The sequence below is a fragment of the Python bivittatus genome, unplaced genomic scaffold (genome assembly GCF_059951505.1).
Source record: "Python bivittatus isolate LINGU-HERP-01145 unplaced genomic scaffold, Pbiv_v1 ctg000700_np1212, whole genome shotgun sequence".
NCBI lineage: Eukaryota > Metazoa > Chordata > Lepidosauria > Squamata > Pythonidae > Python > Python bivittatus.
This window is the reverse complement of record NW_028277098.1, coordinates 95,808,773-96,385,488: the sequence shown is the minus strand read 5'-3', so window position 1 is coordinate 96,385,488 and position 576,716 is coordinate 95,808,773. Positions and strand designations below refer to the sequence as shown.

Sequence of the window (576,716 nt, the reverse complement as noted above, 5' to 3'; positions counted from 1 at the left end):
GTCCTTGGCCAGCCCAACCTATTCATCAGCTGGCTGGGAATGATAGAATTTGTGGGTCTACCTCAATTGGAGGGCACTTGTGTTAGGGCAAGGTTGTGCTGAGCATTGGACAAGGGGATGGGTTCAGAAATTATGCGCTACCCTCTAAAACATTAAATGAATTTGTGCAAAGTTCTCTGCCCCCTTCATGAATAACTTAATTTTGTTTGGGCTAGCCCAATGTTTTTCAAACTTGGCAATTTTAAGATGTGTGGACTTCAACTCCCAGAATTCCCCAGGCTGGGGAATTCTGGGAATTGAAATCCACATATCTTAAAGTTGCAAGTTTGGGAAATACTGGGCTAGACTGAATAAGAAATACATAGGCCACTAACTAAAATATGTGCATTTATTCCTACTTTCTTGACTTATGCTTATTTTTATGAGCACTACTAGGAAAATGTTGCTTTTTTTAACCACTAAACAAAAAAATGTTTCCCTATTCAAAGGCTAGAAATTGAAAATAAGAAATAAGAACTATGAGTTTCATGGAAACTCCACAGGGTAGGCTATACTCTCATATACCCAGAGAGAAATCACCAGGCAAAAGGAAGCTATCCACCAATCCGAGCGCTGCTGGGTTAAGGCAAATGGTTTTGACAGGTGGCTAGACCAACAGGTTTAGCCACTTCTCAAACTTTACCCCCTGATTTCAGAGTGGAAGCTCACTGTGGAAATAAGGCTGAGTTTTTTAGTGTTCCCCTCCTAGACAATTGTCAAAACTATCCATCCAAGCACTAACAAAACTCCTTCAGGTTTTGCTCCTCATTTTCCCTCCTGAAGCAAATTCAGCTTTTTTAAAAAGTTACCATCTTCCCAAATTACTTGTAATTCCCAGAGATGTCTCAATCCATACTTTGAAACTCCCTTGATTATGGTTATTTGTCAGAGATTCAAATCCTCGCCCAGGCAGACAATTCACTGGAGTGACCTACCTCACAGGGAAGTTCTAAAACTATGGAGAAGTATGATTTTTGTCCCTTAAATTTCTTGGATGAGAAGTGAGATATATTTTTATCAAACTAACATTTTAATACTCTTCAGTAGAATATACCAATGCCAGAACAGACAACATTTTTGAAATTGGAAGGCCCCTTATTCTTTAAAAATGTATCATGCCCCAGGAGGCAAGGGGTCATGTGATTATGTCACCAGAAAGGGTGAAGTCAACATTTTTGACCCATTTGTACCGGCAAATATTTTTTTAGCAGACATTTTGGTGGAATTAAATACAAACATGGTTTATTAAGTTTCTCAATGATCAGAATTGTGCAAGGCAAGCCATGGTATTCCCTGTGACACTATGGAAGTGAAAGTTGGATTTTGAAGAAGTAGGATAGGAAGAATATTGATGCTTTTGAAATTTGGTGTCAGAGAAGGCTCCTGAGAATACTGTGGACAGCCAAGAAAACAAACCAATGGATCATTGAACAAATCAACCCAGAGGTCTCACTTGAGGCACAAATGACCAGCTCAAATTGTCCTACTTCAGACACATTATGCAAAGACCCAGCTCTCTGGAGAAGGCTTTAATGCTGGGAAAGGTGGATGGAAAGAGAAGAAGAGGATGACCAGCACCAAGGGAGATGGACTCAGTTACAGCGGCAATGGGTACACAGTTGGAACACCTGAAAGACCAGGTTAGGGATTGATCGTCGTGGTGAAAATCTATCTATGTGGTCGCTAAGAGTTGACAATGGCTTGATGGCACATAATCAATCATCCATCAATCAGAAGTTTAGCACCCTTATTTCAGACATTAATGAAAATTATGTAAAAATTACAGCACCCCAAATGAGCAATTTACACCCAATTCAGTGGTCTGTAAAAATGGGATAGGGGCATTTTTGCACTCTAGATGGGGCTGCCCTTGAAAACCACCCAGAAGTTACAACTAGTCCAGAATGCAGCAGTGTTGGGCACCCCTAGGTTTGCCCATGTTACACCCTGTTGCGGGAGTTGCACTGGGTTTCAGTTCCCTTCTGGGTGCAAGTCAATCACCTTTAAAGCCCTACGTGGCACAGAACCAGGCTATCTGTGGGACCGCCTCTCCCTGAGGGTATCTGCCCAACTCACTAGATTGAGTATGGTAGGCACGCTCCAAGTCCCTTCCCTTAAACATTCCCTTGTGGGTCCTTGGAAGTTTGCCTTCTCCATTGCACCCCCTGCCTTATGGAACACCCTCTCCCCCTCCCAAGATCCGACAGGTCCCCACCCTTTTAACCTCCAGGACAGCACATAAGACCTGGCTCTTTCCCCACACATTGGGATTGGATGTGATTTCCTCCAACTGGAGGAAAATGTTGGCAGGTGCATCAGAAAAGTGTGGTTGTGGCACCTGATTTTCCGGTTTGGGGTTTTACTGGTTTTACTGTTTCTTTTGTTTTTATTGTTGTATGTATTGTTTCATTCTGGGATTGTAAGCTGTCCAGACTTAAGCTGGGGGGCTATACAAATTGTTTTAAATAAATAAAATAAAATAAATGTTCAGCCTTATAGGCTGTAGGTGGCCAAGCCCAGTTCTAGCAGCTTTGATCCTTGATGTGACCTTTCAGAAATTTCACTGATCAGTATGGTTCTGAGTTCAAGTCTTCTGACATCTTGGTGCCAATCACTTTCAGAGCTTCAGGGCAGCTGGCCCGGGAAGCCAGCCAGCTGAGGTTAAAGTTGAGTTTACACAGGGTTTAGAGATCACAAAGGAAGGAGACCCAAGACTGCCTTAAGGAATTTTGATTGAAATTTTATAATGTAAAGAAAATTGTCTGCAGATAAATTGGGAGATTGTTTACTAAACAGCTGGAGAGACTAAACGTGAACTAAATCCTGGGTTAATCCAACCTCCCTTCAAAAAGAAAAAAAAGATAATAAGAACACTGCAAAAGCTCAGCGGATTTCTTGCATAAAGTGAAAAACATAGATGCTTTGGGAAAGAAGCGAGCACATAAAACTAATCAGAACCTAGTAAAAAAGATAGCTTAAGGGACAGAAAGCAATTTTTATTTTTATTTTAAGCCTGCAAGTCTCTAAGCACGAGTCTCTGCAAATCTATTTTAAAACAGAGGCTAACAGAGAAAGATAGTTTTAAGTTAACCTCAAATTAAGTAAGAGGTGAGGGGGGAGACCTCTGATTAAAATATTTTATATCTGTTTTTATAAGGCGTATGAACAGGCTTATGGGTTTATGCCTTTTGGCATGACACAGGGGGAATTTGAAGGCTAAAGAGATAGCGATGCAAAATATCAAGATAGGACTTCCCTAGAGGGGTGGGCTGGAAGAACCATGCAAATATGCATTACCCATCCTAGAATTCACTAATATGCTTAAAATAATAGCAAAGGCAATCAGATCTCCCTGGAAAGTGAAGAGGCAGGCCGTGAGAATCCACCCTCCTGCTGCTTACGATCCCCGTCCAACAACTGGCGTTGACAGATGTTGGCTGTATTCCCACCACACATTTCACCCAGTCAGTGAAAGATCTAGTGTTTGCAAGGGTAGTTTTCATCTTGATTGAGTGTCTTCTTGGCTTAGAATATTGTGCAGGGGTATCCATGGGGAAGAATCAAAAACGTCAAGCTGATGGTCACAACCACACAGTTGAAGGCCTGCCCCATTGAATGTAAAAAGATAGGTTAAAGGGGGCAGGGCTTCAAACACATGGTTGTAAATGGCATCTTAATAGTTTTGAACCCCTGGCCTCCATGGATGCCCCTGTGATTATCCACCAGAGGTATTCTTTCATAGGGGTGCTAAGCAGGGCTGGAAAGATGACTGTACAATGACAATTGTACAATGAAATAAAGGAAAATCACTCCAAACTCTTTGGCCTCCTCATAAGTAGGCTAAATGAAACAACTGGTACTCTACATCCTTTGATGAAAAAGCAAACGCAATTTATTTCCCATCTGGTCTAATGAGAATGGTAGAAAAAATGCAGAAGACATTTGTAACACTGCTGGTTTCAGGGCAGAAATCTTAACAATTCCATGTCAGAGATCTACATTGCTGAGTATGGCCCATGGTGGTGGTGGGGGGGGGGGTCCTGCTCCTTTGGGTCTATGTAGCTACTCAGAGGGTGCATGCAGAAGATGCCCAGGTCTGTTTCTCTTGCCCATCTTCATGGAGTGTGCCAAGGTGCCTGATGTGCTTTTATCTGGGCCAGCTTGTGCTCTGGTTGAGATGTAATCAGACAGAAATTGAATCCATACAGATCTGAGGGCTTAGCGATCAGGGAGCTCTCAAGCATATGACTGAGCTCTATCTGCCCCAGAGAGGTCATTTTCCCCTAAAGGTCATTTCCGCAGTTTGGGGGTGATTATAGACTCTGTGTGCCCCTGAGTGGGCCCTACTGTGTGGTAGAAAGGAGCGCATATTATCATCCATGGATGATTCACCAGGATGATTCACCACCACCCTTTTCGAAGAGGACAAATCTGGCCACCATACCCTGGTTGCATGGAGTACCTCCTGATAAACTATTACAACAGGCTGTCCTGGGGTTGTCCTTGAAGGTTGCAGAGGATCCATAATGGAGTATCCAGACTTGTGTCAGGAACGTTCAGCAGGAGCACACAACACCTCTCTGGGCCGAATTGCATTGATATCAGTGGCCTTCTGTGCCAGATTCAGGGTGCCCATTATTACCTATAAATCCTTAACATGCCAGACCTTTCCTTGAAGGAACAATTTTATCCATATGTTGGTACCCAGGAACAATGCTCTTCCAATAAGGATGTTTTACAGGTGCTACCTGGAATCTACAGGACAAGAGTCTTATTTTATTACTTATTTATTTATTGAAAAATGTAAACCACCCGATAGCTGGAGCTTACAATAAAACATGCTAAGAAATACAAGTCAAAGCACATGCAATGAAATTAAATAAAACACAAAAGAAAGACATCACACAAATTAAGCAGGAACAAGGCTGCCATCAAAATCTAAAACAATACAAATTAAAATACAATTAAAAATATAATTGACTTTTTCAGTGGGATTCCCCCCAGTCAGGCTCCTGTTTATTAGGCTGTAAGAGAAAAATGTAAGACATACTTTTATTCCTTAACTTTCCCTCCAGAGTAGTCATGCCTCTGACTGTCACATTTTAACAGCTGACATCATTTACTTCCTCTGTATTTTTAAATTGCCTTTTGCATTATAGTTTCAGTGAGACAACCTTATGCTGTTTGGTCTTTAATTTTAAATTTATTAATATTTAATAACGATACAACATGGATATAGAAAAGTAAAATACACATAACCTTATTGAATTTGATAATCTAGGAATCTGGATGGTGGACAATAATTATGCTTTGTTGCACAGAATAACAGTAATACATTTTAAATCAGGTGAATTAAAAGCCATCTTCTATGTTATGGTGATACTGTTGTCTTCTGTGTTTGTGTCTGCGTGTCTGTGGGTCAATTTTTCCAGTAGAGTGATTTTCCAGCATATTTGTCACTATATGGAAATATTCAGATCCTTTCCTGTCATTACAAATATTCAATAGTCATTACAAATAGGATCTGAAATATTCAGATCCTTTCCTGCCAGCAAGCAGAGCTTGCTCTGCTGATCTGGCTGCAGCCAATAAGAGAACTATCTACTCTCTGTATCAACTAGATTGCCCAAACACTTAGTTAAGATCAACTTAGAAACTATTATAATGGCCTGAATTGTGATTTGTTTTATTTTAATGAACATTCCAGTCCAAGTTGCTGGCTTTTGATTTTAGATCATATTATAATGCGCTGGTTTGTCTGGTTTTTCATATCATTATTTAATGGTCTTTTCTTATCATTATTTAATGGTCCTATTGTTAACTGTTACAGGCTGGCCTATTGTCAACCCTGCAAGGTAAGACAGGTCTGAAAACAGAGGCCACTAGACAAATATGAACAGTATGTTATTTCAAAATAACCATGTTAAGACATGGAATGCAATTAAAAAAGACACGTTAAGATGGAAGAAACTACAATTGTCCCTGCTGGGGAGAATTTCTGTGATAAAAATGAATGTCTTGCCTAGAATGATGTTTTTGTTTTAGACAATACCTGTTTTGACAACTGATGCACCATTTAAACAATGGCGGAAGGATATGTCTAAATTTGTGTGGCAGGGGAAAAAACCATGAGTTAAATATAAGGTGTTACAAGATGCAAAGGAAAGAGGAGGACTGGGTCTACCTGATTTGAAATTGTATTTTGCAGCTTGCTTGGTTTGAGATATTTTAAGATACAAATAATCTTAAAGAGAATTTTATAAAATAATGCACCATTGGTATATGTCATCAGAGAAATTGTCTAGAATGTATAATTTATGTTGGAAATGTGAACAACAAGAAGGGACATTTTATCATGTTTGGTGGATGAGTAAAAAAGCTAGAAAATTTTGGATTCAAATATACACACTGATTCAGAAGATTTTAAAGATTAATATATAATTGAGACCAGCGGTTTTTCTCTTGGGATTGATGGACAAACGGTTGGAAAAAAGTCATGGAACTTTGTTTTTGTACATGATAACAAAAACAGCAAGACTATGATTCCATCAAAGATGGATTCTAACAAAGATGAAAAGATTTGGCAGTACCCACAATGGAGGAATGGTTGGTGAAGATGACGGAACTTGCTGAGATGGATAAATTGACTTCTTTGATCAGAGAAAAGACAATATCCACATTTATTGCTGACTGGAAGCCCCTTATGGACTTTTTGTGTAAAACAGAAAAAAATGAACTTATTCATGGTTTTGATGATTACACAGGATAGACTTCAGAAAGAGGAGTTATGTTGTAATCATAGAGTAAGAGGTAAAGTTATAATTGTACTTATAACTGCTGTAAAGAACATCAGAAGCTACTTCTCTCTTTCTGTTTCTTTTTCTATTTTTCCTTTACCTTTTTTCCTTTCTTGCACTTTTAGCTTGCTCCTTGATTTCTTTCTTTTTCTTTTCTTTTTCTTACTGTATATTAGTTTGTATTAGTTTGTATCTTCCTTTTTAAAAAACTTTAATTACACACACACATACACACACATATATTTTATATGTATGAAAACAGACTCCACAAGGACTACCAAAACACTGTTTTATTGTTGCAAGGTACAATAATAGAAACTTGAAAGTCTAAAAGAGTTTCTCTCCCCCCCCCCCCCACTTATACCACAGAGAATCAAGGTGGGGCTGTCTTGAGTTTCTTTCTCACTCCTTCCTCACTTTCAGGGCTAAACTGGAGTTTCTATAAACACTCCTGCATTCCTTCTTCAAGGTTATCTTCAGCTTCCTCTTCACCAGTAGGCTGAGAGTCTGAAGTACATACCGTATTTTTCCAACTATAAGACGATACTTTTTTCTAAAATTCTTGCACTAAAAATTGAAGGGCGTCTTATTCAAGGAAGTAAGCCGAGGAGAGAACCGCGTGGTTGCAAAACTGCCCATACCTTGTCTCTGCAAACAGGCTTCCTCCAATCATGAGCCTCCAATCATGAGTGAAACTGCCCATACTGTCTCTGCAAACAGACTTCCTCCAGTCACGACCCTTATGTAACTGACGTCAGCTGATGCTGAACAAACCAATTGGAGGAAGTCTGTTTGCAGAGACAGTATGGGCAGTTTCACTCATGATTGGAGGCTCATGATTGGAGGAAGCCTGTTTGCAGAGACAAGCTATCGGCAGTTTCACTCGTGATTGGATGTAATCAGTTATGCAAAAGAGCCTGGAAATAGAGCTGCAGAGAGACGGTTTGGACCTCCTCCCACCGAGTGTATCAGGTAAATGTTAACTAATTACTAAATAAAAATGTGTTCTGCACTATCTTTAAAATATTGATTTCTTAATTTTGGGTTGGAAAAGTGGGGGTCGTCTTGTACATGGGGGCGTCTTATTGATGGAAAAATACGGTAAATGGACGAAATAAATAAATGACTTGTCTCTCTTGCACACAGCTATCTCTATCTACCTACCTACTGTACCTACCTACCTTGGGCAGTCTTCAATAAGCAGCCATGGCTGCTTCTGCTATATCTTTCAACCCAGAAGTTGTGGCTCTTTCAAAAAGTGTAACTTTTCCAAAGGCCTGAGACTAGCCTTTGTGGCTTTTGAACAATTGGTCCTCAAAAACATACCTGCATCCTTCTGGTCATGAGGAGGCACTTGTTTTGACACAGGGACACCCTGAGAGCAAGAAGTGGGTGCCCTCACAAAATGGCTGCCTGGAGGGCATGGCCTGCACAAAACAGGCATTTTCCAGAAGGCAAATTAGCCCCCAGGATGCTGTCATCCCTGTAGGACCTTTGTGGGGTCCAAAAACATTCTGACAATACAACGCTAAAGTTTGTTGCTTTGCTTTGAATAAGGATAGGATTAATTTTTCTAAGTAAAAAAAACCCCTAAAGGAATCTTTTAAAAAGCCAGATAGGGAATCCCTGGGGCACCATGGGAGGGACTGGGGGCTAATAAGGCCCACAAGTAATGCCATGTTGCCTCTCCCTGCTTTAGATTCAACTACATGTCTTCCAGGAAGCATAACAAAGGAGGCATTTAGACATTATCCAAGCTTTGGGCTTTCCCAGACGAAAACCGCCTGCATTATTTCAAAAGGAGAATGACTCAAATCACCAACTCAAAAGTTTCTATAAAGGGAAAGCTAAGTTTGTTCATGACTGCTACTATGGCAGTTCCTCTGGACAACTCCATCTTGATATGCACCCATGGAAAAATAAATATGAATCCCTGATTTCTCTCTTTTCCCAGCTGAAACCCTTTTTATCATTACTGAGCAAGGAAACATTTAACTATTTGGAACATTTTGAGACAATAGATCAAAGAGGCCAGACTATCTCTGGGTAAATGGGCTGTTATTTTCAATTTGCTTCCTCTTTAATCCAATCCCTTTGACAAACTGCATTTTCCTGTGCAACTATTTTTTGTGAGCTGGCTCTACACCCTGAAGCAAAGGATCAAAGGACACGTTGCCATCCTTTCTAAAGAATCGTGCAACGTGTTAGAGCTCAGTCTGAGAGTGAATGTAAGAAGAACTGGGGTGGATCAGACCAAAGACACACTTAGTGTGGAGACTCGTGGAAGGGCAAGGAAGAGAAGTGATGTCAATTGTGTCATGACATCATCCCACAAATGATGCCAATTATATCCTTTGAGTGATGGCATGATGCATACGATGTCATCATGGCTTGTACAGCATACCAATGGCACCTAAACCAACATTTTATTCCCATAAATGCCAAGACATAGCTCCCAGCACCATGAATGCTGAAGCTGTTACCTCCTCTGATCCTGGAATTAATATATAACATGGCCATTGTTAAACTAGTCATTACAGGAAGGGTGTCTTGTCTCCTTTTAAACCTATTTATGTTTGAGACCATCACCTCACTCACTCACACACACACACACACACACACACACACAGACCCATCTGACTTTTCCCTTTCCAAGCAACATTATGCAAAGGGCACCAAAAGAATAAGAAATGGATGGCATGATAGAAGAGAAAGACATACGTAGAAACTTAACTAAATGAGTGTGAATGGTCAAGAATGGTAGACTTTTGGCAAGAAATCTATAACATGAAGAGACATAAATAAATCTTTACCCCAGCACTGTTCACAATATTTCTCCACGCCTTTCTATACTTATAACGTGCTCTTGCCTCTGCCATGTCCATCTGCCAGTTCTACATTGCCTTCTGTCATTTAAATGTTTTGCCTCTCTCTCTTTTTCAGGATCTTGCCAACTCATTCCAGCCTCATACATCTTGGTGACATGGGTACTAGATTCCCATGCATTTTGTGGGAGTAAATTCCAGAGTTGAACCACATGGGGCATGAAATGCTTCCATTTGCCTGTCCTGAATCTCCCATCAATCTGCACTATTGGATGACTCTGGCTTCTAATGATAAGGGGGTGGGGAAACGCTTGTTATTTGCTTCAACAATGTCAGGCATAAGAGGGACAGTTTGGTGTAGTGGTGAAGGCACCAGGCTAGAAACCAGGAGACCATGAGTTCTAGTCCCACCTGAGACACAAGGCCAGCTGGTTGACCTTGGGACAGTCATTCTCTCTCAACCCAAGGAAGAAGAAGGCCAGTTCCAAAATCTTGCCAAGAAAACTGTAGGGACTTATCCAGGTAGTTGCCAGGAGTCAACACTGACTGGAAGGCACAAATATGTATGTATGTATGTATGTATGTATGTCAGGTATATCCATACATATCTGTAGCATGTCTTACCTTACTTGCCAATGTCCTATTCTAAAAGCCATGGCACAATCCTTCCTATGGAGGAATTTCCCTTCTGATTTGAAGCATTGTGCCCTCTCTCTCATTAAATCAATTAATCAGGGATTTATGCTTGAGTATTTTGATTGATCTGTTCAACTTATTCTTCAGCTTTCCAATCCAGTCTGCCGATACTATCTACTACCCCTAAGCAAGTAAAGACTTGGCAGATACTTTTGCACAATATGCCAAGCATAATTCGTTTTTACCTAGTTCTTGTGGTCAAGCAGGTCTTGGCTAGACATTACACCTACTCCTCAAGGTTTTGACAAAATCCCACATACACAGAGATGTATACATTTTCCATTTCTATCCTTCCCTCTAGGACAGTGTTTCTCAACCTTGGCAACTTTAAGATGAGTGGACTTCAACTCCCAGAATTCTGAGAGTTGAAGTCCACCCATCTTAAAGTTGCCAAGGTTGAGAAATGCTGTCCTAGGATGTAATTCTTTGCATACCTACAGTTGAATGCCACTGAATTCAATGGTAGTAAACCAAGGGAATTCAATGGGATTTCTTTTGGAAGATATAACTAAGATTGTATTATTAGGGTAATATTTGCAATGCCTTTGATGTTCTCTGTAGGTTTGTGCATGTGTATGTGTGTGTATTCTGCTTATGAGCTTCTGCTTATTCTCCAACATCCAATGGACAACTGTTTATTCATTTTGAAATAGCTGAAATTCATATCAAACATTCCACATGTTAGGAAAATGTTTATGATGTTTTTAATCACAGTTTATTTAACGGTGAATGTTTGGGGGAAACTGGTATAAAATGATGAGACCACACAGAATTGTGCACTGTATATTACAGATTTACAGAATTATGTGTTCACAGATGCAACACTGACTTAAGCTTACAACAGCTAATATCCTTTTATGATTACAGGAAAGAAGGGAAATTTTTGCAGCAACAGTTAACATAGATACTTGCTTTTTAAAAGACAGTTCAGAACGCCCTAGGACTACAATTTCTGATCAACCCCTTTAATTTCTCCCATATCAACAAACGATCGCTATTCATGTTGTATGAACCTATCCATCTGTTAAGATCTTCAGGAGCCTTCTCTTGGCTGAGATAGTGAGTTTCAAAAGCTTAGATAGTGTCTACCAAAGATTAGATCTTTCCTGTAGCTAGCTCTCCGTTGATCTATATCTCCAATGCCTTTCTGATATCAAAGAAAGAAAGTCTGTCTTTTGATCATTCTACATAAGTGATGAAAATTATGTCTTCTTGGCCAATGTATATGAGGAGCTGGATAGTGTAGTTACTTTTGTTCAGCCTGGTTCCTTTCTGATGCACTGAACTCCATTTCCCATAATCCTAGGACCTGCATTAACTTTTTGTGGTTAATTAGAACGGTTCATTCTAAACCCTCTTTAGCTGCTGTTTGATTTGGCATCAGAGTCCATAATTGCTTCCATATGATTTTTTCACACATTTCACAAGAAAACATCAAGGTCACATTGGGTAGAAAAGCAAAGTAGAACATTCTAAATTGGACAAGTACATGGCAAAATAAAAGGACTGTCATAGAGTAAAGAGGTAGTTTGGTGGAGTGTTGAAGGCACCCAACTGGAAACCAGGAGACCATGAGATCTAGTCCCACATTAGGCATGAAGCCAGCTGGGTGACCTTGAGCCAGTCACTCTCTCTCAGCCCTAGGAAGAAGGAGGCAAGGGCAAGCCACTTCGAAAAAACCTTGCCAAGAAAACTGTAATGACTGGTCCAGGCAGTTGCCAGGAGTCAAAACTGACTCAAAGGCACACATGCCAAAAAAAAATCATAGAGTAAGAAGAACTTTCAGGGAGAAATATAAAGTCATACATCTAGCTAAGAAAAATGAAACAAACACACACAGGATGAGGAAACAGGCTCAAGAGCAGCACATGTGAAGAGGACTTGGGTGTACTAGTGGATCATAAGCTCAACATGTCCCAACAGTGTAATGTAGCTGCAAAGAAGGCCAACGACATCTTGAAGAGCATCAAGAGGAGCATAGAGTCCAGATCACAGGGACTAATTATCCCGCTCTACTCTACCTTGGTCAGGCCTCATTTGGAGTGTTGCATTCAGTTCTGCACACCCCAGTTTACAAAGGACATTGATAAAATGAAGCAAGTCCAGAGAAGGGCTACCAAGATAGTGAAAGGGCTGGAAACCAAGTCCTACAAGGAATGGTTAAAAGACCTAGGTATGATTAGCTTGCAGAAGAGATGGTTGAAGAAGGGGTATGATAGCTGTCTTCAAATATCTGAAGGGCTCTCATATTGTAGAGAGTTCAGACTTATTCTCATTTGCTCCAGAGGGTAAGACTAGAATGAATGGGATGAAATGTCAAGGATGTAGACCCAGATTAGACATTAGGAAAAACTTCTTAACAGTAAAAGCTGCCAGTCTGTTTCTTCCATTTCAATGGAGGTTTTCAAAGAGAGAATAGTCATCTGTCAGGGATGGTATAGTGAATCCTGCAATGTGTAGGTAGTTGGACTTGATGACCTCTTAATTCCTTTCAGCTCTATGATTTTATGCTAACTTCTCCATCAAAATAAGCAACATTTTAGGATTTAGAATAAAAAGCTGAAAATTAAGAGCTTGTGACAATGCCACCAGATTCCCTTCCCTATCCTACCTCTCTGAAAAGATTTATTTCAATATATCAAGACTTTTTAAAGTGCTGGAGAAGCCCAGAGAATGAATTTTCATTTGAGGCTACCCCCCCTACCCCCCCCACCCCCCGCCAGCTTTTTCCTCACTTCATCTTATGTCACTGTATGTGACCTTTTTCTCCAGTGTTTTCTTGCCTGTGAAGTTGATGGCCCAGTAAATGGGAGAGGGTGGGGAACTGCAAAATACTTTGATCTAATGCCTTAAATGGAAGAACAAAGATTATTGCTCAATCTGGTCATTTCAAACCCTGAATGCTTTGGATGGGAATCCCCCAATATGTGGGGCCTTGGACAAGAGTAGCCACAAGAAGGTCAAAAAAGTCAGATAGCTACTTCAACCACATGATTGAAGCCCTGCCCTCTTTTACATGCATCACACCGAAAGGGGGAGAGGCTTTGATTGCACCGTTGCAGCCACCAACTTGATTTTTTTGACCACCCTCTGTGGATGCCCCAGCCCTGGGCAATTCTCCCCTTTGCTTTCCCTAAACGAGTTCCTAAAATAGGTTGAATATCCTTGAACTCCAAATGACCAGAATATTTGATGAGAAAATTATTAACAGAACCCCTCTGCAACCATCAGCTTTTCTTTCTCCCTGTGTATGGCAAACATCAGTGGGAGGAATACTGGAAGAACATGAAGATCCATTATTAAAATAGGAATAAACTATAGTATTGCCATTTGATAGACACAGTAAGCAGGAAGGTAATTCACTCAAGTGAATGGATACACCTTGAAGAAGCACATTCAAACAGCCCCCAACCTATTGGTGTTTCGAAGGGGCCTGAAGAAACGGCTTTTCTCCCAGGCCTTTGGTGAGCGTGATTGAAGCCTTCTTTCCTTTTCTTCTTTTTCTTTGTTCCCATCTGGGTTAGTCATCCTTGCCATTTTTACTCTTTTTGGTTTTGTGCTGTTTTCTTGTTTTAATGTTTTTGAACAGTTCGTAAACCACCCAGAGTTGGGTGGCATATAAATTTAATTCTTCTTCTTCTTCTTCTTCTTCTTCTTCTTCTTCTTCTTCTTCTTCTTCTTCTTCTTCTTCTTCTTCTTCTTCTTCTTCTTCTTCTCCTCCTCCTCCTCCTCCTCCTCCTCCTCCTCCTCCTCCTCCTCCTCCTCCTTCCCCTTCAACGTGAAGTCACAGCTGCTAGTTCTTTAACTGGTGTTGGCCTTCATTCACATCCAGTTCCTCCCAAGGACCCAGGATGTTCTAATGTATCAGCATAGTATAGTGTGGATGCAAGGACGGTGGCGTGTTGTAATTGACAGATGGAAATGTTCTCAGTGAGCAGATTTTCTAAGTGCTGTCCATTTTTTTTTATTATTGTTGGTCGCACAGTCAATCAGATGTTTAGACTGGAGTTGGCATGTTTATCCCCCTATCAAATCCTTCCCAAGGACGTGGGATGGACAGATGTTGTTGTTTGATGGTGTTAAAGGTATCATCGCAGGATGGAAGCTGTTCCAAGTCAAGCTGCCTTTTGCAACTGACTGATGGTGATTTTGTCAATGCCGATGGTCTTCAAGGGACGCTCCAGAAGTTTTGGAACTCAGAACAGCCCCACCTTGGCCTCAAGGTTCTGTCACTCCACCCTACAACAACACAGTAGCATTCCTGGAATCCTCCAGTGTCGTTTTCTCGACCTGGCCTACCTCAAAGGGCCAGTAATCATACACATACCCTATCTTTTTTCTGCCATGGTCCCCACAATATTTATCTACTTATTTATTACATTTATAGCCTAGCCCAGTCCAATGCAGCTCTGGGTGGCTTGCAAAAGACAACAATAAAAAAATACAGAAAAAACAGAGAATATGCTGTCAAAAAAGTCTGGGGTAAAAAACCCACAATCATTTAAAAAAAAAAAGACTATCACCCAAGGGATCCACCACTTATTCTAACCCAGGGCCTGGGGATAGAGCCAGGTTTTAAGGGGGCATTTAAATAGAGCCAGGATGGGGGACGTATGAATCTTGGAGAGAAGGGTGTTCCAGAGGGCAGGTGCCGTGACATAGAAGGGCATGTTCTCTGATCATTCTCAAGGGCTCACCCTGTCTTATGAGAAGACAGCTTAAGCCAGTGTTGTCCAAATTTGGCCACTTTAAGATGAGTGGACATGCTGGCTGGGGAATTCTGGGAGTTGAAGTCCACTCATCTTAAAGTGGCCAGGTTTGGACAACACTGGCTTAAGCTGTCCATAGCTTATCCATGGTTATCCAGGGAGAAGCCAAAAGTCAAAAGGGCAACCATCATCAAAGCTTTGCTTCTTTTCAACATGTACTGTGCAATACAGCCACAAAAAGGAATGGGACTTCAAATGCATAGTCACAGCCATCATCTTGACTGTTTTGACCCACTCCCCAACAGCCCTGGCTGTTGATTATGTGCCATCAAATCGGTATTGACATCCAGCAACCTCACAGATAGATTTTTTCCATGACAATCTGTCGCTAAGCTGGTCCTTCGGGTCTGCCAACGGTGCCCCCATCACCACCGTAACTGAGTCCGTCCAACTTGCTGCTGAATGTCCTCTTCTTCTCTTTCCATCCCTGGCTATAGGCTAAATTATTCTTTCCCACCCCTTCTTCTGTCCAAGAGCAGTCTAATGGATGATGAAGGGAGCTAAGTCTTGTCTCCTTTACTTGGAGAAGCCAAGGGACTACAGGGACTTGAAACAGAGAATTGAGGCAGGATCTTCAAACTTCACCCTACTGTAGCTTTCTGCTGACTCAAAGATGGGGAAAGAAGGCGGGGGGCGGGAAGGCCCAGCATGCTTGAAAAAGAATGCCTCCAAGTCACCTTTCTAGTTCCTGGGGGTGGGGAAAAGAATTGCTTCCCTTTTATCAATAAAAAAGTTCAGTTATGATTGATTATGTCTGAACTCAAGTCAATGCACATTTTACTGGAAAAAAAAATTGCTATGAAGCTTTAGCACTCAGTTCACTATGGGTAAGTAGCTGTCTCAAGCCCCATAAAATATAGCTTGCAATTTTTGGAAAGATTTCTTAAGATCCCCAAAGGCTCGACTTCATAAAGTAAAGGGAACACAAAGTGATTTATAATCAGAAACCCCCAGCATATTATCACTTAATAAAGAGCAAGGAGCTGCCACATTGAGTACATTCACTTCTCAGGTAACAGGCAGCATTATTAATGTACTCCTTCCATGGGGAAAAAGCCATTTATCTTCCTCAGACTCGCCCTCTCCCACGGCAACTCAGGGATACTAATATTGATCTACCTTATAAGATTGTTGTTAGAATTCAGTGAATGGGAAGCATTCTGAAGTTCCTAAATCAGTGTTGTCCAAACTTGGCCACTTTAAGATGAGTGGACTTCAACTCCCAGAATTCCCCAGCCAGCATGGCTGGCTGGGGAATTCTGGGAGTTGAAGTCCACTCATCTTTTTTTTTTTAAGTTTTTTATTTTTTACAACAAACACAAACATACATAAACAAACAAGAACATAAAAAACATAAAAACCATCTTCCATCTTCCATCTTAAACCGTGTGTCAGCCAGTTACCAATCATTTGTGCCATCCTTTCATAGTCTTCACTCACCATTTATATAGATTCTCATATTATCTATCCAACATATACTTATATATTTATCAGTTATCAATTATTAATCATTTGTGACTAGTCTATCTATAACACCAGCTTTCATTATAAGATTTGTATCATTTTTATCTATTGATTATATATATATATATATATATATATATATAGTAATTTATATCAATCGAGTTTCTATTATATAATTTCCTAATCTATTACATTACTATATCTTTTCGTCCAACCATTGATAAAACAAATCCTATATCATATAAAATTGTTTGTCTTCTTGCTCTCTAATTTCAAATGTCAATTTACTCATCTCAGCACATTCCGTAATTTTCTTAATAACTTCCTCCTGCATAGGTACTTTTTCATTCTTCCAATTCTTAGCGAATACAATTCTAGCCGCTGTCAAAACATTTACAAGCAGATATTTCAATTCTTTACTGTATGTTTCCGGTATAATTCCCAGTAAAAATGTCTCTGGTTTAAAGTCTATATGTTGTTTTGTCATTTTTTCCAACTATGTGTGGATTTTAATCCAATATCTTTTGGCTTCTGAACATGTCCACCACATATGGTAATATGAGCCGGGTATCTGATGACACTTCCAATATTTATCGGACTTGTTCTTATACATTCTCGTGATCCTCGCTGGGGGTAAATGCCACCTGTAAAACATCTTACACAAGTTTTCTTTATATGCAGTTGACATTGTCATTTTATAGTTTTGAGACCATAGTTTTTGCCACTTCTCTAAATCAATTCCATGTCCAAAATTTTTCCCCCATGCAATCATTGTTTCTTTGACCTGTTCTTCCTCCATTTTAAATTCTACTAAATGTCCATAAAGTTTTTTAATCACCTTTTCATCAGTACCCATCAAAATTTTATCTAGAACAGTCAGCTCATCATAGATACCTTCTGCTTTAAAATCTTTATCAAATCTAGATTGTATTTGCAAATATGAAAACCAATTCATTTTTATACCTTGTTCTTAAGTCCACTCATCTTAAAGTGGCCAAGTTTGGACAACACTGTCCTAAATTGTGTTTTTATTACCATGTGGCTTTGTTGAGATTTTGGTCCACCTTGTTAACCTTCCAAATTGCTTATCAATCCCCCCCCCACACCAAAAATAAACCAAGACATGGCCGCATCTTCCATTCTGATAAATCCTGCATTATTCAAAGAATGCTTTTACTTTAAAAAAAAACAAAAACTCCTCCTTCTGAGTCTCAAAACATTTGGAACAGCTTGAAAATAACAAACGTGCCACGGCCATGATTTTGTAGGCCACATCATCCAAGGCTGCTGACCTCATTTTGGCACGACCCACTAGAATAAAAATTACAATGAAAAAAAAATAATAACAAGCCATCTTCTTTTTTTTCAAGACCTCCAGAATCAGCCACTTCAAGCAGCTTTCCCAGAGTACTTACCTTGCATGTGTGAATAAGCCATTCAGATCTACATGTCAGAGTACGCCAAGCACAAGAAACAGAATTGGTTGGAAGGGACCTTGGAGGACTTTAGGGGAGCCTGTTCACACATTTAGCCCCCTGCTATACAATCAGGAAGGTAATTGGATTGATCAGCATTGCTCTTCCTTCCTTGTGTTCCTATCTCAGTTTTATGCCAGGAGATCAAGGGGGATTCCCTCCCACAATAGCCCTGCGATGTAGGCTCAGCCCAGCATCAGGAATAGCATTCATTACTACACTATACTGAATTCTGGTTTTTGCTTTAGTGAATTTCATTTAACCAAGCTGACTTTAGTTTATTCAATCAACCCTGGTTATACTAAAGATGTGTGAACTCAGCCTGTGACTGGGTCAAAGTCACCTAGTGAACTTTATGATGGAACAGGAACTTGAACCCAGATCTCACTTAAAGCGAAATCTGGAAGCCTCTTGAAACTGATCAATCTACATTTAAAGATAATCTGCGAAATCTGGAAGCCTCTTTACATTCCTTAAAGTATATCTAAAAATAATCTGTGAAATCTGGAAGCCTCTTGAAACTTCTTCAACTACATTTAAAAATAATCCACTTACTTCTTTTTCAGAAACACCCAGCCCTTTTAGTGGTAGAAGACCTTGTAGGATCTCCTTCTTCTGCCATCACTTGTGTTTTCTGTATTATTGTGAATAGGCCATATTCTTTCTCGCCCTTCATAAATCTCCTATACTTTATGTCTGGAAGCAAACAAACAAACAACATCCCAGCCAAGAGGGCTTAGGAGGAAATGCACCATCAGTGAAGTGCTTTATGGAGTGAATGTGATTAGTGCAAGATGGCCACTGACTGTTTTATGCGTGCAGCGCTGCCTGTGAGACGTGTGTCTCTTTATTAGATGGGGTGGGGATGGGGTGGGGGGGGAACCTCCTTTAATCTGATGTGGCTTGCTTCTATATTAGATTGATCAACCCTTTCCTTGGTTATTATTTGGGAAATCTCCCTAAGGACCTGATCTGGGTGATGCTTCTCACTCTGACGTGCATTCCTTCTCCATGTTTACTATCTATAGATTCTTCACTATCGCCTTCCACCTTCCCCTTTGAATTGCATTCCACTGCAGAAGCAAAGGGGTGCTGGATCCTGGATCAAGTCACCCAGACTGACAGCAATTTACAGTCTCCATTAACAGATATCTAAATTCCAGTGGATCAAGGTTAGAAGCAACTAGTCCATTTTATTCAGGAGCTAATCAGTCTGGGATAAAAACACCATCTCTTTTTCCTGTGCAAGGACTTAGTTAGGAAGTGGATAAAACAAGATACTGCCCTCCAAAAGAGCCAGTTTGGTGTAGCAGTGAAGGCACCAGGCTAGAAACTGGGAGACCATGAGTTCTAGTCCTACCTTAGACACAAAGCCAGCTGGGTGACCTTGGGCCAGTCCATCTCTCTCAGCCCTAGGAAGGAGGCAAGGGCAAACCACTTCCCCAAAACCTTGCCTAGAAAACTGCAGGGACTAGTCCAGTCAGTTCCAGGAGTGAACAATGACTCGAAGGCGCACACACACACACACAACTTCCATGCAAGGAAATCAGTGATGCCAATTAAGGAGGGCCGACGAGATAACCAGCCTGCCCGCTGCATTCCTGGGCATTTCAAGAGCAATCCTGTTGTATTCCTCTAACGCACTTAACCAGGAAAATGACAAGTCTAGCGGCTGCATTTGTACTGCATGCAAAGCTTGGTTTATGTTTAGGGTTGTTCGTTTGGGATTGGGTGGGATTGTATCAGCAACTCAAAGTAGACCAGACTAGGAAACCAATGCCAAGTAGATCAGTCCTACTTTTATTGTAAAGCTACAGTAGCAGAATCTTGCAAGTCTGAATGTGCTTCCCCCTGCCTCCCTTTATCTTCATGTGAACTAGGGAGGGGCTTGCCTGAGACATTTTCTCACATTACATTCTTGCTCCAGACTCAGATTTCTTTTATCTGACTGTAGCCTTGATAACAGTTCTTCCTCCTGTCCTTCAAGGCTTTGCCTCTTGTGTAAACTAATCCTGTTTGGATAGTTCATGATTCAATGTATTGTGCAAATGTAGAAATTGGATGAACCTACTCTCTTTTCGCAAAAGAAGAAATTGTGTGAAGATGGATATTATATTTCTGGCCAATAGGCACTGCATAATTATTGCTAATGGCCGAATGTAAATAATGAAGAATATTTTAAAGCCCACAATCCCCTTATTTTGGTAAGTTGGGAGAAGTGCAAATGTGAGCAAAATAGTGGATTGTATGTTCCAGTAGCGTTCAGAATGCATCAAGTACCTCTTGCCCTCCTAAAATTGTTTGTCATAGCATTAAATGCCAACCAGATTATGCTGTGTGATCATCACCACTCCAAAGTACATAGACTGGGTTCACTATTTGAGCCCACACTTGAGAATCAGAGGGCTAAATGGGGAAGGGGGTAGGGAAAAACACCAGGAGGTAAAGTTAATGGAGTTGAGAAATTGAGAGAAGATCTCACCAAAAGGCTGAGCCCTTACCTTATCAATTTCATCATTCATTCTTTTTTTGTGACACACACATATATGTATGTATGTATCACAAAAAAGAAAGAAAACTGCAGGGATTTGTCCAGGCACTCTCCAAGAATTGGACACGATTGAACATGTGTGTATATATATATATATGTGTGTGTGTGTGTGTGTGTGTGTTAAATCATGTCCAATTCTTGGAGATTCCTTGGACAAGTTCCTGCAGTTTTCTTGGCAAGGTTTTTCAGAAGTGATTTGACATTGCCCTCTTCCTAAGGCTGAGAGAAAGTGACTGGCCCAAAGTCAACTTGAATTAATTAATTAATTATGTAATGGCCTAAGAACTCATTGTTCCCTTTCAAGCCTATCCGGGAATCAAGTCTTGAAGATGCAGTGTTGTTATTATTAAGAGAAAAGGAAGAAGCCACGTATGCCACAGACTAGCACTCAGTAAGGTAGCAAAGATGACCTTGGAAAAGATATTCAGATGCTGTGATGTGTCTATACCTACAAAGATCAGAATCACGCACATGGACTTGGAACAAGAAGGATAGAAATAGCATTGACACTTTTGAACATTGGTGTTGGGGAAGACTCTTGAGCCACAAATGACCAGACCCAAACTACCATAGTATGAATACTATGCAAAGACTCAGCTCCACTGAGAAACCCATAATGCTGGGAAAGGTGGAAGGAAAGGAAAGAAGAAGACCAGCGGCAAGGTGGAGGGACTCAATTAGAGCAATAATGGGATACGCCATTGGGGAACCTGAAGGGGCAGGTTGAAGATGGATCATTCTGAAGAGGTCTGTCAATATGGTTGCTAAGAGTCAACACTGACTTGACAGCACACAATCAATCAATCGATCTGATTTATTTATATTGATACACCTGGCTCAGAATCCATTTCATGGGTGAAAAATAGTTTAGATATTTCCAATCCAAGGAATTAAATGAAAAGATGTTCATACAGTCATAGAACCGGAAAGAACTATTTAGGTCAGTGTTTCTCAACCTTGGCAACTTTAAGATGTGTGGACTTCAACTCCCAGAATTCCCCAGCCACCCATACTGGCTGGGGAATTCTGGGAGTTGAAGTCCACACATCTTAAAGTTGCAAAGGTTGAGAAACACTTAGGCCATCAGGTCTAACCTCCTACTCAGGGCAGAAATCCAGCCTCTGCTTGAAGCCATCCAGTGAAGGGGAGGCCCCAGTCACTCAGGGTCATCAGTTCTACAGTGAAACTGTTCGATCATTTTTGTCCTAACATTCCAGCAAAATCTGCCTTTCTATAGTTTGATATCATTATTCATTCACTGCCCTGCACTCTGAGATGACATTCTTGTGAAACCAGGGTTCTTCCTACACAACTCATCTCCTCATCCATGTTGCCTGGCATCAACATTTGCAGCGTGCATTTTTTGCTAGGCATCAACTGCCAGAAAGGGGTGGCCCATCAAGAACCAGCCCTAACATTTCCAGGATCTTTCCTTTCAGGAATTGTTGAAAAGTAACTCCCTCTCCTGACTCCAGAAAAGAGCAGTTAGGAGGTGAAAAGGTTCTGATGGGTAGGCGTGAAAAGAATCTTATCATCCTCTTCAATTTATTTCTAAAGACGTGTGAAAATGCTTCTTGTTTGGAAAAGGAAAAGGACCAAACCTTAATGAAATTGGTGATGTTGCTGAACATCCAGCTGTGACTAACCCACCTGTCTGGAGACATTTGACTGAACAGCTTTATCTGATCAGCCTGATCAATTCACCTGGTCTTGTGCTAATCCAATCAAGAGTGGGCTTCCCAGTAGATGAGTCACTCAAATTCAGGTCCAGTACATTTGAAATTTTTTTTCCCTCCAGTTCATCTACAATGTTATCAACCTTCAGGATGTTCTCCAGCCTTTGTTTCCTTTGTTATGGGTTCAATAACTGCATTCTCCCAGGAACAATTGGGTGTTCACCCATCTACTTTGTTTGGGCATCCTTGTTTCCTTAGCTAAACAGAAATGAATGTCCTAGACCTGCAAATTCTGTCCTCCCCTCCCTTCCCCATCTTTCCAGGGAGATTCAATGCACAATAAACCAGGGAAAGAGAAGCCCTACACTCTGGCTTTCCTGCAAGCCTTGATTGCCCCAGCAAGCTAAAATTCCTGTTCTGAGAGAAATTTCCCTCTTCTTTCCAAGCCTTAGTGTTTCCTGCTTCAGAACTTTCTCACCTGTCAACAAGTTGCTAAGATAGATTTGAAAGGCCATTTCTCATGGGCGACAGTGCAAAGACATGTTATAGCACGAAGTCCCAGCCCACAGAGGACAAGGGAAGAAATCCCAGAGCTGGATCATCCATTTAGACATCTTTTTATTTTTGGTACCAATAGAAGAGAATATGTGTAGCTCAGAGTTGAACTGTGGATTCCCTGGAGTTCTCTGAAGATTCTTTGGTGGCTGAGATTCAGAATACCTCTCCTTCCAGATACTCTCAACATTAATCCCATAGGACAGGGTTCCTCAACCTTAGCAACTTTAAGATGGGTGGACTTCAACTCCCAGAATACGCCATTGGGGAACCTGAAGGGGCAGGTTGAAGATGGATCATTCTGAAGAGGTCTGTCAATATGGTTGCTAAGAGTCAACACTGACTTGACAGCACACAATCAATCAATCGATCTGATTTATTTATATTGATACACCTGGCTCAGAATCCATTTCATGGGTGAAAAATAGTTTAGATATTTCCAATCCAAGGAATTAAATGAAAAGATGTTCATACAGTCATAGAACCGGAAAGAACTATTTAGGTCAGTGTTTCTCAACCTTGGCAACTTTAAGATGTGTGGACTTCAACTCCCAGAATTCCCCAGCCACCCATACTGGCTGGGCAATTCTGGGAGTTGTAGTCCACCCATCTTAAAGTTGCTGAGGTTGAGGAACCCTGCCATAGGACCTTTAGGAACAACATTCTTCTGAAACTTTTTCTATCTCCAAGGGAGAGTTTTAGTCTCCAGGTTGGAGCCCCCCCCCGACCCCCCCCCCCCATGAAGCAAGTGCTTGCTTGCTTTTTTATCCTCTCCCTGACTTGTCCTTTTACTTTTGTTGTTTTTGTATCTCAAGTAGAATTATGAATTTTCCGGTGCGGAAATAATTAGAATTGCTAGTCATTTGTTGTTCCCAAATGAAATGGCTTAAATACTTTGCTTCTGGCTACTTTATGGGTGTCTTTGAAAAATCTTGCTGTTAGAAAAACTTGCATGTGTGGCAAATAGGTTCAGATCACCAATGCACCTTTTGGGCCACATCTGGTGACGCTGTCATCATTTGGACATTGGATCTCCCTAGAGAAGAAAGGGAGGGATACGGTAATTACATGAGTTGACTGCATTTTTATCCTCCAGTGCAAACAGCAGCTTTCCTTCTCCACCTTCCTCTGGGACATTCTGGTCTTTGAAAAATGCAAACCTTACAAAACTCAGCATCATCTCACTGTGATTCAGGGAGTAATTTAGTTACAGCACAATTAAAACTGACAAGGTCAGTACGTGTTCTTTGGAAAGCTTATAAAGCCCTCTTTTCTCTTCCTCCCCCTTAGAGCAAACAAATGGGCCTTCCTCTGGATAGAGAATCCAAAGTAAGAAGAAAGTGATTCCAAGGCCAAAATTGCTGTATGTTCTGCTTTAACCTTGTGCATGGCTGACCTCGAGCCCTGGACCACTAGCACACCCCAATCTCATTCTTAATGACTGAAATATCTTGTAGCTTTGCAATTTTGAGAATTTGTAACATGGATGCCTAACCTTTTAATGAAAAAAAAACCCCACTTTTCTGTTTGTGTGGCCTCATATTATCATAGAATATGAGGGTTAGGATGGACCCAGGAAATCATCTACCCCAACTCCTTGTTCAATGCAGAAATCAACTATTAAAGCATTCTTGAATGATGGACACCCAGGTTCTGCTTAATACTTCCAGCGAAGAAAATCTGTCAGCTCTTGTTGCAGACTCTTCCTTTGTTGAATAGAAAACTTGTCTATCTTGAAGACCCACATTTGGTCTTTAAGCAGCACACCAGTGTCTGTATTCCCCCAAATAGGTGGGCTTAGGTCAAAAACTAAATGTATGTTGATATCATTGTCAGGACATTCATCACAATGCAATCGAATTAACCTCATTCTTCCCCATGTATGACATTTTCTCTTTCTTTCACATTATAATTTATACGTTGATGGCAACTTTTGGAGGGGCTGTGACTGCCACTGGGATTGATGCCTGAAGGGAGAAAACATGACTTTAACACTGGTATCGCTAAGGACAACTTAGCCAGAGCAAGATCCTACCACGCTTAGGTACAAGTGCAGAAAATTCCAGTTTTGCCTGAGTTTTGCACTAGATAAATAAAGATGATTGTAATTCAGTGGATTTGCAACTGATTGAATAACTGCAGCCAAAGGCCTCATAAATGATTCTGCATCAGCCTGAAGGAAAGTACTGAGTGAAGTCCCTCAGGACTCTATTCTCAGCCCAGCAATACTCAGCTTCCTTATAATAACCTAGAACTGTGTTTCTTAACCTTGGCAACATTAAGATGTGTGGACTTCAACTTCCAGAATTCCCCAGCCAGCATGCTGGCTGGGGAATTCTGGGAGTTGAAGTCCAGACATCTTAAAGTTGAGAAATACTGACCTAGAAGATAGAATGGAAAGGACATTAATCAGTTTTGCAGAAGATACCAAGTTGAGGAATTGGCTAACACTTTACAGGGCTAACCCATGATTCACAAAGGCCTCAACAGATTTGAACATTAGGGCTACAGATCCTGAAAGATCCTGCATTTAGGTAGGAAACAGAAACATGTAGGGTCCAGATTGAAGAGATCTAGTTTGGCAGTAGTGTGTGTGAGAAGGATCTAGGAGTACTAGTAGATCATCAGCTTAATAGAAGCAAGCAACGTGATGCAACAGGTAAAAGACCAATGCAATCTTGAGCTGCATTGATGGAAGCACCGCATGTTGAGCTTCCAAATGCGAAAATCAATGCTAGAAGTGTTCACAAGAACCTATGCAGTAGCTGTGTGCAAAAGCAGATCAACTAAATGACCTATAAAGTCCCTTCCAACTCATCCTTCTGTAATGACTTTTCTGTGAATTCTTTAGAGCTTTCTGACATCTTGTACATTCTCCTTTGCTTTCAACTGTGAAAATTTAAAAAGCGAAAGGCTAAAACACTAACAGATTGCAATAGAAGAGAATATCTGCAGCTCAGTGTTGAACTGTGGAGTTTTTGGTGATCTCTGAGCTTGGTTGTTTGCTAGCAGATGTTTGATGACTCAACTAGGTAACTGCTAGTGCACTGATGATGTTACCTAGTTGGGTTATGAATCATCTGCTAGCAAACAACCAAGTTCAGAGAGCACCAAGGACCCCATGCCAGCAGATTCCACTTCCAGTCATTCCAGAATGACTGCAGAACATTACAGCACTCATAGAGAGATAGCTGTTTGCTTTCTTACTTCTCTTTGTTGAGTTGTGTTGTGTTTGTCCCTATATCTGGACAGCGGGCATCATCAGGAGATCCCACAAAGGATAAATACCGTGTCAGAACCACTTTGTAAATAAAGGTCACTGGAATACGATTGTTTGGATAATTTACTCAATGCTGTCCCCTGGAATCACTTTCTTGATTTCTTGACCACTGGTAGAATTTATTTATCACGCATGCCTTTCAAGCTGTATTTTCTGTTTGGGAATTCAAGGGATGGTCTCTATGGAACCAAAACACAACTCTTGAGAATCCAATAAATTCCAAGGAACTGTCAGTTGTGAAAAGTTGGATTGGGACAAGTGGATGGAGAAATTGAGATGAGCTGGCAGGCAGCTCTCTGGGACAACACCCACCCAATGCCTTTTGAACTACACACCACAATTAAAAAGGTATCTGCTTAGCTAGGAGTTCTAGTAGTTATGTCGTAAGGGTGCTTTGTATCGGCTTACATGTCATATTGTAGGAGGGAAAGCCCTTATACATCATAAAATATGTATATAGATTCATACAGGCCTATAAAACAAATCAACTAGAAAGACCAAGAGAGCAGTTAAGGAATCATATCTGCACAAACGTTCCATATACAATTTTATAGCAAGAATTAAAAGCAAAATACAGAGGTGTCTGCAACAAAGGGGACAAGTTATAGCAAGCCCCACCCTATAGTGACATCACTGCACAAGCCCCTCCTTCAGGTGGGGTGGGACTACAATTGTGACATCACTGTGCATGTTCAGATACAACAAAGCATATCTTGTCCTTTGCTTGCCAACAAAAAAAAATAAAACAACAGTCTGGCCAGCATAGCTGGTTTGTTTTCTGCCAGTAATCACAAATTATCAACCAAGATCAAAATAGACTGTAGCCTGTTGATGGCCTGTTTTTTTTTTTTTTTTTTTGCAATTATAATAATACCGTTTTTGTCACCCTTTGCTTGGATTTTCATTGGCTCTAGTGCGGACACCCTTGGTGTGAAAGGTTGTCCACAGGACTCTTGGATGTCTGTTACAAAGCTTGCTATCCAGATATTGATTCAAGCTGTTTAATGATTCTTTATCTTCAGATTGGACTAGGCAGCCCTTCAAACTGTGGAGATTGTCAAACAGAGGACCATCTTCTGTAAAATAAAATATACGATCACTCTAACGCATCATGTCCAAACCCACTAAGGCAGTGTTCCTCAACCTTGGCCACTTGAAGATGTGTGGACTTCAACTCCCAGAATTCCCCAGCCAGCCATGCTGGCTGGGGAATTCTGGGAGTTGAAGTTCACACATCTTCAAGTGGCCAAGGTTGAGGAACACCGCACTAAGGGACATAGGGAATGAAGAATGGGAACAATGTGTAATAGAGATTTATAGCCTACCAGTATGCACACACTTCTCGTGCATTAATTGGGCATATCAGTGAATGTGCCCTGCTCGTAAAGAATATGAATTCAGCTGTGATGCAGGGATCAGTGCAAATCAAGTATGTGTTGGTATAACAAGTTTGCCCTTATTAGTCTATTCCTCCTCCTCCTCCTTTTTCATCCAGTTTCACTCACAATACATGCAGAATAGAACTTTCTGTAATACACGTAGCTTTAAATGGAAACTTTCCCAATATATTTAATTTTCCTGGATGAGCAATTTTACTTAACTTTCCTGATATGTGTTCTTTAAATGTACATTTTCCAATATACACTTTTTTTAAAAAAGGACAGCTATTCTGAGATAATGATGAGAGCTTATTCTATAGCCATGGTTAGAGTGTGAAGTTTAAAAACTATCTTGAAAGGAGGCAGTACTTTTTTTAAAAAAATTCAAATATCCTTAATATATTTTGTACAAACGTTTTCCAAGTATACACACATTTTAATGATTTTGGGGCGGGGGGGGGAATTGAAGCTTTTCTTATATAGAATTTTGACAGGAGAATGATGAATATTCCTTAGTCCTTACACAGAGCTTCCTGGCCGCAGCTACCATTTGCTTCTCTAACAGGAGCCAGGAGTCAAAAAAGACACCCAAATCGCACACCAATTCTGTTTGGAGTAGTGCAACCCCATTCAAAACAAGAGATGGAAAGTCTCTGGATCTAGGGGGTCCTAAAACCCAAAGCCATTCAGTCTGGCTAGGGTTTTTATTTATTTATTTATTTAGAGTTTGTTTATTTGTCTTGCCAGGTTTTACACAATCAAATGCACAACAATTTTAAAAAAAAGCAAAACGAAAGGAAAACATAAAAACAGGAAACAAAAGCAATAAAAAACTTAAGAGGAAAATAAAAAAACAAAACAAAGGGAGAATTACAAACTAGAGATATCACATATCCATTAAATTTATTTATTTATTTATTTGATATAAATTCTAAACATATACAAAACAAAAACAAGATGGGATCCTGTCACTTGACACAAAAATATATACAAAAATGCATGCCAAGCCATACTCAATTTTTTCTAAATCTAAATTAAAGAAAATAAATATTTTATTGTTACAAAAATCATAAAATCTATGTCAAAGTGAAATATATTGCATCATTTTTAAGTAGCAGATAAGATTGCCTTTTCAAGAACAGATAAATACACTTCTCTTGAATCCAATCCTTAATATCATGAATAATATTACTTTTCCAAATTTCACAACATAATTCACTTAACATCCCAGGCCTGATATAATCATAACACCTCAAAGTTTCCACAGTTTGGGAACATAACATGAACATAAACATCTTTGACATTAAAAGATTTCCCCTTGAATCTATTTATATCCATTAAATATTATTCCCCAAAAATGTCAATAATTCACAAGATCAAATCATCTGAGACAATGACCCCCTACATTTTTTACATCACCAAGAAAGAAAATCTGACATTCATCCTTTCAAATAAATTCTTCAGAGTACCCAGTAGATTTGAAATAAAATCTTTTGATGAATATATTTTAATCTTAAATCCAATTAAACAACTTTGAAATTTTTAAAGATCTGCAGCCATTGATGTTTCACTGTTGGGTGTTCCAATTCTTTAGTCCCTGAGCTGTAAATGTCATTAATATCAACTTTTAAAATATACTTTGGTTTGTGATACAGCTGTGTCAACTCTAGCAAAATAAAAACACTCAGATTTCTTAGCAGCAGCCAGAGTAGCCGGTCCATATTAAGCTATCAAAACATGATGAGTTAATCATACTGTCACTGTTGTGAATTAGGGAGGCAAAAGTCCATATGAAGTTAGAAAAATCCTTAAAATAATCTTTGCAAATTAATTGATTTAAAGACCCCCACAGCCTCCAGACACCAAGACAGAACCTCGCAGTATTATAGGTCAGCGCTGGGCAGAAAAGTAAATCTGTGGGTCATCAGCATGCTGAAGATACCTCGCCCTTTGCTGACAAGTGACCACTCCCAGCGGCTTTCTGTAGATGTTAAACATGAGAAGCAAGAGTATTGGGCCCTGAGGCAGCCCGCAAAGCATTTTTACTGCCATCAGTACTGACCAAAACAGGCCCCAGAGGAAGGGGTATAGCCAGCACAGCACTATGTCCCCCCATTCCCAACCCCTGAAGCCAATCCAGAAGGATACATGATTGATGGTACTGAAAGCTGCTGAGGGATGAAGGAGAACAAGGATGAACGCACCACCCCCAGGCTGCTCCTGCCAGAGGTCATCTACAAGGGCAATCAATGCTGTTTTTGCCCCATATGCAGGTCTGAAACCCAACTGGAAAAGGTCCAGATAACCTGCTTTCTCCATTTTCACCCCTGTATCTTCAGTTCTGTTGTCTTCTGTTGGACAGCTGTAAGGGGCTCAAGGTCCTGCTCCCCATACTGGTAAGGAGGCAGAGAACTGGGTGGTAAGAAGGATATGACAGAGGTGCACCCCTTTTTAGGAGAGGGTAATGGGAGCCATTGCCCTGCCCCCTCCATCCTGAGAAGACCCCATCTGAAGTATAGTCCAGTACCTGAAGTTGCCCAATGAAGCAACTATTTTTCCTTGAGGAGAACAAACAAGCAAGATACAACTAAAATTTCCTTCTAGCGAGTCTGAAATCTCATGACCTCATGGGCATGCATATATATAGCTCCAGTAGAAAAGATAAAAAGGGGAGCAGGGGCAATAGTGGGAGGAAGACTAGAAGAAAGAGCAGGAAGAAGATCAGGAATAGGAGCAGCAGGAGCAGGAAGTGCTGGAGAACCAGGAAGAAGAATAGGAACAGGAGGAGCAGGAAGAGCAGGAGGAGCAGGAAGAAGAGGAGGAGCAGGAGGAGCAGGAAAAAGTGCAGGAGCAGAAAGAACAGGGGGTGGGGGTGATATGGAATGTTTTTTCAACTTCACACTCCAGCCCTGGTGTTCTCCTACCCAAGTACTGACCAAGTCTGACCCTGCTTAATGTTTCCATCAGTCAAAGTTGGCTAATCAATTAAAACACAGTGCCAAGTGTTTTTGAGGTATTTCAGTTGTCCACATATGCTCCCAATTATTAGGTTCCTGGACTTCATTGAACAAAAAACAGTAGAGAAAACTGGCATAGGATGTACCAAGAAGAATGAGGTGGAGATGCTGAAAGGAACATTTGGTTCTGCTACCCCAGGGCTTCTCATTAGCCTTAAAAGGCCTTGCAGAGACAGGAAATAATAACTTTCTAAAGCACTGTTTCTCAACCTCAACAACTTTAAGATGTGTGGACTTCAACTCCCAGAATTCCCCAGCCAGCATGCTGGCTGGGGAATTCTGGGAGTTGAGGTCCATACATCTTAAAGTTGTTGAGGTTGAGAAACACTGTTCTAAAGTATGCATTTAACCCTCTATGGCTATGCTTCTCTCTCATACTCACCATGCATGTTGGCTTAGATGTAAGAGATCTTGGTTTGAATTCATCCAGAGAGATGTTATGTTGGTCAAGCAAGTCTATTCCAAAGAGATAAGAAATGCATACTTTAAAACAGCATTTCTCAACCTTGTCAACTTAAAGATGCGTTAACACTCTTCCAGAAGCTGTTTAAGACAGAGCTTTTCCTGAGTGCATTTAACATGCTGGCTGGGGAATTCTGGGAGTTGAAGTCCACGCATCTTAAAGTTGCTGAGGTTGAGAAACACTGAGTTAGAATAACATCTGTCCTGGGTAAGCATCATTTGGTTCCTGTTCCCATATTGACTGAGGAATAAATAGGACCTGCTACAGGGGAAAAATCCAGATTTTAACTTCTTGATTTTGTAGTAAAAATTCATCTCAGTCAATTGATTTCCATAGCTGTAAAAGAGGAACACTCATAACCCCCAAAGTGATAAAGATTTTATTGCAGTTTAGAGTTTATATTTTATTACAGGTCTCGCATTTTGCTCTCTTGTGCCTCTTCATATCTAGCCTGGAGGAGATCTTTTTTAAGTGCAGTTGTGAAAACGAACTTAGTGCAAATATTTTTATTATTTGCCACTTGGCATCAACATTTCTGTGCAGTCTCCCAGGACTAAGCATACACTTTAAATTATTCTCCATAATCCTACACTACTTGAGAGATTTTCCAGGTTGCTCCATCCGTCTAATCATTGCTCTCTTGAGCTATAAGATTCAGCATACCAGGTTTCCATCAAGAACCAACCAGTTCCAACCATGCTTAGCTTTTGCAAGATCAACCAAAGTCATAAAACATCTATACTTTCATGATGTTGGGGATTATGGAGGTGGTGGTGGTGATGATGTGATGAAGATGAGGAGGAGGAGGGGGAGGATGAAGATGACAATGTTTCATTCTGAGCACTATCATCCCAAAATTACTTCCAACTCAAATATTTATATCCAGAGGAAGAGGGCTGGAGGGGGGGAGGGAGGGAGGGAGGAAGGAAGGATTTCTGACACTCCCTGCCAGCTTCCCACAAGCAAAGTCAACGGGGAAGCTGACCGGAAGTTGCTCACACTCCCACTACTTTTCTGCTCTTGGTCATACTGTCTCTCTGTTTAGGTAACGAATTATCTCTGAAACGCTGACCAAATGGGTCACAGGTTGTCTAGCTGCCTTTTAAAAACACCCACTTTCGGGCTTTATAGCAAGGGCTGGAACCCTGCAACTACAAGCCCTGTTTTTCACGGCTCTTGCAGCACTGCCCAGATACCTCCCCAGCTGCAGTCATGCAGTTGCTGGAAATCAGCAGATCACTTTCCCACCACCCGAATTGGGAAACGTGCATTAGCTATAGCATATCCCCCAAGTATCTAACCGTGGAAAAAAGAATGAAAGAAATCTTGTCATGTTGTTGTTGTTGTTTAGGCGTTAAGTTGTGTCCGACTCTTTGTGACCCCATGAGCCACATCGAGCCAGGCCTTTCTGTCCTTCACTGCCTCCCGGAGTTTGCTCAGTTTCATGCTCATTGCTTCAAGTGATGCTGTCTGACCATCAATCTTGGCATACCTGTTGCTAAATAAGGCATTTAGGGCCCAGGCTTCATTTTCAAATGGATTTTGAACTGGAGACAACCATTAAGGTGTAGCAACAGCCCTTTAAGGTAGGTGGGGCTGAAAGCGAGTGACTGGTCCAAAGTCACCCCAGGAGCTGAGGGTGGATTTTACACTCAACCTTCCCAGTCTGAAGGCCAACACAGGCACTGCTACAGCAATCTGGAGTTCAGGTAAATTGGAAAGTCTGCATATTCATTTGTGATATTTTGATCCTAATAAAGTGGAAGGGGGGGGGAACATGTATAGCTCCTCTTTTCATTTTTAGGGTCCTGACAGCTTGGGTTTCCCGCGGATTTTGAGTCTAGAAATACATGCCATCTCCAGCGCTAAAACAAGCAGTTCACGATTTAATAAGGGAAGACAATGCCACTCAATCAAGCCAGCTCTGGTTTGCTGTAACAGTTTAACATGCTGGCCTTCAGATGGGGAGGATTCAGCATGAAGCCCATCCTGAGCCATGGAAACTTCCTGGGTGACTTTGCGCCAATCATTCCCTCTCAGCCCAATCTACCTTACAGGTTTGTCATTATTGGCAGAGGGAGTGCTATGTGTGGTGCCATAATGGTTGTCTGCGTCCCCATCAATCCCCTTCAGCTCCACCCACTAAAGCATCATCTTCCCTTTGATACATGATGTCACATAGGTATGGGCGGAGCTTGCAGCACAAGGATGCCATGCTGCTTTCATCAATGTGGCAAAAACAGCAAGTTCCTGTAGATGTGCATGTGCACGCGCACCCCCACACCCCCACATCCTTTGCAGGCCTTAAGTCTCTCCCAAAATGTTAACTTTAACTACAGCTGCTGAAAGCTCGTGAAGTAGGAAGCAGAGGATTCATCTATTCCATAATTATAGGAGCATCTACAGCGTATGGCTGCCATTTTGACTTTTTTAACTATCTTCTGCAGACCCCCCTGTGTAAGTAGATCCTCTCGTGGACGATCACCTTGCATTGGTAGATCCTGCCCCGGGTAGAAGTTCAGCACCTGTAATTTAAATTCTGCCCACCGAAAGGTGGATGGAGAGAACTCGAGAGAACTCAACGCCTCCATGGCTTTCTAGAGCACAAAGGGTGGAAACGTCAGCTCGGAAAGAATGAATTCCACCACATTCAGAAACCTATTAATAAGTAATCCATTTATCTGATACGGGCCACAAATGCTGTTTGCAAGTATTCAGCCACAGAGCAATTCAATAACACCACTCTGCCATTATCTGCTAATCATATAACACAAACATTTATGAAATGGACATTTCTGAAGGCTCTTTAAGGTGCATTTAAAATGTGTTGGTCTTTGAAGCTTTATCTTTGCAAGCTCACAGAGGCTGATAAGGGCCCTGGTTGAGCTGTCTCCTGCTAGCCTGTTCAAATCCCGTCTGTGCCAAAGATAATTTCATCTTCTGGGGTTGGAAGGGTAGCTAAAATGGCAGAAGAGAAGAGAAAGCGAACAAAAATTCTTTTGGAAAAGGTGGGTAACATGATTCCATGAACTCCCACCTTCCTTGACTTGGAAGGGTTCAGGTGCATGGACTGACTGATTTATGTCCAGTCTTTCATTCAGGAGCTCACAGTGCTCTACCTTCTCATACTTGCTGTTGTTGACAACAACAATTCTGCGATGTAGGTTGGGCTGAGAGAGAGAGATTGGCCTAAAGTTGCCAGGGAGTTTCTGTGGCTGAAGGTGGCTAGAAGCTGGGTCTCCTTGCTCCTAGTCCAACACCTTCACCACTGCACCACAGTGGCTCTTGGGCTGAGAGGGAGGGACTGGCCCAAAGTTCTCCATGAGCTGAAGAACAACTTGAACCTGGGTCTCACCACCCCTAGTCCAGCACCTTCATCACCATTCCACACTACTGGAGATACAGCTGTCATTGTTTCTAGTCAATATGATGTGGCTGGCTATTGTATAGTGATGGACTTCTAGTCCCACACTTCTAGTTAGCACCTGGCCAAAGAAATGGTCTGCACTTGAAGATCTACAATCCATTTATTAGTCTTGGGCTGCCAATTTGTTCAATTCAATTCAATTCCCTTTCCAGGTGAAGATTTTGTAACATGGACTAAAGCTTGAGGAGCTGAGCAATTTTTCCTTTTTTTCATTCTTGCTCGCAACATCAGTCATTTTCTTCCTTCATATCCATTTTAAAGATGAGCCACTGAGACGGAGGACAGAGGTCTCCAAAGTTGTCCAGGGAGGTCATTGCAGATCAAAACTCCCCTCCAAGATTGGAATCTCAACCAGGGAATGAAAGCCCATCAGTGACCTTAACCTCCGTAATGTCAAATAGACCTAAAATATATCATGCCTCATCCCTGGAACTGAAGAGAAGCATGTCTCATAGGGATTAAACACATGTGAACATAAATTTGTCACCTGCTTCAGACCACAAGCAACATTTGGAGAAATTTTCACCAGTGAACATAGTGCTGAGATTTCTGATTATTGGGAGCTGATAAAAATGTAAAGCCTTATTTATTTATTTATTTATTTATTTATTTGTCAAATTTATATGGCTACCGATCTCACAAAAAGCGACTCTGGGCGGCGTACAGCAAAAAATATAAAAACAATGAACATGTCAAAAGCAGTCAAATTAAAAAGCAAACAAACAAATAAAAGCATAAAACACACAAGAGATTCAATCAGCAAGGGAGCCACCTTAAGATTTCACCGGTCCCCTGAGATCCCCAGGCCAGATGACATAGCCAGGTCTTGAGGGACTTCCAGAAAATAAGTAGGGAGATGACCTCATTTCCGGTGGGTGGCGGGGGAGAATGTTCCATTAGGTGGGTATGAGGTAGTGGTGGTGGGGAATTGAATATCGTCTTTTTTAGATGCCCAATGACTTCTGGAAAACCAGCCAGGCAAATGGAAATTTCACCTAAAGAAAACAGTTGGCTCTACAGGTTGGGACCATCCAGTGACATCAATCAGCAGAAAGCAGGAGATATATCTTCATGTAGCACATAAACGTTAACGCAGCTCCAGCCCCAATCAATTGAAGGATGACGGTCAGTTGATGAGAATGAATAGTACCAGTGACGTTCTGCTTTATTAAGACCTCACTTGGAATAGGGTACCCAGTTCTGGATATTGAGGTTGAAGAAAGAGATCAACAAATTGGAATGTGTCTAGACACGATCTTCCTTAAAGGAAATGGAATGCCTTGATTATTTAGAAATTGCACATTTACAAGCTGAGTAACTTTGAATATTATTGGCTGTGGGACAAAAACAGAAGAAGCTGCTGTCACATGGAAAGTTGGACAGAACAGTGGGACTCTTCTGGTGCTACCCAACTGCATTTTTACAACAATTATTTTAAAGTCTCTTTCCAGTGTCCCTCCCCCAAAAAGGGGCAGTAATTAGGATATAACACATTCATATTTCTCCTACCCAAAAATGAATTAGAAGACATTCGCAGAAATCTTCTCCCCCACCCCCATTTCAGATGCCTTTAATATCTTAGGAAAAAAAACATGCTGCAACTTTTTGTGCTATGGCAGGCAAATTTATTTTAATGAAGCCTGGGCTGGCACTAAGAGTAGACCCAAAGAAATGGATAATCAGTCTGCTGAGTGTGTTCCTTCATTTCTGTCCCCCAAATCCTTGGAAGCTGTTTGTCTGGACATATGCTTTTCCTGATAAGCCCTCCATGCTCCAGAATGAATGGAGTTTTGTTCACACGGTAGGCTTTCTTGGTTATTATTACTTAATGGAAAGGAAAGGACATAAATGAGGACAAGGGATAGGTAGATATGCAACTAATAAAATAATAATGCATAGGAAATAAATTGTAGGACTCTCTGACAAACTGCCCATTAGATCCAACTCAGCAGTCCAACATTGGTGCTCGCCAAGTAGGCAGTGGTTAAAATATTCACCTTGAATTTCTGTTTACATATTCATTGATTTCCAGAATTACAGGCATGGGCAACATTTGCTGAGAGATAAGAAAGACTAACTATGAACAGAAGCGGGGAGGCTGCCCCAAGGTTATCCTCTTGAATTTTGCTACTTGCGAAGGAAAAAAGAAAACACACTTTGGGAACAAAGGAAACCTTTTCAAGAAAAGATTAGGCTCCATCTTTACAATTTCCATGAGGAAATTCAGGACGGAAAAGATCATCAGATGAGGGGGATGTGCAAAGCAGTAGAAAGGGGGTGCTCCGCAAAGCCTCTTGGTCACACAGTTCACCTCTGCTTGATGATTTAAAGCAGCCGCCTCCGCTGGAAAGAACGTCTGCCTGTTTTGAAGGCTGCCTCGTGTGCCCTTTCATAGCCCCTTTGCTGATCCTTTCAGTGGAAGTGTTGCCTATTAGGACGATGCGGTATAACGCTATGGGGGCAGGATGTAATGCTACAGCCTCAGGGAGTGAATTCTGCTAAGATCCTTATAGCGGATGGAAAAGCTCTAGAATTCTCTGCCAAAATGCTTGTTTGAGAGTTTTCCTGTCTTAAATCTGACCGCAGCCCAAAAACATGCCAGCAACCTTTCTGCTGCATCGTCATGACCTTCCCTTCCTCTGATCTCAAGCCCGTGCCTGAGGTGGCTTTCATTCAGCCTTCGCTGTAGCAGTGTTATACTACGGTTTCTCCTCTTATCTCAGTGCAGGTTTTCCTATGGATACAACCTGATGCGCTTCAACCATTCTGTCCGTATTGCTGTCAGTGATCTCCTGGGAGGTGGGATTAGTCCAGCCCTGTTAGATTGGTGCAGGCAAGCCCCCTGCCCTGTATTCCCTGCCTTCCAAGGCCATCCGTGGCAGGAGACCCTGATTCTTTCAAAATAGGTTTCCCCACTATACCTACCTCGGCTTAGAGCTCCGGATCAGCCTAAATAGCAGCTGACCCGCAGTGGTGGGTGGGGGTTGCAAGGTGAAATGGGCAAGACAGACAGGCTGACAGACAGACAGACAGCTCTCTCTCTCTCTCTCTGCTTAATGGCACAGCTCTCCCTGCCCCTCGTTGCTCGGGCTGCTTTTGAACACAGGTTTAGCACCCTTCTAGAAGAGCACTAAACGCCCATCCCAAAGAAGCTCAACTATCCGTTAATATCAGAATTGCACTCTTCTCCCATTGAAATAGCTGTGTAAAACACTCACAATGCCTGCCAGTCTGCCTATCTGTTAAAACTCACTTGTCCCCCAGTCCCAGTTCTATTTCCTATGAAAAAGAGTGATTAATGCATATTTTTCCCCACCAGCTGGTGGCATGGTAAAAAGTTGGGTTTCAAGTTGGGTTTCCCATTTTCACTTAGCCTTGGCAAAAGCATTACCAGGCAACCTTCTGATAAAGTTGCCATTTCCCCTTTATTCTCACAGCATTCAAGACACTTCAGGTATGTAAAACCTGTTAGGCTTCATCACCCATTACCTTGGAGAGAAGGCAAGGACTGGCAGTGGCTGGGAAGAGAATCTGTACAAGTAGGGTGGGGATCAGCAGCAGAGGAAAAAAATCAGGCTGGTTCAAGGATGGGTGAAGAGCAGTGAATTGCAGCAAGATCAGGGAATTAGAGCTGGACCAAAAATAATTACAGGAAGCCAAAAATGTTAATGCCAAATGTTGCAGGACAAATACACAACATGTCTGTTCCTCAGTGGAATAAAGGGAGAGTGGATGGATGGATGGATGGATGGATGGATGGATGGATGGATGGATGGATGGATGGATGGACAGATGGACAGACAGGCAGGCAGGCAGACAAATAGACAATGAACTTAGTCATCTTTAGTGAAATGCTCACCATTTACACCCATGGGTCAACAAAGGACACACACTGCTTCTCTCCATGCATGCTTAGTCACTCTGGTTCTTGCCAAGAAGATGCATAAACAACTTTCTGGGAAGCTGTGCAAGACTGTTTGTTCGGCATTTCTAGAATGTTGCATTTGAACCAGCGATGGCCTCACTAATCAAAGAGCCGTATTTTAACTAGCCTCGGAACAGGCTGCCCGACTGGTGGTTCTGCAAACAAAGAGTTTAATTCTTCCTCCTATCCAAGGTGCCTTCCCAGAATTGTCCCCTTCCACCGCCACTTCAGTCATTCATTACAAACATCCATCTGTAGGTGGCTCCATTCGACCAGTTTGTCTTGCAGAAAGTAATATTCAGTGGGGATGAAAAGATGTAAAAAAGCTCTCGCTGCACATTTTTTCAGTCTATCAGTCTGCATTTTACCACAGTGTGCATGATACTACATCAAAAACCAGAAGTATTCCCCTTCCCTCCATGCGGCAAGAGAGATACCCACTCCATGTTTTAATTTCTTTAATGTGCCACGTGAATTTTCTGGTATGGAGCAGGTCATTTCTCAGCTTGTTGAGTTTCAAACCGAGAAAGAAAAATTAAACAAAGCAAATTCATTCTAAAGATTGGAGGCAAAGCTTCTTAATAATGGCATGAATGAGAAACACTCAGTATTGTATGTAGAGAAACAGAGAAACCACTCTGGTAATATGTGTCTGCTTTACGCATATATGAGTAAAATGGTTTATTTATGGAGGGGGAGGAGGGGGAGGAGGAGATAAAATCATAAATGTTTCAATAAGCATGATATTGGGAAGTTCTTTCTATCAACTATCATCAGTGTTTCTATCATGTTTCAGCCGGTCCTGTGCATCATTTTAGGAAAATGATGCTATGGATTCCCACGCTGTCTTTGCAAGTGGAAATGGCCAGAAGCCCAGCGAGGCTCCTTCACTCTGGCTGCCCCCATTCTTTGGACTACCTGGGGTTGCCCCAACCTCTGGCCCTTTAAAAAGTCCTTTAAGGCCCTTTTATTTTGCGGGGTAGATGAGAACTCTATGGGAGCCTTTTGAACTCTGGTTGCCCTGGCTTGGGGATAGTGATCTAACTGTCTTCTTCTTTACTGTACTGTAAACCTCCTTCAGTCCTATGAAGTAGGCTGTACATTGCTTCTTATATAAAGAAATAAATACAGTAAATCATGCTGCAGCGGTGGGAGAGAAACAAGGGGACCCACTGGGACAGGACAAAAAAGGTCAAGATGGCAGCTGCAACCATCTGATTGAACCCCCTCCCCTTTTTTATGGGTGTCGTGGGTTTTGATCACGTGGCTGTGGCCCCCATCTTAACTGTTTTGACCTTCTTCCACCAACCACCATCTTGAAATGGCCATGATGTCAGATGGTCACAGGAAAGACCGGGAATCCTCTGCACAGCTGGAAGACCAGCGGTGTTCCTTCCCCTTCCCCTTCTCAAGGGGGCGTTGTAAAGTACCTTGTTCCACAAATTATTTTTTTTCTCTTTCTCCCTCCTCTTCTTTTCCTTTCAGGTCATGTATTTCAGAGGGAAAGGCTGAATCAATGACTGGTTTGCTGTTGAGCTCTGGCATTTGTTGGGGGCGCCTTTTTCAAACAAAAAGGAAATTAAAAAAGGGTGCAGATAAATTGAGAAAAATAAGCCCACCTTATTATTGGAGTAGCTACCTTGCAAGAACGTTCTTCAGGAGGGGTTATACTATCACCTCTTTCAAGCCAACTGACATAACCCCATTCTTGAAGGAAGAATTCACCATCCCTCAGTTCAAGGGACCTGGGCAGATCAAATAAACCATGATGATGCAGGTCCCTGGGTTTGCTCCTGACTAGGTTAAGCATATTGTGTGACCGCAACCAGAATGTTGTGTCTTCCTGCTGACCCAGCACAAATGTATGATTCCCAGAAGAACAAGGTTTTGTGCTAATCTAAGATAAAGGTCTGATTTAGCTCTTTGTCATTCATTCCTGGGCTGTTTCTACAAATCAAGACAGTTTTGCATCGGAATTTCAAACTCTAGTGATTGCCAGATTCGGCAAGATATTACTCTGTCTTTTTCTTTAGCTACCACTGCTGAGCTATCAAAATGGCAAGAGGTGGGAATAAGTTGCTGATGCTACTAGTATTTCTGTAATGCAGAATGTTGCAATTTTTTTTTCTTAGGACCAGTGCAATTCTATTTGTTTTTTGACCTTGCTCCTTCAAATACAGCCCCAACATACAGCTTCATAACGTTTATGCCCCTGTGTACTGAACACCACAACTGATGAATTGCACAGTATTTAAGAAAAGAACTTAATTATCTTGACTTCCACGAACCATCTTTTCTCACCGTTTGCAGGAATGGCAAAGTAACCCAATTAATGGCATGGACTATAATTACCCACAAAAAGAAATATTAACATTAAGGGCAGGTGGACCCCCCAAAGACACAGCACACTCAATGCAGGTCCACACAGACCACTTGGAAGGACTCTGGGAGCACCTTTTCTGACTTACACATTTTATTAAAAAGCGTCAGCTTTCGTAAGCTGCGGCTCACTTCATCCGATGCGTAGAGCGACTCACAAAAGCTGATGCCTTTTAATAAAATGTGTGAGTCAGAAAAGGTGCTCCCAGAGTCCTTTCTAATTTTTGGCTACCACGGACTAACACGGCTCTCCTCCTACAGGGCCTTCCTAGACCACTCGCAAACTTGGTTGGTTCAGAAGGCAGCAGGCCGCTGGTTGACTGGTGTTGATCTCTGCGAGCATATTCCAGCTATTTTGCAGACCCTGCATTGGTTGCTGATAAGTTCTGGGGTGCTAGTTTTGACCTACATAGCCCTAGATGGCTTGGATGCCTACCACTACCAAGAAGATGCCCTGAGTCACTTGTGATACCCCACTTCCCTGAGATGAGGAAACCTGGGCTCAGAAACTACTGATTTTTCCTTACCCCACCCACATTATGGAGCAGCATCCCTCTAGAATAGCGTTTCTCAACCTTGGCAATTTTAAGATGTCGGGACTTCAACTCCCAGAATTCCCCAGCCAGCCAGGCTGGCTGGGGAATTCTGGGAGTTGAAGTCCCAACATCTTAAAGTTGCCAAGGTTGAGAAACGCTGCTCTAGAAATTTGGCTGGTCTCCTGGGGGCCTTCTGGGGGTCTGCAGGGTGTGGCCCAAAAAGTCAAGATGTGCTACCACAATGCAACTGAAGCTTCATCTCTCTCTTATTTTATTTTATTTTATTTTAATTTATTTTATTTTATTTTATTTTTTACATGTGAAAGAAGTCAAGAAAGCATCTAGGAGAATGCAAACAGAATTCCACCTTTTTTAAACATTTTAATTGCACATGAGAAAGGTCTTCCTTTCATGTCCGTTGGAAAAGGAGAATGTTCGCAGGAAAATACGAATCGTAATTTCTTTCCATTTTCTCCTGTTCACCAGATCTTTCTTCAGCGCACGATTCTGCACCCAAAAGAGCCCAGGTCCGTTCCCAAGAACCTCACTCTGGGTGGAAAGAAGTGCCAGTCTGAACTCTTGAACTAGATTGCAGAGAATCCCAAAATTAGATCAGGCGGGCTGATTTTGGTATCAGCAGCCAGTTTCCTGTGTTGTGACTTGGTAAATACAGGTTTAGTACATGTATTTGCTGACATAGCAGGTCTTTCTGCCCTGGCAGTTGACACAAAGGGTGGAACAGAGTTGCATTCAATTTCAGCTTCCCAACTGGTACATTTGGAGCAAAACAAACTGTTGCTCTGCCTTTCACATCCTGAAACTTTCTCACCCCCAACCAATGGGGTAGGGAGGGTCCATAGACAGACAATGCTCCCCTTTTTCTTTTCTTACACTCCCCCAGCTACAAGATTTTGAATGCTTTCTTTAGCATAATGCTACAATTCTGCCTGAGTTGTGCAGAATCGATCAGCAAGTATGTGCTGTTCCACCTGGCTTTGAAGCAGAAGGGCGCCCTCTAGTGGACAGTCATGCACAATCACCAGCAAAGTTAGGGGCGCCACAGTTGGGCATACAGGCCAGCAATATGCCTGTGAAATAGAGAGTTAGTGTATTTGTACATATTTGTGTATTTCATGGCCCCTGCCAATTGTATGAAGGTGGGCATGGAAGACCATGGACCTTACACTAATGAACAAAACTTTTCCTGCATTTTTAAAATTTAGTCCTAATGCAATGTTAATGATTTTCAAATGTCTTGCAAAGAAGAATGAAATGTTGATCAAGTTCTCCTTGTGTGGAAACTATTCTTACCGCGGATGAAAGAGCCAAAGGGTTTGTCTGAATGTCCTGTCTTTCATTGCACCATCAGCTCCCTGGAGTTCTTAAGTTTTTTGGATTCATTACATACCCTGGGAAGACATCAAAATATCTTGAAAGAATTCACCTTTCAATGGATCATTTTCAGATTAGGCTATATAGGCAGGCAGGGAAGCACCAGAAGGATGGGAAGATCCCTCACAAAAAAGCAGCCCCAGCAATTATTCTGCCCATCATCTCTAACAGTAAAGCCGCTTTAAAAACACGAGAGAAATTTGAAAGAAATTCTCAAGATAATGAAAGAAAAGCATCTTTCGTAGATGAAAAGAACTTCAAACCAGGGCAGATTTCAGCCCAGGGTTGATAAAAACTCCCCAAGACAAGAAACAACAATTGAGAAAAAAGCCTCATTTGGGGAAAACAATTAATGAAAATCAGGAATAGCCTTTGTTGTAGAAACCGCTAAGAGATATACATCTCTCTAACTCAGTGTTTCTCCACCTTGGCAACTTGAAGAGGAGTGGATTCCAACTCCCAGAATTCCCCAGCCAGCATGGCTGGCTGGGGGATTCTGGGAGTTGTAGTCCACGCCTCTTAAAGTTGCTAAGCTGGAAAAACACTGCTCAAACTGCATCTCCTTTTCTAGGAACTTTTTGTAGGCAAGACTGCAAACCTTTCCCAAGAGAAGTAGCAACCGGGTAAGCACATGAGTGTTTACCAACCTGCTATTTAAATCAGGAAGCAACCTGAAAGATGTCTGTTCCATCCTGTATAACTGGCTGATGCGAGGACAACGCAACACGCAGAGCCAAGAGATTTATATCAGCCCATTGCAAAAGCAACAACTGGGAATTCCACTGCTATAATTCATCAAGGATGCATAGAAATGCAGCCTATGGCTAGCGTTTGAATAGGCCCAATTCCCAGCACTGACATCAAAAAGGCTTCAGACATTAATCCCATGGATTTTTATCTTGTGTGCGAGAAGAGCAGAGTTGGAACTGGTTTTAACGGGATTCCAGCTCAGGATGTAAAGTAACTGCTCGGACTCAGAATCGTTGAGGGTTGAACATTTCTCGCAAGTGAGAAGCCAAGTGATGTAAAATGGAATACAGAAGGAAAAAGGATCTTAGTCCTTGTGGCATATTGGAAAGTCGTACAGTATTCCTGGTGAAATTTTAAAAGCCGAGAAACATGGTTGAGTCTTAGCTCCTGTCTTAAAGTGGTCCTGTAGAGGCTTTTCAGGGTTCAAAAAGATGGTTTCTTGGGATCCCTAAATGTTTTTCTCCCCACTTTCTTGCAATTTACTCTAAAGAAAGTCAGGCCTCTACACAGTGAATCAGTGTTTCTCAACCTTGGGATCTTTAAGATGGGTGGACTTGAACTCCCAGAATTCCCCAGCCAGCATGGCTGGCTGGGGGATTCTGGGAGTTGAAGTCCACCCATCTTAAAGTTCCCAAGGTTGAGAAACACTGAGTGAATGCTTGTTTTCCCATCTGGGAAATCTACTAAGAAAATATATACCTTTACTTCTCTCAATGAGAGGCAACAATGATACTGATATAGAGACAGGAATACAGAGGTGTAAGACTAACTCAGAACAACACTTTACTATAGTACTGAATGGGATTCTCCCCTTTATCCTGCCAAGAGGATTTCTCTCACTCACTCCCATCTTAGAGTTACCTTGAAATGTTTGCTACAGGTTGGACAGGCTTACATTTTAAAGGCACCCTGCACATTCAACAAGCCAACTTTTCCCCTTTCCTGTGCAGAAGGCCCCCAAAGCAACAGCTGGGTCTACGAAATTCTCTCTCTTTTTAAATTAATTTTTATTGGAAAAAAATGCAGAATAAAAAGCATTTAAAGGAAAAAGAAAAGAAAGGAATAGAATAAAGAAAGGAGAGAGAAAGGAAAGGGAGAGGGAGAAAAGAGAAAAACAAAATATAAAGAAATGGCTTCCAATCTTCTTTACAGTATTTATAAATATATTCAAATTTTATCCTCTCTGTCTAAGGTTACATCAGCTCCCTTCTTTCTGTAATCTACCCTTTTTAACCATCCAGCCCATAAATCACAGGAACATTTTTTTCTGTTTTCAGCAAAAAGTCCAAGGGTCTACAAAACTCTCTTGTAGCAGAGTTCTCCTTCCCCAGTTCAGTTGGGTTGATTTGATCCTGCTGGTTTGACTCTGCTTCTGGGTTGGATCTCCTCCATGTGGGCCTGTTTGATCCAAGCTGCTTCTCGGTTCTTCAGGACTTGATCACTTCCCAGTCAATCCACTGGGCATTTCTCTCCTTGGTGAGCCCTCCGGCCACTCTTTTCTTCTTCCTTTGTACTCCCAAGCTGTTCCTTCTCCCCAGTCAGCTGGAGAGAAGAGACGCTTCTGTTCTTCTCCTGTTTATTTTGCTCAAGAGCTGCTTTTCTTACTTTCCCTCAAGGAGAGAAGGACTTCCCAGTTTGGTTCTTTGTTTGTTCAGACCAGGGATGTTCATGGAGGGAGGTCAAAAATGTCAAGATGGTGGCCACAACCATGAGATGGAAGCCCCACCCCTTTTGTACATGGACCCCCTCCAAAGACCCCCTTGCTTCAGGCTATCTCTACCATGGATTCCTCTGGGGGTGGCTACGGGCAAGTGATGAGATGTGTATCATAATGTCACAAGGCAAGTTCCATCCTTTCCATCCTTAGGTACAACACTGCGGAAAGCGTTTTGTTGCAATGTCACAATGCACATCTCATCATTTTGGTGTCATTGGGGCTCTCTTCCCCTTTCTTTTTTCCTAGCCACATCATCCTTTTTCAGGCTGGGTCCCTGCTTCATACCTCTCTTCCCTGCAAGAGGCATCTGCAGGGGGATCCAAAAAGTCAAGATGGTGGCTGCGACCATGAGATTAACGCCTTGCCCCTTTTTCACATGCGTCACATGTGTGAAGCATGTTAAAAAGGAGCAGGGTGTCAATTGCACAGTTGCAGCCATCCCTGTCGATCCTTCTCTCTTTCACACCCATATCTCACCTACTTTTATACCCTCCTTATTCTTCTGAGTTTCAATTCTTTTTTACTTCTCAGGCAACCCCTTCTTCTCAGGAGGTCCCTAACTCCAGGTCCACTTTGTCTACCAGCATTTTACCTTTTCCTCTGATCTTCATCTATATATTTCCAGATGTTCCTATTGCCCCCATTTTTTTTAAGCAACAGCAACAGGTTTTTAATGCCTAGTTACAGACCCACACCTTCAACAACAGCAACAGCTTCCAGCTACCTCTAGTTACAAATCTTTCCAACCAGATTTTAACTTTTCCATTACCTACTCTTGGCAAACTCTGACCAGCTTCCATCAAACTTCATCTCCATTAATTCCTCTCCAAAACACTAGCAGTGAGTTGCGCCAATGCACCAGTATTTCCAGTTCTCTGAATATCTCCTTAAGACCGAGATCTTCTGGATGATCAGCACCTGCCAAATCATATGTTCAAAACAATCAATATGAAATTAGCATAACCCGCAGCACCCAAGGTAAGAGGTAAATGGCTAAGGCAACATCATAGGATCTCTGACTTGTGTATTTGTGTGTTGTGATGGAACTTGTGTCACAACAGCAGGACAGTGCTTAGTCCTTTTGATTAAAGCCATGATCCTGCAGATGTCTACAAACATAACTCATACCAACTACTGGATATAGCTTTTCAAGATTAGAATTTTAAGTTCTTTTTAAGGTCAGATTGTGTAATGGTATGTGGGAATGACCTTGGGAGACAGGAGGGAGAGATGCAGACTGGACAACTGCCATGTAAAAGATGTCTGGGCCCACAGAAGGAGGGAAGGTGTGAGAAGTATTTCAGAAGGGACCTCCCTAGTTTTCCAGAGAGTAAAGGGAAAAGAAGGGAGACATACTTTCACTCTTGCCAGATTCTGTTAATGTAACCTTACAATAAAGTTAGAGTAAGTCCTCATAGTTGTGCTTCTTGTCTGGATTGCTTACTTGGAGAGCATAAATCTCATTTTTATATATGTATTTGTTTTATAGCCTGCCTTTCAGTCTGGATGAGCAGAACAGCAGCAACATTTAAAAAGCAAAATACAAGAAGTGGAAAGCAGAGTGTGAATATTCAAGTTGATTAACCAAAAGCCAGACAGAGGAAATTCATCTTTAAACACAACTCCCGAGAAAGGGTATTCCATAGCTAGCGTGTAGTATAGGAGAAGGCTTTCTCCCACAGGCAGAAGGATTTATTTCATTATTTAATTGATTTATAGGCCACCCAACTCTATCCTTTCTCTGGGCAACAGACAACATGAGACAATTATCATATAATTGTCATGCAAAGCAAGCATCCAGAAAAAGAACACCCAACCTCAGCTAGTGGCCATATAAATGGATAAATCAATAAATCAAGCATTTCACAAGGGTTCCACCAATCACTGTAGCCCACAGGCCCCAAACTCTTCAGTTCATTGACCCCTTCGTGAAGTTTCAGAAAGTTCATCGATCCACAAACATTTATTATATGAAAATAATTTAATAAATACTACTTTAACTAATAGTACTATGAATAATAATAATAATAATAATAATAATAATAATAATAACTAGACGACCCTGTGACCCATTGGTCATCCTTTGAGAGGAAGGTAGTGCAGTCTGATGTGACCAGAATGAACATTACATTTTAGGCTGACCATATTTCTTTTACCCAAATGCTGAATGGCCCCATGATCATCTAAGAACAGTATATATCATAAATAGAAAAATAATTGTAGTGGCAAATGAACTTCAATAATATGTCAATATTTACTTACCTAAACAGATAAAGAGAATGACCATGGGTGGGCAAAAAAGCAGTGGGAACGGGAGCAACTTCCAACTTCCTGCCAGCTTCCCCATTGACTTTGCCTGTGGGAAGCTGGCAGGGAGCATCAGAAATCACAATCACATGACCTCAGGGATGCTGCAACAGCCACAACCTTGCAAATAAGACTGATGTGAACGTCCTGAAAGTTTCAATTCCGCAGGAGTCATGGGTCCCAGATTTTTTACACATTCTTTAAGTTAGCGGATTTTAGGTATCTTGATTCAAAAATTGTTGCATATAATGCACTATTTGGGCTAACCTGAGGGTACAGACAAAAAGATAAACACAATGAGAGTTTTAGTAGTATATAGATCACCATCATCATCTTAGGGGTCGATATTTGGCCAAATTGGAGAATCGTCCTCCAAAGGTCTAGGGAAGAACCAGGTTTTAAGGACTCATTTAAATAGGATCAGGGTGGGGTGGCAGTGTTGTGATGCGACAGAAGATCCTACTTTCTGGATCCCATCTGGTGGAATCACCTAATCAATGGGACCAAAGCGTGCCAACTGCCCAATGGGATAGGATGGGTAGAACTTACGGAAGACAGACGGTTTCTTGATTAACCAGTTCCTATTCCATGAGGATGAGATGGGTGAACCTTTGACAACAGCAGCATTTACAGAAGGATCTCTCCAGCAAATCTTAATGGCCAGACATGAGAGGAGAGTTTGTCTATTTCAGTGTTTCTCAACCCCAGTGACTTTAAGATGGGAGGACTTCAACTCCCAGAATTCTAGAAACGCTGGTCTATTTGCTTGTTTACTTATTTATTTAGGAAATGCATCTAGCTGCCTATCTTAAGCACATTAACTCTGGCCATCCCACAATGCAAATGATAAAAAGAACAAAAATAATAAATTCAAAAAGCAAGGAACCTTACATGTTATCCTCAATCACAGATCCACCTATATCGGGCTCTACTAACAACCCAGCCCTAATGCCTGTGGGAAAAGCCAGGTTTTTGCAGCCTTCCAGAAGATCAATAGGGCCAGGGCCGTTCAGATCCCAGGTGGTGGAGAGGCTGTTCCCCAAAGCAGGTGCTACACAGAGAAGACACCCAGCTGGCTTCAGGCCTCAGGCAGGATTAGAACTCACAATCTCACAGTTTCTAGTCTAGAGCTTTTAATCACTATACCAAATCAGCTCTGACAAGGAAAAAAAATTAATGCCAACACTTTATACTGTGCCCACTAAGCAATTGACAACCATGTTAAGGGTTCCATATCTGGGTTGGGATGACCACTTCACGGCTGCAAACTTTTTTCCTGCTATCCAGCTTGATTTCTGGAGCCCGGATCTAGTAGTCCTAAACCATCTCCATGGATCCTCTAGGCTAGGGTTTCTCAACCGTGGCAACTTTAAGATGGGTGGACTTCAACACACGGGCATGCTGGCTGGGGAACTCTGGGCATTGAAGTCCACTCATCTTAAAGTTGCCACGGTTGAGAAACACTGCTCTGGGCCTATACCTTGCATCAGTTAAACCAGCATCACCGAGGAAGCCAATTGCAAAATGCCACTTTGCATGTTTGCTTGGACTGCTAGAGAGAAAAATTATTGTAGAACAGTAGGATGGCTCTTCAGCAGCTGGAGCAAAGAAAAATATCAGACTCCTATCCCACTTAACCAGACTTCTGCTTCCGTATGAAGTTTCCCTAAAAGTTTCTATCAAGTCTGAACTGTAACTGTAATTGGGAACATGCACCCACTATTCTAAGATCCTTTGCCATGTTTTGAACCTGACCCTGGAGTTCATTTGATGCTTGCTCTTTTAACAGGGGTGTGTGCAGGGTATGGTCAAAAAAGTCAAGATGGGTGGCTGCACATAAAAAAGGAGACAGAGCTTCAATTGCACCATTGCAGCCCCCATCTTGCCCAGTCCCTGCAGATACCTCTGTACCCTCAAAACCATCTCTCGTATCCCAAATCTCCTTTGGCAACATGTCACACATCTCCTCTAGGATCATGTTCAGGACTCTAAAACTCAGTGCATTTTTTATACTTTGGTACCAGGTGAAAAGAATTGGTTTTGCATCCGATGACGAAAGAAGGCAAGGACAGGCAAGTCTACAAATGCCAGCCAAACATTATGGGAGTTAACATGTAATCCACTTTGATCACTGATTCTGCAAGTCAAGCAGGTATCTGAGAAGCATGCGCTCCATATGTTAAATAATCCGGGCAACGTGATATGTGTATGTGTGTGAGAGAGCCGTGGCAACACTTGATGATATTTGGTCTCACCCCCACCAGGTCCACACATCTGCTCTTTTCCCCATCTGTCGCTTCTGTATCTATTTCTCCCCTTTCTCCTCGTAGACCTCAACAGAAATATGCAAGAACCATTACCCAGGCAAAGAGAGCTGAAACATTCTTTACATCTTGGGAAGCAAGGTAACATTTGGAAGTCGTTCAGGCAAACACCTCCCTGATTCACTGGGTTATAAGAGGGAGGGGGGTACAGCACAATCAGACTTGCAAGGTTCTATGATCATAGCCTGCCTACATCAAGCAGAGTTCTAGTCTTCCTGCAGAGTTGATTTTCTGGTCTGGTCTACCTAGTAGAGCTGACACTCCTTTTCAGAATGCTCTCAGCCAGTCAGGAATCAAGTAGAGTAGGTATGGGCCACCAGAGCCAATGCAGACACTCAGATTTGGCTTTATTGCTAACACTACCTAAAACAAACAAAGCCAACCGTGAGTGAAGGCCAAACAGCCAAGAATGCTTCCATTCTTTTTTTAAGCAATTCATGAACAGGATTAGTCTGAGCCGAAAGAATGGAAGCAATTGCCCTGGGGACTTGATCCAAACTATGTCTCACTATTTGAAACCATCAGAGAAATCAATACTTTCCATTTAAGGTAGTGAAACTAGTTTGTGTTTTCCTATAGTCTCCTGTTTACCAGGCCATTTCGTTCAAGAGACAAAAGACAATAGAGAACAATCAGACCCCCTGCCCTCCTTAACATCTTAAAAAAAGGCCCTGAAGGTGAAAGATAAACAAAAGTTATGTCATAGAAAGTCATCTCATTAATGGCCACTATGTAAGTTACAGAAAAAGTTTGTACTGCTTCAGAACTTAGCAAAATGTAGTATTCAAACTGAGAGGAAGGAAGGAAGGAAGGAAGGAAGGAAGGAAGGAAGGAAGGAAGGAAGGAAGGAAGGAAGGAAGGAAGGAAGGAAGGAAGGAAGGAAGGAAGGAAGACATTTCAGTGAGCCTTCTTACATTTCTAAAAGAAGACCTTTTTTGCCTGAGAATTTTTCCTGTCCAAATTTGTGGTTGGGGCTCCAAATCACGAAAGAAAAACTGACAATTGGTAAGCTAAGCATTAAACAGCCTTCCTGAAATGCTAATTTAGAATGATTCCCTAAACATCAAAATTGTGAGGGGTTAATTCAACTGGGTAGGTGTATCTCCCTCTTGATGCTTTATCGATAAAAACTGAAATTACATAAAAGGAAACCAGACTGATGATGATCAATGGTTTACAGTGAGTGGGGAGGTGGGGGGAGAGGAAGTGGCAATTGTTTTGTTAATATGAGTATCTTTGATCAACAACACTGAGCTATAATTATGGGAATACAATCCAATCTCTATGTGGACTTTGAGGAAGCCTTGTCTGACCACTTCTTTGTATTATAGTAAGACTGGTTTGGCAGCTTCAGCTTCAGTGAACCTCCTTTCAGCTGCTGGGTTAAAGAAATGCAAACTGGAATAACAGGTTGGACCGAAATGCAAAAAAAAAAATAAAAAAATGGCTTATTGTCTGCGCAGATTTACCCACACTGCCCTTTCTTACTATCTCTGCTGCATTTCCTAGCATGACTTGAAAGAGTGACAAAGCTGCAGAAATCAGGAGGGAGAAGAAAAAGAAAATAAGAACGACTGAGAAAAAGAGAGAGGTGGGGGGAAAGAAAGAGAGAGGATCGTGAACAGGATGCAGCAGTTTGATGTGAGTATTGCTACAGCTTTAGGGATGAATTTTACCTGATAGCTTCCGGTACTGTATTGTCTTTAGCGTATGGCTTGGAGAGAAGGGGTTTTGTGACTTTAGTGTGAAAATATACCCTGGAAAAATGTTTGATGTGTGTGCCGGGGAAGCGTTCCCTGGCAATTAGAACTTTCTTTCATAGTCAGGAGCTTTTTGGAGATATCTGTATGCTGTACCTGTGAACAGTTTTACAGAGGCAATCTAGTATCTTTGAACCATGCCCATTTTCACTAGTACACATTGGTTGTGATCACGAATGGCCATTAGAAGCTGGATAGTACATAGGGTGATCTGCTCAGCCACCTATCTAGGGTTGTCTTCCGAATGTATTTGTAGGGTCAGCATCTCTCCTGAATGTTCCATTACTCATCTCAAATGAAATCATCGTTTTAAAGCTTCCCACCAACTCACTCCAATGTGCCCTGGAGAATACCTTGACTTTCTACTCTGCTGGAAAACAGATTAGGGGAAATGCAAACATTTGGCCTTAAGTAAGAAGCCGATCCTCAAAACAATACAGGTTGGGGCCAAAATTAATATAGCACCCTGCACTCTGGGGCTGTATGCAGGCAGGATGCTCAACCAGAGCTCTTAGACCTAGCAATTGCATTTATGCAACACAGTAAGATCACTGTTAACCTTGATTAGGCATCTTGTGGCTTCAACCCCTGCCCATTTTATTAGTTTGTATTTCAATAAAGTGTGCAGTGAGTGAGCTAATTCAGTAGTCAGATTGTGTTGTGTGAATGTAATCGTCTATACTTGGGTGAACGAATGAATCCAGCCTGCTTCCCATTAGATTGGAGGTGTCTGATTGAATCTTCAACCAGCTTCTTCACTAGGGTGGTGTGGGAACTCCAATCTAAGTACATTTGGCAGACGCCAGATTAAGAGAAACTGAGATGCAGGAGTGTTGCCATGCATGTGCCAAAGAAGTCAAGATGGTGGCTATGATGGCACCATTAAAACTCTGCCCATCTTTATGTACATCATATGTGTGATGCCCATACAAAACCAGGCAGAGCTTTGATCGCACCCTCCCAGCCACCTCCCTGACGTTTTTTAACCACACTCTGTGGGTACCCCTCCTTGGATGACTGCTGCAAAACGCTGACGTGCCAAGAGTCCATCTGAGAATACCAGGATCGGGTATTCGGAGAGACTCTAAACAAGGATATTCCTTCCATTGATTATAACCCTGATAGCTAAATGGTGTAATAACCAAAGCATGTCTGTTCGTTATTTTTTCCACTCCATGGAAGACAAATGTGCAAGAATTAATATGAACGATCTACTTTAGCCCAACTCAGTGCAAGGTTGTTGTGGTGACTTTTGCTCTTTTATTTGTTACTTGACTATCCATAGATAGTCATCCCAACATGCAAATCAGCCCAGCTGGAGGCACCTAACCAACCTTTGCTGATCTCAGAAAACTAAGCAGGGTTCTGTATGATTAGTACATGGACGGGAGACTACCAGGAAATGCCAGGCCTACTGGCTGGCCCAGTGTTTCTCAACCTTGGCAGCTTCAAGCTGTGTGGACTTCAACTCCCAGAATTCAAAATTTCCAGAAATTGAGGGAGTCCTTTGGCATTGCTCCAAGGGCTCTGATCATGATTGGTATAACAGTGGATTTCTTTTTCAAGCATTCAACTCCGATCTGCAAGTCCCAGTATTTTGTAATTTGTTTGGATTGCTTTATTGTTGTTGTTATTTGATGAGGGCACTTGGAAGTAGTTAGGTCAGCTTACAGGAAGGAAAGTAACTGGAAGGGAAGGGAAGGAAAAGCAAAGAACGTTTTGAAATCGCGACAAAAATATCTACTGAATTCATACTGAAAAAGAGAACATGGTGATATTTAGGCTGTCCAAGCAGCTTTCAGAAAAGTAGCAGAATGCCATTCTGGGTAAGCTGTCCAGACTGGCAGTTGGCATTTCATCAGCCTGCAGATCTCCATAAGTTGACGGAAGGAATCTGTCTGTAGCTGAGTGGTCCATGTCACCCATCCTACCTCAGCCTGCTAGCTGGGAACTCAGGGAACCTCAGTCCCAACATATTCTCAAGAGCATCTGGTTGGGTGAGATTGATTTACACTCAGTAAATCTCATTATTGCTTTCTGCACCGATTGGCGGAAGCTGTTCCAGCATTCAGAGCAAGAGCTTGTTTTCCAACCTTTTCTCTGAGATCCATTTTAGTGGGTGAAGAACACTGATCTACTTGAGTACAGGGCATGTCTTCTGTCGCTGACCAAGAAGACCCTTTCCTAGCAAGGACCCTGAAGTTTCTGGTGAATTCACAGATAGAGGCCATGGCAATTGTTTCCTCCCATCATTTGCCCCCAGGGTTGTTCAGATGTATACTTCCTCTGATCATGGAGGTTCATTAGCTATTATGCTCATAATGGCCAGAGGAATTCTTTTTCATTTCAAGATAATGGTATGCATAAGCCGCGCTCTTGGAGCCAACAGAAAGCTCCATTCATCTTTGCAATTATAATGGATTCCTGAATTAGAGCTCCAGTGCCAATCCCTTAGGGTTTACTGGACCTTACTTTCAGATTCAGATGCAACCGGTTATTCCACCTTGGTGTGTTAACACAGGATGAGTGCTTGAGAGAGGGAAAGGTATTGTTTTTTGCTGAAACGTTTTTACTTTGGATTTGAGACCGGCCATGCAACTTTGCTCCAATCTGCATTCTCGGATATCGTGAAGGCCAGATATTGCCCTGGTGCTAGAGGTAGTGCAGAGCAATAGCAGTATTGGGGTGGGGACCCAGGATCACCGAGTCTCTGCTCTACTCGCTTGGTGAGTTGATGCTGAAAGATGCCTTTATCTCCTGCCTTGGTGAAATATGTGTCTGTTTGCAGCAGGTCAGAGATGGGCAAGTGGCAGGCTGTATTCAGCTCATCTAATGTATGGGTCCTATTTATAAGAACTGGGAGTGCCCACAGGACACTATTCTTTCCAAAACTGGTGGCCCATCAGATTTCTGGAAGGAAATCTCCTGGGAATTGGATCGTGGATCTTTCTCTGGCTGTTCTTGAGGGCAATGACTTCTTCTCTGGCTCAGATCTTACCAGCCACAGCACCTCCTTGTCAGGGTGCTGGGAATGGATGCCCAAAGCATGATAACAATTCTGCAGAAATGAATGTGAATGACGAGGCTCCTGAAATAGCCAAGTGATTTGCATTAAGAAGGTCTCACCTGTAAAGCTGTTAGGCTCGTGGTATCTGCCAAAAATGGAAAGTAATTCATTCTATGTACAATTTACTAACAGAGTTCTGTTTAACAAGATTTATTAAGATGAAAGGGATGGGGTTACAAGAATTCCAGCAACTGAACCATTTCCCTTTTAGAACCAGTATATCCCAAATACATTTCATGAACTAGCAAACTGATCACAAAAGGGCTTGCAAGCGGGTACGGACCCAATCATCTCCTAAAACTCAGTCTGGGAACTGACTGTTGCAACAACCCGAATGGCTTGAGATCGGGAGACCTGAAGATTGATTTCTGCTCTACTCATTACTCTGTGCACTCCTTTCAGCATCAAAAACATTGTTCTATGTATTGACACTGGCTGTGGCTTGGTGCAATTAAGGCAGGAGCAGAACCTTCTCAGCTGTGGCTCCAGTCTGTAGAAGACCCTTTCCAGAGAAATGCTTCAGACCCAGATATTACACAGGTTAAGCTCCAGAGATGGGCACCTTTTTCATCCAGCAAGGGGTGGAAAGTGTTGCAGTGAGGTCACTGGAGACCCATTCTTCCCCCTTCTTCTTCAGATGGGGAATACTCTAAGTTTTTGTTTTTAATTATTTTAAGTGTCTTAATATACACTAGTTTTCAATAATGTACAGACTGAGAAATGGTTGCACAACCATTATTTGGAGTTTGGTAGTGATAGGGGAATCCAAAATGGGAATTGAAGGCTTCATGGGCTGATTATTAGTTTTATATTTATTTTATTTATTGTCAATGATGGGACCCAGGAGGAGAGCCTTTTGTACTGTGGCATCTGCCCTCTGAGGTCAGATTGACCCAGACCCTATTGACCTTCTGGAAAGGCCTGAAAACATGGTTTTGCCATCTGGCCTGAAGATCCTGTGGAGCCTTCAAAGTGACTGTATTGCTGGGGAAATTGAGTGCGCTGTCTGAAGGATTATGGGTTTTTTTAATGGTTTTTATTGTTTTTAATGTTTTTTTTTGTTATGCTTTTGGTTATTTTGTTGTATTTTTTTGCATTTTTAACTTTGTACACTGCCCAGAGTCCCATATGTGAGATGGGATAGACAAATAAATAAATAAATAAAATAAAATTAAATAAATAAATAAATAAATAAATACAATTTTAAGACAATAAGAATAAAATCAAGCAAAACATTGGTTTTTTTTTTTTTTAAATGATAAGATATTAAAAGAGATCTCTAAGTCACAGTACTGTACTAATTTCTGAGTTACTAAAATAATTCAGCAAATTGCCAGTTCCTAAAAACAAGAACAGTAAAAGACTTAAATGCCAATTCAGTAGTGGCTGTAATTTTAAGACAATGGGTTAATCTGTCTCTTAGATCTGTTTTCTTCCTCTCCTGTCCTCTGTGTTGATTTAGGATTTTTATAGCTCTTGTAGAGGTATTTGTTTACACTGTTTGGGGTTTTTCTTTTCCCTGGCCGTCGTTTTGGTTGGTTTGTTTGGCTGTTCATCTTGATCCTGATTATTTGATTGTTGTGTCTGTTGATTTTTGTGACATGTCGTGACGTATAAGCCAGATGGCAGCATCTAGCTAATCTTGGCCAAACCATGGTCAGATCTGAGTAGCAGTTGAAGGGGAGACCAGTAGGAAGTCCCAGGCCTGTAGGCCAAAAGCTGGTTCCCACTTAGTTATCAAGTGTCACACTGCACCTGAAGGAGCATTTACCTTTTTCCCTGAAAAGTAGGATATGGTTTCTTAAATAAATAAGACGTCATTGACAGGCTTTTGGCTTGCGGGTAAAATTTGTGTTAAACAAAAGTGCCGTGGCTTCTAAAACCAACCATTGCTTCTAAAACCAATGTATTCCTTCGGCGTTCAGATGAAATCAGAATTTTTCTTATTAGGGCTTATGGATAGTCAATTAGAAAGACTCATGGATGGTTGGTTTTATATACAGTAACTGGAGCAAGGTTATTGTATACACAAAGATGGAAGAATACAGAAATACCCACAATGGAGGAGTGGACTGTGGAGATGGTAGAGCTGGCAGAAATGGCTAAGTTGGCTTGTTTGATCAGGGAGGGAACAATAACTACCTTTATAAAAGACCAGAAACCCTTTATGGACTTTTTGCTGAGAATGGATAAAAGTGAACTGATGATTTCTGGATTTACCAATTAAAAAGGGCTGTATATGGGGAGAAGGGAACTACGTTATGTAATTTTGAAGGGGGAAAAGGTACTAAATATGTCTATAATTGCTGCAAAGAAGATCAGAAGTTGATTCTTCAAGTTTTTTTTTCCTTTTTCTTTTTTTTCTTGCTTTCTATTGTTTTCAACACTTTTTTCTTTCTTTCTTTCTTTCTTTCTTTCTTTCTTTCTTTCTTTCTTTCTTTCTTTCTTTCTTTCTTTCTCACAGTATTTTTACCTGTTTATCTTTTCACTTTGTAAAAAAAATTCTTGAATAAAAATTATAGAAAAAAAATAAAACCAGTGGATTGCTGCAGTGGAAGTAGGCTAAATGTACAGAGATGGACTCTTTGCAGGAACTGGAAACCTTTTTTGGACTTTTTGCAGGAAATAAAAAAGTATGAAATTACGTTGTATGGATTTGATGATTAGAATAATATGGGTTAATAGAAATAATGGGAGTTATGTTGTTAATTTAGAGCAAGAGTTTAATGTATATTGTTTCTTGTATCTGTCGCAAGGAGGGTCAGAAGTCAATCCTTTTTTTTCTTTTTTCTTCTTTTTTCTGCACTCTTGATCTTTACCATTCTCTTTTTTTCTAATTTCATCCTCCTTGTCCTCGTCCTCCTCGTCCTCCTCCTCCTTCCTCATATTAGTTCTTGTTAGTTTTTACTGTTCTTTTTTTAAAAAGTTTAATAAAGTTATTATTAAAAAAAGAGATGGGGTTTTATTTATTTATTTATTTGGAACAGTATGTCTTTGAAACAAAGTGACGTACGCTGAGACTATTGATCCAGCATAACAGTCAGTGTTGGATCAGGGCCAATCAATGCCATGAGCCAAAACATGGCACTTGACCTTATAAAATGCCTCTAAGTTAATCAAGGGATTCTGAGTAGTGATTGTGAAGAAGGCAGATGATGTTTAAAGAGGATGCAGAGGAGTTCAAACCAGTGCATTCGACTTGAGGAGTGTGGATCCCACATTGTTGCAATAAGATGTGTGCAGAAGCTGCAAGTGGCAAACTGGTTATTTAAGCCTTTTAAAACCAGTTTTCATACAATGAAACAAGAGGAACGAATGGACGGAATGAGCGTGTGAGTCCTTTGTGGTAGTCCAGACAAGAAACACAACAGACACCAGCTCTATTTTTATTGTAAGGTTACATTAACAGAATCTTGCGAGTCTGAAAGTATTTCTCCTCCTCCTCCTCTCCTTTTACTCTCTGGAAAACTAGAGAGGGTCCCTTCTGAGACACTTCCCAGACCTCCTCTCCTTCTGTGGGCTGAGATATCTTCTACATGCCCATTGTCCAGTCTGCAGCTCTCCCTCCTGTGTCCCAAGGTCATTCCCACATACCCTTACAGAGAGACTGTCTGGGCCCCGTATTCTGCATCTGCCCCAGTGAGATTCCCTGCATAAGCCCAAGTATCTCACCCAGGCCTCTCGGTAGGTACAAATGCGTGTGGGGCCATGATTCATGTGCTGCAGAACCAGAAACACTGGTGTTCATAGCACCCTTATTTGCATTGTTGGAGAACTGGATTGTTTGGGGCGAGTGCTGTTCTGCTCTTTCTTTCCTGGTTAAAGAAAAGTCCAGCCTGTTTCACCGCCCTTGTTCCACCTGTATCCAACCCTGGGAACCTTGAGAATGAATTTAGAGAATCTCATTTTGTCTCGGGAAATGGAGTTGTTTTCACTTCGTTCCTTCTCTTTGTGGATTCTTAAGCAGACCATTTCTGCAGCGTGGCATGTTCATCTGGGATGACATTGCTTTCTTCACATGCATACATGCACCTGCATGTATCTACGGGGTGGCAAAGAGGACAACTGCTAAAACATGCATGATGACATCATCACACCATAGCTGTGATTTATGGACTGTCAGCCCTTCTAGGTAGATCAGGCCAAGAATCCAATGTCATGTAGGTCAGTCCTACTTTTATTGTAAAGCAATAGTAACAGAATCTTGCAAGTCTGAATGTGCTTCCTCCTCCCTCTCTTTATCTTCGTGTGAACTAGGGAGGGGCTTGTCTGAGATGTTTACTCAGGTTACATTCCTGCCCAGGACTCAGTCCTCTTCAATCTGACCATTGTCTTGTAGCAGCTCTTCCTCCTATCCCTCAAGGCCATTCCCTTCTGCTACATGTACTCATGTCAGACATCAGGAAGCAAGTATGTAATGGTGGCATTTGCATGATGACACCACCACACACGTGTCATCATTCTGGCAACTTTTCAATCTGTTGCAGGCACCACAACAGACCAAAGTTAAGAAGGCAGCCACACAGCACATAAAGAGGGGCAGGGCTTTGATCCCGTGATCACAGCTGCCATCTTAACATTTTTGACCCCACCCCCCACCCCCATGAGGTTATCTGGGGGCTGCAACACACACATGCAATTTATGCTTTTGCTCAACCAGACGTATTACATTTTTTCCCCTTTGGGAACAAACCTCTTTGTTTCTACTGATAAAAAGTTAGTTTAGTGGCATGGAGAATCAAGCCAAAATTCCACCCCCCGCTTCCATAGTAGTATATCTAGTGCGAGGGGGAATTCTTTCCTTTTCAAAGGAGTTGGCCAGATCCTGACTGCCCTCCCAGTTAAAATAGGTGTCAGAGATACCCATTTCAAGATGGCCCATCAGGACGAGTTTCCAGTAGGAGCTTGTCATTCAATAACCTGAGCAAATGATACACCTTATGTAGACATTTTAATCCAGAAAATTAAAACTACCTTTTCTAATGGGCAAATAAAACTTCCTCAGCATAATAAGAGAGGAAACATCCCCATATAAACCTTCAAATCTGTGCATTAAACTTCTGAAACATATATAATCATACAGTTGAAGGGGAGATCTTCTAGCCCAGGGTTTCTCAATCATGGCAACTTTAAGATGTTTTCCCCAGCCAACATAGGGAATTCTGGGAGTTGAAGTCCACACATCTTAAAGTTGCCAAGGTTGTAAACACTGTTCTAGTCCAACTCTCTGCCCAGGGTAGGAATCCTCAAACTATTCCAGGAAAATGCCTGTCTAACTTACATTTGAAAACCTCCAGTAATGGAGCACCCATGACTCTGAAAGGCAGGTTATTCCACTGTGTAATAGCTCTCCCAGTCAGGAAATTCCTTATTTTGAGTTTGGATCTCTCACTGTACAGTTTCCACCCGCTGGCTGTTTATCCTACCTTCAGGTACTACAGAGTACTAATGCACACCTTCTGAGAACCCTTCAAGTATTGGAAGATTGTTTTCATATCTCCTCTAAGCCTTCTTTTCGTTGGGTGAAACTTATTCTTTTAACTGATCTTCGCAAGATTTAGCCTCCAAACTCCTCACCATCTTTGTTGCTCTTCTTTGCACTCTTCCCAGTTCCTCAGCATTCTTTTCGTATTTTGACAACCAAAACTAAACATAGTATTCCAGGTGAGATCTGATCAGTGTAGCATAGATTAGAACTATCATCCCCTCTATCTTGACATTATATCTCTTGATGCAGTCAAGATTGCATTGGCTCTTTCAGCAAATGGCTCATGCTTAATCTGTGGTTTACCAGGACACCCAGGTCCTTCTCACAAGTATGCACCTGATTTTCCTGTCTAATTGCAGAACCTTACATTTCTCACCATTGAACAGTATTTTATTGGATAGGGCCCAGTGTACAAGTCTATCATGATTCTTTTGAACCTTGAGACTGTCTTCTGAGATGCTAGCCGTTCCCCCTACACACACACTTTGTGTTGTCCACAGATTTGGTGATCATCCCTTCTGTTCCCTTGTCTAAGTTGTTAAAAAAAACTCCCAAAGTACCCCACTGTACAACTCCCTTCATGTGGATATAGATCCATTAAGAACCACACACTGGATATGGTTGTTCAACCAACTGCAGATCCATTTTAGGAATATATACAGCAATACTGCATGTGATATAAATTACCCATGACAAAGCACTTGTTTTTAAAATGGTTGAGTTTATCCAAATACTCCAGCTAAATGATGCCCAACGAATCAAGTCCACTGCTGTTTCTCTATTGGGTACCTCCATACAGTTCTCAGCATATCTCCATGTTGATTTCCCAAATGGATTATAGTTTTATCTTAGGCATAACTGGAAGTCCATTGCCAAAATAGTTAGGAGGAAAAACCCTTTCTCAGATGTGGACATCCTTTTTCACCCTGGGGTCTTCAGCTCACCTTCTAGACTAGCAGAAAGCCTTCAGATAAAATTGTGACACTGCTGGAGATAGTGAGGCTGAAACCTTTGTCCCAATATTTCACATTTTCTGGATTTATGGAAAGCTGGCGGCTATATTCCTGGCCAAGCTAACTCAGCATTCAAGTACATCCTGCTTCTGATGCTGGAGATGCTGCAGTCAAAAGAAATATTAGTTATTTATAGGCATAACTTCCATGAAGTTGTTGAATTCCCTTTTTAAAACTTAGTTGATGGTCATCTCAACTGTCCAACACCATATTAAGAATTAGTGTAATTACTGTAAGTGGTTATAGTATAAGACCAGGACTGGAGACATTCAGGTCCAAGTCCGTCTTTAGCCCTGGACATTCAACAGCAAACTCTAGACCAGTCTTTCTCAAGAGAGAGTGTGGCTGAAAAAAAATAAGCATTGTTTTTTGAACTTCCCATACCACACACTGTTAGTGCTCACAGTAGTGGAAATTTTCATGAGCCACAACTCAGCTGTTGTAAACATTGTAAAACCTGGATTGTGTAGGTTAGAAGTGAAGAGTGTTCTGAAGTTGAAAGTGGGGGGAGTATTTTCTTTGGTTTTTTGCAATTTTTATGCAGGGGTTCCCTGAGACCTCAAAATTATTTCAAGAGTTCCTCCAGGGTTAAAAGGTGGAGAAAAGCTGCTCAGGGTGGTAGTCACGAGAATGAAAACAATCACGCTTGCCCAACCCAGTTACATTGTCAGTTTTATTCACACAAATTCATTTACCATTTTAGGGGAACGTGGTGCCATAAGTTTTAGAACCCCTTTCCAATGTCAGTGATTGCCAAATTGGCTAAAGCAAGAGGGAGGTCTTTTCTGCAAGACACCGCTTTTATGGGATGCCCAGTTGCCCACCAATCCTTAATCTCTCCAGGGCCAAGTTTTTAAAAAGCCAAAGACCAACCATTCATTTACCCAGCGATCCTTTTAAATAAATATTATTATCCCATTACTCTGAACTTCTACCAGCAGCACCTGGCAATCTTTAGCTGACCTTGGCTGATCTTGAAAGATGAGAAGGGTCGAACCTGGTTAATAAATCAGGGCATTCTAGGGCTACAAGCTAGTTTGGGAAGTTGAAGAAAGCAGCAGCAGGACTTTTCTGTATTACAGGTAGTCCTCAATTTACAGTGGCAATTGGGACTGGAATTTCTGTTGCTGAGCGATATGGTTGTAAAGCGTGATTGCATCGCTTAGCGACAGCAATCCCTGGAGTCCCAGTTGCCGTCATTAAGCGAATCCCACAGTCATTAGGCAAGGCAACTTCCTGATGGCTTCCCACAACCAAAGTCAGTGGGGAAGCTGGCAGGAAGTGGCAAGTCCCGGGCCAGCAGGCAGGTAAATGGCTGCTGCCAGGTGAGGGAGGGAGCAAAGGGTGTGGGGGGTGTGGGGGAGTGCCTGAGAGTGTGTGACGGTGCGCAAGAGACACCGCAAGGGTGTGTGAGAAGCGCCGCATGGGTTGGGGAGGGTGCATGAGGGTGCGAGGGGTGTGCAAGAGGTGCAGGTCGCAGAAGGTGTGTGAGGGTGCGCGAGAGGGCGAGAGAGGTATGGTGAGGGTCGGGAGGGTACACAGGGATGTGCAAGTGGCTGATGATGCGCAAGTACAGAGGGGCTGGGAGAAGATGCATGAGTGAGGGAGACTTACCCCAGTGACTTGTAACCTTCCTAATCTCTTTTATTCAAAATACTCAGAGTGAGACAAGATACATGGGAACTTTCATCTACTCTGAGAGCATTCTTGACAGCATCCTGGTGTAGGGATTCAACCAGGCTCACGTGGCAGGCGGAATGGAAATGGGAAGGCCAAGAATGCCATCACTTGCAGTCACAAGCGGGTTTATGATTCAGGAACTGGTGCCACGTATCTGATTAGAAACGGTACATCCGCCACATTCCTGGGTTAGCTTTCAGCTCGGGATTGTCCTGGTCTGACCCTAATGGCACATGTGAAGTTTGACAAGCCAGGTGGAGCAAGAGAGTAACATGAACAGAGAACTCAGATTTAGGAAACTACTTTGCAATCGCTTGGAAATTCAGATTAAGGACCCAGGCCTTGCAGAGTGGAGACACTTTATAAAGAATCCAAGGGAGGCCCATGTCTTGCTCTGGCTGCCGGTGGGCTTTGCAGGAGAGATAGCCGGTGGGGTGGGGGGGGACTCAGTGTAAGCTGCTGATATAGGTTACTACAACTGTGCTATAATTAGAGCTGAAATAGTTTCCTTGCACTGTTCAACAGAGGTTGGCGGGGGGCCCTTTTGTGAACTTCCAAAGATGCACAGATTATGGTCGCGATGCCCTGAAGGCTTGACGTTTTGGCAATATTTTCTTTAAAATGCTGCTTTTCTTTCTTTTTTAAAAAAATATTTACTATTGAAAGTTTTAAGAATAATACAAAGATAATAACACCCAATTCAGAAGAGAAAGAGAAAATGAAAAGAGAAAGAATAGAAAGGGCAAAGAGAGAGAGAAAAGAGAGAAAGAGATTAAAGAAAAGAGAAACAGTTAAAGAAGTGACTTCCGATCTTCATCATAACAAGTACAGGCAAACGTAATATTTCTTCCCCCTTATAAGGTCACATGCATGTATCTCTCCTTCCCCTAAGGTTGTATGTGTACTGTATATCTCTTCTCCCCATAGCCCATCCCTTATCCATTCACAAATCCATAAATCATTAACGTTTCAGTCCAGTTGTCAGCAAAAAGTCCATAAAGGGGTTCCAGAACTTTATCAGATCATATCTTCTTTTCACCCTGGTCAAACAAATTGACTTTAAAATCCTCGCTTTTGCTTCAAATGTTGGTTTTCCACTCCATAATCTGTACATTAAGGAGCTATTGAGTCATTCAGTAATTTCAGAAAGGAAGGACAAAACGACCTACACAGGGAAGGTGGAAGAGTGTCCTACAATCCGGATGGCCGGCCCAGCCCCTCTGACCTAATTGATGGTCTTCCTTGCTTCTTCTCATCCCTTTTTCTTTACTAAACTTGCCTGAACAAGTTTAGTTTGCTCTTGATAGGATTTGAAAGAGGGGCTGTGCAAAGTGTGTTAGCCCATGCAAAGCGTCTCTCCTCGAAGCATTAATGCAGCTGCATCCTTAGGTTTTGCCCAGCTCTTCTGAAGATCGTTCTTGGCTTCTTAAGCACATGTATGCAAGGACAGCCCTTCTGCTTTGCTGGCATTCCCAACTGAAGCGTCAGTTGTGCATGTACACGCAACCACAAAAAACCAGGGACTACATTCAAAGCAGCACCACACGTTTCCCAGAGGACATATTTACTCTCACATTTTGAGGAGAGGAAGTCCTCCAGACGTGCTGATGTGCTTTGAAAATGTTCTGTGCCTAATCCAAAGCTCTGGGGAACTCAGACATTTGCACACCCTTTTGTGGAATGGTGGTTTGTCCTAATGAAATTATTGCCAATTTTTCATTTTTGGATTTTTTTTCCCCACATAAAGGGTGGTCATGGGGGGAGGGGTCAAAAAGTCAAGATGGCCTCCATAACCATGAGATTGAAGCCCTGCCCCTTTTTAAATGTGGGTTGATGCATGTAAAGAGGGGGTGGAGCTTTGATGTAGTTGTGGCCGCCATCTTGATTTTTTTTTTACTTTCTCCCTGTAGATACCCCTGTCCCTCATGAAACAACATAACTTTTTATAAACAAAATATTCTCAGTATGTTGATGATGACAGTATGAGTTTGTGTTTGTGTTAAACAGAGAGTTTCTATATCAGTGTTTCTCAACCTCGGCCACTTGAAGATGTGTGGACTTCAACTCCCAGAATTCCCCAGCCATGCTGGCTGGGGAATTCTGGGAGTTGAAGTCCACACATCTTCAAGTGGCCGAGGTTGAGAAACACTGTTCTATATGGACAGAAAATAGATTGGAAACTAATGACACATCGGTAGTGAATGGTGTGTAGCAGATGAGTGAGACACTATGACTCTGAACTGTTTAACTATAGGAACAAGGTAACAGCAATCCATGTCCATTCATACCTTTGCATCTGGGAGAGTGACCTTCCCAAAACATCTGGAGGGCACCATATCAGGGAAAGCTAGTTTTACATTTATTATTTGATTTATATCCTGCCTTTAATTTCTACAACTCCAGGTGGTCTACACAATGCTCCTATCTAGTGTTTTCCCCACAATCCAACCCTGTGAGGTGGCTTGGTCCATAATAAGAATAATTAATATAATACAATATAATAATGATCATTAGCATAATAAAACATGCAAACTCACACACACACATGTACATACAAATGGGAATAAAGGAATACGAGCTATTTACTGAGAACCACGCCTATGTGATACAGCTTCTGCTTTAAACTAGTAGAACTTGCTTAACAAAATTGAATATTTGCCTTTGTTTTGTAACGCTAATAGTCCCTACCAATTGTCTTATCCTGTTGCCTGCAAGAAAGGTTGGTGGTGTTTTTTAAAGGATTCAGACAAGATACTCTCCCCCATTAGGAAAAAAACATTTGGGTCATGATGATGAGTTAGCAAGACAAAAGAATCTGGCTTTATTTTCCTGAAGGAACATCCCTTACCAACTTGGCACCATTCTTATAAATACTGTAATACAGTGGTACCTCGGGTTACGAGGTCGCCTCGACTTACGAACCGGATCCGCGGCCATTTTCCCTGCTGCCACGCGGTCGCGGCTTCCTGTGGGCGAGGTCGCGGTAGCAAGGAGACGTTCGGTGAGGCTTGTGGTGTGTTTTGCGGTGTTTTGCGAAGGTTTTTGGTGTGCGTGTTAGCATGGCTCCAAAGAAAATGCAGAGCAGGCTTGGCGGGAGTAAGGCTCTGAAGAGAAAATTGCCTCGGGTTGCGACCAACTCGGGATACGCCCAGAGTCACGGAACGGATTGAGTTCGTATCCCGAGGTACCACTGTACCTCCAACAAAAGCCACCTCCTTTAAGGACCTCATGATGTGCTTCATGCATAAATAAATCCTCTTTATCTGCATGATTGTTATATAAAATAGAGGACTACTGTGGCTGTCATAACTCAGAGGAGAGGTTGCAAGTAGAGGCTGATTCCAGTTAAAGCAGAGACACAGACACACTCATACTGGTAATGGAGGGGGGGCCGTTGCTACCAACGTTCACCAACAGGATCTGGAAGGAGCTCCAAGGACTGCAGAAAAGAGGTCAAGTCCATCATGACACTCTGGGGCTGTTGGCTGACACCACTGGGGTGTTATGTAGTATAAGGTATGTGTGCAGATTAGATGGTTGTGCTCATACAACATACTGAATCAGCTCAGATATAGCCTGGTAGGTGCATTTGCACAATACGTTAAGCCTGGTTAGTGATTGGATTTTTGAAGCACTGCGTGCCCCACAAAGCTCAATCTTTCAGTTAATTTATGATTCAGTCTATTGCGTAAACAAAGGAAATTGGTTAATTCAGGAGCTGAGTTAAGCACGTTGTATGAATGAGTGCCTGAAATGTCTGCCTGAAATCTGTGCCTTCCAGATAGGCGATATACAATACAACACAAATACAAATACTTTAATGACCAAGTATAAAATATACCCAAGGAATTTGTCTTCGGTGACGAACAGCAAGATCAACGGTGCGTTTGGATAGCAACAAAAAATTAATAAACAGTAACAATAACACTACACAGTAAAATAACTTTTTCAAAGGGAGAAGCCACTGTCCAGCACATATCGAGTCATGTAGTATTTAACAGAGCAATGGCACAAGGGAAAAAACTATTCCGATATCTAGATGTTTTAATACATGGAGCTCTATAGCGCCGTCCCGAAGGAAGAAGTTGGAACAGGTTATATCCAGGATGAGAAGAGTCTGCAGATATCCTCTCTGCCCTCCTTTTAACCCTCACAGTATACAGTTCTTCTACAGAAGGCAGACGGGCTAAATTATCCTTTCTGCAGACTTAACTATCCGTTGGAGTCTGACTCTGTCCTGTTTGGTTGCAGAATCAAACCAGACAGTTATAGAGGAGCAGATAACAGACTCAATGATTCCCCTGTAAAACTGTACCAAGAGCTCCTGGGATAATTAACTAACATATATATAGTTGTGTGTGTATGTGTGTGCGCATGCATGCAGGAACATTTCTCAGCTAACAAGAGCTCTCTCTCTTCTGTAGCCATCAGGCTTGGTTGCCAAGAAAATTGCATCAGAATGTTCCATGCAATCCCCAAAGTTAGGCCCAATTCTAGCATATCTGCATATTTTATTCAGTGACTTCTCTCCGTAACATTGCACACCATCTCCTTCTGAAGTCAGGAAAATCTGTCATGGCGTATTACTAACCAAGGGAGCTTCCCCAACTTAATAAACCAGCAGATTTGTTTTTAACTGTCTTTACCAGTGGAGTTACAAAGGCTGCATTCCAACCACAGGTATTAATGCAATTTGAGCTTCCTGGAAAGATTTTACCTTCATGAAAGCCTTCCCCATTGGACTCTGCCACAGGTCCTGAACAGAGCTGGCAAAGCTTCAAACTAATAAAACTTTTGGAAACTCCTTGGGGAAATGAAACAATATTCAGGGGTCATGATAAATTAAGACTGGTAGCTGAAGGACATCTGTGCAAGTGCAGTAATTAACCATGACAAATAGGTAATTTAGAACATAATCTATCTTCCTCCTTCAGCCCCATACAATTTATTTTGGGCTTTGAAAGAGCTATAAGGGTGTTCACCTATGGTGAATAACAATAATTCTCCAGGGGACCAGGCAATGCACTTTATAGATATATTAAATATTTAGCTGTGTAAGTCAGATATATTATGTTTTATTTCCTATTAATAAAATTTAATTAACTTATTTTCCTTCAAACATAAAGATTGGTCATGAAAGATTCTATAAATTAAGCAAAAACATACTCATAGTGAACCATTATTCACATTATATCCAGAAACTGCTTCTAGACTATATTATCAAATAATATCTAATTAGAGTTATTAAACAACTTGGGAACAGAAAACAGTCCAGTGTAACACTAATTTCCAAGACAAGGGCTAGATTATTTTGTCTAAAAATCAAAATTTTGGGGTGCTTGTTTGAATGCTTTGACTAAGCCCAGAACAGATTAAAATGCATGAATGATGAATCCCATGTATACTAAGGTGAGGTCACCATCCAAGCATCAATTTCTTTTCTCCCATCCTAGTGGTGAAAATGCATTGGGGGAAAAAACTACTAAATACCCATGTTTTTGACCTTTTATGACAACTCAGATCTACAGTTTAGATTGCTGCTTCAATCTGCATAATGGTAGGAGTGACATTTTCATCTGCATGAGGTATTTCTATGTTCTTGGCTCCATCCTGGTTCCAGCATCTTTGAGAGCCAAAACTGACAACTGAGTATGCAATCTCACGTTTAAGTACACAGGAAAAGTCCAGGAAGCAAATTTTAAGATCTCCTTTTATCTGAGAGACATAAAGATGTATGAGAGATTGCAATGCATCTCAATTAATTCTGAGCTTTCAAAGAAGCATCACATCATACATCTATTGACTAGGAAATGACAACATCGGAACTATCCATTGACCAGAGAGGTGTCTGTTTTGTGGAGTCCCTGGAGTTCTCTGGACTTGGCTGTTTTCTTGCAAACGTTTCGTTACCCGGCTAGTTAACCTCTTCAGTGCTAGAATGGGATGGGGTTTGCTCTCTGTTTATATACAGTGGCATGCCCTGCCAGTGTTGGTGGGGGTGGTGGGGTGGGTTTTGTTTTGTTTTATTTTTTCCCTCTGGTAGTTCCTTGATTAGGATATTGTTTATCGCTGATTGTATGTCTGGTGGTAATCTTGGTGTTAATCTCTGCTTATCTGGGTGATGATTGCTGGTGAGGAGATGTTCTGGCCTTTTGTTTTCCTTTCTATTGTCTCTTTTGAATAGTGTGTAGATGTTGTTTATCTCTATGTGCCTGTTGATGGCTGCCTGGTCTGAATACCAAGCTTCCAGGAATTCCCTTGCATTTTTGGATTTAGTTTGGTCTAAGATGCTGACAGTTTCCCAGTTGAAACTATGGTTAAGCCTGTCCACGTATTGTGAGATTCAGGAGTTTTCATTGTGCCTTCTGACTGCTAGTTGGTGTTCAAGGATGTGCTCTGTTAGCCTTCTGCCTGTCTGTCCTACGTAGTGGTTGTTACAGTCCTTATACTGTATGTTGTAGATGACTCCTGTTTTTTCTTCTTGGGCTACTGGGTCTTTTGGTTTGTTTAAAATGTTTTGGAGGGCTTTAGTTGGTTTATATGCTACGGAGATGCCATGTGGTTGTAATAGTCTGTTGGTAGTTTCTGAGATGTTTCTGATGTATGGCAGTGTTATTCTTTTCATAGCTTGTGTTGGTTGTGTTCCAGTAGGTTGAGTGGTCGGGCACTTTTTGATAAAGTTGTGTGGATATCCATTTTGTTGGAAGATGTTATATAGGTGGTCTGTTCCCTTTTTCTGCTGTTCTGGGTTGCTGCAGTGCATTTGTGCTCGTTTGAATAAAGTTCTTACCCAGCTCCTCTTGTGGGAGGCTGGGTTGTTACTTTGGTAATGGAGTACTTGATGAAGTTGGGTTGTCTTCTGATAGACTTGGGTTTCTTAGTGTTTGTTTTGCATCATCTGTAATTCTTCCCTCTTAGACTACAAGCTGAACACTGGCAGAAAACTGATCTGAAACCATCTGATCTGATTTCTTTCTCCCCACCTTGGGCCCATCCATGTGACGATACAGGGAACATGTCTACAGAAAATTTTGCCGAAATCTTGAACAAACTCAAGGAAACACACGAGAAAGAAGTTCAAGGTAAGAAGAAATGCTCCATGTGTGTGTGTATGCTTGTGTAAAATAGGGCTACTGTGTTTGCTGATTAACTGGATGGATAGATTGATGCACAGATGTTTAAAATGTAATAATCAGGTGGAAAAGTTGATGAAGAGTAGAAGGTTTGCTGATTTTGTAGAGTTAGCCCTTTGTGAATGCGGCTTCACTCAGCTACCATTTGAATTGCCAATTGCAAATAGTTTTCCCCAGTTAAGATTGACATGCCAACTTCTAATATTGCTAGGTTATGCAGGTTTGATTTAATATTTACATACATAATAATACTTTCCATTTATATCTACTCTATCATCTATCTCTAATATCTACTGACTCTATCTTATCCATTCATCCCTCCACACACACATACATGCACATACATACCTATATACACACACATACATTTCTACATATTTTGGAGGCAGACATTCAAAGACAGCACAGTCAGCCACATCCTTCTATCGACTACAGGATGAGAGCAACCTTTTCAAGGTAACCTTCAAAGCAAACCTTTTCATGCACCATCATGTGCTTCATGTAATCGTCCGGATGCATCCCCCACTGATAGTTAAAAATAACTCTAATCTCTCAAAATCATAATATCTCATAAGACTTTTGGTAAGCACAACCCTGAAATTTCACACAAGAAGTTTGAAAGCTCACAAAGGGATCCTGAAATCTCACAGGATGTGACCATCTTTCAGCTACCTATATTTTTAATTGGGGATCACAGATACCACCTATGCTGTCAAAGTCGATGCATTGCTGGCCTTTGGACAGCAACATGGTTGGGGAAGCCATATTTTGGGAAAGAGGACAGCAACTTAAGTGGTTTCCATGCCCCATTTCAAAGGGGATTGCGATTTGGCCAAACAAATTCCTCTCTATATGCCATTTATTCAGTTTATCATTCTTAACCTGGTTACTGAATTATCCCATTTTCAATAGATTGAATCATAATCTAACCAAAAGGTTGGGATTCATGCAATTTGTTAAGCCACAAGAAACCTAGGCATGATTTCCACTAATCAAATTCAGTGTGTTCTGTGATAGCAGTCATTAGATCTTTAACTGACCTGATGAAATCGCAATGTTCTATATCCAGCAACAAAGATCACTGATTGTTTCTGAACATCCCTTAATCTTCCAGGCCTGCAAACCAAACTGAATGAACTAACCAATGAGAAATGTCGGTGAGTTAAACAAACGGCATTCTGTTGGGCATGTGTTCTTGGGCTTCAGTTCTGTAGGACAATGCAGAATCAATTAAAATATAAGATAAACTTGGGGGCAGTAAAATATAAGATTCATTCCTATCATTTTAAGAGTTTGGGGCTGCCGCTGGAATCAGAATCCTTGTCAAGTATGTATAGAGTGGAACATCCGGACACGCTGATTTTGGAATCATGGTTTATTGAATAAGCCACAATTGGCTGGTTGATTCATGCTAAGCCATAAACCACTGTTCACAAAGCACAGTGGCTATGCCAAACCAGAATGAAACCATATTTTGTTTAGGATGATGGGTGAACAGTTTCCATTTCCTAAGTACTTTATCTTGCCTTAATATCCTATCAGCCCCCATTGCTTTAGTTCTTCATGCAAACTTATTTTAGTTTGAGAGACAAAGGCCAAGGATGCATCTGGAGACTTGGGAATAATAGTCTTTCTGTCTTCCTCCTTGTCCTTCTCCCTGAAATTAGAGACAACCAAAGAATTGAAGAGCTCTTCACCAAAAACCACCAACTACGTGAGCAGCAAAAAGCTCTTAAAGAAAACGTGAAAGTCTTGGAAAACAGGTAAACAGCTTCATCTGGTCGCGAGGGACATCTGCAGAGGAAGGGGAGATCAGAAGAATCAAGATGGTGGCCACAACCACACAACGGAAGGCCCACCACCTTTCTTTCATAAAAATTGGGCAAGGCTACAATTGCACAATCCCAGCCACCATCTTGATCTTTTTTTTAACCTCCCCACTTCCTGCAGGCACCCCTCTTTGCCCGAGCTATACTCAGGAAGCATTTCTGGCTTCTCCCCACCTCTTTAATTACCTTTATAGACCTTCTTCAAGAGCTTTGCTACCTACGGTGCTGACTGTTCAGGGTGGGAGATATTGTCCAAAGTATATGGAGGGTGCCAGCTAGTTAAACTGAGCAGATCTGATTAGCACCTTCCCATTTCATGTTTGGATCAGAACTTGATCATCCATTGGCTTCTGTGGGCCCCAGTGTTCTGTGCAGTCCTCTGCTGAAATGTATAGGGTGGGTCCAAATGGGGTGGCGTGCTCCAGGTCCCTTCCCTCAAATGTGGCCACCTAACAAGACCTAGGCAGCGCACCTTCTTGATAGTGGCCCCTGTCCTTTGGAACACCTTTCCCCTTGAGATCCGGCTGGCCCCTATTCTGCTAACCTTCCAAAAAACCTTGAAAACCTGGCTTTTTCCCAAAGCGATGGGGTAGTATATTGGCTGGAGCCCAGGAAAATTGTCTGTGGGATGTGAGGGGTGTCTTGTCTTTGGGTGCCAGGAGTTTTTATGTGGGTTTTATGCTTTTTATTGTTTTATTATTGTTTGCAATCCACCCAAGGCTGTGATGCATAAGATGGACAGCTATATAAATCTTTTAAATACATACATACATACATACATACATACATACATACATACATAAACTGAAACTCATTTGAAAACCTATGCTATGTTCAAGTATAAATTTCAGAGTGATTTGTGTAGGGTTTTCTTTTCTTTTTTTAGTATAGCTCCATAAAGAAACAGGGCAAAGTAGACTTTTTAGCAGAGACTGGTAATAGGAACATAATCTAGGGAGATATGAAGTTTAATCCATCCTTGATTAGTGTGATTCAGCTGGACATAGCTTATTATAAACAGTGCTATGAAAAACATAAAAATAGGATTATTTTGAAGCAATTCAGTCTGGGAGTAGGACCACATCTTGGGACAAGATTCTGAGGGCCAGACTACCCCTAAATTATGCTTTGGGTTAGAGCTAGAACTGGACATAATTGCCTTTCAAAATTTCCCACCAAAAATGTGGGCAGAGAAAGTGGGAGGTTCATTTCTCTGAATTTCTCCAAAAGAAGGAGAAATTCTTCAACAATGTCTCAAGATCAAGAGTTTCTACAGAAACTATGACCGTTGACTTGCTGCTGCAGAAGCCACCTAGAAGGTCTCAACTGATGCTTTTCCTTGGAACGGAAAAGAAATCAGGAAAGCTGCAGACTTCTGGATAGATGATTGCGCATTGGACAATTAGACGTTCACACACACACACGCACCTTGGCCACCTCATCACAAAATAGTGCCAAGACACCCTATTCCTCTTTTCTTTGCAAAGGTTGGGAAAGGAAATAATCTTCCATTAAACTGAGTAAGTCAGCAGAATTTCTCCACCTGTCACAGCTAGCACCTCTGTGGGGTCACCTCTATATTTGAATGTTCTTTTAGATGCTCTGCTGAAGATATGTCAGCTGCAAACTGGCCATCAAAAATGAGCCAGCCAAAAAAGTGTAGGAGCATCAAGACACAAATTAGACCAAGACCTGATACGTTATTTTATTTATTTATTTAAAAGGTTTATAACTACAGCTGTTTTAGATGTCAGTTCCCCAATTCTTGCCTATTAATTAGGCTGAGATATTCTGGTAGCCCCACTCCACAAATTCACTAAGAAACTCTTATTTAAAGTGGGGGGCATTTTGCTAACTATTTTCTGTATGGAGGCAGACATCATGGGACAATATGAGCTCTTAGTAGATTCCATGACACAAAGACAACCCCTTCCTGATTTCCCTCTTGAAAGGACAGGTGCACATATCACTAAAAGTTACCATATCCATCAATCTTAATGTAGGTAGTCCTCACTTTGCAACCACTTATTCAGCGACCATTCAAAGTTACAAAGGTGCTGAAAAAGGAGTTTTACAACTGGTCCTTGAAGTTGTGGTCATCACAGTGTCTCCATAGTCACATGATCGCGATTCAGACACTTGGCAACTATTGTGTATTTACAATGGCCACAGCGTCCCACAGTCACCTGATCACCATTTGCAAACTTCACAGCCAGCTTCTGACAAGCAAAGTCAATGGGAATGCTGGCAGGAAGTCACAAGTCATGGTCACATGATGTTGTCCTTAATGATTCGCTTAATCACTGCAGCCGGAACTGACATAGTAAGTGGGTGTGGTCACATGACGTTTCACTTAATGACTGTGTCACTTAACAACAGAGTTGCCAGCCCCAGTTGTGGTTGGTAATTGAGGACTACCTGTACTGTTGCCACATTTCAGTAGGGACATGGTGTAGTGTATGTTTATTTCCTAATAGATTAAAGAAACTAAATTAAATGGCCTGCATGCAGATACATTGACATAATTGACTTTGCTGCACAGCTGTTGATTGCCAGGAGCTGCTAGTTGCAAATGAGATCCTCCCAAGCCATTTGGGCCTGGTCTTCATGTGCTTGGAATCTGAACTCGTTTTTGCTGTGCAAAATATGATGATGGATCCCTTGCTTTGACTCCTCTGTCCATGGGAGATGACTCACAAGAGTTAAGATGGCGGCCTTCATCATGCAATTGAACCCCTTCCCCTTTTTGACACGTAAAAAAAGGGGAGGGGTTTGATTGCCTGGTTGTGACCACCATTTTTATTTTTTTTACCTCTCTTGCAGATGCCATAATATCTAGCTCCTATAACACATTATATTTAGACGTAATGTTGCCCAACCAGCTATGTGGCCATCCTGAACATGGTCACTGAAAGGTGTAGCAGCTACTTCACAAAATGTGATAACTTTGCAATTTTCGTTTTGTTTTCTTTGCTTTTTGTTTGTTTTTGATGGTTTAGTCTGTTGCATGAATCCAGCCCAGTTGGTTAGTTTAGGCTTCAATGAATTGTGTAACCCCAGAAAATAGGTTAATTCAGTAACCAGGTTTGGCATGTTGTATGAACCCAGTCATTCATATCACTTACCACGTTATATCTATAAATTTATCTATGAACATAATATTATAATCAATACAACTGAACATAGTAATTATAATTAATACAATATTATATGCACATATTACAAATCTCCACTGGGAATTGGAGATATGGGGTAGTTATTGAGAACTGTGCCCATATGATACGACTTCTACTTTAGTAGAACTTGATTTTCAGGCATTCCATCCTGATGAGAAAATGTACATCAGGATTTAAAAAGGGGAGTGGGGAATCTTCAAGAAAATGTCATAGTGAGGAGTCCTACCCATCAATGTCTTCATTCTGTTCCCTCTCCCTCCTTGCGAATACTTCTGTTTGCGTGAAAGTATGGGTGTCATCCATTTGGGCTAAATAAATGATGACTCTGAAAAATCTGAGCAAAAAGGTGGGTGTAATGGGCAGAAGGAATAACCTTGAGGAACAGGAGGAAGAGCCACTACCAAGACAATAGTCAGATAAAAGAAATTGGAGTCCGAAGCAGAAATGTAATTTGAGAAAGCATCTCAGAAAAGACCCTCCCTAGTTCTCACAAAGATAAAGGGAGGGAGGGAGGGAGGAAGCACATTCAGATTTGCAAGATTCTGTTACTGTAACCTTATGATCAAAGTAGTATTGGCATTCATGACCAGTTCCCTAGTCTGGACTACCTCAAAGGGCTGACAGTGGGATTGGTTCAGCATGGATGCTCCCAATCAGTTTTGCTGCTCTAAAAATGTCACACCACTATTTTTATTACTTTGAAGGTTACGAGCTGGGCTTTGCGACAGATGCCAAGTGACCCAAGAACTTGCGAAGAAGAAGCAACATGAATTTAGGAAGGCCCATTTTCAAAGTCTTCAACACATCTTCATCCTAAGTAAGTTCAACAGTAAAGAGACACCTGGAATATATTGAGTAGAAATGGGGAAGATTTTCTAGCTGAAAAATTTGGAAGTTGCAAATGTCACACGATATTATAATGCCTGTTAACAAGCAGTTGATGCTTGCTTTAGTGATTTCAGTGCATTTTAATACATTTCTTGTTTCCCACTCCTAGCATGTTACATTAGTGGAAGGAAACATCTGTGAGAAGGATAAAGAAGAAACCCTGATTAGCATACTCAAAACTGGACAAACCAGCATTTCAAAAAGATGAAATGCTTTACCACATAGGAAAAATTTATGTAGAAGTCTACATTGCTTGTTTATTTTATAGTCCATCTTTCCTCCAAGAGATCAAGATCAAGATATTCCACCTCTGATTTTATCATTACAACAACCCTGTAAGGGAGGTTCATGAGAACATGACATGATCATGATCAATCTGGTGCATTAACATGTTGTGGCTCAACATGCAGAACATATGAAGTTTGTTTAGTATCAAACCTGGTTAATCCTTTGTAGCTTAACGTGTTATGTAAATCTAGCCCATTTCTTTAGTTTATGATGCAACATATTGTGCAAACCCAGGAAATGGATAAACTCGGTCACAAGGTTAAACGTGTTGGGCAAAACACAATCATTGGCTAGTTCAGAGACCTCCGTTAGGGTTCAGCATAAGGAAGAGATTTGAGCCCAGCTCTTTCAGGTTCTAGTATGTCAACCTTGCAAGGTAGTCCAGACAACAAGCACCAACCATGAATACTAACACTAACTTTATTGTAAGGTTACATTAACAGAATCTTGTAAGTCTGAAAGGATATCTCTCCCCCTTCACCTTTACAGTCCAAGAAACTAGGGAGGGTCTCTTCTGAGATGTTTGCCACATCCTCATTGCTTCTGTGGGCTCAGCTGCCTCTTATCTGACCATGGCCTAGTCTGCAGCTCTTCCTCCTGTCTCCCAAGGTCATTCCCACATACCATTACATAGTCTAATGCTCTAACCACTTGACCACACTGACTGAGATACATTTGCAAGTGAAAGAGATTTTATATTCTCCTTTCCTGCCTCAGTAAGCCAATGGATATGGTCTCTGTTCCCAGGAAACCTCAAACATCACTCTGGAGCATGTATGCCATTCTCTGTCTTCCTAGCCATTCATCCAGATTCAGAAATGGTCCTCCATGTATACCTCCACTGAAAAAGGTCCAAGAGTCCTGATTCAGGACTGGATTAAATGTCCACCTTACTTCCTTCTCCCTGCTGAACTTTTGTGAGATGCAACAGAGGTGCACTCACCAGGTCACATCTACCCAGCCCCATCCTCTATGCAATGCACATGTTGGATCTGAGCACCAGTATGCAAACATAGAAGGAGATGCCCTATACAGAAATCAGCGCCCTTAAAATCTGTATTTTTTTACCAGTTCTTCTGCTGCTTTTCTGCCAATGCACTCAAGGCAGCTTCAGGGCCAGCCCAATGATGTGGCAATAACTCCTTGCAACATGGATACGATCAGGACATATATAAAAATCAAATGTAAATGTGTTTGCGGAAGGAAAACAAGCAGAAACCTGGAGGATGTTGTAAAGTTGAAGAATAAAGCATGAAGTAAATCCAAAGGATACTGTTGCAAATCAAAATTTATAACCTGAATTTCTTCTGATACTTTTGCTGAATCAAGAGCATGCCAGATTTTGCTCTGGTCTGAGTAGGGTTACCGGACATCTGGCAAAAGGAGGGCATGTCCTCCTTTTTGTCCTCATGTCCTCTGGCTGGCAGGCATAGACTTTAAAATCAAATATTGTTTGGCTTTTTCAGTACAGCATGTATCTCTTCCTCAGCAGCTTTTCTCCATGGTGCTGCACTTCCCTAATAAGTGCTAACTGCAGGTTAACCAGCTCCACTCTGTGACTAAAATTACTCTAGTTCAGTGTTTCTCAACCGTGGCAACTTTAAGCTGTATGGACTTCAACTCCCAGAATTCCCCAGCCAGCCTGGTTGGCTGGGGAATTCTGGGAGTTGGAGTCCATACAGTTTAAAGTTGCCAAGGTTGAGAACCACTGCTCTAGTTGATTCTGGCTTGCTCTGATGCCTGAAACTACCAAGACAATAATCAGTTACATGCTGAAGGCTTTTGTGTCCTAACTTCTAACTCCTGGCTCTAACACATTTCAGCAATTTAAAAACCACTCTTTCTAATGTTGGAAAATGTAATTTCATATACTGTATATATAGGTACATTTTCTTTGGGAGTTTTTCACTGTAATTTTTGTCATGGATGCCAAGAACGTTCAACAGTTAGTGTGTCTTCCTTTCCAATTGTCCCTGTCCTCCTTTGCCTGTTCAGATATCTGGTAACCTTAGCTCTGTGACATGCACATTCTCTTCTTTCAGTCTATAAGCCTGACGTCATTCCAGCCATAAGTCCCAGAACTTCTGGAGGGCTGGGGAAAGCTGATTTAATCCACCATTTTCCTTCTTCCTTCCGTTATAGCTAATGAAATGAATAAGCTGAGAGAGGAAAACAAGAGCCTGAAAGAAGAGCTGAAGAGGTTGTGTGGCCCAAAGTAAGCTCTCCTAATTTTATCTCTTGGTCTTTGGGATGCTTCTAAGTCAACTCAACATGACTGACTTCTTCATATCAAAGGTGGGCCACCCCTGAATGCCTTTTTCCTGGAGGAGGTGGTTATGTGAGATGATTCTAAGGCTGCTTTGCCAATTAGGTTTCAGCTCTGATCGCTGAGAGTTCAAAGTGAGATGGATTTGAAGAATCTCAAGAGCTTCTGACAGGCTTCATGTTCTGTTTCTGGAGAAGAAAATGTCCTGGTTCTACTGGGAAAGAGGCTGAACTGGCAAAACCTGTGGTTAGACCATACCTTTTAGCCTGCAAATGAGAACTTGCATAAAGGCTCCTCTTTCTAACCCCCAAACAGAGAAAACAAAGTTCTGCCACAAAGACATCTAGCAGATCAGAAAGATTTCTACATCTTGATAACTAGTTCTCTGCTGAGAAATTGTCTTTAATGCAGGTGTTTGAGTGAGCATTTAGCACTAGTGTCTAGCTCAGTGTTTCTCAAGCTTAGCAACTTTAAGCTATGTGGACTTCAACTCCCAGAATTCCTCAGCCAGCCTGCTGGCTGGGGAATTCTGGGAGTTGAAGTCCACACAGCTTAAAGTTGCCAAGGTTGAGAAATACTGGTCTAGCTTTTCCTTAATTACCTTGAAAATGCGTTAAGTATATACTGTAGTGCTGTAAATCTGTCATAGTGTCTTTGATGCCTAGAGCTGGGGCCATCATTGTCCAATTTGTTACTGAACATGTCTCCCTTCCTGTCTCTCTCCCTCCCCCCCCATTTTGCCTCCCTCTATCAACCTATCTAAACCCAGTGCTGAACCAGGAGATTTTGGGAGGCAGTGGGTCAACTCTTACTACTTTAGGGAGGGTTAAAGGCTGCAGAGTGTGGCACAGTGATGCTAAATGGTCAGAGACATGCCACACCACAGGGAAGAGCAGGATGTTTAGATGTTTCCCCCCTGTTTTTTGTGGGGAATTTGTGGGGAAACACTTTCTCTTATTTTCTTTTTTAAGTAAAGTAAACCTTTCATTGCAATTTCCATGTAGGGCTTTCACTGCAATTTCCATGTGGTGTCTGCTTCAGTTGGTGGGAAAGTGCTAATTTTCCATGGTTGGGGTTAGGAGCGGCTCTGTGAGATCTCACACAAGGGCTAACTCAAGGTGCACAATCTTTGGAGCAGAGGTATTGAGAACAGGAGATGTGTGAGTACACACAACAGGAAGCGTGTCTGTACATAAAATGGTCAACATGGTAGACCATGGCCAGCCACAAAATGCCTGTTGATAGAATATGTCCTCCCTCCCTGGGATGTTCTCTGTCTTCACAGTCCTACTTTTGTGAGACCCCAAGATGTTGTTTCAAATAAATACGATGCTATCTGCAGCATGCCAGCTGCCTGCTCCGTTCCTTTGACTTAAATAATTTTTAAAATCAAGTTAGGTAGGAGAAGGAACTTGGTATCACCAAGGGAGGTGTCTGTGACATGTGGGTGCCACCGCGTTGCTTATCTCTGTCCTAGACTCTTCCTCACTTTGGTCACTGTCCTTGAAAGTTTTTCAGGTTTTTCCCTGTAAAAAGCTTTGGGTTTTTATAGCAATGGGTAAAATTTGTTTTGGCTCTGGAAAACCACAGTGGTTGGCAATGGAGCACTGATACATAAACTATCCAAGAAGGTTTCATGGGTCTTCTCCAGCGCTGACCTCAGTGTTCATTTATTTAATGCTGTTGACATTCCAAGGCACTGGTGATAGTTTGTGGCTGGGAAATCCAGGGGCATGAGGACCATGAAGCACTGACTTTTGCTTTATAGCAACTAAGCAGTACTGTAGAATATTTATCTCCTTTAGTTTAGCTTGGGTTATGCTCTCTTCCCTTCTGAATTTCTATGCCTCAGTTAGCCTTTCTCAAGGGACCCCCCCTTTTCCTCTTTCCCTGCCAAAAAACAGGGAGAAAAATTGGGGGGTTTAATCTAGGACAGTGTTTCTCAACCTTAGCAAATTTACGATGTGTGGACTTCAACTCCCAGAATTCCCCAGACAGCATGCTGGCTGGGGAATTCTGGGAGTTGCAGTCCACACATCATAAAGTTGCCAAGGTTGAGAAACACTGATCTAGGAAAAAGGTGAGAAAAGAGGACCTATGAGGGTCATCAGGATTTTTCTTCTTCCTCCCTCATCAAACATAGCCCCAACTCATCTAAGGATGCAGAACAGGAGAGCAGGATCAGATCACACTTTGACAATCTTAAGGAAAATACTCTTTTATTGAAATGCTTATATAGAATTTTTACAAATTAATGTACGCATGTACTGTATGCTTTTCTTTCTTTTTCTGTTTTATAACTTTGTGCACTGTTTCTTTTTTTCTTTTTTTTTACTCTATTCAATAACAGCAAGACATTGTTTAAAGTTATAAGTGGATAGTAATAATAGTAACTATACTGGACCATCTGTAACAAAGATCTCCTGGTGGCATTCACACAACATATTTAATTGGGTTACTGAATGAACCCATTGTCTGGATCCATATAATACTTTGAACTATCAACGAACCATACAAGCTGGATTTCTGCATCAGACTAAGCCTGCACAAGTACAAACTAACCAAGCTTAGCCCCCAACTTAGCAAGTTGCACAAAGGCACTTGACTTGATGAAGGATCTTGTGTGAACACAACCCAGGGAACCTCAGTCACTGAAGAACAACACTGGGAGAGGTCAGACCAGCCTGTGTGGTTGATTGATGTGAGGTATGAACCCAGCATGAACCCAGACAATGCATTAGAGTTAACTGAGCATTTCCAAAGAGCACTGAAGTGCATTTGATGGGGAACCTTTGCGGTAGAAAGTAACTTTAACTGTCAGCAGATGGCACTATTGCTATATTTAAATCTAGCATGATGACTGCTTCTGAAATGCAAAGCAGGAGTGAAGGAAACCTTCCTGATTTCCAAGTTTGTTCTGTCTTGAACCTGATCCCACTCCTCTCTGCTCTAGGTGAGGCCAGTGGGAAAACAGCTGACCTTTCAAAGGCCTTTCAAGGATAAAACCAAAGTAAGATCCTACTTTATGGGGCGTTACAGTTGCAGTTGACCCCTTTGAAATGAATGAAGAACTGCACAGATTGGGTCATTCAGGCAGTGACCTTGCGTAGATGAACACAGTTTGTGCCAAAGACGTTCCCGCTAGACCAGGGATGACCCTCTGTTGTGCAACCGCTCATCAGAGCCTGGGAGAAAATTCCTCAGATTAAAAATACAACAAACCTTGATTTAACTAATGGAGGGAAAGTGTGCTGGTTACACCCAAATGTCTGTGAAACGGCATTTGGGATATTATGCATGCGTAACATCATTTACATCTCATGACATTTACCGTTGCATAAAACAATGAAAGAATGTTGCCCGTTGCATCTGATGTCCGCTAAACACGGTCCTATAAATCAAGAGTTGACTGCATGGCCAAACTCTCATGCAACTTCATGAGTTGATGCACTATGTTGACCATGTTAAATGTTTGGATTTGATTTTATTTATTTTATTCTGAAATTTTAGGGAACTGCAGGCTCCTTTTCTGACCACAAAGGGTGCCTATGTCTGCATCAGATTCTCCTGTTTTTAAAAAGGCTCCCAGATCATGCTCTTCAACATTTAACAGACAAAAATAGAGATATCCTTGCGCTGCCTTGATTCTCACCCCACAGAGCGCTGCCTATGCCCTATGAGGCTCCTTCAAAAACACATTCACTGCTCAGTCCCTTTTCTCAACAGCAGATTGCACCAGTACCTCACTGCCCTGGCATTTCCAAGGTTTGATCACTCAGCTCTGGCATTATCTGATCCAGCCCAAGATTTAAACAGCCTAGAGTTGATCCTTTGTATATTTCAAAACAACCAGTTCTTCCTGCTTAAGGCGAGACCGAGCCATGAATTGTTGACTTTATTGTTCTTGTCTTCATCCGACTACAACAGCCTTGACTGATCACTTGATAGATTCCCTGGGGATGTGGCTGGTTCATAGCAAAGCTGACTGGGGAATTCTGGGAGTTGAAGTTCACACATCTTAAAGTTGCCAAGGTTGAGAAACACTGCCTTAGAGTTCCCTTTAGTTCTGGCTAGGATTCTGGGAGCTGATATACAGTACAAGTGGGTTGTGTTCAGACAAGACATCTAATTTAATTAACCAGTTTTCTGGATTCAAATAGCATCCTGGAGCAGAAACCAACCAAGTGGGTCTGGTTTGCATATCGGTCTAGACCACCTACACAAGATTAAAACTATCAGCTTAGCATGTTGTGCAATGTACAGTAGCCTCTAGGCTTGAACTGACTTGGGGAAGCATGTTGTGTGAATGTATCCACAGTCTGCCTTTGATCAATTATGTGCCATCAAGTTGGTGTCACCTCTTAGTGACCACGTAGACAGATCTTCTCCAGGATGAAGAACCTGCTTTACAAATTAGCCAACCCTCCCATGAAACAGGAACTTGAGAACCAAGCGCAACTTGATGTGTTTTATTTTTCCTCCCCCTCTGCACAATTATTTCCAGCAGGCCTCAAGGGCTTAATGTTTTTCTTTCCTACCCACAATCCTCATGACACCACTTTGGAGCTATAGATCTGGGCTGCAAAGCTCCAGACAACCAGGAGATGGAAAAAAAATTAGAGTTGTCTGTATCGGCTACTTGTAGTCCTCCATATTCTTGCAGCCCAGACAGAGTAGACTGAACACACTTCTACTGAGTAAGTTGTAAGGGCAATCCATGGAAGCGTCTTTTGTGAGACTAACAACAAGCATGAGGGATGGATTTTCAGATGCACTTTCATTCTCCTCTGAGAAGGACATGGTAGCATGTCTCATAAAAGGCCTCCAGGAGGTTCATTTGAGTTGTGAGCAATAGGTCGCTCATGTGAGCTATAAAACCCATGTGTTGTTGTAATTTATAAACATTTTTATTGAGATTTAAAAACATTACAATGTAACCATGTTCTTGAAAAACATTACATTGCATATTAAAAATGGTTAATACCAAACACGAGCCATAACAACCATAGAACTATAGAACTGATACGGGGGGGCGGGTTCCCCTAGACTACTTTATAGTAAATTACAGGTAGTCCTTGCTTAATGATGGTGATTGGGACTGGCAGCTCCATTGCTAAGCAACATGGTCGTAAAGCCCAATGTCACATGACCATGCCAACTTATGACAGCAGTTGTGACAGTCCCAGTTGTCATCATAGGGCAAATCCCGTGCAGTCACAGTGTCCCGCAATCATGGGATCACCATTTGTATCCTCCTGTCGGCTTCCCCATTGACTTTGCTTGTCAGAAGCCAGCAGTGAAGGTGGCAAATGGTGATTACGTGACTGGGAGACACTGCAGCGTCGTAATTGCGAGCCTGTTGCCAAGCAACTGAATCGCGATCACATGACTGCAGGGTCACAGCAACGGCCGCAACTACAAGGGCCCTTTGTAAGTCCCCCTCATTCAGCGCCATCATAACTTCGAACGGTCGCTGAACAAGTGGTTCAACAAGGACTACCTCTATATGCTTAAAAAGAAAAACCTGAACTAAAGTGATGTTTTTAAAAAATGAGAAAAAATATCATGAAAAAAATAAGCCTTTCCAGTCCAGGGTATTGTACTGAGACTATGTAGGTCACACTTAGGGTTGATTCTTGGTGAGACAGGAATAGGGGGAATGTGAGCCTTCTGGCACAGCTTGATCTCCCAACAGCTTTCAATACCATTAACCATGGTATCCCCCTAGCTGCATCTGAGAGTTGAGATGGGGAACCAATATCTTGCAGTGGTTTCCTTCCTTCTTAGGGGACAGTTCTGTTCAGTGGTTGGGGGAAGACGTCATGCCCTGCTACAGGATTCAGCACCTTTTCTACTCCTTTTCCACATTGACATGAAACCTCTGGGGTTATTCATCCATCAATTTGGGCTTAGGTAACATCAGTATGCTGATACCGAGCTTTCTTTCTCCAAACAGGTGATACTGCTGAGATTCTGTCCAGGGCCTGGAGGCTGTTAGAATCTGGATGGGGAAGAACAAGCTTAGATTCAATTCCAGCAAGACAGAGTAGCTTTGGAGGAGGAAGCCATCCAACTCCTGAAATATTCCATCTTTAGTTTTGGAGGGGGGCACCGTCTGATGTGGCAGTTAGGGCCTTTCTTGGAACTCGGGGTCCTTCTCTCAATCCCTTATGCCTTGCTCATTTCTTATTTGGACTCTGCTGTGTGCTCTACAAGGGGCTGGCCTTGACCTTTGGAAGGTACAGCTGGTCCTAAAGACTGAGTACTGCTGGGTGTTTCACGATCTGTGCATGGAACTCCTTTGCTTCAAGAACTGCCCTGGTTATCAGTTGGCTTCTGGGTGCGATTCAAGGTTTTTTTGTTGCCAACTTTAAAATCCTTCATGGTTCAGGATCTAGATATCTTCAGAGCCACTTCCTTCTGACTGTTTTTGCCCATCCGACATGAACCTGTAGAAAGGGCTCTGTTCAGGCCTCTCCACTCAGAGACTGCCACCATCAGAAATTGCCACTGGGTAGCCCTGACCTTGCTAAATCTTAGAAAAACCATCAAAACCTGGTTTTCTCAGCAGATCCTGGGAGGAGAAATGTTGTAAACTGTTCCCTCTTGTAACTTGGGCTTTAACTGAAGTGGAGTTATTTTGTTCATTATTTATTTATTTAAATTTACCTGGTATTTAAATTTATTGGCTGCCCAGCTCCAATGGACTTTTATTTATCTCTGGCACTAAACTGTGTTTTGTACTATATCTACTCAATATAGTATTGAAAATAGGGTTTGTAAGCTATTCAGCATTAATTGATGTAACGTAGAAACCCAGTCCAACCATCCATACATCCATCCATACAGTACTGCACAAAAGTTTTAGGCAGGTGTGAAAAAATGCTATAAAGTAAGAATGCTTTCAAAAATATATATTGTAATTGTTTATGTTTACCAATTTACAAAATGTAAAGTGAGCAAACAGAAGAGAAATCCAAATCAAATCAATATTTGGGGTGATTACCCTTTGGCTTCCAAACAGTATCAATTCTTATATTTGCACACTTTGTACACTTGCACAAAGTCAGGGATCTTGTAGGATTAGAGTCAGGTGTCCTCTTACATTGCCCGTTTCTTTGTGCTTCTTCAAAAGAGCTTGAACAGCACATCTTGAAACCCCAGTTTGCTTTGAAATTTTTGTCTGGGAGAGACCTTGCTGATGCAGTCTAACTCCCTTGTGTCTTGTTGCTGTGCTCAGTCTTGCCATGGGGTATGACCCATGACATGAAACTATCTTCCACAACCTCACCTTTGTAGCAGAGTTTGGCTGTTCCTCACCCAGTTTTAAGCCTCCTACACAGCTGTTTCTGTTTCAGCTAATGACTGTGTTTCAACCTATATATGAAACTGATGATCATTAGCACCTGCTTGGTATAATTGGTTAATCATACACCTGACTCTAATCCTACAAGATCCCTGACTTTGTGCAAGTGTACAAAGTGTGCAAGTGTAAGAACTGATGCTGTTTGGAAGCCAAAGGGTAATCACGCCAAATATTGATTTGATTTGGATTTCTCTTCTGTTCGCTCACTTTGTGTTTTGTAAATTGATAAACATAAACAGTTACAATATATATTTTTGAAAGCATTCTTACTTTACGGCATTTTTTCACACCTGCCTAAAACTTTTGCACAGTACATACTGAAAGGGAAAGAACATTAATAAAAATACCAGACTCTTGATCTCTGACATCATGCGTCCTGCTCACCCTAAACATCTCCATAAAAGCTTTGCTGCCCTTTATTTCACTGCCAGCGAAAGAAATAAATATGGCATAAATAAGCAAAGATAAAAGCAAAGTACTGGTATTTGATTTGGAATATTTTATTGCATGTGGTTCTCAAGTGGCTGCGGCTTCTGATTTTTTTCCAGAGCTGTATGAAAAGCATGCAAGCCCTCCGGACAGATGCCTTTAAACCCTCTCTCATTTCATCATGGTTTTCATTTGTTTTCTTTCTGCTGCAACAGGGACAGACCGAAGGCTTTCAAAGGGGAGTCCAGAGAAGGGAACTCCGCCCCGGACTTGTCTTCGTCTTTACTCTCCACCCGAAGCAGGAAACTGAGTGCTGGAAAAAACATGAGCCAAGAAACAGAAGAGGAGTATCACGAGCCACTGGAAGGAGGCATGTTCTCCTGAAACTGGGCCCAATTTGCTCTTCAGTCAGTTCTAGATCAGGAGCCTAGTAGAACCTCCAGCAGCAGAGGGACACTGCCTAGGAGGTCTAGTTCCCTGCTTTGCACATCAAAGACCCCAGATTTAATTCCCTTTTCAGGAAGGGCTGGGAAAGATCCTGCCTAAAATCATGCGCTGTTGCTCTCAATCAACATCAGTGATACTGAGCCAAATGGTTCCATTATACCTAGCACCTTCCAGATGGATTGGGACTAAAGTCACTGGTCTGAGATGGGCGGCTATATAAAATGAATGAATGAATGAATGAATGAATGAATGAATGAATGAATGAATGAATGAATGAATGAATGAATGAATCTCCCAGAATTTCCAGCAAGTTGGTGGTCATGTTGGCTAGATGTTTTAGGAACTGGATTCCCAATCCATTCAGAGAGATCCAGGTTGGGGAGGTTGGTTTGTAGCCTAAGAAGAGAAATGTCTCCACTTGCAGTACATATCATCTGAAATAAGCATCTGTGGTCTTTTCTTGTTACAGATCAATCTCCTGAACACAGACATTCTCCAGAAAGCAGGGTCTCCCCTAACATCATTCTCCAGGGAGAACGTGTTCTGGATATGGTAAAGAATTCCCTGGCTAACCTAGCCTTTTTTTGTCTTTCCTTATCACATTTAATTCTCAACCTTGGTCTGAAAGCTCTCTGGAACCTGAGAATAGGAAATATTAGCTGGCAACAGCCTAGATGGAGAGCGAGAAGAAATCATGTCACACTTTTCCTCTATAAAATGTTGAATCTCTGCCCAAATTATTCTTATGTTTAATAAGCAATTATGTTTAATTTCCCTATTTTATACAAGCTGGAGAATTTTGTTTTCCATGTCCCGGGATTTCAATTGCAGCCTTAGAAGTGTTATATATATAAACTATACTTGTGATTGGCTAGACTGGAGGGCGTCATGGGATCTTTCCATCTTAATGGCTCTGTTCCTATAACTTGCTTAATTGGGTCACTTGGGGGATAGCATATTGCAGGGACAGCAAAAATGGGTTAATTAACTGACCTAGTCAATTAATCCCAAGAAGACTATATTTAACCCAAACCGCACCCAGTCATGCAGTGTTAAACTAACCCCAACAGGCGACGTGCCATGGGGATCCCCAGACACAACCAATTGGCCCATTTTGCGTTCTCAGCCTCCAAGAAGAAATTCTGCAGAGAAAGTATGCCTGAAAAACTAAACCTTGCCATTCCACGACTCACACCATGGCCTGAACACAGCATTCTAATTGGCTGCAGGGTCCATGCCATGCCCAGTGGGGAAGGGGGAAATTATATCATGAAGCCTTGCCCATACTGTCCTGGCCCAAGGGCTCATGGCATATTAGATGTCGAAGCAGGTAGATTGGGACCATGCATTTCCCCCAGAATGATTTTTGACCAGCTCGTGCAATCATGTGCTGCCAGAAGCAATCAGTAAGGAGTTTTGACTGGGTTAGTGGCTGATTAGATGGAACATATTGAAAGACAGACGGTGTTTCAGAGCCCTCAATATTTTGTTAGATGGGTTTTCTGTCACGGAGGGTGTCTATTCAAAATCATGAATGTGCAGACAGTCCTGAAAACGTACCCAGTGTGTTGCTGGGGAATTCTGGGAGTTGAAGTCCACACATCTTAAAGTTGCCAAGGTTGAGAAACACTGCATGGGAGGGTCAAGGGGCTCAGAGTGATATAAGCTGAGTCACAGCCTTGCAATGCAAACCCTGCCTCTTTTCTACGTGCATTGCAATGTCCTACACATCCCCCAAAGTGTTGGAGCTAATGGGGCAATGCTGCTTCCATGCTGAGATCTGCTGAGATGATTCCCCCCCAAAAAACTGATATAGGGGACAAGTACCGGTTTAAGTAGCTTAATTCTCACAACACATTAACCTGGCTGAAAATTTTCTGGGGTCACATAACTTGCTGAACTTTATCCTATTTTCTTCTACATTTTCCCAGATTTTGCGGTTTCTCTAATGTTGATATTTTCATTTGATAACATGACGTGAAAATATATATGTAAAGCTGGTTTTGAGTAGTATAAAGAGACTGAGTTTTGATGGAATCGTTTTCTTTTCTTTTTAAATTTTTCTTTCATTTTGGGTGTATATATGTGAGGATCTATGTATCTAACCAAACTTAGCATGTTATGCTGATGCAAATACGTGTGGTTTCAAAATGGGAGTAAGTCCCCAATTACCTTTCTCAATGGATACAAAAATGGATACATTGCATTCTTAGAACTCTCACTTGGGTGCAAGTACAGTACTATATGGCAAAATCATGATTGAACATATGGGTAGAAGAAGTGTCTGTTAAATCCAAATGTCCATTAAATATGAAGGTTTCCCCGCTTTTCTTCTTTCCTTTCCCAGAGGCCAGCTACTGGCACTTCCAAGACAACCCTCCAAGGGGTGTCATTCTTAGCACCCACCCTAAGGACTCTTGGAGGATCCTTTTTTCTCCAATGGCTCTGTAAGCAAGGAAGCATTGGTCACCTTTCCTTCTTCCTCCCCAGGTGCCAGCCACACACATGATCTTCCCAGCCACTTCTCCACCTCCCTCCTTCAACTCATATCCCACCACTATCCCAGCGTGCACCCACCTGTCTGCCCAGTCTTCCCAGCACCTTCCCAGCACCTTCCTAGCCTCCTTCTTTCAACTAACCATGAACTCAAACATGAAGTGTGTGCATCTACCACCAGCTTGCTTACTCTCCCTAGGGCCTTCTCTCCCTCCCTTTGAATTCCAACTCAAAGTGTGCCCAGAAGCATATCCATGTTTTAGAGGAAGCTTAACTTCCTCCAATAACAGACAAGTTCATTCTTTCAGGACACTTCCCAACTGGAAAATTTGTCCATAGTATCCAAACACTAAACAGAGGTACGTTAAACCTATGGTTTACCATATATAACAAACGGTATATTGACACTGTACACTTAATCAGTTACTGAGTCAAGCATATTGAACCAGAAATTAGTCCAGTAGGCTGAGTGTGCACAACATAATCAAACATAAAAAAAGATACTAAATCAAGGTCAATATTAACCAAGCTTAGCATTCTATGAAAATGCATCCATGAGGTCTTTAACTGACTTGGTTAAGTATGCTGTAGCAAGTGGGATGCAGTCTTTTCACCAAATGGGAATGTTTTCTAGAAATTTTGAAGGAAACTTCATCACTTTCCTCAGCCGGCTGTTCATCTCGATCCGTACTACGTAGGCATGGAAGAATGTATAGTAAAACCCTGGGTTTTGTACCAAATGGGAAAAAGAGGTGTCCATTAAATCCAGAATTATGTATTGTATTTATATATTACACAATTTACATAATTTTATATGATTGATATAAATTATGTACTTACATAAAAATTACATGATTTTTAAGCAGAAATTAATTTTATGTACATTTCTATTCCAAATTCAGATTTTGTTCCTTGCCTCTAAAGTCCATTGAAGTCCCCGAATTTGAGCTTTTACTGTCCTCAGCTATTCTTCTTTCCCTTCTCTGGTTTTAGAGCTCGCAGAAGAGAATCAACCAATTGCAAGGAACAATTGAGCTGATGAGAGCGGGCTCCCGAACCTCTTCTCAAGAAGGAGATTACCCAGAAAGTGGTTCCCCACCCCTTGCAAGGAAAACACCACCATCCCCTCACTGCGACCAAAGTCCCAGCTTTGAAGCGTAAGTTACTATTCTTACAAGTTACTATCCTTACAAGTTACTATCCTTACGATGCCTACATTATATTCTTGATCTTTCTTCTGAGTAAGCGGGGCATTATCCCTAGAATAAAAATCCTGTGCCTTGTCAATGGTCCACCATCAACCAGTGAGATCCAAAATCAAGAAAGGGTATAATGTGGTTCTCCCCAGACTTAGCCCAGGACTTCCAAGGCCACTGCATTTCTTGCCTGTTGCAAAAAATGAACTCTCTCAGAGTCAAGCAGAATTGGCAGCTCATTTAAGGAAATAGCAGCGAGTAGCTGCAGAATTTTCTCCTTTCTCCCCCTCTCTCACACACCAAGTTCTTAGACCCTTTGCTTATGGCAATCTTTCCCAACCTGATGTTCTCCAGATGAGTTCTTCTGGGATGGTCAATGTTCCCAGCCAGCAGTCTTTGGCCAAATGGTTTGGGAATTATGATTAATGTAGGCCACACATCTGAAGAGAACCATAAAATAGATTCTTCAGATATGCATATCTTGAGATATGATATTCTTCAGCCCTGGCTAAGAGAACTCAAGACCAGCTAATTGTAGAGGCTGAATTGCTTGCCAGCACATGATTTGATACCCTGGTGCTGCAGGGCAGAACAGATACTGAGTTTTAGAAAAGACAGGTGTGTAAGAGTCATAGGGACTTGATCCACATAAGTTAGATTAGGATAAACTAAACAGGGTTGGCCATGTAGGTGTTTATGTATGCATATGTAATTTATATTAGGGCTGGCATGCTTTAAAAAAAGAAGTGCTTTGAACCTGTGCAAGGCCAGCCCCTCTCTGCTATTCTTTAAAAGCAGTGTTTCTCAACCGTGGCAACTTTAAGATGCGTGGACTTCAACTCCCAGAATTCCCCAGCCAGCCATGCTGGCTGAGGAATTCTGGGACTTGAAGTCCACGCATCTTAAAGTTGCCACGGTTGAGCAACACCGCCTTAAAGCAACTGTGTCAGCTTCAGGCAAGCCGGCGAAATGCTGCTCTATTGCTATAAGAAGTGGACTCTTTAAATTTAAACTGACTCTTAAAGTAGTAGTATCTTTTTTTCTGGCTCGCAGAGATCCCTGAAAAAAGTCAGGCAGCTCTTAATGAATAGGGAGAGAGCTGCTGTGTTTGCACTCCAGAAGACGTTAATCGCTTCCATCACTGTTAGCACTGCCAATGAAAAGTATTAGGTCCCCCATACGCTCGCAACTGTGAAACCTTAGCTACTTTTCGAAGGTGATGGTGCTGATTCTTTTAGTTTTTTAAGGCCCAACAAATCAGATTGCTGTGCCTATCCCTCGTCTTATGAGAACCTGAGGTTCAGCAAAAAGGAACAGCTCTATCTCCTCAACCAAAGCTTTGCTCTGCATCATCTCGGCCTCCGGAGTAATTCCACCAGCAGGGAGGGCGAGTTCCCTCACCACCTATTACTGGCCAAGGAAGTAAGCAGTCGAATGAAGTCCCAGGAGGAGTGGGAAGACCAGGCTACCATCTTGGAACTCCCTGGTGCTGTGCTGTACATGAAGGACCGGCATCTGGAAAACAGGCTCCAGTTTCTTAATAGCCCGGAGAAACTCCGCTGCTTGTTGCTACAGCCACAGCAGGAAGGGAAAGGTAGAACAGAGGACAGTTCCGATCACACTTGGTGTCAGACCCCTTCCGTATTACCAAGCGTTGGCAAAGACTGCAAAAAGGAAAGGCTGTGTCCAGAAGATTTGATGGATGATGCATTACAGAAGCAGTTCCAGGTCAATAAAGAAAACCTGGATCAAGGAGAGAAAGCCACATCTGTGCAGGATTATCCCACAGAAACACCCCTGGACTTATCAGATTATGGAAGGGGAAGAGAGAGTGGCACCAACTGGCACCAATCCTCGGTGAAACATGAAAGGCAAAGTCCAGGTAGAGATGAGAATGAAGACTCTGTTGTTCAGAAAACCTGTTTGTCCAGCTGGCTCTGCACAGCCCAGAAACACCATCATGGGAGCAAACAATTGGAACAATTCACTGCCAGAGCCAAGGAAAACACAGCAGTTTCTCTGGTAAGAAATACATCTACTTCCAAAATGTCTTTTCTTCAGCTAATTCTGTCACATCACCTTTCTCTGTATATTCAGCTATTTCACACACACTTTGAGGTTACTCTAAGTTTATTTATTTATCTATCATATTTATATAGCCGCCCATCTCACACAAGGTGATTTTGGGTGGCGTACAACAATTAAAAAATAAATACCTAAAAAACAATTACACATAAAAAACTGTAAAAACACACAAAACAGGAGGGGATAAAATGAATAAGGGAGCCTTTGTAAAATCTCCCTGGTCCCCTGGGAGCCCCAGGCCTGATCACACAGTGAGGTCTTGAGGGACTTACAGAATGTTAAGAGGGATGGAGCTAATCTCACTTCTGGGGGGAGGAGATTCCACAAGGTGGGCACCACAGCAGAGAAGACTTGCCTCCTGGGACCTGCCAAGTGTAATTCTCTAGCAGACGGGATCCCAGCATGCCTTCTCTGCCTGATCTGATGGGACGGGTAGATGTAATTGGGGAGAGGCAGTCCCTCAGGTAACCCGGCCCCATGCCATGAAGGGCTTTAAAGGTCAAAACCAGCACCTTGAATTGGACCCAGAAGCAAACTGGCAACCAGTGCAGCTCGTGGAGCAGAGGTGTAATGTGTACCACCCTAGGGGCACACATAATTGCTTGCACTGCTGCATTTTGCACCAGCTGAAGCTTCTGGATACTCTTCAAGGGCAGCCGCATGTAGAGTGCATTACAGAAATCCAAACAGGAGGTGACCAGGGCATGAGTGACAGTGATTAGGTCCCTCTGATCTAGGAATGGGAGCAACTGGCGCACAACGCGAAGCTGTGCAAAGGCTCTCCTAGCCACGACTGCCACCTGCTCTTTGAGCAGGAGTCGTGAGTCCAGGAGGACCCCCAGATTGCGCACAGGGTCTGTCTGGAGCAATGCAACCCCATTCAGTACCAAAGATGGCATAACTCTAGAACCAGAAGGCCCCAGAACCCACAGCCACTCAGTCTTGCCAGGGTTCAGTTGAAGCCTGTTGTTTCCCATCCAGACCTTCACATAACAAGGGCTGAGGGCTGAATCTCTCCTCCCCATCTACCACCGACTGGAATTGGCCCTGGAGGAAGGAGGTGAACCAGCACAACACAGTGCCACCCACCCCCAATCCTCTGAGCCAATCCAGAAGGATACCATGGTTGATGGTATCAAAAGCCACTAAGAGGTTAAGTAGGGCAAGAATGGACGCACAACCCCCATCCCACCCTCACCAGAGATCATCCAAAAGTGCGACTAATGCTGTTTCTGTCCCATACCCAGGCCTGAATCCCAGCTGAAAGGGATCCAGATGATCCGCTTCATCCAAGGTCTTCTGAAGCTGTTGCACAATCACCTTCCCCAAAAAGGGGAGGTTAGATACTGGATGAAAATTGTCCAGTATAGTGGGGTCTAGCAATGGCCTCTTGAGGAGGGGGCAAACCAAAGCCTCCTTAAGAGGTGAGAGGACAACCCCCTCACTCAAACATGCATTAACCATCACTAGAACCCACTTGCACGACACCCCCCAGGCTGCTTTCACAAGCCAGGAGGGGCATGGATCTAAAAAGCAGGTGGCTAAGCCCAAGGACACTGTCCACTTCCTCAGGTCCAACAGGTTGAAACCATTCCCAGATAACAGGGCAAGACTCCTCTCTAAGCACCTCCACTGGACCTGCAGCAAAGCCAGCGTCCAACTGAGATGCTATAAGTTATGCTTACAATTATAATTGCCTGCTAATAGCATTGTGAGAGAGGTCAACCTTTAGTTAGGCCATTATGCTACACCAAATTCTTGATGGTCCCTGAGAACTGACTTCAGTTAATACTGAATTAACCCACTTTTGAGATTCATACAATGTGTTGAATCATAAACTAACTAAAGATCTGAGTTTACCTAGCCCGTTAAGTCACAACAAAGGAAACAAGGTACAGTGAAACCTCAATTTAATAAACCATTCTGGGGAAGGGTTATCCATTAAAAGTAAATGTTGATTAAATCTGAAGGTTTTCCCCTTCATATTTTCTTTCCCTTCCTGGATGTTGACATTCCTCTAACCCAGTGTTTCTCAACCTTGGCAGCTTTAAGATGTATGGACTTTAACTCCCAGAATTCCCAAGAATTGAGTTAGTCGAAAGTAGTGTTACTCAACCTTGACCACTTTAAGGTGTGGTCTTCAACTCCCAGAATTCCCCAGCCAACCATGCTAACTGGAGAATTCTGGGACTTGGAGTCCCACACATCTAAAAGCTGCCAAGGTTGAGAAACACTGCTTGAAGGGATGTCATTGCTAATGCTACCCTTAAGGATAATTGAAGAACCCTTACTGTCAGCAAAGAGGTAGTAGTTGGTAATGTTTCTCCAGGTGGAATTATCTGGAGGTTGAGTCATGGCAACTGGACTTCTTTTCTTTTGGTTTGATACGTTTCGCTGTCCAAACAGCTTCTTCCGTCTAGAAAGTTGGTTAGCTTGGAGAAGCAACCTAACCAACTTTCTAGACTGAAGAAGCTGCTTGGACAAGCAGCGAAACGTATCAGACCAAAAGAAAAGAAGTCCATTTGCCATGACTCAACCTCCAGGTAGTAGTTGGAGTAGGAACCAGGGTGGGGAGGAAGGAATTGCCACTGCTGCTGCCTCCCCAGTGTATTTTCACTGCCCCACCAATCCATTTGCTTGCTCAATCATCATCTCTCTCTCCCTCCTCCTCAATCACTGCCCCATCATACCACCCACCTACCTGATCATCCCAACATCTTCACAACTTCCCTCCCTCAACTCACCTGGAACTCAAGCATGAAGTATGCCCAGATGTGAACCTATTATTTAAGGCAGTGTTGTCCAAACCTGGCCACTTTAAGATGAGTGGACATCAACTCCCAGAATTCCCCAGCCAGCATGGCTGGCTGGGGAATTCTGGGAGTTGATGTCCACTCATCTTAAAGTGGCCAAGTTTGGACAACACTGATTTAAGGGAAACACTGACCAATGTCTAGACTGCTTCCCTGTCAGCTCTTTGAGGTAAGCCAGGTCAGAAAATGGACTCCACAAGAAATCCCAGAGCTCTACTTTATTGATATAGGGTATTAAAATAGAATCTTGAAAGCCTGACCACATTCCTCCTTCCCTCCCTCTTACACCAAAGAGAGGGAGGGCAGTATACCAAGGCAGGGCAATTTTGCATTTCTTTCTTATACTATTTTGTTTTCCCCAGCCTAAGATATATTTTGGTCCTCACATATTTTCTCCAAGGTCATCTCTGCAGTTCTGTACATTCCCCATATAACACAGAAGCCTAATATTATGGGATGCAACCCAGATGAACATTTTGTCCATTGTATCTGAAGTCTGCTAAACCAAGGTCTGTTAAATTGAGGGTATACTGTACCAACTAACCAAAGTTAGCATGTGGTACAAATGCAGGTGGTAAATCTTTCCCTCACCTGAACGTAGTCACTGTGAGCATTACAGGACTTTGTAAGGCTAAGTGGCAACCTGCAATTTTTCTGTTTCCCAAACTCCGTGACCTCTGCAGGTATCTTTGCCACAAGAACTTGCCATGTCCAAGCCATCTTCACATGACTCCACTGCTGACACAGAAGTAAAGATGCCTTTTGGAGCGGAGAATCAAGACACTAAGCAGCCAGGTAAAACAGAACCTGAATATTTTTTTCACTTTCTGGGAGAGCGGCACACATATAGAAGATATAGGATGCTTTAGGATAGTGACTTTGAGAGAAGATTGAATTAAACCAGGAGTGGGCAATTATGCCTTTGAACCTTAGGCAATTCCCCTCCAGCCACCTTTTTGCAGCCCCTAGAGTACCCCAATTTGGGCTTAATGAATCAGTGTTCAACTTTATTTAGGTTATAAAGAACCCCAAACTGTACTGTTGATGTTGCAACCAACCAAATTTGGGGGGGGGGGATTTTGACCAAAATATAGCTGGAAATGTCTGTATTAAGCCTCACAGAGGCAAAATACCCATTTACAACTTCAAACCACACCCAACAACTCCAAAAGTATCTTCTCAAAACAATTCTTACTCTGTTCACCTAGTCTTGACATGTCACAATACTTGACTCCTACAACCTAAGAGATTCATAGTAAGGGTCCAGAATAGGAAGCTGAGAACCTGAGTGCTCAAGGAAAAGGCATTGATTTTTCCTAAGCCTTGTTTTTTCCCTAGTTAAGCTGCAGCCTTCCCTTGAGTGCTTCTATTTGTCCCATGGGAGAGGGCATTTTTAATTGAGAAATTCAAACAGGAAGAAGCAGTAACAAAGAAACAAGCATGGGCTTGATACAGCTGCAAGTCACCCCCTCCAGTTATATTAAAATTCCATACCTGAGCTTGCAAGCAATAATCCATTAAATCAGAGCTTGCAAGCAATAATCCATTAAATTGTTGACTAATCAATAGTCAATCATAGTCAATAGTCAATCGTGTTAAAAGATTCTTCTGAACAAAAGTCTGAGGGCACCTTAACTAGAAGACAACTAGAATCTCGAGCATGAAAAACATATTGCACAATAAACTTTCCAACCTGGTTCACATGCTGTGCTAAACCATAATATGATTGGTTTGAGCTTGGCCTGGGTGAACCCAGTCAACTGTGTTTTGTTCAATAAGCAATAGTTAAGTAAATCATGACTTAAAATAATGTGTGAATTCCATCACAATGTTTCAGGGACCATAGCTTTGTATTTGCTGTAACAGGCTATGAAAACTTTCCCCTACTTGGTACTCTCCAGATGCATTGAATAACAACTATCCAAATTCCAACCAGCATGATCAACAACTGGTTCTAGGACAGTAATCCCAATGTGTCTGTAGGTTCTAGAAGGTTAGGATATGTAACCAATTCTTGAGCAAGAAAGAGACATTTCTCATGATGACCAAACCTCGAGACACTTCTTTTTCTGACCCTTAATCATAAGCAGCTTCCCAGTAAGCGTCTCAGTTGCTCAATCAGTAATTTCATTTCTCTTACAATGGAAGGCTTACATCCAGGATTATGTGTACCATAAATCTTGTTGAATAAATGACACCTCGAGTTTAAGTAAACTTGGAGTATATTAGACAGTTGGCCTTTTGTGCTCAGCTGAAATCTATGGCACTTTGAACCTTTCATCCAGGAGGATTAGAAACCTCTGGCATTCATCCAACTTTATACTATCCTGAATGAGCCCCACCCTATCAAATCCCGAGTCTAGTGTCAGCATTTTGATTTGAAATAGCTCTCCAGAGACTACAGCAATGCCTTCCTGAGTGCCAAGAATGGAACATGGGACCTTCTACAAATAAAGCAGAAGCCAAATACACAACTGAACAATGGACTCACAGATACTTGTGCAATTTGAAGTATCCCTGATCACTGGTGATTAGAAAGGCACATGCTTATCTGATTCTGAGCCTTTAAGGGGAAAACAACCCTTTTCTGTCTTGCATGCTTTTCTCTAGTCAAAAAAGAGAGGAAAATTTGTGTTTCTACATCTTGTGATAGAAGTTGATATCCTATATGCCTTTGTTTCTTTTAGATAATGGCGATACTGACTCACTAAAGGATGACTCTGATGAGCCTGACGTATCTGAGAGTGAGGTCTGTTTCCATGTTTTGAAGGGGCTGAAGTAACCCTACCATTCAAAGATGGGATATGAAATCATCAAACAAAATTGGGAACCTGTGCCTCTGGATCTTGCTGAACTATAATTCCCAACAACCTTTCCTATTGGCATTGTTGATGTGGGTTGCTGAGAAGAGTATTGTAGTTCAGGAACTTCTATAGATCTTCAGCTTCCTCACTACTAGTCTGAGAATTCTGGAATTGCTTCCAAACTTAATACTCTATCCAATAACTAGGCTTTGATTTTAAGCCATAGTAAAAACCACTTGTGTTATGGGTAGATCTAAAAGCATACCGACGTATGGTCATGGGAATATAACCAGACCTGATTTGACCAGTTTTGAGTGTGAAGAACTGAGCGGTATTTTTGGTGTAAGTGGAAAATAGGACAGATCCCTTAAATTACATGGATTTTTCTTCATGCATCTTAAACTTGTCTGGATCAATTTCTCTGATTTGTATAGATGGTTGGTACTCGTGAAGACAAAGGTCTCCAAGGAGCTTCTGTAAAAGAAGAACACTGCTGTGCAACTGAGAACATGGAGCATTTGCAAAAGAAACGGAAAAGGGGACATGACTCATCGGCAAAAGGTTCAAAATTCCGCATTTCAAGCTATTTCAGATTTTGCACCCTAAAAATTTCATGCATTGGCCTGGTTGCACATAACATAATCCATAACGTGGTTTGTTTGGGGCAGAATGTGATGTGAGACCAGCTATACGGCTTAGTATTATTTATTTATTTACTTATCTATCACATGTTTATACCACCAAAGCCAAAGACTCTGCAGATTATATGCAAATCAGACCATTATGGCTTCTTTAACAAACCAGGGTTAAAAATCCTGTCATAGTCTATGGGAACCAAGCCTTTCATTTGAAATCTATTAAATAACATCGCACTTGCTTAGTTCATCTGGATTTTTGTACCCTCTGATAAATCAATAGAAAATAACATGAGACTGGTTTTTTAAATATATACCTATTTGTTTAAGAGATCTATGGCATACCTAAGACTACTTGACTTTATTTATTTATTTATTTATTTATTTATTTATTTGGCATTGTATCAAAATTAGAATGGTTCCGAAAGGTCTAAGGTATCCAGTGGATCTATCAATCTGAAAACTTAGATCTCCTCCAAACATTGTAGCAAGCTGATGTGTTTTATAGAAGTGGAAAAAGAAAGGTGGTTAATCCTTCCCCTTCAAGACTTTATTTTCCTTGTGCCTTTTCTTGTCTAGAAGTCACTCAGATCCTCCTCAGGATAACAACATTTAACCACTGTAGGAGGAGAACTGTGTTAGTCTACGGTAGCCCCAAATCAGGAGGACCCTAATAGCCCCTTTTCAGACTAACAAATCTCATTAAAAGGCATCTGCTTTCGTGAACTGTGGCTCACTTCATCTGAAGCTTGGTTTAGCCACCCAGGAACTGTAACCCACAAAAGCTGGTGCCTTTTACTAAAATCTGTTATCTGACCAGACTCCTAACATTTAAGCAAATGTTGATCCTTAACTGTATGCATGTAAACATGGCCATTCTTGGATTTCTTATGCAATATTTCAAAGGCTGGTTCACTGTCCTGCAGTCCAGTTCACCAAGATTTTAAAGCCAACAATTTTTTTAGAAAGCTGGACAGTGACAAGTCTCTCTCTCTCTCTCTCTCTCTCCCCGTACCTACCTATACACCTATTACATTTGTATTCTGCCAGATTTGAAAAATGATTCCCACTGGTTTATGGCACGAAAACATAAAAACAAAACATCTAATTATAAAAGTCTTAAACAGCCGTAAAGTGTATGATGACCGTTCATTCCCCAAAGCCCTCCAAAATCATTCTGTCTGTAACCGTTTCTGGAACTGAGGGTGCCAATCTATTCTCGAGGGGGAGACTATTCCATGAGCTAGGGGCTGCCATAGAGAAACATTGTGAGCTGTGGCCCACGACCTCCCCTACATGGGGAACCATTAAAAGTTGCTGGTGGACGATCCACACTGGACCAGTTGGGTGGGGGATCTCCCACTTTGTGGACCAGGGGTCTTGTAAATACCTTGGGACTAAACCAGAGAGGGCTTTCTAGGTCAAGACTAGCACTTTGAATTGTACCTGGAAATGCACTGGTAAACAATGCAGCCACTGTAAGATAGGTGCAATATGACGATAGTGGTTTTGATTTGCTAATATAAAGGCTGTTGCATTTCACACCAATTGCAGTTTCCAAGTGGACTTCAGGGGCAGTCCGTTTAAAGTACATTGAAATCATCTTTGTGAGGATAAGAGCATGAGTTATTGTGACAAGGCCCCCCCGCTCCCCACAAGGGCAATTGGTACACCAGCCCAGAGCTCAGCAAAAGGCTCTCTAGACACAGCCCCCACCTGCCTATCAATTAGTAGCCTTGAGTCTAGGAGGACCCTCATTTATGGACACACTTTTTTAGGGGAAACTACCCCTTCAAGAGTTAGCCCTGGAGGTAAGATACTGGAAAGATAAGTTGCTGTCCCACACAAACAGTGACTCTGTCTTGTTTGGGTTCATTTCCAACCTGTTTCATCTCATCCAGATCTGAACAGCCTCCGGGCATTGATTCAAGCCTTCCACGACATCCCTGATTCAGACTGGGATGGAAATGTATAGCTGAGCATCGTTAGCATACTGATACTTTCAAAAATTGGCCTGAATGTTTCCTATAGGGTTGAAGACACTCATTTTAAGCCACTTCATCTGCCCATTAAATTGGCCAACTTCCCTGCCAAGGGGCAATATTTTGGTCCTGCGCATTCTAGTAACATTATGATTGCAATATCCATTCTCCTCCCCTCCCGCACTTGGTAGCTTTCAAGATCCCTGAAAACCTTGGTCTCCCCAGCCACAATCAATTTCCCACCTCCCTTTTTAGCCCTTAATAGGTTTAGAATTAAGGCACTTCCCTCTGACTTTTACTTTGTGGGTTTAGATCCCCCCCAACGTGCTTCCTCCCATTTTAAAACTCCCCCTCTTTGCCAACTGGCTGGCAAATTCAGGTTTCTATGCTTTTATGCTGAGCTCCTGTGGGGCTCTTTTCTAACCCTGTCCCCTGAACTCTGACAAATTACTGATGGTATTGGTTCAAGAAAGAAACTCTGAATGATTGGTGGCCCGTTGTTCCATCCATCCTGAATTCCGTGCTGCGTAAATATTTAACCAAAGTTATACAATTGAGCTGCGATAAGACACGGAGCAGGGACTCCAATGTTTCAGCGTGATGGGCTTTCTCTAAATGGTGAGCCAACCCCCAAGGTAGAGAGGGGGGAGAAACTTCAACTTGAATAAGTGTCGTACGTACACAGTCCGGCTTGTTTGCTTACCCTTTCCTAAGGAGCACTGATTGACAAAGTACACCCAGATTCCCTGAAAGAATTATTGACTTGCACAAAAGCATTTTCACACAAATGGTGTTTATTTTTCAAACCGGGACCTATAGAAGTGGTAAGCTGCTAACAATGGAATATGTTGTACTGGTATTTCCTACAGGTGTGACTAAGCAGGACATTGATAAGGTTGGGCACCAAAGCCCTCTGGCCTCGTAACAATTTAAACACTTCCCATCCCAAAGCCCTCCCTTCGCTTTGTTTGTACAGTCGAAAAATGGAAGAGAGTAGAGTTGACCAACTAATAGAGAGATACTGTGGTCGTCAGGGTTTGAAAAAGGGGCTTGTCTGACAAGCTGCCACCGTACCTTTCCAACAAGCTCTGATAAATCTGGATGGGAAATATCAATAGCTCTTTTTTTCTTGTTTTGCCCTTAAAAAGCTTGGGCTGTGAAGATGTTAAATGGGCAGCACAGAGGAAGAAATTGGAACAAGCCCCCTCCCCTGGACCACACTGCTGAACTTTGGCTATTATTGGGGTCTTTCTTGCATTTTTAAAAAACAAAGTAAGATTCAAAATAGAGACTCTATTAAGGCTTTGATAGGCTTATTCTGCCTATTGGGGGAAGTAGAGTTTAGGGTTAACCCTAATCCTATCCACCTCCTTAGAAAAGATGAACAATTTTGGTCCAGGCCCTCTAGTGATCTTATCCAAATCACCATCCTACTTCCTTCAGCCCTTAAAGGACTTTCTTTTTTAACTGGAATAGAGAGAGAAATGAAGTGCCAGAGAAAGAGACAGAAAAAGGAGGGTGCCAGAAAGAGGAAAAAGGAAACAGTAGAAAGATGGGTAGCCCCACCCACTTTACTCTGGCCACACCCACTGTTTGTTCAAGCCCACCCATTATGTAGTCCCACCAGATCATCCTTGAGGCACCATGGTTATCAACTCTAAAAAGGTTGTGGAGCCCATTCTTTATTCTTTTTCAAATTCCAGATGAGTAAAGCACATTACATTTGACTGTGTTTTATCCATTATGCAGTTTTCGTGATGCCACAGAGAGAAAATTACTATCCCAGAATGCACTCTCTCTAATGCTCCATTCCTTCTATTTCCTCTTCACAGCCTACAAGAAGTCAATTCAAGGAGGACAGAATGGTAAAGCCATCCAAGTCCCACCTGGCCCACAAGATACGAAGGAAATGGCAAACCACAGTCCTGCTTTCAGACATGAGGACCATGAGGAGACATAGCTTGAAAACACTTCTTTATTTGGACCTATTTTGTAGCCTAAGCTGCAATCAAATACAGTGGAACCTCGGGTTACGAACGCTTCTGTTAACGAACTTTTCGGGTTACGACCAGCTCCGGCCGCAAAATTTTGCTTCCGTTTGCGAACTCCGCCTCGGGGTATGAACAGGATACGCGGCCATTTTCCGCCCCTGACACGTGGTCCGTGGCCGTTTTTCCGCCCCTGACACATGGTCTGGGGCCATTTTTCCGCCCCTGACATGTGGTCCGTGGCCATTTTCCACCCCTGACACGTGGTCGTAGGGAGGGGGACTCTCCCTCCAAGCAATAGCCGCCTCCCTGTCCCCCACGCCAGAATGGATTAACAGTAATTACATTGAACCTTATGGGGAAATTTGCTTCAGGTTGCGACCAATTCGGGCTGCGACCAGAGTCACGGAACGAATTAAGTTCGTAACCCGAGGTACCACTGTATTTCTGGTTTTCATCAGGAACCCTGCAATAGCTACAAAGGAATTCTAGGTATTCTAGTTGCTAAGGTTAAATAGCCTTCCATGTTTCACAAACCTATATCTGCAACTGTCAGGCATCACAACTGAAATTGTGAAGAGTAGGACATCTCAGGTAGCCCAAGCATGTAGGAGAATTTTAAGAATATCTCCTCTGACTATAGTGATAATAAGATTATGTGATGGTATATGGGAATGGCCTTGGGAGACAGGAAGAAGACCTGCAGCCTAGGCAGTGGGTCTTCCTCCTGTCTCCCAAGGTCATCCCACATACCATCACAGATTAGAAGAACTCATTGGCTTGGCCCACTCTATTGTTCTGTTTCTTATTCCACTGAAGATGTTCACAATTTAATAGCAGTTGCAATGGAACCTTTCCATCCTTTCCATCTTCAGCTTACAAGCTGATAGAAAGTTCTTAGATGAGCGAATCTTTGATGCCTTCATCATGATCTTCGTACTGCATAAAGAGATAACTATACTGCACATACTTTCAAGCAGAAGTTCCCAGATTCAAATCCCAGCAACTGCAATAAAAAGGATTGAGTTAGTAGATGTCTGAATTGACCCTCTGTCTAAAATCCTGACCAAGAGTGGTCCAAACGGTATTTCAGCGGCCGGTGCTAGGATGAAAAGATGCCTTGCAAACTTGCCTCACAACCATATTCTTGGCTTTATGGGCAATTCAGAACATTCCTGTGAGTTCAGTAGTTGGATAGCAGTTACCTGAAAATACCTAATGCTCCAGATGTTATGTAGCCAGCAGACAACCTTGACAAATTTAGCCAGCAGAATTCCTTGACAAATTCTATTCCCAGTATAGGAGGTAGACCACCAGATATAGTAAATTACAGAAGGCCTAACAGGCATCTAAGCCAGGCTTCATAGACTGACCTCATTGGCTGATAGCTTTCTTTTCAAAATTATGGGATGGGATGGATCTATGCCTATGGTATGTTTTCCAGAGGGTTGGCTTCAAATTGATGTGATCCTTGCATGTTGCAAGATTTCCTCACCAAAGATCTCCTGGATTCCACAGAACTGATGAGGATGCCAGTAGGACTGTGGTGAGGAAAAGTGTTTCCTACTATACTCAACTGAAAATACCCAAATTTCTACCTCCTCCATGTGGTTGAAGAGAATGAACTTTCCTTGATCATGAAAGCTGGAGCAAGCTACTGGAACTTGGTTTGGATCAACCTTCTCTAAGATGAAGTTTTCCAGATATGTTGATTTACAATTTCCATTACTGTGCTCATAGAGCCATTGACCAATATAGCTGGGCAACGTACCAGGTTTGGGAAGAGTTACTGGGAAAACATTGCAAAGTAGCAATCAGTGGTTCCTGGATGTAACCCTGGTGGCCTAACACTCCCTTCACAATGTGCAAGGCAATAAAGACATTGTACATTAATAAAAAAAGAAAAGAAATGTGTTTGATATGCTTAGCACTCTGCTGCCCAAACTACCTACAACATTACCAAGTACTTGGATATGTTGTTCATCAATGCTGTGTTAATTACATTTCTGCATAATCTGAATTGTTACACCATTATTATTTTTCAAAATAATCTGCTAGAATTCTATGTCCAAGAAGAAAGGGTAAGAGTACCTGTCATAGGCATTTCATGTAGGAATTAACATCGCTCCTGGGTCAGTTTGAACATGCAATAAAAACGTTTATCAGGGATTCAATCTGAATAATATGTTCTCTGTGTAAGAAATTTGTAACAGGCAAAGCAGCCCTGAAAGGAAAAGAAGGAGTAAAGGAACATTTGATGTCACATCAAGTAAGTACTATCTGAGTTTCCTACAACAGCCTACAAGACTTTAGAAGATTGTATGTCATTTTTGTTCTTGTGCGTACTTGGTACCACCATATTCTCATTCAGGTTCAAAAGAGCTAGATTTCCTTCGCAGTCTATGCTAAACTTCCAGAGAAGCTCAGCAGCACAGCAGAATCAGCCAGAGATAGGAAAACAGCAGGCAGAGAAGCCAGCCCCAGATTTTACCAATAAGCAAATGTAGGCCTGCCGTAGCATCTTTAATTTTTTAAAAATTATACCTAGGGAGCAGAAATTCAGGGATACAAACGGTTACAGATGTTTTTATTATTATTTTAATTCAATACGTTAATTATTCCCAGGAGAATGGTCTTAGCACCTGAGCATTGGAAGCAAGCTCCCTCTTACACCAGTCATTTTGAGGGGTGGGGGGTGGGTTTGTACACAGGCTTTAGAAGTAAATTTGAAGTGTAAACCCCCATATGGTCTGATTTCCTCCTCCCTCCCACTCAACACATGGTTTTGAATTGCATATGTGTATTAGAATATTGTCAAACAGTAACTGTGTTTATGCCCGGAATAATGCACACAGCTGTGCCATAGAAGCATTAAATCTGAGTCCAATAACCTCCTTGCAGCACTTTAAGAAAGTTTCTCCTTTCGTGTCCTCCCTTCTTCCAGCACAGGCAATTGGGTCACATCTGACTTTTGCTTCCTTTCTGCATGCTGATCTCTGGAAGAACTCAGAGCCCATGTTGCACTGGTGCCGGAAGCACATGCTGATTCCCACTTTGCTTCTGGCATAATGCAAAAAGCTGGCAATCAGCTTTAAAACCCATTCTAGTTTGGGGCCAAGAGCCGGTTTGGTGTAGTGGTTAAGGCCCCAGGCTATAAACCGGGAGAGTGTGAGTTCTAGTCCTGCCTTAGGCAAATTCAGCTTGGTGACCTTGGGCCAGTCCCTCTCTCTCAGCCCTAGGAAGGAGGCAAGGGCAAACCACTTCTGAAATCTTGCCAAGACAACTGCTAAAAAAAGCTATTTTTTTACCCTGTCGTAACTTTGAATAGTCGCTAAACAAGGCAGTCATTAAGCGAGGACTACCTGTATATGCATAAGCCAGCATTTCTCAAGCTTGGCAGCTTGAAGATGTGTGGATTTCTGGGAGTTGAAATCCACACATCTTCAAGCTGCCAAGCTTGAGAAACACTGGCATACGCTTTGCATTGAAATATCTTTAGGTGCGACAGATTGTGGCTGCTCCCCCATAGGGTTTTATCTGTACTTTTTATAGGCAACAATTTGGCAAATAAATAACTGTGCTTTTCCTCAAAAATAGTCTGGTAACCTTGCATCAAGCAAAGGCATCTTCCGACACTCAGCAGGCTTTGATTCTTTCTTTTGAAATTCCAATTGCTTCAGGGTTATAACAGTGTTTTTCTTCATGCTTTGTATCTTTATTGTCAAATATTTTTTCAAATTCCCAGGGGCAATATTCTCCCCCGTTATCAAGCCTTAATTTCCTTATTTTTTTCAGCTGTACTTGTTTTCTACATAAGCACAGACCGCTTGAATTCCTTAAACACTTCACTCTTACTAGTTGATAGGTCCAAGTATACTTTGAGTGACAGTTCATGAATGTTACATAATTTCCCCCACCCTTAGTTTGATTGGCGTGGGACCACAAACATCTGGAAAAAAAAAAGTTCCAACAGCTGACTGGCTTGTTTGAATTCAAGCCTGGGAAAGTTTCCTTTTGCTTTTAAGCAACAAACCTATTTTGATTCCCTTTATGTCTTGCAAGGACAAAATTCAACCCAGTTGCTATGTCTCCATCCTTTATGGTCTAAATGGCAGGCTCATCTCTGTGACCAAATCTTTTATGCCATTTTGCAGGTTGATGATTATGTATCTGTCCTGCTACTCTGTATGGTTTAGGTTCCATAAATTCCTGCCAATGAGCGTCATTCTGTTTTTCCATTAATGGTACTTGGTGTTTTTATGTGACAGTGCAAAATCCATGTTTAAGTTTTACAACTTGTTGCATAAGTTAGCAGAGACCTATGTAATTCGCATCCAATTCAGCTACAAAATACGATTCTTGTAATATAATATTTCTGCTTTCATTATGATTGACCAGGCATTTCAGTTTTCCTTTTCCACATACATCTGTCAACATTTCATTTGCTAAATTAACTTTTCCTTGGTAAGATGTATCGAGGCTTTATTACACTGTAGATATCTTAACTGGAAGCAAAAAGGTTTTCCTTCACAATCATGTCCAGTTTCAAGTAAGCATTTCTTTACTAAAATAGATATTGTTTCTTTGTCTGAGCTTCATTGTTTTTGCAATCCCTCCAACAACTTCTTTTCTTTTAGATGATTTGATCTCATTATCTTTCTCTGTTGTATGTGATTTAATTGTGTAAAGTCTGCATTCCTTATGTAATAAAATGTGTCCTATTTTTTTTCTCTGTGTAATAAAATGCGTCCTATTTTATTGCAGATGTAATGTCAGATTACATTTCTCCCCTTTATCTTGTGAAGAGAATTTCCTTCAGTTGCCTCATTCAAATCATGCTAGCGTGCCTCTGGTTTGGCAATTATATTCTCAAAGCAAATATCATCATGAAGTTTAATTACTTATATTTATAGTGTTCTGGTAACAAACATAACCACAATTCCTTGATTGAATCATCAGAAAGATTCACACTGCTTTCTTTTCATATCTTCCATTAAACTTTCATTCCCTGATCCTTTCAGATTTGCAAGGTTCTGAACATTAAAATATTATTGCTCATTCCTGAGCGTGCTTACGTGTATCACACCTCGTCCTGGTCTCCTTTCCTGAAGCACAATTTTGAATCAAGTCACATTTCAGATTTATTTCAGATTTCAGTCATTATATCCTTTTTCATCCAAACTATCCTGGCCTGGACTTCTTCCGGACATGGTATTTCCAGGATTTGTGGGAGATCTAGCTTTTCAAATAGTGCCTGCATCTTCATGTCGCAGATGCTGTACTCTTTCCATTCTTCAAGCTTAAGATTTTCCAGTCCCAATGCCATTGCCGTGTTGAAAACTTCATGCTTACTTTGAAGGCATGAAAAAAAAATGTTCCTCAGGATGTTTTAAGTCCTAGTGAGCATCCACCATGCGTGGGTTCTGAGTCCTGGTTCAGCTGTATGCCTGGCCAAGCACCTCAAAATAGATTAAACACCCCAATGTTTAATGATTGGGGCCCTTTGGGGTGCTCAGAATTTAGTTCTAGCTCCCTGATGGGACCATAATGCTTTTGCTGAAAAATTACTGTGAATACTTTCCAGTTCAGTTTGTACCCAGAACACTCCCACTCAGTCCCGATATTCAATTCAGAGCAAGCATATGCGCCACTCAGTTCAGCTAGTAAAAATATAGCTTGGGGTTTATTTATTAAATACCAGGAAAACATCAAGATATTAACTGGCAGAAATGAACTAAAAGGCAGGTAAAAAGGAAAGAGAGAGGAAGAACAGACAAGAATTTATGTTGTCCATTCTAGAGCCACTGGAAATAATATTGTATAGAACGGACACAATGGAATAAGCTTTTGGTTGTCCAACTTTAACCCTTTAAGGCAGTGCTTCTCCATCTCAGCAACTTTAAGATGTGTGGACCAAATCCCAGAATTCCCACAGCCAGCATGGATAACCTCCATCCAGAATGTCACTATGTCCCAAGGCCTGAAGAAATCTAAGCCAGAATCTGTTCAGGAAGGGAGAAGAAAATGATGGGCTATCAGATGGGTCCTTAGGATCAAGTCCCTCTGCAAAGACATGAGTGGGCTTGCTTTTGGTTTAGCATGTATCACTGTCTTTGGAGCAGTCTTTCCAATTCTGCTGCCCTTCAGGGCTGTTGGACCACTCTCCCCATCATCCCTAGCCTGTATGGGCATTGTAGTCCAACACTGTAATCCAACAGCAGGAATGATATTTTACAAAAGAGAGGCAAGTGGTTGAGCTCCCAAGGATTCTTCATCAGGCAAAATGGGAGACGCCCCCAAAACAGGTCAAGGGGACAGAGGGTGAAAAATATGTCAGGCCTCTTTCCACAGCTTTCCAAATGCCTGGGGTCTTTTCGTAAGGGGCTCTGGCTATCATTCAGTTGTTGGTGGTACCTGTTAACCTGTGTCTCATCAGGGAGCACAGTTAGCCAACCTTGGCTGATCTCTAGAAAGCTAAGCTGAATCAAATCTGGTTCATAGTTGGATGGGAGACTAGCAGAGTTTCCTAGGACTACATCCTGGAAGCAGACCATGATAAACCACTTCTGAACTGTTGCCGAGAAAACAGCATGACATATCCAGATAGTTACAATAGGAGTGTTTTACTCTTGCCCATAATTCTTACTCCTGGATTCTGTTTCCATCTGGTATGCAAGCCACCATGACCTCGGCTTGAGTTTGCCTTAAGGGCATCTCTAGTGCAAAATCCATGGTGATTAACACCACAGGCCAAACCTATCACCTATCGCTCTGCTGGTCATTGGCTGCCACCTACTGGCCATGGAGAAGACCTGCCTTTGTGATATCTCTGGGCAGCTGTCCAGGGAAGCTGGTTAGCCATGCTTGGACAGCTTAGGGCAGTGTTTCTCAGCCTTGGCAGCTTGAAGATGTGTGGACTTCAACTCCCAGAATTCCCCAGCCAGCCATGCTGGCTGGGGAATTCTGGGAGTTGAAGTCCACACAGCTTAAAGTTGCCAAGGTTGAGAAACCCAGGCTTAGGGAGACTGCTCAGTGTAAGATTCATGGGTGACCTCCAGAGGATCTGATTTCCTCAAACCTCAGTTATGTGTTGTGGTTGATCCTTGGCAGCTACCCACTGGGAACAAAAACAATCTCTGTTTTGATTTCAGATTAAGGAAATAGGGTTTCCTGTTAGGCACCAGAGAGGTCTAAAACTAAATTCCAGGGGCTCAATCACTGTATTCACATCACACAATTGATTTGGTTACAGAATTAACCCACTTCCTAGCTTCCCATACTATGTTGCACAATAAGCACCACATGCTAAGAGCCCTTCCTCACACGCATCTACTGTAATCACAGTACAAACATGGCCTGGCACAGGGGTATCGCAGGGGAGTCAAAAAAATCAAGATGGCAGCCGCAACTGTACCATCAAAGCCTCACCCCTTTTTAACAAATCAAATTTTTATTCTTGGGATCCAAGACCAGTCTATGTACAAAGATAAGACTAAACTAAAACATAATAGGGAAGACCAAGACCGAGTGTGGTAGAAGCATCAGCATGGAAGGTGAACAATGGAAAACTATACAGAACCACTAAAAAGCAACTAAGAACTTAAAATCCTAAGCCATCGAATAGCTGAAATCAGCATAAATCTAGGAGAGGAGGTAATGAATAAACACTAAGAACGATCTAACTTGGAAACAGAAATTAACAGATGTTAAAAAATCACAGTTAACAAGTGGGAGGATCAGAATAACTGTTTCAAATTACATTACTGAAAAGGTTTATAAACCTGAGCATAGACCTACCTATCAAACACTAGTGGGGTGGTCATGGATGCATGCGGGACATGCGTACGTAACACCATTCCAGGCCTTGGTTAAAGATGTGGGGCTATGAAGCCTGGGACTTAGTAGGCTGAAATTGACACATGATTAGCTATGGCTGAGTTCTCCCTGGGTCCACTGTGTTCTACATACCACTGGGCAGAATTTTGCATTACTGTGCAACTCAGCAATTGGCAACCGGGGGCCACATGGTTCCCTGGGGGCCCTAGGATATTTCGAGGGGGCCAAGGTAAAAAACATGTAATAGGGGACCATGGCACATGCCGAAGGGGCCACTGAAAAGTAAAGTGTTGTTTGTTTGTTTGTTTGTTTATTTAATTTATATTTCGAATTTAGTCACCACCCATCTCACTCAGAGAGTCACTCCGGGCGGTTTACAATAAAAATAAGGATTAAAAACCAATTAAAATACAGTAAAAACAGTATTCACAAATAAATAATATATTCCAAGGAATTGACAGTTTATAGTAGGTTATCAGCCTACGGGAGCTAATACTGCAAATACTGTCTTGTTGACAACAGAAAACGCACCATTTACTGTCCAATGTCTGAAGCCAGTAATGGGACCTGGACAGGGAGGCCCCAGGGGAAAAACAAGGTTGGAAGGAGACCATGGGTGAAAAGAGTTGAGAAACGTTGTTGTCCATAATGGCAGGGTTCTGATCTGAAAGTAGCCAAGAAGCATAAAATGGCTTGTGTAGCCAGAATACTTGCATAGGAGCAGAGTAATAAGATCATCACAAACATCTCTGTAAAATGGGCAGTGGAGAAGGACAGGTGTTACAGTTTCAACTTGCCCAATGGCACATGGACACTGTCTCTCCACCATAGGAAGTTTCTTATATCTGCCTTGAAGAACAGCCAAGGGGGGAGCATGGCACCAAGCCAGGGTAAAATTCTTTCTTACATGTGATGCATATAAAACATGGACGTGGCTTTGATCCTGAGGGTATGGCCACCATCTTGGCTCCTACCTTCACAGATACCCTTACCCAGTCAACTTCTTTTCTGCTGTTGCCTTCATCTGATCCCCAGGGCATAGGAGAAGCAGTCTTAAGTGGTCCTTAGCCGTACCAGCATTAAAATAGTCTTTTCTGTTAGGATATTCCCATGGGAAGAAATGCAACTCGCTTATCTCCAAACATTGTTTAGACTACAAAAACAGGCCATCTGCATTTATTTGTGTTAGTTTGCACGTATACTGCTAGTTATTGCCACCTATTGGCATCTGTATGCTAGTTACCCAATGGGGAGGTGCATAGGGTCAATACAATTGTGGGTGATTGTATGCCTCACTTCTTAGTAGGATTTTAGCCATCATGTAATCAGTTTTATGGGTTATGTAGTAGTAACTAATAACCAAGTAGTGTACCTCTTCTCTGAGAGTTTTTGGCTAGAGACTTTGTTAAACTTGTGTATTGAATAAGTCTTGGATGCCACATATATGAGAAGAAGTTATTTTTTTCTATGTTTTGCATGAAACTTGTATTTTATGTAGTTTTTATTTTTCTCAATAAACAACCAGATATTTTCTATAACTTCTGGCTGGATTTCTTTGGAGAACAAGATGGGGACATTGCATTCTTTGAATCTCTCTAACGCTGGTGTGTATTTTTGGTTAGAATTGTGGTTATAGCTGCACTCTGCATAACATTTTCCCCCATTCCAACATTGTCCAAGGGCAACCCCAGGGGGTGTCAAGTCTGTCTGACTTCATCATCTCAAAGAGATGTCAGATGACTGCAGTGACATGGAAGAGGGGAATCAGAAGGATCGGCAATGGGCATGGCCAATTTCACAAGGGTGTAGTTTTCAGCCAACTCAAGGGTGGCTGAACAACTTAGCTCACTGGTGGAGAACGATTATTTCCTGGTTCTGCTAAAACCAACATGGTCCACATGAGTCCTCTAAGCACCCATGATTTCTTCTGGTGTGCCTTTCTAGGAAAACAGACATCTATTACTGTATATAGGTCTATCTGTAATTGTATGCAGACGTTTAAGCAGACCTTGTTTCAGGGGATCCCTGAAATAAACAGAAGCCAACACAACCTTTATGCGGTGAAAAGTTAAGCACGGCCTCTTTGTGTGCATATATACTACAGATAGTCCCCAGTTTACAAACAAGTCCCATTCCCAAGGTCTGTCCTCAAGTCAAATTTGTATGTAAGCCAGAACAGTATTATTGTATGATACTGTGTAAGTAGTATTGTGTAATGAACTCGAACCATTGTGTATTTAACTTGAACCATTGAGTATTTAACTTGAATCACTGTATATTAAACTTGAATTTTCCTACAATAGGCTCTGTTCTTATCGATGGATTGTCTGTAACCTGGGCATTCTTAACAGAAGGACTACCTGTATTTATCAGCAGATGCTTGCAGGTTCAGAAGAAGAAAACCCTGAAGAAGGCCGGTGCCAATGGGCACTCTTTCAGTCAGTATCCTCTAACACCTCCTTTGGCAAGAAGAATGTCCATATGTTTCCTCTAAACAGCTAAGAGTCGTTCTATTCTTGCATGTGGTCAGTTGAAGGGCCTGGCTGAAGGACAGCTGTTGGATCTGTGCCAAGGACATGTGTTTTTTTTTTTTAGGGAAGGCAAATGATTCAGCACAAGACCCAAAGCACGTAGGCAAAAGGGGGGAAATGCTGGAATACCTGTACAGTGACACGTATATATCCTGGATATGGAATATAAAAAGAGGGAAGAAAAGCAGAGAAAAGGGAGTTTTGTTCTAACAGATCTGCAGGACGTACCGCTGGAGAGGACATCTCCCAGGAAACATAGAGTGAAGTGGACCTCCAAGTCCAGAGATTCTAACCCTGAGATGAGGAGGAGGACCAGGAAGAAAATCCTGGAGTGGCTTGTGAACACATGGAGAGACCAGAAGAACGGACTGTGCCGTGCTTAAGGAGTTTCAGATCCTGGACAGTGGAACTGTGTGAGTTAAAGGCTTTATCTGGCATCGAGACAGGCAGGAGAACTCACAGGCACTCCATTATCGACCACTGAGATAAGGAGGGGAAAATACAGCACATGCAGAAGTGAGGGAAAGAGAGCTGAGAGGTGGAGAATTCAGGAATATATAAATATATATCTATACTGTATTTATGTCTAGTTCGGTACTTACTAAGCTTTGTAAATTATATTTTCACTTGTATATATTCGCTCCCGCTATATATTTGTGTATGTATTTTAGGAATATTGTGTATTTATTTAGGAATAAACTCCCTCATTTGTTTCAGCCAGTGTTTTTCAAATTTGGCAAGGTTCAGATGGGTGGACTCCAACTCCCAGAATTCCCCAGCCAGCATGGAGTCCACCCATCTGAACCTTGCCAAGTTTGAAAAACATTGATTTATATGATCTGAAAAGCAGCTTGAGTATGTTGCAAGGGAGAATATTCTTAATTCTCCTTCGGTCTGAGTTATTGTTCTATTTGGCTATGCTCTTTCTTCCTTGCTTTTTCAAGTCATGGGCCACCCTGGCTTTTAAGGGATCTTTATTTATTCATTCAATTTATATAGCCGCCCATCTCCCATACGTGACTCTAGGCAGATATATCAGCAACCACAAATTAAAGAGTGGGTAGGGCTAGGACAAGGGAGGTAGATGGGGCTAGAATAAACCAAAACTTGTAAATGTTAATGTACTTACCATTAAAGCCAATTAATTAACAGTGTTAATGAGATTGCTTCCTGAGGATTTACATTAAGGATTTCCCTACTCTTTTGTAATGAAAATTATAGTTTGGCAACATTGGTTCCACTCAACTTACTAGAGGCACAACATCACTGTCCTGCTTGTTGGCAATGCTCTCTCCCTCTCTTTTTTTTTAATCTCACCTTTATTATTTTTTATAAATAATTCAAGGCGGCAAATACACCTAATACTCCTTCCTCCTCCTATTTTCCCCACAACAACAACCCTGTGAGATGGGTTGGGGTGAGAGAGAGGGACTGGCCCAAAGTCACCCAGCCAGCTTTCACGCCTAAGGTGGGACTAGAACTTCCCGTCTTCTGGTTTCTAGCCTGGTGCCTTTACCACTAGACCAAACTGGCTCTTCTTAGCATTCCTGAGAGGTTAGAAGCAAATGACCCTCTATTTCTAAAGCTGGGTTTCTATACAGTAGCTTTATGTTTTATATTCCCCCCCCCTTCCCCCCTTCCTCTGCTCTACTCCCGAAAGCCGTAACAATTGAACCATGTCCTTTTTCCAATACGCGTCATAGGAGAATGTTCTTCCTAAAAGTTAAGCTGGTGGCTGCAATCATGAGATTGAAAATTCGCATGCCTCAACGCACATAAAAAACACATGGAGCTTCAGTCGTACTGTTGCAGACACCATCTTTTTTCACAACACCCTGCACCCATCCTTGTTCCATGGCATCTTTATTTATACTATCATTCGTAACCTCATTTGTATGGGGCCTGTTCCCTAGACTCTAGGCAGCTTACAGTATAAGGAGAATTATAATAATCAAGGAGATAAAAGGAGAATTGCAAATAATCAATTACAAAACATACATTCAAATCCCTCACTGCAGTCCACCTAATTCAGACTTTCCACACCAAAACCTTTACAGAAGAGCGCTGCTTTGACATCTGTCCTGGATGCTAACAAGGTGGGGGCGCACCCTATTCTCAGGGGACAAGCTTTTCTAGATGAAGGGGCTGCTTTCAAGAAGACCAACTTCCAATCTCTCAAGAGGTGGGCACCCACAACACTCATCACACCCCATCAGCTAGCACAAACTGGGAGAGCGGAGAGTTTTATAGGTAATGACCAGTATCTTGAATTGGGCCAAGAACCCTTCCAGTAACCAATGCAGCTCCCACAGCATAGGGTTTAGTCTACTGAACTGGATAACACCAGTTGGCAAGGAGGCAACCATATTCTCTACCAGTTGTACCTTCCAGGTCCTCTTTAAGGACAACTCTATGGAGAGTGAATTGCATGATCTAGCCTGGAGATGACAAAGGTGTGAGACTTCTGTGTCTTCTGGCCCAGGAAAGGTCACAGCTAACCAGCCCCAGCTGGCCAAAGGCTCTTCTAGTTGTGACCTCCACCTGCTACTGTGGCAGGGGCCATCAGTCCAGAGAACCCTCAGGAAGCACAGCCCCATCGAGAGCTACAGACGGGACATCTATGGCATCTGAATCTATCCCATCTCATCCAATTTCAAAGGCACTGGGTAAGAACTTCACCACAACTTCTGCTCAGCCCAGGATGAAGACATATAGGGGATTGGAAGTAGTTTTTTTTATCAAACCCAAGTCTCTCGATGTTTCATTTTTAAGAAAGAGAAGAATCTCTATCCACCACAGAAAATATAACTTTAAAGCCTTCTAACATGTCTTTATTCCCCTCTTCATTCTAGGTCTGTAGTTTTCTTCACAGGAAACTTGGCTCACACTCCAAATAACAACATATTTATTTGTGATCAAAGATGAGACACAAGTCTGTTAAAAAATGTTATATTCTATTAAGACTTTATCCCACCCAATGACTTGCTATTGTGTTTTCAGAGCACCTACACAAAAGTTAACTTCCCTGGGATTTATCAGACACATCTTTTCTCCATCTTTTCCAGCATCCTATCTTTCAGCATCACTGTGACCAAAGCTATCCATATTGTAGTACCATTTCTCTACATAGTGGCATGACTGTACAATGAAAATCCAGTTTAATGGACCGATGAAAGGAAGGAGGCATCCGTGACTCCCAATTGCCAGTTGCATTGGGGTGTATATCGTTGTGGCAATTTAAGTTATTTGCATATGACTTATATTATGCAAATGATGCACATTACATCATTTGCATCATTGTATGTTATTTATGTGATGATGTAAGCGCTGCCAAAATCAGGGGAGTGATGTAAGCTTGTTCTGTTGCATACAAAGGCCATCTGGTAAATCAAGGTTTTACTGCAGACTCCAAGCTCCATGTTTTGATGAATCACTGGTAGCTGAAAACCTATTGAAGCATAGGTGAAGTTTTGATATTGGGACCAGCAGTGGAACAAATGTCTTGGCAAGAGTCATCCTTGAGTCTGGGCCATTTTGGGTCAGAGCTGCCGTGATTGCGTTCACACAACGTGCTGGATTAGGCTAAAATGGATTTGAATGGTTTGTGATTTAGCAAGGGGTAGAAACCTAGTCCTCTCTTTGCACATTGTGTGACCAGGCCATCACTTTTAAAGGAGTGCTTTTCAAACTTGGCAACCTTAAGACGTGTGGACTTCAACTCCCAGAATTCCCCAGCCAGCATGGCTGGCTGGGGAATTCTGGGAGTTGAAGTCCACACGTCTTAAGGTTGCCAAGTTTGAAAAGCACTCCTTTAAATCATAATGCAATTCATTTTGGGGGGCACAACATGTCATGTTTTATTTATTTATTACCCAAATTTAGAAACTGCCAGGGTCCCAAATGACTCTTGGCAGTTTATAAGATAAAATACGCAGTAAAAAATAGACAATAAAAATAGACAAATAAAAGGTCTACAAACCAGTTTTAAAAAATAGAATAAAATTAAATAAGGAAGCTATTATGATTTTTTCCCCATGGATTTTAGCATTATAATGGTTCTGTACTTTAGTTTGGTAATTTTATTCCTGCAATCTGTTATTCTAAATGATCATTTAATTGCCTTATTCAAATTGCATAACTATATTAATTTCCATGCCCCAAATTCTTAAAGTTACAATGTTTACTTGCAGTCATATGATTTTATAGCTTGTTTTATTCTAGTCAATGTCTGTGTTATATAGGCTGCATCGATATTCAGCGAGTTAAATGTGACTCTCTTTTTTTTCAAACATTGGTTTTGCTAGTCAAGGACCGAAATAAAATGACTGGCTGACTGGATAAGGAAGCTAAATTGTAATCCAAATCAGATGGAATCATGGTAGCACCAGGCTGACTTTGTGTGGACTTTAAGCAGAGTTTGGTCTCATTCATACATGGATGGGAGACCACCAGGAGTCCAGGTTAGACTAGGAGTCTGTCTGTCTATCTCCTGGAAAAAGGCAGGGGCAAACATCACTGTATTCTTACCAAGAAGTCTATGGTATCCCTAAAGTCACCAAGAGCTCAATTTAAAGAAAACTTTACTTTTTAAACCTGAGCTTAAGGTTTAGTATTGTAAGGTTCACGGCTACCCAGAAAACTTGAAATCAATCAACAGCACAAAATAAGAGACTTCAAGCAGGGACTTCTGTAAGCAGCGTTTTATTTGGCCAAGCAAAAGTCTGGGTGCTCACACCATGCACTAGGAGAGAGCAGGGTGGCACACCCTTGGAGACAAAACCACAGTCTTTTATAGTATTTTTAAAAAGGCAGATCTTAGTACCATTATAATAAAGATGAGTTTTACAACCAGTCAAAGAAACTTTAGCAGAATACATTATTCCCCGCCCTTGTTTGCTTACATTAACTCTATTCCCTGCCCTTGTTTGCTTACATTAATTTAAAGGAGTTCCCCCTAACTCTTATACCTTGTCAGTCCCTGCAGACCCTTGTTCTGGGTCCTCCCTCCTTATCAGGCTCTCTTTGGGAGGAGTTTTCCCTATTTTCTGAGCTAGCTCATCTGTGGTTAGTTGCTTCCTCTTGCAATTTCGCTAAGTGCTGTTAGTATTGAAGCTTGGCTATAAAGAACTCTGCGCATGTTCTAAAGCTATGAAGTTAACATTGCCAATTTAGTTATTGATCCCTTCAGTATATTGTGTAAACGCAGCTTCTGAGTATGAAATAAGAAGAGGGTCTCTTTGCAACAGCAAGTGCTACACAGGAGTAGGTTTTTTTTCCAGTGATGCTATGCTAATTTAACATCCCTGGTGAGATAGGAAGTGAAATTCCTACCCAGTCTATCTCTGGCTAGTTATTAAAACTCCACCAATGATAAGCAGCTGTGAATTGCAGATAGCAGGAACAGAAACCTCCCTTTTTCAGTAGCGCCCTGAATGCTCCATGATTAGAATGACCAGCCAGGAAAATAAAGAGAAAAAAATATATTAGGTTTGCAATCTAAGACTGTGTCCAATCACACTCAGAGAAAAAGGAAGGACATTTCTTCACAGTTTGCAAATGCTCTTCGATGCAGCTGCACTTTTCTTCTGGAGATGCTAATATGGTTTTGCTGCAGCCTGGTTCAAATACCAGCTCGCTTCTGAATTTGCAGCAGTGAAGCAGGATCCCGAGGAAGCACCAGAATCTGTCTTAAATTGCACCAAGGCCGCAGCATCTGAACTTCCAAATTCTGCACGGCCACATGCAGCAAATGTCAACTATTTGATTAACTTATGGTCTGATGTAGGAGTGTTGTGTCAACTTAGAAAATGGGAGATTCAGTCCCCAGTTAAGTGCATTGTGTGAATGTCACTCAACATTTCTCATTATTTTTTCTCTCAAATCAGCACAAGACAAGCGATGGACAAATCTGTTTACTACAACTGCCCTTCACACTTTTTTGAGGGGGGTGGGCAGAGATCCTGCAATGGCTTTAATAGTAGCCCTGCAGGAAGAAATCAAACCGGTGGGGTTTGAAGGTGAAAAAAATAAGGATTTTTGTCTGCTGTGGGCACAGGGCAAAAATGATGGCCTGCTATGTAGTAAATAATTGGCATTCGAGATTTTAATTCACTTTAGTAATTAGTCATTTTCACTATGCTTTTTTTAAAAAAAACCTCTCTAATGTGGGAAACAGGATTCAGTTGGGAAACCTGCTTTAAAAGCCTACACTTTTGAAAAGTTTTGAAAACGTAGTAAAGAGTATACATTCACAGAGGGCTTTCTTTGTTATTCATTCATCCATTCACTTAATCGTTTAAACAATTTATATAGCCGCCTATTTCACCAAGGTGACCCAGAGTGGCACACAAAGGTTAAAACCATAAACCATTCCATAAATCATAAAATCAATATTCAATTTTCTTTTCAAATCAGAAGCTTTAAAAGCCAGAAGTTCCCTACAGAGGAGGTAGACTGGAGGATTTCTTTGTTGGAAATGAACTTCTGTGGTATCTGGAGAAAGATGAAAGAGTTCAGCAGGAGAAACAAAGGCACCACAGTTTTTATTTCATTTATTTATCTATTTAAAGCCCACCCCAGTCCCAAAGGATTCTTGGGCAGTGTACAACATCAGATAAAAGAAAACAACAACAATATGACTACAACCACGGCATGACAAGGTAACAACAATGGTGCGTTGGAACATCTGCAAGAAATACCATTTGCCTGCAAGCAAGAACTGGTGGGACCACGAAACAGACAAAGTAATAGAAAATGAAGCAACTAAGGTGCTCTGGGGCTTTAGAATTCAAACAGACAAGCACCTGCCACACAACACCCCAGACTTAACAATTGTTGATAAGAAAGACAAAAAAGTCTGGATTGTGGACATTGCAATCCCTGGAGACAGCAGAAGAGAAGAGAAAGAACTGGAGAAAATCACAAGATACAAAGACCTACAAACAGAAGTAGAACAACCATGGTCAAAGAAAGCAAAGATAGTACCAAGAGTAATAGGCGCCTTGGGTGCAATCTCAAAACATCTGGAGCACCCCTTGAAGACCATCAGCACTGACAGAACCACCATCAGCCCATTGCAAAAGGCAGTTTGACCTGGAACAGCTTCTATCCTGCGATGATACCTTGAACACCATCAAACAGCAACGTGTGCCTATTCCAGGTCCTTGGGAAGGACTTGATAGGTGGACAAAAATGCCAAATCCAGTCTAAACATCTGGCTGACCATGCGACCAACCATAATATTGATATTATTGATACTATCAATATCAAAGTATTGATAGCTTTGCACAGATTAAAAAAAAAAGATTTCCTTGGGTGACTATATGGATGTTCAGTTTCTCACTCTAGCCTATAGTCCTGGTGGTCTCCCATCCAAGTACTAAGTATTATTTAGGGCAGTGTTGTCCAAACTTGGCCACTTTAAGATGAGTGGACTTCAACTCCCAGAATTCCCCAGCCAGCATGAAGTCCACTCATCTTAAAGTGGCCAAGTTTGGACAACACTGATTTAGGGTTAGGGTTAGAAATTAACCAAGGTAAAATCAGTTCTACAACTGTTGTGGGAATAAATATCAATAAAACTATATAAAAAAAACTCCATAGCATAGAGCTGAATAGTATATCATTAATTTGGCAATAACACCAAAGTCGTTTGCTATTTTATTTCCTCCTTCTAGGAGGTTGTTCTATCTTCCTTCTCTACTTTACAGCTCTGGGATTTCTTAACAGTCTCCCATCCAAGGACTTGACAGACCCAACCCTACTTAGCTTTGAGATCAATCCAGGTCAGATCTGCATTGCCACATAGCTGGGGAAGTTCATAAGACTACCCTTGCTAAATCATAAAATCAATCGGGTTGCTCTATCAGAGCTGCAGCAATCTGGATGAGTGTTTTGGTCTACAAAAGTTGTGCTGTGTGTATTCTTTGCAGGGGAATAGTTTGAGGGAGCACTGCATCTCTCTGGTCTCCTCTGAAGACTTCCCAACATGCTTAGGCAGGTCACCAAATGTTCTTCATTCACTCAACTCTGAATTCAAAACTAATCCAATGACCTGGACGCCCATCGCATGCTAAACAAAGCCAGCCAAGGTTAACCCTATCCAAGCTTAACAAATTGTGCGGCTCACCGTGTTTTTGCACCGTCAGGAGGACAACCTAGATGACCCTTCAATGCCACCTTCAGTTCCACTGATATTTATGAGATGTGCTTCCACATAAAAAAGTACAGGCTGGGGCTGTACGGGGTACAAATCTGCACCCCTGCTGCAGCCCTCAAGGTGTTGACTGAGGGTGTGGACTCCTCCTGCAACTTTTGGGGGCTCCGTCCCCAATATGAGTCGGACTGCATCATACATTCAGGTTTAGGGTTACTGAGGTAGGCTCCAAAAACCCAAACGACCACGAGATGGTTGCAATCGGAGTTTTCTGTATCTCTTTTATATGTATGTATGTATGTATGTATGTATGTATGTATGTATGTATAATGTTCCATATCTCAAGCAAATGTCCTAATTTGTGCAGCCCTAAAAATAATATTCTGTCTTCAGTCAGGTATTCTCTTTGAAGGCAAGGGCAAAAGACTTCCGGAAATCTTGCCAAGAAAACAGCAGGGACTAGTCCCTGCGGTCTCCAGAAGTCAAGACACGCACACAAACTCACTCACACAACTCTCTAAACCAGTGTTTCTCAAACTCTGCAACTTTAACAGGTGTGGACTTCAACTCCCAGAATGCCCCAGCCAGCCATGGTTGGCTGGGGAATTCTGGGAGTTGAAGTCCACACCTGTTAAAGTTGCCAGTTTGAGAAACACTGGTTTATATGGTCTGCAAAGAAGCCTGGTTATGTTGCAAGGGAGAATATTCTTAATTCTCCTGTCGCCCATTTATTGTTCTATTTGGCTATATCTTCCTTCCTATTTATTTATTTATTTACTCGACTTATATAGCCGCCCATCTCCCACACGTGACTCTAGGCCGCTATGCCGGCCGCCACCAAGTTTGAGAAAACGCGGCTTCCTTTGCTTGCCTGGCCTTCGCACCCGGCGGCCTTTAGGACCCCGTGAAGATGCGTAAACAGAAAGGAAGAAGGAAAGAAAAGGCCCCGGGTGGCGGGGTGGGGAGAGGAGGCGGGGAGCGGACGGAGCGGCGGTGACAATGGGACCGGCGGCGCACCAATGAGAGGCGGCGCAGGGCGCCCACATTTACATAGCGCCGCGCCGCGCCCAATGGCCGGCCAGGCGCGCCTCCGCCGCCCCTAGCCGGGCGAGCGGCGGAGGGGGAAGCGTGCGTCCGCCCCACCCGCCCGAGCTGGGGGCGGGCGGCCGGCGGGCCGACGGCTGCCCCGCCGCTGCGAGTGGCAGCAGTGGCGGCTGCGGGCGAGGCGGCCGCGGCTGCGGAGAATGGCTGCGGCTGCGTGCGGCTCCCCCGCCGGCCGGCCGCCCCGAGAGGAGCCCCCGGAGGCAGCGCCGGGGCTGCCGGCGGCCGGGGCGCGCAAGCGGGGCGGCGACGCGCGGCGCAGGCAGGCCGCGCTCTTCTTCCTCAACAACATCTCCCTGGACGGGCGGCCGCCGTGCCTGGCGCCCGGCAAGCCTCCGCCGCCGCAGGGGCAGCCCGCGCGGCCCGCCTCGCCGGCCCCGGGGGAGCCGCCGCCGCCCCCGCCGCGGCCGGAGGAGGAGAGCGGGGCGGCGGCGGCGGCGGCGGCGGCGGCGGGCCACGCGGACCCCGCGCCGCGCCTGGTGCTGGCCGCGCACGGGCCCCCGCCGGGGTTCCTGCTGCCCCCCGCGGCTGAGCTGGACCCTTCCCGCGGGCTGGGCGCGGCCGCTGCCCTGCTGCCCCAGCTGCTGCTGGGCAGCCCGCTCTGCCCGGTGCCCGCCGCCGCCGCCGCCGTCACCCCGGCCGCCCTGGCAGGGGTGTTGGTGGGCGCCCCCAAGACGGGCATCGCTCCTCCGGGGCTGCTGAGCCCCACCCAGGGCGCCCCTGCCGGAGGAGGAGGAGCAGGAGGAGGAGGAGGGTTGCCTCTGGAAGTGCAAAGGCAAAGGTGAGGGTCTCCCGCGTCCCGGGTCTCCTTCGAATATGGGGGAAGAGCCGATCCCGCCTGCTCTTGATCGTGTGCCAGCGAATTCCTCTTCCACTTCCTTGTCAAGCCGCCCTGCCGGGGGGGACTCACCCCTCCTTGCTCTTTCTTCAGGATTGGGGACCCCCCCCACCTTGCTTTCCAGCCAGCCACTAGGAATGGGCACTGGGGCACGTGAGAGTCCTTGCCGCACACCCGCCTTCTGCAGCTTCCCCCCTGCCAAGTGCACCGGACTACAGCCTCCCCCCCCCCCTCTTTAGGATGGGCTGACTGCGGTGCCCACCCTCCCAGCGGAAGCCGGTTGGGGCAAGGTGCCGTAGTCCGAGGCAGGCGGATGAGCTGGAGATCACGTCGGCGTGCGGCGCTCGAGGGACCGCTGGCTTTAGGCTGAGCAAACTTTCGGGCTGCAGCACGAAGGGGTGCCCCCTCTGAGGGGAGCGTGCCAAGAAAGGTTGCCTCTGTCTTCCACCCAAGGGAACCCGCGTAGCTTTGTCCTGGAAGGATGATCCAGGAGAGGAGTCTCCCCGAGGTGTTTTGCTGTGGGAGGTCTTCTCCCGGCTCCCTAAATGAGCAGGAAAGTTGGGGAACACCTATTAAGATGTTTCCACCTGATACACTTGACCAGAAGTGCAAAAAGCGTAGCCCAGAGATTGTAGCCAGCTCACCAGTGCCCTTTTGTGAGCCCCCCAGAGCCACCACTGGGTGATCAGGCCCTACATTTTAAAGGGGGCGTGTATCTTTTGGGTTTGCATTTTAGGAGATGGTTGGGAGAGAAGCAACGGGATGGTGCGCCGCTTTGCTTCTTGATTTCTTAGGAATCATACATTGGTTGCCTCTGCCTCTTTGCACCCCCCATTCCCTTCTTCTTTGAGGGTTTTGCTTTGCAATCCAGAGTAACTAAGTTTTGCCAAATTAACCCGTTCCTTTTTTTCCTCTTGGTTTTCACTCAAATCTCGCAGAGACATTTGGCTTCGAGGAAGTCTCAACACGGTTGGGTTCTGCTGAGATGTTCGTTGTGTCCCTTCAAGCCTTTAGAGAAGCTAACCTAGGGTGCATTTTCACCATTCCAGTGTGGCCAAAGGCTGAAGGGGGTTGTGTTTGTGTGCAAAATGAGCTGGGCTGGGTGGGGATCTCGAGCTCTGTTTGCATAGGGATCAGTGAGGCAACTGAAACTCAGCTAGCAGAGTTTCATTTTTGCTGTGGAATATGTGAATAGTGTCCTTAGGTTCAGGCTCAAAAAATGAGGATGCTTGCTTTGAAAAGTTGGAGAAGAATCCATCTCCACTCGAAGCACAAATTCCTTCTACCCCACCATCACAGATTTGTGTATGTGTGTACATGTGTGTGATCTTTAGGCTGGGCAAAGTTGATTAAGCTGACAGATCAGCTTTGACTGATCCCCAAGTCCTTAGCAGGGTGAGATCTACTTGGATCATGAAGAAAGCCTGTAAAGTAAATTGGAACTCAATCTGTAAAGGAGATTGTAAACCAATCTGTAGCATAGATGGAGAAATTGAAAAAAATCTCCTGAAAGAAGTCAAAAGCAAGCCATTTCTGTATTGTTGCCAAGAAAACTCTCTGGACATGTTCATGAAGTCACCATTTCAAGCTTGACTCAAAGGAGACTTTACAAGTTGTTCCATGGTTTCTACTAGGAATCTGTGAATGAGCCTCAAATTGGTAGAGTTGCTTTGAAGAAGGTAAACACAAAAGATTCAATGTGCATATAGAGTCTGGGGCAGGAGTTTATTCAGAAATGTGCTATTTTTGGTATTTGTTGTAAGCTTCAAAGCTGTAAAGCTAGTTGGCTCGTCTTGAGCAAGCCAAAGAATCCTGTGGCTGCATTCACACAACCTGGTTTCTTGAATTAGCCCATTTCCTAGGTTTGCATAATACATGGGGCCCTAAACAAGTCAAATGTAATGAACTAAGCTACAAAATACCTACCTAAGCTGATTATGTCACAGTTTTATTACTGACCCAGGACAGGTGTGAACACAGCCATGGTGGCTTGAAATATGAGGTGGTTTTTTTTTTTTATTATTATTATTCCTCTGTTTGCTACTTGTACATACCATTCCCTTCCAAGTTATAGAAGGTATATCATGTCTAGTGTATTTTTCCATACATAGTTTATTTATTTATTATATTTATATCCCACCTTTAATGCCCCAATACAGCCAGATATTACCTAAAGGTAAGTACCCTCTTTTATAAAATCTTGGGCTGTGCAGTATTTCTGAGATAATTTAGAAAAGCTGCTTCAAATGCATGAGAATATGACTATGGCATCTTACTGCAGCTCCTTAAAACAGCTGCGTCTTTTCCTGATGCCACATGCTCCAAAGCAGCTTTTTGGAATCATACCCCCTACTGCTCTGATAAAATCCATCATTTAATATGGTAAGCCACAAAGCCACAAAATAGAACATGCTTCTGAGTTCTTCAGATTATCTTTTTTTTTTTACTAGATAATATGAAAAGAGAAAATGAAGTCAAAAAATTCCTCTATGTCTTGTGACCAAGTGACCTGCAGCTTCATTTAGTCTCAAAGAGGAAAAGCCAAACTGAATTTCTCACTAAATAGATTATATATTATATATATTCAGAAAGAATGCTGACCCTCTCTCATTTAGTTTCTGAAAATATAAAGTCCTGAGGATGTTGCAAATTACCTGTTGACATTTGCTGTTTCTTTGACTGATATATGAATGTATATTTAATTTTGAAGCAAATAATCCTTGTGGTTGACCCATTGTTTATTTGGTAAGAAACCTTCCGGTATTTGAGAGTTAAGCTTGTCACACTTATGGCAAAGCTCACACAACATGCTTAACCAGATCAAATAAAGACCTAAAACAGGGTTCCCCACCTGGCCAACTTCTAAATGTGTGGACTTCAACTCCCAGAATTCCTCAGTCAGTGTGGTCTTTGCTGAGAATTCTGGGAGTTGAAGCCTGCACATCTGGAAGTTGGCCAGGTTGGGAAACCTTGAGACAATCTATATGCATTTGTAGTGTATGCTAAGCTTAGTTATTGTTAACCTTGGTTAGGGTGGTTTTTTTGTTTTGTTTTTTTTGAGGAGGCTGGGTTTTTTTTGTAATTTAGCATGTTATATGGACACAACCCCATTTGGTTAGTTTATGATTCCGTGTATTGTGTGGATAAATTGAGTTAATTTTAGTGATTAGGCAGAGCATCTTTGCATCCTTGTCAAGGATTGGCCTCTATAAACCTGCTGAGCATTTTGGATTATTTTGAAAATGAATGTTTTAAATCAATGTGGTTCTTTCTTGGCCCGTTGTTTTTTTTAAAAACATAGTAATAAAGAAGTATTTTAAATATTTGGGCAGTTGACCACAGGCTTTTTTGGTTGCTGTTTGATGTTCTCTGTGTGAGTGTTTACTCTTGTCAAATGCTAAGTCATGAATATTAAAAAAACAAAAAAAATGGGCTTAAGCATTGCATAAGCATTGCACACACTAATTATTGAAGCAATGCATACACTAACTTCACTTGCCCAGGCAAAAACCGTTTACCTTAGATGTTTGTTTTTGTTGCTCGGTTTGGTTTGTCTTAATCCTGGTAATAAATGTTTTATGCTTTATGTATACTGTAGGAGGAGTGTCCAGAGAAAGGAAACCTTTTTTTTCCCCCCCAGGGAAGAAAAAGAATAGTTCTTTTTAGGAAATCTGATTGTCATGTTCAGGTTGAGCCTGTAGCATTGAGGTGCTGATGTTTGTCAAAAATATAATGATTTTTGTTCGGCTTGTAAAACTACCGTTGTTACTGTACTGTGTAACTGTCTGTGGCTTTCCACCCCTTTGCTCTCCAATGCATCTTCCTTTCATACAGATCTGCAATAATTAAGAAAATTCTAGCACTGTTGGAAGAAAATTTGCTTTATAAGTTGAGGTCTATTCCATCTCTAGTTTTTGGAGTACAAAATTGGGTGGGTGGGAGCAAAGCTTGAGACCCTCCCACCGTTTGTATGCAATGTCAGGTCTCATTCCCTTCTCTCTTCCATTCCCCACCCAACCTTGTCCATTGGGTAGGCGGTAGGAACAAGACTTATGCACAAGGGAATCATATGCATGAAAAACTTTAGTATAACAGTTGTACATATATTCTGGTCAGAACCTGGCTTGCTCCTTTTTGCTTATACATGAGTGAAAAAAGAAGGGTCCTGAATACATGAAATAAATAAATAAAATAAACTGGAAGTACTGTATTTGGTGTTAGCAGTATGGACAACTTGTGTGGTTCTGAATTGCTAGAGCAGGCTTCCTTAATTTAGTATCCTCCAGATATTTAAGGTCTACAATCGTGAATATTTTAGTACAAATACACAGGGAAGGCTCCTGTGCATTAGAAGAACCACAGATGGATTCAGATGTTAAATTCAGCTTCTTATGCACATCTCTGAAAACGTGCAAGCAGGTGGCTGGGTAAGGTTTTCAGAGGTAGTGGATTAGGGTTTGCTTGCTGACTCTTCCCTGTGACAAGCAGAATAACTTGTGCAAATGGATAATAGAGATTGGGGTTTATTGGTTATCGATTCCATTGTCCTCCTTCTCAGAAATCTGCTGTGAGTTGTCCAACCTCTACCTAAAGCCTTCGTCATGCTGCTTTGCCATTCAGCTTCTCTTAATGAGCGATACTTTATTGCCTCCCACTTTTAAAGCCATTAGTAGCAGATAACTTTCAAAGGTGTGTCTCGTTTTTGTTCTCACTGGAATTGTGGCTTGAAATTCATTTTTTGGCTTCTTTCCTTGTATGTACATCTGGCTGTAAAATCTAGCATTTTCCAGAAGGTTTTGCATGAGGGCCAGTTTGGTGTGGTGGTTAAGGGCACTAGGCTGGAAACCAGGGGACTGTGAGTTCTAGTCCCACTTCAGCATGAAGCCAGCTGGACCAGTCACACTCTCTCATCCACAGGAAGGAGGAAGTGGCAAACCATTCCAAAAATGTTGGCAAGAAAACTGCAGGGGCTTGGAGTCAAGACTGACTCAAAGGTATGCATATATACACACGTAAGATATAGACCTTTCTTTGCTTAGCGCAAAATGGTAAAGTTGTCACTGTGTATAGTGACACCTCTTATTCTGTAGATCAGTGTTTCTCAACCTTAGCAACTTTAAGGCGGGAGGGACTTCAACTCCCAGAATTCCCCAGCCAGCACAGCTGGCTGGGGAATTCTGGGAGTTGAAGTCCACCCATCTTCAAGCTGCCATGGTGGAGAAACACTGCTATGGATACTAATGCAAAGCACCAGAGAGCCCTCAACACCACCTTCCAGCATTGGCCTTACCAAGATTATTGCTCCCATTTTTCAATTTTCAATTTTGTTTCTTTCAATGTTCACTGACTATGAATGAATCCAAGATCTCTTCAACCAACTCTCAGTTCACGATAGCAAGGCAGACTCTTTTGGTGATCTTTTTTGGTAGATCCAAAGCAATCCCATCTTAACTGATAGCAGCTAGAACAAATCCAAGTGGGGTTTGCATCAAAGTACAATCAACCATCTTCTCCCTGTGTCAAGCTTCATTTAAAAGGAGTTGCCACAATACAGTTGTGATGCAATGTGGAATGTCCTCTGCCTGACCTCTTTCACATGCAGGCTTGTCTTGTTGTTGAGACTTTTTCTTCTCTGTCAGATACAATTTACTGTTACCTATTGAAGTTAGAAATTTATAGGACAGGCTTTTGCAACCAGGTGCCTCTTACAGATGCACTAGACTTCCACTTCCATAATTAAGAGCCCTTTAGGGACAAGATTGTTAATGTGCTTTTCCTTGCTTGTTATCTGCTAGGGCTTTTCTTTCCCAGGGGATCTGAGGCAAAAATAATACATTTTGGAAAGATTTTTCTCATTTTGCATGGTGTTGGCCTCCTGCAAAATGTGCCAAACAGCCTTTCTGTTTTGGTTCTCTTCAAATGCATTGGATTTTCTTCCATAGTATCTAGAAGTTCCAGTCAACAAATCCAAAACTAACCAAGCTGAAAAGGCAGCTAAAATACCCAGAAGGAACCAAGTTGAGAAGATGACCCAAATGCATGGAAGGAACCAGGTTTAGAAGGTGGCTAGAATAAATGGAAGGAACCTTGTTGAAAGGACTGCTAGAAGATAATGCACATCTTCTATCTGTGTTATGTCATATGTGTTTATTGGAAGGTGTTTAAACAACAAGGTGCATTCCTTAAAGCAGAGGTTATCATCTTTGGATTGTATATGCAGAGCCATATAATGCATGTGAATGAAGTTGGGATCTCCTGGTGTGTGTGTGTGTGATATTTTATTAAGCCTTATTTTAAGGCTTACACAATTTTATTTTAATATATTTCCTACCTCAAAATGGTGGGAGCTGTGCCACTGATTTTTTGGAAATTGTGCCATCATAATGTGGGGGTGTACTCTGAGGTTGCTTGCTCTCGATTTATATGGAAAAATTGACCACTTAAAGCTGCCTTTTACCTGGTTGAACTATTTCTCCTTAAGTTCAAGGATGTTGGCTGCAGTTGGCAGGGAAAAAAAACTTTTTCTTTGTTCCTTTCTAGGTGGTGATACTGTATATTGAACTGGCACTTCTTGGTGTATAGCATATGTCTTCTCACCTTCAGTTTTTGCCATTTCCTGACCAACCTTCTATACTTAACTCCAGTTGGCCCCAATTTATTGCCTTCCAGATAGATCACAGTTCCCAGCTGATGTAGGTCACGGGCCATGTTGGATGAAAATTGTGGGAAGGTACTCCCTGTGATGTGAAGGATTAGAAAAAATAAACTGGAAAGTCACATGCGCACACAAATGCACCTCCCTCTTGGAAAAGGGGTGTTCCCCAGATCTTCACAGTTGTAATAGTCCAACAAATTTGGATAACTTCACAGTGCAGAGAGTTGAGAGATATTGGAAAAATGGACCTTCTTCCTTCTGCCTTATTCTTTTAAGGATGAAGGCCTTCACTTCAGGGAATGCTTTTCTAAACAATGGAGATTTAAGAGTTGAGTGACTCTTTGCCCACCCTCCTTAGGCTAACTATTCAGTAACCTTGTCTAGCCCTGAAAGCTAAGCTGAGTCAGGCCTGTTTAAGACTTACACGTGAGATCACCAGGACATTCCAGGGCTGTAGGGAAGACTGGGAATTTTTTTAAAAATCCCAAAAGGAGGCAGTGGAAAATCACTTCCATATTGTTGCCAGGAAGACTGCATGGACTTGTCTATGAAGTCAGCCAAAGTCAAGTTGACTGTACCTTTTACCTTAAGCTAAATTGGGCCAACAATCAATTCTCCCCACCATACCTCATAGAGTTAAAGAAAAACTGGCTAACCTGTCAGTCCAAAGAGCAGGAAGAGACAAGCCCAGGAGAATGGAAAGCTGGAGAGCCAAACAGGAGCAGGGTTTCTTAAAGAGGAAAAGGGTAGCTCTGTTTTGCTTTTGTCTTTATTCCCATCACAGCAATTCCCTGGGGCTGGCTAGAAGCCATGTAAGAAAAGAAGCCCCCTCCCATAGAAATCCTAGTTGGAGATCATGGATTTATATAGCAACCTAAGGTTAGAGATTTTATTTTAAGGATGGTGATCTCTCCGTGGGACATGATTCTCTGTGTGCATGCATGTATGTGTTGTGAGTATGTTGTGAGAGATCCTGGGCCAAGGGAGCAGCTGGCTGAAATCAACCTCATCAGAAATAAATATTCATTTCTTCTCCTTTGTTCTTCTTTCTCCTTGTGCCTTTCAGCTCCCTTTCTTCCTTGACCTTGTTATACCTAATAAAGACATGAATCCTTAGTGAATCAGGGAGGCTCATTCTCAAGAAAGGACACACTTAGAGCATGTATGCTTCCCTCCAGGTCAAGCTACTGAAGGAAAGAGGATTGCCATTGGCCTTCTCCTGAGTAAACTAGTAAGAGACAGGACTTCCTCTAGAGTAAATTGGGCTTGGGGCAGCATTGTTGGGTCTGCTCTTTCCAGCAATGATGGGGAGAGTGCAGTAGGGTTGTAGCAGAGGGTTTAGAGCAGTGTTTCTCAACCTTGGCAACTTTAAGACACATGGACTTCAACTCCCAGAATAAGCTGGCTGGGGAATTCTGGGAGTTGAAGTCCACATGTCTTAAAGTTGCCAAAGTTGAGAAACATTGGCTTAAAGAGACACTCCCAGGAACCAGCAGGGCCCAATCCACCAATCCTGTGCAAGCTTCCCATTACAAATGATGAGTATTCATTCTTTTTCTTCCACTAGCTGTCTTTTATCCTTTCTATGTCTTCTACTCCCTCTGCATTTGAATTTATCCCTATTTCAGATAAGAGGTTCAACAATATGGAAGTCTCTTCTTAATATTACATCCTCTGCTCATTCTTCCTTCCCTTTTGCCTTCTTCCATTTATTCCTGTTCTGTATTACCAGCTGATGAACTGTTCTTTAACCACTGGAGTCTTTCCAGATTCTTATACACACGTTCTTCTTCATCCTTTGTTAACGGAACCCTCCTTAGATCCCTCTTTGTGCCCAAGTGATTAGCCTGGTACTTCCTCCAATCCTGAATGGTGTTTTGGTAGCCAAGTCCCATTGCATCAGTTCTGCCCATTTGGGACCAAATAGCAGTATTTTATATCCTTGAGCATCAGGTATTACTGTCTAAGTCAGGGTTTTTCAATCTTGGCAACTTTAAGATGTGTGGGCTCCAACTCCCAGAGTTCCCATGCTGGCTGGGGAATTCTAGGAGTTGAAGTCCACACATCTTAAAGTCACCAAGGTTGAAAAACACTGGTCTAGGTTATGGTCCCTGGGCATCACTGGTGGTACACTTGATTAGGTCAAATCCTTTGTGTCATCTTGGTGGAGTTTGGGTTTTTGTTTTTTGTTTTTTTGTTTTTTGATTTGTTTTGCAATATTACATGGCAGATTACTGTCCTCAGAATTTCTCCTTATAACAGGTTCCTTCAGGGATCAATTCTGGATGCTATTTTATTTACTCTTTGCATTGTCTTCTTGAGTGTCCTGATTTACAGTCAAGGTTTTCAGTATAATTGCTATGCTGGTACAGTAATGTTCAGGGCTGTCACTGGGGGACTTTTGGGGCCTTTTATGAAAATGCATAGTGACTTGTGGTAGAATGTTCTGCTAGCTTTTCCTCTTGGATATATTCCCATCACCTTAAACTGCATATGGAGAAGACCCAGATCATCTGTTTCAGCCAGCTCATTCTTCCCATCCTCTACTGGGTCATCTCCCTGTTCATCTCCAGGACTCTCAAATTACCTGTTGTCACCATTCTCAGCCTCTGCTCGCAGTCTTTATCGATGAACAGCTGACGTGCTTCCCAGGTTTGCTTCCATGGTTGGCTACCCTCTGTGCAGCTTGAGGAAGAGACTGCTATTCTAATAGCGATACTGACAAGTTGTAACAAGTAGGATATATGGGTATCCCTGGCCATTTCCATCTTGTCTGTGCCAACTGCAGCCCACATCTACAGTCCCAGTCCTCGGGGGTAGAAAGTTACTCAGCTCTGTGATAAAGGGAAAATTACAGAGATGTAAGGTAAGCATTCAAATAATCTTTTCTTCCTCTCTGATCCTGAGAAATGAGCAGAAAGATAAGTGATTATGGTATTTTCTCACCACACTAGCACTATTGTGGTTGTCTGAAACTGAGAAAATTAGTCACTATGTAGTTAAGTGAGAACCATTAACCATTACCTACAGTGGTCTACTCTTGGTTAAGCAGCACTGGCATCACACTGGCTTAGTGTGGATTTCTTTGGAAGGCTATATTTAATCTGGACTTCCTTGGAAAGCTATATTTAAACGGTCATTAGTCCTCCAGAAAAAAGTTGTAGGATGCACCAGTGGCCACAAATCTCTGTTCATTTCACTTTGCGTGTTATTGTAGGCCATTTGTTCTGGCTGTTGTTGTGTGCAACAAATAAATAACTAAGCAGAAACGCCAAGTATTTCTTATTCTCTGGGATCAGCAATTGAGTGCTGAGGTCCAGGGACTTGAATAGAAGATTTGTGCAGGTTAATTAGTATCTCATTAATAAGATGCTGATGGTAGGATACTGGAAGTGAGTGTCTTCAAGCAAAGAGAGGTTACACTGAAACTGGGAATAAACTTTCCCCGTAGGGACAAAATGAAGCCAGCTAAATGTAGACTCTAAACCAGTGTTGTCCAAACTTGGCCACTTTAAGATGAGTGGACTTCAACTCCCAGAATTCCCCAGCCAGCATGGCTGGCTGGGGAATTCTTGGAGTTGAAGTCCACTCATCTTAAAGTGGCCAAGTTTGGACAACACTGCTCTAAACCCTTTAGGATAGGCAATGTGCAATAGCAATCTTCTCCACCCTGGTGGCCTCCAGATGTTTGGACTCCAACTTCCATGGATTATAGATGCTGGGTGTGTGTGTGTGAAAATTAGAAGCCCAACCTGTTTGAGGGGTGCTGGGTGGAAAAGGCTATTCAACAGCTTTTTGTAACTAATAGTCTGTAGAATTGTAAGAGGGATTGATCTTTTTAAAATGCATTATCTGTTATGTGGCTTCAAGTCAGTATTGACTCCTGGTAACAAGCTGGACTAGTCCCTGCAGTTTTCTTGGCAATGAAGATGCAGGATGAGAAATAACTTAGATGAGAGTAGCATTTGTACGTGAGCCCCTTTGGGAGAGAAGAGCACCAGCAAATATCTTTGCTCAACATGAAATGAGAAGAAGCACATTAAAGTCTCATCTCTGCATAACTAAGAATTAATCACTTGTAGGGCTCATATGATATTTACTCAAGTTGTTTATTAAGTAAGAGGTGAAAGTAGATTTCTTTGGTATATGGAACTTAACACTTTTGCCTTTTGAGAACACATATTCAGAACCTAAATGGCACGCTGACATTTTAATAGAAGTACCTAATTATAAAAAGGTGCAGTAAAGCCATAATTTGGAGTTATGCTTTCCAAACTGTTGGAAAATCAGTTCTCCAAAGAGCAACATATTAAAAGAGTTTGTTATCTTTGCTCTGAGAAATTGAATCAAGCAATCATAACAGCAAACCGAAAAAGGAGATTATATTTCTGTTTCTTATAGGACACTTTTATCTGCCTATAAAATTATTATCTCCTGCATTTTAGCTGGAGGAAGACAGAAGGATAGCAAGTGGGCAGATTGTAACTCGGATAGACATCTATTCTAAATGCTAAAACGGAGATATTTATTTCACACATATTTAACAAGTCTGGATTGCTGTATTGTGAGGGAACTCTGTAAATGGAGAATAACCTTTGACTGCTTTGCATATAAGCATTTCATACAGACCTAAACTATTTTATGTACATGTTTAAAAATGCAAAAGTATGACTTAAGCACATACACTGTACAGGGTTTTGTGTCAAGGGGTGTGAGGTTGCCATCAGATTTTCTACCAAGTCATCCCGGGATCCTGTAATTGGAATAGATTATATTTGTATTGCAGCAGAGAAGGGATTTTCCACGTTCTGCAGTTGCTTAACCTCTGGCTTTGGCACCTTTAAGTTTCCCTAATTTGGAAAATACTGAACATGCCTATATTCTTGAATGTTATATCTTTGGGATTTCATTTTAATATTTGATAGGGGAAAGCTGTGACCAGTTCTGCTTGGGGCCTAATGGAATTAGACATCAAGTATATTCCAACTTGGAATCTTGGCACAGAATATAATAGGACATATGGATCCAACCATCAGCAATTTAAATAGAAAATCAATAGAAAAAACCCTGCAGTTTTTGGAACACAGGGAATCCTACTCAGTGAATTGGGGCTCCTGTGTTTCTTCTAAATAATAGTCCCCGGATTAAGAACACCCGGTTTGCGGATGACCCATAGTTAAGAACGGAGCTTACTGTAGCAAAATTCGAGTTAAATACACCATGATTCGAGTTAAATACACAATAGTTCGAGTTCATTACACAATACTACTTATATGGTATTATATGATAATACTGTTCTGGCATACATACAAATTTGACTTAAGGACAGACCTTGGGAACAGAACTCGTTCTTAAACTGGGGACTAACTGTAAAACATTGTCAGCTCTGGTTACCATGTTTTGTACCTTAATGCAACCTATCCTGTCTGTTTTAAGATTATGTGGTATTTCTGAATAATACAACATTAGCCATGGGAAGCACATTTTGCATCTTCACGCCAGAAGTGGGTGGGGGGTTTATAGACACGCCAGGAATCTGTCTCCTGACCAGCATGTAAAATATCAGCCTTGCTTATCTGGAGTACTTCATGTGATTCCTTAACTGCAACTCTTTCTGTTGGGAAGAGGTCTTCGAAAAAATGGGGAGCCCTGCATTTTTCACCAGATTGTCAAGTTTTTGTTTGCAGTAGTGAGGGATGGAAGCTCGAAAGGAAGCAATGGTTTAAAGCAGTGCTCCTCAACCTCAGCAACTTGAAGATGTGTGGACTTCAACTCCTAGAATTCCCCATCCAGCGTGGGAATTCTGAGCTGAAGTCCACACATCTTCAAGTTGCTGAGGTTGAGAAAAACTGGTTTAAAGGGTACCAACCCTAACTTTAAAGAAGTCTAGATCCCAAATTGTGCAATGACAAGGAGCTTTTTTCCCCACATCCTTGCCAGATTTGGTAAACAATCTTTTCTGTATTGGTTCCTTGGTTATGGAATGCCCTTCCCCAGCAGGTTTAGTTGCCAGTTCCTCAATTGCTGGTATGCAGACTTTTCTTTTTCCTTTGAGTGGTGGTGTGACATGCCTTGGAGCTGTTCTGAACAAGTAGGTGAGAACAGGAGAAAGAATTGGGTGCGGCAGGACTTAAACCATATTTCATTTTGTTTCATTTAATTACACTTAAATTAAACAAAATGAAATATGGTTTAAGTTAATTAATGTTAAACATACTTCAGCATAGTTCATTTGATTACTCCCTCTATATTTATATAGGGCTGTACACATTTTGAATATGATTTGGAAGAAGTGATTTGGATCTTAGGCAAGGACAGCACCTTTCTGATTGGCATTAAACACCCCAACCTTTTTCAGGCAATTCTGGGGGGGGGGGGGAACAGCTGTTTTGATGGGTAAAAAACAAAGCACACACAGCTGCTTTGATGAGACAGTTCATAAGGTGACTCTTAAAGCAACTAGATGCATCTCTCCCCTGGCTCACACACAAAAATCTGCAAAAAAAGATTACTCTTTTTGTGAACGTTGGTGCTCTGTTTTGCAAGTCCAAAGCACTTTCTCCAAATCATTTAGTGCAGAGCCCTCATATTTAATAATTTCTCTCTTCTGTCAAGTTAAGCATTATAAGCACCCCAATTTTTCAGGGGCCGTAGACTGCTCTGGGGCTCAGTTTAGGCGCACCTTCCTTTATTGTTCAGGAGATGTTTCTGTAGTTTTGTTAATAGCAAGTCTAATGCTTACTATTCTTAACTATTTTAGATCAGTTTGGGGTGCTCTAGATGTGTTGAGAATTCAGGGCTAGCTTCCAGCCTCCTCTGACTTAATTAAAGGATACCTGTTGGGCAAAGCTGTTTTAGAAAGAGAGATGGATTACTTTGGGTGATAGATTAAGAATACGGTATATTCAAAACTCCGTTGAGACAAGTCTCAGGTCTACTGCCTTTCCCCCCCTATTTTTTTAAGTTGCTGTTCTAGGCTGCAATAGAATCCTAGTTATCCCACGGAATTACATGGCCAGAATATTCTGGGCATAAAAAGGTGATGTCGGAGAAAGTAGCATAAAAATAAGATTTGCATCCTGCATGTGAAAGACCCCCAGGGTGTTCAAATTCAGCACTGCAGTTAGCTTAGTCATGCTGGTCTTTGAATTGTTTGCGTAGTATCTAATGAGGCTGCACGGTGTGGGTGGTTTGAATGCTGCCAATGTGTTCAGGGAGGGGGTAGATTTAAATAAAGGAGGAATGAAATCTGAGAGTCCTTGTTCTGGGCCGGAGAACATGATGATCAGAGGCTGTGTGTGTCTCCTCCAGCACAATTTCATCATTAAATTCTTTTTAAAAACCTGATTTCAAGTACAGGGCCACTGAAAATAAAACACGCAGGCATCTTTTTTCTGTGAATTCCTATGAGCTGCTCCCGTGCCTCAGTTTAGAAGGGGCTTCTGGTTCTTCTCTTGTTTTCCCTCTCCCCCTCCCCAATTCTTTGAGAAGAGCTTGATTCTTCTTTGTTCTTTCAAAAAGCAAGTCTAAGAAAAGGAAAAGTGTGAAGAAGTGTTGAAAGGCGTGCTCTGCCGTGTAACCAGTTTTTAATGAATTTCTGCACCAAGAATGGGCAGGATTTACAAAGCCAGTCCAGATAGCTGAAGGCTACAAAAATGGTTAGAAAACATTGAAAATGTGAGAAAGGCACAGGCATTTGCCTGAGTTTGTATGGTTTGATCTTTGTGCCTCTAGCGTCCAAACACACTTGAGGAGGAAGAGGGGATACCAAGCTATGTTAACAAAACATCACAAGTAGATCTGGTCTTCTGTTGTGAAATGTCCACATGTTGAGATGAAGGGAGCCTGTTTCAAAGACATAACTCCTGTCTTGCTGATACATTCAACCCTGCTCTCTGCCTCCTGTGGTCGGGTACCATTTCCCTTTGATGGGAATTGCAATGTGGTATCCTCAGGCATGTTGAATTTCCACCCCCATAATCCACAGTCCATCAGGGAGCTCCCCTAAACTTTCCTCAGATGCATTTCAGAGGGCTGGGTCGCGTTCTTTCTTGGCAGGACTTTGAATCCTTGCACGAAGGCTTTGGCTCTACAATGGTATGGCTGAGAGCACCGGGGAAATCTGCCAACGATTTCTTACAAGGCAGATCCTAGGCAAAAATAACTTCTGTTTAATTAGGTGCTGACACCGTTAAAGTGACTCAGCTATCAAGGAAGTTTGGAGAAGGGAGAACTGCAGAGCGTTTTCAGCTGTGCGTGTTTACCGGCTCACAAGCATAGATTTTAAAAAGTCTTTAGAGATGGGGGTTGCTAATGGTGTGACCAGGGCAGAACAGAGTAGAACATTACTTCCCTCAATTTGGATAGTCTTTGCCTTTGTAGCGGCTGCTGGATATGTTGTATAGGTTGTGGCTCAACTTGTTTGAGTGCGCCAGGCTGTTCTTTTACGTGTTGCACAAATCAGGCCTCCATAAAGTGCTTTGTTCGAGCACACATGCTCTATGGACACATCCATTGTGGTTTGCTACCTTGTGCAAAGAGACCAACTCTGTACCAGTCAGTAGGTGTGTTTTTGCTGAAGCAAATGGGTGGACCACAGGTTGTGTGTTGAAGCCATTCTCTTTGTCTACTGCTTTTTAGCCTAACATCTTTCCCAGCCTGGTGCCCCCAGGGTATTGGAAGTACAACTCGGAGAATTTCCAACCATACTCCTTGAGAATTCTGGGAGTTGCAATCTCAGGACATCTGAAAGGCAACAGTTTGGGGAAGAAGGGCAGACTTATTACCACAGAAGCCTGATTGTTCAGAATACTCAAAACCAAATGTGGGTTGTTGACACCTGGTTTTGCTCCTATCAGATAAAGAAGAAAAAATTAAGTGATTGTCTCCAAAATAGGCTGCAGAAGGATGATGGTGTAGGAATGGTGTCCTTGAGAAAGAACAGCTTGTTCCAGCTTTTGAAGTTAAACTCTCCTCTAGCTTTCTGTGCTTGTGTTGTCCCTGTGACCTCCAGCAGTCTATCCAGAAGGTTCCCATGACCCTGGTAATGTCAGCCTGTACCATTTTTAGTCCTCTGGGTAAAAATGTTGAAAATACAGGATGGCTGAGCTGTCAAGAGCCCAGCCCTGGCTATTTTTTTCCAAGTCTCCTTGACTAACCATCTGATCAAGCCATTGGCAAAGGGGTAGAGTTCTCTTTAAACCAGAGGCTGATAGATGTGTTGCTCTGTTGATTTTCTTTTTCGTCTTTCCATGTTACCTAGTGTAAAAAGGAGCACAATCACATAACCTCAGTATTGGGGGTGTGCAAGGAAATAGAGCAGAGAAATGGTGCCCTGGATGAGATTTATCAAGGACCTTTCGTTCCTGTAGTGCAGTGTGTTTCAAACTGGGCAACTTTAAGATGTGTGGACTTCAACTTCCAGAATTCTGGAAGTTGAAGATGAAGTCCACACATCTTAAAGTTGTCCAATTTGAAAAACACTGCTGTAGCGCATTCAAAGGCTGGGTGATCCGTGGGCAGCCCCTTCCATGCAGCTTTCAGACCAGTTCTGTAAAGATGGCACTGTGCTGCAACATTAGAGTTGCAGGAATGTCCCATTTTTTAAAATGATAAAATATACAAATATTTTAAATGGTAAAATATAGACATACGGTAAAATATGCACATATTTTAAATATACTAATATTTTAAAGATTTTAAACTTTTACCCAATGTGATAAGAGAACCAGGTCTCTGATAGGCTTGAGGTTTCTATTTTTCAAAAGCTCAAACGCCATCATTTATTTTTAAAAAGAAAGACCAACTTTCCATCACTGCTTGGCCCTCTTACAGACATCTCTGCAATTAATTCTGTACCTAAATCATTTGCCCCTGCTGTACTGTGAATGAGCCAAACGTTTGTCCTGCTTGAGATGGGGCAGCAAATGCCATCTCAGCCCTCACAGCCTATAGTGCCCAAGACTTGCCAAGTTATTCTGACATATTAGTCAGGAAATTCACAAAAAGGCTGTCCGTGGGAGTGAGAATGCAGCTGTTGAAAGTTGAGCATCCTTTTGGGACAACTTAAATTGTTGCCCGAGACAAATGTCTAATGGTGGGATCTCCCTCTGCTCAAAAACTTCATTTGGCAATATATCTATCATTTTTAGATGGAAAATAGGCCGTGAAGGGGGTAGCAGGAAGAGGGAAGATGGAAAAAGCAGGATGCAAATATGGCACCGAGGGGAAAAAAATACCCTCACTTTTTCTGCAATGTAACTTACCAAACAAATCAAATTCTCAAGGGACTTAATTGCTCCTCCTTAAATATAAATGGAAAATCCTATAATATTGCACTTGAAAGAGAGGAAAAAAGATAAGAGCAGAATCCTTGGTGCTCTCTGAGCTTGGTCGTTTGCAGACGTTTCATTACCCAGCATCATCAGTGCTGGTGAGTGGCGTTTTCTCCCTCTTTATGTACAGTAGCTTGCTCTGCCAGTTTTGGTGGGGGTATGGTTTTCTCCTTGGTGGTTCCTGATTAACAGTTCTCTTCTGTTGAAAAGATGAAGAAAAAGTAAGTTGGGGTGGGATTCAGAATTAGTCATACTTAAGAGGAAACCCATTGAAATCAATGGACAACAATAATGTAAATTGCATTTTCTTTGCCAAGTCTGTCTGAAATATTGTGTGATTCAATCTAGATTCAGCCAATGCATTACAGCATATGGCAAATATCATCTCTTCTTTAAGACCAGAGTTGTGTTCTGAGCTTTAGATTTTAACAAAATGTCAAACTGTTGAGGTTTCCCCAACGTGGTGCCCTCTCTAAAGATGTAATAGGATTACAGCCAGCCTGTTGGGTTGGGATTCCTGCACGTTGATGAAATTAGGCCTGTTTCCTTTTTTTCTTAATCAGATTTTTATTTATAATCTTTGTTCTTTTTAAACAAAACAATCTTTAATCTTTAAGAAAAAAAGAAAATTAAAAAAAATTAAAAGTACAAACTTTTCCCTTTTTTTTCCTCCTTAGTTTGTATTTTTAATTTGTACTTTTAATATTTTTAAATTTTTCTTTTTCTAAGATTAAAGGCCTGTTTCTAAAACGTTGTGCCAGCAAACCTTTCCTTTTTATTTTTATTTATTACACTTATACCCCACCACAATAAAGAACGGATGACAAGTTAGCATTGAATCTCATATTTTCTCTGTGAACTTTAACTCTTTAACTATACACCTCTTAGGACTTTTGCCATAACTCTTTTTGCTGTGCTTAATAAAGTTGAGACTATCAAACAGCATTCATCTTTTATCCTTCCTCTTAATAATCCCAGCAATATCACCAAGGGTTTGTGCTTAGATCTTTTAAAAATGTCTGAAGCTCTTTTCTGGTTATAAGAGCCGGTGGCCCGTCAGCTCCTGCAGATATTCATCTGCTCCTAAAGACTTATTCTTCATGAAGGCTGACATTTATACTGAATGTACAATATGCCATTAAATTTGATGAGTGAAGTCTTCTTTTACTGATACGGTTTTCCATGCCTTGACATATAATCCCAGTTGCTTTTTAATGTTTCACTTGCCAGAACTGTTGAACCATAACCATGATTTATTGACACCATTCCCTGGGATTTAATTAATGTATACCTCTTCCAGCCAGTTCTTTTTTCTTCCTACCCCTGCCTTCCAATGCGTATTCTTACAAAGACTGGATGGGTCATGTCATTGTTTTAACAATATATCAGATTTTGTGTGTGTGTGTGCCAATTAGCAAACCTGGTTCTTGGACCTAGTATTTCTTAGGTTTATAGCACATAGAATCATAGTATTGTAGAGTTGCAAAGGACCACAGCCATCTAATTCAACCCTTTGCATTGTGCAGAACAGTGTTTCTCAACCTCAGTAACATTAAGCGGTGTGGACTTCAACTCCCAGAATTCCCCAGCCAGCATGCTGGTTGGGGAATTCTGGGAGTTGAAGTCCACACCGCTTAATGTTGCTGTGGTTGAGAAACACTGGTGTAGAATAATCAACCATCCCCTAGAAGTAGCCATCCAGCCTTGAAAACGTCTAGAGATGGAGAACCCACAACCTCTGTATTTAGACTGTTGCACTGTTGGAGGTTTCCCTTATATTAAAATGAAATCTAGATAGCTATAACCTATACCTGTTATTATTTCTTTTTAGAGATGGGTACTTTTGGAGGACATCTTACTAAATATAACATAGTCTTTACAAGCCAGTCGGTCATTAATTACTCTTGTGGGAGGGGGTTCCAGTCACCATTGTCTGTGATATTGGTGGTTTTAGCCTCTTCCTATCCTTGGAGAGTTTCTTACATATGAGTTGAGCCATCGAGGATCTCTGCATATCTATAGTGGAGCCCTCAGGCCTTGCAAAGGATGTGGGGGCATTCTTGCAAGAACATTGTCTATTCACACAAGGCCTCCCTCCTGCTGTTTGACAAACCTCACCTCTACCTGAAGCCAGTGTGATTTGGTGGCAGCCAAACTGGGAGAGCACTGGGAGCCTTTTTTCCTGTCTTGAAGACCGTGTTGAACTTGGAGTGATTCCCGGTCTCTGAGGTTGAGAGAGCCTCGGCACCAGTATACCAAGCTCTTTTTGAGAAGTTTGGATTGTGTTTCAGGAATGAAGTTAAATGAGTCCCCATCCTGCTTTGCAACTTCCAGTGGCAGAATGGAGGAAATGGATGGGGTGGATCTGGACTTCTGCCTGGAGGGATCACACTCAGTGCTATTTAACAATTATGATTACAACAGAAGATACAATAGCTTTGAGGATTCTTTTGATGTTACTGATTTTGCTAAGGAATTTGGAGTTCCGGTTGAACCCCACTGTTGTAAATCAGTAGTCTTCCAGTTGTGGAGCATATAGCAGGGTCATATTCTAGTTTAAATTGGATGACGGCAGCAATGCAGTTGATAGGCAGTGTACCCACACTCTGCCTAACTAGATCAAGTAAGCAGATGAATTAGCACTGTCTGTTGAGCTTGATTAGTGTTAATGTTGATTAGGTATTTTGTAGCTTAGCATATCTTGCAAATTCTGTTTGTTTGATTAGCTTATTCATTCATTCATTCAATTAATAAGGCTGCCTATCTCAGGCAAGTGACTTTGGGCAGCTAACTACAGTAGTTTATGGTTCAGCATCTTGTGCAAACATTGAGTTAATTCGGTAACCAGGTTAAGCAGTTTTCTGAATGTAGCCATCGAATTGTAGAGTCAGGAGGGGGCATTAAGTCCAATCCCTTGCACTGGGCAGGAATCCAAATTAAAATATTCCTGACTGACAGCTGTCTAGCCTCAGTTTGAACCCATCCTATGAAGGGGAGACTACCACTGCCCCGGGTGATTAGTTCCCTTGACAAACTGCTTTTAGTCTTAGTACATTTTCCAAACGCTCATTGGAATTGCCTTCCTTCATTTTGGATGTCCTGCACCCTGAATTAACAGGCCTTGTTGTTCTTCTGTGTGACCTCCCTCAAGAGGCATAATGGTATGTGGGAATGACCTTGGGAGATGGGGCAAAGAGATGCAGCCAAGGGAACAGTCAGATAAAAGGCAGCTGAGCCCACAGCAGGAATGTGGGTGGGGCAAGAGGCTCAGAAGAGACCCTCCCTAGTTTTTGGGCTGTAAAGGGGATGGGGGGGCGGGAGGACAAATACTTTCAGATTTGGCTGGTGTGGGTCTTCCGGTCTGTGTAGCCATGTTCTGGAAGTTTTGTTTCCTAAGGTTTCGCCAGCACCTGTGACCGGCATCTTCAGAGTGCAGGAGCACAGACAGGAGCAGTTCTCTCTGTGCCCAGGGTGATGGGATCCTTTTGTGGGTATTTATAGAGATCTGAGGGGGGGGGGAAGGGGGATGGGGGGCTTGGGTTACTGAGTGGCTGCTTGTTTTGGTGTGTATCTTCCTGGGGATTAGGCAGGGTTTTTTCTTCTATTGAATTGTTAACGAGGGGCTGCTGGGGGTGATTAGCAAGTTCATTGTGTGAACTGTTCACATGTCCTGGTGGTTGAGCTGAGTTCGTTGACCTTTTGCAGGCTGTATTTGCAGAGTGTATTCCTGCACTCTGAAGATGCCAGTCACAGGTGCTGGCGAAACGTTAGGAAACAAAACTTCCAGAACACGGCCACACAGCCCGGAAGACCCACACCAGCCATCGTATGCCGGCCATGAAAGCCTTCGACAATACTTTCAGATTTGCAAGATTCTGTTAATGTAGCCTTATAATACAGCAGAATTAGCTCATCTGGTTGTGTTTCTGTCTGGTCTACCTGGTAAGGCTGACAAGAGTTAAAAGTATGCTACCACATCTTCCCTCTGTCTTCTCTTTTCAGAGCTATCTAGTTCCTTCAGTCTTTCTTTCCTGGGTTAAATTTCTATTCCCCTGATCATATTTATGATCCTTCTCTGGATCTGTTCCACTTGGTCTGAAACCATCTTGAAGTATTGTACTTGGAACTGAACATAATTGTAATGACCTGACCCCTCCAGCTCTCAATTCCAGTAACTCTCCCGGCAAGCATTCGTGATTCAAGAGAAAGTTCATTTATTGAGAATAAGTGTACAGATCCAAAGCATTGCTAAGACTGAGCCCGCGCACGCCAAAAGTTGCTTTTACCTTTTCCCCTTCTTTCCCCCTTGCCCCCGATGTCTAGTCTTTTCACATTCTCCTGCTGGTACGACTTTGAGGATTCCAGTGCCTGTGATAAGAACCCATCTGCCTCTAACGGTCCATTCCTGCTTCCATCTTCACATAACTTTCCATGCCCCCCCCCCCAATGTCCTTTAATGGCAGAACCGAAGCAAGTGAAAAAGCAAATGAAGAAACCGCTAGCATGATTAATATTTTGCAGGAATGTTTTGCGAGGATTCTGACAATAGTACTTAATCAGAGGTCTGCCCAATTTAGGATGGAATGAAGTGATTGCTTCCTGTGATTTGGAAATGACGTTTCTGCAGATTTAGCCTAAAACCGCACTTGGATTTTTTTTTCAGCATTTGTTGAGCCATTCAGACCCAGCCTGTGATCAATTACACTTCCAGGGTCTTTTTCATAAGCACTCTTGCCATACAGGTACTATACCTGTATATGAAGTATGGAGTTTCAGTGCTGCATTGTGTTGGTAAATAATGCACGAAGGCTTCGCTTGCATTCTGTTTTCAGAGGCCAAAGCAGTTAAGCACACAGTGTGCAAGGAAGTCTTACAGTTTTTGCTGTACCCTACACAGTGACGTGATCTGGAGACCAATAAAGCTTTCCCAGGACTCTGCTTACTTGACCATGGATTTCTGAAAGTAATCTCATGACAATAATTTAATTGTTTTCTTATTTATTACACAGGCTTCTATGGCACTCCAGTCTGTTGATTCTGAGCAGCTTACCAACCATGATTTTATAATTAAGATTAAAACCATACAGACCTAACAAAAATAACAGGAATTTCACCCGCTCACCTCCATACCACTGGTTCTTCAGGTGAACAATGAATCTCCATAGGTCCTCTTGAAGTACCAGATCTTCACAGCCCTCCAAATACTTATAGGAGTGGGACCTTCCTTATTTCTGGGGTAAACTATTCCAAAGGAGAGGGGCCATCACCAAGGAAGCTCTTCTCCAGGATCCTTGATGTTGACATTCCTTGAAATGGGGACCAGGGACAGCATGCCCCATCTCCTAAATATCCCTGAGTGGGCAGTTTCTTCAAGGAGTAGAGGCTCCTTCATGTGCCTAGGTCCAAAGCTATGAAGGGCTTTAAAAGTGATCATCTGGCATTTGCCCAGTTAGACTCTGCTGATCTCAGATAGCTAACCAGGGCTAGACCTGGCTAGTACTTGGATGGGAGACTCCCACAAAATCCCAAAGAAGAAGACAAACCACTTTCACGCTGTTACCAAAAAGCTCCCCGGATACATCCATGAAGTTACAGCCCATCTTGAAGGAGATTTCACTTTTTAGTGGTATTGGAATTAATTTGCCATGGGCCTTATTCAAGATACTTGCTGGTAATGCTGGGGAAGAAGATAGGGGTCTTCACATTTCTTGTTGCTCCTCTGGGACTCCCATCTGAATATTTGGTTCTTGGAGAGTTTTTAGCACTTATTGGATCTTTACCTTTTTCAGTTCAACCTTCTCTCTGGTGCCAGTTACTTTTTGCTGGAGGAAAAATTTCCCCATATTTTTTTCAGGCATAGTTGTCGAGGTCCCAGATAGACCTTGGGAATCCCTTGTTAGTAATATTACAGCATCTGATAGCCTTGACTGAGGGAACGTTTCAGGACATAGCCGTTGGGTGGGATTTATTCATCTACCTCTGAAGTGTTGATCTGGATACGTTCCTGTATAAACTTGGACATTTGAGACGTTTGACAGCATTGCTCTAGAATAAATATCAGTTTCTACTAAATAAATAGTGCAAGGTTTAGGATTTAACAAAAAATACTGTCAAGTAGTACTGAAACTGGAGCTGGCCAATTCATTTTAGCCTCATATTTTTAAAATTATTGTTGATTATGATATTTACAATTAAAGGCTAACAGTGGACTTCACGATTATTGTTGCTGTTGGTTGCCTAGTCAGCCAGATGTTTAGACTGGATTTGGCATTTTAATCCACCTATCGAGTCCTTCCCAAGGACTTGGGATAGACAGATGTTGGATGGTGTTAAAGGTATCATTGCAGGATGTAAGCTGTGTTGTTCTTGTTGTTCTTGTTGTTATTAAAATTCATATGCTGCCCGACTCTCAACGACTCTGGGTGGCTCACAGCAATGGCACTGGAACAGGGGGAACTGTGTGTGTGCGTGTGTGTTTTTGTTATTAAGGGTTAGGGATGAATTTGTACAAAATGGCTGTTAAACCTCTGGGATTATAGAACAACTTTATATTTTATTTATTTATGTTAAACATGTATCAGGCTGCCCAACTCTACCATGACTGTTTACAGTGTTGGGAAAAATGACAAAACTACATCAGAAAAAAAATTGCAAATTTTTCTGCCAAAGTTTGCTGGGGTGAGATCTGGAGCTATAAAATTGGGGCAAGTGCCATGGGCCTTAGGTTGCCCTAAGCAAAGTCATGACTAGGTCCCCTGTGACCATCAGTTGATTGTTGAAAAAGGAAATCTTATTTTAGTCACTTTAGTGAGCAGCAGTCTCTGTGCCCCGGGGTCAGAATGAGCTAGGAAATGTTCCCTGCGGAACCTGCTTGCTTCAAGAGGATTGAGTTGCAGCTGTGTGGAATTGGAACTGGATCCAAGTGGAGACAGATTTGATGGCTTCTAGCAAAGGAACCAAATCTGGCTTCTTTCACATTTGGGTTGGCTTCAACCAAGGCTACACAATTTTTATTTATTTATTAATTAGACTAAGGACTGCACTTATTGAGTGTTATGCCAGGGTCTGCACTCCATAAAATAAACAGATTTAGGACAGAGAAGAGGGTTGATTGATTATGTGCCATTAAATCATTTTCCACTCCTAGCAACCACATAGATAGATTTTCTCCTTGATGATCTGTCCCTAACCTGATTTTTCAGATCTTCCAGTGGTGCACTCATTGCTACTGTAACTGAGTCCATCCACCTTGCTGTTGGTCATCCTCTTCTCTTTCCTTCCACCTTTCCCAGGATTAGAACTTCTCCAAAGAGCTGGGTCTTTGTATAATTTGTCTGAAGTAGGATAATTTGAGCCTGGCCATTTGTGCCTCAAGTGAGAATTCTGGGTTGATTTGTTTGATGATCCATCAATCTGTTTTCTTGGCTGTCCATGGTATTCTAGGAGTCTTCTCCAACACCAAAACTCAAATCAGTACTCTTCCTATCCTGCTTCTTCAAAGTAATATGTTTTTCCTGTTGAAATCAATCATGGTGATAACTTTTGGAGGGTCTTTGGAAGACACAATCAAGGATTTTGGGGATTGTGTGCTATCTGGGACCTAAGGACATAAATCCATGGTTTTGATTATGTTTTTAGTATTAAAATGGCTTCTGAATCCTCCATGCTTTTCCATGTATAGAAAATGCATCTTGATTAGAGGCTAGATCAAACTTTCATCCAGATAACTGGTTTTGTTTGCTGGTGTTGTTTGTGAATTGTAGAAGGCCTGGGTGTCTGAGTTTGGGGTACAGCCTTCTGTCCTCCAACTCCTCCAAATCTATAGCTGAACCCTGGTTGTTTTTGGTATTGCCATTCTCGGGGACATTGTTGATAGTAGCTATCATAGGGTAATCATTGCTTTTTATTGAATGCTATACAGAATACAAGTAATAACAGTTGAAAATAAAACTTTTTAATGACATTCCAAATTGTTCAGTAAAGAACTGTATACTTAAAGGAACCCTAAATAAAAAAAAGAAATAAAGAGAAAACAACACTTTAAAATGAAATAATAATAGCATATAACAAAATTATAGCACCATAGCAGTTCTCTACTTTTCTATTATAGTGAAAATAATACTGTACCATCTTTGTTATATAAATCGTCAGCTGTAATTAGAACCAAGCATCAATTTTTCATGAGAACTAGGGTTAAGTTTTAATTTCTTATTCAATAATACCCAAATGTATCTAACACGTTACCTTGTTATCAAATAGCATAATACATAATGGCGTATCATTTCTGCATATCCAGGTAAAAGATCTTTGATCATCTTTAAAAGACTGTGATATAATCAGCATAAGGTATCCCCAAAGAATCTCTTATTGTAGGAATTATATCACTACCCTTCAAGTGTTTCAAAAGAGAAGCCAATAGTTTACCAGGTGTTTCTTCTTCCCAATATCATCTGTATATAACAGCAACTTTTATTCCCTTTCTGCTCCCCACGTGCCTTGAGTATCACCCAGTTGTCTTATTAAAATGTAATGGTATGTGGGAATGACCTTGAGAGGTGAGGAGAAGAGATGCTGCCTAGGGAATGATCAGATAAAAGGGAGAGGAGCCCACCGCTAAACAACGGGCAGAGAAAGAAACTTAGAAAGGATCTGCCCTAATTGATCAGGTGGTAAATAGGGAAGGCGGGAGATTTGTACTTTCAGACTCGCAAGATTCTGTTCATGTAGCCTTACAATAAAGTAGAATTAGCTCATCTGGTCATGTTTCCTGTCTGGTCTACCTGGGAGGCTGACATAAACACACCAAACTAAATATTTAAAAATGTAGGCAAATTAAATATTAAAGAATACAGGGTCATCCTTGACATGTCTCGCATCTTGAGTGCAAAGGAGATAATCCCATTAGAAATTACCTGAGGAAAAGGAATAGAATAATAGTTTTATCCAAGAAATATTACTGGAAAACCATTTTTCTTCATAATTTGCTCTGACAATTAAATCCCCTGAATGGGCATCTACCACTTGTGGAAGACTTATTGCCTTTAAAGAAACCTCCATTTGCTCAGTAAGTGTAGAAATAAGACAATGTAATCTAATGAATTGTAATTAACTTATCCAACCCCATTGGCTCAGTGCGTCATATTCTGGGAGTAATTCCATTAGCCAACAACAACAAAAAAGGTGTGTGATTATAATTATTATTAATCAGAACCTGAGATAATTACCGTTGATGTGCTCTGATATATTCTTAAATCAATTTTAAAGCAAACTCTCCGGTTAGAGATTTAAAAAAAAAAAATCAGTATATTTTCAGAGAAGATCAGTGCCATTCCTTCTGGGCCAGGAGTGATAAAAATTTTGTTTGCCCACAGTAGTGATAATGCAAGAAAATATATGCAGTCTTATTTACATTTCAGAACGATTGTACTTCACTTGCTTTCTAATACCCATTTACGATGAACTGATAGGAAATCTTTTCTCTGCGACTTGTGGCTGGATTTCCTAGCAACAAATATTCTTTTTTAACCTCAATAGTCTATAAATAATGTTCTTCCTTCTCTTTTGGCAAGTACTAATAACCACTGAAGCTTGACTTTTGAACATTGTGGCTTCCACACCCTCATCATGAAAAGCTAGGGGGGAAAAAAGCTGTGGCTGGTGATTATTAAAAATACAAATTTGATAGTTGCATAAAATCCCAGGAGAGAAAAGCTGAGAAATTTCCTAAAGAGTTTAACGCTGCTTATAAATGGAAATGGAGTAATAAACTTTGTTCTCAATAGACTGTTCTCAATTAGTGGTTTTCATGCTGTGTATCCTATTATGCTATTTGATGAGAAATGTAGTAACAGTGGGAGAGTTTCTCAAAAAATGACTAGTTTTTATAAGGTATGTTGTTGAGTATGTTGGATTCACTCTCTGTTCCCAAGAGGAAAATTCATGATCTCCCTCCCCAGAATATGCCCCACAATACAGTACTTTACAAGGCCCAGGGTTGCTACATTTGATGTTTAGAGTTCATTGGAAGAGAAGCAAGGGTCTCCGCAGGGTGGTCAAAAAAAGTCCAGCTGGTGGCCATAATGGTGTGAGAACTCTTCCCTGAAAGCCCAAAGTTCTAGATCGCTGGTGGGAAAATGACCATATAGGGATGCGGCTAGATTGACAGTTTGCGGTTCTTGGAGGCCATGAACTAATACAATTCGCTCTTCGTGCTGTTGTGCATTTTTGCAGAAGGCGTTTTATCTCCCAGCGCTGCTCTCTAGAGTTTTTAGAAGACATAGTGGAATGTGCCAGTGTGCGCAGGTACTTGTCCAAAAGCAGCATTAACCTTTCATTGCATGCTTTGCAAGTCCTTTTTCCCACCACCCTCATTCAAGCCAAAAACCTAAGCATGCATGCTCATTCCGACTATGACATCTGCAGTCCTTGTATTATCCTTTAGGGGTTTTATTAATCACGGGTATTTGCATATTTGTTTTTTTTTCTTAAACTGTAGAACAAAGCATATATCTGGATCTCCACGACATAAAGGCTTGAAGAAAGTACATTTCATCAAGAATATGAGGCAATACGACACACGGAATAGCAGGTGACCTTTACTTTAACCGAAGGATTCTGTTAACTATGCCAATTCATGCACATTTTGGTTCACAGATTATTGGGGGAACGAAATGGCTGAAAGAGTGGGATGACCTTCTGGGTCTCTTAGGTGCACCCAACTGGCTTTCTCTGCCCAGTGGCAGAGCTGGACCCAATTGTCTTGTCAAAAGCCTCATCATTTTCCTTCAGAAAACTGTTGAAATTAGGCTGAAGGCCACAGATTGAACAGTCTTCTTGGAACAGCAGTGGCTATTCAGGCTTAACCAAAGACCAGTCTCCCTCCCCACCCCATATTTACCCTGAATTGTAAGTGGAGGTCCTCTTAAGAATCAAAGAAGCTTTTTAAAATGAAGAGGTAGGTAGAAGGCGACTGTTGATTAGGCCTGGAGCTGCTTTGAAGACTGTTCAGAAGATTCAGATAATCCAGCTGGGACCACCCAAGGAGTTACGGGTATAGCGAGGCTTGCCTGTGTAATGCTACACAGCCAGCTCTCAGATGCAATTCAAGGTGCTGACTATCACGTTTAAAGCTCTACAAGACCTGGATTTCTCTGAGATCACCTCCTCTGAGTTGAATCCACCCATTTGGTGAGATCTGGCAGAGAGGGCTTGTGGAGGCCCACCCTCGGCAGAGATTACACCCTCAAGCCCTCTCAGTGATAGCTCCCCACCTCTGGAATATAAAAACCAGACCACTCTCTCTATTTCATTGCCAACCAGCCGTGAAAACCTGGCTCTTAGAAAGGTGTTTGGGGACATCTGTAGATTCTGCAATCCTGAGTGGGAACACAACAGAACCTCATTATGTCATTGATTTATTGTATTTTAATTTTTACGTTGTTACTTGCAAGCTGCCAAAATGGTGTGGGAGGAGTTTGGCATAGTCCAGAGAGAAATAGAGTCAATAGTATATGCATACAGAGGATCGACTAATTTTATAAATGAGCTATTGTATTTTACGTGCAATCAGTTTTACTCAATAGCTATTAATTTGTTGTTTTCAGTTTTGCTTCTGGCCGTTGCCTTTTAGTACACACATCCATCTGCACACACTTCCACGTACACACACATACATATATACACACGTACAGGTACGGGTATACTCACAAGAAATGTGACACATGTACCCAATTTCTCAGGAGGAGAAATCTCCAGGACCGGATTAAGCTTAAATTATGAACCTTGAAAAGGTGGGGAAACAGTGGCCATTGCCCCATTTTTCCTCCCTGACAACTTTTTCTGGGGAGGGAGAGTTGTCTTACATTCCAGATTCTCTTCCGTTGGAATGAATGAGGTATCTACTTCAGCTTCCTAGTAGCTTTTGTAGAATGGAAAATTGGGGGATGGAATTTAGAGACTCCACCCTGCAAACTAAATGTTCTACCAATATTCCAGAAGCCTTCCTCACTGAAGACCATGCAGCAGAGATAGTTATGGATGATGACTTCCATGTTGGGGGCTGGGGGAACTGATTTATCTAAACTAGTGTTTCTCAACCTTAGCAACTCTGAGATGTGTGGACTTCAAGTCCTAGAATTCCCCAGCCAGCGTGCTGGCTGGGGAATTCTGGGACTTGAAGTCCACACGTCTCAGAGTTGCTAAGGTTGAGAAACACTGATCTAAACCGTGCATCAGGAAAAGTATGAAATAGCTATATTTCTTAAACAAAAAGCTGGGTTTCTAATTGCTCACAGAAAGCTATTTAATAAAAACCTGAGTTGAAAGGGCTACCAAGCAGGCTAATTATCAATAAAAATGCTACTATAATTCACAATATTCTTTCCCTCTCAATTTGCAGGATAGTACTAATTTGCGCTAAACGAACTCTTTGTGTGGCTTTTTCTATCCTGCCCTATGGAGAGAACTTAAGGATCAGGTGAGAAATTCCCATTTTTGTTACAAGTACCTTTAACTCTGCTGGGCTATGAAGTTGTCACCTTTCTAAGCTTACTCTGAAGTAATTCCCCTTTTTTACTCGGTTGGATCAGATCACACTGTTCATCCTTGCAATAATATGGTTTTGCTTCAGACTCTATAATTTTGATGATTGTTTTAAAATGGGGCTGATTCTTTGTCCTTTATTTTCAGAATAATTAGGCACAGAATTGTATACTTTCCTAGTGAAGAGTTATAGCATTTAAGTGAAAGATTTGACTTGAATTTAAAGAGTTAGCCAAGTACCGTTAATAGTTAACATATTAAAGTGTGAAGGGAGAGTTTTTTCATGCAGAGGAGAAGAAGGCCATTTTTGCTGGTACAGGAGATAAGGTGCAATTTAAGTTGTTAAAGTTAAAAGCTCCAATATATATATGTGGCACTTCTGCTCTTCTAGATGAGTATAGTGGAACTATGCTAGTAAGTTTGACTCGTTTGTTCTTATGGTCAACATTTTGCATTTTAGTTTACATAAAGCTGTGTGTACGAGCTTAGTTTTGAAACACTTGTTCCAGTCTAACAGGACAGATCGATGTAAAGATGTCCTTTTCCATGTATAAGATGATGGCTATTTGGGGGACCATCCATCCAGCATGAATGCACATTAGCTCATCCAAGTGCTGTCGATGATGTGTACAACAGCATTGCATGCTGTACAATATATTCCTGGCAAGTGGCTGAAGCTTGTGGCCAACACATTTTGGAATTTGAGAAGAAATGAATCACACACAATTAAAGCTTAATTAAAGCAGGGTTGAGAAGCAAACATTCATTTAACGACCCTTCCTCCTGAAATCCTTTGACATGTTTCAGATTCCTGCTAGATGTATATCACATTTAATTAGCCTTGTAATAAAAATAAAGCAATTTGTGTCATCACTTGAGTTCCTGTGATTAGTACAGCGAAGAAGGAAATGGGTATTTTCATGACAGAAGTCCACAGGCAGATGTTGCTGCTATAAATAACTTGTGGGAAACTTCTTTCTAGCTTGATGGGAAATAGTAAAGTCATTCAGAAGTGCTTCATTTTAATGAAAACAACATGAATTATTTGGGGATGGGGATGGGGATGGGGACATGGATATGAAAATCCCAAATAGCTTAGCTACTGATTAACAATCTAGGGGAAAGGCAGGAGAATAATATAATTTCAAGTTTGTCTTGGGCTCATATGTAGCTGAGTATATGTGCTTTAAGATATAAGGTGAGTAGTTTTAGTACCTTGTTAAATTCTGGGTTCCCCGTCTTGGGTTAATTTTTCAGGCTTGAAATCATGATATATTACAGCCTTTCAACCACTCCCATGCTTGGCAGGGAATTCTGAGAATTATAATCCCATCACATCTGAAGGACAGCAAGCTAGGGAAAGCTGGCATAATGCTTTATTTCTCAGTGTTGTGTGAATGTAATATTCAGCTGGACATAAATCTAAATGAGTTAACAAGTGCTAGGAAACTTCCTACTTTTGTCTAGTTTTAAAGGGGGATGAGGGCAAAAGTAAAGTTCACGGATGTTGTTCCTAGCAAACGGGTTCCCATGGCTGGAACAGATCTTTGTGTATTTTGTAGCATTTGGAGCTTACGTCTTTTCCTACATTACATCCTCCACCCCCAATACTGTATTGCATTTTCAGTTCTTTCTAATTGTGGGAATAACTTAACAGAGTCGAGCCTCGTCTGCGGGTACAAATAAATTAAACTCTTTTAAAAATAGGATGAACTCCAATTAAATACTCTTGAACTGTTTTTCTTTCTCTAATCTTTTAAAAACAAACATTTTCAGACATGGGAATTGCCCTTTTGATTTTTAAATGTGTGCGGATTTTTTTTTCTTTTTTTTTTACTGCTGACTGAGCTAGTTTTGGCTGGGAGGGGAAGAAGGCAAGTTTGAATTTCTATTTTGCCCATTCTACCTTTGACAGCGAGCTGAGAATTGAGGGACAGAAGCAGAGACATCCGTCTGGGGGAATTTCATCCACTTCTGAGATGGTGCTAGGGTTGGAAGGAGTGGAGCTTGGAGCTGATGGAAAGGTAAGGACCACAAAATGGAGCAACCGTTTGTGTTGAAATGTGAACATTTGCAGAGCTGGGGGTCAGCTTCAATATCAGTGGGGAAGAAATCTTTTTCAGAGGTACTGAAGCCATTCGTAATTCATTTGCTCTCAACTCCTTCCCTTGGAAGCATCTCCTTATTCAGTTTGCATGTCATGCTTGCTTGAGCTTATGTTAAATGTTGAAGGCGCTTGCTTGCTCCTTGCACAAGCCACATGGCTAGCAAACCCCCTGCAGGTGGCTTGCTTGAAGTAGTACACGTCTTCCGAATGTGGAATTAGCCAGAGAATATAGCCCAAGTAAAGTTGGGAAATGAAATTCCCTCCTGCAGAATTTTTCCCAATGAATTCCTGTTTCAAGAAAAATCACTACTTGGGAACAAAGGGTAGACTGCGTGATTGCAGAAATCATGGGGAGACTTGCTCACGGTCACGGAACTGTCTTTCAGGTGGTGTCCTATGCAAAGTTCTTGTATCCAACCAATGCTCTTGTTGGCCACAAAAATGATGCCCTCGGTGCGATCTCCGTGTGTCGAGCGACTGCGGCCCGGACTGCTGGTGGATCAAGGTACAAAGTTTCAACAGCCAAAACAATACCTTCCACAGCAGATCTTGGTAAGTCCTGAACTATATTCCGCCCTTCTGGCTTTCTGTATTTTTTTTTTTTTACTTTCGATAAAAAAAAAGCAAACACTGCAGTCGCCTTGCAATAATGAGGATGAATGGAATATTGCCAGCAGTAGGTTTAATGGGATAACCAGATTAAAAGATAACCATGTACATTTCATTTTCTAAAGCAGCAATTGGGGATCCTAAGTTTTTCAAAATTCAGTGCCCCTCTATGTAGTTGTTAGTACCCTGAGAATTAATAATGAAAATTCCATTAATAGAACATGTTTGTATATAATACTTGGCGTAATAGCAGAAAGACAGAGCTCTGCCCTGTGCCATATTCAGCGTAATCTTGGAATGATTTTTTTTTTTTAAACCAGGAGCTGTATTGAATAGAGTGCTAGGGTACACACTCCAAAACTTGGGTAGGGCCAGGACAAATGCTCACATTTGTTTCATGTCATTTAAATGTCAGCTTTATCTTTTGTTTATTTCAAATGAAATAGGATTACTCCCAGTGCATTTAGCCTCAGCACTTGACTTGCCTGGGCTCAGAAGCAAAGCAAAGTTGGGCTTGGCTAATACCGGTGTGAGATCACTAGGAAATCTGTAAGCTGGGCCATTGAAAGCATTCTGGAAGAGGGCAACGTGAAGTTATTTCCATGTTGTTGCCAAGAAAACTCCCTGGACTATGTCCAGGAAGTCACTGAGAGCTGAGCTTGACTTGAAGAGGAATTTACATGTATTTTACATTAAAATTATACTTTTACTGTAAGTTTTGGAGGAGCTATGCAGTTGCTCCCAAGGCTTCAGGAACTCACTGGCTCTGTAGCCTCAGAATATGCATCTCTGATTTTATCCTGCCAAGTAAAATAGCCCCGACCCCCAACTTAGGGGATGTTCTGCCAGTCTAGGCAAATTTTCTTGCCCTTCGGCTTATTTGCTTTGCCTGGATGCTTCCAAACAATGTTTAAGAAAGCACAACTGTAACTTTACTCCCAGTTATTTCTTCCTAACCTGTTGCCTTCCACATTTGATAATAGATACGGAAATCAGTTACTACTTAATTAGTCATTTCTTCTGTAGCCTTGCAGTTTAGAAATTTTGAACATTTGCCAAGCACAAAGAGCACAGAAGCAGAGAAAGACAGGAAAATTGGAAATACGTTCATCTAAGCTTGCTTACATCCTGCAATTCACCTCAGTTAAAAACCATCTGTGGCAGTGTTTCTCAACCTTGGCAGTTTGAAGATGTGTGGACTTCAACTCCCAGGATTCCCCAGCCAGCATGGCTGGCTGGGGAATTCTGGGAGTTGAAGTCCACACATCTTCAAGCTGCCAAGGTTGAGAAACAGTGATCTATAGTGTATAGTATAGTATATCTATAGTATATAAGCCAGTAAATACAAAACAAAGCAAAGCCAAACAACAGGCAATATTTTAGAAGATTATAATGGTCATGTTTCCACAATGGGTACCACAGTTGTCCCTTTCTTATTCCCAACAACTGCTCAGTGTTGGAGGTTTACATATGGTAATCCATAGTTAATTTCCACCATGGTTTGTGGACCAGCCATAGTGACCTGGTTTACTCCTAATGTTAAGACCCAAATCATGGTTTACAAAGCACAGTGATGGTGTCCACACGCACACAAAGCCAAAATAAGCCACGTACTGATTGAGTCCATTGTGTCAGCTTGTGTAGAAGAAAATTGATAATAAAACTTAGAAATGAGAATAATATTGTTGCTACGTGCTGTGAAAAGTAGCCCCTAGACATAAACCTGGTGCATTTAGCTAAATTGTGGGAGAGAGGTTAGGAGACCAGATACCCTCGCCCATCTTAAGCTCTTTTGTGCCCCCATCTCAGACCCCAAATAAGTTCAATTTCATTGATTGATTGATTGTTCAAATTTATATGGCTGCACATCTCACAAAAAGTGACTCTGGGCGGCATACAGCAGTCCAATAAAACAGTAAATATATAAAGCATCGTTACATAATACCCTTATATAGTCATTTTTAAAAACATTAAAAACTATAAAAACAGAACTGAAAAAGGAAAGGAAAATAATAGGCGAAGGGATGGAAATGATAGAGCCACCTCACTAGTTCACCTGTCCCCTGGGGCCCCCAGGCCTGCTGACATAACCAGGTCTCAAGGGACCTATGAAAACTCAGGAGTGATGAGGCCAATCTCATGTCTGGGGGGAGAAGGTTCCAAAATGCGGGTGCCACAGCAGAAAAGGTAGCTCTGTAGGCGATGGAACCCGTAACATACCCTCTCTGCTAGATCTAGTGGGACAGGCAGATGAAATCGGGGAGAGTCTGTCCCTCAAGTAACTCTGATATATTTCTATCCCATACCTTAAGTCCAGAGAATTGACTTGTGAGGCTTGCAAAAAGTAGCCTCTATCTGGATACCAACTTCCATGGTTCAGCAATATATTTGTATTTTTAAAAAGGCATATTGAGTTTACAAAACTTTATTTTAAAACCCACCAGTTCAATCAAATGTACCCCTGGCTGGGTATCCTGTTACCTGTACAATGGTTGGATTCAGTAATTGTGCCCAGAAGTCTCACAACCAGCTAAATATAGAAGATATTTTTTTAAAAAAATCTCATAACCATGGTTATGCAAAAGATATAAATAAGGCATTTCCTGAAAGTCAAGGCACTGCCTTAAAAAGCCAAAAACTTTAATATATTCTTATAAAAATCTGGGCAAAGTACCAACAGCATTAAAATAGCAACTCTGAATTGTTTACTGCTACGTTTTAGTGAATGCTTTATCCAACCAACTTTGGCTTTGGGAAACCAAGCTGTGATCACTCAGTGCCATCTTTTAGATTTGAAAACAAGCCAGTTCTCCTTTTAGATGTTGAGATAATTAGGTAAAAAAGAAACAGGACGTAGAACAAAATACAGCAGGATAGATTGCTTCTGTTCAGGATGCCAGCCCGCTATAGCCTCTGTCTCCAATTTTCCACTTTCTCCCTTTCCAAGATTTAATCAGCAAATGCCCATTTACTGCACCCGCTTTTCATTGAGCTATTTGGAGACATCCCCAACCCCTGAGGGTATTTTTCCTCTTTTGGATAGTTCTGTTTCTGTGGCTGGTTGATTCCTCTCTTTTGTGCATTGACTGCACAGTTTTGGCTGTGGAACTTCTCTGAGCAATGCTCAACGAAGCCAGCCTAGGACTATTGCATCAAACGGCTCCCAGGATTTTCAACCAGGATGGCCAGCACATCTGAAGGTGCACCAGGTTGGGAATGTTTCTGCATGCCAAGGTGCAAGAAGCTGTCTGTGTCCTTGACAGACCTGCTAGTTTGAACCTTTCATTACGAAGCTAATAACTATTTCTCTGGAAAATTTTAGGGTCACTCATAATGCTGCTATACCCGTGCATCAGAGCTTCTAAATAAAGGTTAATTATTTTTCATGGTACAGAGGCAGCAAAGAGCAAGTTGACTTTTGGAGTTCTAGCTAAAAGCCAGAGTTTGGTCCTCCTAGCTCAGTGATCCATAAAGCAGCTTCCACGGGAGCACCCCTGGATGCTAGAAGTGCTTGTAAAAGAAATCCCATTTTGCCCGCCTGATCCTGCTTTGCTGCTGAGCCATGCTGCTAATACATGGCTGGTCCTCTTTGTCAAGATGATCTGATGAATCACTTCAACCACTGCTGTGGGACCCTAAGGAAAAGGCTTTGTGGTGTCGTGACTCAGCCCACCTCTGCAAAGAGCAGCAGGAGAGAAGTTCAGAGGTGGGCACCTGCTACATGAGGCACTGCAGGGCATCCCTAGTTGAGGGAGGCACCACCGCTGAGCTGTCAGATATGCACAGCTTTATATGAGCCACAGCCATCCGTTGAGGGACAACAGCAGGAATCCGTGATCTGCAGTGGGTCACTGGAGGGAGAAGGAAGAGGTCAATGAAGAGATGATTTTGCACATTTGGAATGGATTCAGTGCTGTATGTGATTCTCTTCCTGGACATTTACATGACCTTTGTGGCTAAAAAAAAATTAAAGCCAAATGAGCGTAGTCCTATATATCTTACAGAAAAAATTATCTTCAGGAACTCTTTTTTTTTTTTTAATGTGGCTTATTACTAGAAATATATAAATATGCCTTTACCTAATCAAATTATTGGTCTAAATAGCTCAGTGTTCTGTTTTGTTTTTTCTATTAGCTTTGTAGCTTCCAGTGTTTTTGAAGACTTTGGGCTTCTGCACTGCAATCTTAATCTGTTTGTCTCCCGTGTGTAAATTGGCTGAAAATAAAGCCAGCTTATAGTATTATTTTCCAGATTTAACTCCTTGCTCTGCTTTAGCTGCAGTAATGGCCTTGATGTTCTATCCAGACCGTTTGACCATGGCCCCGATTGATTCTCCCTGGCTTCTTTACTCCAGGAAACCAGGGAGGGAGGGAGGGAGGGAGGGAGGGAGGGAGGGAGGGAGGAAGGAAGGAAGGAAGGAAGGAAGGAAGGAAGGAAGGAAGGAAGGAAGGAAGGAAGGGAGGGAGGGAGGGAGGGAGGGAGGGAGGGAGGAAGGAAGGAAGGAAGGAAGGAAGGAAGGAAGGAAGGAAGGAAGGAAGGAAGGAAGGAAGGAAGGAAGGAAGGAAGGAAATTTTTCATGCTACTAGGGCTGCAAGGGGAAAGTAGCAAATCTCTTGTCAGTTTTACCTGGTTAAAAAAAAAAAATGCAACAGGTCCATGTTTCACCGTTCCATCCATAAACCTTTAAAAAAAGACTTCGGGAGGTGGTAACCAGTGACCAGAGGAGAGGTGGCATTCCTGCCATGAGGCACAGTAAGCTGTTGGAGCAGAGGGGTTTGCCTACAAAGAAATGAAGCAGGCAGGCAAAGCAAACAGCGTTTTCTGAGCTGGCCCAAGTCAAAAATCACACTCCTTTTGACACGTAGTAGAAAAAGACAAAGATGGTCTTCCTGCTGGTTGTAGGCAGAGCGTGACGTTGCGTCTTCCTGCCCTCCAGAAATGGCGAGCGACCTGTAGATCAACCCTTTCTCAGCCTTATCTGGATCTGGCAGCGCAGATCCTTCAGAAAGATTCAGGGGCTGTTTTTTTTGAATGGCGTTGGTGAGCTTTCAGTCTTCAACTCCTTCTTTACTTCCAGGAAACGAGGTGGGAGAGTTAGCAGAGTACAACCCCAATTTGCTTGACGACCCGCAGTGGCCGTGTGGGAAACACAAGCGCGTCCTCATTTTTGCATCATACATGGTAAGGTGTTTTCCTGCAGATCCTTAACAAGCACGGTACTTCAGCACTAGCATTTGTAATGTGTTTTCCCTATGTGTTTAATTTAAATATACATGCCATGAGGGTTGTGTCCTTTTCTACCTGACTAGTTCTAAATTACTGTGGGAGAGCAGTGATTATTATGCCGTTTTCTAAACATTATTTTAGACATGCAGTGTAATTCCTGGTCCTTTTCATCTCTCCTTAGCAAATAGGCATTAGTACTCCAGTTTTATCCTTCTAGGATCCAAGATTGTATTGACGTTGAAACTAAATAGAATTGTGATCAGATTTCCCCCACATTCTTTTTTCCAATGTTATTTTCCTGACTTGGGTTCCCCCAACTCCAACATTTCTGTAAAATAAAGGAGAAGGAGAAAGAGGCTTGCTCAAATAGTCTTTTTTCTGCACCACCTTCTATAGCAAACAGCAATTTATGGCCATGTTTAACCAAAGATGCTTCGTTTTTTTTCATTCTGAAACGGCATGCAATGTACTTTAACCTTCAGAATTAATTATCGCCGGATGGTTGCTGATTTAGATGGCTTTAAAAGCAAATAGACTAGTTTATGGAGGATGACTACGTTCCATGTAGTCGTAGCAAGTTGTTTTTTTTTTAATTGATGTTCTGTTTCCTGCTGGTTGTTCTTCATCTCCTCCACGAACCAGCCTCCAGTTCTAATATGATTTTAGATCACAGGGGTGGGGGGGTAGCTGTTGAATGAGTTTCCCCCACGAGCCACCTAGCACGTGTATTCTTTCCAGCGAATGGATTCTGTGGCACATGTTCTGAATAAAGCAGAGCCATTTGGTTTTTTAGCCTGAAAAGGTTGATCTGGATAAAGTGGCTTCATGAATTATGGAAGGGCCACCCAGCCAGCATTTACATAGCCCAGTGTTTCTCAACCTCGGCAACTTTAAGACGGGTGGACTTCAACTCCCAGAATTCCCCAGCCAGCTATGCTGGCTGGGGGAATTCTGGGAATTGAAGTCTACCCGTCTTAAAGTTGCCGAGGTTGAGAAACACTGCTCTAGGGCAATGCAAATATTATCACAAGCCTGCATTAAGTCCTTTTTCCCTTTGAAGCACAGAGAAGTGCAAATCATTTCAGTTGCCAGGGTCAAGTACCAGGTGATGAGTAGTAATGCTTTTCTAACGATCTCTAGCAGTGTCTGGCTTTTGTTAGAGAGCAGACGCAAATCCGAATGAGCTGCGGTTCCACTGCTGCCTTTCAGTTAGCCAAGCAAACTGGCCCTTCCTACTCTTGCGCACCTCCAACTGACTTCGTCCATTACCCATCTTGTATCTAGGCCCTGTGCATTTGCTGCTCGGGCTGTACTACCCAACCCCAACCGTCACAAACTCACAGTTCTGCATTGTGTTTGGAGCGTCGGGTATTGCAGGATTAAACGATGATTAAAGGGCTTTGAAAAAGCGATTGCCCTTGTTACCCTATTGACCTAGTTAGGGAAGGGCTTGACTCTGATCCCGGTACAAGGACGAACCCTAACCCTAACCCTTAAACTGGGGACTCCCTGTACAACAAAATAATCCAAACCATAACAAAAATAATCAAAAACTACTAAACACCATTAAAAAATATAATCTCTGGGAGAGCACACTCAATTTCCCTAGCAGTACAGCCACTTTGAAGGCTCCATACCCATGTTTCCAGATCCCCAAGCCAGATGGCAAAGCCATGTTTTCAAGGCCTCCCAGAAGGCCACAAGGTTGGGCCCAGTCTGACCTCAGGGGGAATGATGCTCCAAAGAGCGGGTGCCACAGCAGAAAAGGCTCTCCTCCTGGGTCCCACCAGATGACATTCCGTCATGCATGGGACCTGCAACATGCCCTTCCTACCATACCTGATGGGGCAGGTAGGTGTGACTGGGTGCAGGCAGGCATTCAGCATGACCAGCTGGATCTGGAAGATTGTCAATGCCTCTTCAGATGAGGGGGAATTGCCAGCAACCTTGAAAGCAGCTGTGGCACACCTCCTTCTGAAGAGGCCAGCTCTGGATCCACTGGTTTTAGACAGCTGTTGCCTGGTGTTCAGCCTTCCCTTCCTGAGGAAGGTTGTGGAGACAGTCGTGGTGGAACAGCTACATCACACTCTAGATCAGTGTTTCTCAACCTTGACAACTTTAAGATGGGTGGACTTAGGTTGAGAAACACTGCCCTAGATGAAGTGTATTATCTGGACATGTTTCAGTCAGGGTTCAGACCTGGGTATGGTATTGAGATGTCATTGATTACAGTTGCTATAATTTATTATCTTTGTTGGGACCTGGATGAGGGTACCGTGCCTCTCCTGGTCCTCTTAGACCTCTAGCAGCATTTGGTACCATTGTCCCTGGTGTCCAGGACCACCTGCTTGGTTGGGGATTGGAGGCACTGTTCTGCAGTGATTCTCCTCCTTCCTCAGCAGGCAATTTTAGTCAGTGGTGGAAGAGAAGAGATCGTTTTCAGTGCCCCCTATCTAATGGGATGCCACAGGGGTAGGTCCTGTCTCCTCTACTTTTCAACATCTATATGAAGTCACTGGGAAAGGTCATCCAACAGTTTGGGGTGCAGTATCATTGGTATGTTAATGATACCCAATTATACATTGCCACCCAAGTTGTAGGGGAGATGCTATTGACTTATTATCCTGGTGCCTGGGAGCTGTAAGGGTCTGGATGGGAGAGAACAGGTTGAATTTGAACCCAAGTAAGATGGAGGTACATTGTAGTTCTCTATTGACACGAGTGTTACCTTTGGATAGGCAAGCACTACCTCTGGAAAAGCAGGGCAAACTCTGGCTGGTGCATCAATTGTAATCTTACCTAGTGCAAGGAGATCTGGCTACAGTAACTCAGTCCCTCCTTACTACCCAACTGGGCTATTGCAATGTACTTTACATGGGGCCGCCTTTAAGATTACTCGGCAAGTACAGTTAGTCCAGATTTCAGCAGACCATATGCTAACTAGCACCCAACGCTGGGAGCATGTTGTGCCTGTGCTGTAGGCCTTGCACTAGTAACCATCTGCCAGTTGGCTTCTGAATACAGTTTAAAGTGCTGGTGTCTACCTATGAAGCCTTTTATTGCTTGGCACCTGGGTTCCTGCAGAACCACTTATTCTAACCTCAGTCAGCCCAACCTGTTAGGTCATCCAGAGAGAAACTGTCCTTAGTATCCCACTTTTAGGAAACGAAGGGAGATGAAGCCAGGAGATGCTGCTTTTCAGTGGTAGAGCTAGTCCTCTGGGACAGTCTTCCAGTAGAGATCAGACTGGCCCGCTCTTTCAGGAGGATATTAAGACAAAACTTAATGTTCCAGAAGGCGTTCTTACTAGTTAGGAAGTGCTAGCAATCGTAACTTTAGCTTTACCTCGTAGTTACTTCTTAACGAGCCTGAGTGGCTCACAGCAGTCAAAGAAATTACAATAAAAGCAATAAAACATAAAAGATACAGATAAAAGATGGCAAGTGTATATATAAAACTTTGTGTATTTGGACTTTATGGCTTATTTTATTTTATTTTAAATTGTTTCCTGTATTTTAAGAATGGCCATAGACGTTTTAATGTTTCTATATCAGGTAAACTGCTGAAAGTTGCTTGTATTGCAGCCGGATGGATGGATGGATGACAGACAGACAGACAGACTTCTCACTATGTTCTGTCATTGAGATACATAACTATGCAAAATGTTTAGTTTTTTCTTAACTATGGCTATTCTAGTGGCAAACCGTTAGTAATTAACTGAAATCTGAATATATCCAAGTAAGAGACTTGGATCAGAGTGCCTATTTTATAACGTTGTAATCAACGTTGTATTTCATCAACGTTGTAAAAAAATGATATGCCTGTTTTTGTGATCTATAATTGTGAAGTCAGGTATAATGTTTGACGGTTTTAGTCCTACATTGTGTTTAGCAAATTATCTTGAACAAGGAGATTTTTAGGGGAAAACGTGCATGAGTTTCAGCCAAGGATTTGGTGGTTCTTCTGTTAAACTGGCAGTCAAAACAGCTTCAGTTTCAGACTTATTGGGTTAAGGGATGTAATCCAAAATAGTTCTGCTGGCGTTAGATTGAATGCAAGAAACGCTTTCTGTACATGTCTGGTTTCTGAGTGGTCGTGTTCAAGCAATGCCAACCGAATGTCTGCCAAACCAGGGTTCCTCAACCTCAGCCACTTTAAGATGGGTGGATTTCAACTCCCAGAATTCCCCAGCCAGCCATGGGAATTGAAGTCCACCCATCTTAAAGTGGCTGAGGTTGAGGAACCCTGCACCAAACCACCCAGCATGGGAAGGAAAAGGGCTTACGGACCAATAGATGATTAAATTAACATGATCAAACTGAACTTCTGAGGAAGACGCTAACTTGCCCTTTGATATAGAATACTCTTATCAAGATATTTTTGGTATCTCACTCACATTCTCTTTCTCCGTACAGATTTGTAAATGAATCCTGTTTTTATTTCAGACCACCGTGATCGAATACGTAAAGCCCTCAGATCTTAAAAAGGATATGAATGAAACATTTAAAGAAAAATTTCCTCATATCAAGCTCACCCTAAGCAAAATCAGAAGGTAAAAAACTGCTGGGGAGATGTGAAAATCACTTTGTTTCTCAGTCACGCCTTTGGCACAAGCTTCTTTCTATCTAAAGTTGTAACAAGGTGGTTTTATCTGTAAATATTTACAGCCCAATCTTACGTAAGTATTAATAAATGAGGAAGTACATGTAATATTGCAAACTTGACTTTTATGAATTCTGAGATTTAAATTTACAAGTTTTTTACTCAGTGCTCCATCCCATAATATGTTCTATGACTACCAACATAGTTAAGACTATAGCAACGTAAGATGTTGGGAGGTGAGGAATTATGGCTTCCTTCTTTTTTTCCATGCTAATTACCTTAAGTTAGGAATGGGGGTTTTGTACAGACTTTCATTCTGAAATGGATCTATAGCTGCTATGTGATGTGATATAGCTTAAGTACAGATTTAATTCCCACAATGAAATATGAACCATAACAATTTGGTTTACTTTCAGTTTTAAATGAAGATGATACTGGGAAAAGTTTTGCTCTTAGCTGGTTTCATACCCATTTTTCTGCATCTTCTGTTTTACATCCAGATCAGCTATTAGCAGTTCTCTCTAGTATGTTTTGAATGCTTTTGTTCTTAACTATGCTTCAGTCCTTTCAACTTTTTTACTAGAGATGTGAAACGTATTTAAATTTGAAACCTTTCAAACTTAAACCAGACTATTCCAACCTGACAGAGAGTGTCTGGCACTGTTTCAACTTTACTAAAGTGTCTTGAGCTTGAAACAAAAGTGGGCCCACTTCAAGCTTGGAACCGTTATAGTAAAGATGAAACACTCGCTTTGAGGTTAGAACAGCCATTTTCAAACAACCATTCTAAACTCAAAACAACATTTTGAGCCTGAAACATGTTCAGTTCTTAATATTTTGCATACCTCTGTTTTTTACCACTTGATCCATCTCTCTCTAGGGTGTCGGTCTAGTTTAGTTCATCTTGAGGTCCTTCCCCTGCATATCTAACAGACTGGAAGCACTTTGAAGAAATTCTATGTAAACCTGGATCAGACTTGATGTCATGAAATAGAAGCATGCTAAAAAACATCTGCTTCATTTTAGTTCTTTCATTCCCTTCTGATAATAATAAAAATATTTTATTCCACAGGCTTATAATGTTCCACATTTCCTTGTCATACAGCATTGGTAGTTGATGGTATTTCTGATTCTGCAACAAGACACATTGCACAATTCAGTTCTAATCTACAGGAAAGAAGTCAGAGAATTGCTCCTTTCCCCAATTTTCTTCTGGTTGAACAGCCCTCTGTGGGGATTGCCCCTTAGCCATGTTCATCTTAATACCATGACTGATCCTATATTCTCTCTCCTCACATATATGGGGTGCTGCGCTGCTTCCTGAAGCCGCAAAGATCAGAGAACACACCTTTCTCTGCCTCTTTATCAAAAGGACCATCCTAAAACATACATATTTCAGCTAGTTCTGACGTTTCTCTCATCCATCTAGCAATCTTAGAGAAAATCGAAGCTTGATTCTTGTTTCGCTTCCTTCTCCCTTGCAGTTTAAAGAGAGAAATGCGGACCCTGAGTATGGAGTGCAACCTGGAGCCGATTACTGTGTCCATGGCTTACGTCTACTTTGAGAAGCTTGTCCTTCAAGGCAAGCTCAACAAACAGAACCGAAAACTGTGTGCTGGTGCTTGCGTGCTGCTCGCCGCCAAGATTAGCAGTGATCTCAGGAAACACGAAGTCAAACACCTTATTGATGTAAGTACCACCGGAATATCTTCCAGGATATCCAGATCTCTGACGACGCTGAAATTCTCAAATGATTTTTTTTTTCCTACACTTGCTGCATAAATCTTTGCTGACTTGCAAATAATACTGAATGGAAATATATACATTTTGACGAAGACTGGAGGCCCAACGTTAGTTTTAAGTAATTTTGGTAAGAATACCCTGCACCTGGTTGTGATTGTAAAGGCATGAGAGGTTTAGAGAGATCCAGGGCTGAGTTGTTGGCAGCACTTTAAAGCTGCCATTTGGAGGTCAGGATTGTGATGAAAAGAATGCTGTCTCTGCAACACAAGCCCCAACTTGTTTACTTAACGGTCCATCAACCAAATGATCGTGTTAGTTGGGAATTGGAAATGATACCAAATTCAATTGTACTAGGTCTGGGTCTTCTTGGTTATCGCCAGAATAATTTGAATTTTCTTTAAGCAGATCCATTTGTTCATATGCATCTGTTTTTAACTTTCCTCTCCTATTCTCTTAGCTATCTTGCTGCTAATAGCATCAAGCAATTTCTTTTTCTCCTCTTTCTCTGGGATATGTTGCTCTGGAGTTATTTTTTTAGGCACCCTAGTTCTATTCATGCTTTCTGGTAATAAGCCCTGCTCCTTTCGAAGAGACTTACTCTCAAATAAATGAGCAGGGACTGAAGCCAGCTCTTTGCTGTCCTTCAATTCATTACCACACTCCATATGCTTTAAATGAATCATCGCTGACTGGCCAATTCATAGGCAGTTTGGTTCTTTGCCAGAAGATAGCACCAAGGTCTGTTATTCTCCTGAAGCAACATAATTAATCCTAGCTTTCCTTTGCACCAAACATATCAGCAAAGCAATGGATCACGATTGTGAAAGTGTAAGTTTTGCAGAAGAGCAAAACACAGTTCCACTGTGGAATATCCTGCTATCATAGTATGTAACAATTTGGTGTATCTCTCACTGGGCTGCTAAATCTGTGTCTGGTCTTCAGGCTGTAGCATTTCAGAATATAGGTCAGAAATGGCACCTGCAGGCCACGTGGAGATGGGGCCATTGAAATTTGGTAGCAAAATGGTAATCCCCACCCCTGGATAAGAAGGAGACAGACTGCCCCAATTTCCAACTTCACACACGCACACACTGTCAGCACTCAGAAACGGCTAGAAATCAGGCCAGGTTTCTGCTTTGCCACTAAATGTTCATGGTATGTCAGGTTGGTTCTGCTGGATTAGTGGATTTTTAAGGGTGGGAGAGGGAACAGTTTGTCTCCAGGTGTCTTCCTTCTCCCTTTCCTATCCTTAAAACATTTACAAGGGGTCAGTCCCACCCCTTCTAGTGATGTCCATCATTCCCGTGATAGCACTTCTGGCCGCAGCTAGTCAGTTGCAGTCTCCTGTCCTTGAGAAGTTATTCAGCCTGTTGTAAGCGGTGTGCATTTACGCACTTCAGTGTTTCTCCATACAGGAAATAAATACCTGCTCCGAGAGAATGAGTGTATCAGAAACACTACATTCATACACCACTTTGGCATTTTAATAGTTGTTTGGTGGAAGCAATTTATTGTATCCTTAATGGATGAGGCACTCAGACCTGAGAACTCAGTTCAGTACGAGATACTACAGCTTTGCCAGCTCAGTGAGAAGTATATTTTTGTCGGTATAGATTCGTTCAGCAGCTTTTGAACTGGGAAACAACCATGAATAATAATTTTTTTGTGTAGAGTTAAGCAGGGCTAGCACCTTTTATGAAGGTCAGCAGGTGGCAGCACCTAGCCAACTTTGGATGACCTCAGAAAAGCTGAACAGGATCAGATCTGGCTAGTGCTGTACTTGGACGGGAGGCCACAAGCAAATCCCAGGGCTGTAGCTAGACTGGGAAGTTAAAAAAACATCTCAGAAAATAGATTTGCCAAGAAAATAACATGGGTTTCCTTGTGTCATAACCAGGAGCACAACTCACGGGAAGTCCGTTTTATTTACCTCAAAGTTAGCACGGAGAATATGTCATCGCTAAAATACCTTTGGTGTTGTATGCCAGACAATTAAAATATGCAAACCGTTGTAAACAATGATATAAAACACAGTGCCATATTTATTTATTTTCTGCCTTTACAGAAGTTGGAAGAAAGATTCCGATTCAACAGACGAGATCTCATTGGATTTGAATTTACTGTTCTTGTGGCTTTGGAGTTAGCTCTTTACCTTCCTGATAACCAAGTGTTACCTCACTTCCGTCGCCTCACACAACAGTCCTAGTCAAAGCTGCACTGTAACACAAGCACCAATCCTTGGGTGGATTTGGGGACTGGCAACTGGCTTTTCCTGGGCCACAGGATTGAACAGTGTTAAGAATATTCCTGACATGGAGTCGATGGTGGGATTTTCGTAGAACTACCAAAGTGGAAAGGATAATACAGAGTCCATGTGTGAGAAGTGGCAGAAGTGGGAGATTTTTGTTTGAGAAACTAAAGCACAAATGATTTCCATCCAGTTGCCACTAAAGTTGCTGATTATCCTTCATTTAACTTTTTTCTTTGTTTGTTTTTGGAAAACAATTTGTTCTTTCTGCCAAGCATTGCTACTTTGTCATTTCCTTATTCTCTTTTTTTTTCCCCTCTTCCTTGAACTTAAAAGAGCATCACTTCCATTCCTTAATTAGCGAATTAGCGCTGGTGAAAATTCTCCTACATTTCGAGCCGTGAAAACTTGGGGAGGGGGAGAAGAAGGACGTGCCTAAGGCTGGGCTGGTACCAGTCTCTCTTTTTCTCTTTCTCTTTTCTAAAGTTAAGTTACTTAGTGGCAAATGCTGAACTTAAGCAGCAATTTATCCTTTTGCCTTTATTTATCTTGTGCTGTAAGGAAAAAATTCCATTGTATCTGCACTCTCATTTCTGGGAAGGTTGTCTGTGTAGATTATTCAGTTTTGTTTTGTTTTGTTTTGAACTGAGACATATGACTGAAATGTTGCACTTGTTGAACAAGGAGCTATAGCAAAACAGTCTTCATTTTAACTTGTCCCCCAGAGGTTGAGTGAAGCCATTGATTTATGGCAGTAATTTTGACTTGCAGCTTCCAGAACTAACGTCTTTTTGTTATCGCATTCTGTAGCCTGAAAGTAATAACTGTTTTATTTATAACAATATGTTCATATATTGTCTTTCCTGTGTGCTCCTGACATGTAAATGTCTCAGGCGGTACAGCTGTTGTTATCTAAATTAAGCCAATGAAACTCAGCATGTCTGACTTCTGTAAAACTTTTTTTTAAAGGTTCTTCCAAGCTTTTTGTCACTGTGATGTTCCTCACAAACCTGATTTTCAATGCACATTCAAACCGCCAACCTTATAAAGGCCAATGTCTAGCAGTGTGGCGGGTAGACACAGGTTTTTATACACTTGGCCAATACTTTGATTTAAGCATTCAGATGCTAAAATATGAACTGTATGAACTCTTGAGACTATGAGAGGAGTCAATGGCTGTCAGGTTTTTTTTCCTAAGCAATATTGTGATATAAATCAAAGTGTATGTGTGTGTGATATTTGCCAGTGAACAAAATTACTACTTGGGTATTGTGATTAATGTCCACACTCTTACTTTTTTAGTGTAACTTTGGCCAGTTTTAGTGAGATAGAGAGAGAAATATCTTGCAAAATCAGATGCAGAAGTGTGGAATGTACCACTGCAGGTGTGAAATCACATTTTGAGCACAGGCACACTGCTACCATCATGACAATGTACAGTAAACAAAGCACACCGGGGAGAAATTTAGAGAACAAATTCTCTCTGATAAGCTATTTTATTACAGCAATTGCTGTTTAACAAAGGCATTTAAACATATAGCCACACTCATGGTTGAATCTTAAGTGGTACAGTCAACTTTTCTGGGCTGTGGAAACTGAGCCTCTTACTAAAACAGAGCTTTTATGCCTTCTAGTACCTAGATTGCCATAAATTTTAACTTGGAAATACATATACTTTGGGCTGAAAAGTTGCAAAGGGGGTTAGAAACATCTGAAATGAAGGGAGAGAAAAATAGTAGAACCCAAGAAGGCATTATTTAGCATGAAGAGTCTTGATTTATTCCTGACTTTCTTGCACTTACGCATGAATGAAAACTAGTTGGAAAAATATTTTTATCCAAAGCCAGCTTGTTGTTGAAATTTGAGCCAACCCAGTTGAGAATGCCTTTCTAATCATGGCTTGAAAATTAATGCACCTCATCTTATTTATAATACCAGTCAGGTCCTAATTGTAGCATTTTTTGATATAATATATAATAGCTTAACTATTGCTGAAAATATAAGATGTGGTATGTTGCATTTCTTTATGGATTTTCACAGTGTAGGATGCCATTCAGTTTTTTCCAGGAAACTTCAGAAATAATGGTGTGGGGTGTTAAAGCACCTGAACTGAAAGTGACAGATTTTTTTCCACTATTCTTCCAATCTTGTTAAACAATACTAACCTAAACACAACTGACTTGAATTGCTACACTGTGCTCTGAAATAGTTGCCAAGTTAGTTTTCCAACTAAGGCAGGTATTACCTTTTCCAAGCAGATATAATGGTCAAAAGGCCGCTTGAAAAGGCTGTCATAATTAAACTCTGAAATTTAATTTTGTCTTTGGGAAAATGTACTGTTTCGTTAAAACATTTACTAGTATGCAGGCACTGGGACAGGTAAGTTCTACTGCAGCTGGTTGAACTTGCTGTGTTCCGGAGGCCCTTAGTATAGCTTCTAGGAGTTGGGAGTCCAGCATATTGGAGGGTACGAAGTCGGGAAAGGTTGCTTTCCTTGTAACACTTAAAACATGTTCACTCAAAACATCTTAGGTGTTAAATGCGTAAAGGCAATGGTACAAGTTATCTTCTTCAGATGATGAAGTGGATTTATAATGATTCATGGTACAATTTTTTTTTTAAGAAAAATCTATTTTAGAACAAAGAACCCAGCTGTAAACCAGGGATTCTGATTTTTTCCTCTTCCCCTCTCCCTATTATCTCTATATGTACTTGCAAATTTGGAGTGGTCTCTATATTGACAAAAGGCTTGTTCTGGTCTTTTATGGAATATATTTTGGATTGGAGATACTGAACATCTTGCCTAGTAGTCAAGACAAGGTTGCTTCAGGATTCAAAAGAATGAGGAATTGAGTATCACTATCATTTTTAACTTTGTATTTTGACTTTGTATGTTGAGTTACATAGAAAAGTTCAACTATTGAATACTGTAGTGAATATGGACAGTGTGACATGTTTGTAATTTCATACCTTAATTTTTGGTTTTGGTTGTCATTCACCTAAGGCTCACTGTATTCCTTGTTCATGCAATATCTGCCACTGCGTGGTAACTATTATTATTACAACCAAACCTAGATCCAGTAAGATACTAATCTTTTGACAGTTGAAGTTTAAATTATAGATTCTTATGTAAATAATGGTGCTTGTAAATCTTCAGCCCAAGAAAACACTCCGAATTGGAGTTTGTATATTTTTATGTTAGTATATTTGTGTTGTTCTAAATTTAAGTTTCTGCTTTGTATATCGTCTGATTTTGTTCTTCCAAATGAAATGAATGAATTTGTTAATAATTGAATGTTTGTGTAACTGAATGTTTTGATACCTATTTTATAACTTAGCACATCTGAATATATTTCAGGTTTGTGTCATAAATAATCCTTTAAAACATCGTGATGTGTCTTTTTCTTCTTTTCCTCCTAATCCCCCTCCACAAAAGACTGCCTGTTGTTTTATGAACAACTGAGTAAATTTTAGAACAAACACTTACTAGACCTGTGCAGATTCTAAAGCTAGAAATTTATATAGCTTAGTCAGAATATTAAATAGATTGTATTTAATATACACTGAATAGATTGAATATTAAATAGATTGTATATTACTCATATTTTACCAATAAATACAGTTATGCATCAAACATGAGGGAAAAAGTAAGACACAGGTAAGATATTACTAGAGATTCACATGATTTTGTCTCTATCTTTAAAGTATGTTTATGTATGTAAGGAGGGGGTTATAGTTTTACTTGAGATCTTTTATAGCTTTAGAATTTTCATCCTTATATTCTATAACCTTATACCAGAATATTGTGTTCTGTACCATTAAGCTGATAATGAATTCTTTGCTAGGATCTTCTGGAGTAAATAATGGGGTCTTACAACTGGGCTATTATTCTTAATTTTTATCTGTTTTATATCAAGTTTAGTGTTGACTATTAAGACAGAGGTCACCCAAGGTTGCTGTTATTAGTATTGATTATGTGAGAGAAATCTTAAACTTGTCTACGTACATTTCACAGTAGTTCTTTGAAGCACCATATTAATATGCTGGAAGAAAACATACTTTATATGTAAGAATAATGAATTAGTTGTATATTCCTCTCCCTGTAATCTGAACTGTCAGCAAGTTGATCCTTCTCATTAGTTGCCTGAATGGTAAAAAAAAAATCCATGAATAGCTGCTTACAACTGTTCTATATACAGGTCACCTCTTTCAATGACTGTCCAGGTTTTAGCATCCGTTGATCCGTGATATATTGAGATAATGCAAATCAGTCTTGGACACTTATCAAAATAAGGTGGTAGAATTGATGAGCTTCAGCGTAATCTTGAATGGATTGATTAAGGCCTTTCTTGGCATTATATTTATATCTAAATCTTATATTTAGCTCTTGTATGATGACCTTTCTGTCAGTGGGTGCTTTCGCAGCAAAACTGGAACTTGCTTGCATGTAGAAGATAGGGCTTCACATATCATTTCAGTGCATCTTATCAGAAATGTCCATAGATTATGACCCAAAGCTAAAGAGTAACCGGAACTGTACTTACATTGTTTTGGAATCTGCATATGTTCAGGATCTGTTTCCAGAATTGAGAGCTTTGCCATGAAGAATAAAACAAAAAGTGGGAAACCTGTGGCCCTACAGATGCTACTGATCTATAGTTCTCACAAGCCACAGCCGGAATGGTGCATGTCATGGGATATTGGATGCTGTCATTTGACAAAATAGGAGAGCCACAAGCTAGCCACTGTTGGACTTAAGGTTGTTATCGTGCAACTAGAATACAGGTAGTCCCGGGTTAAAAACACCCAGTTTACAGACAACCCATAGTTAAGAATGGAACCTATTGTAGCAAACTTCAAGTTAAATACATAATGATTTGAGTTAAATACACAACGATTCTTTAAAAATCAGACAATGTGATTTTCTGGATTTTTCCCCCCATTTTGTCTCTCATAGTTGAGGTATACCTTACAAAAACGCTAAGACAGAGTGGGGAGATGTGTGTGTAGAAGGAAAGGTGATAAGCAAACAGCATACAGACAGGGAAGTGGAGGCAACATGGTTACCTAAGGGACCGCCTCTCCCCCATGACTTCAACCCGTCCCACCTGTTCACACAGAGAGGGCATGCTTCGGACCCCCTCAGTAAAAGAACTCCGTCTAGCAGGGTCCAGAAGGCAGGCCTTCTCTGCGGTGGCCCCTCTTTGGAACATTCTGCCCCCAGAGGTGCGATTGGCCCCCACTCCTGGCCTTCTGAAGGACCTTGAAGACCTGGTTCTGCCACTTGGCCTGGGGTGGGGAGGGAGTACCTCAAGCAGGGGGATGGCTAGCCCCATAGTGGCCAGCTCTCTGCAGCCTGATTTTCCATCTTCTTGGATCTTCCTTTTTTTTTTAGTATTGTTTTAAATTTTGGATGTTTTATGTGTTTTAGATATATTTATAGTTTTAACATCTTTGTAAGCCGCCCAAAGTCCCCTATTGTGGGGGAGATGGGCGGTGGAGAAATCCAATAAATAAAAATAAAATAAATAAAAATAAATGAAGATTGGCAGCTCTTACAAGCAGGCAAGAAGACTATCATTCAACTGCCAGGACCACAAGTTATAGTGAGCAGCATATACTGGTGGGAATCCTGCCTGGAGCTGTGCTGGGAGCTCAGTAGCAACTAGAACCACCACACTGAAGCAGCACCTCGCCCCAACTATAGTAAGAACGTTTGGAAGGAGGCAAAGGTGGTATGCCACTTTACAGACTTTTGCTTGAACTAAGTATTAAAAGACTGAATATTAAAGACATATTTACACAGCAACATCACCTTGCAAGTCCTAGAAGGGTAGATAGCAATAGTCTGCTGTTGGGGGAGGTGTGCGCTGTAATAAAGCATTGTGTACAGATTTGCTACACTGTGGTGTGTCCAGTCCTTGGAAAGCAACCCCCACAGAGTTACAGGATAACTGCAGAAAAATCAAATGCTATGTTTATCTTCCCTGGAAAACGTACAGCAATATTCACATCTTCATCCTGAGGTTAAGCTGAAGCTGGATTACAATGAACACAATTACCAGTTTCCACCAAAAATAATGTGGAACATTCTGCACTTTTTCTCCCAGAGAGGCCATCAGATGTTACTTGCCAAGAGATATGCTGGATTTCTTCAGAAAGGACCATATTCTATCTAAAAGATGCATTTACTATCCATGACATCAAGGCCTTTAACTTTCACAGTACAAGGGCTTGAAATGTTTTTCAGCAGCTTTGTCCTGCGTAGTTTGCAGTGATTTTCGAGTTGCCTGAGGAGATGGTACATGGTGAATTCCTGCAGTTTTGACTAGCTGTGCCTACCTAACCTAATTTGGCTTGTCTAGTCCCGAGAGGAATGCATGCCAAGGGGGCAAGCAGCAACATCTGCAGCAAACCACAATGATGCCAAAATGACACATGGTAGCCTTTGTGTGATGCCATCAGGCATATTTTGTCATTTGCCCGCCCTTGCAGGTGCCCAGAGGGGGTTGGGAATGAGTTCAAACGGCTGTCATTTGCATGTAGGTCAAAAGCAGAGTGGAGCAGAGATGGAAAATGGTTTCTGGGTGTTGCTTGCTATGCCTCACTCCCCATCACCAGGTCCTGAGTTGGCAGGCTGAGTTCCCTTTCCATTTTGGGGGCCTGCAGTCCATGCCAGGCCCATCTGACACAAGGTAGCTCCACCACCACTCAACGTTCGCAGACAGGTAGCCTGGCAGTTCCTGCCCAGGGTCCCTGGCACACTGGTGCCTTTCAAAGGAGCAAAGCCAATTGTCCTGCCAGGAAACTGGATTTGGCACCAAGGTGGGGCTGCCCAAAGAGAGATCCTGTTGCAACACTGTTCAATGCCCAACAGCACTTTCCCTGCTCAGCTGGTAGAGGCCACGAGGCGCAGGATAGCTTTCCGTTTTCCAGGCTGCCCTCCAACTGCAGGGATGCAACTCCCATCATGCCTAGTTATGGGTTGGGGGTTATGGAAGCTAAAGTCCAAGTCCAGCCCCAACCTATGGCCAATCTTGATCAGTGTTTCTCAACCTTGGCAACTTTAAGGTGGGTGGACTTCAACTCCCAGAATTCCCCTGCCAGAGTTGAAGTCCACCCATCCTAAAGTTGCCAAGGTTGAGAAACACTGATCTAGATGCTCTCCGTCGTAGGGCGGTGTATTTTCTTTATACGGTCATATATGCCACAGTGCAGGCTCCTTTGCGCGCTTCCTTCTCCCGCTCGGGGCTCCGGGACGCCCCTCAGCTCGGCTATCGCTCCCAGAAGCGCGCGCCCGCCATTCCCGCCCGGCAACAGAGAAAGACATGGGCGTGGCTAACGGTCCCCACCAGCGCCCTCCCTTCCGCTTTCTGGGGCACCGCCCCCCCGCTTCCGCTCTCGCGCTCCGGTGGCGTCATCTCCTACGCGCCGCTCCTTGGCCTTCCCCCTCCTTCGGCCGCGAGCTTTCGCGTCGCTTCGGAGTGATGCCCTCTTCCTTTTCCGGCCGGGCTCGCGGCGTGTGAGGAGGTGAGGTGTGAGGCCTGGTCCGGTTCGCGGCGGCGCTTCTTTCTCGCCGCTTTTCCCGGGCCGGTCGGGCCACAGCGGGCAGGGGGTGCTCCCTTTGTTCCCACGGGGCGGTGCCGGTGTTCCTAGGTTTGCTGCGGGACGGGGAAGGGAGAATATGCCCGCGACCCTCCTCTTCCCAAAGCTGCCCGTGCAGAAAGGCAACGCCCGTTAGGAGCTTAGAGCCCAGAGTGGGAAAGGCCCCTTGAGGTCATCGAGCCCAACCCCCTGCCGGTGCGGGGATTCCAAACTAAAGTATCCCAGACAGTTTCATTTGTTACATTTCTGTCCCGCCTTTCCCACCCTGATGGCTGCCTGGCCGTCCCTTCCACGCTTTCGGTGAAGGGGAGCCCACCCTCTCCCTCGGTTTCTCTCCAGGAACCCAGCAAAGCTTTGCATGCCTGGCTCCTCAGGGATTTTTCCCCCGTCACATTGTACCTTCCTGTAACTTGGATCCATCGTTCCGTGGCCTGCATTCGGACCACAGAGACCAGATCCTGCCCTTCCCTGTCAGATCCATCCAGGTATCTGATCGATGATGTTAGGCACGCCCCTCCATCTTTCCAGCTCATGGCAAAATCAGATTCGTTTCAAAAGGGACATTCGGTGACTATGCTCAGGGGATCCCCTGGACCACCATCTAGCCAACCATGATCAACAAGCCCATCCCTTCTGCTTCACCTCGTGTTCAGGGAGACGTGAGAGCCTAGGAAATGGGGTTGAACAGTGGGTCTTGCTTATCCATGTTTGTCCCGGAAACACAGCGTTTGAGACAACCTCGATTTAAGAAAGATAGATAGGAAGGGACCAGTGTTTATGGATTTTTATAGGCAGTTTATGAGTTTTATCTCCTAGAAGCAGGTTTAGCAGAGTAAATAAATGCAAATGTTCTACAGTCTGTTGTTTTCCAGATAGATTCAATTATAATTCCCATCGTCTTCAGTGTGGCTAGTAGTTGTACTGGCCAAGGAAAACGAGGGAATACCTGAGTGTATTCCTGCTTATATCTGTGAAAAGCGAAGGGACTTTCTTTAGTAAGGATGGGAGAGAGCCTGTATCCTGCCATTCATGTATCTCCGGGGTTATTAAATACAGACAGGTTTCTCTCAATGGGACAATGATGGCCAGTTGGATACAGTCTTGTCCCCAAAAGATGTATAAGCTAGTATTAGTTATTCTAATCTCTATTCTATGAAGTCAGGTACAAGTGGGCAGCTATAGATATTGAAATAATAAGTTGATTGTCAAGTTTCTTTCTCCCTTATTCCAATGGTCTTAAGCAGAGAATACTTCTTTATGGACTGTCTACTGTACAGTATAATCTTCATATGGGTTTATCTTTGCAACTGTTTTGTGGGATACATTAATTTGAACATCTGAGCACAAACATCCAGAAAGCTGTAGCTTGGTAGGAAGTTGAGCTCATGTGCTCTTTGCCTTATACTGCGCTAGTTCACAACCACACTAAGGCACTGAAGTTAGTTTTGCAGTGAATAGATAGATTTGTAGGATACTATCCTATATCAAGTAGAATATGCATCACGCTATCTTGAATATATCCACACGGTTCATCATACAGTAGATTTCACATTGCTTTTTGGTGAAGCTAAAGATTTTCAAATTTTATACAGGCACAGTTACATGAAATTAAGTTTGTGGCTTAAAGGATTTTGCATTGTATTCAAATGCACACAATTCTCTCTCTGCACTTCTGGAATTTGCTGCTGAGATCATTATGAGAAGATTCCATTGGGAATTATGTCTGAACATTTGTCTGTTAATTTCATTCTCTTAATGTCTTAAACAGTAATGTTTGAAAATAGATCTTTCTGCTTAGCTAAAGTTTTAAGAGTGCACATAGCAACAGTGGGAAAACAGGAATATTTTCATGAGGAGGAGGACAACTCGAAGAGGCTGCTAGGAGATTGAAGAGTGTCTGTCCATCTCAATAATTTCAGGTTTTAACAGATACTGGTTGTTTAATTTATCTTTTTAGGAATTTCCTGTTGCACCTCATTTGAGGCAAATAACAGAAGCACAATGCAGAACGATGCTGGGGAATTTGTAGATCTCTACGTACCTCGTAAATGGTGAGTGTATCTGATCAACAGAAATTGTGTATCTTGGATGGTTTGGGGAATGGTATGGCTGTTTTAGTCAGTCAGTCAGTCAGTCATTCAAGCTTACACGCCATTCCAATCCAGCAGGACTCTGAGTGTCTTATGTTCCCTTCTTATAGTAAAAAGATTAAAATAGTAAAATTATATAACAAAACTAACAATCACAAAAACAGTTGCAAAGAAAAAGACTACAGCCCCATGGAACAATAAACATCCAAGCATGTGCCAGGTTGTGGGCTCCCAGTTTATATGAGATGGCCGCTCGGGGCTTTCTTAAAAAGTCAAGGTTTTATGGCTCTCTAAATCTCAACAGGGTTAATACAATGCCATTGTTAAAATAATCTGGTAAATCCAGTTTATGGTTTAGCCAGGAAAGTTTCGGCTTCAGTCTCTTATGTGTAAGATACAGCTGGCAGAATGTCCATGGAATCTTAAGGATTGGAAGCGGCAGTTCAGGCCCTGCTTTCTGGTTTCCGTCTCAACATATCCAGTGAAGGGGAGTCATCACTTAATTGTTTCAGACTGCTGTAACTGTTGGGAAGCTTGCCTATAGGCTTGGCTTGCCATGCTCCAAGTACATGGGGAAGTGACTTTTTCTAGCTTGAGCCAACCACAGGTGGTTTTGTGTTTTTTTTCCTTCCCTCCCTCTGTGGTTCTTGCCAGAAGAAGTCATTGCAGCACGTTCAGATGGCCTAACAAACCAAGCTTGGGACAGTTTGGCTACTGTACTCCACATATGGAAAAAGCCAGCAGTATCAGATCTAATATTTCCAGCTGAGCTATCAGGCTGCCCTGTTTCAGCATTGCGAGAAGGAGCCTTAAATAAATCTTGGCCTGGCAGGTGCCTTCTCTCTCACCTCTCTTCCACTGTAGCCACAAAGAGGAGATGTGCCACAGTGCTAAGAGTAATTAGTTAAGATGAGAGAAAATCATTTTTTTAATAATAATTTTTCTTGATGTTTAAAAATACAAAGATAAAAAAACTAATACAAATGAAGAAAAATATGAAAAAGAAAAAAAAATAAAAAGTGCAGAGAGAAGGAAAAAAGAGGGGCAGGAAAGGGAAAAAAGGTATACAGTGGAACCTCGGGTTACAAACACTTCTGTTAACGAACTTTTCGGGTTACGACCAGCTCCGGCCGCAAAATTTTGCTTCGGTTTGCAAACTCCGCCTCGGGGTACGAACAGGATACGCGGCCATTTTCCCTGCTGACACACGGTCGCGGCTTCCTGTGGGCGAGATTGCAGTAGCAAGGAGACATTCGGTGAGGCTGGTGGTGTGTTTCGTGGTGTTTTGGAAGGTTTTTGGTGTGCTTGTTAGCATGGCTCCAAAGAAACTGCAATTTGCTTCGGGTTGCGACCAATTTGGGTCACGACCAGAGTCACGGAACCAATTAAGTTCGTAACCCAAGGTACCACTGTATAAAGAAAAAAAGACATATAAAGAATGACTTCCCCCTTCATCAAGACAAGTGCAATTTCAGTAACTTATCACCTTTTCTAGCATTTCAACCAAAAATCTCTTCATCCCATAACTCATATTTTATCTACTATAATAAAGCCTCATAATTCAATCACAATGAGCAATGCCCATTAAGAGTTACCAGAAATAACTGCAAACTGAAAATACATTGGAGTGTAGGTTTAGCTTTATACCCAAATGAGTCCTTTATGACAGATGGAAAATTGTTTTCCTTTCAGGAAAGATCTTTCACAGAGTGGAATAGCTTTCCGATTTATAATGTGAACTCAAAATTATAATTCAATCTTAATGTGTCTTAATTGAGCATTATGTTTTATAATGGGGCATTACTTTTATATATATATATTGATTTCTTGTTTTATACTAGTAGATAATTCTATATGTATGATTTACAATTGTAAAAAAGATAATAAGGAAGGATCTGGCAGCACCTTTTCTGACTGATAAATTCCATTAAAAGGTACAGTGGTACCTCTAGTTACGAACGCCCCTCCTTACGAATTTTTCGAGATACGACCAGCTCCGGCCCCAAAATTTTACCTCGACATGCGAACTCCGCCTTGAGATACGAATCAGATCCGCGGCCATTTGCCCTGCTGCCATGCGGTCGCGGCTTCCTGTGAGCGAGATCGCGGTAGCAAGGAGACGTTCGGTGAGGCTTGTGGTGTGTTTTGTGGCGTTTGGAAGGTTTTTGTGGTGTTTGGAAGGTTTTTGAGGTTTAAAAATAAAATGCATATGTTTCAGAACTGTTTAGCCGTATTTACATTGAACCTTATGGGGGAAATTTACCTCGTGGTGCGACCAAATTCGGAGGGCGGATTAGCCGTATTTACATTGAACCTTATGGGGAAATTTGCCTCTTGGTGCGACCAAATTCGGAGGGCGGAACGGATTAACCATATTTACACTGAACCTTATGGGAAACTTTACCTCGACTTGAGATCAACTCGAGTTGCAACCAGAGTCACGAAACGGATTAAGTTCATAACTAGAGGTACCACTGTATAAGACGTAAGCTGCAGCTTGTGAAAACTTATGCGTTTAATAACATTTATTAGTCAGAAAAGAGGCTTCTGATTTTTTGCTACAATAGACTAACACAGCTGTCCTACAGTGTCTTAATAATAAGAGGGATTCTGGGTTTTTCATTGTGGATGGGACTTCTGCCAAAAGACAGGAAAGTGGTAAGTTGCTGAGACCTGCCAAGAAATGGAGTTGATGCTACATGATGACAGACAGTTATCTATGAAAGGGACACAGCGTTTTTCCCAGCCCAGTGCCTGGTTTTAAGCTTTTCTGTATATATTTCTTTCCCTTCAGCTCTGCTAGCAATCGGATAATTGGTGCTAAAGACCATGCTTCCATCCAAATAAATGTTGCAGAGGTGAGTAAAATATCAGTAAATTCCAGATCAAAGTTGAAAGTCATAAATATTTCAGATAAAATAAACAGCTAGTTGCAACTGCATAGTAATAAATATTTTTACTTCTCTTGGAGTGATAGATCATAGTGTATGGGCATGAGGCATTAAACTATATTTCCTGATGCAGGCAAACAAACAAACCCAGAGCTTTATTATTATGTAACAACAACTGTTAAATCAAAAGTTTTCAGAACATAACAGGAGCCTAGCAATGAAAAGAGGGAGAGAATGAATACAATTAGAACAAAATATAATTGAGGCTGAAACCATTTTGTTGCATGCTTCTTTTAAAGTTTAAAAATTGTTTCAAGCTTTGCCCTTTTGTCCTTTCATTTGGATGTGCTGTGGAATAGCAGTAATGAAAAACTATTCTTCTATAAATGGGACTTTTGCCCAAGTTTTCAGTAATCCAGTGAATCTAGCCCCAAATGCATCTTTTCCTCTAAACCCATTTGTTTGGGATGGGAGTGGGGTTTGATCAGTTGTCTGACTAGTTTTGTAGAACATAACATGAATAAATATCTTCTATGTTCTGTCTCAGTCTTTCAGATTCCAGATATGATTGTATAACAGTTAATTTGAACCATCTTAATTCCCACTGCAGGTTGACAAAGTCACAGGCAGAGTTAATGGCCAGTTCAAAGCATATGCAATTTGCGGAGCAATTCGTCGGATGGTAAATCTAATAGTTTTTCAATGACTCAGAGTTTGGCTATGTATATCCATTTCTGTATGGTTTATAAATACAGGATGGATAGTTTTGCTCATTGTATTTATACATTTATGTCCGTTCCTATGCATTTTCTAGTAGCCGCTCAATTAAAGCGAAGAGCTTAGGCCCTGGGATGGTTATGTTCTGAATAAGGAAATTATTAGAGCAGTGAGTATATCACGCTAGAACATAAATTGTCAGCATTTCTTTGCTATTACAGAAAGAATGCATGCAGAAGGTTTTGAGTTCCATGCACTAATGTCGTGCATAATATTGGGGTATAAAATGTTCCATCATGGAATGTTCTAACCTCAAAGGGTCCACCTTTCCAATTGTTCCGGAACTGGGCCGACTTTAGAATGGGCCTGTTTCAAGGTCAGACCACCTCAGGACTATCCATTTCAGTATCAATATTTTTCAGTGGAATACTTTACCTATCTTCACTGTAAAAATACTAAGCCTGTATTCTGGCTTTAGATTATTATAATTACAGTGCTTAATATTGTAGGTTTTAAATCTTGGCCATTTTTTAATGCAAGATAAACTTAAAATCTTAACAAATAAATATATAATAATACTTCACTCTTATGGTGGTAGAAACAATTGCCCTTTTGGTTGCCAACAAATTTCCTTTGAAGGAGTAACGATTTCCCAAGTTCACCTAAGCATTTGCAGATTGAAATTCAGTGCACGAATTCAATTTCTTCATCTTATTTAACTACAAAACTCACTCACTGTTTTTCAGGGGGAGTCTGATGACTCAATTCTGCGACTGGCAAAAAATGATGGAATCGTTTCCAAGTAAGTCCTGCATTTAAGACTGGAAGCTGTGGCAATGCATCTTCCTTTTCTCTTTTGCTAGGTTGTAACATGGCTGTGCGTCCTAAGTATATGAACTTCTTGTATTGCCCTGCCTTACACTTTAGGAAACTTGTTTGGGCCAGTAGGCATTTTGACAGCACGTGGTGGATGCCATTAGAGGGCATGTGCGTTCACAAAATATATGCCTTGGTGGAAATGCTTACTTAGAAAACACACCCATTTATCAGAAGGCAATCTTTTCCCTGTGATTCTGCCTTCCCTACAAAAGTCTCTCCTCCCCCATGTTTTTCTGTGCTCCTGGGCATATTTTCAGATGAAGCAAAGAGCTGCAGCCAACCATTACTTTATTTAAGAAAGTCGAATGGGGCAGGTTCCAGGGGAGATTTTCTGCAGGCCCATGGCCTTAATTTGTTGGAAAGTTAACCATTCTGCGTTTTGTCTGTCTTTGCAGGAATTTCTAACTGAAGAAGCGCCATAACATGGGATTTCCTAGAAAATAAACCATTGGAAAACATTTGTTGTGCAGTGTATCATTTCAAGTCATAATAGGCAGAATGCTTTACATGTGGCTATTTTTGAAGTTTAAGGCATTATTGATACGCATCGTTTAAGACAATTGGAGAGTACAATCCTATGCATAATTAACTTTAATACAGGCTCTGTTGAATTCAGTGGCTTTAATTCTAGAGAATTATTTGTTAGATTGTTTCCTAAATTAAGTTTAAGAAAAAGAAAGGAACAAGGGTAATTTGGTGATGTATTTATATTAAGATGTGGAGTGATTGAAAAATTCATAATCCTCAGGGGTAGGTGGATTAAACCTATTCAACTAAAAGGTCCACGGTTGTTTTGAGCCATTGAAATTTTGTAAACATACAGAAGTTAAGATTTCTGAATTAAGATCCAGCCAGCAACAATACGTAGTTTCTTCACTTCTATTTTGTTGCAATGTGACAACTGGCAGCCCATAAAATCCTGGGTGATCTGGTGAATCTTCTATGGATCTTTCTGTGATGTTGACTCTAGGATTCTAATGCTTGATAGATATAGATACACACACACCACATAGGAAATGTTTAGTAATTTAGGCAGCTTTTCCTACATCGCCTCTGCTGTAGGAAATACTTCCTCTTCTTGAATAGGAAAAAATGCAGGATGTTTATGCTGTCTAATAAACAGTATTTAATGCAGGGCTTATTGAGAACAGCCATTTCTAGAGGTCCGCTAATAGATTGTTAATTAGACAGCAGATAAAAACAGTTTATCTCTGCTTGGTGGAGCCCAGAGGCACTGCACAGAGTTCAGTGAGAAGAACACGTAGGAAGCGCACTCTGCCCTTTGTCTTTCCCTCCTTCGGTTCTAGCTAATATCCACCATGCTCCACTTTAGACCCTACATGTGTAACTCTCTTTATATTAGGTTTGGAAAAGTCATATTATTAAACTTCCAGTTACTATATTAAGGTATGCTATGGGAAATCATACAAGATACTTTTTTTTTTCCATTTTATTTACATCTTTATGGCTGAGCTATAAGAGTTTGGTAAACACCCAATTCAAGATTTACAACAGAATAGCTTCATAGGCATGGTAGGGTTAGGAACTTAAGTAAGGCTAGATATGTATATATATTATATATATATATATACATTTGATATATATATAAAATTCGGAGACTTACATTTGGTGGGTCCCAGGAGGCGGGCCTTCTCTGCTGCGGCTCCCTTCTTGTGGAACGTTCTCCCCCCTGAAATGAGGCTCACCCCTTCCCTGCAGTCATTTAGGAAGCCCTTCAAGACCTGGTTGTGTCATTAGGCCTGGGGGGTCTTTGGGAGCCGGAGACGTTCTTAGATGGCTCCACCGTAACTGATATTCTGCACTCTCCATGAGGCTTGTATATGTTACACATTTTTGATCATGTCTTTTATTTTAATAATTTTATAATGATTTTTTTTAATCTATCTGCTGTTTTATTTAACTGTTGTACGCCACCCAGAGTCGGTTTGTGTGAGATGGGCGGCCGTAGAAATACGACAAGTTCCTGCAAAAAGAAAAAGTGTAAGTGAAGACAGACGTCACTGTTTCTCAGATGAGCAACTCCTTTGAGAAGCGAGAATTGCGGTTTCCCCTTTTTGATATTTATCTTTAATTTTTCTTTTATTTTGGTGAGAATTATACATATGTAGGGTTGGTGTATTTTTTTACCGGTTTGCCAAGGAGCAGGATTTAGATTCGAAAGCTGGCGGAGCTCTTTTTACTCCCTCCCACGCTGGAGCAATGATAGATGCAGCAGAACAAGGGGACCTCCCGTGGGGATCTGCTTGGCTTGCAGACTCCCCCTCTGAATGGGGGAGGGAGATGGACATCATCCAGTGACCCCTTAACTGCCTTCTCCAGCTTACACCCTGAAACCGCAATCTGAAACCATACCATTCTTGTAAAACCAGTTTAAACGAGAAGGACGTTAAAATGATGTTGACTGTTGGAAATGGTTCCTTGAATGTTCATTCATGTACACACTGGAGTGATCGTACTCCCCACCCCAGCAGTAGTATTTCTGCATCCAACCGACTGTGTAAAACCCCATTTTCTTATCCACTGGAAATAGTTTTTTGCCATCCTGGGCTGTTTTAGGGAGCTGTATTTTAAGAATCAGCGTGCAGTATAATGCTGGGTACTGTTCTCAGACAAAAATAGTTCACATCTCAAAAGCACCATGAAAGGAAATGAACTAGAGTGGGTTTGTGCAAGTAGTGCCCTCTGTTGCCCTTACATGGTTATTTTGCACTAACATGAAATTCTCATCTATTCATTTCAGAGACTGGGCAGGCAGTTGCACTAATTTGGGGAATTTTGACTAAAGCTTCATGTCGTCCAGCCGTTCATTGCAAGCTGGGATTTGTTCCTCAATAGCTTTGTTGTTTATTGGAAATTTTTATTTCATTTATTTCAGTTTATGTAGCCACCCGTCTCAAATACATGACTCTGGGCAACTCACAGCGATTAAAACTATATAAAACCAGAAAAGCAATACAAGAATCATATATAAAAAACATGCAACAATGATTACTTCTCACTGTTGGGGAAAGGTGGTCTTAAGGGGAAGACTGAATACAGTAGTAATTTGGTAGTAATAATACATTTGGGGTATAAATTACTTTTAATTTGCTCACAATCGTATTGCCGCTGTAATCATGGTTAGGAGCGTGTCCAGAATGCAGAAATGGCAAGTTAGAATTGCAACAGCTTTTCCTAATTTACTCCTCTGCAGATATATCGGAATACCACATTAACAGTGTCCAGTCGGACAACTGGATTTTCCTTGTTCCACGACCCTGGGAATCCTACCTGGAAAGCATCTAGTTAAGGAAGGCTGAGTCACAATCTAGTTTATCAAGGCCATTGAAACAAGGACAAGATCAGAAAGGGAGAATTAATAGTTTAGATGGGGAGAGGTAGGGTCAGACGGCCAGGGAAAATGATATATTTATTCTTATTTATTTTTATATTTATTTCCTGCCTTACCTTTAGGAACTCAAAGCGGTGAACAGAGCCCACGCTCCTAATTTTTTGTGGCGTCCCTGGGGTTCTCTGAGCTTGGTTCTTTTCTTGCAGACGTTTCATTACTTATTCAGTGCACTGAAGATGTTACCTAGCCGGGCAATGAAACGTTTGCAAGAAAAGAACCAAGCTCAGAGAACCCCAAGGACTTCACAGTTCAGCCCTGAGCCACACATATTCGCCTCTATTGGTCCTATTTTTTCTCCACAGCCCTGTAAAGTAGGTTAGCTGAAAGCATGATTGGCCCTAAGTAAGCCACTGAACTCCAGTAGCTGAGACCAAATTTAAACCTGGGTCTTCCTGGTTCTAGACTAGTACCTGATCTGCTGTAACCGGCTAATGGGTCTTGCCAAATAATATATGATACACAGCTCCTTCTGGAAGGGACTGTTTCAGGTTACACATTGGATGAACCACAGTTTTAACGCTCCTCAATGTCTGACCTTAAAACATGAATGAAAAGGAGAAGACTTCAACCCTCTACAAATATCATTTCTCCTGCAGTGAAATGGAGCTTAGCGTCCATTTCATGGCCTGCGGTCTTTCCAGAAAAAGCAGCACACTGAACTGTTTTGAAGATAACAGATATCAGAGCTTTGGATCATTAAAAAAATCAACTCAGTTCCTCATAATGAATGAATAAACCTCTCCCAAAGCATCCAGGTGGGGCATGTTGTCCACAAAAGTGAGCCTTCTGCCCAAGTTTGCTGCAGAAGGTAGGAAGAAGCTACACCAGCCTTTCCAGGTTGTTGCTGTCCAGGTATGTTGGACCAACAGCTGCAATTTTTGTGACAAAGTGGCAATACAGTCACGCCTAACTAGTGATCCTATCTAGTTATTCTATTCCCTTTGCAAGGTTGATTCTCATATATGCTGAATCAGTGCGTTGTCAGCTGGCAATGTGCCATTTTCATAATATAAATTGCAGAAACGGCTGCAAAATATAATTTGTGGTGGAAACAATAAGTCTCTAACCATTCCCTGCTTCCTTTATTACCCACAAGATTAAGCTTGAAGCAAAACAAAGGAGGGACATTCAATACCACTTCCAAAGCGGAAGGCTGCTATTGTTCAACGCCCGGGAAAAGTTCCCCTTGACAAAACCCCATCTTGGAACTAGGTCTCCCTGCTGCTGTATTAAGCCTAGGAAATTAGTGTGAGATTACAATAGAAGGTCTAATTTTTCTATTTTGAATTGGCACCCCATGCACAAAGCTTAACAGCTCAGAATGCTATGCATGTCAAGGGAGTTTCAGGGTAGGCATATATTCTGAAAAACAATATAATTCCTTCCACAACTCTCAGGGGACTGGTTTGTGCATTTAGAATTGTAGCTGTCCCACCCTTCCTTCCCAAGGAGATCAGAGAGACATGCACTCAAAATGCACAGCAGTTAAAAAAAATGGTCATGACATTTATAACAGCCAAAATATCTAGCTCTCTGGAGAAAACTCTAATGCTGGGAAAGGTGGAAGGAAAAAGAAGAAGAGGATAACCAACAGCAAGGTGGATGGACTCAGTTACAGTGGCGATGAATGCACTGTTGGGAGACCTGAAGGACCAGGTTGGGGACAGATCATCATGGAGAAAATCTATCTATGTGGTTGCTAGGAGTTGACAACAACTTGATGGAACATAATTAATCAAAATCCCTAGAAAAACTCAAAGTCATGATTAAGGTCAGGGAGAAATAACCACCCTGATTAAGGTCAGGGAGAAATAATGCACCCTTAATGCATGCAGTGAAGTTGTCATTCTACATATAGAGGAAGGAAAGTCCAGGAGAGAAAAGGATGTCCTCTGAATTATCTTATGAATAGGCACCACTGACATTATGCTTTCAACAGAGAGGATCATGGGGGTTGAAGTTCAACACATCTGGAGCAACAATGGGCCTTGGTATGTGAAGATAGATGCTAGAGTCCACATTGGGAGATCTCCAGTTTAGAGAACGCTGATGTGTATAAATTACTGATGAATTCCTGAAGAAAGCCTGTTGGTAGGATGCATACCACAGCTGAAAAGACTATGACCTTGGTCTGGACAAAGGTCCTGTAATTACAGCCCACAAACTGCCAGTTTTACATGCTTGTTACATGCCATTGAGTCAAGTCTGACTCCTCAACTGTATCAGTGAATGCTCCCCATATTGACCTGTCTTTAGTAACTTGTAGCACTTCTGAAGACTTTCCAATCACCTCTTTGATCCCCTCCATCCACCCGATCCGTGGTCTTCCCCTTCATCTACTTTCTTTAACCTTGCCAGGTATGAGTATCTGTGTGTATTGCATGCCCAAAGTATCTGAATTTCTCTTGCTGATCATACAGTGAGAGAACATTACAGCCCATAGGTTACACCTTCTTTCTCTCACTCTTTCTTACACCCCAGTTTTCAAAACCATATGTTGTTTTGCTAACCTGTAAATGAAACCTGGAAGCTATAATATAACTGATGTAGCTGAACTAGAGTTTTCTCCTCCTTCTTCCCATCTTATATTTCAGTTAAGCAGCTCATGGAATTGTATATGGTTCCCCGTAGCTAAGTGAGAGTAGGTATAACTGACCCAAGGTGAATTTCACTACTGAGTGGTGATTTGAGCCCACTACACTGGATAAAAACTGAAGTTATATTCCTACCATCAACAGTAATTTGAAAGACCTGCTCTGAATTCTGTATCAGCAGTCAGTTCTACATGGTTTTCAAAGGCAGCCCCCTGTAAAGGACGTTGTAAATTATACTATAATACTGTGAAAATGACCAGTACAATAAACAAGGGCAAGGCAGTCCCAAAATGCATTCATTGAGCCTTGCATTATTTTTTCCAACCACTGTGTGGTTCCAGAGAGCTGTGTTTGTTTCACCTGGAAAATGACTAAAGTTTGTGTAGACCAGTGTTTCTCAACCTTAGCAACTTTAAGATGAGGAGACTTCAACTCCCAGAATTCCCCAGCCAGCATGGCTGGCTGGGGAATTCTGGGAGTTGAAGTCCACTCATCTTAAAATTGCTAAGGTTGAGAAACACTGGTGTAGACACACCTGTGTTTAGTTTTCCTAAGAACCTACACAGCCTACTCAGAATTCCAGAGGGTTTGAGTATTAGCTGAGTTTTTGCTGTGTACTCTAATGGAAACCTCTTGAATTCTTTTATCACTCATTGGAATGAAAATTAATGATTACACATACATATACACACTTCACTTATCTGAATAGTTTCACCTGCTCTTCAGAGATTTTTATATGACACGGAAAGGCATAAAATATAGGTGAATGTGGGGGTGCATTTTTCATGAAACTCAGCAAACCTTGCCAAGTCAGAATAATTATACAAAAGAGTTATGGGATGAGCTCTGTTCTTCTCAATGCTGGTTCCACGGTTATTAAATTCCCTGTTGATTTATAGATCCCTATTTTAGTACAAGTCTTCCTAAATTTATCTCTTCACTAGAACATTTAGAAGCAGTTTAAGACCTGTCTCTTTCCTGGACCCGGAGGGCAGGATGAATTGAGTTAGAGTTGATTTCAAGTCTAATCACCAGTTTATCGTTTTGTATTGGTTGGTGTACAGTTTTTCCTTTTTTGTAATTTTTGTACCCCACCCAGAGTCCCGTGGACTGAGTTGGACAGCCGTATAGATGCTTAAATGAAGTAAATAAATAACCGCTTCCTGAAGAAAGCGGATAATGTGATTTGTAGCTGTGTTTTAATGTATGCTTGTCTTACAGGACGAGTCATATCTTGTAATGTCCCATGTGTTGGATTGCCTGATAAGCAGCTGTATATACTTTTAAGGAAAACATTTAGATTTTAGAAGAAACGTTTCGGAGAAACTCTTCAGATGCATTGGAACTTAGCTTCCGTTGCTCTCCAGAAGTTGGACATCTGGCTTGGAATTATGAGAGCTAAAATACAGGCCACGTTGAGGGTATCAGGTTGGGAAAGACCCCTTTAGAAGTCTGTGCAGATAGTCCCAACTGAAGTACAATACTGGGGTTGACTTAATGTTGTCAGTATTAAAGAGTGAGTGATATCTGTGCCGTTACGCGTAAGGCTAAGAGTGCCCGTGGAGAGAAAGGAGCCCCTTAACTATTGATCATGCAGGCTGGGAACCAGAAAAGAGCAAGCACATTTTAAAACCAACTCTTCTCCTAGTTTTACATTTGAAATGCAGAAAAAGGGAAATGCAAACACCAGGCGAAGTTTTCTGGCTGCTCCCTTCCTCCCCAGTTCAGCGGCCTTGAAAATGTAAATGGAAATGATAAGAGCTAAACCCTTCAAGATTCCCATCTTCCCTGGGCTTGGAAAAATACCATATCAAAAGCTTTCCCTCCAGTTAAGCTCTCCAGAAGCCTGTGTGGGAATTTTTTTTTTCTCTTAGAGCAGGCGGTAACTGATGGGAGATAAAATGTTTATCAGGGGATCCCCATAAATCTGCACACGTTTTAAACAAAATGTCAGCCAGCCTCTGCATTCCCCATGCTCTGGATCTCATTTAAGCAAGATCTGCAGCTGTATCCGTGGGCAACGTAGCATTTCCTGGATCATGTTGTAAAGTCAGTTGGTTGATGAGTTTCACATACAGCCATTTTTGAGAGCACTTTCAACAGAGGAAGTGTGCATCCTCATGACACAGTTTCTTTGCTAGATAAGACCAAGGCATGGTCAACAAATGTATCCTTTCCCACCATAGTCAGACCACTTCTAAATAAAGAAATTTGCAAATTTGGCTGAACATTTTTCAAAACCATCTCCTAAATGAATAGCCTCAGCTACATTTTTTGGCTTTCAAATGCTCTCAGTGAGTTATGTTGCATGAGGTCCTTCCCGCTGTCCTTTTGAAACCGTCTCAGTTGACTTCAGGTGAAACAAATGGAAGGAAATAATTTCAAGGTTCACGTTATGGGAGGAAAGGAACTAGCCTTTCTTGAGTCCTGTTGACTTCATGAACAGGCTTCTGTAGAGAGGCAGTGAAATGTAGTGGATAGGGTGTTCAGCTAGGCATGGAGAAGCCCAGTTTCTACTCCAACCTCATCCACAGGAGTTTACCGGGTGACTTTGGCCCAACCACTCTCAATCCAACCTATCTCATGTTTTTATGGCGGAAAACAAGAGGAGGGAGTACTGTGTATGAAAGGTGGGATATAAATCTAATAAATAAATCAATGTTTTTCTGACAGTAAGACTGAAGATAGGTATGAGCTGATGAATAAATAGTGATGATCTTAGTTTTAAAGCCAACTATTAAAAATTATTAAAAGGGACTAAAGTTAAATATAAACAAGACCAAACTAATGAGAAGAGGTAGAACAACCAGCCTTAGAACTGGCAGTGAAGATATAGAAGTAGTGGAGAGCTTCTGCCTTTTAGGATCAACCATTAACAGTAAAGGAAAAGGCAATCAAGCCACAGACTAGCCCTTGGTAGAGCAGCCATGAAGGCCTTGGAAAAGGTATTCAGATGCTGTGATGTGTCTATACCTACAAAGATCAGAATTGGGCAAGCCATGGCATTCCCTGTGACACTCCATGGAAGCGAAAGTTGGACTTTGAAGAAGCAGGATAGGAAGAGTATTAACACTTCTGAACTTTGGTGTTGGAGAAGACTCCTGAGAATACCACAGACAGCCAAGAAAACCAATGGATTGTTGAACAAATCAACCCAGAGCTCTCACTCGAGGCACAAATGACTAGGCTCAAATTATCCTATCCTATAATAGCTCTGGCTATTAATTTAGGAGTTGATTTTGAAAAATGTTTAGCTAAATTTGGAAAGGCCTAACTCTCTGGAGAAGCCTCTAATGCTGGGAAAGGTAGAAGGAAAGAGAAGAGGATGACCAGCAGCAAGGTGGATGGATTCAGTTACAAAGGCAATGGGTGCACAGTTGGAACACCTGAAAGACCAGGTTAGGGACCAGATCACCATGGAGAAAATCTATCTATTTGGTCTATCTATGTGGTTGCTAAGAATCAACAGCAACTTGATGGCATGTAATAATTCAATCAATTAGTTTCTGAGTATCCAAATGAATAAGTCCTGTTCGGGCAATATGTTAATATGTGCAGTTTGACACTCATGGAGCAGTAAGTGGGCCTCCTTGCCAAGCTGTGCTGGAGATGTCACTGAAGAACCAGCCTCTGCAGGTACACCATGATTGCCTCTAGCAGAATATTTCACATATATGTGAATGTTTCCACATGAGCTGGAATCAAGATGGTTACGTGAAAGAAGGGTATAGTCTGTCAGAGAATGACAGTAGAAACAATTCTTGAGGGAAGGTGGATGTCTTCAAGCAGGGGCTGGATATTTGTCATGGCTGCTTTCCTTATGAAAATGTCCCAGGATTTAGGTTGCAAGCTTAGTACTGAAACCCTGCCTCTTCCCATAGACACTGAGATCATCTCATGAGGATCTGATTCAGATGCTCTCCTTGACTGGGGTGAGATAGGTATCTGCAAGGGCGAAGATTGTAGCACAGTAGTCCCATGTGGAACACTGTGACCTGAGGTCAAAGATGCTGCAGTCCATCTGTACAGAAGGCAGATGTAAGCAATTTTGCACTGTTTACCCCTGGACATTTAGTTTTCTTCTTTTCTTTTTAAGTGGTATTTTAAAGTATTTGTGGATGAGGGTGTGTGTATTTGTGGATTTGTGCCTTCACGCAAAGCACAATACTTACAATTACTAGCAATCGGGTGTGGTCAAGATGCTGGCCGCAATGATGCAAAGTTTCACCTGTTTTTATGCACAGAGCATACATGGTGCATATAAAAAGCAAGCAGGGTTCAATGGTGCCATCATGGTTGCCATCTTGACTTTTTTGACCTGCAGATACTCTTGTAAACCCAACATTGGATGGAAAAATTAGGTGTGCATACACGCAATAGCTACTGTGATATATCTTTCAGCTCATTGGAATGGGATTGGAGATCTCTCTGCTACAGTTCCAAGTCTGTATAGTGGAAAAATCAGATTTATCACCCACGTATGAATGTTTACAGTGTTTGGAAGGAATTTCCATTATGTTCAGAGGTCTATCCTCTTATGTGTCAGTGTTCTAACATTATGTTAAATTTGCTGTAGGGGAGCACTGCAGTTACCGTATTCACATAAGGATTGCTATTCTGTATAATGTCTCAATAGAGACTTGGGCTGTTTTCTAATATTGATTTATCTTGCATAAATATGCAAGCAGAGAATCTTAGAAGTGGACTCCTAGAGTAGACAGCACCACAGCAAAATCTGCATCCTGTTCATGGCCAGTTTCCCCTATGCAACTTCTTAAAGATGCGAAGAGAAGAGGAGAGGAGAGGGGGGGGGAGGGGAGGGGAGGAGGAGAGGAGAGGAGAGGAGAGGAGAGGAGAGGAGAGGAGAGGAGAAGAGAAGAGAAGAGAAGAGAAGAGAAGAGAAGAGAAGAGAAGAGAAGAGAAGAGAAGAGAAGAGAAGAGAAGAGAAGAGGAAGCTACTAATAAATCAGCAACGACTGATAATAAAATGACATTGACATAGCAAATGCCGCCCAGAGTTGCTTTGTGTGAGATGGGCGGCTACATAAACGTGGCTAATAAATAAATAAATAAAGACCTCTGGTGCTAAAACAGGCACTCATTTTTTAAGTCGGCCTTCCATAAATAAAGGGGTTGTTGGAAAATTACTGTGGATATTTTCCAATTTAGATTGCACCCAGCAACCCGCCAGTCCATGCTGATATCCAGGTCAGAGCGAGCAAAAAGATCGCTTGCTGTTTATTTATTCAACATTAGCAAACATCAAAAGAGTTAAGTGGCAAAAACAGGGGGAAAAATTGCAGGCAAAAACAGGGAAAGAGAAAGGCATGAGCCACAGGCAATAGTTTCATGTTACTCTTCTCTCAAAAGGGAGAGAGCTTTCCAGAGCCATAATGTGGGAGGCTAGCATGGACAGTCCCAAAGGGAGTGCCCTTTGATTGTTCCAGCTTTAACCCTTCTATGTAAATAGCGACGGCAGAATTGAGATGGAAAGTAGGACACCAGGTGATCCCTCCTCTATTCTGTATCGTAAGGGGAAAAAATTGGTGGGCGGGGATGATGCATCCAACAGGGGCCACCGCTGTCTCTCACAATCACTCCGACATTTTTTAAGTAAGTATTTCTTACTTACAAGTAAGAAATATGATTGTAAAGCCTGGCAGGCAGGGACGGAGCTGTTACTTTTCACAATAGCTTTCTTTTTCATTACTAAACCTGAGAACTGAAGCCACTACAAGCTCATAACAGGAGATAGGGCCACTGAGATCAGTCCTGATTAGTGCTTGGATGGGAGACCACCAAGAATTGCCACTGCTCTTGGCTACCCAGGAATGGAAATAAATACATAAATAAATAAATAAATAAATAAGAAAAAAGCAGTTTGATCAGGTGTTGAACTTGATCAAAAGAAGTGTCTTTTCACAAACCTGAGAATCCTATGATTCTACCCTATCACCTTTTGGCCAAAATACAACTTTTCCCCTCCACTAGACTCCCCTCTGTACAATTCTTAATTTTCTTTACGTTTTGCAAGGGAAAGAATATCTAAATACAGCTTCTGACCGTATTACCCAGGACACGAATCTGCAATAGCTATCCTGAATCGTTAGAACACCTACAGACCAAACGTGTGCATTTGAAGGAAACCCCTCTAAGCAGCAACATCCAGGACGCCGTTGCCTTGAGGAACAAGAAAACAGAAGAAGGGGGGGAACAAAACAGATTTTTGCATTCTGGCCAGCCGCCAAGAAGCCTGCAGCTCACTTTGAATGAACCTGAGTTAAAGTTTTCAAGCAAGATGCTGCTCTCTTGGCCTCTTGATGAAGAGTTATTCTTAGGAATTGTACCAAGGGCCCGCGAATGCTACAACAAGCGGGCATGACAAATGAATTGAAACGGCAAGGGCTGCAGCTTGCAATCCGGAGAGGAATCTCAGATGGCAATCTAGAGATTTATTTAAAAAAACAAAAACCTGGCTCCGCAGAGGATAAAGCAGACAAACCTTTTCCTCGCTAACTGGGTCTGTGTGACACAATGCACCCAAACAGCCTGGGTTTGCACGCAACGCTAAAGCAAGCAAGCGGGGAAAGGGGGCGGGGCTTCAACTGCAAAGTGGTGGCCGCCATCTTGACTTTTTTGACCCCTCCCTGGGGACCCCTCTACAAGCCAAGCTGGTCAATGGATTCGTGGTCACGGCTTTCCCTCACAGTCAACCCCGATGGTTGAGGGAGACGTCTCCTGCCCTGAAGAACCCACAAGGTTCAATGTGTCGTATGAGTACAATTCTGGTTTATGGAATTAAGTCAGCAGGAAAGCCTATGGCTGGTATGATACACATGCCAACAAACTGTCCTTCCAGCCTGAGATATTTCTAACTACAGCCTGCCTGGAAGAAAAGCTCACGCAGTCCGCTTTTTCATTATTAAGCTTTTTTATGTCGCCATCAGCAACTGTTCGATTAAGAATGAATTGAGCTGCTGTGCTCATAAACGGGAGAGGTTACAGTAGTTACTCACATCAGTATTTCTCAAGCTGGGCAACTTTAAGACGTGTGGACTTCAACTCCCAGAATTCCCCAGCCAGCCATGCTGGGGAATTCTGGGAGTTGAAGTCCACACGTCTTAAAGTTGCCCAGCTTGAGAAACACTGACTTGCATCAAAGTCACATGTATACCCATTTTATTCCCTTTCAGATGGGCTATAAATTTGCCCTGAACCGGTCCACACTCATCAAAACAGCCCAACAGCTGCCAGGAATATTGGTTTAACAGTATCTCAGCCATCTCTGTTGTTCCCTTGGATGATTGAGATAAGATGTTCAGGGACAGAGTGAAATGAAGTATGGTGTAGTTGTCTGGATTCCATCTCATGTCTTTGCTGCAAAATTCCCACGACAGCATCCAACAGACTCAGTACATTTTCCCGGAGTGCCTTGCAGATTTCTGCACTACTGCGAAATGAAAATTAAATGCCTGGATATTTCACGCCTATGATAGCCTTCCAGATGAACCAGGTTAAGAAGCTCAAGAGTTGCTTTGCCTTCAAATAATCCTGGTTGGGTAGATCTTGTAAAAGTCTTGTGGTGGTACAGGAGGAGAGAAATCAGAGGGAAATAAGTCTCCCCCCTCGCCAGTTCCACTAATGGAAGGCCACTCTAACTCCAACAAACGTTTGGGAAAAAGTCTCTTACAATGACCTGATTTTTAAAACCATGGTTTGCTGAACAAAGTATGGTCATCTTGTCTGCGCATAATGCTAAGTCATCAAGGGTGGACACAGCATAGAATAAGCCACATTAACATTAGGAACAAACCAGTCCAGCATTTGAGGAGATGTGTCTAAATCAGTGTTTCTCAACCTTGGGAACTTCAAGCTGGTGGACTTCAACTCCCAGAATCCCCCAGCCAGCATGGCTGGCTGGGGAATTCTGGGAGTTGCTGTCCACACATATGCAAGTTGCTAAGGTTGGAAAACACTGGTCTAAATGCATGGCATCAGAGAAACGCATGACAACATCTCACAACATTTCACAGTTTGTCTTGTAGGATCTAATGAAGTGGAAGGGTGCATCGAGGGGCATCCTTGATCTTTTCCAAAAAAAATAATCAGGACCAGGACAACAACATGGATGAGGCCTGGCCAAAAAAGATGTCAATTTGTCTTAATTTAATCTACGTTTTAATGGAATTACATTAAATGTAATTAATTGAAAACAATGGATATGGTTGCCCTCCAGCTGTATACAGACAACATACTTAACAAGGTCAGTGACAGACCCAGCAGATTCATTCATCCAACATGGCGTTGAAGCTTGGTTAATCTTAGTCTTCGCTAATTAAATCAATTCTCCAATCTACGGCTCCACCCCCATGTTCGATTCAGTTCCCACAATCTGTCTGAACTATATTGGCTGGAAATTTGGAGAACTGAACTCTAGCACGTTTGTTCAGCACTAGATCCAGGAAGTCTGAGTTAAATGGATCAAATCTGCTTTGTTTGTTTTCTTTCTCCTTTTATTGTAATGTTGTAAATCAAGGTACATTGCATTATTTCAATACAAATTTCAACGCAGTCGTGTTTGTCTCTGATTAAAAGTTATGAACGTTCTATTATTTCAAAAGCTGGAAGTATTGACAATAAAAAGAGGAAAGGATTAGTCTCAGTGGCCATTTGGGATGTCAGTGTTGCAAATATAAGATTATTGAACTTTCCAGCCGAAGTTGACTATAAGATAAAAAAGAAAGAACTGGGGCAGTTCACACAAATTAGCTTCCCGCGTTTTTCTAACTTGCATCACCAGAGGGCACAACATTTTACCAAGTCAGACCAATTATCGAAACCTGCCTGCAGATCAGGACTTTAGGTGGTGTGCAAGGCGTGCAGATGGCAGAGATCAAGCTGGAGACCTTCTGCCCTGTCACCCACTATATGCCCTTGACTTGGATACTGTGTTTTCTATCTAGAGCAGTGCCTCTAGGATACAAGACCACCCACCTTCCTTGCAGTCCTTTAAAAAATAATTTTAAATCACAAGATTTGTGATGCCAAGATCCCACCCTTGACTTATCCCTACTTCTGCCTTTGTCTGGCAGATGTCTGTTCAGATATATATGAGTGTGGTGCTTAATTTATGTTGGGGTGGTTTGATATTGCTTTATTAAATATATCGTTGTGCCTTATTGATTGCTTATGTGAACTTTGTCAATGGTTAATATTGTTTTCGCCCTAACAAGTTGGCTGTTTTTTTTATATATATATAAATTTTATTACATTTCCAAAAAGTTAAAATACAAGAAGGTCAAAAAAGAAAAAAGAAAAGAAAAGAAAAATCAAGAAAGAAAAGGCATAGAAAAAGAAAAGTAGTTTCCAACTTTCCTTGGTACAGGTATGAATGTCAAATATATTCACCTGTTACTCTAGCATCTAAAAATTTACATAATAGAAGATAAATTTTAGTCTAACATTAAAAAAAATGATACTTATGATTTGTACAAGATACTTCTATAGGTATAACATCAACCATCAAATCCTGAAATCAAAATTACACTTTTTTGAGTGTCAAGCAAAGTCCAAGAGTGGTTTCCAGTTAGAAACAAAGCTAGACTATTCCCTCTCTTTAAGCAAAGTAGTCAGTTTCTCCATCTCCGCCAGTCCCATTAATTTCAATATCCATTCTTTAGCTGTAGATATTTGTAAATCCTTCCATTTTTGCGCATATAAAAGTCTCGCCACAGTTATCACACAGAGAGAGAACTTTCCATGTTGTCTTTCCATTTGGACAAGTTGGCTGTCTGAGTTGACATCATTTTGACAGCTTCCTGCTTAATCCCTACCCATCCTTAAAAATCCACAGACCCTAATCTTCAAACATGCCTCCAAGGCAGCTAATCAGATCAGTGGTTAAATGGATCAAAGTGTGTTTGCTCAGGAAAGAGCCCGAAGCATTTCCTTCTCAAGGCTGGAAGATCTCTCCTTCCCCGACCCTTCCCCCAAGACACATCCAGAGATCTAGTTGATTGGTGAGTTCTGAACATTTCTAATCTCCAGGGGAGGTTCATCCTATTATTTTATTTACACTTTGAAGTCTGGTGGGATTTGGTGGCACTAATGAAACCTTTGGCTGATCCTTTAGGGTATCATCGAAGCTGTGCTGATGTCACAAAGAACTTCCTAATTGAGACAACAAAAAAGTTGAGAAAAGGAAGCTCTCAAAATTAGGAGTGTGCACTACGAAGCCAGTAAATTCTATTTTTCACAGAGTTCCTGACATTGCCCCCCAATTTTATAATGCTGGTTTAATGCAGCAGAAAGAAAGCTTCACCAAAAAAGTTTTCTTTCGGCCATTAACCTACATGGCTGCTTTCTTCCTTTCTGCACGTAATGCTTTCTTCCTCCCAATTTTAATTAAAGAGCAAAAGGCACCTTGCTTTTGATTAAACAGGCCCAGGAGCAATGAATTCCAGCAATACTTACTCCCACGTAGGAACTTCCAGTCTCCTTTTTGCTTGACTTTTCACCTTCCCGTCCTAGAAACCAAGGAAGTGGTTGGTACAGCAGCCCAGGTCTGAAATTTACAACTTTGCCCCTTCTGGATGCACTCACAGCATTATCTAAGAGGGTTTGTACGTTGCCCAGAGGGGAAAACCTGGGGGGGGGGAAATCATGGCAGAGCAGGAGCCCCCGGGGAGTGATTTCACAGCAGAAGTATGTGCCTGAGGCTCTCTCTTTGCTCCAAAGCAAAGAATTTGCCATTCCTCAAAAGATAGGTCATTTATCAGATCATTCCCACTTCCTAATGTTAGGTCTTACATTTAGAGTGAGGGCGGCAGCGAAGAGAGGAAGCCTATTAATTTAGCAATAAATAAATAAATAAATAAATAAATAAATATTACATTGGTGCCCTGTTCTTCAGCTCTGATTGCAGCCCCCAGCTCAACTTAAACAAGAGTGACGTCTCCCTCTAGAAATGCCCTGTGGTCTCCTATCACAGAAAGGAGAGTGAATTCTGCTAGCAAATTGCGCCAGTGGGAGTTTCTCCCTCTTACATTTAGCATCCATAGAGGAATTGTCGAATAAGAGCCTTTTCTCTAATTCAGTGGGCACCAACATAGCTGTATAATGCTCAGATTTGAAAGCTGTGAGATGTGGGAAGCTCTTGTACAAAGGAGGTCATGGATCCCATCTAGAAGCCATCAGGAATGAATAAGGGGATGGGGATCATTAGATGGAACGTGGCCCTTTCACTCCCACCATGCACACCTCTCTATTTATCTTAAACCAGTCCATGCACACTCACCCTAATCAAAGGATTCAGCAATTAATAAAAACTGCTTGAAAAAATGAAATGCATAGGTAAAGCTCTTAGGGAACATCTGAGAAAAAGAGAAGTTGCATATACAATAGTGCAGTGTAATGGTGAAGGTGCTGGACGAGGGTTACCAGATGTCCAGCAAAAGGAGGACAAGTCCTCCTTTTTGTCCTTATGTCCTCCGTCCAGCAGGCATAGCCTTAGAATCAAATATGGTCTGGCCTTTTGAGTACCTTGTGTTTTTTTTAAATTATTTTTTACTGTTTCGACAACAGTAGTCATTCAAACCTTCGTGTATTATGACCATGTAAATTGACTGCTTCTTTCTTTCCGTCCTTCAGCGACAGACAACAGCCTAAATTTATGTCATTTAATTTATTTCCTGATTCCAGCCATCGGCTTCAACCCAGCTCCTTCAAATCTATGATCACGGGAGTCTGGAGATCACATGACTCGCCATATGTTTCTATGGAGAAATTTGAAAAGTGCATCAGATCTATTTTATCACTACCATACGTTCTTGAAAATAAAGATTTGTTGGAAAAATACTGCGATTGAAAAACTTGTATTTCCGATGCTGGAAAAAGTAATTTCATACACCTGTAGGTCTGTGTACTTTTTTTTTTTTTTGCAGTTTTTGTGTAACTTTTATCAAGAAAGTCAAAACACATGTCCTCTTTTCCCCCACATCTGTCCGCCTTTCCAGTTGTTCATGTCCTCCTAACCCTGATCGGCTATCTGTTAATTCTATGCAGGGAGATCCAGGTTCTAATCCACCTTCAGCCATGGAAGATTTTTGGAGGACTTTGGGTCAGTCCCTCCCCCTCAGCCCAACCTACCTCACAGGGCTGTTGCTATAGGGAAAAATGGAAGGGAGGAGCATTATACATGCCACCTGGAGCTTCTGTACAAAAAGGATGAGAGATAGATATCAGATCAATCAATCAAGTAAACAGTACATTCTCCCTGCTCTTATCCCTTGCCTCCTTCGGTCTTCTTCGATCCCTTGTCCCATCCCTATTGACTTCTGGACCTGGATCCAAAATGCAGATGAACTGGAAAAAAGATAATGCCTTTTGTTTCCTCAATGTTTTCTTATATTATTAATGTAACAGATTTGGGGGGAAGGGGGTGATCCTTGGGGGGTTCAATAGTTTTAATCCAGTTTGACAGAAACCCAGCTTTTAAGTTCCCATTACCAGTCTTCACGCTAGTCTGAGACCAGAGTAAAGATTTAATTTAATTTTATTATTAACTATTCCCCGCATTAACTATCCTCCCCTACCTAGTAGCTCTGATATAGATGGCCAGGCATGAAACCTCACACAATCCCTCGCCAGCTATGCCATGACCCCCTTCCCTGTTCAAGAGGTCAAAGGTCAGGACTGGCAACCCACATGCAATTTCGTGATAAAGAAGTTATGTGGATTCGGTAGAAAAGCTTTGGTTAGTGAAGATAAGCAAAGTGATCCCACGAAAAATTCACAGGACCCTCAGTTCTAATCCCTCGCTCTGAAGCCTGGTTATAAATATGATGGATGGAATGTAAACTCTATAAAGATTAACACAATCCAAAGAGAGTGGAAAAATATGGGTCCTCTTTCCAAACTGGGTGGCTTTTCTGCATTCCTGAAGAACATTCTCTTGGTCCTCCTGGCCTTAATATCTCTGGCTGGTTTGCAATCCCAGTTTGGAAGCCTGGTTGGAGTCATCTTCTAAATGAAACCATTCATTCTGGTCTCCCTTCTAGCACTATATATTTCTGAGTTATTTAGGGAAAAGCCTGCAGTGAAGGGATTCACACAAAACTCATTTGAGCTGTATGGTATCTGCATTTGGGCATACAGTAAATTTATTTGCTTAGTTATTTATTACAATCACTTCAGTGTTTTTCCAACTTGGCAACTTCAAGATGGGTGGACTTCAGCTCCCAGAATTCCCCAGCCAGCATGGGCAATGACTGCAAGTTAAGCAAAGTTGATTTTCCTTCTTATCATTTTACAGTGAGCACAACCATCATTTACCACCTAAAGTAATAACAACCTTGGAGCTATGCAGCTGAGATGCTGGACCTTTTTATATCTGAGCATAGCTCTAGCTGAAGGAATGCTTCCAGTTAAAGTAGATTCGGAGCCACTTCTCTGACAGCACATTATTACAAGATGGTTTGGCTACCAAATAGTTCTGTGAAGAATCCATTTGACATAACTGGATGTAACATCTTTAGGGAGCTTTCTGCAGTGATGTATCTACATCCTTGGAGAGTAGCTCAACCCTCCAAATGTAGGATCTGCAAATTCTATTACTGTGAGGAAGTGGGACCAAGATTGCACTGTAGGTGTGAGGAATTTCTAGTTCAACCTCTCTGGAGGGATGAGGGCACCAATTTGGAAAAAGCCGATATGGCTCATTTCCTCCTCCTCCTCCTCCTCCTCCTCCTCCTCCTCCTCTTCTTCTTCATCATCATCATCATCATCATCATCATCATCATCATCATCAAGCTATGCAGGGGTGTCTACAAGGTATGGTCAAAAAAGTCAAGAAGGCAGCTATGATATTGCAATCAAAGCTCTACCTGTTTCTATCTGTGCCACATGAGTGATAGACATAAAAAATGGGTGGAACTTAGGTTACACCATCACGGCCATGATCTTGATCATACCCTGTTGACAGCCCTGAAGCTATGCTTCAATTATGGTCTACCCATCATTTCAATTGAGATTGGATCGAGTAAAAGTCTTCTTTTGATTTTTTTTTTGGGGGGAGGGGTCTTCCCACTGGCTAGCAGATAAAAGATTATTTAAAAAAAGAGAAAGTTTCATTATGCTAAATAAGGGAGAAGAATATATATGCTTGTAGATTCATCCTCCTTCCACCCACTGTTTGAATAGGTTCAATGTTCTTCCTGCAAGTTGGTTGGGCTGTTCATTTAATTAAGAATGTATAGACTCCAACATACAGGAGTAACAGCAACAGACAATGCGTGTTTAAAGTAAGATATTACAATGAATCCAAGAAATTATTCTAAAATTCCTGGCATTTCTACTCTGTTCTGCTGAACTGTCAAGGTGTCTAAGCAAATTTAACATGAAAACAGAATCTAAAAAGTCAGACTTAAAATGAGCAATAACAAAAATATTAAAACCATTCATGAATTGTTCTGTACAGATTTACTAAAGGCTGAGAGAGTGGGGGATCAACATAACTTCCAAGGGAGTGGATTCCATATTGTGGGAATAATGCAGAAGAGGGCTTTTTTCCACATGCCAGAGTTCCGAGACCAGGGGTATCTTCAAGAAATTTCTCCTACCATTGTTAAAACTGGACAGGTTCCTAAAAGCTAGAGAACACGGCTTCTTATGACATCCAGTTGGAAAGTGTTTGAGGTCCAGCCAGGCACCAAATGAATAGCTGACCAATCAAATACACACATCTACCATTAAGATGCTCAGAAGATCCCTTTCCTCAAGACTCCAATCCTTTAGAGAACCCACCTGCCCAATCTGAGGGCAAAAAGAATGCTTGTTGAAGATCCCCATCTATTGGGAGCTGCAGTGGAAGTGGGTTCAAAAGCAGGCTCTCTGGAACAGCTTGCCCCCTCCTGTTCTCATGACCTTCTGTAAGCATGTAAATACTTATCTGTTCTGGAAGCTCTTTAGATGGAGTTCTCAGATCCAGGAATGGCATTACTACTATTCTGATTAGGTAGGTAGGTAGGATTAATGTTGAGGCAGGGTGAGTATCGTGTTAAACAATAAATCAGTTAATAACACTATTGTGGGTTGGGAAGTCAAATCTTAAGGCCACCAAAGATTACAAGTCAGCTTGATTGCTTCTTCCATGTCTTGCAAATGTAACACTTGCTGTAATCTTATCAGCAGACCACCCAAGGCCTCCTGTTCCCATCTGAGCTCTCCCACTGAGAATGTAAACTATACATCCTAGTTCCTATAGAAAAGGGCTGATTTATAAGGCAATTTAGGTATGGGGAATGTTTCAAAATCTCCTAAAGCCATTCTTTTCTCCCGGAGGAACAAAATGTTAGTATTATGGAAAAACACAGCCTGGTCTTTGTTAGTGGTATCTTTATAACTAACCAAGTATTCACACTTTAAATTAGCAATAATCATATTTTCAGATACAACACAAAGGACGCATGGAAAATGAGTAACCAAGACTGATGTATTCAAAGCTTGAACTTTTCAAGACAATGTTAACTCACAGTAGATTCTATGGAAGCTGGAAACCGGAAAATAACATGGAGGGGTTACAATCAGATAGAAATTAAAACTGAATATTCAAAATTGTAACTATATATAAAACAGAAAACAGCACCCCCTATGTGATTTTACTGAAGAATTGTCATTATTCTATAGGGAAAGCTGTTTAAATCAGATATTATAATATTAGGTTACTAATTACTCCAGTTACTCTTATTAGCGAGTTAACAGCTAAACATATTGCTTCTATTTTAAGGCTATGTGGATAGCTTTAGAAAGGAAGAATAAAATTAAACGATGACTTATTAAACTATGGATTCTCATAACATGAGGTACAGTGACAACATTTGCTTAGAAAAATGTACCGAGATGAAAGAATATTATTATTTTTGTTCACCCCTTCTAATGATTGTGAGAAAGTCTGTGCGGTAACATAGGCAGATCATTCCAGGTGGTCACTAATTTTGAAACCTTCCTAAAGTTCTGCAGATTCAGGTAGATATGATGAGTGAATGTCTGTGTTTAAGCGCAGAATGAATCTTGTCACAAGGGGAAGAGAAGGTCTCCAAGGGCTTCTTACCATACAAGTATCAGAGTTCTTTAGCTTGTAGGGACCTTCCAGGTCTTCTGAACCAAAGGCTTTAGAAGCCACAAGCAGAAGCAGGTTAAATTATTTCATGTGTATTTCCTGCTTTCACTGAAGCTCAAAGTAGGAATTAGCCCACTGGTCCATAACTCCCACTCAGGTCTCCTTCAGTGCTAGCATGTCAACCCTTCACCTTATCAGAGAGGAAATAAATGCCCACTATAGAGATGTCAAGTCATAGCACAGTACTCAGACCTTTCAAAATAAGCTGTTAACTTCAGTATCCTATGACAAAACAAAACAGGACAACTTCAAAAAACAGTAAATGAGAGGGCAGGATGTTCATCTGCTGTAGCAAAAACAATATAAAGTCTTCTTGAGCCTAAAAGAATATAGAAATTTGCTCATACTGATGTCAAATTGGTGTCTATTTAATCTTTTGCATAATGATCCTGTTTTCTCATCACTTGGAATCATGGGGGGGGGGGTGGAGGGGAAAATTATAACTCTGGACTGGCTTGGAATTCTTGATCACTCTTTCACAACCTGATATTTCCCCAATGTGTTGGGTTTCAACTTCCATAATCCCCAACTGAGGAAAGAGGTTCTTGAAAGTAGGGCACTGAATGTGCAAATACTTCCTGATCTGATTCAAACTATTTGTTGCATTAAGACCTTGAGTCAAATCTGCAAAAGCTTCCAGTTCAGTTTGGAAGAAGAGACTGCATGTACCGACATAATGAAATGGTTGGATGAATTTGATTCAAGTATTCATATGGTCTCCAAGCTGAAGGTTCTGCCTTCCTTCTGAACTGCAATGGCAAGAAAGGAATACGTTTTTGCCTTCTGCTTGAGACCATCCTGGAGGTATCTCTTTGGCCCCTGTGAGAAACAAAATGCTGGACAAAGATGCCCTTGTCCTAATCTATCAGGGCTATTCTTATGTTCTTATGAAATTAAAAAATATATCTTTATTAACATATAGTAATGGCAATCACTAATGACCCTATCAGTAGGCCGTCTCAGCTGTTAGCTTGAGCTACAAAACCATGAACAAGTCAATTCAGAGGGCCCAGAAGCAACATGGCAGCGTACAGGATATTTACACGCACATTTGCAACATGTGAAACAGAGGCTGGGAAGCATCTGTTGTGGTGTAGTGCTTAAGACAGTGGAATGTAGTAGATGCAATGCAAGTTTAAATCCACCCTCCACTGCAGGAGGTGGCTTTGAGCCAGTCTTTCTCTTTTAGCCCAAAAACTAAGTTGTTGCAGTGGTTAAACTGTTGGACTAAGAGCAGGGGAACCCAGGTTCTAGTCCAGTTCAGTCACAGAAGCTCATGTTATGACTTTAGGCCTCTGGGTGATGACTAGTTCCTCTTCTCAGCCCAACATCTCACAGGGGTGTGGTTCTTTTAGGGAAAAATTGGAGGAAGATGTGCTATGTTTGCCACTTTGCACTCCCAGAGTAAAGATGGGATGTCAGTCTAATGAGTAAATTAAAAAGGACCAGTGTTATCTGAAGTATCAGAAATACAGTATGGCTGACAATGATTTTACTGAAGGACGTTTATGTAAAGTCTTTAATGTAAAGCTTTGTGAAAGTCTTCCCCATGCAGATATTTTCCAGATATATTGAGATTACAAGATGTAGAATGCATAGCCAGCATTGCAGCTAACAGAACTGGTGGACATTCTGATGTCCAGAACGAGAACAGGTAGAGGGCACTTTTGGAAACAGGTGATAGGGTTGCCTGGTTATCATTCATGAGAGTCTGCTCCTTGTTGGAGATACAGGATCTTACCATGTTTTGATTGCTACAGAGCAAGTCTGGTAGGACTGGTCTCAAAGATCATTGTAGCTGGTGACAATAGCTGTTGTTCTTCTCCTTAGAATGTAGGATACTATGGAGATTCTTGGCCCAGTTCAAATCATCAATGATGTTTGCAGCTCAAGCCTGTCATCTTAGAGATGATCTCTTCCTATCCAGGCCCCTACCTTGGTTATTGTCAGGTTTGTTTGTTTGTTGTTTATTTATATTTCAAATTTCTCACCGCCCATCTCACTGCAGAGCGACTCTGGGTGGTTGCGGTAAAAAGAATAAATGTTCATTAAAATGGAATAATTATACATTAAAATACTTAAGAAGTATGGACTTCAACTCCTGAATTCCCCAGCCAGCAAGGTTTGCAAATCTTGCTGTGCATAGTCTCTTAACATGAAATAAAAGGAAAAGACAATGATGCAATAAAATCATAGAAGTCAAACGATCTGGCTGGAGAAGTTTTTTCATGCTTGTGCAGTTATGCCTATTTATCACTTTGATTTTTGCTGTGGAAGAAAGAAAGATCATAAAACATAATAAAATGAAATGAGCCACATGGCGCAAGGACGCTACATTTTGGAACAACATTTGCAGAGCAGCAACCGATCTTTCCTTAACGGCCTTTTCAGAAGAACAATAAAACTGTCTTATTTGGAAGGCTCAGCCACTAAAGGTCTGGGTGGCTTATCCTGTTTATTTGGTGGTGGCTCAGTTTTTATGAGCCACTTGTTTTTGATGTTTTATGTTAGGTTGCCATTTTAAACTGTTCTGTTTTGTTTGGGAACATCATTTGCCCATGGAGAAAAGATGAACATCTTTGAAGGAGCACACTGCCAGACTACCCACAATGCTCTTGAAAAATGTGGTTTTTCAAGGCCTGGTGACCCTCCAACTTCTTCAGGAGGCCTTGGCTTGGCTTGGCAGGTAATTTGAGTGGGTGGGCAGTACAGTCCCAAATTCCAGATAGGGGGTGGGTGGGATGGATATGCTATTCCAACTGAGTCCAACAGCCCTCCGACCCAGAAGAGCAAAAGGGAGAAACTTTATCAACCTCAACAGCAGGGATGGGCTTTTTCTGGTCCAAGGGCCACACTTTGCTTTTGAGTGACATGGTGGAAGCTGTACTCTGAAAGTTCTGGGTGGGACCAAGATAGAAACCACATGCCTTTTTTAAAATTTACATTTAAAATGAATTAAAATGGAATGCATAGGACATCTTAGGGCAAGAAGGGATATAACCAACCTTGGGGGTGGCTGGCACCTTGAAGATGTTCCCTGAGTAAATAGCTCCCAAGGAACTGATGTTAACTAGAATAACTTCTAGTTAACATCAGTTCCTTGGGAGCTATTTACTTTTGTATAGGAATCTTGCTGTATTTTAATTAATATTTATTCTATTTTAATTAATATTTATTCTTTTTTACTGTAAACCACCCAGAGTCGCTCTGCAGTGAGATGGGCGGTGACAAATTTGAAGTAGAAATCAATCAATCAATCAATATCATTACTTTTGGGGCAGCTATTTATTTACTTGTCACTTTACAAACCACAAATTATGTGCAACTTTTAGAAATCTCTGTGGGTCTCTGTGGGCATCCAGACGGGGATTTTGGGTCTTTTGCTTTTCTGCCAATTGCTACATGGCTGCAATTCATTTTTAAGGGGTTAGAATAGTGTTTCTCAACCTCAGGAACTTTAAGAAGTGTGGACTTTAACTCCCAGAATTCCCTAGCCAGCATGCTGGCTGGGGAATTCTGGGAGTTGAAGTCCACACTTCTTAAAGTTGCTAGGGTTGAGAAACATTGGGTTAGGAACTAGTAAGTTTAACATATATTAAATTCAAATTTCATTTTAGAGCAGTTTAATTTTTTTTTAAATGAGGAATTATAATGGGGGGGAGGAACATTCATTTATATCCAGCATTTAAATCCTACCTACCACATACTGATGCTGGTCCTCTTGTTAAGACGTCCTCTTGACCTTGTTAGGATATCCTCTTAACGTCCTACCACATACTGACACTTGTCCTCTTGTTAGAAATTTAAAACTATTGCAAATAGAGGCACCCATATCTCTGCTCTAGGAGCAGTTGGAAGTGATGAGGGCCTACGTGTTCTCCAGAAACATGACAGGCATTTCTCAGAATGTAAACTGTAATTTAATGTGACAGCAAAGGGGCTTTCAAAATATCTTTCCCCTGAGTTGACTTTTGGGTAAGGAGAGTGAGACAAAGCAAAGGATCTTTCATGAAAGGTAGAGGTTTTCAAATGTTGCAAGTCTGCAGCTCCCTAAAATGTTAAATGAATCTGTGCCCCTTCCATGATAAAACTAATGATTTCATTGGGGTTGGGTAGGGCTGGGCAAGGAAGAAACATACAATGCACTTTTAATAATTAAGTTTTAATCTACATATCAAATCAATCAATCAAACCTTGCCACTCCTTAATTAAGAAATCTGACTGTCAGGCCTAGCCCAAGGAACTCCAAGAGACAATGCAAAATCAGTTCAGCTATGTTTATTAGCTACAACCTCTAGCAAGAATCTTCCCAGACTGAAACCCCAGGTCCCAAGTCAGCCAGCCACAACAGTGTGAATTCCTCAGGGAGGTGCCAGTCTCATCCTCTTGTAGTTCCCACACTCCTGCGGTGAGCTAAGAAAATGCTTATCTCCCTGAGCCTGGCCTTCATAATTCCATTCACACTGACACAACGTTGGTCCAGAATGCAGTTAGGGAAAAGAATTCTTCATCTTTGTGTTACAGCTCCTCTTCTGTGCTTATGTGTCCTGCTCTCCATTATGGGAACTGCCACTAAACAGGGGAAACTATAAACCAGTTTGTCCGTCTTTTCCAACCTAGGATTCTTCATACGTGTGGAAGCAATTCCCATAATTCCCATGCCTTTGGCCCTGCTGGCTGGGGACTGTGGGAATAGAAATCCAAGGCACCTGGAGGGATCTTCCATTATGTCATCATCCATCTCCGGGCAGTAACTATAATTTATGAGAGGACAACTGGATGAATTCAATCCCAAGATAAAAAATGTTCACCAGCAGTCACCCTAGCATCAAATCAAGTTCCATTCTTAGACTGGTAGTTCTGTTTACATGTAGCTACGCAGCCCCTACATTTATGGCTTCTTATCATGGGTACCCTTTTAATAAAAACAGAGACATGTGGGATTACATATCTACCCAACAGTTCGCAAACATGGAAATGTTTTTCCTATATCTGTTTCTGTAAAAAAAGAAAAGAAAAGGGTGAGAGTGTGGAAACTGTTGCAGGAGATAATTGCAATTATCGCTGTGCTTTAAAAACCAAGATGTAAACGTGGATATATATATATATGTTAGTTAACTCCATATCAAATGCCCATACATTTGGACAAATTTGCGCAAGCTGAATCTGACAGCAATGTGACGTAGCTCCTAAAACCACAAATGTAGCACTTTTAGGCTGTATCCAAAGCACTATAATTTCCAAAGCACGGGAAGTCACCATTCCATTATATTCTGCCTTGACTGCATCCCACTTCAAGACGGTCTTCAATTCTTGGCACCACGTTTTAAAGAAGATTCAGAGAAAATAGAACAGGTGCAGAGGAGGACAACAAGGATGATCAAGGATTGGAAATTTAACTCTATATTTATACCCTACTTTCATTGCCACTTGAGACAGGTTCATGGTAGACCTACTCCCATCTTAAGCTAAGTGATACTTTTAATTGAGATTTCCTGGATGCTAAATTCCCAGGATAATCTCTTGCTTTGTTCTTCCTTCTGACTCTTTTTTCTCTAGCCAGCTTTATTGCATATTAGCCACTTTTTGAACTGCTTAAAAATCCTGCTTGGCTTTTTAGACGAGAGCCTAAAGCGTCATGCTTTTGTGACGGCCATCAGCTTTCTCCACCTGTTACTGTAGCTGGTGTGGTTAACAAAGCAAAGAAAATCTTGCCAGATGCATTTTTGCACTCATTGATGTTGGCATTCAGCTGCTGTTCTGGCTGTTCTCTCCCACTTCTTTATTAACGTGAGTGGGAAATTTGGAATGGCAAATATTTGCCTGAATCCCTGAGAAATCTGAAGATAAAAGCCCTAGCAAATTTGCAAAGTCTGCAGGATCTGTTTCCATTTGGAAAGCCATCAGCTTAAAACGTTTCTCAGTGGGTTGATTTGGTGGGACATTCAGTTACATTTCTACAGAGCTCAGCTGAAGGAACAGGATTTCATAAAGGTGAATTGCACAATAATGCATTCTTGTATTTCCCAAATGTATTCGTTTTTTTCTCTAGACTAAGCAGAAGCAAGAAAAAAGCATTTTTGCTTACATAATGCAAGTGTTGTTAACATTCCACACTGCATTTTTACGGCAAATAATCCAGAGCATTAACAATACTGTGGAAAGAGAAATCACTTTTTAAAAAAATTTTGCAGATGGAAAACTAAGAATAGCAACATGTATAAAGTCACCTGGTGAATCGATAATAAGAGTTTTGCTTTTCCTCAATCAAAACTTTGTTCTGCCACATTTATTTTCTTTTTGTTAGTTGTATAGCATGGCCAATTGCAACAGTTCAAGCCATGTATTGCACCAGATGGTGGGGATATTTTGCACCGTACCTAACAAATTCTTTTGTTTCCCATTGCTTGTGCACTCAGCAAGAAAATAAAGCAGTGATCATAATGCCTATAGATGGTATAGAATGCAAACTTCAAAATAAAAGGGATTGCTGTGTTTCCACTTCATACTGGCACAATGTTTAGGGAATGAGATGGGCGGTGACGAATTTGAAATATAAATAAATAAATAAAAGTACGGTGGAATTTCAATAGAAGAGAATATATGTAGCTTGGGGGGTTGCACTGTGGAGTCCTTGGTGCTCTCTGAGCTCGGTTGTTTGCTTGTAGACATTTCATTACCTGACTAGGTAACATCATCAGTGCTACTCTATATAAAGAGGGAGCAAACGCCACACTCACTAGCACTCCATTGTGAATTTGCTTCATCTTCGCCCCAACTCCTGGCATACAATCATTTAACTGAATAATTAGTAAGTCTACCTTAGTCATTATTGCTGCCACCACCATCTTCCACAGGGGCATCTCACCTGGCATGTTCCTCCTAACCCTGGCTGTGTGAGAAATGTAGGGCCCCAAAACATGTGTTGCCAGAAGATAGAGAGAAAGAGAGAGAGGATGAAATAAATTGTATATTGGTATCTCCTGGCCCTATGGCAATAAGGCACATGGCTAGGTAAATCAGCCCTTCTTCCTTCTCCCCTTAGTGAGATACAGCAATCTCACTAGAGATAAATAAAATCAAACAAAAGAAAAAGGAAACAAATATTTAACATTCCTTTTTAGCTTTCAATAGTCATATGCAAAAATAAGCAGAGACAATGGAAATAAAAGTACAGAGCTGTTCAAGTCACAAATCACAACTTTAAAAAATTTATATGTATATTATATTTAGAAAAATATAAAGGAGAATATAAGGCTCTGATTAGACCAGATGATGATGCTACTCTGCTTATAATTTAGAGGCAACTTTAAAACTCTAAATTCCAAAGCTCAATTATTGAGCTTTTACACAGACACAATATTAAGCTAAGCGCACGAAGTGAAAAAACAAACAAACTTCTAGCTAAACATTTTACCTATTCTTTCAGTTTCCTAAAATAGATTTCCCTTTCCCTCAATTATTCTTGAACTTCCCTTCCAATTCCCTGGGAATTAGAATCAGTATATTCTGGGGAGATGACATGAACCCCGATTTTCTTCTCTGCCTTGGTCCCCAGCTTCTGCATTTGTTTTTTAAAAATATATATTTCCTATCTAGCACAAAAGGAGTTTGGGATAATCTCCCTGCCTATATGACCTCAAGCCATGCCTCAGACAGCTGGAATGCAGATTGAAACTCAAATGCAGCTAGCTGTTAGATCAGTGGTTCTCAACCTCAGCAAGTTTCAGAGGTGTGGACTTCAACTCCCAGAATTCTCCCAGCTGGCTGGGGGAATTCTGGGAGTTGAAGTCCACACCTCTGAAACTTGCTGAGGTTGAGAAATACTGTGTTAGAGAATCCGGGATGAGAGTTCGCCTACCCATTATCCATCTCAGTACAATCCCCACACCTCCCGTTGCAATTAATTTCCAAACATTAATTTCCAAGTATAGTTGATACACGTACTTAAATTTTTCTAAGCAGATCTCTTGCCCTCAAATGTGTGAGAATACAGTTTGCAATCATATACTGTACATCCTGGTATTTGGGGAAAACTGTATTCAAACTTTTCCCATTCATCTTCAAAGGTCCTGGGCAATTCTCGTTCTGAACAATTTTTAAAAAGTTGGCTGGAACGGTAACATAGGAAGGATCAACATCACGGAGTTGATGCATGATATCATCATGTTGATGTTTTCCGTGCATTTTTGTGGGAATTAGTGTAGAATTTGTTTCCCTGCTCCTTCCTCTTCCATTCAGTTATGGGTAACTATTTACCAAAAACTTTACTGTTGATTTCCCTGGGTGGTCTGGGGAGCAACATATCTGTATGATTACCTCACCTCCCACCACAATTAATTTCAGTGTGATCATTATCTTAGCACCTACTAACACAGCAACCACATTCTCATACAAATAACCCTGTTTTGGTTTAAGGAGTCCGTCTATGAAAGAATGTTGACTGGCGGGGCACAGAAGGAGAACCTTCTCTGCTGTTGCTCCTGCCCTATGGAATACCCTCCCCCCTCCGAGGTGAGGCAGGCCCCTACTTTCTTAACCTTCCCGAAAGGGTGAAGACCTGGCTCTGCCAACTCGCGTGGGGCAAGAAGAGGAGCAATCAACCCTGGGGGTGGCTAGCACCTTGAAGATGCTTCTGTGGGTTAATAACTTTATCTACCATCAGTACCTTGGACGATATTATTTATGTATGAATATGGTTTTTATTGTATTTTAATTAATATTTATTCTTGTTTTTACTGTAAACCACCCAGAGTTGCTTCTCAGTGAGATTGGGCAGTGGCCAGATTTGAAAGATAAATAAATAAATAGCAACAATATTCTCATACGCACTAACCCTATTCTGGTTTAGCTTATCGTGTCATCCAAATCTAAACGATGGATATGATTTTGGTTATGGTTAAGGAAGAGGTGGCTTAATCGTGATCTGTAACTACCTTAACTTTGTCATGCAAACCCAGATAAATGGCTAATTTATGTTTAAGCACCCATTACTTTTCCAGAAAAACAATGTGACTGCTTTGGAATATTCCTTTGAAAACATGCCGAAGATAGGAATAAGATTGAACTAGATTCTTTGCCTTGCTGAAAGATGGCTATACAGGTAGTCCTCGACTTACGACCACAATTGGGACCAGAACTTCCATTGCTAAGCAGTGAGGTTGTTATGTGAGTTGTGCCGGGTTTTATGACATTTTTTGCTGTGATCGTTGAGCAAATCACACAATTGTTAAGCAAATCCAACTTCCCCTATTGACTTTGCTTGTCATAAGCCCCCTGGGAAGGTCGCAAATGGTGATCACATGACCCTGGGATGCTGCAACCATCATAAATATGTGCCGGTTACTAAATGCCCGAATTTTGATAATGTGACTGCAGGGACACTGCGATGGTCGTAAGTACACGGACTGGTCATAAGTCACTTTTTTCAGCACCGTTGTAACTTCGAACAGTTGTTAAATGAATGGTTGTATGTCGAGAACTACCTGTATTTCTACATGCTGTTCTTAATAAAAAGGGATGTTTATCAACAAGTTTGAACATGGACATCTGCATAGCTCCTATAACCCACAAGCAAAGAGGAAATATGCTAGAACTAAGATAATTGAGCGTATGCAATTAGTATTATTGAATTTTGTTCTGCAAATTTCTGCTAAGCATAGGAACCATGGGGGATTGGACTGAACAGACCTATCTACTATATGGGAATTTTGCATCTGGAATATTAGATGTCATCTCAGCTTTGCAGCAGCTGAGAAAAAAGCAAATTCTATCCAGGGATCAATAGAAAATGGGTTGAAAAATAAAAATATAAACATTATAATGCTGTTATACAAATCTATGGTACATCTGCATCTGGAATAATGTATAAACTTCTGGTCACTCCTTTGAGAAAAGGTATAATAGAGCTGAAAAAAGTACAGAAGAGGGCAACAAAAATGATCATGCGGTTCAAGCATCTTCCTTATGAGAAAAGGGAAGAATGTTTTGAATTCTGCTGCTTGGAAAAGGATGACCGAGGTGGGGACATGAATAAGATGCATAACATTTTGCATGGCATGGAGGAAGTGGACAGGGAGAAATTTATCTCTCTTTCTGTCTGTCAAAACCCTAGGACAGGGAATCATCCAATGAAGTTGATGGGAAGGAAGTTTATAATAGATAAAATAACTAATCAGGTTTTACCCAGATTTTATATCCGCACCTCTTATCTTACATCTCTTTTTCCTGTGTGGGCATCACTGAAAGTTGGTTGTTTCTCTGGTAAGTTATTATCATAATGGACTTGTCTGGTCTCAAGCTCTTTGCATCTTCTAATCCCCATAGATTCATAGAGTTGGAAGGAACCTTAGTGGTCATCTAGTCCAACTACTGCTCAGTGTAGGATTTACTAAAGCATTTTGGGATGACCATCTAGCTTTTCTTTGATGACCTCCAGTGAAGAACTTACCACTTCATATGGCAGTTTGTTCCACTGGTTGAGAGCTTATACAATCAAGAATTTCCTCCTAACATCTAATCTAATCCTTACCCTCATAGCACTTCTTCATACAACACATAATTAACCTGTTGAATTCATTACTACAAGATATGACGTTGGCCATTATCCTGGACAGTTTTAAAAGGGAATAAATTCATGGAGAACAAGTCTATGGAGGACCATTAGTCTTGAAGACTCAACGTTATCTCCAGGTCAAGAGCAGCATGCTTCCAAATTCCAGTTGCAGGGGAGCAACGCTAGAAGAGAGGCAGGATTTCACCTCTGCAGAAGCACCTGGCTCAGGTGAGAAGAAAAATGCTATATATATATATATAAAATACAATATCTATGGTGCCCTTTGGAATCATAAAAGGCAATACTCAATTCCAGGTTGGTATGTGGGCATTTCCATGTTGTGTTCTTGGCAACAATACTTGCCACTGAAACCTTCTGGGTTGCATTTTCAATTTCCCATTCTAACTTACAGTCCTACCTGGACTGTAAAGGAATATATATATATATATAAAATACAATATCTATGGTGCCCTTTGGAATCATAAAAGGCAATACTCAATTCCAGGTTGGTATGTGGGCATTTCCATGTTGTGTTCTTGGCAACAATACTTGCCACTGAAACCTTCTGGGTTGCATTTTCAATTTCCCATTCTAACTTACAGTCCTACCTGGGATTGTCTGATGGATTCACAACCAAATACTAACCAGATCTGACTGTGCTTATTTTGGGGGAATCTGGCAAAGTTGTCTGTGTGTAGTCACCTGCTGTGTGTTTGGAATTATGGACATTAATATTACTAAAAATATTATCGTTAAAACTAGAAGTTCCTTTAATTTCAGAGAATTCTGAGGAATACTGAACACAGAAAACAGATGCACCATGAATCACATAGTTATTGAAAAGTCATCATTTTTGTAATATCTGGGAGAATTAAATGGCTCATTACATTCCCTCTTATTCACCTCTGCTAGATCTTCAAATGAAGTTCAGATCAGAGAGGAATAATGAAGAATTATTTCTTTTCTGTTTCTTAAACCATTAATAATACATCTACTCATTTCCTTGAGCTAGAAATAACCTGGTCACAAAAAGTTCATTTTCAGGCAAAGGGATTGCCTTGCTAAGGGAGACCATGTTTATACTAGGGTTGATCTAACTGTGTAGTAAGGTGTAGCAAGTGCTGTGTGAAGCCATCCAGGTGGTGCTGTCAAGTAAATATGCACATGGTTAAAAGGTGTGCCTTCGACAAAAGTGATAACTAGAAAGAAAAATGAGTGTGACTCCAAGTGTTTTGATATGCTGGCAAAGAGTAAGGCCCAATAAACAAAGCCACTTCAGCCCTACGACCTTCTCTCAAGGTCCACCTTCCGATTTCTGTTTTGCATACACACAAAACACAGTTTCCACTTTCAACATCTCCAGCTAAAAGACTCTCAAGTATTAGGGGTGGGGGGTGGGGAACCAACTCTGTCTGAGACCTTGGAGAATTGTAAGAGAGATAATACCAGGACGGATGGATCAATGAGTTGGGTCCTTCGTAGGGCCCATATGCCTATGGCACAGCAGTACCTGTTGATGCTAAAAATGTTAATACAATTTTAGGCCACATTAATATTAGTATGATGTCCAGATCATCTGAGATAACTGTTCGAATTCACTCTTCATTGATCAGGCTAAATCTGAGTTGTTCCAGTTCTGGGCACTGCATTTTGAGAAATATGTTAACATTCCAGAGAACCCAGGAATGTTGAAGGGCGGGTATGGAAAAATGAAAATTCTATTATGAAGAAGATGGAACACCTTTGTTCTCTCTTGCTGAGAGTATGTAAGAGCCAGCATCCTGAAAATGCAGAGGAGCACGAACATCCCAATAAATTTCCTTGCAGGGGGATCTATTTAAGAATGGGACAGAATTCCCAGGAGGTGATTCTCCTTTAATGGGAGGGATTACACCAACACTTGTTTTCTTCTTCTTTTTGTATTTTTTTCTTTTTTTTTTCTGTATACTAAAAGAATAAAATCTATCTTTTTTTAATTAAAAGGAGGGGGCCAGTGATGCCATCAGGTCTAATCTCCTGCTCAGTGCAAGAATCCAGATTAAAGCATCCCCAAGGGGGGGCGGTCCAGCCTCTGCTTGAACACATCTAGGGAAGGTGCATTCGTTGTCTCTGGGCCATTGGTTCCACTGTTGCTCCAAGGATAGATCCAGTCAGTAAATTGAGCCCCCAATGAATGTTATATTTTTGTTTATTTTAGTAAGTCAACATGAGTACACAATTAGGCAAGGAAATGAATGGCCTAATAACGGGAAAACTGCATCCTAGCTTTGATCAACAGAACTAACTGTGAAAGTTCTCTGTTCTTTATCAAGTGGACTAAGCAGGATAGAAACAGTATTGAACTTTGGTGTTGGAGAAAAGTCCTCAGAAGACCGTAGACAGCCAAAAACTAAACAAATGGATCATCGAACAAATCAGCTAGAAATTCTCACTTGAGGCACAAATGACCAGGCTCAAATTATCCTACTTCGGACATATTATACGAAGACTCAGCTCTCTGGAGAAGGCTCTAATGCTGGGAAAGGTAGAAGGAAAGAGAAGGAGGATGACCAGCAGCGAGGTGGATGGACTCAAGTTACAGTGGTGATGGGGGCACTGTTGGGAGTCTTGAAAGATCAGGTTAGGGACAGATCATCATGGAGAAAGTCTATCTATGTGGTCACTAAGTGTTGACACTGACCTGATAACACATAATCAACAATCAATGTTGGTGTTAAATCAATTAAAGCAGCCAGTTTAACTGAGCACAAAGAAGATATTTTTTTTCTGCAAACAGCTTTCTCCAAAAGCTTTTAATTTGTTATTTTTTAAAGTGCATCCTCGCTCTCCCGGGATGACCACTCCATCTATGAGGATTAAACCTAAAATATTCCAAGATGCCAAGTGATTTTTTTTCCCATAGAATGCAAGAGCATGTTTCTAAAGGCCAAAAGATTACAATTTTGGATGCAAAAGCCCTGGTGCTTTCCCCCCCCTTTCAGCTTTTACTGGAATTATTCAAATTCCTTTAAAACAAATGAATCTCATGCCCTTGGGCCATTTAAAAAAATATTGGTTGAGTTAGTCTAGAGGGATTTCTATGTTTTGCTTTTGCAATCAATGCTATTCTTGTTTTCTCCTCCATTCCAAAGTTGGAGCAAAAAAAATTCCATCCGTTCTTCAGCCTCTTCAATGTTGTTGTGATACTGTCCTCATGAGATCTGATGATGAGAGCAAATGTTTGGGATACTAATGGCCCCAGATTCAATTCCTGGCATTTTCAGTGAAAAGGATGAAGTATAGCAGGCTGAAGGGAAGCTCCCATCCTGATAAAACCTAGGAAATTGCTGCCCATGGAATATTCTGGGATGGGCAAGATGGCCTCCAGTACCAATGATACATCTTCATAGGCGCTCTACCCAATCTAGTATTCATTTTTAAGATTCTTTCAGCTTAAAAGTGATAAAGTGGCATTGATTGATTGATGGATGGATGGATGATGTGCCATCAAGTCATTTTTGATTCTTAGTGGCCACATAGATAGATTTTATCCATGATGATCTACCTCTAACCTGGTCTTTCAGGTCTTCCAACGGTGCCCCCATCGCCACTGAGTAAAGTGGCATATTACAAATTAAACTTCCAATCATCTGTATTTACAAGGATGCCTCTGGGTCTCCTAAGCATTATTAAGTAATAAAAATGGTGGGTGGGGGCAGTCCAGTGCATGGTTGGGCTGAGTGCTCAGACAAAGACAAAAGTAGACTGTGATGGTAGCTGTAGGGGTAGAAATGGCTGGAGAGGTGACCATATCCATTTGCCTCAGGATGAGTGGTGCTCTGGAGACTAGCTGTACCCATCAAAGTAACCATTTTGTAAACAGCCAAGCCCCCACCCCATGGCTGCCATTTTGTGAGAGTGCTTACAGCATGCTCTGAAATCCCAAATAAGGCTTCCTGTCACTGATGTAAGCAGCATTGGGGGAGAGAGACAAATAATCTGATCGTGTAATGATATGTGGGAATGACCTTGGGAGACAGGAGATAGAGCCGCAGATGGGACAACTGGCATGTAAAAGATGCCATGGCCCACAGAAGGAGAGAGGTCGTAGGAAGTGTTTCAGAAGGGACCTCTCCCTAGGGAGAATAAAGGGAAGGGAGGGGAGAAATACTTTCATTCTTACAAGATTCTGTTCATGTAACCTTACAATAAAGATAGAGCTAGTATTCCTGGTTGTGCTTCTTGTCTGGACTACCTCGCAGGGCTAACAGATTCACAATAAGAAAGATTCTTACATTTCTGATGGAATGGGCCAAAATTAACTTCTATGTCCATGCAAGTAAATTGTGGTGCCATCCACGCCCCCCCCTTGAATTTCTACAGTTTCTGCAGTGAAAATACAAGCCATAGATGTGACAAGTGATCCTTTAAACAGGCTTACTTAACCTAGCGTCCTTCAGGAATGCTGTGATCCACCTCCATAATCCCCATTGAAATGATCAACAAATCGGTTCATCATTCTGGTGGGGAGTTAAGGGAGCGGCTTAAGCCAATCCACTATACCAGACTTCACATTTTCATTTTCGTTATGAAAACTTACTTGGATTCATTACAACCCTGGGGTTTGGGGAAGATCCTTCATTACACGTTACCAGATTTCCATCAGAGTGATTTTAAAGTGATTTTACAGATTGTGTACTGTACTCGCATTCTATATTCTCACGAGTTATTAACTAATCCATTTTCTGTCTTTAATTTCACGTCCAGACTTAGTTGCTTATCATAAGCGACAAGCTATTTAATAGGCTCTATGGGAATTCAGTCTTTGTCACGCATTAACTGGCAGGATGCAAACAAAGGGACTACATGGATGGATACTGTCACAGGTGGCCTAATGCATTTTGCTATGTGAGACAAAGAACAAAACGGTGTTTTACTCCATTCCATGTGCAGATCTGTTTGGATTGGCAATGATTAAATTGGCACCTTTCCTACGGACTCCAATGTGCCTTAGGCCAGCAGGCTAAATTAACAGATGCACCAATGCATACCCCCTCGATGCTGCTCTGCATAGCCTGAAGCCATAGCCTCACATTGTCTAATAGTAGAGCCAGCCCTGCGTAGTTACGAGTGAGATCTGACTCATTCTCCCTGTAATGCTTGACATAACCCCTCACCGCCCCCACCTCCGCAGTCACAGTTTGAATGGGATCTCCAATGTGCCGTTCCATGTGCTTACACCCTGCTATGACAAAACTCCCCCAGACAGAAACATAGATTCTGGCTTCTTGCAAGATCGCTGCTAGGTCTGCAGCCTGTGCTAAGCTGTGGTTTCTTCATCCATGTTTAATTGATCAACCACCATCCTAGGGCAGCTACCATTGCTGGATTCAAACTCCAAGCTAAGTCCAAACCAAGCCGGATCTACCACTTTATAAGGTGCTCTGGGGCTGCACATCCTTGCTAATTTGTACATTTATAACTTCTTGTCCAAGCCTCTCAAGAGATAGAATGGTTGCCAGATTTAAGGGTTAAAGGAGCCAAGAACTGAAGCTCTATTCCTGTCCTAAGCAGCAGAGATTGTTTTTTTTAATTATTAAGTAGCCTTGGAGGTTGCAATCAAGAGGGAAAGGTAATGAGGACCTAATTACAATTTCCTTGCCTGCATTCAGATTTGCATCCTCTTCTAAACTGCTCTCTCATCGGCCAGAGAGGAAGGATTTCCTTTCTATTTTCTCCCACCAGAAGAAAAGCAGCGGAGGGTGTGTGTGAGCTTTTTCAACTGGAGAACGGGGGGGGGGGGGGGGCGAGAGGGGGAAAGGATAAAGCCTTTTCCCCACCCTCCCTTCTCTCTCTGCTGGTTCTTTTCCATTTTTTTTTTTAATGCAAAGGGGGAAAAAAAGTATTCTTCGTTGTGTGTAACTCGGCCATACGGGAAGACTCCGATGAGCTTTGTAAATTCCTAGGGAAAAATAAACCATTAAACAGGAATAATCCGCCAGGATTGCATTTGCCTGGAATACCCACTGCCTCTTTACGGTGCCCTCTGGATTCTTTACTGCTATTCTGAATTGTGGTGGGGGCCACTTCAAAAGCGAGGCCCACAGCTCTCCCCTGGTTCAATTCCATTTTGAATATGGGTCCAGACAAAGCCGGAAACAGTCCTTCCCAAAGCAGCATGGATGGGAGAAATGCAGGAAGAGAGGACTATGTCTGCTTGGTATGTTCTTCAAGCTTCTCAATGGGACATCAGACTTACACGGAATGGCAGCGAGTTATCCACGAGTTAATGAATGATGTCGACCTTGTACCTTTTGCAGGGCACACCCAAACACAAAACCCCCATTCAGCTTCTTCCAGCCAAGGTGAGAAAGAAAAGAGAGCTATTAAAAACAGTCAAGACTCAACTTTACAATATGTCCTATTTTGTATTCCTGTAGCTTCTGTTTGTTTGCCGGACAATTCTGATATATTTTTCGCCTTATTTTCATTGACATAAGGTTTAGAGCAGTGTTTCTCAACCTTGGCAACTTTAACATAGGTGGACTTCAACTCCCAGAATTCCCCAGCCAGTTGTGCTAATTTTATCTATCATAAAATTGCCAAGGTTGAGAAACACTGGTCTAGAGTTTTGCTAGAAAGAAAGATAGATATTACTCTTTTTGTTAATATACTACTGAATTGCAGGCCAGGAACAACACTGACTTGTTCAGTGGGGCCACAATATAAAGACAAATCTGAGTACAGTATTTATTTATTTATTAATCAAATTTATATGGCCGCCATCTCACAAAAAGTGACTCTGGGTGGCATACAACAAGCCAATAAAACAATGAATACATAAAACAAACATTGCCTAAAAACATTATATAATAATTATTAAAACTATAAAAGCAGAACTAAAACAGAAACAATAATAGATGGAGGAATATTAATAATACTGGAGCCACCTCACTAATTTACCCGTCCCTTGGGGTCTCCAGGCCTGCTAGCATAACCAAGTCTTGAGGGATCTTCAAAAGCTAAGAAGTGATTTTTGACAAAGGAAGATAGCTCCATTTGACTTAAATAAGAAAGTCAAGAAATTCCAGTACAACTGTCAGCATCTCTCTCTCTCCCTCTGAACCGATCAATTTACTTTTTTTTTTTTCCCCAGAATATGCATTTCCTGGTAGTCTTGAAAGGGTATCTTCCATGCTCAGATGTCATTACCTCTTGCATTTAAAAAACAACCAACCAAATACCTCCATTTAAAAATGTTGTAATGTCCAGAATTTCAACGTTCAATACAGTATACGCTAACAACATTGAATATCTCAGAAGCACGTCCCTGTACATGCACGAAATGACCTGCTAATTATCGAGACCGCATTCAGACATGCTCTCCCCACATTTCCATACAAGCCAGAAACCCACAAGCAGAAAATCAGACCAAAACAGAAAGGTGGCATTGCCTAAGGAAATGCAGATCAGGCCCAACATCCTGTCTTCAGGTGGCTGTTTTAGGGCAGAAATTAGATTTTAGCAGAACCAAGGACACTGAGTCAGGTGAAAAAGATTTCTGGCCTTGTGAGAAACTGGCACTGGAAATGGTGCTTGCTTTTAAAATTCCCAAGCTTAGACAGCTATTCACAGCAAGAGTTTAAATGTGGTGTTGAAAACCCTCCAGGAAGTCATTCCTAATTGAATGAGCTTGGTTGCTGTGCTCCAACGCTTCTTTGCAAAGGGGGGCTGAGGCACCTTGGGTTACATGAAAATTTCTCTTGAAAGTCATGACATCATGTAAATGCCATCTCGAGCCGCCTGTGCCAAGACTGGAGCAGCTGGGGGGTGAAACAGCTTTAACTCGCCTTAGCTTGTCAGTTGGACGTTTCCCGCAACCGTCCAATTCACCCAAGAAACTTGTGCTGACATCCCAGTGGTTCCTACACTCTGCAACAATAAAAGAATTGGTCTTTTGTTTCTTAGGACTAGTTATTCAACGGCCCTAGGCAGCGTCTCACTCCGTGGCAAAATAAAACCACAGAAGTACAACAGAAGATTCATTCAGCCCAAGATAAACACTGAAGCCGGCAGTTCAAAATCCAGCATATAAGAGTCACAACAAAAATAAGGCCGGAAAGGTTGTGCAAACAGAAAGGTGGTGGGCCACGGTGGAAGAGACCATGCTTCTCTTCAGTTGCCCCCCTCCCCTGCTTTACTTTGAATGGTATGGGGGACCTGGTCAGAATGTCTCTTAAGAAAGAAACAGATACAAACAGTCCATGTATTTGGGCGTTTATAGGTTAAATCCAGGATGTTGAACCAGAATGATCATTCAGATACCTCCTTCATTTTCTGCAGGCATTTAAAAACATCACTGTTCACACATCATCAATCCACTGGAATAGAATAAATCTCATAATTCTTTGACTCCTGTGACAAGGAATATCTAGCCCATTGTTCAGTTTCAGGTCTCCATTTTCTGGGCCTCTTCATTTGGTCTGTGAGAGCTTCAGCTGGGGTTTCTCCTCTTTGGAGTTCTTGATGCTCTCTGAGCTTGGTTGTTTGTTTGCAGACATTTTGTTACCCAACGGTAACGGAACGTCTGCAAGCAACCAACCAAGCTCAGAGAGCATCAAGAACTCCACAGTTCAACCCTGAGCCACAGATATTCTCTTCTACTGTTCTCCTCTTTGCCAAATCCTCCATGTCTTCACAGAGAATGACCACTTTCTCACGTAGAACCGTGTGCTCGTTTTTACATTTAAGCTACATCCACAGAAGTATCATTTCTAGTGGAAAATAATCTCTCCAAGTTACTTCTCCTTGGATCAGACCTCGCTTCAAATACTTCTGTCAAGTTCTCAGCAACTTCAATCTTTAAGAAGGGGGCAAACTGGAAAAAGTTCAGAAAAGGGCAACAATGATGTCCAGAGGCCTAGAAGCTACGTCTTAGAAGGCAAAGCTGGTGTGATGTAGTGGTGAAGATGCTGGACTAGGAGTGAGAAGATCCAGGTTCTAGGCCACTTCAGTCATGGAAGCCACATCCAGGTGACTATGGGCCAGTCACTCTCTTTCAACCCTGGACTGAGAAGTTGAAAAACATTGATCTACTAACACACATTGAACCAGCATGGTAGATTGCAGCCCATAACTTTCAATGAAGAAGTCTTCATCCTGCAGTGGACTGACCTGAGCTGATAGTAATAATAATGAATGGTACTGAAGAAATGGTCAATGTTTAGCCTTGAGAAAAGATGCCTAGGAGGAGACATGATAACATCTTCAAACATGATAGCTCTCCAAATACTGAAAAGAATGTCATACAGACTTGTTCATCATTGCAGAGTATAGGATGTGAAGCAATAGTTTCAAGTTACAGGAAGGAAATAGATCTCCCTTCCGTATAATTAAGAACAATTCAACGGGAGAAACAATGACCCAGAGGAATTGAGAGGGCATTGGCTTCAGTGGCCTTAATAAACCCTTCAAATCTCCATTTCAGGAGATAACAAGCAGAGTGGTGTTTGCAGTTCATGCCTCTTTACATAATACGCACTGGGGTGGCTCCATGCCGTTTAGGCTCGGAGTGGCCCACTGCTGGGCTGGATATGGTTCGGCATCAGCCAGAAGGATTCTCCATCCTTCTCATGTGTGTTGACTTATGGGAAGAGCTGATCAAGATGCAAGTAGAACAGGTCTGTGATGTGCCTCCAGTGGGCCCATTTTTGGTGCAACTGACTGGATGCACTTTTGGGGAAGTGTGTCTCAGAACCTTTTCTGGTTCTTCTCCTACATGCATCAGCCGGGGAAGGCCTCATGTACATGGAGCTCTCAGAGGTGCTGTGGGTGGTCCTGTGACCATACTGGGTAGCCTCCATGGGAGAAGAGGTGGACAGAGATAGTCATCACATTTTGGCCTTCCTGCAATACTGTCCTCGATTACAGCATTTGACTGTTCCACATTAAAAATTAGAGGCACTGAGAACAGAGAGGACAATATTTGACCCTGGGTTCAATTGTATTATGTGCTTCCTTTTAAAAGGTGAAGCCTCCCTCAAATCAAGCTTGTCTCCTTGAGTTCTTGAGAACAAATGGAAGTGGTTTGTTACTGCTTTCCACTGGAATAGATTTTGTTTTTTCAACTTCCCAGTCTAGCCTACTGTTTAGATTTCCTAGTGGTCTCCCATCCAGGTGCTACTCAGGTCCCACCCTGCTCGGTGAGATCAGCTCAGGTTGGCTGGTGCTACCCCCTAGCTGAGTTTACTCTCTTTTTCAAGATTAAAAAAAAATATTTAGAATGAAGTAAAGAGGGATTTAGGGTTCCTCTGGAGTGTGGTCAAAACATGCTTGAAAATCACACGGCCCGAGGAAGGTTCGCTCCCTCTGAACCCAAATCGCGGGTCCTAATTTAGAGCCAAGTCAGAGCCGCGGCATTTACGCCTCATATTACAAGATCGCGTTTAATATCACGGCCAGATTTTGCGCGCTTTGCTCGCAAAGGAGCCCGCGTCCCGTGAAGCACTCCCAGGCGAGCGTGCCTGGACTCGCCACACCGGGTGGGGGAGAAGCCTTGGATCTTCTCAGCCATTTGCAAAGGGGGGGAGGCTTGGGGGGCGAGTGCACAAACGGGCGCCTTTTTCTCGTTCCCCCAGCGGCTGGTGCACGCGATGCGCGCGTGCGGATCTTTCCTCTTTGTTTCCCCCGTTGCGCCCTTCCTGCCCGGAGGTGGGCGAACGGGTTAACCCGGGACAAGAGCCGCGAGAACGGCCAACACAATGGGCAGCCTCCGGCGGGACTAATCCCCGCGTGGCCCCTCCCTCCCCCGCGCCACCTCCCTCTCGGGGCTGCCGCAGCTGCAAAAGAGAAACCGCGACGCGCTCTCGGCCAAGTGGCCGCACGCAGGAGCGGCGCGGCGGCGGCGGCAAGTTGGGGAGGCTCCAGGCGCAGGTTGCTGCCGCCTCCCTCGGCTCCACTCTGCGGAGCGTCCAGGCACGGCTGCCACCGCGGCTCTCCGCCTCCGCCCGGAGCCGCCTCCTCGGACCTCGCCGCTCCGGCCGGGAGCGCCCGGGGTCAGCCCGAGCGGCCTCTCCCGCGGCGGACCCTCGCCCGACCCCTCCAGGCGCGCCGGCGCGCGCTCTCCCGTGCGGCCAAAGCCCGGCCCCGGGAACATGGCGAGCCGGGCAGCACCCGCCGCTCGGGTCCGGTGCCCGGCGGCGGCGGCGGCGCCCGTCGCGCTGCTGCTGGCGGCCCTGCTGGGCGCTGCGGCGGGGCAGCCGGTCTCCTTCCAGGCCGATGTGAACGGCTACAGCCTGCACCCGCCTTACTTCAACCTGGCCGAGGGCACCAAGATCTCGGCCACCGCGACCTGCGGCGAGGAAGACGCCGGCGCGAAGAGCCCCCCCCGCTCGGTGGAAGACTTGTATTGCAAACTCGTGGGAGGGCCGGTCGCGGGAGGGGAGCCCAACCAGACCATCCAGGTACGCGGCGTTCCTTCCGGGAGGGGAAATCGCGGCAACGCGTTAATCAGTTTCTGTTCAGCGAGTTCTTTCGCGCGGCGCGGCTCCAGAGCAGAGCGCGCGCCGTCTTTCCGCGATCTCCTTTCTGGAAATGACCGGCGGGATGGTCGCGCGAGCATTGCGGAGCTACTGTAAAGGGTTCAGGGAAGACGGAGGGAAGGGGACGTCTTAAAAGCGACTCATCCAAACTTCGGAGCAGATCTTGCTCCCCTTTGCAAGAATGGGTTAGAGCCATGCCTTGAATCCCCTCACTTTCCCAGCCCCCCCTTCCCCCCTTGCTCAGGCAATTAGGACTCTGTGTGGCTTTGTCTTCCTTCCTTCCTTCCTTCCTTCCTTCCTTCCTTCCTTCCTTCCTTCCTTCCTTCCTTCCTTCCTTCCTTCCTTCCTTCCTTCCTTCCATCCATCCATCCATCCATCCATCCATTGCTAGATTATGTTTATCTTCCAGCTTTCCTTGCTTCTGGACTGATTCTCCGCTAACAGGACAGACACACAAACCCTCTTTCCAACATGCACTTTGTATCTGCACGCTCAATGCCTGTTTGTTCGGTGTTTTATAAAAGGGATTTTTCACATTTACCACCTTCCTATTTGAAGAAAGGGTCCCCAGTGCTCCCCCCCCCCATATTTATTGGAGAAAGACCAACAAATCACTTGCTAAGTTGAATTTCTGGTCTGGGGAACTAGGTGAGAGAGAAAAATCTTAATCAGAAATCTGGAGAAATGGGAAGAAGGATTAGATCCCTTGAAAGCTGGGAGGGCAGTAAAGGGAATTGGTTTCTTGAGAGCTACGGCTGCATAAATGGCTGTGGGTACGTTATTAGTCAGTGTTCAGACTTAAGAGCACAACGGCGTGCTGTTCATCACAAAATATGTTTGGACTTGTTGAGCGGGAAGAATAGAAAAACCCTTGCTAAAGTCCTCTGTTGAAATCGAAAACATGTCAGATTTTGCTAGGGTGATGAATTTGGGATAGATGAAGTTTTTTTAAAGAAGCATTGGGTTGGCAAAAACAAATTGATCTATTTCATTCATTCTGTTTGATAACAGTAATTATATATATATATTGCTTTCCCTGTGTGTTCAGAGGGCTCTCATATCCATATGGTAAGGTGGTTTGGTCTCATTGTGAGTCCTGAAGCACCCTGGTTTTATTTAAGGTTGGCTGAGGTCGAAATGATGGATATTCTAACTTGTTTTTGAGTTGAGCATTGCATAGCTTATCCAGATATTCTGTGAAGACCTCAGAATGTGCTAGATTAAAGCGGCAATAACATTTAAAGAAAAGAGAGGTCAACATGTATATAAAGGAAATGGTGTTCATCAACTTTCTAAGGTCTTGAGATAGGATTAAATGAGATATACACAGAAGTAATACCACGTGCTACATTTATGATGTGTATTGCTAGAAAAGTGTGTAGAGGTCAACCTAATACAAATATGAAATATGTTTACATTTTATATTACGTGTTATAAATACTTATTTAATATTTCCACCTTGGATCTTTTCAAACCTGATGTGCAAATCTATACTAGTTCAGAGAGAGACAATAAATCATTTTTTAATAAAAGAATTGAAGATGGTGGTATCGTAGTAGTATTCCTTGTGACAGGTCTACACTCATTTTATTTGTTCTGATCAAATAGATTTGATCACTTTCTAAAGCTCTGCAAGAAGACAGAACCCCTGATTGGAGAAAAAAGTACACCAAGTGTGCGCCCCATGTGCTGTAACAATGCTGATCTCATGGTGCTTTGGGAAAAAAAGAGTATCTGTTTGTCAGACTTAAGGGAAGTGGGTTGAATTTTGAGAATCTAGATGCAATGAAGTCCTCAAATTGTTTGAAGGAATGTGGGTGGGAGTGGAGGGTGTGTTAAGGATAAACAATTATTACAGGCTTATGTCAAAAGTAAATGTCTGCTTAGAAGGGGGCCTTACTGAGGAGCCACATGCACCCCGGGCCAAGAATTTCCCAGGAATGTGGATGGCAGAAGTGTGCCACTGTTCAAGGAGCTTGTGCTTGTCAAAATGCACACAATCATGGACATCTGGGATGGAGAGATCCCAGTTGCAGGAGGGAGTTTGTTAAAGGAAGGAGGAGAAGAGTGTGAGCAACTGAGCTTTGATTTCCCAGGGTTGTTGTAAATCTTGTGAGGGCAACTAGAGTAGTTGGGAAACAAATGGAATCTGAAACCACCCCCAGTGAGAGAAGACAAACCAAAGCAGCAGGACCTCTGTGTTTGTTGCTTGATTAGGAAGCAGCTAAGATGCCAGTTCACCTGGAGTTTATCCTCCATGGGTGGGTGAGAAGGACTGGGCTGTACTCACAGAGAAAGCAACAGTTCACATTGAGAAGTGGAGAAGTAACCACAACAAAACACAGGGTGGACTTTGTTTCTGTGTAACAGATGCTTATACCAAACCTGTTTGATTGTTGTTTAGAGTTGGAAGCTAAGCATGTTCAAGCCAGGTTGGTTAGTTAGTTAGTTCATTCATTCATTCATTCATTCATTCATTCATTCATTCATTCATTCATTCATTCATTCGATATCTATGCTGCCAACTTAGAGGAGACTTCTAGGTGGAATACCAAAAGTGAGCGTTAGATTGGTAAGCTAAAAAAAAATTTCTGGAAGAACAAAGTGGCAAATCACTTGTGTTGCTGCCAAGAAAAAAATCATAGTTGTGTCCATGAAGTCAGCAGGAGTAGAACTCAACTTGAAGGAAACTAAGTCTTGTAACAAACGGCCAAAACTTTAGCAACTTGGAATCTTCCATAAATGATCAACCCACCTATGGGTTTGCAGGTCCATATAAAACGTATCTTCCTGGTTGAACAAGTAATTTAGATTACAGTACATTGTAATTTAGAAAGAGGGTGGATAACTTGCATCCTGTAGTATTTTTCATGTGTGGTCTTAATTTCTTCATTCCCAGGAGCCTGTGATTGGTTATGTGCCATCAGGTTGATGTTGATTCTTAGCGACTACATAGATTTCCTCCCTAACCTGGTCTTTCAGGTCTTCTCATGTATAGTCGCTTGTAGTCAATCAAATTTTGGTGATGAACTCAGTTCTGCTGATTTCCAAGAAGGTTAAAATTAAGCTGGTAGGCTATGAGAAAAATGTGTTTGAAGAGGACCTGAATTACTTTCTGCTTTGGACTCACCTGGTTCCTTATTCCCTGACCACAAATAGCGACAGAAAATTCTACAAGAGCCCCTTGCAGCCCATGATCCCAAAGGGTTATGCATGAGTAGGCTAGAGACATACAGATATGGGATACCTGATTTGGTAATAATATTTGTGAAAAAGATCTTGAATAGTAGTTGATGAAAATCAGTATGAGTCAGCAGCATGATGTAGTTGCAAAAAAGGCAACAGCGATTTTAGGCTCCACTACTAGAAATGTAGTTTCAGAATTACAGGAATTGTAGGAGGAGAGCTATGCTAGACTATGGTGGCAAAAGATCAGGAGTCTGGTATCACCTTTTCCGACTAACATATTTTATTAAAAGGCATCAGCTTTGTGACTTTGAACTGGAGCTCACAGAAACTTAAGCCTTTTAATAAAATTTGGAAGTCAGAAAAGCTGCTACTAGACTTCTAAAAATTACAGGAAGTGATCGTCCCACTTTATTCTGAGTCCTTCAGACTTCTTCTTGAGGATTGTGCTTGGTCCCAAGCATCCCTCTTAAAAAAGGATTCAAATGAGCTGCAAGAAGTTCAGAGAAGAGCACCAAAGATGATCAGGGAACTAGAAACTCAGTCCTGTGAAGAGACACTGAATAAGCTGGGCATGTTTAGCCTTGAAAAAAGATGACTTTGAGAGGGGGGAATATGATAACATTCCTCAAATACCTGAAAGAATATCACAGAAGAAGATCAATACCTCTTTCTCTGTTGTTCCAGAGTATAGGGCCCAGAATAATAGATTTCAGTTACAATGGAATGTTAGAAAAAACTTCCAAATGTTAAGAATGGTTTAATAGGGGAAGCTATTAACCAGAGAAGAGTGAGCAACTATTCACTAAATCTGTTCATGCAGAAGTTAGCTAGGCAGCTATCTGTCAGAGGCACTTTAATGTTGATTCCTGCACTGGGCAGAAGGTTGGACTTTATGGTATAAATTGCCACTTCCAACTCTGTGATTCTACTCATACCAAATACTTGTTTTATATCACTTGTCTTTATGTTAACTTTCATGCCCCAATTCACCCTTTCTCTGCAGTGACTTGTAGAGAAAGGGAAGGCATTTATGTAGCTGTGTGAATTAGAAACACCCTTTGCTTGACTCTTGGGGGTCTTAATTTTTTCTTATATTCCTTAGGGTAGTTGTGCCTTCCTTCTGCTTCACCAGTCCTGGCAGGCACCAGCTATCTCCATGGGACTTCAGGGCCTTTCTGTGCTAGCTAGCCTATTCTTACTCTCCAATCCTACCAACAGCTCCGTATGAGAAAAGCAGTTTTGATTTCTATGTTAACAAAATGTGCTTGCCTTCTACAAGGGTTAGGGTCAGCTGCCTCTGAGCCAAGCCATACATTGTTTTTATGCAGCTCTTGGATTGGCAGAGCACTTCATGTGGACTCGGTTCAGCAGCTGAGCTTATCTTCTTGACCCACCTCTGGTGCCTCCATCTGAGCTCCGTGGTGGGTTTTCCCCCTTATTTGCGAGGAATCCTGCTACCTGGCCCTTGCAGAGGTTCAGCTACAGCGTCATCTTGCCATGATGATGCTATGATTATTGTTCCTTTATATTGTGAGCAGAAGGATGGTGTCATGATGGCACCCTTTAGAAACAGTGGTGATTTTTCACAAAGTGCCAAACAATTGAACCCAACAGGTGTTGTTGGGTGTGATTCTTCACACCCTTCCTTGGTTTTATAGCTCATGGGGTTGCCAGTATTTCAAGGTTAGGTGTACTGAGGACAATCGTGGGCTAGTTGGCCAGAATTTCTGAGAGTTTGAAGAACAAAAACAATAGCAATGTGAAAGGTTTCCTCCATGTTTGGTTCTTTGCTATGAACACTGACGTTGCGGTAAATGTATTAACCTTTTAAGTTGTAACAAAGTCTTGGCTTCACTTTAGATCTGCCACAGCGGTTTCAGAGATTTCCTTTCTACTGATCTTCAGTCTGGAGCCTCAGCTCCTTCTGTTGTCTTTTCCATTTAGTTGCCAGCTCTCCTGCACTTTGAACCCTTCTTGCAAGCGAGAAGGTTCAAGAGCTTGTGCCTGGGATTAGTTACTAAAGCCTTTTTATTGCAAGCAGTTGGGAAATAGGGATGGGATGGGGGCAGGGGGGTGTTTTCTCAGTGCCTTCCCCGTTCTTGTTGAATGGAGATTTCTAGCAGTGTGGTGACAGACCTGAATATGGCCATGTTGCTGTTTAAGATGCACACTGCCTACTGCCTGTGTTCTTCCACCTGTGCTGTACATTGGAGAAGATGTCAACAAACACAAGGAAATGCTTGGCGGTGCCCTTCATCTGCCAGTTTTACAAACATTGCACACATTTGAAACCGGGAGAGGAGAAACCCTAATCTCTGGATGCCAAGGTGCCTGAAAAGTTGGTGCTGACCCTTTATTCAGATGACCTTCTTGGCGACTGAGGTCCCCAGACTGGACACAGAGTGAGCTGTGTGAATTGGCACGCGTCCCAAGCAATAGATTTGAACAATCTTAGTTTCCAAGTTTCAGCCAGACTCGGAGGCTGAATTTCAAAAGAGCTTCTGTCCTGCTTGTTTTGAATGTGCTGGGTTTTTCAGTAAGTCCAGCTGCCAGTGCAGTGTATGAGTTCAGCGTTCCTGAAAACGGCCTTTTATTTTGAGTTCTGAATAGGAACATCATCCTTGGAAATGTTACTTCAGATTTTGCTACTGAAACTCAGAAGAGGCTGTATTTTTCCCACTCAGAGGCTTTAGTGAAAGGGCAGCTAATGGGTTTCTTTTATTCCAGTCCAAGTTGAACATACTCCATGGGAGTGTTTCGGCATCATGATAAGCTAGAATTTATGAGAATTCTGGCTTATTGTGGACAAAATAAATGGGCTGCTGAATTGTTTGGCTCTTCATGCCAAGGGGAACACTTGAATTGTAAACATTCCTTTTGTGGTTTCTTTATTGCGGTTGGGGAACTTGAATCCTGACTTCTCTCAAACCAGAACCATTCAGAACAAATCATGGTTTCTGAGTCGTTTAGTCAAGGGGAACAGTCTGGGACACCTACTTTGTACTTTCCGAAAACCAAGCCATGGAAGGAGCTTGTGGGGTTGGCCAGCTCCCCCTGCAGAAAGCAGAAGTCAAGCAAGAAAGCTCTATCCAATAATGGAAGTGTTCCTTTCTTGTTTTAGCACTTCTCTTGAGCATTCAAGGGATCTGGGTGACAGCAGAGGAAACATTTGCTCTGTGTAAAGATTGCAGGCTGGTTTGTACAGCATGTTAAGCTGTACTGCAGTTACGTTTATGGTCCAAACCCTGGCCATAGCTGAGATTGTAGTTAAGCCTGAAAGTGTTAACTACAGTGGGAAACTATGGCTTGTTTGTAGTTACCTTTCCTTAGCTGTAGCTGTACAAATGTTTGAAATTGGTTGCATCAGGGTTAATGAACAAGCAAATGGTTGACTCCCTTTCTGTCCTTTGGACATCGAGGTGGATGGCAGGTGGATGGCAGGAGTAACTTCTAAAGGGCTTCTTTTTGTTGCTCTAGTTCTGTGCAAGCATATGTTTGTGAGTTCTTTGGTGAAAGAAAGGGCTGGCTGCGGAAAAGATTAGTGATCTGGCCACCATGCAGTTCCAGAGACCTACCAGCCACCAGAAAGTTGCTGAGATACAGGCTGGGAAAGGGGATGTGCTAAGCACTGCATGGATTTGCTGTGTTATGGTCTACATGGAATTAGTTTAGCATTTGAAGCTGCCATAAGTGTTTGATGATCATTAGTTATTGTTCGGATTCTTTAATTTATAACTAGCTATATGGAACCTCTTGAGTGGAGTGATGATGATCATCCAAAAATACAGCTTAATTTCAATGAAATTATCTTTCTTGGACCCTACCATCAATTTTCAAATAAAAAAAGCTGTCTTTCAAGAATCCCAAATTAAATTTGTTTGTAATCCTTCTTCCTATTCTTCTCTCATCTAGCCTTTATTTGATCCAAGTGTTTGGTCAGTCTGGTATAATCGTTACGTAGCTGATTCTTTCCCATAAAAGCTGACATGTTTTAAAAAGGAAGGAACATGAGATCTGACCACGGAAAGGTCATAGTTTTTCATTAATTCCATTTACAGGTTTCTGTAGTTCTTAGTGACTACATCAGCGATGGAGGTATGGAGTAAATTAAGGGCACCATATTTAAAATCAGTAGTCTGGAACAACAATAATAAACTCCAGAGTCTATGTTTCAGAAATTGAGCTTGTCTGACCCTTTCATCTGCTTGATATCATATATCATCCATTAACAAAACTAAACTAGAAGCCGGAAGAGCTTAGCAGATGGGTTCTGAAAGAGCTTCTCTCTAAGTGTTAGCCCTTGTTTCTACCTAAGGCTGTTAGAATGGCCGGCTGTGAATTTCCTATTGAACATAATTCCCACTTTGTCAAAAGAAATATGAAGGTTAGCTTAAAAAGCATTGTTATTATTTTTAACTCCTCTTTAAACACATGAACACTTAGCATTTTTCCTTATTTTCATAAATTTACTATGATTAAAGTGCTGAGTGGAGATCAAACAGTGTGTTTGAATTCAGATCCATCTGGCTGCAAATGCTGAAGTCCAAACTGAAAGTTGCTTCTCATAAAGAAGTTGTGTTACATTGTGTACTTAGGATGTATCACATTGGATGTGTTCACACAACCTGGTTAACTGGATTAACCCATTTATCTGGGCTACGTAAGACATTGAATCCTAAATTAACCAAATGCCTGGGGTTGAACGGCCAACTAAGTCAAAATCAAAACAAAACAAAACAGAAAACAAAATTTTTTCCTTCCCGATTATACCCAGCTTAGTATGTTGTCTGAATAGAGCATTGGGCATTTAACTATTTATTCTTTTATTTCTATTTTACATTATTTCTGTAGTGTCCCAATCATAAGACTCTGGGTAGCTTACAGGTATAAAATAACCATAAAACCCCAACATTATTAAAAGAATGAAAATAAAAGATAAGCCCAGCTGGTATAACATGTTAATGTTATCTCCAATAAGTTAAGATTTAAAAGTCCATGGAAAAAGCACTGTTTTCATTTCTTTACTGAATGATAACAGAGAGAGGGCCACCCTTATATTGGAGGCAGGACAAGCTGTTCCATAGGGCTGGGGAGATATAAAGAAGGGATGTTTGGATCTCTGCCCCCTTAGCTTCAATGAGGTGGGGATGTGCAACTTACCTTCATGAGTCAAATGTGTAGAACAGGCAGATGCTTTCTAGAGAAGACAGTCCTGAAGCTTCCCGGGATCCAAGCTATGAATTTCGTTGTACTCAGAAGCCTATAAGTCACCAGTGCAGTGATGGAAGGAGAGCTGATGCTCTTCTAAATCAGCTTTTGCTTGTCAGCACACAAGACCACTGTACTCTGTACCAGTTGAGGTTTTTGAATAGTCTTCTGTTTAACTTAGTTAACTTGTTGGACAGAGTCATTTTCTTTGTTCCTGTTCTGTTTACCACCATCTATGTCTCGGTTCCCATAGAAATGACTGAGACTAGTTTTAACAGGCCCTGAGAAGATGGATCTACTAGCAGGGGCTCTTGAAGCTCTACTTCTGTCTGCAAGTTCTGGAGAAATGGAGAAAACATCCGAGACAAAGAAATCTAATGGATTTCAGGAGGTGTATCTAGCATCACAACTAAAAGGAGTTAGTATACCCTGATTTATTTTAAACTCTAGATGGATCCTGGAGCTTTCTGTGGAAGATATTATAGGATAGTACTGACAATGGAAGCTGTTCCTCACTTCCTGATCCCATGAGGACTTTTACAGTAGCAGAAGGCATCGCAGTTGGCAGCTGGGATAATGTCTTACTGTTGTGGCATTGTGCTTGATTGTCCTTAAAAGCCATATGAGGAATAGAGAAAGCTGACAATGGAAGTTCCCAAACACTTTGTGTGTTAGAAATGTAATTGTGATAGCATACAACACAAGAGTAGGAAATGACCGTTGGAAAGGTGTTTTTCATTCAGATTTTCCAGTAGAAACCCTTTATGAGATGGGAATTAGTCCCTTTTTATACTCTGCTCTCTCACTGCTGCTATTTTTAGCAGTCTGATGAAGCTCTTGTGATAGGTATTTCACTGCAAGGCACTCATTCACTCTTTGGGAATGTCTTTGTCCTAGTTCGTGATCCACTTTATGAAATCCAGCTGTAGGGATGGGAGGATTTGGGTGTGCTTAGAAGTCAGGACAAGTGCCTCAGTAAGTCTAGGCTGATCTCAAAAAAATTTAGAGGGGTTGGACCTGGTTAATATTTCTGCTAGAAAGGTGAAAAAAAATGTGGGAGAAGGCAATGGCAAACCACTTTAAAAGCTAAGTTGGGTCAGATCTGGTTAGAATTTGGATGAAAGATTAGCAGGGAAATGAGAAAATGGGAAAAGAACTTGAAAAAAGGTAGTGCCAAGCCGTTTTCATTTTGTCATCAAGAAAACAACATGGATGTATTGTTCTGCTCAAAAGCAGTCAACCTTGACTCAGGGATAAGTGTTTTTTTCACAGTTGGAGGAAAATGCTCAAACTTTGCCCATCAGTTCTAGGATCTCTCTAGATTTCTCACAGTTTTATGTTACACTGTGCAAAGGCTTCTGTAATCTCTCTGATTTAATGGAATGGATTGGATTCCTTATTCCTTGCATTCCTTGTTCATTTTCTTGGATTGTGTTGCAAGGCTAGGAATTAAATTTTGTAATAATTTCTGTAATGTTGTTGCCTTTGTTTATGTTTCTAGTTGTCTTCAGATTTGCAGCAAGGCACTCTAGATCTTTTTATCTCTTGTTTAAGAAAAATATCGTTGTATTTTGTCTGTTCCTAGCTTGAAGTAGTACTTAGAGGGTGAACTAGGATCAGGAGACCCAATTTCAGGACAACGCTGATCTCTGAAAGACCATTTGAGGCCAGTCCTTATTACTCAGCCAATCCCATTTCACAGGGCAGTTGTGGGTTAGAGTTTGAGAAGGGTGCACTAGATGTGCTGCCTTATGTTCCTTGAAGAACATTGGGATGCCAGTAAAATGAATAACAGCATATTGTGCTGTTTGCAATTTGCTTCGATTTCATGTGTTGATGAATGTGTCTTTTCACATTTGTTTCCAAGATAATTTAGCTTTCTCTTATTCATGTGTAATGGTGTGTTGGAATGACCTTGGGAGACAGGAGGAAGAGCTGCAGACTAGACAGTGGTCAGACAAGCAGCAGCTGAGTCTGCAAAAGCAATGGGAGTGTGGCAAACATCTCAAAAGGGACCCTCCCTATTTTTTTGGGCTGTAAAGTGAGGGGGGAGAGATGTACTTTTAGATTTGCAAGTTTCTGTTAATGTAACCTTACCGTAAAGATAGGGCTAGTACTTCTGTGGGTGCTTCTTGTCTAGGCTGCCTCGCAAGGCAGACATTAATCTTGCAAGTCTGAAAGTACCTCTCTCCCCCGCTTGCCTTTACAGGTAGTCCTCGACTTATAACCATTTGTTTAACAATGAAGTTGTGATGGCACTGAAAAAGTGACTTATGACCAGTCCTCACACTTATGACTGTTGCAGTGTCCCCACAGTCACATGATCAAAATTCGGCCACTTGGCAACTAGCATGTATTTATGATGGTTACAGTGTCCCAGGGTCACATGATTGCCATTTATGACCTTTTGAGCTGGCTTCTGACAAGCAAAAGTGGGGGAAGCCAGATTTGCTTAATGACTGTGTGATTTGCTTAACGACCATGGCAAAAAAGGCCATAAAATTGGGTGTGACTCACTTAACAACTGCATTGATTAGCAACAGAAGTTCCAGTCCCAATTGTGGTCGTAAGTCAAGGACTACCTGTACAGTCCAAGAAACTAGGGAGAGTCCCTTCTGAGATGTTTGTCACGTCTCCATTCTACATGTATTGCTGGTAAAAAGCACTTGGGCTTTGATCACGCAGTTGCAGTTGCCATCTTAACTTTTTTGGCACGGCCCCTGGATACCCCCATGTGAGACACTCAGAATGACATAATAGGACCAAAACTTGACAAATGCCTCCTTTTTCATTCTTTGTTTTTCAAAACATTTTATTGCATTCATAAGCAAGGAAAAGAGCCTTAGAAAAGGTGGCTGTTGGGCCAGCAACATAGGTACTGTTGCATTTTACTGCTAGAACTTAAGGCCAATAACACTGCTAACATGCTTTACCTGAAAACATTTCAAACTTGGGATTTTATATCTTGGCTGCAGTTATCCAAATGACCACTAGGTGGCAGTACAGAGATACCAAACATTTGCTGCCACCTAATGGGGTGCTGGGATCTTGCAGGTCATATACAATAGCCCTAAACTACTAGTCTTTGTATTACAACTGGGTTAGACCAATGATTGTATGCTGAATCTGGTAAATGATGGTGGATGTAGCTTCCTGTTGACCATGAATAAAAATGTATGCTTTTCTCTGCAGTTTTTGACCATTTGTATTTTATTGTCTTTTGGCCATAGGGGCAGTATTGTGACATCTGTTCTTCAGCCAACAGCAACAAAGCCCACCCCATCACTAATGCTATCGACGGGACCGAACGTTGGTGGCAGAGTCCTCCTCTGTCTCGCAGGCTGGAATTCAACGAGGTCAATGTCACCTTAGATCTGGGACAGGTATGTGATGCATTAGATTACCTGCTTTCTACTAAAATAAGTCAATGGGGCGCTTTCTTATAAGAAGAACAGGGGTACGCTAAGGGAAAAAGAGGGGGGTTAAACAAGGAGAGAAGCCATTGATGTTGGCAGGATAAAGAAGAGGAAAAGAGAGAACCAATGTGTATATAAAGAAAACCAAAAAAGCAAAGCACTGGTGTGTTTTGTGACCATCATACTGTAATTAGGATGGAGAAGTTTTGTGGAGGAACTTGTTAAGGAGAAACTGTTACTATGTGCCTGAAATGGGAAAACACGTTTTGTAACTGGAGTAGATCATCAGGTTCTGGAAGTTCAGTAGATGTGTTTTGGGTCAGACATTAAACCAGAACCTTTTCTGCTAGGGCTGCGTAGCTCTCAGCCCTGCTATGTAGACCAAACCAAGAAATCAACTTCACATGAAGGCTAAAACTACTTCTATTAATATTGGCTCTAATAACAGAACCTTGCAAGTCTGACTGTGCTTTATCCCCTCCCCCCAAATTCCCCAAATTTCAATCCCTTGGGAGTAATGGGTCCCGAATTTTGGATGCATTCTGTACGTTAGCCCATTTGAGGTATCTTGGTTCAAAAATGGTTGCCCCGTGATGCACCATTTTGCCCAGTTGAAGGTTACAGACATGAGAGTTTTAGTTTTGTGTGTGTGTGTGTGTGTGATTATCAGTTTGTAAAGGTAGCTGTGAGTGTATTTATTTATCTCCCAAATAAACTTAGAAGCAATGAAGCCATTTCTGACCTAGTTTTGCCATAAGGTACATGCAGAAAAAAAGTATTTAACCTACTATAGCAGGCTTCTTGATCAAGGTACTTGTATTGTTTTAAGGAAGTTAATGGAGGATTTTTGTGGTCACAGATATTTGAAGGTGACTCTAAGACGGGTGGACTTCAACTTCCAGAATTCCCCAGCCAGCAAGGGAGTTGAAGTCCACCCGTCTTAAAGTTGCCAAGGTTGAGGAACCCTGCTCTAAGGCATATTAAAAATTCTGTACCTTCCGTTGATTCACTGATATGCTGTTGGTCTTTAGACAAAGAATTGACCAAAGCGTGAGTCAATTGGGTGCCCACGCAGAGTTATATTGCGGGATATAGAAATAACAGTATCAACTTTTTGGAAAGCGTTCTAAAATTTATTTAGGGACAGTCCCTGGGCTGGAAGCAACATCATGTCACAAGCCCCGCCCCCCTTTGCATGTGTGTGTGATGTCAAAGGGTAAGGCTTGTATAGCACAACAGCACAATGGTGCTTTTGTCAAAGTGATACACTTGGTTCCCTGCATAGATGCCACTGCACCAGCACATAGATCAAGCAGAATGATACAGTGCCATATACTTTGCACTTCAGGTTGTAAGTAAAGGATACCTTCACACGGATTATTTCAAGCATTACTTGAAGGATACCTTCACATTGATTATTTTAAAGCTGGCTGGGGAATTCTGGGAGTTGAAGTCCAGAGATCTTAAAGATGCCAAGGTTGAACAATACTGATTTAAAGCGCTTTATCTTGCTTTTCTGCCCAAAAAGATTCCTGGTGGAGCTTGTAAAAACTAGCAATTAAGGAAATCCTGCCATCAAGTTTATATTGCTTGTCTATTCCCCCTTGGAAAGAAAAAGAAACCACACCTATAAAAATAGTTTAATACGAAGCGGGGTAAACTTGTCACTTTCTGTTTGTTGCACGCAAAGCTTTTTTGTTTGACCCTCCTGTTTGTCTAAATGGTTAAATGGTCCCTAAATGCGTCCCCTGGTTATATTCCATGCATTGAATGGACATACATCATCAGTAAATTACCCTTTAGGATAGGTTTGGAACCTTGCTGTTGATACAGCCTCAAAGAGGGAAAGACATAAAGTCAATATTGGCCCAGCTTTTGTTGTCGAGATTGTGTAGACTGTGGTGCTTTCAAGATATTTTCTTCAAGTATGATGAACAACCTGAAAGTTGACACCTTCCTCAGCAGATAACAGCCAGTTAAGAAGTCACTCCAGGGGGAATTGCTGATACCTTGTAGTTGAGTCTTAAACTTTTGTGGTAGGACCTCAGATATGCAAAGTATCAGGTAATCTACTAATTTTTACTTCCCTTCTACAAATTGATGGTTATGGCCCCAAATGTGAGATATTTTGACATACTGAGATGTTTCATAGGAGAGAAATTAATAGATTCTTTTTTAAAGTGGCTTTATGTTTGAAATATAAGTAAAACCTAACTTACTTGACTTTGTAACAGGTTACAGCACCAGACTGCATGAAAGAAGATGCAATATATAATACAAATACAGTACAACAAAGTAGACAACTTTGCTAAGGAAATGCCCATAAAATAAATCTTCTGACAAGTTGGGCTGCTATTTCCTTTTGCATGGCATCTACTTTATCTAACACTGCTGGGTCCAGCAATGGCTTTTTGAGGAAGGTTGCACCACAACTTCCTTCAAGGTAAATGAGACAACCCTCTGTCTCAAAGATAATTCACCTCTGAACCCACAGTTTGAACCCAGCTTTAAGCAACCAGGAGAGATATGGGTCTAACACAGTGTTTCTCAACCTTGGTAATATCAAGATATGTGGACTTCAACTCCCAGAATTTCCCAGCTACCAGCAGCAGCACTGACATCCTAGAGGACCCTGCCCATTTCCTTGAGATTTACAGGCTCAAACTCCTTGACTTTCCTTGAGATTTACAGGCTCAAACATATAAAATCCAAGTACAAAACATTGATATGCGTAATAGCAACTGAGGTAAACCACAAATGAACAACTTCACAGGCTCCTACAGTCTGAACCCCATGCCCGGGAATGCATTGGGATCTTCAAGGCTTTGCAAAAAGCTGGCAGGGTGGTAGCCAATCTAACTTTGGGGGGAATGGGGTTCCAAAAGGTAGGTGCTGAAACAGAAAAGGCACGCTCTCTGGGTTTGGAAATATGACATGCCTTAACTGACGGAACCCATAACACATCTCTCCTGCCAGGCCCAATGGGACAGATAGAGACAATTAGGGAGAGACAGTTCTGCAAATAACCAGCTCCATGCCATGCAGGACTTCATAGGTGACAACCAGCACCTTGAATGGGACCTGGAAGTAGACTGGCAGCCAATGCCACTCATGAAGCAGAGGGGCAACTACCTGTGGGTCTGTGAGCCAGCTGCAGCTTCTGGATTATCTTTAAGGGCAGCCCAGCGTAGAGCGCCCTTAAACATTCAACCGAAAGCAATTTTAGCACACCAAAATCCATATTAAAACTACTCTGAACAAGTCTGCCAATAGCGTTTATGATGGCTAAAGAAATGAGGGTTAACAAAGCCAGTTTACCAGCTACCACTGCTTACCATGTCTAAGTTTAAATTTTTCTTATGCTGGCTGGGAAATTCTGGGAGTTGAAGTCCACACATCTTAAACTTGCCAAGGTTGAGAAACACTGCTTTAGGGTGATTGCCCTATCATCGGGGTGGGACAAATAGAAAACACTACCTAGTTTTGAACCTGACATTTGCTTATCCTCTGTCCTGTTTGCGGGAAGAAAAAAAAAATCTCCCCCAAAAGATAGTGCTTCCTTTCTGCAAGTGCTGAAATAATTTCCAGCTGTTTTTACAGTTTGGTGATTGTGGAGCTCCGACTCCAACTGATCATTCAGGGATAACGAGACCACATTTTCATTTCAAAGCAAGCAGCTTTGGTTTGAAACTTGCTAGTTAAATATTTAAACAAAGTCCCAACCCATGAAGAGGTTGGGTAGCTGGTTTGAACAGGGGCCTGGGGACGGGGTGGAGGGAGGGAGGGAGGGGGCAATGGCCATCTCCTGGGAGAGAGATTTTGATTGCTGAAAGACAATAACCCATGCACTCCGCTTTTCTTTCAAATGTGATTGAAGTCGCTGGCGAGAATTGGCTCACTGAATAGGCAAACGGAGGAGGCCAACTTTCCGTCTTGGAAATCCCTGTGTTGGGCATTTGGCTTGAGAATGTGGTTTGGATGACAGAGTGTCAAAAGCCTCAGATGTTCCCAGCATACTAGCTAGGGCAGTGTTTCTCAACCTCAGCAATTCTCAGCTGTGTGGACTTCAACTCCCAGAATTCCCTAGCCTGGGGAATTCTGGAAGTTGAAGTCCACCCCGCTGAAAGTTGCTGAGGTTGAGAAACACTGAGCTAGAGGATGGCCATCTTCAGCCAGTAGACTCTGTTTAGAAAATATTTTTGATTGATTGATTGACTGATTGATTGGCTAGATTTCTCTCCCACTTTGTACAGGCTCTCCTAATGTGCTCCCCTCCTGTTTTTTTCAACCGTGTCAGGAATTCACAGTCGCACCTTTTCCGACTCACAAATGTCATTCAAAGGCATAAGCTGGAAAGTAACCTCCACTTCTCTACACATCGCATTTTATATTTCATATGAGAGCTGGCATCTTGTAGTGAAAAGGGGTTGGACTGGCACTGGGGGGACCCGGGTTCTAATTGCCAAGTCCTTGCTCAGCCCAACTTACTTCACAGTGTTGTTTTATTGGGGAATGAGGAGGAGGCAATACATTCAGTGCCTTGAGCTCCTGTATGGAAGATGGGGTATAAATTTAATAAATAAATCAATACTATAAATATACAGCATAGTGTCTAAAGTCCTTCTGGAACAGTTGGCCTACCTGTTGTTTTTAAATAAATGCAGATTATGTTTCAGCAGTAGAATTCTATCATGCTGACACCTTCTACCCGTCTTTTACAGAGACAGAAGTAAATGAATTTGAAGAGAAACCATTCTCCCTGTGGGATCTAGCAAATTAATCTAGCAGAAGGTTTAAGAAGGGTTTTCAAACTTTTTCATGCTCTGGTTAGTTAAAAAAAGAGTTCTCATGGTTCTGCAAAACACAGATTGAAAAACTCTAAGACATATTAATCAGCTCAGGGCAGCAAACTCCAGCACCGTTGTCTGACACCAGTGCATTGTGCAACAAAAAGGGGAAGATAAAAGTAAAATAACAGTGCTGGTTATATTCTTCAGATTTGTAATTTTATATGAGATATCCACTGTAAAATTATTTGAGCTGTGTTGTGCTGGCAAAAAGGTCTCTACTTCAGCAAGTTTAGGTATATTCTTTAGCTCAAATACTAATATATGAACTGCTTTATCCCTTCTCTCCATCAGATGCTGTCTAATGAAAGCTTAATTATATCACTCCAAATGCCTGTGGCTACCAGGGTTAGATCAGTTATTCTACCTAAGATGCTTTGTTGCTGGTGGATGATGGTGAAACGAGCTCTGTTCTGTTTCTGCTTGTTAAAAAAAGCCAAATCCCTCCCCATGCCTTTAGGGGGGATGTGGAAAATTAACATAGCTTCAGATGTTGAATGGTCACATTCCAATGCAAGGGGATCAGAAGTCTTCAGGTATCCAGCTTCCGGATGGTGTAACATTTTAACCTGTTTAGATTTTATGGATCTTTCGGCTGTACTTTTGTAAGCCGCCTGGTGCCTGTTGATAGGCCACGTACAAATCATTGCAACGAGCAAACACACAATCCGTTTTTGGGTGACGGCTGGTTTCTTATTGCTGTTATTTGCTGTAGTTGTTGTTTTTGCCGCGTTAACAGGTTGTAACCCCACCCAGAGCCTTTTGAGTTGGGCAAACTCTAAAAAGTGTAGAAGAAGTGTAAATAAATAAAGAAGCAAATGTTTAGGGAGCTCAATCAGCATTTTGATTTGGAAACACTGAACTAGAAGGTGAATAGAGTAATCTTACAGCAGATCATAATTGGGCTGCTGTCTTATGGATGTCTATGATGAAAAGGTGAGGTCTCGGATATGTACATGTGTGTATATGTGCACACACCCCTTTGAGTCAGTTTTTGACTCCTGGCAACTGCCTAGATTTGCCCTAAATTTTCTTTTTAATTTTTAAAATTTTTTAATTAATTAAAATTAATTTTTAAATTTTCTAAAATTGCCCTGTAATTTTCTTAGCAAGATTTCAGAAGTGGTTTGCCATTGCAGCCTTCCTAGGGCTGAAAGAGAGTGACTGGACCAAGGTCACCCAGCTGGCTTCCTGCTTGACTCGAACTCATGGTCTCCTGGTTTCTAGCCTGGTGCCTTCGCCACTACACCAAAGTGTCTTTCCTGGGATATGCATTCCTGGTATTTACTATGAGTGGTGATAGTAGGAGTTTCCTAGCTTGACTTGCATCGTTAGTAGCTTCCATCAACATACCTTCCTCAGCTAAGCTGAGCAATAGGTTGTTGATGATATCTACCTTGGTGATATTTTATTGACCAGTGGCATATCAACCCCATCAGTTATTCAAAAAATAAAGCAGAGACGATGCAAAAAGATGGCTGGGCCTGATTATGCTGTGAATAGTCATAATATAACCAATGAAGCTGCCAGTCTTTGCTTTACACCATTGTTTTTCAAACTTGGCAATTTTAAGATGAGTGGACGTCAGGTCCCAGAATTCCCCAGCCAGCATGCTGGCTGGGGAATTCTGGGACCTGACGTCCACTCATCTTAAAATTGCCAAGTTTGAAAAACACTGCTTTACACACTCTTTTTTAGTCGTGCCATTTCTTAACATCCTCATTCCCTGCCGAAGAGTGAAATTGATAAAATTAAGATGATGATGACGATGACCCGTTTCTGTGGCAGTTTTTAATGGACAGAGTGCTTGCCAGCTCTTGCCTCATTTACCCTCAAGACAGCCCTCAAAACAGGCTGCTATTCTTCCATTGAACAAGCTGTTCTTTGATTTTTCCTGTTGCCTGCCATCTTCCTTGACCATGTTGAAAGGACCAGAAGCAGGGAGTTTCATTGGAATCTTTAGCCGAGGAGAAAGGAGAGAGAAAGAGGAAGGAAAACCCTGATGGGACAGGCCACCCAGCTAGAACAATTTATATAATTGACTGCCTCATGTAGCAAACACCCATGATGGATGAAATTTACAGTTCTTTGGCACTGAAGGTTAGAACGACGCCTTGTTCCAGGATGTGAAGGGAGTTTGCATTTAATTATCTACGGGTGGTGATGGTGGGGCAGAATTGCAGTTATTCTGGCTTGGCTATAATTATTTTGGTATCATCCATAAAAGCAGGGTTTTGATTTTATGTATTGCATCTGCATACTGCGAATTTGTCAAAGGGCTCCCAACAAATAACAACAGTGCCCAACTGGAACATCTCTCTTGGCTTTCCCTCCTTCTTCTGTGTGACAGCCCTTCAGATGTTTGAAGACTGTTGTCATCTCTCGTCAGTTGTCTTTTTTGTAGACTGAACCTACCCAGATACTTTAATAATTTCTCAGGGCTATTTCCAGGTGCTTCGCCATTTTGGTAACCTTCCTCTGAACTTGTTCCAAATGGTCTTGTCCTTTTTGAACTGTGGTGCCCCAAACTGAGCACAGTATTCCAAAAGGGGTCTGACCAGAGCAGTATACCATAGAAAAACTACCTGTGATCTGGACTCTGTGCTCCAGTTAATAATCCCCAAGATAGCATTTGCCTTTTCAGCAGCTACATCACACTACTGCCTCAAGTTCAACTAGTGTTCTACTAGAACATCCAGTCGCTTTTCACATGTACTACTGCTAAGACAGTGGAGTGATTGAAGTGTTTGGGGGAAGATTAGTTCTACTAATGTCTTCATTTTAAATTGGCTCCTTTCTGTTTTGTAGATCAAGAGTAGAGAACCCGTTGTCCTCTAGATATCGTTGCACTGCAGTTCTTAGGATCCCTCACCATTGGCCTGAGTCACTGGGGTATCTGAAGGGCCACAGGTTCCCCCACTTCTGTTGCAGTTGTCTAGCTGGATCCATTTTCAGTAATTCTATGCATATTTTTACAGTGTTGTCTACAGAATTCCAGAATACCATTCCTCAGTTGATGTTTTATTTTTGTGAACTGTTGAGAGTCAGAAGATTGTGGGGGTCTAAACCTCTAATAATTAAATAAAATTTCATTTTGTCAATCTAATCCACTTTGCTAACCTATCAAGATCATTTTTATTTTTCCTTCGAAAGTATTAACTATCCCACCCAAACTTGTGACATAGGAAAATTTGAACTGCATTCCCCCCATCTTTTTCACATAGAAGTCATGAAGTCATTAATGGAATTACTAAAGGGTAGAAGGCCCAGGACTTACCCTTCTGATAACCCACCTTTCTCCAATTTGATGAAGAAATGCTGATAAATATATTTTGAGTATGATTTTTGAGCTAGCTGTGAATCAATTTAATTGTTGTGCCATCCATCCCACAGTTTCATCACTGTATCATCCAGTACTGGATCAAAAGTTTTACTAAAATCAAGATATATTATGTCTGCAGCTTTCCTACAGTCTATTAAGGAAGACAGCTGATCAGGAAACAACATAAGATTGGTTTGACAAGATTTGTCCTTGATGATTTTTTTTTCTGTGTTCATATAATTGCTGCATTATTTTACAGATCAATCTCTTTATGATCTGCTCTAGAATCTTCACAGGTATCAATGACAGATTGATTGATCTGTATTTTGTTGAGTCTTTTGCTCTCCTTCATTCATGTAACACTCCTCAGTTCTTCATGGTTTCTTAACAACATAAGATTTTGGTCAGGCCATCAGCTAGTACATTCAGTACTCTAGATTACAGTTCATCAAATCCTGGAGATTTAATTCATTCAATTTGAAGATATATTTCCCTGACCATGTTTCTATCAGTATCCCATCCTTTCATCAGTATGCTCCCCCCCTTCATTCTTCGCTTTTCAATTTCCTGTTGGAACACATACTTTTTTGTTGGAGAAGTTGGAAACACTACTCAACTCTATTTTAATTCAGTGTTGCCTTTTCTTCACTGCTTGTTAGGACTTCCCCATTTTGACAGCTAGTATACTGATTGTTTTCCTTTTCTTTTGAACATATATAAAGAAGCTCTTCTTGCTATTCTTAGTATTCTTGGCTAACCTCAACTCATTCTGAGCTTTTGTTTTCTTGACACCAGCTCTGCTCTTCAAGGCTACCAGTCTGTACTCTTCTTTTGTGACCTTGCCTTTTTTCCCATTTCCTGTGTGTCTTTTTTGTTTGCTTGCTTTTAGATACTCACTAACCATTTTTGGGCAGCCACATCATTGTCTTCCCCACTGACATTGTTCACAACTTTTTAATAGCTCCTTCTTTAATAACTCCCATCCATCTTAAGCTCCTTTTCCTGATAGCTTCTTGCACCATTAGATTTTATTTATTCTTGCTTTGAGTTGATTATCTTTTTTGAAGTCTAAGATACATGTTTGACTATGCTCAGTTTTAGTTTCTCTTAAAATCAAGAAGTCCAACATTTTATGGTCACTTTTCTTAATGTTCCTGTTACTTCCACTTCTTCAACTAAGTATTCTGTACTGACTTGTGTTAACTGACCTCTTGTTCCATCTTCTACCCACTGAAGGAGAACACTGTCATTGAGGCAAATTATGGATTTCCTGGAAGGAACATCCTGGCAGAATTTGTCACGCAACAGATGTTGAGGTAGTTGAAGTGTCTTATAGCTGTAATTTCATGTGTCTGAAGAATTTGCAGTGTGTCTTTTGAAGGTATCATCCACAACTTTTCCTTGGTTAGGTATGCGATAGTAGACACCACCAACAATATTGCTTTTATTGTCCTTCCATTTATTTTAACCCTATAGCATTGCCAAGTTTATTTTATTTGGATTTCTGAATTTTATCATATGGTGCAGCTTGATTGACGTAAACCTGGTTCTTCCCCCAGGTACTATGCCAAAATAGTATTAAGAGTGGACTATGTTTTGTCCTTGGCATGGTGTGTTTCATTATTTTATTGTCTTTTTTTATATTATAATTGTTTTAAAACTTTTGTTATCTGCCCGGGTCATTTGGCAACCACACGAATGAACAAATAATTGAATGAATGAGTAGTCCTTTAATTGCTATATTCCATGCATGGGAGTCATTTCAACAAGCTTCCATTATGTCTATTAAATTATATTTACTTTTCTTTACTAAGAGTTTATTTCCAATACTCTGTGTATAGACAATGAAGGCTATGAAATGTATGAACCATGTTTTTTTTTCCTAATTTTTCATTGAGTGGTTTAAAAGGCCTCAGTTCTGTAACACTTATACTTTTTACAAGGATGCCGATCTGAGGTCCTTAGCTTATATTTTTGTTTCCGTTCCCCACAAGATCTGGTTTAAAGCTCTCCTAATCAGGCTCACCATGCTTCTGATTGATATTCTTATCCACTAGGTTTCTTCCTCCATTTGACTGTCCTCCTTATGGAGAGTTGCCGCCACTGTTGAGTTTCTCTTATCGGCATCTTTCTTTGAACTGATAAATCCTCATCCTTCCTCATCAGCTGAAGTGTGGCTATTTGCTGCTCTGTTCCTTTTGATTTTTTTCCTTCAAGGACAGCTACGAGCTTTGCAAAAGTGCCCCAAGCATTGCAGGTCACACCTGCTGACTCTTGTCTGTTCATCTTCTCTTTGGCCAGAAACATGTCTCAAGTAGCTGGACGTTATTTGTAATTCCTATAAATAGATTACAGTGCAAATGGCAGCGTATCTAAACTAGACAGTTTCATAAGTGATTGCTGATTTTCTTTAAAAAAGACAAATAGCTGAATGTCTTGGTTTAAATAAAGCACACTGCCTGTTTTCAGAGGCTAACCAAAATGTACTAAATTAAAAGCAGTTTATTCACATGCAATTTATTATCATATACACTTTGCCTGGAAAACCCAGTACTTGGAAACTTTTTTCCCTGCAATTTATGTAGAGGAAACAAAATCATTTTCCATTTTCAGTTGTATCTATCCACTTTGTTAAAAGGAAAAATAATGGCCAGGACTGTGGATATTGTTGAAGCATACTTTCAAATGAGAAGTCCTGCATTCAGTGTCTAAAACTTTTGCTAAAGTAGTTTGTGTCTAGGTGATGGGAAGACTTGGGTTGGTGATAGTAGCTAGATGGACTAATGGTCTAACTGAGTATTGGATGGGGTACTTTCTGCTCTCATCAGCTCACCAGTCAACATGCGAATTGCTTGTGGACTGATTTGATTGACGATGTGTGATCATGTTAGTGTTGACTCTATCCGTCTCCAGGATGATCTGCCCCAACTTGGCCCTTCGTGTCTTACAGCAGCGCACCCATCGCCACTCTAATCAAGTGTGAGCTGATTGGAGAATCACAGTTGATTAGAGGCCCTTGGATTGGTGGTGGTGAAGCAAGGGAATAGTGGTTATAGCATTTGCTTAATTTATTTGGATGTCAGCATCATCAGTTCTTTTAACTTTAAGCTATTTAAAGCGTACATGTTTCCATCTGAGATATCGACTTTTAATACTGTAGTCTTAAACCCATATACATTTTTTAAAGACAGTCCTGATGGTGTTGAAGCCTATGTACATTACAGGTAGTCCTCACTTACCAACTGCAGTTGGGACCAGGAACTCCATTGCTGAGTGATGCGGTTATAAAGTGAAATGTCATGTGACCACACACAACTTACGATGTGAGTTCCAGTTGCAGTTGTTAACAGATCACCTGCGGTCATTAAGGGCAATGTCATGTGACCATGACTTGTGACTTCCTGCCAGCTTCCCCCTTGATTTTGCTTTCAGAAGCCAGCTATTTAAGGTCGCAATCATGTGACTGTAGGCTGCTGTGACAGCCATAAATGCATGCTGATTGCTAAGCCCCCAAATCATGATCATGTGACTGTGGAGATGCTGCAATGACTGCAACTTCAGGAACCAGTTGTAAGTTTCCTTTTTCAGTGCCGTCATAACTTTGAACGGTTACTGAACGAGTGGTCAGTAAGTGAGGACTTCCTGTATTTACAATTTGCTGGTTATCTGGGAGTAAAGGAAAAAAGGGCTAACAGGCCATTGCACAGGAAGACATACCATGTTGGAATGGAATAGCGTCACTTGTTAGAGTGTAGCGCACTTAAAAAATTGATCTATTTTTCCTTACAGAGGCTTTTCTGTTAAAGTAATGGTGGAAAAAAGTGATTTTTTTCTTTATATATACATCATCCTACAATTCAGACTTTTGATAATGAAGGTCACCAAGGGGCCTGAAACCGTAATAAATGTTAAAAAGCAGGCCATTTCTAAATACAAAAGGCTCAAACTACTTACTTAAATCAGTTCAGAAACATGCTTCTGTAATATGTTCAGCACATAGAACTGGAGTTTCCTGAACACACCGTGTGGTTTAGTTTTGGCACTGACATCCCCTCTCCACTGCCAACATGGTTAATTGGTGCCAATTCTTCATGTTCAGTAGAATATGTAGCAATATTGAGTTTTCCTGGTGAGAGTAAGGGCTTGTTTTTTTAGAGTCTTTGCACGTTATTTCTATTTCATTTATTTTATTTAATTTATACAATTTACATAGCTGGCCACAAGCAAGCCAGTCTGGGTGGCGTACAACAGGGTTAAAACAATAAATAAATTTAAAGATATAAAAATCTAATTGTAAACTCAGACTGAAGACTGAAAACTGCCACCGAAAAGCTGTTATTTAATTCTCCAGTCCCTCCCCAAAGCTACACCCAACACAACTCAGCATGAGTTCAGGTCCTGGCCAGGTTCCAACTAGGTTTTCAAGCCTTTATGTAGGTACCTAAATGCACCGTCAGCTAATCTGGGTTTGCAATTCTGCAAAGCCACTGCAAATGTTTGCTTGCCTTTGGCCTCCGGTCCCCCTGTTCAAATGCTGATCACAATCAGAATAGGAGGCCTGGTGATGATGGTGATTTGTAACTTAGATGCTCTTGAAATATTAAGAAAAGGGTTATTTGGAGCACATTGGTACCTGGTATTTCTTTAGCTTCATCATTGTCATCCTGTTGTAGAGGCTACTTAGCTAGAACATGTTTTCAGTGAGAATGTTTTTAATGGCTGTTTTCCAAAATAGTCCATAAAGTAATTCTTCAGCACTACTTTCTGAGAATGTTCAACCACATGGGATGATGTGAGATGTTTTTTGAAGATTCAACAGAACCAAGTAAAACAGTGTTGTACTTAATTCCTGTAGAAGTCATCTCCCAAGGCAACCAGCCTGATTCCCCCCCCCCCGCCAAAAGGCATGAACTCAGATTGGGATACATCAGAATATTCAGCTTTAGCCAAGAAAGTCTAGAATTGCTCTATAATCATTTGCTCCAAGACTTTACTTAAAAGGAAAGAATGGAAACTGTCTGTCTAGGGTGGTGACACCCAAAGATGAATTTTTGTTTTTCTTTTTTAGGCAAAGGTCTGGTAACCTTTTATAGAGCAGATAAAATAGAAACTTCTTTCAAATAAAGTTTTATAACCTCTTAAACAGTTTAACCTGACATGATAACATGTTTGCCTTTTTTGTTCATGGACAAAACATACAGCCCCACAGATGTTTCTATAGCAGTCTAAAATAAAGGGAGGGAGGAGACACTGAGCTTATGGAAGTATTGTGTCCATATTAGGGGTATGGAAAAGATGGGCTAAAGCATTTCATTGGTTTGTAGAAATTCTCTGAATGTGGTTTTTCAGCAAAGAAAAATCACGTTCAGAGAACTCCTACAATGGGACATTCTCCTATTGCTTAAAATACCTTAAGCAGCACAAGAACAGGATGATTCTATTCATACGTGAAAATCAACATGGAAATAGCAGAAAGGAAGGAAAGAAGGATGGGAAGGAGGGAGGGAGGGAGGAAGGAAAAATTCTAGCATTATAGCACAATAGAGAGAAGATGGATAACATCTGATCTGTTTTAATTTCCTAATGTCTCACCTGTCCCCCTTTTCTCCATAAATATTTTAACTTCTGGAATTTTTGCATAAAGACATCAGGTCAGATGCAGTTTGTGGGCCCTCCCCTGCTCCCTGGAGCTGATCAGAGGCACTCCCATTATTTGTTCAGTGAGTAGCTTTTGACATTTGGATTGCCACCTAGTTTAGGGGGCCGATAAGGAAATGAACTCAGCCATTGCTTGCTTTCCTTCCATCCCCTCTCTTTTCAATGACACATTTTCCTCCCGCTCCCCCTTCCTGAAGCTGCACCCTTCCTGCAAATCCTCGTATTGTTCTTCCTGAAGGAATCTCCTTACTGTTCAGGCCAAGGAACTGAGAGCTCTGGTGTGCCTGTCTGTGTGACCAAAGCACAAAGAGTTCTTCTTTGTTGTTAATTTAGGGCTTGTTTCAGCAGAGATAGATGTGAATAACAGAGAACAAACATCGCTAGGGATGGCTGAATTTTCTACAGGAGATAGAAAAAGGCAACCTGCGTGTGGAATTGCTCTAATAGAGCAGGATATTTTTGCTACTTTTCACAGATAGAGGTTTTCTGTCTGGAAAGACTGGGTATACTTTTATAAATTGAACTTAAACTTAAAGATGGATAGGACTTACGGATCAGACATCAGGGTGCTTTTCAGATTTTCAAGAATTAGTGGAAGAAGTTCCATACCACATCAGTGTCCTACAGTGTCAAGCCTGTGCTTTTCAAATGTTACTGAACTCCAAATCCCAACAGCCCCAGCCAGTACAAAAGGATGCTAAGAGTGGTGCCTCAGCAACATCGGAAGGACCATAGATTTCCTAGTTGATCTTAATGTATATATGAGCAGGAAATGTACAGCACACTCACCTACATCTTTACTCAGAAGTATGTCCAACTGTTTCTGGCGGCTTATTTCTAAGTACTGTGCTTCTCACTGCAGCGTAAGTCAAGTGGCTGCTCCATGATGAGAAAGCAAAACCTCTGGCTTCTCTTCCCAATAATTGGCTTTTAGGTCAGACCTTTCTTAGGGGCAGGCAACATAGAACCTCTTAGATACATGTGAGGGACCACAACCAATTTAAAGCTATGATAAGGAATTTGGATTTCCAACATTTACAGCTGGAGGTGTGGTGTGATTCTGATCCTAGAGCTATTTGTCTACATACTATCTTTAGCAATCAGGACTTGTTGCTAAAAACAGCTAGAATAATGCCAGTTATGAGATAAGCGGGGGGAGGAAAGATAGATAAATCTAGTTCATGCAGTACATATTTCCACAAGGTTCTATCTTTGCAAATCATCCTTGTTCCACCATCATGTCCATATGCTGCTTCATACATTGCTCTTTGTTCTTTGAACTTCTCAGCTCTTTCTTTGGAAGGATCTCATCAATTCCATCCAACTACAGCTTTCTTAGTCTTCCACTTCTTCTTGATACATTCATTCTTCCTTCATATAGTTGCTTTGCAACTTGATCCCCCTTCATTGTCTCTATGTGACCACCTCCACATACTTCTTTCCTACTGGATACTCCCTTTGTATTCAGTCCATATTTTTCAGCACCCCTTCATTCTTGACCCCCATCTCTTCTTGTTGACCGCCCCACTTCTTAGGTATTCCCTTTCTACTTCACTCCCATTTTATTTTTACATTTCCCCTGACCTACCCAAATCTTACTACCATATAACAAGTTGGGGAGAAGAAGCGTACCATTTTAATCAGTTTCACTTATTTCAACAAACATTTATTCCTTACAACGGGCAAGATGTTACTGATTACCTTATTATTTGAATATTAAACTAAAAGTAATGCCATGTATATTGTTATTCTTTTTGTGAAATAGATGTTTTTACAAGCTGCCCTTGTAAAATTTAAGGAACAAATGACTTAGGATAAGGACTTGGATTTTATCTTTACCTGGATTTTATCTTTATCAATAGCAGCTTCAGCTGCTGTTTTCTTCCATGGAAGGAAGGGGAAAATTCCCTTGGTTGAATGGCAGAATTGCCTGGAAAATTACAACATCTGTACATCATACTTCTGCTATGAAGGAAGATAGGTTCAGGCTTTACTAAACTTGGAGTAAAATGAAACAGAAATCCATTTTGGAACTGGCTTTCCACTGTCACAAATGAAATCAGGGTAACAGCACTTTGACAAAGAAGCTTTAAATTCATACTGTGGGTGGCCCTTTGTTGGGTTTTAATTAGTTGGGTAAAAACTTTCATAAATGCTATAAACATGATACTATCTGAGAGGTATTTGTCCTTCAGTCGAAAGCACACCCAGGACAATTGTGCCAGACAAAAACTTTAAGCTTTATACCAGTGAGATCTAAAAAAAGATATTTGTTACCTTAAATTAGAGAAATTGGATCTTTGCTCTTTTTATAATCATACAATCTATGGGTATTCTGTATTTCTGAAAACACTTAATGCAGTCTGAATATACATAGAACAATCTCAGTCTTTTTTTTTTTTTACTTGATCTCCTAAGTTTATGCATAACAATATTCATTTGAAAAACAATCCCATTTTTTTTAAATGACAGAAATCTGTTTACAGTTTTGCATTCTCATTGCATTTCACTTCAACCAGGTTAAAAAAAAAATTAGTGTGGGGATTCTGCAGATTGATTGATTATTTAAACATTTCTATGCCTAACTCCAAACTCCAACCATGTGATTCTGGCTGGTGTTCAGAAGGAAAAGAAAGAAAAACCTTAATGCTGTCCTCATTCCTTTGCTGGACCTCTATACATGTTCTCCCCTCTGGACTGTCCACTCCCTCTGAAGGAAAAACACCTCCTCTCTTTTTTGCTACTGGACTTCTCTGTTCGTTGGTGGCTGCAAAGCTCCAGAAGCAACTCTTTTCCTTCCCTTCCCACCTGTGTCAAGGTGGTTGCAACTTCCTCTGCTGAAGACCCTGTGGTAGCTGTTGTGGCTTGTTGTGATTTTTAATCCACCAAGCACAGAGAATGGACGCGATAACAACTTTGGAATTGCTTTCCATTATACTTCCTTGAGGGGGATTGGGGGGTAAGATACTTCAGATCCTGCCGGTCTGTTTGAAGGTAGCAGTCACAGGGCTGCAAAGGGCAAGAGAAGTTAATTAAAAAGAAAGGCCGATCTTTCTGCCTTCCCACCCCCTCAGTAAAATTTTGCTCTCCCCTGGAGGGGTTGACACCCCTACCATTGTCCCAGGCAGGAAGGGAGCAGAATAATTTATACATGAAAAATGACGAAGGAGAGAAAGGATGACAGCTGTGTAGAAATGATGGGAGACACTCCCTGCTCTGTGCATTTGAGACAAGGGTGCATCTGAGTGGAACTGTCACCTTTCAGATAAGACAGGTACATCACCTGAAACTCCATTTGATCTGCCTAAACTTTGGGGAACTTCTGGATGTACCCTTAAATACATTGTATTTACACTAATTTTTTTTTTTCTTTGAGACTCTTGGAACACTATGGCTTGCAGACAGAAGTGTCTGGAGCGAGTGAGGACATGGGTCATGATGTCATCACACCCATGATACAGCCATCTAGCTTAAATCCCCGAAATTATATTTTATTTATTCTAGAAAATGTCTACAGCATCTTGTTGTTGTTGTTCAGTCGTTAAGTCGTGTCCGACTCTTCGTGACCCCATGAACCATATTGCGCCAGGCCTTGCTGTCCTTCACTGCCTCCTCGAGTTTGCTCAGTTTCATGCTCATTGCTTCAGTAATGCTATCTAGCCATCTCATCCTCTGCCGTCCTCTTCTCCTTTTGCCTTCAATCTTTCCCAGCATCAGGGTCTTTTCCAAAGAGTCCTCTCTTCGCATTAGGTGGCCAAAGTATCTGAGCTTGAGCTTCATTATCAATCCTTCCAATGAGCAATCAGGGTTGATTTCCTTTAAGATTGACTGGTTTGACCTAAAACAGAAATATGCAATAAGGAAAGAATACAAATCTTAGCTGTTGAAATCTGTCTGTGCTTCTATCCAACATACTAAAGTAAAATCTTCTAGAAGAAAGAATTCTTAATCAAGTTTGAGTGCATCACAATGACCTGGTCCCATTTTTAAAAAATTAAGTACATTTTAAACTTGGAGTTTTCTAGAAAAGTTCAGGTGATATATTTTTGTGCGGAAGCACAAAGCCAACATTTTTTGCTTTGCTGAATTTATGGTAAGTTCACCTTTGCTGAGATCAGCTTCTGAGATTTGCAATTTGGTGCTTTTTGGGGGGAGGAGAAAATATTGGTGTGTTTACATGGCTGTCAGTGTTTGGACACAAAAGAAAATAACTATTGCAGAAAAGTGGGAAAATTAGGGCTTATCAAAGTTGTGAAAGGAGGGGTCACTGTGTATTTTTTATTATGTTCTTTAAACGTTTTTAGTTGGAGGATATCATGTATTTATTTATTACTCGCTTTTTATGCTCCTGTATTCTGAGACTGAGATATTTTAGCGCTGCATCTTGATGAGACAAGCACACAGGGTTAGCCTGAGATGTCCTTCACCATATTAGGTTTTCCTGCAGTAACATTTCTGAGCAAGAGCAGTTTTAAAACAGAATGAATTCCTTTGACAGTCTGCCATAGGAAGCCTGTTCTTTTGCCTGGTAAATCATGTTCCATAATCGGAAACCAATTTCCTATTCTCTGAAAGATGGGCTGAGAGCCAGCGTTGCAAGTCTGAAAAACCTTTTGAACTCTGGAGGAACTGAAGTCACAGCGCTTGCTCTCCTGGCTTTGCAGGACTGAACAAATGGGCCGTCTAAGAAAAAAAAAATCTTTTGAAGAACTGGACAGACCGTGATTGTGATGAATAGATTCCTCCCTTTTTCGTCCAAATATTGGGGTGTTTTTTCCATTCACCAGGGGATGTAGGTCATCCAGGCAACTTCAAAATGGCAAATGTGTCCCTCTCAAGCATCTGTGGGAAAATGACCAATGACCAACAGTTAAGCTGTTGCAACAGTAATACTTGCTTGCCACCCGTATGTGGAAGGATCATGTGTTGATGAGATGGTTCTCCTTTCCATGGAGTTTCTGTTGCCCAAGTAGCAATTAGCTGCAGTTATGAATCGTCAGATACCTCAACTTGCATGAAGTGGGTTCCATTGCTCACGAAAGGAGCATAATAAGCAAAAGGCAGAAGGAATTGCTGTGCAGCAAACATTTCCATAAGAGATGAAGAATCTTTCAGTGTCCAGGGGTTGCGCTTAATATTTTTGGGCATCCAGGGGCTGCACTGGGGTGAGGATGTAAAATGGGTGGAGCCAGAAGAGAGTTTGAGGATGATCTCCCCTCCCCTTCCCACCATATCAGAGGTTGACTATAAATAGCAGGACTTCATGGACTGTAGGAAATGGAATAAGTTTCATGCATGGAGGTTCAGACTCCAACATATATCCATAGTTGAGCCAATCAGAAGGTTACTGTATGGGCCAATACTTGACCATTGACCAACTAGCCATTTTGCCTACTCCTCCCCCTAGCAACTAGTATGACTTCTTCCATCCATAAGGGTATGAAGGTACCATAGAAGGACTCTTCTGCCCATCCCCCGTCTTCAAATGATTGCTTCATGCACTCATTGCATCAGGACCTGACTGAGCAGACAGTGGAGTAGCAATGAACTGAGGGTCTGGTAGAACAAAATGTTCTCCTTCTCATCTTAAGAACCCAGCCTAAGGGAGGAGAGAAAGAACTATCTCTATTAATTTCTAGCGACAAAATATAGTGCATGTGGGAAAGTTATAGTTGGTATTAATTTTATTGGACAGGCCCCAAAGGATGTGCTGTGTGGGCCATGTTCCTCACCTGGGTTCTTTCTCACAGTCGTAGCTGTTTCCACACAATAGGAGAACATTAGACTACCTAATATTGCCAGGTTTTAGATTTCTACTGAAAATACAGACATTTGTATTAATGATGGGGGGAATAGGAGTAGGTTAATTCAAATACATGGTGTCTGGATCCCCCAAAGTTAAATTATTTTTCCCTTCCTAGCCTTGGCTATGATGTTAGTATAACCTTCACAAACTGAGCGCTTTTAAGGTGTGTGGGCTTCAGTTCCCAGAATTCCCCAGTCAACATAAATATTGCTGAGGTTTCTGGTAGTTGAAATCCAGGCATCAGGAACGCATCCAGCTACTATTCATTTTTTAAAAACTGCACCCACATGCACCCACATACACACCTTCTCCCAAACCAGCAGAAAGCATGCTATTGGCTGAGTAGTTGCTATGAAGCCACTGCAGGTTCCTGCAAGGAATGCGATGCCTATTTTAGATGAGGCACCAGAAACTTAGTCATTGCCTTCCCATAAGTCCTTATCTGTTTGGTATCCTTTGAATCAGAGGGTGTAAGAACAATATATGGTTCTGATGAGCAGTGTAGACCAGTGTCTCTCAACTTTGGCAAGTTTAAGCTGTATGGACTTCAACTCCCAGAATTCTCCAGCCAGCATGGTGTAGACATTGAGCTGAACTGATTCAGTGACTCTCCTAGAAGGAGACTCTGCAAAGAGCTTTGCTGGAGTTGAGCAAGGGGTGGAAGATAGGGGTTACCTGCCATTCTGTGTTACGGCAGTCATGCTTAAACATGGTCAGAACTAGCATTAGAAATGCAATCTGAACATTCCTGCTAAAACCCTGCTGCCAGAAACAGTTGGAAAATATGCTGCTGATGTGATCTTACTGGCTTTTGCCTGTTTGGTAATTGCAACAAATCATAACTGATATTTTCTGTCTTGTCTCCTCTCTCTGTTCCAAACAGGCTTTCCCTGTTTGATCTGTACTAGTTCGAGTTTTCTTTGGCCAGTTTTTTGCATCCAGCTGCTAATAATAATAAAAAATGTGTTTTTATGATGTTCATGGGACAAATTTGGTCTTCCTGATCAGGGTTCCAGAAATAGCTAGGGTGGTGGTTGTTTTCAATTTAAATGCAGAGAATGATGCTTTTATCATTTGTTCCTTCCCTAAAGTAGTGTGATGGGATGAACATGCCCTGTGAGTTGGATTCCTGCCAGAATAATGTATATTGTATGATTTTGTGACTACATCTGGATGCAAGTACAGAAATTGGCATTGACTGCAAAATTCAGCAGTTGGAGAATTTCAGCTGCTTTAAAAAGAAAATTCAATTCTCCTTCTCCAGTGGAGAGAAGATCCTTGTTTTTTTCAGCATTGCTAGAAAGTTGCTAGAGGAGAACATATTGTAGACTTAAGAACTTTGGAAGAGCTCTGCTGGATCACATGAAAGATTTATGTATGTTGTGGAGGGCCTGTGACCCTCCAGATGTTGCTGAATTCGAATTACAGCATTGGCAGCAAGCATGGCTGATATAAAGGATGCTTGCTGTTGTAGTTCAGTATGATTTGGAGGGCTATAGATTTTTTACCCTTGCCTGTCTAATCCAACTTTCTGTTCCCACAGTGCTGCTTTGGTGCCTCTCTGAGGCCACCAGCGGAATATTGCAGGGGCACTCATGTAGCAATTGTTGGCAACTCTTTAAAGCAGCTACATCTTTTACTGCCTTGTGCAGCTGCACCACAATCCTAGGAAAAGACATATTTGGTTAGAGGAGCTGTTAATAGATTTTATGTGTAACTCAACACTCACTCCACAGCACCTTTTTCTCTTTGAATCTGAAGTATTGGACATTGCAAATAATTATCACGAGCAGTAGTCAGTGAAAGTCTTACTAACCTTTATGCATTTGTTTGTAGGTGAAAAACATATTTTAGCAACATTTTCTTTTTTACCACCTTTGTGTAGACCTCCACATGAGGTCTCTACATTTACAAAACCAGCTTTAAGTGTACTATAGATCTGTACCATCAGAGTCATGAAAATATTTCCTCTTTCAATCTTGGAAACATCTCGTGAAATTGCTACTAAAATGGTTCAACCCGGACCTCTGTTAGGCAATATTATCATAATTTGGTGACTTTTTTTACCAGAATATTCCATTTTGGATTGTAAGTGATGACACGATGAGAAAGAACACCTTGCAAGAAGCATATATTAATATTTCACACAGATGTTTCAGTAGTTTTAGGGGGGCTTCCCAATGTAGAAGGAAAAGCAAAGAATGCAAAGGTTGGGTCTCTAGGTTGTGTTACAAAGGGTTGGGGGTAACTAGCCCTTCACACCATTAATTACTACTTGGAGCTTGTTTGTCAGTTTCAGAATGTCATGTGTCTGATTTTTCCTTTGAGTATTTTTGTTGCCTATTTTTCAAAAAGACCATACTTTAAAAATAGTTGATGGGTTTAAAAGGAAGAACATATCATATATTTGTAGACTGCAGTGGACTAATACTGATCCTGTATTTTGGTAAACAATTTTATCTTTAGCACTGTGGGAATTTATTTGCACGGTAAAATCTCCCAGAATGTCCTTCAGCAATTGGAGGCAATTAAAAAAAATACAAAAATGCCCAGTGGCCTTGGCAGACGTTTAGTTGCTTTATATAAAATGGTTAAGAAGTTGGAGTGGGTAAATAGCCTGCAGTCATTCTTAGTAACCCTTTTCTTAGAGTGGAAACTTTTGGAAATGGCTAAGATACCGCCTTTCTTTAGCCTTGAGTTTCAGTTATTTTTTTCCACTTTCTTGAGCACTTTTCTTTAAGCAAGGAGCAAATTGTTGTAGAGCAGGAGGCCTTTAGCAGGACTTCAGACTTCTAACAGGGCCTATTAATTTGGGGCAGGAAAAACTCCTGACTAGAACACAATTTTCTTTAGAGAGTTTTGCTTGGCTCTTTGCCCCGAAGCTAGTCTACGCTCTGACATTAAGAATCTTAAGTGATGACCTTCAGGCCTACGTAAGAGGATCCTTACAGTAGAGAATGCTTGGAACCCAGCAATTACTAGTTCCTTTCCTAACACTTCCTGTTATTCTAAAGGTTTATAGACTATCTTCTACAGTGGAATCTATGAGGTTGCATAGGGGTCTTTTCCTGCGGTACCAGAGGTCTCTGGAGACAGGCTCATAGCTGCAGACTGAATCACCAGCTGTGAGTCATCATTTATGGATTCCCTGTGTCTGGAGGATAAGTCAGTCTCCAGGAAAAGCTGGATTTATTTACCATTACCCTTTTGTTTGGACAAGATAAAAGGGGAGCTGCATATGGACCTATTGAGTCAATGATTGTATTTCGGGGTCTTGGCTCCAATATTGCAATGCCTCAGTCTTTTATTGGCAGTTATCCTTCTGCATCCTAGTTCAGACATCACTGTTCAGATATCAGCGGTTGTACCTGCAAGGCATATCATGTGTTTCTTCCCTTCTGGTGTGTGTTGGATGTGTAAGTAGCCAGGACATTGAATCAGGCAAACAATCATTACGGTAAACCAGACTTCATAAGACCATTTCTCCTGTAGACATATTAAATTGCCATGATTCCAGCCAACATGGCCATATCATGCTAGGTGGGCATCATAAGAATTGTGTTCCAGCATTATGGAAGGGAATATGTTGGAGAATGCATTTGTAAACTATAGCCTGCTTACAAACCAGAAATGTAAGTTACAGTTGTGCAGAAATCCACATTCAAAGGGCATAATGTGAATTGGTGTGTGTCAGGAGCTTTTTAAACACTTGTGTCTTTTCCTGGTCATCTTATGCCCTTACAAGATGTATTTTACACATCTGCCCTCCATAGCTGCCACGCAACCAGGGGAAAAGATACTTTGCTATAAGTCACTTATATTTATACTGATTGAAGCACTAAAAAAAAGCTTAAGAGGCCCTACTTGGATCCAGATGTTTTAGACAACTATTGCCCTGTCTCCCCACCACCTTGTTGAGGGTGTGGTGGGAGAGCACTCTAGGGGAAATAGATTATTTGGACTCTTTTCAGTCAAGATTGAGCCTGGGCCTGGGATAAAAACCACATTGTTTGTGCTAGTTGATGACCTTTGTTGGGATCTAGATGAGAGAACTGCATCCATTCTGGTACTCTTCTGGTCCTTCTGGTGGCTTTTGATGGCATTGACCATGGTATCCTTCTGGATCACCTGCAAAGGTTGGTGATTGGAGACATAGCAGTACAGTGGTTTCACTCCTTCCTCAGTGGGTAGTTCCAGTCAGTGATTATAGGAGAGGAGAGCTCAGCACGATGGCCTCTTACATGCGGAATGCCATATAATTTGATCCTTTCCCTTCTGATTTATAACATCTAGATGAATTTGCAGAAAGAGGTCATCCATTGGTCTGGGGTACAGGATGATCAGTATGATGATGATACCCAACTGTGCACCACCACCCTGGCCCTCTGTGGCAATGTGATTGAAATCCTTTCTCAGTTTCTAGAGGCTGTTGGGATCTGGACAGAAAGAAACAGGCTGGAGTTGAACTCAAGCAAGACAGAGCTTCTCATCTGTGTTTTCTGCTCTTCCAGTGTTGTTTTTCAAAGTGGTGGCACTGTTCCTGAGAGAGCTGGTCCATGACTGGTGGATGACTCTTGGATTCCTCTTGGATTCATGATAGGCAAAGGGAGGTGCTTTGTCTGGCTTTGGCTGCTGTACCAGTTACAGCCCTACCTGGAGCAGGAGGATCCAGCAATACTGACACATGCTCTCATCATTGCTCCTTTGGCCTACTGCAACTTGCTCTGTATGGGGCTACCTTTAAAGACCACTCAGAAACTGCAGTTGCTAACTGGCACTAGATGCCCATGAACATATTACGCTTGTGCTTTGGGCCTTGCAGTGGTTGCCAGTGAGTTTATGGGTGCAATTCAAAAAGTTGTTTTTAACTTATAGATTTTAACCTATATGCCTTGATACCAAAGTACCTCCAAGAATGCCTCTTTCAACAGGGCTGACTTGTCTTATACCAACTGTATGGGAAAATTGTTGATAGTCCTCTACCAAGGCTAGGAGAAGGTGCTTCTCTGATGTACCCCAATTTCATGGAATAGGGTTCCACAGGAAAGTCAGCTTGCCCCAACCCTTCAAGAAGTTGGTCAAAACAGAGCTCTTCCAGAATTCTTTTAATTAATTAACATAGAGCCATCAAACTGTTAATTGTTATCGAGATGCTGTTTTGTATTAATGATAATCTTTCTAATGGTTTCACTGTTGTCATTTATACTGTTGTACTGTAGATTAAAAAAAAAAAATTCTGTAAAGAGCCAAGAGTCACAAGATTGCACTGGTTTATAAATCTAAAAAATTAAATAAATGGAAATAGAAACGAATGACTGAATGACTGAATTAATGATGTCTTTGGTTTAAGGAGTTCCTGGCAGTTCCTATGCGTGTTCCAAAATATATTTTACTTTTTAAATCTGGATCAAGCTCAAACTAGTCTGTATAATTTTAGTTTCAGGGGAAATTGTGGTTTATGACTATATTTTGCTTGGTTTGGGGATTAACCACCAAGACGGAAGAATACGATGGAATTTTGTGAGAGGTGGAGAGAGAGGACATGAATCTGAGACCCAGCCTTCATAATATCTGTCACTAACAAACCTGCTTTGACAATACCATGGGAATGCCAATATAGCTAGCTGAAGAGTCTTCTTATCTATTTACTTATATTAAAACTGACTTTTATATTAAAACCAGGAAATTACCCACGTTTTATTAGCATGTCTCATTCAGGACCTAAGTACCTAACGGGATAGTGGGAACAAGAAATAATCCCCTCCCCTGTTTTAACAACTGAAAATAGAATCTGTGAAGTACTGAATTGTAGAGTATAACAAGGTAAGTAATGGGTTATGCAAATAATTTGTTTTTTGTGGCATAGCAGTCCAGTTAGGAACCAATGATGGAATCTGGTGATGGATTTCTGTGAACAAAAGTGTTGGATGGCAGCACTATTTTTTTTATAGTACAGTGGTACCTCGGGTTATGAACGCCTCTACTAACGAACATTTCGGGTTACGACCAGCTTCGGCAGGAAAAATTTACCTCGGGTTACAAACTCGCCTCGACTTACAAACCGGATCCGCGGCCATTTTCCCTGCTGGCACGTGGTCGCGGCTTCCTGTGGGCGAGGTCACGGTAGCAAGGAGACGTTCGGTGAGGCTTGTGGTGTGTTTTGTGGTGTTTTGCGAAGGTTTTTGGTATGCGTGTTAGCATGGCTCCAAAGAAAATGCAGAGCAGGCTTGGCAGGAGTAAGGCTCTGAAGAGAAAATTGCCTCGGGTTGCGACCAAATTCGGGCGGAGGGTGGAACGGATTAACCGGATTTACATTGAACCCTATGGGGAAATTTGCCTCGGGTTGCGACCAAATTCGGAGGGCGGAACGGATTAACCGGATTTACATTGAACCTTATGGGAAACTTTACCTCGACTTGAGACCAACTCGAGTTGCAACCAGAGTCACGGAACGGATTAAGTTCGTATCCCGAGGTACCACTGTAATTTTATTAAAAATTACAATTACAGGGATAAAAACTAATACAAGCTAAAAAGAAAAAAGAAAAAATAGAAGGTGCAGGAAAAAAGAAAAGAAAAATAGAAAAGAAAAGAAAGAAAAAATAAGAATATAGTCAGGAAAAAGAAAAGAAATATATAAAGAAACGATTGAATTGGCAGCACTATTGAATGGGCTGTGCCCTGGAGTCCTGGGAGGGTGAAATAAGGTTCTGTCGTGGTGGGGCTTAGAAATCCTTGTGGGAGCAGAGAACGCAACACATCACACCCCATCCTTGTGGAAGTATGCTCTAACACCTGCAATAACTTGTGGCCTAGAGAAAAAGTCAGGGTATAGGCTTACACCAAATGGAGAAATTGCAAAAGTGTGTGCAGATTGCAACATTGCACTCTTTCCTCACGCAAGCGAAGTTTTGCTTGAGATTTTACAAGGTAGAATAGAACCAAGTACGGAGAAAGGAATGCCCAAAGTACTGGCGGTTTAAAAAAAAAAAAAGAGGGATACAAGATCAGATAGCTAATATAAGACGGATAGTGGAGCAGGCAAGAGAGCACATAAAGGAGATGTTACCTTTGTTTTACTGACTACAGCAAAGTCTTTGTGCAAATTGGGTTTTCAAGACTCTTTCAGGCCATGGAACCTGTTAGTTAAAAATATATATATATTCCTGGAACTTCTGATCAAGAGGCAAAGCTCTAATAGTGAAAAATTGGCTTTATTTGCATGAACTTTTTGTTGTTGTTTTTGCTCACAGTCTCTCACAGAACCCCATCAAAGTTCTTACAGAATCCAAGGAGCACAGTTTGGAAAATGTGGTGAAACTCATACCAGAAAAGGGAATACATGAGGCTAAGACGCCTACCACAATACCTGATTATTCTTCTGAGAAATGTTTAAACAGACAAGAAGTTACTGTAAGAACTTAGTTTAGAGAAGTAGTGGTTCAGAATAGGAAAGGGAGTGAATCAGGGATGCCTTTTTGATCCCATAGATGCTTGTCCTGTACAGCAAATAGATCATAGGATTGGAAGAGATTGTAAGGAATGGTTAGACTAACTGCCTACTTTTGCTTCTGTACCTCAAGCTTTTGCTAAAGGAACATTTTGCAGAGGTGCGAAAGGAAACGGAAAGATGTGGTTAAGCTAAAGGCCAAATGTCGTGCTTCAGAGCTGAGCATGCATGAACTTTTGCACCTGCTCTTGCTTCTAACCACATCCTCTGAACGATTTGGGACAAGTTACAATGCTTTATAACCCCTGGAGCAAATGAGGGCTAGAAACTTGACTATTGGTTTATACTGCTTAAGTTAATGTTTTGACAACCTTGTGTGTGACCCCCCTCCTAGATTCTTCCTGATAACAAAAAGATATAAAAGCTGTTGTAAACTGTTCTGGGTGTGGCTGTTCTCTGTCTTTTTTTCCTGCCAGCCGGACAGAGAGTGGTCCACCCTGCTTTTCTCTTGGCCAACAATAAAAGCTGAACTTTCTTTGGAAAAACCTCTGTCTGGAGTCTCATTGGAAATTATGGAATCCAGGCTAGCGAGCCTTACAAGAGGAAAGCTGGAATCAGAATCAGAGGCAGTGAACAGACAAAACTGCTTTGTTAGCTGAGAGGTAAAGAAGGCTTAGAAGAATGAGGCAAAGAAGATAGATGATTACTGCGTTCTGCAAGAAGAACCAGTTACTCCTTGATTGGAATAAAGATTGATTGATCTCGTTTGGTGATAATCAGCAAACAGCAACATATAGGGGACATGCGAGCATACAATAGACTGGAAGAAAAGGACAATGCTTGGCAGGAGTGAGTAGGAGGAAGTAGAAGGTGACACCAGTGGAGAAGGTGAATGGACAAGATTTTTATTTATTTATTTATTTATTATTAAATTTGTATGCCGCCCATCTCCCCTCAATGGATGACTCTGGGCGGCTCACAATTGAAATCAGAAACCCCATCAACAATTAAAAATCCACCCATAAATAGTTAAATAAATAATCCATTAAAAATCAAATCTAAACAACAAACCCTGTAAATAAATACTAAAAACATTTAAGATGACGGGGGTGGGCAAAGTCAATCACCCCACAAGCCACCTCCACTGGTCTGAGCCCCTATCCAGCCCCCAGGCTTTCTGGCACAGATCAAGGAGATCACTGGAATGGAAATGCTATTGATTGCCACTAGGGATGAGTTGAGATCTGGGTGTTTGTCCATAGTTACAAGGCCTTGGGCCTGACTTGATGTCATTTAATTGGCTAACTTTTTAAATGCTCTGGTGAACGTGTCCTTCTCTCATATATGAATGACAAAGACCAAACAGTTCCATTTCTCCTCTCAGTAAATGTGTAATTGCTCAAGTGACCATCTGCAACCTTTTGAGAGGAAGGGTATGAAGTTTGGACAACATAATGGGAGTCTCTGTCAAACTGTGGGAGCAATGCAGGTTTTACTTGTCAGCATTTTGTGATGTGTGTAAATTGCCAGCTTTCCAAGTTCAAGGAAAGCCGTCAGGTGCAATGTGGGCTTTCTCCTTAAATCTGCACTCTTGAATTGTTTAGGTCAATGCTTGCTCTGTGCAAATCAGTGATCAGATGCTTTTATTTTGGAGAAAATATGGGATGGATGGATGAGTGGAGTGCTTTGTGCATTCTTTACAAGAAGGTAAATAACACTTCTGACTTATTAAGTCAAGGCAGGCATTTGAATTTGATAAGCTGGAACAGTATTTCTTTTTTCTTACTAAACTTCAGTGCATTTAAGTGAATCCCTCTGCATTCTTCCACTAAACTTTGCATGTCGGTCACAAGACTTCTTTCTCTGCTAATCCGTCTTGTGATGTCTAACATCCCTTTCTTCAAAGAGGAAGGAGCCATCCATCCTCTGCTGTGCACCTCGGTTTAACTTCATCTTAATTTGTTAAGACAAGCCTTACAACCTGAAGAAGAACCCTTAACCTGGGAAATAAGATTTCATCTTCCTAGCCTAGTAACCGACTGTGACCTGTTGACTTCCAGCTAATCAGTCTTCATTAAACTCAGCAACGTGGCCCTCAGGGGCACTAGTGTTCCCATGCAGACCTCTCTCTTGGTTCCTGCCAGGCTCTCTTCCCCACCTGAAAGTTCCAGATGTGCCCATCAGTCTAAACAGGATTAATGAAATGGAGTTGATGCTATCTTGAATATATTTCAACATGGTTTCTAGTTTAGCTAATAAACAAGAGTAACAAAGATACTGAGGTGTTTGGAGGCTAGATCCAATGAAGAACAGTTAAAGGAACTGGGTATGTTTAGTCTAAAGAAAAGAAGGCTGAGGGGAGACATGATAGCAATCTTCAACTGCGTGAAGGGCTGTCACAGAGAAGAGGATGTGCATTTATTCTCCATAGCTCCCAAAGGTAGGACAAGAACCAACAAGTGGGGGAAGATAGGTGGGTGGGGACAGTTGAAGTGCCCCTGCGGTCATAAGAGTGGGCGGGCTGCCAAGCACCCAAATTTTGATCACGTGACCACTGGGGTGCTGCAATGGCCATAACTTCAGATGCCTGTCATAAGTCCCTTTGTTCAGTGCTGTTGTAACTTCAAATGGTTGCTGAACAAATGGTCTTAAGTTGAGGACTACCTGTATACCAAGAGATAGTTGAATTCACAAAAAACAAATGGGGGAAAAAATAACAAAATGTTGGGATTTGAAGTTGAAAGACTTTAGAAGAAAAAGTCAACTATAAAACTATAATTGGAGCTCTTGGAGCCATCCAAGAGATTCACCAAATAATTGGAAATTTTAAATCAACCAGACATGACCCTGCTGACTTTGTAAAACAGCACCTTGCTTGGAACTTCCTGCTTATTACGATACCTCCACAATTCCAAGACTCTTGGTTTGAACCCAAACCAGTGGAAAATACCCAGTCTGAAGACTGTGATAGTTGTTGGATGATGTTGGCCTTGTGGGGTAAACCAGATAGGAATCACAACCAGATGAGCTAATTCTACTTTATTGTAAAGCTACATTGACAGAATCTTGCAAGTCTGAAAGTACAATCCTCCCCCCCATCTCCTTTACAGCCTGAGAAACTAGGGAGGGTCTCTTCTGAGCCTCTTGCCCCGCACACTATCCAGTTGCAGGCTATGCTGTCTCTTATTTGACCATTCCCTTGGCAGCGTCTCTTCCCACCCACCTCTCCCAAAGCCTTTCCCACCCACATACCATTACAGATGGATAGATGGTGATGATGATGATAGTGCTAAATGTTGCTAATAAAGTCATATCTAAATTGCAATTAGAAGAGTGAAAAAAAGACTTCTATCCAACAAACCTTCTACTCCATTCCTAGCATCACAGGCACCACAAAAGGTTTCTAGGATGCACTTACGTATCTCTGGATAAGATAGCATGGCTAACCTCATGGAGCACAGGGTGCAAAGGCACGCATGTAGATTGCAAGCTGCATTAGGGTGTATGATTGCAATTTCTGTAGTTCCTTAGGCAGACCCAGCTCTTAATTTGGTGCGAGTATCTTTCTTTTGGTGGCTTTCCAAACCAGTTTTGCCTATTAAGTTGCCTCCTTTCCCCCGCCCCCTTTTTTTCCTCAATCATTAACTGTCACTTAAATATTTTTATACTATGCTTTAGACATCGATGATTGCAAATTCTGACTTTCCATTTTCTTAAAAACCTTAACACGGTGTTAGATATTAGAGCAATGTTGAAATGAAGCTATATGAAGATGCCATTCAGTCAAAATCTGTGGGAGAAACCGTATTATTGCAATTTGGGTAGAATGCTCAGATCACAGCCGATGTCTTTCCTTGCATGCAAATGGTTTCATTTCAGAGTTTACAATACTGTTTTCACGGTTACAGTTTCTCTTTGAGTTTATTTATGCAGATAACGTGCTGTCTGTCGTGATCCTGTCTAAGGGCACCATTCCTCTTACAAACATGTAGACATGAGCTGAGAAGCAGTGCTGACCTTAGAAAAAGGTCAGGAACTCAGGAAGTTTCAGCTTGGGGATTTTAAAAAAGTGAGTTGCTGAGTGTCGCATTTCAAACTGGGAGTTGGTGGAGGGCGGGTGAAGAGGAAATCTGCTCCTCAGAAATAAATATAAAAAGTTTGGGGGTTGTCTATGTATATATGGAATTGTAGCATTCCATTTCAAATCTTGTGGTGCTAGCAAATGAAAATAAACTGAGATATCTTGTAGAAATGGCTGTAGATACACAAAAAGATTCTTTCTTTTTTCTTTTCCCCATATTCTTATGTAGTTTCAGCCTGATGCCTTGCTACAGGCATGTGATACCACTACTCCAAAGTCTGCACTGTTCATGATGGGTTTCTAGGTGCAGTTCAAAGTGCTGGTTATTATCTATAAAGCTCTTCATGGCATAGAGCCAGGCTATTTCATTATGTGCCATCAGGTCGGCGTTGACTCTTAGTCACCAGATAGATCGATTTTCTCCATGATGGTCTGTCCCTAACCTGGTCTTTCAGGCCTTCCAATGGTGCCCCTATCGCCACTGTAACTGAGTCCATCCACCTTGCTGTTGGTCATCCTCTTATCTTTGTTTCCACCTTTCCCAGCATTAAAGCCTTCTCCAGAGAGCTAGGTCTTCACATAATATGTCTGAAGTAGGATAATTTGAGCTGGCTCATTTGTGCCTCTAGTGAGAACTCTGAGTTGATTTATTCAGTGATCAATTTGTTTGTTTTCTTGGCTATCCATGGTACAGTTTTTTGAAAGGCCACTGTCTTTTCTGCCCATTGGTGGATTTTGGGTCCCTTCAATCAAACGCCATGTATTGGGACTCAGGAAGCACGCTTCTCTGTCGCAACGCCTAGCCCTTGCAATGAGATCCCCCAGAGATATGTATGGTTCCCACCATGATGATATTCCAAAAATCTTTAAAAACTTGGCTGTTCTCCCGGGACTTGGGGTGAAGTGGTTGTGGAACTGTTGATTGTGTTTTATATAATGGGGAGTGTGGTTTGTCCAGATGCATCCAATCTTTTTATCTTTTAATTGTAAGCCCTCTGGAGTTGGATGACCTCTAAATTTTAATCATCATCATCATCATCATCATCATCATCCATAGCTTAGAGGTAGATATGCTCCATGGTTTGAGTAATATGAGTAATATGATACTATACTGTTGGATTGTTAATATCTCCAGTTAAAGGAAGTTTGCTGGCAGTGTTTTAAGTGCTCGTGATGAGTTGGATAGTCTGTATTGTTGCAGCCTGCACTTGCTAAGTTCATCAAATCAATTACCACACTATACGCTTGACTTAATCTTTGGGAACGGTTTGCAGGTTGTGTGTATCGAAGCCCAGATTTCATTCATGGTACAGTCAGCCTCTTCTGGACAAGGAACATTGTTTCTCAGCGTTCATCTTCTCTGGCTCTTGTGAATGCAAGAAGGAGTAGTGTTTATCTCGGCAGTAGTCATATGGCTCAGTAGTGTTTTTGGTACTGGAACCAGTCCTTACTGGGTTCTACTTCTGTTGAAAGTGCAAGTGTTAAACTGTGATGAGATGTTTCCAGTTGGTTTCCTACCTTCATGATGAGAATGAGGCTCTTCATCCCTCTTTTCCTCCCTTACTGGAGGATTTCTGCCCAGTGCCCTTTGGACTGGTATTTGAATCAACATTCATGGCTGATTGCAATACTGTTTCCCAAAAGTGTAGATGTGGAATCAGACATGAAAAAGTGTGATACGTATTGGACACCGTACACCCAATAGGATATTATCTATCTAGGTAAGTAAGATCAATAACTATTATTTACCTAGCTAATTTTATTTATTTTATTGATACGTATGTGAGATGGGCAGCTATATAGAATGAATGAATGAATGAATGAATGAATGAATGAATGGATGGATGAATGAATGAATAGTGTTAACTTAATTTTTTTGGTGTTTAATGTGTTGCATGAACACCGCCTGTGGATTATTTTATGGTTTAGTGTATTGTGCAGATCCAAAAAAAGAAAAAGAAAAAAGAAAAATGAGTTAGTTTAGTGACAAATTAAGAGCATTGTGTGAACACAGCCTCTGTTGAGTTTTATTTTTTTCTTGGAAGTATCTTCCAAGGATGTCCAAATATAATACTGCCAGCAGCAGAACCTTCTGCAGAACGGTATGGTGGGATTTCTGAACTGCAGAGTGACCTTTTCATTCCTTGGAGCAATTTTTTAAAAAGAATTTAAGTAATATGACATCTCTCAGCGAAAGGTCAGAGTTTGAAATTCCTCATGCAGTTGCAGTGTATTTATTGTAGCAAATAATTATCTTTGGCATTTAATTATATTCTGGGCAAGAAAAGTTGCTGCAGCTGCTGTTCTGAACCAGGGAAGTGGTTTGCAGCAGGCTTACAGCAGCTGTTACATGTCTGTGAAGAAATTGTAAGAAGAAAAGTCTCATTTTATCCTGAATGCTGACTTAGGATGACTATTTACAATTGAATACAGGAAGTCTGTTATATCAGGACATGGCGGAACATGACCTGTCCCAAGTGGGACCCACTCGTGATCCATTTTTTCACTTAGACATACGGGAAGTTTGTGATTCACACGAGTTCAAATTATGCAATGTTCAATTGAATGTAAATTGTAAATTGATACCAAGTTGCATTCAGTTAATACGAGGCTAGCACGTGCACAACTGAGGCTAGCGCGTGTGCAATTGAGGCTGGGGTTTTAGACGCTGTTAATCTTGTGTGTGCATAATGGAGAAAAGAAAGATTGAAACGGAACAGTAAGGTGCACGTGAACATATCTTTCAAGCTTCAGAAGTCGTGAAGTAAAAAATTAGGGATGCTGACCCTGACCTTGATCGAAGCCCGCAATTTGCCGAGATGTATCTACCAGCATGTGTAAGATTTAAAGAAAGAGAAAACAACTTGTGCTGCCAAAATATTTTGAGAGACAATAAAGATTTTTTTGTCAGTGTAAGCTTATCTTTAGGAATGATATTTAGAATTTTTTTGCTTTTATGTTGCTTTCAGTCACTACTTTGAGACTTGGTTAACCATAAATTTAAATTATAAATATATTCTTTTTATCCTTTCCAGTAATATTTCATTAATATACATATAAAAATTATGTTTAAAATTTTTCATTGCCTATTTCCGTCAAGCTAGAACCAATGGCCATATTTTCCATAGAAATATCACTTCAAATAGTTTGAATTTGAATAATCCAGCCATTTTGTGGGATTCATTAACCACAGTAATCTAGACCTACCTGTATACATGAAGCCAGTTTTCTATAATACAAGTATTAATATGAATTTTGCAGCTGGTAGTTACAATAGTGAAAGAATGTGGGGGGAACCTAGAAGCCCGTGTAAATCTGCCATAAGCCACTAAAAGCACTGTTTGCAAGTGTTCTTTATTCTTTTGACATTTTAAGTAAAATGCTGTTTTTAAATGCTGAATTGCGAACTCAGAATTTTCTAAGCTCCCTAAACTGGGAGGGGGCGAGGCCATTCACACGTTGCAGGCTGCATGTAGCACCCAATTTCACACTTTGTAGGTGGCATCAGCACCCAGTTTTGTACCCCCCCCCAAATACAGCTGAAATCCAGAAGCAAAATTAGCCATTTCTGATGAGACATTTTTGTTAACATTTTGCCCCTTAGAACCATCCAATGAAGGAGAGATCTCACTGTCTTGGTAATGACTTTGCAGCCATTCCCTGTCCGTCCCTCAGAGGCTCCATATTTGAGGCAAAAGAAAAATGGCGTACTTCTTCTGTAAACCTATCTTAATAGACTCGTACTGGTTCCAGATGACCTGTTTATCAACAAAACATCCTCACAGGCTATTAGTTGCCATATTTTCTATGGACATCATTCTCTCTTGAATCCACCTGCTAGATGTGACGTGTAAAACACCAGTTTGAAATTTAAAGATTGCAACTGATTTCACTGATGTCTGGTTGCATTATAATTTAGGGGTGTGAATTACAGCTCTTACTTTGATCCAGTTGTACAATACTTCATTTTGGGGGGGGGGAGACTTTCCTTCATTCAATTGCTTTGTGCAATTCCCCCCCCCCCCTTCATTCCAGCGGAGGATGGCGATGGTGTTGGTGTTTTTAATGGGGAGAACTTGAGGTCCTTTCTCCCCATCTGGATGACATAAAATGAGAGGAACTCATTAAGATTTCTTTCAGATGATAAGCACTCAGTTGGAACATGGTTAAGCTTTGCTAAAAGCTCTGCTTTTAGTGAAATTAAATCAGCTGCTTTGTTTAGTATTCAAAGCAAGAGGTTGGTTGGTGTGTAGAAAACAGGTTCTGGTCAGTTGGAGGCTAGAAATGAATTCCTGAACAACAAACAAGGATCCGAGGAACTAGAGATGGAGGTGCTGTCAACGTGAGGCCCAGTTCAGATTTCAAAACCACAATAGAGAATCAAGAAATAGATGGTCAAAGCCGCCTTCTCAATAGAATCAGTGTCCAGGAAGTTGTATGGAATTAAGGCTTGACTAGAAACACAATCTTTTGCATTTTGTGAAGAAAATATAAGGAGGGTACATCTGCAGGCCTGAGACATTTTCTATTTTTGAGTATTGAATAGTCATTTATTACACTTGGGAGAATTGTATGGAATCTGACTTTGTATTGTATGGAAAATTGAAAATAGATTTTAGTGATCGACCCCACAGGGTTCTTGCAGTAAGAAAATTAAGTGTTGTAAAAACACTTGGCAGACTAAACCTGTCCTTGAAGGTTTCAAATACACTGAAATTATTTTTTTTAAATCAATTAGTAGTCTGCTATTCCATTTTAGAAAACCTTAGAGCTGTTTAAGATGGGGATCTGTATAGTTTTCAGTTTAGGTACTAATCATTTAAAATATAGATCTTTTTGAGAATAAGTTTCTTGAAGACAACTTGTGAGAGATCCAGGTCTTTGGTCAGGTCTGTATCTCCTGGTTCTTCAGATGGTCCATTTACCAGGCTGAAGTGAAGATTCTTCTTTTAATTATCAAATCAAATCAAGCTTGTTATTACTGTGAGTAGGATCAGACAGAAAAATCAGCCCAACCATAACATTTAAAATATAAGAATGCTAGGTTAAAAAGTGTCAAGAAAAAAAATAAAATGTATAATTATCAACTACTCTGCAACCCATAAGAACATGCAGTCAAGTTCAGTATCTCTGTACAGACAGGGATCTATTATTTAATAGTACTTCTTTTAACTTCAGTAACAGAAGAGTTAAATGAAATGTGCCAAGGTGCACCTTCATTCAGATCCTGAAGCCGTCACACGTGGGTGTAACCCAAGATTCACAAGGTGGTTTTTGTAATTCTCTCCTTGTCGTGGCAACTGGCCTCATTGTTTTGCTACAGAAGACCATGTTGTAGGAAGTTGTAGCCTGAGCAGAGATCTGCACCAAGTCACATTATGCGCTGCACCTTTCCCCTCCCCACAATCAGCTGATACAATTGCTGGACTTAAAAGACCTCGCTAGGTAACCTAGGAGATAGAACTTCTGATACGCATGGATTGATCGAAAGCCTATCCAGGCTTGCCAGCTGAGGGCTGAGGGCACCAATCTGCCCCTGATGAATGGCCTGCCAAACCCCCCCCAAAACTCCCAGCATTCTGAAATAAACTACATAGGCCACGTAGTTATGTCGTATCTTCCAGAAGGGCTTCCTGGCTGCAGCGATTGCTCAGTTAGATCCTCTGTGTCCAGAGGTCAGTAGATGTTGTGTTATAGGCAGTGTTCTTCTGTCTCTGGCTGTTTTTCGGTACTTCTATTCTGCATATTAATATTTGGATTGGTTGCTGATCGGTTTCCAGATGTAATTAAAAGCGCTGCGTTAGATCTGCGAACACCAGCTTGGTGCCCAGATGTCTTCAGGACTATCTGCTCCAACTAGTACCAGCCTGACCTGCTAGAACAGGTGCAACTCCCACATTGTCAAGAGGTTCGGCAAGAAGGCACCGGTTTTGTTGTAGCAGTGCTGACGCAGCTTGATTTTATTTATTTATTTATTTATTTTATTTTTCAAATTTGTTACCGCCCATCTCACTACAGATCGACGCTGGGCTTCCTTGCTGTCTTTCCAGAAATTGTCGAAGGTGGAATTGTTTTGGGGGTCTTTCCATGAGTTTTTATATAACTCCATCTTTTCTTTCCCTATTCCTCATTATTGCTACGCTTTTGTTGAGTTTTTTGATTGATCGTCATTTTTACCCTTGTTATCAGTGAGCCTCTGTTCCTTTGGTGTATGACCGTGGATGTTTTAAAGGTGTGTCAACAAATAAATGCATAAATAAATTGATTTTGTTCCTGAAAGTTGCGTATGTACAAAGACAGCGTTAGAGAGAGAAAGAAGGAGAGAGAGGAAGCTGATTTATAAGGAGGGAATCTGCGTCTACGAAAGCTTTGTCTCAGAGACATTCAGCAACTCAAGCAAAGCAGAAGGTCTTCTGCAGAGGAACAGCCTGCTGGAATGATGTAAAGCGTAAGGAAGATGACCTTGATGGAGATAGGCAAGATCAGTTACCGAAGCGGGGAAAAACACGTGGTACATCCGAAACAAGTAGAAAGTATGCGACAGTGGCTCAGGCAGATACTTCACTAGTTCATATGAGGATAAGAAGGGGAGGAGGTGCAGCACAGTCAGACTTGGAAGACACTGTTATTATAGACTAGTTTCTGAACCTTGGCAGCTTGAAGATGTGTGGACTTCAACTCCCAGAATTCCCCCCTCCCCAGTTGAAGTCCACACATCTTCAAACTGCCAAGGTTCAGAAACACTGTAATAGACACTCTCAATAAAAGTAGTCTTAGCCTTCCCGTGGAGTAGATTCCTGGTCTGGTCTACTTGGTCTGGCTGACACATGATAATGTGGCAAGAAGAGGTATCCAGAGGAGCAGAACAGGGGAACAGTTTGGGGTGGGAAAGAGTAAATCCTGAAGGAGGAGGGAGAGAGAGAGGTTGAAGCTGGGGCGAATACCTCCAGGTATTATTATATCATATCATATCATATCATATCATATCATATCATATCATATCATATCATATCATATATTTCTTAGCAACCTTTATAGTTTGCACCAGCCTGACCAATTCGATGCAGGGCATTGGGCAAACCAAAACAGACTATCTCCACAGTTGAAAACAATCCAAAAAATAACCCAAACTGATGGAAGCAAATAGGTTCCTCTAATCATCCTGGAACTCAAAGGTCTCTTTAATGATCTTCCCAAACAAAAGGAGGAGGAAAGCCAATTGCAGCTTGGGGGCGGGGCATATGCCATAAATATTTGAGTGGGGGCTGCCACTAAGAAGGCCCTGTCCCCTTGACCAGACCTCTTGACTTCCTGTCAGGGCTGGAGTGAATCTCTAACAGGCTTTCCCCTGAGGTATGGAGCAGATAGGCAGAATGACACGTGGCAAAGGGGTCTGGTCCCTGATGTATTTTGGGACCATTCCATGCAGGGTTCTGCAGGGCTCTATAGGTGATAACCAGCACTACGTCCTATTTCAGGGCATGTTCCAGACCAAGATGAGCCATTTGAAAATAATGCATTTTTCCCCCCAGGAAAATTATAGTGGCCACTACACACATTCAGGGAATTTGACACTTTTATTTTTAGGTTATGGATTTATTTCAGATTACGGAGAAATATGCTCAGCAGATCAATCGTGCCTTTTGCTGCTGTGTGTTTTTTGTTTGAGATTAATATCTCAGTCTTTTATTATTTTACTACCACGATCATCCTTTATCCAGGATCAGATTTTTAAAGGCTGCCTCCCCCCCTCCCCTCCTCTGAATGCTGCGAAATTATATATAATCCAGCAAATTCTTTGTAGAAATAAAAAGGGAGAGGTTTGATTTGTATTCCTTTCTAGCTGGATTCCTCCATAATTAACCTACCGTAGAAAGATAAGAACTACTTCACCTTTTCAGGAATGTAGGCATGGCTGGGTTTTCCTCTTTTTGTGTTTCTTTTTTCCACGTTACAAAGCAATGGGGCGTCTAGAAAGTTATTGTGTCCACAAAAAAGCATGTGGGTTTCTTTTATGTTAAATTTTAACCTTCAAAATGCTAAGATTAATTGACCTAAGAGTCAATTGACCTAAGATTAATTGACCTTAGTTGAAGCTGAAATATTTAAATACTTATGAGGATCCTTCAATAAGTTTACTTTTGATATATAGTTGGATGGATGGATGGATGGATGGATGGATGGATGGATGGATGGATGGGGAAGGAAGTTTCATTTGCTGTTGAAGAGAAATATTATCTTCATTTTTTTTGCATCCTATTCTCAATATACTTTTTAAAAATCAATGAATTGATAAACATGTGAAGTAAAATGAAGATGCCCAAAAAGAAGACCAAGGTGGAATAATGTAACAGGTGTGAAATGTTTTTAGAAACCTCTCAGGGTGACTTTGGGAAGATAGTTTAGGAAATAAAAAGGCTTTGCATAAGTATTCTGAAGAGACAAGCACATAGTCTAGAGATGAATATAGAAACAGAAAAAGAAGTAGCAAAACTTTTTGACGAATGTTATTCAGAGAAGAATGTTTGTTGTTCTGGAAATGAATATGAATCTTCACAGAGTTGCCAGGAGTAGCAATAACATAAAATGTATAACTAGATCCCGTTGATGATATAATGGTAATTAAGGACAGAAGCTGAATCCTATATGGAAAAAAAAATGCAGCCATGGGTGTAACCTTTGGATTGCCCTATTATATGCTCAAGCCTTCCCCAATTAAAAATCTATGATTTTAAGATTGAACATTAAAATATTATTTTTATTAATGAATGAAACATTTTGATTATGTTTTGCTGTTTTGGCTGATTTTTGTAATCTCTTAGGATCTTGCATTATATTTTAGATTTTATTGAGCATTGAGGTTTAATTGTTGTTTGGCTATGTCCTATAAATTGCTTCAGGCTAGCTTGGCCAGACACAAGCAAGTTAGAAATGTGAGAAGAAACGATCATTATTTCAAAAAAAGATAAAAGCTGTTTCTATATTGCATAGAAATTGAAAGAATCATAAAGTGGGATATGTATCAAGGGTCACATTCATGGATGAGGTCAAAATGATAATTTGCCCCCTTTTTTCTAGTTTATGAACTCTAATTGCTGCTAGGAAAGTTTTATATTTTGTTTATAATTAAAAGTCTCATGACCAGCAATATTGGGGTTGGGGGTCAAAAAAATCAAGATGGAGGTAGCCCAAAACATCTCTCTATTGTTTGTGCATGTCAGTGGAGTCTACTTCTCAACAATATGGTAGAATAGATGAGATTGTCATTGTCATGCAACACCTTTGCATGGATTGAATTTGGGGGAACCTGGATGAAATATCCCATTTATAGAAGACTACAGAAATTTGGAAGTAGAACATTAGCAATTTGCTAATTAATTATGCAGTAGATGCAAAAAATATTGTGGAAAGTGTGAATGCAAGGCAGATCAGAAGATGAAGGAAAGCAGAGTTTGTGTTTATTTTAAATAGACCTGGTTAAGACCTCTATTTTGGTAGGGCATTCATTCAGTTTGAGACTTTTATGTCTCTGTAGTTACTTAGAGTTAAATAAGTGACATATAAGAAGCAATCATAGAAATACATATTAATATAGTCATGAGAAGACAGCAATCTGTGCTTGATCTGTACAATGGATAATTTTGCCTATACAGTTTCGTAATAAAAATAATGGTAGTAATGCTCACATGTTATATACAAATGAGATTGAGAAACACTGATATAGAAGGAAGGAGAAGTGGTAGAACTTCACAGACTTAGACAATTGGATAATCTATCTCAATATTATTAGCTTTGACTTGTCCCTAGCTTGTCAGGGCCTCAAGCCAACATCATTGCCAAGTTCTGCCTCCTGTTCTTTCAGTTGGAGTTGGAAAAAGACTGATCATAGATTTTTGGCAAGTAAATCATTTGCACTGAGGACAGTCACTCGTGACCTTGTGTCAGCCCTCCAAGTAGGCCATGTCAAGAAAAAGACATCACAGGGATTTCAAGGATGTACTTTATTGTTGTGGGGTGTAATAACAGAATTTTGGAAGCCTGCCCAGTTTTTCTCTTGTCCTCTGTTACACTAAACAAAATCAAGGTCCATTTCTAATGGCTCACTCATACCTTCCTCAGTGTCAGCTCTAAATCCCTTCAACCTTGTCATTTCTCATCTGGATTACTATAATTCACTTCTCATGGGGCTACCCCTGAAGACCAGCAAGAAACTTCAGCCAGTGCAGTGTGCAGCAACTTATGTGCTTATTGCCCAATCTCGGTGCTGCCATATTTTTGCTATTGAAGGAACAGCACTGGTTCCTGGCGCAAACCTGTGTGCAGTTCAAGGCGCTGGGTACCATATATAAAGACCTATGTGGCTCAGGACCTGGGTATCTAAGATGCTGCCTTTCTGAGCTAGATTCTGCCCACCTAATCCAGGTAGTCAGAGAGCCTCTTCTGAAGGTCCCTTGCTACTTGGAGGTGTGGTGGGAAGAGATTTGATAGTGACGGTTCTTTGTGGGGCTCCTGTTTTCTGGAACAGCTTGCCCCCCGAGGTGAGGATGGCTTTTCCGGCAGATCTTTGGAAATTAAATCTGTGGAACAATCAGGGCCAGGAATGATGTTGCGTTACTTGTATTAATTGTGTTAATAATCATGAATTGTATCATTATTGTTTTTATTCTGTGACCTCGCCTAGAGTCTCTCCAGATTCAGGTGATAAATAAATCTCATTAATACATAAACAACAGAGCTGTGATCTTTCCTCTTGGGAATTAGACTTCCAAATGGAGAAAAGGGAAGTGAGACTGAAGTCCACATTCTTTTGTGATAAAATCCCAATGAACTGTTAATACATCATGTCATCAGGGAACCAGGGGGGTCTTTGGGAACTGGAGACTTCCTTAGATGGCTCTACTGTGATTGATATTCTTGCTCCCTCCGTAGGGTTTGTATATTTTAATTTTTTTTGATAATATTCTTATTTTAATAATTACTTTGTATCCTTTTATAATGATTCTTTTATCTCTTTGCTGTTTTATTCAACCATTGTATGCCACCCAGAGTTGCTTTGTGTGAGATGGGTGGCCATAGAAATGTGATTAAATGAATAAATAAACACGACTGTCTGCCTCTGTGTGTTTTAACATAATAAGTGAGAAATTAATGCTTGGTGTTTCAGCACTTGCTAATCTTAAGTAAAAGAGTTACCATTGCAAAGTAAATAAGGGAAAGCTGGGGAGCAGAGGCATCCACAGGAAAGGTCAAAAAAGTCAATATGGTGGCCACAACTGTGAGATTCAAGCTGGGGTTTCAGTCACTGGTCGCAGCTTCCATCTCCACTTTTTTTAGTTTAATAGGCTAGAAAATAAGTTTTTCCTCCAGTTTTTCCCAGTTACAAACTGGGAAAATTTGTAGAGTCCAGCAATGTTATTTTCTGTATTAGAAGAATGAACCAGAAATTAAAACAAACCCAGGTGTCTATTTTCTTGTCACACCACATAAGGGGAGAAGTGAGCAGATGCAGGGGGTATATTTGCCAACAACACAGAATATATTTGCCCTTTAATTGAACAATTCTGTGCCCTGTCATCCCACTGTTCTTGAAGAATTACTCTATTATTTCTGCTTAAAGCTGATCAAAGGAAAGAATGGTTCTGAGGAAGAATAATAATACCTCTTGTCATTTATTACAGTGTTTATTGTTTCCATTTTAAGCTCTGCTTTCCCCAGTTTTCAAAATAGCAGTGCTCCAGATATGTTTAATATTTTAAATAATAGCAGGTTGCTGTTCCATCATTAGCACTGAATGTATACAGTATTGGAAGGTGCCTTGTACGGAATCAAACCTTCAGGTCACCTTCAAAAATTCTGCAAAGTCAATTATGTCTTTTCTTTTTATTTTTTTTAAAAATACTTTTTATTAAGGAGTTTTACAATGCTAAAAAATAATACAAACTGAAATCAGAAAAAAAGAATTAAAAAAATACAAAGTGCAAAAAGGAAAAGAAAAAAGAAAGACAAGAGAAAAGAAAAGAAAAGAGAGAGAAAGAATATTTAAAGAAGCGACTCCCAGTCTTCCTTGGAACATGTACAAGCAAATTAATAGTTTCCCATCTCCTATGAGATTACATACATGATTGACTTCTTTCCCCCAGCCACCCCATCCATTCACAGATCCAAAAATTGTTGTCATTTCTGTCCAGATGTCAGCAAGAAGTCCATAAAGGGTTCTAGAATTTCATAACAATATTCCATATTTTAACCCTGATCAAACAAGCCAACTTCAAATTCCTGTCTTTTGCTTCTAACAGTCTTAATCTTTAGTTCATCTAGTTGATGTTGTAGCACTGAATCTCCATGCAAACTTTCTTTCTCCCATCTCAAAGATTTTTTCAAGGTTTTAGAAACCTTCTTTTGTAAATCCAGAAAGAAGTCCTTACCCAGGTTCTTTTTCATCTCTTGATTTGTTATTTGTGTTTCCACTTTGTCTTACAATCCTTCATTTTATTTTCCAATATTTCTGCATCAACTAGAATGTGTCTTTTCTTAGGATATGGAACCCCTAAACATATATGGACCTCGACTCTCTCTGTAATTAGCCAGCTTGACTCAGCTGGTTGAAGATAATGAGAATGGTAATCTAAGACCAGCAACTGTTTGGGAATGGCTGGGTCAGATTATTTCTGCAGTGCTAATCAATTCTACCATTTAAGTCTTTAAGCATCTTTGGAATTCCAAAAGAAACATTAAATTTTTATCACTCTTGATATCACTCCGATTATACAAAACATAAGTGGTAGAGCCATGTTGAAGGATAAATAATCTGCATTAATTTATTTTAATAAAATGCCTTTGTCTTTTGACATAGACTGGCCATGTCATTTCTTCCCAGGAAGGACCACCCTGTACAGTGCCTTTGATATTACAGAGTGCCATGTGCCATGTTGATGTAATTTTAAACAGTGGGGCTTTCCACAAAGAGAACAGCGAATTCCCTCACATGAGAAATGGTGCAAAGCTCTCGCTGAGTTACTAAGTTATTCCCCAAAGAGTGAAGCCATTTCATGGAAGAAGCAGGAGATCCCATGATTTAATGGTCTGGTATTTAGCCCAATTTCATTGCCAAAGGACAGGGAAGATTAAGGGCTTGCAGCTGACCATGGAATCTGGCCAGAGAAGCTTAGCTAACAAGAACTTAGATGAGACTAATTAGTACTGCTGGAAAGCATCTGTATTCAGAAGACAGTGGCTCTGCACCAGTAATTTGAGAGAAAGCAAGACAGGCATATTATCTCACTGATGTGCTACAAATATCAGTCCGGAAACACTTGTAATACTCATACTTATGCAGTGTTATTGATGGTTGACTTGTTGTAGAAGTGTTTCGGTTTTCATGAGGAACATGAAGTTTTGGGGGCCTTCCAGAGCAGTGTTTCTCAACCTCAGCAACTTTAAGATATGGGGACTCCAACTCCCAGAATTCCCAGCTAGTATGCTGGCTGGGGAATTCTGGAACTTGAAGTCCACACATCTTAGAGTTGCTGAGGTTGAGAAACACAGCTCTGAGAATACCCAATTTTGTTTGATTGATTTAGGCTGAGGAGTGGTGATCATCAGATTTCCCTAACTCCCTGTGGCTGGGCTAGCTCTTAGCTGCCATTCTGTGTCCAGATTCACTGGAAAGCACATGTCCTTTGGTAGTGCTAATTTTTGTTGAGTGATGTAAGAGTGATAAAGACTTCTGATGGGGGAAAATGGCAGACTGAACATTTCCAAAAGTGTGGAGGTGCTGCCAAGGCTGGAATCAAGATCAAGTGAGGTGCCCGGTCTTGTGGGGGCTTCTTCCAAGAAAGGAGAAGACTAAGAGATCGCCCACATGTGCTCTGGATGGCTGCTCCTCATGAGGAAGCCTGCAGGGTCAGAAAGGATTCTGTGGGCACCTTGTGAGTAAGAGCAACCGGGAGCCGAGGAGGGCATCAGGCTTGCATCCTCAGCACAGCCTTTTAAAGGACGCTGGGTCTGACCAAACCCCATTTCTTAAATCACTTTGGATTATAACTAATTAAATGCTAAAGAGGTCGCCAAACCAACAGTTTCACTCCAGCATCACTAGAGGTTTTTAAGCCAAGGTCAGATGGCCATTTGTCTGGGATGGTCTAAGGATTCCTGCCCTGGGCAGGGAGTTGCACTAGAAGATCTCCTAGGTTGCTCCCCGCTCTGTGATTCTGTGATTCTAAGATTTTGTTTCTGTGGTTCTATGACTATAAGATAATGGGATGAAAAAATGTTCTGCATGTAGGAAATCATAGGTTGACTTAGCTGATGGGAAAGACTTCTGTCTGAGAGCATTAGACAAATTGCTGCATGTCAGAAAAGATAGTAGAGGAATACAGTTAGTTCTCAACTTATGACCACAATAGGAACCAGAAAATTCATTGTTAAGCAGTGTGGTCATTAAGCAAGGCATCATGTGACTGCGCCCAATTTTACATTTTTTGCAATGGTGGTTAAGTGAATCATTGTAGTCATTACGTGAATCATGTGGTCGTTAAGTGAATCATGCAATCATTAAGTGAATTATGCAGTTTCCCATTGATTATGCTTGTCAGAAGCCAGCCAAATGACAATCACGTCACCCCAGGACACTGCAACCATTGGTTGCCAAGCACCCAAATTTTGATCATGTTACTGTAGGGATACTGCAACTGTCATAAGTCCGAGGACTGGTCATAAATCACTTTTCCAGTACCATCATAACTTTTAACAGTCACTAAACAAATTGCCATAAGTCAAGGACTATCTGTAGATAAATACTCTGCCCTTCTGTAAGACAACTGTGTAATATATTCCATCATATTTCTTATATATAGAAACCTACTAACCCATTCTTACCTTTTCTAATATATTTTTCCTACCCTACTCCTCTAGTTTTCTTTGCAAACAGTCCCAATTCAGGAAAAATCAAGAAACAAAAACTTGACATGTTTTCCAGGAGCAGCATATAGTTAAATCTGCTTAACATTTTGCTTATTTTCATAGCTGTTTTGAATATAGAATCCAGCCCACAGGTTTCTATAATGTAGAAATGCATATCTCTCTTACTTTTTTCACAGATTATCTTTTCCTTTCTTGATGTTGTACGAATGGTAGAGGTATTTATTTATTTATACATAAATTTATAGGCTGCTGGTCTTCCAATGACTTTGGGTGACTAACAATTAAAAATTGCAAAAGACAAAAAAGAAATTACAAGTAGCTCCCCAAAACACACAACCCCCAAAAAGGAGGTCCATCCAGCAGGGGCTCATCCTTCCCTCTGCCTCCAAACCTGGAAGATCCTTAATTAGCTTCTTCACCATCATCAGGGTGGGAGCCATCCAAATCTCTGCGGGGATATCATCCCAGAAGACAGGTGCCATGACAGAGAAGGCATGCTTCCTGGGTCCCACAACAACTGGGACTGCTTCATTGATAGGGCCCGGAGCACGTCCACTCTGCCTGATGCCACCGGACAAGTAGAAACTACAGTTATACCTTGAGTGCCATTTGTGTGAACCATGGTGGTCTCAGACTAGGATGCAAAACCATTTCTACCACAGATGGCTCTGCAACATGGGGATTTACTTGAGAAGGGAGTGTAAAGGAATGAGCAGTTGGTTGGTAGAACCATCCCAATTCTGGCCATAGTTTACTTCTGTGTGCATCTCCCCCCCCCCAAAAACCAAACAAGAATATAAACTAAAAAACAACCAGCAAATACTAAAACTGGAAACCCCTCATGATAGGAAATAAAAACATGAGAACTGTATAGCATGTAAAAATCTTCTCTTCTTGCTGAGTCAATGGTGCCCTGCCTTAAACACTTGAAGACACATATTCCTGCAAGCATCACATTTCCTGTGTTGTACTTTAAACATTCTTACTGATAAAATAAGGATGGTTTTTGGTTTTTGGGTGTGTTTTTAAATAGAACTTTTTGACAGGGTGATAAAGTGAAGATTTTTGGAGAAAGCCAGTGCCAGCTTATAAAGGGGAATTATATTGCTGAGTTTGTTTATTCTGAGCACTGACATTTTTAAGCTGCACATTTATTTCAGTCTTGGCAAGGATATGGTTGCATAAATCAGTCTTCAAACTAATTGGGAGCAGCTCGGATTGAAAGCTGGGAAGGTCTTATCAGAAGCTACCTTGTCTCTGGAACTGATTGGATGTACATTGTAGAAAGGAGAGTTTCTTTCCACGTGGCTGGCTTGATATAGATGAATTTCCCTAGGGAATGATGTGTTTCAAGAGCAATAATCAGTTCACAAATGGAGCATACAACAGCTGGGTCATATAAAAACTTCCTGACCCTGGAGAAACAGCTTCTAGAATTTTACAGAACAGCATAACACTGAAAAAGTATGCTAGATTGGGGGGGGGGGTTGCCCATTTGCCCCCATGCCCATGCCTCCATGTCCTGTTTTTGTATTGTAATTCACAGTTGCAGCTGTCAGCCAGCCCCAGATTGATATTCTTCCTGCTTTGGGGGGCTAGCTCCTTGTTCTATGGAATGGCTCTTCTGAGTAAGGCATTGGGAAGCCTTCTGATGGACCCTGATGATTGGCCATGCCGACAGAACCTGCTGGTTGACCTTTCAAATAGACTCCATTGGTTTTGCCTTTGCTGTGGCAAATGCTGCAGTGGGAAAGCAGGTAACGTGACTCTTACGTGGCTAGCAGGCTGATCAGAGTGAGGATTTGGGTTGGTGCTTTGCAGAACTTTGCAGGTTATTTCCTAGCTATTGCATACGTCACAGTCAGAAAGTAGATAGTGTTAAACTTCCCAGTATCCACCAAGCCAAGTGGCTTGTTTGGAAAGTCCTTCTTCAGAAAGAGGTGATCTCTTTCCATGGCCACCTGCCCCAAAAGACCTTGTTCTGGGGAAGGACATGGTATCACACTGGGGAAGAATGACTCTACATACTTCTGCCTAATATAATTAGGGCATTTCATGAACTATTTAGGATTTCCAGAGAATTAAATTCAGTTTTCATCCTGGTCCCACCTGTGTTCTGAGAAGTGATCTAGGATGTTGTTTGAAGACCTGAGAATGACTCTCTACCTGAAAAAAAATGTGTACTCCATGCTAAATCAAGGGTTTTCCATGGTGAAAATGAGTTTAACCATTCTTACACGCACACTCTCCTCTGCTGTGACACAAGGATATGATGATTTGAAGTTTCTAGCTCTGTTTTTAATTAGTTATATTTAGTGTGATATCTGAACCTTAAGTTGTTGTCTTTTTTAATGATGGTTATTGAACTGTTGATTGACCTTGGGTTGTTTCTATTAATCTTCCCTTCCCTTTTTCTCATTCCAGTTGAGCATAACTCCTAGTGATTTCACAGATAGATCCCTGTATTCTTCTTGGCAGCACTACAGAAATAGTTTGTCATTGTCTTCTTGTTTCTGACTCTCCAGTCTACCTATAACCTTGATATTTATCATTTATCTGAATTAAAAGCAATTGTAGCTTTAACTGGGAAGTTTCTCCCATGTAGAGAATGATCTTTCTCATGAGACAGAATATTGCTGGTTATTATAGCAAAGTTATATAGAAGGTCCATTGTAAATTTTAACCCCTACAGCTTCATAAAATAAACATGCAAGCAATATAGCACAATGTCTGAAAACTGGAAGAAGTATGGGAAAGATTCTATACCTAATTTTAAAATTTCCTTATTAACTTTCCAATCAAACCTTGATAACGCTTTTCCCATGTACAACTTTCAGCTCTGTACGCCTGCCACATGTTTATACTTGCAGGAGGGGAATCTAACCTTTAGGTTCTGTGTTGGTTTGTTCTAAAGTATACATTTTTTTTCTTTTTTCACAGCTGTTCCATGTGGCCTATGTACTCATCAAATTTGCAAATTCCCCTCGTCCAGACTTGTGGGTACTCGAGCGGTCAACTGATTTTGGACTCACTTATGACCCTTGGCAGTACTTTGCCTGTGAGTATGAGAGCAAAATAAAAGGGATTAATTTATTAGAAGGGGACATGTAAATCTTGTCATTTTTACCTTTAGCTCAATTGTTACGGTTCATGGTAGTTGGTCTCTGTAGATTTCAAGTGCGAGAAACCTTTGATGTGACCCAGCAGACATCATCTTGCGTTTGTCTCCTGATCTGAATGCCTGAACACAATTACTTAAGTAGAATTGACCAGATGTTCCATATTATCAGTCCAGTGAAGTTAATATTTATATATGTTAAGGAATTTCAACAGGAATTTGGATGGGACCATGAGGAGAAGGTAGCTTAATCTTCTTTCATCTTGTACGATGTTTTAAAAATTCCATTGGTGCCAATGTAGCATTAAGAAAGAGAGGGTGAAGCTTTTCTTGCCTTTCTCCCACACTATGTGGGCATCAGGAGTAATTCTGATCCAAAGTGGGCCAAATGCTCTTAAATCAGAAATGGAACAGCATGATAAGGGCAGCTTACTCCTGAGAATTCAGTCTGCCTATAGACTTTGTTTGCAAAGAATGTTGAGCATCTCCTCTTCTCTCTTAAGTGCACTGGATGCAAGTGAAGAAATGTCCACGCAGAGGCTTTGCATTCCACCCTTTCTTTTGGGATTGCAACTCTCAGGAGGGACATCACGTGATAGAGCTTGGAGAGGACTCTCCCTCGTCATTTCTTTATTATCAAATTTACTTATCCTGGATGTAACAAATTTTATGCCTTAGCTTAAGGAAGTTACTATATTAGTTGATACTAATCAACTAATTTATAAGCACTGAGGACTTCGGTTTGTCTCTATACTTTGATCCCTTCAGGTAAAAATTAGAAAATCGGATGAGAAAGATTTTCTGTGTCCTGTATTGTAGGCTTCAGATGATCACTCTGTCTCTTTCCCGATTTTCATTTTTCTTATTCATCATTCTAAATGCCCATTGGAAAACGAATTGTTCAGCCGGGAACTATTTGCAGTTGAGTCTAATAAGAGTAATAGGGTTTAAAATCAGGAAAGCCAGTTGCCTCTGAAAATAAGCAATATTTGTCCCAGGAAGGATTTTCAAAGACAGCTTCTGTAATAAGCAGGCTTTGGCCACACACCTGAATTTACAGGTTCTGTGAATCTGAACAACCTGAGTTGCAGCCATTGGCCTCCAGTAGAAGCCATTTTGCATATGTCTTGACAGTATCACACAAATAATGCAAATGATTTACCTGTCATGGAGGTACAGAATGATGCAGGTACACAATGTATGTCATTTGGGTGATGAGGTTTGGTTGCACCAGACTCCACTTGCCACGCCACATATGTATGCCTGTGGTCGCAGCAGGAATAGGATGTTCTCAACATAAAACTGTTGAGATGCTTGGAACATACTCATACACAGTACAGGGAGAGGATCAGTCACCTGTCTATCTCATTACAACCAAATTTGGGAAGGAGAAGGGAACTAAGCTTATATTTGTATTGCAATTCAGAAGTATTGTACTCAAAATTGTAGTGTAAGATCAACAAAGGTCTCCCTTTCCCAAGGAAAAGAAGGAATGCTTCGTATGATAAGTCTTCTGTATGCTTTGGAAGGATTGTCTACAGCATTTCGATGATCCAACCCATGTTTGTGCCTGTTTGCTAGCTTATTATAAATTCTGCGTACTTAAAAAAAGCAGATTGTAATCTTCTGTTCAAGAACATTTCACAGCTAAACATATTTGTGCTCCATTCCACAAACAAGAAAAAGTTTTAAAAGTTTAGAATTTAGAAAGGATTTAGAATATGATGATGAATCTAGCTGTCCTATTTTGCCTTTTGAAGCAGCAGCAACTTTTTTATCTAGCATAGCATACTCATTTTCTTGTATATTATACCTGGCCCACCAAATAACTTTCTAGCAACTGCTTTCATTCTGTAATAGCCATTGTTTAGCCTTTGGTTCTTTTTCTGCCTGAAACAATCTACAAGTTTCACCCTACTAGCCTGTTAATTTAGAAGCTCATCTTTGGCCTGTATGGCTCTAGGCTCACAGTTACGTTGCTTCTTGATAGAAACGTTTATCAAATTTGTTGGCAGTTTTAAGACCAGTTGAGTAGGAATCTTACTATATTGTGTCTTAAAGGGCATGAGAAGAAAAGATGAGTGTCCTTTTGCCATGAGGGCAATCTTGCTCTAGGAAAGGGTCCAAGTTACTGTATTTTGCAGCCTAGACGAAATGCATTTCTGGCTATCTGGTGTTCTTCCATGTATTCCCTGGGAAAGGAAACTTAAGGAAATTGGGTCAGAGAATTTGCTTCTCAATATGAAACTGCCTGCTGTTCCCAGAGCAGATTTGATACTTATGTTACCAAGATGCATCAGCTTCCTTTGCAAATATATCATTTTGAAGGAGACAGAGAGAAACCAGGTTGTTTAGAGGTATTAAGCCCTGGCTTCTCTGGGGAGCAGAAGCAGTAATTGGTAGAAGATGTGAGTTAAATTTTATGATGATCTTTTAAACAGAAAAGGCTGAAAAAAGAATATCTGGGAAGATTATACAGGAGTCTTTTCCCCTGAGTGTGCTAGAACTCACATTTCTTCGACAGTAGCAGATTAAGTTCACCCCGTGGGTAAAAAAATAAGAAGCATATTTATCCTAAAGGGGTTCTCAAACAATAACAGAAGGTTTTATGCCAGTGGCTCACATTTTTATATATACTTGAAGAAATCTTTCCTTAAATAATACAGTACATGAAGACTCATACTGGGAACCAAACTGGACCTCATGCTTCCTGTTTTCTGCTCTGGTTTTGTTTTAATCTCTGTGTAGGCACCAGTAGGATTCTAGAAAATAATTCATAATTCCTCCCTTAACAGGGATAGGCAATCTGTGGCACTCCTTATATTGTTCAACTTCTAACATTCCTCTCCGTTGGACACCCTTCTTGAGAATGCTGGGATCTGTGGTATAGAAATATGTGGACTACCACACGTTTTTCTATATCCTTGGCAACAGGAAAATCTAATCTGCCATGGCAGCATCAGCAGTGAAATAAATCTTCTCTCACTATATTTACTAAGGCAAGAAAGACCCATACTCTCTTTTTCACTCAATTATTTGTCCTTTTTTGATTCTTTCCTTTTCTTCCACGTTTAATTTCATTCCATATACAGTGTATTCACTTTCTTTTGTGCTCACATAGCCAAGCACTGTACAGCACCAGAACTTTCCTTCAAAAAAATGCACAATTTAGCACTCTTTGTTTGGGGATTCTTTTATTTGTAATTTTCTAAAACATCCCTTGAAAAACATCCAAAGACAGATTTGAATGAGAGTCTTCCTGATATATCACTTGTTGTATTAATCACTGTGCTATGCTTGAGCACATACTTTGTGTTTGAGAAGTTTTGCTCATTGTGATAAAAATTATTTTGATCAAGTCTCGACTTCTGCTAATGGTGTATTTCTGAAGTCTCCAGTGTGGTATCCTTGCTTGCTCAAATGCTTACTCCGTATATTTATGTAAAATACTTTTTTTTAGCTTACCCACTCATCCAAAGCAAGCCAAACCAATGAAACCCCAATAAATACACAAATTGAATTGAAACCCAGAAATTTAAAACGTACAGCAGTAAACATTGTGACTCTGACAGGGAGACAGAGGAAAGTATGTGTGGTTAGGCTGCTGCTTTCCAACCTTGGCAATTTTCAGATGTGTGGACTTCAGCTCCTAGAATTCCACAGCCAGCATGGTTGTTGATGAGAAATTTGGGAGTTGAAGTCCACACCCCTGGAAGTTGCCAAGGTTGGGAAACAATGAAGGATGTTACCTCCCAAATTTGAAAAATAAAAAAGAATTCAACTGGCACCCAAAGGGCAGATAATGTTAGCATCAGCTGCTGTCTGGAGAAATGGCATTCAAAAATCATGGTGTCAAAACAGAGAAGGTTTACTCTCTGCTGATGAGAGACCTCTTGCATATCTTAACATTCGGAAAGGTACCAGTAAGGGTCTTAAATGTCATAAATAAAACTTTTTGAAGTTTGATTACTATAGGCAATCAGAGCAGTGTGTTTAACACTGGTGTTAAGTAATCTCTGAATGGTGTTGCCAATAACAGCCCTCTTTCCACATGATGATGGCCCTCTCTATCTCCGTTTCATCTTCCATCACCTAACAAGGACCTCAAAAGGTTCATCAGCTCCATCAGTCAGGCAAACTGACCAGCCATTCTGAAGGGCTCTTCACCCAATGAAAGGGTTTGTCACCACCAATTGGAACTTCAACAAAAGTTGCCAAGGTTGAGAAACACTGCTTTATGGTATAGCATTAAATGTGGAACAGGCCATTATGGCTTGTTTTAGCAAATCACAGTGAAAGCAAGCCATGACTCAGGAAAGTACGTGAACCCAACTTTGGAGCAATTTGAAAAGATAAGCCACCTGCCACAACAGAACAGACTAATTTTGTTTCTTCCTTTAAGATAATGCTAGGCAAGCAGGATAGTCTGTAAATTCTTTTGTGATGGATCAGTTCCTGCATATTTTCTTGAATACTTTATTCTAAACAAAAGTTTATCTGTCTCCTTCCTCATCCTCAGCTTGCTAGCTGTTCTTCTAACTGCAAAATCTCAAGGTTCTTATTGCTGTTTTGATTCTCTGGTCTGTGCATTTACTTTCCTTCAGACTTCTGTAAGCAATGTTTCCTTCAAAATTTCTTAGATCTTAAACAAGCATGATGACCAACATTTGTATTTCACAACATCCTTTTATTAAAAATAAGAGGATGTTAGAACTTAATCCAGTTGCCAGGAATTTGCCAGTGCATGATGGTTATGAATTATATATTTATTTGGAGCATTTCTAGCCCATTTTTTCTCATCCAAAAGGAGTTGCTTAAAGTAGCTTAGAAAAATAAAAAAGGTAGAAACATATTAATATGCAAAAGTCAACAGCAATCCTTTGGATACTTTATGTGAAAACCCAGCTCTCTGGAGATATCTATAGTGCTGGGAAAGGTGGACAGAAAGTGAAGAAGGCAACAAACTGCAGATGTATGGACTCAGTTATAGCAACAGTGGGTGCATATTGGAAGACCTGAAGGACTGGGTTGGGGATCCACCTGGAGAAAATCTAAAAGTCAACACTGATTTTATGGCCCATAATCAATAATCGATCATTTGAGGACAAGAATAAAGCATTCATGTTAGATTGCCAAATATACTCAAGGAAAAGAACAGTAGCCTGAAATTTCAATTACATCTGTGGGATGTGTACCCTCAAGCCAAACTAGACTTAATATAATAGCAAATTATATTAACAACCTCTGTGCATGTTTTAAAGTATATTTTTTGCAGAAACACCAATTATCACAGCATCAACAAGTCACAACATTTTATTGCTAAACTGTAGCAGATCTCCACAACTTCTAAAACCATACAAGAGTTGTAGGCTCAGTTGCAAACTGTGTTCTGGGTTGCTTAAATATATTTTCAGTTGTGCTTTGGCTATTTATTCTGTGCCTGATTTTCTTACTGTTTTCAGAGATGTTAATACAATTAGGTTATAGTTTTCCCAGCAATAAATATATCTCTTTTGATGAAGCACTATGATTGTCAGATCAAATCCAGAAATCTGAAATGGATAATGGGTGTCTTAGCTCCTTCTGCAGCTTCTGGACTATTGGAAATAAGGATTATAGGAAATAAGATGGGATAATAAGGTTTTCTACGCCAATTCTGAATGCAACTTACATGCTTCGGGCAGTAATTTCTATTGCTCCAGCTTTGTAGATGATAAGATAGAGAGATAGAGAGATAGATAGATAGAGAGAGAGAGAGAGAGAGAGAGAGAGGGATTTCTTCTGATAGCAACATCACAAGAAGTTATCACGGCACTTAAAAAGAAAAAAAAAATCCTAGTGCTCCATTTTCATTTTCTGGTTTATCCTAAATTCACTTCTGATATTTAAACTTAGAGAGTTGATGTAGTCATGGGTAAGAAAAGAGGAGAATTTGGTGGGGTTTTTTCTTTGCTTCTTTTCACTGCCAGAAATTCATTAGGTGACCTTAAGTATGCCATTGTCTCGGCCTGTCTACACTATATTAATTTTACTAAGATATTATAAGAATCACCCTAGTGATACATGCAAAGGCTTTTGACTGTTTGCAAATGGTCTATACATGCAAAATGTTATTAGTTAATTTGGGGTAAACCACACCCTTCCAGAATGTAAATCTTGTCATCTCTTGACATTTGCGCTCAATAGCTTCCAGGAGAGATTGCATAGAGAAATTTGGCCTCAAGAGTTCAGAGAAGATTACCAAAGATGATGATGTCATTTGTACCACTGAATATTCCCGCATTGTGCCCTTGGAAAACGGGGAGGTGAGTTGTGTCTTTGATTGCTTTTCTAATTCAAGTTCTGTATTTAAAGTGATTGATTTAGACTGCATACACTTGCATTACGTTCTTTTGGGTGTGAGGGATAGGTTTGAATGTTCATAGATTTCATGATGTTTATTTCTGCCTGGGAGTGAAATAAGAGTTTTTAGGAGGACAGATGAATATGAGTTCAACTTCTGTGCTTGGTTTGAAGCCTCACACAAGCCCTTTTTTGTCTGTAAAAATGGGCTGTATATTTGGTATAAAAATGATTTGTCTGACTAGCTTTTAGTGAAGATTTATGAGACAAAAGCTGAAAAGTACGTAAGGTATGAGGGCAGGGAGAAAGAAGAGGCAGGAAAAAGAAAAAATATGGAGTCTGAAATTCAACAATCAATAAAGAATGTCATAGAAATAGCATCCAGAAACCATTGGAAGTCTGTTTGCTTATTGATAATTAAATTTATATCCCACCCTTCTGTTAATATAAGTCAGCGATGACAAACCTATGACACACATGTCACCACAACGTTTTGGGTGACACATCAGCGTTCACGAACACCCGACAGCAACTATTCTCCCTGTTTGAGTTGCCAAAGAAACTGAGTTTGTTTTACTCGTATTTCATTTTTGTAATTATTCGGCGTTTCTTTATATAATACATAGCACCGCACATGATTGGACTGCATTTTTTAAAAAATAAATGAATATGTAAAGAATTGTTTCTCTTGTTTGGTGGGGGGGTGACACGCCAGTATAGTCAAGTTAAGCATTTTCCGAATTTTTGACATGCCGAGCCCAAAAGGTTTGCCATCACTGATATCAGTTCTACCCAGCCTTTGGTTTGTTAGACTTCTTCAAATATTCCCCCTACCTTCCCTAATTATAATTTTCAGCCACAAATAGTAAATGTTACTGAAATAAAGGACGAGATTCTTAGTATTTTAAATTCTGTAGTAAAGATCTAATTCCATTCTTGGAAGAAGAATCATGGGGAAAAATACATATTCAGCAATGATATTCTTCCTTCCTCTAAGCCGATAACTGATTTCTTGCCTTTTCCAGGCTAGTGAACTTTACCTTTTAATCATTTTTTGAGCTTTCCAAAGCTGATAATAGACTGTGGGATTTTGTACTCCTTGCATCCTGTTGCTAAATTCTACTGTAATCTTGAGTTGTGCTGGCAGAATTGTTCCAGCTGTGTACATACTATGCTTCAGCCTGCAAATTCTGCTGAGAATTGGGGGCAGGGATGGGATGCATAGCAAAGAGGTACACAGTTGTAGATCTCCTTGGTCACAAAGCAAAATATTGTCTTTAGGTAGGGCAAGATGTGTCTTTATGGAGAAGAGCTGAAAAACATATTTCCATATTTTATTGACCCATGGCTTTTTGCCATAGCATTTTTGCAATTTCTAACGCTAAATAAACATTAAAGATATAAACTTGGGTTACAGCATTTATCAAATTACAGCCGAACATTCACAAATGTTTGACGGTGAAACACACATCTGCAGTTATTCCTCAAAAAGATTGACTGTGTTTTCCCAGTACCCTAAATTATATTGTAGTTTGGCTTAGCATGTCATTTAGATATGGACGGCAGTCAGATTAATTTTAAGGAATATCCTAAGTCACAATCTGTGGCTAATTTATGTCATTTGTGTAAATTTGCATCGTTACTTGTTTGAAAAATTTTGCAGTTGAAATAAATTTTGTTAAATGATGTAAACTGTGTAAATGATGTAGTTACACAAATGATAAAAATGCATGCAGATCATGTAAATTGTGTCAGTCATGGTCATCCTCTTCCACCGAGTGCACAGGTTCAGAAGAGATGCACATCTAGCCAGCCAGATCAGCTGAATCTATCCTGGCTATCAAAATATTAAGGGATAACACAGGAAAACGTCAATTTTTAGACTAGTATTTCCAACCTTGGCAACTTTAAGATGCGTGGATTTCAGCTCCCAGAATTCCCCAGCCAGCCTGCTTGGCTGGGGAATTCTGGGGGGGTTGAAGTCCACACATCTTAAAGTTGCCAAAGTTGAGAAATACTAGTCTATAAAATTGAGGTTTTCCTGTATTATCCCTTAATATTTTGTTTTCATGGATTTGGGACAATAATTGTTGGATCTGAAGCAACATTTACCATGAACTAGTGAAAACCTATGAAATTAATATTAGACTTAGACCCTGAGCCACAGTTCTAATTTGTAATCTAAAACAAGCTGTTATTTTTCATCCTCAGTTTCCTCATCTATAAAACAAGAATAGTTATGATTTATCTGCCAGGTCTGCTGTGCAGTGGAGTGAGATGAGAAAATAATTTGCCTTAAGTTTCAAAGAAGCACATAAGAATTGAATTAATCCAACTTTATAGATAAATTATTCTCCAGATGGAGAATCGAATGGATTTTTCTCCTACTTGAAACTTTCCTAGAGATCTAAAGTCTCAGAATAAAACTGGAAAGACATGGGAATTTTTTCCAGGGACTTTTAATTTTTTTTAAACCTTCCCCATCTTAACTGAAAATTTGGATTATAAAATAATTGATATTTTAAATAGTGTGTAAAGCAGATAAAAGATGAAATAAATCTATTTTTGGAAGGAGAACCTTTTCTGCCATGGTGCCCACCCTTTGGAACATCATCATTCTAGAGATCAGATTGACTCCGATCCTGCTGGCCTTCCACAAGCCTTGAAAACTTGCTGTGTTACTCCTGGCTGTGTAAACAATTGTTTTAGGATTCCGGCTACTGTGTGTCTTATATTTTATATTTTATATGTTTCATTTAGTTTTTATCTATTTTTATTGTAAGCCACCCAGAGTCCCATATGTGAGATAGGCAGTGATATAAATCATATAAATAAATGAAGTTTGGAAGTATATTAAAACCAGCCATTAACATATGAGAAACTTCCTTCACTCTTTATTTTTCAAAAGTCCAAGGATATGATAGAATAATAAGAACACAGGATTAGTCAGAGTAAAAATTACTGATGATATTTCACCTTCAGAGAAGAGAAGTGATTAGTCAGTTTTTATTGCAAGAAAAAATGCATTTTGAATCCCCGCCTTCCTTTTCCCCTGTACTTTCGACATCTGTGCAGAAGAAATAATTTTAATTCTTTTGGAACAGAGGGTGGTGGTGATGGCAGTAGAAAGGTCAGATAGCAGGGAAACCTTTCCAGTTTCCGCCAGAGAAGAAATGGACATACTACCTCTTCTTTCTGAGATCCTGAGGTGGGGGGGTGTTGAGGTGTTTGAATGGACAGAAACAGTGACTGGTTCCACTGAGAGAGAGATCGAAGAGATGTAGGGGCACAGTGCCAGCCAGTCTCCCACAACCAGAAGGAAGGATGTGTTGGGTAATAAGATTAAGAGAAGACAAGAAATAAACATATTAACCTTTATATGTATTTCAAAATATACAAAAGAGAAAACTTAGGCATAAAATATATCTTCAACAATACATAAACATAACAACAAAAAATAAATAATATAATACAAATATACCAAAACAGCAGGGAATTAAGCAGTGAGCCTAAAAGGAAAAATCAGAAAAGGCAGAAACAAGTAAGGAGAAGAATACTTCTCTTATACAGAGTTCACCACCTGATTCAATTATGTTCACAGCCAAAAAACAATCTCTTGTTAACTCTATAGTTAACTCTATTAAAGCTGTAGATCTTGCAAATATCCAACAGGATGAAGATACATCTGACCACTTGAGGCCCAAAGTGGGGGGGGGGAAAGGTGAAGTAAGAGAAGGAGGTGGTGTAAGGACTAAAGGTGGCAAGGTAGGAGCTAGAAAGAACTATGGTGTAGACACTAGATAGATGGTGATATTCAAAGTGGGAAAAGAACAGCTAAAAGTTCCTTAAAAAGGGAGGAGAAAAAAGCATAGGCTTAAACTGAGTTTGACACCATGCCATCTGTCTGTCCATCCATCTGATCATCTTGATTCTTGAGTCCTGTGCTCCACATTAGCTTGATCTTCTGTACGTATGTGTCCCCTTTTGTAATAAAGGGTACATATCTAGCTTTGCCGTTTCTTTCAAGCTCCTGCCATTAGCTACTGAGCATTAGTCGAGATTTATTGCCACATCTGAGGTGAAGGATGACATTGGCTGAACAAAGTACTTCATTTTATGAACTGTATTTTTATGGTGGATGTTGCACAATGTATTTTTATGGGCCAACCAAGTCTGTATAATAAAAAGTGAGGATATGTTTGTATATAGTGATGAAATACTGTATACTTAATAAAGTGTAGTTTCCTTACATTAAAAAGAAAGCCTGGAAAAAAATGCTTTACAATTTCTGGAAATGTTGCATTTTAAAACTTTCCTCTGGGATGGGGGGGAATCCTTCTGCAGATTGTGGTTTCCTTGGTGAATGGGCGTCCAGGAGCCATGAATTTCTCTTATTCCCCTCTTCTGCGGAATTTCACCAAAGCGACGAATATTCGCTTGCGCTTCTTGCGAACCAACACTCTCCTTGGACACCTGATGGGGAAGGCCTTGAGGGATCCTACTGTGACCAGGAGGGTGAGATGCTTCTAGATTTCATTTGAATGTCAGCCTAATCACTGGCACTGGAGCAGATGAGAAATGAACTTAGTTATAAACCAACTGCTTTGGAAGAACACCAGGTGTGCTGTATCATAGTAGAAGCTGTAAATATTTCAGCGCCTCTATCAATTTCTAATCAAGCCAAGTAGGTAACAAATTGTCAGTATGTTGTGAAATAAGGTTAATTAATTAATCAGAAGAGATTTCAACAGTAAAAGCAAAAACAGTGCATCCAGATATTAGTCATATTGTTAGGTTATAGATACATAATAGGGTCCTTTTAGATATATCCCGTACCAAGAGTCCTTTGGATAGTGCAATTAATAAAATTGATTTTAAAAAGCAGGATAGATTCAGTATAGAATCATCTTCAGTAATATAACATAATGTAAAAAATAAAAACCACAGAAAACAAAATAGTGACAACATGAGATATTCTTTACCTGGTGCTGAAAAGATAGATCCTGAGCAAGCCTCTTTGTAGAGATGACTTGTAGGCATCACCGCTCTTTGTCTGGTAGACATCTGCCATTCTTTGTTGGGTAGGGCTCCTGAGAGAAGACTATCTGTAGGGTAGATGTTGAGTATTGCTAACTGGTTCCTTGAAATTTGTACATAATATTTTTCAGCCCTCAGTCACTTTTTTTTTTTCTTGGTACAAAGTTCATGATAATTCCATGATGTCATCCTACAGTTGTTTTGTGATAATAGTAACACAGGTATTGCTACCAGGCCATTATAATCTTCCAGCTTTATCCCACCACCTAAATCCCAGCCAGGTTTGGTGATTACCAAGCACAATAAAACTGCAAAGGCTACCCTTTTCTATTTGTAAGATACTTAGTTTATTGCCCAGCCAAGAATGATTTTTCTCTTAAGTGAGTATTTATGCCTCATGATTTTCTTGCACTGGTGAAAATACTTGAACATTTCCTGCAAACTGATAAAGACAAAGCAACCTCTGATTTTCTAGTATTACTACAGCATCAAAGATATCAGCATTGGAGGACGCTGTGTTTGCCACGGTCATGCTGACGTCTGTGATGCCAAGGACCCTGCAGATCCTTATAGGTAAGTCTTCCTTGAAAAAGCACCATAATCAAGTAGATTGGTATTTAAAGTATGAAACAATTTTTGAAAGGAATACAAAGGGACCTAAAAATCAACATAATTGTCAATGTAATGATCACATTTATGATAAAAGACAAGTTATAAACTCTGTAAAAAAAGATACAGTAAATAAATTGGTCACCTTCTTCATCAGCAGCACAGCCACCATGACCAGTACTGAGACGTACTAATGGCTACGTTTCAGCAACATTTCCAAAACAGTGTGTTCTTCATGATGGTCAAAGGCAAAAATCTCAGTCTATTAACTTAATGAAGTGATGAAGTACACGGCAATTATTTCCATTTTCCCCTTGTTCTCCCAGATCGGTTCTTTTGGTTCATTGACATAGAACTTTCAAATGCTGATTCTCTTCCAGGTGCTGATTTTAGACTAGAATGACTCAACACTAGTATACTTACAGAACCATCTATTCCACACAGATCCAGCCCATCCTGTGTACTCATCCCAAATGGGGCTGCTGATGATCCCCACCCTTTTGAGACAGGAGGAGTGGGCTCTGAAGATGTGTCTTCTCAGTAGTAGCTCTCTCTTTAGGAATACCTTACCCTCTGGAGTACGGGAGCCTCCACCATATTCACCTTTTGTAAGGTGGTTAACACCATCTTGTTCCACCAAGATTCAGTGGCGGACCTGAACTGCCATTTTAGCCTTCTTAATATTGCTTTTATGTTATTTATTGTTTAGTTTTTATCGTTATTGCATTAAAGCCAGCTGGAGGTTTTGGAATTGGAGTGGTATATAAACTCTTGTATAATAAATATTATATATCAGTATATATAATATTGCTGTATAATATTATTGCTGATCTGTCCTTTTTGGTGTTCTGATCTTCCACGTGCATCTGATTTTTTTGTAAGATTCATTTCAATACCCAGGCTTCAATTCTAAAGACATTTATCTGGAAGTAATAGCCATTGAACATAATGGGATTGTGTGCTTAAATTGTTCACAAAAAATGCCCTTGACTTTTGCAGTGTGATTCCATGGGTAAAACCTAAAGTATTTCCCCAAAGCACTAAAAAGTTTTCCTTAAGTATTTTTAACCACTTTACTTCAGAAAAAAATGAACCTGAATCATAGCCAAAGTGGTCCTCTTGAGGATGAAGGAAAACAACCTGATTCCAATCTCTGCCCTTTTTTTTTTTTTTTACATTCTCTTAAGAACAGAAAGAGACCATTTGTACTTCTTATATTAAACCAGTTCTGAATTGTTTCTCTGGAGAAGTTTCTAATGCTGGGAAAGGTGGAAGGAAAGAGAAGAAGAGGACAACCAGCAGGAGAGGGGGGATGGACTCAGTTACAGTGGCAAAGGGGGCACCATTTGAAGACAACTTTGGATGCCAGATGGTGAGACTTTTAGATCAGAAGGCACTTTTCTGGTTCCTGGAAAGGGGTGTAGAACTTCTGTGAATACATCTGGAAGTAATGAGGTTGTCAGAACAAAACTGCAAGAACTTCTGATCATTGATGGTGTCCTGTCTCAGGCCAGGCACACACAAAAGGTAGTTGCAAACTTTTACTTGTAGCAAACCGCAAATGAAAAGTTAGGTACAAACCCACACAAAAGCAATCAAGTTCTCAGAAGTCCAACAAACTTGTCTAAATAAAGAGTTCAAAGTCCAAGGAGCAGGCACAAGAATGGTCAGGCAAATCCAGTCCAAAGCATTAGCAAGGTCATCAGCCAGTCCAGGTTCCAAGTCAAAAGGCACAGAGTCTAGGTTAGCAAACAGTTGTTTCCAACACAAGTCTCAAGCTCATAGCTCTTCTTAAATAAGAGCAGCCCTGGTGGGGCTCATTGAGGAGGGCAAGGCTTCTTTCTTGCAAGTAACCTTACTGACTTCCTCTGCTCTGCTCTTTTTTCTGCTCTCCAAGTTCTTGCCTTGGGAGGGGGTGGCAATTCTGAGTCCTTATCTTCCATGAGCGGCAGCAGCTGTCCCCACTGATTGCTGGCCAGCCCCACCTCCTCTGCCTGCTCAGGCAGCTGTTCATCCAGTGACCCCAGAGCTGACTGCTCATCCTCCAAGGCCACTTCAGGAACTGACTGCTTTTCTTCGTCTTTGGACTCTAAATCTGAGCCCCCACCCCCGCCATGACAGATGGTGCCAGTACTTAAAAGAATACTTCCTTACCTTACAAGGGCAGATGCAGCCAGAGGAAATGAGAAGCATGATTAAAAGAAAACAGGAAATTCTTAAATGGAAACAAATTATATCCAGTAGAAAGTTTGTTGAAGACATGAACTTGGATGGACCAAAATGAGCTACTTTAACTCAGGTGATATCATGATAAAGCATTCAAGGTATGACTCCATATGAAGAATTGGTGTGACTATGATATCGAAAAAGGGCACTATGTGCTCAGTAATAACAGAATCATATCTGGGAAGTATCAATGTTATACAAGTATGTTCCTTTAGTACAGACACAAATGTAGAAGAAAGAGACTGAGGAATTCTATGGTGAATTGCATAATGCAACAAAGGCTTGTAAAACTGGTAATAAATTATTGGAATGCAACAATTGGAGAACTGGAGGAATCTAGTGTTCTAGGAAGGCTTGGATTGGATAAAGATAGTAATTCAGGATAATACATTTTTGTGAAAATACAGTGGAACCTCGGGTTACGAATTTAATTCGTTCTGTGACTCTGGTCGCACCCCGAATTGGTCGCAACCCGAAGGAAATTTCCCCATAAGGTTCAATGTAATTACCGTTAATCCGTTCTGGCGTGGAGGACAGGGAGGCGGCTATTGCTTAGAGGGAGAGTCCCCCTCCCTACGACCACGTGTCAAGGGCGGAAAATGGCACGGACCACGTGTCAGGGGCGGAAAAATGGCCGCGGACCACATGTCAGGGGCGGAAAATGGCTGCGGACCACGTGTCGGGTGGAAAAATGGCCGCGGACCACGTGTCAGGGGCGGAAAAATGGCCGCGGACCATGTCACAGGAGGGAAAATGGCCGCATATCCTGCTCGTACCCCGAGGCGGAGTTCGCAAATCGAGGTAAATTTTTGCAGCCGGAGCTGGTTGTAACCCGAAAAGTTCATTAACAGAGGTGTTCGTAACCTGAGGTACCACTGTATATATTGTTTAATTATTTATTGCAAATACCTTCTTCAAGCAACATAAACATTCTACACTTGGACATCGCTGGATGGAAAACACTGGGATCAAATTAATTACATAATAGGAAATACAACATGGAAAATAAAGTCTAGTTAGCCAGCACACTTCCATATGTTCTTGTGGAACATACCATGAAGTTATCAAATATATGGATTTAATAGAGAAAATAGGCATGTCAGCAAGACATCCTGGAAAACATACAATCAAATCAATGTAATGAACTGATATAAAATGCTTACTTATGCAGAAATGAAGCTGAGAAGTGATGGGAAGAAATAAGAGACATTGTGACAATCAGAACAGAAAAAAAAATTTCAAAGCGAAAAAAGATTGAAGTGGCTTTCAGAAAAGATGGAAAATGAAGGCTTGGGGCAAGAACAACAACAAATGATGAGGAAATGCAAGACTTCCAACCTCAAGCAAGAAAGAACCAAAACCCCCCAAAAAACCCTCACTCAAGAGTGCAGCCAAATAGAGAAAATTAATAATAAAAAGAGAAATGTGGATTAAAGATATCCACAGGAACAAGGCTACTCAAGAGTTAGGAGATAACAAATCTGATAGAGGCAAAGGGATTCAAGGAAAAAAGACTGTACTGAAACCCTTTAAAAACAGGACAGAAATGTTTGGGAGAAATAATTATATGTAGGACAACTAAAAAGTGAAGATTGACAGGCAAGAGAGCAGTTGTCAAGTAGGAAAGTACCAAGTGCAGAGGAACTGAAGAATTCCTTAAAGTAGCAGGAGAAAAGGCAGTTAAAGTGTTAATAGCTGTATGTCAGCAAACATGGAGGAAAATGGTGTGGCTTAGATATTGGAGCAGACCACTGTATATATTTATATGGAAAATGAGAGATGGCAAGAAGTTGGATAGATTACTGAATTACATTGATGCAGTAATTCCTCATACAAAAAGCATTTACTTAAGATTTTACATAGAAAAGTAGAGCCATATATGGAGAGAAAAATAGCCATTGAACAGACTGGTTTCAGAAAAGGCAGAGAAAAATGATAGCTAACATAAAATTGATGATTTAAAGAACAAGAGAGGAGGAGGAGGAGGCTTAATTTTGCTTCTTGTCTATAGCAAGGCCTTTGACTAGTTAAATCATGCCAGAATGTGGAACATATTATGGCTAATGGGTGTACCAGAACACCCGATTATTCTTCTGTGGAAACGTTACAATGAACCAAAAGCTACTGTAAGAACTACGTTTGGAGAAACAGACTGGGTAAGGAAATGAGGTAAGGATGCATAGTGATCTCATATTGGTTCAAATTATGCATTAAATATATTAAAATAATGGTAGGATTGGAAAAGATAGTACCTGGAGGCAATATTGGAGATTGAAACATGAATAGTTTGTGATATGAAGAAGACACTACTTTGAACCTAAACCAAGACTTGTTATGAAAGTAAAAAGGGAGAGTGTTGATGTTAAATACTAAAAGAAAAGTAATGTCAAGCAATGTGCTTAGTGAATTCAGAATGCACGGCATAGAAATGAAAATGGTAAATTGTTTTGTTTTCTTGAGCTCAAGAATATATAAAGATGGAGAGTGCACTGAAATTTAGGAGATTAATCCTAGAAAGGAAGGCGAACTTTAAACAAAGCATAGGAGCATTTCAGTGACAACAAAGAGCAGCATTTTTGTTCAGTGTTAATGTATAATTATAGAAATGGATATTGGACTTGGAGATGGCTACTGCCATGGATTGCAAGAAGAACTAATCATGGATCTAATAAATGCTGACTGGTGCTTTGAAGCATTGATGGACAAGCAGAAATTCCCACAATTTGAGCATGTGATGCAAATGGATGATGGATTAGGGAATGAAAGGGAAGACAGTGGATAAGGTGAATAGATGAGATCAGAGACATTACTGGAATATCTTTGGAAGTACTACAGATAATCGCTGGAGTCAAGTTTAGATGCTGAGCATATGTCCATGCAGGCACCGGGAGCCAACCTGAACTTGATGGTATCTAACTTACAAATGGTCATGGGAAGAAGAAGAATGGAAAACGTTGCCTTCTTCCTTAGGAATTTTGCTTGTTTGCTTGTTTGCTTATTCATTCCATCCACTTGCTTACCGTTAAAACAATCAATGGTGATTCACAACAGTCTGGTAAAAACGTACAGTCCATTAAAATGTCCATGGTAAGCACCAGGAACCTAGAAATTGTAAACAATATAAAAGAGCAAATCATCATCATCGTCTTCATCATCATGAAAAAAATAGACACCAAGAATGCAAAACAGCAGTTCAATTGAAATTAAGAAGTGGCAACAGTGTGTGCGTGTGTCTGTGTGTCTGTGTCTGTGTAAACTGCTTCCTTTGATGTTGTTTATACTCTCCAACCCCCAGTTCTCTCTTCACACAATAACCCCCAAATAACAGCTGTTCTGTTCTGTTCTTTTCGGTTCTCCTTTCTTTATCCTAACTGCACAGCTATTCCTATGCCACTTTGTTATTTATTTAATAAGCACGGAAATTGACATTGAAGAAAAGCTCACGTGTGGATTACTGGCATATAAAAAGTCCTAGTTGCAATCCTTCAAAACTCCTGTGTTTTAGTCATAAGACTCATTTGTTTGATTTACAGCAGACTAAACATCATTTGGAACAGAACTGGCTGGGCCATCTATTTTTTTGGCAAATAATGTTTTCTGTATCAATATTCTGAATCAAACTTTTCCTTCAAAAATGCAGCCTTTCATTTTAAAGTCCAGTATAATCTATACTAAACTTTCAATCTAAGTTAATTTCTATATCACTTCATGAAAAATTGGACATGGTATCTGGAATCCCTATCATTTCCACCCATCTTAAACACATCGAAATGTTGCATGATTTGTAGTTATGACTCAATAAAATAAAAGAACTATTTTCTAAATGTTGGTAATACTCCAGAGTTTACTATCTTGGTCTACTGAGCCAGGTCTGACTAAATCTCACATTTTGGGTCTAATCACAGTTGTGTTTTCCAGATGTTTCTGCCCAATAACTGATGTTCAAGATATCTGTACCCTTGTATTGAAAGAGTTTGGAGAAAGTTACCTAGGCAGTTGTTCAGGGCCTGAACAGTTTAAGAATTTGAATACCTTCATATATTGAACATGGGCTCAAAGAATTGTAGTGTCCGCCCTATAAACTATGCCTATTTTTTTTTTCCAAGCCATTTTCTCATATACAGTTTAGGTGGCCACAAGCCAATACTGAATAAGAAATGTTCTTGTCTGCAGAGGCATGAAAAAATAATTTTATTCCATGAAATAATCATTTTCAAAATAGTTCTGATGTTTTAGATTTGCATTTGTGCTTCAGGTATGTTTTGTAGCAGTTCTGTGTGTGGAAGTAGCACATGGATGTCCTAACAGGAGAGACCTCATTTTAACTGAGACATTAAAACCATTTAGGGAGAATTCCAAATCCAGTTGAATTTGTCAGAAATTCCTCTGATCCTTTCAAAGGTGCCTAGAAGCAATTTCACACCCAGGCCCCCCCCCGCCCCCCGTGTCCTGTTTGTAGTATGAAAGTTAAGTTGCACTAACATGCAGGCCCAGGCAAGAAATTACGTGGATAATCTGTTCTACTTGAAGTATTTTGAGATATAAAAAAGGAATTGCTGAAAAAGGAAAGAAACAGAAACACCACCACACACATTGCTTTTGTTTGATTTGTCCCCATCCATTCCATATATCACAATTAACTGCAAGATGGAAAGATTTGGCAGTACTCCAACCATGGAGGAATGGTTGGCGAAATTGATAGAAATTGCTGACATGGCCAATTCTTTGATTAGGGGAAGGTCATTATTGACCTTCATCGATGACTGGAAACCCTTTATGGACTTTTTGCGTAAAAAATAAAATGATTTTGTGACTAATGGTTTTGATGGTTAGAAAGAATAGGTTATAGAAAGAAGGGAATTATGATATAATCTTAGAGAAAAGGGTTTGATTAGAATTGTATGTATAACTGTCGAGAGGAAGATTGGAAGCCACTTCTTTGTATATTTTTTCACGTTTTCTATTTTCTTTTTTCCATCTTCTTTTTTCTTTGCCTCTTTTTTCTTTCTTTTCTTTTTTCTTTTTCACATTTATTATATTTTTTCTTTCAATGTATTTCTTATTATATATGTAAAATCTTTTAATAAAAACTATTTAAAAAATATATCAGAATTAACTGCATGGGAACCCAGCTAAAGCTCAGGGCAACATGATATTTTATTTATACAGTTCAAATTCCTTCTCTTCCTCCTCTGCTAGTTCATTATTTACAACGGGTCTTTTCTCTTGGGTGAACTATCTTAGTAGACACTAAGTAGTATCTAAGTAGTAGTAGTTTTTGGTAGCCAGGAGACTTCTCCATTGATGATGCCCTGGATGAAACAATCTGGGGTTCTCTGGGATTTTTGATTCAGAGAACTATAGATGTTCTATTATATCATGCCCCTATGTATGGGGTTTTACATGCTTTCCCCCCTTTTGGCGGGGTGAGGAATTTCTCTGTTTTAACATAGTGCATATCCTGTATGGTATCTTTCAGTACACTGACTGCCAGGAGGCAACGTGTGACCGGAGGGGTGGTGGTAGAAGTCATATAAAATGCTGTTCATGGGGGTATGACATAATACAACATCTGCATCTCTGCTGGGAGAATTTAAGGAAAGGTGAAGCTGTAAATAACAATCTGATAGCTATTATGCATCCCTTCCTACAACACGGCCGAGCACCAGAACCTAGATAGCTTCTAAAGCTAATGCACCATATATAATCACCTAAAGTGCCAAGGTCGGTGAATTCAATTCCCATTAGAGATTTGAACCCCACAGAATAACATTTGGCTATCCCATATCTATGGAGTCCCAGTGAGAATGAAACTGGACATGTGGTGCTAATGTAAATTATCCACATTACCCTGTGCTCTCATGGGAATGAAATGCTTCTATTCCTGTGCCCTTGCAACAATTCTATGCACCTTATTTAAATCATGCAGAGGCATGACTGATTCAGACAATCCTCCTGCAGGCCAGAACCACAATAAGCTACTTATTCTGACGCTGCCCAGCTAGATGGCACCACCCAGGTCATCGTGGCTGGCCTTTAAAAGCTAAGCAGGGTCACACCTGGGTTTCTCTTGGTCTTCATACATGGGTGTCGGAAAGGAAAACACAGTTCTATAGGGAAGAGTGGGAAGCTGAAAAAAAAAGGTTGGAAGAAGACAGGAGCAAACGATTTATTACCAAAAATTACATGGATGTGTCCATGAAGAATTGAGCATCATTTGAGAGAATTCTTCTTATTTTTCTGACATACCATTTCTACCTCTTGCGGATAGATCTGTGAACCAAACACAAGCCTTGTGCTTAGTTCTTCAGAGGATGTGTGGATATGGACAAAAATAAAATAGGTTTGTGCTTTGATATCTCCTTGCTTTCAAAGCCACATGTTAATACAAATCTCTCTGTCAGATTGGATTCAGAATTCCTTGTTAATACCAAATAACAAGATGGGCTAAAAACACAGCAGTTATTTGAAGCTGCAGATAGGCGAATTAGTGGTTTTGGAAAGTCCCATGAATATTGTGATGATTACATCAACCATTTCCTCTAGATACTTTCTTTATTATGTTTTCTTATCATTTTCCCAGAGAAATTTGGGATCTTCCCACAGTGGAATTCCATTACTTTTTCTCTTGTGGCTGGTATCAGTAAATGCTAATTGCTGCATGGACGTGTTTTCTGAAATTATTTTACAGCGAAATCTGTAGTAGAACAAATAAGGAGATAAATTTTTTTTTTAAGACAGAAAAATCATGTTTTTTGATCCCACGTGTTTAAAAAAGAGAGGGCAAACGAAAACTGAAAAAGAGAGAAAAATCAAAGAGGAGCAAGAACAGCTCCGTTTTTAACTCAGCAACAAACCTTGATCACATTGAATAAGTTTGATTAGTTCCCCCCCCCCCATAATGTTGATAAAGAGCCAGTTCATAAACCAGAGAGCAAATTGCATTTCACCAATCCTAATCTGAAAATTAGGAATGTACAGTCTTTCCATTATACCAACGTAATATATTTTGCTAGATCCCATACTGTTTGTATATTGATAAAATTCCTAACTCTTGGTATATAGATCAAAACCACATCCAAGCATTTAAACCATGTTACTCTTCCAAAAACCATAGTCGCAAATATGAATATTAAATTGAAAGAGAATGATAGTGGAGAAAGCCCATTTCCTATGTCTACTCTGTCATTTTAAATTTACTTTAATTTAAATTTCCAGCATAAGGATGTTGGCAAGCAACCTTTTTAGAAGGTTCTCCAAATTATCTATAAACATGAAAAATAGCTTAAGTCTCATCTTAAGATCATCAGAAACATATTTCATGTTCTTTACTCATTGATTTGTCAGTATGGGCATAGGCCTTCCATTCCTAACCACAATGACCCCAAAGTGATGAAACGTGCATTACAGCATCACAATTTAGATTCTGCACCTTTGTCCTTCCTTTTGTTCTGGGCTTCTGTTCTGTGACTTTATACTTACATCATGACACAAGTACAAAGGAGCCAAGTTTGTGTTATGGCACTGCGATGAATATTTCATCACTTGGCCCTCTTTATGGATTATCTATGAATAGGGGTGTCACAACTTTCTATAAGGAGGTCTAGTATTATTAAATTATCGGCCTGAAAAAAAAATCTGCAAGTGAAAGATCTTGTGCTACATCTCTAGCTTTTTGAAACCTTGTTTTTGGTAACAGCTGTTTTGCAGGATGTTCTTGAGTCACATCTCATTAGTGAAGAAGCCAACAGAATACTCAAGAAGTGTGTGTCTGTGTTTGCCTTGCGTAGTGTATATATTCACTAGTGAAAAATGTAAACTCTTAGACGTTGGCAGATTATTCATTCTCCGCAGTACCTGACATATGCAGTATCGTGCAATGATGGGGAAGCACAGACATGCTGGAAGTCTTGGCTGCCTCTGCCAATGAAACATATGGAACATTTGTTCCTTAGTTTCTAGGCAGAGCTCAGTGCAAAGGGATTTAGTTTTGGACTTAAACGGAAGAAGGTTTGGGGATTGATTATGATGACATTGGCAGCTGCCATTTATCAGAATATTTGTCCATTCAAGTCAAATATTATGGGGCTCAAGGGGCTTAACCTGTCAAATAGAGTATAAGTGACTTAATAGAACATACTGTATATATTCACAGATTTGTGGATAAGCAGACCCTCCAATTTTTAACCAAAATACCATGGAAAATGCATCATCTGTGGATAAGCTAACCCCCAAAATTTTCGTATGTTTTAATTTTCACAATTGGCTTATCTGTGGGTGGGGCATTTTTCATGGTAATTAGGTTAAAAATTTGAGGGTTGCCTTATCCTCAGATGGGCTTATCTTTGAGTATGTACAAGTATCTTAAAAAGTATTACCATATATACTCACAGATAAACGCATCCATGGATAAGCTAAACCCAATTTTGGGGGTATATTTTGGAGCCTAAAATTCTCAGCATATCCACGAGTATATATGGTACTCTGTTCCGATTGCTCTGATGCTGGGAGAGATGTTTGACATCTTCTGATACAACTTGACATTTTTAATTGGAGTGATTGCAGCTGGGATATCATGAGCCTTTTTAAAAAAAAAAAAAATTGTTTTTATTAATCCATTTTCAAGCAAACATATTTAAAATACAAAGGAACAATCACCAAAGAAAAAAGGGGGGGGGAATTACACAAGAAATTTACAGAAAGAAGCAAAGAATCTATAATTATAACTATATCCCAAGTTCATCTGATTTTATAAGGCTTTAAAAAAGGAAAACTGACCTTTCTAAGTTCACCAAGCCTGTCCAAGAATGTTTTCCAGAGGGAGAGATGAGACATTTTCTGATTAACAGAATACATAATTTCCCCCAAAATTGCTAAATCACACATCTCTGAAATTCAGTCCTTTCTACCTTGAATTATAGGGGTATCATAAGCCTTATCTGTTCATTCCAAGTGAAAGGATAACAGATGAGAAAAGCCATCGAATTGTGTAAACCGTGGAAGTTTCTTCCCATCACCATATGGCAGGGTTTTTCAACTTTATCAACTTTAAGATGTGTGGAGTTCATTCCCCAGCCAGCATGGGGAATTCTGGGAGTTGAACTCCACACATCTTAAAGTTGATAAGGTTGAAGAACCCTGCCATAAGGAAACATCAATCATATCTTTTCAGCCTTAACAATTTTCACCATGCTTTCAAACCTTCATCTGCAAATATAACGACTGCAAAAATAATACATTTTAAATAAAAACTCTAAAGATAGCAGCAAAGCACCCAGAAGCTTAATTCTGTGGCAACGACCATACTTTGCATGGCAGTGCCACATATATGCCATTCTATAGTTTGCTAATGAGCATTTTTTTATCCTGTGTTATAAAGGATATTAATAAGCGCACGAGACAACCCTACATTTATCCGTGGTTTCAAGCCATTAAAGCGTCATTTGCTTTTTTTCAGTTGAAGTTGTGTTTTGATGTTGCACCTTTCCCATGAGTAGGTTTTGATGTTATTCTACAGCTTGTGACCAAACAGCGAATGAATCTGTGTTATGTGAAGTTGTTCGTGAAAAAGGCATTCCTAATCTTGAGAGCTAGGCATTCAAAGCTGAATTTGAAAGCTGTGCGCGTCCCTTCCACTCTTCAGTCCTCTCTCTGTTTCTGGAAGATTTCAGTGCTTTTTATCACGTCCTGTTACGATGGACGGTTGTCCACATGACTTCTGCATCCTCTCTAAGTGATTCAGAAGCATTTGGTTTGCATTTTGTGGGAAAGAATGTTGTACTTTGGCCTAATCCAACAAGGCAGTTCATGTTATACATTTTCTTGGAAGGAAATGCATTTTTCTTGTGTCCGTTTCCTTTGCCTTTAAGGCTCATCATTCATTTTTGTCAAGATATCTGGGATCATGTTATATCCATTGTTAGACTCTGAAGTGGCACTGGTGGCTTCAGTTCCACGGGGTCTGCCCTCTTCAACAATCTGCTTTTCTCCATGGGTTCCTAGAGACGACCTGTTCCTACAGATCCTTCTCATGATATATGAGCTGGTGACATTTTAGCAGATTTTGTAATGCTGTCAAGATCACCTTCTTTCTGAATGTGGACCAAAGAGGAGGATGCAGAAAACTCAGTGATACTTCTTTGAAAAGATCTTCCTCCTTTCCTGAGTTAAACTCCAGATATTCATCTGGGGAAGACATTAGCAAGACATTTGTGACATACCCATCAATTGCAGCAATCAGATAAAAGGTCCTAGCATTTGCAGAAAAATATCCATGAGCCCATAGGTAGCTTGATGACCTTCATGGCCTTTTATTTCCTCTCATGCATTGATTGCCATTTCTTCTCTTTCATCCATTCATGTAGTTTTATTCATCATCAGTACAAAGGGCCAGCCCACATTGTATGATACAAGAAGGTCAGAGCAGAGCATGGGTGAAATTTCTGAATCACTTGCCATAGATGGGCTCATCTGTGATGTCTACGTTTTACCCTCACCCAAATGATTTCATCTTAGTCGATTGCATCTAAGAGAAGAGCACTGGGACTGTTTATGTAAAACTCCCTGGGAATGTTTACTGAATAGTACAGAAAGACTTAACCTAGATAAATACATTCTAACCGATTTCAAAACATGAAACATGACCATTGGTGTGATTCCAACCTTTATATTTATCCATTGATTGCATCACCTTCGATGTTATATGCATCAGAGACATCATTTTAGTTTATTTTGTATAAGCACAAGTATTAAAAGTATAAGGCACAACTATTACAAAGATATAGTGTAAGATTTTAGGGATGCCTGAGTGTGTATTTACATTTCTGTAAATTTCGTGGCAAAGGGGTATATTTGCAGATTACAATGATAGTTTCAGACAACTTTTTGCACACACCCAGACACAACAGTCCATGTTCTGGTGACTGCAGAAGGATATAGCTTTATTTCTTCTACATATTGGCTAGGCTCCTGTATCATGCTAAGCCCAATTGTTTGAACCTATAATTATACTCAGCAATAAGCCATAATAGCTGGCTTCACAAATGAAACTCCTCTGCTAGAAAAGATGGCACAGAAATCATGTTAAATGCTAGAGCAGAATCTTTCCCTAAGTTTGTCTACTGGCTACATGCAGAAGCAGATGCTCCCTAGAAATTTCTGCAGTAGTTGGCACATCGGTGTCTGTTTTTTTTTAATAGAAAATGTGTCTATTTTTAAGCCCTGGGTTATGAACAAGTGAACAGTGTGTGTGTGCCATGTGAGGGAGAGGCAGGCCTGGAAGGGGGAAATGAGTAATTGTACAGATAAAAGCTGGAACAGGACTTTATTAACCGTGCAGCTGACAGATAGTATTTTCCTTGGGTGGGTACTGGGGAATGGAATTTTGTAGCATGAGGTCACCTCTTGATAAACCAGCAGACAGGACAAAATTTTAAATCTTGCCAGGAACTTTCAGAATTGCTTTTTTTTTCTTAATCACTGCAAATCTCAGCTGATGAAATCCAAAGGGGAAGGGCATATAAATTGAATTTTTGCATAAGATCTCCCTGCTGAAGTGAAATGAGTTTGGGCAATGTTGCATTTTCTAGTAGCTTTCCCTTGTTCCACTGGGACTTACACAGGCCAAATCCTTGATGGGTTGTGCTTGATATATTTTACAGAACGCAAAAATCTCAGTTGTAAAATTAAAACGTAAGGATGGAAGAGTTTCTTTTTAAAGGCAAGGAAGTGTAAATCTTTGACAAGGGCCACTGAAAAGAATTGGGTTTCCTAAACCTTGTCCCAAAAGTCATTACAGTAGTCCTTGACTTATGACCATTCGTTTAACAACCGTTTGAAGTTACCATGGTGCTGAAAAAAGTGACTTACAATGGGTCCTTGCTGCATCCCTGCAGTCACATAATCAAAATTCGGGTGCTTGGCAGCCAGCATTTATGATGGTTGCAGTGTCCCTCCCAGGGAGCTTCTGACAAGCAAAGTCAATGGGGGAAGGTGGATTCGCTTAACAGCCATGTGATTTGCTTAATGACCACTTAATGACTGCATTGCTTAGTGATGGAAGTTCCAGTCCCAATTGTGGTCATTAGTTGAGGACTGCCTGTAGTTGTATAAGAATAATAGTCAAAAGCAAGTTTCCACAACCTTGAGATATCTTTCTATAGATCCCAGCATCTATACCATCACTCAGTGGTTGTTAGATGAAGTGAATTGGAAAAGGATAATAGAAAAGGACTGAAGAAGCTCTTGAATCATGCTAGCCAAACTGTGTGCCCATTTTATTTTTCATTGACACGTTTTTCGTACAGTTGTTAGACAGGATGTTATACTTCCTGATGTAAATTGGGCAATGCTTCTCTCCATGGCTAGTAGTGGAGGTATGTCTTCAAACTTCTCCGTACTTCCTGAAGCACATTTTTTTTTTTTTTTTGGCAAAGTAGACATTCTCTTCTGCAGTAACAGTCAAAAATATAGGATGCAGGATTCTTTGAAATGCGATCATAGTAACACTATTCAGAAATGTTCCATAACAATAATGAGTACAGGGGATCTTTGTTATTTGAGAAGGTTCCTTCCTGGCCAATCAGCTGGACAACAAGGCCACATGTACAAGAAAGTGCTTTCTGCTTGCACAAAAGCCTGCCCACCATTTTCCATGTTCATAAAATACACAAAATGCTCTTGAAAAGCCAGGCATATGAGACCTTTTACCACTGTCTGGTCTGTATTTTCCAACCACGGAGAGGCAGTGTTAATAGTGAAGACCATAGGCCACCTGGTACTCCAAAATTAGGGGCATATAAAAGTGATTGGTAAGATATATCCATACAGATTTCTGCATCTGATTCACTGCTCTTTTATTTGCAGGTTACAGTGTGACTGTCAACACAACACCTGTGGTGGGTCATGTGATCACTGTTGCCCAGGCTTCAACCAGTTGCCTTGGAAACCAGCCACTACTGACAGTGCCAACGAATGTGAACGTAAGTTTTATAATGACCAGAATGTGACTGATATGACACCCTCTACCCGTCCTTGTACTTCTGTGCCCCCCCGTTTTTTAAGGTTCATGACACAAGTCATTGCAAAACCAGAAGTGAAGGCACTTGATGTTCTGAATGGCCTCTGCTGATCACACAAAGGGTTAAAAGAGGGTGCCATTGGGACATTTTCGTGTTTGCGTGGCTTTGTAAGCCAAAGTTGGAGACATCCATTTACATTTTAATCTCTTCTTTCCCAGCCGGATGAGTATCCAGCTTGCCCAGCAAATGCTTGGATTTGTTCTGCATCAGACTGAGGTCTTGGCTAAGAAGAAAGGGGGGGGCTATGGAGCTGTAGAAGAGCTAAGATGAAGGGGTCTTGGGGTACACTTTGCAGAGAAGCTGTGCTGAGCCTAGTTGTGTCTCCTTTTTCATAGTTACACAAGGTCAGGAGCGAGCAGTGTATGTCAACTATTGTTTGATTTACAGGTAGACCTCACTTACCAACCACCTCGTTTAGTGGCCATTCAAAGTTACTACAGCACTGAAAAAGTAATGTTGCAACCAGTCCTTGTGTTTACGACAGTTGCAGAGTCCCACAGTCACATGATCATCATTCTCATGGTTCACAACTGCCTTCCAACAAGCAGAGTCAATGGAGAAGCTGGCAATAAAATCACAAGTCACAGTGACGTGATGTCTCACGTAACAGCCACGGGTGATTTACTTAACAACCACAGTGGAAGTGAGGTCGTAAGCCCATTGTAGTCACATGATGTTTCGCTTAGCAACCATGTCGCTTAGCGACAGAGTTGCTGGTCCCAATTGTGGTTGCTAAGTGAGGACTACTTGTATAGCTCACCTTTCTGCCCAAACAGGATTTTTGGGGAGCCCAACATTGTACAGTGGTTAAAAGAGCTGGAGTAGGAGCAGGGAGACCCAGCATATCGTCATGGGTTATCCAGAGATCAGGCTAGCCAGGGAAAGCCAAGGCAGTCTAATGGCTAAGGTGCTGGACCACAATGGGGAGACCTAGTTCTAGTCCATCCTTGCACATGGAAGCCAGTCTTAGACTTTCTCCCTCAGCCCAGCCTACCCCCCCCCCCCCCCATTGTGGGAAGAAACAGGAAGAGGGAACTTCTGAATGGAAGGGAGGATGCTAATCTAACAAATAAATAAACTTAGTAGTACTGCAACATAAGATTAAAATAAAAACAGAACCAAAAATAGAACTTTTAACATTGTCCTGAAAATAATTCAAAAGGGCTGGTGGAGAATAGATTTTGGCTCCTTGTTTTTAATGGCTGGGGGTATCAATCAATACAGTTCCTGAGGGAATCTGTTTTATTTGGGATTGACTCAGGAGAAATCCTTTGCACGCCACCCAGTGAGCATCTGAAAGCCTTTTTAAAATCTTAGAGCCTGGCCAGGGTGAAAATTAGAGAACTGGTTCTCAAAGAGTCAACTTTAAGACATTTAGGCCTTTGAATGTTCAAATCAATCCTTTTCCCTCCCAAATTGGCAACAGTACTGAGTCTTGGCCCTAGTGTCGCACAACACTTCACAGGATCCCTGCTGTTTCACATCTGTTGAAGTTCCTGGCATTCCTCAAGGATGCTTGACGTAGAGAAATTAGACCTTGACTGGATTCAGAAAGCTAAGCAGGGTCACACCTCGTAGTTCTTGGATGGGAAACCCCCAGGCAATCACAAGGTTACAGCTTAGAATGGAAGTTGACAGAGCAACCAGGAGCAAAACAATGGAAAAATGTTGGCAACCTGGTGTTGTTGCCAAGAAAAGGACTTGGAGTCACTAGGTATGGGGCTTGATTCAAAGGAAACTTTACGTTTACTTTAATCCAGGTATGAATGATGCTTGCTGATGCTATTAAATTGTTCAGGATGGCTGTAGAGATGCAAGGATCACAACTATATGGATGAAGGACTAAATAGCAAATGCTGGGCACCATACATAGGAGGCTATACATATTGAAACAAAAAGATTCCAACTTTATAGATTGGATAATATATATTGGACAATAGGGCTTGGATCGATGGTGTTTGTGGCTAGATGCTTCAGTCAACCTCAAACTTGCATATTTCTAAGCAGGATTTTTATTGTGCAATAATTCTACCTTAAATGTTGAATTTTACAGAGGATCCAACATAAGTTTATAAGCCACACTGTCACATTACTTCATTATTATCTTGTAACAGAACGATGGAGTATTTGCACAGTGCCTTGAATTGATAGCATTAAGAGCTCAGTTGAAGAAGACCAATTCCATATGAAAGGTTATTAGGCAAAGAACTGATATGAAAAAATACAGAAAAGGGTAACCATCAGAGTTCATGGGATTGGAAACTTTAAAGATTGGAGGCTTAGAAACTTTAAACATTGGTGGCTTAGCTTATATAAAATGAGAAAGGCTAGAGATTTATAAAATTATGCATGATAATAGAGAATACTCTGCTTAGTGAAATTGACAAAATAACATGAATGGATTATGGATAGTTATAACGAAATAGTGTTTTAAACGATTTGTGGTTTGTTCATCGATTTCCCTGCATTCTGCAACAATTTATGAGTTTCTGGATTCAGTAAGTTGATGAAGAAAGCACTGTTTTAATATTCCAAGCCTTCAGTCTTTTTTGTGTAGTATTATTACTAGAAAACATGAGTGATTAACCAGCCTTTTATAATAAGCAAATATCATCTTAAATTTAAAGTTACCCAACCAACCACATTTTTCCAGGGGATGCAACAGCTATTGTCATATCGACAATTCAACAATTATTTCTGCGATTGCAAACAGGGCACTGTGTTAAGCAGAAGTTGTATCAGCTTTTGATTGTCTTTTCTGTTATTTCAGCCTGTAATTGCAATGGCCATGCCTACGATTGTTATTATGACCCAGAGGTTGACCGTCTGAAGGCCAGCAAGAACCGTAATGACCGTTTTGAAGGAGGTGGTGTCTGCATTGACTGTCAGGTGAGACTTGGTTGAAATAACACAACCCCAAAAGCATGTTTGTCTTTTTGATTGTCCTTTGTATACTTAAATCCTCTAATACTGGTGCTAAAGAACTTGAGGGTCTTAGGAAATCTTTGTATATTGAATTGTCTTTGCTAATTTTAATATGGATATTTATATTTTTTATTGTTTTGGATTTTAATTGTGAGCCACCCAGTCACCCTCTGGGGGAGATGGGTGTCATAAATTTAATAAATTAATAAATACCATCAAGTTATATTTGAGGACAGGCTTCTGTTCTTGAGTTTAATTTTGACCATCAGTCCCATTGGCATGGCCATTGATGTATAATGATGGAAATAGAATAGAAATATACAGGAGGGATCCAGGTCATAGGAGACCATCATAAAATTGATATCTGAAAATCAAGTAATTCAGGTTTTTACACTGAGGCAGATCCTCAACACTCCTGATATATAATTCAAATCTTAATATATATCAAAAATCAAGAGCTACTGTGCACATTAATGCTGTAAGTATTTATTCATTTTATTTATTAATTCAGTGTATAGGACTGCCCATCTCAATGAGTGACTGAAGTAAGCAAATTCTCACTAAATGCAAGTAATTATGTGTAGCAAGTGTTCAGAAAAGTCAAGATGGCAGCTATGACTGCAGAATTAAGCCCCACCCCTGTTAAATAAAAAGAAGGTGGGGCTTCAGTTACACAGTTAAAGCCACCATCTTGGTTTTTTTGATCTCTCCTTAGGATGCCCTGACTGTAATTTCAGCAACATTGCCAGTGAATAAATATTAACATTTATTGTACTATTTACCTTAAAATATTGATAGTTCCAGAAAACTTTGTGGGTGTCTATTCAGAATGTCACAAAAGCAAAAATGAAAAAAAAAAAAGATTTAGACATTTGGAAGGAATTAGCTGGCAATTCGAGCTTTTGTAGTTCATCGAGTCACAGATCCCTCTGCCACAGTATACACATATTAACATGGTGGTATGCTCCTGTGAATTCAGGCAAGTTTACTCCTCAGTAAACATGTCTAGGATCACACCATCATTATAATTTATAACGTATGTACATACAGGTAGTCCCTGGGTTAAGGACGCCTGGTTTAAGGATGACCCATAGTTAAGAATGGAGCCTATTGTAGCAAAATTTGGGTTAAATACACAGTGATTCGAGTTAAAAATACAATGGTTTGAGTTCATTACACAATACTACTTATACAATATTATACAATAATACTGTTCCGGCTTACATACAAATTTGACTTAAGGACAGGGAACGGAACTCATTCTTAAACTGAGGACTCCCTGTATCTCAAAGACTCTTCGTATGTCCATTAAGTTTTTGATTGTATGTACACAGATTTGAAACAAAACAATTATTGTGGCTTTTCTTAGGTATTGAGAATGTCACAGGTATTTTTATTTCTGTATAAGACACATTCCCACTAATTACTGTTAATAATTCACGCAAGCCAAAGCAATAATATTAAAAAAAAAACAACCCTCCCCTGAACTGAGATGACTTGTGGATTTTGTTCTATAGTTAATATTAACTATGAAGGGAATTTTTTTAGAAAAATAAGAATCCACTGTTTTTTAAAAACAAAAACATGCTTGTCTAGCATAATTAAAACTGTTCCGGTTTTAGAGCAAAGTTCGTGCCTTTATACTCAGAGACAGGCCTTGCTAATTTAATTAGGACTTACTCTATATAATTTTGTTTTTATGGCCTTAGCAAAGTTCTTTTTCCCTTTAAAACTATGTATCTGTCTGACTCATAATGTCTCAAATTAATGGCAGCTAACGGATGAATTATTTTGCAGCATCATACAACAGGCGTTAACTGTGAGAGGTGCAGCCCAGGATATTATAAATCCCCAGATCATTCCATAGATTCACCTTATATTTGCTACCGTGAGTATTTTCTCTGTGTTCTGTACACATGGAACATCCCTCCGAAACATCCCAAGGGGTGGAAACCTTATGAGACATCATCATGAGATATGAGGAATAGCCCTTAAACAGAAAAATAGACTATGGGTAGTCCTCACTTAACGACGGTAATTGGGACTAGAATTTCCATTGCCAAGGGATGTAAGATCTGACATCACATGACTGCGCCGCTTAGCAACGGCAGTTCTGCAGTTCCTGGTTACCATTGTTAAGCAAGGACCGTGTGGGTCATTAAGCAAGGACCTCATGTGATCACAACTTCCTGCCAGTTTCCCCATTGACTTTGCTTGTGGGAAGCTGTTAGGGAAGGTCACAAATCGCAATCACATGACTGCGGGATGCTGCAACAGTTAGAAATCAGGGCCGGTTGCCAAGCACCTGGATCGCGATCATGTGACTGCAGAGGGGCTGTGACAGCTGGAACTTCGAGGACCAGATGTAAGTACCACTCATTCAGCACTGTTGCAAGTTTGAATGGTCACTGAATGAGTGGTCATTAAGCAAGGACCACCTGTACTTATTGTCTCTTAAATGTGCTGAGATGCCTCACTAAATCTTTCCTGCAGCTTTTGGATTGTATTTTACATGAATGGATTTTTCTGCACATAATGCCTGGTGCTGTTGATGACTGCTTTTCCTAAAGATGTATTGAAAAGAATCTGTCATACATTTTGGAGATTGCAAAACACTGAGGTTGATGAACAATACTGAAATCCAGACAGGGCCATGATATGTGTCAGCTTTCCTCAAGGTTCTTGCTATGGGGAAAACAGGCAGTGATTTCACTTGTACTGTGTGTGGATCTAACTTCTCTATCAGATTCTGGTGTGGTTGAATATTTGACCACTGAGGGAGTAGAAATGAATTGTAAAACTTTGAGGAAGTGTGATACAGTGAAACTCACTTCAGATATAATGAGAAAAATGGAACTACCAGTGACAGGTTTACTTCCAGTTTCAAGTTGAAGGGTGAGAATGATTTAATGCATCAAGTAAACCAAATATCTCATTTCTAGGATGGCATTGATTATTGTAACTCTGTATTACAGCTTTTTGTCATTTGTTATTTTGTTCCTGTGATTGGTTGGTTTTAACCACCTTATTGTAATGGAGAAGTGAGTTGCTCCAATTTTTTTCTGATTGCAGCAGCATATGAGCCCCAGTGCGTAAATTAAATTAATTGAATTAAATTAAATTAAACCACAAGGCGATCAATAGAGCATTCCATCATCTCTTCTTCCAGGCTGCAACTGTGACTCAGACTTTACCGATGGCACTTGTGAGGACTTCACTGGCCGCTGCTACTGCAAGCCAAACTACTCGGGGGAACACTGTGATGCTTGTGCAGACAATTACGTGGACTTCCCACATTGCTACTGTATGTATTAGTATTGGAACTAAGCGCTGGTTCCATAACTCTTGAGTGCCTACCACTCTTGAGGTATTGGAATCTTTCTGATTAATAACGAAGTTGGCTCCTATTTGCGAAATGTTCAGAAGGGTCAGTTTGGGGCTAAGCCATTTCATGGAATTGGAAGGAAATGATGGAATTTGAAGTGCAGATGATATTTTGGAATCCAGAAGGGACTATTTATGGAGAATTTGTTTTGGTCTAGTGTTTAACTAGTGACTTTCTTGTGACATAGAATTAATGTTTGTGTTGTCATCCGCTTCATCTAGCCATGTCTATTTCATCTTACAATGCTACTGGAGAGCAAGTCCTCCCAGCTGGGCAGATAATAAGTAAGTTTTTGGTTTTATTTTCCCTTTTTGAAATTCTCATGCTACTTAGTAGTGCGATTATCTCTTTCTGATATTTCTAGCAGGATTTCTCTAGAGATCAGGATTCTTCTGGGCTTCATATCTACTCTGCCTGATGGTTCAACCCCTGTCCCTATTTTTCAGACTGTGACTGCAATGTTGCTGGAACAAGAGGGAACACCTGCAGGAAAGATGCTCAAACTGGATTGTGTTTGTGCAAACCTAACTTTCAAGGGACACAATGTGATCAGTGTGTATCTGGCTACTATGGACCAAGTTGCCAACGTGAGTAAACCTACCCTGAGCAGTGATGTAAAGCTTAGGAGAAATTTCCCTGGGAAAACTAGTTTTTGAAGTATGGTTGAAGGAAGAGAGAGAGGTGGTAGGATCCAGATGTGACAGGAGAGAGTTCTAGGCGTTGAGAGAAACTAAAAGCGCTACTGTAGCATTTAATTTTTAGACAGTTTCCTTTCTTCAGGTTATATTTTGTTTTATCATGTGTTTATCTATTCATATCTACTTGCAGTGGGAGAGAAGAGAAATTTTGATTTCTTGCCTCGTGGTGGAAACTCTATAAAATATTGACTGCCTTAACTCACTGATATTGCTGGGACTGTGTGGAGGCTCTTGGTGTCTGTAATTATGGTCCTAAATGTTGAACCTCCCTTCCCACAGCTTGCCAGTGCTCAGGCCCTGGATTCTATGAAGGCACGTGCGACAACGAGACTGGACAGTGCCTGTGTCGAACTGGGTTTGAAGGCTATTTATGCAATCAATGTGCTCCTGGCTATTTCAACTACCCACTCTGTCAGCGTGAGTTGTCAAATATGGAAGAGTAGTTGCTGGGTGGTTGGCACATACATATTACACCAAGCATTTTTGTGGCTATTTCAAGTGTCAAGATCTCTCCAGAGAGAGACTTGGACATGTACAGGAATAGACAATGAAGTCAAATAGAGGCCAGGAGGTGCTGTGCCTCAGTCCCTGCTTTGGGTTTATGGAATAGCCCCCCTTGGAATTAAGACTTGCACCATCCTTCTTAACATTCTTAAGATGGAACCTTTTTGTAGAGTGTTTGGTGATTAGTTAATTGTTGCCATTTTTTCATTTCAGTTTAACTGCTATGCCCCATTTTTGTCTCATATTTTGATTGTGTTATTTATACTTCTATTATTATTCCATATTGTTTACAAATTTGAATTTAATCATGCTTACTGTAGATGTTTTAATTGGTTGTATGTTTTATTGAATCGCTGTAAACTGGCATGAGTTTTTATTGATTTGGTGGTATCTTAATGAATAAATCTATCCATCCTTCCATCCAGACTAGACTTTTAGCAATGCAGAGTTGGTATTTTCATGAGTATCCATTCTTCCTCATTGGACTCCTGTTTCCTCTTCATTAATCCTTATTAGCAGTTCCAAGATCATAGCTTTGATCATAACCAATATCACTCAGTAAGCCCAACTGATAAGAATTTAGTATTTGAGATAATTATGTCATGCCAACTAACTATATATTTCCATTGTCTATATCAATAACCCTGGAAGAAAACAATGGCCAACCACTTCTGTATTGTTGCTAAGAAAAATGCATGGAGTTGTCTCTAGGAATCAAGGTTGACTCAAGAGAAATTTTATTTTTTATTTGAGAGGTGACTTTTCACTTCTTTGCTGCCCAGTTTGGATTTTTATTTTTATATAGTATAGATTTTTGAGTATGTGGTGATGGATGGAAAACCATATTTCACTCGCCTTGTTGATCCTTTGTCGACAAGAATCCCAAGTATTTAACTTGATGAGCCTTCAGAGTAGTATTGACCATTTCTGGGCTCCTGGCTTAATTTTCTCATTAAGATCATGAAGTTTGAAACCTAAGATCTTTTTTCTGTTAAAGTTTGTGGCTGCAGTGCTGTTGGGACCTTGCCCGAAGGCTGTGACGCTTCTGGGAAATGCTACTGTAGGCCTGAATATGATGGACTTCATTGTGACCAGTGCAGTTTTGGATATCACTCCTACCCTCACTGCCAAGGTATATCAGTATGAGAAAGGATTCATAGGAAAGATCGATTAACTGATACAAAATACAAATGCTTGTGGAAGAATCTTTGCAAATCTAAATCTAAGGCTATCATACCACTGTTTTACCATGCAGGGTCCTGGCCGTTGACATTTTATACTTCAGATTTATCCTTGCACTCTAGTTCATTCATAGATGCTTCCTTGTCTTTTTGGCCATTGCACTATGAAAATAAATCATCATTCCTAGCAAATTCTGGTAGCCGATCAGAGGTTGAGAAAATGTTGGAATTGGGTGTACTAGATCTATTAGAATTTCAGATATTTCTTGGATCCATTTCCCTTCTAGTTACCGTCTTCCTTAATAATACTTTGCATCTGGTTCAGCGTTGTCACTCTTCTCTCCATCCCCTGTTTTCTTGCACAGTGGGTTGAACCTGATGTCCTCAGTGGCCTTATCATCTCAAGGTCAGGTATTAGTGACATGGGGACTAGAAGTTACCAGCATTTTTAAACATGGACGTAGGAATCTGCTGGCTCCAGCAGGAAGAACAGCTTCCTTGGGAGGAAATGTTCAGCTATTAATTGGGCAATTAATTAATTTGTTTGTGGTATTTATATCCCAGCTCCTGCTTATAGGGAGTCTTCCCAATTTTATCCCCATCACAACCCCTTTATGAAGTGGGATGGGCTGAGAGAGAGTGACTGGTCTAAAGCCACCCTGTGAGTCCATAGTTCAGTTAGAACTATGGACTCACAGTTCTGTTACAATGCATGGTTTACTCTAAGGCCATAAAATGGCACTTTTCTACTGTTATTATTTAATTCTTCCCAGAATGTCTTTATGTGCCTTCCTCTTGCAGCTTGTTCTTGTGACCTTCGGGGCTCAGTAGACAGTACTTGCAATCCCATTGGTCAATGCAACTGCCGTTCAAATTATGTTGGCCAAACATGCAACCAGTGTGCCCCAGGCTTTTATGGGTTTCCTTCTTGTACAGGTGAGTCATCTGTCGGATTCAGCCTGCTTTTGGATGTAGAAGATGTATCTTGTTCCATATTGCAAGTTTCTGCATTGCTACACTGAATTTTCAGTAGGCTGTATTCATCCTGATCCCATATTTTTACTTTTCATTAGACTGTCTGAACTGCAAGTCTGCTACATCCTTGAATGTTCGGGAGGAGAAGAGGGCTCATAATTTAAGACAGAGTATATACTGGGGTTGTATAAAACACAAACCTAGCTTGTAGCTACAGAATCACAAGTATTTATTTGGAACAGTCTTTACAGAAGCCTGGTGATGTGGGAAATGTAGCCGTTGATTTCATAAAAGTAAATAGGTATTGGAATCTTGGTTGGTTGTACTATTGTTAATGAGAGGTCTATCTTAAGTACCATGTTTTCCTTTTAAAGAGCTGTGAAACAGCTAGAATACATCCAGATGTACCATTCTCTGAGCTTTCTCAAACTGTGTCTTTGGATACCGGTTCCACTCATTCACCAACATGATTTAGCAGGAATGGAGAGGTTTAAATATTTATGACTTTATTGTAATATCATTCTGATTTTACACCTCAGGTGCTAGTCTGGGACAGGCTAGGATTAAATTAAGATGCTGAATCAGGGTATAATAACACTATGGTTAATGAAAGCAGAGAGTAAGTAAGCAGGTTCAATCATAGATAACAACTTTGTCTCTGAACTGTGGCTAATGAGCCTGCTCAAATTCAAATCTACAAACTAAATTTGTCAAGGTTGGTTGATAGTGGTCCAAATTGGTCCCTTGTTTATACAATGAAGTCAGAGGTGGACAGGGGTTATCCACAAGAGGAGGGAGGGTCAAAGAAGGATGGCAGCTGTGACTGCATAACTGGAGTCCTGCCCCCTTTTTAATGTATGTTGGAATGCATGTAAAAAAGGGGCAGAACCTTGAACAGGCCATCGCTATCACCATCTTGATTTTTTTTTTTTACAGCCCCCACCCCTGTCCACTGGATGTAGAAGTAGAAGTCAGTCATTGAGACTACAAGATTCAGTTCTACCCATGTTATTAGCTGTATTCCTCATAGTTAATGGGGCACACAAATCTGAACTGCCAGTAATCACTCGTGGTGCCTGTTTAAATGTTATTGCTCATTGTAAAAACATTGCTATAGGATGAAGTAGCTCTGAGTCACCCAGATGATAACTTCTAATTCTTTTTCATATGGAAAATCTGAACCATGGACAGCTGGCTGAGCATTAGATTCCAGTGCTGATGGCAGCCTACTTTTGAAGAAGCTTAAAACTCAGATTAAATTCCCTTGGTATAACCTGCAAGGATGCTTGCAGTTTTTGTTTTTATTTTATTCATCAACATCTGACAATTACATAACATCATAGACTCAAGCAATGTGATAGGAAGGCATTAATCATCCAAAGTTTTCAAGATCATAAATCACTCCTGAAGTTGTAAGACATTCCTTTTCTTAGCTAGCCACAGTTTATTGCAGTCTTTGCTACTTCAAATTCATCGCACCCTTGCTGGTCCAGCTTAGCATGATGCTGTTGAGACCCGAGAAGTGCTTTTTTCAGCCATCAGTGTTTACAATTCAGTTGAAAAGTTACAAAGAGAGAATATTATCTGCCATTTCTTTTGACTTAATTTTTACTTTAGCTCTGCTTAGAACTCAGATGGCTGGTTTATTTTAGACCAGTAGAGTCCTTGGGGTTCTCTGAGCTTGGTTGTTTTCTTGCAGACATTTCATTACCCAATGTTTCTACGTCTGCAAGAAAACAACCAAGCTCAGAGAGCCCCAAGGACTCTACAGTTCAACCCTGAGCTATATATATTTTCTTCTATTGGTATTTTAGACCAGTTGGTCCTGTCCAGGGGAGCTGAGCAGTTCTTTGTTCACATGATGCATACAGCTACTCTAGTTTGTCCTTTCCCAATGATCTTCCATATCTCTGCACTGAGAGTCACCTGCTTATTGATGCCAACTCATGCCTCATGTCTCTATAATCTTACAGAGAAGTATTATTAAAAAATATGGGGTCGGAAAGAAATATCCTTTGCCTGGAAAGTTAAAATAACAGTTCCCTAGCACCACCTCCTGAAACAGATGCCTCACAGCAACATTGTAGATTAGGCTGAGAAATGGTCCCAGGGACAACTTAGTGGCATAACAGAGATTTGAACCAGGATATTTCAGTTTCTAATACTTCTCGGTGGCTGCATTCAGACATTCTTTTCAGATTCTCCAAATCATGGTTTTGAAAGGGTGGAGTGGGTTGGATTCTTCTGTCTGTATTCTTTCCTTTCCTTCCCTTTCTTGTATGGATTCACTCTTCTCTTTCTGGGTTTGTGATCATTTTAATTTATTATGATCCTAAAAAAAAGGTCTGGATATGAAAAAGAATTACTTAGATACAGCTGTGTATGGATAACATGACAGACGTACGTTTGTTACTGTCCGTTAGTGGTGGGAGAGAAGTTAACACAAACTTCTCTGATTTCCATTTCCATAAACTTACCGGCAAATTAGAGTCTGTTTTATGTTGAAAGCCACCACATTTTTCTAAATGCTGCAGGGCTGTTCACTAGTAAAAATTGTATAAAATGTGTATATTAGGTAAAATGTGTAGAATATATATTTGAGAAACTTACAGAAGAAAATGTGTTGTATTAAAGGAAATGGAAGGAAAAGTCCGTATATAGTGCATATAACATGCATACATTAAGAAAAATACCTTTTTTAAAATTACAATAACAAAACTGAGAAACTTGAGTAAAACCAAACTTGACAGATGTCCTCATCCTTTCTATCAGCCTCGATCCAACAAAATGAATCATGATTTAATTTTTACACCTGTGATTTCTTCTGTCAAGGAACCAATTTATGTATCACGCTATTTTTTCTATTCTTATCAATTCAGTTATTTAAAATATCCATAGCTTTTCAGATTTTTCTTTGTGATGTAATCCTTGTTACAACAACAGAATAGTATTATATTATCTTTTCTCTATTTGATGATAATACAGTATTATAAGGTATTTTCTGTAAACCAGTGATTTCTCTACAGTTACAATTTATAAGCTGCCCAACTCCCAGTGACTCTTTCTAGATAAGTGATATATTTAATTGCTTAGTATTGCGTGAGGCAGGCGTCTTTATTCTTAGGGCTTTTTGTTGTTTATTAGTTTTTTTATTATTTCATTGTTCACCAACCTTTTGAATTCTTGCTATGAAATATAATAAAATGGGGGGAAAAGATTCCGCCTTGTAGGCTGTCACCTAATCATAAAATTTTACATGCACACCTACATGAAGAGAGGGAGAAAGAGAGAATATATTTTATCAGAGCAACTTCAATATAAAGGCACACATTGCTAGTTTTTTACATGGTCAAAATAAATCAACACAATCTTTGAAGTTTGTCCCTGCTTTGTATGGGTTTTACAATTGCTTATAAAATGTTATTGACATCATTCATTTGCATCACCTCTAGGCTGCACGAGTGATCTTTCTGCATCTTTTCCAGCTTGTCACTGTTCCATAGAAGGCTCTCTTTATGGCACCTGTGATCAAGAAACAGGGCAGTGTAGTTGCCGTCCTGGAGTAAGTGGGCTGCGCTGTGACACCTGCATTCCTGGGGCGTATGGATTCCCAGACTGTGAAGGTAACTCAGACCGCTCCATATATTTGGCATCACCAGGGTTGAATCTTGGATCTAAATATTGGCCTATTTCAATACCTATTATACCAGACAGCTTTGCTAATCTTGTTTTAAAATGGATTTACTCATAGTCTGTAGTGCTGAAATTAAAAAGCCCATAAAATTGTCAGTTTGGTAGCTGAGTTCTTTATTCAATATCTTAGCAACATAGTGAAGTTTTTGCTTTATGCATTAGTTTGATGTCCCTTCACTTGGAGGGACTAATTTTTTGATCCCTGAAACCACTTTTCTTCTAGGCAGCTAAGGTAAACCATTAGTTACTCTGGCAAATCCCTACTAGTAGCTCATGTATCTTCCTAGGAACAGTGTGTGATGAATATTTTTTTTTCCTTAATGTCTTCTCTGATCTGTGCTTGTTTGTTTCAGTGGGATCTTGCAACCCTGCAGGGCTTGTACATGAAGACCATTCCCTGCCCATGGTACGTCTCATGACTGCTGAACTGAGTTTTGATTCTTGTTTATTCATCTCTTATTCAATTACATGCTATAAGGGTTGAATGCAAAGTAAACTCACCATCAACAACCTGCATTTGGCCATGGGTTTCACTTGGAGGGACTCCTTCAGCAGTCAAAATTTCAGTCATGACATGTTGCTTAAAGCCTACTGACAAATATTCATTACAGGTTCACAAACAATAGAAACACAACCTTTTCTTGCAACAGCTTCCCAGTGACTGGAGTGAGAGAACAGATGCTGAAGAACTTGTCAGGCATTACTTTTCATTCAACCCTTGTACATTGCACATTAGAGTGCATATTTCATATCACGTAACCTACAAGGATAGATTGTAGTATAAGGCAGTATCTTTGCTTCTATCCAACATTACTGTTGTTCTGGCTTGATTCTTTGGTATATACTTTCAAATCTCTAAAGCTCTGTCTCATTCATCTTTACCTTTTGGTTCCCCAGGGTTCCTGTGAATGTCGGGCATATGTGGAAGGTGAAGCTTGTGATAAATGCAAACCACTCTACTGGAATTTGACACCAGATAATCCGTTTGGATGCATGAGTAAGAAATGTCCCTTGTTGGTAAGGATTAGGTCCAGGATAGCAGACCCCTTAGTTCCTTCTTCCACCTTCTGACAAGTGAACTTATCAGCAAGAGGCAACAGGAATTTGTTAGAACTCTGACTCTTGGCAGAGTTAGATTTCCAGAAGATATCAAGATGGTTGAAATCTCCCATTGTCACTCTTGGGAGCCTCTTTGAAAGACAGGCCACCTGAGACCAAAAGGGCTCATCCATAAGTTTTGCCTGCCCATTTGGCCTCACATGAAGTCCCATAATGATATCACCTTTGTTTTACTCTTCTTTTCTACTTACCCAAACCCTCTTTATAGAATTTCCTTGCTCCAATTTCTGCATAGGCATATATGTTTGCTTTATGTACAGTGCAGCTCTCCCTCTCTTTCTGTTGAGTCTGTTCCTTTTAAAAAGGTTGTAGCATCCCAAGGCTGAGTTCCAGTCAGATGTGTCATCTCACCATTGATGCCCATGATATATTTGCCCTTTGAGTTCAGATGCTTCCTATTTGTTTCCTGTACTCTGTGCACTGGTGTAGAAACATCTGAGATTGAAATATCTGCTGCTTTGCTTTGTGGTTTCTTATCAATCTCCAAGTCCTTCCTCTGTGCTCAAGTTTTCCTCGTGTTTCCTTCAGTGGTGGCCAGCCTTTGATAGTTTATTTGTTCCTGAGCTTTCCCCAACCTTCCCCTTTTGCTCTAGATCCTCCTGATGAGATGATCTCTGTGAATACACTGGAGAGGACTGGGGATAGAGGAGAAAACGTTTGATGTGGGTCAGAGGCAAAAAGAACCACTATTTTCTGGAAATGCTTAATGTGGAAAGGAACTAAATATAGTATCATCGTTATAACTTAGAAAAGGGTTGTTATCTGTGGATTATGAAGTCCTACCTTCTATCAAGTTCTCAAATACCAAGACAGGGACTGCCCTCTTGCTATTCCTTTTAGTTGGAGAGGCACGGGGCCTTAAGTTGTCCAAGCAAGCTAGCTGCTTGCATTTTGAACTTTATCAGTACAGACAAACGCATCAGAACAGAATACCTGATGTTGCAGAGCAGCGAAAACCGTAGTATTGACTTCACAATGGGTTCATGGACCAGGCTAAGCTATAATTTGTGTTTTTATTTAATGTATTTATTGAAGCAATTTATTTGGTTGCCCAGCTTATAGCAGGGACTCTGAGCAGTGTACAAGAAATTGATGCCAAGCAACCATAACAACTAAGCCGTGTTGTATGGCCAAGTCTTGTTGTATCAACCAAGCTGCAGCAGTTTGAAAACTATGGGTCACGGCTTAACCGGTATGTTGTAGGAAATGTCATTATGGCTTCTTCAATAAACAGGCTCTCCAATTGTCCTTTTCTGTTTTCCTTCAGGCTGCCAATGCAATACCATGGGAACGATGGCAGGTGTTGCTGAATGCCAACAAGTAAGTTTCAGGATAAGCCTTACTCTAGCCTTCCTCAATTGGATGTCCTTTCAACTTCCATTCTTCCCTTTGGTCTGCTAATGGGGAATTATGGGAGTAGTAGTGCAACACAGCTGGAGGTTGGGAAAGCTGCCATAAGTTACTCCAAGTCAGGTCTTTCTGATGGTTTGCAGGGTGGCTTATGTTGGTCCCCATTTTTTAGTCAGGCAAATTAGCAAATGGTAGCAAGTAACATTTCTGAGATAATTTCATAGAATCATAGAATTATGAAGTTTGAAGGGATCACAAAGATTATCTAGTTTAATCCTCTGCAATGTGCCAGAATAGCAGTTAAACCATCCATGAGAGCTGGGTGTCTTTTCTCTTGAAAACCTTCAGAGATGGAGAATTCGCAGCCTCAGTAGGTCCACCGTTGAACAGATCTTGGTGTTAGGAAGTTACCTTTATATTTAATTGAAATCTAAGTACCTGCAATTTCTATCCATTATTTCTTGTCCTAGTTCCTTTCACCCTGGAAAAATAGATCTTTAACATCTTCCCTGTATATGTACCTGAATATGTACCTGTATGGTACAAAACTTTACTTTTAATATATTGGTACTATAATATGAATAGATTTCTTTGCTCATTTTGCTTTGTATTCTTTCATCTTTAAACACACACTGCTTGTATGATAAAGCCTGGCGTGGTCATAGTTGGTAATAAATATTAATTGATTAACCAGTCACTTGAAATGGGTTTCATTCAGTTTGCTGGTTTCTTAAAGGTTTAACAAATATGACTATGTTTTTCAGACAATTCTGTCAGCAGTGGGGCTAGAAGAGTTTCAGCAATGAAACTGGTTCTGTAGGGTAAACAGACCTGTTGTTGTAACTTGTCACTTGTGGCTTCTTTCTGATTTCCGTAGTCCATATGCAGTCAATCAGTCAATCAATCAATCTGTCTCTTAGGGCAACGGACACTGTTTCTGCAAGCCAAACATTTGTGGCCAGATGTGTTCTACTTGTAAAGAAGGATACTTCAATCTGGAGAGTGGTAATTACTTTGGCTGTGAAGGTACATAATTTTCTACCTTTTATAACTGTTGTTAAATTAGTAATTGGGAGAAGACAATAAGCTGTACTTTCATCAGCCAGAACTGAGGAGAATCATAAAATCCTAGAATTGTCAGAGAGCATTTAGACCATCTAATCTAATCAAACTCACTGCTCAATACAGAATCTGAATTAAAGCATCCCCAACAGTTTACTGCAGTTGCAACCTTGGCAACTTTAAAGTGTGTGGACTTCAGCTCCCAGAATTCCCCAGCCAGACAGCAGAACACTGGTTTACTGTCTAGCTTCCACCTGAATATATCCAGCAGAGAGGGGTCCATCATTTCTCTGGGTAATTGGTTTCACTACCTAATTGCTCCTTAGGAAGTTTTTTCTTCCATTCAGCTGACATTTCCTTCCTGTAACTTGAATCCATTATTCCATGCCCTGCATTCTGGAATGATAGAAAACAGGTATTGTTCTTCTGATGTGACATTATTTCAAGTATTGGAAGTGTGCTATCATATCCAAGGTATATGTTCAGTGTGCCTTTGCAATTACAAACTAACTAGGTCTGGCTCCTACTCTCTGGTTGTCCCTGTTACTCTTTCCTGAGCCTTGATCCTGTGGGATGGGTATGTGATCATATAAAAGTGAGAATATTAGAGTCTCAGTTTCCTCTGGATAAAAGTTCGAGCTTGCTTTCCTCAGTTTTTGAGAAGGGCAGATTAAAGTCTGTGTGGATGCCTGTCTAGACAGTTCCCTCTAAATCTTAAAGGAATAAAAAGAGTTCAGCAAACCACAGAGCATTGTATTAAGAGCATGGAGTGTACAGCCCATGATATACATCGCAGAAGAACTAATTGCTGAAGTTGGCTGTGCATATAGTGCCAGGGTGACTTCTTGTCCTCCATTTATAGTACAAACATAAGCGTCCAAGTGCTGTGAGGGCAAAGCATGCTTGCTGCTGCTGATTAGATATCTGAGGTTCTATCCTTGGATGGTACAAGTGGCTATTTTACAAGCAGAGCTGGAAAACTTTATAAGTCACTGAGTGATAACAAGCATAGTATCCAGTATAGTTAAGAACTGGGAAATGATAGAAACAACTCCAAGCCAGGCTGGAAGTCAACATGAAAATTGATATAATGGAATAAAAATAGATTTCCAACCTGCTGCCATTCCCTTTGGTGCCAGATGTTGACGTATGCTACTTGGGACCAATTGGCAGTTATAGAAGATCAGCATGTATGTCTTCCTGCAGGATGCCGCTGTGACATCGGTGGATCGGTTGGTCCTTTGTGTGAGGAGAAGACGGGAGCTTGTCAGTGCAGGCAGAATACCAAGGGACCTACATGCTCTGAGTAAGAAGCAGTTGCAATGGATCTATCATAGGGTGTACTGGGATGTTAAATTTTTAACTCTTGAGTATCAGGTCTGCTGTTGTTTGTTTGTGGGATTGAGAGTATGAATGAGCCACTAGGGAAATAGTCCTGATGACAAGAGGCAGAATGAAAAGGTCTTCAATACTACATTTTTGTTGCTGTTGTCATGATAATACACATGGCTTTTAAGTTTGGGCAAGGGGAAAAACTGAATAAAGGGGGACATAAAATTATGAAAACTCTGCAGAGAACTGTTAAAGAAATTTACTTCTGTATCCTTCCACTCCCCAGTGTGAGATTGTGGGTTTATCCTGTGAAGCTACCTAACAGTAGATTCAGGAGGGGCCTCTTCTGTTACATTCCAGTGTAACTAGAAAGAGAGCTCAGAACAAGCTTATTTAGAGAGTGAGTAGCAAGCTTCTTCCTTGGCTGAATGCATCCTTGATATACTGTCCTTGATTTACTCCCAGGTAAATGAATGGTCACCAATGGCGGCATCTGTAATATATCATTATGATGTCAGAACAATGAGATTTGCATCATGGTCTTGTTGTGCAAAGGATGTGATTATATACTTGCATGTCTGATGCAAGTATGTAAGTTATGTCATTTGTATGATGATGTCATGACACATCTGTCATCATTTCCCCACCCCGATATCCATAGTCACATGGTAGGTAAAGAGATAGGTTGTAGTGATTTCCTTTGCACCACTGAAACAGATGCCTCAGGATCACACCATATGGAAGCATCTTTCTGTGCAAAACTTCACATTATGTAAGTGCTGCTCATTATTCACTTACTTCCTTACTTTAACCCTGATTCTGCCAATTTACTGCTTGTTACAAGTTTGACGCACTTTGTTAAAAAAACAACCATCGCCATCCCAAACAAAACATGCAAAAATCCATAGTATTTATTTAATTCTTCTGGGCAAAATAGGTTTTCTTGATAAGAATGCAAATAGATTTGGGGGAGTTCTTGGGGAAACGTCAACTGTTGAACTGATCCTAAACGTACGGCATTTGCCTGCTTTATGATGCAGAAAGAAGCCATGTTAGTTAGTGTATTCCTTAATTTTTATCTGCAGACCAGCAGAAGGCTATTATGTCCCTGACCTTCACCACCTGAAATATGAGCTGGAAGAAGGGACCACAGTGGATGGCAGGCCAGTTCGCTTTGGCTACAGTCCGTTGGAATTTGAGGATTTCAGTTGGAGAGGATATACACAAATGTCTCCCATCCAGGTATGCTTCAGACCTCTACATCTTCCTTGCGGGGGTATGAAGGACAGTTTCCAACACTGGCATTTCAAATATGCAAAGCACTTCTCTATAGCCCAAAGGGCAAAAGTCACGTGTTGATCATTATATGTAATTGCTGCTCACTCTACTGTGTGCTGCAACTGCTCAACATCTCTACACCGTATGGGCTGTCAAAAAGCAATGTACGATTTATATAGGATTTTCATGGCTCTCATTTATATGGAAGTGCTTTATCTGCTGGAAATTTAAAATATTTGATATGGCTTTGAAAATCTCCAAGAGGTTTTCCAAAAGCACAAGGCCAACAGAGCCCAAAGTAGATAGTTGCTCCTTATTGTGTTGCTTACTGAGAACACCTACTTGGACCAAGATATTCCTTAGAGTTAGCAAAAGGACAGCTGGATATATACACTTAGAAGAGAGTGGCTAGGCAGGAACTCAACAGGTTTTTTTTGTTTTGTTTTTTAGTAAGACAGCCCAAACAGGTCTCCTAAGGGGCCACTCACCCCACATCCTCTTTCCCTACTCTGTGTTTATAACACCTCCCTGTTCCTCAAAGGAAAGGAAATCCTCCACTTTTCCTATGCAGCATGTGGCTTTGGTTGCTTTTTCATCTGCTGAAGATTGCTGGCATTTTGCATGCTTGAATGTTTTTTTCCCCTAAGGTTGAATGACTAGGCACTGAGGAGTATAACATCTGTTGAATTTGCTTTCTGGAGATGCATTTCCCTTCTGAAGCCTGCAGAGGTTGTAGAGTGTGTGTCTACTTGTGCAATATATGTAGTTCACTGGCCATTTTACTTTAAAGTTTTGTTCACTAGAGAGGTGTCTTAGAATAAGGATTTTCTCTGCTTAAGACTTTGAACTTTCTCTCCTTATTCACTTCCATGAGACACGTTCACCTTCATTCCTGCTGTTGATGTTTAACAGCAAGAGATTGACCAATGGTCTTATTCCACAGTGTAATTATTGTTCTAAAACTTTGAAAGAGCTTTAAAAGGTTGAGTTTTTCTGTTTATTGCTTTAGAAATATCTAACCTGCTAAGAGATAAGTAGATTCTTTATTTAGCATTCCTGAGAATGGAGCTTAAACTGGAGACCCCATCTAATAGGTATTCCTTTTCATGTAGATAAGCTAATTTGCATGGATTCTGAATATGCATTTTCCAGGAGATGCAAATTGCACAGAATTTTGGGCTCATCCTTTCTTATTATAGATGTGAATTTGCTAGAAACATTTATGTGACTGAGAGTTTAATAATTTTCAGAATAGGTACTTATATTATGATTTTAGGAGAGAGAATTCCAGAGCTCACTGAAGTATTGTAGCTCTAGAAGGGTTATAGCAGAGATATGCAACCCTTTGGGGTTGGTGGGAAACTTTGGAATTCTGAGAGCCTTTGATAAGTGCTCTGACAAAATGGTTGCTATGGAGTACCTTTCCCATTCATCATGTGGCTACCATGGGCACATCACACATCATAAAACACTCATTTACTGTAAAGAAAAAATGCTGAAAAGTCCCCCCAACCTAGGGGTGCCGTATCTCAGCTGAGCAATCACTGGATGGCAATAAGGAGTTTTCTAAATCTCTTTGCTGCTGTCTGGCCCAGCCCAGCTGTGACAGTCCTACCTGAATCCCTTCCCCTTTATCTGGGCAGCCGGGCACAGTTCTAAACAAATTGCTGAGCCGCAGTGGGTTATTTTCTAAGCATGTTCTCAGAAATAGAAAGGAGGCTTCACTGATTGAAGCGGGGCTCTGTGCTTTCAGTTTTTGTAGCAGGCTTTGTGAGCACCTAAGAAAAGTCCTAGAGGATCGTACCAAAAGCTCATTCGAGTCCTCTTTTCTAAAGTGCCCATTAAATGCCTTTGGAAAGCCCAGGAGCAGAGCCTGAAGCCACCAGGGCCTGAAGCCTTCCTTCACCAGAGCTTTTCCATAGCTTATCTTCAAGGGCATAGGCCCATGAACCTTGTCCCATTACAAAGCCATTGAGAGTAAACTACCCCTTTGTCTTACGTCCCTTAAAAGCCATTGAAATTCATGACCGTTGTGTCATTTTTAGTTTGGTCCTGTGGGCTTCACTTAAGAAGTCTTCTTCGTTCAGCTTCTCTCTGTTCTCCTTTCCTCTCTCTTTGGGTCTTGATTGTGGAACGTGTTTTCTTGGCAGGGCCGGGCAGATGCCCTAGGGCAGTGTTGTCCAAACTTGGCCACTTTAAGATGAGTGGACTTCAACTCCCAGAATTCCCCAGCCAGCATGGCTGGCTGGGGAATTCTGGGAGTTGGAGTCCACTCATCTTAAAAGTGGCCAAGTTTGGACAACACTGCCCTAGGTGAAGTGTGCTATGTAGTGAACATTTCAGAGCTTTAGCCCTTCTCTAAGAGCAGAAGGGGGTGGCCTTAATTCTTTTGCTGCTTTGGCATGCTGCTTTTGGGAGTAGGATTCCGGGAGTGCTGTGCTTAAGCTGGCGGCTGGTGGCAGGTGATGGTGGAGGTAATTTAAGGTGTGCTCTGCTTCTCTCCCCTTTCTCTCCCACCAGCCCAAGGTAGTGGTGACCCTCAGTGTGAACTCCCCTGACCTCTTCTGCCTCGTCTTCTGCTACATCAACCAGGGGCCTGCAAATGTGGAAGGGAGGGTCTCAGTCCTTGAGGAAAGAAAGTTTAATATTTATGGCAACTGTAAGTGCATTTTTCACTTCTAGACTAACATCTTCCAACCTCTACCGATGAAGGAGCCAAATTTTGTTTTTCTGCAAAACAGCATGTCATCCTCCTCCCTTCCCCTCCAAACCATAGATTTTGATCTTTTCAAGCAACTCCCTCCTAAAGCAGTGGCAATTGCGAATGGGAGGGAAACTAGAAAGGCAGACAGGTAGAAAGACAGAGCAGGCAGCAGGCTCAGAACTGCCTTGCAGTGATATGAGGTGGTGTACTTCTTGCCTTTTGCAGAACAAAGTCAAGGTCGCAATCCACGTACGAGAAGGAGAGCTCTATCTCTTTCATGTCATCTTGAGATACATTAATCCAGGAAGTGCCACGGTATTTGGCAAAATCACAGCTTCTCAGCCACGAAAACGAGGTAAGGATCCAGATTTGCATCCATCCCTTTTCCACAGCTGACTTGCTGTTCCCTGGAAAACTTGCTGAGTTTTCTCCTGCTTTTCACATTCTCAGGAACACTTGAGATTAAAATCCTGTTTGCTTTTACCAAGGAGCATGTCTGATTGAAATCAGTGGGCCCTTTGAGTAAACATGCACAGGGTTGTGGGGTACAGGTAGTCCTTGACTTATGACCACAATTGGAACCGAAGCTTCCGTTGCTAGGCGATGCGGTTGTTAAATGAGTCATGCCTGATTTTACAACCTTTTTTGCCCCAGTCGTTAAGCAAATCACTGTGATTGTTAAGTGAATCATGGGGTCGTTAAGTGAATCCAACTACTCCCATTGACTTTGCTGGTCAGAAGCTCCCTGGGAGGGTCACAAATGGCGATTACATGACCCAGGATGCTGCAACTGTTGTAAATACGTGCCAGTTGCCAAGTGCCCAATTTTGATCATGTGACTGTGGGGATGCTGCAATGGTTGTAAGTACAAGGACTGGTCGTAAGTCACTTTTTTCTGCACTGTTGTAACTTTGAACGGTTGTTAAACAAATGGTCATAAGTCAAGGATTACCTGTAATATCAGCTGAGCAAGGATTATTTTTTTAAAAAGCAGTTATTGCTTCATTTATGCCCTCTGCAGACCAATTAAGATTTTCACTAAAAGTTTGCCTGAAGATAGGCAGCTTTTGCTGACCAGCAAAGCACTTGTATTTATCTTTGCCAGTTTTCATTATATGTACAGTTGAACTCATTCTTTATTTCTGCGTGGCAGAAGATGCCATGAAAATACTACCCTTCAAATAATGAGGCAGATACCATTTTTTAAATTGTGGGCTGTATCTAGGAAATGCAAGCATTTAATTTGCTCTGAATTACAGGACTATGAATTGCATTTCAAAGATAAAGTAAGGATCCTTTTAACCCATGCATTGGTTTGAAGAAGAATCAAAAAGAAACCCTTTTCTGCCTCCACAGTACATCTAAGTAGAATGCGAGAAAATACACTGATATTCATTGAGCATAGAATATATTTATTACTGGCTTCTAGGGGAGGTATGGTGAACTGAAGATGGCTCTGCGAAAGCAAAGCCGATGCCCACGGCAAAGACCAAGGAACCAATGAGTATTCCTTGGAACCTCTCTGGATAAGGGAAGGACGGGAGATTGCCCATGTGTGCTCTAGACAGCTGCTTCTTGCAAGGAAACTGCAAGACAGCAGTTTTCCATGGGTTTGAGCACCAGTAGAGAAAGGGATTATTCATCTTGTTCGCAAACATGGTGGAGTCTTTTAAGGGACACTAAGTTTGCAAAGATCACTTTCTAATCAGTTTTGGAAATTGCTCATTAACTACTTGCAAGCTATTAGAAACCTTTGGAAAGACAAGTTTGCAAACACCAGGTAAGTTTGCCTTCAATCTTGCACGAAGGAAAATTTTAATCATAAGCTTAAGAATTTAAGCAGCAAAAAGCTAAATAATATTTTGATGTTAGAAAGTTATAAACGAATTAAGGGTCCAGATAAAATTGGAATATTGAAACTTCTACAATAAGATTTTGGAATTAATTATAAAGAACAGCTTTTTATGGGAAATAGATCCTATTTTGGTTTTTACAAGACATAATAAAGATAAGCAATTTTATGATTTCAAAAACTGGACGCTAGAGCAGACTGAAGTTTTTAGATAGAGGAAAGATTTAAAAACCTGTACAATGTTGCATAACATTATAACAATAAACATACTGAAGAAGACTTTTGAAGAATGGAATCAGAAAATAGTAGCCACAATATCAACAATGACAGTAATGATGTCTGCTACTATGGATAGACAATGTTCAAAAGATGTTATTGAAGAAATGACAAATGTAGAACAAATTTTATCCAACAAGATAGAAATGGTATCGAAAGTGGATTTACAACTGACAGGCCAAGAGAATGACTTAGAAAGGGATGCTTCACTGGATCTACAAAAGAAAGGTTTTGACTGAGGTTTTAAAATTTAAAAGGGAAATACAAATGACAAACCAAGAGAATGACCTGGATAATTTTTTTCCTATTGGATTTACAAAAGAGGTTTGTTAAAGCCTTGAAGAACACTTATTTGAATGAACTAAAGATTAAGACTGTTAGAAGTAAAAGGAAAGAATATAAAGTTGGTTTATTTGATCAAGGTTAAAACAAGATATGTTGTCACTTCTGGCAACCCTTTATGGACTTTCTGCTGACACCAGGACTGAAAAGATGATGCTTTATGGATTTGTTTATAGATACGAGATGGGATACAGGATGAAGAGATAAATGGTAACTTTAGAAGGGGTGAAGAGTCATTAAATTTGTTTGTATTTGTTGTGATGAAGGTTAGAAATGACTTCTTTATATATTTCTTTTCTCTTTATTATATTCTTACTTTTCTCTGTTTTTCTTTTTCCTTGCACTTTTTACTCCTTTCTATTCTCTTTTCTTTCTTTAAATTTAGATTTTACTTTTATAATCAAAATTCTTAATAAAAATTATGTATATAAAAAGAATTTGTTTATTCCTTTGTTTTCATCAGCTCAGCTTAAGATGCTGATTCTTATTCTCAAAAAGCATATCCTTTTTGAGGGCAAGCCTTTGTATCAGCAGAGTCCAGTTTCATAAAAGTCGTTATGGATGAGGCCTTTCTGTTTTGGATTATCTGTCTTTCAGAGCAGTTCTACAGTCTGCTTGATTTAGAAGGTAAATTAGCTAGTATGCCTAGGTATCCAATAGAAGTCATGATGCTGTCAAGGTGGTATCATGGCAGTGTGACATCATGGTGCAAATGGCACAATTAATGTTTGCATCTGTCATGTCAGTATGTAATTCACATAATTTATGTGGTGATGTCATAACGTGTAACATCACTTTATACCTCACTTCCACATGAATGTCTATGTTGGTACAGTTGTTGAAAAAATTATTTTTAGGGCCTGATAGCTGGAAATGCTTCTTCTAGGCAGCCTTTGTTAAAAATGGTAAAATGTTGTATGGAAGGAAGACATACAGTATTTATGAATATTTTATCAGTTATTTGGTTCAGATTGATATAGTTAACCAGCTGTATCTCTGTCTATGGAGTTACCTAGTGTTTATTCACCCAAGAGTTGTTGACTACATGATGGCAAAGATGTTGCCTGTTGAAGTTTCAAGCAGCAAAAAATTTTTTTTACAGAATGTGTAGCATTAATAAATAATTAATAATTACACATCCATATACATTTGCACTAGCTTTTTTTATTTACTTATTTCTTTCAACACGGCAACTCAGACAGCAGTTTACTTTGTACCAAGTAATCTTAGAATGAGCATTAGATTAAGAGGTATGTTAGTGCTTCTGTATCCAGAGAAGAAAGTGAATGAGATGATTAATAAACTAAGGATTCATAGGGTTGGATCTGGGAAGTTTCAGACAGACTGCAAGGTTATGGAAAGCTATGTTACATCTGGAAAAAATGTTTGAAATTGAGGGAATAGCATTAATGTGAACAGGTCAGGGACAGAATATTAAAATCTAGGTGTGAGACAACCAGCTCCTTGTTTGCCTCTCCTTGTTCCTGTTGGATGGGCTGTGCTGGTGAAGAGGTGGACCTAGGAGTGCCAGTAGGATCAGTGTGAAGGCAGCAGCATGGCTGTCATTAGAAAGGAGATGATCAGCATGACAATGACTGCCTTTGCCAGTTGACTGATGTCTTGTGGAGCATCAGGTAGATGGGCGATAAGAGGATGGTGGGCAGAGCCAGGAGAAGTGAGGGAGTGAGATCCCATGGAAGTTGTGAACATCGAATGATGACCTTCACCACACCACCTGCCTCTTGTATAAGCAATAGGATGATTTCAGAGAAGTAAAGCTGTTGCCATCTGACTAGCAACCAAGATATGGCTTTGCTAGGTGGACAGTATTTTTGACCATCAACCAGATATCAATGGAAAGCCTTTGGCCTCAGCAAAGAGGGGGAAGGAAGCCTGGAGCCAAGTCCCTGGTTTCCTTCTGCTTGAGCAGCTGTTTGGATCAGGATATAGACGGGTGGATGGGTGTATTGAAACCTATTTGGCTGGACTGAAAACTCCCAGCAAGGAGGTCAAGAAAGGTTGGGCAGCTAGATATTGGAGAGCTACCTCCCTGGGTCCAGCTGAGAAGGACTGGAGCCAGTGGAGGACTGTGATTATAATATCTATCACTGTGATTATATTGCAATTATATCTGTGATTGAGAGCCAGCTTGGTGTAGTGGTTAAGACACTGGGCAAGACACCAGGAGACCATGAGTTCTAATCCCACCTTAGGCACAAAACCAGTAGGGTGACTTTGGGCCAGTCCCTCTCTCTCAGCCCTAGGAAGAAGCAGGCAGTGGCAAACCACTTCCAGAAATGTTCCCAAGAAAACTGCAGGGACTTGTCCAGGCAGTTGCCAGGAATCAACACTGATCGAAGGCACTCTCCCCTCCCAAATATCTGTGATTATATTCTTATTAATAATAATAAAATGTATTGGCCGCCCAACTCCATTGGACTCTAGTACAGATAGCACCTCCCCTAGAAGTTCAGGGATGAAGGAAAGTAGAGGTCCTGGGCCTGGTCAGCTGTGGTCATCTGTCTTAGGTGGAAGACAAAGCAGTGCAGTGGAAGTCTGTCACGTGCAGACAGAAAATATTGAGGAGGAGATGAAGCGTATGCCCTGGGTGTTAGCAGGAGGCCATCTCTTGTTTGGGATAGTTTCTAGATCAACACACTGGAATATATGGGAGATTGATGAGGGGTGAACAAAATCTTCCACTTGATTTACGTTATTGTTTATGCAGGAAATTGGGCCTTGAGTTGATTTGATCAATATATTGCTCTGAACTTTTAGCGTGTTTGCCTTTTCATGGCTAAAACAACCATCTTTCCTTAAAGGTGTTAATGGGATGAGTTATCTCCTTTTCCTCATCTTCTGTCCTGAGATGGATTTTAATTAACAGCCATTCCAGTAAATCATTAGGAATATTTTATAACTCTTTCAATGTAATTAAAATGTAGAAGCAGGATACACAACTATCTCTTCTTTCTGCAAGAGTTTTTCCTTACCTTCCAATAGGGCTACATTAAGTGAGACAAATTTACTGCTTTCCACATTTACAAAATGTACCTAAGAGAACCAAATCCTCTACATAAGCAGAGAGATGAGAGAGGATGAGTAAGAATCAGAAGGAAAGATTGGAGTTACGTCCATGCAGTGCTGTTTCAAATGTTGGGTGCTGATTTATTTATTTGATCAGTATCGATCACTGGCAACGTATGTACTGTCAAGTTGTCTAATAACATAAAAGTACTATAGCAATAAAATCACTGGAGCAGGGTTTCTCAACCTTAGCAACTTCAAGATGTGTGGACTTCAACTCCCAGAATTCCCCAGCCAGCTTGCTTGCTGGCTGGGAAATTCTGGAAGTTGAAGTCCACACATCTTAAAGTTGCTGTGGTTGAGAAACCCTGCACTAGAGAAATAAAACAGCAATGGAATATTGTAATCATATAGGAAGCCAATTGTCTGGTTCATCCCATAGGGTTGCAACATTTCAGAGAGTAAATTCCATCCAGTAGCTCCATGTAAGTGTGGTATGGAGAGAGCACGTTGATCCAGAAATCTCTCCCAGGCCCGTTGGTCATATTTCATTGAGTCAATCTGATGTCTTTGGAGTAGAGGTTCTTCGTTGTAAGCACCATTGCTATTAGTGAATGAAGAGTACTGAGAGCTTCTGACAAGAGAGTCTATTCAGAACATGCTGATGTTGGGTATGAGATTTTCTCTCTTGCTTTTGTTAAGCTAGATCACTTAAGTTTTACAAGTTGACACTACAATATATTGATGGAATCCTGAAGGTAAATGCAGGATTAATGCACAGACCACCATGCATATGGAATATGGTATAGCTGATAACCACCACATAGAGTACAATTGGTGCTGGCCCTCCATTTTCAGCCCAAGGCAAAGATCATGCACACTTTCATATCCAAGTGAAAGTCAAATATATATATCTTTTCCCAACTGCAGGTACTGAACAGACTAAGCAGATTGTGTTTGGGCCAACAAAAGAGCCAACGTTTGTCACTGTTCCTCATCACAGCTTTGGAGAACCATTTGTGCTGAGTCCTCATGTTTGGTCTCTGATCATTGAAGCTGAAGGCGTCCTGCTGGTAAGACTGGTCCTCCTTTTCCCCCCATGGTCAGGATGGAGGCAAAAGGAACCTGGGTCTCATATTTCCATTCTTCCTTCTAGGATTATCTAGTCCTGCTACCCAGCTCATATTATGAGGCTCCTATATTACAACTCAAAGTATCAGATCCTTGTACTTATAGCCCAGCTCCTGAACATGTGGGTCAAAAGTAAGCCTTCCATTTTCATTTTTTATCATACTTCTGTACTGCATTTGACCTAGAGTTCACTTGGGATGTGAGGACATGGGCAGTTTTCTGTTGGGTTAGCTGAGCCATCCATTGCTTGCTTTATTTAAAAAAAAGAACATCACAGGAGTCTCTAGGTACTACACCTACACAGCCTATGCAACTGGAAGGTAATGCACGTGTAGCCAGTCTTGTTGGGAATGCCAGAAAGTGAGTAGTGAAAGCTGATTGCTGTCTCCCGTAGTAATTATACCTTCTTTTCTTTGTAATGGTCAATGACCAGTCCAAAAATCACATTAAAAAATAATCAAAGCAGCCAGTTTAGAACAGAGGTTCAGGTTTATGATTGGCAAGTAGACACTTGTTAGGAAGAATATAATAACAAAGATGAAAGGAAAGGGAAAATCCCCTTCAAATCAAATTCAGCTAGTATTTTCATGGACATTCCAATGTAGTGTTCTTGGTAACCATGTGGAACTGGTTTGCCATTGTCTTCTTCGGGTGTTTTTTCAGTTTCTCAGTCAAGCCTGAAGCTGTGGGATTTCTCAGAGGTCCAAGTAAAATAATAACAATTGAAAAAGTAAAATTGAAGTAAAATCAGGTCTGACAGATGAGCTTTTTGAGATAAGCCAAGGTCAGCTAAGTGCTGCGAAGTCTATTTTAGGCAATTTTCTCTTCAAAATATTTCTCCAGATTTTATTTGGGTAGGAATTTGGCCAGGATTGAAATAGTACTCATAAGGACTGAAGTCCTACACACAGACTTTTTAAATCCTGTGAGCACATGGGCTACAGGAAGTTAACTCTGTTTAGAAGTGCAGTGTTAATATTGGATGAATATTGCTTCTTACTTTGGGCCTATAAAATACTCGTGTTTTTTTTCCAAATAGCCCTGTAAGTTTAGGGAACAGGAAAAACCAATGTGAATCCTATTGTATCTCTCCCATCCCTTATTTTTTGCTTCTGGCATTCTAAAGACAGACTTGAAAGGGCATGTGAAATGTTCCCCTTTTTTCTTGATCAGTGATGGGAAATGTCAGCCCCTTGACCCATTTTCATGCTATCTGATTGCTTCATTTCTCTAAATGCCGTGATGTCTTGCCATACCGGGAGAGAGAAGGGGTGCTAGGAAGAGTGAGAGAGATAACAGTGGTGTCAGAGAGAAAAGACAGAAAAAGGGATAGAGGAAAAAATGAGAAACAAAGACAGGGCTCTGCCTGTATAATCCTCTGGCCATATCCGCTGTTGATTTTGGCCTGCCCACTGCTGACATGCGTTCTCCATCAGATGATTCCCCCAGAGCAGTGTCGTTCTCAGTGTCAAAAAACTGGCTGAAAAAAATACATATTTTATCTCAAGATGAAGGGGGATATCTGCTGCTTCTCAAAATAAAGAAACTGTCTTGAAAGTGGGAACCTGTGAACCCTTGAAGAAGGGTTGCATGCATATAGGTATGAGCAAACTAAATAAAATGCTGATAATTGAAGATAATTCTGCCCGTACTGACTTTTCTTTTTTTCCTCATTTAACTGGTAATTGGACAGTAGGAGAAAAAAGTTCTTTTCCGTTCTTTCTAGTTGCTATATATATAAGTATGTGCCTGTGGAGCAGTTCCCCTTTGGGTCAGGGGAAGATGCTTTGTGCAAGTTGGACAACAACTTACCAAGACCGTGTCCTATACAGCAGATCTTTCCTACGTACCCCAAATTGGTGATGTGCAATGGTGCTCATGTAAGTACTTCCATTCATGTCAAATCTTGAGTTAAAGCTTCTAGCTCCAATAAAGAATAAAATTCCTGAGGCTTTGGAATCAAAAGTAGCCCTCCCATTGACATTTTTAATGCATTAGAAGGCCAACGTGATTAAATGAATGAAAAGCATTCGTACTCAGTATCTTTAAACTAAATTAGTTTTAGCTTTGTCCTGGCTGCATCCACGTTAGATGGGACATGGTTCCCAGAAGCCCTTTGAAAGTTGGTACTGAAGAGCTCTTGGTGTAAAAAATTGTGCCTCTCCCCAATGCTTATCTTTATAATACAGCATTGTTCCCAGGTAGGGAAACATCCTTTCAAGTTCTGTGTTCTGGGTGTGCTACCATTGAAGGGGGGTCAAGATGGCCTAAGGTTGCCTTACCATTTTCTTGAACTCTCTCTCTCTCTCTCACTCACACAGACACACACACAGACACACACACATATACTTCGTAAGTATACCAATGCCCTTTGGAAAAATGTCTTTAATTGGACAAAGCTATTGGTGTTTGTTAGTTCTGATAGGTTTATGCAAGTTCCATACTTGCATGCAATATACCTGTGAATAATCAGTTGCTGGAATCATCAGAAGGAAACGCCTGTGGTCTGCAGGCCTGCTTTTGTTAGCTTCCTGAAAGCAGCTGGTTGATCATTGTGGGAAATGAAAAACTGGTAAAACTGGTCTAAAGGGACCCTGTTTGCTCTGATCCAGCTGGGCTTCTCATCAATCCTTCTCAGCAAGGAAAGGCAACTTGGACCTTTCTTTCAGGCCCAGCTTAAACACCTGTGAATTTGGCAAAATATTATTAAATATATTAGCCCAAATTCTCAGTTTCCTGGCTTGAAGGCTGAGGCTTGGGATATGGAAAAATGGGTTTCCATCCCTTACACCAGTGTTTCTCAACCTTGGCGAATTTAAGATATGTGGACTTCAGCTCCCAGAATTCCCATGCTGGCTGGGGAATTCTGGGAGTTGAAGTCCACATATCTTAAAGTTGCCAAGATTGAGAAATACTGTCTTACACACTTCCTAGGATGAATGCTATTAAAATAAATAGACATAGGATTTCACTGTAACAATGAAAACATGATTTAATGGACTCGCATTTAGTGGCGTTTGAATGCAGTTGACCTTATTTTTGTTTGGACATCCAGATGTGGCAGTTAAATTTATATTAATTGTATGATGTCTATGCCAATGTAGATCATTTGCATAATAATTTTCAATATACAAATGATGTAAGTTCTGTCTGTGGATCCCATTATGCAAATCATGTCATTTATACCATGTTATGCAAATGGTGTAACTTGTGTCATGATAGAAATGATGCAAGTTGCTGTGATAATGTATGTTTACATTTAAAGAGATTTGGGAGCAGTATTTACACCCCTTTCCCCAAATGATCTGTTAAAATAAAGCTTTATTGCACTCTGACCTTGGTATTTCCAAGATTGTCTTAGAGGCAATTCCATTGAGAAATTCACCCAGAAAGTCAATGCTGGAGTTGAAATGTGAAAAATTTATTGTTGAGCAAGATTCAAACATTTCATTTTCATCCTGCTTCTTCTCTTATGTTTTCAGTAGAAGATAAACATACTATACATCAGTTCTGGGTCTCCCATATGTCTTTTACAGGGATTTTCCTGAAAATGTTTTCTTGAAGAAAAATCTTATGCCAAAAAATGGCTTATAAGGTTTATGAAGAATCTATTGGAAAGCACACCCATCTTTTGCTTAATTCGGCTTTTTCTTTTCAACAGGTGGAAGTACAACTGTTAATTTCTGTACCCCAGTCAGGGAGATATGTGCTTCTGATGGAATATGCCAATGAAGGTACTCCACAGACAATTGACGTATCTGTGAGGACACCACAGCTTGCCACTCAGCTGGGCACTCTCACAGCATACACCTGCAAATACAGGTATGTTCCCAGATGATGAGAGATGGGAAGTTGTAGACGTGATCATCTTTTCTTCTCTTTCCTTTTACTGTTTTGCTCCAGATTTTCAATAAGCCTTCCTAAACTGAGAAAAATCATTCAAGCTTCTTCCATTTTGACTTGTCCAAAAATTGTCCAACCCGGCCTCGGGTAGCATTTTCAGAGGCTATGGGTAGTTATGATTTATAGCTTGTCAAACAGTCCATGTTTTGAAGGTCGAATGGTCTGCATCAGCATTTATTGGGTGGAAGTTATGTGCTGTTTAGATTCCTGGCCTTGTAAATATCAGGGCCAGCAATTAGGCCAAAAGTCCACATCCTCAGAACAAGACATGGCTGAGATGAAAATAGCACATGCATCCTGAACTGTGATGAACTATTTAAACAACTAGACAGTATTTATATAAATGATGGATGAATTACACTGTCTGGGAACTGCTTTTTTTGCAAATCTGTATACAGATTGTGACCTTAACAATAGGAAATGAGGCCCTGGGATATCCTTCAGAAGCATCTCCTTGCCATCACTCAACTAATTCAAAGCTTATAAGAACTCTATATTAAAACCATCAACAGCGGAAAGACATATTTGGCAGGAAAATGCCACCCTTGAGTTTGACCTCTGTTTTTGTCTTACAGTTTCCTTTGCCGTGGGATAGTTTTAGATTCTCTAAATCGCTTGGCAGTGTTTGAACTTGTCACAGAGGCTACGGTTCAGCTCACTGCAGATCAGGCCCGTTTCTTCCTGGTAAGTCTTTGAAGGAGAACATTTCCAGCAAGGAAAACCATTGGATGCACACTTGAGCATCTTAAGTTGGAAAGGTTAAACTGTTACCTGCATGGGAGGGGTGAGCAGGGAGGAGTTGGAAATTCAACCTGAGTCTAAGCCCAGAAGAGGCAAGATTTAGGTCCAGTTTTTTGCTCTTGAAAATCAGCTTATCGGAAGAGCATTTTGCGGGAGGAGAAATTGGCAAATTCCAAAGATCTGCCCATTGTCCCTGTGTCGCCTCCTATTGTCATCCTAACCAGGACAAGCTGCTATCCTGCACTTCAGTTTGGTCCTTTTTAGTCTCCTGTTACAGTTTGCATAAGAATTACTTGAATTACTTTCAGTGAAATAAACGTTAGATTTTATAGAAGCTATGCAAGTATGCCTTCCTTTTTTACATATACTCTCAAAACTAGGCACTTTTTGTGATTTTTGTTGGTCTGGATCTCATGCTAGAGGCCTCCAAACTACCTTCCCTTAAGGGGGGATGGGGCTTATACAGCTTAAATGTTATATTAACTACTGACTAGTAGGAGGCACTACATGACTGTTTTTGTCCTTATTGGGACTCTTCAGGTGTAGGTATCCTCCATGCTAGATATTCTATGTTTAACCCTTTAATGGGATTTGAACCCATAGGCCTTGTGCTCGTTGACTATACAGTGCATTTAGCTTTAGAACTATCTTGACCTGGACCCAAAACATTCTTAAGTACAGAGAGCACCCTTTCTTGCAAGCTACTGATAGCCAGTAAATCCTCTGTGTAGTCAACAAGCACATGTCCTGTGGGTTCAAATCCCATTAACAGTTGAACATAGGACATGTATCCCTGAAGAGTCCCAGTGAGAATGAAACTGATTGTGTAGTACTTCCTACAGGTCAGAGGCTAATATACCATCTAAATGTTGGTTTTATTACAGGTAATCCTTATTTATTACTGTCTGATGAGGCATTACAAATAGCTGTGGAAAGAAGGAATGTGAAAAGCAAGGGTGAAAGGGAAAGATATAAGCAACTGAATGCAGATTTCCAGAGAATAGCAAGGAGAGATAAGAAGGCCTTCTTAAATGAACAATGCAAAGAAATTGAGGAAAACAATAGAATGGGGAAGACTAGAGACCTCTTCAAGAAAATTGGAGGTGTCAAAGGAACGTTTAGTGCAAAGATGGGCATGATAAAGGACAAAAAAGGCAGGGACCTAACAGAAGCAGAAGAGATTAAGAAGAGGTGGCAAGAATACACAGAAGAACTATACAAGAAAGATCTTAATGTCCCTGATGTCCACGCTGGTGTGGTCACTGACCTTGAGCCAGACATCCTAGAGAGTGAAGTCAAGTGGGCCTTAGGAAGCATTGCTAACAACAAAGCTAGTGGAGATGACAGTATTCCAGCTGAGTTATTTAAAATACTAAAAGATGATGGTGTTAAAGTGCTGCACTCAATATGCCAGCAAGTTTGGAAAACACAACAGTGGCCACGGGATTGGAAAAGGTCAGTTTACGTTCCAATTCCAAAGAAGGGCAATGCCAAAGAATGCTCAAACTATCACACAATTGCACTCATTTCACATGCTAGCAAGGTTATGCTCAAAATCCTACAAGCTAGGCTTCAGCAATACATGAACCGAGAACTACCGGATGTACAAACTGGGTTTCGAAGAGGCAGAGGAACTAGAGATCAAATTGCCAACATTCGCTGGATCATGGAGAAAGCACGAGAGTTCCAGAAAAATATCTGCTTCATTGACTATGCAAAAGCCTTTGATTGTGTGGATCACAACAAACTGTGGCAAATTCTTAAAGAGATGGGGGTACCAGACCATCTTACCTGTCTCCTGAGAAATCTGTATGCGGGCCAAGAAGCAACAGTTAGAACCAGTCACGGAACAACCGATTGGTTCAAAATAAGGAAAGGAGTACGACAAGGCTGTATACTGTCACCCTGCTTATTTAACCTATATGCAGAGTACATCATGAGAAATGCCAGGCTGGAAGAATCACAAGCCGGAATTACGATTGCAGGGAGAATCATCAATAACCTAAGATATGCAGACGATACCACCCTAATGGCAGAAAGTGAAGAAGAATTAAAGAGCCTCTTGATGAGGGTGAAAGAGGAGAGTGTGAAAGCTGGCTTGAAACTCAACATTAAAAAAACTAAGATCATGGCATCTGGACCCCATCAATTCCTGGCAAATAGAAGGAGTAGAAATGGAAGCAGTAACAGACTTCATTTATTTGGGCTCCAAGATCACCGCAGATGGAGATTGCAGCCATGAAATTAAAAGACGCTTGCTCCTTGGGAGGAAAGCTATGGCAAACCTAGATAGCATATTAAAAAGCAGAGACGTCACCTTGCCAACAAAGATCCGCATAGTCAAAGCTATGGTGTTTCCAGTAGTAATGTATGGCTTTGAGAGCTGGACCATAAAGAAGGCTGAGCGCCGAAGAATTGATGCCTTTGAACTGTGGTGCTGGAGAAGACTCTTAAGAGTCCCCTGGACTGCTAGGAGGTCAAACCAGTCAATCTTAAAGGAAATCAACCCTGATTGTTCATTGGAAGGACTGATAATGAAGCTCAAGCTCAGATACTTTGGTCACCTAATGTGAAGAGAGGAGTCTTTGGAAAAGACCCTGATGCTGGGAAAGATTGAAGGCAAAAGGAGAAGAGGACGGCAGAGGATGAGATGGTTAGATAGCATCACTGAAGCAATGAGCATGAAACTGAGCAAACTCAAGGAGGCAGTGAAGGACAGGAAGGCCTGGCACAATATGGTTCATGGGGTCACGAAGAGTCGGACGCGACTTAAGGACTGAACAACAACAACAACAAATCCTCATTTAGTGACTGTTGTAATGGTGATGAAGAAGTAACTTTGCAGCCAGTCCTCACATTTATGACTTTTGCAAGTCTGTAAAGCAAAGGAAAGCTGAAGGAAGATTGTAAGCACAGTCACAGTTTCACTTAGCGACTGAGTTGCTAGTCCCAATCTGGCCGCTAAACAAGGACTACCTGTAAAGACAAAAGCTCCCTGCCGATGACTTATTTATTAGAATGAATTGCTGATCATTATCTAAAGCAATACATCTGGATTATATGGGAGCCATTGATGGATGTAATTAAGAGTCAGTATGAGGTTCACTATGGATGGATATTAGGCAACAACGTGTAGTCTGCTCATAGGAACTGTGAAGTCTCTCTCGTAGAATTGCAGAGATTGCAGTTTGGCAAATAATGGGAAGGAGAGGCGGCCCCTGTTACATTCACTCACTTTGTGGGTTCTTGCTTTAGATGTTTTGCTGGGCAACAGAAAGCATTAACTTTCTAAGTGGCGCAACAGACAGCATTTTAAGTGAATGAATCAGGTGGCTGCTTTTCTTCTTCTCCTTTTGCAACTGGCTCTGTGCTTCTGTGTGTGGTGAAAACGAGCAAACCAACAGATGCAGCTACTTGTTCTCTGCTTCACTTGATCTTCATACAGTGAACAAAATTAAAAAGAGGTCACTGGCTTTTTTTTTTCTTGGAAGGTTTCTTATCCCCCCCTCCAAAAAAAAAAAAGTCTGGGGGATATATACAGCTTAGAGAACATGTTGCCATGGCAGTCAGAGAATGACTAATCAGCTTCTTTGTTGGGATCCTTCTCCCCCACCATCTTTCCCGAGGGTCTGTTGCAGGTCAAAGAAAGAGATATTTCTGTTTACGGCACACTCTGCTTTGCCAATAGGTGCCCTTTTTCCTTTGAATAAATGTAGCAATGTTACGCATTTTTTTTTCCAAATATGTATTCAGCATCATGTCTAGATCAGCTCTTTGATTTTTGTACTGGAAAGGAAAGCATAAATCATCTTCTCCTTTCCATCCTTTTTCCTTCCTCCCTGTCTTTAGTACAAAGCGTACTTGATCCCATACGAACAATTCACTGTGGAGTTTTTGGAGCCAAAGGTTCATTGCATCAGTGTTCATGGAACATTTTCACTGAACAGGTACATCACATGTATTGTATTTGTTTGTTTATTTTCATGCAGTTTTTATGGTCACCCAACTCTCAGATTGCAACTCTGAATGGCTAGCAGAGAATTAAAAAGACAAGAAAGATAAGCAGTGAACAGCTTGTTTACAAAATAGTAGAACTAGTTGGGACTATATGTACTAAATTGTAGAAAAGCCACATAAAAGACATTAAGATTTTCAAGTACAGGTAGTCCTTACTTAACGACCATCCACTTAACAATGGTTCAAAGTTATGACAACCTCAGAAAAAGTGCTTTACAACCTGTACTCACACTTATAACCATTGCAAATTGTCATCCCCCAGAGTCACATGATCATGATTCGTGACCCTTTTTACGATGATATTAAGCGAATCAAGTAGTCATTAAGTGAATCATGTGATCGTTAAGTGAATTCTGGCAAAAAAGTAAATTGGGGATGCTGGGATTCACTTAACAACCACGAGATTTGCTTAATGATCATGGTGATTCACTTAATGACCGTTGTAAAAATGGTTGCAAAATTGGGTCTGGTCATGTGACTTGCCTAATGACTGCCCCACTTAACAACCAATTTTCCGGTTCCTATTGTGGTCCTTAAGCAAGGGCTACCTGTATATTTAAAATCAACCTGTCCCATTGTGAAGTCCAGCATGTCATTTGTGTTTCCTATTTGATGCTCTAGACTGCTATTTTATTTTGATAAGAACTGTATAATGATCGATTTATTAATTATAGCATCATAGACAGCACTTTGTGGAACTACATAAATGAAAGACAAGCTTATAAGATATAGATATAGATTTATGGGGCAAAGAAGCTCAGGGATGAAAATAAGAAGGATCTGTAACGATGAGGAACAGCAGCATGAAGTTGTCTGATGTTTCACCATTTGAGGATAAAATCCTGCAAGATGATACAAAGTGTGCTTGAGCATAGGTGTAATAACTGGCAAATTAGAGTGTGTCCATGTCAAGAGTGCCATACAACGGGTTCTGAAATCCCATAAACAGGCACACATGTTTACACACAGAGAATGTGATCAACGAAATGCTTTGTTCTGAGAACAGGACTTTCCCCTTGAATATATGAATCTATTTTCCCCAGTTAATAAAGAAGGAGGATTAAGTCTTTTAGAATATCAAGAAGTTGACTGGTATGCTTCTAAAGGAAGAAGGGTACTTATGAGGAGGGATAGGAACCTCCTAGGATCCTGCTCTTAGCCCTGATCCTTGTATTAGAAATAGCCCATTTTCATATGAAGGTAATAGCACTGCAAGATTAGCCAAAAATTGCTTCTGATTCCCCACTGTGATTAGCTAGGTGTCTTTGGGAAGGTCATGGGGCAACATACTGCTTACAGCCATTGAGAGAGCTACAGTACCTTCATGATTTTGACAAATGTACTCTGCACTTAGAGAGCTGATACTCTTACGCAGGGGGTAGAGGACATCTATTCATGGGGGACTTGCAACATTCAGCTCTCAAGTCTCATCATCTGGTGGGTGCAATTCTAATCTTTGAACTGGAGAATGTAAATGGAAAGGACTGTGCAGGAATGCACTACGACACCATCTGACAGATGGTCCTCCAGCCTCTGTTTAAGCCCCCTATTTTGATAGAGACTTGTGGTAGCCTTCGCTTTCCGATATTTGTAATCTGTTTGTGATCATTTATTTTAATTTATTTATGAAAAGTATTTATATACATAACACAAATCATCCTGAAGCAGTTTAAAACAGTATTGCTTGGAGTGTTCACGAAGTGAAAAGATGTGTTTTGTTTCAATCTTGGAACAAAACGGAACATTCAAGTTGTTCTGGCCATAGGAGAGGATGTGAAATAATCACAAATCCCTTGTTCCCTTGTTTTGCATCTCAGAGCCAGAAGGTCTCAGAGTACAGATGGTATTGATTACAGTTAAGAATTACTTGGAATAGGGGAAGACAGAAGAGATCCAGAGAAGATCAAAGGAATCATAATGGAACTGCCCTTAATAAAGTCAACCTCTTGATATTTTGCTTTGCACTATAGTCATCCTTAATGTTCCTTTGCTTGCAATGTTCTGATGGAATAGCTGGCATTTTTTTTTTTTTGGACTGTAGAACGCCTATTATTTGTTTTTTGTCCACAGTAGTTCCTGTATCCCATCCAGATATCAGAAGATTTCGCAATCAGTTGTCCTGGAGGAAGGACAGTTACTACTCATTGCTCCAGACTTCCCCCTAATTCATGCTTTTAGTATCCCACCAGAAGGCAGTCCCCCAGCTTCTCCACCTCACCCTCCAACTTTGATTGACTCCTCTGCAGAACTCATTTTCTTAAGGGCTCCCCAGGTAGGTACGGTTTGGGACATGCCGCTGGGGTGTGGAGAGGTGATACGTAAATTGCAAGCTTGATTTTATTTTTAGTTTTTTAGTCCTTTGTTGTAGTCGACTTTTCATTCTTGAAGGTCTCTATGGGAATAAACATGTTGTAACTCAGGTTGGTTCTCTAGTGTTTTCCCATTGCCAGAAGCGTTCAGAGAAAAGTTTTCTTTAAACAGAAATGTCTTTAAACAGAAGTGTTTAGAGAAAAGTTTTGCAAGTGCAGTATAAAGCAGTGCAATTAATGGCTAGCCATAGGAATCAGGGGCCAGTTACTCTATGTTGTAAAAAGCATTAGTAGAAAATGGTTGAGCAGATCTTTCATTTGAATAGAATGAAACTGAAGAGCAAACTACGTTTTATATATGGAGGATAAAAAGTCTCTTTCTCCTGAAACTTGATGATGTACAATGCGTGGACAGTGTCTGTCTGTTTCTCCTTCTCTTCAATTAGAGCAGTGTTTTTCAACCTCCTCAACTTTAAGACGGATGGACTTCAACTCCCAGAATTCCTTAGCCAGCATGCTGGCTGAGGAATTCTGGGAGTTGAAGTCCATCCATCTTAAAGTTGAGGAGGTTGAGAAACACTGAGTTAGTGTCAGGCTTTGAATGACTCCTCAAGACATACATCATCAGCATGAAATTTCCTTTTTTACAGGCAGAGAGCATCCCCAAGATCTCACAGTCTCACAGTGTTTATTCTTCTTCTTAAGCAGTTAGCAACAAGCGAGGATGTGTGAATCTCTTTTTCTCGCTGAACCGGGAAGCAGAATTTCTGGTCCTGGAGGGTCTACTAAAATGAGTGGCAGTTTATCAAAGCTGGGGAAAATAGGGAAAGAGCTTATAAGCAATAGATCTCATCTACTGCAAACCTTCTGATTCTGAGACATATTTTCCAATGGACCAGGCAAAGAAGTAGGGATGTTGAAGGTGAGAATAAAATAAATGGCAACATTTCTGACAGAGCACAGCAACAACTGTTAGCACATGTTCTCAGCAACTGACATAGGTGTTTTCTGTTTCCTAGAGATACCTGTAGGGTAAAACTAAATATAAGTTAGCAGCAACTCTTATCCCTAATCAGTTTCTTGGAAAGTCCAATGTTGACATGAATGCTGAGACAGATGGCCCACTCTGGAACCATAAGGGTGTCTTGAAATAGAAAGTAGAGACCCAAAAACCATAGACTAGGGATTTTCTCCTGTGCTTTCTTGCAGACAGCTGTTGTGTTAAGTGGCCATATTCAGAGTCCAGGACGCTACGCCTTCATCCTGCACTGTTATCAGCCCAGTCACCCAACTTTCCCTGTTGAAGTATTGATCAATGGAGGACGGATTTGGCAGGGTAAGTTGCAGGGTGGGGTCTTTCTGTTTTCAAGAGTAACTCAAACTAGATTCAAACATTCCAGATACTTGTAATCTAGATGCATAGAATTATAGAAGGGAATGGTTGGAAATCATCTAGTTTGCTACCAGGTGCCAATATCATAGCCAATAGACTGTCTCAGTTTAAATACTTCCTGAGGAAAGTCCATCATCTCCTGAGTGTTTCTACTTTTGATATTATGAATGGTACACTTGCCTTTCTTATTTGTTAGCACTCTCAGGCTAGAGAACTACAGGGGTTAATTTGTCTGGGCCTCATACAAGAAGCCTCAAGACCTTTCCTCCAAAGGGAGGTTAATCATTTTGTATCACAGTGGTTAGGTTCACTACTGACCACTAGGAGGCACTATACAGCTGGTTTGATTCTTGTGGGAACTTGTCAGGCATAGGTAGACCCCTGTGTTAGGTCTTCCTGTGCCTGACAAGTAGTGAACATGGCTATTGTTATTCTACTTTCATCTGTTAAACCAATTATTCTTGTGTGCTCTACTTATTTACAAGCAACTGCAAGTAGAAGCCTCCTATAGACCTCACTCAACATTAGATGGCATGCATATGAGGACACTGCATATGTGGGCCCATACATCTGATATATGTTTCTGTGCAGTGGTCAGGTATAATGCCTTAATATGGCTAAGTACCGTTTACATCTTAACTAACCAGAAACTACAGTGATGCGAATGTTATTGGAACACTCGCATTTGTTGTGTGTTAAGCTGCTTACTTGATAATGAAGCTCAAGCTCAGATACTTTGGTCACCTAATGCGAAGAGAGGACTCTTTGGAAAAGACCCTGATGCTGGGAAAGATTGAAGGCAAAAGGAGAAGAGGACGGCAGAGGATGAGATAGTTAGGTAGCATCACTGAAGCAATGACCATGAAACTGAGCAAACTCAGGGAGGCAGTGAAGGACAGGAAGGCCTGGCGCAATATGGTTCATGGGGTCACGAAGAGTCGGACATGACTTAACGACTGAACAACAACAAAGCTTCTTACAGATTGTAGTATGTGTCCTAGGACAGCCAGTTTGGTGTAGTGGTTAGAAGGCATCAGGCTAGAAAATGGAAGACCCGCCTTAGGCATGAAGTCAACTGGGTGACCTTGGGCCAGTCACTCTCCCTCAGCCCTCGGATGAAGGCCATGGCAAATCACTTCTGAAATCTTGCCAAGAAAACTGCAGGGACTTTTCCAGGCAGTCACCAGGAGTCAACACTGACTCAGAGACACTCAAAGTTGCCAAGGTTGAGAAACTGGTCTAATGTATAAAAGCAAGAGTGTCCAAAGCAGATGATATCAGCTCTACCAGTTTCTGCTTAGTTTCCTACAGGGCAGAAGACTTATAGTGAAATGTTGGCTACTATAAGGAGATATAGTCTAACGCAGTGTTTCTCAACCTCGGCAGCTTTAAGATGTGTGGACTTCACCTACACCCAGCAAGGTGGCTGGGGAATTCTGGGAGTTCATGTCCACACGTCTTAAAGTTGCCACGGTTGAGAAACTGGTCTAACATATAAAAGCAAAACAAGTTCAGTTGATTAGAGCAGGATTACTTTCTGACTTTTCAGGACAAGCTAATGCTACTTTCTGCCCACATGGATATGGTTGCCGGAGTCTGGTGGTTGCAGAGAACCGAATTGTTCTGGATATCACTGATAATGACCTGAGTGTAATAATCCGTGTGCCAGAGGACCAGCATCTTTGGGTGGTATGTTTCTAGCTTAAAAATCCTTGTCCTATCTTTGAATGTTCACTGAAGCAACTAATGAGAAAAACTTAAAATGTGTTTGCTCCAAGTTAAGCAATAACGTCTGTAAGCAGAATGCAAGATTTTTAAACTGAATTCTGCTCATCTGGTCACAAGTCACTTAAGGACATGACCAGCATTCAGTTGTATGTGTTTTGTTCTCCCTCTAACAGCAGCACGATATAATTTATGGCCACCAGGCAGTGCTGCTCACTATCAAATAAAAATACAGTTTGGCCCATTTTGTTGCAGGAAATGTTACTGTACCTTTTCTGGTGTATGAAAATACACCATGCCTGAGTCTGCCTGCTTTCTGTGAACCAGCTTTTCTAGCTTCTGCACCTTCCTGCTAGAAGTTCAGTTTATCTTAAAAATTAAGCAGACAGTGAATAGTAAATTGATCAGTGCTGTAGCACGGTGAAAGGCAGACATTTTCACAAATGGAGCAGAAATTGTTCTAATACTTTGGATTCCAGATGAGTGTGGAGAAGGCCTTAGAAAGTTCTTTCTTATATTGTTTTCCATCATCTTTTGGATGTCCATGCTTCTCAAGAAAATAAGGATAAAGTAAACAGTTATGCCCCTTCATGGATCACTGCCTTGTTGTGGCGAAGGGGCTTGCGTAACTCAGTGAAGCCATGAGCTATACCGTGCAGGGCCACCCAAGACGGACAGGTCATGACAGAGAGTTCTGACAAAATGTGGTCCACTGGAGAAGGAAATGGCAACCCACTCCAGTATCCTTGCCAAGAAAACCCCATGGACAATGTTAAAAGGCTAAAAGATATGATGCCGGAAGATGAGCCCCTCAGGTCGGAAGGTGTCCAATATGCTACTGGGGAAGAGCGGAGGGCATTTCCAAGTAGCTCCAGAAAGAGTGAAGCGGCTGGGCCAAAGCCGAAAGGACGTTCAGCTGTGGATGTATCTGGAAGCGAAAAGAAGGTCCGATGCTGTAAAGAACAATATTGTATAGGTACCTGGAATGTAAGATCTATGAACCAAGGCAAGCTGGATGTGGTCAAACATGAGATGACAAGATTGAACATCGACATCTTGGGAATCAGCGAACTGAAATGGACGGGAATGGGTGAATTTAATTCGGGTGACCATTATATCTACTACTGTGGGCAAGAAACCCTTAGAAGAAATGGAGTTGCACTCATAGTCAATAAGAGAGTGGGAAAGGCAGTAATGGGGTACAACCTCAAAAACGACAGAATGATCTCAGTGCATATCCAAGGCAAACCATTCAATATCACAGTCATCCAAGTCTATGCCCCAACCACTGATGCTGAAGAAGCTGAAGTTGACCGCTTCTATGAAGACCTACAACACCTTCTAGAACTAGCACCAAAAAAAGATGTCCTTTTCATCATAGGGGATTGGAATGCTAAAGTAGGAAGTCAAGGAGTAATCGGAATAACAGGCAAGTTTGGCCTTGGAGTACAAAATGAAGCAGGGCAAAGGCTAATAGAGTTCTGTCAAGAGAACAAGCTAGTCATAGCAAACACTCTTTTCCAACAACACAAGAGACGACTCTACACATGGACATCACCAGATGGTCAATACCGAAACCAGATTGATTATATACTTTGCAGCCAAAGATGGAGAAGCTCTATACAGACAGCAAAAACAAGACCAGGAACTGACTGTGGCTCAGATCATGAGCTTCTTACTGCAAAATTTAGGCTTAAATTGAAGAATGTAGGGAAAAGCACTAGACCACTCAGGTATGACTTAGATCATATTCCTTGTGAGTACACAGTGAAGGTGATGAATAGATTTAGAGGATTAGATTTGGTAGACAGAGTGCCTGAAGAACTATGGACGGAGGTCCGTAACATTGTACAGGAGGCAGCAATTAAAACCATCCCAAAGAAAAAGAAATGCAAGAAAGCAAAATGGCTGTCTGATGAGGCTTTACAAATAGCTGTGGAAAGAAGGAATGCGAAAAGCAAGGGTGAAAGGGAAAGATATAAGCAACTGAATGCAGATTTCCAGAGAATAGCAAGGAGAGATAAGAAGGCCTTCTTAAATGAACAATGCAAAGAAATCGAGGAAAACAATAGAATGGAGAAGACTAGAGATCTCTACAAGAAAATTGGAGATATGAAAGGAACGTTTAGTGCAAAGATGGGCATGATAAAGGACAAAAAGGCAGGGACCTAACAGAAGCAGAAGAGATTAAGAAGAGGTGGCAAGAATACACAGAAGAACTCTACAAGAAAGATCTTAATGTCCCTGATGTCCACGCTGGTGTGATCAATGACCTTGAGCCAGACATCCTAGAGAGTGAAGTCAAGTGGGCCTTAGGAAGCATTGCTAACAACAAAGCTAGTGGAGATGACAGTATTCCAGCTGAGTTATTTAAAATACTAAAAGATGATGGTGTTAAAGTGCTGCACTCAATATGCCAGCAAGTTTGGAAAACGCAACAGTGGCCACGGGATTGGAAAAGGTCAGTTTACGTTCCAATTCCAAAGAAGGGCAATGCCAAAGAATGCTCAAACTATCGCACAATTGCACTCATTTCACATGCTAGCAAGGTTATGCTCAAAATCCTACAAGCTAGGCTTCAGCAATACATGAACCGAGAACTACCGGATGTACAAGCTGGGTTTCGAAGAGGCAGAGGAACTAGAGATCAAATCGCCAACATTCGCTGGATCATGGAGAAAGCACGAGAGTTCCAGAAAAATATCTACTTCTGCTTCATTGACTATGCAAAAGCCTTTGATTGTGTGGATCACAATAAACTGTGGGAAGTTCTTAAAGAGATGGGGGTACCAGACCACCTTACCTGTCTCCTGAGAAATCTGTATGTGGGCCAAGAAGCAACAGTTAGAACCGATCATGGAACAACCGATTGGTTCAAAATAGGGAAAGGTGTACGACAAGGCTGTATACTGTCACCCTGCTTATTTAACCTATATGCAGAGTACATCATGAGAAATGCCAGGCTGGAAGAATCACAAGCCGGAATTAAGATTGCAGGGAGAATCATCAACAACCTCAGATATGCGGACGATAGCACCCTAATGGCAGAAAGTGAAGAAGAACTAAAGAGCCTCTTGATGAGGGTAAAAGAGGAGAGTGCGAAAGCTGGCTTGAAACTCTACATTAAAAAAACTAAGATCATGGCATCTGGACCCATCAATTCCTGGCAAATAGAAGGGGTAGAAATGGAAGCAGTAACAGACTTCATTTATTTGGGCTCCAAGATCACCGCAGACGGAGACTGCAGCCATGAAATTAAAAGACGCTTGCTCCTTGGGAGGAAAGCTATGGCAAGCCTAGATAGCATATTAAAAAGCAGAGACGTCACCTTGCCGACAAAGATCCGCATAGTCAAAGCTATGGTTTTTCCAGTAGTAATGTATGGCTGTGAGAGCTGGACCATAAAGAAGGCTGAGCGCCGAAGAATTGATGCCTTTGAACTGTGGTGCTGGAGAAGACTCTTGAGAGTCCCCTGGACTGCTAGGAGGTCAAACCAGTCAATCTTAAAGGAAATCAACCCTGATTGCTCATTGGAAGGATCGATAATGAAGCTCAAGCTCAGATACTTTGGTCACCTAATGCGAAGAGAGATCTCTTTGGAGAAGACCCTGATGCTGGGAAAGATTGAAGGCAAAAGGAGAAGAGGACGGCAGAAGATGAGATGGTTAGATAGCATCACTGAAGCAATGAGCATGAAACTGAGCAAACTCAGGGAGGCAGTGAAGGACAGGAAGGCCTGGCACAATATGGTTCATGGGGTCACGAAGAGTCGGACACGACTTAACGACTAAACAACAACAAAAAACAGTTATGCTCATGGCTCCTCACTGACCATAAAGGTTTGGTTTTTAGAAATTCTACAGATGACAGACAGTCTTGTAGTTTCTTCCTATTGTTCCTGCCCCCACTTCTCAAATGCCAATCCTCTATTTTGGCTGGCTACTTTTAACTGTGGCATCTTAGAGAAACACCTTTTTGGTAATCCAACCTTTCTTTCTATCAGGAAACTATCCAAACCACAGATCTACAAAACTTATCTAAGTAAAAATTCACAGAGTTATAAAAGAAGACAAATCAAGCAACTTTTGATTCTGTCTCTTTTCTCTTGACTGTTTTGTAAGTCTACTAAGGTAAATTTGGGGAGAAACCAAACGCTCTTCATGAAGACAAGATCCATGTCTTTCTGGCTTGTTTGGGATTACCACCTTCTTAGAACCCCAGACTAAACCCTTTATTACCATAAAGGAACCTTTAAGGTAATTGTCTACTCTTCTATCTTTCTTTATCCAAGAAGAAGGATTGGAAAATCTGTGCAAATAAGTTTTCATGCAGCATATCCAGGTCACAGATATTGAGGTACATTATGTGACTACTAGAGAGTAGTAAAAAGCACAGTAAAGAACAGCATTTCTATATGAAGTTGGATTTCGAAATGAGAAACCATATGTTTGAATAAGTAATAGGCTATTTTACTACTTGGATTTATTTTATTACAGGATTATATCCTTGTGGTTCCTGAAAGCAGTTATGGCTCCAGCTATCTTTCGGAAGAACCACTGGACAAATCTTACGATTTCATCAGTAGCTGTGGAGTCAATGGCTTCTATATCAAGTGAGATTGAAAATAGGCATCTGGGTTGTTTCAGCTGGAATTTTCTCTAAACTTTAGAACCCGTTCCCAGTGTTGATTTGGGGGCACCCATTTTATACTGTCTTCCTTCAGACCTTTCATTGTGAGACCCTCCAAAAGAGTGAACAGTTGCATGAGATCCATCCACCTCCCCAAGCATAAAAAAATAGTTGTAATAGAACTAGCACTGGACAAGAAATAAGCCCCCTGCCCAATAATTAAATTTCCACAGTTGCTAAGGACTTGATCCTTGCCCATCCTGCCTGGACGGGGACCCAATCCTAGGTATGCATGTCATGAGTGCCTTGGCTGGATTCCCAGATCCCCTGCGCCTTCCACTGGGCCTACCAGCAATCTTGCCTCAATATAAATATCACAAGCTCCCAAGGCTGGATAAGATCGTGCTCTGGTATCTCCTCCACGTGCTGTCTAGATCACAGTCCAATCCAGATCTTGACAAAGGCTGAAAGTCTGATTCCTGTAAGACCGCATTGGAAACATACCCACCTTTGACTTTGCTCCTGCTCTTCTCAGACAGAGCAGGAGTGAATTCTGGCAACAGCGCTCTCCTAAGTGTGCAAGCCCTCCAACACTTCCGCTCCCCAAATAAAACTCATCATCTCCTCCCCCTGCCCACAAGACCCAGTCTGATCATTCCTGCTTAAGTAATGGCTTTATTGATTTATTTGATTCAGTTGGGTGGGGCCTGACTGCAAGCCACTCTGGGCAGCTCACGGTACACTAAACAAGATAAAAAGAATATAATAAGAAGCAATGTATAACAACAACAACAAAACAAACTATAAAAGAAAGAACCTGGTAGATACCCCAAAATATCCCACCAACATCTAACATCCAGCAGAGGGAGCTCCAGCCACCCTAGCCCAAGGCTTGGGAGAACAGTCAGGTCTTTATGGCCCTCCAGAATGCCATCATGGTGGGAGCATCTGAATCTCTGGGGGAACCTCATTCCAGAGGGCAGATGCTGTGACAGAGGAGATCTTGATAAATGAAATTGTTTAATCAAATGAACCCAGACTGGACCAACCTTGTAAGCTCGAATTGGCCAGCCAGACACTACAGAAGATAGGTGGTCCCTCAAATAACATGTATCTAGCCTTCTTACTATCTAGTTCCTGCATCTGTTTTATGAGCCCATACTTGAGTGTACATCTTACTGTCCTGAAGAGTTCTCAGATTCATTTCTTTCTTTGTCTAGCCTTCATGCTTGCAAAAAAGAAACTTTGTACAGTGGTGCAGCTACACATTTTAATTAATGAATTGAATTAGTTATCTGTACCTTAATGAATACAAGTGGTAAAACCTTTATTAATACATGACATTTGTAGACATTGTACTCTGTTGAGACCCGGTGCAAAACCTTTCTCTCTCTCTGCAGCCCTGTAACATCATCCAAGTTCTGCCAGGACTCTGCCATCTCAATTTCTCTTTTTTACAACAACGGGGCTGAACCTTGCAATTGTCATGAGGCTGGTGCGATTTCAAGCCAGTGTGAGCCATTTGGGGGCCAGTGTGCGTGCAGGTCCAATGTCATTGGCCGAGAATGTTCCCACTGTGCCACTGGATATTGGGGCTTCCCCAACTGCCGACGTGAGTCTCTCAATTTATGGGGTGGGAGAGAAGTAGGGAGAGATCATTTGCGTGACAGGCAACATTTTGCTCATAATTCAAGGTCATCATTTTATTCCTATCTGCCAAGAAAAATTTGGGATTCACTTCACCTACTCCATAAATAAATTGAAGGTAGAGCGCTGGGTTATTAGTTAGCTTACCAGCTTCTATTTTAGTGGAGCTTCTAAACAGACATTTTCTTCCGTGGGATTCTTTTAGCAAGATATCCAAGACAGTAAATTGGATTGAAAAATCAGTGTGAAATTACCAGAAGGATGCATGAGTGAGAAGTGGCTGAAAATTAGGGTTCCTTTTACTAATGCGCAAGACAAAATCCACATAGATTTCGAATTTCAGCACAGTGTATTTGTGAATACATTCATAATTCTGAATAAGAATTTATTGAAACCCTCATTCCTGGAACAATACAATTGAATTTACAATGACCCAGCTGTCTGTATTATATATTTGGTGCATTCCAAGTTTTGGAACAGGAACCATTTGTAGTTTAAATAGCAGCAGTTGGGGTACAAATATAGAAAGACAAATTAGTCACTACAACTTCCTTCTTTGTGTTCAGCACCATTCTGTTGTTTCCTTGCAACTTTTAGAATGGACATCCTGCCTTGCTTCTCAACAGAAAAAGTACAGTTTTTCTTAATGTTAGGAACCTTGAGTAAAGAGACATCCTATTTGTTTCTGCTTAAGCTGATTTAGTATATAAGGAGGAGAGGAGTTCATTCAACCCCCTGTTTTTTTCTTAAGTTACTAGATGGGAGATCTTTATAGACATGTAGGATCCTTCTAGCTTAACAGTTACGAAGATGCCTTTCCAAAATGTGTGAACCATGTGTGACATGTTGAATTTGTAGAGCCAAATGCAGCTAACCCATTTGTGGGATATCACTGAAAGTGCCTTGCAGATTCAAACATACTCTAGAACCCAGTAGTCAGATGGATGTTCTAGGCCAGTGGTTCTTGAACTGTTTGCCCCAATGACCCCTTTTCCCAGTCTCAAATAATGTCATTACCCCTGCAAAACTATCTCTGTTTACACCAGTGTCTTGGCGGTGGCCATCCCACACTGGAACCTCGACTCACAAACAAGCAATTATAAATTGCTTCATTAACCCCAGGATATGCCCAAGGGGTAATTACCCCCAGTTTAAGAATGATTGTTCTAGGCTGATGATGTGTTTGTATGCATGGGTTCTCTTTATGATACATACCTGATTTCACTCTTAGCTTGTGACTGTGGACTTCGCCTGTGTGATGAACTGACGGGACAGTGCATCTGCCCACCGCGCACCATTAGACCAGAGTGTGTGGTCTGTGAGCCCCAAACCTTTGGCTGTCACCCCCTGGTGGGCTGCGAGGACTGCAATTGTTCTAGTTCTGGGATCCAAGATCAGACTGAACCAGGATGTAATATAGAGAGTGGACAATGCCAGTAAGTGGTGATAATGATATGAACCCTGTTTGCCTAAATCCTAGAGCACCATCCTGCATTGGTCTACGTTTTACAAATAAAACAGCTGTAGACAGTTGATACCTTTTTCTTCTCAGCTCAACTGAAGTTAAGAACAGCTCAAATTTTGGGCAACTTTGATGGTCACCATCCAATGCACTGCAGAAGAATGTAAACTCTTAAACCCGGACGTATTGTGTTATCCTTTTTTACTCCCTGTTTCCCTTAAGTTCTCAGATTCTTAAAGGCCTTACCTTTTCATACCTATAACAAGTTGGCTAGATGATTCTAAGACACCAGCTTTCCATCTCCCAAACGTGGCTCTGATGATCAATAATGATATACATAATGCTGAATTTGCATTTAGAAATTATGCTTTGTTGATTCTGAGCACTTCTGTTTTGTTAATATAATAAGGTAGGGAAAGCATGTGGAGCGTGACTTCTGGGATTCTTCTCAACCCCAGGTGGGGACATATTCCCACACCCATTGCCAACTGTAACCATAGGAGGGAGTTTGTTTTTCTTCTGTGCAAAAAACAAAACAAAACAAAAATAATAATAATATGTTGCAGCTGTGTGTTTCTGCTCTCCCTTGTGTCACATCTGTGTGTGTATGGGTGCACTAGGAAGCACTGGTACAGGTGAGCTGCAGATGTTCTGCTCTGGATCAGATGACCAGGAGGGAAAAGGAAGAGAAGCCTAGAATGGAGCAGCTGACAACATTCCAAGGCTCTACCCAACCACCTTTCCAAAGGGATTTTGGGCTGGGTGGGATTTTTTTCTCCATGTCCCCCAGTCTGATCCAGTCAATTTTTCATTCACCACCTTCTCTCCAAACACCAAACTTTGATCTATTGCATTCTGTATTTAGAAAGTCTCTATGATGAATAGAGAGTTCTAAAGCCCTTTCTATATTTTCCCAACTTTTTATTGGGTTGGAAAGAATTAAAAAGCCAAAGACTAATGCGCATTCAACATTGTCTCTCACCTTTCAAGCTGGACTGCAGAATTCCTTTATTATTATTGTTATTTTTTTAATCAGAGAAAAATGCCATCCTTTTCTGGAGCAAAGTATGTATACCTTTTGTTGCTGGAGATTCATTACAGGAGCTGAATTAATCCAGTACTTTTCCTAAAATTTCAGTAAGTCATAGAAGCAGCTCTGGAGGAAATATGAAAATTGATGGATTTGAAAGAAAATAACCTCATTCTGGATCTTTCTGAATTTTTATAATATACCCCTTAAATGAAATATAGTATTGGATGTGAGTTAAATAGGATTCTTTATCTTCTGCATGTAAAAGATTTTTATTTTTATTTTTATTTTATTTTATTTTTTATTTATTTTTATTTTTACTTCTGCATAGAGCATTGGTGATCAAAAACGGGAGAGCAGTTACCATCACACCCCAGTTATTTTTCCCAAACACAACTGCTTTTACTGGAAATAAAATGTTGAATTATATAGATTCTGTCCTAATAATTCACTTGTGGACAAGTAGGTGTGTAAAATGGATTGGGAAAATCAAAATTCAGTTCTCTTTGTCTTGACAATGATGCCATGAATAAAGCTGCTTTGTAACGCCTGTTTTATAAACTTTTCCAACCTACTCCTTTGCGCTAGTCATGTTAGCCTAACATGACTTAAAAACCAGCTGTAATGACAAAGGAAATAATACAAAAGATGACCCTTTGTTCTTCCAGATGCAAGCCCAACATTATAGGACGTCAATGTGATCTCTGTGCCCCAGGCTATTATGGCTACCCCAACTGCAGGGCTTGTGACTGCCATGAAGCAGGAACCAAACCAAGTATCTGTGATCCAGTCACTGGAGAATGTCACTGCAAGGTTAGTCTGATCATTATCTAAACTCAGTTTCTGGCCAGATTTCTGTTTAAGGACCAGTAGGAAATGGTAGGACCAGTGCTCTTGGTGCTTTCAGTTCCCAGCAGCATCAACAATTATTTTCAATACAAACCTGCCAACAGTCATTTCTTTTTAGAGTCAATAATAGAGTGTTCTATCAGGGGAGGAATTTGAGCCTGAATATGCAGCCCTAATTGTTATTGACCAGTGCAATCCTACAGTTCTCCAGAAGCACTTCTTTAGAAACAAAAATAGCTTTGCAGCAAAATGCTTTGTTGAGGAATGTGAGATTTGCCTTGAGTGCAACATGTTCAAAAGGCACAAGGAATTTGTAACCCTCAAGATGTGCCTGAACATCCCTCCCTGCCACTCAACCAGCATGGTGAATCTTCTAAAACTTAAGGAATTCTTCCCAGCAGTTAGTCAAGACACACTCACAAGACTCCCTTCTTTGTTCATTTCTTCCTTGAACGTGCCAGTGAAAAAAAATGTGGGCCTATCTTGTTTCTTTTTCAATCTCTAGGAAAATGTGGAAGGCCCAAGGTGTGATCAGTGCCACTTGGGGACATTCTCCCTCGATGCCAGCAATCCTAAAGGCTGCACCAAGTGTTTCTGTTTTGGGGCAACGGACCGCTGCCACAGTGCCGAGAAGTACCGTGTGGAGGTAAATGATTAGGTGGGAATTTAGGGGTGACTATTCCAGAAAAGAGGGATAAAAGAAGTTTGTATTTAGCACATAAAGGAAGGTTAAGTGTTCAAAGCCAGCCATTTAATCAAGGAAGGAAGCTGCTGCGCAGTATGAAAAAAGTATGAGATGACTCTATGAAGTTCTTTTCTGTTCAGAGAATACTATTAAAAGAACCTCATAGATTTGGCAGTTACTTATACAACATAATAATAGTGAGCATCAAGTAATAGCAGCAAATATCTTTAGGTCTGTCTACCCATTCCTGTCTCCATCTCCATCCCCATCTCCATCTCCATTTCTGCCTTGAGAGATTTGGGCCATTCTCTTGCACATCAAGAGAGGATCACAGGGTTAAGGTTGGCAGAGAGAGGAACCTCACAGTCCTATTTTAGGCTGAATGTCTCAAAAGCTTTAAAAGCTTCTAAGCCACTTGGCAAGCCCACATTTTCTTATCAAGACCTTTGTCTTCTAGTTCATTGACATGAATGGATGGACTTTGCTGAGTGGAGACCGCCAGGGAGCCCCCACCTCAGTCAGCTTGGAAGATGAGGTGGTTCATGCTGATCTTCGGCATTTTCCAGAGGTTTTCCAAGAACTTTATTGGCATGCCCCCAATTCGTATCTTGGAGATCAGGTAAGTGATTCTGGGCTGAAATGCAATTTTTGTCAAAGTAATCCAGTGTCATAATGCTCAAAAGCCAAATTCTAATATTTGAAATGACATTTAGACTCCATAGAACCATAAATTTTCCTTTTTTCTTCCAGATCAACTTACATGATAAAGAACCACCTAGATAAAACTTTTGTTGTTGTTTCTTTAAAAAGTATTTTTTAGTGTACTAGTATTAGTATTATTGCTGTGTGGTTTTATTGAATTTGTTATTATGATGTATGCCACACTGAGTCATGTGCCAAGTGGGCGGCTATATCAGTTGAAAAAATAAAATAGATGAATGCTGGATTTTAGTTCTGAAGCACATAAAAACCCGTATCTTACAATTTAGGTTTCAGGAGATTTTCACTGACTTCAAGATGCTCATATTTTCAACTGTAATTAATATAAGTCTAAAAATCTATTAAATTTTTCCCAAAATTTGGAATAGAATGTATTCTTCTCAAAATTTGAAAGGAAATTAGGGCTGTTTTTAAAAAAAAAAAAATACTTAGAATGTGCCTACAAATTCTTATTTACAAAATAGTTGAGATGGTTCTGTCACAAAAAAACCTTTAAAAAATAGCTTTTTCTTTCATTGTTGATATCCAGTGGTTACAACTAAGACAAAAGACACTGTTCAGTAAGACAAAAACTTTTTTGAAGGGAGGAAACAATCAATATCACTAATTCAAGCAAACATTTATTTGCTTTGAACAGACATGAAACAGTCCAGCATCTCTTATGGCACTTAGTCTCTTTCTATTCATTCAACTATGATGGTATTACTATCTTAATTGAAAAGGGCACTTTTCCATCTGAAAAATGTCATATTTAACTAAAATGTAATCCTATCAAGGATTTTTAAATTAATTTGGGACTAGAACCTTGAATTAGGAGCTTGGAAAGGATTTTAAAATTCTTTTGGGCAACATATTCTTGCTTTCAAATACAGGTCTCCTCCTATGCTGGGTATTTGAAGTATGAGCTGCACTCAGACATTCAGAGGGGTGATGTCTTCATACCGATGGAATCCCGAGCAGATGTTATCCTCAAGGTATAACTCCCATTCATTCTCCTTGGTCCTTGATCTAAATGGCATTATGCCCAACTGTATTTTCTTTCATTCATATGTTTTTGGTCCTTTCCTAGGGAAACCAGATGAGTATTATGTTTGTTGAAGACTCCTATCCCGCTCCTGGAGAGATTTATAAAGGACAGCTTCAACTGTTGGAGGTCAGTTGAGATTTATTACACCATGGGAGAGGTGAAATGTACTGGTCAGGGAATTTTCTGATGGTTTCAGAAGCTTGTATTTTGGGTTGGGTCCTCTCTATTCAGGAAGGAGAGGAACCACTACAGAACGATACCCTCAATCTCCAATCTTGCAGATGTTCCAAAAGGTGGATGGTACTGAATGTTGCTGAGTCTTACATACATAGAAAAATTAAAGTCATATATATGGTTCGGGAGTGATCATTCAATTCTGGAAGCAGAGTTCTATTTCAGCCTGCCCTTTGTGTTTAACAATCAATCCGCATTAAAAGTTGCACAAACATTTAATGGTTGAAGCTATAGACTTAAACATAAAATAAACAATCAGTAGCCCAGGTTTGAAGATCTGCTTTCTTGCAGGTATTCTGATATCTTACCTTGAGAAATGGCTTCAATTGCAACAATACGAGACGTATCTAGTGCTCAATCCAACACAGATTTCCATTTGGTGGGAAAATTAAGGTCCATAATCTGGATCTTAATCCAGTGCAACCATAACCTGGAAAGGTTTATTGATATAAGGGAACCACATTCCTACTAATGTTGTACTGCAGCTCTCTTTTCTTTCCTAGGGTAATTTTAGACACACTGAGACACACAACCCAGTCTCCAGGGAAGAGCTGATGATGGTGCTGGCTAACTTGGAGCAGCTGCAGATTCGGGCTCTCTTTTCCCCAATTTCATCCTCTGTGTCCCTGCATCGGGTGATCCTGGAGAGAACCACAGAGACCGGTGGAAGCATCCAAGCCAGAAGTGTGGAGCTGTGTCTGTGCCCAGCCAATTACAGAGGAGATTCTTGCCAGGTAAGAAAACTGTTTCTTCCCTAATTCATGTAGAGTGATCAGAATCCTCAGTTCATTATATAAAGTTGGTAGTTACTGCCTCCTCCTTCTTGCATTCCTTTAAGCCAGGGTTTCTCAACCTTAGCAACATTAAGATGGATAGACTTCAACTCCCAAAATTCCCCAGCCAGCCATGCTGGCTGGGGAATTCTTGGAGTTGAAGTCCACCCATCTTAAAGTTGCCATGGTTGAGAAACACTGCCTTAAGCCATCAGTAAGTCATTTGGGATTCATAATCTGCTTCTCAAGGCCATTTTGGAATAGAGCAACATAGCAATAGCATAAATAAATAGACATTATGAAAATTTTGATCCAGTGTTCTATGAAAAAAGCATATGCTAGGTTCAGGACCATTAAAACTCTGATTCTTTTAATGCCTCTGTACAAATCCGTGGCATTATCATCCTGGAAATATGCATATTTGGTCATTGCATGTCCACAAGGCCGCTCTAGGACTGGAAGACTCTAGGACTGAGAAGAGCGGTTGAAAAGATCGAAGGAGCAGAGCATCTGCACTGCAAGGAAGGGTTACTCCATTGAAAGTCATTTCCTTAGAAACTAAGGAGAGAAAGTACAAAGGGATGTGATATACATTTATACATCATGCATGGTGCAGAGGAAGTGTGGAACAGGATCCTCCGGTGAAGCTGAATTGTGAGAGACTGAGGAGAGAAAATCCATGAAGTACTTCTCCATCAGTAGTTACTGGTTATGCAGGTCCTCTAACCTCTAGGATCAGAGGCAGAATGTTTTTAAGACATTGAGAGGGGCCTTTTGTCCCCATGTCCTGTCTGTGAATTCCTAAAGACCTAAAGATGGTTCAGGGATGGCCGCAAGGTATCTAAAAAAAGTCGAAATGGCAGCTGCAGTGGTGCAGTCAAAATTCTGCCTGTTTTTTATGTGCACCATTGTGGCTGACATCTTGACTTTTTTTTACCATGCCCTGCCAATACCCCTGTGAAAGCTGCTGGGGAACCAGGATACTGGTCTTGATAAGCTTTAGGTCTGACCCAGCAGGGTTCTCCTGATACTATCCAGGAGGTACACCCATCAGCTGGTCAGCCATAGCCGTACGGACCTCTCAGAGTCAGTTCCTCTCTGCCATTGCTCAGTTGCTACTGTGGACCCATAGCTAGGGAAGAGACGGGTTGTTTATCAGCCCTCCTTGGAGCTTTTTAGAAGCGTCCCATTGGCCCGGACATGGAAAGAAAGTGATGGAAATACCTGACCATCTCAAACAAAAAGATTAAGCAGGAACAGCTTATACGGACTTTGTGTTCATTGAAATCATATTCAGCCTATGAGAGTAAGCTAATGTTCTCAAACTAATTTGTTAGAATTTCCTTCCTTCACAGAAGGCAAAAACTATAGTGAAGTTAAAGGAAAGCAGGTCTGAAATCAATGGGACTCGGCCTGAGAGTGGATAAGATTATAGCCACAGCTATTTCTGGGAGGGTTAACCCATATTTTGCCTTGCCTAGTATTATATTGTACACCTTGCCTGTATGATTTGATTTGCATTTAATGGACAAATCTGTTTATTGTCACTCATCATCATCGCTGAGCTACTCATTGGTTTTTCGGGCAATTGATGAAATGAAAACTGTGAATGGTGCAATTTGTCAGAGCCTGTTGCTACTCCTAAGCAGTGAGACTCACACAACTCAAGGTCTCACGTAAGATGAGGAATGTTAAGAGCCCCCTCCTCCTGCAGGCATTCTGCCTTACTGGTCTGACACGTATTATTTCCTTTGCAATTAGGAATGTGCTCCAGGCTATTACAGAGACATCAAGGGTCTCTTTCTAGGGAAATGCATTCCATGTAACTGCAATGGGCATTCGGATCAGTGCCTCCCAGGATCTGGAATATGCCTTGTAAGTAAACAAAATGATTGTTCAAGTCCATTTATCCAAAAGGTGCTTTCTCCAATAACTGTTAAGTAGTGATTTGTTTAATGGCTCAGAGATACTGGAGGCCGAGACAGTGTTTTAGGGCTGGTGTCTTGAATCCTAGAGCAAGCAGAAATTTTCCAGGTCATTTGCCTTGTACCCTTTCCCACATTACTTTGAGTCACGTTTGGACTTCATTAACTCCTAAATGTATGCAGTAGAAATAACGACCCTGCTATTGGTTTACTCTCCTTTATGCTTGAATAAAACAAACTGTTCTTCTCATTTTCTTGAGTTAAGAGTCCATATAATTTACTTAAGATTATAGAAATAGTAAGTAAGGTCTCATCGTGAGTTGGGCTTGATTCCTGGATATTAGACAATGACTGTGGGTAGTTTCCAGTTTAGTTTTCATTCAGCACGCTCCCACTCCAACCCTGTATGTAGATGTTGTGCAAGTATACACAACACTCAGTTCAGCCAGCAAAAATATAGCTTGAAGTTTATTTATTCAACATTAGCAAACATCAAACAACAACTAACTGGCAAAAATGAGACAAAAGGCTGGAAAAAACAGGGAGGGAAGGGGAGAGAGAGAGAGATGAACAACAGGCACCAGTCTTACATTATCTAGAGATCTCTGTTTCTCGATATCGAAAAGCACAGAATTTTCCAGAGCCACTCAAAACAATACTATCAGCACGGGCAATCCTAAAGAGAGTAGCCTTTGGTCATTCCGGCCTTAATTCTTTTATGAAAATTATGGCAGCAAAATAGAGTTCGCAAGTAGGAAACCAGATGACCCTTCCTCTATTCTACACCTTGAAGGGAACAATGTGATAGATGGGATGGTGGATCCAACGCAGGGAACTTCATGCAGATACCCGTGCAGTTTTCTTTGCAATGGTATAGAAGTGGTTGGCCATGGAGTTCTCCTGGGATTATTATTATTATTTGGGGGGGGGGGGTTGACTTCCCAGTCTAATCTGCAGCCCTGGGATTCCTTGGAGTCCCTCATCCAAGTCCTAATCCAGACTGATCCTGTTGCCTCTGACCCCAATCAAGGTCAGCTGCTACCTTCTTTCTTTTAATTGCCATCTAACAGTCAAGGCACTAGATGGAGCTTTCTCTAACTCTGTCTCAGCAAGTAGTCAGGATCCTTTGAGGAAAAAATGGCTGCTTTTCACCAAGCAATTAGGAAGATGGAAAGATGAGAAGCAAGGAAAGCAGAGGAAAGATTCTCAAGATTTTGTACAATAGACCAAATGCAATGTTCTGTAATAGTTTGGCCAAATGCTATGTGCAATAAATCCTTATTGGCATCAAGATTATGGAGAATACACTGAAGGTTAGAAGTCCAAAATCTATAGTTAGGGTTTCTTTTTGGGACCAACCCAAAGAACAAGAACAAGAATTTAAAATTGACACTGATAACACATCCCAATAATAAACATATCCAGACTACAAACCTATCTCAGATTGTTTTGGAACCTAGACCAGATAGTTAAAAGATCTAACTATTTTTATGTTATCATTGCTTCTCCTCTATCTCTTGATTTTTTAACATCATGGTTGAGGAACCAAGTACTTCTCTGATTATTCTACAAGGTATAATTTCCCAATTTTTTTCCCCAAAATAAAAGGCAAAATCATTTATCTGTAATAAGTAGTCTTACTGATTTCTGAAGATATAGCCAGACTTACTCCTGAGGAACATGATGATAAAACCTGAAACTTTTGAATATGCAAAATTAGCTTCATTTTTTTTTTCTATGTAGAATTGCCAGCACAACACAGAAGGTGATCACTGTGAAAGATGTAAGGATGGTTTTGTGGGGAACTCTTCACTTGAGAGACATCTGCAATGCATAGGATGTCCCTGTCCTCTTTCAGTTCCATCTAACAAGTGAGTTTCTCCCACAGATATATTCCTCTTGGTTCTTTGGCAACATAATGTATTAGCTTCTTATTTGTGTATGGAAGAGTGTATTTATTCCAGTTTGCTAATTCCATAAGAATCTTCCCTAGTGATAAATTCCATTCCTCTTCACTGAATCCATGTATCAGGTAGTAAATGAACAAAAATCATGACCGAATCTTGGGATAATGTCTTCGCCTATATATTCTTATGTACCAAATTTAGCAGCTATCATGCCCAAGAGGAAGACAAGCTTAGGGAAGTCACAGCATTTACAGAAGTACAACATTTTTAGGAGAAAAAAAAAAAAACCTCTGACCAAGTTGAAAGAGAAATACAAATTCATTGGCCTTGACTTTTTAAAGGGGGGAAGATAAGTGAATAGAATTGTGAACGTTTTCTAAAATAAATTCTGGTGCTATTCCCATGTTTCATGTGGCTGTCCTTGGTGATTATCCAGCTGTAGCCCCTACATTTCCAAACATGTTAAAAGTGGTTTCTAGATACAGATTGTTGTCCACTTAATTGGGAATTGCAACTTGTCTTAATGGATTGTTGTAGGATGAATTAGAGATGTACTTTGTCCGTGGCAACTGATATTGGGGTGGGAGTGGGGAATTTCCCTCTCTTCATTCAGCAACCATGACTACAAGACCACAGTTGACATAGAGACATGTGTTTCAGAGCACACTGTCAAAAATGTTCTTATATCAGACACTGGGGAGAAGGCTTGTACTCTTTTTCTCCCTGACATTATAGATTGTTTTGGGTTTTAGCTTATGCGCAAGGAACGTGTGGATTTCATGGTGCATTTACAGGCGTGATTTCTTTCCCTTGCCTACCTTTGATGAGAGACCTATGAAGAACCATGCACTGTGCCTTTCCTAAAGGTTCAGATCCATTATATCACACCTTGTTGTAGGTTCATAGTTCAGTTTGTACCCCTTGAGGTTATAATTTGGTTTTGTAGGAATATCATAGGACTCCAATGTAATTATGACATGGTTTTATTTGGTGCAAACATTAATAGCTCTTTCCTCCCCCTTTCCCCGTTTTCATCTTAGCTTCGCCACTGGATGCGTCTACAAAGGCTCTACCACGCAGTGTCTCTGCAAGCCTGGTTACGCTGGAGTTTCGTGTGAACGGTAAATTGTAACTTGAATTTCGGCTCTTCCAACTTGTTTTGCCTAAGATATAATCCATGTTATGCGGGATGGGGTTTAAGGAGAGGATTGCATTTGCAGTCTTCTGCTCAATTCTTCACTGGTGGAGTTGGGCCACTAGTGGAGGACTTACACCACAGCTCCGTAAGACCTTCTTCTGTCCTCTATAGATGTGCTCCAGGTTACTATGGAAATCCTCTCGTGATTGGCAGTTCCTGCCAGCCCTGTGACTGCAGTGGCAATGCTGACCCCAACATGCTCTTCAGTGATTGTAACACATTGACAGGAGTCTGCACAGGGTGCATGTACAACACTGCAGGGCCCCAATGCGAACTTTGTGCCCCTGGGTTTTACGGCGATGCTGTGGTAGCAAAGAACTGCACCGGTAGGTCTACACCAGTCTTCTTCCTGGGTGCACTCACACCCAAAGATGTATTTAAAAAAATGAAGTGCTAGTCTCACAGATGAAGTTGAGTAGTCTTTATGTATTTATGGCATTTACACCCAAATATTTTGCCCTTTTTATTCAAGATGGCTCCCAGAACAACTTAAAAAGATAAAATCCTGTCATCAGATTCACAGTCTCAACCTGGGGCAGACAAATCTTTTCTCAGTAGGAGACACAAATTTTTCCCACTCTTCCCAGGGTTTCTAGGAGGATCACATTGGGAAAGATGGGGGTGCCATCAGTGGAGTGGGGGAGGCAGATATTTTTATATACCCCATTTTCCCATTTTTTATAAAGGAACTATTTTAAATATGTTGAACAGAAGCTTGACATATTTTGTTCTAGCTGTAATCATGGTGTGATACTTTGGCATTCTACAACGTCTGTAAAAATTGCGTTAAAGATCTATTTGGAAAATGTTAATTGCTCTGCTCTTTTAAAATGGACTTTAAAAAGAGAAAATAAATATGGAACAGGCTTTCATTTGGCAATATTTCTATTGCTGCAGCTACGGTGTAAATACATTGGTTGCATTTTTGTAGGTCATAAGAAGTAGAATTCATGAAGTATTTTTAAAGCCTTCCTCCTTTCTCTCCTTACAGAGTGCAGCTGTCTGTCCTGTGGGACAGACTCATGCGATCCTAAAACTGGCCAGTGTCGGTGTAAGCCTGGAGTGACAGGTCAGAACTGTGATCACTGTCAGGTAAAATAGACCGATATTCCCTGATCCTTAAATTTTCTCCATTGCATCTCTGAGGTGTATCTCACAGGCATCGTATTTTGTTGTGGGTCTGTGGCTGATAGGTTCTCTTAATACAGATGGTTGATTTCAGCTTTTATGTTTGTATATAACAAACAGCAAATATGCCAGGAGTCCCCACGTAATTGTGTTTTCTCTCTTGGCCAGCAAAACCAGAATGTTTAGTGGTGGGTGGGTGTGGAATGGCAGATAACTTTCACCCTTTATTTAAATAACTAGAGGGGAGATATAGCTTCGGTCATCTGAGTAGAGAAAAACCTATCTACTGACTGAATCAAAAAGATCACTCCATTTTCCTGAATAAGAAAACAGGGGTGATGGAAAGGAATCCATTCTTTATCATGGTAAAAGGAACTTCTGGCATCTCCAGCCAGTTTCCATCTTAGGGGCATTATCTAAACTAAACAACAGATTGTTCCAACAGTAACATTTCCATCTCCATCATCTCCATCATCTCTGTCTCCATCTCCATCTCCATCTCCATCTCCTCCTCCTCCTCCTCCTCCTCCTCCTCCTCCTCCTCCTCCTCCTCCTCCTCCTCCTCCTCCTCCTCCTCCTCCTCCTCCTCCTCCTCCTCCTCCTCCAGCTTGAGGCCCTGCTCTGGACTCTTCTCCTAGATCCTGCCTAGCAGGAAGCTGACCTAGCCTTGTTCCTGCATTGCAACAGTGCACGTGCCAATAGGGTTGCAGGCAGTGAGAATGTGGAAATAAGCAGCCTGTGCCTCCTGCTGGAGATTGTGAGTTCTCCACTCAACCTGAGTCTCTCTTATCCTTGGAGGAAGAGGAAGAATTGAATAGCTGTTTACCAAGATGACTACTAGCACCTCAGCCCCCCATGTATGTTAGCAGAGATGCTCCTCAGGCTCCTTTCCTATGGATGAAATAACATAGTGGGTGCCTCAGCAGAGCCTAGCACACCCCAGGAGCATCATCTCATACTGTGTTGGGTTCTAGCCCTATTCCTTCCCGAGTCTTACAACTTGCAATAAGCACCTGTAGTTCAGCGTCCTGAACTGAGATGGTCAAAATACCCCGTGCTAGTAGGTGGACTCCTTCTTTCATCCCACTTGCGTGGAGAGATTCTTCAGAATCAGTTACCAACTGTATTATTTGAGGGCAGAACAGCTCCTGTAAAAGTAGCCACTGCTGTGTCTGTCACAAGCTGGATGCTAACAAATTGTTTTTCCTTTTTTAGGAAGGGCATTACGGCTACGAAACATGCTTGGGCTGCCACAGATGCGACTGTGACATTGGATCTGTGAGCCCCAATTGCCATGCCCAGAATGGCCAGTGTCATTGCGGTCCAGGGGTCAGTGGTTCTCGTTGCCAACAGTGCAGCCCTGGATACTGGGGGCTCAGTGCAGACGGCTGCTCGAGTGAGTTTCTTTTGGTAATGTTTAGGGCTTGCTAATAGTAAACTCAGATTTTTTTCCCCTGAGTCCAAAACAGAGGGTACATAGGTTTTCTTTTCAATAAACGATTTGTTCTCAGTTCCCTGGATCTGCTAATTGCTATCTAAAATGTAGAGTGATTTCTCAAATATTGTTGCCTAGAGCAGGGGTCTCAAACTCAAACTGTTGCAAGTACATGAAGACTAATTCATTAGTCCTGTGGCCAAAACACCAAAGACTTTTCACACTTTGATACAAAAGCTTCTAATGCAGTGTTTCTCAACCTTGGCCACTTTAAGAAGGGTGGACTTCAGCTTCCAGGATTCCCCAGCCAGCATGGCTGGCTGGGGAATCCTGGGAGTTGAAGTCCACCCTTCTTAAAGTGGCCAAGGTTGAGAAACACTGCTCTAATGTGTCAGAATGAAAAATGAAGTGTACCACTCTATGCCATTAAACAGAAATGTATTAACTCTTTTAAAGAAAACTTTACTGCAGAACAGAATCATTTCACTTTGTCCACACACCTGGCAGGGCTTCTTGTTAAGCAGAATTCCAGTATTTGGTTCTCTAACTGGGTTGATGTGTATTTTTTTTTTTTTCAAAATCAGCATTTGCAAATTATTTGCCGAAAATGACGTGGGGAGCATATGCAACCTGCACATTACAGATTTGAGGTTCCTGGTCTGGTTAATGGTACATGGCTGTGCATCCTTCAAGCCATGGTTTAGAAGATCCAGATTCTAGAGTTCATGTTCCCATTCTTATCCTCTGTCCTTCGTGTGTGCACAAAGGTTCAGCAGTGACTTCCTACTTTGATCAAATCATAGGTTACCAAGGCAAGCAACTGCAGCAAGCTGTTTTGAGTAGATTCTAAGTTGTCTGAAAGATGGATGGATCCTCCTCACATGGATCCTGGTTTGCAAGTAAACCTTCAATCAAACCTAGAAGTAGTTAATTAAGCCATGCACCCAAGTGCAAGGGGGAACATCAGAATATTTGGTTTGTTTCTAATTTTCCAAATGTTGGTTTGGAAGATTACCTGAATGTCCTGTTGAATGTACTGTAAATGATCCAACATCTAAAGAATTTAGAGGTAGTTTCCCTAAGATCTCTGTCTCTGTCTCTTATATCTATTTATCGTTTTTCAGTAAATAAAATATATATTTAATTAAATAATGTATAAGTAAATATAAAAGCCAGAAACATAATAATAAATAAGAAAAATAGAACAATGTCAAAACCAAAAATAATTACAGAAAGCCAAGGTAAATCCAAAATAAAACCCAATATTTTATCAGTTAGCTGAGGCCAAAATCATGTTGAAATAAATAACATACATATATATGTTCGTACATATACACATACAGTACCACTTTTAACCTCTTTCCACATTGGCAGCCAGGTGAGGATTGCATATACTTCTGTATTGAAAAACAAAGTATCAATAAACATCTGAATGTTCTTAAGTGAATAGTTTAAGAATGGGGGGAAAGCTTGGGCTGTTCTGGGTTTCCCTATTATGCTTCTTCGGTTGCAGTTTGTATGCAGGAAAATCTTCTAACCTACGATGATGCATGGAGAGAACTCCACGCTGATTCATGTGGACTGAAAGGAGCTGTGCTTGCAAATCTTTGTCCTTCAATGTTCTCTTGACAGAATGCCAGTGTAAAGGAGGTTCCTGCAACCCCCGCACTGGTGAGTGCACCTGCTCCAATGGCTTGACAGGGAAGCAATGTGACACCTGTATAAAGAAGCATGAGATCCCCGTGGTGGATGGTCCAGACAACATGAGATGTGAAGGTTAGGTTTCTTCCTGGATCTCTTTCTTTCACACCCAAGTTCCTTGGTCCCAGCTCTCTGTTTGGCAGGGTTCTTTCTATAATTCTTCATGTTAGCTAACGTTGATTCCAGGAACATCATTTATGTCTATCCTAACAGCCAAATTGAGAATAACTCAGAAATCCTGCATGTATCTTATAACACTTTCACTTGGGGCCACATGATGTGTGGGTTTGAGAAATGAATAAGAGGGTTGTCAAAATGATTAGGCAAATGTAGATAAGTTGTTAGTCTCAGTGTTTTAATAATGTACTCTTATTTCCATGGTTCTTCCTCATATCTTAGACTGCTGAAACTTAAGTTTATCTTGGCCGATGATTCCCATCTAGGTTCGTCCTGTCTTTATCGATTCTGCCATGGATTACTTTCTTCTCTCATTAACAGCTTGTGATAGCTGTGTGCTGCTCTTGCTAGAAGATCTCCAGAAGATTGAAAGTGACTTCCCTGCCCTCAAACATCAGTTGTCAAGTCTCAATACCACCTCAATTGCATGGGCCCGCCTGCACAGCATCAATGGTTCTATGCAAGCCGTTATTGTATGTGGAGCTTTCCAGTTAATTATTCCTTTTCTAATTTTTCTATAAGGTTTGAGGTTCTAGGTTTACTTTGCATTTTCTTTTTTCTTTACAGAACCAGGTGCGTGAGTATCAGAGATCTATATATAGGGTGAGGCAACATGCTGACGAGCTGGAAGAGGAGAACACTGATTTTGTTCAGGACCTGAATGCACTTCACCACAAGGTGCAACATTTTTTTCTTTTTCTTTTCCCATATTTGTATTACAAACTGATACAATGCCAGAATGTACTAGGTGCTTTATTAAAGTGATCTGGTATCTGTCCAGACAAGCTTGATCTTGCCTGTACAGGTAGTCCTCCCTTAATGACCATTCATTTAATGATGGTCCAGAGTTACAACGGCCTTGGGAAAAGTGCTTTATGATCCCCGTGGTCACATGATCGTGATTTGCTACCTTTTTTACAATAGTCGTTAAATGAATCTCCACAGTTTTTAAGTGAATCACATGGTCATTAAGTGAATTCCAGCAAAAAGTCCATTGGGGAAGCTGGATTTGCTTAACGACCACGTGATTCACTTAACAACCATAGTGATTCACTTAACAACCATAATAAAAACGGTCGTAAAATTAGCTCTGATTCACTTAAAAATCAAATCGCTTAGCAACCTAAATTCCAGTCCCTATTGTGGTCAGATAGTGAGGACTACCTGTAACAGTATTCCATGTGCAAAATGAAACCACAGTATTTCATTGGGAATAAGTGCTTTTCAATAACAGCACCCCTTTTAAGGAACCTTCTGGTGATGCAATTTGGACTACATCTGCTCAAGACATACCACAATTAATGCAGAAAATTGAGTCAAGCATAGCCTTACGGTCTCTGTTAGATAGAAAAAGTAAGAATAATGGAGATGTCAGGGACTGACAATGATTGGAAAAGGAGATCTTCCTCTTTCAGTTTCAAAAGTCAATTCTTCACTTTAAAACATACATATGAAAATAGCCATGAGTATCCCCATGACCACATCTGAATTTATGGTAGAGGGATGAAACAATAAGGGAAGATAAAGCTATCTGGTGTTGATTACTTAAGCATGGTAAAGCAGTGCCTTGCAAGATCTTGCATGCCTCCATTTACTTCTCTTTTTCTGGAATGAGAAATCCTAAAATGGATATATGTCATATATTGTAGAAATGTAGGGTTGGAGGGGATTCTTTAGGCCATGGAATCTCCCCCCCCCCCGCCCTGCTCTGTAGTTCCAAATTAAAATACCCCTGAGAGATGACTGTCCAACCTCTGCTTGAATTCATCCAGTGAATGAAAGCCCACCACCTCCCTGGGTAATTAATTCCACTGTCAAAACTTCTCTTAGAATTAGATAAGGGAGAACTTATTCATACCCAAACAGCTGGCATGTTCAGCCAGCTTTGATTCCTTGACCTTTTAACTGTATTCCTTTGACTTCTGAGTTAAGACTCCCCTCAGGAACCTAAAGACTATTATCTTTATCTGAGTGACCCAAATAATTTTTAAAATATTATTTTATTACATTAAGCAAATACTGTATACCCAATATTTGTGTATCTATGACAACCATGTGATATAAAATTAATCTTTAAAAAAAATCAAACTTAACTCACCTATTGTTTTTAAGCAAAACTTCCCAATCGTTGTAAATTGTTGGCATGTCCCAGTATCTTTCAGTGTTACCTAAACTGACAATGTTGTTTTTAGGCAACAATGACCCACAGAAAAGCAAACCATCTCACGGATAGCACGCAGGAGACCTATCAGCAAGCAGAGAGCCTCGTTCTGAATATCACTAAAATTCAGAGAAAAATTAACGGTAAGGCAGAATTCTATAAAGGTTTATGTTTTCCTGCTTTGAAAAAGTGCTACTTGGGAAATGCCCAATTCTAGAACTACAGTTTTTTAAAAAAGCAATTGACCCATGGATGAGGGTTAAATTTCAGTTCAACAGTGTGCAAGATTTGGGTAGAATTTATGCTGATTGTAGCTATGTAGGACTTGTTTTTCATAAGCAGCGGTTGTTGAAAGGACTTTGTACAGATGGTCCCAGCTACAGGACCAAGGTGATGCTGATTCTTTAGCAAGGACCACCTCATTCCCAACATAGATGGGCTCAGTTATTTACCTTATTTTTCTCGTGGCACAATAACCATTCAGGGAAAAGAGTCTCATACAGCTGGTGTTATGGTGTGTGGGAATGACCTTGGGGGACAGGGGGAAGAGCCACAAGCCAGGGGAACAGTTGAATAAGAGGCAGCTGAGCCTGCAGAAGGAATGGGGGCATGGCAAACATCTCAGAAGGGACCCTTCCTAGTTTCTTGGGCTGTAAAGGTGACAGGGGAGAAATGTATTTTCAGACTTGCAAGATTCTGTTAATGTAACCTTACAATAAAGTAGAATTAGTTCATCTGGGTATGCTTCCTATCTGGACTACCTCACAAGGCTGACACCTGGGTATCATTCAAAACCTCCTGTGGTCAAGGCATGATTGTTCATTTGTGTAGAGTTAAGTAAGTAGATACATAAAGATAAATGGTATACTTGGTTAACATGGAGAAGAAGAATGTGATTTACTGTAACTTGCAAGAGACATGATCCAGCCTCTCAATAAATACCATAAGTTGAATCAGTTTAGTCCAATGCAGAACATGTCCCAGGAGTATTTCAAAGTTTTATTTATTATGGACGGAGGAGATGTAGTCCACTGAACAGAGCCTCAGAGCATTATTATAAATCTTTGAGCAACAGAAAGCAGAAGATGGTCCCAGTCCATCTTGCACCATAATTATTTCCCCTAATTATATATCTGAAAGGCATTCTGGTAGCAACCGCTGAAAGACAGAAAGCATTTGCAAGCTTGAGTATGTATTGAAACATAGGAATACTAGGTTCCTTCTTAGCTTTGCAATGTATATAACTTGTGAACAGGTACAAGTGTGAGCCCTTCCAAATACTGTGGTTTCTATCACTACACTAGCATGGTTGCACATCCCTATGAATGTAAAAAATGGAAGAATATAGTGGAAGAATAGTTTGCCGGAAGAAATCAAAAGAGACCAACAACCTCTATGGGATGAGAGTCACTGGGGTATTAATTTGCTAAGTGGCTTTGGTTCCTAACACCGAATCTGGTAACATATGTGGAATCCTGAGCATATTGGCTTTCTTTTAAGGAGAAATCAAGTGGAGAGCTGTTATATGCGCAGAGGTATGTTCTAAATCTGCATCTCAATTGCTGTGGCTTTTTATATAGATCTCATGCACCAGATGGACACTTTTACCACTGCCAATGCTAGTACTACCTCTGCAGAGGAGTTTCGGCAGAAGATAGCTGAGGTAGATGCAATGCTGAGGCACATGAAAGCCACAGATTTTAGCTTCCAGAAAACCATTGCTGTTGGGGAGCGTGATGAAGCTCAGAATTGTGAGTATGACAGAGAAAGCAAATGGGGCGAGGGGGGGAACATTTCCAAGATTCACGTAGAGTATCTTAATATATCCTGGAACCAGTTCATTGAAGTTTGAGAGACGAGACTCGAGTGAAGACAGACTGGATTCTTACATTCAAGAAATCTTACAGTTTTGATTTTATTTAAGTTCTAAACCAAGTTTCCTAAAAGATGGATGCTGGCATCTTGTTTCCTTCTGACGTGTTTGATGTCAGGAGCACAGTTTTGTATTTTATGTATAAAATACAAAACTTTGTAACTGGAGAATATTTTTCCTTTATTTAATAGCCTGCCTTTTGTACAGGAGCTCAAGATGGTGGACATAATGCTCCCTTCTCCTCTTTTTCCCCACTACAACCCTTTGTGATAAGTTGGGCTGACACAGAACACATGGCCCAAAATCACCTAGTGAATTTCTGTGGCTGACAGTGGACTAGATTCTGAATCTACCACCTCAACATGTTAACTACTAGATCCTCCTGGCTTTCTATCAATAGGAATGCTCAGCAGTGTTAAAGTGGTGTTGGATTTTTGTTATTTCTCACGGCAGTAAGTAGAAGATGGAAGAAGGGAAAGTAATCCTTTAACTTGAGATCATAGGCATATTCAACACATTGTATTTCTGAACAAGAATGCAGAACAGTGATCCTATGTTGGCATACGGAAAACGCATTCTTTCTTTTTGGGTCCTCAGTGGTGGAAAGCTTTACTTCCAGAAGCACAATGAACCCCACTTTCTTGGTGAAAAAGTATTAAGATCCATCTCTTTATCTGGGCCTTTAAATTATTTCCAGTCAATGTTATTCTAATGTCAGTATTTAAATTTTTATGACTTATTGTTTGGTTTTTAGGTGTCTTGGGCATAACTGTCATGGCTTGGCCCAAAAAGAATGGTATTTCAAAATGAAAAAGAAATACAGTAATTTATAGGGTTGTGCATGTTCTGAAAATTATTCAGAAGAAAAGCTTCAAATCTTACACAATTCATTAAGTGTAGCATCTGTTTGCTATTCGTTAAAGAAGCTCAATTTTTTTCAGGCTTCTGCCTAAAAAAACAAGGTGGCTGCTTTAAGAATCACTTTAACAGTAGCACACGGATTCCTTAATCCAAGGAATTCTAAACCATTTCTTCCAAAATAGCTTTAAAACATGTACAGCCATAGTATCACCCTACATAAATGATGTATCCTCAGAACTTTGTCTTCCTTTTCTCTCTATTGTAATTGAGGCAACGTTGCCTCACCATCATGGAACTGTTGATGTCCATCACTAATCTTTTCAAGCTTTCCTTCTCTCAGTGCTGAATCGGGTGAAGATTGAGCTTTTCAACAAGTTGGAGGCTAACCAACAACTGGTAAATCAAATCAATGACCAGTTGGATCAGTACAGTTCAGATTTGATGGACCTACGAGATGCCCTGAACGAAGCGGTGAATAAAACCCGACAGACAGAGGATCTCAACAGCCTGAATCGTAATCATCTAGAGGAAACCCAGGTACAAACTGGGGCTTGGGGCTGCAGAAGGAGCTACTGTGCCCCAGGGAATTTTGGGATATTATAAAATTGCCTGTAAGAGCATCTGTCTTATGCTTCCTTTCTACTTGGTTGTTCTCAGCCAAATGTATCTCACCAGTAAGATACCTCTCCTCACTTGAACCCGAAACTCCAAAACCGGTTGGATTAAATACTGGAGCTGTAGGATCCTTAGCAAGGAGCAGGGCTCTGCTCTCTTTAGGTTGGGCATGAGCTTATTTTGGTTGTAATGCAAGTGTCATGACTGTTACAGCAGCATGGTAAACATAGCATCAGTAGCATGGGGAGTCACAGAATTACTGCCATGGTTTGGGACTGCAATACACTATTTATTTTGCAAAAGGGAAGCCAATTAACAGATCCCTATTAAATGAATATCTTACCAGTAAGGTGATCCTAATGTTTTTAGTCACCGCCTCCCCTCTTTCTTCTTAAACCAAAACCTCAGTAGGTATCACAAATACAGGTGCAGTAAGATACTGCGAGAGAGCCAGTTTGGTGTAGTGCTTAAGGCACCAGGTTAGAAACCAGGAGGCCATGAGTTCTAGTCCCACCTTAGGCACAAAGCCAGCTGGTGTCCTGGGCCAGTCCCTCTGTCTCAGCCCTGGGAAGAAGAAGGCCAGGGCAAACCACTTCCGAAATCTTGCCGAGAAAACTGCAGGGACTTGTCCAGGCAGTTGCCAGGAGTGAACAATGACAAGGCACAAATACTGTATATTTATAAGATACTGCACTGCCAAGCCTAAGTAGCCTTCCTGGGTGGAGGAAAGAGGGGTAGAACCTGTAGAATTCAGCAGGATATGCTTCTGCATAAACATGTATCAGAACAATATGGGAAGGAAAAAAAGCAAGTTCTCCACCACACCGTATTCTGCAGTCTTCTCCATCATTTTATTTTACATTTCTCTTAGGACTACAGTGCCCAGAGTTCTCAGCTGAGATAGTTGTATGTCAGTAGAAATTATAGCCCCAATGGGTGTTCTTTAGTGGGTTCCCAAGCCTACATGGAGTGTGATGCAGTAATCCATATGTCTTGCACATCATGCTGTTTCTTATAATCAGAAGTGCCCTTCTGTTTCTTGCACCATGGAAAGGAGCAAAGGGATGAAGGATGGGAACTCAAGATCTGTTCCAACTCCAGGTTCAATCTAGAATTACATAACTTTTTAAAAAAAACTTTCCAGCTTCATTGTCCATCAGTGTTGGGAAATGTATTCAGAAAGATCTAAGGTGACTTTGCCTGTTCCCTATAAATAGCTCCTGAACTCAAGTGCCTCCAGACTGTCTGCTTGGATGAAGATGAGGAAGTAAAGGCAGCAGCAGGCAGTAGAACCCGATGGGTTGAGAAATGCAGATCTAGAGATTAAGAACCAATTCAGTGTATAAAGTTGAGATGACAGAAATTTCACAGTTGAGCTAGTCCAAAAGAAAGGCGTGAACTCTGTGTAAAGTGTGTGCATTTATAGAAGTGCCCTACTCTACTACATGCACTCTTTTTACTGCTAGTGATTAAAAGGCAAAACATAAAGACAAATTCAATGTAGAGAGTCAAAAAGAAAGATGAAAAAGGACTAAAATAAAAGCAAACAGAAATAATAGCACACAGAAACTTGGGATGTATATATGGATGATGAGCAAAGTGTACTGGACTTTTATTATCAGCCGTTGCATTTGATGCTCTAGTATTTAATGTTATCTCGTATCTATCTCGTAGCAAAAGAGCAAGGAGATGGAGAAACAGTATGTCACAATCCAAACCACTTTGAGAATGGCTAAAGGCTCCTTGGGGAAGATCTCAGAATTTCTGCAGACCATTATAAATGCTAAAGATGTAAGTGAGATAAACATTATGCTTCTCTGGTGGTGGTGGGGAGAAATGCTATGTATGACTCTAGGACAGTGGTTTCTCAACCTTAGCAGCTTTCAGATGGGTGGACTCCAACTTCCAGAATTCCCCAAATGCTGGCTGGGGAATTCTGGGGAGTTGGAGTCCACCCATCTGAAAGCTGCCAAGGTTGAGAAACACTGCTCTAGGAACTTATGAGCTGGGGATGTGGGAACAAACATAAAAGGATGAGTTCTTCACAGTGACTGTTTCATGAATAGTAGACATGAAAGAGCTTGTAGGATTAGGAAAAAAAAGGATGTATATTGGCTGAGGTTTTCTGATTCTGAGGTAGTGTCTGAGTTGTTTCACAATACCTCCTGGGACAGGCCAGTGTGTCTCAACCTCAGCTACTTGAAGATGTGTGGATTTCAACTCCCAGAATCCCCCAGCCAGCATGGGAATTGAAGTCCACACATCTTCAAGTAGCTGAGGTTGAGACACACTGGGATAGGCACTTGCTGGGCTGTGATTGATGACAGTTGCAGCCCAACAACTGTTGATATTACACACACACACGAATGCCAGATGGAGGTTTCCCAGATTGAAAGTTTCAAAGAATCCCCCTTGGATGAATTGCGGCATCAAAGGGGGGTTCTTTCCATTTTTAAGTCCCATTTTTAAACAGTTGGAAAAGAGAAATAGGGGCTCAATCATCAGTTTATCCAACAAACAGTTCTCCAGCAGCTCTGAGGAATGGGGTGCATTAAGAAATCAGTATTTTCCAAGAATAGAACAAGTGTTTAAATAGGAAAAGAAAGAAAAAGCACCCCATTGCTTAGATGGTTATTGTAGCAGGACTCAGGTGTTTGGATATTTTTCGTACCTCCAATCCTTCTGAGAGGACTCTTCGGCCAGAAAGAGGCGGGATGGAAAAGCAAGCGTTCTCAATGTTGGCAAATGCTTTGGTTGCATTTCAGGAATCAGAGAAATTACTAGCTCAGCTAGATGGAGCCAGATATCCCCTATCAGAGAAGGCTAAGGAGTACACTTTGGCTAGCAACAAGATCCAGAAGGTTGAGTTGGCAGAGGAGCATGCAAAACTTCTAGATGAACTGGCACGGAATCTCTCCAGGTAATAATTGCTAATTTGCTTACTTTGTTCTCATTTCCTGACCAGCTGTTGAAATGCAGCTGAAGCTTCTATCCTGAGATGTAAAAGTACTTGCCTTTAGACTATTGACGTCCTGCATTTCAAGACACCACTGCCATACCTTTTTTTTTTTCAAAAACAGCCAAATTTAAAATGGGTGCATTTAACACAAATGTTAAATGAGACCAAAAAAAAAAAAAATGATTTGCATTTTGCAGAATGGGTCAAGAGAAGGAAAAGTGATACATTGCAGTAGGATATATAATTGGTTCTGATTGTAAACCAATTCTTATTTTTCAAAAAGTGAAAAAAAAAAGCAAAGCAGGTATTTCTCAAGGCAATTTTGAAAGGAAAAACTGATGTTTGACAGTCGCTAAGTGTTGCCTTTTCTGAATCAATGCCGTTCCTGAATTTTCTCAGTACAGAAAGTGCTTCCGATTTTTCATCTCATTGATCATTAGAAGAGTGTTGCAGAAATTGTGATGTATCAGTCTTCAGCTACATAGTACCCTTATATCCAAGGCCAGCTGTGGTCCTGGCTTGGAAATGTGTCACTCTTGGCAATATTAGAAATCTCAATATTATTCCGTATGCGATTGGATTCCTTTTCTGGCACTGCATCCTTTTCAAAGCAACCTGAAATTTGAACAAAAACAGATGCTTTCCAGTTTTAAAAAGCAAACATGGATGTTCACATTTTATCTTAACAGTAGAATTTATTTAAGAGTTTCTCTCTCCTTCTAGTTCCTGACTGAAAAGAAGGAGAGTCAGCTTTATTCTGTACTGGATGGAAAGGTTATATACCATGAAATGCTTTTTTAATTATTATTTTGGAAAGTTTAGAAGACATAATCTGATTTCAGGCTGTTTATCGACACAAGGGATTAAACATGAAGGCACACACAGACATACACAAATCCTCATCACCAAAGAGAGTTTTAATACTTCACCAATTACCAGGTTCTACATATTCAAACTACAGTATTTTGTCATCCTTGGTAAAGTCATAATCAGATGTATTTCAGAACCATTGGATCCCTGTCTTTTTTTATAGACTGTGTTTCTTCCTTCTGATGGTACTACTGTAGAGGCAAGGAAGGGACATTTCAGTTCCCACATCCTTTCCTAGTCCCAACTGGTTAGTCCTCCAAAGATATGGAGGTGATAAGAGATTGGTGATGCAACTTAGGAAAACCCAATCCTTGAAAGTGGATTTCTAGCCTCCATAAACTGACCAGCTCTCCAGCAAGCTACCTTCTACTGGAAAACAGTATTAGCAGCACCACTGAAACTTCAGGCCTGCTATTAGCAGCAGGAACACAGTTGGGAGTTCTGGCAAACTCGGTTTTTTTGTCCTCCAAAACAGCATTATCCATGGCACAAACCAGGATGGTTTTATTCAGAGAGCCATCAATGCCTCCAATGCCTATGCCAGCATCATTGAGGCGGTAAAGAACGCAGAGGAGGCAGCCCTCAAAGCCAGTCATGCTTCTGATGAAGCCTTGAAGGTAGGAATGTTTGTCTTCCAATCTCTGTTTGAAATATGGCTATAGCCAGCTCACCTGCCAAGACCCAGTGGTCAACTTCCCTCTTTTGTCCAGTGTAACCATTTTGTTGTTTTAGTGAGACAGCTGAGGTTTTCATGGAGGACTGCCCCCTCCCTACATTACTTACAGATACTTTGCAGACAAATGGTTACAGTTGCACAGCTTGTTCGGGGAGAGCCAATCTGGCAAATGAAAGAAGAACATGGCAAATTTACAGTTTTTGCTTGAGGAGGCAGGAGATGTTGCCAGTCAGCATGTCCATGCCTACCATCTGCTGTCTCACTCATGCAATTAATTGCATATCTCTTCAGATTGTATTGACTTAATTTCATAAATCACTTAAAGTAATTCAGTTCAGCACTAGCGGAATTGGGAAGAGTGTATTTGGAAGGAAGCCATCCTGTTGAGGATGGAGACCCAGTTCTTGTTGAAAAGTGGATTATGGAAGTGTAATCCACTTTTTCTTGGGAGTGATGGGATAGTAGAGACTACAGGGGGAGAACCCAGCACCAAGTCCATAGAGGACAAGGAGTGGAGGCTACAGCTCTTATATAAGATGTGGATTCAGGATGTTCTGTGTGAGTTACTTGGCAGGTGAGGTAGGACCAGTTGTCTTCTGTGTTTGCAGAATGTCATCAAACATAATCTTGGAGCCAGAGCAAAAGAGATGAAGAAAAATAGCAGTGCTTTAGAGGAAGCTGTGAAGGAAGAGCAGAGGAAGCTCAGTGGAGGTGAGAAAGAAACCGACAGCACCTTTTCCACCCAATCTGGTCCATTTGACCCTACTTCTCATCAGGGTCCCTCCTTCTGCCACCATTTACCATTCTGCAGATCATACACTCACCATTATCATCTGATGCCTTGGTGTTCTTAAAGGCTCCATGCCTACTTAGGTGGCCATAGGTTAGCTATCATAAGAACCAACAAGGGAGGATTAAAAATATTCCTCACTTTATCAGGATATTTCTGTTCTAAAAAATCTGCCAATGTTGATAAGCTTCTTAGGTCTTTTGTTTCAGTAACATTGAATAACTTCTGTCATTGCTCTACAATACAACAGAGCAAAGACTCTAAGCAAAGTCGGGCTTCATAGACCAACTGCAAGGTGTTTTATTAATTACTGTTTTTTTCAGAGAAAATTACTATACTGTTCAAAGGTCAGGCATCAAATGAGTAAGGAAGCGTTTAGAAGAAAATGACCATCAGTTCAAACATTTCATGTAATTGATATAATAAATTGAGTTTTCATACATCTGTAGATTGAACGTCTGACATAAAAAAGGTAAATAACCAGCCCTTTTGAAATGTCTGGTGAGAGGTCCACTAAAACGAAAGTTTTTTTAATGGATTTATTTAAACTTGAAGGAAGCCAGTTTGATCTGGTAGTGAAGGCCCTTAACAAGAACAGAGCAATCCGAGTTTTAGTCCTGTCTTAGGCGAAGAACCCACCTGTGGGACTTTGAGCCAATCTCTGTCTCAGCTCTGGCAAGAAGGCAATGAAAATGCTGCCTAGAAAATTATGTAGACTTGTCCATGTAGTCACCAGGAGCCAAGACTGACTTGAAAAAGCCTCATCTTAAGCTGATAAGATGCATACTGAATATTGTTTTAAACTAAGACCATTGACTTGTTAGAACGAGCTACTCCTATTCAAAATGTGTAAATTATCAATATTTATCTTTTTAAGATTCTTCAGTTCATAAACCTGAATTGTTGTTCTGATCAGTAGATATTTTCATGCATTCCTTAAGCTTCCTTTCCAAGTAACAAAATTACATTTTTTGTTTCTTCTTCCGTGAAGAAGGTCCTATCCCATTAAAAGCTTTAAAAGTATCTGAAACTGTCCTAATCCTCAACTTTGTTAATCATCTATTTATTGGGGGGAGGGAGCCCTCAGTATCATATTGATTAGGTTTTATTTAAGAGATTTCTATGGCTGCCCATCTCAAACGGCTGTGACTCTGTGTTGTTGATGTGGAAACTGTGGGTCATGTAATAGTGATACATTAAAATGACATCTTAAACCAGCTTGATCCTTCTTCCTAAAACTCATTGATAATATCATTGGAGCAGATATTGCAATAGAACCTATAAAACAATTCTTTGCTTAGCCAGCTGAGAATCAGGATATTAAAAAATAATCCAACTGAGAACACATGCCCAAAGGAATTGGGGGGAAAAGGAGGTATTTTCATTGGGTTGGATTTCATTGTAGCTTAACTATCAAATTAAATTTCTTTGTGTAAGTATGGGGAACACTCTAGTTTTGTGATTGACATTTTCAGGGGAAGGGGAAACTATTATGGGCAGTTGAAGAGATTGACTAAATTAAAAGCCCAGCTACCACAATATTGTCTAGCTTTAAACTAAAATGATAGCAAAACATCTGTGTAAAACATCTGGTTTATTCCCAATTAGACTATAAAAGCCATCTGAATATCAACATTTCTAATGAACAAATTATATAATGGCTGACAATATCTGGGGAAAAAAATCAAATTAGAAAACTATTGAATCACAAAACAATATGAATTAGAAAGCTTCTTAATTAAAACAGTAACTCTCCTAGCCAATTTTTGTAGCTACAATCATATATACAATCAATCCATTTCTTTGCCAGCAAATGTTTTTCATCAGAAAGAATATGCGGGTTCTTTTGTGAAAGTTCAGTAACAACAGTAACTAATCTGTCAGATTTCATTATGTTTCATCTATAAAAAGTGTTCTCTTCTTAGATGGACAGCTCAGATATTTAGCATTCTTTGAAACAATGACTACATTATTCAAAATATAAAATATTATAGTTTTATCATAGAAGGACCCAATATGGATCAAGGCAAAATCAAAATCAATGAACTGAACACTTACTATGGAAAAATCCATAGCAATAAAAAAAGAAAAATCTAAGAAGAAAAAAAGGAAGAAAAACTAAAAAATAATAAAGAACAAATATAAGAAGAAAGCAAAACATCCTACATTCGAGATGCATATAGACCAGTGTTTCTCAATCTTGAGAACTTTAATATGTGCTGACTTCAACTCCCAGAATTCCCAAGCCAGCATGCTGGCTGGAGAATTCTGGGAGTTGAAGTCCACACATCCTAAAGTTGCCAGGGTTGAGAAACACTGGTATAGACTACAAAATTAACCTCTCACCCTTGATGTTGAAAAGATACCTACATTTATAGTGTATTTATAGAGGGAAAGGACATGCCAACCCTGTCCTGTTCACCCTATGGGACCCATCCAGAGATTATCTTGACTGAAAACCGGAACAGCCAAGAGGTTCTAGGTTTTGGTTCAGTCTGATTACAGCCTGCCCAGAACTGGTCCAGCCAAACACCTGAGCCATGGAGTATGTGTTTGTTCTGTGTAGGGAAGAGAATATATTTTATTTTGTTTGTACCTCTGCTAGTTAGTTATTTGGGACAGTTTACAGGAAATGGAAAAGCACAATATAAAGGGTTACAACAGTAATAATGCAGTTAAAAACAGTTCTCTTTTCAGTTTTCTCTTTCAGATCATCTGGAATTGGTAAGAAACGGTGTAAGCTTTTCTTTGAGTTGTTCTTGGGTTTAAGCTGCAGCTGTCTTTGAATGGGACAGGCAAAGCAATAATAGTGGTTCACCTTCATAGGAGTTGGAGAACACAGTTCTGGAATTTCTTAGTGCATGACCTCAACATTCATAGCCCCAGGTCATACTCATAATGTTGCCAATGGAAATTTTACTTCCAGAAATCCTGATTTGAACTTAGGTAACTCTGTACTTTATTTTAATCCAAGTCATCAAGGGAGCATTGGAAGCAGCCCAAAACAGATTGGCTGGTATCCAAACAAAGAAGGAACAACTCCTGAACCAGCTGAATTCAGCGAAGAACAAGTTGAACATGATCCATGGTAAGTCCATGTTATAATGCCTTCACAGATTTTCCAAATAACCATGTCTGCAGAATTTCTTCTTAGCAATCTGGAGATTTCAGCTCACCATGGTCTCATGAGGTGTTATGTCAATAAATCTACCAAGCTTCTGGGTGGATGGCCCTTAATTAAGTAGCACTGCACAGCTATTTTGCCTTTTTCTGCTGAACAGATTCTCTTTGATAAGGAAAAAGAAAGAAGAAATAATGTACAAGGGCAGATTTGCCTTACAAATTGAAGGTAGCAGCACCTGGGAGATTCCAGGAAAGACAAGGTGGTTGCATGAAACATCTCGAACCTTGTGTCATTAGGAGTGAAAAATACATGCGATCTTCCAGATTTCTCCCCATCACTTTGCCAGTGATCTGATCATACAACATTAATGCATGAAATGCATTGAATTTGACTCGGTCTAATCATTTTTCCTGAACTGCAGAGAATAGTTCTTACACTTGATGGTTCATGTATTTGTTCTTCTTGAGCTGAAATGAATCTGAACTGTTGCAGGTTTTTGGCCACTCTTGACTCTGCACATTTCTTCCATCTAAATTCTGGTAACTTATGTTTTTATTTTACACCCTGCGTGCTTTCTTTTGCAAGACGGTGCAGCAGAGAAAATTCAGAAGGCCCAAGACGCCGCCTTAAAGGCCAATGAGACAGTGGCCGCAATGGAAGGACAACTGAGTGACATGAAAAAAAACCTGGATGAGTGGAAGGAACAGTATGGAGACCTGAAAAGTGAAGATTTGAATCAAGCTGCCCGTGATGCCAAGAATACTGGTGTGTAATTCCCATTTTTTCAGTATTTCTGTTTCTTTGGGAGAAGATGGGTACTGCCTTAAGCAGGATTCATTTGTGGGTGTAAATACTCTTTTGCACTAAAAACTCTTTGGAAGAAGATTCAGAATAAATGTCTTTTTTGGAAATTACTTTCTGTTTAATGCCAGATGCAAAATGTCAGTTAGATTCCCTTTTTTCTTGCTTCCCTTTTATGCATTTGCTTCCACTAATATTCAACTGTGTCAGCTTCACTGCATTAATTTTTGTGACAGAATGCTAAAAGAAAACAGATACAAATTGTTCTGTCTTTTTCACTTTCTGGTTTTTTTCAGTCTTATTAAAAAAAAAAAGTTGCCATGTACTTCTGTCCTCTGTTCTATATTTCAGTTTTCTTCTGTGCCCTCTCTGAAACATGTCAGTTTTCATCAGAGATAAACAATGAAATTGTCAGAACTCATAATTACATTGGAGGCAATGTTAAAATAGAAGATCAGATGGTTCTCTGTTTCATATGAGGAGGCATAAGAGAGCTGTTTCACTTTATAAATATATTGGGATTCAGAACTTCTGACCTGCCAGGCTCAGCTTGGCAGACCAGCTCATAAAAATGGTTAATCTGCTGTCTGGGGCTGAGAAATGGAGGGAGAGATAGATCATAAATTGCTGCAACTGGTATAAAACTTTGAGGAACTCCTGAAACGTGATGCCCTTCCCATATAACCATCACTATTCTTTGAAATTTCTGTGAACCTTTTTGGAACTCAGCTGTAACCTAGCATGACTAACATGCTTCCTCTGTGACTTGTTTATATTTCCATTGGGTTGGCTTCTGGGTTTCCGCTTGAAAAATTTCTGCTGTCCAGTCTCAAGTCTTGAAAGCACCCTTCCAGTCCTCCTGGGAAAGCTGACCAGTCTGGAAAACAGAAGAAGCCACAACGCAACTGTTTTGGACAATATTCTACGAGTGCGCCAACTGATCTCGTTGGCCCGGAATGCTGTCAGTAAGGTATGGAAGCACAAAGCACAAGCAGATCATACAATGTCTGATGGCCCTGCTGTCTGCCATGATGTGACTCAAAAACAAGGTTGTGTGTCAGAGTTCATATCCCCAAAAGAAGACTTCAGCTTGGCTTAGAACTTGTGTACAGTCTGATTCATTGACTGATTAGCCACAGGGCAGGATTGGCAATTACAGGTAGTCCTCGTTTAATGATGGTAATTGGGACCGGAACTCCGTCACTAAGCGATGGAGTTGTAAATTACATCGTGTGACCACACTAACTTATGACAGCAATTGAGGTCGTCCCAGTTGCCATCGTTAGGCGAATCCCGCACAGTCGCAGTGTCCCTGGGGTCATGTGATCATCATTTGTGACCCCCTGCCGGCTTCCCCATTGACTTTGCATGTTGGAAGCTGGCAGGGAAAATCAACAATGGCAGTTACGTGACTGTGAGACACCATGACCATCATAATTGCAAGCCAGTTAACAAGTGCCCGAATCACAATCATGTGACTGCAGAGACGCTGCAACGACCACAACTATGAGGAATGGTCATAAGTCCCCCTCGTTCAGCACCGTTGGAAATTCGAACCGTCACTGAAAGATTGGTCGTTCAGTGAGGACTACCTGTTTATTATTTTTGCCCATCAATTCTTAAGAACAATCATATAGAAATGAGCATAATCCGTGAAGCCAATTAAGGATTTGACTCACAGAAACAACTTAATACTCCTTGGGACATCATTAAGAAGAATTTGCTGGAAGTGATGATTTTTAAAGGGAGGTTGGAAGGAAATAATGAAAATAATGAACCCTGCTGAGACAACAGTATCTTTCAATGCCAGGCCTGAAGTGTTAGTGTCAGATATTTGTTCATTTGATCTTTTGTCTTCTAGATTAAAGTTCCAGTGAAGTTCAATGGCACTTCTGGTGTACAAGTCCGGACTCCCAGCAATCTCCAAGATTTGGCTGCCTATACATCCCTCAAATTCTATATTCAGAACCCATACTCCAAAGTGAGAGAGAAACAACAAAATGAGGATGGGTCTGGACGCTTTGTGTTGTACCTGGGACAAAAGGATGTAAGTTCTCAGGAAAGAAATCAAGAACCAGTAAAGATCAACCCGGGGGCTTGGGGTGGAAAGTGTACTTTGCTTTCCATATCTGTTTGAGAATGTTGGTATTCCTATGCAATTATTATTCAATACTATTGCTATTCACTGTTGGTGTAAAGTAGATTTAGCTTTATTTTCATTCCTTTTCCTTATCCCATGCCCCAACTTCTTTGATTACTATTTCTTCCTCAATTTTTGCACTTTGCAAAATGTCTCTTACCCCAAAAAGAAATAATACGGTGTATAAGTATATGTAAGCATGTATTGTTCAATGTAACGGTGGTAGTGATGCACCAGTGTTTTGTGGTAAAAAGCTATTGGATCATATAATAGCAAGGACTAAAAATAAACCTAAACAACATTTGGCATGGAGTCCCACTGGAAAACGGATTGCTCTGTGTGACCCAAATTAAGACAACGATGTATTGTGCCATATCCATGCTTGTAAGCCCTTTGATGGCTTTACAGTCCCATCATTGGTCACATAAGAGATGCCCAATATTTATTTAATTGATTTATATGGCCACCCATCTTGTATACATGACTCTGGGTGGCTAACAATTAAAACAAAATAAAAACAGAGTAAAAACACAACCAATGATTAAAAACATAAATAACCTTACCCAGCATCAAATAGCATAAATAGCAGCTGAGAGCAACCCCAACATCTCACAATTAATATAACCCCAAAGCAGTCTCGGCTACACTATCAGGGCCCCAGGCTTGATGGCAAAGCCAGTTTGCTCTTGTTCTTTGAATTTCCAGGCCACTGGTGACTACATGGGCATAATCCTGAAAGACCGCAAAGTAGAATGGATCTACAAACTAGGAGATGAGGAACCAGCACATTTAGTAGTTGATGAAGAAATTGGAGAACAGTTTGCTACTGTCAGCATCAACAGGTATGGAGGAAGCAGGGGAAAAGAAGGAGAACCTTCAAAATCAATATTCCTAAGTGGATCCATGGACAATTGCTTCTGATATAAAATTGCTCTCTACAATCACTTCTTGATAGAAGAGAGAAAATTGTTCTGAAGTTTAGAGTAGTCTTCTTGTCCCTTGTCCCTAGAGTTCTTTCTGGAAGGCCTTTTTTTCCTAACGAAGAAGTTCCCTTTGGGCTGGATTTTACTTCCTCTCCTTGCACCATGTGATTCATCAACTTTCTGCTGCGTTTTGGTTATGCTTTCATTTGGTTCCAGTTATATTATTTGTATTTTTGTCATCATTACTGACTGCCATTTCCCAGCAGAGGGATAGGAGGTATATCCTAGAAATCAATAAATGTTTTCCTGGTTTGTAGGATCTTGCAGTATGGACACATGTCTGTGACAGTGGAGAAGCAAACCTTGCATGAGACCAAGGGGGACAGCGTTGCCAAAGGAGAACATGGATTGTTCAACTTCAAGCCACATAACACTGTTTTGTACGTGGGTGGCTACCCTTCCAGCTTCACGGTGAGATGGGTGGGGTAGGCTAGTTGTGTCAGGCAAGGGGTATGTTTCTGACCTTTTAGAATCCGGTTGCTCAAACTAGTAGCAGCAACTGGTGACTTAAAATAGTGGCTAGCCCATTACTCTTTTAGCTTTCTTGACAATTAATTAGGTTTTTTTCACACCTATGACTGTGTTGTCTATGCAAAACTTGTAATTGTTTTAAATAAGCTCAGGGTGGACATGCTTCACAGGGAGCTTCAACTGGCAGTTAACTATATGAGAAAACTCATGCTTCCCTGGGAAATTCATATTGTTGGATACTGTAACCAGAGGCAGTCATCTGTGCAATCAAGCAAGGTTGGGATTGCAAAGGCAGGATGGGTTAGGTAACTGAAGCAGGAAGCAAGAGCCTTCAGAGAGAGGAGCAGCCAACTTGCACCTTGAGTAACAGGGTTGGGGTGTTTACCTCACCTGATAAAAAATGAAAGAGAAGATTTCTGCTCCTGCAGATTCTGCAACTCGGTTATTTTTTCCCCAACAGCCCCCTAAACCTCTGCGGTATCCTAACTACCGAGGCTGTATAGAGATGGATTCCCTCAATGAAGAGGTGATGAGTTTGTACAACTTCCAGCGTACTTTCCATCTGGACACTGCGGCAGAGAGACCTTGCACGAGGTAAGCTTGGTGATGATAGGGTCAACAACCTTCCTTCTTGGAAGAAAATGGACACTGTGCTCTACAATTTGATTTATAGATCACTGCCTCTCCGGAGACAGGAAGCCTCCATCAAGCAGGGCTCAGCATCTTTCAAAACTTTTCCTTCCTCAAAATGCAACTAAGATTTCTTTTTTTATCTCCTGATACTGAACTTCTAGAACGCAGCTGTGTAGATTGGGCATGCCGCTTACCAACTCTTTACTTCTTCTCAAAGATCTAAATCCACGGGTGATCCCTGGCTGACTGACGGCTCCTATTTTGATGGTACTGGATATGCGGAAATCACCTTTGAGAGCCAGATTGGCTCAATCAAACGCTTTGAGCAGGAGATGCGGCTGGTGTCCTACCACGGGATCATTTTCTTCTTGAAACATCAGGCAAGTCTTGCTTTAATTGGTCCTTCTTGATAAGGTGGCAAGGATCTGGGTTTCTTGTTACAAGTGATGTTATTTTATTTATGTATTTATTTTATTTATTTATTTATTTATTTATCAAATTTGTCACTGCCCATCTCATGAAACAACTCTGGGCGGTTTACAGCAAGATAAAAATTCATTAAAATTCAACATAAAAGCAATCCTAAAAACAAATAGGTTCCAAGAGGATGGAGAGTTGCCGAGTAATTCCCAGGGAGCATCATCAGGGGTCTACCACCCCCAGGGATGGGCAGAGCCCATATCGCCCCATGCACGCTGACAGATCCTGTTAATCCTTTTCGGAAAGCCAGGAGGGTAGGGGCCCACTGCACCTCTGGGGGGAGAATATTCCAAAGGGTGGGGGCAACAGCAGAGAAGGCCCTCTTCCTGGGCCCCACCAGCTGACACTTTTTGCTGACAGGATCCGCAACGTGCCCTTTCTTCCTGACTGGGTGGGATGGGTTGATGTAATGGGGATGTTAGAAAGAAGACACATCACAAAACATCTCATGTGGATCGGAGGAAGCAAATGTAGGAAGATAAGCTCTCATTTTCTCTTCCCGTGCTTTTCCCTGGATTAGAGCACCATTATATACAGGAGAGAGTTGACTTTCAGGCTCCAAAGACAACCTGACTTGTCCCTTTTCTGCCACAGAATCAACTGCTGTGTTTGGCTATTCAAGACGGAAAGCTAGTGCTGTACTATGACTTCAGTGGAGGTCTGAAGATGGCGCCCCCTTCAAAGGATCGTGCCACCCTGATAGTCAGCAACAACACAAATAAAGCGGTAACGACAGAACACAGACCTGTCTCTTTCAATTTCATGACTGGAGGCAGAAGTACCTTCTTTCATTCTTTGCATGGATTAGGGATTTTATATTCAGATTTTAATGACCGCAGAATGGCGGTGACTTTCCTAAGTTAGCCCACTGAGATTGAGCAAGCTTCTTCTTGTCCACTTCTAATAAATCTGTGGGGATGGTAGAGAGAGGAGCAGGCAGCACTGGCTCATCAGTTCATGCCCTTGGCTTAGGAGACACTTTGAGAATAATTTCTGAATCTTGAGTGAAACTGCCTCTTTTGTGGGTCAGACCCCTTCTAATTCCAGGAGCAGTTCCATGGTCATTTCTCCTTTTGTCTGATTCCAGATCCAGCTATTTCTCCACAAAATGGGTTCCAAGGATCGTGTTTTGGTCCGTCTGGAACAATCTACTGTCTTCATGATTGAGCAAGAAAACATTTTGTATGGTGCCACCTCCTATTATTTAGGGGGTGTGCCCAGCTCCATCTTGCCTGAAAGGTAAGGTTTTCTTTCAGTCATTATTGCAAGCAGAACTTTGTTTCCTTGTGTCAGCACTTAAACATCTGAAAAGAGCTACTCCATTGGGTCTCTGCACCTCTACATCTCATAATTGGCTGCATTCATACTAAGGCCTTAATCATGGTTTACAGACCTCAGTAGCTAGATTCATACAATGCATCAAGCCAAACCACATCAGTCAAGATTCCTGGGGTGCAAATAGTGACAACATATAGCTTCTTCAGGAGATACTGGAGAAATTTATTAAAGACCGCTCACATGTGCCTTTATGATATCTGTCAGAGACCGCTGTGAACTGGGCTTTTCTTAGAATCCCTTCTTGGTTTGCTTTTATACATTATTTATTTGCCTAATAACTATATATAAAATGCATACAAAACATCCCCACAGCCTCTAATCTGGTTACTCTTTTTGGTTATTGGTTATAACCAATAACAGTCAGAACTGATGATGTTCTGAAAGATGCTGAAACCCAGCTCTGGATCAGGGTGGTGGGTGAACCCTTGAAAGATTTTTTTACCTTGTTTTATATGTTTTTCATATATCATCTGCTGCTCTGTTCTGTTGTTCTGATTTTTTATTATGTAAAGTGCCCAGAGTCAGTTGGGGTCAGGAGTTCTTTAAATCTATGTATTCAGTCAATCCATTTATTTCCATTCTGCCTTGACGGCTGGGATTTGTGGAAAAGGAACCTGGGTCGGTAGCTTTTTTGTTCTGCTCCTTAACTTGTCCATCTGCTGAAAAGCCTCTGTTCTCTACCTGTGTGCTTTCTGATTCCCGTCCAAACTGTAAAGATGTTAAGCTTCTTAAAACACAAATACCACCTGGTCAACATGACATGTTTTTCAGCCTGAAGAAAATATTCCCCAAAGGTGGCTCCATTAGAGGTTGCATGAAAGGACTGAAAGCTCTCGGCAAATATGTTGACTTAAAACGTATGAACACCATTGGAGTGAGTTATGGGTGTACCTTGGATCTCCTGGTAAGATGTCTTTATTGCCCTCTTTATTGTAGTGCACAGTATTGGGCCAACTTTGCTAGTATTCAATATTTAGGCATTGATAGCTTTTTTTCTGGAGGTAAAGCAGTAGTGCCTCACTCCCTACTCCAGGTGAAGCTTCTCCTGTGACAAGAGAAGCTTGAGATACCACCAGTGCTTGGCCTGTTGCCACCAAGAAGCTCTGACTGTTCAGAACAGTACTATCTCAGATACCTTACTCACACTGTGTAGTTTGAACCCACCTCTTAAACCCTACAGTTGCTGCTAATCTTACTTCATTTTGTGGTTCCTTCCAGAAGTTTTCTTCTTGCACACCATAGATGTGGCATCATATTTGGCCATTCTGTTCTTTTGGTGGGTTTTTTAGTCTAGAAATAACACACATCTATGGGTGTTGTGTTTGTCCTTTTCCAGGTGGCTCGCTCAGTTAAATTTCATGGCTCTGGCTACTTGACTCTGTCACTGAAGAATGTCCCCTCTTTACAAGACTTCTATACTGGTTTTAGCTTCCGTACCAGTCAGAGTCACGGCTTGCTGTATCACCATGCTACAAAGGTACACCATTTGGGCATTGAATGAATTGCATCCTAAAATAATAGTTTCCTGAATGGCTTACTTGCAGAATTGTGAGAAATAACTCTTAACTGTTCCTTCTGGGCATACAGAACCAAAGGGAAAGAGAATATTAAATGTGGACTATGCATGTCTCACTATGCCGCCCAGAGTTCCCCATTGGGGGAGATGGGCGGATAATAAATCGAATGTAATAGTAGTAGTAGTAGTAGTAATAATAATAATAATAATAATAATAATAATAATAATAATAATTTCTGTAAGTGGATAAGCTGCCAGGATAATGTTTTGCCTTCTTAAGAAAACAGGCAGATCTGGGGTTTTGACTAACAGCTGTATCTCAAGGAGAGGAAATATTTCTATACCTTTCCCTTGCATTTGTCCTACCTGAGACTTTCTTTACAAGACTCACCAACTGCCTTCTTCTTTTGTTTGTCTATCTATCTATCCCCTAAATTTATCCCTCCCTCCCTCCCTCCCTCCATCATCATTTATCTATCAATCAATCATCTAAATAATATATTCTAAACTGGAAAGATGGTGACTTCTCTTGCCCTACGTTCAGCAGTGCCTGGGGGGGAGGCATCAATAACAACTGCCATCCTGACTGTTTTGAACCACCCTATAGGCACCTTTGCTTATTTGTGATATCCTTGAAGAATTGTCCATTTTAACTCCTAATGGAGTTGAACTGCTCTCAAGGAGCCAAGATTCCCTGGCATGCAATATGTCTTCCTTTTTTTCTCTCTCTAGGAAGGGTGGTGCCAGGTTTCTTTGCAAGATGGCCATGTGGCTCTCGATGTCCTGTCCACAGAGCTTACCACAAAGAATGCCTATGCTGATGATACGAGCCACTATGTGGCTGTCTACAGCGATTCTGCAGGGTACCTCTCCTTTGCATTGCATGTTTGTGCTGCCTGCCCCCAGACCTGGGGCCCCAAATTGATCTCCCACCTTGAAATGTACCACATTTTTGTTGTAGGGTCCGGATGTATGTAGATGATCAGCTTCAGGAATCAACAGCAGGGTCTGATCGACGGAGGAGGCAGAAACGTCAAGCTGAGTTGGCTGTTTTTCACCTGGGCGGTTGGCCCAAGACCAGCGAGATTGGCAACCTTACAGGCTGCATTAGCAATGTCTTCATCAGGAGGTAAACCAGTGCTTCAATTATATTCCCTTTATACCTTCTCTAGCTTCCTTTCCTTCTTCACACACTTTAACTAGTATGCTCATTTAGAGTTTGCTTTGCTGCACAGATTTTTTAATATACTTCTAGAAGGTAGAATTCTAGACTGAACCAAAGTGATCATGGACAATGAAGGGCTTTCTCCTATTTATGGGGATCTACCTCCTCATCCACTTTATCAATGGCCAAAGTTCCTTTCCTATATCCTTGTCAAATATATCTAAATATCCGAAGGGTTGTCACAAGGAAAAAGAAGTGGACTTATTCTTGATTGGCCAAGACAGCCAGGGGTAGGTCTAGAACCAGTGGGTTAAAGCTATCAGGAAGGAGATTCAGGTTAGAAGTCAGGAAGGTCTTCCTGACTGTAGGAGTTGTCAACCAGTGGAAGAGGCTGTCAGGTGATGCGTTCTTCTCTGGAGATCTTTAAACAGAGGCTGGATGGTCATTTGTCAGAGACATTCTGGTGGACCCTGAATAAAGCAGAGAGTTGGACTTTTGATGGCTTCTGAAGTCTTTTCCCATTCTAGAATTCTATGAACTAAGCAGTGTATTTGGTAGATTCACCAAGATATTTGAACTTCTGATTTTTAAAAATTCGATCTTCCATTTCCACTCGTTTTTAAACCATTTTTGTTAATAATGTAAAGCATGGATGACTAACATTTGTGCAGTCAGAGGGACACACTTTTTTTTTTTAATTGTTTTGTTTTGTCCTCCAAGTGCCAGAGAGGACTTAGTGGAGACACAGTGATAGTGCAGGAGGCATGCCCCTTATTTCCCTCTTTCTTTTTTGGTTCTGGGGCTGCAGGAACACTGTTAGGAAGGTCTCATGTCACCCAGGGATTACCCAGCCCCATCTTAGTCAAGACTTTCCAATACATGTGTATTCACATAGATATACATAGCTAAACCCTGTAAATAAATGATATTATTATTATATCCTATACTATTGGAGGTACATTCAGCCTTCAGTCCTGTACTGACTGCCTATATTTTGGGAGGAGTTTGAGAGAATGGCAGGATATGTGGGCTTCTGAGTCTCTTCTTTTTCTCTGCCTAAGAATCCCTAACCAAGAGCGTATCCAGTTTTGCTCTGACATTGTATGTTGGAGGCTTAGTGGGGAAGACTGACTACCTTTCTTTCAGGCAAGGTACCCACCATTAACTTTCTGTCCCAGAAGTACTGCTAAGCTTTTGTGGAAATTCAAGGCTCCCCAGAGTGCATTTTGAAATCCCTTCATGATCTTGGCATTTCTACATAGATTCTGTGTTGTTGTTAATCATATCATTAAAGAACATGCATCAGTTTTCAGAATTTACTAGTATGTAATGGATCATTATGTGCTGATTGGAGATGAAACTAGGAAGGAAACATTTTTAAATCAGAGTAAAAATGAATCTCCTCCTTTATTGAGGGTTAACTGAAATAGGACACAGCATGGTCCTAGTAATATTCTTGTCCATTGACTACAAGAACAGATCTTGAAGGATATGAGAATTACAGTTTGATCAATATAGTCAAAAGAGGTTCTGACAGTTCCCACCATCTGCTGTGGTCCTCACTGAACAGCTGTTAACCTCTTTTCCCTTTCTGCACTAGGAGATCAGAAGCCCAGGCAGTTGTGGATCTACAGCAGAGCACTGAGAATTTCAATGTGACCATGAACTGTCCCAGGGATCGGCAACCCCAGCAGATGAGAGCACCAGAAAAGAAGGGCAGGTGGAAAACAAAGGTGATGGAAATCTTTAAAGCCCAATTTTCATTGTCCTGAGAGAATTTGGCTCTGTTTCAGGAATGGAATAACCCACATCTATTATGAAAGATATTATGGAAGATCAAGTCATGTATTTAGCCTGTGCTGCCGTTATATTGAAATATTGCACAGAAGGACCTCAGGAAATGTATAGAACAGCTCTTCCCCTTTGCCTGTTGGTCCCTGTCATTACACATTGTCCAAATAACAAATAATATACTGAACTCCCTTATTGCTTTGGTTTCACAAATGCATATTTATTCTACCCAATAATAATAGATCTGTGTGTGTGTTTTTTTTAACAGCAAGCATATTTAAACATAGGGCAAGGATAGCATTTAGATATTAGGAGTCCTTTAACAGTCCTTTATGATCAAGTATTTCCAAGATGTGAAGTTATTAACAGGATATCGATCATTTATGGGCTAAGAATTTAAAAGTTTAAATCCAATTCATGTTCCTGTAGGAAACCAGTCATGACCAAATTGTGGACTGTGAGTTCCAAATTGTGTCTCTGCAGGTATCAAGCAAGGCAATGCTGAAAGACACAAATTGCCACCTGCTCAAAAATCCCAAAGCCATTAAAGATGCCTTCCAGTTTGGTGGATCCCCTGTCAGCCGTTTTGAGTTCAATGAAATACCAGCAATGTTCCAAGAAAGGTAAAAAAATTAATTAATTAATTAATTAATTAATTAAATAAATAAATAAATAAATAAATAAATAGTAAAATGTGTTTTTCTGCCTCCTTCTTGCTTGGAAGTCCTTTCTGATACTTCAGAAGAAGAAAAAATAGGGAGGTGAAGAATCTCAGATCTATCTACCTCCAGAGCTTCAATTACCACCAGGTTTCTGGATAGAACTCGCTGATTCAAGATCATCTTCAACAACTCTGGGCTGCTCTCAACAGCCTTAAAACCAGCAACTATGAAACATAACCATAAAACAGTAAAACCATCACGCAAAAACAAAAACCCTTAATCCAGGGTTCCTCAACCTCAGCAACTTTAAGATGGGTGGACTTCAACTCTGGCTGGGGAATTCTGAGAGTTGAAATCCACCCATCTTAAAGCTGCTGAAGTTGAAGAACCCTGCCTTAATCAATCCCTTAGGATGCCCCGCAGCAAGCTCCAATTATCCTCATTCCATTCTTTCTACTCCATTCTTTCCTCCCCCATACCATATACGCATGGGAAAGTGATTTTTCCAATTTAAAAAGACTATAGCAAAGATTGCAAGAATGCTATGCTTTTTTGTAGAAAGTCATCAGGAAACTCTTAGAAGGCAATATTTTAATCTTTGCCTGTGCCCATAGACGTCATCCAAAGATAGCATGGCCCCATGAATACGTTCAGTCTGTACTCTATTCGCTGAACTTCTGAACTCCAGTCCAGAGTTAAGAAAACTTGAATGACAGTCAGTTCTTCTTCAACAGGTTCCATTTCTCCATGGAGGTTAGATTGAACGCCTCCAATGGCCTGCTGTTCTACATGGCTAATGAATCTCTGGGCTCCTTCTTCTCCCTTTTTGTCTCCAATGGACGCTTGGTCCTTTTGGCTGATTTCAGTGGACATAAAGTGAGACTCCGGACCAAAGAAAAGTACCACGATGGAAGATGGCACACAGTAAGAAAACTAAATATAGGAGCTGATCTGACCCCTAGTGCTGTTCTTGTGTCTATATTTGTGGGTGAGAAGCAGAAAATAGGCACATTTTGTTAATCGATTCCATGTTGAATGGCTTACTTTTCCTCCAGATTGACACTGAGCCGACAGTGTGTTTCCATTGGTGGAGTAGCATAAAATAGGATATGGCATCCATTCCTTGGCTAGATAGTTGAATGGGTTATAAACTCAAAGACGAGAGGTACTATTTTGTCTCAGGGAGTGCATTGCACCCCCCAAAAAAAAAAAAAGAGTCTGGGACAGAACTAGCCAATCCTCCTCTATGTATTCATTTACTCCCTATGATAAAACTTTGAATATCATTCCAATTTGGTAGCCTTAAGGGCTTCATTGTAAGTATAAACCAGCATGGCTGAGTAACCATCACTTCTCTAATATAGGTTTCTATTTCTGCTATTCCCAGGTTCCTAAGTAAGGATCTTGCAGGGAAGCCATTGCCCCTGTTTCCCCTGCAAGGATGTGCTTATTGTGTAGATGTGAAAGGTGTACCAACTGGATGTGCAACACATTTTCCTCTCTGAAGTCTGTCTTTGACTCATCAGTAAAGGAGGAAATCTAGGACTGGATTCCCTGTCCCATTTCTCTACCAGTCCCTGCAGCTAACACTCTTTCCTGGGGTAGAGGAGGGAGTGGGCTGAAAAGAGAAGATAATAGAAGACTTAGAGCCTCTTCAATCCTCAGTCATGCCTCCGAGTAGAAATAGTTTGGATTAGCTTGAAGTGGAAGAGAACTGTCTGTAAAATCAGGAAGAAGATCTCTCTTCTTGCTTCCACCTTGCTGATCTCCAGCTGGGGAAAAAATATCTGAGTGCCTCAGGATTGAAATAGGATTGCTTTGCTTGTGACCATAGAAAGGAGATACAACTGAAGAATCACATACATCTCTTACAATTTTCAGGTCTTCTACAGCAGAGATAGGAATAGAGTTCAGCTGGTCGTTGATGGACTGAGATCCTTGGAGAAGTTGCTGCCAACCACTGTCAACTTTGGGATCACTGGCCCCTTTTATGTGGGTGGAGCACCAGTGGCAAAAGCTAAGGCTCATATACCAGTAAGGAACCTAATAATCTACTCTGGAAGCTGCTTGTCCATATAACTAGAATTATCGCTGATATGAAGCAGGAGGGACTTATATGAATTGTGCCCATTCCTTGACCAGGAGGCCTAGCTCAGTCATTCATGCCTTAGTCACTTCCCTGTTGAATTACTGCAATGCACTTCACATGAGGTTGCCCTTGAAGACCATGCAGAAGCTGCAGCTGGTCCAAAATGCAGCAACGTGCACAGTTCTGGGTGCTTTGTAACTTGCCTGTGTTACACTGCTTTTACTTGAACTGCAGTAGCTCCCACTTACCTTCTGAGTGCAATTTAACGTGCAAGCTATCTCTTTTAAAGCCCTACATGATATAGGCCCAGGTTATTTGGGTGACCGCCTTTCCCTGACGCTGTCTATCCATCATACTAGGTCAGATAGGGTGGAGGTGCTCCAGGTCCCTTCCCTTGAACACTGTCGTCTGGTGGGACCTTGAAGGTGTATCTTCTCTGAGGCTGCCCTGGCCCTTTGTATAGCCTCCCACCTGCGATTTGAGGGGTCCCTACTCTTAGCCTTCTGGAAGGCCGTGAAGACCGGGCTCTTCCCCAAACATTGGGCTAGGATGGGGTTGAATCAGGGTCAACAGTATAGGTGGTCTCGTGCCTGGTGGGAAGGATTTGATTTGTTTTTATATTGTTTTTGTTAGTAGTTGTGAGCCACCTAGGATCGTTGTGTGAAATAGGCCGCCATATAAGTTATTTAAATAAATAAATATAAGCGAAAGCATGAACTTGAGGGTTTGGAGAACTATAGTTTCAGTTTTTAATCTTCTTTTTAAAACTTTAATAAAATTATACAAGGGGGGGGGTTTGGGGAACTATAGATAGTGGAAATGTCCAGATGCTGTTATCTGCTTCAGAAGACCTTCTTCTTTTCTGCAGGATGCTTCCGCTACCAGCTTTAAGGGTTGCCTCAGGCACCTAAAACTTGACAAAAAGCCTCTAAATTCACCATCCCGTGTGTTCGCTGTGACCCCTTGTTACGTGGGCCCTTTGGAAACCGGCATTTTTTTCTCTGTTGAGGGAGGATACATCACACTAGGTACTTTAAGTGTCATCTCTCCTGAGCCTTTCACACTTGGCCATTCTTCGCACTTTCTTTCAAGATAGTTTTAACTTTCTGTTCCCTTTCCAAAAATCTGCTTCTGTGACAGCCTTGCTCTTCTCTCCCAGATAGGTCTCTAGCTATAGGTCAAGACTTTGAGATGATGCTGGAGATCCGGCCACGGAGTACATCTGGCCTGATATTTCATGTAGGAAGGCAGACAAATTATCTCAGGCTATCTACTGAGAGCCAAAAGGTAAATTGATTGATAGGGATGTGAGTTTCAGGAATTTTGTAAAAACTAAAAGTAATAGATGCAAATACCTTGGATATCCTTTAAAGGAAACCAAAACTATTGTCATGTATATTCTTGGCATGGACAGTACAAAAACATACCATCCACTATCAAGGTGGAGTGTAAATGTATTATTGGCCAGGGGTTCACATTGGGCTGGCAACTACACAAGATCTCCAGAACTACTTGCTCCAAAGTGAATCTGCCCTTCCTATAAGACCTGGAGGAGAAGACCTGCTGAGCGTGTCATCTCTGAAGGAATTTTGTCAACAGGCCTTAGCAACGCTGGCACTTCTTTTGTGGAACAGTTTGCCCCCAATTTTCTCTCCACTCGGTTTCTGAAAAGAGGTGAAAAATTGGGCTTTGGTGAGATGTTAGGCCTTCTCTTATGATCCACCTCCAGAGGTGGAATAGAGTGACACAGAAATATCTAATAAAATTTTTAAAAATTGAAAGGAGAGGAGGCTGCATCGTATTAACAGCCACGAGGAGATTGTGGATCAGATGAAAGCCTGTTTTTCTTGGCCTTTATGACTATAAATGTTATAAAGTGGAAACTGAAAATCTGTTGGGGTAGATATGTAATGGTCTGATCTGAAGTGTTTCTTTCTGAGAACTTACTCAGAACCTTCTGGGTTTTCAGATAGAATAAGCCAAATTTAAGTGTTCAGGAGCATCTCCCTGATACCATCTAAATGAACATTCTCCAAATCATTCCTCCGTATTAGGTTACAGTGACCGCAAATACAGGAGCAGGAGAGTTCTCCACTTCTGTGGCCCAACCTTCCCTCTGTGATGGCCAATGGCATACAATAGCAGGTGAGCCACTATTCAACCCATTGGATATAATCTTTCTGCTGTATCTTTTGGAAGGAATCAGTTGCACTGAGGTATTCCCTAAACCCCATTCTATAAAATCCTTCCACTTCCCCTTATATTTAGATTTACTGACCATCGCTGTACAAGATGGTATGCTGTGGAGCCTAATCACAGAATAGCTGTGTTTGTAGAATGCTGTTGATCAGTTCTGTTGAAGATCTAGCTGACTTATTGAGCCAACATATTCCTTCATTGTATTGTGCGAACCATAACATGGGTTAATTTAGCAAGATTAAATGTGAATGCAGCCAGTAAATCAGCACTGCAATCTGGGCTTTATGAAACATTTCTCCTCATCAAATGGTGGTTGATGGAGGCTAAAATTGGACTGCCACAATTCTTCTGGGACTTAGTATTCAGATCTCATAGAGATGTCAGATGCTAAATAAAACATTATAATATTTGTAAATCTTGCATGTCCATCTGCCCCTATCCTTAAATAGAGAATAGTTCTCTGTTGCTGGTCCAGCTCAGCATGCTTTGCTAATATAGATCTCTCTCGGTGGTAATTATGGGAGTTGTAATCCAACAGTTATTAGGCAGTGGGTTGGAAAGAGCTGATATCAATAGCACCAGACTAACTCTATCTACTCCTTCCACATTCCTGTGGTGTAGGGGAGCAAGTGCTGCTGCATGAATTATGAAGCAGATGCATGCTAATTTGTCTTCTTTCCTAGTCATCAAAGAAAGCAACATGATCCAACTGAATGTGGATACTGAAGGAAATTACACAGTGGGCCCAAATGATGCCCATGCTACTTCGGTCAAAGAAAACATTTATCTTGGTGGAATGCCAGGTGAGTGGGTTAAGGAACTGGAGCATTCAGGGGGGACGTTGCAATTCCCTAAATCAGTGTTGTCCAAACTTGGCCACTTTAAGATGAGTGGACTTCAACTCCCAGAATTCCCCAGCCAGCCATGCTGGCTGGGGAATTCTGGGAGTTGAAGTCCACTCATCTTAAAGTGGCCAAGTTTGGACAACACTGCCCTAAATGGACGTATGCAGATTATTAGTTTTCCGTCCTCCTCGACCTACAGAATTTGAAAATGAGTGAAATTGTATAAATTACAATTGTCCACTCAATAATCCTCTTTCGATTCAACCAAGCAGCCATCATAATCACCTGATTACAATAAAAAATATATATTCTTGCAATTCTGTTCTGTATGGATGTGCCAAAACACTTTCAAATCAAAACACAAAAACTGCAAATGTGCTATTTTGGTCTGACCTCAGAATGAAATGTGGTAATTTGAAACTTCCTCTTTGCCACAAGATATGAGTGTCACAAAATGAAGTGGAATGACAGCAGTGCTGGTTGGCCACCTAGTTTGCAGAAAAATTGGCCAACGGGATGACAGTTGTTTTAAAAAAAGCCTTGAGGGTGCTCTCATTGTTTCTGGTGGCTAAAACTGTTGACAAGTTTTAAGTTCCAATGGAAAGCAGCCAACAGCATGGTTCAAGTGTGGCTGTTCTGCTTTGAACTTGAAACAAAGCATTTTAACTTTTTAAACTGAAAACAAAAAAAATTCCATTTTGTGCGTGCCCAAACACCAACTTCAAAAGCCTTTGAAAGTGGAAAGGAACAGGAGTGGTAGATGATTAATGTAAAACAGAACTGATCGGGATCTGGAATGGCAAAAGATTAGGTGGGGAGGCTAGGACCGTAGAGATGAGAACAGAAAACATTCAGACAAGGCTGGATGGGGAAAGTAGAGGGGGGAAAAAGCAAGTGGCATCTTGTGGGCAAGGCCAAAAAATGGCAGGTGGGGCAGCAGGGGGCAGCTTCTTCAGGAAAGGCCACCAACTTGGAAAATTTCAATCTGCTTCAGAAAGGTTATTCTGAATGCAATGAGCGGGATAGATGAGGCTCAACTAGCTTAACGTTCCTTGATTCAAAACTGGCCATAGCAAGATTTTCTCTGTATTAAGTCATGCTGGCTGTTGCACATAACACTTTATTCTTCCCTCTGCAGAACTCACTTCACCATCACATCTGGGGCATCCTCCCTCTTTTGTGGGCTGCATGAAGAATTTGGTGATCAACCAAAACCAAATCGACATCAGGCAAGCTGGGACAACCAGGGGCTCAGTGGGGCTCAGAGGGTGCCCAACTGTGTAAACAAGTTTCTAAGTGTGTAAAATCAGAACCACAGAGAGGTTCACCATCCTCCAGGAAGCCAGTGGACTTCATGAGGCATCTCCTTGCCACTGAAAACACCATGTTCAGTATCAACAGTGTATATATGGCAGAGGAAGGGGTGTAGTGTGGTTATCAGCTGTGTTAGCCAATTTGTAATATATTTGCACATTTCTTCCAGTATATTGGCAGTAGGGTATTTTGAATAGTGCACATGGTGTGCACTTTGTACAAGTATTTATAACAGGTGTTAGAAAGCTAAGGTGTTCTTTCACAAGCGAGATAAGTCACAGTGGTGCTTTAAGCAACTATTTCAAGCTGCCCAAGAACCAATTATTTAAGCGTATCTGTATATATATGTTTGATCACCACAGTTGTTCTAATCATTTTCCAGAGACTGTTCTCTTAATTTTTATATGGGGGAATGACAAAATGTCTGCAGGGGGAAGAAGCTGAGACATTACAAAGGCACATATATTCCATTTTCCAGCAGATAAAAATTACATCTGAAAAATAGTGATTTGTCTTTCCCAACTTCCCTAAACTTATCAAGGAATGTATTAGACATCACTTAATAACTAGGCTTATACATCACGTGCGTTATAATTAACATAGATTTGGGGTACTTGGTGGTTCAGCGTTGTGAAGACCTAGCCAATCTAATGTTCAGCCATAATGTGGTTTGCTTAATAGCATGACACATATACACAGGCTGGGCCTAGGACTTAAGTGTGTTTTGTGACTCCAGGCAAGATAGGAACGCTTCCCACATTAAGTGCTATTACGGCAGCCTGTATTTCAGCGACAGTATTTTTTTAAAGGAAAACATGGCTTCACTTAAGGTGGCATCCTCAGCTCCTTTTGGAAAAGAAAACAGTCTCTTCACTCTTACTCCACCATGTTCTTCAGTTCTAATATCCCAACTTCCCTTGCAATCAACTAACTTCATCTGCTCCTCAGTACCAGTCTATGGTTCACTTGTGCATTTAGAAACAGCCTTGTATGTTTATGTGTGTATATATATATATGTATATCTCATCACATTGGGTAAGATAGTTCTAAAAAGAATTTTATTACTTATCAGTATATTGGTTATTTTAATGCTGGGGTACATATTGAAAAATGGATTTTAACTCACCTTGAATTTTCTTTAAGCGAATTACTTCTTTGGGGGCTGAATAATGAAAGAATATTTCTGTATATCACTGCTACATACTTCCAATAAAATTTTCTGATCTAGACTTTGTAAAATTTGTACGGAGTGGCTTTAATGCAGGAGATGGGGAATATACGTGAGTAAATGCACTTACAGTGGGGCAAAAAAGTATTTAGTCAGCCACCAATTGTGCAAGTTCTCCCACTTAAAAAGATGAGTGAGGCCTGTAATTTTCAGCATAGGTATACCTCAACTATGAGACACAAAATGGGGAAAAAAATCCAGAAAATCACATTGTCTGATTTTTAAAGAATTTATTTGCAAATCATGGTGGAAAATAAGTATTTGGTCACCTACAAACAAGCAAAATGTCTGGCTCTCACAGACCTGTAACTACTTCTTTAAGAGGCTCCTCTGTCCTCCACTTGTTACCTGTAGTAATGGCACCTGTTTGACCTTGTTATCAGTATAAAAGACACCTGTCCACAACCTCAAACAGTCACACTCTAAACTCCACTATGGCCAAGAGCTGTCGAAGGACACCAGAAACAAAATTGTAGACCTGCACCAGGCTGGGAAGACTGAATCTGCAATAGGCAAGCAGCTTGGTGTGAAGAAATCAACTGTGGGAGCAATAATTAGAAAATAGAAGACATACAAGACCACTGATAATCTCCCTTGATCTGGGGCTCCACGTAAGATCTCACCCTGTGGGGTCAAAATGATCACAAGAATGGTGAGCAAAAATCCCAGAACCACATGGGGGGAACCTAGTGAATGACCTGCAGAGAGCTGGGACCAAAGTAACAAAGGCTACCATCAGTAACACACTACGCTGCCAGGGACTCAAATCCTGCAGTGCCAGACATGTCCCCCTGCTTAAGCCAGTACATGTCTGGGCCTGTCTGAAGTTTGCTAGAGAGCATTTGGATGATCCAGAAGAGGATTGGGAGAATGTCAGATGAAACCAAAGTAGAATGTTTTGGTCTAAACTCAACTTCTTGTGTTTGGAGGAGAGAGAATGCTGAGTTGCATCCAAAGAACACCATACCTACTATGAAGCATGGGGGTGGAAACATCATGCTTTGGGGCTGTTTTTCTGCAAAGGGACCAGGACGACTGATCCGTGTAAAGGAAAGAATGAATGGGGCCATGTATTGTGAGATTTTGAGTGAACACCTCCTTCCATCAGCAAGGACATTGAAGATGAAACGTGGCTGGGTCTTTCAGCATGACAATGATCCCAAACACACCGCCCGGGCAATGAAGGAGTGGCTTCGTAAGAAGCATTTCAAGGTCCTGGAGTGGCCTAGCCAGTCTCCAGATCTCAACCCCATGGAAAACCTTTGGAGGGAGTTGAAAGTCCATGTTGCCCAGCGACAGCCCCAAAACATCACTGCTCTAGAGGAGATCTGCATGGAGGAATGGGCCAAAATACCAGCAACAGTGTGTGAAAACCTTGTGCAGACTTACAGAAAACGTTTGACCTCTGTCATTGCCAACAAAGGATATATAACAAAGTATTGAGATGAACTTTTGATATTGACCAAATACTTATTTTCCACCATGATTTGCAAATAAATTCTTTAACAATCAGACAATGTGATTTTCTAGATTTTTTTCCCCATTTTGTCTCTCATAGTTGAGGTATACCTATGATGAAAATTACAGGCCTCTCTCATCTTTTTAAGTGGGAGAACTTGCACAATTGGTGGCTGACTAAATACTTTTTTGCCCCACTGTATAGGATACCACAGAAGGGAACATCAGTCTTCCCTCTCTCACACAGTGTGAACCACATGCTTACAACCAACTGAATTGTTTGTAAGGGTTCAAATCTAACTTCCCCCAAATATCAATAATCTTGCATTATTAGCCAATTTACAAGCCATAACATAAATGGCATAAAGCTGTGTTTCTCAGCCTTGAGAACTTTCAGATGTGGGGACTTCAACTCCCAGAATTCCCGAACTAGCCATGCTGGCTGGGGAATTCTGGGAGTTGAAGTCCACGCATCTTAAAGTTCTCAAGGCTGAGAAATACTGGCATAGAGGTTAAGCCAGCTGGAAGTGTTTGGATTTGTTGTTCATGTATACATACAGAATTCTGCTCAAAAACCAGCAAGCCCCACATTCCCCAACACGGAGGGAGAGGAGAAAAACAGGCTCTCAGGAACCCCTCAAGTATTTAATGAAGTCAAATATTTCACCAGATATAGACACAACCTGGGTACAATTAGCTAAATATAAAATATATATAAACTAACAGATGTGGGCTAACCCTTCAAACTTAAGAGCTACAGTTTTACTTGATGCAAGATTTCATTTAGTCCAATCAAATCTTTCCTGGGGACAAGTGCATTTTAAGGCTGAACAGCTGCCTGTGCTATAGCAAGAAGTGGGGGGAAAGTTATCTCCAGAAAGAATGTGGGAGCGAGATCCTTTACTTGTAGATTTGATACATGGAGTCAGCTAGTGATTCTACTTAGTTAATATCTAGGAGTATCGTTCAGACACAACTAAGAAACCTAATCTAAACTCATGTCTTCCTCTTCATCCTTCTTCTCCTTTGCATCTCCTTCCTTTTGGTCGGATTTGACATTATTCTGCATGGCTTTTGCAAATGCCTCCACATCTAGAAACAAGACACATCAAATTGGTAATTTGCAACAGAAAGTATGGAAGACAGCAGGCTGGCTGCCTCGTGCACATTTGAAGTGATTTGTGCATAATTTCAACACACAACCTGCAACAGCGACGGAAGGCTTGCAACAGGATAGCTGCAATTTGGAAAGTCCATTTTAACTGCTATTCCAAATCATAAACCCTTTGCATAAATATGCTTGCCAAACTTTCTCTTCTAAGTCATTTTCCAAGAACCAGGGTATCACACTTTCCATTTCAGTATGTTTCAAATTGCTATGACAAAGCTAAATACGCTGAACTGCCAAACAAAAATTACACTCTTTATCCACTGGCCTAAAGTCATCGTAATTTCCCTTCTTTCCCAAGAAGATATTCAATAGCCCAATGCTCTGTGAGAGCTACTTCAAGCCTTCAAAAAGACCTACTTTAGTTCAGTAGATTCCCGTGTTTCTGTTACGTAAGTACAAGAGGCTTTGCTTCTCTTTAATGTTCTCACCACATCAGCATCATACAGAGATGCACGTAAGTAATCAACTACAGAATGAAGTGCCATTCAATATTTGAGCAAAGTAATAGAGATTTTATTCATAATTATTTATACCTTAGATTTATACGGGCTCCTCCACTCAGCACAGGTTCTTGGTGGCCTACAATTAAAACTAATTCTAAACAAAATAAAACAAAGAGAAGAAATGGGGGAAGCAACGTGTCATAGCCAGGCAAGTTACACGTCATTGGGCATGACATCTATCTATGCCAGAACTTAGGGGAACAATCAAATTTAAAAGATAACTAAAAATTTGTAGTGCCAGGATGGTCCAAAACTGGGGTATATTTTTTCCAAGATGAGGCAGCACCCTTGTAGCCTTCTTTGTTGAGACACAAAAGCCCTCCTTAGCTATTCCATAGTAAGGACTCACCTAATTCTCTAGGGTCATCTATACCACAGAAAACTGCAAAAGAAAATCTTCATGGGTACAATTTCTGGACAGTAGCTTTCATATGAGCACAACTCTGCACTGAAGCTGATTTTTTGCTCTTGTGGGAGCTGGTATATATATAGTCATCCACCTGCAGTCCATCTGTGGATATCCACTGGATAAACATTAGCATTCTGCTGATGCTGTTTGTAAAACTTACCATGAGCACTCTTTTTTTACTGAATGATTACAGCAGTTTCTTAATTGTGGCAACTTTAAGACATGTGGACTTCAACTCCCAGAATTCCACATGCCAGCATGCTAACTGGAAAATTCTGGGAATTGAAGTCTGCAGATCTTAAAGTTGCGATGGTTGAGAAATGCTGGATTAGAGTGACCCAAGATGTCCTCCAGAAAAAACTACGGAAAGTAGAATTCAAACCTCACAAACCTCAGCATTAGGAAGATTTCCATTAATTATTAAGCAGCTCCCAATTAGCTGTCCAAATGAACTTACCACCTTTATTGGCTGCGTCTATGGCCTCAGCTGGTAAGCCAAATTGGCTCATCAGGGGTCCCAGTTGCCCAGAAGCCAAGGCAGCACTGAACATGCTCAGCGCCTGCAAAATGAAAAAAGACCAAACCTTAGAACCATTCATCTAGGTTATAGAAGCATCACATTCTAGGAAAATCAAGCTTGTTATATCTTTCAGATAGACAGGCTATAGCTGATTCTGTTCCAAGAAGATTTAGTTTAATGACAGGAGAAATCAACAATCTAGTTCCCACTGGTTACAGGACCACAAATGTGGCTGAGGGCTCCTTCTCACATACAAGCCTGATAAAATCCAACCAAGGTAATCTTTTATCAATTACATTTTTCTTTCTATCCTACCAATTTATGCTCTCATTTCAAAACACCACCTCTGCCCTGTAATTATCAATTAAAACTAAAGAAATTAGCTAGTGCCACCAGCTTTGTTGTAAATCATCAAAACTACATGGGTGGTAGTATAACAACTATAATTCTTAACTGAATTATCAGTAGTCCTGTGGACTCATTGCTAAGCAGTGCTGGGTAAGCCATGGTAAAACAGAAACGAGTAAGCAACACAGCCAGAAAACAGTACAAACTAACAAAAGCTTCAGACAGACAGAACACCAGCAAAGTTGTATGGGATAAAAAAAGCATGGGAATTTCTGAATGAAGTGTCTCTCACCCCCACATTACCACTTTATAGCCTGACCCCGTAGGCCGTGCTTCAACCAGTTCTGTTCATGCAGGCTAACTCAAGGGCTTCCTGTCCAACTGGGCATCAAGTTCTGTTCTCTTACTGGTATTAGAATGGTTACCTGATGAAACTGTGGAGAGGTGAGCGTGTTCTGAATCTCCTCCGCTGTTTGTGGCAGAGATTCCCCTGAAGGGAGGTAAGGCAGCAAGCGCTCTTGAACTTCTGTGTTTGCCAGAATAGGTGCCATTATTTCTGGAGTAAGCACACTGGACAGGTCAACTGTGAAAGAATGCAATTAAGGTTGTCTCTTGAGGTAGAAGTATAAGGAATTAGCAAAGATGCTACAGATGAGCACCGATTCCAAGAGTAACTTGGGAATCCCTCCCACCCCCACCCCCATAACTATAAAATTCATTACTCCCATATCCTAAACGTGTTAATTTTCTGACAGGGAGATACTGCTTTACGGAGTACCAAAATCAGTCACAAAAACATGCTGAGTCCAACCCATCCAGCAGAATGATACCCTTTCTCTCTCACATACATACATACATACATGGCAAAAGGGCCGATTACATCCTTCTACATTAAAACAGCTCTTATCAAAGCGAGTCTAGGGAGAAAAGGGTTGAAGACAGGCAAACTGCTCTCTTTTATATGTTTTGGACTCCAGCACCAACAGCTGCCTCATACTAGTTCATGCTACTGTGACTGAAGTCTAGGACCTCAGATTATCTAACTCCAGGCTGGAGCAATAAAGATTGTGAGATGTTAGGATGGAAGCTCAAGGAAAGATGCACCTTCAGACGGGCATACCAAAGTTGCAACACTCCCTCTTTTACCTTGCTGTCCTCCTGTTCCAGCTGGTACATTCATAGTAGCTAAGATGGTCTGAAGATCACTCAGTTGGATGGGTTGTGTAGGGCTTGTTGCTGTGCTGGTCCCATTTCCTGAGCTTGGGGCAGGACTAGGACTGGTGGCAGTGGCAGCTGCAGGAGCAGCAGGAGCAGGCGTTACCCGTGTGGAGGAAGTACTGGAGGATGGTGTCACAGCTGCTGACTGGCTGCGAGAACTGAAAGGCGAGATTTGGGAAAAATTCCTGCAACTGTATTTCTCAGCTAAAGAAGAGAGGGGGTTAGGAAGTGAAAACCCCAAAGACCTTCTAATTTAGACCACCAACTAGTCTTCTGTCACCAACAATAATCAAAGTTATAAATTCATTTGACAACTCCTTATGACTCTTCTTCTCCCTTTCAAACCCTAACTTTTAAAAGGCAATAGGTTATTCCATCTTACAGCCCATAACATCAGAAGGACAATTTTGGAGAAATGTGACACCAATTTCTGCTCCTACAGATGAGAGCTACCAGTTTAGGTCACATTTTAAAAACATGGGAAGTGGAGAAATAGCCTCCTTTCTTGCAAAACACATCCTGACAAACAAAGCATTCTGCACCCAAATCCTGTTAGAGTTTGGAAGCAAGTCCTGAGTGGTCCACAGACAAGATGAGGACAACATTTAGCATACCCTTTCCCCTGGAAAATGTTAGGTCACTTTCAGTGTCTGTACCTCTAATGCCCACCTGCAATAAGGGAATGACGCTGGTCTCTATAGTTAACACAAGAATTACTGAAATAAGTAAGAAACACTAGTATGTCTTCCAAAAACAAGCATAATTCTTTAGCAGAAGCTAACATGATGAGCTGTAGAAGTGCTACAGACGGCTGACAGCTTTCTGAATTGTTATAACCACTCTTAGACCTCCACTGACTCCTCTTACATGACCCTTCCCATCTCAGCCCTGTAGGTGCCCACTTATTCAGATTACACAACTGCTCTAACATCCAGATGCCACAACTACAGATGTGGCTCATCTAGCCCAGATAAAAGGAGAGCTGATTTTGTGGCATACAATTGTCTACTGTGCAGCTAAGAGGCCTTAAAACGGCATATAACAAAATTAACTTCTATCCCTACATTAATATTTAAAAGACCATTTAAATGATAAGTGAAACTTCTTCTTACCTTGAAGAAGAGCTGCTAGTTGGAGGCCCCCCACTGCCCAACAGGCTAGCCAGACCAGGACCTGTCAGAGCACCAAGTCCACCTATCAGCAAAATTAACAGTAAGAATAAAAAAGAGGATCTGCCATGGATATTTCTTAGAAAAAGGTTCTTATTCAAACATGTACTCTTATTCTTATTCAAAACCTAATTTATTCTATACGTCTCTCAAGAGAGGCCCAACCGTGCATTCTCACATCATAAAATTGTATCGGTGAGGGGTCCTCTTGGTCTTTCTGCAAACTCTCACTAGGTATTTATCCAAATGATAATTTCTTGCCTTCACCATCAATGTATCATCTATCAAGTCAGTCCTGAATCAGATAGAAGTTCTAGACTGTACATTCAGAACCACAGGTGATGGAGATCACCTGCAGTACTTCAGGGCAAAGGCTTACAATTGTTACCATCTTCAGAAAACTATGTCCTACTGCAGATCCCTGAACAGCAGTAAATAGAAAGGAAGCACAATGAGCGTATAACCAATTATTCCACTAAAGGAATCTTTCACTTCATTAACACTCTTAGCACCAAATTCAGGGCCCTCTACCAGTTAATAATGGAGATAAATCAACAGGGATTGTTACTCCTTCCTAAAGCATCTCTATGTATACCTCCCCCAAAGATTCAAATGATCCAGACATGTTTACTGGCTAGCCATTAGGACCTCAGGCCACACAAAGGCATGCAATTGCAGGCAGGCAGGCAGGCAGGCAGGCAGGCAGGCAGGCAGGCAGGCAGGCAGGCAGGCAGGTTTTGTCTTGTTCTATTAGTTCTGACTAACATGAAAAGTTTTGGAAGCACTGTTCCTAGATCCCCCATATATTGCTTAAGGAAAACAATAGAGCAATTCTACCTGCAATCATGCAAGAGGAGTTTTGCATCAACTCAGGGGCTGGCAAAGGGTCTTGCCGGTTCACCAGAAGAAAACAAAACTGTTTAAAAGTATTACGCTCCTGCATCCAATACCAACATTCACAAATCAGGGCAATCTTGTCTAAGCGTAGCCTTATCAGTGGCATAGTACTTACTTACTAAAGCTAAAAGCTAAGGCAAGGTTTAAGTCAAATAAATACTATTTTGACATAGATGTAATGAAAGCATTTTACCAAGTCCTCCTAAGCCTGTTGGTCCAATCAGCTGCATGAGCTGGTTATGACTCATGTTTCCCAGAAGACTTTGCAAGCCACCCTCACCTAAAAAGAAATGCAAGAGACAAAATGTTTGTAACTAACTAAATACCAGGCAATTCAAACTGTTTAACACGAGGAAAGCCTCTGTGCTACATTTAACAGATATATACAAAAAAGCTTTTCCACTTTCCTTTCAGAATATTCTTCCACAATCCATCTGCAAGATGACGTGCTTCTGTATGAACCTGCCTTTTCTTCAAGCTACATGGCAACTGCACATTTTAGGCTGCCTAATCTTCTAAAAGTGGCTATATTTGAAATACAGTTGCATTTACTGCTGTTATTAAAGCTCAGGTTTTTATTATTTTATACATGAATTTGATGTTAAACTTTTAGCTAGCATCATCCAAGATTTTATACTGGGTTTAAAACAAAATCCTCAAAGTACCAGAAGTAAATGACTAAGCTTGTGCCAAAAGAGATTCTCAGAAAAGGTCCATACCTCCAAGGGCGGAAAGTTCATGGCCCCCACTTCCACTACCCCCCAGAGCTCCAGGCATTGGGGGGTTATTGAGGTACTCATTCACTTTACGACAGTGCTCTTCGTCTTTCTCTGTCTTAGGTTCCTGGAAAGGAAAAAAAAACCCTTTACTTCCTCAGAATAGATAGGCTATTCTTAACCTCAGCTTTCTTAATATTCAGAACACCATAATTTAGTACAGGTAGTCCCCAGTTTAACGAGTTCTGTTCCCAAGGTCTGTCCTTAAGTCGAATTTGTACATAAGCTGGAATAGTATTATTGTATAATACTGTATAAGTAGTATTGTGTAATGAACTCAAATCACTGTGTAATTAACTCAAATTTTGCTACAATAGGCTCCATTCTTAACTACAGGTTATGTGTAAACCCGGCATTCTTAACCCGGGGACTACCTATAGGGAATTGTAAGACTTTGTTTTTAGTCAAACAAAATTTTAAAGCAAAAAAAAAAATCAGTAAATTTTGAATGAAGATTTCAGGCAAAAGACAGGGAGCTATATATATATTTGAATGTTACTTTGGGCAGAAAGCATATATAATTTTGTGAGTGATTACTTTCAGAATTTATCATTGGGGCCAAAGAAACTTTGAAGAAAAATGTTTGAACCTTTTCTTAAATGATTTATATTCAAATGGTTCAATGTCATAAAACACACCAATGCTGAGAACTAGAGCAGTATATGAAATGCTAACCTAAAGACTAACAGAGACATACAGTACTAATAAGGCAGATATAAGCTGACCCTTCCCTATCAATTTTTTCATGCTTATTCTCACTCAATCTTCTCTAGATGCACTGGCACTCTGGTCATATTAACTATACAGCATCAAACTAAAATTTCTGGAGAAATGCAGGACATTGAGACTGAGGCACTCACAAACCTGCATCCAGAAGAAAAGTCTCTTGGATCCAGCCTTGAACTTCAACACATACACACGGCCAGTAGTACACTGGGGCACCCTTTTAAATTCACAGTCATCAGGAAATATAATTAAGTCCTAAAAAGCAAAGGAAGGACAAAAATACTTAAATATCAATCAATGCTGGTCAATAACTAACTTCTCAATCTACAACTGAAAGCAGGGAAATGGAAAACTTCATGTTCCAATGCTCCCTGAAAGGTCCCATTCTAGCCATCTGGGGGAATGGTGCAGCTCTTTCTGGAAACCAATCTTCTGGAACAAATGACCCGCCATTTCCATACATTGTCCAACCCTGAAATTTGGGGGCTAGATGATGGCTGGAAAACCACACACCAATTCCCATTCTTGATTTTTTTCATTTCCATAAAGAGACAAACTATCACTGGAACAGCTGGCTCAGTGTATTCCGTAAGAAAAAAACAGGACATTCCAGGGAAAAGTAGAAAACATAATTTTGCACAGTTAGAATTACACATATATCAGCATGGTTTTCTAGAAGGAGCTGCAGAAACTAGATGTGAATTAAAAGTAAATACATGCTCCCCTGCAGAAAGCGGTAACTCTACAGCAAGATTCATACATTCCACATTTATTCAATTTTTTGCCAAAACGGGAGGAGAGAAAAGGGGGCCAAACCATGTTGAACTCAGACCATGAAACTCAGTTTCTTATAAATAAACATGCATATGAGCATACCACTTTTAGCTTTCAATGGGCAAACAAGCTTTAAATCTATGTAAGTACAATCTAAGACTGGACTATTTGACTTACATCTTCCACGTTCCCAGATGTCCTGTCTTTCCAACAGAAGTGAATGAGGGAATCATCCGTTTGCTGTATGTAGACAAGGCCTTTCCTCTTATCTGGAGTAACAGTGCTGCCCTTCAAAGACATCTTTCCTGCACGGAACTCTACTAGGTATTTGCTCGATGAGCCCCGGGAGCCTGGCACCAAGCTCGGGAATAAAGCACCAGAAGACATCCTGGAAAGAAACAAGATTCATCATGAGCACTTCTCTTTCAGTCATGGCAATCAAGTTTCCAGCAGAGGCAGTACATTTATAGAACTCAATATTGACAGCTGCACAGCACCAAATCTGACCCCTAAATGGATGATATGATGCTCTTGTTCTTAAGCAATTTCCCAGTTAGGCTGCACCAATCACAATATTACTTTTACCTGAATTTGGGCACTTTTTGCAAAAATAGGAACAATAAGGAAGTGCTGAAGCAGCTACAGTATGCATGAATGTTCATTCATTCTTGCATGCCCGAGAAACAGGTTTCCTTTTTTTTTTTCTTTATAACTAGTAACCAGCCTCTTCACTTTCAACTCTAGCACCAATCCTTCAATGCAGAAAAATAATGTAGATAAACAATAGCTAACAGGAACCTCCAGAGTCAGGTGCTATTTCAGACATATTTGATGCAGATTTAATGAATGAAAGAATTACAAGCCATTATTAAAACAGACCAACTGCCAAATGAAACAGCACAAAACAAATCACAGCACAAAGGCTCAACAACGTACTGTAACCAGATTTCTGAGAACATTACTTATGGTTTATTTTGGAAAACAGAAACAAAGGTAAGGAGTTGAACTATCTGAGAAAAGAGTATTGAAACCACTGAGAGAATGACTGTCTGCTATCAGAGTGCCACTCACCTACCTGTGCAAAAAAAAGTGAGGAAAAAGAGTATTTGCTTTTTTAAAAAAGTATGTGAGTTATATCCAAACTTAAAACATTTTTTAAAAATCTCTACATATTTCAATAAAATATTGGCAACACTTTAATAACTACATAGGAGGTCGCAGCAAAATAAAAATGCTATTGCTAAGAGTATATTTCTTTAAGGAAGATCAACTCACAGTGAATTCATGGATATGTCCATTTAGTTTTCTTGGCAGCCTGTGATTTGCCATTTCCTTTTTTCTGGAAAGTTTTTTGCCTTCCCATACATGAATGAAGGAATCAGTATCCCATACAAAAGGCACATGCCTCTTGCCTTCATGGCTTGTTTTTGAAGCCTTCATCTTATTGCTACATCAAGTTCTCAAATGATATCTATCCATGCTCTCCTCTTCCTACTACATTCCTGAGTCATCTGGGTGCCTTAGGCCATGACATAAGCGCTTTTTACAATAACAACACTTTGGTGTATATCAAATTATCTTTGGGTAAGATTATCAGAGATTAGCAGAAGATGACATGGCAGAATAATAAAATTTGTCAAATAAATCAGTTTTCCAATTCCTCCTCTATAAGCTTCATACTATTCAAGATAGGCCTATTTAAAGAATATACCCAGTCTACTACTAATAGTCAGCTGAGTGTTACAAATTTGCTTTGTTCACAATGTTTCTAATTTTTGAAGAGATAAAGTAAGGATATTCATTTTGGTTCCTTTAAAATATACAAAATGTACACCCCTCTATTACTTATATATTAGGTGAAAACAGCACGTAACAATTTCAATAATAAAGTCTCCTCTGAATAGCAGTCTAGCTAGCAAAGGAAAGCTAGAAAATATATAAAAAATTAAAATGCAATTTTATACATTAGGCTATAATGCAAGGCCAACTATGTCATATGGATTTGACTTTATCAGAACAGTTGGAACAAAAATTTGGGACACATTCAGCATCAAGACTAAAATGCAGCTATTATAATTCCTGAGAGGCTACAGTACCAGTTGCAATAAAATGCATAAATGTTCGCATAAGAATATTCTTTGTCTTTAGTTCCAGATAATGATGATGATGTACCATCATTCCTCATACAAATGAGTCTACCGATATATAACCAAATAAATCTGTGAAGTTACAACTGACTCAATGTAACTGGTCCATTTCTTGTCAGTTTTTACTGTTTGACCATGGATAAGTATATTTAATTTTATGGCAGCACAGTGGCATATGTGCTACATTGAGCTCAAATGTCACGTCTGCTATAGGTATTGTAGCCACTATGCACAAGTTTACCCCATCTACAACTTGGGGAAAATTCTAGTAACCCAGTTAACCAAATTACTCTAAGAACTTTAATTAACTGGCCCAGAAAACAGGAAACTGTGAGTCTTAATCCTGCCTTAGGCATGAAAACCAGCTGGGTCACTCTCTCAGCCCAACCCACTACACAGGATTGTTGTTGTCAGGGAAATAGGAGGCAAGAGTATTGGGTTTGTTCACCGCCTTGAGCTGACACGTGTGTGTGTGTGTATGAGTGGGATAAAGAATAATTACAACCCCGTATTTTAAATATTTCAAGAACTCCCTATAACATGCATATTGGTCTTAGTCTTATCACCGTGAGAGACTTAACTGAAAGAAAAAAAATCCAGCAAATAAGTATACTGGGATAGGGGGCGGCTTTCGAAAGTAAAACAGATAGTCCAGAAACAACACAGAAGCAATTAAAATAAATTCAGATATACAGCCAACAAGGTGGCAAGAGCCAATTGTGCCTTTCTCAATCTCCACGCTCCCTCAAATCACAGACCTCGACAGGCTCGAGAGAACAAAAGGCTTTGCAAAAGCAAGCAAGAAATGATGCCCAGGTCAGGGACAGCCCCATGAGGACGAATCCTGGCCTCGTTTGGGCCCTGTGGAAAAGGGCAGGTCTGGCTGCCACCCTAAGCATGAGCCTCCCCGCTGCAGGCCCCCCTATCTTCAGCTGCACACTAAGGGACAACTCCCTGCAAGGAGAAAGTTAGCAAGGCAAGGAACTTCTAGCTCCAGCCTCTTTAGACGATCCCTCCCATTCTTGCTTCCACCCGGGACCTTTTTCAGCCCAACCTTTATAAAACCGCCCCTTTGAGCTTCACCTGGGCGCACCCACCCCCGCACGTCCCCCACCTGGCACCCCTCCGGGGGGGGGGATTTCGGACTACAGTTCCCATCGTCCCCAGCCCCCGGCCGGACTTGAAGTGTGCGACTTGGAGTCCCACTCACCTGGTTGAGGAAGGCTACCCTCACCCACAGCCTTCCCGGGGACTCCCGCCGAGCCCGCCCACAGTTACCTGCCGCCTCACCGCCACTCGCTTCTTTTCCCCTCAAAAGCCTCGACGGTCTCTTCCGGCTCCCCTCAGCTCCCCTTCCAGTCACACCGGAAGCCCGCCCTCCTCCTTTCCTTCTTCCCTCTCTAATTGGCTGGCAGGCTCCCCGCCCTCGGCGCTCGCCCTGGCCAGAAGCCACGCCACTCAACATACGTAGGCCCAGGCTCGAATTTCCCCCCCGCGAGCCTACAGGGACCAGCATGCACCGCGCCCGGAGTCGCTGTTGCCCCGCTTCTGCCTGCCTTCGGCTATTGTGCTGTGTCACGTCGGCCGGGCGGAATCGTGGAAAGGGAAAGGGAGGGGAGGAGGGAGGGGCTTCGGAGTCGCGGGAGCCTTGCGCCGTCGGCGTAAGGAGAAGCGCATCCTACGACGGAAGCGTGCTGCGCAACCGGCAGGCTGCGCTCCCGTAGAGCTCTTCTCCCGTTGCGTTTACACTAGAAAACCGCACGCGACGGCCGCCCGTTTTTAAAAGGTATTTTAACCCAGCCTCCGATGAGTTCGGGGACCAGCAAAGGCTCATTTTTGCGCGGAGACACGTGCCGGGCTGGTCGCTTGAGGCCAGGCGGGGGGCGTCCCTCCCCAAGCGCCCCGCCGGCGAGCCTTGCAAACGCGGTTTCGCTCCCGCGACGCGCCTCCCGAGCGAAAGGCTTAACACGCTCCCTAAAGTTCCTGAAACCTGGGTGGGAAAACCCGGGCTTGCTACGACGGCGGGGATGCGGGGCCCGGAGCCGCACCTCCGAGGCTGGCTGTCGCGGGACGGGCTTCCAGGGAGCCCAACGCGCCGGGAGAAAGGTGCTTTTGTGGGTGGTCTTAAAATAGCCTTGGCGGGGAAGGAGCTTATTCGTCCTGCCCGAGTTGGTTGAAAAAGGGGAGAATGCAGGGCTGCTCCGTGCGCACGACTTGCCAAACCGGGCTGAAGAAACCCCCCGTCTTGACGGCTCTGTTCACACAACCCGCGTCGGACGCTGCGGAACATCGTGCTTGGTTGCCCGAGTTGCCTCCTGCAGCAAACTCCTGGCTTGCACGGGGTTGGGTTTCTCCCTCGCCGCACGATCCTGAGACGGGATTTCACGGTTACCTTTTGTGGCATTCTTGCCGTAACCCTGGTTAGGCAGGGGAAATAAACCCAGGTCAGTGGGTCCGGACGTGGCGCGCTAGAAGAGGGGCTGGTCCACCCATTTGCTGTGGGGCGCCGTGACAAAGCAAGGACCAGAAACTCCCGGTCTTCTCCAAAACAGCCTTTATTTGCATTGACACTTTTAACAGTTATGTCCACAAACCTGTACAGACTTCTCTAAAAAGGTAAATATGAATTTGTAGAGTTAATATAGATGGGTATTGACAGTTGTTAAATATTATAAAAATAAATCCATTTCACTAAAGCCTTTTTTATTAATATCCTCCAACAGGTTCGTGTAACATGGATCAGGCAAAAGCCACAAGCCACAGCTGGCGTATTCTGCCCTGAAGTGCTCTTCCGGACAAGCCCCGTGGGAGTTACCTGAAGATGCAGCACGGCGGGGCCTGCTCAGCGAACCGTCGGAGGCTGCTCCACGATCCCACTGGTCCCAAATGGGGTCTGACCAGAGAAATTCCACGTGGATTGTGCCGTGTACCTTTATCATTATCATTATTTATTATTATTAACAGGGATTATTAACAGCAAAATAAAGAACACAAAACAGAACAGCAGTAGCAGCAGCAGAGAATGGACTGGGGAAATTAGAGCTGGTAACAAATGTCCGTGTGTAAGTGTGTGCTTTTTCTTCCTTTTTTTTTACAACATGCTATAAAAATCATACGAAAAATCATCTTCGTTAGAACCATTCGGTTTATAGGTATTTAAATATTGCTTTATTTTACAATTAAACCCAAACCACTTAAGAATTTTAAGAGGCAACGTTACAGTAGATTATCAAATGAAGAATTAAAACATGACATAAGGAGAACATCTACATTTGCAACACTAAAATACACAGAATACAACATCGAAAGACTGAAGAGCAACACAGGTACCTGAACTGTTTGGATTATTACAACAATTTCTTTTTCAGGATTACAGGCTACCTGAGTGTCAACAGCTAGTAATCTGAAGTTTCTAATTTTGGGTAAGAACTCTGAGAATCAAAGAAAAACTTTAAGAAACTAATTACAGATGGTCCTGATTCACATATTTGTACATTAACTTACTAAAAATAGATCTATTGTATGACTTAAAACTTATATTTATGAAGTAGGTTTTTAGTCTAATATCCTACTTCGAGGACCCAGGATTTTCAAAGATGCCTAAGAGAAAACACCCACATATTAATCCACCCCAAACTGTATGCAAGGTGCAGTAGTAATAAACTTAATTATGTTTATCAAACTCAGTCCATCAAAAAGGTGCAATTTCCACACTCTTCTCTTTACATTTAAAGTCTAATAAGGTAAACCAAATCGTTACTTAGCAGGAACTTACATGTTTTGTTCTATTTATTGTTCTAAAGCTATACTTTCCAGTTAATGTCCACTTGTCAGAGAATTTAATGCATTAGTAGTGTTTCCTAAATCTAGCATCTTGTTGAACTGATGTAAAAATAATGCTGCCAGCTCAGATGAGCATGTTGGAAGAGAGTGAAGACTAGCAAAGGTTTGTGGACGCGTTACATTCCTGCAGGATTTATTTCAGAATAGGAAGTTTCATCTTCATTTCATAGCCTGCTGGTGTCATGCTGTTCTAGAAATGGTCTGGGGTTAGTCTTCGTGGTTATTTCTTGCTGCTACTTAATGATAAGACTGTATTTATTGTGAAGTCACTCCAGTGGCCTATTGGCACAGCAAGACAAAGCCATGGATCCAGAGAGCTTTGTTTACTCCAGTGTCACAATATGGCACCGGGGACGTCTGTGTGGAATTCTTCCCAATGCTGAGGTGTGAGGGGAACACCACTGTCTGCAAGTTAAAAGCTTCGGGTGTCAACCTATAGCCCTGGAGTCCAGCTAATGTATGCGTGAGCCTTAATTCAAAACAAGGTACCAAGGTAAACACAATGGAAGTAAGCAGCCAAGAAAATAACTATTTTTCCACATAAAAAAATATCTGCTTTAAGTTAATACCTATTTTAACATTTAACATGATTAATTTTAAAAGTGCTTTCCCCCTCCCCCCCTGGAAGTGTCAAATGTAAGGCAGTGCTCAGGTTGTGAAGATGGTGCTTATAATAAGTGCAGGTAAAATGTAAACAAACTACATGACTATCTTTTTCATAAGGAAAAAAATATTATAATTAAAGCTTTCAAGGTCATCAAACGTTAGTGTGCATTTTAATTCTAATCTATTCTGTAGCATATTTAGAATAGTACCCTGCAATAGGTTAGAAATGAAATATACATATGTGGGAGAACAGGCTTGCAGTTTAAGAATTATTTTCCAGTAAAATTAACCATTTTCAAAGAAACAAATTAGCTAAGTTAAGCCTCCCACTATTTCTACTGGACAACAGATTTTCTGCAGCCTTATTTCACATCTTTGAAATGCAAGGCTCAGCCAGTCACCAAGTCATAGACATATGCCTCAGCTGGTATAGATGAGTCATAAAGCCCTAATTTAAATGTATTTTCAGTAGAGACTGATTATACAAAATATGCGATGAAAAATATTCACTCTTTCTTTAAAATCAATTTTAATTTCAATTTAAAATAACCGAAGATTGCATTTTCCTCCAACAGTATACTGTAATTTGGAAATATCCCTTGGAGTTTTTTTTTTTTAAATGTCCAACTGTTTCCAAAATTAATGTTATTCCTTCAAAATATTAATGCAACACACCTGCATTTGTCTGTATGCTCAAATTATGATACGTCTGGCTCAACCCTTTCCATAACGTTTACTAATAAAAGGATACAGTGACTTGATCCAGGGAGAAAAAGTTAGTTTCTATTATTCCCTACTTTCACATGTTTTTGGGGTTAGAGCTTGAAATAGTGTACCCCAGCAGCTGGTCTTTGTATAACCTTACTGTTCAGACACTGAGATCAGTGGATTACAAGAGCAATATAAGCAGCCGATTCTGCAGTGGGGGTATAGTTGGAAAATCTACTGCTGGAAGATTCACTGTTTCTACCAAAAAATAGGAGAAGGGCCCAAGACTTTCTGGATTGGGATACATATTAGGCAAATTAATCCATAACCATAAAAATGCACACCGATTCATGGGAAACATATCAAGAAGGAAAGAGCCATATATTAAAATACAGTGAGACTAGTAGGATGCAAGGGATTTCAAGAAAGGGACTTAGCCAAGCACTATGATGCCTTGATACAATGAAGAAACATGAAGCTGCAAATTTAGATAACATAGCAAATTTAGATTACCAACAACATAAAATTAAGAGCTAACAATGTATTAAGTGCTTGTCCAAGGTAATTCTCTTGAAAGTGTACTTTATTGCCTCAAGTATTTTTATGGTATTTTTGTTTTGCTGGAAATATTAATGAAATGTAATTAAAAAGGCTGCAAATATTCCTGTACCATAGGCAAATGTTTATGGGACTAGAATCAAATCTTTAATCATGTCATTGTCCGTTCTAATCTATTGTGTTCTCACTAATTTACCATTGAACAGCAAGGTAGGTTATCTCCAATTGGGTAGATTTCACTAATTTAATAATCTAGCAAATATCACCCTGTTTATAAAACTTGCACACATTGTCAATAATGTTTGCTAGAAGTAAGAGAAAAGAAAAACCCTCTTTCCTTCTCAATTCAAACAGCTCAAGGGTTATATGGTTTTGACATGTTCAAAACAGCAAAGCCTAAACCAATTCTCAAGGAAATTCTACCAAGTGGAGATTCAGTAAAAGCTTCTATTGTATCATTCAGCTTTTGCCAGACTGAGAAACTGCTTTTCAAGAATCTGTTATCATGCAAGGAAGTGCTTCAGGAAAAAAAAAAAAATCCCCAAATGAATGTGAACTTTTGCAGATGTATCCGAGGCAAATTGAAAGAGGAAGAAGGATGCCCAAATTTGTGAATAAATGGGGAAATCAGTCTCCCAAAACAGAACTGGAAACAAACACATTTCTGAACAAAGCAAGAAGTATGATTTCTTACATGATATTTACATGACATCCAAGTTCCTATAAATATCCCCAAAGCCACCTGGGTTTTAAGACAAAACATTGTGAAACTTCAGACACACAAGAGTTTGTTGTTATCAACACTTACAAACCAGCCAAACATTCAATGGAGTAATTCCTTTAAAAAAAAAAAAAATCACAGATACTTCATTTAATCAATAAATCACAGTGCCCAAAGACTGAGGCAAAGTGCTCCTGAAAATTAAGCCTATCTCTACTGTACGATGTCAAGCTTTTAAAAGTTAGAGCATTCAAAGACTCCTGCGAATTTTAGTCCCTCTCGATTCTCGCTAGAAACTTTTGCAATAGGCCCAACTGTGTATCTATGATAATAACGTGTCCCCGTGGCCTCCAAGTTATGAATACTTAAGATATCTTTTATTGTTGATTTTTTTTTTAAAAAAAAGTACCTATCTTCTCTTTTTTTAAGAAAGGAGCTATTTCCCCACCTGTACTAGCAAGTTAATTTTGGCCAAAAAATAAAATATGAAATGATAAATTGAAGGAAGCTAACAAAAACATGCAAGCATCTTTCCCCATTACATAATTTCACGTTGCAGCTTCAGGAAAACGAGTAACAGCACTTCAGTATTTTGGCAAATGTACATGACAAAACCTTGATCAGTGATTGATGATTTTCATTGCTTTAGGAAAAAAAAAAAATTCTTGTCATGACATAGCCCAATAGTCGCTGGACTCATTTAAGTCTACCAATTCTGGGTAAAAGAGCAACTGCATTCAAGGTTTCAATATATATCTGGACAGTCAAAGAAATTTCTATCAAAATATCCACCCGAGTATAACCAGTCAGCAGTCCCAGTATATGGATTAGTGCCTTGGTAAAACCATCTGTAGGGGGAAAAAAAAAGGAAGGTAGAAGAATGGTAGTTAAATTCAGCAAAATAATAAGAGTAAGAATAAAAACCCTCCATGTGTAGAATGGGGGGATGAAAAGATACGGAGCTGTGTGCCAAAACCACATGTCATGCACTCCTCTGTTTTCAAAACACATCAATGGAGCAGAATTTTCTCCTTGCCTCTGGGGGCGTCTCCTGGTAACTCAACTGTTGGTATACCTCTGAGTTATCAACCTCCCTATCTCAGATTCAGCCCCAGCATTCCACTGTAGTAAACTACTTTGCTATTATAGAAACCTAGGAAGGTGCCTTAAATGGAGCCAAATCATGATTATAAAGACTGAGAACAACTGTCCAAGGTCTCAGACAAGCCATTTCATGACTAATCCACTGGAACCTTCTGTGTTAAGTATGTAGCAATGTAATAGTAATGGGGAACTAACTGTCTTGCTGATACCTTTCTCCTTTAGAGGATGGAGAAAGACACAACGGGATCAAGTCTTCTTGGATTGACGTTATCCAGTAGAAAATGCTTAGTTGAATAGCAGGAACATTTGGGGAAAATGTAATGCTGGAGTCCTTGATTTTAAGAGGAAGTACAGTTTTGTGTAGTTGAATGCATACCTTAGACTTCAAAATGGCAGGAGAAGCTAATGGGAAAAGAAGCTCCAGAGGATTGGGAATTCCTTAAACAAGGAGCTATAAATTACACTTGCCAACAATTCCAGTGAGAAAAAAAGAATGACGGTGAAGCCACTGTGGCTGTACAAAAAGCTTAATGAAGATCCAAGAAGAGAAAAAGGCCACATAGGAGGAGGTGAAAAGAGGGAAGGGATCAAAGGAAGATTACAGAGAAAGGTAGCCTGGAATCATAGAAATGTTGTAAAAAAAGCTGAGGTTGGCCATGGATGCTAAAAACAGTAAGAAGCTTCTTTAGATATGTTCAAAATAAAAAGGAATGAATCAGTACACTGGCAGCTTGATTAAGATTGTGAAATCCTAACAACTGATAAAGAAAGGGTGGAACTATTTAACTGTTATTTTGGCTTGGACATCTCCAAACAAGATGGTATGTTTCATGGTGCAGAGCTAGGATACCAGTGGGACCACCTTCCCCCGATGCTGCTTTGACTCTGCCCCAGATGATGAATTAGTTTACTTATAGTTTGAAAGTTAATGCTTGGTTTTTATTTAGTTGTTTTACATGGTTTTAATTTTAAACTTAATTATCTATCTGGGTTTTTTTTTAATCTAAATTACAGATTTGGAGTTAAACTACAGTTGTACCCCACTCAGGGTCATTTGATTGGGGTGGCCTATAAACCCTGTAAATAAAGAATTAAAACTGTTCCACCAAGGAAAGAAATCTAAGAAAAACAGAAACAAGATCAGGGAATGCCTGTTTACTCTGAATGACTTTAAATTTCCAGGACCAGATGAACTGCATCTAGGGTACCGAACGGACTGGCTTATGGTCTTTAATGTTTATTTACTTTAAAGTTTAGTAATGCTGAACTTTTCTTCATTATCTTTAAGAAATCCCTGAAGAATGGCCAAACTGCCAGAGGAGGACAACTGTCCTTATCATCAAAGATGGGATAATGGAGATCCAGGGAACTATAGGCTGCCAGTCTGATGTCAATATTAAGGAGGACTCTAAAGCAGATCATAAAACACTCAATCTGCAAGCAACTTAGAAACACTTATGAATTCCCTCATCAAACAGGAGGGACAAGATTCAGTCCTTCACATTTTTTATTAGTTGATGAAGGTGTGAAGAGAATCCTTTCCAAATTTGCATCTGAGACAAAATTGGTTAGTACAGCTAATATCCAGAGAGACAGAAATCCAAAGTGATCCTGAAAGGTTAAAGAAATGGACTGAAAATACAGAATAAAATTTAGCAGCTCAAGTGTGAAATTCTTCACTTGGGAAACAAATTAAATGCAGAATGTGGGAGACTTTAGCTTGGTAATGATACTTGTGAAACACATCTTGAGAAAGTAATTGATTGCAAAATGAGTACAAGCCAGCTGTGTGATGTGGCTCCAAAAAGACAAATGCAATTTTAGGCTCCATCAAATATAGTTTACAAGTTACGGGAAGTAACTGTTCTGTTTTACACTTTATTGATCACATCTCACCGCAAGTATTGCATTCAGCTCCAGGGCTTTTGGAAGAATGTAGATAAGAAGGTCAGAGAAGGGCAGTGAAGATTATCAAGGGACTAGAAACTCAGCCTTATGAAGAAAAGATGGGGTTGGTGGGGGAGGGAAATGATATCTCTTTCCAAGTATCTGAAAGGTGTCATACAGAAGAAAGGCCCAGAGGGGAGGGCGGAGCTGGCGTCGCGGCGATACGGCGGGCGATCCTGGGCTCCCAGGATGGCAGCCGATATCTCCTCTCCCAGACGGTCCCGATGGACCTAAGCCGTCCCGTAGAGATGGCGAACGCAAAGGGCGCGTCCCGCGGATCTCAGGGACGCCGCAAGTCCCAGATCGATCCGGGGAGAAGCTCTTGAAGCCGGCGGAGGAGAGGCAGCCAAAAATGGCTGCGAAAGCCGGGACAGCTCCAAAGGAAGATGGAAGAGAAGGGTGTCAACTGGGTGAGATGGACTTTTACTATTCAACTATTCTTAGAGAACACCTTAAGTAACTTAAAGAGATTTTTAAAAGTGAAGAAAAGTGGATTAAGCGGCGAGATTGAACCCTATTAAAAAAAAGAAGGGGGAGAAAATTTTTCTTTTCAACTTTCCCTTTTTAGTGGAATTGACAAGATGTTTTTCTTTTAAAAAAATATATTTTTAACTGGATTGGCTTTCTCTTTTTAATACTCAATAACTCTTTATTTTAAGCCTTTTTTTTACTAAGATTTCTTTATTGTTATAAGAAATTTATATCTTTTTGACTTTGAAATGGGGAAAGTGGAGTTAAGAGAAAGTAAATGAAAGAAAGTTGCACTGCCATTTAGAGGCGCGACTTAGTGCTTTTTTTTTTTCATTGTGACGCACGCTCAAAGACCCTGTGCTTTCTAAAAAGATAGTGGGATGTGCATGTTTATACAGGTGCCATCCGTAACTATAAACAAGAAAGTGGAGTTGAAAGCGACTTTGAAAATATTAAGATGGAAAGTTTGAGCCAGTCACAAGAGCCTTGATTAGTGGCAGTAGCTCTTTTTTCTGCTAGAAGCTCTGCTTTGCTCTTTATTCCCCCCCCAGATGGATTTTTTTTTTAAAGAGGCTTAGCCTTTTCCTTCTTTTCCTTTTCTTTTTATTTTTCCTTCTTTTTTTTTTCTCTCCTTTTGCTTCTTTTTTTCTCTTATTTTTGGCAAGAAAAAAGATAAAGAATCCTTTGACTCAATGAAGGTTTATCAAGATAATAGACTATACGAGAAACACAATGTAGAAAAAGATCTTTAAACTATTGAGGATGACTATAAAAAATTGGAAGAAGAGCTGCAGAAATTCTCAAAAAAAAAAAAGAAAAGAAAAAGAAAAAGAAAAAAGATATTAAAGCTAAAATGGACTTAATTAAACATAAAACGGGATCATTGGAAAAGGAAGAAATAGTACAAGAAATCAGAAACATTAAACGGAATTATTGTGAGGCCTATAAACTGAGAATTAAAAGGGTTAATCAACTGATAAATGAAGAGAGACAGATCTGTTCTTGGCACTGAGGGTGAGAAAAAGATTATACAAGATTATAATGGAAAATCGTACTAAGAGAATGTACAAAAAGAAGAAGTAAAACAATATTGAAAGAAACTATTGCAGATGTTTAAAGAGAAAATCAGGGGAATACAACAATGACGGAACTGACAGAAGCTTCCAAAAGCAGAATGTTCAAAAGGACACTTATTATTGCTTTCTCTTATCCAATAATATAGAAAAAAGGAATGAACAGCCAGATATTTTGGGATATTGAATGAAAAGGGTGAACTCAAAATTATCCAAGCGCTGGAATAAAGTATAAATCTGAGATTTATAGTTAAAAATTGTATAACATGTAGTGAAATCTGGTTAGAACTGTAACTTGGTTAGAATTGTAATTGATACTGTAACTGATATTGGTTAGAATTGTAATTCTTAAGAATTGGAAAAATTAAAAAGTACTTATGCAGGAGGAAGTTATTCAAAATTATGGAATGTGCAGAGATGAGTTAAATTGAGATTTGAAATTAGAGTAAGAAGATAAGCAATTTTATATGACACGGGATTTGTTTTTATTAATGATTAGATGAGAAAATATAGTAATGTAATAGATTAGGAAATTTTATAATAGAAATTTGATATTAATTATCATATATATACACATATAATAGATAGATGGAGATGTATTACTAATCCTATTGAAAGTTAAAATTTTTTGCAATATATGATTTTATAGATTAGCTATGAATGATTAATAATTGTTAATTGATAAGTATACAAGTATATTTTGAATAGATGATATGAGAATTTAAGATTATGAAAGGGGCACCAACGAGTTTAACTGGTTGACACACGGTATAAAATGGAAGATGCTTTTTTATGCCTTTTTATGTTTTTGTTTGTTCATGTTTGTTTTGTGTTTGTTGTAAAAATAAAAAAAACATTATAAAAAAAAAAAAAGAAGAAAGGCCCAGAGGGACAGGACAGAATAAGGAATAATAATTGGACTGTCTGTGTTGCCTGCTTGCCTCTTTAATCTTTATTTTGTACCTTCTTCCTATAGTAAAAGAAAATTTAAACTAATGCTGTGCTTCTCAACCTATTCAAAAAAAACATCTGCCCCTCCCCAAGAAAAATGACTGAGGAAACCAAATTTTACTCTACACAGCAAATCATTCCTGCTTGTGTTCACAAAAAGATCGTCTCCCTCCTAATGGAAAAGCATGAACTTTAAAACTGAAAACATAATTAAAAAAACACTTATGTAAGAAGACAAAGAAGGCTGTCATATAATGAGATGCTACATAGTTCATACTGCAGGCACCTGGAGTGGTCAGTGCCCTTTCCCATTTCCAGAACAATGAATTACCTTGTCCTCCACTCGGTTTCATCTTTTGCACGTTCCTTACGAGCAGCTCTTTGCTTCTCTTCTAGCCTCTCTTTTTCTTTGCTAGCCAGATCTAACAGATATTTCAACAGGGATGGATTATTTTATGAAAAAGGCAAAAGAAAATGTAGATAAAGAACTTTTTTTAAAAAAAGATCATTTTAAGACCAACTTTAATACTTCTTCATGAATCTGAACAATCTATTTGGATTTCTACCTGCTCCAGTGTAGCTTTCCCTACTTGAGACCCTCATAATATGTTGGACCTAAAAGTTCCATCACCAGCCTGATCAAAGACTCATTGGTGAGGATGACAGAATTTGTCATCAACATCTCTAGAAGATTTTAAGTCAAGAAAGGCTACTTCCACTTAAACAATTGCTCTTGGATATCAGAAAACAAATGGAAACAAAGCAAGCCACAAAATTAGAACACTAAGTAAACATGTATCCTTTCAATCATTATCCTCAACCCTGAGCTGCTTACTGATGCTCAAACCTAAGTTCTGACAAGATATGCAGAGCGATAACATCTGTAATTATAGGGTATGTGCAAAAGATCCATTTAACCACCAACCCTTCCCATTTATGAAAACATCTCCACAAAGACAATAAAGCAGAGCAGCTCCAAAACCATTAAAGGAGGAACTTGATAGAGCTGAATAAAACAGAACACTCTGCACTCAATCAACAGATAACACTGGCAGAAAAACCTTGATCTCAAGGCATCAGGGCATTGTTCTATTCTATTATTTTTATCTACTAGAGTTTTAATTGTAAGACTTGATGCCTGAAGCCTTAAAAAGGATTATACAATTTGTATATAAGGATTATACTTTTCTAAATATATAGAAAATGTTTCTACCACTCACCCTTCAGTAAAATCTCTTCTGTGTCCTAAAATGGGGGCGCATAACTTCTACCAAACCCACAGCATGCCAGGGACCACATTTAGTGCTGTGGCCATGATAAAAACTAAATTTGATGTGATTAACCTTAAGAACAATTAACATAATTCTCCATTCATAAATGTCATAATTTTCCTCATCTGTCACATTAAAAATTACAATTTTATAACAAGGTCTAGAGGTCTGAGAGACTACACTCAACACTTTGGAGGTATCAGAATGGACACTTCAAATTCAAAGGATCAAACCATCCTTGCAATGTGTGGAAGAGGATAAGATACATGTGCATCAAATCTGTTAGAAAAACATAGCTTTACTTAAGGTTTCTAATCTGTGAGGGAAATGCCCCCCTGCATAGACATACCTATCTCTCCATTTTCCATATGCCTTATGTCTGGTCTCAACCGACAGTCGGTAGGAGCCAATCCTTCTTCCATGCCCTTTTCCAACTCGTTGAGAGTGACAGCGAAACTGGTAAAGTTGTACATCTGAAGCAGAAACAGGAATGTAAACACATAGCATACAGTGCAAGTCGTCATCCTCTGTAAGGGATTGTACTGATATTAGCCCACATGCTATAGACAAAACAATGGTCAATAAGAGTTGTTCAGCCAGGTAATATTGGTGCTTTAGTAGAGGGATGCCAGAATTTTATAGTCGGATTGTCTGTTTCCCAGAAATCCATGTAGCATATTTTTTGCATATTTTTTATTAAGGATTTTGATTACAATAGTAATCAAACTAATACAAACTAAACTTAAAGAAAAAAGAATGGTAAGAAAATTAAAAGTACAAGAAAAAAGAAAAGAAAAGAAAAGAAAAGAAAAGAAAGAATATTGTAAAGAAAAAGAAAAGAAATATACCAGTAGTCCTCACTTAATGACCACAATAGGGACCAGAAAACTGGTCGTTAAGCAGGGCGGCCATTAAGCAAGTCACCACATCACCAAACCTGACTTTAAGACCATTTATAGCATGGTTGTTAAGCGAATCACCATGGTCGTTAAGTGAATCATGTGGTTTTTAAGCAAATCCAGCTTCTCCAATGGAAGTGTTTTGCCGGAATTCACTTACTGGTCATGATTTGCTTAACGAACATCGTAAAAAAGGTTGCAGATTGTGATCACATGACTGCGGGGTGTGTGTGTGACAGTTTGCAATGGTCGTAAGTGCCAGTACAAGTTGTAAAGCACTTATTCTGAGGCTGTCATAACTCTGAACTGTTGTTAAATGAACAGTCGTTAAGCGAGGACTACCTGTATAAAGAAGTTACTTCCAACCTTCATTGTATCAAGTATAGACAAATTTAGTAACTCTGCCCCCTATATAGTTACAAACAGATATCTCTTCATCCCATATCCCATCCGTTATCTATAAGCAAATCCACAAAAATCAACTTTTCAATCCTGGTGTCAGCAAAAAGTCCATAAAATGTTGCCAGAACTTTGTAAATAAATGTCTTATTTTAACTTTGATCAAATAGACCAACTTTATATTCCTTCCTTTTACTTCTAACGGTCAAGATTAAGACTGTTAGAAGTAAAAGCAAGGAATATAAAGTTATTATATATAAATATAATTATTATATTTAGTTCATTCAAATATTGTCGTAGGATTTTATTTCTCTTTAATTCTTCTTTATCCCATCGCACAGACTTCTTCAAGGGTTTAACAAGCCTCTTTTGTAGATCCAACAAGACAACATTTTCCAAGCCAGTGTCTTTTGTATATCCAATAAAGCATCCTTTTCCAAATCATTCTCTTGGCCTGTCATTTGTAGTTCCACTTTCAGTACTTTCTCTGTCTTGTCAGACAAAATTTGCTGCACATCTGTCATTTCCTCATTGACGTATTTTGGACATAATCTATCCATAGAATCAGGCATCATTACTGACACTGTTGATATTGTAGCTACTAATTTCTGACTCCATCCTTGAATGATTTCCTCACTGGTTCTTGTCTTTGCTGTGGTTGTTGGCTCCACAGCAGATGTCTTCAGTTCACCATGCCTCCCCCAGAAGTCCCATGTAGCAATTCTTGAAATATTCTGAAGGCGAAGACACAATCACAAAAGCCTCCAATTCAATTTTTGCTGCGGCTATGAATGCATTAATTACACTCAGTTTTGTCATGAATTTGTAGTGAGGAAAAAGTAATCACTATGGATAAAGATTCCTACACTGAGCAAGAGGTTCAGCTAGATGATCTTAAGGTGCATTCCTATCTTCACATTCTAGGCTCACCAACAGAATTTATTTCTCTTCAATTGTTTGGTTCCTGATTGTCTTATGACTGGTTCTCTCCATGCTGATTATATATTACATACACACATACATACATAACATATATTTGTGCCTTTGAGTCAGTGTTGACTCCTGGAGACTACCTAGCCTAGTCCCTGTAGTTGGCAACATTTTTCAGAAGCGGTATGCCCTTGCCTTCTTCTTCCTAGGGCTGAGAGAGAGTGATTCGCCCAAGGTCACCCAGCTGGCTTCATGCCTAAGGCAGAACTAGAATTCATAGTCTCCTGTTTTCTAGCCTGGTGTCTAAACCACTACACCAAACTGGTTCTCATCCATGTTAAATACTGCTTTGTATTTTTGAATGCTGTTCCTGGTCTGTTTTTATCTGTGAATTTTAATATTTTTAAGCTTTAGATAGGGGCTATTTTTGGCATTTTAATGCAATGTTTAACAGTTCGTACATACATTCGCTGTGATTTCAACTGAGCTAGAGTTTCTTTATGCTTCTTATTTCCTATTCCCCCATCTAACTCAAGCAGAAGCGTACAAGTGTTTATAAGAGTGTGTAAGGGTTAAACTACATAAGCGGACTCAGAACCATGTGGATTAACATAATAAATAATAAATTAAATTAACTCTGTTTGCTCTCAATCACTTTCTCAAGCATCAGCAGAAAACAAAGCTTACCCTTTCATTTTCAATATAAGCAGTTTATTATTATATCTGAACCCTAGACTGCTATTGGTCTCAATTAAGGTTTGTTGTGAAGTTGGCTAATCAAACTATAGTTAGATTTCAGCACAATTTATCTTGTTTAGATTAAATGTGCTATGATTAATCAGGAATGGAAATAAAATCTAATATTCTGGGTGTGCTGGTGATTTCCTGTGAACACTTTCATCATGATGAAGCATTTTATATTGTGATATTGAATAAGCCCTAAGTGATACAGAGTATCTGTGAACAAGTTTTTCTGTATCTAAGCTTGTCCTAAAGATCAGAAAAGTAGAGAGAAAAGGGTTTTCTTTCTCTTTCTGCTTATATATGTATATACAAACATATCTAAAAAGTTTTAAAAGAGAATAAATCTACTCTTTTATCTCATATGATTTCCCTAGCCAAGTCCCCAAAATTGCTAATAGTTTCTTGGAGAGCAGAGAGTGGAAGATGTAAAATACCTTCCATGACAGGTGTCAAGTCAAATCTTAAGCTGTCAGATTGTTAAGAGAACAAGGAAAAGGCAGTTTCCTGCATCAAACACCTTCACTTAAACAGTTTTTCACTTTGGTTTGAAGGAAGAGACTTACTTATTTTCACGTAATCATAAAGGATTTCCAGAAGGAGGAAAATAAATTGTTCAGTTAAATCTACCTGTTTATTTTCTGGACAATGAAGCCAATAATACTTATGAATCAATTATCCTGTTTTGAAGCATGTCCATTAAACCCTCATGGCTAAATATGATATACTTCATTCCAAAATCAAATGTGTCTCCTGAAAATGTCTGCTTTTATTAAAACGGTAAGATGCCTGATAAAACTAGAAAATCTATAGCCCTATATAAGCAAAATACTATGTAATCGCTAAAGGGAAGTGAGAGAATCAAAGATATCAAAGAATGCAGAAATGGCAAGGCAATTGGAGGTTATAAAAACACTAATCAAGAACCCCACAAAATAAACGACCTGGAAGAATCCATTTCTGCTTTGTAATCATGCTATCAATAATTCCTTAGAAAAGGGCAAATTTACTTCTCACGTAATTGCAGAATGCCGCAGAAGAGAGCTCAGGACAGAACATGCTAGTGTTGGGGAAAAAACAGCATAGTAGGAAAACATACATTTTGTGCACCAGTAGTGCAAGAATAATAATCAAAACAGCAGCCAGTTCTCCTTCCACTGCTGGAAAACACACTGAACACGTATGGAGTATAAACCGAACAATTTAATTCCAAAAAACCGGCACGAGGACAGATTTTATAGCTCTTTCAACATATCTCCATCCTATGGATTGGATCAAAAGCTCTTTTTTTTAAAGAAGGAAGGCTAAATTCTCCAGTGTTACACTGTTTAAAATGATAGCAGTAGCAAACTGTTGGTTAATACAATGATACTGTGACTGCAGGGTTTAGAGTAGTTACCAATTGCACTCTGTTCAGGAGCCAAAAACTGCAATGTACGAACTACGAAAATATATCTGGACATGTTTGGGCATATAAAAATTATTTAAATACTACATGGTTTAAATTCCTGTAGTTAAGGTCATCCATCTTGGTAACAAAGGAATGCAGTTGGGTTAAAAACACAAGATTCTGGTGTTATCTATGATAGCATTATCGTTAACTACAATAACATGATTATGCTGCATGAAATACATGTTCCACCAAAATGAGGCCTAGGAGTTGGAGTAGACAAACATACGTTAGTGGATACTCAAATAAAACATGTGTGGTAGCTATTAAGTTCAATAGTAATCTTACATTTGATATGTAAAATGAACACTGTGAAGAACTTTTTTATATATAGTTAAGACAGCTACTTTTGCTATTGCCATATTAATATAAATAACTAAGGTAGCTACTTTCAACTGACATATCAAAATGGAAGAGAATTCTCAGAAAAATAAAAACTAAATTGTCATAATCACTGACAATCAAAGAGATGTTGTAGAAGTGGGGAAAACCTAGGACCAGTTGGTTATCCCACTGAATGGTAGAAAATTTTTATAGACTTATTGGCACCTGTATTGTTGGAGGTCTATAATCAATCATTTAATCTTACACAATGTCCTTCATTTTTCTATGAGGTTTATACTATAATAATGCTAAAACTTGAAAAAGATCCTACAAGATGTACATGCTATAGATGCCATAGATCAGTATCTTTGCTTAATTTGGCTAACCATGTTAAAATATTTGCAGCAACACTAAGTGGAGGTTAAAGGAAGTATAACTATACATCTATCATTCACCCATGTCAATCTGGATTTATAAAAAATAATCAAGCATTTGACAATATCCACCTATGACTAATATAATGGATATAGCTGCAGATAAGATGGAATCAGCTGTTTTAATTTAGTTGGATGCTGAAAAGGCCTTTGATATGGTCCAAATTGAATTTATGAAGTGTATTCTAAGAAGATTCCATCATATTTTGTTCACTGGATTATAATCTGGTACAGTGGTACCTCGGTTCACGAACTTAATTTGTTCCGCGACTCTGGTCGCGAACCGAATTGGTCACGACCCGAATAAAATTTTCCCATAAGGTTCAATGTAAATACGGTTAATCTGTTCTGACCCCTCCGAATTTGGTCGCCAACCAATTTTTGGTCGCGTCCCGAATCAAATTTCCCCATAAGGTTCAATGTAATTATGGTTAATCTGTTCTGAACCATATGTTGTTGTTTTTTTAAACCGCAAAAATATGAAACAAAATACAGCACGAAGAGAGAGAACGCTAACCTTGCTCGAGGCAACTTCTGGCGTGGAGGACAGGAAGGCAGGTGGGGAGGCGGTTATTGCTTGGAGGGAGAGTCCCCTTCCCTACAGGAAGCCACGACCACGTGTCATGGCAGGGAAAATGGCCGCGAATCCTGTTCGTCACCCGATCCGGCATTCGCGAACGGAGGCAAGATTTGCGAATGGAGCTGTTCATGAACCGAATTGTTCGTGAACAGAAGCGTTCGTGAACCGAGGTACCACTGTATCTCCGCCCAGTGGCTAGAGTTATTACAAATGCATGTGTTTCTCAACCTATCAACCTAACCCAGGGTTTCTCAAACTACGGCCCACGGGCCGGATACAGCCCGCCAGGGTCATTTATCCGGCCTGCCGGCCTGATTGGCCGCCGCTGCTGTCTCTCAGAAGCGGAAGTGTCAGGGCTGTATCGGGAGCTGCAGGCGAGGCACGAGGAGGGAGATCGCAGAGCTGGACTCTTCTACATTACAGGTATACCGGGTCGTCCGGCAGCTCTCCTCCTCTCCTCATACTCTGTGGGAGGGATCCTCTGTGCAGGGTGATTGGTGTGTCATTCTCCAAGCTGCTTGTGTCATTTTTTCTCCCAATTGCCCATCCCATTCTTGCAATCCCTCAGAAACCATCTGGTGTTCCCCAGCTCTCATGAGTACAGGCGCCCTATTTGGAGAACGGCAGGAGCCCCGTTCTCATGGTGCTTTACGTTTGCATTTTATGTTCCTTCCTGTTTTACCCACACAATGGATTTCATTGGGAATGTCATTAAAATATTCCCAATAACCTGCTGCCATGACTAGGTTTTAGTCAACAGAAGGCACTATCAGTGCCTGAAACTTATTTCCAAGATTAAATTCCAGTTTTACAGGGACAGTCCCGATTTTGGGGAAGGCATCCTTGAACTAATGGGAGGGCTCAAGGTAGAGCAGGCAGAACAGTATGGGAACAAGTAGCCAAAGAAATGATGTCTTTCCATTACTCATCAAGTCTCGGGGTACCTTATGGTGGAAGGGAACATGGGAATGAAACTATTCCATTATCCATTTTACTGGCTGATTGATTAGTACTAGTCGCAGAAATCCAGAATAAGAAGCAAAGTTAGTGTTTCCTGTATCTCTTTGCTGACAACTAATGGATTTTTGCAGATCAGGTCTGATAGCCTTATGATGGAGAGAGTGGTCAATTGATTGTTAGTCATTTATTAAATTAATTTGGCCTGGAAATAATTTTTCAGAGTGTAAAAGCACAACAGGGAACAGGAATATTTGGAACTACTTAAAGTTGCTTCATTCCAGAGAAGCTCTTTTAAACATCTTTGTGTCCTTTTTTTTCTGGTAATTTTTGCCTGTGACTTTGGGGAAATTGACTTGTAGATTTGTATACATGTATGCATTTTTTAATATTCGTATATCCAAGTTTTTATTTTTGGAAATCAGGTCAGCCTACTTCTTTGCAAATTATCAGGACTGCAGAAAGCATTGTACTCAGTTTCTGTTTCACTTTTTCTTCTCTTCTGTTCTTTGCATTTATATCCAAACTCTTCTTCCTTGCCCAGGCCTGTTCCATCATCTCAAATTCTTTGTACAGGTAGTCATCGCTTAACAACCATTCATTTAGTAGTTATGCTCAGTCCCCAAAGTTACAGCTGTTGCAGCACCCCTGCAGTCACATGATCAAAATTGGCAGCCCGTCCACACTTACAACCACAGGGGCACTTCAACTCATACTTCCTCATACTCCGTGGGAGGGATTCTCTGTGCAGGGTGATTGGTGGGGTCCAGGGCGCCCTATTACTTTCTCCATTTGGGCTGTGTGGTTGCCCCTCAAGTAGGAGAATGGCCACTGGCACTGACTAATAATGCGGGGGGCAGGAGGTGGGGGGGAGGATAACATTTACTGACACTGGCCACCAATGCAGGGTGGGGTTTATGTTGGTTAAAATTGTTCTTTATTTTAATTATTGTATTGTTTTTTTCCTGTTTCTTTTTTGTACTACAAATAAAATATGTGCAGTGTGCCTAAGAATTCATTAATGTTTTTTGCAAACTATTATTGTGAGCCGCCCATAGTCACCTGTTGGGGGAGATAGGCAGCATACAATAATAATAATAAATAAATAAATAAATAATATTACTTATTTACTTAATAATAAATTAAGTAATTTTATTACTTAAATTACTATTATTACTTAATAATAAACAAACAAACAAACAAACAAATAAATAAATAAATAGTCCGGCCCCCCAACATTCTGAGGGACTGTGAACTGGCCCCCTGTTTAAAAAGTTTGAGGACCCCTGACCTAACCTATCAACCTACTATAACATGGCACCTGACAAAGATGTCCCTTGTCTCCCTCAATTTTAGTTTGGTTTTTGAACCATTGGCTTCTTCTGTTATACCATCTTAAGATAATAAAGCTGTAGTGGCACTCAACACTGAATATAAATTGTTCTTATATGCCGATGATATTACAGATTTTCTTGATAACTATGCAGTGTCATGACCAAAGTATGTTCAAATTATACAGCATATACAGTATACAGAACATACAGTTTAGATTCTGATTATATTATGAATTGCAGAAGTCTAATTTGTTGCCTTTTGGATCTACTATACCTATAAATTTGGATGGAAAGTAAAGACAAGAACAACCAAACCGGAAGGTGGATGGACTCAGCTATAGTGGTGATGGGTACACCACTGAAAAATCTGAAGGACCAGGTTAGGGACAGATTGTCATGGAGAACATCTATCTTGGCAAACACTGAAAGTTGACACTGTCTTGATGGCACAAAATCAAAATATCTATAGATTACTATAGGAGAGGTTCACCTTAATATCAACCCGTTTATCCATCTGAGTTTCAGAAAAAGTCATGGCTAATAATCAATTTTACAGCATCAGAATTAACACTATTCCAAGTACAGACAGTCCTCTACTTACGAACTTTTTGAGTTACAAACTTTTGCCAATATGAACAACCTTCCGCAACTCCAACCTAGAAGGTCCTAGAAGATGGGAGAGGGTTAGTTTATGGCACACACTGGAAGGCATGTTTATACTTGGTTGGACTTACAAACAAAATGGACTTACAAACAGCCTCTTGGAATGTAATCTGTTCGTAAGTAGAGGTCTGTCTGTATTTTACAACTTCTGTTCCTTTATTTATTCATAGAACTCTCTCAATATTCTAAAAAGAAATATGTAACTTTTTTTTAAATCTACCGATCTGATTTTGGTCAAGTACATAAATACATAAATCCACTTCCAATATTCCAACTCCTGAGCAACTTACCTGTGATGAATTTGATGGCCTTAAACTTATCCTCCAAAGTAGCTTACTACCAGGTATAACTTGCACAGTCTCTTGAATCTCTGGCATATCATCAGCTTCATCATTTTCAGGATCATCTCTCTTAAAATGAAATAATTACATATAATCAATCAAAAGAGCATCAAGGAACTTTGGAATTACTTTCAAACCCTGCATGGGTTCCATTTAGGCACAACACTTCCTTTTTTCTTAAACCAAAGGCTCTGGAGATTTTAAATATAAAACTATGGTTTAAGGCAGTGTTTCTCAACCTTGGCCACTTGAAGATGTGTGGACTTCAACTCCCAGAATTCCCCAGCTGGCTGGGGAATTCTGGAAATTGAAGTCCACACATCTTCAAGTGGCCAAGTTTGAGAAACACTGGTTTAAGGGCTCCCAATAGCAACCCTTTCCCCCACATTACCCAATTTGGATATCTTTGGGGGTGGATTTAAAAACCACAAAGAGCCCTCTGATGTTGGATAAAAAAAATGGGAAGAAGAAACAGGAAAGACAGAACATCCAAGCTCATTTATGGTGCAATGAATACCTATCTACTGAAGCAGCCACATTATGGCTCAATCAGGGAAAGTCTTACTCTCATTCACTGCAGCACAGCCAATTTATTACATACTTATATACATACATACTCCTTATACTATTCCTTTCCAGGCTAAGCTATGTTATTCAAAACAGGGGAAAAAAGGAGTAACAAGTATTAAGTAAATAAGTTAAAGGCAGGAGATATAAAGAAGCAAACTGTATCTAGTTCACATCATCCCTGTTAATTTTACTTCCCCATATTTTCCTATCCTTAACAACCATCTTTAGAAGAAAATATGTGTAGCTTAGGGTTGAACTGTGGAGTCCTTGGGGTTCTCTGAGCTTGGTTGAACCAAGCTCAGAGAACCTCAAGGACTCCACAAAACCATCTTTGCTTCAGCCACATCCATATACCAACTCATACATTACCTTTTATTCATTAAAGTCACTTCTCTTCCCCATGCCAATGTCTGTTCCTACCTTATTCTCACTTTTGTTCTATTCATCACAATCTCCCACACCCACAAAGATTAAAAATCCTTCTTTCAATTTCACCCCTTTGCCTGCTCATTTTATCAACAATTGCTCTAGAAGCCCCCCTTTTGTTCTGGTGCTGTTCTTCTGCCTCCCCACTCCTCTGGGGATAAATGTGCTGGCTAGAAACCAATGCTGCTTTTAATATTAAATTCTAGGCAAAAATAACCACAGAGCTTCAGCTGCATATAATTAGTGAAGCAATCAGCAACAATCTATAAACTGAAGTAGGCATATGAAGTAGTCTATGGTAAGTCTCCATCTTATCCCTTTAACTTCTAAGCATTTTAAAATGTTTTATTATTAAACAATATTATAACGTTTCGTGCATTATGAACAATCTCGGTCTGAATCTTCTATCCCAGCCATCCATCCTATGGCTTAACACCAAGGACTCTGATTAAAGCAAAGTTTTCAGTTTTTATTATGATTAAGAAGAAAAACATTCTCAAGAAGTATCAAATCAATGTCTAACAACTCGTAAAGTATGAACTAATCAGGAAATTTGATTTTAAGGAGATTATAATTTGATGATGCTTGGAGATTTGTTATCAGCAAAATACTGAACAAATGGGAAGCAAAATGACAGCATTCTCCTGTTCCTAAAGAGATTTCTTTAAAGATTTAATAGAATTGTTGATTCTGTATTCAAGAATTAGAACATAAATGTACAAAATTAAAGCACATGCTCACTTTACAGCTTAAAAAATGCACATCTGAACCATTCCCATCTTAAGACTTTAAGACAGGAAGTTGTGTAACTCTCTCAAAAAGTAACTTTGCCCAGGGCCCATTCCAAAAAGGTACTGCATTTCCCACTGAAGATAGCAGAATTATATTCAATGCTGCATTTTCATTCAGGCTCTTTGATCTAGAGAAGCCCCCAGGAATGGAAGAGGGAACAAAACGATTCTCACTAATTCCCCCTTTCTCCTGCGATCTCACAGTCCTCCAAGGGTTCTTGAAATCCCTAGAAAAGACCGGGAGCCATTGCAATGAATTGCAGAGGGAAGGGAGAGCAATGGAAAGAGATGTACAACATTTCCATATAGTCACTGGTTGCCCAGAACACAACTCTGGGTATTCCCAGAACTTAACAATATAAAAAGATGGCACTCTTAACATAACCTAAGCAACAATCATCTCATTTGCACTATATCCTATTTAGAGAACAATTTTCTTAAGAAGTGCAAGCTCTGCTTTGCATAAAAATTACCGGCTTTGGTTTCTTCTGATCACCACTTCTCCTCTCATTCTTCTTGGAGTTTTCATAAGTGTAAGGATCAATGCACCACAAACATTCTGTCCATTTCCCATAGATCACTGAGAGTTTCTTCTTACTGTTTTTAAATGAAACTTTAGTTCACTCAAATGTTCTATATTTCCAGCCTAGTTAAAATCTGATAGAATCTAATTCAGCCTAAGTGTACAAACAAAATAGGTATTATTCTTAATATGGGCTTATGTGGACAATTATGAGGTTAACCTTTATAATATGGAGGATTTCTCACTCTAGCTACCAGCACTGTAATGTTATTTCTCTTCCCCACATCAGACGATCTGGAACAGGGTGGCAAAAACACCCAAGGTGACATGAAAAGCTATCATATCTGCATTTGCTGGAAAGAATGAAAACTCAAAATGTAGAAACACAACCTCTAGTAGCATTCAGCATATTCTCACTTTAGGATCATACCTTCCACACCTTGGATCTTTTGAGAAACTAACTATAAACACATAAATGTTTAGAGAAAAAGCAATCAATTTATTCCCAAAATAGAAATCTAGAAATTAAATTAGATGACTTTGTTATTGTAGATATTTCAGTAAAATGGGAAAATGGGAATATGATGGGATGGGATGGGTTGGGTTGGCAGATTTATAAAACAATCTTATATTTACTTTATACCCCAGACTGCAGGAATTAATAATAAAATCCAGTATTGGGATTCTAGTTTTTCTTATTATGCATATTTTAAAAATAGAGCCCCTTTTTCTCCCTTTGGGTCCTTCTAAAACAGAAGCAATAGCTACTAGCTTTCAGCAACCCCACCACCTTCCTTTCTTGCTTGAGGCCCAACTCAATGGACCAGAATGACTGCTTAAGGTCAAAGTGTTGTTCCCATTGTGCCCAAAAGGGAAGACAAGAACCCCTTCTTTTGTTTATGAAATTTGTTCCAAGCAGGGAAAAAATAGATAAACTTTTAAAAAATACTAAAACTACGCATTTACGTGATACACAGTGAGAGCACATTTGAGGGCTTACTTGGATGAGTTCTGGATCAGTTTTACTGCGAGAGGAAAAAGGGTGCTAAACCAGAGAGGCATGCAAACTTTTTCAGGCTATGGAACCTGATTGTTTTTTAAAAAAGAAATTCCTGGGACCCCTGATCAAGAGGTGTAGGACTTCTGAATGTCAGATGACTAGCTCTGCCCTTTCCACCTGTGACCAAGAAAGAAAAAAACCTCTCCGCCTTAGTCCCTTGGAGCAGGGTTCCTCAACCTTGGAAACTTTAAGATGGGTGGACTTCAACTTCCAGAATCCTGGGAGTTGAAGTCCGCCCATCTTAAAGTTGCCAAGGTTGAGGAACCCTTCCTTGGAGAAAGGGTCCCCCCCGCCTTAGTCCTGCAGAACCCATTCATGGCACCCAGTTTGGACAGCCCCAAACTCAGGAATGGTAATGAAACAACTATTGGAGAAGCAGGAAACCACACAGACCACTTACTTTTTGTCCTGAATGTAGCCCTCTATTCTGTGAAGCTCTTTACCAAACAGCCCACATGGTTTAAAGTTAAGAATACATTTATCTCCAGTACTATAAAAGGAAAACAAAACAGATTACAAAGCACTGTGATCTCATAATGGAAAAAGCTTCTCCCCATTCAGCCTCCGTATCATGTAACGTTGCTAGTCACTGCGTTCTGACCACCACAGGCACTCCTGGAGAGTTTTAATGTGGTTTGGGTGGGAGAGAGGGCCTTTTGTTCCAGGAATGGAAAAGAAAAATGACAAACTAGACCAGCAGGCACGTATAAGGCCATCTTCACACCTAGAAGGATGTTCAACACTGTAGCCATTGCATCATTTATTTGTTTATTTATATTTAAAATTTGTCATTGCCCGTCTCACTGTGGAGTGACTCTGGGCAGTTTACAGTAAAAATAGAATAAACATTAATTAAAATAGATAAATATTAATGAAAATAAATAATAATGAAAAGGCACAGCAGATCTTAAATTGGTTTCTTTGGACAGATATTTCAGTCCCATTGAGTTTAAAAAACAGAATCGCAGACTGCACCAGAAGCAGTTTTCTTTGTAAAGTTTTTGCACTCAACTCCTAAACAGCTTGTTGAAGTTGAGCAGCTTTAAAAATTCTTTAGGAGAAACATCTTCAGAAGGAAGCTTTCAGAAAAACTCCAGCAGTAGCAGAGACTTCTCACATATTCTGCTCCCTGCATTAGAAAGAAATCTAACATTTCTCTAACACAGGCTCATCCCTTCCCACCCAAACAGAAGAGATTAAAATCCATCCAAACAAATCATTAACCCCAAACTGCTTCTGCCAATGGTCAGAACCAGATGGACACACTGATGATTACATCTTCAAGTTATATATTACTTCTGACAGTTTTTAGAATGCGTAATGTGATATAAATGAGTTACCTGTGATTTATAATTTCTACGGTTCCATACTGTTCTATCCAGAGCTTGCCAATAATTACATTATGTACACAACAGGTAGGGTTAGTCCAAGTGTAAGCTTCATTATGTCTATGAGTGGAGAAAAGAAGGCTGATCAGATGCATGGAAAATAAAATGAAAAAGAAAAAATGGTATTTGAAATAAACTGTCATGTATCAATTCCAATTTATCATGCAATAAACACTTGCTTTTTGCACTGTGCATTTGACCTTTGACCATGTACAATGATGCATATGAAAAGGGTGCTACAGAGCATATGAAAGAAAATAAACAGATTTGCTTTGTTATTAGGCACTCATACGGATGACATTCCAAAAGAGATTAAAAGCCTGGTTATTCTCCCAAGCCTTGGGGTAGGATGATGGTAAGCCCTGTAAGATTCACCTACATACAAGAGTCGCTTGTTGAGATGGGCAGCTATACAAATTGGGAAAGAAAGAAAGAAAGAAAGAAAGGAAGGAAGGAAGGAAGGAAGGAAGGAAGGAAGGAAGGAAGGAAGGAAGGAAGGAAGGAAGGAAGGAAGGAAGGAAGGAAGGAAGGAAGGAAGGAAGGAAGGAAGATTTGGTTTTGTTTGGTATTTTCCTTTCTGGATGCAAATTTCTGTGTCATTTTTTACTTTATTAATTGGGATGTTATTGATGTAAAGTGCCCAGACTTGCCAGACATTCTTTAAATTTATGTAAATAAATAAACAATGTTTATTAAAATAAAACTGAAAACAAACCAGTTTTTAAAACCATAATACAATCAACAACAAAGTAACAACAAACAAGATGGTTGGTGGCATAATCTGAAAATAATAAAATGTCACTTTAAAACATTGTTTTCTAAAGCAAAAATTGATTGGCGGGAAGGGTACCATGATAAAAGATTGTTTTGAAGTTACCTAATAACCTGAAAAGATTGGTAGTGATTTGTAATAGCTTCACACTGTAGGTAGGTTAGGCTAAAGTAGTAGATATAAGCAGGGGATTTTACTGGGGCTTCTAAACCAAAATCATACATTTCTGCCAGCACCAACACCCTTGAAACGTTTGAAACTTACTCAAGATATGATTTCACCAAATATAAAATCTTAGAACTGACAACATAATGTTTAGTAAAATATGTCCTCGATCTACCAAAGGCAGAACATCAGCAAACTGAAACAAGTCATAAATTACATATTAAAATGTTTAATTCTTTCCTCATCCACCATTTACCCCATATAAACCCTCTATCACAAATGTTTCTTCACTGGAGCAAAACACATGTAAGCAAATTAACAGAGAAAATGCCACTTTAAGCGGACATGGCATTAAAAAAAAAAGGCCAGACAAATGTCCCTTTATTATTTTGAATGGTCCCCAGGGCCAATTCATTGAAATGTGGTATTTTTTCTGTCTCTTTTCTTTGCACAATTGTGGATTATGTCCAGAATTAATATTCTCTTCCAAGTTCATACTTGATCAAAACAGTGGATAGCTTAGATTTCTCTGTATGCCTCCTAATGATTATAATATGACCAGCAATATATTTTTATTTCCCCCCAATGGAATAAGTGCAGTCTAGATCAGAAAACCTGACCTCTCCAAGCCCTGATAAAATATAATACAACCCCTCCGCATATGATTTTAATGGATTAATTAATTTTAATTATTTATGGGGTATTTTTAATTGTTTATGGGTTTTTGATTTTTATTGTGAGCTGCCCAGAGTCACCTGTTGGGGGAGATGGGCGGCATACAAATTTAATAATAAATAAAACAAATAAATAAATAAAGATTCCCCAGTGTGTTACAGGTGGTAGGTTATAATAGGCAATTTGAGCCTTAGAAGTAAGAACATATGAAGATCCAAGGGCCCACCTAATCCTATCTCATGCTATCTGCTTGCATTGCAACAACTGCACTGCTACCCCCTCACTAACCACTTTCATTCCTGTTCACACTGATCACACAAAGTAATGTTAGGCAGCAAGCTTATAATTAAGCAAGTGCAATCTGAACTCATGCCCTATGACTGAAGTTAAAGCAAGCATGACTACTAGCACAGTCACACACACGCACGCGCGCGCACACACACACAGAGTTAGGGCTGTTGGGCAGAATAAAGCCACCAAGTAAAATGTTAGGTATTTATGACACAGTGATGCAACTACAGAACAAAGCAGTTTGAACTTTCCTAAAACATATATATTACTGTAAAGCCATGGAGCAGGTGTATTTATGACAATGTGGCTCTCACCAAGTCTTACAGCACTAGTTAGATTTCATTTTACATAGACTGGCATTTATCAACCAAAAACTAACAGCAGCTATATAAAGCATCATTCCTATCAATGGGATGGAGACTGACCAGAAGCAGCTTTGGATGACGTCTGTTTGGTATAGAATAAAGAAAAATATCAAAGCTGGTGTAAATATAATTGTGAAGGAGTTGAACTAGGACTGAGGAGACCCTGGTTCAAGCCCACCCTCAGCCATGGAAGCTCTCTGGGTGAGCTGCTCTCCCTTCCCAATGTAACTCACAAGACTGTTGTTTTGAAGAAAATTTGGAGGATGGAGGGCTATGTTCATTGCCTTCAGCTCTTGGAGGAAAGGTGGGATATGAATCTAAAAATAAACACTGCTTTATCTAATCGCTTTTTTTAATGGCTATAGGCACTTCTGACATAAGAGCATAGTTTCGGACCCTTTTAAAACTGCAATTTAATGGGATTAATTTCAGATAGACATGTATATGACTGTACTTTAAGCCTCTCCCAGGTAAATTCTGGTCCAGTTTGCTCCTTGAAACTGTATGGCTGGAGCTGAAAATATAAGAAAATGCCAACTGGCCTGATAATGTAGATGCTTCCAGATATCTACCAACAGGCCCCATGCTAGTTTAATCTCTAGGAACAGTTATGGAGAGACATTCTGTTTCTAAAAATGACCATAGTAAGATTGACGATCAATGAAGATGCACAAGCCAATGGCTATTGGAACGTACTGTGGGAGGAAATGCCTCAAATGATGTACATTGTGAAATAATGACCTAGCAGTATGTGATCTGAAAAGAAATCAAATTTTCACAGGGAGATCCTTGGCTTCTTTGACCTTCTTGGATAATTTTTATTGAACCTGGAAAAAGGGGACTGATCTAGATCTCAGGCAGCATGGTCTCTCAGCACTCTCTAGGGCTGAAGGAATCCAAGTCTGGATTGAAACAGCATATCCTTGACACTAATCTTCAGAGAAACCAAGGTAATATATACTAATCTGCTAACCACTAATATTACTATTACTTCAGCTAACCACTTATATTACTCTGGCTAACCATCTATACTACTACTCTGCCCATGGACTTCTTTCTCCAGCTAGCCATCTAACGAAGATCCTGAGGTCATTTCCCCAATGGCCCTCTCCCCAGCAAGATTTAACTTCTTACTTTCCAAGCTAATAGAGGGCAGTTATGACATCCCATCATATGATCAGATATACCCCTGTCAAACAGAGGTGACCAAGTCTGTTAGCCACATTTTACTCTAGTCTCCTGTCTATACAGGTGCAGATTTGCAATTTACTATTAAACTGTTATGGTTGGTCTGATGAGGAAGAAACTCAATTTCTGTTGGCTGACATGATTCCATAAAGTACCCAGAAAACTGTGCAGCTGCTATTTCCATTTGGAGAATAATAATTTAGAACTTTTATTATAATATACCTAACCCTATCTTTATCCTCCTTACAACATATATAAGACTAGGAGATTTTGTTAGGCAGACACATAGATGAAGTTAGCTATACATTTTTTTTTTTGACATCTACAAATATTGAGGTTTCATCACTGCTTTATATATTGTTTTATCTTATTTTACTTTTGATTTTTTCTTCTCCTTGGTGCCAAGTCTTACACTGTTAACTAGTCTTAAACTGTAAATAAAGTTCACGTTAAATTAGCAGTAAATTCTTTTGGAACTACTTTAAATACTTTCAAGCATTCATTCAAAATTCTTCAACAACTTTGCACTATAATTTGTGTAAGTGTGCTTAATACCATATCATCCATGCCAAAAAAAAAAACTGAGTTATAGAAACTTAAGACCTCATATGCAAACACAATCCAGAAAAAAATCAATAAATTAAAAAAATCCTTGGTAGAGATAGTTATTAAAAGGAGATCCCACAAACAAGGAAGAGTTATACTTACTTTAACAGTTCCAATGTTATTGTTCCCCGGGGTTCTGCTTCTATACTCTTCCCCCAGAACTTCAATTTAGGATAAATTGACCCATGAAAAATGAAGTCCTGGTTTAAGCCTTCAGAATAAAATGCACTGATAGGTGGATGGTGACTGACCTGCTCAGAAATAAACCTAAAACCTAAATCCTCCCTAGAAATAAGAAAAAGTGATCATCAGTATAAATCAATTATTGAAAAGAAAAGCTTCAAATTACGGTTGGGGCCAAACATTTGCCTCTCTTGTGACAACTTCCTTATTTTATTGTTTATTTCATTTCTATACTGCCAACATCATATAATTGCCGGTGGTTTACAATCATAAAAATAACGCAACTGAATTAAAAAACAGAGTACAAATTCAACATAAACATTAAAATAGACAATAGTAGAAATATCAGAGCACCAATCTGGACTGGGCAATTTCAATTCTCAAAAACCCCACAGAACAGTTCCCTCTTGGAAGCCTTTTGAAAAACTGCCAAAGTTTTTGCCAGTCTGAACTTGGAAGCAGGCTACTCTATCAAACGGGGACCATCCTAGAAAAACACCATTTCCAGGTCTCCAGTTTTTATCTTTTGTAGGTCAAGAACCTTCAACCTAAGATAAGTAAACTGGGAATCCCTTTCCAAAGAAGGTATTGTATATACTCATGTATAAGCCCATCCATGGATAAGCCAACCCTTGAATTTTTAACCAAAATATCATGAAAAATGCGCCACCTGCAGATAAGCTGACCCTCAAAATTTTCGTATATTTTAATTTTCACAATTGGCTTATCTGCAGGCGGCGCATTTTTCATGATATTTTGGTTAAAAAATCAAGGGTCTGCTTATCTTCAGATAGGCTTATATGCGACTACATATGGGATATATGGGTACTTTTAAAAAGTATTACTGTATGTACTCATGGATAAGTCTGAGACCGAGTGGAGCAGGTGGCCAGTTTTAAGTTTCTGGGTGTTACCATAAAGGAGGACCTGACCGGGGGCGCTCATATTGCAGCCTTGGTTAAGAGGGCCCAGCAGAGATTATACTACCTGAGACTTCTCAGGAAACAACAACTGAATGAAAAACTGCTGGTGACCTTCTACTGCTGTACTATGGAGAGCATTTTAACCTACTGCACCTGTGTATGGTTTGCTAACTGCCCAGTGGCAGATAGGAAAGAGCTCCAGAGGGTTACTACCACTGCCCAGAGGATCACTGGCTGCCCTCTCCCCTCTTTGGAAGAACTTTACAGCTCCCACTGCCTTAAGAAGGCTCAAAACATTCTTAAGGATCCATCCCACCTGGGACATTCTTTTTTTGAACTATTACCATCTGGCAGGCGATATAGGATAATAAAAACAAGGACAAATAGGCTGAAGAATAGCTTTTATCTCAGAGCTGCAACTACTGTATATTGAACTCTACTGTATAGTGCAATATTAATGTAACATCAGGGGTTGTGCAATGGTGAATAGAATGTGAAGGATGTGTGTTTTTTATTCTATGGTTTATATATTTATAAGGTGCGCTGGGGATGGCATTTAATTTCGTTGTACGATGTACAATGACAATAAAGTTTACAATTTACAATTTACAATCCACAGATAAGCCGAATCCAATTTTTGGGATGTATTTTGTCACCTTAAACTTGCGGCTTATCCACTAGTATATACGGTAGTTTTGCAAGGAACTTGCAGCCAAGCCATACAGGTAAAATAACAACACTTTGAATTGTATATACGGCTCTACCGGAAGCCAATGCAGTGACTGCAATACAGATGTCACATGGCTGCAACAGTTCCCAACTCCCAGCATCCCGGTAGCTGCACTTTGCACCTGCAGGAGTCTTCAAAGACAACCCCGTGCAGAATGCAGATAGAGAACTGCGAACTCACTGTTTATAGCAAGGCCTTCAACACTGTCATCCTCTCTAAAAGCATCCCGCTCACAACAACGCAGGCAGAGCACCTGTCTGCAGCTCTTTAAAGCAGCTGCATCTTTCCACAGGATCACCCAGGATAGGTGTAGCTGTCTTAAAGTATTGCTGGCGGGGGCTACGTTTGTGTCTCTCTGCACTTTGAAGCATCTTTTTGTCATCATGTGCAAAGCACTGCATAGACCTAACAGCTTGTCTTTACAAATCCTATGCTTGTATCAGCTGTGTGAAGACTTGTGGCTGATGGGGAGAGGTACAAAATCCCCCATTTCTCCAAAGTTTATTTAAAAATTCCAAATAACAAATACCGTGCTATAATATATGCATTAGTCCTGGTCCTCCTTAATTTGTATCCCCTTTTGCCTCAGGAAGAATTTCTTCAGGTTCAGAAACTTTTATCAGTCACCCCTAACCTGACCTGCCTCAGAAGCAATGGACTGCCATTTACCCAATATTTACCTATGATGTTATGGCCACACTAGCTGGAAATTCTACAAAGTGTGATCCTGGAAGGTATTACATTGTGTAGGATTAGTGTATATCATTTTGAAACAAGCAGGCATCTTAAGTATTTATATTAACAAAAACCATACTGGGAAAATTATTTTGGGCCAAGTGCCAAGGACATATGGTATATCCCAAAATGAAATTAAGATTGCAGTCTCACCTGATTAATTCATATGTTTCTCCAAGGAGAGGGTTAAATGGTTTGCCTGTTCTCTCCCACTGAGCGGCTACAGCAGAGACAGCAAAAGCAGCAACAGCCTGCAAGATGCATTAAGGGTAAGAGGTTTCCCCCAAAATAGAAAATAACCCAAACTGGCACATCTTAATTAATTATTAATGTAATAATATTACTAAACATCATTATTAAAGTTCATATGCTCTTATCCAAGGTTCTCCACCTTTTGGAAGTGATAGGCACATTGAAAACATTGGTAAACGCTGTGGGCACACTCACAAAATGATTGCTGGGGAAGGCTCCTCCATTCACAAAAAGGCTGAATTAGGCAAGTTCCTACTGCCACTTCCTCTAGAATAGCCCCTCCCTGAATGTCTCCTACTATTCCAACTTATCTTTGAACTTTTTCTGAGCATATGAGCACACTTCCAAAGAACAGACCTACAACTGACCATTTTTATTATGTTTTTTTCTTCCTATAATACATAATCAGGACTGACCCTAACCTCAGGCAAACCTGGGCCTTGGCCTTAATTTGACAGTCTGCTGTTCGAAGCAGGTACTTCCTTTTCCCTAATGAAAAGCCAGCCCTGATTATATGCTTTTCATCTGTTCAGAGGTTTCCCCCATTCAGATTCATTATATGACCCTAGGTTTCTGTCCAATTTCTCTACCCCATGCTTAATACACCTCCATCATTTTTTTTCTTTACTTCTAAACTAAAAATCCCCAAACTTTTATTTTGTTCAGAGAAACCCTGCTCTAGACCATGTATAGTTTAATTGCCCTTTCTGATACCTTTTTCCAGCTCTTACATAAGAAGTTCATGAGAAGCATCGTAATTACTGTTCCAAGTGTGGCTGGATGATAGATTAATTCCTCGCCTAATGATCTCCAACATGGACTTTGCATTTTTGATTGCAGCTTCCCACTGGGTCAACATTTTCTTGTGACTACAGAATATAATTCTACAGTTTTTTGGCTTTATCCCTCTGCAGGATAGGTTGGTGTATAGAGTGGCCATCACAAACATATAAGTTTCTTAGACCCCTTCCTAGGATCTCCATCCTCTTATTCCCTCTAGCAGAGTTCCAGGTGCTTGGATATAAGTATCGCCCAAGTGAAAGAATTCCACTCCAGGACAGATAGTTAAGCTGCTACTATTCTTTTTACTATTTTTTATTTATTTTTTATTTAATTTATTTTTTATTTAATTTATTTTTTATTTAATTTATTTTTTATTTAATTTATTTGTTTGTTTGTTTGTTTTATTTATTTATATTTTATTTTTATTTTTTTACTATTCTTCAATGGGAAGATGTCTCCCCTCCTCACATTTCTCTGGAATCAGAATAACCCCCTTCCCCGATCTAAATTTTCAGACAAAATGGCTCCAGTTTCCCCAATGCAAGCAGGATGACCGAGCTCGAGTGGTTTTGGAATAGGTGATTCAAGTACAAATCCCAACACTGCAATAACAACAAATAAATGATTTATAGTTTAATAAATACAACAGCATGAGTACATGAAGATTAAGATAGCTGAGCTAAGTTATTGGAGGCCCACATCTACATACAAGAGATAGGAATAATTAATCAACTAACAGAGGAACAGAAAATGTGAGTGAAGGAAAAACTACATAACTGAGCAAAGCAGCATTGCAAGCAAACAAACAATGGACAATCATTCCATCTACCCTGTTGTGCTTACCATTTTTTATCTTTATTTGTTTATGTTTTATTGATTTCATTGCAATTTCTTGGGTTGACTGTCGGGAGCTGCCCACCGGTGCTGAGAGTCAGACAGCACACAAGTTTAAATAACAACAACAACTATCTTCCCTGACAAGTTTACCCTATTAGTTCTAGTTCTCTCAGGGCGCTGGGGCAGAGGATCTTAGCGCCAGACCAGCCAGGAAATCTGGCCCTTGCTATTCTGAAGACTTGCAGCCAAGAACTGATTGTAGAAAAAGAAACTTCTAACTGCCTCTCTCAGCCTGAACTCTACTCCTCTGCTTCTCACTGGAAGAGCTACAAAATACTAGATCAGTGTTTCTCAACCTTGGCAACTCTAAGATGTGTGGACTTCAACTCCTAGAATTCCCCAGCCAGCCATGCTGGCTGGGGAATTCTAGGAGTTGAAGTCCACACATCTTAGAGTTGCCAAGGTTGAGAAACACTGATGTAGAGTCACCAGCTAGCCTGCAGTCTTGGTTGTGAGCTTCCAATGACCTGGCTACTCTGGAACCAGAATGTTGGACTAAATTGATCAGTATTTCCTGCCCCCCTCACCACCACACACACCTTTGCAAGATTCTTGTTATATGATAGTAACCATGCTGTGTGAAGGAGGAAACAGCCATTATGCAGCCATAAAAACATGAAAAAAAATTACCTGCATTCTTTCTAGAGGGTTAGAATGACAGTTTGCTTTATTAATGAGGTATGTGTGCTCCATATATTCTGTTATTCGTTGGAGGAAGCTCAGAGGTTCATTGAAGGCAATGGGCATGGTAATTTTTGACAGCTCCTAAATAGTAAGAGGGGGAAGATACAAGAATGTGACTCCAAAAGCAAATGTTATACAATTATCAATTAATAGATATCAGCTCTTGGTATCAGCCGTATAGCTTGCTGCAACTTAAACAAACAGAACATAATGCAAAGGAATTTTATTTCAGCTATCACAACACATTATGCTGCCAATTTTTTTTAACTAAGACGTCTTTGCACAGTTAGCTATACTGCTGATTGGTTGTTTTCACTTCTTAATCTATCCATTCTGCTCAACATGTGCACCTATCCACTTTACACATACTGTATTTCAAACATATAAAACCTTATAAGCCTACACACACACACACACACACACACACACACACACAAAGAAGTTTGGTGTTTTGGAAAAAAGTAGGAGGACAGAGTGAGAGACAGACAGACATGCACGCCTTGTGCTCTTGAAAGAAAGGTGGGATATGAAAATATCTTTCTCCCTATGCATATACAAGATTTATTATCCTTCCTTTCTATATATCAATTAAAAAACCAGCAGCCAGCCTAAAAGCTAAAGGCCAGCCTGAATAAAATCTTTTTTTCTCCTGCTCAAAGGACAACAGAGAGAAATTCTCAGTAGGAAATGGCAAAGTTTGGGAGAAGCCACTCAGAAGACCCTTTTTGCACATTCTCTCCAAATACACCTCCAGGCTGGTGAAACAAAAAGCTTCTTACACTGAGATATACAGAAAAGACTGTGGTCTTACAAATATAGAGACTACTTATAGACCTAGCTGTCAAATCATTAATATCATAAGAGTGTAATGAAATACAGACAACAATAATAAAACTTGTAACGCAGAATATCATCCTTATGGATGCACTGCAGGCCTTCCAAGGTAGCAAAGTCAGCCATGTTTCGTCTGGCCATTCCAGGAGTCCTCAGTGTCGTATTCCTGAACACCAGTGCTCCTGCAGTGCCTCTCTTGGTACTTCCAAAATTATGTGACTTTCTTTAAAAAGGCTTTTGAAAATAAATAAGAAGCTGGCATCCTATTGTCTTTATTTCTAATAATATTTCTAAGGCACAAGGAGTCCTGTGAGTTTTCTTAGAAAATAAGAGTGGTGAGCGCCTGCAACCTAGTGACATTTTTGAAAGTATTATTTATTTATTTATTTATGTTGCACATTTCTACGGCTTCCAGGCTCTGTAACAACATCTTGTACAATAGAATAGAAAAGACAATACACAACTGGTATGGCCATCCATCCAGAAAAATATCCAAGGTAAGGAGGTTTAGTAGGGAGTGTCCTGGAGGGTGACTTAGAGGGATAGGAAGAAAAAGTATGGTGTCTTGTGGCTGCTCATTTCTCCCACACGTGGCAGATACTTTGTGAAAGAGTCCACTGAAGTTGGGTGGCCAATATGTTTAAATAAATAAAATAAAATAAATCTTCCAAAAACAGTCTCTGGCCTAACACACTGAAAACCGGTCACTGCTTTGTATAGAAAACATAATGTATAACAGAATGTTATACAAAAGATGCATAAAACTGTTCAAGGAAATCAATCAACACTAGATCTTCAGAACATTTCTTTCTCCCCAGTTTATATGGAATTCATTACTACAGGTAGCTGTGATGGCTACTAGGTACTTCTGAAATTATTAATGTCAATGATTGCTTTATTGTTCCATTGATTGTTTTATGGCACCATCACCTGATGACAGCCATTTCATCAAGCTGCAGGAGGGAGGGAAGACAAGACAACCATCGATGTTGCTGAGAGGCCAGCTTCATCCTCTGCCAACTATCATCTAGCAACAGCATCCAGTACATCTGCTGCTAATAGATCATCAGTCAGCCACCAGGAGACAAGGGAATCTTATTTTTCTTCTGCATGTATTCACCAGTGTTTACAATACTCCAATATGTACAATGTCCATCCATTTGATTGATCACACTACATTTATCAAACACACCAGGCAAACCATACTAGCATACCACAGTAGCTTACCAATCCAATGCATTTTTTTAAGATACTCCAGACACTGAAATCACTCCTAGTAAACATCGGGGCAGGTAATGATGTTCTGCAGGAAGAATAAATCAATATATTCATACAAGTTACCCATACCTTTCCATAAAGGTATTATTCTGCAATAGTCACTACTAAGCTGATTTCTGGATTTCTTCACTGATGCAGGTGAACCACTTTAAAATGACAGGTACAAATATAAAACCACCTTCTGCAATATTTTCAAAAACTTTTCCAAGATTCCTCCAGCACTTTGTGCTTGCATTTGATCTTTGCAGTGTTATGAATGTATATGAGCATTATCCTGCCTAGATGAATGTTGAAATACACAGATCGAAATAAGCAGAATCATGGACCTCATCAACCTCTGCCTCACTACCTATTTTCAGTTTGATGGACAAATATACCAACAAAGCAGAGGCACACCCGTGGGATCACCACTGTCAGGACTCATAGCAGAGATTGTAATCCAACGCCTAGAAATTATAGCACTTCCACACATACAACCTAAAGTATGGATCCGGTATGTAGATGACACCTTTGTTATACAAAAAAGAAACAACTAGAGAAAACACATGAAACTATCAACAACATCTTCAAAGGAATAAAATTCACCAGAGAGGAAGAAAACAACAACATGCTCCCCTTCCTGGATATCCTCATCAGCAGAGGAAAGAACAGCAAATTAGAAACCCAAGTCTATCGGAAGACAACCCACACTCATCAAGTACTCCATTACCAAAGTAACAACCCAACCTCCCACAAGAGGAGCTGTGAAAGAACATTATTCAAACAAGCACAAACACATTGCAACAACCCAGAACAGCAGAAAAAGGAAAGAGACCACCTACAACGTCTTCCAACAAAATGGATATCCATGCAACTTTATCAAAAAGTGCCTGACCACTCAACCTACTACAACACAACCAGCACAAGCTATGAAAAAGATAACACTGCCATACATCAGAAACGTCTCAGAAACTACCAACAGACCATTACAACCACATGGCATCTCCGTAGCACACAAACCAACTAAAGCCCTCCAAAACATCTTAAGCAAACCAAAAGACCCCATAGTCCAAGAAGAAACAACAGGAGTCATCTACAACTTACAATGTAAGGACTGTAACAACCACTATGTAGGGGAGACAGGCAGAAGGCTAGCAGAGCACATCCATGAACACCAACTAGCAGTCAGAAGACACCATAAAAACTCCTGAATCTCACAATACATGGACAGACTTAACCATAGTTTCAACTGGGAAACTGTCAGCATCTTAGACTAAGCTAAATCCAAAAATGTGAGGGAACTCCTGGAAGCTTGGTATTCAGACCAGGCAGCCATCAACAGGCACATAGAGATAAACAACATCTACACACTATTCATAAGAGACAACAGAAAGGAAAACAAAAGACCAGAACATCTTCTCACCAGCAATCATCACCCAGATAAGCAGAAATTAACACCAAGATTATCACCAGACATACAACCAGCAGTAAACAATACCCTAATAAAGGGACTACCAGAGGAAAAAACAAAACAAACCCCACACCCACACCAACACTGGCAGGGCATGCCACTGTATATAAACAGAGAGCAAACCTGATTCCATTCTAGCACTGAAGATGTTACCTAGCTGGGTAACGAAACATTTGCAAGAAAACAGCCAAGCCCAGAGAACTCCAAGGACTCCACTAGATGAATGTGTCATGTAAACCTATGTGCATTTTTACACACAATGATAGCAATTTCTAAGATTTGAAAACTTAAATATTATTTAGTACAAATTTTACAAATCTTATTCAGAACAATGACATTTATCTCCAAGAAAAGAATGTGTATGTTTGTTACACAAAATAAATCCAAATCAGTGAAGTAAGATCATCTAATGAACTGAACTAGAATTCTATTAGACCCCTTTTTGAATGAAAACTAAATGGAAGCAAATCTAACATGACTCCTCCAGCAAAGTCCAAATAGAACGTAGCTTTAAAATTAGGCATTCTTTTGGCTAATTCTGGAATGAAAAACTCCCTCACACACAGCTAAGCAATTAAAACCAATACTTTATTTAATCCAACTAAAGATGCAAGACTTTTCAGTTTGTTGCTTGAACATGATTCCCAAACTGCACTGTCCCCACTCCCCATTTTGAAGATGAGCTTCAAAATCAACAATTGCTGCTAGGAAATCTTTCTGAATTGCCTTCTGTTTCACTCATTGTAGTTTTATATACTATTCTAATAATTTTTTTAAGTATTAAAAGGATAAAAAACAAATACAAATGTTTCTTCATACTCAGATGAAGTCTACATGCTGCTCACTTTCAAACCAAAGTCTCCTTAATAAAAACCCCAACCAAAGCAATTATTTTACTGCAATGTGAACTCTGCTTAGCCAGCTCCGAAGAAAGTACCTGTGTTTCTTGATTCCGTTCTCTTGTACTGGCCCATCGCCATTGTGTTTTCCAGTCCTATTACTCTGGTGGTCATCCACATCAACTTTATGAACTGCTTCTGAAAACTCTCCCGAAGAATTATCAGAATCAAAGCCTGTGTAAATAAAGTGAACCATATTGAAACATATCACAGGAACTTGGGGGTTGTCGTATAATTAATACAGTAACAGCACTTGGAATGGCAGGCTAAAGCGAGCATCAATTTGAAGTAGATAATATGAAGCACAGGCCTCTTTTCAAAAAGCTGACTGCTTACTAATACTTCTACATTGTTTATTATTATTGTTGGTCGCATAGTTAGCCAGATGTTTAGACTAGATTTGGCATTTTTATCCACCTATCGAGTCCTTCCCAAGGACATGGGATAGGCAGCTATTGTTTGATGGTGTTAAAGGTATCATCGCAAGATGGAAGCTGTTCCAAGTAAAGCTGCCTTTTGCAATTGACTGATGGTGATTTTGTCACCGCTGACGGTGTTCAAGTAGTGCTCCAGATGTTTTGGAAGGCACCTATTTCTATTGGTCTGCTGGCCTCTGTTCTATTATTTCTGATTCTGGATGTTGTTCTTTTCAGAACTGATGCATTCTTTTCAGATAGCCTCTTTTCATTGGACTTGCTTTGTAATAGCAGATTATTTCTTTGTTTTCAGTCTTTCTACATTTGTGATGGGCATTTGCTGTTTGAACTACCAGAAGAGCAAAACAGAATCCCCACCCCCACCAGCACTGGCAAAGCAAGCCACAGCAGATAAAGAGAGAGCAAACCTCATCCCATTTTAGCACTGAAGATGTTACCTAGCCAGGTAATGAAACATTTGCAAGAAAAGAACCAAGCTCAGAGAACCCCAAGGACTCACAATATATACTTTATATAGGGCAGGGCTATATAACCCATGCTGGCTGGGGAATTCTAGGAGTTGAAGTCCACACATCTTAGTTGCCAAGGTTGAGGAACCCTGATATAGGGATCTTAGGTTAGTTACAGTAACTGAAGCAGTGACGTTTTCCTATCCAAAACTGTTTTTGGGGGAAGAGGGAATAATTTTAAACTAGTAATGTCTTCCTTTAACATAAATATGACAATAAGTGAAGCAGCCCATTTTTAAAAGATTTCCAATACTTGTCTGAAACAGAACAAAATCCTACTAGACAATAATAAAACACTTTGAAATAGTATATTAAAAAGGTTCACTGGACAACAGTACTTCCTTACAGGATCCCAAGTGGGCCTCTGGATGCACTGGGTTGCAACCTTCAAAAATCCTAGGCAGCAGAATCTAATGAATCTGAAGGGCACCAAGTTGGGGAGGTTGACCTAGACATTGCGAAAATTAACATTGTTCTTTATTTTCAATCTCCTGTAGCTGGCAATATTTGGAGTTAAAACCAAACACAATGTAATTCCAACAAAGACATTACCACTCAATGTTAGAACAAAAATGCATTCCCCTTTTTCCACATGTTATCTGTAGCTAAAGACTATCACCTTGTTCATACAAGAAGAATTTAGATTCTTGAAAGCAAATTATCAGAACTGGTAAGAACAAATCCATACAAAATCTACCATGATTATTTCCATGCCGACAAGTATTTGCTTTATTTCATTAATTTTTGCTAGGACAAAAATACATTCTCTTAAAAATCCCTCTCCCCCTCTCTCTAAAGAGAAGATGCTTGGCTGAGAAGAGATATATAGTGGGAGGCACTCAGCCAGATTGGTATAGAGGTTAAGGCACCAGGCTAGAAACCAGGAGACCATGAGTTCTAGTCCTGCCTTAGGCACAAAGCCAGCTGGGTGACTTTGGGCCAGTCCCTCTCTCTCAGTCCTAGGAAGAAGGCCATAGCAAACCACTTCCAAAATCTTGCCAGGAAAACTGCAGGGACTTGTAGGCAGTCACCAGGAGTCAACGCTGACTCGAAGGCAGCACACAAAATAATAATAATAAATGTAGCACTGTAAATAAATGAGCAGAGTCATTACTACTATTTTTGGCAACATACCTGAGTTCTCACCTTAGATTACGAGCTATCTAGTAAAAATGTCAGCAACTTCTAAAGACTGAAAGACAAACTAATATGTAAATGAACTGGCTAGTAGTTAAATTATTTCTGCCATTTAGGCAAGATCAGTCGAGAAGGAAGAAGAGAAATAAACAAAGTCATTGGTAATTTGTCTCAAGTTAATAGCTAATGAATTATTTTGTGATGCTTACAGTGTTTAAAATAGCAAAGAGGAGAATAAAAGTTAGTACATTTTAATAAACTATTGCAAGGAAGTACAAGGAAAAAATATTAAATGTGTATTTAATATTAATTGTGTGTGTGATACTGAGGTATGGCTATCTAGCAAGGACATGGAAGGACAGTCCGTCACCAACTTAAAATAATCTTTTCAACTTTGGACAGGATGTATTGAAATTTTAGCCAACACAGAAATTCTACTGAGCTATAATCTTAATACATCTAGAGCAGCCTTTCTACCCTGGAAGAACCCTTGAAATAATGTTCAGGAACTCAGGGACTCCCTGCATAAAAATTGTAAAAATAAGAAAACTTCACTATACAATTCACTTCTGACCTACGTACGGATTCCATGTTTTACAACAGTGTTTCTCAATCTCAGCAACTTTAAGACGGGTGCACTTCAACTCTCAGAATTCCCCAGCCAGAATTCCCCACCAATTCTGGGTGTTGATGTCCACTCATCTTACAGTTGCTAAGGTTAACACTGTTTTACAACATTTACGACAACTGCAAAGCAGCAGGTTGGCAGCTGAGTCTCAAGTTAATAGCCAATGAATAAGAATGAATAAGCTCATAAGAATGCCCACCACTGTAAGCACTAGCATTGTGTGGTGTGTGAAGTTCAAAAAAACGATGTATCTTTCTTCCAATCACAATCTCTTATGGAACCCCTAGTGACTTCACATGGAACCGCAATTGAGAAAGGCTGATCTACAGAGTATAAAGTTAGGATTAGCTGTTCTGTACCACGTTTTAGAACTCATCAACAACACACTGAATGACTTGTGTTATGAAATACGCAGTTTTCATATTCTTCTCCATTTGGTATAAGAGGTTCAGAGCATTCAAGGACATATGGTTGAGTGTATATAATCAGTTGGTACTGTGTGTTTTTCTGTCTATTAGGTCTTATCAGTGCACCCATGTGAACAAAAGTACATTCCAAAATACAACCAGCAGTCTTCTAAGACTCAATGATGCGGGCAAAGATTTTAAAGAAATAAATAACACTCTCTTTCAGGGAAGCCTGTTTCCAACCTTTTCATGAGACGGGTACTTGGATATCATTCTTACAATGTCCCTATGTCCTACTCAGTTCTGATCCACTATCAAATATGAATATTGCCCAACTTTATTACAAACATTATATAGATCTCCTGATATAATCTATGCACAAAACCAGTGGGTATCTTGGTTTAAAGAATTTCTGATGCAACACAGGAAATATGTTAGCACATACAATATGAAAATTTAACATGGACATGACCAGCTCCATGCCATAGAAATATCACAACTAATGTTCATAAGATGTACTGTATGAGCACACACATTTTTGCTCTATAATATGTTGAAACAAGAAAATTAGTTTCCTCTTCAAACTGTTTATTTTTCAATAGTGAATGGTATCCATTTTTCCCAACTTGAAGTCCTCCAGATTTGTTGAATTATACCATGCTATATAAATCAGACTGAGGCAAATTCCTGGTTATTTTAAGTAGAGACTATTAAATGTGTGTCACACATTTTACAAGTGTTTGTAAAAGTACTGTTTACAAGTACAACAACTTGATGTTAAAAAGCAAAGCACGCTATAATACCCAGAACAAAACACTGCTAAAAATAGCTGACTAGAAGATTTTGGTCAAATGTCTCTTGAAGACTCAGTTGGTACCTGGTTTTATCTGTGAGACAGGATGAGCGAGAACAGACTCATCTTCTGCTGAAACAGAACATAAACAAATCTCCCTAGTGCAAGCTAATTACATTATGCTAAGTCCAATGTGCTTTCCTCACCGCTATCTGATCAATACAATAATTTTTGTGAGAAGAAAAGGGTTAGAGTTTCTGTAACTGAAGCATCAGCTTTGAAAAGAGAGGTTACAGGTGGTGATACCCTGTTTTACTATTATTCCCTTTGGTAAAGGGTGATGTCACTCATTAATTTGTGCTACTGCATCAGAACATTCCTGGAACTGTAATTATCTAATGATAATCAGATCCCAAGGTATCACAGCACCTAATTTGGGTATTATAATAATACAGGTAGTCCCTGGGTTAAGAAAGCCTAGTTTAAAGATGACCCACAATTAAGAACGGAGCCTACTGTACAAAATTTGAATTAAATACACCATGGTTCGAGTTCATTACACAATACTACTTATATAGTATTATACAATAATACTGCTCTGGCTTATATACAAATCTGACTTAAGGACAGACCTTGGGAATGGAACTCGTTCGTAAACTGGGGACTACCTGTAATTGCATTCACGGGAGCCTATATAGGGGTTGAAGAACTACTTCCAGCATACGTGTGGAATACATGGGAGGCCCTTGAAAATGTTGCCATTATGCTATACACAATGTGTGTACACCATTCAAACAAAACATTACAATATTTAAAAGTTTAAGAATTATAAAAATAACTTATGCTTTTGGGGGTATGGAAACACTAACTGGTCTGTAGCACAAACATCTCTACAACATATTCTATATTGCAGACTTGGAATTACATACCAGGAAAAGATCTGAAGGACTGTTGAGACTTTTACTAAGCTTGAGAAAGCCCCAAGTCATGGGCAGCCTAAAGGCATACAGCCATGTTTTCAGGAATTCTTTTAATAAAAGAACTGAAAGGGTATTCACATCAGTCCTCTGTAGGTCCTGCTGAACCTTGAAAATTAAATAAGGGATATCACTCCATTAGCCATCTAATTAATTATCATTATTTATATAATACCTATACCAGGGATATGGGCAAATTTTCAATGTCCAGAGGCCAAGGGACACAATGAGTAGGGCACTAAGCAAACTGGACAAGACTGGGATTTTCCAGATATATAGCAGGAAGTTTTTAGAATTGTGTTAAGCCCATACTAGGGCTTACAATACATCACTTCAGTATTTCTCTCCCCAAAACTGTAAGAAACTAAACCACCAATTTCCAGCAGCATGGCTGGAAGGGGCCTCAAAGGCTTCAAAAAGGAGTCATATATTGTTCTTCATGTCAGATATCTAGCTCAGGTGTGGTGACCTTAAAACATAACTATTTTTAAAAAAAAATTCACTTCGTTAGCCTCTTTTTTAAACAACACAAACTTGAGTTACCCAAAACTTCCATACAGCCAACAATACTAATTTTTCAATTAATTATAACAAAGATAAATTTCAAAAGGTTAATTTTTTAGACCTAACTATCCATGTTCTGGATGTTTCTATTCGTAAAGTTAATTACAGAGTTTAACAAGGAAGAAACCAGACTAGAGTGCACAAATAAACAAAAAGCAGCATTCCAAAAAAACCCAACTAATTTCCTCTCAATCACATATGTCCCTTGTACATACAAAACAGACATAATGATGTCCCATGATTGGATAACCCATTTTTGCATCTTGTTTCTTTTCATTTTAAAAGCTTATGACTTTTTGTCATATTAAGGAGCTGAGTCAAAGGAATACAGTACTACTATTCTCTGTTCACAAATCTCAAACTTCAAACAACAAGAGAAGGCCTAAGAAAAAGTTTGCAGAAAAGAGAGAAAACCTTGAAAGCCCTAACCATAAACAAAAAATGTACGATTAAGATTTGGTTTTGTTTTCATGGTTACAGAGGGACGGAGTGGCAACAGAGAAGAAATAATACTATTTCTTGAGAGATTTATCATCCATAGCAAGAACAGTAGTACCTTAAACTCCTTAAACAACAAGTTCGTTACAACATAATCCACTCAGAATGAACTGAATGTCCTTCAGTGCCTTATAACAATGGTGTCTTTAGTACTAAAAACAACATGAGAAATGGTGACTTACTAGCAAGCTTGTTTTTAGAAGTCTTCTTCTTCTTCCACATCCTGCAAAGTAACCCCAGCCCTCATTGACAAGCTCCACCTCCAAGAAATCCAGGAAGGCAAACAAGCCTGAGTCACAGTATAAAAGGAATGAGACTGCCCTTTTAAACAAAGTAACTTATATTTAAATGCCATGTAAGAATCAATAGACAAGGTGACTACATCATTTTTAAAAAATCATAAATCTTTAGAACAAGGTAACTGAGAAGGAAGCTACACGGTACTAGGGGAAGAAAGATTAATTCCTCTACAGCAGTGTTGTCCAAACTTGGCCACTTTAAGATGAGTGGACTTCAACTCCCAGAATTCCCCAGCCAGCCACTGCTCTACAGGCTATGTATGTTACAGCTTGTATCCAAGTTATATGAGGAAATTATAAATATATGTACTGTAACAATAAACCGTGGATGATAATGTTAGTCATAAATCAGACAAGGTAGTCTATGCTCTCCTGACATTAAAGAAAGCAAGAGACACCCAAGAATAGATTACAAAAGATTTATAACATAATATCTATAACATTAAAAATCAAACAACCAAAAGTCATACCCCAAGTATGGTCTTTACCTTAAACAACACCAAAATCCAAAGGCTTTTTCAGCTTGTCAAAATCCTTCTTGAAACTTGACACTCACAGTTGAACATACTTCAGACAAGAAATATATATCTTACCCACACACAATACACTAATAACAATAACTTGCAATTACATAAACTTTTAGCAACTTTTGATCCACAGCAAAATAAACAAACAAATAAATAAATTTCTTGCAAATTAATGTGCTCAATAGACTCTAACTCACCAAGCTCTTTATCAACACAACCCCAGAAAATCCTGGCCAGTACTTTGAGCTTATCATTAGTTTCCATATTGTATACACAGACATGTTTTTCACAAGCACTTGAGAAGATGAGCCCATCTAGTCTAGCACGCAGTGGTCAGACAGGAACATTCAGAAAACTCACAAGCATGGGTAGAAGGCTGATGACTTTCTTCCATCTTTTCACTCCAGTACTTGATATTTAAGAATCATGCTATGATTCTGGAGATGCAGGTATTTAAACTAACAGCATTCATGCATTTCTCAGGTTGACCTTCAAAACTATCTCAATTGCTGGCCATTTCCACATCTAATGGTTCTGAATTCCAGAATTTAACTATGTCTTCTACGATACCTTTATATATATAAATGATACAATTTTATTACTAAATAATAACCCAGAACAAAATACAGAATTCAGCAATGGAGAGAGAAATGCCACGTTTTTTGCATCTAGGCAGACAGACCATTTGGGGAGAGAAGAAATGATCAGTTTATGTTGGGTTCTCACAGCAGTTACTATAAAGTGAGGCCCATGAAAAAGCAAAGGAAAACTGTTGAAATGATTAAATAGAGCAGAGCAAGAAAAACAAGGAGTATTTCAAAGAAGCACTGCTACTGCTGGAACTGTGTCTCCACCAATTATCACAAAAACTGTGCATAATATATATTTTTACTTTAGGGCATAAGGTTTATGATGTACAAGAAAAAACACTATCAAAGCTGCAAATAGAAAATAAAACAACTATCTTGCTCTCACAAGAGATAGATTTTCAACCTGAATGTCAATTGTCCATCAAAGATTCCTGAGCAAAAGGTCTAACCTCTTAGCAAAGCAGAGCTCACAGTTTGAGATCAACAATCTAGGGGGAAAAAAAACTCCACCTAGAAACTCAAGCACAGGAATTGTTCCCTAAGCAAGCAACTCAAGTTGCCTCCCCGCCTGCGTTTACACCGCCCAGCAGGTTATTAGAGATGCAATGCACCAAGGAAGGATTATTTCATAAGTGTGTCAAAGTTAAAATATGTTGTTTTGAAAGTAGTCTTGACACTTCATCACAAGGAGTTTCCACAAAGAAACGGATGGGTCCGTGCCCTACGGGAGATTATAATGCTAACAGAGAATCAAGACGTGGATTTTCTGACAAATTGTAGTTTCTTCCAGAGTCAAGAACACACAAGAAGGTTGAACACTCAGAGACCTGACTGAATTTGAAAGACTTATAACAACATTCAGAATGCACGTTAGGACTTACTTTTACTGCTTTTGAAATACAATTCAGAAACCAACCACATCGAAGACGGCATGATTAAGTGGATGCAGAATTTAAACAGGACAAATGATATGCAACAATGGGAATACTACTGGAAGATAAATATCAAATTTCTTCTGAATATTACACTCACAGAAATTTAGTACAAGGTGTTTCTTGTTGGCAAATTACACCACTGCTGATTGACAAAATAGATAATTCATATTCAAAAATGGTTGGAAATGCAACAATTAGGTTGAATCGTTTTTTTCACGCTTAGTGGCAATGTCACATAGCTCAACAATTCTGAAAAATAATTCATCAAAGCATAAAACAAATTTTAAATATCAACTTTTCTTTCTTGCCAGCTGTTATCCTCTTAAGCATTTATTCCTATATTCCTACAAAGTTAAGTACAAAGTATACAGAGTTTTTATGCAATGATAGTTGCTAGGAAACTTTAGGCTTAATTCATTCTTAGAAAGTGGAGGATTAAGTTATGAGAGTATGCATTAATGTCAATAATAACTTTGGTGGCAGTACCAATGGTAGTTTATTACAGCCATTGACCAGCTCAAAAACAAAAGAAGAAAAAGAAAACAAATTGTGAGACAGCAAATAATAACCACACAAAAACCCAATAATTATAATACTGGTCAAAGTATGGCGTAATTTATAAATAATAAAACAAGACTTAGTTGCATTTAAAAACAACCTGGCAACCATTTATAGATTAAAACTCTGCACACAAACTTGTTTTAACAGAATGCTTTAAAATATTAGATTTTGCCATTTCTGTGACAAATGTTTGCCTGATGCATTATAATAAGGACAGACTTTCTCAGATTATATAGAAATTTGTACTAATTTTATTCTGAATGGTTTATTCTGAATGGTTACTTTTATCACTTTGGCTGCCTTTGTTAAACACTAAATATTTATTTGATTTTAATAATAATTTTAAAGGGCTAAATTGATATGAGATCTCCTTTATGTGCAATACTAATCTAAGGTTACTTCAAACATTATTTAATTTTATACAGCTTGTAAATCTCTTTCCTATTTTTTTTGCTCTTTTAATCTTTTTTTGTTCTTTCTTGATTGTATTTCAAATATCTGTTTAAAAAAAAAAGGAAGACCTCCTAAACTATAAAGTAGTGTTAGAGACAAATTCATTTAATTGCATTTGTGTATCCCATATACTCAACCCTGATTGCTCATTGGAAGGATTGATAATGAAGCTCAAGCTCAGATACTTTGGTCACCTAATGCGAAGAGAGGACTCTTTGGGAAAGACCCTGATGCTGGGAAAGATTGAAGGCAAAAGGAGACGAGGACGGCAGAGGATAAGATGGTTAGATAGCATCACTGAAGCAATGAGCATGAAACTGAGCAAACTCATGGAGGCAGTGAAGGACAGGAAGGCCTGGCGCGATATGGTTCATGGGGTCACGAAGAATCGGACACAACTTAATGACTGAACAACAACAATCCCATATACTCAAAAGAATTCTAGATCATCTATCTAGATCTTTTTTCTTTTATGGAAAAAAAATGATAAAATTAAAGGCCAGGAAGACCTTTACCCAACTTAATCTAGTGTACCAATTGCAGCCTTAATTAGAACAGAAGACACTGAAGATGGTGGGTCACCCTTTTGTCATCTCCCATACAGACTACCATATTTTGCTTTCCATGGAGCTACCCATGAAGACTACCCAGAAGCTTCAACTGGTACATATGCTTACTGGACAGTTTCATACTGTCATGTAACACCTTTGCTGTGGGGGCTACATTGGCTACTAATATGCTTCTAAATGCAATTCATGGTGCTGGTTACCACCTATAAAGCTCTATATTTCTCAGGGACTGAAGATGTCAGAGACCACCTGTCCAATATAACTTCTGGATTAAAGGTCCTAGCTTGCATGGAATAGCATGGCATACTAGGGTAAATCTGGGCTTTAGCTGAGTTTTTGGCATGAGTGATCTGATCATTATGGTGGAAGACCAAGAGAATAACTGAAGGATAGCAGGGCAGACCATTATTTGATAGTCTCCAGAGCTAATATTGGGGGGAAATGGGCATAGAAAAAAGATAGGAAGTAAAAGAAACTAGAGTAAAAGTGGAAAGAGGAAGTAATCTAGGTGCTGGCTAGAAACCAGGAGACTGTGAGTTCCAGGCCTCCCTTAGGCATGAAAACCAGGCTGGGTGACTTTGGGCCAGACCCTCTCTCTCAGCCCAATCCACCTCACTGGGTTCTTGTTATGGGGAAAGTATGAGGCAGGAGTATTAGATATGTTTGCTGCCTTGAGCTATATATAAAAAAGGCATCATCATCATCATCATCATCATTGACATCATCATTATCTCAGGCAAAAAAGTGTTTGAAGATAGATGATACTGGCATTTATATGGGGCCGTTAATACCTAGAATTCTTTTTTATGCATATGCCTTGTTATTAGCAGAACTATTCTTAGAGAGCATGGATAGAAAGCAAAATAGCACACCTGTTTTGCAGGCACCAATTCCCAATGCTTCAGGAAATATTTATATAAAATGTAATTATCTGCAATTAGGAGAGAATCCTCCACTCTGGTATATTTCCAAGATGATCAATCTCAGATTTTTTCTTGTTGCTAAACTTTTGGCATTCCTGGCATTCCCTACTAGTTTTGAAAACCACCACTTGTTTTTCTAGTTTTTCTTTTCACCTCTACCACGATGCTCTAAGCCTGCTTATCCCAGACCAAAATATGCCTTTTGCCTTTCCCCCTGAAGGTGGTTAACCATCGTAGCTATTTAACTACCATTAGAATCTAGTGTTCTATATGGTAAAAAGGAAAGGCCCTTCTGGTTATGCCTTTGTGCAATATGTAAGAGGCCAATCGAGCCAATTAATTCCTCATGTTTGCATTCTGCTCTTCTAAAATAATATGGCAAGACTCTTGATGACCATCAAATATGCTGGGCTCTGGGTGTTACTAGGTATACATGACCATGTGTGTGAGAGTGCTAGTTTTTCTCTCTTGGTTTTTAATGGATCTTTTTTGGTCTATTTTTGTCAGCACAGGAGCACTCACTCTGTTATTAGAGCATATTAGAAAGCAACAGGACAGTCAATCTTCATCACCTCAGATACAAGACATCTCAACTCACACACACGCACATATATTTAGCAAATGCGCTGAATATAATTAACTGTATTACAATTGTAACTCTTTTATTTTATAGAATAATAATTTTATCTGCATAGAAAACTAGTAATGTTTGAAGCAGCCTGGGAGGGTCAAGATTAGGAAATTAACATTAACATATATTGTTGTTAGCTGCCCAGAGTCACTGGTCTGAGATGGGCAGCTATATAAATTGAATGAATGAATGAATGAATGAATGAATGAATGAATGAATGAATGAATGAATGAATGAATGAATGAGGCTAGAGTTAGGGTACTAAGTTAAGGTACTTAAGAGTGAGTACCATAAGGTTCGGAGATGTTGCCTGTATCTCCTATTTGCCAAATTCAAAACAAAAAGGGAGGGAGGGAGGGAGGGAGGAAAGCAATTTCCCAAGCAAAAATAACTACCCAACAATGAGAGAAACAGGGGAATAAGCAGACCTCTCTGTGCTTGTACCCATTCCCCTGAAAAACTCTGGAGTCCTTCACAAGCAGGAAGGGGAACAATAAGAAGAGTAAGAGAAAGGACAGCAGGGAGCTAGGACCTCCAAGGGCTCTGCTTCCACTACAGGCTGCTGCTACGGCAGTGGTCGACTCAGGGGCAGGAGGCAGTGGTGGTGAGACTGTGGTGGTGGTGCTCCTCCACTAAGGATCCTGTTGGGGCCTTATGCGAACAGAGGGTTTTGTTGACAGAAAACGTTTGAAGGCACAAGGAATGTGGAAGGGGGGAACCCAGCAGGTTCTATGGGCCCCAAGACAGCTGCCTCCCCAACATCACTATATGTATGCCACAGGACAGAGACACAGCATCCTGGTTTCCTACAAATTTAGACGTTACATTGTGCTGACTTACCTGTGACAGCATCATAGAATTCCTCTTCACTATTCATTCTTTTAGATAGTGTTTTTCCCCTTCCAGTATCTCATTAATGCATAGTTGTTTTTGATGTGATTTAGCTTTTCATAAAAGCAAAATAGTTCCAGATGACCTGTATAGAGAGGAAGGAAAAATAAGAATACTATTCTTTATTTATCTGGGTTATCTCAAACACCCAGCCCCTGTGTTATAAATTAGCATATATAAAACATCTAAATTACATTGGGCAAATTCATAAAACAAATTAAGTAAGTACAGCATATAGACTGCTTTAATTTACAAGAAGCTTTGTCAGGTTTTATTCAAACCGGCCTTCTCAAACTAAGGAACCTAAAAGAAAACTTCAGCACAAAATTGAGGAATTAAAACTTAGCAAATTCTGTTCTATCACCTGAATCATGGATAGAGATATGGGTTTCTAGATCACTGTTCTGGGAATTTAATAAAGTTAAAAATAAGAAAGTGATATATTGATAGATAAAATATAGCAAGGATATTTTAAAATTAACCTTGAGTACAATCAGGTTGTAAACAAATGGAACTTGTGATCATAATGTTATTTTAGATGCCAAATCTTACTTTTTTATTATATTGGTGAAGATGAGATATTTCTTCTGTAATTATTCTATTTACAGAATAATAGAGTAAATCAACCACAGCACAGGCAGTAATAGGATCCCAGTGCTCTGCAAACTCCACTGCTTGCCAGTTGGCTTCTGGGTGCAATTCAAGGAGCGAGTCACCACCTCTAAAGTTCTAAATATATATTATATGTTATGGGGCTAACATATATCTATTAATGCAAGCCATCTCAATTGGAAGAATTACAGAACTACAAAATTTTGAAAAGTCAGGTGCAGCTACTTGAAACATGAAAGATGACCAACCCATTCATTTGTAGTATCAACTACAAATCTTTAATGTGATCATCATTACCCATCTACTTTTAATTTCCCCATAGACTCATTACTTGCAATCTCCCCACCTCTATCCTTATCCATCTCTATCCATGCCCTATAAAAAGTTTCAACAGAGGTCCATGTTTCTACCGCCCACACAAGCATATCCATATTTTTTAAAGAAGGCCATGGAGACTAAAGCCAAATGCAGAATCCTTTCCCAACAGTAGTTCATTATGCAATCAAAGGCTTCACCTGAAAGATAGTAGCCTAAAGTGCACACATACACCCCAAAAAGGGATGAACAAAGGCTCAGAGTATATGTCAGAAGGATAGGCCAGAAGAACATTTACTGGGGACAGCAAGGAATTTTCAGACATCTTGTCAGCTCTTTGAGGCCAGGTCAGGAAACAGATTTCACAAGAACTACCAGAACTCTACTATATTGATGTAGGGTATAATAACAGAATCTTGAAAGCCTGACAGAGATTCTCTCTCCTTCTTTTATACAAAAAAGAATCAGGTGGGCCAATCTTGAGTTTCTTTTCCACTCATTCCTCCCTTCCTAGCCTAAAATGGTATATCTCATTACTGTTGAATACCTTCTTCAAGGCCATTTCCATGCTCCTCTACACATCTGGAGGACAGAATACCCCAGTTCCACTTGCAGCAGGATGCCAATTGGGCATATTATAATATGGTAACCAAGACCTTATCTGTCTTATCTGGAATAAGTTTGATTTTATAAATCCTGAAGAAGTAGACAGTGGTTTCTATGAGATTAGCCCTGCTACCTGCAGTTTGTATCCCTGCCTTTCCTGGTTGATGAAAGCCTCCAGAGAGGTGATGAAATGAAAATCATCCAACAACAAGCTGTCAAGTATTATCATTCTCCAGATGATACTCAGTTTTACCTCTTGACCCTGGGCTGAACAGGTGATGTCACTGAGGTACTATCCTACTATGCTAGTGCCTGGAGACTGTTAGGATCAGGATGAGGGAGTAACAGGCTCAATTGTAGCAAGAGAAAGTAGCCTTGGTTTGGGAACCATTCAATTGTATCATTGATTCTGAATGGGGCCACACTCTTCTGTATGGGTTCATAATTTGGGAATCCTCCTTGACTCAGCTCCTGCTTGATGAGCCAGTGGTAGCTGTGGCCAAGAGGGCCTTCACACAGTTCCAACTTGTGCAACAGTTATAAATCCTCCTGGAACAGGAGGCTTTCTTCACAGTCACTCATGTCTTAGTCACCTTTCACTTGGATTACTCAACACATTCTACAAGGGCTGCCCTTGAAAAACATTCAGAAGTCATGACTCAATCAGTTATGGACACATCTCAAATCACCCATATAAGACCACTGCTTAACGGGGTAAACTGGATGTTCATTAGCTTCCGGGTGCAATTCAAGATGCTGGTTGTCACCTTAAAGTCTTATATGCATTTAAAATTCATTGGATGGTGATCTGTGCTTGGGACTCAACTTTATAAAATAGATTTAATGAGCACCTAGTTCACTATATTAGAGTGTTTTGTAACTTGATATAGTCTTCCACATATTAACCTTTTATGTTCCCCTACTCCCATCTAATATTAATCCCATAATAGCAAATTTGAATCAAGTGAATCTGCATAAAGGGAAGGAAACCTGTATCTACTTAACATTAATATCTACAGCATCCACACTATACTGAACAAGAAATATAAATGAAATAACATTAGTTGGGCAAGACTAGTTCATGACAAATCCATGCTAACTTCTAGTAACCACTAAATTGTTTTCCTGATACTTGAAGCCAATTGCTTTGTTATTTGCTGTAGAATATGGCACCAATATTGAACTGATCGGTCTGTACTTCCCTGGATCCTTTCTCCTCACCCAGTCTTTTTGAACATTTGCTCTCTATCCAATTATTTGAAATTTTAGCCATTCATCAAAATTTCTGAAAAGAGAGTTCAAAAAGGTTTAGCTAGATCAGCCAGTTCCTTCAGTGCCCTAGGGTGCAATTAATTTGTTCTTGGAATCATACAAAATGCAGAGGTATTCCCTGACCATGTTTTTATCAGTCACAACGTTCAGTCCTGCCTCTTCATCCTGCCTATGGAACTGAGAGGTTTGAGATGGAGAAAACCTCAGACTAAGAAGTTTATGATAGAGCCAAAGTAGGAGAGTCTTATGTTAGCATTTTAATGTCTTTCTTAGCAGATTCTTTATTAGTTGATTCTTTTCTCTTTCCTTTTATATTTGAAGAACACCTGTTTGCTGTTCTCAGCTTCAGCTCATTTTAATGTTTAGCCTTTTTGATGCTACATCTACAGTTTTGATCTATTGATGTCTCTCTTCCCAACTATGTGTGTCCTTTTTTGCCTTCATATTTTCACTAAGCTTTTCATGTACTCCCCCCCCCATCCCGGAATTGTTTGCTTTTAGTATCACTTTTTTTAAAAATAAGGTACTTCCATATACCTAGGGCTCCTTACTCATTAGCTTCTCCTGCCACAGAATCCTATTTATCAATCAGTTTATTAAAATCAGTTTTCTTGAAGTTCAAAATTTGCATTTGACTATACTCCCTTTTAATGTCTCTTAATATATTAAGAATTCCAGCATTACATGGTGACATTTCCCTGATGTTTCTACTAATTCCACTTCATCAACTAAGTTCTTCCTATTGATTTGTATTAAGTCAAGGACAGCTGATTCTCTTCCAGGCACTTCGGTCATATTCACTTTCAGAAAAATTCAGTATACTGACTTTTATCTGAAACAAAAGAATTTTGCAAAGCACGATACCACAAAATCTAATCTCATGCATTTTTGTTTGAGTAAACTACCACACAGTGTTATCCCCTATATATAACTGTTCAGCTCTTCAGAACTTTTTAAAGTCTTGTTTCATCCTGACCTGGTTTATTGTGATTTGTGAAAGCAGTTAAAAGTTGCTGTAAATATCAGGTTTATATGTACCTCACTCTTCCTTTTAAGCAGTAAACAGAAGCTAAGAAGTGTCTGTGTTGGATTAACTATCATGTATGGGTGACAGCCTGATTAACTAGCATGACTGGTTAATATCAATTGCAATTAATTTAAAATAAGCCATTTAAAAACATGGTTTCTTAATTTATTGAATTTATATTAAGCACAGTTCCAGAGTTAGGCAATGATTAACAAAAAGGAGAAACTCCTGAACAATTCTTGACCATTCAGAATGCTTAGTGTGGTGTGTGAATAATGCCACTGACTTTGCCTGGACATGCAAATGATCATCAAGCAGAGACAAGCAATCAAAATCTTTTGCTCCATTTTTTAATGAAAGTATAGCACTGGCTTAATTACAGCTTATTGCCACAACTGATTTCTATGACCTATGAAAACCTATTTCAGTAAACCACAGTTAACACTAATTACAATTTACATCTTGGACATAAAGCTCAGCAGTGATAAATTAATAAGACTAAAAGAACTAAAGGTGAGTGGATCCAAAGACTGATAAACCTGAGGCTCATTCATTCAACATTAAATCTGTTTTGCTATACAGTATGTGCAAATCAGGCCACTGAAAAGTAGCCATTTAAGATACTAGTTTAGACAAGGCTTCTTAACCAAAATCACATCTATGTTAGAATTTAAAATAAAACAATACCTCTCATGCTGCAATATAATAAAAAATGCCTTTAACTGATCTGCAGATATTACATTATTTCACTGGTCTAGGGTTTTTTTTAACCACTTCTGCATCTGAAAGCTATGGAGATAAAAGCACCCAACTGCTACTTGTCATGCAGTTCACATCACTTACATCTTCCTTACTGCCAATTGTTCTCACTCCATGCATTACAGGTATTCTACATAAAAACGTAAAAGCTTGCTGGATCAGCTAAAAGGCCATCTAATCTATCTTCTGGTTATCATGCAGTTCCCAATTAGGTGCACCCCCAAAGATTTCGTGGATGCCTTCGCATGAACACAATATCTCTCCTACATTAAGAGCACCTGGCGTTTACATACATTTGCTTTTGATTCAGCCCAATTTTCTATCAATATGCCTAGTCCCCATTACAACTTCTAAATCAGCATTCATCACCAAAGTTTATCGTGAATTCAAAAGTTAAGACCATTTTAGAAGAATCACCTATTATAATAGTATGCTCTTTCCTCACTTACAAATTGCAGAGTAATTCAACGAATTATTCTTACTTATAAACTTTTGCTCCTAATTGCAAGAAATTTTGCTTTCCTGTTGGGAAACTTTTTCAAAGCAAAAACCAAATTCTGTTTCAGGAAAAGATCTTACAGGCCATATTCCAAGAGCAAGTAGAAACAAAAATATGAATATTTTTATTTTTAATTTGAAGCATACTTTAAATTAATAGAGCAATTTAATGCATCCATTTTGAAATAAGTACCAATGGATTCAAATGTGATGTAAATGTACAAAGGCTGGTTGCATGTATTGCATCATAAGCTGTGTTGCCAGATACAATACCCACATTCAGCAAAATATTTCAATAAATCACCCTGCTCAACAATGTACTTTTAGCTCTTACCCAACATGTCATAATCAAAGTCAAACCTTCAACCCCTACAACTTGTAAGCCAAGCCAGGTATAAAACTGGGAATTCTAATTCACATTTTAAGGCATGTATAATCCAACTACTTATCTACTATATTGAAATAATTTTATTTTTTATGTTTACATTTGACCAAGTACAATTTGCAGCAGCTGTGGAGTACCAAAGAGCTCCAAAAGACAGTAGAAAATGAAGCCTCCAAAAATACAGGCATGATGGAAAGATGAACATGCTGAAACACTTTGAAAGGAAATAACATTTAAATTTTTCCAAACTGGTTTCAGTGTCACACAAACTAAGTGGTAATTTATGTAGAAAAAAGACAAGAGGTCTTTACTCACTTGCACCCAACCATGGAACAAGCATACCATGGCAACATCTTTTTTTCTGCTGTGTCTCTATAATGCTGCCTTCATTTTATCACCAGCCATTACTGTAATGAGACAGGCTTAAGCTGTGTTTATCTGTGCCTATCTTTTCCCTGTTAAATCACAACGTCCAGTGACAGCTGCAAGGTGTATAAAATCTGTTACGCTTTTCATGTATCATTCTAATCCATTATGTTACAGGCAAATTTGATGGAAGAGTACTTATGGCTGGCCTCCAGCTCATGGATATGGCTTCTGAAAGTCACAACTTGAGGGAGCTTCTCATCTTTTCTGAGACTACTAGTCTCCCCTGGGATCTGGGGTGGCCTATGACAGACATATTCTGACTGAATATTCAGGGTCAAACGGAGGGACATGGAATTGGTATTCAAATCTCAGTACATTATTATGGGATGGATCAGCATGCATAGGTAGGTCTCCTATATGTCCAGTAAGGCTAGACGTATTTCTTCTGTAGGCACTCTTTGATAGATCTCAGAGTATCCGTCTGAAATCTGCTGTATTTGATGTGGCGACTTATGGATTCATGTCCATAATGCTAATGAAGAATATGGAATAGGGGCCCAAGAAATTTCTCACCTTGTGGGACTTAGTTAATCATCTATATATTTCATTTATGGCTTTCAGAATCAGATGATATTTGGTCACTATACAAGATCACAGAGATGGGGTGAAGTAATCTGGGGGCAAGGTGCAGCTGGTGAATCTGATCATGTGACAGTGCAAGATTAGCTTTAGGACAGATACATCTGATATCATATGATGCTGGGCAAATTTCATTAGACTTCTGCCTACAGAGAAACTGACAGTTATTGTTGTTTGCATCCCCCCTTTTGCTGTTGGGGGAAGGTTTCTCTCTAGACTGCAGTTTAGGCTGGTGTAACTTGTTTTGTGGTCTGTGTCCCCATCCCAGGATGATCTGTATCCTGTTTGTTCAAGGGTCTGCTCTGAATATAATACAATCAAAAAGAATGGGGGTATACTGTAATCTAAAGTTTGGCTGCCCTTCCCTTCATTTTTGTTGTTGTTGGTTAGGATGGACTTTTTTTGCTGACTTCGGTCTTAGTCTAGGCCTCTCTAAAGAACTTGCCCTCCTGAACAATCCTGATGTTAAGATTTGTATGGAGAGTGTTCCAGTTCTTCAGTCAAAGTTGACTCCTAGTAGTTACATTGGCTGCCATGCCTCTGGGTTAGTACTAGTCATTATTCAGAATAGCATTTACTATGAAAGTTTTAGCCCTGGATAATTTGTTCATGTCCAGCCTGAGCTCCTTATGCTCTTGAGGGATGGGATGAGATGAGTTCTCTCCTTGGCCTGTATGATAAAAACCCTGGCAAAGAATAAGGTAGCTAGAGTGAATGAGGTAGCCATCTTTCATCATTATTTTTTATGTTTTACAGATCTTATTGTAATTTGTTTCATTGTTGGAGCCACCCAGAGGCACTGAAAGCCAGGCGGCATACAAGGGCTAGGCCTGTAGCCTTATGTACACTGCACTACAGCAGCTCCATCCTCTTGTCCTCTGAATGTTTGGGTATGTCTTCCAAGTGTTTATTTACTGTGGATCCTGAAACCAGCTCTGCCATAGGAGCACCCTCTGGGAGGAGGTTAAGCAGAAGTAGGAGAGTCTGAGGAAAAGTGTAGAGTTTGGGAATTAGGAACAGCCACCCACTGTCTCCCATGGAGATTCCCATTCTGCCTTAAGGAAGTTATTGCACACCTGATGGAAGGAGAGGAACAGGACAAGGCTTCTAGTCACAAGAAACATTTCTGCAGCCCGAGATTCTAGGTTTTTGAAAAGTCTGGTGGGTTTAGAGACTGGGGGTTGGTCTTCCTTGTCCAAGAACAACTCCACCTCCTCCATATTTGATTGGTCCTACGCAGAGGTGCCTGTGTGATAAAGGATGAGGATAAGGTACCCCTTCTTCCTTTGTATGCCTGCCTCAACCTCTGCTGTAAAGGTTTAAAGAGGAGGCTTCTAATAAGGTAGTGGAGGAGGGAGGAATGAGGAGCAACATTTCCCTTCTTTTCTCCTCTAATCTGGTTTGGGAGCACCAACATGGTATTTCCCACTTTTTCTTTGTCCTCCCTAGGGTGAATGGTCACAGGTGTATGCCAGATCTGAAGAAGTATGGCCTAATTCAGCATCAGATTCTTTCCTAGGGGATTCTGGGGAATGGAAGGCTGGGGGAAAGGGGGAAGGTTATTTGAAAGACCCCCTTTTCCCAGCTTCATTTGCCTGACCCATCAGATCGGGGAGGCAGGGTATGTTACGGGTTCCCTCTATTAAGGAAGTCCATCTAGTGGGACCAAGAAGAACGGCCTTCTCTGTGGTGGCTCCCTCCCTGTGGAACATCATCCCTGGAGAGATAAGATTTACCCCCACCTTGAAGGCCCTGAAGACATGGTTGTGCCAGTGGGCCTGGGGATCCCAGGTCAACCAAGAGCCCATCAAATGGCCAGTGTAAATGTACTGTTGTCGCCAGGGGGATGGGGGGGGTGGAGTGAGTTTTGTATTGGGATTCTTATTCTTGTAAGCCACCCGGAGTCACCGTGAGTTAGTTTAGCGGCCATATAAATTGTTTAAATAAATAAATAAAAATAATAAATAAATTATCTGGTAAAGCCAGTTTGGGAGATCAAAGCCTGCTGTTCCTTGGTGAAGCCATGGGGCAATCAGGCACCAGAGCCACTGGTTTCTATCACCTTTAAAGCCTGAGCTGTCCAGTACCCCAGAGTAGCAGCAATGGACCCTCCAGCTACTGTGAGGGTTGTATAGCTTGTGGCCTGAGTTCCCTGGGGAAAGCATGACAGGGAAACAAAAGGGCATGTATGTGGTGCCTGGCTTCACCTTAGCTGTAGAGAGATTTGCTGACCTATCTACAGATGGGAACTACTATTTGTGAGCTTGCTGGCCATGTCAGACGATTTGCTAAGCTTGGAGAAGATGAAGTTCAAATAAGAAAAGGAGAGAAATATAAAAGGAAGAGCAGAGATCTGCCAAGACTGTTGGAGTCCCTGGCAGAACCAACAGACACACATGCTCTCTTGACCAAGGCAGGATCCAAATGGGGAAAGAAAGCATGTCCTCCTACAGGAAGCTGCATCAGAACCTTTTTTAGACCTGCCTCCAGAAAAAGTGGAAGCGAGGGACTCCCTTGTAGAATGCTCTGTGTCTGCTGTAGAAAAAAACAGTAGAATGACAGGACAAACCACCAGACATTTCTCCCTAAACAAAGCATGGAAGAATCTGAAAGTCAGCATTTACTGCATATATAAAGAAAGGAAAGAGAAAATCTAGGCAAAAAAAGTTTTTCCCACCAGCTCAAAATGCGCGAAGAAAGAAAACAACAAAACTGAAGAACTTAACTGATCTTATTGCCTATTATATGCTGATTGCATAAAATCAGTAGAGCACCATTTAGTGAATCAGAACAAAGGCCATAGAGCCAGCATAGGGATTAGTAATAAGGGCAGCAAGTTTGGCACGGTTTTCTGCCAATTCAAAGCCCAAGAAGATATGATGGAAGTAAGCAGTATGTCCATCAGGGAAAGTACCACAAGATAAATTGGAAGGCCTAGCAGCCTGAAGATTCCCATATCTGTCTTAGACAATCTTCAGCATAGAAATATGAGCATCTTCCCTTTCTAAAGACAAGGAACATCCCTCCATGCTATCCATATTATGTTTTTTATTTCCATAACACAAGAAAAAAATCTTGAAGTTATAGATCTTTCTATAGCATTATACTTTTTTAAAAGTATGTTGCAAATCCAAATACTCAGCTAGGAAAGAAACAATTCTTTTTATAGGAAAGAAAAAAAAAATGATTCCAACGTAGTGCTATAGTGGTGGCTTCCCAAGAAGAAAATATTTTTGTCCTCCCTTTTCTTTACAATTCTGTTTCACTACTTCTACAAATGGTTTCACAGTCACTTGCTGCGCTGTTTTCAAATCCTCAATTATTCAGAGGCATAGGTGAAAAAAACTTGCCAGTGCGATCAAAGTAGTCTAATGCCTTGCTACAATTGACAGCTATGGGGAAAAGGCATGCGATCTCACCAGGGAACTAGCTAATTTGCAGAATCCTTGCTGTTAGGTGAAATATTATGAGTAGCAAATATTATGCAAGGAATTAGAGGGTATACTACCCTTGCTTATTATCCAAGCAAAGAGTTCTCACAGGAAAAAAAAAGTGTTTCTGTTGTTATGGCATACTTTTCTAAAGACTAAGGAATGGGATGAACCCAACCTCAACATGTGGATCATTCCTTCCCCAAACATAAGAGCACAGTTGCGTCAGGACAGCAGCTCATGAAACCCAGCATTCTGTGTCACCTTATGACCAGCCAAATTACACAAACATTGATGAGGAGGAGAGAAGAGCCCTCCTCAACTGTTGCTCCTCAGCAGTTGGTAATCAACTCACACCATCTTTGGAACAGACAGAAATCAAGGCTATAAACACCGATGGCTATGTCCTCCATGGTTCCTTTCAAAACCGTCTAACCTGACAGCCATCAGCACGTCTGACAGCAAATTCTCCAGGCAAGTCAAACTCAATCTCAACCAAAATAATAGCAAATAAGGGCACCATATTTACAGGAAAGGCTGTCATTTTCCTCAACCCAGAATGAACTACCCCATTCTCAAGGTAGCTTTATGCCAGTAAGACATTCTCTTCCTGGAGCTGAGGAGGGTGTGTGTCCTTCTGCTAAAGAAAAGAACACAGCTTGTGAATCCAAGCACAACCACTGAAGTGTCAGATTGGAGGACAATCAGAATCTGTTCACTACTCATTCTGGTGAGCAAACTTACTACTAAGACGAATGGCTGCAGATTCATGAAAAACTGTTCCAATCCAGGAAGCAGCATTTAAGCCTATACTGGGGCACCTCATCCATCTATTTTCAAAGATCACCAGTTAGGTTCCCTTCATCTAAGATTTAAAAAAAAAACGAGTAAAAATTGAACAGAAGAGCTATTCCTGTAGCAGGAAGGAAAGGCCCAAAGATGAAGTCCTGCTCCCTCCTTGCCTCTTTGTCGTGTTAGGCACTCACAGCAGCAGGGTGAAAGATAAAATAAAATAACCTTAACAGGCTAAACCGCAACCGGCAGCAATCAGCGTTATCAGCCCCTTGTCGGCCAACCTGCTAAATCCAGTCCTAGAAACAGGCGAGAAAGCTAGAAAGAAAGTTGGGAACTCGACGGGCCTCCTCAGCTCCAAGCCAGAGAGAGCTGGCCACCCACAACGGCCGCCCTCGGGCCGGAGACCCCAAAACGAAGACGGGCCCGGGACCTTCCGGGAGCCTTTCCCAAAAGCCTACTTAGGGAAGGAACCGCCTGACTCCCGGAAAACCCGCGCAGAGGCCGAGCCGCCCAGCCCGGAGGGCTCTTTTCCCCGGCAAGAGATCCTCAGACCAGCGTGGCAGCGCCCGGAGGAGAAGGAACCCCTGAGGAGGAGGAGGAGGAGGGGCAGGCAGATCACCGCGGGGTCTTCCCTCCTCCTGCCTCGACCTTCCCAAACGAGGGGGACTACAACTCCCATCATCCCCATCACCAAGGGAGGATCCTTTCTCTTCAGGAAACCCTCAGCCCGGCCCGGCGCCGCCTCCCCAACCCCGGGAGAGGGATCGGGCGGCATCCCCATCCTCCTCAGGCGGCGCGGCCTGCCTGCCTCCTTTCTCCTCTCCCTCAGCCAGGCTGGTGGGGCCGTATCGCTCCCGCGATCAGGCGGCCGGGCTCGAGATGGGGAGCCCCCCGGAGGGCTCGCGAGGGCCGGACACGGCTTACAGCCCCGCCGGCGGTGGGTTACCTGTCGCCCGGCGCGTCCCCGTCCTGCGGTGCGGGCGTGCGCACGCGCACACGCTCTCCCGCCGCAAGCCCCAGGAGAGACCCGTTGACACTCCCCGAGGCGGAAGTGCGACCCTCCGCCGCCTTCCCACCCCCTCCTCTCAGCGCTCCCCGCTTGACAGACACCCAGCAGCGTCCAATCGTCAGCAGCGAAGCGCCGTGACGTTCGAAGGACCACCCCGCTCCCCCGGGCGCGCCGTCTCGCTCTCCTCCCGCAAGCGGGCCAATGGGCCGCGAGGAAAGGGAAAGGGCGGGGACTATGCTAATCAGAAGCCTGGGGCGCTCCAGTTCCTCCCGAGCTTTCGCTCATTCTCGCCGGCCGCGACGCCAGGGAGGCGGCTCGGCCAATGGCGTTCCTCGAACGGGGCGAGGCCATGCAAATGAGATGGGAAGGTAACCCCGTCAGCCGCTCTCGCGCGTCATAGCCCAGAACCCGGACTTCAAAGCCTTTCAGGGATCTGATGTCAGAGACGCGAGGACGGAATGTGGTTTGGCAGCTCGTGATCCTCGGAAAGCCTTTGCTGAAGAAGCAGGCGTGGAGCCACCCTGCAGGCGTTCATTTGATTGCTGATGCCCAATCTCCATTATCGGGCATTCGTTTCTTGCTTTACAGAGGCGTTCCCCCCACCTGGGACGCTCCAGGGGTGTTGGGACTACAACTCCCAGGATCCCTAGCTGGCATGGCTATCGATTGTGGGAGCTGTAGTCCCGACACACCTGAAAGGTACCACATGGGGGGGAAGCTGAAATGGACTGGGGAGCCGGGCTTGCTCCCTTGATCTTATGGAACGAAACATAACTAACTGCAGTTCATTGTCCTAAGGGTAACTATGATTCCAGGCTTATCTTTGCCTTACCCACCATTCTTTAGATTGATTTACGCAGCACTATTGTGCAAATGTACTGTTTAATTGCAAGAGAATTACCTGTCTGTGTATCTCAGCAATGCAATACAGGCAATTGCCCAATAAACTTATAATAAAAAATGTAACCAGGGAACACAGTAAGCTAAGATTTCACAACAAGATAGCACATGATCTGAACCACAAGAAGGAAACCTGTCTATCTAAAAGGATCTTTTTGCAGACGTCTCATTATCACTGATAATGTTACCTAGTTGGGTAATGAAAAGTCTGTAAGCAAACAACCTAGCTGAGAGCACTAAGGACTCCAGATATTCTCTTCTATGGGAAAGGTAGTCTTTAAAGGAAATCTATTTAGGGTTTTAAAGGGGAGCTATCATAATCTGGAACTAAAATATGTTATGACCACTACGTGCTAGCAAAGAAATACAGAAACTACTTCTTTGCAGCCAACTAGTAGCAGTCAAAACTTTTGCAGCCCCGTTCAAAGGTAGTTACCAGCATTTTGTCTCACAACAACCAGAACTGTGAAGAGGTAACAAACCAGGACTCTTATGATCTATCCAGCTGAACTCAGCCCATAGTCTGCAAGTAGCATTTTAGACTAACTGGAATGTCTAGACACATTTCAAGGACTTCTTCTATGGGCATCAGCCTGTGCTTAAATCAGGTGCCATTCTATGCCTGCATGAAGGAATTATCCGGGTTCTCTGTGGAGCAGTGAGAATTTACAGGATGAATGTACCGCATCTTTTACAGCCTGAGCATCTGCCCCTTTTCCTTGCCTTTGAACGTCTTGCTCTCCCTTTAAGTTGCTAGAAGATTATGCTTTTTTTTTTTTAATCATTGTGCATTCCTGAGCACAACGGAGATATTTTGACATTTCTCACTTACACTCATAAAAATCCTTGCATTCTTTTTGTGAATGGTAGGGACATGACACACTCGCTTTATCTCACTCCCACTTTTGGACAGTTGTTTTGTTGTGCTTCATCTCTGAGAAAACCTTCATCTCTGAGAAATGATGCTGTCTGCCATGTTCGGGGTAGCCGAGAACCAATTTAGGCACCGATAATCAAGACTGTTCCCCAAGTTTCTAACATTGCATGTATTTGACTTCCAATGTGCCTGAGAAGACTGGCCTTCATTTTTTCTTGCTTCCCTATTGCTGCCTCCCACAGGGACTAGACATTCTTTGTATCTTATTCACTTTTTTCTTGCCAGACTTTCTGATACTTGCTAGTAAAAATGCCTTGACTTCATCTTGAGAATATTAATGGTTCCAGAAATTGGCCCTGGATTTTTAGAAGCACATAAAAACCAACTGGTGTAATTCAACTAAAGATGACTATGTAGTGTAACATCAATCATCCATCCAGATTTTTCCATGTATTTCTAAAAACAGAAATCCAAGGAGACAGTCATCCAGGATGCAACCCAAAAAGCTACTAAATTACTTGACGTAATTTACTTTAAACATGTATATAATTATTAGATTTCCTGGTGCAGGTAACCACTTATGTCATAAGGCAATCAACAATAATACTCTTTTGAGTTCTACAGAATGTGTGTGTGTGTGCGCACGTCATAAACTTCCAACCATTGATTACAAGTATAAAGAATAAAGGGTAACATGATGCAACGTATGGACTTGGTGGGGTCAGGATAGAAAGGTATGAAGTGGTGTAGTGAATGGTATGGCTTTTCCTCTGAAATCCTGCCTTTGATTTCTTGTGCTTAACTAACCTCTACTCTTTTCCTGAGCTTTGTGTTACAGTGCTTACCCCAAATTGTGTGATGGGTATGTATGTATGATCAGTTCACAACCATTTTAAATACTTGACTACAATAAAAACTTGCTTTGCTTGGCATCGGATTGTAGTGAAGGTTGGAGATGTAAGGAAAAGTATCTGTTTACTCCTTGGGAACAGACAGTGACCCAGAAGCAAACAGCATATTCAACCAGCTCCCCAAACTCAGGTTTCTGAATCCATTGCAGAGGAAATGGATGATATGGATTTTGTTCAGTTAGGATTCAAGCCTAGTCATGGGACAGAAACAGCATTGGTCACTCCCCAGGACCTAGATGGGAAAAGGGACTCATTAGGCCTCCCAGCCACATTGAGTACCACTGACCATTGTATCTTACTAGACCACTTCAAAATTGGGGTTTAGAGAGGCACCATTTTATAATGGTTCCACTCCTACATGAGTAGGTGGTTCCAGTTGCTGATGAGAAGGAAAGAGCAATTGAGCTCATGGTTAAGCTATTGTGGGATACTACAGGCCTTGGACCTCTCCCTTATATTACATGAACCTGCTGTGAGGGGTCACCCATGAGTATGGGGCGAGTTGTCATCAATACAGTGATGGTATTGAACTGTATATCTCCACCCCAGGCTGGACCAGAGATGCTATGAAACTTTGAACCAGTGCCTGGAGGCTATCAGGACTGGGTGGAGAGAAACAAGCTCAGAGTAAACCCTGGCAAGATGTATTTTCTTTTTGTCTATAAACATCTTGGCCTCCTGGGAACATCAGTTCTGGCTGTAGCTCTTGACAGGATCATGCATCCACTAAAGTATCAAATCTATGACTTGGGGGTATGTTCTGAGCATGTGGCTCCTGCTAGAACATTAAATGGAAGTTGTAGCTTTGGAGTTTTGTCCAGATTCAACTGGTGCACCTGTTGTGGACTTACCCGAACCAGGAGGTATTGGCAACAGTCACTCATGCTATTATCACTCAACTGGACTAGTGCAATGCACTCTATGTGAATCTGGCTTTGAAGACGCTGTAAACTGCAGCTGGTTTAGAATGTGGCAGCCAGACTGTTGGTAGGTAGGTCCCACCATTTGAGAATAATTTTGATTTTACAGCCACTGTATTGGTTGTCCTAGGCTTCCAGACCTAGTTCAAAATGCTGGCTATTACCTATAAACACTATACAGGACAGCACTGGGTTACCTTGATAAAGATTCTGCCCAATTTGTCAGGTCACTGAGAGAAGACCTGCTTAGTAATATGTGTTGTAAGATAGGCCTTCTTTGTCTATAACTAAGGGCTGACATTGTGCTATAATCTCTGCCTCTTTGTCTCCCCCCCCCCCCCCCGCTTCTCTCTCTTTCTTCAGAGAGACAGCACACTAAGCCATTAATCATGTTTACAACCCCCAGTGGTTAAATTCACACAATACATCAAGCCAAATCACACCAAGCAAGCTCTGTGTATTAAGATTTAGTGTGGCATGTGAAACCATGCCTTGTGATTCCTCTTCCTGAAAAATGTTCTCTTGAACTTGCTAGTATTTTTTTTAAATGAACTCAGTTACAATTTGTGGACTTTAAAAATAGAATCAGAGAGTTGGAACTGATGTAGGAAGTTATCTGTAGGAAGTTAACTGCCTGCTCAGTGCAGAAAAGTCTGGAGCACTTTGGTGAATAACCATTCAGCCTCTCTTTGGAGGAGAATTTACCACTCCACGTGGTAGCCTGTTCCAGTGGCTGAGAGCTTCTGCAGTCAGGAGGTTCTTCTCAACGACTAGCCTGAACTCCATTCCTTGTCATTTTAACCAATTTGTTCTGATTGTGTCCTCTGGGACAACAGAAAATAAATTCACCCCTTCCGTGTGACAACCTTCAGATACTTGAAAACTGCTATTACATTCCCGTCAAATTATCTTTTCTATATGCCAAATCTATCCATATCCTTTAGCCATGTATCCAGCAATACTTTTTTTAAATTTCATTTTCTTCCTTGAATTTGTCTCCAGGGTCTCAGCTAAGCTTTTTGATATTTCAGGCAGTTGCTCTTAAATTCAGGATGATATCTTGAGGAAGGCAAATTCTTTTCATCATTCATCCTCAATTTTATCTCCCAAGAAAGCTATTTGAAAGATAAAACAGTATCTTATCAATAATATTATTTTCACACACATGTTGCAAGATGTGAGATTTTTAGGCTGTCAGAAAGAGGGGGCACAGAATTTAGACCCCTCCCCATCAGGGTTGGCTGTGAGTCTGTCAGCAGTCTTTCCCTCTACCAGCTGCCATAGTAGAAGCCACTAAGGGTGTCAACTCCTTCCCTGCAAAGAGCCACAAGGGCCATTTTTAGACTATATGAACACCTACACTTACACCCCATGTCACAACACTGAAATCTGGTAACAAAGTGCTGATTTAGGGTGACAAGATTTTAAACTATTTTAACACACCTATTCTGTGTTTCCCACTCCATGGACCCCCTAAATGGGTTGAAATTTTCACTCCTCCCCTTTTTGTGATATTGTCCATTATTGCATTAAGGTGCCATCCTTGAAACCCATCTAAATATATATACGCATGATCCTTGAAAGCCCCCTGTATCCATATACACATCTATATCAGTCTTTTCCCATCTCAGCAACTTTAAGATGTATGGACAACTCCCAGAATTCCCCATCCAGCATGCAAGGAGAGAGCGGGAGAGCTATTCTGATTCCAAAATCTGTCCATGGAAGGATCAACAACCAGGTGTCCATCAAAGGTCTGGATTGCACTTATCATCCTCTGTGGCCTATGAGAAAAGCCCAAATATGGGTGCTGTTGTTACATCAGAGATGGACAATGCAAGGCAATATTGTGGTGATATCTAGCCAGTTCAGTCCAGTTCTTGCCAACCAATGGTTCTATTCAGTTCTGCAGGCTCAGGTTGAGTGGAGAGCTTACTGTCTCTACCTACAGCTCGAGACTGCTGGCCAGCTCACTTTCACAGGCTGCACATCTGCCTTCCGGACAGCCTTGGCTCCATTGGCATGTGCGCTGCTGAGCCTCTGGAATGAAGCAAGCCCAGTTCCCCCCAGGCAAGATTCAGGTTGAGAGTCCAGTGAGAGGACACCTTCTCAAGCTATTTTAATTTAGGAATTATGGAGCAAAGTTCTCAAAAGTAATGCCCTCTCCTTCAGATCCACCTGAAGAAAATCTGTCTATGAATTCTCTAAGACAGTGTTGTCCAAACTTGGCCACTTTAAGATGAGTGGACTTCAGCTCCCAGAATGCAGAATGCATGGCTGGCTGGGGAATTCTGGGAGTTGAAGTCCACTCATCTTAAAGTGGCCAAGTTTGGACAACACTGGTCTAAGAGTTGACAACAACGTGATGCCACATAACCAGTCAATACCATGTCTGATCAGATTTGTCCCTAATCTTGTGCATAATCACTCAAGCTGCCTGGCTCTACATTTCAGCATCCACAACTGCTTCATGTACCATGAAGCATCAAGCTCTGACATTTGATGAGCAATTAGAAGCCACCATAACAAGATATTGTTTTTCCATGTCTCCACCAGGTTGTTGATAAGGCAGAGATACAGTAATTATACTGTACATATGACTGAGATCTAAGACAAATGGAATAAGGTTATTGATTAATGAATGTAGCAAATATGTTTTCGCCCCTCCTTTGCTGATGTTCTCCATAAATGAGGGGAATGGAAATGGATCATGATCCCAAAATGTTCTGCCTGGCTTTATTCAGGGGAAATTTATTTAAATTATTAAAAAATATCTCAATATCAAAGTTCAACAACTTCATAAACATATCATTAAACATATTTAATCATGTCCTGAATATATTTGACAGTATTTGTGGCAGATATTTGAAGTGAATGTTTGCTTTTCATCTTTGTCCTTCTTAGAAAGCCATTAAGATATTTCTAGATCTAAGCAATAATCTATTAATTACCATCATTGCCTGTTTTCTATAACAAACAGGGATCTCCAGAAATACTCCACAAGGATGGCATGGAGGCAGCATTTGCTGATTAATGAGATCTTTATTCTGTCACAAACATAAATAGCTTCTTGTCAGGATATAGTAGACTTTCCTATCTTTCTAGTATACTGCTTCTGAATATTGAAGTCTTAGGTAGCATAGTATTACTATTGCTATTGTTATTAATTTGATTTATTGTAACATCTAATAGCCCTTGCAACTGGTTATTTAAGAAGTTAATAGGGCAAAAAAGAAGAGCTGGAGCCAGTTTGGTGTAATGGTGAAAGGCATCAGGCTAGAAACCAGGAGACTGTGAGTTCTAGTCCTACTTTAGGCACAAAGCCAGCTTGGTGACCTTGGGCCAGTCACTCTCTCTCAGCCCTAGGTAGGAGGCAATGACAAACCACTTCTGAAAAACTTGCAAAGAAAACTGCAGGGACTAGGGGGCTTATCTGCATTGCTAGGCTACCTTGTCACCAGAGACTCCCAACTTTGGTTACTTTCTATGTTAGCTTCACAAGAAAACTGCAGAGACTTGTCCAGGCAGTCGCCAGGAGTCAACACTGACTTGAAGGCACCCCCCCTCCAAAAAAAGAGTCAAGAATGAATGGATGTTGGATGAAGTACAAAAGTGAATGACCAGTATGAAAGAGGTATGTTGAGGTGGTATGGCTGTTTGGACAGAGTGGAACTTCAGAGCAAATGTATGAAGGAAAAGAGAATGTGTTTGAGGAAGGGAAGATTGAGAAAGTTGTAGTTGGATGGAGCTGATAAAAGCTTCAAAAAGAGACAAATGGGAAGTTTAAAGAGCAGAAGGCAATGTATGAAACTGTATACGGACATGACAGGAACAAGGATGGCTAGCAAACAGAAATGTAGGAGAGATACAGTGATTGCTATGGGAGTAGACTTGCTTTAACTATGTTTCTTTCTAGCTTTCTTGCTTCATGTCCTACCTTTCTTTGGCTTACTATTTCTCACTCTTTTTCTGCACTCCTTTCTATTTCTGCTTTCAATGTTATTCCTTTACAGTCTTGAAAAGAGACCAAAAGGACTCTCAACTTTGGTTACTTTCTATGTTAGCTTCATTTAATTTCCTTCCCTTTGTGGATCAGTCAAGATAAAGACATGTGAAGCAAGGAAAGGAGTAAGCACAGAAGAGGGCCTTCATTAATATGCACAGGACCGTCTCACAAGGTCAGCCTTAGTTTTTGTCTGTGTGAGTTACTTTTCCAACAGGGGAGGAAAGAAGCTTTTAAACAGCACGATGGTTGTCAAGAGCAAACAAGAATTTCTAGGAAGAAGAGGGACGTTAGCAGCATTAATTAAGCTGTTAGGAGCCAGGTCAGTTGCCAGGATCAGAAAAATAAAATAAAATAAAAAAATACAGCCAGCTCATTAATGGGGCCAGGGAAAGGAAACTTGATAGCTAGCATTCAGCATTAAGAAACACTGGAATTTTCTTTTTATTTGCCCTCTTGCAAGTAAGAGAGGGTCAAATGTGGTTATACACAGTAAAGCAGAAATTAGGAGTGCAGACTTCCTAGGCAGCAAGTTCTACAGCTGTGAATTTTAGTCTCAAAAAGAACTGAAGCCCTAATCCACCAGAGTCCAGAAGAAACTGAAAATAGGTTGGCTGGTGTGGGTCTTCCGGGCTGTGTGGCCGTGTTCTGGAAGTTTTGTTTCCTAACGTTTCGCCAGCACCTGTGACCGGCATCTTCAGAGTGCAGGAGCAGAGACAGGAGCAGTTCTCTCTGTGCCCCGGTCTGTGCTCCTGCACTCTGAAGATGCCAGTCACAGGTGCTGGCGAAACGTTAGGAAACAAAACTTCCAGAACACGGCCACACAGCCCGGAAGACCCACACCAGCCATCGTATGCCGGCCGTGAAAGCCTTCGACAATACAAACTGAAAATACATTTGCAGACAGCCTCTTGCCTCATCCCTTGTGCAAAATAGTTGGTGGCCTTCAAGTAATACAGGAGGGCTACTTTAAGAATGTTGATTCCTGTCCATCCTTTCCAAGCCACAATTCGCAATGCAAATCGGTGTCATTGCTATTCAGGGTCTGCATAGGCCTATGTGAAGTATTCAAAAAATCAGGATTTCAACACTTTTGCTCCAGGACATGCTGAAATCCAAACAAATTGAAGTATCATCAGGGATACTGTAAGGTAGTGATGGCAACTCTTCCATGGTGCAGGAGCCAAAATCTAGGCTTTTGACCTTCTCATGGTGTAAGGGAGGCCATCATTGTGACATCATTAGGGGAGCTATGAGCTAATGATTCTCAACCTGGTTTATTGGCACTTGGCAGTATGTTAAAGGTAGCAATAAAAGCAAGGGGCCTCAAGGAGGCAAAGCATTCCTTTCCCCACCTTTAAAATTGCTCTAAATACCAAAAAATAGTTGGCCTAAAAAAAGGTGGGGGGTCATTTTGATGGTCAAGGGTTTTAAAGGTGCGAACTTATAACAGCTTGCCTGAACATGACATTAAGTTCAAAATATGGAGAAACAAAAGTTCTTTCACAAAAAAATGCAATTGTGGGGAAAATACCATTATATCAGATTTTATCATGGTTTTAGTACTAGACCGTAGGTTAAAGATAGATGTGCTATTTTTAGAGTGGTGAGGCTGGTTTGGAAGCATCCTTATTGCACTCAGCAATGTACCTTTAGTTTTTTATGGTGTAATCCAGAAAACTAGTTCTGCTGCAGTTTTCAGATGGCTAGATCAATAGGATTAGAGCCTGTGATATCAATATATCTCCTCTATCCAGTCCCTGGAGCAGGTTTTGTCACTGTTCAAAAACAAGTATTTGCATCGACCTCATCATCATGACAATAAATGAATATTTCAAAAACAAAAAGAATATGTAATTCTGTTTCAGAGAATGGCAGGAGCTGTACAATGAATAAGCATATATGCAAAAGATGCTAGAAAGTTGGGTTCACACTGTGGTGAAGACCCTGCTGTGAAAACTTTATAAATATTGCAAGTATCTTCATCTGGAGTTTTCATAGGAAGTTCTGAAATCATGAAGTTCACAGCAGTTGGTGAATATAACAAACTGAGTGGAGAGAAGAGATTAAATCCTACAAGATGCTACAATAGCTGAAAATCTAACTTGCTGAAAACCCAGACATTGCCAATTCCTCTGTATAACAGACTCTTTTTGATACAGTATCTGAAATCTAACTTGGATTGATTGTATGAAGCCAATTTACATATTTACCTAAGCCCAAATGAGGGATTCACCCAAATTTTAAAGTGACATTTGGGGAATCTAGGATGGAAGATGAAAACAGTGAAAAGAAACAAGAATATGGCACACAATAGAGATTTACCTCTGTCAGTCCAACCACTTCTGCAATATTCTTGAATGAAAAAGAAGGCATAATGGGATCTCTGGAAAATTCAACAGCCAGATGAAGTATCATCAGCCATTGATGCTGCCAGCGCTGTGTCTTGAAGTCTAGAGGATGGGCAGGTATGGATGGGAAGAACAGGCTTGATGAACCCTAGCAAGCCAGAGTGGTTTGGGGTTTTAGAGCCTCCTGGACCTGTGCAATTTTGGGGTCCTCCTGAATTCATGGCTCCTATTTGAGGAACAGGTGGCTGTGTGGCCAGGAGCACCTTCACACAACTTCATTTTGTGTGCCAGTTGTGCCCTTTCCTAGATCAGGAGGCACTGCTCATAATCACTCATGCCTTGGTCACCTCCCAAATGAATTACTGCAATGCACTCTACCTGGGGCTACCATGGAAGAAATTTGGAAAGAGCAACTGGTCCGGAATGCAGTGTCATGAACAGCCATGGGCACACAGTATGCCTATGTTACATCTTTGCTCTGTGAGCTGCACTGACTCCCAGTATGCTTCTGGGTGCAATTCAAAGTGCCGGTTGTCACCTAAAAAGCCTTTCATGGTACAGTTCTGGGTTATTTGCAGGTCCGCCTCTCTTCAGTTGTTTCTACCTACCCCATCAACTCTGACAGAGGGGCATGTTCTGGGTTCCATTGATTAAAGAATGTCATCTGGCAGGAACCAGGAAGTGTTTTCTTCCTTTTCTGTGGCAGCACCTACCTTCTGAAATTCTTCTCCTCCCATGATTAGGTGAGCCCCAACACTGCTGATTTCTCAGAAAGCTTTAAAGACCTAGCTGTTTCATGAGGATTGGGAGGTTAGGTGAGCCCATGAAGAGTTGTTAATTTATTGTTGATCGAGTTTTGCCCTTGGTTGCCATTATATTATTGGTTATCACCGTTAAAGCCCTACATGGCATGGGTCCAGGTTACCTGAGGGACCGTCTCACCCCCATTACATCGACCTGTCCCACCGGGTCTGGCAGAGGAGGCATGTTGCAGATCCCGTCAGTGAGAGAATGTTGACTGGCGGGTCCTAGGAGGAGAGCCTTCTCTGCTGTTGCCCCCACCCTTTGGAACATTCTCCCCCCAGAGGTGCAGCGGGCCTCTACCCTCCCAATTTTTCAGAGGGAATTGAAGACTTGGCTTTGCCAACTTGCATGGGGCGAGGAAAGATACAATCAATCCTGGGGATGGCTGGCGCCTTGAAGACACTCCCTGAGTTTATTAACACCTGATTAACATCAGCCCCTTGGAAGTATTATAAAGGAAGTTTGTTTTTAGCACATTTTAATGAATTAATATTTATCTATTTTAATTAATGTTTATTCTATTTTTACTGCAAACCTCCCAGAGTCATTCCACAGTGAGATGGGCGGTGACACATTTGAAATATAAATAAATAAATAAAAATATGTTTTTATATTGTCATTTTATCTTTTGAGTTTTTATGTTGAGTCACCTGCCCAACCTTGCTGTTGTGAGAAGGGCAGCCATATAGACTGGATGGATGGATGGATGGACAGACGGACGGACGGATGGAATCCTAGGATATGACTCATTTGGAGAAAGCCATTGAAATGTGTGAGAGGAGAAAAAGTCATGGGCATCTCTGGAAAGGCAAGAGGGAAGAACAATGTAACATGCAGCAATGTATTACCCGTAAGTGCTATGACCTAGATCCTTGCATAAGATGTCAGCTGCAAAGAGACTAGTGAGGAGGAACAACTGGAAGGAGAGAAAGAAACTGTATTTTATTATTATGAAGTCCAGAGAAGGGCTATGTAGATCATGAAAGGGCTGGAAACCAAGGTCTAAACATCTGTCAAGCCCCTTGATCAGCACACTTCCGCAGAGTAAAGTTTAAAAGCATTAAAATCACAGGGTGAGCCACAAGCCCAAACCTCCCACCTCCCAAAGTCCACTGGACAATTGATCTGTAGAGCAGGAAAATGACCTTTTCAAACCACCAGCATCTGGTCCCTATCAGACAGCTGATCTGTGTGCTCTGGAAGGGCACAGGTATAGGACAACAGCCCAATTTCAAAGACAGGCTTCCTGCCCGCCTGCCCCCCTCCACCAAACAGAATAGCCCTGAGTGAGAGAAATCAGAGACTAGAGGGGACACACCAGAGGGGATGTACCTGTGCCAGGCTGAAGCCAATAGATATTGAGTAGATCCCGTGCTCTGTGTTACCTGACTGTCCTGTTGAGGGCAAAGCAGATTTTGCACACCTTGAGACTGAACCAGCTGTTGACTCAAGGGGGCAAATACCTCTGCAGCATTGAAATACTGTAATTAAGGATGATTTAAAGCTGCCAAGGCAACATCGTCCCACTACAGTAATGCAGAAGGAAGAGGTGACCGAGACATGCTTGTCCCATGCTTAGAGGCAAGTGAGGACCCTGCCTGGAACTTCTGCTCCTTGTTTGATTAGCCCACTCATTATTTCATGTAATATATAAAAGAAAACCTGAAAAGACAGCTGTCTAACTCCCTCTTGGGTAATTTCATACCAATCCAGTGCTTCAACTGTTCAGACGAATACTCTGCAAACCTGCTATTGTTAATGCTGCATTAGTTTAATTCCATTTAGCAGAAGCTATTTTTAACCATCTAAAACACAGCCTTTGAACGTTGAGTGCTTCTGGGTTATTGCCAGGGTACTTTGACTTTAAAATTCATTAAGGTAACAGCATCCAGGGCTTAACTGGTAAAGGGAGACGTCAGCTGTCAAGCTGTGCTGTCAAACCCTCCCACACAGATCCCAGGTAAGAGAAACATCAAGGCCCTGAACCCTAACTGCACGTGACAGATGGTGAAGGAGGCCCAACAGTGAGAAGGTGGCACTCCTGGTACGTTCAGGACTGAAATTTCCTTCTCTGAACTGAAAAAAAGAAAAACAAACATGTATCAGAATCCAGTTTATGGCACCTGGCACCAGATGGAACCCCTTTTCCAGGGGAATAAATGTCAGATTAAATTAAGTATTACCCACTTGTCTACAAACCAAGACATGAGAAAGGAAGGGAGGGAGGGAGGGAGGGAGGGAGGGAGGGAGGAAGGAAGGAAGGAAGGAAGGAAGGAAGGAAGGAAGGAAGGAAGGAAGGAAAAAGAAAGAAAGAAAGAAAGAAAGAAAGAAAGAAAGAAAGAAAGAAAGAAAGAAAGAAAGAAAGAAAGAAAGAAAGAAAGAAAGATCTCTTCAATTATGAAGTCTAAGAAACAGTGTCTAAGACAGTGTTGTGCAAACTTGGCCACTTTAAGATGAGTGGAATTCTGGGAATTGAAGTCCACTCATCTTAAAGTGGCCAAGTTTGGACAACACTGGTCTAAGTGTATCACAGAAACAGAGCTATATTTTGTTTCTTATTTTATAGTCCTGCTCTTGTGCTGCCAAAAAAAACTGCATGGAAATATCTATAAAGTTGCTAGAAGTTGAATTCCCTTGAAAAGAGATTTTACCCATGGGTAGGGTAAAATGGTGTGTGGGGGGGGGGGGTGGATAGGCAGGTGAGTGTCAAAAGTCAAGATGATGGCTGTGACTGCTGATGGAACCTCCAGCCCTTTTTAAGATGTTGATGCACATACACTTGTATGGCTGTGGTCACCATCTTGACTTTTTTGACAGTCCTCCTGCAGTGTCAAATATAAAGATCCTTTATATCTTGGGCTGTTAAAAGCAGCAATATGTAGGCCGGCCTGCCTGCCTGCCTGCCTGCCTGCCTGCCTGCCTGCCTGCCTGCCTGCCTGCCTGCCTGCCTGCCTGCCTGCCTGCCTGCCTTCCTTCCTTCCTTCCTCCCTCTCTCTCTCTCTCTCTCTTTCTTCTTCTTCTTCTTCTCTCTCTCTCTCTCTCTTTCTTTCTTTCTTTCTTTCTTTCTTTCTTTCTTTCTTTCTTTCTTTCTTTCTTTCTTTCTCATGTCTTGGTTTTTAGACAAGTGGGTAATACTTAATTTAAGGCATTATCTGTGGGTCTGTCTAACTATCTGTCTATCAGATTTCAGGCCACCCAATTCCAGAATGACTCTGGGTGGCTTAAATTATAAAAAAGTAAAACAAAAGCAAGACAAAACACAGTAGACAAAAAGAAACCATGTATGTCCAGACAGAACAACTCCATATATTATACAAAATTCCAACTCTCCTGTCCTTCTGGAAAGCGGTCAAGATCTGGTTCTGCCAACTGGCATGGGGCAAAAAAAGGGGCAACCAACCTTGGGGCTGGCTAACACCTTGAAGTTGCTCCATATGTTAACATTTTATCGATCACTAGCATCTTGGAAGATATTATTACATATTTATGTATATGTTTGGTTTTACTGTAGTTTTATACTATATTTTTATATATTTTAATTAATATTTATTTGTTGTTTTATTGTAAACCGCCCAGAGTCACTTCCTCGTGAGGTGGGTGGTGTCTAAATTTGAAATATAAATTAAATAAAATAAATAAACAAATTTCCCCCGACAGGGCTCAACAGTCACTTTCAGTCTTGCAAGACTGAATGTAACCTTGCAATATGTCATCTTGTAACAAGGTTGTAACAAGGTTACAGGTAACAAGGTTAATGTAACCTTGCCATAATGTAACTTTGTTAAGGTTAAATGCCTTAACGCCTTGATGTTAAGGTTAAGTGCCTTAATAAGTTTTAACCTTGTTAAAAAGGTTAAATAATGTAAACCTTGTAACAAGATTAATGTAACCTTGCAATAATGAGGAGCCATCTCACCCCCCCCATTATGTCAGCCTGCCCCACTCGGTCTGGCAGAAGGGACACATTGGAGACCCCACCAGTCAAGGAATTTCTGCTGGCGGGGTCTAGGAAGAAGGCCTTTTTTGCTGTGGCCCCCGCTCTGTGGAACAACCTACCACCCAAGGTGCGGTGTGCCCCCACTCTCATGGCCTTCAGGAAGAGCGTGAAATCTTGGCTCTGCCAGATGGCCTGGGGCCTGCTGGGGGCTCGCATCGGTGGAACTGGCTGGTAGGATGATCGATACTACTCCCCCCATCATTTTGAATTGAATATAGTCTTTTTATATAGAATTATTTTTAGCTAATTTTAATATGGATATTTATATTTTTACTGTTTTTAATGTTTTGGATTTTAATTGTCAGCTGCCCAGAGTCAGCCTCTGGGGGAGAAGGGTGGCCTATACATTTAATCAATCAATCAATAAAATAATGAGCGATAGCGTTGGTACTCATGGTTGTGCTTCTTGTCTGAACTACTTCGAAGGGCTAACATCAATCTTGTGGTGGGCAACAATTCCAACTGTACCCTAGAGCCCAGGTTCAACCAGAGGGTCTCACATCTGGTGATCTATGGAGCAGAGCCTCTGGGAGCCCTCAATGACCCATGGATGACAACAGCCACCCTTCCTTCCCCTACCCCTCCCCTGGCTGATGTAAATCCCCAAATCCAGGCAGGCTGAATTCTGAGAGGGGAACACCCCCGCTGGGCCCATCCAGCTCCCGGTTATATAGGCCAAAAGATTATTTTAAGTCATGGATGAGGGAGGACTTATTACCCACCGACCTGGCATATTTAAAACATGTACATTCTTTTCTTCTCGAACCAGGAGCTGACAAAAAGCCATCCAGTTATAAAGTCAATCCTCCTTTCTCATTGCATGGCTATGAACCAGGCTGATAGGTTGTTCCCATTATCAATCACTAAATTCCTTCCTCATTTCTCAGGCTAGTTATTGAAAGGGGGAAAACCAAATAAGGCATCAAAATAAGGCTTCAGCTGGTCCAGCAGGCAGGGGCATAGGTAGCTATGGGTGTGGTTCATTACCCCCATGTAATACTGCTACTTTGCAAGCTGCATTGGCACCCAGTAGGCTTTCTGGTGCAATTCAAGGTGCTGGTTAGCATCTTTAAGGCCCTACATGGCAAAGGACGGGGTTTCTTGCAGGACTCCCTTCTCCCACAAACATCTGCCTGCCCCACATGCTCCCATATGGGACCATGCTCCAGGTTCCCTCTTTTAAACTTGCCACCTTAGGAGACTTAGGAAATGGGCCTTTTCAGGGGTTGCCCCTGTGCTCTGGAATGCTCTCTCGCCCACCCGAATATATGACAGTTCCCAACTCTGCTTGCCTTTAGGGAAGCCATTCAGACCTGTTTTTTTCTCCCCTAGGCATTTAGGTCCAGCTTGGTTGCCATTTTATATTTACATAATCTGCTTGTTTTCTGTTATTTGGCTTTTTCCCTGGTTTATTGTTCGTTTTCCTGTTGTACGCTGCCCAGAGTCATATGGTTTGAGTGGGGCGGCCTTATAAAACTAGTAAAGGCTGAGCAAATGGTAACTATGTTCTTAAAATCTATCAGAATCTATATTCTGCCATCTTCCCTGAAGCTCTCAAGTTAGAGAAATATGGATGCTATGTTAGGTCATATTCCCTTGAATGAGGTTTTACGTGACTTCCAGCACCACGGGGAAAGTATTTCTATTTTCACACAGTGTATATTTCAGTTATTTTTACCACCAGGAGGCACTACCCAACCAGTTTCATCCTTACTGAGACTCATCAGATGTACATAACCGGATCTGATTTGAAGTGGTTCAAATCCTCTACTGCAAACTGAATTCATGGATCCTTGCCCTTTAGGTAACTATAGGGTTCATTTGCTTTCAGAGCTATCCAGATCCTGGCCCTCAGTGGTATTGCAGGAAGAGATATATAGAATCTACCCCAATAGTATATACAGTCCACCTTCTCCTAAGCTCTCAAGTTAGAGAGATATGGATGTTACATTTTGTTGTGTCCCCATGTGTGTAGTTTTACATGACTTCCACCACCCCTCCGCCCCCCGAGAATAGGGCTACACATTCTGGGCTATGAAAATCTGGACAGCGACTAGGCAGCAGCATAAAGCTACAATTGTCTATTTCTCTTCTATGGTTTTTTTTAGTAATAATCTGGATTTTGGTAGCTCAGGTATGGTAGCTATCATAAGGAATCAGAGTTGCCGTTCAGCAATCCAGGATCTCAGCTGCAATGTGCTGTTTTAGAAGGCTAGGCATGTATGCACTGGTCCTCAGAGGTTCACTTAGCCAGTCTCCCCAGATCCATCCCCAGTTTTAGGTCTCTTCTGCTGCTCTGTGCCTGGATGAAGAGTAAGCTTGTCTTTGGTTTGGCACTGCCTTTTTTATTCTGGGGTTCTAGGACAGAAAGTGGCTGGGTTCCCTGCCTTGGGAATGGCCCCTGAATGGCTGTTTTTTCTAAGGCTTCTTCCTAAAACTGTGGGAAGGTCGGTGGTTGGGTTTGCAGATTTCACGAACCCCACCCTGACCTCTGTTCAAGAACGACTTTGGGTTCAACTTTCCAGTGATGTTGCCTCTTCCTATTGAGGGTCCTGGAGGGATGAAGAATGAGGGGGTACAGAAAGATGAACAAGGATTAAAATGCAATTAAAGAAAGAAAGAAAGAAAAAAAAAGAGGAGCCGACTTTCCATCCAGGAACAATATCAAACATGCTGTACTTTAAAGAAGATCAAAGGCAAAACAAGTTTAATTTGGGGACAGTAATGCAAAGATAAAGGGAGAGCTTGAGTAATTTTCCAGTAAATAAAATGTCTATATTTTACTATAACTTCCTCCCATATCAGCCTAGAACAACAGTAATGGTACATGGTATTAGCCTGGCTTAATATTCTTCTGAAACTTGATCTAAGGCCTTGGCAAAAAAAAAAAAAAAGCTTTTCAAAGTCTGCCCTTCATCTTACATCTAAAGCACTTATTGAGGTACAGGGAAGCAGAAGCTTTTAAAGTTTAACCAAGTGTTTAGAGACTGGAGTTTCTTTTATAGTAAGTTGGATTGCCTTTTTGGCCTAAGGGTGCATCCCATTCTTCTTTTTAAAACACCCAATGTTTGGGGTGCAAGAGTGAGTCTTGAGCAGTAATGTCATAGGATCAATGGGGTCAGGCTGAAAATATTCACTCTATAGAGGGTTGGAATGATTTAATGGTGGACATTGATATAATTTGCTTTGGAGATTCCTGTAAAAAAAAAAAAAAAAGCAGAAGACTGAGCATGGAAAACCAACCGTTTTGCTGTTATTGTAGACTCTGAGACTGACCTGGAGAGGGCACAGAATGGCTGCTAGGGGCCACATGAAGCACATAGGAATGGGCAACAGCCTCATGTGGTCCCTAGCACCCATCTTATAGTCAGATCCTGCTTCTAATTCAGATGCTGAATAAATACAGAGGTTCCTACATCTGACTTTGCTTGAGCATAATTCCTTGATTAGGGCAGCCTAAGCTACAATTAGCCACCTGCACTGGTAGAGTCAATTCTCCTCTTGCCATTCTCCTGTGATCTAACATGGCTATACAGCCACATGAATCGTGGTCTCCTTTCTGCTAGCAACCTCTACCCAAGAGTTTTGCTTGTCTTCTGATTGTTGAGGGCTCATTGTTTGGCTTTCTTCCAGATGCCATGCTTCAAATTACACATGCAAAAAAAAAAAAAATGCTTTTGTCTGTTCTGCAGGAGTGGAGGACACCAGATCCGAGGAGGATTTCTGTATCAAGATTTTGCTGCTTTCAGAATGATTGCAACTGCTGGCAGGTCGCCTGGGAACTCAGGAGTAGGTTGGCGAGACAAGCGTAACTTGCTATTAGGATAATCCATCTCTCCCAAGAGAATCAATCACGTCTGTTGACAATCTTTTGTGTCTTTTGTAGTTCCTGGAGATGAGGTATTCTGTATCAACACACCATTGAGCGACAGTGGGAAAAAATAGATGTCTATTATGTTTTGCACAAAGCTGTAAAATCAAATTCACATGGTCAGTAAATTCCTCCAATATGAAGCTGATCCAAGCTTAATTTATTTTGTGTTTGTTTCTAAACATAAGCAGTCTTTCGTGATGTCAATATGTTAATAAATATGTTGATTTAGATACTTCTGCCTCATCTTTTATACCCAGAATCCTGATATGTCCTGATATGTGTAAGGATGCTGGTTCTCTGTAGGCAGCCCCCATCCCACCCTTTTTGCACCTTGGCTCTGCATCCATGTAAAACAATGGTTCTTTGGTTGAAACCATCTCCTGTATGAAGCATTGTCCAGTCCATTCCATGGTAAGAAGGGAGAGTCCAGGAATTCTGAAGTTACCCATTAACAATAAGCATCTGGACCATGTCCTCTCTGCAGCATGGTGATCAAGACCCTTGTTAAAGCAGTTACAATTGTTCAAGCAGTTGATTATCAATTACGGCAGAAAGCCAATAATTGTCAGAAGCCAGGACAAAGATTATACGTTACATTCAAAGAAACAAAGCATCAAACAAAGTCCCCAGAACAAAATCCAGGGCCAGTCCAAGAGTCAAGAGCCATTTTTTCAGCAAACAAGAGAAAACCTGGACCCTAATGAAGACTGTCTTCAGAATTGGCTGTTCAAGTCTGAGTTGCCAGTCTTGAAGATCTTTCGACAAAATGCCTCCTTGTGAACAAGCCACTATTCTACTTAAGCACTTTTCTTGAAGATGCCTATTCTTTAGAAACGTATAGAGTCTTTGTCAAGGCCCAACCTGTTCTTTGTTCCAAAGCCAATATCATAGGCCAATTACAGCCCCAAAGAGATCAATCACTAATGTAGAAGATTAGGGTTAGGATTTTCAAGAAGATGCTCCAAACTGTTCCAAGATCACAGTGTTGGAGATTAATCTTCCAAATGATCATTTTGAAGGGAAACTGTCATTTCCAAGATAAACATTCAGAGCTCATGGGCAAACACTTGCTACCCGAGATAAGAATCTGTGAATTGTTGTTGAATTGGAATGATCTCATCTGTTCAGAGTTGAGGAGCACAGATAGTGTCCTTTGAGTTCTATATATGATCACAGCTGCAAGATTGTTATATGCACAAAGATGGAAAGACTCACAAATACCTACAGTGATAGAGATAATACTGTTTCTAAGTTTGTCTCCTCATGGCAACCCTTCCTAAATTACATGCTTGGGTTGGGAAAAAAATGAAGCGTTGATTGTGGGATTTAATGATTAGATGGTTTGTGTTGATAGAAATAATGTGAATTTGGACTAATTAGTGGTAAGAGATTAACCTTTTTCAAATTTGTACTCATATCTGTATTGGAGAGAGTCAGAAGTCATTTTCTGTTTCGTCTTTCTACCTATTCTCACTATTTCAGTTTTTGTCTTTTTCTTTTAGTTCTATCCTCTTTCTTTTCTTTTCTATTCTTTTTGATTTGTATTTGATTTGTACTTTTTATATATCTTAATAAAAGTTCTGATTAAAAAAAAGATGGTGTCCTTTGAGGATCTGTATGCTCTTCTGAAGTGTTTTCATAACTGTGAGGTAGAGCTTGCTTGAGGAATCCCTAGCTAAATTGTTAGCTATTGTGGAATGTAGTTAGGCTGGCGAAGTCCTTTGGTACCAAGAGACCCCCAAAGGATGGCTGGAAACTGCCACTTTATTTTCCCACAATGCTCTGCCTACTTGGTTGTCTTCCTGTTTCCTTTTAAGTTGATATAATAAGTATTTAATTCCTAGTTCTGCTGTTATTTATTTTAATCATGACTGGTTTGATACACTTCCATGGTATTTAATCTTTTGCATATTCATTTCCCCCACTTTTTCTAAGTATTATTCTACATATTTGCTGGTAGAAGAGATATAAATAATAAAACACATAAATAATAGTTACATAACACCACCAATTGGCTGTTTGGACAGAACATCAACTCTGGCCTTGCTGTAACGGTGATGTCAGGAATATAGTAAATTGCTTATGTCCTTGAAGCTGAAGTAGATCACATCTGTCCTTGTGATGGAGAAATATTATTTCCCCAGGAGAAATTTCAGAGGAAAAAAGAAATAGATAAATCACTTGCACAAACTGTTGTCAAATATTTGGAGAGATATCACGGATGAGAAAGCAAATTTGTTTTCTGCTGCAGAAGGCTGGGGCCAAATTACATGAAATTTCAAGAAGTCTTATTTCTATCAAGTGTTAAGAAGTGTCAGGGAAAAAACCACGTTAAACACGGGAGGCAGACACACCATAAAACAAGTCACTTCAAAGTTCTAAAAGCTTTATTAAATGTTAGTTCAACAAGCAAGCAAAATTCAGTCAAAAGCATACAAGGTACTTACTTAGATTCACATTGCAATGCCGACCATCTTGACCGAGCTGTCAGCTAGACAGCTTGACCAAAATGGTACCAACCCCCTCAGATGCAATCCCTTTTATCCTCAAAAACCACAAACCACAGACATGACTCCTAGGTTTAGCAACTGAATTATAACTTCCTTGGTGCTAATTTTACCATACTTTCCTGTTCTATTCATCCCCGTCATGTCTGTTCCCATCAGCAGTTTGCTTAGTCTTGCATTTGACATTTCCTGTCATTGCCCTACAGGTCATAAGAAGCTAACTTGGCTTTATTAAATGCAATCAAAACTAACATTAAAACATATAGAAGGCTACTAATAATTTTCCTCTCACAGAAGAATGACTGAAATAGATAGGCTGGGTACTAGCTCTTCAATAGCACAACAGGTTCACACAGGGTGCCAAGCAATAATTTCCTTAACCCCATTTGTTGAACAAGTCACAGTATGGGTCCCAAATCACGCTAAGCCACAAACCATGTTTTATACATCATAGTGGTTAGGTTTGCACAATGTTTCTATCAAACCAAAGAAACCATGTTATGCCTTAATGAACTCTGTGAACCAGGCTACTGTATTAAACCATAATGTGTTTGTTTTGGTTTTGTCTTAGTTAACAGTTGGGCGAGCCCTTCCTTTGTATAAACCACGGTTTATGGTTTAATGTGTGCATTGGGGTCTAGTAAAAAAATAGCTAAACAAACTTTAACTTATATATCTACCCAAATTTTGCAATAAATTGAAGAATCAGCCTCTTGGTTCTTCACTCAATGTTCATTACAGGAGTTCTGATAGTGTATACAAAATAGTTATTAAACAAGAAGGTTATAAATATCCTAAGATATAGAACATTTGACTGCGGTTGGCAGCACTACCTGCAAATTCAGGATAATTCTCATTTTCTAATTCAGGATAATGCAGTGGAACAGAACTGGCCTCTCAACCTGTGTTTTCTGAAGTATGTCTGCAGCAGCATCTGCAAACTGGAAAGATGGCAGACATGTCAGTGCAACTCCCGCCTCCTCTGAACATGCTTTTTAATGTACGTACAAAATGGTCGGGGCTTGCATGGTGACGCTCCATCCACCACCTTGCTGATTTTGATTCCCCCATAGATGCCATCACACATCAGGAATAAAATTCACCATTTGGCAGGACCACCAAACCTCTGGGCTGCAAAAACCCAGGCAACCAAAGGATGATAACACAAAGTTAGTGTTTTGTGTGTATCTGTGCTGCCATCGTGTGATTGTCCAGATTTTTTTGCAGCCCTACCTACCTTTTGGCAATACTACCATCTGCTTTGCTTGTTATGAGTTGTCATGTAACCCAAGAGGACATTTGGTTCAGGAAAACTGTCTTATTTTGCAAAGATCTGAACCTGAAATAGTATCTGAATTCTTCTTCACGTTAAAAAGAAAAATTATCCCAGACAATTTATATTGAATGGGAGGGAATTCAATTTTGACTGGAGTTTTATGCTATTAAATGCTTAACCTAATGATACAGGTAAGCCTTCTAGATTCTTATTTCTAGGGGGGTTTTTAACTTAAAATGTTGAACACTGCTCAAAATCCAATATTTTTTACATACCTAAAGCTGGATGTTAGATTAGTACTGTGGTCTTATTTTATTTGCTTATATGCAAATGAGATATTATACTGAAAATAATTAGTTTTATCAGCAGATGGTTCTCTATGTAGAAAGATGAAATAAGATCAGAAAATAGAGGTCCAGTTGAATGACACATTTGCAGCTTCAGTTTGACAAGGCATCTTCTGTGCTGCAATATATTAATACTCTGGTTTAGACATAGAACATACCTTCCTTTTTCCCTGTATACTAATTTGTAGTGTAATAGAATATGTTATTCTGAATAAAATTATACTTGACAATGGGGAAAACAGGAACCTAAAATATATTTACATAAGATTTTAAATGTTGCAAGGTTTCTACCTAGCTTTTTATTCATCCAGGGTATCTCTGGAGTAAACAAAGAGATTTTGCCTGGAAATAAATATGTATCATGTAAATACAGGTTTACATGAAATTCTAAAGTTGAGTTAACAAATATCTAAAGTAATCTGATCTTGATTCTGAGAGCTCACCCACTAGTGTCTTCTCTACTAGTCTCAAAACAAAACACCTATGTAAATTCTCCACTATTCATGAAGAAGTATTTTTCAAAACTTGCATTTTCTTAATGATTTTCCTACAATTTTGTTCTGAGATTGTGGTGCGCTGACCTAAAACTAAAAGCAGTGAAATGAAAAGAGAACCAAAAACATCTGATCCTAAGTTAATCGATACGTTATTTGAGAAGATTAAACCAAGGGATTTATCTTGCTTTGATATTTCCATGGCTTCTGTTTGGAACTGGCAGATGAGTACATTGAATTTATCTGTTCCTTTGATAAACTAATTCTAAACATGCCCATCATGTTTAGACTAAGAAAAGGGAAGAGAAGAGGGAAGAGGGAATTTTATCTGATGGCACTGCTCCATCTAATATTCCACAGTGCTGATTGGATCCACAGTGAGAATGGATGGAAGGAAAATGACAAAATAAATGAGGGTTTTATTAGGGAATTCCTGCCTGCAGTTTTGGATCATTACTGCTTGTGCTTAACAACGTGCTGTAGCTAAGTGATTATATTTCTCTGCTGTTCAGGGCTGGTGTAGGTCACCCTCAGAAACATCTTTTCAATGTGGATGAATGCAAAGAATTCTGACACTTAAAAGCTTACAATTTGACCGCAATTTGGGGAGAAAAATTTGTGACACAACCAGGGCTTGGGGGCATATCTAACCTTAGGGGGCTTTAGAGGGGGCTTTCTTCTGTGAAATGGGCATGACGTCTGACCTGGTCCAAAGCTGCTTCCCAGATACAGAAGAAGATTCTTGTAAATCCTATATTTATTGTATTTATGTTATTGGAAGTCCACTTGTATTCAGCTGGGCACATTATCTAACATGGTTTCTTTAAGAGCACTGTTTGGATACACTACCAAGACACAATAGAAGTCTTGTAGCAGTTCTCTCCCCCTCTAGCCATAGCTTTACATTACAGCGCATGCCTCCTATGAATTAAACATAGAATTTACCTTACGGGGTACAGTATTTCATTTCTATTTTTGCCTGGACAGGACTGCTTCAAAATGAGAAGAACAGAATGTTTCTCAATATATCTCTAAGTGCTTCCCTATGAAGTTCTTCCCCCTTTCTTAAGTGTTCATCTGTACTCTGTCAGCTGCTAACTTTTCTATTCTCTCTGTTCCTCACCCCGCTTTGATCGAGCGCATGTCCTTTCTTTCCCCATCTCTCTTTCAGACTTAGCCCTTAGTCTTGCTTTAGGAGCTTAATTTTTTTTCCCTTTTGATGTGCGTCAGACATCAAAAGAGAATCTGAATAGATGAGGAATCAAAGATAGCAATCCAGAATAAACCCAGAGCTAATGTGTGTAGGTATGGAATGGAGGGGACTTTTGCATTTGCAGAAATACCAAGGACCCCATCCCAAATAATTGTGGCCTCCTCTTCATTGGACAGACCAATCCAAAGCTGAGCACCCTGGTCATTAGTTGGCACAGAAATGGCTTCAAAAGAGAATTCATTACAGAAGTCAGGGCAGGGATAGAAAAATCCTTGCCTCTTAGAAATGTTTGCTTTGAGTTAAAAAGATACAGATGCATGAACAGCAGTTGGATGATTTGGGGTTTCAGCTCTGGCAGAGGAGCTGAACTTCTCAATCACATCTGCTTGGGAATGAGGTGGGGTTTCCTGAGAGGCAGCATCATTTTGCTTTCCCAACTCATCCTGCAGCACAATTTGGGACAGTAAAGCACAGAATGCCAACCTCTTGGAAATATAGTAGTGATTGTACCACATCTGTAGCATGTTTATTGCAAGCAATAAGAGTATAAAAAGTGCATGTTATACATTGCATTCACCCTAGTCCTAAAGGCTAAGAGAGAAAAGAGTAGGGGAAGAATGTGAAGTAAGAAAAGGGTAAGTGTTTTGGGGGGCAGAGATTTATTCTCTAGAAACCAGCATGCCCTCTGTGGTGGGGACACTATATCAATATAATAATTCAACAGCAGCAACAACAACCGAATTTTGATATCCTCCTCATGCTTCTGTTTGGTGAGTCTTTTTGCATAGTTATCTCTACCTCTGATGATATATGTTAATTTATGGAAGCGATGCCTTTGTACATTTATGAGTAAGCTAAATCTGCAGTCAAAAAAGGGCCCGTAAAGGCTTTCCCTCAAGGAGCTTAGTTTAAGGACAGATCACATGCTCTGCTTGCAGTGCAACCACCCATCCAGAGGCCATTAAAACATGATGTTCCCAGCGTGATAAAAGAGGCAACTGAACTTTCTATATTCCTAAACTCCTCAACAGCTGCTGAAATGCACCAAGTGAGTTTTGCTTCATAACAAGATGGGAAGTAGAACATAACAGAAGATCCTTTTATTTCCAGATGGAAAAAAAAATAAAGCTCTCTTTTTATTATTGAAAAGCATCAGATCCACAGAAGTAACTAGATCTATTGGGCAACTGTTTGGGCAAATGGTAGGTAAGAGTTGTAACCCTTGGTGAGATCTTCATGAAATTTTGATACCGTGTGAAAGATCTGCAGACAACAAGAGCTGAACAGGGAAGACAAATGAAGGCGTCTTCAGGTCCTTGTTATTCTGCTACAACTCTCAAGATGCCTTTCTGGAAGGGCAGAATTTGTATCCATGTCCCAAAAGAGTCACAATGCCTTGGAACTATGCCCTCAACAAATTTCCACCATGGACTTCATGTAAAATACAGACAGGAGAAGAGACAATAAGACTTGATTCACACATCACACCAAGCCACGGTTTGCATAAGCATGGTTTTTGAATAAGATGTGATTGGGTGGATTCACACAACATGCAAAAGCATGGGTTACAAACACAATGGCTGGGTTGAAAGAATATGTTAAGAAAGCAAATGTTGGAAAGTGATGGCGGGTAATTTCCAGTTTAATTTGCACCCGACAGTCTCCCAGTCTGTCCCAATATCCAGATCAGAGCAAGCACACCCTCCACTCGGTTCAGCCAGCAAAAAGATAGTTTGATGTTTCTTTATTCAGCATTAGCAAACTTCAAAAACAGTTAAGCTATTAGAAAAGAGGCAAAAGGCTGGCAAAAGCAACGTGTGTGAGAGACATGAACAACAGGTGAGAGATAAAAGGGCAGAGGATTTAATGTCAACAGTCTACGTTATCTATATTTTATGTACGTTAGAAAAACACAGAACTTTCCAGAGCCACTGGAAACAATTCTGTGAGTACTTAGGGTGGACAGTTTCAAAGGGGGTGGCCTCTGGTTATTCCAGATTTAAGCCATTTATATACATTGCAGTAGCAGAATAGAGATGGAAATTAGAACACCAGGTGGTCCCTCTCCTACTCCGCCCTATGAAGCAAACAATTTGGTGGATGAGGATGGCGTCTCCAACAGCAATAAATGTATTTCTTATTTATTCAGGTCTATTTTATATTGTATTTTTAACTGATTTTAGCTTCTCTGTAAAGTGCCCAGAGTGGTGTTTTTTTTTTTTTTAACAAGATGGGTGGTGACAAATTTAATATATAAATAAAAATAAATCAATAAAATAAAACCATATGAAGGAGGAGAAGAACGTGAGCATCCTGCCGATAAGATCTCTGGCAGCTGTAAATTAAGATGCATTATGAGTTAGGTTTTTGTGAACTACAGCCTCTAATACATCTATTCATTGTCACAATAGATCTGTTTTCCTTTAAAGTGCTATAAAATTGTGTGCAGAAATGCGTAATGTTTTGCAGCAACAGACCTACCTACAGTAGCAATCTCTCCCAGAATTTATTCAACAAGGTTAGATTTGGCACTGGTGTCCTTTTAGCGTGTAAGTTAGTGAATTTTCAAGCTAGAATATATTTTAAAAGCAAAAATCAGTTTCCTCAGAGGAACAAGGAAGACTCTGTTCCAGGCAGAAAGGGATCGGCTCATCTTCTCATTGGTGTTACAACTGGAGCCTAAGACAGTAAAACATATTCAGCCAATGATTAATGTTGCTAATGTAAAGGTAAAATTGGAAATATGTAACACTGCATGTTGACCTCATCAGCTCCTCCTCCTCCATCAGCCATAGCACTGTCTAAATCAGTGTTTCTCAACCTTGGCAACTTTAAGCTGTGTGGACTTCAACTCCCAGAATTCCCCAGCCAGCATGCTGGCTGGGGAATTCTGGGAGTTGGAGTCCACACAGCTTAAAGTTGCCAAGGTTGAGAAACACAAGGACTACCATCCCTATTCTGCAAAAAAGCTGGATGACTGCTACTTTCACTCCAGCAAAAAATAAATTCCTCCCCCCAGGTTTTTTTTTTTTTAAATGGGGCTGAATAGCAGGAGTAAAAGTGATGTGGACTTGGCCCACTGTTTTGAGTGACAGCAGGAAATGACTCACCGTTCAATTTTTTTAAATGCAGAATGATACATGAGATGCTATAGAATATCATTTGCTTAATTGCTTCAGGAAGTCTTTTAAATATTTCATCAAGACAGGGATGAGGTTTATGTTGCTAGAGATTCTGGTTGTAATGGAACTCAGGAGGAGGTTAGGCAGATGACCTTAACATTTGGGCTGTTAGATACTTTCTCTTCTTGTTATCATCTGCTGAGTACATAAACTGGGTTCAGAAGGTAAAAGTTCAGATTCCCCAATTCTGGTTTTACAGCTTGGGGATTAATGTGAGGAGACAATGAAAACAAAGCTTAAGAGAGAGGTTTTTTAAAGGGCTGGTCTAGATGTATGTTTTTCCTACATGGGATAACACAGGGCTTAAGTGTACCACTGATCCCACAAGGGGAATGCAGCCTGTAATCTAGGAGTAGTTCAGCTCACTGCTCCAAACTATTGTAGCTACCCAAAGACTGCAGAAAAAAGGTCTGCAGTTTTAGAGACTGACTATTTGGAATATTGCAGTTCTTCCAAACCATCTAAAGAAATACTTTTGATTCACATCATATTGATAGAAACAATATGCAACTGTTCAATTTTCTTCCATATTGATTTTCCTCCAAATAGCTGGGATTCCAAGGCACTGAGAAAAACCATCCTTGCTGGGAATTCTTGAATTGCAACCAATGTATCTAGAGGACCCCATGTTGGGGACGTAAAAACCCTGTACTGTTCCAGTGAGCTTGGCTGACATCTGAAGCTTGTCAAGGACATTTGGTGTTCTTGGCTCTGCTGGAATCTATAAGACCTGGTGAAGGGCAGTCATGATGTGATCTGTGGCCTTGATGGATGTTGTCCTTCTTGTCAGGGTCTCAGCATCATTCCATCTCTCTTGATCTTGACAGATGGTAAGCTTCTTCAGCGAAAGCATAAATATGGGGATTTAAATGTCAAGACTGCCTTCAAAGTCAGTAGCTTTTAAAATATCACCAGTAAGATTTGATTTTTGCTGTTTGATATTTTAAAAATGTATAGGACACCCGATCCATACATGAATACTTCCCAAAACAGAACTAGCTTTTTGTCCCAAATATGTCATGCAACCAGTTCTGCAAGCAGCATTCAAGAGACAAGAATTGCTTAATTAGGGTAGATGAAAGAAGATTCATTAAGTCCAGCACCTTATCTCTATGTGGATTTCCCAGAATTCTAAAGTGGTTTGCAACTTCCTTTTTTTGGGATTTTTTTTTTTTTACTTCCCAGTGTAGCATGCAAGTCTAGGACTACTAAGAAGTCCAACCATGCTTAAATTGAACTTTTCAGATGGTTGTAACAACTTCTGTGATAGCCTGTTTCTATATCTTCTACACCTTGTTCAACTATGCAGAAGTCTTCATCTTTACCTGGATCTGATGATGCCCTACTTCCACTATAATATGTCTTGAACCCTGGCCTGGACTGTGCCTTTGCCTAATGGTTTTATTGTGAGTTCCTTTTGCAATACTGACCTTGGACTATTTGTCTTCTATGTGAACCTGTTAGGCAGGACAGAGATGGAAGAATAAAAGAGGAATTCTTGTTCCATTAGAGCCTTTTCTAAGAATCACAGATCTTGAAAGTGCTCCTTTGTCCTACCTTACTCCGAACCCTGAATCTTTCCCTCACTTCCCAGTTCTTCCTATTGTTTGGCCTTGAACACAGCCTGCATTGAGCTCCTGAAGGAAAAGCAGGATAAAATCTGACAAATACTTGTACACATATGATTTATATAAATCCTTCTCTGTGCACATGTCACCCACGCCGAATAATACCATCTAATATTTATGGTTCCTACTGTAAGCAGCAAAATTGTCCAGGCTCCCTCCTTCCCTCCTTCCTTCCTTCCCTCCTTCCCTCCTTCCCTCCTTCCCTCCTTCCTTCCTTCCTTCCTTCCTTCCTTCCTTCCTTCCTTCCTTCCTTCCCACTTAAAGAAACCCATCCTGCTAAGAATTCTGATGCTGACATCTGGGTTTCATTTAAATCTGGTTTCCTTCATCCAAATTACCAACATTAAAAACCTCTAGCTGTCATTCAGAGCTTCTTGAGTTGAGTGTGACCCAATCAAAATTCTCCCGTCCCATTATCTGTTTGGTGGTCTATGACATGCCCTCCCTTTTACTTAATTCTTCAAAACTGAGCAACCTGCTTGCCTAACTAACTGCTGCTGTTAATCACACTATCCACCGCTTCTTGGGATTATATTTATTTCAACGCTGTTGCGATGATGTCAAAATGGGGAGTTAGAATCAATGACTTCACTCTAATTTGGCTTCATGGAAACACAACCTATCCAATCCAATAGGACTAGATGGGGTCAGCATCAGATCATTACAAACCCACGGCTAGAAGGATTTGGATTCTGATTGGATGGAGGTCAGTGTCACTTGGTCAAGGTCCAACACTAGCGATGTTTTCTAGCTTCTTTCCTATGTCATGTTGTAGGTAAGGACATTGTAAGAAAAATATAAAGCAAGCAGTTGTAGGAAGCATGACTGCCTCTACAGTGCTAAGATTACAGACAGGCAGTGGGTCAGAAGAAATGCAAGAACTTTCTCTCATTCCCCCATCTCAGTTGTTTCCATGGACAAACATTCAACTGAAACAATGTTTCGGTCCTGCAATTTGTTATACATATCACTAGTTAATAAATGCTTTTCCTCTGGAGCAGTGATTCTCAGCCTTGGCAACTTTAAGATGTGTGGACTTTGACTCCACACATGGCTGGCTGGGGAATTCTGCGAATCGAAGGCCACACATCTTAAAGTTGCCAAGGTTGAGAATCACTGCTCTTGAGTTTCAGTCCACTGTCTGCAAAGAATAACAGTAAAAGTTAAGAGCTAGTGTCAAAGTTTTCTTTTGAGTTTTTGTGTTCTTCCTGTAGCTTGAAAGTGGCAGAACTTATTCTGGTCACACATTCAGTTTGTTTTCATTACCTTGATATCAGCACGCTGTTGGAAGCCGTCTCAGAAATGATGTTCCAGATAAACTCCACTGACATATACCCCAACCAAGAGAAGACAATCCTCTTGGATTGTCCACACGGAGAAGAGCCATAGCTAGAGACACTTGGGGGTTTTCACAAATGTTGCAGCACACTTCTCTCATATGACTCTGACTTTAGATGTGAGTCATTCTTTTGACAAGAAAATAAATTGCAGGATGCTATTTTTTTTTTTAATGAGTTGTGGCTCATAGCATCTCTGTGCTATTATTTATGAAAAACATACTGTAGAGGTTTATGTAAAGGTAAGCATATTGGTAAAATTAAGTCAGCGCACGGTTATGTAGTGGTCTGTCCTTCCCTCTGATACCTTGAAACAACTTTTGAGGAGTATCTGAATTTTGGGAATATGGTCATGGGCCTTCTCATAAAATATTTATCATGGTGGTTCTAGCTGGTTAAAACACACCTGTTTTCCAGAAGGCCAATTCTAATATTTTAGTAGGATGCTACTTACTAGCCAAGCTTAATTTTTTTTTTCCGGTAGGTGGGCATGCTTCTAAAAACACCCCCACATACAGTAGACCCTACTTGCCTATCGTAGTTCCTTTAAAAAACAATGTCTATGGGGCTTATATTGGGCCCAGAAACATTTTTGGATCTAAAGTCCTATGTCTCCACAGGATGCTTGACCCTTGAATCCTATGTCCTACCTAAAGTCACTTCCCTTGGCATCTACTCAACTTCCTGACCCAGCTGATTTTATTTTAGGAGATTCTTTTAATTAAGAGTCAATACATGGGTCACTGGCATGGTACAAAGCAAAATGCTAGAGTTTAGCATCACTGATAATCAGTAGAATATTTTTGGGCTCTATGTAGTTCCTGCAGAACTAGATAGAAAGTTAAAATTGGGGTATGTGGGTTAGGGAGGCTACAGCCTAGTGCTTTCCTTGAAATTGGACCTGTGTGCCCAGAAAATAACCAAAAATATAGGGAAGATCAGAAATATACTTAGGTGTTACAGGTGGTGGTGCCTTTTGTAAATGACTAGCCAGTCTGTGGTGCATATGTAGGCCTCCCTGTGGCAGCCATTTTGTGATGGTGCTTTCAAAATAATGTGCTTTAAAATTTGCCTGTCCCACATAAGCTATACATAAAGTGTCTAGAGCCTGGCTCCTTAATGAAAAATAATGTTTAAATTATAAAGGTAATGCAAGAGAAAAAGAAATTTTATTTTGGTCAAATATATAGCAAGATACTACAATAATGTCTAATTGAGTTCATCATATTTGACATCTGCTTCCCAAGTTTTATTCACCATAACACAGTGTTTTGCAAACGCTTTGCTTTTTTTTTCTCTTGCTCACTTGCATCGATTTACCACCCCTTGTTTTAATTTGTTTATGTGCCTGAACCACTAGAGATAAAAGCAGACAGTGACACCCAATGTCCACATTGCAACATAACTGCAACTGGTCCAGCCTTTTCTAACCTGAAAGGCCAAGTTAGGTTACTGCTTCTTTACAGATGTATCTGGATCAATAGCCAGCCTTGCCCCGTGCAGTTTTTTCAGAGTTGCACTTACTTCTTTGTTTTTGCAAATGGTAAGGACTTAAAAAGCTGTTGGTAGGGACCCAATGATTTTTAAGAGCCCATTTTATAGAATTAAAGTCAAACATGGCAAGGTTATATATCCCCTTCCTTCATATTCTCAGCCCCTTTCTTCCCAAAAGTAGAGCTTTCCAACGTGTTGATATTCAGTCCATGGAAGTTAAAGTCCAATACATCTAAACCCAGGTTAAAGAAGGCTATTTTAGCTTGAATTCTTTAAGCTTCTCCTAATCTTTTTCTCCTCCTCCTCCTCCTCCTCCTCCTCCTAATCATAAGCCATGCACCAAGAAACTCCAGCCCCATTTTTTCAGCCTTTGTAGCGTCCCACGTTAATGCAGTTAGTTCTTTCTTTCTTTCGTCTTTCTTTTGGAAAATAAGTTGTAAAATAGGCACGTGGAGCTTCTGCTAGGCTTATCACATGTTATTTTTGCTTTAAAAGTCCCATCCCACCCCCAAAGAGCCTAAATTCTAGCCCGTCTCCTGTGGCATATCACCCCAAACCTCTCTGTAATTTTTGCAGGTTGATTTTTTAAAAAAATTTGCTGCACCTGTTCCTTTCCTTGCTGTCTGTCTGTCTCTCTCTCCACTCCTTTTTGCATTCCACCACTCAGCACAGTTCTCCCACCGGATCAACTGTGTTGGGCTTTTGCACACCCAACTCTGCACTGGATGATGGTCAAAAGGTAATCAAAGCAGAATCCTTCCAGTGTATCCATCAGTTGCCGATGCAGACGCTCGCTAGCGGATGGGAGAAGGGAGTCCGAGCACTGGACCCAAAAGTCAATAGCGGGAGAAGGAGGATGTGCCATCAAGAGGGCAATAAAAGGCTGGCAACCGGTATCCTTTTCTTTCCTTTTCTAACACAATTCGCTTTTGTAGCTCCAGTGATTGATGCAAGCTCTCTTTCAGCTAGGAACAAACATCAACTCCCTAAGCAGCCCTCTTCAAAAACAAGCATCAGCCTTGCAGACTATCTGTCAAAGGCAGCCTATTCGGAATGAGAGATCCTGGAGGGATACTGTAGATTCTGAGTTAAGATAACCCCTGAATGTGATGGTATTGCTAGCAGTGAAGACATTTCTGGAGTTCTAGCAAGGGGACCATTTCCTTCCTCCTATTCTTCCAAAGCCTCTTTTGCTACAGTAGCAGCAACCCTAAGTTGGTTCATACATGCAGGAACATTTCATTTTCCAGCAGTCGATGGCTCTTACATGACCATCAGCTCCTGAATGCAGGAGTTGCATTGATTCCCAAGGAGTTTATTCCTGAAGCATTCAGGCTGGCAGTGATTTAAAAAACAAAAACAAAGCAAAGATATCCTCTTTCTTTTTGTTTTTTGATACTTTTTTTCAGGTGAGACTGAGGTCCTCTCTTTGACACTCAGTGTTTTTTGCCCAACTGTTTCTTCTAGGATGTAAAGAGGCTGCTGACCCATTAAACTGTTTATATGAATCAAAATTTGTTCTTCTAACCCAGGATTGCATATTGTGATGGTAGCAGTCTTCCAAGATCTCTATCCTTTGCTATTGGAAAATCTTTTCAATAGAGTTTCAGGGATTGAACCTAGAATTTTTTAAAGGGAAAAAAGTGAACTTTAAATGCCTCCCCCTCATTGGAATGGGATTCCTAACCAGTGGTACTCAAGATAGTTTTTTTCACCATAACATAAAAGCTTTTTTTTTAATTAGTGAGGAAGAGTCAAAGTCTTCTTTCCTCACATGGACAGTGTCTATGAATGTAGAAAGCCCCAAGATGCAGAAAGTCATTATGTTCTAAAGACAGGCAATTTCATAAGCATAGTTCCACAGACTTGTTGTAGCAATGGATGCTCTTTCTTCTTTCTAAAGACCCCTAAAGTATCACCAGTTTTTTGTATAGTAACTTTATTAAAAATTACGATTACAAAGATAAAACCTAATACAAACTAATAGAAAAAATAGAAAAAATAGAAAGTGCAGAAAAGAAAAAAAGTTGAAAAATTTGAAAAAAATAAGAAAAAATAAGAATACAGTAAAGAAAAAGAAAAGAAATATATAAAGAAATGACATCCCCCTTCATCACATGTATAAACAATTTTAGTAACTTATCACCTTATCTTAAAATACAACAAAGGATCTCTTCTTCCTATATCCTATCTCTTATCTATAAACAAATCCTAAAAAACCTCATCATTTCAATCCTGATCAGCAAAAGCCCATTAAGGGTTACCAGAGATAACAACATATCTATTTTAACCTTGCTCAAATATACCAACTTTATATTCCTTCCTTTTACTTTTAACAATTTTGATCTTCAGTCCCTTCAAATAATCCTAAAACTTGACTTCTTTTCATTTTTTCTTTACTCCTTCTCACAAAACTCATCAAAGCTTTAACAAGCCTCTTTTGTAAATCAAATATAGAAAAATTATCCAAATCACTCTCTTGCTTTATTATTTGTATATCCATTTTAATTATTAAGGCATCAGCTAGTTTCTTTTGTATATCCAGTATAACATCTTTTTCCATATCATTCTTGTAGTTTGTCATTTTTAAATCCACTTTCAGATCAGTCTCAATCTTGTCAGGTAAAACTTGTTCCTCTTTCATAACATCTTTTAAACACAGTCTATCTATAGAGGCAAACATTCTTAAAATTAACTTATGTGTTCATTGTTCAAAACTATCCTTCAATTGTCCAATGTTAAAATAGTTTGCTTCATTCTGTATTAATAAATCAAATTTAAGTGTTCTTTAATTGTAATCTTTAGTTCCTTCTGGTTCCCTCTATTGTCCAACCTTCAAAGTCTCATCCTATCATTTTTTTAAAAGGAGAATTCAAAACAAAAGCATTTTCCCATGGGAAGGATTCTAATAATTAATTCCAAAATCTTATTTCTGACTCCATTTGTAACTATTCCTGAGTCCATTTGTAACCTTCCAAAATCAAAGCTCTAATCACCCTTTTGCTGTTTATCCAAAATATTTTTTTTAAGTCCTTAAACTTGTATTTAAAACTTCTTTTGCTAAGGACTGAAGGAAACTCACCCAGTGCTGTAAAACGTGTCAATGCAAAGATTCGTAATAGCTGAAAAGCCGTTAACAAGCAATTTCTGAAAGTGATTAGAAAAGGAAGTATGTGAACCCAATGTCCTTAAAGGCACCAACTGTGGTTTGAGCAAGATGGCTATTCTCTCATCTCCCAGAGCTCTAAATCCCCCAGAGACCCCTGTCTTGTGGTCTCCTTGCAAGGAACAACTGTCTGGAGCACTTGTGGGCAATCTCAAGTCTTCTCCTTGTCCAGAGAGGAATTACAAAGAGCTGATCTGCTCTTTGGCTCTTCATTCCGCCACAGTCGTTGGCTCCACTTTTAGCGGAGCCATCTTCAGTTCACCATTTATTCCCCAGAAGTCCTAAAGTATCACCAGTTTTGAAGGGTCTGTAGTCTCAATTATAATTAAAAACCTGATTACCAAACAGGCCATGGTATTTTTTAAGATCATATATTTCTGATGGGCTCATGTGATTTTTTGGAAATGTTGGTATATATGCTCCCACATTTCTGGACTCTTTCATACTGGGAGCATATACGGTGACTTAATTCATTTAATTTTACCCCATGCAGGTAAAATTAAATGAATTGTAGCCCTATAATCTCAATTTAGTAGCTCCATTCTTAAATGTGAAGGATGGTACAGCTGAGTTGTGTATAAGCTGCCCATACTTGTACGTAGCAGAAACATTAATTTGGCAGTTTCTATATTATTTTCCCAGTCAATATAACATAGGTGATTGGATGAACTGGGTACTCCCAATATGTTTTACAGCAAGTCCAGTTCATGCCATTATTTCCAGTTTAATCACTATTTTTAGCTTGCACGAGCTCCATTTTATTTTGTCTCATGGCTTGATATGTACAAATTGAGTTGAACTACCACTGATGGCATGAAAAGTCATATGACAGAAAGTCGCTTAGTGATTTTCATCTGTCACCCTGAATTAAGAAATCTTGAAGGTGACCTAATGGCCTTGATGGCACAAGTTTAACCAACTCCACTACTATTAAGTCAAATCTCCTTGCCAGTAGTTCTGGCTGTACCTGATCATAATAACTGGATTTAACATCACTGTTCTGGGAATATGAAGTTCATGTCCATATTCCTGGATAAATAGGCATCTGTTTCTAACCGTGAGGACACCAAATGGATGAAACTTGCATAATGATTCCCAATGCAAATGCTACCCTTTTATACTTGTATTACAATGTTGTACACAGGGTGTAAGGGTGGAGTAGGCATCATGATGTCAGTTTCATCCACAGATCTCTGTAACAGGAAGGCCTTGATATCCCAGGAGCCACTGCATCAGGAGACCACAGGAGAAGCTTCACGCCATCACCAGACCTTTCCATATTGGTCATATAGGCAGCAGTGGATATGGAAGGAAAGGGTCATAGCAAAGGGGGAATTGGTGTTGTCTACCAGGAATTGGATCTTTGCACTTTGATAAATGCATATATATATATATATATATATATATATATATATATATTGCATTGGCTTTAGGAACTATTCTGGCTCTCAGTGGTTTGCAGGAAAGGATATATAGAGGCTATCAGAACAGTATATATAGTCCACCTTCCCTTAAGCTCTCAGAGCAGGGAAATATGTAAAACCGCATACATTTATCTATTTATATCTCAAATGTATTCACTACTCATCTCACTCAAGAGCGACTCTGGGCAGTTTACAGTAAAACAAGAATAAATATTAATTAAAATACAATTAAAATATGGGGCATGACATAATGTAACTTATGTACTTCTCTGTTCTGAGAGGTTAAGGGGTGAGTTTAATACTCGGTAGAATAATATCTGGCTACCCACATCTGATGATTCTTAATAAGAATAAAACTGGTCATGTGGTGCCTCCTGCTGGTCATTGTAACTGAATATACCCCACTAGGTACACACTCTAAAAATTTGGCAATGCATAATAATTAGACCAAGGTAGGGATAAATTCACTGCTCAGGGAAAATGATTTAGTGTTAATGGACAATAAGGTGGAACTACTTAACTGTTTTTCTGCAATCTTCTCCCATAAGGAGAAGAAAATATATAAAGAGGAACCTAACATTTAGCAGCAATTTGGAAATGGATAAAGAACATATAGTGGCTTTAAATGAACTTGGGTCTCCATGATCAGACAAATTGTATCTTACAAGATCCTGCAGATGAGGTGCCAAGAAGGCTAAAGATGGGTAAATGTGGTCCCTGTTTTCAAAAACGAGAGAAAGGTGAAGAGAAACTATCCAGAAAATATAGATGTGTTAGCTTGACAGAATTCTAGCACAAATAACGTGACTGGCTTATGAACATTTAGAATCTAAATGCATAGGTTACTAGGCATTCTAAGAGGATTGGTAGAGTAAATCACGTTAGACCAGTTTTACCTCTTTTTTAAAAGAGTCACTAGGTTAATAGAAGTACAAGGAAATGCCGTGGACATACTGAATTGATTTCAGTAAAGTATTTAATAAGGTCTGGGATTGGATGATACTACTGTTAGATAGATCAGCAAGTATTCAGCAACCGTGCCCACCAGCTCACAGGGTTCAAGCAACGTATAAAACTTGAGCCAGGGTGAACAAAATGAAGTTGTTCTATGCTCATGTAACATGTTATGCCTGAGCAAACCATTTTAAAATTTACTGTGGGAGAAGCATATAAGCCCCACTAATTAAGTAAACAAACAGCCAATTAATCAGATCAATCAAGAAATTAATGATGGCCTGCTTCACACAAGATGCTGTGTTCCAACACACTAAGCTACACATTTTCTGGTCATATTTTAACCTAATTTAATGTGTACATATTGATGGTTTTGCATCAGTCTAAAAAGACTCCAGAGGAGGCTCTTAAAGCTGTATCGTGCCCCCTATATTGCTTAACATTTTTTCTAAAAAAAAAAAAAAAGACCTGGATGAAGACGAAGTTGCTGATAAAATTTGCAAATGATACAAAGCTAGAAGAAATATCCACCATCATATAAGACAGACTTAACAGTCAAATGGATCTTAGTAAGCTGGAATGTTAAACCTAAACCAAAAAAGAGAGAGAGAGAGACAGAGAGAGAGAGAGAGAGAGAGAGATATAACAGTAGTGTTACTTTTAGGGAAGGAAGGAAGAAAAGAAGAAAAAGAAAAGAAATAAGATTGAGCTGGAGAGTAGTGGATGAGAAAATGGAAAAGCTTAAAGAGGAATTTTAGCCATCAGTATAATGTACATAGCTCTGCTAAAAGAGACAATTCAGACTGCCTTAAGAGAAATGTAATTTCAAAATTATAAGATGTAATAATTCCTCTCTATTCAATGTTAGTGAAGCTACATTTGAAAGACAGGATTTCATTTTTTAAAAGCTACTGACAGCTGAGCTCATTTGAAAAATAGCTCATTTGCAGGAGAAACTCTTCCAGCTTGGATGCTATAATTCTGTATATTCCTAAAGAAAGATGATCTTCATTTATAAGTTCTAAGAAAAGAACCATGCTTTGTGCTTCATAATGCAGACTCTTGCTTTTCAGATGTTCAGAGCAGATAAGCATTGTATCTCAAAAGATGGAGACGTGTTTCTAATCTAAAAGCTAGACATTAATGTGAGAAGACAGTCAAGGAGAATGTGGCCTGAGGTTGCAGATTCAATTCAGGACCATGAATAGGAGCTCAAGAACAGGAGTCATGTAGCACAATCAAGGTATAATTGTCAGAACTGCAAAACCAGCAAGTTTATTCTGAATCTCAAATGGTGCTTGAAGGGGTAGCTATTCAGCCTTTGTCACTTTCAGCCATGTTTGTTCACAAGACAACATCAGTCAACGTCAGGTCTTTACTGATTCAAGAAATCTCTAGCTGTGTCTTACCTGAGTGACACTGAGGAATTTCTCAGTTTATGGTCTTTAAGGGAAAAAAAAAATGCAGTCATGAACTTGCCTCAGGCCAGCTCTGTTGTTTTTTTGTGTTCTCCATGTCTACTGATGTGACAGCCTCATACCATGAAACTTTCTCAAACACCATGAAAAGAAGGAGGACAAGGAGGAGGAAGAGAATGAGAATACCCTAAATGAAACCAACAGAATTATAGTAGGTTAGTTGAATGAAAATTCTCGAAAGCTATTATTTGCTGTCTTCCATGAGCTTGTGCCCTTGAAATATCTTATTTATCTCAAGCAGAAATCTCAATGTATTTTGATGGCAAATGTGATATAATTAACTTTGAAAGATTGGCTTCAGATCCTGGTTCTGTTGTTGACTAATTGACTTCATTTGCACAACCCAGCAGGATCCCTAATTAATCCATTTTCTTTGTTCACAGAGTACATGGAAAGATGGATTGAGATGGATTGAGCTCACCTGACACACCATGTTGATGATATCCAGTTATATATCTGAGGGGTAGGTTGTTAGGGCATGGATGGGGAGTAATAGGTTTAGATCAAATTCCAGCAAGATGGAATAGCTGTGGGTTTGTAAACTAACTGTTTTCAGAGATAGCCCTTCTTTGATTCTGAACAAGGTAATTCTCCTTCCCTAGTTGGAGCTGGCTCAAAATCTAGGGGTTCTAGACTCACATCTCCTGTCTTAGCAGCTGGTGAAGGTTGTAGCAAGGACAACCTCTCACAATTACTTCTTGTGCACCAGTTGCAGACATTTCTGGAAATAGAAATTTTGCTCTCATTCACTCATGCCCTTGCCACTTCAGAGCTGGACTACTGCAATTTGCTTTATATGGGGCAGCCCTTGAAGACCATTTGCAAGCTTCAGTTGATGCAGCATACTGCGTAGTTATGGAAGCACCTATGTTTACTCATAGAACACCACTATTATGGGAGTTACACTAGTTGCCAATCAGCATCTGAATGCAATTCAAGATGCTGGTTATCATCTTAAGAACCCTACATGGTTTAGTGCCTGGCTATCTCTGAGATCACTTTCTCTGAGCTGAATCTGCCCATCTAAGATCTGTTAGAGAGAGCAGTTGAAAGTGCTAAATCTGAAGGAATGCTGTCTGAAAGGATCCCTTTCTTGAGTCTTCTCAGCCCTCCTGCTTCAGGAACACCTACTCCCAGATATTTGAACCACTCCTTCCCTATTATATTTTCAAAGAACTTGGAACTTCACAGAGGCATTTGGAAATGTCTGAAGATTTTGCTGCAGTGATATAACAGAGCCTACAAAATTTTCTTATCAAGGATGAAACCAACCAAGCTTAACATATTATGCAAATACAACCCTAAGCCTTTAATTGACTTGGCTAAATGTGTTGGGAGTATTTAACTACTGTGTAGTCTTAAAGGCAAGATGCTGTTTTTGAGCTTGGATCAGATCCACCATCTGCAAAATGGGAATGACAGCAACTCAAAGAATATAAAAACATAATTAATTAATTAATAATTAATACTCTCTTGGATAAATTCAACATCCTGTTCCTGCATTGACCAATGGGATAGCAATAGTAAATCTGGAAGCAGGATGTGAGTACAGAAAATAGTGTCAGAAAAATGTAATTTCTGATATTTAACTGATAACCTTATTCTGCCAAAAATTTGACTAATCCCATTTAAAGCCATCCAAATTACCTCTAAATCATATGGCAGTGAGTTCCACAGGTCAATCATGAACGCTGCAAATGCATTTCTATCAATAAACTTCTTCCACTTGGCTTCATAAAGTAATCAATCCATAATTCAAGGTGGTCTTATAAAAAGGTGGTATAAATTTGTTGACACAGTGCAAAACTGATCTTTTCTCATCTTTTCTCATTTTTTAATAGAATTTGGGAATGCTGTAGACATGGCTTGCTTTTAGCAAAGCATTTCAAAAAATACCTATAACATTCTGATTAGCAAACTACTTAAATGAAGGTTAAATGGCACGACAATGAAGTGGATGCATAGCTGGTTCAAAATCATACATGAAGATGGTTTGTGATAGTTTCTCATCAAACTGGAGTGAAGTGTCATGTAGGATGCTACATGGTAAAGTCTGTACATATCAACAGTTGTGTTAATGATCTGGAGAAGGAGGTAGAGGGAATACTTATCAGATTTACACATGACACAAAATTGGTGGGATAGCCAGTACCCTAGAAGACAGAAATAAAATATAAAATGATCTTGGGAGCTTACAGACATGGGTTGAAAATACCAGGATGAAATGTCAAGGGGCAATACAAAGTCCTTAGGAATGAGAAATCAGATACAAAGACATAGGCATCTGCAAGGGGGGGGCGCACGGGGAGGGAGACAAATGGCAAAACATGCATTGTGTCATCATGATGCAAACCTGTAACTTACATGTGTCCATCCAATGTAGGGATAAGAGTATAAAAGGGCAAGGTTTGCATCTTGACATCACAATGCACACTTCGTTCGTCACTGTAGTTCGGTAGCAGACACCTACATACAACTGAGTATGGGGTTACTAAATTAGGTTATTAAACTAAATGCGACAGTGGAAGAGAGGAGGAATTGGGAATGATTAGCTCTGAGATGAGAAGAGTGAGAAAGGATATAATAGCCTTCTCTAAACCTGGAGGAATGTCATACAAGACCCATTTCTCCATTTTTCTGGAGGGCAGCATATCAAATAATAGGTTTCTGGCAGGTCTTGGGGGTTGTGATGTTTTAAAGTTGTTCACTTTGGCATTACCTGTTTAATGTAGTTGACGTTTTTGGTGTATGTATGCATATATATGCTCTTGGTTTTTATTGTAATTTGATTGTTCTTTTTCTTTTTAAGATGACTTGCTTAAAAAGTATAGGAATTCTCAGTTTTCAGCAACTGGGGTAGCATATAAAATCAGCAAAAACACAAACAAAGGCATGTTAGGGTTTTCTGTACCTCATTTCTGCAATCTATTAGTTATCTAGATTTTTTCAGTCCAGATATGGTAGACCTGATTCTTTAATTCCAATTTCAGTATATTATAAAGTAGGAAAAAAAATCCCTACCTACTTTCTCCACCTATACATAATCTTATACACACTTAATCCGGATTCCTGAATTCACCCAGTTTCTGGGTTTGCAAAACTCACTGAACCATACCTTAATCAAATGGCCCAGATCCAAAAATACATTACACATATATGATTAACACTAACCAAGCTTAGCGTGTTGCAGAAATGAATCTGCTACCTCTTTACTTGAAGTGGTGAAACATGCAATGGGCTTTAGATACTTCAAGTGCTATATAAGATTAAAACAGCTGAGGCTTCATGAGGTTTCAGTAGCAATCACTCATAAGCACCTATACAACCACACATAGGTAGGCTGTGTTCGCACAAGTTACTGATCCAGGTCCTGAAAAGAGACATTTGCACAATGTACAATATTCAGAATATATTAATGGTTAAGCATGGTTAGTGTTAATTCTTTTCAGTTCTTTATGGCTAAGCATATCATGCAAACCTGAGCTATTAGGTTAGTTTATAACTCATTTTATTATCTGAACACTGGCCCCAGTTTCATTCAGGAGCTGATATTAAGCATTGACAGTACTGAATGTGATTACAGGATCTTATTTCCTCTAATGAGTCTCTTCCCTGCTTGGGCCTATTGAGCAATTCATGAATCTTATCCCAAAGCAAACAGACCAGTCCCACTGGTTGATCTGCTCCTCTTGCCTGTGTGAAGTTCATTGGGAGATGTTTGAAAGACGGAAATAAGGGAGCAGATGGGGAGAGAGGAGCAGTAGCTGGTTCTGAAGCGGGGTGGGAAGCCGATGACTGTTCATCCTGTGCTCAAGAGGCCAGAGATCACAGCCTACTCCAGCAATGATTTTTTCCCTTCGGCTGAGAAGCAACTTGGCTCCACCCTTTGAGGCAACTCTTCATTTTGGCCCGGAGGCCAGTCAGTCACTTCCGACGCTGAGCGGAGCAGCTGCTGCAAATCTTAGAGTTGACCCCCACCTCCCACCCCCACCCCTCCGCATCCCGTCCTCCTCTCCCGCCCGTTCCCTCTCTCTTCCCCTGTCAGGAGGAGGAGGAGGAGGGAGAGAGGAGAGGCTGAGTTTCAGAAAAAAGACCCACAGTCTCATGGGGAGAAAGAATCGGAAAGCAACGGAAGGAAAGACCACCTGAATGTTTTAAAATTTTCACTGAGAACTTGAGAAATAAGCCAGCCGCTTAGGACCGACGCTGCTTTCGCCGATCTGCTGAGACTTGGAAAGGGAGAACTGGCTGAGGGCGCAATGCCGAAGCGGCTCTCTCTGAATCCATCCGTCCGTGAGAGGCACGTCCCGCCAGGTACAGCCGCTCAGAGTCCATTGGAGTTGGGCGGCTATCATACATTTAAATAATAAATAACTAACAGCGTCCCGTTCCCAGCTGGCAATGGCGCCGCGACTTCGCCCTGGCGCTTGAGCCGCGGAGGTCCATGGTGCTGAAATGGACAGCTCCCCGGGCGCCCGGGCGCTGAACGGTTCGGGGAGCCCCGAGAAAGCGTTGGGAGATGAGCTCTCGGGCCCGTTCTCGACCGCCTGGACCATCGCCTTGGCGGCGCTGATGGCTCTGCTGATCGTGGCCACGGTGGTTGGCAACGCACTAGTGATGCTGGCCTTTGTGGTGGACTCCAGCTTGAGGACACAGAACAATTATTTCCTCCTGAACTTGGCCATCTCCGATTTCCTAGTAGGTAATGTACCTCACCTGGCGTCACCTCTCTTCATCCAGAGATCATGCTTAGCCACACGGCTAAAGGATTTTGGACTCGGGTTTAGCGGGTTGGGTGCCCTTCAGCTTTAAGCACACAACTAAGGTGTAAGATACATCATCTGTTCCACCACCATTCTGAGCTTTGTAATAGGCTCTTCAACTCCGCTGTGTTACCAAGTTGTTTGTCATGCCTGCCCTGATCCACCTGCTGACTATCTGATATATTCTGATATCTCTGGAGTTGGCTCCAAAATCCACCCATATCTGCACCACTGTGCATGTTGCTATGCTCTTGTCTAAGCATGTTTTGGGGAAAGGGTTTCAGGAACGCTTGCCAGCAGGCTGTCAGTCATAAGGCATTTAACTATGTTCTGCAAATGATTTCTCAGAGAGATTCAACAGGAACAGGAATGGGAAGAAACCTTTCAATTTCTCTCCTTGTGCACTGTAAATATTGATTATTTGTTAGATTTACAGCCCTTCCTTCTCCCTGGAGCTCAAGGCAGTTTACATAGTACTCTCTCCTCCAATTTTTCCCCTTGAGAGGAAGAATGGGCTGAACTGGCCCAAAGTTATCTGGGTGGACTTGATCTTTGTAATCCAGTGATCAGTCACCATGCCCTATCTTAAAATGGCTAGAGGCAGCAGTCTTATTAATCTATTGCAGCAAAAGCAAGTCCTTTAAAAATAAACTGGCAGTTTGGAGACTTTATAGCATCTTTAAAAAGTACAGATTTGTGAAGTTGAAAACTTTGGGTTATAGTCTGTGAAGATTTATATAATCGTATGCTTAAATTTGCTTTTACTTTTTAGAGAAATAAACATGGCTGCTCATACATTTTAGAGCTAGAAAAATCCCTTTGGCCATGGCAAAATATTTTTAAAGCATTATTAATTATATTGGAGACTTCCCAGACTGGGGTTAAATTAGAAGATCTCCAAAGGTTCTTTCCAACCCTGTGATTCTAACACAATCAAACCCCAAAATCACACACACACACCCAAACCTGGGCAGGAATTAAACTTAAAACTGATGGAATGTAACTGTTCATTTTCCTTTACTACTGGAGCAGTGCTATCTAAAATTGCTACTTTTTAATCACTTCACAGACGGGTTCAGCTTAATCATTTGGACTTAAAGCAATGGCCACATTGCTTTGGGCACAAAATCCCAAACAGATTGACTTAAAAGACTTATTTTATACTGAAAGAACTCATTTTCAAACTACAGTAGACCTGCTTAAATCCAGAATTTTTAATTCTATTACGTTGCAGGTGGCACTTCCTAGCATACAAAATATGTTTGCATCTATAAAGACAAGTTTGATTTATATATGGACAAATAATTGAGGTGGGACAAAGCTAAAGCCAGAGACCAGATGTATGAATTGGACATGGAAAAAGCAAGGGGAAAGTTGAACCCTTATCACAAATTATGCTTTTTCTGACTCCAACCTGACTCTATCTTAAGTTTCATTAAGGGGAAGCAAGCCTTAACCTCCTTCCTTTTTTTCATGATATCCACCTCCCAGCTCTGGAGGGTTGGAAGTATGCTCTTATTTCACATCCTTTGCTGTATTTTATAGAATTATAGAACATAAGGGTTGGAAATGACATTAGAGATGATCTAACTTCCTACTCATTACAGAAATCCAATACTACAGCATTCCTAATGTTTAAACTCCCCCAGCAAAGAAGAGTCCACTAGCTCCTGAGAAAGTTTGTTCCATTGTTAAACAGTTTTTATTTTAGGGGGGTTTTTTTCTTGATGTCCAACCAAAATCTATTTTCTTGTAATATAACTTCTATCTCCTAGAACAACTCTAAACAATTCTGCCCCATTTTCTACATGATAGCCATTCAAATACTTGAAGACAGCTATTATGTCTCCTTCACAGTCTTCTGTTCTCCAGATAAATATATCCAGCACCTTAAATCATTCTTCATAAATTCACCTCTCCGGGCTTCTTATCAATTGGTTGCTTCCTTCTGGACATGCTTCCCAATGTCTTTCCTAAAATATGGTGCCCAGAACTGGACTCAATGTGCTAGGTGTGGTCTGACCAATGAAAAATAAAGAGGAAGTTGACTTATCCTGATCTTGACATATTTCTGTCAATGTAGTGAAGGACTACATTTGCTTTCCTGCATTTGAATCACACTGTTAGCTCATTTTCAGTTCATGATCCACAAAGATATTCAAATCCTTTTTACAAGTAGGGTCTTGTAAAAGTAGGGTCTCCCCACTGCTGCCGCCATCCTATACTCATTACACTGAGTTTTCCTACCCATTGTAGAACTTTGCATTTGTCTTTGTTGACATTCATCTTGATTTCTGCTTATTATTGCAATTTGTCAAGAGCCTCCTGAGTCTTGACACTGTCCTCTAAGATGTCACCTATCTCCCTTATATTGTCTCATCTATAGATTTAATAACCACATTTTCTAATCCTTCATCCAAGTAATTGATCAATATGGTGAAAAGCATGGGGTTGGGGTTAGTTGTATTCACACAACATGCTCAGCCATATCTGTTAAACAGTAATGCTGTGTTTCACCCATGCGTTAAACTTGGTTAACATTTCTTAGCATTTGTGTGTGGGCTTAAGATGCTGCCTGATCTGTTCTGCTTAATTCATTTGTGGTTCAATGGTTTGAGCATGCCATATGAATGCAGCTACAGGATGGGAGGCTTTTAAGCCAGTGGGATCAATCCCAACATTTATCAAGATCCATGAGGATACACCATCCTCAGTGCTTGCCAGGCTTGGAGGGGAAACTGCTTCATTCCTGGTATGTTTTCAAGCTATATAGAGTCACTTACTTTACAGATAATGATTATCCCTAATTTATTCTTAGGAAATACTGCTGCATATTGTTTCCCTTGATGGTCATTGCTGACTATCTCTCACAGTGAAATCACTCAGTTAGATCTGCATTCATTGGCTATACAGGGGAATGATAAAGTAGCTAACAGTTAATGAACATTTTGGCTACTAATTGGATTTCTTATACTATGGATTTCTTATGCTATGGATGATGCATCATGCAAGTCACTCCTGGGGTGACTTCCTGTCCTTCTAGAGACAGATGTATTACATTCTTCATTCTTTGTCTGCCATAATAATAATAAAAAAAAGTCCCTTCTATTGATTAAAGGTAACACCCATATTCACTGTTGTTTTACCCAAACATGTCTTCTACTTCATGAAGGCTGAAGAGCTCAAGAGAACTTCCTGTGCTATGAAGCAGAGATCCATTTGGCTGGCATCAGTTTTCTGGTGTAAAACCTCTGAAAACAGAATGTCAGTTGTAACAGTCTCAGGGTGGAAGCAGAGAGGAGGATTAAGCAAAATAGATGTCACTACAGATTTCTCCTTTAATGCCAGACTGGAACAGTGTTGTGCAGGAATAGATTATATGATTACCAAAAGGATGCAAAGCTGGGTGGGGAGTGGGAGGATGGCCAAGTTATTTAGAAGCATAAGGGGGCCTCCAAGATTATCTCTCAGAAATAATAAGCCTTACAAAATAATATTTTAATCACACTGAGATTAGCAATATTAATGCAAGAACTATGTTACTCTAGCAGTATTCTCATTTTTATCTTGGGCTAATGTAATTCTGTGAGAGGTTGATTCCAGAAACTTGGATGATTTGATTCTTTTCAGCCTGACATGTAGATTTTGTTATCAACTACTCTCTTGTATGATTCCTGCATATATAAAAGAACATTATCTGTGAAAGAGCTGTTAGATGTATGTTGAAAAGGTAAATAATTGGTTTTTGCTGCAATGCTGGGCACAGGTAGGCTGCATGTATCTCATTAGAAATTAAGGAATCAAGATGCCGTAACATGTTCTTAATTTGACATCCAAAAGTTAACAAAATAAGGGCCACTGCTAAGAAAGTATCCTTGAGGATTGTTCAGAACATTCATTTTCACTACTGCAAATGCTGAATTTATAGTCTTCCCTGTTTTCCCTTTCCCAGCTGGTGGCATCCAGATGTGTTTGTCAGTTCCCATTAACACACAGCCATCTGGAAATTATTTGTGAGTTTATTAAGTTTTTATTCCACCTTTCATTCACAAACTCAAGGTAATCTACATAGCATTCCCTTATCCATTCCCCACCCCACCCCGGCTCCCTGAAAAACAACCTTGTGGAGTTGATTGAACTAAGAGAGAGTGACTGGCCCAGAGGATGGCTAATATTGAACTATAAGTTGAGTCTTCTTGCTGCTAGTCAAACACCTTCCCTCCTGCACCCCATTGGCTCTTAGGCTGAGAGGGAGGGACTGGCCTAGAATCATCTAGGGAGCTTTAACTCATAGGCTTCCACTGTTCAGCATCTGCAACTTCATATACACAACTCAATCCATCCTTCTGGTCTTTCCACACTCTCGTGAGCTGCTTCAGGCTTTTCTTCCCAGTCTTCCACCAGGCCCCAGAGCTAGAATCTCCAGATTTGTTACACTCCATGTTAACTGGGTGACATTGTCTCCAGCAGCAAGTCCTGAAGCATTTGAAATTTAACCTACCCACCCTTTCTGCTTTTCCTTTCTTTTTATACATTCTGTAGTGAAGGCATTTACATGGCACTTTCCAGGTGCCTTCTAGCATTTTCCTCTTCTCTGCCTACATGCTCTTGATCTTATGCTGAGTCATCTGCCTTTCCTAAAAAAATCCATGACCTTGACACAGACTCAGCCACTTTTCTTCGGCCACACACCTGCTTCCTTAAGTGAAGGCCAGAGCTAGGCTTCCTCAAGATGGTTTAGTTTCTCAGGGCTCTGCACATGTAATGCTTTCATTATCTTTTCCATATCTAGATAGGAAGATTGTAACCTGGTGGTTTTGCCCTGATTGGTGTTACACCTTAAAACTACATAGTTGTAAAGATACCACCTTGTTAATCTTCTACTGAAATCTTCCGTTTTCTTCACCAAACAAGAGGTATATGTTGTGTTCAACAACCATGAACTCATGCCCCCGTAAATGTACTTTATCGCTCACTTAAATGCATTCGCTTCGTCTATTGTTGTGTAATTTTGCTCACTAGGAAATAACTTTTTTGATAAATACAAAGAAGGATACTTGCCATTTACTAGGGTTTGTACCAAAACTGCACTTAAACTCACATTTGATACATCTACATACACAATGAATGGCAAATCAAAATCAGGTCCTTTATGGGTTAGAGCATAATACAATCTTTAACTGAGAAGACTTTTGGAATTCCTTAATCCACTTGTTTTTGGTTCGTGCTTTTTTTTTTTTTTTTTTGGTTAAATCACTTAATGCTTGAATTTGAGTAGAATAATGCAGAATGATTCTCCTGTAATTACTCACCAGTCCTGGAAAGGATCTTACTTCTTTCTTTGTAGTAGGTGGTGATGACTGTAAATGACATGAATTTTCTTCTCATCTGGCTTCGTCTGTTGACCACCTACTGTAAAGCCCAAGTAGTTCAACTCTTTAAATCCAAGATGACACTTTTCTGGGTTAATTGTGAGACCTGTTTTCTGAATATTGCTGATGACAATTTTCAAATGCTTTAGATGTTCAGCCCAGTAAGAACTATGTACAACTATGTCATCGAGATAAGCAGCATAGTACTGTCCTCTGACAGGGGAAACACTGTCCATTCAACACTGGAACATTGTGGATGACCCATGTAATCCAAATGGCATTTTTACAAATTGGAAAAGTCCTTGTGATGTCTTTTTTTGAGACAATGCTCCAAATGAATCTGCTGATATCCTTTTGATAGGTAGTAGGTGGACAGATATTTAGCTTTTGCTAAATTATTTACTAGTTTGTCTAGTAAAGTTATCACATTTAGTGGCTTGGTTTAATTTTTTCAGAACCACACAAAATCTAATTTCTCCATTTAGTTTTGGGATTAAGGTAATGGGGGATGCCCACCCACTATAAGACGGCTCTATCACTCCACCTTGGGTCTTAAGTTAAGCATAGTCTGCACTTCTCTGGAATTCTGTATGGACAGTGGCACATGGGACTAACGTCTCCTGTGTCTATCCTAGTTTAAATCAGGGTAGTGAACCCTGGTTCTTTAATGAATGTATTAGAAAATTTTAATAACCACATTTGTAAATCCTGCTTCTTTTTGTGCTGTAATTCTGGATTAATTTGTACCTTGTCTGAGTTTTGTATTTCTGATTCTGACTTAGAAGATATAAGTAATATAATCTCATCTGCTTTTTAACTAGTGCAAATGAAAATGCTTTATTCCCCATCTACCCACTTCTTCAATAGGTCAGCATGGTACACCTCTGGTCTGGCTTCCCCCATGGCAATCCAATAATTTACTGGTCCTGCTGTGCTTACTAAAAATAGTTTAGATGGACAGTTACTATTCTGCAACTTGCACTTTGTGCTAGGGAGTAGTAACAGCTTTTTCTCTCACTTTTCCCCTTAGTATCTCTACCTCATAACCACTTCTATTCCTGCTGGGCTTTTGCTAAATTCTCTTATGCCAACTGTGTATATATATGTAGCTTTTCCCATTGGGTCAAAGTATACTCTACTGTGTCCCTGGGGTCTTCCACCTTTTTGGTCCATTGTTCCTTACAACATCTAAGATTCCTCTAGGTCTGTGGTTTCCAAACTGTGCACTATGGTGCCCTGGGGCACCGCAGCAAACTCAGAGAGGGCATCTACTCCATAGTCTTCATATGTTCTGCCATGGATTTAAATGTGCTAAGTTTAGTACCTCCACCCTAAACTCCTGTGGAATTGCAACTCATTCCTTTCTCCTGGGCTGGGATCATCTCTTTATCTACATGAAATTTCCATGAAAATAGGGCTTTCCATCCATCTATTCTCATCTTGGTTATGGCTTGCCTACATTTTTTCAATGTAAGGTCTTTTCTCGGTATGGATCCTATCTCTATCTACCATCTCTGATTCCAATCTTTTCCTCTAGCCTTATCTGTTTCTCTTAGTTCTTTACTCTTTCAAGGCAGCTTATTATCCCCAAACAGGTCAGGATGCAAAGGAAGGATTTCATGGGAGTATTTCATCTCTTCCTCCTTCTTCTTGGGCTGATTAGCATGTGCTCTTGTGAGAACTGTAGTTTCTTCTTATGCTGGCACCATGACCTTTTTTCCAGCCACCAAACTTCCACAAATGGGTAAGTCAATGCCTTTGGACAAGTCATGTGGAAGTGGTTTCATTACATCCACTGGTGAGTGGTATGTTTGTCCTAGAGAACATATACACACTACCACCAAAGCAACCTTTCTCATGGTTCCAAATGCATTTGTAAGATATTCTACTCCTATCCTTGGTGCAGTTCTCACCAGATAGCAACAGGCTAGGGTTCTTTGACCCCCCTTCCAAATCTAATTCAGAATTTGGTGAGCTTTGAGGCCAAAGGGGGAAGCAAAAGAAAATGTCCCTTATGTGAATGGGAATCCATTCATACATATATAACCAACATCTTTCCCTTCTTTATTTCCAAGTAGAAAAGCTTGAGTCCAGTGTGCAGATGCTTTCCTCCAAAAAAATTGCTTCGCCAAGTTTTTTTTACTCATCAGATTAACAGAAGGGTGCCTGGCAGATTTTCCAGATTTAGCCATCTGATTTAAGAACAGAGGATTATTTATAATGTATTATGTAAATAGCATTAAGATCTGCAAACGGTTAATAAATAGAACCCATGGCAGATTTGCAGAATTTAACTTAATGAGCTTGCTACTGTTCTGTTTTTCAGTGGATCAAATGGGGGCAACTGAGATTGACAGCACATCAGACTTGTCAGTCTACATTAAAGCTAATTTAGTGTTTGAAATGCAGACTTTCCTGAAACAAATGGTGTTCTCTTGAAGTTCAGCTTGCAGTTTGGCAGGTCTCCTTTATTCAGCATTGTTCTGGATGCTCTGATAATGACTATGGCTAAAAATGACTTTGCACAGCTTCTCTTACAGTGGCAACATATAGCCTTCCTGCAAGAAGGAAGATCGTAGTTATATTTGCCTGGGTCATATCTAGGTTACAGTAGTACAACATACTGTCCAAAAGGTAGCCTTTGAAAACAAATTTTCACCTGATGTATAAAATGCAGCAACCCCAGGGTTGATAGAATCAGCTTGTGGAACTTATTTGGTATTTTCTGAGTTGCATCAGTTTTTGGTTAATTTCTGAATACAATTTGAGATTACAGTGGTACCTCTAGTTACGAACTTAATCCGTTCCGTGACTCTGGTTGCAACTCCAGTTGGTCGCAACTTGAGGTAAATTTTCCCATAAGGTTCAATGTAAATACGGTTAATCCGTTCTGCCCTCCGAATTTGGTCGCACCACGAGGCAAATTTCCCCATAAGGTTCAATGTAAATACGGCTAATCCGCCCTCCGAATTTGGTCGCACCACGAGGCAAATTTCCCCCATAAGGTTCAATGTAAATACATACGGTTAAACAGTTCTGAAACATATGCATTTTATTTTTAAACCACAAAAACATGAAAATAGTCGAGATGGTTGACTTCGCCATCTTGTACTCCAAGGCCAGATCAGTCACACAAATACCATGATCGTCCTTTTCTATAATGTCCTTCTTAAGTTCGATCATCACTTTTTTCTTCAAAGCCTTATTCTTGCCAAGCCTGCTCTGCATTTTCTTTGGAGCCATGCTGACAAGCACACCAAACACCTTCCAAACGCCACAAAACACACCACAAGTCTCACCGAATGTCTCCTTGCTACCGCAATCTTGCCCACGTGGCAGCAGGTAAAATGGTCGCGGATCCGGTTCATAACTCGAGGCGGAGTTCGCAAGTCGAGGTAAATTTTTGGGGCCGGAGCTGGTCGTATCTCGAAAAATTCGTAAGGAGGGGCATTCGTAACTCGAGGCACCACTGTATTTATATCTACACCATCCCCCCCCAAGATGATTGGGAGAAAACTCTTTGAAGAATTATCTTCTGAGAGTATTTCAAGGCCTTCTCAGAAAAGGCACCTTGCTTATAGTCTCCCTATCCTTGGAAAGCTTGATTATGTCCCATTCCTTCAGACTTATAACCCTGAAGATCATTCTGTGTGGCCAAGTTAATTTCATTCAATCCTGTTCTTATCATTTGTTGTGTAGCTGGTCCTATTTCTGTTAGTTTCCTGATTATTTATTGTATTTCTTTGGGTATTGTCCCTTCTTTTAATGCTGAAAACCAGTTTAGAAATCTTATTTTTGAGAGGCAGGGTGTGCATTTTAGAAATAAAAATAGATAAACATCAATTGTTGTTCTGGAATTCTAATGAAACGATTTCATTCTTGGACACAAAATTATTATTCAGTGGATTACTATAGCAAAATACTATATCCTTCCACTTGTATTCCCAGGTGAAAAGCTGACACGACATTAACATATTTTCAGTTTCAAATCTTAGTCACATTTGAAAAAAAATAGTAACTTCTTGGTTGAATAAAACATCTATTTGAGACTATGGAGACCTACTAGGTGGATCTTGGAAAGTGAGCACATCTTTAATGGGGTCTGTTCTGTTCACTTTTATGGCCAGAGAGATTCATATTGAAATCAGTGGTCCCTCAGATAATCTGACCCCATATTATTTTGCACTTTAAAGGTCAAGACACCTTAACTTGTGGTTTGAAACCAGTAGCCAATGGGTGCAGGTCTTTTAGCATAGGAATATAATGTTTCCAGGTTCATGTATTGATTAGCAACAAGATTCTGCATTTTGTACTACAGAGAGAACATGGTACTAGTGAAGTAAAATATAATGAAGTGATTGCTGCAGGTCCAACAAGCTCTAGAATAGCCACAGGTGAAACACTAGCCATAAATGTCCAAACATGCTCCTCACCATTGCTGCCATCAGGGAATCCAGAGACGATTGTTCACAGAGTGCAAACCTGGCTCTTTCAGGGTGAACAGGCCTATCCAGAGTAGGCTAAAACTCAGCTTCAGAACTCTATTGACCAACAGCACCTTCAACTTAGAAGTCTGCTTTATTCACATTCATCTAGCCCATTAACAAATGTAGACAGTGGTCCATGGAATTAAGTATCTTCTTCGACTTAAATGATATGGAGCATTAGAGCTGGGTGTCATCAGCATACTGATTGCATCTGGTGACCTCCCCCCCACCCCCACCCTGTCTCACGTAGTAGGTGGACAGCATAAGGGACAAGATGGAGCCCTACAGGATACCACAAGCCAATGTGAAACTATAGTCCTCTAGCATTTCCTCAATATAGTCCAGTAGGATTCCATGGTCAAGATCTCAACTGAAAGCTCTCAAGAATCCAAAAGAGATAGTAGCCTCACAGTTTCCACATTTATTTCCTCATGTAGGTCATCCACTAAGGTGATCAAAATGAGTTTTAGCCCCAAATCCCTACCAAAAGCCCATTTGAAATGAAACTAGATGATCCGTATTTTCCAGATGTATCTGAAATCACAAGGCTGCCATCTTCTTGATCACTTTAGACAGAAATAGTACACCTGAGATCTACTTAATTTCCTAGCCCTTCTGGTAAGGAGGAACAGACTGCACCTACAATGAAACATGAGCAACATCTCTTAGTTTTCCAGTGATTGATTGAACCAGCCAAGAGAGATAAAAGTCGAGCAAATATTCACTGCCCTTAATCATCTCTCCAAGTTAAAAAATACTGGAGTTCTTCAAATATTGTAGTTCTGCTTCAGATTTTGCATCACTTTGGTTGCTTTCCTATGGATGTCTACAGCTGGTCCATTTCCTGTTTGTTATCTCTACTCTGTCCAATGGTATACGGAGCCTGGTGACGTGAGATATCACACTTTGTATACATGTGTTGCGGTATTTATGAATAACCTTTCCTGCCACAGGCCACCACCATTTTCATGTATCTGCTTAGTGCCCAGCACTTCCCTTCCAGAATCTCTGCCTCTTTCTCCCACCTCCTGTTTTCAGTTTAATTTAAAGCTCTCCTTAAAAGGTTCACAAGGCTCATGCTAATATATTTTTCCCTTTATTGTGAGTTGCAGCCAGGGGTATCCGCAGGTTGGTGAGTGCGTGTGTGCAAAAAACTTCAAAATGGCAGGCCAACCAGGTGATCAAAGCTTTGCCTCTTAACATGTGTCATGTATGTGTTGCATGGGCTTCCATTGCCTGGTTATACCCAGAATTTCAACAACATCAAAACCTCCCTGCAGATGCTCCTGGATGTTTTCTGACCCTGCCTAAGAGTCCCCAGTGTAGGGCATGGTCTAAGAATCCCAACCTTTCTTGCTAAGATCATTATCTCAGGCAATTGTTCACTCTGGGATATGGCTTTGCCTTCTTGCTGTTGATCATCAATAGGGAGGATAAATGAAAACACTAACTGGTTCCTCCAGTTCTATCATCTTCCTATTCCAATATTGGCTTCATGGTTGCCTGATCAATAACCTAACTGCAGCTATAAGCCCCTCCTTTCATATTATAAGCTCAGCAAAGCAGCAAACTCCTCCGCCAGAAAAACCACACAATCAGCCTCACACTATCAGCCAAACAGTCTTCCTTCAGATAAGCTCCACTATTCACCACTACTCCCTCCCTCCCTCCCTCCCTCCCTCCCTCCCAACCTCGCCTTGTTCCTGTTTGTGCTCCTGTTCATCTGGTCACGAGCTCCCAATTGTCTGTCCTCTTTCTCAACTTTGTACTAGTAGTTTTGTAAATAATATTTCTGTGTTTTCAGTGTGACGTCTGCCATCTTCATTTAACCAACGCTTAGAAGTCCTGTGGTAGAGAGCACATAAAATATCCTTATTGGAGGCATTTTAAATATGTGGGTCTCCCATGTATTGCTCAGTGGCATCATTTAACTGAAATACTGTTTGTTACAACATTTCAAGGGCTTATTGGAAACACATAATTTGATTTAATTGGTCTTGTTCCCCAAACAAAGCAGGTTCACTTGGGCTAATTGATGGGGATAGTGAACAGCATTATTCTTACAGAATAGGTACATATAGAAGCATAAGCAAGTCAGATGATACAAAATTTGGAGCTTGAGAAAAGTTTAATCTTAATTGGTCATCAACTCTTTTCATCAATCAGTGAGTTGATTGGCCCGTAATTTATATGACTGCCCTTTGGGTGTCTAGCCCCAAGTGAAGGTGAAACAAAATAAAAGCAATGGGTTAGTTCAGTGTTGTCCAAACTTGGCCACTTTAAGATGAGCGGACTTCAACTCCCAGAATTCCCCAGCCAGCATAGCTATGCTGGCTGGGGAATTCTGGGAGTTGAAGTCCACTCATCTTAAAGTGGCCAAGTTTGGACAACAGTGGTCCAAATCTATTTGGGAAATATTCCAAATTGTTAACGGGACGATTCCAAATCCTCAGATTGATTCAGATGTATCTGAATCAAAGGTTGTTTTCATTTAGAGACTCTACTGAATCAGTTTGGGATCCAGATCCAAGACAGTGTTGTGCAAACTTGGCCACTTTAAGATGAGTGGAATTCTGGGAGTTGAAGTCCGCTCATCTTAAAGTGGCCAAGTTTGGACAACACTGGGTTAGTTCATAGGTTGTTATAGGGTTGCAGAAGTTTTCTTGATCAGTTCCCCAGATAGTTCTCAGTTGTCTCTTTAATATGTTCCACCTGGGAAATGCCTTTCCATTCCAGCTTGTTGATAAAAAACTTGTGCTGCATTCATGCCAGCCCTCTGACTCCTAGTTCCCTCTGCTTGTCCCCAACCTGGTCATCAGATTTCAGAACCCAATGGTTGATGCAGATGGATGTTTGTTTTAAGAATACTGTCTCTAGTATATGATAAACCTGCAATATCTAGGGCACATCTTCATTAGGAGAAGATTACCATTTTCCTCACATCTCTTTGCTCTTTTCAAATGGCACCAGTCTGGGGATTTGAAAGGGTGATGAAGGCAATTGATGAGTCGAAGTGCTGGTCTGCTTCCCGGAGGAGAAGGTAGCAATGCCTCTAGAACCCGACATACAGAGCGCTGGAGAAGAGTTACAGAGGCCCTGACCAGACTGGGGAGGGAATGTAGCACTGTGGTATGAGGTCGTTAGGCCCAGTCCAAGGACAACAGGGAAACAATCCAGCAAGGTCAGTTCTTTATTGCTTACACCATACAGACAGAATCTTGTCAGACTAAATCTGTACTACGCTAACCTAATAGATATACTCTGGGAGAATCTAGGGAGTGGCTTTCTTAAGTCTCTTCTTCTTCCCACACTCCTGCTCTGGACTATGTTGCTTCTTGCCTCCCTCTTTTCCCTCCTAGAATGTGCTCCCTTCTTCCTGAGAACCTGGGTCTCTACTGCATTCCATCACACCACCTCCCCCTTTGGAGATACATTCCATCATAGAGATCCAGCTCTTGCCTGGATCTGGGGAACTTATCCTGGGCTCTGGACACCAGTTAGTTCCTGATGCCAGAGTTTCATGCAGTCTGAGGCTGGTGATCTTGATTTTGCCAGCCTTCCTACCTGTCTAATGGAAGCTTAAGCTTACTACCAGCAGCAGAAGCTTAAGGAAGGTACTGGTTGTCTCCTTTAAGGCCCACTATGGCTCTGGACCTCATTTTCTGATGGACTGCCTTCTCCTGTGTTCATCTTCCTGTTCAACAAATCAGCTCCCTCCATGTCCCATCCCTACAGGATTGTTACATGATGGGCCCTCAGAAGCGGGCATTTTCAGTAGCCACCCCAACTCTTTGGAACTCTCTCCCAGCAGAGATTTCTTCAGCGCTGTCCCTCTTAGGATTTAGGAAAATTGTGATAATCTACTAGTTCCATGTCACACAGGAGGAGGTAGTATTGTAGCTGAAATTGGAATTCACAGGCACATGGTGTTTGTATTTCTGAGGGAGTTTATTTTCTTGATCTTTTTATTTTTATATGGATTTGGGTTTGAGGAGGCCATTATTTTATATATCAACCCTGTTGGCTGTCTAGAGCCTATGTTGAATGGGCAACATAGAAGCAAAGGATAGATAGATAGATAGATAGATAGATAGATAGATAGATAGATAGATAGATAGATATTGATAGACGATAGATAGATAATAGATAAATATAGAGATAGATAGACAGACATCTGTGGTTATTGTCATTCCATTCAGCTCCATTTCTATCTACACCAACATCTCTTTTCCAGCCTTGGCATGTATGCAGTTGAATGTAGATGGCTGTTTTTACTATTCATAGCAGCTGTTCAATGCTTTCCAGGAACAAAATGTTTATGATCTTGCTTCAGCCACTTCAGAAAACCTCTACTTATTCTTTACATTCACATATGGCTGCCTATCTTTCAACACTTAATGCTCAATGTTATCCTAAATTGTTGACTATTGCTGGAAAGCAACAGACTCCAAATGGATTCCAAATATGAATCAGAAGAAAAAAGAAACACTCACCTTACACTGAGCGTTTTAATATCTTTCCATTCATATCAGCAATAAAATAAAGTCTTGCATGCTATAAATCTATCATGAAGCCACCTCTCTTGGATAAAGGGACATTTTGGATTATTTTCTAAAATTTCATCTTTTGCCGTTTGAATGGATGTGTTTCAAGGAATAATAGTTCTTATTATTAGATATCCAAAGGAAGATATGTTATTTCTTGAGAAAGACATGTTTAGCAACTTTAGCCATATGATTCTCAAATCACAATTCCATATTAGGCTTCAAAGATTTTAATGAATGGAGATAATATGGCATTTTCTTGATTGCCAAATTACAACATTCCAGATGCTTCATTCATCACATGAGTGAGATGGTGGAACCAACATGCACCTTAAGTTAATCAAAAGAGGCCTTTCTCCAAACACAACTTCAGTAAGAACCTAACTAGGAAACTATATGAGACAGTATGACCTTCTCTGGGGTGATTGCTCCCCAAGTTATGAAGAACTCTTCTTTGAAACTTTCAGCTCAATCCCCACTGTTACTTTCTAAAATTTGTTTTGGTGTCTTTGAGTTGAGTGTTGACTCCTGGTAACTGCCTGGATTAGTCCCTGCAGTTTTCTTGGCACGATTTTTGGAAGTGATTTGCCCTGACCTTCATTTTTCCTGGTTTTGAAAAATCTTATTGCTCCAATGTGATATTTTCATGCCATTAACTTCAATGAACGATCATATTGTAAGTTGGTATGTGTGTTTTTTTAGCCATAACTGAATAGTGGATATGTGTAATAAAGTAACTCATAAAAAAGATAAATATACATTAAAACATATAAAATACTATAATCCCAATAGCACATCTCCTAGCAGTAAAATTAAAATAATAATCTCATTAAAAATATATCTGGTTGCAAACAACTTCAAGTACCAAGACCCACTTCTGAGTAAGCAACTACAGCATTGTAAGTACAGTAATAGAGCATCAGATGGGTATAATTACTTTTATTATTTTCTGTATTGCATGCACTCCACATGACAGGGATTGACTCTGTGGCCAACACTAAAAATGTAAATTAAAAACCTAGTAAAGCACTCTGAATTGCAAAACTATTTGCCTAGATTAAAATCATCCTTCATACCAGAACAGCAGAGTTTCTTATAGTTTAGCCACTATCTATCAAATAATATGAGACTCATAAAATAACTGTGTGGAGCTAAGCTAACGGTGAGATGGAAAGGTGAAGGTGACAGCAATATGTGAAGTACTTTCTAACTTTAAATTCATTTTAAAGATTGGTTCATTTTATCTTCATATTTCCACCAAAATATAGGACTTTAGGTGACCAGATATATCTTGAACTGAGACCCATCCTCAGAATACTGGTACCTTTGGAAACAGGATACAGTTCCTATATTTTAATAAAGAAGTATTCAGACTCAGTTTTATCTGTAGCATTTCAAGGTAGTATTGGGAAAGATTCCTTTTATATTATTATTATTATTATTATTATTATTAGTAGTAGTAGTAGTAGTAGTAGTAGTAGTAGTAGTAGTATAGTTCCCTTGCTTTAATATAGAGAAATAAAGAAAAAAGAAATTACAAAGAAACAGAAAAAAGAAAAGATGAATTTTTTAAAAAATCCCCTCTCACCCTTATGGGTGATCTGTGTCTTCCTCAATCTCGGGTCCTCCACCAGAGGCCTGGGAGTTTGAGGGTTCTGTGTGATATCTGAGCTGTTCCTAGCCCTGCACTCTTCTGGACAGAAAGCTCGGAGATTGTTCCTGGGATCTGTTGGCGCCCCTCTCCCAGCTTAAAAGTCACAGCCCCAAGTGCTCCGACCACCACTGGGACCACGTTGGCCTTGACTTTCTACATCCTCTCTAGTTCTTCCTTTGGGCCCTGGTACTTCTCCAGTTCCAGCTTCTCCAAGCTGGAATGAATATATATAAAGTATGTATGTGTGAAGTATGTGTGTGTGTGTGTGTGTGTGTGTGTATGGCATGCAATTTTGATCACAAGGAGTAATATTGATCAATCTTATCAGTACCTCCATTACATCTCTAGAGAACCAGTTCAGACACATATCGGCAATCCTAGCACTCCCTTTCCATCATGAAACAGTTATTTTATTTTATTTTATTGCTATGCCTCAGTGCTTGGTAGAGCTTTAGTTCTAGAGCTGGAAACGATTCCTGTCCCAGCGGAAGACTTAGAGAGCTTGTGGCAGCCATAAATACAACTCAGAATTAGATGGACAATATAGATGATCAATATAAGGTACTCCCCTAGATCCTATTCTGTGCTCCAGGGCTATATCTAAACATCACCTGTTTTATCTATCGATTTTCTTTTGTGCCTTCGAGTCAGTGTTAACTCGTGGTGACTGCTTGGACAGGTTCCCTGAAGTTTTCTTAGCAAGGTTTTTGGAAGTGGTTTGCCCTTGCCTCCTTCCCAGGGCTGAGAGAGAGTGACTGGCCCAAGGTCACCTGGCTGGCTTTGTGCCTAAGGCAGGACTAGAACTCAAGGTCTTCTGGTTTCTAGCCTGGTGCCTTCACGACTACACCAAACAGGCTCTCTTTTACCTATTTACAATATCCTATAAAAAAATAGACGCTGGCAGGCTAGGGAATAAGTTATGTGGTTTATTGGAGATGGAACACAAGACACAATGATTTGTTATTTCCTTCAACTCAGTGATTCAATGCACATGTTAATCTAAGGAACTAGAAAATTTTAGCAGTTACAGTCACCCCATTTTCTTTTCTGCAGGAGTCAGTCCAAGCCACCGCATTTTAGAAACTGGAGCATGCCCAGAGGAGAGCAGGCAATGCCTGGAAGAAAAAAAAAGCGAATGAGGCACAGTTAGAGGCATAAGGCATATTTAGCCTGAAGGAGAGACGACTGCGGAAATGCACAATAGCTGTCTTTGAGTATCTGAGGGACAATTGTCCAGATTTTTTTGGGAAGACAGGACAAGAAATAATCAGTTTAAATTACAAAGAAGTAATCTCAGTGATTTCAGTGGCACATCAGAAAGAATTTCATAATGGGAAGAGCTATTCAGCAATGGAACACACTGCTTTGGGAGACAAAAAAATGAATTTCACTTGAGGTATTTAAACTTAGGATGGAGGGCCACCTGTCAAGGATGCTATACTGTAGTGGATTCCTGAGCAGGAAACTGGATTAGTTAATCTCCAAGATCCTTTCTGACCCTTACATTCTACGATTGTATGCTTTCTCTTTTGTATGTTACTGCAACCACATAATCTAGCAGGCTTCTAAACCCACATCACTGGATCATGTTTTTCTCTGATGACACCTTTACCTGTTCTTCAGCATCTACCCAAATGCTGAAGAATGTCATTGTCCCAATAACAGAATTGCCTTCCATTTTTTAGCATTTTGCTCCCACCCCCATTGGGTTCAATTGGGGTTTTTATTTCCACCACTTTAGTTTAAGAGGTTATCGATATACTATGACTGATCTTGCAACACTTCAGCAGTTTACGGAGAGCCAAGGCACTGGGAAGTGACAGATAATAGGAAACAGACCATATTTATTGTTTTGTTTGAGATAAATGCCCTGACTTGTATTCAATCTATGCCTTTTGATGCTGTCAGCAGAAGGAATGTTTGAAAATCATGAATCACGCTTTCTCATTTCAGGTGCCTTTTGTATTCCATTGTACATACCCTATGTCCTCACTGGAAGATGGGCCTTTGGAAAAAGCTTTTGCAAACTCTGGCTGGTGATGGATTATCTGCTGTGCACAACTTCAGTCTTCAATATCGTTCTGATTAGTTATGACCGATTCCTGTCTGTAACCAGAGCGGTGAGTTCTCTTCTAGCATGTCAAAAAGCTGACAAATGACTTTGATCTGATGCTATATATCTAGTTGTCCTCCTCTTCCTCCTCCTCCTCCTCCTCCTCCTCCTCCTCCTCCTCCATTGCATCTTGTTCCAAAGCCATATATCACTTGCTTCTCTTAAATCCACTATGAAATGTTGATCGTTTTAAACTTTTTTTGTTAAGGAGACCAGACCCAAAAGTGGATGGGGACTACAGTACTTTCCCTTTCTCTCAAGAACCAGGCTGCAAGAAAAGGACAGATCAGTCAAATTTCTTGCAGACGGGCATTGAAATTGGGGGGAGGGGGAAACCACATATGGCCTGAAGGTTTCAAGCTGTCTAGAACTAGAACTAGAACTAGAACTAGAAAGATTTGAGCTATCTAGAACTAGAAAGATTTGTATATTCCTACCATCCAACAATTCAACCTGCTTTGGGGCCAGGAGAAGAGGTGGTGGAGGGAGAGGGGGTCAGAGAAGAGATCTGAAAAAGATGAAAGAGGAAGAGATTGATGTAGTTCCAAGCCACAGTCTGAATATGAACAGGTAATCCAGACCGTAGAGGAGGATCAGAGCCAGAGCAAGGGAAAGTGCTCTGGAAAGGGAGCAGTTAAGCTAACTTGCTAAGATAGAGATCTAGACGCATTTAAGATCTTTCTGAGTCAAGAAGAACTGATCAGTATTCTTGGAGAAGGAATAGGAAAGACATTTGTTCAGCCAATTTCAGCTAAAATTCATTCAGCCAATCTGTGCATGAACCTGAACATAGTTCCAAGCAGAAATCTGATTTCTCCACTCCACCCCGCAAATTTTCTGATGCAGAAAACAATTGCATACAAAACAGGTCTATTGGGAACATGCAAATACGAATACATGCCTTAGAGGAACACGCATCTAAAAAGGTATTGTGTTCAGGAAAATAATCAGTTGCTAATATGCATACATATTACTGGTCTTTGACTGTAACAATAAATGTGATTTCATTTGAATATGCATACTGTAAAGTAAGTATTCCAAGACTGTATATATTGAGAAAAGTGGACTAATTCTCATATAGATGTAGAACCGTTGCAGCAATGGAACACAATACATTTAATGTAAGGGAAATAAGAAACTGAGTGAAAGCAAAGCGGACACATAAGGGCACCCTTACTGGGTAGGTGGCCATTTATCCTTCTACCTGCAGCTTTAAATGATTCGTCACTAATGGTAACAGTGAGAGCCAGTTTGGTCTAGTGGTTAAGACACCAGGCTAGAAGCCAGGAGAAGGTGAGTTCTAGTCCCACCTGAGGCACAAAGCCAACTGGGTGACCTTGGGCCAGTCCCTCTCTCTCAGCCCTGGGAAGAAGGAGGCAAGGGCAAACCAAGTCTGAAAATGTTGCCAAGAACATCGCAGGACTTGTGTAGGCAATCGCCAGGAGTCAATGCTGTTTCAAAGGCAAAATAAAATAAAATAAAATAAAATAAAATAAAATAAAATAAAATAAAATAAAATAAAATAAAATAAAAAAAGAAAGGTACCAGTATTAGAGCTGGCTCCAGGCATTTAGCTGCCTGAGGCAGATCTGCCAAGGAACCTCATTCCCACAAAGTCAGAGGTGCAGAGTTCCCAAGGGTACTCAAAGAAAATCCCGACTGCACATTTCCCTGGCAATAAAAATAAAAAAAATAATTTTTAAAACCTCAGTGGAGGTTTTCAAAACACGTGAAGTTGCCTGGCTGAGATAAGAAGGAAAATAGAGGAGGGGCAGTGATTATTTTGAAAGAAAAAAAATAGATGATCAGAGCTATGGTAGAGTTTGACACTGAAGGAATTAAAATAGCAATCTTATATTTAGGATGCGTTACTACGCACTTCTTCTCAATGCAGTCATTTCCTAGCAGATAGATAGAATGATGTGATATTATAGTTTCTAAAAACTGCAACTGCTTTTTTTTTACTGAAAGATCTAGAATTGGCTCTGCCCGACTTGCAGTGTATTATTTATTTATTATATTTGCATCCTGTTGTTTTTCTAAGCAGCTGAAGTTGCATCTGTAATTTAGACTTATAAGGGACTCTGAAGTCCTGCTGGGAGCAGGATTAACACAGTATAAGGGGAAGCACCAGCCCTTGACATCCCATCGGCTTTATGTGCCTTCTCACAAATTATCTAAGCCAGTGTTTCTCAACCTTGGGTACCTGAAGACATGTGGACTTCAACTCCCAGAATTCCCCAGCCAGCCATGCTGGCTGGAGAATTCTGGGAGTTGAAGTCCACACGTCTTAAAGTACCCAAGGTTGAGTAACACTGATCTAAGCATACACTCAATAGCATTAGTCAGTCATCACTTCTGAAAAGAGTACATCTCCCAGGAAGGTGATAGTAGTTGGCTTGTAGTAAATCCAGTGAATAGTCTTGTGGAACCTTAAAAATTAATGTGTTTATTTTGGAGGAATGCAGTCTACTTCCTCATTAGTTTCTCATATTATCCTGGTGATACATACAGAGCTTTTCTTTGAGGTTAATTGCACAGTGAGTTTTATAAAGTGGAGGGTGTAAAATTATGGCACAATGTAGTCATTATTCTTTAAGTCAAACAAGGGTCTTTACTGTGGTTGAAGAAGGTATTTGTTGATGCACGCAGAAATTCATTCGTCTTAAGTCAGATCACAGGGATGGACATTAAGACAGCAGATCTTTGACTGCTGGGAGAAAATGTGCCTTACATTTTCTCCTCAAAAACTAGAGGCACTAAAATCCCCCAGCCCAGGGACACTTTGCAAATAGCACAAATCTGGGGAATTGTCTGGGGTCCTCTGCCTGGAAAGGTGTGCAAATGTACAGATGATGGTCTCTTTCTTGACAAAGGCAGCTAAGGGGTGTGTTTCATCAAATCCTGTGGAATGTTGCATTATGTTCTTGAAAGCTGGATACTAAATTTTAGGAGTCCCAAGAAAATGATTTGGGGCCACAGACTGTGACCTGTCCACCTCTGATATAAATGCATGGTCACAAATACTGAAGCACCATGCAGTAGGAGATTAATTAATTTGTTTACTTACATAGTTTCAGCCTGATGCAATCAGTCGACTCTGGGCGAGTTGCAGCCGATTAATTTGTAATAAAATATAAACTCTGAACCTGCTGAAAACATTTTCGGAGGGTGAATATGTACTGTGGGATTGGGGTAGATATTTTTTCATTCCATTCAAATAAGAAGGGTAGGTTTTTTCTGAGCCAGTGAAGACCGCAGAGAGAATAGAGATTTTTAATGCCAGGAGCAGGAGTCCTGTTAAGAAAAACAGTACTTTTCAAGCCCAATTTATCTCTGCTGAAATGATGGAAGGTTGAAATGCTGTTATAAAGTCATCTTTATCCAAGACATTCACAAATGGCTTTAAAAAAAATAAAAAGCACAGCATTTCAATTACAGGGACCAATATCCAGCAGCTCTGTTTAAGGTGACCTTTGTGGGAAAGATGGGCCCAAAGATCTCTGTTTAGTCTGCTTTGATATATTTATAAAGCATTTCGCTGCCCCAGAACAAATCACATTTGCTAGGAATTAGATGCCAAATGGGCAGAATCCAAAGAGATGATTGAGGCAACATCTTGCAAGATCACCTGTGATACTTTTGAGCCTGTAGCTCTGAGGAAATAGAAAGGATTGCCTAAAGTTTGAATTTAGCCACCTAGAGTTTGGAGTTTGCTCCTTCTGGCTCATTCAAGCAGCCAGGGAAAGAAAAGTGGCTGGATTTGAAAGGCAGTAAATGCCTCTTTGAGGGAGAGGGTGGTTCTTTCTGCCTTGAAAGAGGTGGAGGTTTGCCCCCTCCTAAAGAATCCCACCCTTAATCTAGCTGTGTTGATAACTTCTGCCCAATCACCAACTTCTGTTTTGTGGGGGAAGTTTTAGAGATTGTGGTATGGTGTTGGCTGCAGAGGTGCCTGGATGAAGCACATTATCTGGATGACTCCTTATTGTTAGGATTTGTGGGACGTTGGACATGAGAAACAAAGTGCATTGGTTGTTCTTGTAGGTGACCTTTGGTGGGACTTGGATGGAGTGAGTGCAGCTTTCATGGACATTTTCGATCTTCCATTATTGCTAGATATTATTGATCAAGGTATCTTTCTGGGCTACCTGGGGAGGGTGGGTGGAGGGTTGAGAGATGATAGCTCTGTTTTACAGTGTTTCCACTTCTTCCTAAGTGAGTAGTTCCAGTGGATGTTAGTGGGGGAGGATTATTCAAGCTTGTGGCTGCTCCAGTCTGGGATGGCACATCATAACTCAGGTGCTCACTGCCATATTATTTAACATATATATATAAAGGCCATTTGGAGGGGAAATCCATCCCTTTGATGTGGAGTATCATCAATAAGCAAATGATACCCAACCATTTAGCTCCTGCCAGGCTTCAGCAGGAGATGTTGTGGATGTTCAAATCGTATTTCAAGGTGGTAAGGAGCAGAATGGGACAAGAAAACTGAAAGTGAATCCCAGCAAGTCAAATGGCTGTTCCAGAAACTGATGGTTCTCTTGTGGTCCCTATGTTAACCCTGGATGGGGTTGCCTTTACAAGAGTCACTCATGTCCTTATTACTTTGAAGCTGGACTACTACAATCAGTTGGTATTGATTGGTATTGAAGACTATTAGAAAGTTCAACTGGTGGGACTTCCAGGGGAGGTATGATGAATTGAAGATAGTTCTGCAAAAGTAGAGCGAACAACCACAACAAGGACCAAGAAATCCGTGAGTAGATCAGTCCCTTGGAACCTCTCCAGATAAGGAGAGGATGGGAGATCACCCACATGTGCTCCGGACAGCTGCTCCTCACCAAGAAACCACAGGTCATTGGTTTTCCATGGGTTTGAGCACCAGAAGACAATGGGATTAACCTTTTTTTTTTTTGCAGCCGTGGCAGAGACTTTTAAAGGACACTAAGTTTGCAAAACTCACTTTCTAATAACTTTCAGAAACTGTTCATTAACTACTTTTAAGCTAATAGAGACCTTCAGAACAACAAGTTGAAAACACCAGGTGAGTCTACCTTCCATCCTGAACTAAAGAAAATTTTAATCATAAGCTTAACAATTTAAAGAATCTGAAATAAATAGCAAAAAGCTAAATAAGATTTTGATCTTAGACAGTTATAAACAGACTAAGGGTTCAGATAAAATTGGAATATTGAAACTTCTACAGTAAGATTTTGGAATTCATTATAAACAAACAGCTTCTTGTGGGAAATAGAAGCTGTTTTTTGCTGTCTTGTAAAAAGCTGGTTTTTACAAGACATAACAAAGATAAGCAATTTCATGATTTTAAAAACTAGACACTAGAGCGGACTAAAGTTTTTAGGTAGAGGAAAGATTTACAAACCTGTAAAATATTGCATAATATTATAACAATAAAAATACCAAAGGAGACTTTTGAAGAATGGAATCAGAAAATAGTAGCCACAGTATCAACAATGTCAGTAACAATGTCCGCTTCTATGGATAGACTATGTCCAAAAGATGTTATTGAAGAAATGACAGATGTAGATCAAATTTTGCCTGACAAGATAGAGATATCGAAAGTGGATTTATAACTGACAGGCCAAGAGAATGACTTAGAAAAGGATGTTTCACTGGATCTACAAAAGAAACTGGCTGAGGTTTTAAAATTTAAAAGGGAAATACAAATGACAAACCAAGAGAGTGACCTGGATAATTTTGTTCCTATTGGATTTACAAAACAGGTTTTTTAAAGCCTTGAAGAACTCTTATTTGAATGAACTAAAGATTAAGACTGTTAGAAGTAAAAGGAAGGAATATAAGGTTGGTTTATTTGATCAAGGTTAAAACAAGATATGTTGTTATTTCTGGCAACCTTTTATGGACTTTCCGCTGACACCAGGACTGGAAAGATGATGCTTTATGGATTTGTTTATAGAGATGGGATATGGGATGAAGAGATAAATGGTGGTAACCTTAAAAGGGGTGAAGAGTCACTAAATCTGTTTATACTTGTGACGAAGGTTGAAGTTACTTCTTCATATATTTCTTTTCTCTTTCTTTATTACATTTTTACCGTTCTCTTCCTTCTTCCTTCTTTCTTGCACTTTTTACTCCTTCCGTCTATTTTCTTTTCTTTCTTTTAGTTTAGTTTGTATTAGATTTTACTACTGTAATCCAAATTCTTAATAAAAATTATATACAGAAAGTTCAACTGGTGAAAAATGTAGCAGCCTGTATACTGTGAGTGACTACAGCAGTCCTATACTTAAAGTGCTGCATTGGTTTCCAGTTGGTTTCTGGATAAAGTTCAATGTGCTGGTTATTAGCTATAAAGTACTATATCCAGTTTATCTAAAAGACTATTTACTTCAGAGAAATCCACTCACCCTGTTTGATCCAGCCATGAAGGGGGGCTCTGGGTTCCCTGCTGGGGTGGGGTGGATCCCTCCCATTTGGAGGTCCTGGGGTGGAATCATCTTGGTGGTGGGGTGAATCCGGAAACAGGTTTTTCAGTAACTCCCCCTCCCCATTTTCATGGAATATACTGGTCTTTGACATCTATAGGGCCTCCAAAGTCTTTTTGTTTGACTGAGCAATAAAAACCTGGCCCTTCAAGAGAGAAGTTGGCGATTGAAAATTGTGATGTGGGTTTGTTTATAGTCTTCATATGTGTTTTTGTCATCTCTGGTTTTTATTGTTACATTTCTGTTGTGATGGTGGAGAAGACCATGATAATGATTTTATCCGTTTTTTACTTTGATGCTAGATGTCCAAAGTCTCTGGAGCTGTATAGGATACAAATGTTAGTAAATAACTAATTAAATAAATGAACTAATTGACCCAGTTACCGATAGGCAGATGGTAATAAATGAGCATGTTGACAATTTGGGAGAAGCTAAAACCCTTTTTAGACCTATGATATAATTAGCATTGCTATTATGCAAAAGCATCATATAGACAGTTTCTTTTGAATACACACATTTTTCTGGTTCAGACCATGTGTTCCAAAATTCTGGGAGTGTTGTGATTATGCTGCTAATGTATTGCATCAAGAGCACAGTTTTTATCACGTTTGCTTTGCTCAGACTGTACCCAGAGATACAAATCTCTGAGGGTCCTGCCTTTATAGCCCTGCTCTGTCCTGCAGGGTAAAAAGTGACAATTATCAGAAGAGAAGCATCATTTTTGCTTTAAGGGGAAGTAGTCCAGTGTTCTGTTCCCAAAGCAACCGATACAAGTGAGAAGAAAAGACATTTGTACCTGTAGAGAGGAAGCATCACTCGGTGATAGTGCAATTGCATTTTTTTAAAGAAAAGGGGAAAAAAGACACACTGGAGAAAGGGGAAGTGTTTTAGCAGCCAGGTTGTAAGAATGAGCCTGTAGCTGCAGGGCTGAGACTGTAGGGTGAAATGTTAAAAGTCTCAAACCACTTCTCTAGAAGTTCCCAGGGTCTATATACTCTGGTACCATGTTCTTGACTTATTATAGCTGCTTAGAAATTACTGCTGTCACCACCTAATTTTTATAGAACACTCTATCTGGCATCCTTCCCCGAACCCCAGCATGGAAACAGATACAGCTCCCACATCCTATGTGCCTTACTGACAATTAATAGGGGAGAAAAAATGAAATGAATTCTATAGTGCCATCTGCTGGCCATCTGCATTGAAGCCTGTGAAATTAGCCTCCCTCACTCCCCCTCCCCAGGGGAGACAGATCAATTTCACAAGGCATAAACAGAATCAACTTCTATTTAAAAAAAAGGAAAAGCTAAAAGCTAAAAATTCAGTTTTAATTTTAGTCACTTGCAAAAGATTCAGCGGTGGAAGAGATAAAAATGCAGAGCTCTTAAGTATGAGCTAAGGGGAGGTCTTAAATACCATTCAATTCCAGCCTGTCATCCAGCAACTTCTGCTTGATTTTTAAAAAGACAAACTTTTTTTTTTCTCTAGTAGAAATGAAGGAGTTGGGATCTATTGGTTGCCTACTTGCCCAAACCCATGTGATTTTGCTTGAAATGGAGAGGATGTGTATTCTCTACCTGGAAAGCAGCTGCCAAATTGTGAATGTCGGGTGGTATCCTGGTTGTTAAAGAATAACACCTCATACATTAAACATCATACATCAAAAGACTTTCTAACACTTCATACATCAAAAGACTCTCTAACAGAATGAAATGAAAAAGGGCAGTGTGTAATAAAAGATAAACAGTGGAAACGGAGGAAACAAAATGGGTCCATATTGATTTGCCCATTGGCAAGCAGCACAAAATGTCTGGTAGCTGCAAGGATAACAAGCAGAAATTGCAGAGTGTTGCCTATTTATGTATGTATGTATGTATGTATGTATGTATTTATTTATTATCACATTTATATAGCTGCCCAACTCACAGAATGTGACTCTGGGCAGTGTACAATAAAAACACATCATAAAAACTAACAATTAAAAAAGCATTCTACAACCAAAAACACCAGTCAAAGTTACCAGTGACAGAGTAGCAGAGTTATCATGATAGGCAATACAGCCATCTCACTAATTCACCACTACCTTGAGATCCCCAAGCCTGATGACATAACCATGTTTTAAGGGACTTCTGGAAGGATGTCAGGGGCAAGGCCAGTCTCACCTTGGGCAGAATGATGTTCCACAGGGACAATTTGAAGATTGTGAACAGTAAAAATTGCAGCGGGGTGGAAAAGGGAGATTGCTTTCCATGGAATCATGGTGATCTGAGATGCCATGGATTAGTGAGTCTGTGAGTGCCATTGACCAGATTCCAGCAGCTAATAGGAGTGTGACAGAAGACACATGTGCAGGCCTGAAAGGAAGGCAGAAGCCTGGGCCAGCCACCCTCAGATCCCAGAGAGGAGAAAAAGGAGTGTGCACAGTTGAAAAGAAACTGCTGAATAAGTAAAAGGCGAGAGAAACATGGATGAGAGCTGCTCCAGTTTGAAGGAAGCATGGAGGGAAGTTACTAGTTCACATTGGGAGGAAGAAGAGTGAATGAAAATTGGAATGGATGCTGAGGAAAGATGTACAGTAGATAAATTGAAGGAGAAGTGAAACACAAAAAGGTTGAGGGACAGTAGGTCAACTGTCTTTGTCTCAGAATACTGCTAGATCAACATTTTGAACAAGTGTAAGTATAATTTTTTTAGTGGTGGTCTCAAGTGGGGTTTCATCAGGATTACAGGTCCCAATACCACCCAAAGGAAGAGTTTTTGTTCAGGCAAGGCCCTGGACAGTTTCCCTTGGAACTGAAGGTCCATGCAACTCTTTCAAGAATGCAGAAGATTCCCTTGCCTGCTCTAGAAGAGGACAGCTAAATGTTGAAAGAAAATGATATGCTGGTCAAGTACATTAAGGGAAGTAATGACAATATCAGATGCAGAAAATGCCAAGCAGAAAGAAAAGCACTGGGCTGAATAATCATTTTTCCTTTAAATTTTATAACTATGCAGGGAGAATATATTCTCTAGTAAATTTTTTGGTAATGGCTTGTGAAACTATCTCATTGTTTTCCCTTTACAGGTCTCATATAGAGCTCAGCAAGGAGACACCAAGCAAGCCGTATTCAAGATGGTGATGGTTTGGGTTTTAGCTTTCTTGCTCTATGGACCTGCAATTATCAGCTGGGAATACATATCTGGGCGAAGCATCATCCCTGATGGGGAATGCTACGCTGAATTTTTTTACAACTGGTACTTTCTCATCACTGCCTCCACCCTTGAGTTTTTTACCCCTTTCATCAGTGTGATGTTTTTCAACTTGAGCATCTACCTGAACATACAGAAACGTACCAGGGTCCGCAGGGATGTCCTTCATGAGAGCCAGAATTTCATGGAAGAGACAGAAATGAGCCCAGAGCCCAAGCTTTCCATGAAATGCTGTAAGTGGGAGGAAAAGGATCCAGCCACCGACAATGTTCCAAAGTGGGACATTCCAGAAGAAAATGCCCAAGGAAGTATAAATATAAAGCATTCACAGGACTCTAATACAGAAAAAAAACCTTCTAGCAAAAGGAATTATAAAGACTTGGCATCCACCCTTTCTTTAGAGAAACGGTTGAAGGTGGCTTCCCAAAATATGTCCCAGCGTTTTAGGCTCACTAGGGACAAGAAAGTAGCAAAATCACTAGCCGTTATTGTGGGCATATTTGGCCTTTGTTGGGCACCGTATACACTACTCATGATTATCCGAGCTGCTTGCCATGGCCACTGTATCCCTGAATATTGGTATGAGGCTTCTTTCTGGCTCTTGTGGGTCAATTCTGCCATCAACCCCATCCTCTACCCACTCTGTCACTACAGCTTCAGGAGAGCCTTTGTTAAACTCTTGTGCCCAAAGAAATTGAAGATCCAGCCCCACAATTCTCTCCAAAAATGCTGGAAGTAACCTAATTGGTTAGAAGTAGCCACAGCAAGACTTCTTTTAAGAGGTATGACAGTAAGAGTTATGAAGGATGAAGAAGATACCAAAGGTATACTATCTAGATCATGGGTCTCTATCCTTTGATACATAGATTGTATATGGTCCCCAAGTTCCATTTTTGTAATCCTGAAGCCCTCAAATTGCAATGCTGAAATTTGGCAAAAACATTGAATACCTATATCATGAAAGAAAGAAAGAAAGAAAGAAAGAAAGAAAGAAAGAAAGAAAGAAAGAAAGAAAGAAAGAAAGAAAGAAAGAGTGTGCCGTAACTCTGGTAGACTTAACACTCCCTGTAAAACCTCAGAAATTGGGCCAAAATTCCTATCTTCTCTGGTGTCATCTTTTCAGCTCTGTTCTATACATCCAAAAATTGATTGCCAAGTAGATATGGATGCATTTAGTTGAGTTTGAGCAAGCATGCATTTACAAATATATGCTCTTCAAATCCACATTGTTAAGCTTTTCAGATACAAGGGAAGGAAAGAAATGCCCAAAGATGGTCCAACATAGTTTGCTTCTAGAGAGGAAAGACATTCCTCATTTTACATGCCATAGTGAAAGAATCTTAACACTGGTAGGACGGCAGTGTCTTCTTCCACACATAAGGGCGATGTGCTAGGTTAGGTGATCAGTACCATCTGCACACACACCAATGCTCTGTTCACACTTGTTCAATACCCTAACCAGCACTAGCTCACTGTCTGCTGGTAGAAGTGCCATTACGCATCGTATGAGCAGATCATATATGTTTAATTCATTTTATCTATGCTAATTCATGAAATTTATGTAAAAGATTATGTACGATGAACTTTTCATGATCTTCACATGGAGGTCTGAACTGACAATGTCTGACCAGGAAAGGGACTTTGGTTTTGTAAAGAATGATGCAGTGAAAACATTGATTCATTGCTTGTCTGACAAAGGAATTGAGAATAAAGCTCCCAGGATTACAATGATTGGATAGAAATCTAGGATCTAACAAATGATACTTGGAATAAGCTATATACAGGAAATATATTGTAGAGTTTTAAAAGGTGCAGAACAGAGCAATCAAATGAGGAAAGACTACAAAGTTTGGGGCTGTGTGAAGGATAAAAAAAAAGACCTGTTAGAAATATAGAAAACTGGGAATATTGTGGAGGACGTGAAAGAAAAATGGATTCTCCCAGGGGTGTAGGCAGGGTGTGGTAAAAAAGTCAAGAGGACAGCTGTGACAATGCAATCAAAGTGCCACCTTTTTTTCTGCATCTGAGCTTTGATTGCACCGTTGCAATCACCATCTTCACTTTTTTTCTTTTACCAAAGCTGTGGACACCCCTGGTTTCTCTTTTCCAATAACACTAGCATCTGGATCATCCAAGGAAGGTAAATAATGGATCATTCAGGATGAACAAAAGCAAGAATTTTTCATATGCATATTAGAACTCACTAACCAGCATCATTCACCCAGTGTGCTTACCAAATTAACCCATTTTGAGGGGAGAACTGATCTCAGGGGCTGGGACCATACAAGATGCTAAACCTAACCAAGATGAACACTAACCTAGCTTAACAGGTTGTAAAATGCTGCTCCTAGATCTTTAGGTGACCTGATTAATCCCGTTGAGTAAACCCAGGCACTATTTATTACATAATAATGGCAATCAACTTTAAGGATTTTCAAAGGGAACTGATTGGGTGCACAAAACACCCTACCTGGTGCCCTTTGGTTACTGAATTAATCCATTTTCCTTAAACTAACCAAAAATGTTGGATTCACACAACACTGTAAGTTGGGGCTGGGGGAAGAGCAGAACTTCCTAAGTTTAACATGTCATGCAAATTCAGCTCCCTACGTCTTTTACTGACCTGGCTTAACCCTAGGCCACCCAACAGAGCAGGAAAATAAAACAGATTGATTCCTAGTTTACAACTATATATGACTCCAGGATTTGGAGGCAGAAAAAGGTGGCTTAAAAGCACAATCAGGATGGTCTTCATTGCACTCCTGCCCAGTTCATGGTCTCTCATCAGTGTCTGGTTTGTCACTGTGAAAATGGAATGCTGCAGAAATATTTGATCTGACCTAGCATAGCTGTTAAGTACTAAAATAGTGTATCTTATGGTTACTGTATTTCAAGACACTCATGAAGGAATGTGGATCTGATGCAGCTAAATTCAGCCAGTTTAAAATACTGCCTTTTAGATTCTGAGGACTTTTGAAAGAGGTAAATCTAATCAGATATGATTTTGAAGGTTAAGATGGCGGCCATGACAATATGATCAAAGCACAGGCAATGCTTTTAAAAACAGGAAAAGCGTCAGTCATACCACCATGACCATTAATATGACTTTTCTGACCACACCCTGAAGACACCCCTCAGTGTAATAATTTCAGGAAGTAAAGGTGAAGTACTTCACCTACCTTTAAAAAATACCAGCATGAGAGAGTGTGGGGGTAGAGGAGATAGTTTTAAAACTTGGAAGTGTCATGCTGAAAAGTGATTTTCTTTTTTATTTATTGATTTATATGTCAAATTTGTCACTGCCCATCTCAGTGGTGATGGGGGAGTTTCCCAAGGAAACAGTTACATTCCTTCCTCATCTCCTTTTTGGTTGTAAATGATAGGAATAGAGGAAGCTTTGTATTCTGAATGGACTTTGAGGCTGAATAGTGAATTGTTTAAATCAGAAGTAGGCAAACCTTTAGTAAAGGAGGAGGGAACATTAAATGTTTTTGGAGGGGTGAAAACCAGAAAGATTGGGCCATTAATGCAAAGCAGATGAGACTGTATCCAATACTCCAATAGGAACTGATTTTTTATCATCTTTTTCTAAGATTTGGGGTGAGATTGTAGCTGTTCCTTGGATGGATGGATGGATGGATGGATGGATGGATGGATGGATGGATGGATAGATAGATAGATAGATAGATAGATAGATAGATAGATAGATAGAACTTCTAAATTAGGGCTTATTCTATAGCTTCTGAGTATTTGCCATCTCAGAATGATAGGAACCCATGCCACTCTTTCCAAGAACCCCAAATCAGGCTTGGAGCCGACCTATGGGTCTGAGGACTTGGGTTACTCACAAAGGCATCTACAGGTCTGAGGGGCAATTGAAAAAAAAAGTAGCATTGCACCATTACGATGCAAGCCCCACCCCTTTTCTACATACATTGTGACATCACACACATATGAAAGAGGTGTGCTTGCATTGTGACAGGGTGACATTACTTTCATCATTTTGACAAAAGTCTGTGATCCTGCTGTTAACCCTAGTGGCCCAGCTCTATCCTAAGTGCATTCTATCCTACGTGGATTTAATGAGTTCCCAGCAAAGTAAAGATTGACTCATTTAGGTTACAACTGGGTATACATTTTAAAGTGCTCTTCTGAAGTAAAGTTGAGTTCATGTCTTTTGCAATGCACATTGGAATAGAAGGATTTCCAAAAGGAGATGGATAAATTAATTTCCAATGCGGTTCCCAGTGCAGAATGAGCTTAATTAATTTTTGAATGGCAATGAAACAAAACAAAAAATCAGATTTGACATATTACAGATCATTTTAACAGGAGGGAAATCCCAAGTGTTCTCTATTGTCAATATTAATAAGGGTTTCCCCAACCTGTAGATATGTTTTTCTTTTGCTTCAACTAATCTCTTTGATCAGAAGAAGATCATTTTGAATAGCTACATACATAAGGAAACCACTTTTAACTCAGTGTGTGTGTGTGTGTGTGTGTGTGTGTGTGTAAAAAGATGTCATTATCACCCAGTAATGACATCTTTCCCCGCTTTGCTCAGGTTGTTTAACAATTTTTTCTTGCACACCTCCTTCTTATATTATTTTTGGTTCCATCAGGAAGAAAAGCTGTCTTGACAACAGAAGGAGCAGGAACCTCTCAAATATAACAGGTCAAGCTTAGCACATTTTTTAGCTAAATGAAATGTACTATTATAATTAAATACAGAGTCTAAAATTATTTCATTGCATGACTGCAATGTATCCAGCATTCTTCAGGGATTGCTAAGAAAGGAGTAAATAGCAGAACAGTGTTCATGACACGGGCTTCTTCAGCCCAGTGGGGAAGGAAACAATTCACTGAACTCCTACCCTAGTCCAGAAACCATTCTGTACAGGAATATAGAGGTGGCCTTGAAGAAGAAATCCAATTGTGAAATATCAGCTTAGCCCAGATAAACAGAAAGGGTGAGGAAGAAACTCAAGATTGCCCTGCCTTGATTCTCTTTAGCGTGAGAGGAGACAAAGAATCTCTGTCAGGTTTTCAGGTTTCTGTTATTATACCCTACAACAACAGTTCATGCAGTGTCTGTTTCTTGGCCTGGTCTTCCTCGAAATGCTGGCACATTCCATTATCTTGGTGGCCAAAATCAAGGTGCTCTATTTCATGGCACTTGAGGGTCAGTTCTGTTGCAAGAGCTGGGCATTTCACCCCTTACAGGAATGGCCAGCACTATTCAAACATAGTTCTTGGCCACATCTACACTGCAGATCTTTCTTGATTTTGCATCAATTTCGGTGATGTACTTTCCTTCAAAGAATTCAGGGAAAGCGATGGCCAGAACAGCAGTTCCCACTATTCTTTCAGGAAGGAAGATGAATGTTTGAGATGTAGTGTTGCCTTGCTGCCCAAACTCTGTGTGCACATGTGCATGTGTGTATGTATGTGTGTTTGTGTGAGAGAAGGGGAGTTATAATTTTGCTTCTAGAGCAAAGGGCAAAGTCTATTTCTGGCACAAGGATTCTGACCTGCTCTCTGTATTATTGCTGACCTTATGGGCTTCAAGTATAGACTCAACTTATTTCCATATTGTTCCTTCAAGATAAGGCAAATATCTCTTCCTGAAAATCTGGAGAACTTTCTTCTGAGCATTGTATGTAAAATATATGTGATGAGAAGCACTGTTGTTCTATTTTTAAAAATCCAGAACAGCTTTATTAGTAATCGTAAACAGAACTGTGTTTTTAAATCTGTGCTAGAAATTAGAGTGCTGTTATAACCATCCAATTGTCCCCTTATCCTCTGTTGGTTAGATAAATATGCTTTCAGCAGTACAGCATCTAACATCTTGTCTCATGTGTGCAGTATCTGGCACTGAAAATGGACTCAGTCCAGTGACGAACTGCATATGGAATTTACTGTCTTTTTGGAACATCATATGGAGAACTTTTGTCCTGCAAGTTTGTCTAGCTTCGGATGTAAGCTTTTTTCCCCTGTGATGCCACTAGTCTGTAACAAATCTAATAAAAGTATTTTCTTAAATCAAGATTTATCAAATTCTTTGTAGAAAAACAGAGCACCGTTAAAACAAGTAATTCCATCTTTAGCCTCACCTAGCCCTCATTTCTCCACATGAGGATCACTTCAAAACATTTTTAAAAATGTATTTCTTAGTCTAGTGGCTAGGTATGAAAACCACCAGGTGAGAAATATACTATGGGTGATAGCTGTCTTTGAAGCAAATGGATCAGGCCCAGCTGATCAACTATAGTAGCTTAAGTCAACCAAATCATAATAAATCTGGATAGATCAAAGCAACCCAGCTAATTATTGCTTAGTTTGGACAGAAGCCAATAGGAATCGGGCCTATGGATATCTATCAGCATGCTGAATTAGAATGCTGCTTCAGCAAAGATCAGCATTGTTTTTAAAAAATCTGCAATTTTCTACTTATTGTAATCCTTCGAAGGATCCTGTGTTTTTTTTTTTCCTGCAGTTTCATGCTGTTGCCTGGCTGTTGTGATAGAACTGTGTACTCTATTACAACTCTTGCAGAAATTGTAATAGAGTAACCTTAGGATGTGAAGGTTAGGGCCACCAAATCTGGGCTGGAAAAATGCAGATAGCCACAGCAAAGAGAGACAGAAACTCCACCTGTTTACTGTTAATTGGTGGTCATGCAAATCTTTGCAACACTGATTGGGAAGTTCCAGGGAAGGTGCAGAAGAGGGTGAGGAGGGTTTCTTTTGAGTGGTTGACCTGTAATCCATCCAAGTATAAATCATCAGGCTGATGTTGGACTTCAGAAGGGAAGGAAATGGTGGGGGAAGGGGAAAGAGATACACAATAGGTACCCTTGTATTTTCATACCTGCATGGCTAATTGGTCCTGGGGGAATTCTGGCACTGGAACCCAGAAAAACGAAGTAGATGTACTCATCTTTCTTACCATCATCAGCCCTGTCCAAATGGTTCCTACACCTACTTTTTACCAAGGCAAAGGACATCTGAATGTTTAATGAAATGGGACAGGGGAAGCTATGATTTATTGTTCTAGGTGCCAATGTGTTCCCAATGTCTGGCACTAGTAAGATTTGTAGAAATCATAGAGTTGGAAGGGATGTCTGTAATGGAATGTGAGAATGACCTTGGAAGATGGGAGGAAGAGATGCTGCCTAGGGAGCGATCTGATAAAAGGGGGAGGAGCCCCCAACTGAGTAACAGACAGAGAAAGAAACTTAAAAAGGACCCCCCTAATTGATCAGGTGGTAAATAGGGATGGTGGGAGATTTGTACTTTCAGACTTGCAAGATTCTGTTAATGTAGCCTATCAATAAAGTAGAAGTAGTTCATCTGGTTATGTTTCCTGTCTGGTTTACCTGGGAGGGCTGACAACATCAGAGTCTATCTAGCCAATCTTCTGGGACAACAGTCCCTCAACTCAATGGTAATGAACTTTTGGACCTAATTGTCCCTGGTGCCATTATCTGGTATTCTGACATTTTGCTAGCAACTGTGCCTGGCATCTTCAGAGGTGAAAGTGGTCTGCTTCAGAGATGAAGTGTTGGATACTTTTTCACAACTCCCAGGTAACTGAGCAGGAACTTTCTGAGCTCTTGTTTTTGTAACTAATCTCTGATTGGACCATGTCATTGTAATTCTGGAAAGGCAGTTTCTGACTGGTTCTTCATGTAATTGGTTTGATTTGAAGATGTTTCAAAGGAGCTAATTTTTGATCGGTCTCTTTTTGAAACATGCTGCTGTTCATTATTTTCAGGTGAGACCACTGTAGATTATGGTGTTGGTTAATAGCTGGAAACCAGGCTTTGTTAACCTTCAGACTCTCTTTCTTCTTGTTAAAATTATAGGGACGTTTATAAATCTCAGTAGCTTCTCTAGGGAGTCGTGCATGATGATTTGACATGATTGTCAAATCCAAAATTGTTAAATTATCCAAACCAGGATAATTTTGGGTCCATTATGTAGCAACACATGTTCAGCTACCACTGATTTTTCAAGTTGTGCTAGCCAGTAATATCTTTCATGTTCTACACTTTTACCTCAGAAGATGCCAGCCACACCTCCTGGTGAAACACCAGCATACCAAAAAATTAGATCATGGCCTATGAGCCCTGAAGCTCATCACCATTGGATTGAATCTGGCCATGAAAGCCTGCATCGATATATGGTCCTCCAGGTATCTGAAGCCAACACTGACTGGGAATTGTGATCGTGAAGTGTCTGGAGAATCTACACATTTCCTACCTAGGAAAGAATAGATCTAGTCTGACCTCCGTCTCACTGAAAGCAATGGTCCAAAATGATCAACAGTGCAGAGTGGGGATTAGGATACTGCATTCTGGGGATGGAAAGAAAACCTTAATCAATAAATATCAAACAAAATGAATAATAAGCAAGATTCCAAACGCAGCTGCTTCTCTCGAACCTCTCTCTCTCTCTCTTTTCATTTAGGCACATAAAAAAAATTGCTTCCAATGAAAAATAACTTTTTGAAGCAGATGAAAACAATAGAATTCCTATGATACTAAAAATTGAACAGTGTAAGAAGGCTGCATACTTATCGAATTTCTCAACCATTTTTTAAAGGCAACTGCTGGCAGTGGGGGAATAGAGATAGAAGGGCTAATTAAAAATTGATTAACATTTTGTAAAGCCCCAAGGAAATGAAGAAAGGTTCTTCGGAAGACCAATCTGATTTGAATATCACTGGATTTAGATCACCATTCTGTTCTAAATTAGCATTTTGGGATCTATTTGCTTTTAGGCATAAAAACATAATAATCATCAAATTGTTTTTCTGTCTCTTTGCCTCCTCCCATCTTTTTTCTGAGCGTAAATGTGAAGGTAGTTTTATTCACATCACCTTTTTCAACCCACAAACGAAACAAAACAATACACATCTTTAGGAGCATTCATTTTCCTAAATTTAGCTCTAATTAACCTCCCTCTGTTTTTAGATAGTTACCCCCTTGTTGGCTCCAGTTCTAACTATGTGTCATTCTCCGCTTGAAAAAACCTTGGGTATCAAAGTGTGTGTACTGTATGTGTATCTGAATGTATCCATTTAAAGACTCCTGTATATTTACTCATGACATTTTTTCCCATGACAGATAAATAGAAGTAGACACTTCCGACTGATTCAACAAAATGCAGTGCGATTGCGATACAAGGCTTTTCAGGCAATGCTCTTGATAAATTAATATCCATCCAGACTACACAGATAATTGGAGCAGAGGGTGGGCTAGTACAGAAAGCATTCAGAAAGAAAGATGACAATATTTTTCACGTAGCATTTTACCCAATTCTCCACATTATTCTTCCGTTCTTCAGCTCAGAAAAATAGACCTTTGCGCCCGACAAACATTAACTTCAAAAGGAAGGCCTTGTCACTTTGGGATCAATAGTTCCAAATGCTTGTGAGCTTAACTGTAAGAGCTGGTTTCCAGCCTGAAAAAGATTCAAGAGAGCATTATATAAAGAATCAGCTCCAAATTCCCCTGTGATCAGGAAAGACACCCACCGTCTTGCTGGGTCATCAGAAGGCTATTAAAAAAAGAAATGGAAAGTCTCCTCCTTCATCTGCACAGGATTATGTTACTTCTACACTGAAAACAGTCCAGTTGATAGCATCCTTGTAGCCCCATTCCATTCATCTCAGTAAATCTTGCTAAAGAAAACTCTGTGAGCATCGTGCTTGGAAAAGGAACACTTTCAGTTTAGCCATTTGTCAAAGAATCTGATATTCACTGGAATACTAAAAGTATTCTGGTTCCAACTAATTTCCTTCCATAGCTTGGCACTTTCTTTCATCTGTGTGCATGCGTGCATGTGTGCGCGCGTGCCTTTGAGCCAGTTTGACTCTTGGTGACTGTCTGGTCAAGTCCCTAGAATAAACAAAATCAAAACTCTTTCATTTCCCTCTACATAGGCTTGTCTTCCAATTTTTTTAAGGGGGAGGGGCAATGGATCTCATAGTTTCATTGGGTCCTGCCCCCATGGGCTTCTCCACAAGCCAAAGCAGTTTCAGAAGCAGAGAAGGGCAATATAGAGGAACAATATAGAGGAATATTGATAGTTATAATTTCATGCTGCTGCTGTTGCTCTACATTGAGCAATATAGAGGAACAATATAGAGGAACAGCAGCAGCATGATATTATAGCTATCATGTTCAGAAGATGAACTGCTGATTTCCTGAACCTGGTACCCTCTTTATCAGTTGAATCTGAAACTTCCAGAATGCTGAAGTCTATGCTGGATGGGATTCCTAGGAACTGTGCCCCCAAAACGTTTGGAGATCACCTTGTTGGGTGTCAAATTTCCTATAGTGATGGTTCCATCCTTCCATGCAGCTCTAGGCAAACCAGCCCTCACCTTGCCAGTCTAATACCAAAACTGGAGTACATGATCTTTGCTTTTGGCCAGGATGTTCTTAAATCCTGATTTAGATCAGGGAATAGATCTAGTGTTAACATAATAGCTAGTTCTTTCTCTTTCTACAGCCATTAAAGCATTAGAGACCTTCTTCTGACTAAGAAGACAGATGAATTGATGATGTACCAAAATGGTAGCCCTTCAAAAATCATTTTTTAGTTCCATTTGGAGAATGAACTTCATTAAGTGCCTCACCGTGCCACTTCTGACTCTAGCTCTGTTCTGATGAATTGACAATCTTGTGCAAAAGGGAACTTAGCTTAAGATGAACGACAAGGCTGATCACGCTTCTCTTTATATAACAAGAAAAATAGTTTCTACTGGGCTTTTTCCCATACAGGTAGTCTTCACTTAACAATGACATTTGGGACCAGGAACTCTGTTGCTAAGTGACATGGTTGTAAGGTGCGACATCATGTGACCACCCCAACTTATGATGGCAGTTCTGGCAGTCCCAGTTGCTGTCGTTAGGTGAATCCCACATGGTCACAGTGTTCTGCAGTCACATGATCACCATTTGCAACCTCCTGCTGGCTTCCCCATTGACTTTGCTTCTTGGAAGCCGGCAGCGAGGGTAACAAATGGCAATCATGTGACTGCGAGGACACTGTGACAGCCACAACTATGAGGGCCAACATAAGTCCCCCTCGTTCAGCACTGTCCTAACTTTGAATGGTCGCTGAACAAGTGGTCACTCAATGAGGACTACTTATAACAGCCTTCTACATCTCATTCCTTCCAGACGTAATAGACCGCCTATCCTATGATGCCCAACCAGGCTAACTTAAGAAAGCATGTAGTAAAGAAATCATAATATAGCTCTGCTGAGAGAATATTAATTTCCTTTTAGCTAAAGTTTCTTAATCATTAATAATACTTTATAGGCTGCAACTGGGCAAGAATCACAAAAGAGGGGTGAAGTTTGGTCAGTTCATATAATATCACTTGCAAAAGTGTCAGAAGTTTCTTTCTCATGCCTATACCATGTTGTGTTTATTTTAAGCTATTTTTCAGTGTTCCCCTCCACTTGAAAGTCTCAGCATTCCTATACAATTCAGACCTTCTCATCCAGTTTTTCATTCAGACTCTCTCCATTTGAAATATTTTGCATATCAGTTTGTGGAATTCTATCCTATAGCCCAGCTCACATTTCTCTGGAATATTTTAAAAGAGAAGAGCCACACTTTTCCCCTTCTCTGAAATTGAAAATGGCAATCTCCACAACAAGACTTACCCTCTCTCAACCTTAATCCTCCATTATAAGGAGCCTAGAGTTGAAAAGCCCAACAAGAAAGCTTGAAGCAAGACTTTCAAAGGAAAATAGGTGTTTGAGATATTCATTGCATGACTTGTTTGCTTAGACCCTAAGACTGCATGGCCCTGAATGCTCCAAGAGAACAGATGGATTTATTATTATTTTTTTTTAAAACTGGCTTTTTCATGCTGAATCAAGAAAAAAGTAACTCAGGCACTCACTGAGCTTTGAAATTTGAACAATGCATAGTTATCCATAGCTTTAATATGTGAAACAGCCTCTGTTTAAGCTATCATTGATTTTTCTGCTGCCATGTGCTCATAGTGCAATGGATAATTGTTTAACAACTAACCAGGATTAGGTTATTCCCCATCCCAACCCCTAAACCAGTAAACCAAAACAATCTGGGCTTGAATATAGAAGCCAGAATATTTTTCAGGCAGACTAAAATAATAAGCTTGGCTTTCACATGTGGTTCTTTCTTTGTCATTAAGTTGTAGTAGCAACTAAGATACAAGGCTGCAACACGGGAGCAATGGTTAGAAAGGATCCAGGGGATGTGTTTCCCTTTGCATTTCTAAGTATCCTGTTTGTTTCCCCCCTCTAAGCTTTCAGTTAGTGTACTGTAACAGCCACAGAATGTGAAAACAGCTCCAGCCACAACCCCTGATTGAGAAATTTTCTCTTTACTTGTTAGTACACCTTGAAAGCGTGGAGGTCCAGCTGTGTTGCTTCCAAATAGAGCACAGGAGTTCTATTGACCTTGTCCAGTTTCCTATCTCCTTCACAGCAGGTGGGATACTGGACGAGGTTCAGTCAGCCATCGGTTCTGCTCTCTGCGCAAAGCACATAAACAAACCAAAGTCAGCATAAACCACAGGTATTTATCCCATTAGCCTGCAACATGCTGTCAGTTAAAAATGTCTCTTTTGGGGAGACAAAGACATGCAGACTCACCATCTCCACCATATTCTGCAGAGAGTAATTGGGAGATCTTTCTATCACTGCACCAATTCAATCCTCAGAGAAGGACAGCTTTGAGTTCCAGAAAAAAAATGTTTAAATTGCTATAAAGTGTAGGATCTTTTTTTATTTCGCTGCCTATTTCTGAATACAGGATATTCATATACAGGTAGTCCTCACTTAGTGACCACTCATTCAGCGACTGTTTGAAGTTATGATGGGACTAAACGAGGAGACTTACAACTGGTCCTCAAAGTTGCAGCCATTTCAGCGCCCCTATGGTCACGTGATTGCCATTTGCAACTTTCACTGCTGGCTTCTGAAAAGCAAAGTCAGGGGGGAAGCTGGCAGGAAGTTGCAAGTCATGGTCATGTGACATCTCACTTAATGACCATGCGTAATTTGTTTAACAACTGCAACCTGAACTGCTGTCGTAAGTCAATACTGTCACATAATTTGTTGCTTTACCACTGCATCGCTTAGCGATGGAGTTGCCA

At 40.6% G+C, this 576,716-nt stretch overlaps 7 protein-coding genes across 10 annotated transcripts; 5 read left to right on the top strand and 2 right to left on the bottom strand.

The window, feature by feature from the left end:
* The first annotated feature begins 51,248 nt into the window (after positions 1-51,248).
* RBBP8NL (RBBP8 N-terminal like) lies at positions 51,249-103,256 on the top strand. The gene is made up of 14 exons (XM_025170720.2): positions 51,249-51,384; positions 69,670-69,833; positions 70,999-71,041; positions 71,552-71,647; positions 75,594-75,706; positions 78,208-78,280; positions 86,342-86,496; positions 87,043-87,125; positions 90,063-90,226; positions 91,504-92,287; positions 95,847-95,958; positions 97,851-97,912; positions 98,402-98,528; positions 102,417-103,256. The coding sequence occupies exons 2-14, from the start codon at positions 69,767-69,769 to the stop codon at positions 102,542-102,544; spliced, it is 2,007 nt and encodes a 668-aa protein (XP_025026488.1). The 5' UTR covers positions 51,249-51,384; positions 69,670-69,766; the 3' UTR covers positions 102,545-103,256.
* An 18,961-nt stretch (positions 103,257-122,217) lies between these two features.
* On the top strand, positions 122,218-171,716 carry CABLES2 (Cdk5 and Abl enzyme substrate 2). Of its 2 annotated transcripts, XM_088154558.1 has the most exons (10): positions 122,218-122,976; positions 150,253-150,324; positions 150,518-150,610; positions 152,420-152,497; positions 154,478-154,586; positions 155,056-155,221; positions 160,356-160,459; positions 164,950-165,056; positions 166,591-166,795; positions 168,915-171,716. In XM_088154558.1, the coding sequence occupies exons 1-10, from the start codon at positions 122,339-122,341 to the stop codon at positions 169,053-169,055; spliced, it is 1,713 nt and encodes a 570-aa protein (XP_088010684.1). In that variant the 5' UTR covers positions 122,218-122,338; the 3' UTR covers positions 169,056-171,716. The 2 variants fall into 2 exon arrangements, with proteins under 2 accessions (XP_088010684.1, XP_088010685.1); XM_088154559.1 differs by lacking the exon at positions 150,253-150,324 and having other exon boundaries at positions 122,220-122,976.
* A 5,448-nt stretch (positions 171,717-177,164) lies between these two features.
* On the top strand, positions 177,165-183,737 carry RPS21 (ribosomal protein S21). Its single transcript, XM_088153834.1, is given in 7 exon segments — positions 177,165-177,187; positions 178,660-178,753; positions 181,587-181,650; positions 182,294-182,365; positions 183,147-183,179; positions 183,181-183,202; positions 183,675-183,737. Coding segments are annotated over 6 exon segments (255 nt in total). The 5' UTR covers positions 177,165-177,187; positions 178,660-178,703; the 3' UTR covers positions 183,689-183,737.
* Positions 183,738-226,790: 43,053 nt separating this feature from the next.
* On the top strand, positions 226,791-414,888 carry LAMA5 (laminin subunit alpha 5). The gene is made up of 80 exons (XM_088153275.1): positions 226,791-227,458; positions 239,164-239,316; positions 288,376-288,493; positions 294,740-294,858; positions 299,240-299,410; positions 300,408-300,505; positions 315,632-315,747; positions 318,617-318,735; positions 320,569-320,659; positions 321,941-322,075; positions 322,378-322,440; positions 322,603-322,743; positions 323,134-323,271; positions 324,356-324,490; positions 325,341-325,475; positions 329,000-329,137; positions 329,561-329,613; positions 330,105-330,135; positions 331,594-331,646; positions 332,597-332,702; positions 333,945-334,044; positions 335,156-335,312; positions 338,278-338,407; positions 344,480-344,622; positions 344,706-344,812; positions 346,407-346,560; positions 348,342-348,502; positions 349,159-349,267; positions 353,174-353,271; positions 355,412-355,613; positions 356,860-356,986; positions 358,593-358,732; positions 363,265-363,380; positions 364,798-365,009; positions 366,276-366,480; positions 368,205-368,349; positions 368,891-369,031; positions 369,528-369,689; positions 370,663-370,764; positions 370,860-370,943; positions 371,555-371,785; positions 373,586-373,699; positions 375,493-375,620; positions 376,697-376,777; positions 376,966-377,180; positions 377,846-377,946; positions 379,198-379,378; positions 381,050-381,193; positions 381,617-381,768; positions 381,863-381,973; positions 383,488-383,599; positions 385,037-385,207; positions 386,531-386,727; positions 388,480-388,596; positions 389,571-389,725; positions 391,110-391,251; positions 391,919-392,021; positions 395,075-395,188; positions 395,810-395,989; positions 396,853-396,995; positions 397,887-398,072; positions 398,871-399,007; positions 399,406-399,559; positions 400,080-400,213; positions 400,470-400,632; positions 401,327-401,458; positions 401,820-401,971; positions 402,842-402,974; positions 403,407-403,547; positions 404,319-404,449; positions 404,548-404,715; positions 406,352-406,484; positions 407,026-407,165; positions 407,939-408,128; positions 409,086-409,238; positions 410,162-410,321; positions 410,453-410,580; positions 411,348-411,438; positions 412,176-412,295; positions 413,476-414,888. The coding sequence occupies exons 1-80, from the start codon at positions 227,150-227,152 to the stop codon at positions 413,619-413,621; spliced, it is 11,001 nt and encodes a 3,666-aa protein (XP_088009401.1). The 5' UTR covers positions 226,791-227,149; the 3' UTR covers positions 413,622-414,888.
* Positions 414,889-416,961: 2,073 nt separating this feature from the next.
* Positions 416,962-428,396, bottom strand: ADRM1 (ADRM1 26S proteasome ubiquitin receptor). 2 transcript variants are annotated; one of them, XM_007440373.3, is made up of 10 exons: positions 428,274-428,396; positions 425,026-425,236; positions 424,213-424,329; positions 423,292-423,415; positions 422,766-422,852; positions 421,619-421,700; positions 420,435-420,664; positions 419,714-419,871; positions 418,878-418,980; positions 416,962-417,429 (listed from the first exon to the last, which is right to left on the bottom strand). In XM_007440373.3, the coding sequence occupies exons 2-10, from the start codon at positions 425,233-425,235 to the stop codon at positions 417,323-417,325; spliced, it is 1,218 nt and encodes a 405-aa protein (XP_007440435.1). In that variant the 5' UTR covers position 425,236; positions 428,274-428,396; the 3' UTR covers positions 416,962-417,322. The 2 variants fall into 2 exon arrangements, with proteins under 2 accessions (XP_007440435.1, XP_025030266.1); XM_025174498.2 differs by having other exon boundaries at positions 428,206-428,351.
* Positions 428,397-429,713: 1,317 nt separating this feature from the next.
* Positions 429,714-491,896, bottom strand: OSBPL2 (oxysterol binding protein like 2). 2 transcript variants are annotated; one of them, XM_088128495.1, is made up of 14 exons: positions 491,752-491,896; positions 480,047-480,182; positions 467,807-467,942; positions 465,369-465,444; positions 463,254-463,388; positions 460,845-460,942; positions 458,223-458,405; positions 454,011-454,118; positions 453,071-453,160; positions 451,561-451,684; positions 449,250-449,369; positions 440,598-440,721; positions 439,309-439,399; positions 429,714-434,279 (listed from the first exon to the last, which is right to left on the bottom strand). In XM_088128495.1, exons 2-14 carry the CDS (start codon positions 480,081-480,083, stop codon positions 434,177-434,179), a joined length of 1,425 nt encoding a protein of 474 aa, XP_087984621.1. In that variant the 5' UTR covers positions 480,084-480,182; positions 491,752-491,896; the 3' UTR covers positions 429,714-434,176. The 2 variants fall into 2 exon arrangements, with proteins under 2 accessions (XP_087984621.1, XP_087984622.1); XM_088128496.1 differs by lacking the exon at positions 491,752-491,896 and adding an exon at positions 480,650-480,723.
* Positions 491,897-535,406: 43,510 nt separating this feature from the next.
* On the top strand, positions 535,407-564,285 carry HRH3 (histamine receptor H3). The gene is made up of 3 exons (XM_025170643.1): positions 535,407-535,653; positions 553,725-553,891; positions 563,422-564,285. Exons 1-3 carry the CDS (start codon positions 535,407-535,409, stop codon positions 564,283-564,285), a joined length of 1,278 nt encoding a protein of 425 aa, XP_025026411.1.
* The last annotated feature ends 12,431 nt before the right edge of the window (positions 564,286-576,716 follow it).

Bases quoted from the DNA above. Each gene is read 5' to 3' on its own strand.
- RBBP8NL (XM_025170720.2), top strand. From the start codon at position 69,767: ATGTCTACAGAAAATTTTGCCGAAATCTTGAACAAACTCAAGGAAACA. The intron at 71,042-71,551 runs GTGAGTTAAACA...CCCTGAAATTAG, and splicing joins CTAACCAATGAGAAATGTCG to AGACAACCAAAGAATTGAAG. The intron at 78,281-86,341 runs GTAAGCTCTCCT...CTGCTGCAACAG, and splicing joins AAGAGGTTGTGTGGCCCAAA to GGACAGACCGAAGGCTTTCA.
- CABLES2 (XM_088154558.1), top strand. From the start codon at position 122,339: ATGGCTGCGGCTGCGTGCGGCTCCCCCGCCGGCCGGCCGCCCCGAGAG. The intron at 152,498-154,477 runs GTGAGAAATTCC...TACCTTTGACAG, and splicing joins GGAGAGAACTTAAGGATCAG to CGAGCTGAGAATTGAGGGAC. The intron at 165,057-166,590 runs GTAAAAAACTGC...TCTCCCTTGCAG, and splicing joins ACCCTAAGCAAAATCAGAAG to TTTAAAGAGAGAAATGCGGA.
- LAMA5 (XM_088153275.1), top strand. From the start codon at position 227,150: ATGGCGAGCCGGGCAGCACCCGCCGCTCGGGTCCGGTGCCCGGCGGCG. The intron at 388,597-389,570 runs GTAAGTGAGATA...GTTGCATTTCAG, and splicing joins CCATTATAAATGCTAAAGAT to GAATCAGAGAAATTACTAGC. The intron at 404,716-406,351 runs GTAAACCAGTGC...TTTCTGCACTAG, and splicing joins AGCAATGTCTTCATCAGGAG to GAGATCAGAAGCCCAGGCAG.
- ADRM1 (XM_007440373.3), bottom strand. From the start codon at position 425,235: ATGTCTTCTGGTGCTTTATTCCCGAGCTTGGTGCCAGGCTCCCGGGGC. The intron at 422,853-423,291 runs GTATGGACCTTT...ATTTCTTTTTAG, and splicing joins TGAACTTTCCGCCCTTGGAG to GTGAGGGTGGCTTGCAAAGT. The intron at 420,665-421,618 runs GTAAGAAGAAGT...CTCGCCTTTCAG, and splicing joins ACTAGCAGCTCTTCTTCAAG to TTCTCGCAGCCAGTCAGCAG.
- OSBPL2 (XM_088128495.1), bottom strand. From the start codon at position 480,083: ATGAATAGTGAAGAGGAATTCTATGATGCTGTCACAG. The intron at 458,406-460,844 runs GTGAGACTGCAA...TCTTATTTCTAG, and splicing joins GAAACATATGAATTAATCAG to GGAGGATTTAGGTTTTAGGT. The intron at 451,685-453,070 runs GTAAGTGGTCTG...ATTTAAAAACAG, and splicing joins GGCTACATTCAGGACAAAAA to TAAGAAGAAACTCTCAGTGA.
- HRH3 (XM_025170643.1), top strand. From the start codon at position 535,407: ATGGACAGCTCCCCGGGCGCCCGGGCGCTGAACGGTTCGGGGAGCCCC. The intron at 535,654-553,724 runs GTAATGTACCTC...TTCTCATTTCAG, and splicing joins CATCTCCGATTTCCTAGTAG to GTGCCTTTTGTATTCCATTG. The intron at 553,892-563,421 runs GTGAGTTCTCTT...TTCCCTTTACAG, and splicing joins TCCTGTCTGTAACCAGAGCG to GTCTCATATAGAGCTCAGCA.